Source organism: Schistocerca serialis, chromosome 1, assembly GCF_023864345.2.
Source record: "Schistocerca serialis cubense isolate TAMUIC-IGC-003099 chromosome 1, iqSchSeri2.2, whole genome shotgun sequence".
Taxonomy (NCBI): domain Eukaryota; kingdom Metazoa; phylum Arthropoda; class Insecta; order Orthoptera; family Acrididae; genus Schistocerca; species Schistocerca serialis.
In genome coordinates this window covers 564,997,006-565,573,721 of record NC_064638.1, presented here as the reverse complement: position 1 = coordinate 565,573,721, position 576,716 = coordinate 564,997,006, and the positions used below count along the sequence as shown (strand labels likewise).

Sequence of the window (576,716 nt, the reverse complement as noted above, 5' to 3'; positions counted from 1 at the left end):
CTCTACAATTACGCGCTAGCAATAAACAAAAGCTACACTAAATACACAAACTACAAGAAAAAAATCAGAAGATTCCAGTGAGGTATCCTCGGCTAAGGTTCGACATATGAAACGTCCCCTTTGAACAATTGTACATGACTGTGCTTAAACTGACACACAATATTTTGTTAGCGCAACGCAATCTGACTTTCAAAAATCCTACAAAAGAATGGCCCTGACTAACATTAAACTATACCTTTCACAAATCACTTACCTCACAAAAATCTTCGCTGCTCAAGCTACTGCAATACAGCGAGCGCCACTACTGCCAGCTAAATAAAAGATTCAAACTATGGAAGGCACTAACTACTGATAGGGATAGTTAGCAAATGAAAGATATTAACAGAGAACAAACAATGTATTTACCTTGATATCATCATATATAAATATAGCATTTCATGACAAATTACAAAACTCTGCCATCTCTCTCCCCACATCCACAACTGCTGGCGGCTCACCTCCAACTGCGCAACGCTACGCGCTGTTCACATCCAGCTGCCGCTGCCCAACACTACAATGGCAGACAACAATGCAAACTAGCCACAGACTGCACACAGCACAGCCAGTGATTTTCATACAGAGGTGGCGTTACCAATAAAAAAACCTAAACAGCCTACTTACAACGTTATCTGTACAGCAGCCAACACCCTAGCGAGGAGGTCACCAGTGCAGTTCAACTGCTGTCCGTACTTCAACAGGTGATATGCGCGTTTCTGTTTGGTGGATAGGGCCACACTCACAGCATATGTGTTGAGTTCCATCTGCTTCTATACTGAGCACTTTCTAAAAGTGCCAGTCACGGTGAAGGTCTTTCATTTCTCTCTGCTAAGCGATATAAGTCAACTTGGTGTCGGTCTCATAATAGGGAGTGGAGTCTGAAGAAAGTCAATCTCAAAATTACATGTAAGGTGGAATCCTATATTGTGTACTTCATATTTATACAATCTTTTACACTCTACATATTTTTCAGTACAAATAATTTACGGTATCCATGTCGTATTTCACTCTAGTAGTATCCCGATAGGATGATTGGTTAGATGTGCTAAACTGAAGTGGGAAGTAAAACCACACCACGATACTTCGTTTTATGAAAATCCCTTGGTGTAGGTTGCCGATGGTAGGGTCATGTTAAACCACCATGGGGTTTACAAGCTGATACGATTTCTCTCATGATTCACCTCTCATATCCATGACCCCTTAAGTCAATTGACCTGTGGCATCCAGTCAAACACGTAGTACGTCAGCTGGCAAGACCATTAAGACTCAAAAGAGTGGTTAATGGAATTTTGGCAGTTTGAAAGAGTCAGATATTGGGAAAACGTCCGATTTCTTCCACACTTTACTTCGTGGAAAGCAAGACCCACAAAACGTCAAAGGTGTTTTCCTCATATTGAAATCACCTTAAGAATGTACAGTCGACAAACCAAAACTGTTCGTGGTACGCTCGGGTATCTTCGGTTGTGTGCATCTCGCACCAGTGGAGAAGCAACACACATGTAAAATATACCATTGAAGTCGAGTAACTACGATTCACGTCCCCGCGAGACCAAGTTTTTTTTTTTTTTTTTTTTTTCGTCGATGTATGCCGAACATGATAGCACACTGCACCACAAACAGGAATATGACAAACACTCATTCACTGCCAGCATGTCTCAGCATACGCAGGCCACGAGAGATAGAGTCCTGGCCCTGCACTCGTCCAGTATGATCGTTTCATTGCACTTGAAGCGGCTGTCAGGTGCGCCGTACAGCCTTGTTGTGCCCAGAAGTGGATAAAGCGGTGGCCTTCGGCAGAGGTAACTGGCTAGATTCGAGGATCGGGCTTAGGAAAAGTGTCGAGGCCTCAGCAAGACAACTTGTTAGTTGACACAGGTACGGAATGTCCGATTTCAAACGCCGGCCAACCCAGGAATGAGACAAATTTCGCTGAATGCACGCAAACCGTTCGCAACCGTTTTTGGGATGCTGATGTTAGAGCACGTAGGGCTGCTAATAAACAGGCTTGCCTTCGATGGAATGAATCTAGACCATGACTGGCACCACGTCATCTTTCCAGATGAGTCAATATTTAACTCAGTGAACGAGGGTCCGCTGATGGTCTATAGACAACGCGGAGCACGTTGAGACTCACAGTACGTGGCTCAACAGTCGCATAATGGCCACATCTTAATCTAGTGCTGGGGATGGATGTCTACAGATGGATACTTTGACGAATTTATGGTCATCTCACAACGGGTGATTATGTGCACATCATGAAACATTCTATACTGCCGAGTGTGGGGATGCGATCTCCCAATGAAGTGGTCTAATTACAGTTAGACCACTCACGGGTCCACACGAATCGAATCGTTAAGCATTTTTTTCGCAACGGGCTTGCGTCGACCTGATCGAGTGGTCTTTCCGACAACCACGCTTGAATCCACTGAAAATTTGCAGGTGAAAATGAAACGTCAGAAGAGCTTACACCGGCCTACTTCATCCCCATTGACAACTTGCCAGCTATGGGACATTGCGTTTGGATACATGGGAGACTCTCGCGGACGATGAGACATATTTACAGATATTGACCGCCTCCATGCCTCTTCGGATGAGGCAGGTAATTGATGCCAATGGTGAGTGGACCTCATAGAAGCCTCACTCACAATGTGGAACTTCCCTCGTCTCATATTACTCGACTTTATATTAAAACAATTGATGTAACTATAATCATCTTGGGGTTGAAGCCCTTTTCTTCCGTGTTTGCTTTAACAATACGTATGTTTTTGGATGGGGTCCGCCTTTAGCAAACCACAATTTTGTTTTTTAACCCAAACATGTTTCACTGCAGTTGCAGCATCTTCAGTGGGCTTTTATTTTTCATCCGTTAAAGATAAAGAGCGTTCTTTGCTGATTGTATACATGTAGCTATTAGTTTTTAAATCGTGATTACAGATATTTGAAAAAACACATAAATTACGAATTCATACCTTTTACCACATGAATTCATACAAACAGCAAACAACACTCTTTACCTTTAACAGATGAAAAATAAAAGCCCACTGAAGATGCTGCAACTGCAGTGAAACATGTCTGGGAGGCGGACCCCATCTAAAAACATACGTGATGTAACTATGTATTTATTAATTGGAAATCTACGTGAAATCGTTGTACTTCACATTTTATTTATTCAGTTCATGCTACTTAGCACTCAATATGCGTAAATTTGAAAAAAGCACAGACAAGTCAATTTGAATAAAAATAAAAATGCTGTCCTCCTATGAGACAGTCAAAACACTTAATATCGACAAATATAAGAACAGATAAACCCCAAAATAATAATATTATTTACTACCTCTCCAACAATTTCTGAGTTTATTCTGGAAAAGAAGAACAGTTAGGGCAAACAAAAACTCTTTTTCAAGTTAACATACTTCTGGGGCTCTTCACTGTGCCCATTTCCCTATGGTTAGTCTTCAGAGGAACGACTTGTGCAAAATATGCATTCAGTGCCTTCTTCAGAACAGCTGAACCAGTTCCTCAAGTTAAATGTGTATCAGATTCCAAATGACTGAAAGTTAAGTTTCTTGCTTTCTTTTTGTTCATCAACAAAATATTTGCTTATATCTGCTTTGATTCCGCTACAAATTTCTTCTAATAGAATTGTTTCACAAGGACCCTGTATATAGACGAAGTTAACTGCCTAACAGATTCAAAACGTGCTAATTTAACTAGAGCTGGTGGCTCTTGATGTGGCTCGCTGATTTTGGCAGTTGGTCCAACGCCATTTGGACTGACATTTAGCCCGTTGCTTGCATCATCTGTCATAAGCTTCTGGTGTACTGCAAAGTCAAGATAAACCTATTGCATGAGAAGAGCCTCTTTTTCGAGAGGCCGCTTATAACATTTTACGTTGTTACTGCTCTCAAATAGGCCGCTCCAAATAACCTCATAATAAAAGTGAGGTCATTATTTGACCAGGGTTATTTGCCCACAAGGTTTTTATTTCTTGCAGATAATGCGTTTTAAACAGTCCCATATATTCCACACAAGACGCTGCATTTCGTTGTTGCAATGGAGGGATAAAGACGATGTGTACACGTTTCTCTCTTGCCTTGTCAATCACACAAATATGTATCACGTCCATCAAGTATTTGCACAACAGGATCACTACCAGATGGCTTCACAAAGTTCAGAAAACAGTCAAACCACTTAGTAAAAATATGAACCAGAATCCAGCTTCTACCGTGGCTAGTTGAAGATACCCTAATATGAGATAGCGTGTCATAATGTGTGATACTGTCGCGTGTTACGATACCAAGGAATAAGTCATTTTGTACTAGAAACCTAGCCTCGTTGTTAACGCCGCTCGCTTTGAAAGACACTTCATTGTAGCAAATGAAAGAATACTTAGTGGAGACTATAATGATATGAATATTTTTGCAACAGCCACTCAACTTGAGATATAGGTTTTAAAAAATTCAAAAACGTGAAAATCAAGGATTTTAGACAACGTCCTGCTCCATAAGTCTTACTGTCACGTCTCTAAGTCTCAGGCGCTGTGAGAACTAAGTTCTGATACTTTCCAACAGAGTTGAGCACTTACTTTAGTCAGAATCTAGCTGGCTCACACTAGCTAATTCTCCCACAATATGCACCTTTCCGTTCCATTCAAAATCATTTTCAATAATGACAATATCTTGTGGCTAAATTAAAACAATGTCAAATCAGAACTTGGTCATATTCACAAACTGAATTCTAATTGCTGTAAGGCAAAGCGTAGTACATTTCTTTATCAGGTAGTATCTGTAGTTTCATAGCCGCAAACCATCGGAATTATTGAGTTCTGTTTCCCTTGGGAATTAAGGAAAAGTGAACCATAATTTCCTTTGGAAACCGTGTTTTATGCTTCTATCAATTGAGGTGCGCCGGAACAAAAACCGATAAATCCGCATTTGCTGTTAATACAGAAAGTAACAAATAGTGATCTCTAAATGGATCCACAAGCTATAAAAAGAAGAAACACACCATAAAACACTTTATGTCGCGTTTTGCTGAAAATTATTTTCTGGCAGAATGTATTATTCCTCTCGTATCTCCCCCCTTCAGCTCAAACACGCGAATACAGCAAAAGTGGATATATCGGGTTTTGTTCCGGCGCTCCTCAATTAGAAGGTTGTGCAGCTTCGTACATGCTTATCTCTTTCGGATCATAGTACTTATCCAATCGGATTTTAATAAATATTGTCTCATACAATTTAAACCTCTTATTCAGGTCCATTACACTAAACAGTGAACTTATTTTTCCCAACATGTTTTTAATTGTATTTCGAGACCAGATTTTACGTGCTAGTTGTTAAACATAGTAACGCACGCTAGAGATTGCCATAAGGGGTTTCCGGCATTTTCTACTCTTTTTGATGCTGTGAGACATTAGTTTGTGTTTTATGCAGAGTTTGTAAATGTTACACATACAGATATTCAAGTGATGTACAATATATAGGGTGAATCAGCTAAAACTTTCACCGCAAATATTGAGGAAATGGAAAGTGCTGTTGATGAGCGGATTCCACAGAATGGGTTGGTAGTCAGGGGCTAATACTGTTAGGCAATACTGTTAGGCAATCAACAGATTGTAATAATACTTAAAAAGTATTTTTGTGCGGACATACACTTTTTAAAATGGAAAAATGCCTACTGACATTATCGAACTAAAAGTAGGGTAACTTAGAATGTCAGTGGTGTTTGTTGCAGGATTCTTGTTACTCGTTTACGAGGTACAGTTTTTTGAAAAGTTCCCACATCGACACTTGTGCAATACCTGTGGTAACATACTCTAAAGAATAACAAAGTACATATACTACTTACGTGCATTCTCACCAGTAACGAGACAATTGATAGTCACAGTTGTCTTGAAAATGACCGCCGGCAGCGGCAAAACACTCTTCCAGTCTGGTATGGAACGACTGCTGCACACATGCTAGCATTTCAGCGGGGATGTCCACCCAGGCTGCAGCAGTACGTCGTTGTACATCACCAGGTGTAGTTGGCATGTCCTTGTAGACAGCGTCTTTCAGCTCTCCCCACAGAAAAAAAGACTGCAGGCGTCAAATCTGGGAAACGGACCGGCCAAAGTACAGGTCCTCTGCGTCCAATACGACGTATTGGAAACTTCGAGAAGCCATCATGTTGGTAAAACAGGTTTCTCCTGGTCTCCAGATGAACGTTTTCCAGTATCTGCGGAAGATTGTCTGTTAGGAGACTGCGATACTTGTGCGCGTTCACTGTTCCGTCTATGAAAAACCGTCCTATGAGCTGATGATACACTGCCCCAAACCAGGCGTTTACACCCTGTGGACGCCGATGTTCCGGCTGACGAAGTCAAAGCAGGCTGTCAACAGACCAATAGTTTACCTGCCCATGATTGGTAAATGTTGCTTCATCACTAAACATGGAACATGATACATCTGGAGTACCCTGTCTTAACGTCCGCGTGCAGAAGTTAACACGACTCTCTTAATATACATCCACATCTCCATTCACACTCCGCAAGCCACCTGACGGTGTGTGGCGGAGGGTACCCTGAGTACCTCTATCGGTTATCCCTTCTATTCCAGTCTCGTATTGTTCGTGGCAAGAAGGATTATCGGTATGCTTCTGTGTGGGCTCTAATCTCTCTGATTTTATTCTCATGGACTCTTCGCGAGATATACGTAGGAGGGAGCAATATACTGCTTGACTCTTCGGTGAAGGTATGTTCTCGAAACTTTAACAAAAGCCCGCACCGAGCTACTGAGCGTCTCTCCTGCAGAGTCTTCCACTGGAGTTTATCTATCATCTCCGTAACGCTTTCGCGATTACTAAATGATCCTGTAACGAAGCGCGCTGCTCTCCGTTGGATCTTCTCTATCTCTCCTATCAACCCTATCTGGTACGGATCCCACACTGCTGAGCAGTATTCAAGCAATGGGCGAACAAGCGTACGGTAACCTATTTCCTTTGTTTTCGGATTGCATTTCCTTAGGATTCTTCCAATGAATCTCAGTCTGGCATCTGCTTTACCGACGATCAACTTTATATGATCATTCCATTTTAAATCACTCCTAATGCGTACTCCCAGATAATTTATGGAATTAACTGCTTCCAGTTGCTGGCCTGCTATTTTGTAGCTAAATGATAAGGGAACTATCTTTCTATGTATTCGCAGCACATTACACTTGTCTACATTGAGATTCAATTGCCATTCCCTGCACCATGCGTCTATTCGCTGCATATCCTCCTGCATTTCAGTACAATTTTTCATTGTTACAACCTCTCGATACACCACAGCATCATCTGCAAAAAGCCTCAGTGAACTTCCAACGTCATCCACAAGGTCATTTATGTATATTGTGAATAGCAACGGTCCTGTGACACTCCCCTGCGGCACACCTGAAATCACTCTTACTTCGGAAGACTTCTCTCCATTGAGAATGACATGCTGCGTTCTGATATCTAGGAACTCTTCAATCCAATCACACAATTGGTCTGATAGTCCATATGCTCTTACTTTGTTCATTAAACGACTGTGGGGAACTGTATCGAACGCATTGCGGAAGTCGTTTCCATGCCGTTCTTAATAGAGACAGATGTGATAGGGGCGCAATCAACGTCGATGGAGAGTGCCTAGTAGATTTGCCTGACTCATGCCATTTCCTCGCACGATTGTGCGGGAGTTAACGTGCGCGTCAATTGGAACAGCAGTGGAAATCATCATTTCCCCCTCTTCTGTCGTCATTTGTTTTCTTCTGTTACGTAATTTAGGTGTTTCGCTATGACTCTCACGTAATTGGTTAAAGAAGTTGATAAATAACTGCCGAGATGGCTGACGTCGATTGGGATATCTTGCTGCATACACCGTACAAGAACGAACTGCATTCTTCCTACATTCTCCTACGCCACGAGCATATCGGTTTTTTCTGCGTTAATAAATCCCAATGTCCACTCGCGACCTTCTGCTTGGACTGTCGCACGCTGACTGACTACCAAGTCGCAACGCACTCAAGGAACACACAGACACACTGTAAGCAAGGATCTTAACATCGCACCTAGCAACTAAACAGGTTGAAGTGTCGACAAGGAAACGTTTCAGAGCACGATATCTCGTAAACGACTGGCACTGGAATCCTGGAACAAACACCACTGACGTTCTAATTTACCCCACATGTACTCTGTTAATATCAACAGGCACTGTTCCATTTAAAAAGCGTACATTTGCACAGAAATTCCGCAATATTTGCAGTGCAAGTTTTAGGTTATTCACTCCGCATAAAAGCTCTTTGGACTATACTGTTAATTCTCCAATTGTAGAGTTTTACGGTGAATAGAATTAAACATTTTTTCTTAAACTACTTACGCAACGTGTGGATGGTTAATCCGTACTTCTACCGCAATTTACGTGACATTTGCAAATGAACAGAGCTCATTTGATGTGTTGACAATTTTCCCTACCTTGAAAAAGGATATTTGTATTAGTTGTCAATAGGTTCTGTTTCGAAATGTTTTAATTGGTTTCTGATAACGCTTCTTCTTAATTTGATTTCATCTGATATTGCAGCCTTTTCAGTAGTTGCAAGGGCAACAGTCTGGATGATTGACTGATCTGGCCTTGTAACAATAACCAAAACGCCCTTGCTGTGCTGGTACTCCGAACGGCTGAAAGCAAGGGGAAACTACGGCCGTAATTTTTCCCGAGGGCATGCAGCTTTACTGTATGATTAAATGATGATGGCGTCCTCTTGGGTAAAATATTCCGAAGGTAAAATAGTCCCCCATTCGGATCTCCGGGCGGGGACTACTCAAGAGGATGTCGTTATCAGGGGAACGAAAACTGGCGTTCTACGGATCGGAGCGTGGAATGTCAGATCGCTTAATCGGGCAGGTAGGTTAGAAAATTTAAAAATGGAAATGGATAGGTTAAAGTTAGATATAGTGGGAATTAGTGAAGTTCGGTGGCAGGAGGAACAAGACTTTTGGTCAGGTGACTACAGCGTTATAAACACAAAATCAAATAGGGGTAATGCAGGAGTAGGTTTAATAAGGAATAGGAAAATAGGAATGCGGGTAAGCTACTACAAACAGCATAGTGAACGCATTATTGTGGCCAGATAGATACGAAGCCCACACCTACTACAATAGTACAAGTTTATATGCCAACTAGCTCTGCAGATGACGAAGAAATTGAAGAAATGTATGATGAAATAAAAGAAATTATTCAGATAGTGAAGGGAGATGAAAATTTAATAGTCATGGATGACTGGAACTCGACAGTAGCAAAAGGAAGAGAAGGAAACGTAGTAGGTGGATATGGATTGGGGCTAAGAAATGAATGAGGAAGCCACCTCGTAGAATTTTGCACAGAACACAACTTAATCATAGCTAACACTTGGTTTAAGAATCATGAAAGAAGGTTGTATACATGGAAGAATCCTGGAGATACTAAAAGGTATCAGATAGATTATATAATGGTAAGACAGAGAATTAGGAACCAGGTTTTAAATTGTAAGTCATTTCCAGGGGCCGATGTGGACTCTGACTACAATCTACTGGTTATGAACTGTAGATTAAAACTCAAGAAACTGCAAAAAGGTGGGAATTTAAGGAGATGGGACCTGGATAAACTGAAATAACCACAGGTTGTACAGAGTTTCAGGGAGAGCATAAGCGAACAATTGACAGGAATGGGGGAAAGAAATACAGTAGAAGAAGAATGGGTAACTTTGAGGGATGAAGTAGTGAAGGCAGCAGAGGATCAAGTAGGTAAAAAGACAAGGGCTAGTAGAACTCCTTGGGTAACACAAGAAATATTGAATTTAATTGATGAAAGGAGAAAATATAAAAATGCAATAAATGAAGCAGGCAAAAAGGAATACAAACGTTTCAAAAATGAGATCGACAGGAAGTGCAAAATGGCTAAGCAGGGTTGGCTATAGGACAAATGTAAGGATGTAGAGGCTTATCTCACTAGGGGTAAGATAGATATTGCCTACAGGAAAATTAAAGAGACCTCTGGAGATAAGAGATCCACTTGTATGAGTATCAAGAGCTCAGATGGAAACCCAGTTCTAAGCAAAGAAGGGAAAGCAGAAAGGTGGAAGGAGTATATAGAGGGTCTATACAAGGGCGATGTACTTGAGGACAATATTATGGAAATGGAAGAGGATGTAGATGAAGATGAAATGGGAGATACGATACTGCGTGAAGAGTTTGACAGAGCACTGAAAGACCTGAGTCGAAACAAGGCCCCCGGAGTAGACAACATTCCATTGGAACTACTGACGGCCTTGGGAGAGCCAGTCCTGACAGAACTCTACCATCTGGTGAGTAAGATATATGAAACAGGCGAAATACCCTCAGACTTCAAGAAGAATATAATAATTCCAATACCAAAGAAAGCAGGTGTACACAGATGTGAAAATTACCGAACTATCAGTTTAATAAGTCACACCTGCATAATACTAACACGAATTCTTTACAGACGAATGGAAAAACTAGTAGAAGCCGACCTCGGGGAAGATCAGTTTGGATTCCGTAGAAATACTGGAACACGTGAGGCAATACTGAACCTACGACTTATCTTAGAAGAAAGATTAAGGAAAGGCAAACCTACGTTTCTAGCATTTGTAGACTTAGAGAAAGCTTTTGACAATGTTGACTGGAATACTCTAATTCTAAAGGTAGCAGGGGTAAAATACAGGGAGCGAAAGGCTATTTACAATTTGTACAGAAACCAGATGGCAGTTATAAGAGTCGAGGGACATGAAAGGGAAGCAGTGGTTGGGAAGGGAGTAGGACAGGGTTGTAGCCTCTCCCCGATGTTATTCCATCTGTATATTGAGCAAGCAGTAAAGGAAACAAAAGAAAAATTCGGAGTGGGTATTAAAATCCATGGAGAAGAAATAAAAACTTTGAGATTCGCCGATGACATTGTAATTCTGTCAGAGACAGCAAAGGACTTGGACAGTGCCTTGAGAGGAGTATATAAGATGAACATCAACCAAAGCAAAACGAGGATAATGGAATGTAGTAGAATTAAGTCGGGTGATGCTGAGGGAATTAGATTAGGAAATGAGACACTTAAAGTAGTAGGGGAATTTTGCTATTTGGGGAGCAAAATAACTGATGATGGTCGAAGTAGAGAGGATATAAAATGTAGACTGGCAATGGCAAGGAAAGCGTTTCTGAAGAAGAGAAATTTGTTAACATCGAGTATTGATTTAAGTGTCAGGAAGTCTTTTCTGAAGGTATTTGTATGGTGTGTAGCCATGTATGGAAGTGAAACATGGACGATAAATAGTTTGGACAAGAAGAGAATAGAAGCTTTCGAAATGTGGTGCTACAGAAGAATGCTGAAGATTAGATGGGTAGATCACATAACTAATGAGGAAGTATTGAATAGGATTGGTGAGAAGAGAAGTTTGTGGCACTACTTGACCAGAAGAAGGGATCGGTTGGTAGGACATATTCTGAGGCATCAAGGGATCACCAATTTAGTATTGGAGGGCAGCGTGGAGGGTAAAAATCGTAGAGGGAGACCGAGAGATGAAGACACTAAGCAAATTTAGAAGGATGTAGGTTGCAGTAGGTACTGGGAGATGAAGAACCTTGTACAGGATAGAGTAGCATGGAGAGCTGCATCAAACCAGTCTCAGGACTAAAGACCACAACAACAACAACTGTACTGATTATTGGTTTGTAGTAGAATAATAATGGCACACACAGAATATTAACCGCAGTACATACAGGATTTTCTCGACTGCAGCACCTTTAAATTTGAATAGAATATTTGTTCCTAGGCACGTGACCGTGTTGTACCTAAAGCCGCGTACACACCGCCGCTGCGCCGGCCGGAGTGGCCGTGCGGTTCTGGGTGTTACATTCTGGAACCGAACGACCGCTACGGTCGCAGGTTCGAATCCTGCCTCAGGCATGGATGTGTGTGATGTCCTTAGGTTAGTTAGGTTTAAGTAGTTCTACGTTCTAGGCGACTGATGGCCTCAGAAGTTAAGTCGCATAGTGCTCAGAGCCATTTGAACCAGGCCACACGACCGCTGGAAACATGTTTCTGTAGGAAACATTGTTTCCTGCAATGTTTCGCAAATTTTTCCGACTTTGTTTATTGTCTCTGTTTCCGTCCACACTGGCGGCAAACATTTCTCGTTGTGTGTTCACGACTCCTGCAGTGCTCCTTTCCTACTGCGTTCTTATCGTCTGCTGCTGTGTTATGTCTGGTGTCGAGGAAACTGTAATGATATGTGGTGCTGCATTATTACGACTAGAAGGTTTAAACAAACAACCACAAGCTGCGGACGGTTCAAGAAGAAAGAGTTTTTAATAACAGACTGTCTAGAGCCAGAATGGTTGTTGATAGCTCTTTCGGCATTGTGGCTTCAGTTTTTCGTGTGTTTAAAATGCCTACGTTGCTACAACCGGAAAGGCAAAAACTGTCGTACTTACAGCCTGTCTCTCCACAATTTTTTAAGGCGAAATGTTGAGGCAAGGAGCTAGTAAACCCCACATGGAAGCTTCGATTCCTATGATTTACAAAAAGCTGAGATGATTCCAGGCACGTGGAGACGAGATGACACTGCATCAGTTTTCATTGCAGCACAAAATATACCAAGAAAAGCTGCTTCCACGAATAAACAAATTCGAGATGAGTTTGCTAACTTAAGCTCACAAGGAACTGTACCGTGGCAAACTAACTATGGGTGAATGTGGCTGTGTGCTACAAAATACAAATAGAGAGAAACAAGCATCATTTTCGTACCTCATTTCCCACAGTATGTGTTGTCTCCTTTGGCTCATGAACATCATCCAAGAACTGCAGCAACCGATAGCCGAACCAGCTGGAGTCATATGCAGTGTCTGCACCCCTACCAGATGGTCTACTGGAAATCATTTTCCTTTCTCACGCCTGTAAGCAAAAACCAGCGATCGTATTTTTTTACCCACACTTTCCTTGTCCGTGCCAAAAGTTGCTGCAATTTTTGCAATTGCACCATGTTTTTAACACTGTTTTTACATTCCTTGCTCCGGACGTTCTGTAAGCAGTTCTCCGCCTGGTACATGGCAATTAAATCAACAATTTGCTGCCTTTACCACTCCATTATTTTACAAAAATAGAGCGAAAACGACACGATAGTAAACCCTACACACGCATTTGAACATTTTTGTTTTGTTTTGTTTTGAAAACATGTTTCAGGCTCAGTGTGTACGTGGCTTTAGAATAGTCTTTCGCATTTTGAAAAACCTTACATTTCCTGAGTAATTTTTGTAATTTCTTAAAAAGGCTGCAGCACACATAAAGTGAATGCTATCGCCTCAAAATGGAATAAGGAAACATCTTAAACTTCTATTACAGGACTGGCTAGATTCAGAAGTCTGAAAAGTGTTAAAATACAAGAAACCGTCCCGTACTAATCAAGCAATGTACAATATATATGTATTACATCGAGCAGATACCAATCAATCGTTTGAGATACAATAAGTGCTCAGTAATTTGCTGTCTCAAAAGCGGTGTTTTAGAACTTTGTCCCTCTTGAATAAATTTCTTCGGACGCCCATGGCTGTGGCCCGCCCGTAAACTACGTAGCTGAACTTTGCACGAGAAAGTGAAATCGCCGTCCTTGGCCTGGCACGCAGTCTAAGAACTAACACAACAGTAAAAACGTTGACACTAGGTGGTGGCTGTCACATTAGCACGGACCCACGCGCAAGAAGCGTCAACAACCACAGCCGTAGCCGCAGCGGACAAAGGGCGACCGAGAGAAAACCTGACCGGCGCGTGGAAAGTTTAGTTCGGTGAACCTGGCTGACGCAAGATCCGGTCGTGGGTGGGGGAAGCAGTACAAGGGTTTGTAAGTCGACGGGGGGCGGAATGGAGAAACGCAACATAACAGGCCGACCCTGCGTGCGGAAAACGCCGCAAGGTCGTCTGCTGCGCTTCACAGGGATTCTAGCCTGACTTAAATTAGATGGCATGTGACATGTAAGGTCGGAAGTGGCGGCGATGTTTCGTCCAGTACTGTCCGCCGGCAGCCGCCGCAGCGTTACGCCCTCCGCAGCGATAGGAAATCACCTAAAGGACTCCCTCCTACAAAAATCACGTACCAGATCTGAAATTGACGGATGGTATAGATTTCTGTAGTGTCTCTAACAGTGTCAACAAATCTGTTCCTTTTTTAATTACGACCAGGCTTATGTTAATTAATTAATTTATTTTTTTAAAAAAAGAGTGCAATAATCTTGTCCGCGAAACAGCTGTGGATTTATCACTTCATACCTCGAAAACTATTGAACTCATTGGAACACTTTTTTTTCATTGCTTTCCAAAATACCTCTCTGATCAAAATCGATCTTTTCAAACACATACACACACGCCTGAGGAAGGACTCGAATCTCCGACGGAGGGGGAGCCGCGCAAACCGTGACAAGGCGCCTCGGACCACGCGGGCACACCGCGCGGCTGAAACTCTTCTGTGTGTGCTTGCTTACCAATACATTTGTTTTTGGAAGGGGTCTGTCTTGAGCAAAACGTTTTTCTTTTCTTTTCTGCTGTTACCTACTCACGTTTCGCCGAAGTTTAATCGCAGCGCGGGATTAGCCGAGCGGTCTCAGGCGCTGCAGTCATGGACTGTGCGGCTGGTCCCGGCGGAGGTTCGAGTCCTCCCTCGGGCATGGGTGTGTGTGTGTGTTTTTGTCCTTAGGGTAATTTAGGTTAAGTAGTGTGTAAGCTTAGGGACTGATGATCTTAGGAGTTAAGTGCCATAAGATTTCACACACATTTGAACATTTTTGAAGTTTAATCATTGGGATTTCATTAATCTTCCTATTAAACTACAGGAAAATGCTCTTTACTACTTGCAAGCATATGTACATCATAAAAAATAAGGAAAACCACAGCATGTGGCAACAAAGAATATGCAAGGTGAGCCAACTAAGACAGGCCATCCCAAATATGTCCAAAATCATGATGTTAGGTTTGTGTGGCGCTCAACAGCGGGGTCATCAGCGCCCGTTCAAAGTCCCAATTTTTACACAGTCCATTTCTTTTTCACAATCCAATCTAGTCACTGTCACAAATGACGATGATGCTAATGATGAAATGATGAGGACAACACAAACACCCAGCCCCCGAGAAGAGAAAATCCCCAACCCGGCCGGGAATCAAACCCGGGACCCCATGATCCAGAGACAGCAACGCTAGCCAGTGACCCGAGTTGCGGACTTCACATATCCAGAATGAATAATTAACCGAGGTGCGGTTGTCATCAATATGGCGAATTTTCTGACGTTTGCAATTAATTTTTATCGTTTATAGACGCCCAATTACGACACCGGCATCGTTTTTTTTCCCCCTAATGGAACTGAGTACTTTTGTCTGTGACGTTTGAAAGAAGCCTCTAAGAGAACTTCAACGACAGAACATGGGTAGGACTTGATCAAATAGTAGCAAAATAACAGCGCCACCAACCACTTTCCCATCGTCAGGAGAAGACGTTCCACACATGTCTGCCTATTACACCAAATACAAGTATACGCGTAACTCAGGTACGGTTCGTGTGTTTTACTATCACGGTCGTCATACCACGTGTTGACCTTGAGCATTGCTAAATGTTATATTTCATCTGGAGTTAACGGCAGCACAGGTCCGTGTTACAAGGCATTTCATGCCTTCAAGAGTCGTCGGTGTTCCTAACAGACTTCTTGTTTTAATTTTCGCCACAGATAAAAATATAGAAGTGTTAAGTCTGGTGAGGATGCAGACCATTTTGCGTTTCTTGAACGACCGTTCCAATGCTCTCCAAATTTTCTCTTACGGTGGTCTGTAATTGCAGGTGCGGAATGGAAGGTACATACATCATTTTGAAATCACGCCCATTTGTCAAACTGTCCGCTATAACTTGACGAAAACTGCATTTCAATATATTTATTCATTCTGGATATATTTGGGATGGCCTGTCTTAGGTGCCTCGCCCTGTAAACAAAACTTTGTCTGTTTTTCAGATTTGTAAGTACTTTCTTAATAACTTGAATTTACATGTGTGCAAATAGTAAAGAGAATTGTTGCTGTTGTTCAACAGGAAGAAAATAAAATCCACTGATGATGCTGAAACTTGAGCGAAACATGTGTGGGTAATGGAAGGAAAGAAAATAAGATTGTTTTGCTCAAGGCAGACCCTTTCCTAGAACAAAAGTAGAAGTTTTGAAATGTGGTGCTACAAAAGGATGTTGGAGAATAAATAGGTACATCGAGTAACTAATGAAGTGCTGAATCTATATGAGAAAAAGAATGAAATTTATGACACCATTTGACTAAAAGAAAGGGATCAGTTGAAAGAACATATGCTGAGTCATGAAGGAATCGTGAATTTTGTAATGGAGGGAGCGTAGGGGCGGCGGGATTATGAGAGAGACCAAGAGATGAAAGCAAGAAGTTGGCGCAAATGGATGTAAGTTGCAGTAGTTTTTCAGAAATGAAGAAGCTTACGAAGGATAGACTAGTATGGAGAGCTGCATCAAACCAGTCTCCAGATTGAAGACCTCAGAAACACAACAACAAGCTTCAGAGAATGATTTTTTTTTTTTTTTTTTTTTTTGCTATTTTCTTACTGCTTATCTCGTACTAAGTATGAAGTTTCAAGTGTCTGTCTCCTACAAAAATCAGGTACAAAGTATGAAATTAACATATCTGGTGTACAGCGGTGTCTCTAAGCACGTCAAAAATTTTCTTAATTTTAATTGCGACCAAAGAAAAGTTTTGAAATTTTTACATTCGGAAAACTGTCTCACTTGGGAACTGACAGGTACAATGTCTTGCGCAACGGGAGTGGTAACGCGGTGGGAGCCGATAATGCCAGTACACCTCCCGTTGCACTGCTGGTGGGTTCATTGTCGATTCCCAAAGCTGTCAAATGCCGAGTACTTTAAAACGGACTATCAACCCTCTGGGCTCCCGCCCATACTTCTTATTAGTTCTCATGCATCGCAGGATGTGGGGATTCATTGCATATCACTGACAGATCATCATCATGATCATCATCACCACCACCACCACCACCACCACCACCACTACCACCACCACTACCACTACGAGGCATTCAGCACCCACTGTTAGACATTGGGTTCTTTCAGACTTCTTCATACAGTTTGATCTTCAGTGTTTTACATCCTAGTCTGTCCTTCTTGTTTCTTGAAGTCATCGATCTGCCTGCCATTGTGTCGTCCTTTAGGTCTTTCCTTATCTCAAGAAATCCAAAAAAGAATACGCCACTAGACGGGCAAAGCTCCATGCTGCACGAGATACGTCCAACGTCTACGGACGCGCCACTAGATCTCCACTGTCACAGGAACGAGTGTTCAGGACGAGAGATGAGTGCCCTGTGCGCTTGCGCGATACGAATAGTGAAACCCTAGTGACAAAAATCGGCCATCTCATTGTCTGTGTGGCAAATGGCCAATATTGGTGCTTCATGCTGTTGCGTCGCCACCAGATGATATTTCTACAAGGTGTGACTTCTCCAGGCGTGCGTACAGTATCTTAGCCCACTATCAGATTTATATCTCTTCCACGACGTGGAAGAGAGAGAGTATTCAACCCCCCCTCCCACCCACCTCCACAGACGTCAACGATCCCGAGAAAGCTTACATGAAGTCTCAAGAAACAGTCTTAAGTGGGGAATCTAGGACTGTACTACAGTGCTTGTGTATCACTTCTATAGGGATCACAAACACGAGATTAGCCTAATTACATCCCGCACGGATGCATTTAAGCATTCTTTCTGTGCTCCATACGCGAATGGAACGTGAAGAACCTCTTGAAGAAACATCTTATATCTTAGCCATCGATGGCAGGTACCATAGTCTTCGTAGGTTTAGCGGCCCTCTCTCAAGCGGCGGTAACTACGCCAGTGACCGCTATGCTCTTAAGTCAGCTGCCTGGAGAGCTACGAAGATGGCAATATAATTGGCCAGCAGGGTAAGCGGAAGTCAGTTCCCATGGGGCGACCACCTCATGTGGCTACGCTATCTTCTGACTGCCACTACCGCTGGACTCATCGATTTCGTCATCTCGCCCTCTTGCACCACCAAGGGACTTTGACCTTGTCAACAGTGTTCGACAGCAGGCTGAAAAGTTTCCTCTGGATATCTGTTGCTACAGTGGCCTTTGTCATGTGGAAAACTCTGAACTTGCTTACATTATTATCAAGTACCACTGATTGTATCCTGTGATGGACGGTGAACTCCTGGAACTTCAATTGTCAGTTCCTTCTACTCCATTGTTCTCTGTTTGATGGACAATAATTACAATAACTGTGAAACCATTCCCAGAATGAAATTTTCACTCTGCAGCCGTGTGTGCACTGACATGAAACTTCCTGGCAGATTTAAACCGTGTGCTGGACCAGGACTCTAATTCAGAGTTCTCTACTAAGCACGACTCACGACCCGTCCTCACAGCCTTACTTCCGCCAGTACTACATGTTCTTTCTTCCAAACTTCACAGAAGTTCTTTGGAACTTGCACAACTATTACACCTGAAAGAAAGGATACTGCAGAGACCTGGCTTAGCCACAGACTGAGGGATGTGCCCAGAACGAAATTTTGGCTCTGCAGCGAAGTGACACTGATATGCAATTTCCAAATAGACTGTAACTATGTGCTGGACCGGGATTCGAATCCAAGATACTTCCCCTTCGCAGACAAATGCTCTACCAACGGCGCTACCCAAGCACGACTCAAGACTGGCACATGTCGGCGAAAGGCAAAGGTTCCAGCTTCGAGTCCCGGCCCGGCACACAGTTTTAATCTCCCTGAGTTTCGTATTAGCGCACACTTTGAATACTGCAGAGTGATAATTTCATTCCGGAAACACCCCCGAGGCTGTAGCTAAGTCCCGTCTCCGAGGTATCTATTTTTCCGGGTGTGGTAGTACTGCAAGTTTCGCAGAAGAACATCTCTGAAGTTTGGAAGTGGAGATGAGGTACCGGTGGAAGTAAAGCAGTCAGGCGGGCTCGAGAATCGTGCGTGGCTAACTCAGTTGGTAGAGCACTTGCCCACAAAAAGCAAAGGTTCAGTGTTCGAGTCGTGGTCAACACGGTTTTAGTCTGCCAAGAAGTTTCAGTAAACTGTGCTTTTTTTTGCTGTAGGTTACAGCAAATCCCTGATACGTGATACAGGTGGGAAGTAAAAAATGGTTCAAATGGCTCTGAGCACTATGGGACTCAACTGCTGAGGTTATTAGTCCCCTAGAACTTAGAACTAGTTAAACCTAACTAACCTCAGGACATCACAAACATCCATGCCCGAGGCAGGATTCGAACCTGCGACCGTAGCGGTCTTGCGGTTCCAGACTGCAGCGCCTTTAACCGCACGGCCACTTCGGCCGGCGTGGGAAGTAACCCCTGTCATGTACTGCCCAATGGTTTACAGAGTATGGATGCAGATGGACATATAGATGGCGTCTGTCAATCATCAAATTATTTATTCGTGCTGTAGTCAGACCCGAGTGCCATTGTACTGCAGTGAGAAAAATAATACAGTACTGACAATGAATAATTTTACTCTACGCAGACTATACACAGATGAGATAAAACTACCCGCTTAATAGCATGATGGTCCCCCTTTGGAATGAAGGACAGCAGTGATTCTGCGTGGCTTGGTTTCGACAAGTCCTTTGTTAATTTCCAGAGGTGTCTACGCACAGGTCACATAACTCATGTTAGTTGCGGGCCTTTGGTTTGTGGACTCGGATATGGCGCTCGATAGCGTGCCAGATGTGTTTCAAGGGGCTTAGTTCGCCTGGCTGATAGCGTATCCGGACACAACCACCGACCTGGTGTAACTAGAAGTAGGGTTCATGCAAACAGACGAAACGTTTCAATTGACCCACAGCCCAGACTCGACGATCTTGTCCCCACTATAACCATAATTGACGATATCCTTGCATAAACGTCTGTACATGTAGAGACCGTCTGATGCAGATCCCCGTGTTCAACAATGTGCGCCGGATGGTGTCTCTTAAACACTTGCGCCTCTACTACCATTGTACTCTATCTTCAGATCTCTCCCAGACTGATAACGCCAAGATTACCGCCAAAAGCTGCTGATAAAATTTATTTATTTAATAAACAGTTTTGGTCCATAGACCATCACCAGGTTCATAGAAACATTTACAACATCGTATTAGCCGTTAGAAAATCATTGGCGTAGGTAGTGAAACCCATCAATTCATCACTGTTGTCATAGGATAATATAAATTCCACGGTTAGTCCAAAACTGTGCCAGTCGGTGCACTTATTCATGTTACATCACCAGACAGCCTTACTGCTAGGAACAGCAGCATTTTTCATATTCTGGCTAACTGTTGATGTAACATGAATAAGTGCACAGTTGGCACAGTTGATGATTGACAGTGTAATTTATATTACTATATGACAAAAGTAACGAATTCACGGATTTCATTATCTGACGTCAGTGATTTTATAACGGCTCATATGACGTTGTAACTGCCTATATACCCTAAGAGGGGAAAAAACGACACACCATAAAAGCATTATCCGAATGGGACAGAAATCGGTAGATGTGATGTACACATACAGACAAGTAAATGAGTATAATTTCAGATACATTGGGTGATTTATTCAAGAGAAAGAGTACCTGTTACGGTGTAAAGTCAGCGCCGGCACGCTAGTCGGCAACGACAGAGAAGAGAAGGCTGTGAGAAGAGGTCAGCCAGTCGCACACTGACCGACCTCCCTACTGGACGACAACGCAACAGCAGCGCCCCTAGGTGAAGACGACATAAGCGCCACGTCTGACTGGTGGCAGCCACTTCGATAGCAGCTTCAACACTAGCCATTTCGTTAGCAATCTCTCTGTAGCTCAGTTAGAGATCGGTCACTGCAGTTCAGTTGACAGACTGTTCTTAGTAGCGGTCGCTAGGAGCAGAAGTGTTACTTGTGTTTGTCTATTCTGAAGAAGAATGATTCTTTTGTATGTCGCCCTTTGCTTGCGACACTTTATGCAATTGCACTTGTAGATGATCATGCGAAACTGATTAAAATAATTCTCATTGTTGTAATTAAACTCATTAATACGAGTTATTTGATTGTTTGTCTAGAGAACAGAGTATGCAAGATTCCTAGACACAACAGAACCACAAATTGAGAAAGTCAATAACCTGTTGGTACGCGTCTGGCCACTATGCAAGTAGTTATTCGGCTTGCCATTCATCGATAGAGTTATTGGAAGCCCTCCTGAGGGAATTTGTGCCAAATTCTGTCCAATTGGCGCGTTAGATCGTCGAAATCCCGAGCTGGTTGAAGGGCACTGCCCTTAATGCTCCAAACGTTCTCAATTGTGGAGAGATCTGGCGACCTTGCTGGCCATGCTAGTTGTCTGGCAAGAACGAAGACAAGCAGTAGGGCTTGCTGAAATGCAAGCCCAGAAAGGGCAACAAAACGGAGTGTAGAATATATTCGACGTACCACTATGTTGTAAGGGTACCATGGATGACAACCAAAGGCATCCTGCTGTGAAATGAAATGGCACCCCAGGTGAACCGCGTATTAATGGTCCTTGTGTTCACTGAAGCACCACTCGCACGTCGGATCGATGACAATGATGAATGTGGGGCTCTTAGTGCCTCTCTGACGATTGCTCGGTTCTCACATCCCGTCCCCTCTCTAGGTCGACGGCTGCCTTCCTGACTCTTGTAAGAGGTATGCGCTGTCTGCGATATGAGAATCGCTGACCAGAGAGCAGTGTTGACTGCAGTACGAACTGTGTAACTGTAGCAGTTAGTTGTGGCTAGTCGCTTGTCTGAGGTTGTCTGCGCTTGTCTGCAGTCTGCTCTGGTCGGGAATCTGGAGATGAAGTATTATTGTATAACGTAAAGAAGCAGCGTCGCGCATATCTAGTAATGTATCTGAACTGTCAACGAAATGTTTTAAAAATGTCCTAATAATAATTTTGGTAATATAAAATATTTTAAAAAAAAAAACATTCATTTCAAAAAAATCAGTTGCTTCCTTTCACAAATCACAAATATATAAGCCAGCATTGCACGGAGCTGTGCCGAAAATTTTTTTAGGTAAGAGCAGATACACTTCTGGAAATTGAAATAAGAACACCGTGAATTCATTGTCCCAGGAAGGGGAAACTTTATTGACACATTCCTGGGGTCAGATACATCACATGATCACACTGACAGAACCACAGGCACATAGACACAGGCAACAGAGCATGCACAATGTCGGCACTAGTACAGTGTATATCCACCTTTCGCAGCAATGCAGGCTGCTATTCTCCCATGGAGACGATCGTAGAGATGCTGGATGTAGTCCTGTGGAACGGCTTGCCATGCCATTTCCACCTGGCGCCTCAGTTGGACCAGCGTTCGTGCTGGACGTGCAGACCGCGTGAGACGACGCTTCATCCAGTCCCAAACATGCTCAATAGGGGACAGATCCGGAGATCTTGCTGGCCAGGGTAGTTGACTTACACCTTCTAGAGCACGTTGGGTGGCACGGGATACATGCGGACGAGCATTGTCCTGTTGGAACAGCAAGTTCCCTTGCCGGTCTAGGAATGGTAGAACGATGGGTTCGATGACGGTTTGGTTGTACCGTGCACTATTCAGTGACCCCTCGACGATCACCAGTGGTGTACGGCCAGTGTAGGAGATCGCTCCCCACACCATGATGCCGGGTGTTGGCCCTGTGTGCCTCGGTCGTATGCAGTCCTGATTGTGGCGCTCACCTGCACGGCGCCAAACACGCATACGACCATCATTGGCACCAAGGCAGAAGCGACTCTCATCGCTGAAGACGACACGTCTCCATTCGTCCCTCCATTCACGCCTGTCGCGACACCACTGGAGGCGGGCTGCACGATGTTGGGGCGTGAGCGGAAGACGGCCTAACGGTGTGCGGGACCGTAGCACAGCTTCATGGAGACGGTTGCGAATGGTCCTCGCCGATACCCCAGGAGCAACAGTGTCCCTAATTTGTTGGGAAGTGGCGGTGCGGTCCCCTACGGCACTGCGTAGGATCCTACGGTCTTGGCGTGCATCCGTGCGTCGCTGCGGTCCGGTCCCAGGTCGACGGGCACGTGCACCTTCCGCCGACCACTGGCGACAACATCGATGTACTGTGGAGACCTCACGCCCCACGTGTTGAGCAATTCGGCGGTACGTCCACCCGGCCTCCCGCATGCCCACTATACGCCCTCGCTCAAAGTCCGTCAACTGCACATAGGGTTCACGTCCACGCTGTCGCGGCATGCTACCAGTGTTAAAGACTGCGATGGAGCTCCGTATGCCACGGCAAACTGGCTGACACTGACGGCGGCGGTGCACAAATGCTGCGCAGCTAGCGCCATTCGACGGCCAACACCGCGGTTCCTGGTGTGTCCGCTGTGCCGTGCGTGTGATCATTGCTTGTACAGCCCTCTCGCAGTGTCCGGAGCAAGTATGGTGGGTCTGACACACCGGTGTCAATGTGTTCTTTTTTCCATTTCCAGGAGTGTATATTCGCCGTTTTTTTTATTGAGGTAAGAATTTTTGCTTTTTATTCAGAATGATCTTACAGGGCCACGACGCAGCACTGCTGTCGTCCAAATTTTACCGGTTACTGAATTTATTTATTTATTGTGAGGTTTAAGAATTTTTCTGTTTCGTGCATACATTAAATGAGAAAAGAATTTTGTGGATAAATTAAATGTGAATGCATTTGTGCACGGAGATTATAAATGGGAACCAATTTTGTTCTGAGGTCACACAAAAATTAGAAGCGCTATCCATAATAATCATTTTTAATTTCAATTTAATTAATTTTGTGGGGAGGTTACACTTGGCGACATACGGCCAAGATCGTATTTCTTTGTGAATTTCTTATTTACTTAAATGTATCCAGAATGAGATTTTCACTCTGCAGCGGAGTGTGCGCTGATATGAAACTTCCTGGCAGATTAAAACTGTGTGCCCGACCGAGACTCCAACTCGGGACCTTTGCTTTTCGCGGGCAAGTGCTCTACGATCTGAGCTACCGAAGCACGACTCACGCCCAGTCCTCACAGCTTTACTTCTGCCAGTACCTCGTCTCCTACCTTCCAAACTTTACAGAAGCTGAGTCGTGCTTCGGTAGCTCAGATGGTAGAGCACTTGCCCGCGAAAGGCAAAGGTCCCGAGTTCGAGTCTCGGTCGGGCACATAGTTTTAATCTGCCAGGAAGTTTCATATCAGCGCACACTCCGCTGCAGAGTGAAAATCTCATTCTGGAAACATCCACCGGGCTGTGGCTAAGCCATGTCTCCGCAGTATCCTTTCTTTCAGGAGTGCTAGTTCTGCAGGTTCGCAGGAGAGCTTCTGTAAAGTTTGGAAGGTAGGAGACGAGGTACTGGCAGAAGTAAAGCTGTGAGGACCGGCCGTGAGTCGTGCTTCGGTAGCTCAGATGGTAGAGCACTTGCCCGAGAAAGGCAAAGGTCCCGAGTTCGAGTCTCGGTCGGGCACACAGTTTTAATCTGCCAGGAAGTTACTTAAGTGTTGTTTGCATCTGGCGCAACGCATTTACTAATTTGTCACTCTTACTTTCACAGATCATCGGCAATATATTGCTCTTCGTTGTAATTGTGTTTGTTCCATTTTTTGCTTCGTCTTTGTTTCATTTTGTGCTTCATTTTGATTTGTATAAAAATGCCGCGAAAAAGTGTTAACAGTACATCGCGATGTGCAATGAGTGAAATAGCCGACTCGAATAATTTGACTGATAATACTTGCGACACTCAGTGTCTTAATGATAGTCCTCCATTTACAGACAATCAGTGTGTACCGATCACTAATAATGATTTTAATGCTAATTATGAGCAAACAAATTCAATTGTGTCATCTGTTAATTTAACGACAATTGATGACGCGGCACGTTCTGATACAATGAACGCTGCCCAGTTTGACACGCCTAATTTGCGAAATTTATGTAGTGAACAGATAATTGTTTCTAACGAAGGTGATCAATATTCACAAAACACGTCAGATTTATTTGATTCCGGTGTAGTGACCAACAGTGCACATCCGATTGGCAAACCTTTTTGTGAATCGGAGAATGACCTAATGGTTACACAAAGCGTGACAAGTGCACATACACCATCACGCAGTACAGAGAATAGAGTCGGTAATTTTAACTTGGATCAAGTTGTAGCATTATTGCTACAATTCAATGAAAAACAGGACAACAATCACAAACAACTTAATGAAAATTTCAAACAGTTGAATGAAAAACACGATCACCTAAATGAACAGAACAAACAACTTAATGAAAATTTCAAACAGTTGAATGAAAAACACGATCACCTAAATGAACAGAACAAACAACTTAGTGAACAGATTGCAGCCGTTGCCGCGCAATGTCATGATACTAAAGAACAATTACGTGATGAAATTAAGCCTTGTGCTAGAAACAATAGTGAAGAAATTAGATCTGTGGCTCAAGAATTAAGAAATACACATGCAGCCACAACTAAAGTACTTAGAGACGAAATTAGTGCAGTCGCTAAACAATGCTCTGAAAACGCAACACAGTTACGCGACGAGTTTAAATTAATGTCAGCAGAACTTTCGCGCACACTGCATGCAAAAGTAGACGCGAAATTTGACCAACAGAACAGCCAAATTGACGAACGTTTTAATCAGCACCTACAAAACAATGAAACGCATTACCGTAAATTTATACAGGAACAGAATAAAGTAAAGCGACAAGTCATGGAAACAATTACTGCACAGAGACAGGAAGATAAACGTAAATTGTTTACGAAAGCAAAAACATACGTAGACAACAATATTGCTACAGTATCAGACGAAATTAATACTATCAAACAGTTGAACACCAAATTGCATGATGAAATCTCCGATCTTAAAGCAAAAACAGACACACACACAATACACGTTCAGACAGTGACCGACAGACTTGAACAATTAGAACTAATACAGGATCCCGATGCCATCAAAGCAGACGTTAAAAAGTTGAACAAAACCACACGTAAAATACAAGAACAAATTAATGCTTGCGAGACTAAAAACGATGATCAGGTAAAAATACTGACTGAAAAATATGATGAATTGGCCAGTCGTATTGATGTCGTCGAAAATAATAGACATCAAATCGGACGATACTTCACCAGTTTCGTTTAATCAAACACCCGAATTCCAAAATTTACAGCAGACAATCAGTGAGATAGGTTCGTCCAATAATACATTACGTAGAAAATTGTCAATTTTACAGCAACAAGTGACAGAGATGAAAAATGTTTCAGCCACGGCACAGCATACGCCACTTTCCGAATATTTGTCAGACTCACACAGCCAGTATAATTTAGGTAATTTACAGAGACCACGCGACTTAGAATCGGAAGAGACACAGACAAACAGATTCTCATGTAATCGTAAACCTGCTAAGACATACAGAGACGATAATTTTTATTACAAATATTTTCTATCCGTGAGAAAATTTGAAGTATTTAATAATGACAGAACACAGAGTCACGCTTTGGAATGGATACGACAATTTGCTTTCGTATTTTCACCAGCTTGGCCTGTAATGCAGAAACCAGAATTGGCATGGATACAACAATTTGCTTTTGAATTTTCACCGGCATTGCCTGTAACGCAGAAACTAAAATTTATTTGCAGCGCGTAATTGACCTCAGGGGATTCATTACACTTTGATGAATATGTGCCGTAGTGTGCACAGGGCCCCGAGCCGTAGTAGTCCTGTTTCATCTTCAGTTTTCTGCACTGCTGCCTTCTCTTCTACTATCCTTTATATCTATCAGAACAGCTCTTCAACTATCGATCTATCTAGGATTAGAAATGAGTAAAGAAATCTGATATGACGAGTTTTACCGAAAGTAACAATTTTCGTTAGACACTCGCGAAATAAAAAGAAATACCAGCATAATTTTAATAAGTGAAAAAAAAATTTTTAATCATCAGTATGTACAAAATTTTCAGCAGTCGCAAACACATTTTGGTAACAATACAGGTTTTTCTCCGCAACAGCATCAAAACCAGCTGGTTAGCATACCTAACCAACAATGTAATGTGCAAGATCAATCAAGCTTTAATGTTTCGCCGCCTACACGTATAGCGTCAGCTCCAACAAATAGTAACGCACAGCAACAAGGGAATCACTACGTACAGAAAACACATCATTTCAATTCCTATCGCAATGCACCGTATAAAAATGACTATCATGACAGACGTAAAAGTAATGAGCACAATTTTCAGTGTACGTTTAATAACAGTCGGTCTTACCAGCAGCAAAATCATCCGCAACAACAAATTATCATGAATGAACCAGACAGTAGATATCATCCCGAACGTAATACGTCAGGACGAAATAACAGAACAGTACAAATAGTAGAAATGCCACAGCATCCTCCCGAAAATAATAGCACGTCAGATAGAATTTGACTAGATACAGTACAGGTTGCATCTTACAGTAACGCAAGCAATGTTTTGACACGCAGAATCTTGTTCACGAAAATGTTATTACTTTTGACGACATCCGAGACACTCTTTTGCAGGAAAGACCAGTTATTCAAAAAACCATTTCACGCCCTGTCATTGAAGTAAAGATTGGATCATCCAAATTTTCAGCAGTAATCGATTCTGGATCACCTATGTCAGTTATAAATGAGGAAACTTTCAACGAATGTAACAAAGAGAATACCTATCCTACGTTACCATTAGGCAAAACTAAAGTAAAAGGAGCAGTATCTGGTAAAGGAGTAGATGTAAAATTACAGACACATTTACCACTTTGTATTGCAGGTCATACATTTCACTCAAATTTTTGGATTGTTCGCTTATCGACAACAGACGTTATTTTAGGTACGAATTTTCTGGTACAACACGACGCAATTATTGAGTTTCAAAACTCCTATTTAATGTTAAAGGATGAAAATGTACAACTGACTTTAGAATTTCAGCACTCTTTATCTGCAGAAGAACAAACAATTAATCGTACAGAGGTCATTTCCGCATCACGTAACATAGACTGTCATTCCACATTGTTCACAGATACGTACGTACACAACTATAATACTCCAGACGAAGCTGACTATGACGTTATGCAAATGATTTCTGATAAAGTTAAACAGAGCAGTGCAAATACAGACGATGAACGCACGCAACTACGCAGAATTCTTTTACAGCAAGCTCCAGTTTTTGACAACGTTCCTGGTACTATGTCCGGTTTTATGTATGAATTTCAAGTTAAACAGCATGACACATTTGATGCCAAACATTATCCTATTCCGTATATTCACAGAGAACAAGTTAAGAAAGAATTGCAAGCTATGCTTGACCAAGGAATTATTGAACCGGCAGTTAGTCCGTACATAAACCCGCTCCATATTGTTAAGAAAAAGGATGGTTCACTTCGCCTCGTACTTGATTCGCGTCACATCAACGACATTATTATTAATGAAACAGATCGCCCACAGACACTAGAAGACCTTCTACAGAAATTTCATGGTACTGCTATTTATTCCACATTAGATTTGAAATCGGGATTTTGGCAAATTCAACTCCATCCGAACTGCAGAAAATACACGGCTTTTCTCTGTTTTGGCGACTGTTATCAATTTTGTAAATTACCGTTCGGTTTAACTATTTCTTCAGCAGCATTTATTCGCGGTTTGAATACTATACTTCCGACAGAACTTAAAGACAGAATCACAACGTACGTAGACGACATTCTTATTGCAGAAGCTAACTGGTCTGAACACAATCTGATTCTTGAACAAGTGTTGCAAACTTTTCGTGTACGAGGACTCACAGTTAATCTCAGTATATCGCACTTTGGCAAAACTTCTATAAAATTTCTTGGACATGTGATTTCAGCAGAAGGCATTGCGCCTGACCCGGAAAAACTTCAAGCTTTCCGTGACATTACTGTTCCTACGACGAAGAAACAACTACGCAGCTTTTTCGATTTCATTAACTTTTTTCGTAAATTTATTCATTACTCTGTTTAGACACCCCTAGATTATGTCAACTGTCGGGTAAAAACACTATTTGGTCCTGGGATAGCCAAGCACATTCTGAATTTAGGAACCTGAAACAAGCTTTGTTGAATGCACCACTTTTATCACATCCAGATCTTACTAGAAATTTTTCCATTGCCACCGACAGTTCTAACACCGCTTTAGGCGTACACATTTTTCAGGAAATTGAAGAAGATGGTACTACAGTAATTAAAAACATCGCCTCTGCAAGTCGCAGTCTGTCACCTGCTGAACGCAATTATTCTGTTACAGAACTTGAAACATTATGTGTTGTTTGGGCATTTACGAGATTTCGGCATTTCTTTATGGAAGACACACTACCGTTTACACAGATCATAGAGCTATACAGTTTTTACTTTCCGCTAAATTTACACACGACAGATTAAGCAGATGGAAACTTTATTTACAGGAATTTAATTTTACAATTGTTCACATTCCCGGCACACAAAATATTGTAGCAGACGCACTATCCCGTTGTCTCAGCAACAATCAGCAAGACATCGCAACCAACTTCTGCAAAGCAAATTTCAGCGTCATGTACATTCAACAAGTTGCATTTGAAAATTTCATTTCGTCGTCATTACAAGACATAGCACAAGAGCAGAGTAAAGACAACGTATGGAAAGAAATTAAACACCTTTGGCAAGATAGGAATAATGTTATCATTAGAAACCATTACATTGTACGGAATAATATTCTGTTTCGCCGCTCTCACCCTGACAGCAACAATTGGTTATTATGTATTCCTGACGAGCTTGTTAACAGATTAATTTGGTATACTCGTTTAAGTTACGCACATTACGGAGCCAGAAAATGTTTTCTTATACTGAGACAGAACTGCTATTTTACCAACATGGAGAAACGTATTCGACGAGGTTTAGCGTCATGTAAAATCTGCCAGAAAGCTAAGTCAGATACGACTTCACATATTCCTCCGTTACATCCCATTGTACCTGTTAAATTGAGACACATGGCTGCTGTAGATATTTTTGGTCCGATTCCCAGAACTAATAGAGGAAAATGCTACATCTTTGTCGCTGTTGAACTCACTTCAAAATTTGTTACCTAAACTCCGTTACGCAAAGCTACTGCTAAAACTGTTTCGAAAGAATTTGTAAAACATTTTCTATTCCTGTAGGGCATGTATTGAAAGTAATTTCCGACAATGGATCACAGTTTCGATCTGCTATATGGACACGTATGTTACGAGCTAGAAACATTTCTCCGATCTTTATATCCAGGTACCATGCTTCTTCGAACCCTTGTGAACGACTAATGAAAGAAATTGGTAAACTATGTAGAATATACTGCCATAAAAAACATATTGATTGGGACACACACGTACTCTCATTCCAGGATGTAATTAATTTCATACCAAATGAATCTACTATGCTATCTCCGACTGTTATACTGAAAAATGTTGAACCACCTAACAAAATTAAAGAATTAGTAACCTTTCCTACATCTCGTCGACTACGACACCATGAAATACTTGACATTGCGCTAAACAACATCAAACGTGCCGCAGAGCGCCGGAGAAGACAGCAAAAACAGGTTTGTACACGCCGTGACTTTCACATTGGACAGAAGATATTAGTACGCACACATTATTTATCCAACAGAGGAAAGAATAGGTGTAGTAAATTTGAGCTTCTATACGCAGGTCCATATCGAATTCGCAGCTTTCCTCACCCCAATGTAGTACACGTCGAAACTTTGAGAACCAGAAAAAGTAAAGGCAATCACCATGTCTCTAATATTAAACCCTTTATTAAATGAATATACTTTATGATTTATCACACTGTAATGCCATTTCCTGATTTTTATATGACCAATGATGCAATTATATTTATGTGACTACTTACTGATGATTATCGTATTTTTTTCTTGGCAAGTGCCCGGCAAGGTAAGGTTAGCAGGTCGCTTTTCTTGTCGTTACACATCAGACCGTGCACATTTTCCATTCTTCATGTATGTATGATTGTTTTCCTGTTTTGTTTGTATGCACTATGAAATATTTAAGATATTACAAACACCAGTTGACTTTGACATTTTGCCTTATGATATCTCAACATCGTGGCTATTTTACTGCTACATTTTGATACCCTGTGTACATTTTTTGCACCTGCACACTGTCTATGTTTTTGACATATTTCGTTTTCTGTCATGCTATGCTGTATGCTCAATTATATCACTAGAAACCAGTTTTATTTAATGGGTATATGATTTAAATGCAAGACATTAATCATTGTTCATCGTTTTCAGAAAGCAATAACGTGTAAAAGAAATAAATTAAACAAACCACAGTGGATTACTGTGAAATGGGAATTTCACCTTTTTCACCTTCGGAATGAACGAAAGAAGATACAATACGTCATCACGAAGAGTAAATGGATAAGAATTAACAAGCATTAACAAGAATATACTATACACTTTGTATGATAGCAGTCTTACCTAATTTTTTCTTTCAGAATACGAGGCGATTGATGCAGGCTGTCAGACAGAACTACACATCTTAGTTTTAGTGATGAAATATGCTAGAAATACGAAACTCTATACTATGAATAGTTGTATGAAGTAAATGGTAATATGAATAATGAATAATGAAGTGTCTTTTTGCAGATGATAATGAATAGTGATGAATAGTGATGAAGAATATGGTAATATGAATAATGAAGTTTTTCTTTACAGGTGATGATAATAATGAAGTTATGGTGATATGAATAATGAAGTTTTTGTTTACAGGTGTTGATAGTGATAAACTTTATATGGCCACTAAACGCACCACTTTTAAGTTTTTCTTTGCAGATGAGGATAATGATGAAGTTTATATATTTACTGTTAGTTAAGAAATGCTATGTAGTTATTTAAGTATTTGTTGCAGTTCGTTTTGACAGTATGTCTTATGTCGGATGGTATGATGACTGAAGGTTTTGGTAAGGACAGCTAGAGAAATACATATATTTAATACACATTTCATAACCTGTTAATTCGAAGTTCACTACTTTTCAGCATAATATGCGTTTCTTCTTCAAGCTTAATAGTCCATTTTGTATTTTTTTCCAGGAGAAGCTATTCATGAAATTAATGTGCTATAAGCAGTTGGTCATTAAACCTGTTCTAGTACTTGCATTTTTTTTACCCATTTGTGTGTGTTATTCATGAATGTGATCACATATACTGTATTTGTTTCATAACCTTGCTACAGCTGACTCATGACGAATGACGTTACCTATCCTCATTTGCAGCAATAAGTCAAGAATAAATATTGTTATTCCACTGCAATTAATTATCGATCCCAATGCAATGCATTGCTAGTATAAAAAATGTATTAACAGTCCCAAATAATGCTACCAGTTTAAGAGAGTTCTGAGTAATACTGACTGATGTTTTTCTAATCACAGACTTTGAGTAATAGTTACAGTGTGTTATATTTTAAATATGTCGTATGTCACTTGAATGATGAAAAATGTTTTGTAATATTTAATACTTGCTATATGTTTAGTAACTGGCCAATGAATGCCACTGTTTCTTATATTTGTATTATGTCACCTACATGCTATTATATATGAATACCAGTAGCTTGATGCTACACTCATTAGCTCCTTTTTTGAAGGATGACTTCTGATGATTTGTAACTGGCCAATGAGTGCCAATAATTATTTAAATATGCCGTATGTCACTTGAATGATGAAAAATGTTTTGTAATATTCAATACTTACTATATGTTTAGTAACTGGTCAATGAGTGCCAATAATTATTTTAAATATGTCATATGTCACTTGAATGATGAAAAATGTTTGGTAATATTCAGTACTTGCTATATGTTTAGTAACTGGCCAATGAACGCCACTGTTTCTTATATTTGTATTATGTCACTTACATGCTATATATATGAATACTAGTAGCTTGATGCTACACTCATTAGCTCCTGTTTTGAAGGATGACTTCTGATGGTTTGGAACTGGCCAATGAGTGCCAATGATTACTATAACTAGTTGAATTATGTAAATAGTATGCCATTAATTAACTCTTGTTTTGAATGATCACTTTTGAATAATGCATAAAACGGTTTGTAACTGGGCAATGAGTGCCAATGTTCACCATAATCAGATGACTTATGAACATTATTCTGTAATACTTCATACATAGTACAGAGATGTTCAGTAACTAGGCGATGAGTGCCACCAATTACTCAAATCAGTTGATAGACTAGTGTAATTCTCAATGATGACTTGCATAAGACTTAATGTGCTTCACCTTCTGACCTAATTACCAGGAGTTACTGCAATATCCGTTTGTCCTGTCTATCCTCATGATCATGGAGCACTATATTTGGTTTTTGCACTAATTCTACGTTGGTGTACCTTACAAGAACGTGGTGTTGACACGACATGCTGTCCACCACCTTGAGCGATGGAGATGTTATTATGGTCCCACTGTTTGGTGTACCTAGTGTACCACCAAAATGATAACATTGAATATTAATACAACATTTCAGTGTCTTGGCTACACTGATTAATACTTCAGGGAAGAGAACTTCAGATTGTCTCACTTGGTGTTGTGCTTCTGTAGAAAGATATGGACTTTCAGTGCAGCTATGTGCAACCTACTGTGCTACAACCATGATGCAATCCTTTCCTTTCCTATCCTAGTTCTTGTAAATTGGTAAAAAAAATACTACAGTGCGTATGCACTTTATGTCATTTGCTAATATGATTTGTACTCATTGCGTGTACATTTTGTCATTGCCTGATATGTTCTGTACTACAGTGCATGTGCAATGTGCACTTTATGTCATTTGTTAATATGATTTGTACTCATTGCATATACATTTTGTGATTTCTTGATATGTTCTATACTACAGTGTGTGTGCACTTTATGTCATTTGTTAATATGATTTGTACTCATTGCGTGTACATTTTGTGATTTCTTGATATGTTCTGTACTCACTGCATGTGCACTATATTTTATTTCATGTTCTGCACTTATATATATGTATATATTCTGTGAATGTAAACTTAGTTAATTAAGAAAAATTTGTTGCTCATGGCAAGTCCAATTGACTCACCACTCACCATCGCTGCCAAATTTCCCCCCCCCCCCCCCCCCCCCCCCCCCCCCCCGTGGAGGGTTATGTAAGAGGTATGCGCTGTCTGCGATATGAGAATCGCTGACCAGAGAGCAGTGTTGACTGCAGTACGAACTGTGTAACTGTAACAGTTAGTTGTGGCTAGTCGCTTGTCTGATGTTGTCTGCGTTTGTCTGCAGTCTGCTCTGGTCGGGAATCTGGAGATGGAGTATTATTGTATAACGTAAAGAAGCAGCGTCGCGCATATCTAGTAATGTATCTGAACTGTCATCGAAATGTTTTAAAAATGTCCTAATAATAATTTTGGTAATATAAAGTAATTTTTTTTAAAAAAAACATTCATTTCAAAAAAATCAGTTGGTTCCTTTCACAAATCACAAATGTATAAGCCAGCATTGCACGGAGCTGTGCCGAAAAAATTTTTAGGTAAGAGCAGATATATTCGCCGTTTTTTTATTGAGGTAAGAATTTTTGCTTTTTATTCAGAATGATCTTACAGGGCCACGACGCAGCACTGCTGTCGTCCAAATTTATTTTTTTATTGTAAGGTTTAAGAATTTTTCTGTTTCGTGCTTACATTAAATGAGAAAAGAATTTTGTGGATACATTAAATGTGAATGCATTTGTGCACGGAGATTATAAATGGGAACCAATTTTGTTCTGAGGTCACACAAAAATTAGAATCGCTATCCATAATAATTATTTTAATTTCAATTTAATTTTTGTGGGGAGGTTACACTCTGTGTTTGGCCATGATTCACCCATCCTATCAACATCGTCGAATAGTAACATCACTCCTTTTCAAACGTCTAGCGATTCGCCGATTACTGCAACCGGCTTCTTCGAGCCCAAGTACGTGGCCTCTCTGAAGTGCTGACATCTGCGTACACTGTTCACGCACCTGTCTGCGAAACATAGTTCTGTCTAGCAGTGTACACGGAACGAAATTTGTAAAGATTTTACGCCCTGGTATGAAAATGTCCTCGGTTTACTATCCTTACCAGCTGTACGGTGAAACTGCATTGCAGCATCACACTTTCATTCATTCACTGTGTGACCAATTTGCATCTCCTTCGGGTGCCTCCCATTTTTGTTTTCGTCTTAGAATATATGAAGCTGCCAATGGTCTGTGGACCGACACTGGTTATTGAACAAAGAAATTTTAGTAGTTGTTCTTGGTGGTAATCATTACGTTCTTCAAATATTTACAAGCTGGGGTCACCACCACCTGAAAATACGTTCACAGATTGCTGCCTATACTGCTTTAGAGAACGGACAAACAACCATCCTCCTTGTTCTGTGCTGTGGCGTGGATGTCCAACACCTTGCAGCCTACTAATGGTTTCACCATTCTTCAACTACTTTCCGTAGTAACGTCAGCCGAATGTGAACAGCCGATCAGCTTCACCTTGTCCAATATGCTCGTTCCCAGACGCTGGGCCAGAACCTTATGCTCTTTGTCAAAGCCACCATCTTTTTTTACAAAGCGACTAACAGGGAATGCAGGATCAATTGCAGGGTGCCTGTCTAACGGCTCCACGGGGAACAAAAAATTGATTTTCAGTATTTCGCTGTAGTTATTGAGCGAATTTAAAAATTCAAAGAGTTACAATCTTATGTTAAAAGTTTACCACACCAGAACAAGTATTACAGTTAGAAACTGTGTGTTTGTTTGGAAGTAGCTTGCTGACAGCACGCTAACACCCAGATTTTATTTGTCCAGTATTTGAGAATGAAAGCACTTAGCAACTTCCAACGAACTTTACACATAATTTCAAAACTCTGCGAAACTTTCTCTCGCCGACAACCCACACAAAATCATGAAAGGAAAAAAAAAGTTTATAGATTACTACATTTCCTCCGTTCGTGCATTCAAACTTCAGCATCAGGTATGACGTTTTAATTTAGATTATTTGGTTATCATCGCTTTTCGACCAGCCAGGTTAGCCGAAATCGCTGTGCTGCTTCCTGGGCTCGGGTAGGCGCGCCGGCCCCGGATCGAATTCGCCTGCCGGATTAACGAAGAGGGCTGATGTGCCCCCCCCCCCCCCCCCAGCCTGGATGTGGTTTTTAGGCGGTTTTCCACATCCCACTAGGTGAATACCGGGCTGGTCCCCGAGTCCCGCCTCAGTTACACGCCTTGCAGACATTTGAAAAACGCTTGCACTATTTTCGGGGTTTACTCTAGATGCAGACAGCTGGGGTACACTCATTTCGTCCCAGGGGGTACGGGGTGGCGACAGGAAGGGCATCCGGCCACCCCGTAAATTTAACCTTGCCATATCCGATCTTAGCCATACCAACCCCTCGCAAAATGTGGGTCAAAGACACTAGCAAAAGAAAAAGAAGGGTTATCATCGCGTTATAACTCAAGCGTTAACAGAGTAAGCCTTTTAAGGCAACAGCACATTAAGGATTCATGAAGAACGTATCTTTCTAGTGAGGATTTGTTATGCAGTAATTAAATGCAAATTAATAACGTACCGACGATTAAAGCTGTAAGATAAAATCGGAAGTCTGCTATAACAAGCATCCACGCTAGTAAGTGTGTAGAGGCACTATGTTATATAGCAAAGATTAGGTCGGAATAGGGTTTGAATCCTGTTTCATGATTTTTTTTCTTCCCCTTCATGTTTCCCAAAAGGTTGTGGGACTTTCTTACGAAATTAATAGAAATAATTTCTGTAATATATAATGTAAATATAAGATTGTTCTCTGTCAGGAGTGAGTTTGTTGGGTTTGGTGAACTTTTATAAGACGAGTCCTGACTGTCTTATTACGTGTTCACAGATTCTGAAGTTTTTATTTATGAATATCACAGACGTAACATCACGAGTGGCATATGAACAAGGGAAGAGATGAGCATTTTAACAGAACAAACGGAGGAATATTACGCGCGTCTACTTTCGTGAACAAACTGTATTGTTTGCGAGACAAATAAAGCCGACAACTCCGCTGGAGAGCGCGGATCACGTTCGCAGCTCGTCCCGCGTGCCGACGGCGCTGCCTCTCGTGACGCTGGTCGTCCTGTGCACGTCAACGTTACCTGCCTCGTCCTCCATTTGGGTCTCTGGGCGGGGACTCCTCTGGGCGTTCTAATCATTAGGAGAAACAAAACTGGCATTCTAGGGATAGGAGCGCGTTATCTTAGATCCCTTAATCACACAGGCAGATTACAAAATTTAAAAAATGGAACTTTGAAATAGTGGGAATTAGTGAAATTCGGTAGCAGGAGAAACAGTACGTCTGGCCGGATGAATAAAGCGTTGTGAATACAAAATTACACCACTGGCCATTAAAATTGCTACACCACGAAGATGACGTGCAACAGACGCGAAATTTAACCGACAGGAAGAAGATGCTGTGATATGCAAATGATTAGCTTTTCAGAGCATTCACACAAGGTTGGCGCCGGTGGCGACACCTACAACATGCTGACATGAGAAAAGTTTCCAACCGATTTCTCATACACAAACAGCAGTTCACCGGCGTTACCTGATGAAACGTTGTTGTGATGCCTCGTGTAAGGAGGAGAAATGCGTACCATCACGTTTCCGACTTTGATAAAGGTCGGATTGTAGCCTATCGCGATTGCGGTTTATCGTATCGCGATATTGCTGTTCTCGTTGGTCGAGATCCAATGACCGTTAGCAGAATATGGAATCGGTGGGTTCAGGAGGGTAATACGGAACGCCGTGCTGCATCCCAACGGCCTCGTATCACTAGCAGTCGAGAAGACAGGCATCTAATCCGCATGGTTGTAACGAATCGTGCAGCCACGTCTCGATCCCTGACTCAACAGATGGGGACGTTTGCAAGACAACAACCATCTGCACGAACAGTTCGACGACGTTTGCAGCAGCATGGACTATCAGCTCGGAGACCATGGCTGCGGTCACCCTTGACGCTGCATCACAGACAGGAGCGCCTGCGATGGTGTATTCAACGACGAACCTGGGTGCACGAATGGCAAAACGTCATTTTTTCGGATGAATCCAGGTTCTGTTTACAGCATCATGATGGTCGCATCCCTGCTTGGCGACATCGCTGTGAACGCACATTGGAAGCGTGTATTCGTCATCGCCATACTGCCGTATCACCCGGCGTCATGGTATGGGGTGCCATTGGTTACATGTCTCGGTCACCTCTTGTTCGCATTGACGGCACTTTGAACAATGGACGTTACATTTCAGATGTGTTACGACCCGTGGCTCTACTCTTCATTCGATCCCTGCGAAACCCTACATTTCAGCAGGATAATGCACGACCGCATGTTGCAGGTCATGTACGGGCCTTTCTGGATACAGAAAATGTTCGACTGCTGCCGTGGCCAGCACATTCTCCAGATTTCTCACCAACTGAAAACGCCTGGTCAATGGTGGGCGAGCAACTGGCACGTCCCAATACGTTAGCCACTACTCTTGATGAACTGTGGAATCGTGTTGAAGCTGCTTGGGCAGCTGTACCTGTCCACGCCATCCAAACTGTGTTCGACTCAATGTCCAGGCGTATCAAGGCCGTTATTAGGGCCAGAGGTGGTTGTTCTGGGTACTGATTTCTCAGGATCTATGCACCCAAATTGCGCGAAAATGTAATCACATGTCAGTTCTAGTATAACATATTTGTGCAATGAATACCCGTTTATCATCTGCATTTCTTCTTGGTGTAGCAATTTTAATGGTCAGTAGTGTAAATAGGGATAATGCAGTAGTAGATTTAATAATGAATAAGAAAATACGAATGCGGAGAAGATGCTACGAACAGGGTAGTGAACGCATTATTGTAGCCAAGGTAGATACAAAGCCAACGCCTAACACAAATTTATATTACAACTAGCTCCACAGATGGTGAAGAGCTTGAAGAAATCTATGTTGACATAAAAGTAATTATTTAGATAGTTAAGGGTGACCAAAATTAATTGGTGATAGGGAGATTGGAATTCGATAGTAGGAAGAGGGAAAGAAGGAAAAATTGTAGGTGAATATGGACTGCGGGAAAGGAACGAACGAGGAAGCTGTCTGGTAAAATTTTGCAGAGAGCATAATTTAATCATAGCTAGCACATTGTTTAAGAATCATGAGAGAATATTGTATACATGGAAGTGACCTGGAAACACTGGAAGTTTTAAGATTGATTATATAATGGTTAGACAGATATTTCGTAGCCAGTTTTTAAATCGTAAGACATTTCCAGGGAAAAATGTGGACTCTTATCACAATTTATTGGTTTTGAACTGTAGATTAAAACTGAAGAAATTGGAAAAAGGTAGGAAATTAAGGAGATGGGAACTGGATAAATTGAAAGAACCAAGTGTTGTTGCGAGTTTCTGAGGGAGCATTGGGCAACGATGGACTTGAACAGGAAAAAGGAATACAGTAGAAGACGAATAGGTAGCTTTGAGGGATGAAACAGTGAAGACACCAGATGACCAAATAGGTAAAAAGACAAGGCCTAACAGAAATCCTTGGACAACACAGAAGATATTGAATTTAATTGATGAAAGGAGACAATATAAAAATTCAGAAAATGAAGCAGGCAAAAAAGAATACAAACGTCTCAAAAATAAGATTGACACGAAAAGCAAAACGGCTAAGCAGGAATGGCTAGAGGGCAATTGTAAGAATTTAGAAGCATATTGCACTAGGGGAAAGATAGATACCGCCTACAGGCAAATTAAAGAGGCCTTTAGAGAAAAGAGAAACAGCTGTATGAATATCAAGAGCTCAGATGGAAAAACAGCCTAAGCAAAGAAGGGGAAGTTGAAAGGTGGGAGGAGTATACGGAGTGTCTATCCAAGGGAGATGAGCTTGAAGGTAATGTTATCGAAATGGAAGAGGACGTAGATGCAGCTGAGATGGCAGATATGATATTGCGTGAGGAATTTGACGGACCACTGAAAAACCTAAGCCGAAACGAGGCCCCGGGAGTAGACGACTTTCCGTCAGAAATGCTGACAGCCTTGGTAGAGCCAGCCATGACAAAACTCTCCCGTCTGATGTGGAAGATGAATGAGAGGGGCTAAATACCCCCAGACTTTAGAAGAATATAATAATTCCAATCCCAAAGAAAGCAGGTGCTGACAGGTGCGAATAATAGTTATTAAACTATTAGTTTAATAAGTCATGGCTGCAAAATACTAACACGAATTCTTTCTAGAAGAATGGAAAAGCTGGCAGAAGCCGACCTCGGAGAAGATGAGTTTGGACTCCGGAGAAATGTAGGAGGAACACGGGAGGCAATACTGACCCTACAACTTATCTTAGAAGGTAGGTTAAGGAAAGGCAGACCTACGTTTATAGTATTCGTAGACATTGTAATTCTGTCAGAGACAACAAAGGACCTGGAAGAGCAGTTGAATGGAATGGACAGTGTCTTGAAAGGAGGATAAAAGATAATCATCGACAAAAGCAAAACAAGGATGACGGAATGTTAATGCTGAGGAAATAAAATAAGGAAACGAGACACTTAAAGTACCAGACGAGTTTTGCTATTTGGGTAGCGAAATAACTGCTGATAGGAGAAGTAGAGAGGATATAAAACGTAGACTGCCAGTGGCATTGAATGCATTTCTGAATAAGAGAAATTTATTTACATCGCATATAGATTTAAGTGTCAGAAAGTCTTTTCTGATAGTATCTGCATGGAGTTTAGCATCTTATGTAAGTGAAACATGGACGAAAACGGTTTAGACAAGAGGAGAATAGAAGCTGTTGAAATGTGATGCTACAGAAGACTGCTGAAGATTAAATGAGTAGATCACGTAACTCATGAGGAGATGCTGAACAGAACTGGGGTGAAAAGGAAGTGGCGGCACAACCTGACTAGAAGAAGGGATCGGTTGGTAGGACGCATTCTGAGACATCAAGGGAGCACCAATTTAGTACCGGAGGGAAATGTGGGAGGTAAAAATTGGAGAGGGAGATCAAGAGATGAATACGGTAAACACATTCAGAAGGATGTACGTTATTCAGAGATGAACAGGCTTGTACAGGTTAGATTAGCATGGAGTGCTGCATCAAACCAGTCTTCGGGCTGAAGACCACAACAACTCTAACTCATCTGTAATCAAACGTTTGACGCTGTTTTTTACATGACAGTTCGACTGTTTTGGATTCCGAGTTTACTGGTGTCCTTACATTTCCCCATTTGCTGCCCTTATCGTCCCTATAGTAATCCACCATTAGTCTCTGCTGCGCTTACACAAAGAGGTGACGAAAGTCATGAGATAGCGGTACGAACATATTAGATGGCGGTAGTATCACATACAGAAAGTAAAGTGCACTCGCGAAGCTTTTACTCTTTCTATTCAGGAGATTCATGTGAACAGGTGTCCGACGTGATTATGGCCCCACGACGAGAATTAACAAATTTTGATCGCGAAATGGTATTTGGAGCTAGACGCGTGGGACATTCCATTTCGGAAATCGTTAGAGGATTCAATAGCTCCCTATCCATAGTGTCAATAGTCTGCCGTGATTACCAAATTTTAGGCATTACCTCTCACCAAGGCCGACGGCCTTCACTTAAATACCGAGAGCAAAGGCGTTTGCGTAGAGTTGTCAGTGCTAACAGACAAGCAACACTGCGTGAAATAACCGCAGAAATCGATGTGGGACGTATGACGAACGTATCCTTCAGGACAATGCGGCCTAATTAGGCGTTAATGGACTATGGCAGCAGACGACCGACGCGAGTAACTTTGCTGACAGCACGATATCGCCTGTAACGCCTCTCCTGGGTTCATGAACATATCGAATGGACCCCAGATGACTGGAAAACTTGGCCTGGTCAGATTAACCCTGATTTCAGTTGGTAAGAGCCGATGGTAGGGTTTGAGTGTGCCGCAGACCTCACGAAGATACGGATCAAAGTTATGGCTCAAATGGTTCAAATGGCTCTGAGCACTATGGGACTTAACATCTATGGTCATCAGTCCCCTAGAACTTAGAACTACTTAAACCTAACTAACCTAAGGACATCATACACATCCATGCCCGAGGCAGGATTCGAACCTGCGACCGTAGCAGTCGCGCGGTTCCGGACTGAGCGCCTAGAACCGCTAGACCACCGCGGCCGGCGATCAAAGTTATCAACAAGACACTGTGCAAGCTGGTGGTGGCTCCATAGTGATGTGGGCTATGTTTACATGGAACGGGCTGGGTCCTCTGGTCCATCTGAGCCTATCATTGACTGGGAATGGTTATATGCGGCTACTTGGAGACTATTTGCAGCCATTCAACGATGTAATATTTATTGATTACAATGCGGAATGTCACAGGGCCACAACTGTTCGCGACTGATTTGAAGAACATTCTGGACAATTCGAGCGAAGGATTTGCCCACCCACATTACACGAAATGAATCCCATCGAACATTACTGGGGCATAATCGAGAGGTTAGTTCGTGTATAAAACCCTGCACCGGCAACACTTTCGCAATTACGGACGATTGCAGAGGCAGCGTGGCTCAGTATTTGGATAGAGGATTTCCAACGACTTGTTGAATCCATGCAACGCCGAGTTGCTGCACTAAGCCGAGTGAAAGGAAGTTCGACATGATATTAGGAGGTATCTCATGATTTACGAGGGGCGTTTGAAAAGTCCGTGCAAAGTCCGAGAGATGGCACTACTGGAGCGTATAGAGCTAATGTTTAGTTAGTAGCATCTTTGGAAAGAACTCACACAAAGTTTCAGCCATATTGGTCTATTTCTTTGTGTTTGGCATTCGTGTGAATCAAGGAAGTCGAGTGATTGTCAAAAAATGGACGAAAAAGAATTTCGTGTGGTGATTAAACATTACTTTATGAAAGGCAAAATGGCTCAGGAGACTAAAGAGAAGTGTGATAAACGTTTGTTCTTGTTCATACTATCAACGGACGCTGCTGTTGTTTCTGCGAGTCGCGACCTAGCAACACAATGAATTTTTGGTGACCATTCTCTAATTCGATACACAAACACGGGTGCGACGCATCTTGTGCTGTTGAGCTGCGGTCGAAATAATTAGTAAGATTTGTGCTCAGTCATCACACGAGGAAGTGTGACTGGCGGGTGCTAAAAGGAAACGCGCGTGTGCGTTCTGCATCTCTGCTGTTTACTGGCCGCCACTAATCAGTCGATACTCAACACTTCTGGGAACTGCTGTTTACTCAGGCGCACTCACTACGGAAAACAGTGAGTCAGCAAGTCGTCATAACGTCGAGCCAAATTTCTCTGCGCTACTACTGGGTAATCGAATAAGTTCCAGCCGCAAGATTTCTCTTCCACAGTTTTCTGTGGTTTAGATATGTAGTGCACGGTATCAGCGAACATGATTATGTTTCTAAGCCTTCTGGCTTTTCAGAATGATTCCTGTTGTAACACCGCAAATATGGAAGCCCTAATAAAAGCCCTCTGGTAGCAAAAGAAATAGCAACATTAGTTATCCTGACATTGACGGGAGGTACTGACAACAAAATTAACACTTTCAACTTATGTAGTCCTGTCTTCCTCAGTTGCGTGTAATATTACGGTACACTGATAATTTTTACTTATGGACCGTCTGAAAAAAAAAAAAATTGTATCACACCAAAACACACACACACAGAGCCCACAAAAAGAATTGTATCACACCAAAATACACACACACACACATACGCATAAGTAGAGCTCACAAAAAATTGTATGTATACCACACCAAAACACACACACAACACACACACACACACACAGCACAAAAAAATTATACCACACCAAAACACACACACACACACAGACACACACTCAGCACAAAAAAATTATACCACACCAAAACACACACACACACACAAACGCACACACAAATGCATACATGAACATATGACAGATACTTCAATAATTACACTCGAAAGTTTGGCAATAACATTCGATCTTTGGCAAAAACATTTGACAATCAGCAACAGAAACCAAAACATTGCATTGAAACAAGCGTTTAGTTCACAGTGCTGTGGAATGTGAAAAAAGAAACAGCAAATTAGAATTCATAAGAAGAAGAACAACACCAAAAATGCAACAGGAGCGTAATATGTAAAAATTGTCCACGCAACCTGTAAGTACAGTTCAAAACATTACTACTTAATAGGAAATACCAACCACTAGAACTGTTTATAACCCGTAGGTACAGTGACAAAAATGTAAATTAAATAGCAAACATATGTACATATTCCAGGCCACTGATGATGCCTTGCAGAAAATAAGGGCGAAACGTGTATGGCACTAAAATTGTGTTTTATTCAGTTGCTGTCAGACAGTCCATAAGTAAAAATTATCAGTATACCGTAAAATTAACACTATTGCAAGTTTGACTAACAGGAATACTATGTAACTAATAACATTTATTATAAAGAAAGGACTAAATGAAAGATTATCAGATGATACGAAGTCTGAAACTTTAAATAAATAATTCAAAATATATTTTTTACGAAGGTTAAAGCCCAGAACATAAATAGATCAGAGATAACATTTATCCAAGAAGAGAGTTCTAGCCTCATCGAGCTGTAAGTTCGCTTTGACTACAATGTAACACTGCAGTGGAGATGTTAATTCAGTAGTAGTAAGCCTATTGAACGCTACTAGATTGTTTCAAACAGATATGAAGCTTTAAAAGTTTTCCAGTATCGACTTGACGAACTAGTCAGAATTTCGAACTGAAGTAAAATAACATTTGCGGTTTAGCCAGACAACGGAGCAGTTACTATATGTGAAAGAAAAGTAAATCGTGTGATACCTGATTAACGCTGGGTCTTAGCCTTCATGATCTGTGATTGTCACGAACGTCAAAGGACACAGCAATATGCCAACCGCCGACATAAACTTTATCATTAGCCTTTAGTAGGAAACACCTACACTCGATAACGAAGAACTTAGTTACGCCGTGTTGTCGGAAGCTGAAGTCAATGTCAGAATCGCTGATGCAAATAGATTCAAGACCCTGAATGACAGATCGGTGTGTTTTCAGTGCAGGTTTAAATAATTACGAAGTTCAATAAACTCCAATATAACTTTAATGCTTCGTGTAGGCTACGTCATTTAATGGAAATTTACTGTGTAATTGTGAAATTAACTATGTCTTGCGAGAACGCAGACGTTATAGTGATTTTATTAACAGTGAACAACAAGTTTACACCGAAATACGACAATTTCTGCACGTTGTCAGAAGAGTATTTTATCTCTGGAATTACGTCGTATTAGTTGTTGAATTAACATCTTAGCGACGCCTTGACGACGCTATATTAATGAAGAAACTAACATCCTTGCAAAACTATGATGTGGCATCGGCTTGTGTGATGGACTTAATAATTCAAGATATCCTATTATCTGCGTTTGAACACTCATTCGCAAACCGGGCATAAGAACTACAGTTATCAAGCTTATTAGCCTGTCGCGAACACGCGGAGCATATTTGGTTAATTGTTTCGGATCAAGGGTACCGAGTGGTGCAGTCGCTGTGGATTCGAGGTAAAGAAGATCGACAGACTTCGAACACCAGTGCTTCATTTTTAAACAAGGGCTGCTTACACATTTCGGCGTGCTGCTCCATCGATACGCTGATATCAGTCTAAGGGAGAGTGTCTGAAACTAATGAACCAAGTGAGGCGTTTGTGCCGGCCGCGGTGGTCTAGCAGTTCTAGGCGCGCAGTCCGGAACCGCGCGACTGCTACGGTCGCAGGTTCGAATCCTGCCTCGGGCATGGATGTGTGTGATGTCCTTAGGTTAGTTAGGTTTAAGTAGTTCTAAGTTCTAGGGGACTGATGACCACAGTAGTTGAGTCCCATAGTGCTCAGAGCCATTTGAACCATTTTTTGAGGCGTTTGTTTTTAACAGTTGCAGATCGGAGTTGTCGCGATCGACAGACGCTGTTCCATGTCAACCAGACTGGGACAACCATCACCATTGAGCCGACACAAATAAAACGCCACACTGTTGTTGAAAAACTGTCCTGGTGTCCTCAAATACTCTTAGGGGCTAGAGCAACGTTACCGATTGTCATCATAGGTGGCATGTCTTCAGTGTTTCATTTTTAAACTAATAATATTACAGCATAGGGTGATGGACTTAACCATTCAAGATATCCTATTATCTGCGTTTGAACACTCATTCGCAAACCGGGCATAAGAACTACAGTTATCAAGCTTATTAGCCTGTCGCGAACACGCGGAGCATATTTGGTTAATTGTTTCGGATCAAGGATACCGAGTGGTGCAGTCGCTGTGGATTCGAGGTAAAGAAGAACTTTCAGAACGCCGGAAAAACTTTTCTTGCGATATCTCAATCATTCTCTCGAAGAATTAAACTGTGTCAAGTCCCGAGATCAGTACATAATATCGACTTGATCGGAAACTCATCTGTGCCTCTGCCCCATCAAAGACGTGAGGTGTTCAGACTTCAGTGTTGGGTTGCTGCAGCGGGATTGTTGTTAGTGTGTCTTAAAGTGTGCGGGCACCCTTTGTAATGTGGAAATGACCACTAGATGCCACAAGAGGCGGACCCGCCAGTATAAACGGAGGCGGGGAGTATTGTGTTGTCAGTAAAGAACCACTAATAGCAGATTGCGTCGATCAGGAGAGGTCAGTGACTTCGAAGGTGGACTAGTCATTCGATGTCACCTGAGTAATAAATTCATCAGGGACATTTCAACCAAGTCGATTGTTTGTGACGCGTCTGTGAAGTGGAAAGGCAGACAGACCTCGTACATGATGGACAGAAACCGTCGAGCATTGATGCTGGATATAAAAAATCGCATGAAGCCAGCGGAAGGAATCACTCGTGAGTTAGAAAGTGCTACCTGCAGTCCAGCTAGCACAATGACTGAGCGTAGGGAGTTGAAAAGAATGGGGTGCAATGGTCGGGCTGCTCCTCAAAAGCCACGCATTTCTGTAGTTAATGCTAAGAGACGCTTGAAATGATCTAAAGAACGACGACATTGGATAATGGGCGACAGGAAACGTTTGCCTAGCTGTGGCATCCGATGTAAAGATTTGGGTTTGACGAATCCCTTGAGAACGTTATTTGTCGTCGTCTTTAGTGGCAACAGTGCAGTACACAGGAGATGGTGTTACTGATTCGGGGTATGTTTGGCGGTTAGGGTGTCGACCTCTTACTGCGCTAATGAAAACGCTAATTGCAGAAGGATACGAGGGTTAGTCAAATGAAAACCTTAAATATTTTTTTAAATATTATTTATTGTGCAGAAGTGGTACAAAGCTGTATCACTTTTCAACATAATCTTCCCCACGCTCAACCCAAGTCCTCCAGCGCTTACAAAATGCATAACTTCCTTTAGAAAAAAATTCTTTTGGTAGTCCGCACAACCACTCATGCACTGCGTGGCGTACCTCTTCATCAGAGCGGAACTTCTTTCCTCCCATTGCGTCTTTGAGTGGTCCAAACATATGGAAATCACTTGGGGCAAGGTCTGGTGACTATGGTGGATGAGGAAGACACTCAAAATGACGGTCTGTGATTGTTGCAACTGTTGTACGGGCAGTGTGGGGCCTAGCATTGTCATGTTGCAAAAGGACACCTGCTGGTAGCAATCCACTTCACTTTGATTTGATTGCAGGCCGCAGATGATTATTTAGGAGATCTGTGTATGATGCACTGGTGACAGTGGTCCCTCTAGGCATGTAATGCTCCAAAATGACGCCGTTTTCGTCCCAAAAGAAGAGTCAGCGTAACCTTCCCTGCTGATGGTTCTGTTCGAAACTTCTTTGGTTTTGGTGATGAGGAATGGCACCATTGCTTGCTCGCTCTCTTCGTTTTCGGTTGGTGGAAGTGAACGCAGGTTTCGTCCTCAGTATCGATTCTTGCAAGGAAGCCATCACCTTCTCGTTCAAAGCGCCGAAGAAGTTCTTCACAAGCATCAATACGTCGTTCTCTCATTTCATGAGTCAGCTGCCGTGGCACCCATCTTACAGACACTCTGTGAAACTGGAGCACATCATGCATAATGTGGTGTGCTGACCCGTGACTAATCTATAAACATGGTGCAATGTCATTCAGTGTCACTCGGCGGCTTTCCTTCACTATGGCTTCAACTGCTGCAATGTTCTGTGGAGTCACAACTCGTGCCTGACCTGGACAGGGATCATCTTCCACTGAAGTCACACCATTTGCGAACTTCCTACTCCATTCGTAGACTTGCTGCTGTGACAAACATGCAACACCGTACTGAACCTCCACTCGTCGATGACTTTCAATAGGTTTCATACCTTCACTATGCAAAAACCGAATAACAGAACGCTGGTCTCCTGGTGCAAGTCGCAAGTGGAGTGGCCATCTTTATACTGATACTGCGACAGTATGTGTGCATCTGTACTATGCTGCCACCTACAGGCCATTCTGCATGCTGTTTGTAGCACGCTTACCAATTTGCAGGATAACGGCGCGAAATTTCGATTTATTATTACAAATTTAAGATTTTCATTTGACTCACCCTCGTATGAACACATTTTACAGCATTTCTGGTCAGTACAGTAGAGGAACAGTTCGGCGACGATGACTGTTTATATCGGCATGACAATGCACCATGTCATAAAGCAGTATCTCTGAGGCAATGGTTTGTGGATAATAACATTCCTGACATGGACTAACCTGCCCAGACTTCCGACATGCACTCAAGGGATAGTTAGAGTGTCGAGTTCGTTTAAGACCCAAGCATCGAAAATTACTACCCTCTCTGGTTTCGGCTCCTGAGGGAGAATGGGCTGCCATTCCTCCACAGACATTCACACACTTCATTGAAACTGTCCCCAGTAGAGTTAAAGCAGTCATAACGGCAAAGGGTGGATACAGCTCATATTAATGTCCACCAATAAATGGGTGTCCAGATAATTTTGATCAGTTAGCAAAATTACGTTTTAATATACAACTGTTTCAAAGGGTTCAAATGGCTCTGAGCACTATGGGACTCAACATCTGAGGTCATCAATCCCCTAGAACTTAGAACTACTTAAACCTAACTAACCTAAGGACATCACACACATCCATGCCCGAGGCAGGATTCGAACCTGCGATCGTAGCGGTCAGGCGGTTCCAAACTGAAGCGCCTAGAACCTCACGGCCACAGAGGTTGGCGCAACTGTTTCCATATTATTTTGAAAAGATATGACCACCTTAGCTGTAAGCCCTTCTGTTTAAGGACACGAGTGGTTCCGCAGCATTTTAACTGCGTCATCAGGTGCAATAGAGTCAAGTCACCTTCCGATCAAGAAAAGAGAATGGGATGACGCAGCGTTCATCGTCAGCAACTTCTCGTTAAGCAGCGGACGTCAAACAAAAAACAACACAGAACGCTCCCGTGCTACCATGAGTAACATCATCCGATGAGTTAGCGGGGTTCCCATATACCGAAATTAGTGACCAATGTATAGACCACTTATAATCATCTACGGGATAACATAAAATTTGGGCAGCTAACAGTCTTTAACGGCGTCGCCAGTTGCCACACAATCCAATGCACGCGCTTGCTGCGGGAAAATGAGGGACCATCAGCTGCTCAAATTTCACATTATCCGTAGAGTATTATATACGGTCTGTGCTTTGATCTCTAATTTCGGTATATGGAGACCCGTGGTAACACGGGAGCGTTCTACGTTACTTCATATTTGGCGCCCGCTGCTTGATGAAAAATTGCTAACGCTGAATGCTGAGTCATGCCATTCTCCATTCTCTTTTCTCGATCGGGACATGGCTTGATTTTGTGGCGCCTGATGATGCAGCTAATTCGCTGCGGGACCGCTCGTACCTACACATAAAGGACTTTCAAAATGGTATATCCAGACAGTGGCCGGCCTGACTTCAAAGTCTGGTGTGTTTCAATATTACTTATAGCTATGGTTTTGAAAATTTATAATGTAATATTTCCAGTGTATGTCATGGGAAGATGTAAGTGCAAAGTTCGCAGTAAATATCATAAGACTTACGGTTTATGGCTGCCACGGTAAGAATGTTAACTGGACAGTTTGCAGTACGAATTTGTCTTTCGACAGGGAGAAAGAATCGACATCGTTAAGTCGTGCGAGTCATATGAACATGTCGTTCAATAAAAATTGGCGAAACTTAAAAATCCTAAGAGGTTTTGCTGTAATGTAAAATCAGCAAGAGATTTGAAATCCGTTATTCATTCATCTAGTAACCACACTGGCACCGAAACGAACGATAACAAAGAAAAGACCGAAATATTCGATTCGGAGATGCGAAACTGTATCACCGCGGAAAATCTTAATACAGTCCCTCCTTTCGATCATTGTACGATCTTCGTAAAGGCAAACACTGAGGTAACCGATCGCGGAATAGAAAAGCATCTGCAAGCACTTAGTACTGGAAAGGCATCAGGACCGGATGAGATACTTACAAGATTCTACAAAGACATGCGAAAGATCTTTCTCCCCTTTTAGTAGCAATTTATCGTAGATCGCTGGACCAACGAAGGGTGCCTAGTGACAGAAAAAAGCGCAAGTAATTCCCGTTTGCAAGAAGGGGCTTAGGACAGATTACAGACCATTATCGTTGACGTCAATCTGTTTGAGAATTATGGAACATGTTTCATACTCAAGAATTATGATTTTTGAGAAGAAAAATATCCTCTATAAAAACAGAGGTCTTGCGAAGCAAAGCTCTCTCTGTTCCTCCATGAGGTCCATAGTGCTGTAGACATCGGCGCCCAAGTTGTGTTAGTAGGCTGGTTAATGAAAAAATACAAGCTTATTTAGTATTGTAACAGGTTTGCAATTAGATTCAATACATCTTTGTAGACAGATCATAACACGTCGCCCTCAACGGAACTAATCGACAGATGCAAAGCTAATTTCCGGAGTACCACAAGGAAGTGTGGTAGGACCGTTACTGTTAGAAAGCATTGGTAGCTCTTTAAAACAAACATACATGAGACCATATTGAAAAAGAATGAATCATAAGTTGAACTGCATGTGAGAGTGGGTCAATAGCTGATGTGAGTGCCATGTTCAGTAAAAAGGAACGTTATGGGCTATGTTTTGTCAACAATAAGGTAGCTAGAAATAAAGCACTAGGTCAATTACAGCAGGGTAAAGGTAGGGATTAATTGTGATAGTGTCAAAAGAGTCCTCTCAGTACTGATGCATCAAAACGTACCTTTCGAGTCTTTCATGAAGACATTCTATCAAAAGGACTGGCTGGGAATTTGAGTCCCTCTATGTTTAGCTAATAGAGGGTTTGAACAGACGAAACAGTCAACCTGCAGTCATTTTGCTCGTGACCACAGAGAGTACACTTCCCTCATGTGCTGTTCCTACAGACACCACCTACTTATCAGCACAAATTACTCGAGACGTGAAATGAGTATTCAAATCTTACTGTTGATGATCAGGGGTAGGTATCCTTTGCATAAGGAGATACAGATTTTACTTGACTTTGTTCAACAGCGAGTGCATGTTTGACATTAACTTCATTGCAAACTGGTACATAAGTTGGATGATACATAATTATACAACAAAAACTGAAATCTCTAATGTGTATACAGAACTATTGTACTTATTTTAAATATTGTGAATTTCTTGTAACTTACAGTGTTAGTTATAAGAATTATAATGCCAGGAGATGACAGCAAAATCAATATTTTAGTTATTTTGTGTCTACAATACAGTGGAAAGAATACATGATTAAATTTTTAGGTCATTTGGTAGTATGCAGGGGTGCGAAATTTAGAACTCAAAGTGACCACGTCTAGTGGCTAAAACATCTCAATTCAGATGAGCATCGAGTTGAACTGAGCTTTGCTGACAGTAGGGGTACGTCATTCCATACTGCTTCAACTCTCTGCCAGAGTCTACAGTTGTAGTGGCTGTCGAGTGGTGACATCCCAGTCTCTTGGTAACTGGTAACCAAATGTTCCCAGTGGGTGGTGGGAGACCTGGAGAATGAGCTGCGCAGGGCAATAGTCAAATACCCTCTGTAGTATAGTGGTGCAACCCGGAACAGGACTCTGACACTAACATTAAAAAAAAAAAAAAAACCACAGTTCAATTAACATGGCGAATAAAAAGCTAAAAAAAATTCTGCCAGACATTTATCCATTAAACAGTCGAACAAAGAGATCTGTGGTAAAGTCAAGCAGACAAATGCTGAAAAAGATAACTAAATAAAAATAAAAAAGGTTGAAAAAGGCTGACAATTGGTCCATTACACACAGGGCTGGAGCAGAATGGAACCACTTTAATAAATGTGTAAGGGTTATTACTAAATCACATTTTGTTACAAGTTTAACTCAAAATCTAATCATATTTTCTAAAATGTATGAAAACACAATAAACACATGAGTTTACAAGTGACAGAATGCTAGTGACTTTGGGATCAAAATTCACAGATGAGTTTAGTTTATCATCTCCACTGTCAGTTCCTGCACAAGAGTTTTGAGCTCATTTATAACATGACACACAAGCCACCCAACCTTCAGTCGACCTTGAATATAAATTGTTGTCATCAAGGCACTCAGCATCAGCCCCGTGTGCTGCACTTTCAACATTTGTTTTATTCTTATTTGATTTTTTCATGCATGACAGTGCACTCACATGTGTCAATATGGACAACCATCAGCTGTATAATGGAATGATTACAATGAATATTTGTGGCAGACAGGGCTTGCACCTGGATTTCCCACTTATCACAAGCAGTTGCTTACGGTTAGGCTATATGAGCATGAGCGACAGCCAGCCCCAAACATCCATATATTATCAACCACATTTCTACAGCTTGTACTCTTACATTCATTGTGTATGTTCCTGTACAGGGAAGACATTTTAATTGAAAGTAACTTGCCCGGTTTTGGCGGATAAATGCAGTGGACTATCGTATGAATTTTTCATGTTCCTTTCCCTTTTCTCAGGAATGAATTTCTGTATATTTTTGGCCTTTTCATACTGTTCTTGCTTTTTTTTATTAGGTGTTTCAATAGCTGCCTGAAATTGATTCTTGTAGGGAGACAAAGTCATAGTCACAGCACAACTTTTCTTTTTGTAGCTCTCCTTACTTTTGCATCAACTTTTGGAATGACAATAATGTGTTGTGGAGAAACTTTGGGAAATGGTCTGAACATGAATGGAAAGCTGTTTCCTCAATGGAACTACTTCTTTCTGGTGCAGGCTATTTCAGCAAGTTACCAGAGACGGGAGTCATTGCTGGTTCTATGACTGTGTCAGACTAATTGATGAGCTTTGCCTCTCGTCTTCCATAGGCTGATCAGCTGATACTGATGATAAGAAGTCTGCATAAGTGAAGACACCCATGTTGACAGGCTAAATTCCTTTAGCCTCAAACCTTTTGACTGCAAATCTCATGGTCGCAGCATTCAGAAATATTGAGCCAAAAATAGATGCTACTACCAATACAGTGATGAATTTTCTAGGATGTGTTCTGAGATACTTTCAAGTTTCTTGCCCATTGTATGAACTAGAGGCCTTCATAGGGGCACATCAAGGGGCTACAGCCCATGAAAAGAATGTGGCAGAAGGTATAGCATAACCACATCATGTTCTCTCACCAAGTAAATGAGATGAAAATTCCTTGTATGTATTGAGTGGTAATCTAGAACCAATAGCACCACTTTAACCTTGGAAACACTACAAATTTCTTGAACCACTTTGTAAAATCTCAGTGTTCATCCTATCTGATTTACTGCATTCTGCCCAACCACTTGCAGGGAGACCCCACTCAAACTCCTATGCATCCTTTTCCTGGGGAAGATCATCATAGGAGGCATGGTATCAGCTGAAATACATATTGCTGCTGTTATGGTTTCTCCCCCCTCTGATGACATAAGAATGCTTACTTAATTCTTTCCTTGGACAGCAATTATCTTCAAATCTCCCTTGTGTTGGCACATATACCTGTCTCATAATAATAATAAATTCAATCTGTAGACAGCTTATACTTATCAATAATTCCTATCAAAGGCTCAAAAAACTTGCATAAGTTCACATGATTGAAGCCCATTACTTGAGCACTGGAGGTAGCCTCCAGCTTTCTAATACCCAAGTCAGCTGCTTATAAGAAACTGAGTGATCCAGACTTCAATCACTATTTTTGTGCATGTTTTTCTCTGCCAACTGAAAAGCTAAAGTTCTGAATCCTATATCATCAGTCCAAACAATCTAATTTATACATCTTTTAAATAACTGACAAGCTCTAACTCTTGCTCATTCAAAATACATGAAAAAATTTTCCCTTTGAGTTGTCAATTTGAAAAAACTCATTTTCAAGTCCACCCCAAACTGCTCGCTAAAGAGTTGGTTTAGGAATGTTGAACTGAATATAAGTCCCATTTCCTTTTTCACAAGAGCTGTCATTGCCTCTTCAATGTTTTCTGTAGACCAACTATGACGATAAGTTTTGCGTTCATATCTGCCTACCATATATGAAAACAGAAGAATTGTGACTAGCAGCAACTTGAAATTTTTTTAAATTTAGTAATGTGTCTTAGAAGTGTTAGAATATAAATGAATACTAAGAAGTAAACACTAGGAAACAATAGCATACTACCTGGGACAGAAAGGAACCTTGGCCCATTCAGCACCTGTCCATTCCACCCCAACCTGTGAGGTTAGGTGTAATTCAACACCTACAAAGCACTTTGAAAAATAAACATCATCTAAATGCATTAAAATAAAGGGCCTAGCAAGCTTTTTGCGATTTTAAGAAAGATAAAACTAGCAGATAAAGTGTTTTTGCTTATTTTGCAGATAAAGAGTCACTAATATTGCAATATGCATGCAAAAAACAAGTGAAAACCCATTACTGGTACAACACTTAAAGACAGACTCATCTACAATGGTTTTTTACCATGCTTGTCACTTGGATGATAGTTCTTGAAAGTGATTCTAGAGTGCACCACTTTGCAGCCAAAATAAATCCCTAGTCCCATTCTGCCCCAGGCTTACATCCTGCCCCAGCTTCTTCCAGATTAGGACAGCAGGAAAAAGTTGCAAGCTTGCATTATCTTGTTGAAAGGGCACTGCCATCAGCTTTAGATATGACAGTAATGTAACCACTGCTGTTCAAATTACTGAGTATATAAACCAGAAATGATTGTGTTGTGTATCCAGTGGCAACAGTGCCATTATCCCAGGTCCTGGGCAATATGATGATGACAAATTTGGTCTTGCAACATTTGTTCTCCTTGGAGCCTCTAAATGTGGATGAAACCATCAGGATGTTGCACACTGTTGGGACTTGGCTGAAAAGACAATGTGTTGCTACTCCTAAACCCAGTGTAGTTATTAGGAGAACACCTCTCTATCTTGTTGGATCAAGGGAACCACAACAATGGTCACCACACTCACAGTCTGTGGTGCTCCAAATGCCATTGACTGTCCATGAGGATAGTTGTCTTGTTTAAAATAAACACATTGCCTGATCTCTGTAACGCTTTCGCGATTACTGAATGATCCTGTAACAAAGCGCGCTGCTCTCCCTTGGATCTTCTCTATCTCTTCTATCAAACCTATCTGGTAAGGATCCCACACTGCTGAGCAGTATTCAAGCAGTGGGCGAACAAGTGTAGTATCACAGTATCACTGTTGTACAATCCTGTATAGCTGATCAATGGTGTGTTTGTCCTCTCTGGTGCCAATCATGTGAGGCACTTGAGATTCTGCATAACGTTGATTACAGCCCTTCTGAACTCATTGATTGCATATACCCATTACAGCCATGGGATAATGACCACTGTGAGCAGCAATGTCATGCTGTCACTGTCAAATTCTGACATATGCTGGTAGACTTTATCTACATCTACATCCATACTCCGCAAGCCACCTGACGGTGTGTGGTGAAGGGTACTTTGAGTACCTCTATCGGTTCTCCTTTCTATTCCAGTCTCGTATTGTTCGTGGAAAGAAAGACTGTCGGTATGCCTCTGTGTGGGCTCCAATCTCTCCTATCCTATCCTTATTATCCTTTTGCGAGATATACATAGGAGGGAGCAATTTACTGCTTGACTCCTCGGTTAAGGTATGTTCTTGAAACTTCAACAAAAGCCCATACCAAGCTACTGAGCATCTCTCCTGCAAAGTCTTCCACTGGAGTTTATCTATCATCTCTGTAACGCTTTCGTGATTACTGAATGATCCTGTAACAAAGCGCGCTGCTCTCCCTTGGATCTTCTCTATCTCTTCTATCAAACCTATCTGGTAAGGATCCCACACTGCTGAGCAGTATTCAAGCAGTGGGCGAATAAGTGTACTGTAGCCTACTTCCTTTGTTTTTGGATTGCATTTCCTTAGGATTCTTCCAATGAATCTCAATCTGGCATCTGCTTTACCGACAATCAACTTTATATGATCATTCCATTTTAAATCACTCCTAATGCCTGCTCCCAGATAATAAATGGAATCAACTGCTTCCAGTTGCTGACCTGCTATATTGTAACTAAATGATAAAGGATCTTTCTTTCTATGTATTTGCAACACATTACACATGTCTACATTGAGATTCAATTGTCATTCCCTGTACCATACATCAATTCATTGCAGATCCATTGTTACAACCTCTCTATATACCACAGCAACATCTGCAAAAAGCCTCAGTGAACTTCCGATGTTATCCACAAGGTCATTTATGTATATTGTGAATAGTAATGGTCCTACGACACTCCCCTGCGGCACACCTGAAATCACTCTTACTTCACTTTATCCTTCTTATACAGAGCATAACACAATCTTCTCACAAATAAACAACATTCAAATGCAGTTTCTGAATGAGAAACCCACTGTGTAATCTTACCTCATACACATAAAGGACATGGTGCTACTCCTATGCTACTACTACCTATTTTGTGCAGTTGTACAGAAATGATAACCACTTGCATATCCAAGCATGTAATACGCTTCATGCCAATTGGTTATTCGTTCAATTTCACCTACTTAGTGATACAGTTTTGATGGCCAGCAGTGTAGCTGCATCTAGAAGCGTAGTTCATTTCTCAAAATACCAATGACATTGTGCTGCTTGCCCCTAGCGCTGATAAATTTCAACAGTGCCTGTAAGATCTGAATGAAACAAGCTTGAAAATAGAGCTGGAAATCAATTACAATAAGTGTAAACTAATGAAATATAACACTGAAAATATTATGTAAAGTTAACTATGAAGTCATATAACCTGTTTATGAACTGTTGTGTTTAAAACAAAAAGAAAGGAAATGAGATTAGAGTTTAACATCCCAGCAACATTGAAGTTGTTAGAGATGGAGCAGAAACTCAGAATGATTCAAGGATGTGGAAGGAAATTGGCCATGCCCTTTCAATGAAAACATCCGAGCATTTTCATGGAGTGATTTAGGGAAATCAAAGGAAACCTAAATTGTAATGGCTATGGATTCAAACTGTCGTCCTCTTGAATGTGAATCCAATATGCTACCACTGTACCACCTCACTCTGTGTATTTGGCAAAAGAAATGAACAGAAGATTAAAGATGAACAGAAGTTCTTTTGGTAAACCAAATAGAAATTCCAAAACAAAGCCTCTAATTTGTCTGAAAAGAAAATCATGCACTCAGTCTAAGCTACCAGTTTTGATCTCTGGCAGTGTGGTGATACAAAAACTTAGGCTTGCTTGGTGTGCAGTTGTGAAAATTCCTAGGAGTTCAGAGTGAATAGGAGAGACATCAAAATCAACAAATCAATCAGGAAAGAGACTTGATCACTAAGCATAATTATGACTGTAATAAAATGGTAAGGGTTGATAAATGGAGTTAGGCAGGACAAGAAAATGTTCTCCATTTAATCTGGTACCACCACAATGCATGCTGAGACAACATGATGCTACTGAATGCGTGCATCTACATGTCCTCCAGGACAAGGTGATAATTTTTGTGATAATTACTGTCCAGTATTCAATAGAAAAGTCAGCCATTTGCCCTAAATTACATCACTCAATGTATTCCAGTGAAAAACTTTCTCTTTTCAATGATTTCTTAAGTGACCAAGATTCTCCAATTGAAACAAATTTTTGCTGCTTGTTTCACAAACTTTGATTCTATAATGAACCGTTATACATGACAACTGTAGACAATTATAAGGAATAATAAGAAACACAAAAATCAGTTTAATCCAATTGGTTTTTTTATTATTCTTGCATATCTAGAATTCAGCTAAAAATAGCCACCTTCAGTGCATTTGAGTGAGTTATATTGTAGTGAACTCATAGCAGTACATGTCACCATATAACTTTACTGGTGTATAAAACTGCCTATACACCAATAAAGTTATACAGCGACATCTACTGCAGTGGGTTTGTTGGATTACAAGCAAGGAAACTACCTGAACACCAGTAAAGTTGTATGACAGCATGTACTGCTGCAATGAGTTTGTTGGGTTATAACTCACCCAAATGCACCTAACACCACTATCTTTAGCAAAAATCTGGAAATGTAAGAATAATAAAATAACCAGTGGGATTGCATCTGATTGCTGTGTTCCTATTATTCCTTATAACTTTTTTGTTTTGTTTTCTTTTTTGTCTCATGAGACCAAGTCTATGAGGATTTGAATCTAAAGTACATACCTTCTTTTTTTTCCTTGCATTGGAAGCTTTCCTATTTTTCTAGTTATATTTTCACTGAATTAACACATCCAAGTTTTGATGAACAATTTTCTCTAAATCAAATGCTATTGTTAACATTCAGTCATCTTCTGATTAATTTTTCTGTGTAACTTAATGTCTTAATGACATTGGGTATGTACAGTCTCAGAATAATCTCACAGCTCAAACTCAAAAAAATCACAAGTTTGTTTGCATGGCCGTCCTCTGTAGCAAGCATAGGAGTACGTCGCAGTTTTTTATGTAAAAAAGGAATTACTTACAATTTGCTGATCTGGTTTCCTCCCATCTGGTCTGGAGGTTACACTACCACATTATTTGTGTTTATGTGTCAGTAATAAAGTAGTAGTGTAACCTCCAGACCAGATGAGAGGAAACACAGAGCAGCAAATCATAAGTAATTACTTTTTTACATAAAAAATAGCAATATGAACTGTTTAATAATCTAAGAATAACAAAACTGTATTGTTACAGATCCCACTGATGATGCATTAGAACAAAAAAAAGGCAAAACACATATGGGATAAATAAATTAAATGGCAGCAGGAAAGGGTGGTTTTATTTACAAAAAAGTATTTCAAAAATATCAACTGAATAAAAACTTTACTGAACAGAAGCTGACATGAACTTTCCTGTTACAGCATCACAAACATCAATCTTTTTCCCTTCTATACCAAGGAACACAGTGGTTAGCAGTGAGTTTGGGTGCCTTCTACCCTCATGGCTTCAGCATCTGCCACTGGCTGTTTCCCACTGCCCAGTTTTCCAGATATCCCAAATAGAGTAAACAATAAACAGTATTAGAACAACTGAGAAATATTTATGTAATTGATCACTAGCAATTCAATTAGGATACAGTAGTCACCCAGCATCTGAAAGGGTTATTATGGATTGCTGAGGTAGGTGCAGTGCAACATGGAAAGTTAAATTTTCCTTTAATGGCTAGTTTTAGGTAGAATTGTTGTTACCATTCAGGGCTTTGTTTATAGATTAGTTAATGGTGTTTGTAATGCAACAGTCACCCAGCTCAGTTGCACTGCAATAAAAGAGCTGATTTCCCAGTGACTCCCAGCCCCTCCTTGCCACACATCAAACCAAGAGAAAGGGTGGGAAGTAGTATCTTTTGCTAGTAAGAGAGAGCTTCATTGAATATGAATATCTAGCACTAATCAAGAATTAAAGATGGGAGTACCGGCAATATTCTAAAATTCTTCACTCTGTCGAAAAGAAAAAACCTGAAGATGACAGAGGGAATTTGGAGCACATGAGAATTTTTAGAAGTTATCATTATCCAATGATAATCTAATTTTAAGTAAATCAGCATTTGTCATTTAGTTACTGTGGCACATATTGTAACTAACATATTGTGTTACACGTAGCTTTCCCTAAAAGAAGAGTATATACTATCCACATTTATTAACTCTATTTTCGAATTTGCTAACAACTATAACTGAACTCAGAAAGTTTTAGGAAACTAGTAATCCTTACCACAGGTTTTTCTGTTGCCTTAAAAGAAATCTGATTCTGTTAATTTCTTCAGTTCTCATATGGAACTAGTAATTTCTTCGCTCAACAGATTAAAACACAATCAGCAGGCTTAGTTAAATTTTTTTGTTATCTGTCCTGTAATACATTGCACCAACCATTAAATGAAGCCCCACCGTGAATGCCGTTCTCAAACACAGAATGAGTTGGTTTTCATTCATAAGGAGCTGGAAATTGCCCTGACTACTGTCAAACAGGTGGCGGTGGTGGTGGTTAGTGTTTAACATCCTGTCGGCAACAAGGTCATTAGAGACGGAGCGCAAGCTCGGGTTAGAGAGGGATTTGGAAGGAAATCGGCTGTGCCCTTTCAAAGAAACCATCCCGGCATTTGCCTGAAACGATTTAGGGAAATCACGGAAAACCTATATCAGGATGGCTGGAGACGGGATTGAACCGTCGTCCTCCCGAATGCGAGTCCAGTGTGCTAACCACTGCGCCACCTCGCTCGGTGTCAAACAGGTGGCAGCACTATGAATTGGTGCACTGGATGAGCTCCCGAAAGTCGTGCACTTATAATACTGGTAGAAAGGTACCTCAAGTACTATAATCTCCTGTGGATCCCGTCTCCTCTGCAGAAAGTATAGGATCTGTCATTACTCACCCACTTGACTGCAAGCAGCATTTCAGTGTTAGAACTAGGTATCCTGCACAGGATGGATGGAGACCAGGGAGGATTCAGGGTGTTACACCAATTCCCCTAACCAACAAGTTTGAGGTGCTGTCCTTTACTGAAACTGAAATCAAATGAGTGGGACTCACTTCACCTGTTTTGGGAAAACCTGTTTTGTCTAGTGTCAAGAGGAGGCAAGCGCAGAAGAATAGGAGTCTACTAATCACTGGCATTTCAAATTAATAGCAAATGATGGTACCCCTTAGGGAAATGGCAGCAAGGGGCAAGATATGACAGAGGTATAATCAGTGTGTGTACCTGGCTGCCTTATTCAAGATGTTGAAGAGGCTGTTCTGGCAGTCATTGAGTGAACAGGGTCAACCAACTGCAGATTGTGGCACACATTGGAAAAAATGATGCCTGTTATCTGGGATCTGAGATCATACTTGGAACATTCCAGTGACAGGCAGAGAAGGTTGAGAAAACCAGCCTTGCACATGGAATTTCAATGAAGCCTGTACTTTGTACCACTGTCCCCAGAATTGATAATGCCCACTTAGTTTGGAGTTGAGTGGAAGGACTGAACCACGGACTTCGAAGGTTATGTATGCTACAAGCAGCATTGAGAACTTTAGGGTTCCTCTAAATGGGTCAGGTGTGCACTACACATCAGAGGCCGCCACCCATGCCTGATACCCCTGCCTGTGTGATGAGTGCACACAAAGATTTGGCAACTCTCCACCCAGTCCAGATAATAATAGCTGTAGGAAACCCAGCAGTATCAATGTAAGATCAAAAGAAATACCTGCCACAGGTGAGAGTATTAAATTCATAGTGGTTAACAGCTGAAGCATCCACAACAGAGTGCTAGTTTGAAGAGCTCCTGAAAAGCAGTGAAACTCACATAATACTAGGTACAGAAAGCTGGTTGAAAACTGAAATTAATAGCAGTGAGATTTTTAGGGAAAATTTAAGTGTATATCAAATAGGTTAATGGGAAATGTAGGTGGTGTTCTTATCACAGTAGACAAAAAACTCAAATCCACTGAGATAGAAATTGAAGCTGCATGTGAGATTATTTGGGCAAGACTCAGTATCAGGGGTGCTCATGAAATGATAACTGTATCCTTCTATCACCCACCAGACTCATCTGATTTATCTGAAAACTGTAGAGAAAACCTCAGTTCTCCAATCGTACTGTAGTTATCGGTGGAGACTTGAGTCATGCAAAAATCAATTGAGAAAATTACAGTTTTCTTAGTGGTATGTGTGATAAGACATCCTGTGAAACATTACTAAATGCTTTCTCTGGAAACTACCTAGAACAGGTAGTTTTAAATACTACTCATGATGGAAATCCATTGGATCAATGGCAACAAATAGACCAAACCTTTTTGAGGATGTCCACATAGAAACTGGTATCAGTGACCATGATGCAGCTGTGACGCAGCAGTAATTATCAAAGCACAAAGGATAACTAAAACAGAGAGATATTTATGTTCAGCAAATTAGGTAAAAAATCAGCAGTGTCATATCTCAATGAGCAACTTGAAACTTTTAGCACAGGGCAGGAGCATGTAGAGGAGCTATGGCTCAAGTGTAAAAGTTCATAATGGGAGGGACCCTCAACGGTATACAGTCACTGTGAAGAAACTTCTAAGGAAACAGAGAATACTGCATAATAGGCTTAAAACAAAGCATAGGACAATAGACAGAAAGACGCTGAATAAAACACATTTGGCTGTTAAGAGAGCAATGCATAAAGCCTTCAATGACTACCATAGCAGAATACTGTCAAATGATCTTTCACAAAACCCAAAGAAATAATGGTAATATGTTAAAGCTGTTAGCGGCACCTAAGTTAGTGTCCAGTCCCTAGCAAATGAGACAGGAACCGAAATTAAGGGCAGCAAACAAAAGATGAAATTTGTAACTCTGTTTTCAAATGTTCCTTTGCAAAGGAAAACCCAGGAGAATTGCCTCAATTTAATCCTCATACCACTGAAAAGATGAATGAAATAAGTATTAGTGTCAATGGTGTTGAGGAACAGCTGAAATTGTGAAAATTGAATAAAGCTCCATGGCCTGATGGAATCCTTGTCAGACTCTACACTGAATTTGTGGTTAAGTTATCGCCTCTTCTAAGTATGATCTAACATCAATCCGTCAAACAAAAAACCATCCCCACTAGTCATAAAAAAGCACAGGTCAGGTCCATCTGCAAGAAAGATAGTATAAGTGATCCACAAAACTACTGTCCAATATCCTTAACATTTATTTTTTGTAGGATATTAGAACATATACTGAGTTCAAGCATGATGAAGTACATCAAACAGAATGAGCCCCTGCACGCCAACCAGCATGGATTCTGAAAACACTGATCATGTGAAACCCGACTCACACTTCTCTAACATGACATCCTGAGAACTTTGGATCAAGGCAGTCAGTTAGATCAGTATTTCTTGATCTTTGAAAAGCATTTGACACAATAGCACACCTATATTTACTGTCAAAACCATGACTATATGGTGTATTGAGTGAAATTTATGACTTGATTGAGGACTTTTTGGTAGGGAGAATGCAGCACGTTACCTTGGCTTGAGAGTCATCATCAGATACTGAAGTACTTTCACATGTGCCCCAGGGAAGTATGTTGGGACCCTTGCTGTTCAAGTTGTATATCAATGACCTTGCAGAAAACATTAACAGAAAAATCAGACTTTTTCCAGATGATGCAGTTATCTATAATAAAGTACTACCTGAGAGAAGCTGCATAAATATTCAGTAAGATCTCGATAAGATTTCAACATGAAGAGATTGGCAACTTGCTCTAAATGTTCAGAAATGTAAAATTTTGCACTTAAAAAAATGAAAAAAATTTAGTATACTATGAAAATAACATCAGTGGGTCACTGTTGGAATTGGGCAACTCAAACAACATCTTGTAGGAATATGAACAGGAATGATCACACAGTCTCACTCATGGGTAAAGCAAGTGATGGACTTTGATTTACTGGTAGAATACTGAGGAAGTGCAATCAGTCTACAAAGGATACTGCTTACAAATCACTCATACAACCCATTTTAGAATATTGTTAAAGCGTGTGGGACCCATGCCAAATAGGACTAACAGTGGATACTGAACATAAATCAAGAAGGGCAGCATGAATGGTCACAGGTTTGTTTGAACCATGGGAGAGTGTCACAGAGATGCCAAAGAAACCGATCTGGCAGACTCTTGAGGATAGACATAAACTATCCTAGAAAGTCTATTAACAAAGTTTCAAGAACAGGCTTTAGATGATGACTCAAGGAATATACTACAATCCCCTATGTATTGATCACATAGGGTTGATGGGATCTCAAGGACAAGATCAGAATAATTACAGCATGCACAGAGGCACTCAAACCGCCATTCTTCTCATCCTCCATGTGTTAATGGAATGAGAAAAATCCATAATAACTGGTACAATGGGACATACTCCCAGCCATGCACTTCACAGTGGTGTACAGAGTAGAGATGTACATGTAGATCTAGATATTAGACGCAAAACAAATAAACTCAGTAATGCAAGTGATGTTCAACTTGCTGATATGTTACATTTAAAACACTGATTACTGTACTGAATTGAATTAATGCTTCATAATAGTAACAGAAAGCACAGGATAATTCAAAACAGATTAATTAGATTTACATAGACTGATACTGCATTTTGCATCAGCCACCATTAGTTCTGCCAAATCAGCTGTTCAAGAAAGCAAAACAGTTAGGTCACTGAAAAGGTAACTATTTGGGCAATTGTGGTATTGAAACCAGAATACTGAAATCTTGAGCTAACTTAATAGTGCTCTGTGTGCATTACCTTTGTAATAAATCAGTATTCTTGAAAGGCACAAATATGGAATTGTGATGTCCATTTATAAAAGTGGAGTTAAGATGGTGGTGGTTGTTGGGATGTTTAAGGGGGACTAAACAGCTAAGGTCATCAGTCCCTGGAGTTAACAAAGTGACCGAAAGTGACCTCTAATTATGTAGGGTATCCCAAGATGAATAGTCAGTATTTAGGGATATGACAAGAATACTCATTTGCAGCAAAGAAGTGTAGTAAACGTGTGTCCTAAACTGCCTCCCTTGAAAGCTATGCGCCTTCATCTTCAATACCTTGAAACAAATCTCTTCTACTGCAAGCTCTTTGCTTTCCATATTTTGCAAGGAGGTAGTATGGACCAAAACAAGAAAAAACTTTCTAGTAAACATGGGCTCTAAAATACATAATTTAAGAGCCATGAGCACTTTTTTCAGCAGAAGAGATGTGTTTCACATTATTGAAGATGAACAAGTGCTTGTAGCTCTTACGGTATGCACTTTAGAGTCCATGTTTACTGGACATTCTTTTGTTGTTTTGGCTATGCTACCACCCCTAAAAATAGGGAAACAAAGAGGCTGTAGTAGAAGAGATTTGTTTTACAACACCAGCGTTAAAGAAATGCTCATAGCTCTTTAGGTATGCATTTTGCTTTGAATGATCATTTATGTCGTATCCTTGAATACTGATCATTCCTCCTGGGATACCCTTTCCATGCTCTCAGACTTACAGCCTGCTGAATCACTTTGCTTCCACAATCACTTTTGCTTCCACAAAGGATTCTCTACAGAAAACTTTATACGTGATCTCAGTACCTTCATTCTGGTAGAACTGAACATGAGAAATTATCTTGCCGTAGTTTCTATGATCATGCCAAAGCCTTGAATTAAATAGATCACATCACTTCACACAGTAGTTCTCTACAGAGAAAGTAATATGTGATTTCAGTCATTCCATTCCAGTTAAACCATACTTGGAAAATTGCCCTGCTGGAATTTCTACAATCCAACCAAGACCATGGATTAGGTAGGTCATAAAACTTAAAAGGTAAACTACAATGTAATAACATTAAAGGCATCCCAATTGCATAGACTAAGTTACACATTAGTGACAGAAATAAGGGGACCATATTAACAGATGATATCACAGGAATAAAAATAAATTCAAAGTGAGAAAACAAGTATGCTGCTTGATCCCCTACCATTCTTGATCTATGTAAATGATTTACCAATGACATTGGAGGGCAAATCAAAAACAAATATTATTTTTGCTGATGAGACAATTGTACTCATAAAAAGCCCATACATATCCATATCAAGTACAGAAAGGGGAATAGTGAAATAGGCTTTTTAACTGGTTCACAGCAGACAGTTAAACTCCTAATGTTACAACTAACAAATGCAATTCCAACAAGTATGTGTGGCTTATTGTTAAGTCAACAAGTGTCAGAATTCAAATGCACAGGCCCAGTTTTCAGTTCTCTGTTTACTCTAGGACTAAAGTACCTGCATTTTGACAGCTGACTCCTCTTCCATACCAAACAGTCACTCTATATAGTCTGGCCACCCCTGGACTGTGTATACGTAGTGACAAGAATTTCCATGCCCGGTATGCTGAAAGTTTTGCTTAGGCCTTCACAGGCAGCCACTGTTCCCCAGACATAGTCTGGGAGAAGAATTCATGTGCCATACCCTCTCACACCCCATACCCTCTCACACCCATAATCCCCCAACACATCCAAGAATCAGCTATAAAGGTACACTCTCATCATCACCCAGTATCATCCCAGACTGGAACATCTGACTATATCCTTCATCTGGGCTTTCACTGTTTTAATCATCATACTTGTAAATGAGAAACACCCTACCCACAAGCCTTACCACCCTTCCTAAAGTGGAATTTTGCCACCAACCCAATCCATACAATATACTGCTACAAGCTTAAGCAACACTCTCTTCCAAACTCTGTCACATGGGACACATCTGTGTGGAAGATCAAGGTGCTAGACCTGTCCAGTACATCCACATAGCACATCCTACTCCAACCCTGTCACAAGCTCTTCCTGTCTCAACAGAGGCAGGGCCGCCATGAAAACAGTGTCATACACAAGCTCAGCTGCACTATCTGTGTAGGATTATATGTCACCATGACCACCAACTATCTGTCTGAGAGATGAAGGAATTGCTGTAGTTGCCTGCATGAAGCTCTTTCTTGATTTGAGTCTTGATCGTCTGGGTTCATGTCCAAACAGAGGATGTCTGGAATGAGTTTCCTGTTTCTTCTTCTCCACTTCTGCAGTTGCTTTCCTACAAATGCTTGGTGGTACCATATCTGTAACTTGGTGCAGTTTACTGACAGGAGTTGGTTGTAAACAGCCTGTCACGATGCTGTACCAAACTGTTCATCATGTAGACTTTTGCCAGAGTGGTGCAGAAACATAGTGTGAGGAAACATTGTGCCAGGGCAGATGTACAAAGCACATTTTGTTGAACACCCCAGGTGGTTCCTGTAAGTCTGCAGATGATGATGTTCCCTGCAAACACTTTCAGCTTTACTTCTTCACAGTGGGCTTAAAATGTAAGGGAATGGTCCACTTTGCTCTGAGGTATTTGGGAATGTCTGAGTGGAATAGTTGTTCTCCTCTCCAAGAGAGACTCAATTTTCTGTTAGCTTCCCTATTTCATCGATGGAATCCACAAACTTGTGTCCTTCCAGGATATGGCTTCAAATGGTTAGCATAATAGTACTTTTTCCATTTATTTGAGAGTTCTTGTCAGGTTTATCTCCACCTCCTCATAGGTTTTGCCCTGTGCAGCAATTGCTGTATCATCAGCATAAATAAGTGCTCTAGTTCCAAGGCTAATTGGTTGATCATTTGTGTACATATTATACAACAGTGGGGACAACACACTTCCCTGAGGGAGACCATTTTTCTAAATCCTCCATCAGTTCTTCTTATTTTGCAGTGTGACAATGTATCTCCTAATTTGCAGCAAACATTGAATGAACTGTATTAAGTGATAACCCTTTGTGACTGAATACACTTTTCTAGCCAGTTTTTTGTGGTTGACCATATGATAAGTTGATCAACAAAAGCCACACCTGTGAATTGAGATCTTTCAGAACTATCCTCAATGTGTTGGGCCAAATGAAGGAGTTATCCACAGCAAGACCTTCCTGGGTGAAAGCCTGACTGCTCTTTTAAGAGGCTTTTGTTAGCACATTCTGATATTTGATTTAGAATCAGCCATTCCAGTATGTTTCAGAAATGGCAGAAGTTTGAAACTGGATGAAAGTTTTTGGTTTTGTTGGCTCTTTCCCAGGCTTTAGAAGTGCTGCTACTTTGGCTTTACACCAAACCAGGGGAATTTCCAATTTTGAAACAAAGACACTGATAAACCTTAAGACCCTCTGTTCTGTAGCAGGTACAAACATTTTAATTTGTTCTGTTCACAGTTCATCTAGGCCAGCAGCCTTCACACACATGAATGCTATAGACATTTCTTTTCATGTGAAGGGAGTGATTAGTTAGTCTTCCTCATCAGCATATCTCAGAAGTTTGGAGCTTTTAGATCTTCCTTTTGTCCTACCTTTCAGAAGTAATTGATGGGCAATTTGATCAGAAGTTATCTATGAGAGATCAAGAGAAGCAGTGGTTGAGTTGTTGTTGAGGTCATCAATTATTTCCATGCTTTTTAGTTATCCTGTTTCATATCTAGATTTGATACTAGACCACACCAATTTTTTACTTCTGGAACCTGATACAGTATGCAGGAGGTCGTCACCTGTTTGGACTGTTTCTTCAGAGAATGGATCATTGTCAAATAGTTGTTCATATCTCTCCATGAGAGCATTGGAATCTTCAAGTCCTGGGATATAGTTCATTTTGCATCCTCTTGGCATCTATTTGTGTCAGATGGCTTGAACTGATTTTATAATTCATCATACATATCCAGTGATGGGTATACATCTCCAGTGATGGGTAAAGTTTTAGGACTTCCATATCAAATTCTTGAGCAAAATTTTCCCATTGCATTTTCTAGAACTTAAATTGTCTTGAAATCAACAATCTCTGGCTTCAAGGCTGCTTCAGCAGAACAAATAGTAAGTCAATGCTGCTTGCATGGTTCTGGTTAACCAGCATTCTTCTTTACTTGCTGGGCAAGGTGTTCACTGACACAAATGGGTTAGATCCATAATCCCACCGGACACTGTTGAGGAATGCTGACATTTTCGGGTCATGGATTAACATCAATCCCAACTGTTCAGTCCAATCTTCCAGTTCATCTCCATTTTCATCAGATTCCCTGAACCCCACATGAGCTGCGGCAGTTAAATACACTAAAAAAGGATGGTTGAATGAGAATTTGCAGGAATATGTTTATTGCTTGAACTTATATATTCATTCCCTCCATTTTCAGCTTATTCCTCATTGCTGGCATAGTACCTTCTCCTTTAATTCACTGTTTCTTTCCAATTACAGACATCTGCTGCCTTTGCATTTTATCTAACACTGAGGAGTAGGCACATGGAATGAAGAGTTAACAGCAGTGGCTGTTAAACTGCCTACCATCTGTTGATTGCATTTGGTACAACATTTTTATTCACGGCAGTTTGTGACTTTTACACATTACTGGGCCTGACATGTAGATCCCATTTCACAAAAAGCCTCAAAATTTCTTACTAAGCCATTTAGAGACTTTTCATTTCAAGCCTTCTTACTAGCTTATTGACTGTGAGTGAAAGTTAGGTGGTTCCTTGAAACTGAAGTTAAGGTCAGGTGGTTTATATACAGGTGTCATTGTGCATGACTGGATTTCTACCATCAGGATCTCTGGATCTCTATGTCATTTTCTGATGCTGAAACTACTGAAATGATGTTTAGATCAGGCTTTGCAAACACTGCACTGCCATATATTGTATTTGGTCTTTCAGTGATTAGATTCATTCGATTTATTTTTGGTCTGCAGTCATTTGGACCTCTATGACTCTCTTGGATTAAGAGAAAATCACAGGCTGTTTGTTAATGTATGTTAGACAATGAAACATCTTTATCAGATGAAATACCTTTATTATTGACTGATACTATTCTAAGGACTGGCTTTGAAAAAAGCTATTGTCCTTTCTGGTTCTGGTGTTGGAAGGGCCTGCCACTAGGATTACTGTTGTAATGTTTTAAGATCTCATACTGATTAGGTTCTTCTATGTTCATGGTACTCCTGTGCTCTGTTGTGATGGGAAGTACCAAGTAGCCATTCGTTCACAGCAACTGCGATGTAAGTGATTCCACCACTGCTGCAGACTGCTGCAAGGTGGATGGTAAAGGCTTAATACACAATGGAGTTGAAAACAACCAAAGGGCCTACATAACAATTACTATAAAAAGATACTGTAAATTACACTACTGGTCATTAAAATTGCTGCACCAAGAAGAAATGCAGATGATAAACTGGTATTCAATGGACAAATATATTACACAAGAACTGACATGTGATTACATTTTCATGCAGTTTGGGTGCATAGATCCTGAGAAATCTGTACCCAGAACAACCACCTCTGGCAGTAATAACGGCCTTGATACACCTAAGCGTTAAGCCAAACAGATTTTGGATGGTGTGTACAGGTACAGCTGCCCATGCAACTTCAACACGATACCATAGTACATCAAGAGTAGTGACTGGCGTATTGTGACGAGCCAGTTGTTCGACCACCATTGACCAGACGTTTTCAATTGGTGAGAGATCTGGAGAATGTGCTGGCCAGGGCAGCAGTCGAACATATTCTATATCCAGAAAGGCCCGTAAAGGACCTGCAACGTGCGGTTGTGCATTATCCTGCTGAAATGTAGGGTTTCGCAGGGATAGAATGAAGAGTAGAGCCACGGGTCATAACACATCTGAAATGTAACATCCACTGTTCAAAGTGCCGTCAATGCGAACAAGAGGTGACCAAGACCTGTAACCAATGGCACCCCATACCATCATGCTGGGTGATATGCCAGTATGGCGATGAGGAATACACACTTCCAGTGTGCGTTCACCGCGATGTCACCAAACACAGATGCAACCCTCATGATGCTGTAAACAGAACCTGGATTCATCCGAAAAAATGATGTTTTGCCATTCGTGCACCCAGGTTCATCGTTGAGTACACCATCACAGGCGCTCCTGTCTGTGATGCAGCATTAAGGGTAGCCGCAGCCATGGTCTCCGAGCTGATAGTCCATGCTGCTGCCAACATCGTCGAACTGTTTGTGCAGATGGTTGTTGTCTTGCAAATGTCCATCTGTTGACTCAGGGATCGAGACGTGGCTGCACAATCCATTACAGCCATGTGGATAAGATGCCTGTCATCTTGACTGCTAGTGATACAAGGCTGTTGGCATCCAGCACGGCATTCCGTATTACTCTCCTGAACCCACCGATTCCATATTCTGCTAACAGTCATTGGATCTCGACCAACACGAGCAGCAATGTTGCGACACGATAAACCGCAATCGTGATAGGCTACAATCCGACCTTCATCAGTGTCAGAAACGTGATGGTACACATTTCTCCTCCTTACACGAGGAATCACAACAATGTCTCACCAGGCAATGCCGGTCAACTGCTGTTTGTGTATGAGAAATTGGCTGTAAACTTTCCTCATGTCAACATGTTGTAGGTGTCGCCACTAGCGCCAGCATTGTGTGAATGCTCTGAAAAGCTAATCATTTGCATATCACAGCATCTTCTTCCTGTCGGTTAAATTTCACATCTGTAGCACATCATCTTCGTGGTGTGGCAATTTTAATGGCCAGTAGTGTATAAAGAAGTTAGTCTCGTGGAAGTTGTTGAAAAGTTTAACTGAGTCTTCAAGACCTCAGTTCTTGGACATTGATACTTTACTGTAAAGAAACTGAAGAAAGATAGTTTAAGGAGTTGGTTATGATACATAGGAAAATACTTTGAAAGGAATTTTGAAATAGTTGTTGAAAGATGCTGATACTCAGAAGAGTGTTTACTTCATAGTGATCTGTTTCCAGCCTCTTCATTTAACAATGGAAGTCCAATGCTGTTTAAGAAGAAACACTGCTTGTAATGAAGCAAGGGGGGTAACCTACTTGTTATTACACCATTCCTGATGTTAATATTTTTTTTTTATTCCTAATCTTTAGTAGTGTATATACTATATGTACTGAATTACCAGTTATTATTCATGCAGTATTTCACAAAATTTTGTTAGTCACAGTATACAGGACAATTAAGAATCCCTATTACACTGTTATAGGTTTTGTAGAGAGGAATCAGGACATTAATAATTGGCAATAAAGCTAAGTCAGGAAATGTGTCATTCAGAAGATAAATGACTTTGAAAGAACATCAAAAGATATGCTGCATGTGCATCAACTAACTCATACATGCATGAACTACAACTGTGTTCAGAGTGGTCACCCAGAGCTCCATTGCACAAAGTACACCTGTGAACAATGTTCACATACATATGGTCCAAAAGTCTTGGAGTGTTCTGAATGACCTCAGCTGCAGCCAGTACATGGACAAGGAGTTCATCCTATGACTCCAGAGGAGTCTTGTAAACAGTACTCTTCACATAGTCCCACAGGAAAATTTCAAGAAGTGTTCAATAGGGCAATCATGGTGGCCAATGGTGTGCCAAGATCTATGTACCCATCCCCCAATGTTTGGTGAAGATGCTGACTGACACTGAATAAAAAGTGGGCTGGCCCCATAATGCAGGAACCACATTGCCTGGCAGATACACAATGGCTATGCTCCAAATGCTGCAAGAGTATGTCTTGCAGAAAGACCAAGTAGCTGTGATCTGTTAGATAGGGCACTAGAATACAATGGCCAATCAGATGAGCACAGATAATACCAACAAACACACTAATACCAAATTGAAATCCATGGGGATGTGTCATTCTAAATGTGGTTGATTCAATGGTTGAACAGAAATTCATTTGTGAAATGCATTTGACCTGTGAAAAGAATGATCCAAGGTAAATCTGGAACCAAGCACAGTAATCAGGAGATGTGGTGCAAAATCAGTTGGACCCAGTGTCTGTACCCTTTTGACATACTATGGGTCCATGGAGAACTCATCAGATGCTGCTCTGGGATACACGCATAGAACATGCAATTTTGTGGGCACACATTGATGGGTTCTGGTTGACCAGTTGGAGGACTTCCTTGTCCACATCAACAGTGTGACGCATCCAGCCATGACTATAACTGGCCGTGTTAGCCTTGAAGGTGTCTGTTTTCTGAAGTCATTTTTCCAATCTTGCAAAATGGCATGTGATGGAATGCATGACTCATAAATCATTTCTGATATAGGCATTGTGCTAACTGACCATTTCATCCACTTGGACCATAGATGAGGAACATATCAGTGTACTTGGGAAACATGTACTCTGCCCTTCTGTAATGCACCATCTTTCTGGATCACTCAGTAGCAACTGATGTACATGCAGTTTAGTTCATTGGGTTGTTGTCTGATGACAGGTGACATGATGTCAAGCAAGACATCACGTGACACAAGACATCAACATCTGTCAATGTGTATTATCTTCCATCATTCAAAGTCGTTTATCATCCAAACAGCACATTTCCAGAAATTAGTTGATTGACAAATACTGTTGTCCTGAGTCCTACAGCACCTATAACTGTGTAATAGAAATTCTGAATCACCCCACATAATTTACAGCCCACTGATAACATTACTATAAATAGTTCATTTGGAAACATTTTATTTAAAGAAATATGCATAATTTACTGTATTTTTCAACCATGTCCTCAACAAAATTCCACCCTGCTAAACATTGTTTGTTTTAAGAGTGATACATGTTATTGTAAAGTCACTATTCTCCTATTTCAAACAAACATTTTACTTTTCCTGAAACCTTAATATTTTAGAAGTAGCCAATGACCTTGCAATGTTGGTAACACTGGGTCCCACCCAACCACCAAACTTAAGCATCATTGGGTCCAGATAGTACTTGAATGGGTGACCATTCAGGGAAAAGCAGATGCCTATGCCATTTTTTTTATTATTATTATTTCAGAAAATTTTCATGTGTTCCAGTCTAGCTCAGTGTATGATATTACTAGCTTAGCAACCGTTGCTTCCCTTCCATATGCTGAATGGCCTGCAGGGATTTTTTTTTAAATTTTTATTTAACTAAATTTTTATGTTGGTCACAAACTGCAACACATTCTAAGCTTTTCATGCTAATTAAGACCATGTAAGCATGGCCTATCTGAATACACTTCTGACCAAAAAAGATTTTGGTAGCTGGAGTCCAAAGATTTTGTTAATCATGCCTTTTGCATTCTTGTGGAAGTATTTCCATATCAGCTTTTGTCCTCTTACAAATATATCTTTATATCTAACCAAGAAGTGAAATACCAATTTTCACAAATTTTGTTCTAAGTTTTATTTTAGTGTAACAAAATACATTCTTATAATAGAGGGAAACATTCCACATGGGAAAAATATATTTAAAAACAAATATGATGTGACTTACCATACGAAAGCGCTGGCAGGTTGATAGAAACACAAACAAACACATACATACACACAGAATTCTAGCTTTCGCAACCAATGGTTGCTTCGTCAGGAAAGAGGGAAGGAGAGGGAAAGACGAAAGGATGTGGGTTTTAAGGGAGAGGGTAAGGAGTCATTCCAATCCCGGGAGCGGAAAGACTTACCTTAGGGGGAAAAAAAGGCCGGTATACACTCGCGCACACACACACATATCCATCCGCACATACACAGACACAAGCATTCTTAAAAATGTTCATGCCCTATTGCACCCCCATAGGGGTTGAATTTCCACAAAGTCTTCTAATCAAGAAGTCAAATACCAGATGCCATAGATGTAGCCTTAAAACCCTTTAGTAGTCCTTCAGTATTTATTTATTTCCAAAAAAACTTTCACCTACTTATTTTACCCCCTTAGTGGTTGAATTTCCAAATATGCTGAAAAACACATTTTTTCTCTGACTGAGAAACCAGATACCAGTTTTCTTAGTTCTAGCTTTAAAATTCCCTTAATAGCAACATACTTTCAAAAAGCCTTTCATCCCCTATTTCACTCCCTTAGGAGCAAAACAGCACTCGCAGAAACAAACACTGCAGCTGAACAGAACAAGCCAGGTCAACAATACAGGTTGCACTGAATTACCCCTTCATAACAGACCAGTGTTTAACCAATTTTCAATTTCATTGATACACACGTTACATATGTGTCATACATAAGATGTAGGCAGGCTGTAATAAATGCGTGACCACATGCTGCAGGTCCTGTACGGGCCTTTCTGGATACAGAAAATGTTCAACTGCTGCCCTGGCCAGCACATTCTCCAGATCTCTCACCAATTGAAAACGTCTGGTCAATGTTGGCCGAACAACTGGCTCGTCACAATACACCAGTCAATACTCTTGATGAACTGTGGTATCGTGTTGAAGCTGCATGGGCAGCTGAGCCTGTACACACACCATCCAAGCTCTGTTTGACTCAATGCCCATGTGTATCAAGGCCATTATTACGGCCAGAGGTGGTTGTTCTGGGTACTGATTTCTCGGGATCTATGCACCCAAATTGCATGAAAATGTAATCACATGTCAGTTCTAGTATAATATATTTGTCCAATGAATACCCGTTTGTCATCTGCATTTCTTCTTTGTGTAGCAATTTTAATGGCCAATAGTGTATATATATCCACAAATGGGTGGATGTGAGATTTGATTTGTTTTTATTTAATTTTTTGTTTTATTTTCATGTTCCATAGATCCTTGATGTGAGTGTATCACTAGGATGTAGAATGTGTCAGATTATTACAGTATAACCATATCTAAATGATCATGAGGGTTACAAACTAAATCATATATAAACAGATACATATGAACCCCAGGCTGTCTCCACAATATCCTTTTTTCCAAGAGTGCTAGTTTTGCAAGGTTCATAGGAGAGCTTCTGTGAAGTTTGGAAGGTAGGAGCCGAGGTATTGGTGGATCTGAAACTTTGAGGATGTCTTACAAGTCATGCTTGGGTAGCTCAGTTAGTAGAGCACTTGCCCGTGAAAGGAAAAGGTCCCTAGTTAGAGTCTTGGTCTGGCACACAGTTTTAATCTGCCAGTAGGTTTCAGATACATGAGGCATTTAAACAAGAACACAGACTGTAGTAATAATAATTACACAAACAAATTATAAGTCTTATAATCTGATACATGTAAAAAGCATTCATATGCCAGTGTTACATAGCCAGTTCTTATAGGAATGCTTAAAATCAAATACATTCTACTAACTGTTACACACTGTCAAAAAATTCCTGTAAAGAATAGAAAGACATATTCAAAAGACAAAGTTTCAGTTGTTTTTTGAATTTAGTCATATCCACAGTGACTGATTTCACATGAAATGGAAGTTTACTGTATACTTTTGTGCTTGAATAATGTACTCCTGTCTGTACCACACTGAGATTTTTTACATCTTTGTGAAGATATGTTTACTTCTTGCATTATGATCATGATATTCACTGCTTGTTTTGTAAATTGTATGATTTTTGTTCACAAAGCACATTAGTGAAAAAAATGCACTGAGATGGCATGGGGAGGATCTCGAGCTGTTTGAATAAGTTTCTGCAAGAGCATCTGAGGTGCACTCTAGCAGCAATCCTGATGACACTTTTCTGACTGGTTACTCCAAAATATAATACCATCTGCCATAAGTGGATGGAAATATCCTATGTATGCAGCTTTAATTGTTTCCAAGTCACAAACAGGTGAAACTGAGTGAATGGCAAATGTTGCTGAATTCAGTCTGTTACATGGGTTGTTGATGTTAACTGATCATTTTAGATTGTTGTTTATGTGTAATCCCAGAAATCTGGAAGACTCAACTTTCAATATTTCCTTGTCAGCACATTTAATTTCAAGTTTTCCTGTTTTTTGGTTGCTGTTTGAAATTGAATTGAGTCTTCTTAAGACAGTGATAGACCATTTGAAGTGAACCAATCTGGAGCTTCTTTGAATACAGTGGTTGCAGTGTTTTCTTGACTGCAGTTGGGTGTTTTGTCAGTCACAATGTTTGTGTCATCAGCAAACAGGGTGAAGTGTGTTTTTGTGTGATACAGCATGGCAGATCATTGATAAAGATGAAGAAAAGTAAGGGACGAAGCACCAACCCCTTTAGCACTCCACATTTTACTGTGCCCCAGTCAGAACAAGCAGGTGCCATTGCAGAATTGTTCAATACTACCTTCTACCTTCTGTTGTCCAGATACGACTCGAGCCACAGCCTTACTTAAGCATTTAATCGATAGCGCTCAGCCTTCATAAGTAGAATTTTGTGATCTACACAGTCAAATGCTTTAGACAGATCACAGAATGTTCCAATTAGTGACTTTTATTGTTTATGGATGCAAGGAGTTGGTTGATAGATGAGAAAATGGCATGTTCAGCTGAAGTATCCTTTTGGAATCCAATCTGATTTTTATTAAGGATTTTATTTTTATTCTGATTATCTGTGATTCTCTTGAACATTAGTTTCTCTAGGATTTTAGAGAGACTTGTTAACAATAAAACTGGCTGGTAGCTGGAAAAATCAGCTTTATCACCCTTTTTGAACAGTGATTTCACAATTGCATATTTGAGTCTATTAGGGACAGTACCTTGATTTATGGACTCATTAAATACGTGACAACTAACTTTAAATCTGCAGCATGGCTTCAGTACTTTGATAGCTATATTATCCACACCAGTGGAATTTTTATTTTGCATTTGCCTTATTACCTTCTCAAACTCTTTGGTTGTAATACAGGGTACATGCATCTAACTAATTTTGTATTGCATTAGGTTTTGTAGAAGACTCATGGCTTCAAGTCTAGACCCTTTACAACAAATTTGATCTGCTACTGTCAAAAAATGGATGTTGAAGACATTGGCAACTATATCACATTCATCTACCATCCTTCCATTATGACACACTTGGATGTTGTCTGTATCTTCTGTAATATGTCCTGTCATCCTTTTGACCAACTTCCAAATGGTAGAGCACTTGCCCACGAAAGGCAAAGGTCCCGAGTTCGAGTCTCACTCGGGCACACAGTTTTAATCTGCCAGGAAGTTTCATATCAGCACACACTCTGCTGCAGAGTGAAAATCTCCTTCTGGAAACATCCCCCAGGCTGTGGCTAAGCCATGTCTCCGCAGTATCCTTTCTTTCAGGAGTGCTGGTTCTGCAAGGTTCGCAGGAGAGCTTCTGTAAAGTTTGGAAGGTAGGAGACGAGATACTAGCAGAAGTAAAGCTGTGAGGATCGGGCGTGAGTCGTGCTTCGGTGGCTCAGATGGTAGAGCACTTGCCCGCGAAAGGCAAAGGTTCCGAGTTCAAGTCTCGTTCGGGCACACAGTTTTAATCTTCCAGGAAGTTTCATATCAGCGCACACTCCACTGCAGAGTGAAAATCTCATTCTGGAAACATCCCCCAGGCTGTGGCTAAGCCATGTCTCCGCAGTATCCTTTCTTTCAGGAGTGCTAGTTCTGCAAGGTTCGCAGGAGAGCTTCTGTAAAGTTTGGAAGGTAGGAGATGAGATACTGGCAGAAGTAAAGCTGTGAGGACCGGGCATGAGTTGTGCTTCGGTAGCTCAGATGGTAGAGCACTTGCCTGCGAAAGGCAAAGGTCCGGAGTTCGAGTCTCGCTCGGGCACACAGTTTTAATCTGCCAGGAAGTTTCAACTTCCAAATAGTTTTTGTTTTATTATTTGAATTATTAATATCACATTTAATAATCATGCTCTTGGGTTTATTAATAGCACTCTTTAGGATACTAAAGTATAATTTGTGGTGCTCCCTATCCAGAGGTTTGCTAGAATTTCTGAGTGAGACATAAAGCGTTCTCTTTGTTTTACATGATGTTTTCATTCCCTTAGTGAGCCATTGTCTCCTGTAATCACTCAGATTGCTGTTTTTTGAAATTCTCTTGGAAAAATACAGCTTCAAAAAAGGTAACGAATTCATCGAGGAATATGTTCAATTTATCATTGACATATTTACCCTGATATACTGTGTCCCATTCCAACTGCTGCAAATGTCTGCTGAAGGTTCCCAGATTCTCACTATTGATTAGTCTGAAAGCTCTATTTGTAAAACTGCTCTTGTTAGCCAGGCTTATATCATTCATTTTTAACAACTCCCCATCATGGTCGGAAGGGCCATTTTAAGATTTGTGTTACATGTACGTTATCAATTCTGTTATTGTCTACAAAAATATTGTCAATCAGACTTGTGCAGTTCTTAGTCATCCTTCTGATAAAGTCAACAATTGCCCTCAGGTTTAAAGAGGTCATTAAATTCACAAAATATGTTCTATTCACAGAGTTGAACACTTTATCTTTCCGGCCTGGACCCCGGCTAACGTTTGACACCATGCGGCCACCGACGAGCCATGGCCCACTGAGAGGCCCCAGCATGGCCACGCCAACTCCGAACTAGAATATTTTCAGGGTGCCACAACTCACCCGTTACCTCACAGTACTGTCTGTGTGTTTCGTGTTTCGCCCTGAGCATCTACACGACCCAGCATCTAAGTATACAAAACAAATGCTTGTGCCAAAGGACCAACAGAAAATTTACAGATAATAATCTGTATCAAAAGATCAATAACTTCTAATGCACTGATAATGCCACACATGGCTGCCCCTCTCAACTATATGTTTCACTGCCACCTGGTTTCTTATGCACTGCCCATAAGCTTCCCTGCTTTACATATGCTGTGCTTCCCATGTGCATTGTGTAACTACTGCCAACATGGAACAGTCTACCATAAATTATATAGTATGTAACATTCTGAAGTAAATAATTTAAATATTAAAAAAGTACTGAATCTGATATGGTGATGCATACAATCTTTTGCGACTGTAATAAAAGTTTTATTTTGACCAGGTATCTTTATTTTATTTTTTTGAAATACAGGAAAATGGGTTACAGATTTATAAAAATATGAAAACTAAAATATATTGTATGTCAGCTGAAGTGGACAAAGCTAGGTGCGGTACAGAAGAATTAACACCTGGGTAGATGATGAACAACACATTTATGGCAAGTAAATTCACCTTGGAGCATAAATTCACAAGAATACAAAACAATAGTTAATCACTCAAAGTTTCTGTCTTATTAAACACTGCTGCCAGTTCGAGTCAAAGTTTAACTGTTCCCCAAGAATGGCTTAGTCCCAGATGATATGATATAATCAAAGTCTTAAGAAAAACACAATGATACAATTGTCTCTAACACAATTACAATATGAGCTGAGATATCAAAGTCCTGGAGGCCCTGAGCATCAAGCAGCCAAGTCTCTACATTGCCAGTAGGTCCACATAACTCCTGAAGGTGGCAGTCCCAGATTGGCTGACTGGTTGCAACTGCCAGATACTATTTGCGGCCATGTGATGGGGTAGAAGAAAGTTAGCTCACACTGGCTGCACCTCTTAGCAGCAATGGTGCTGCCTTCTGTCAGCAAGGCATGCAGCCAGTGGTGCTGGACTTTTTCTCTGTTACATGATTCGTTATTGTCATTGCCATACTGACACACTGGGTTGTACTTTCATTGTCACTGTCCTGCACTACTACATCTTCATACATACTCCACAATCCACCATACAGTGTGTGGTGGAGGGTACCTTGTACCACAACTAGCATCTTCTCTCCCTGTCCCACTCCCAAATAGGACGAGGGAAAAATGACTGCCTATATGCCTCTGTACAAGCTCTAATCTCTCTTATCTTATCTTTGTGGTCTTTCCGCGAAATATAAGTTGGCAGCAGTAAAATTGTACTGCAGTCAGCCTCAAATGCTGGTTCTCTAAATTTCCTCAGTAGCGATTCACGAAAAGAACACCTCCTTTCCTCCAGAGACTCCCACCTGACATCCTGAAACATTTCCATAACACTCACATAATGATTAAACCTACCAGTAACAAATCTAGCAACCCACCTCTGACTTGCTTCTATGTCCTCCTTCAATCGGACCTGATAGGGATCCCAAATGCTTGAGCAGTACTCAAGAATAGGTCGTATTAGTGTTTAATAAGCGGTCTCCTTTACAGATGAACCACATCTTCCCAAAATTCTACCAATGAACCGAAGATGACTATCCGCCTTCCCCACAACTGCCATTACATGCTTGTCCCACTTCATGTCACTCTGCAATGTTACGCCCAAATATTTAATCGACGTGACTGTGTCAAGCGCTACACTACTAATGGAGTATTCAAACATTACGGGATCCTTTTTCCTATTCATCTGCATTAATTTACATTTATCTATATGTAGAGTTAGCTGCCATTCTTTACACCAATCGCAAATCCTGTCCAAGTCATCTTGTATCATCCTACAGTCACTCAACGACGACACCTTCCCGTACACCACAGCGTCATCAGCAAACAGCAACACATTGCTATCCACCCTATCCAAAAGATCATTTATGTAGATAGAAAACAACAGCGGACCTACCACACTTCCCTGGGGCACTCCAGATGATACCCTCACCTCCGATGAACACTCACCATCGAGGACAACCTACTTGGTTCTATTACTTAAGAAGTCTTCGAGCCACTCACATATTTGGGAACCAGTCCCATATGCTCGTACCTTAGTTAGGAGTCTGCAGTGGGGCACCAAGTCAAACACTTTCTGGAAGTCAAGGAATATGGCATCCATCTGATACCCTTCATCCATGGTTCGCAAGATGATATGTGAAAAAAGGGTGAGTTGCGTTTTGCAGGAGCGATGCTTTCTAAAGTCGTGCTGATGCATGGACAGCACTTCTCTGTCTCAAGGAAATTCATTATATTCGAACTCAGAATATTTTCGAGAACTCTGCAACAAATCGAAGTTAAGGATATTGGTCTGTAATTTTGAGGATCCGTCCTTCTACTCTTCTTATATACAGGTGTCACCTGCACTTTTTCCAGTCGCTCGGGACTTTACGTTGGGCAAGAAATTCGCGATAAATGCAGGCTAAGTAAGGAGTCAATGCAGTAGAGTACTCACTGTAAAACCGAATTGGAATCCCATCAGGATCTGGCGATTTATTTATTTTCAATCCATTCAGCTGCTTCACAACCCAGGGATGTCTATCACTATGTCCTCCATACGGGAATCTGTACGAGACTCCTGGGAATATGCAAGCCTTGGCACAGTACTATCATGCTGGACGTTATGTGCCCTGACAGATAATCAGTGAAGTACAGTGTGCTAACAATCTAAATTTTGAGTGCAGAAGACAGCACCAGTATGATGTAGGAGTCAAAAAATTGAAGACTGAAGATGCTTTAAAACAAAGTGTTACGCATCCTTTATAAATAGTGTTTTCATTACAGGCAGAAGAGATGGAATATGTAAGTGGGTTCGTCACTTGATAGAGCGAATACAGAAACATGGCTGTTGAACATAGCGCTAGAACACAAAGACAAGAAGACCAAACCAAAGAGTATAGTCAAAGAACTGTCGCTTCACATCAGAGACGCCACCGAGCTCCCCCTCCCCCCCACCCCTGACAGTGCAGAGATAGCACTCAACCAAAGAAAATCTTCATGCCAGCATGGCGGGCACAGGTGGTGTCCAGCACGCGAAGTGTGTGGCTTGGGCACATCATCGTCAGGGCCCCATTGCATTGGACAGCTGCGCAGGCGGTGGCGTGTCGGAGGGGGCCACTGTGGCGGCGGCGGCGGCGGCGGACACAGGTTGGCAGGGAGTGGCGAGAAGTAGCTCCAGAAGAGTCCACACAGGTTTTAAACGTTGTACCAAAACTGTACTCTGGCGACCGTTGAGCAGAATCACGAATGCATTGACCCCACAGCGTAATTCGCAGTGCAGGCAGGAGTACGAAGGTTGCAGAGCTGCACGAACAGAGTCATCTTATAACATGACAAAATTGCATGATTTCAAGTCCTTATGAACAAACACCCATGGTGTGGTGTGAGCGCGAGGTACAGGCGAGCAAAGGCTGGCCGCGTGAGCAAGCACACATTCGACGAGGGCCGGCAGGTTGGTAGCGTCCGTCAGAGAAGTATCCCCGACGAATTCGACAGGCAAAACGAGTGGTTCACCATACAGGACCTCCGCCAACGAAGAATTGAGGTCCTCCTTGTGAGCGGAGTGGATTCCCAGCAGTACCCATGGCAGGGCCTCAGACCAAAGTCTGCCACTGCACATGAGTACAGCTCCTAGAGTTCTGTGCCATTGCTCCACTAGTCCCCGAGAACTTAGAACTATGTAAACCTAACTAACCTAAGGACATCACACACATCCATGCCTGAGGCAGGATTCGAAAATGGCTGTAAGCACTACGGGACTTCTGAGGTCATCAGTCCCCTAGAACTTAGAGCTACTTAAACCTAACTAACCTAAGGACATCACACATATCCATGCCCGAGGCAGTATTCGAGCTTGCGACCTAGCGGTCACGTGGTTCCAGACTGAAGTTCCTAGAACCGCTCTGCCAAAGCGGCCAGCGATGATATGCAGTTGTGTGAAATTCCGTCACCCCACACAGCACACACAGGTGAGCGAAAAGCGACGACTCGAGTTGCTGGCTCTGGTCTGTGGTAAGTGACAAGGGACAACCAAATCTAGCCACACACGCCAAACTGAACGTGCGAACGATTGTCTCAGCTGTAATGTCCACCAGTGGTACCACCTCAACCCAGCGGAAGATGCAGTCGATCATGGAAAGGATGTATTTGCATCCCTTGGTCAGGGGAAGAGGATAGGCCGTGTCAATGTGCATGTGGCGCCGCCGGCCCTTGAGGACTTTGAATTGTCCTAAAGGCGGTTGCACGTGTCTGCTCACCTTGCTCCATTGACAAGGAATGCACACGCGTGACCACGAGCGGCAATCTTGGCGCACACCTGGCCAGACGAGATGTTCGGTTATGAGTTGTGCCATTGCCTGCATACCCTGGTGGGCAAGATTATGTAATGTGTCGAAAATCCCACACCACCAAGGGGTGGGGCGAACCAGTAGAAACGGCACAGAAGATAGGAGTTGATGACCCATGTAGGGCGTTAGGTTTGATGACGAGTGAAGATCAGTTGTCCGAGAGTAGATGTTGTGTGTCCACGTCTTTGACCTGAAGCTGCGCCAATTCCTCTAAGTGGGTGGAGATTATCGAAGTACAGGAGAGGTAGTCAGCAACTACGTTTTCCACACCATGGAAGTAACAAGTGTACAAAGAATGTTGGCAAATAAAGTCCATGTGCCGGAAGTTGTGTGGTGGGAGATCTTTTGCTGGGTTGTGGATCATGTCAACAAGAGGTTTATGGTCTGAACAGACGGTGAAAGCGCGTCCTTCGACGTCGCTCCTGAAATGTTTGACTGCCGCATAAACCACGAGGAGCTCTTGGTCGAAGGCCAACCATTTACACTGACTCGTTGTAAGCTATTTTGAGAAGAAACGGAGCAGCTGCGTTGCGTCTGCAGTGTGCTGTTGGAGGACAGCACCTACCGCTAACTCCCTAGCATCGGTAGCGATAGAAATCCGCGCCTTGGGGTCGGGGTGCGCGAGAGTGATAGCCTGCACAATGGCCGATATCAAATTGTCGAAAGTATCCAGCATGGGCCTAATCCAGTCAGCTTACGATTTCCCGTTGTACTTTTACCAGAGCTTTTACCAGAGAGGGCGTCGGTTTGAGCCGACTGGGTGGAGGCAGCCCAAGGTGTATGTCACTGATAATTCACCATCCCTAGGAAACGGCGCAATTGTGCGTAATCTTCGAGGAGAGGCAGAATGAGGATGTTCGTGATTCGTGAGTCTGTAGTGCGTAGGACATCAGAGAGGGCGTCGGTTTGAGCCGACTGGATGGAGGCAGCCCAAGGTGTATGTCACTGATAAAAGTTCACCATCCCTAGGAAACGGCGCAATTGTGCGTAATCTTCGAGGAGAGGCAGAATGAGGATGTTCGTGATTCGTGAGTCAGTAGTGCGTAGGCCATCGGCCGAGACCATATGGACAAGGAAAGTAACAGATGTGGAACAGAGCTGCAATTTGCTAACCACGCCGTTGGCTGCAAGAGCCACACGAACTGCATCAGGGTGAAATTGGTGTTCCTCCACAGAAGAGGAAAAGATAAGTATGTCATCCAAATAAACAAAAGCGAAAGGAAGTGGTAGCAAAATCGAATCAATGAAACGTTGCCACGTCTGTGCAGCATTTTTTAAACCATAGGGCATGAAGCAGTATTCTAAAAGGCCAAAGGGCGTAATGATCGCCGTTTTCAGAGTGTCCGGCGGGTGCATTGGAATTTGGTGATATGCCTTCGAACAGTCCGAGACAGAAAAGAACTTCGAGCCATGCAGTAACTGCGTGAAATCCTGGATATGAGGAATCAGATAGTTGTCTATGATAGTCCTAACATTAATGGACCTGTAGTCGCTGCACATGCGGAGCAAACCGCCTTTCTTAGCCACCTGGTGGATGTGAGAGGACCAGTTGCTATCTGGTGGTCAGAACACATCCAAAGCCAGTAAATCCTGAACTATTTCTTTTGCTCACAACAATTTCGAAGCGTTAAGACGTCGAGCTTTGTGACGTACGGGCAGGCCATCCGTGGTGCAGATTCGGTGGCAGGTGCTGTTGCTGACTGCCGAGATCTGCGAAGGAAGGCACGCATGGTGAGGCGAGAGGGGGGGCATGAGTGGAATGGTTGACTGACCTTGGTGTGGCGGGATGGTGAGTACCAAGCATCGGCAGTGGGCGACAGCTGAGCATGTGGTGTGGTATTCACGGAAAGTGAGCCGGGACAGAGTGATGTGGGCAGGGTCTCGGCAGTAGACGGTGATGGTGGGCATGGCACAACGGCCACGCTATGTGAAGGATCCTGCGAAGCAGGGCGGAAGCGTCCAGCAGGTCCAACGACATGAATGTGGAACTGGCAGCAGGAAAGGTGCAGCTCAACACAGGAGCAAAGCAGACCAAAGACACAGTATGGGAGGGAGGCTGTGTTGACAGGAGCAGCTCTGCAGAGAGGCAGCATAAGGTCATCCGTGCATGAGCCAATTCAGCAGAGGCAGTAGCAATGTGGGAGTGTAACTCCATGTTATGAGTGCATAGTCCATTGGTCTGCTTGCGGACGTCCGATAAATCAGAGGTGAGTCATAATATCTTCAAGCAGAGAAGCACATGTGGAAAGTGTGGCCAAGGATGTGGAGAGTGGAGATGTGCTGCACTCGTTCGAGCACAGAACGGTAGAACCAGATGTGTGGTGGAGCGTAGCAGCCTGTAGGTCTGTCAAAAGCTCATAATTGTGTAGAAAGTCCAACCCGATCACAGGTTCGTCCACATCGGCGACATAGATGGTCCAAGGAAATGTTCTGCCTGACAGACAAAGTGACATCTTGATGGAACCGAGGACAATGATATGAGAGTGGTTCACAGCAATCAGTGTGATGTTAGCAGGAGAAAGCATCATGTCCACATGCTTGGCCAGGATAATGCTGACATTGGCGCCAGTGTCGACAAGAAAGCATGTGCCCGACGACAAGTCTGTGATGTAGAGGCGTCATGTCATTGGTGTAAGCAGTGCGGCGTTGGCAGGTAGGCGCCATTTATGATCATGGTGAGATGGGGCACCTAAATGTGCCCACCGGAGTCATATGGGTAGGCACAAGGTTCGCGGCAGTTGCGAGCGGAATCCCTGTAGGTTGCATGGTACCAGCAATGTGGGTAAGCTTGAAGGCGAGGTGTTGCTGGACGGTGGGGGGTGCAACTGGCTGCATTGTAGCTAGAGAATGCTCAGGCTGCTGCTCGGGGAGTTTGGCTGGTGTCAGGAAGACGCAGGTAGTACCTCCTGAAAGTCGCTGAGCTGCTAAGGCATGTGCACTGGCCTCTACTAGTGGTGTGTGGAACCAGGAAGCAGGGGTGCCAACTGAAGGTGAAGGTGATTTATCCATTACAGGCACTGTCGGTAACGATTGATTGCATTGACCCGATCAGCCATGCATAGGCAGACCTCGAGAGGGTCGGCGGTGTGCGATAGCAGGTGAAGATGTAGGTCTGATGGTAGTTTGACCATCCACAGAGTTCACAGCACGGTGTTGGGTAGAGATTGGTCATTAATCAATGTACAAAGGAACCACCAGAGCTGCAAAGGCATGCGATCATTGAGATGCTTGTCATGGATGATGTGGTGGATGGTCTCAGCTGGAGGGCGAGAAAGGTGTTCAACAAGCAAAGTTTTCGCCATCTTGGCGAGACAGGTGGCGAGAGCAGCAGATCACTGATTAGGTCAGGGTGGTTGTGGAGGTGGCTCACCAGGCAGATGAAACATGTGTCATCCTCCGAGATCCTGTGGATATCCAGTAGATGGTCCACTAGGGCGAACCAAGTCTTAGGGTCGTCCTTTTGCAACACAGGCAGCTTAGGAAATTTGCCAGGTAACACATGTTGATGTAGCACAGGCAGGTGAAGATCCGTGTTGGTGGTTGAGGGAGCCCCCAGCGCCGGGAGTGCAGTAGTGGTGGGCGATACATTGCCTGAGGTCTGTGTGGGTGACGGCCGCAAGCAGCACACGAAGAGGAGTGGGCCAGCACAAATGATGGCACTATGTTCCCAACTGCAGACCCGGAGCCAGGCACGGCGCGAGTGTAACAGCCAGTGCTGGTGCAACAGTGGGTCAAGGTGGTCGTAATACAGACAAAGGGGGGGAGCTGATCCAGAAACCAGTGCAGAAGAAACGGCCGGTGCCACTACGAGAATGGGTGGAAAGCAATCTTGATGTGACCACAGAGTACAGTTCTCGAACTGCGTTTCCACATCAAACCAACCAGAAGGGGCAACTGCTTAACCGGAGGGTGAAACACAACGTCCTTTTTCAGCTGATTGTCGTTCACAATGTCAGTGAGTGGCGTGCACTGTCCAGGCGGTAGACCATGCTGCGTAGTAGCATTTGACAGTGGCCATGTTTGGCCGATAAAATTCAATCAGCCACTGGCATGGCAGGGACCAGTAAATTTTTCTCTTTTAACCAACTGTACATTAGGAACACTATTAAAACACAAGTACAACTGAAAGGTGTGACACACTTGCACATAACGCCACTGGTAGATCCATTGTTCTCAAAACAATGTGGGCCGGCACATGGAGTCCATTACTGATGAAAATAAGCACAAAATAATTCCCGAATGCACAACGTTGAAGTCGGGGTCATCACTGTGGGTTTTACGTGGCATTGGACCATGATAATAGGATCGAAACGGCATTTATTTCGTCACTTGATAGAGTGAATACAGTAAGATGGCTGTTGAACATAGCAATAGAGCACAAAGACAGGAAGACAAAACCAAAGCACCTAGTCAAAGAACTGTCGCTTTGCATCAGAGACGCCACATGTCTCAATGTTACTCGTAAAATTGCTACTATGGAAAAGAACTCACAAAAAACAGAAACATGAATATTGTGATGCAGTCCATGTCGGTGTCCAATTCATCTGGTCTTAGAGTGATGTTGAGGGGATCAAGCAGATCGTCAATTCAGATTTACCTCTCCAGGTCCTCCTGCAGACATTTTGCATGCCAAACACAGTCAGTCCATGCTGAAGGTGTTTTGAAGTCAACTGCTTTGTACAAAAGCCTTTTCTGCGTCAGCAGCTTGAAATATTGTGTTTTGTTCTGTGACATACCCTTTGACTTGTGCCGTTTGAGCTCTAGTGGATTGTACTGGCAATGATATGGTGGTGAACGCAATGCTGTCTGATCATGTGCCTGCAAAATACAATCGATTTCATAAATTTTTACTCAAGGCTTATGACGTGTGAGGCGACGTAGTGCAGTTACGTAGTGTTGTATATCGCATATGTCATCTGTGTGCATTTGGAAGCTATGCTGTCAAACATTTCGAGCACCAGCCACCAGAGGCTGTTTTATATATCTGTGTTCTGTTTTTGTATCTTCTAAGCTAACTGTTTGGTTTGCGTGTAGTTAAGAGATAACGCTGACGATTTTTGCTCCCTGCATGTCACATTCAAATGGTTCAAATGGCTCTGAGCACTATGGGACTTAACATCTGAGGTCATCAGTCCCCAAGAACTTAGAACTACTTAAACCTAACTAACCTATGGACATCACACAAATCCATGCTGGAGGCAGGATTCGAACCTGCGACCGTAGCGGTTGTGCTGATCCAGACTGAAGCACCTAGAACCGCTCGGCCACACTAGCCGGCTACCATGTTAAATTATTTTCAGCTGTAAGCTTGGAATAGCGAACAAGCCATGTATTTTTTGCTGTCTCCTGTGGCTGTAATCAATAAAGCTAACGTTAATATTATTCGAAGGAGTTTTTGTGTAGTGTGGTTCTGTCGAAGGAGTGCATGCAGGTTCTATTGAACGTCAGTCTGTCCCAGCTTTTGCCGACAAAGTGCTACAAGATTGAACATTTCATCACTAATTAGGTTGGCAGTATGCTGTATCCAGAAGCATAAACAGTGTGAAGCTTCCTCCTTTACCAACTTTCAAATGGTTCAAATGGCTCTGAGTACTATGGGACTTAACATCTGAGGTCACCAGTCCCCTAGAACTTAGAACTACTTAAACCTAACTAACCTAAGGACATCACACACATCCATGCCCGAGGCAGGATTCGAACCTGCGGCCGTAGCAGTCGCACGGTTCCGGACTGATGCGCCTAGAACCTCATGGCCACCGAGGCTGGCTTACCAACTTTAACAAGTGGTATTGTAAAGCCACTGAACGAATCAGTCTTTCTCTAACATTCTTTCTTAGAGTGATTCTGTTTCACGCAACTTTCGTCAAGCTAAAATATGCACTGATTGCTTGATACGCAAGAATATTTCTTAAAAACAGTGACTGTGAAGCGGCTATATCAATATAATTTGTTACAAAATCTTCCTCCTTCCTTTGTATGTACATATTTGAATTAAATGTTTTTAAATATTCTCAGCGCTGGGGTAGTACTGTCTTTAAAATTTACAATTTTATGAATTCGCAACATTTTTTTTTTTTCCTAGTGTAAGAACAGGTCTCAGAACATGGGCGTACCCTGCGAGGGGCAGGGGGTAGGGGCAGCTACCCCCACCCCCCAGAAGATGTTCGCACTTTTTTACTAGTTTACTGTTTTATTTAATAAGAAATGCTGCATGTTTTCTCGGATTGTACAAGTGCATTCTTGTATTTAAAATGTTTATTAAAAGCAGTTTTTCACTGGTTTACTGTTTTATTTAGTAAGAAGTGCTGTATATTGTCTCGAGTCCTTGTTTCCTGAGACTAGTATGACCTGCCCCCCCCCCCCCCCCCAACAGTTCAGATACTGGGTACGCCCTTGTCTCAGAACATCGTTGTCAAAATTGTCTTCGCACGAAAGTAAGCATTTCCGCACACATGTCCACATAACATATTTTCTTTGTTTGTGTGTGAGGAAAGTTTCCTGAAAGTTTGGCCGTACCTTTTTGTAACACCCTGTATATTTCAAGCTAAAAGTTATGAAAGGATTTAGTTTACAAAAAGTTTAGTCTCGATGCTACAATCGATAAGTACTAGCTCTGAATGTATAGTTAAAATTATTAAAAATATTTGAAATTTCGATATATTTTCACACTTACAATTTCTATTATTAATTACACAATACTATACTGGTTACTATATTTATGTCTGGATTCATTTATGAAATAATAATCGAAATTAAAGCTAGTAGTAATTGATCTGTTAAGAAAAATTATAAATCCTTTGGAATATTGTTATTTTCACAGCGTGCGAGAGTCGTAAGCATGCTTCAGACGTGATCGGACGTATTTTTGTATTTTGTGCGAACAATGTAATTTTTGGCTTTGTTAATATGAAAAATCAAAAGGCTGTACGATATACTAAAATGTGAAAAAATATATTTACATAAAAAACAAAAATTCTGCAACAACATTCTCCAAATTTATTTAGATCAATCCGGCCATGAGGACCTGAAATCGGACGTTTTCAGCTTCAAGAATCAGCCGCCTAGACAAGAAGAACTGGAGCCAACTCTGCATGACGAGCTAAGTAAACTAGAAAGTTTATTGTAATCTTCGCTCCTCTCAAATCTTCATAAAAGACTAATGTGGAAAATAGATGGAATTAGGAAGGAAGGGGGACACGGAGATTACATCTTCAATGCTTTGCTGTTCACAAATTTCGTTCTTATTATTCTCAGAGGTTGTATTTAGCTTATTGCTTGTAACAAACAGTTGTTATTGCAAAGTGAGTGTCTAGTTCCTCTATAAGAGGACGGAACATTCGGCGTCCAGTCGTAGTGCTTTCATGCCTACTGGACTGTGCTTGTGTTGTACTCTTCTCGTCCTTCTTAGAACATTTGGCGACGAGGTGAAAGGTTTAATGTTTTGGTTTTTCATATCTTTTTTTAGTATGATAATGTATCTTGCTTCGTTTGCTGGAGCAGGATTTGGTTTCAAGTTTTATTGTGTGGTTTTTCACCAAAATGGATTTTTGCTTGTATGACAGTCGTTGTTAGGGCAGCATCTCATGCTTCTTGCGTTGCTGTAGTCTGTAGGCAGTGGCGTCGATCGCATTTCCTGCTTCCTAGGGCAGGACATGTTTCTCAGTCTATGCACATGTGTGAACCATGTTTCACAGCCATTGTTGTCTCTTCAGCATAGTGCAGGTGGTCTGTTCACATGTTGTATGACTAGGACTTCTCTTAATTGAAGCTGTTGTCCTGAGTTGTTCTCAATACTTAAATGTTTATTTCCAGTTTGCTGGGTGTGTCTTTTTGCATTAACTATGTGTCTCTCTTCAGTTATCATGTCTGTCCTATTGTCAGAGCTTCGTTTGTCTCAAATCGTTCAATTACAGGATCAGAAACTGCTGTAGAGCATATCTTAGCTCGCCCAGATCTTGGCTTCTAAAGCCACATCTCAGGCTGCTTCTCCTGCATTTGCGTGCACTTTACGTGTGTTTGACAGAAAAAGTACTGGTACCTGTACCTTCAACAGTTGCAGTTTATGGCGACACACGAGATATGCAACGCAGTGCTCATTATCTTGCAAGTGTGAGTGTAGAAATTTTTCGTTTGTGTTGTCAGATTTTTCCAGGCTCTCACCTGGGGGCTTGGATTACGACTTGTTAGTGGAACAATTAGGTGTACATTTTTGTCGTGACAGTCGCCTCCAGCCTAAAGGTGTGCGTGCCATGGCCTTGGTTAATGTCGATCAGTTGTCGCCAACGTGTTTGAGAGAGCTTGTTCAAAAACATATCCAGATTCGGCGTCCAAATGTTTTCTGTGTGGCAAGCTGGACCATTTTGAATCAGATTATTTGTTGTGTTTTTGTATTATGTGATCCTTGGGTTTCAGTTCACAAGGTTCTACGGCAGTAGTCCCACCACTCTTGGCCCAACCCTTGCCTGTAACGCCATCAGAAGCCGATTCTCTCGTCTTCGGCGTCAGTCCTGTCAGCGCTGATGTTAATTGTCTTGTCAGTTAGTTCCTCTCTAGCAATGCTATTGCTGATCCAGTCGTTCCAGTTGGCGTCACCGCAGCCACCCGCACGGCCGCTTCCATTGCTGCTGCCAGCTCACCCACCAGTCTTACTGTTCCCACTGATGTCGCAGATCCCGTCATGCATTGTTCCAAGCCCTGTATTGCTCCTAGATGGAAGTTTCGCGACAAGCACTGCCAGTGCCCAACTGGTTCAGCCATCACATGCAGAAGGCACTAGCCATTCCCCCTCAATGACAAGCTGTGTTTGTTATTTTGGGGATCACTTTCTTGTTTAGCATTTTTGTTCGGTAATTCATATGTTTTACACTGGGCTTTTGGAAGTCATTTTGCAACGTCTGTGTGCTTTTGCTGTTCTTGTGTATCAGTGGTGAAGAGACCTACACCCATGCTCAGAAATCTTTTTTATTATACGTCACATTCTAGTGCAAATGTTCATGTCATTCCTGGGGTTCTTTTTCTATTTAATGTTTTAGTTCTATTCAGTGCTTCTGGAATGCAAGGTTAAGTTAAATTAGTTCTTCACACGTTGGTCATTTTTCAGGCACATGTTTACGCATTGGTGAAGTTGTCCAGTTGTCTTGATAGTCAGCACTGGCGACTGTGTGTGGCGCTTCTTTGAGATGGCTGCACCATTTCATTTTAACGTGATAGGGATGTTGAGGGTGTAGGGCCGCTCCCTGCATATTTAACCAACGCACTTAAGTGAAGCACATCAGTTACGCTCCCTCTCTCACCTAGGAGGTTATTTGTAAACAGAAGAGGGAAGCTACTGTGTACAGTCAAGCTGCCAGCAATCGCTACAGCATCTGAGGGCGCCAGTCGCAGCTGACAGTGCTGCAGTCGTGGGCACTAATTTACATCTGCACGGTCACATGCACACATGATACCTTGCATGTATCCTTCCATAGGCTCCGCCCCTCACTGGTCAGTTACGCCCTGAGCTCTGAACAACCAACAGCTGCCACAAGTCTCTGCTAGGGAAAACACCCGCCACTGCCACTTCACTGCCCACAGAGTGCCGTGTCACCCTCGTCCTGAGCCACGTCCAGCTCTGCACTTGCTCCAGCCACTCTGCAGTATTTTTTGTGACTGCCCACATGTTCATTGCCTTGTTGGCTTATGTTGTTACCAGTAGACTGCCTTTGAGCTCTCAGCCTAATAGGACTGTATCATCACAGCACCTGCTGCTCATCAGGGGACTGTCTACGAGTTACCAGCCCCCTGGGGATGTTTCATTAATCTTCCCTGCTCCTCAGTGTGTTGCTGTTCTCAAGTCCTGTGTAGATTATTCTCAGAGTTTATATTTAGCTTAGTTCTTGTAATTATCGGTTGTTGTTACGAAGTGTATATCTCACTTCAGCGAGTTGCACTACTGTAGAAGAGAACAGAACACAATGCCACACTGCACTGACAAGAAAATAAGCACACACAATTAGCCATGAGTTAGAAAACAGAGATACTCTACACTTCACTATTTCGGTGATGGTCTTCAACTGATTGCATCACCACAGAGTCATAAGCACACAATTCTGCCACACACTTTGCAAAATTATTGTGTCACAAATCTAAATCTTCCATAGTTTTTCCTTGTGTTTGAGGCTTTCGATAGTTCTCTTATCGTTTCTCCATGCAACTGCAGTGAAACATATCTCTGTTTCTTAAAACTAGTTTCGCAACACGAAATGGTGGCATCAACCTTAATACCATGATACACTCATTTTCACAACCACTTTTTCATCTTTCGATTCTTGAGATCTACCTCACTTCTCATCAAATTTCTGTTCTGAATACAAAACAGATGAAATTAATTGTTGTTTCATTCATCGTCTATACATTAGTTTAGTATAGTTAAATTATTTGTATTTTCCATACATCACAATTGCAACTACTTGTTATAACGAGAAATGAGTCAGTTCCACTATTATAGTACACTTTCTGTGAAAGATATGGAATGTTCAGTCATTTATATGATTGTATCATGCAACTTTTATTCACCTTGACTGATTTATATTTAACTATGTCCAATCTCTCTAAGAATGTCTTGTACCGCTAAAGCACCTGGCTACAAATAGAGGCACGTGATGTTGATGTGCATGTTTGTTCCATTGTGTCTGATACATCTGAATAGTAAAATTATCTTCATACAAAAGCTGGATTTTCTGCTCTACGATGATTGAGTGCAGCAACATCTACCCACATCTCATCCCTCTGTCTCCCTCTCCCTCCCCCTCTCCCTCTCCCTCTCCCTCTCCCTCTCCCTCTCTCTCCCTCTCCCTTTCCCTCTCCCTCCCCCTCTCACTCCCCCTCCTCCTCTCTCCCTTTCTCCCTCTCTCCTACTCTCCCTCCCCCTCTCTATCTCTCCCCCTCTCCCTCCCCCCCTCTCTCTTCCCCCTCTCTCTCCCTCCCCTCCCTCCCCCTCTCTCTCCTTCCCTCCCCCTCTCTTCTTCTCTCACCCCCCTCTTTCCCGTCTCCCTCTCCCTCCCTCTCTCCCCTTCCCCCCTCTCCCTCTCCCCATCTCCCACTCTACACCTCTCCCTATCTCCTCTTCTCTCCCTCCCTCCCCCTCTCTTTCTCCCCCTCCCTCCCTCCCTCCTTCCCACCCTCTCTCTCTCCCTCTCTCTCTTCCTCCCTCCCTCCCTCTCTCTCTCTCTCTCTCTCTCTCTCTCTCTCTCTCTCTCTCTCTCTCTCTCTCTCTCACACACACACACACACACACACACACACACAATACTACTACACATCCTGAATTTCCTTATTGAGTAGAAGGTTTTGTTCAAGCTGATGTGATATTAGTTTGTATTCAACATTAATTTTATTATCTACTGTATCAAAGTCCATATATCACTAGGTAATTGGTGAATATTTCGCACCTCTCTGTGACACACTAACGTTAATATTATACTGTAAAAGTTTTTTGAAGAAGATATTTTCTAAAAGAACTTTTGTTAAGTCTTTGTCAGAATACTTAAGTTCCATTTTTACAAAACCTTTTTCATCAGAAATGTTTGATACGAGTTAGAGCATGGTCCTGCCTGGGATATCACCTTGGGGGTATAACAATGTGAGTTCGCATGATGTCACAAACTTGAAGCCAACATCTCCCATGTTAGCAATGCCGAAAATTAGCTTTTGGTAGAAGTGTTTTGATAAAAAAGAATGCTAACTTGCATCATTTAGAAGTATACTAGTTGCTCTGATTATAGTCTCGAGCGTGAAGTGAAGAAGTATGTGGACTTATTGAAGTGATATTTTCTTTTACATACATGAATTTTAGTTATGCTAGTTACTTTTATTATAGTGGCTTTATTTGTGTAATTTTGGGTCAGTATCAATAAAGTAGGAAGAGTTCTCTTGCTGAACACTGTGAGAAGGGAATATTGCAAACCAACTGGACATAATATAATATGTTGTCAGCATTTTTAGAATAAAGACATAAATGACCATCAATTTTGTCATTGCATATTTATGAAAATGCTGTATTACAAAAGCAGCTGATCATATCAAATATGCCTTTAAGAGCAGAAGAACCTCTGAAAACGCTTTTGTGATGTGCTATTCACAAAAGTGATGTACCGTAATATTTCTATTTAAAACAAGTGTTGCATGGACATGACAGAAATTAAGAGCAAAAAACAAATTTAAACAGTAGTCTGCTAAAGTTTATAGGCCACTAACATGACGAACAAGCTTCAGGGCAAGGTACAGTATAAATCTGTAGCACCAACTTTGTCAGGTGTGTTCGTTGAGGTGTTTCTGTGAGTGATGTAATTTTTCAAAAAATATAGAAGAGGAAATCACCAACATTTGGCTTATAGATTTTATCTCTTGCAGATATTTTGTTTATTCATTTATTTCATTTTTGCATTGAATCGACACAGATGATGACTTCTACAAATGCCAGTATTGTTTTACATCAGTTTGAGAATGTATTTTAAAATGCAGACAAAACAGATAATTGATACAAATTAACAAAACTGCAATACAAAGATATGAAAGAGGATGTAGAGATGCAAAAATAGGTATACAATTAACATAGTCTAATATCTAATAAAAACTCTAATACCATATGTTTTCAACTGAAAATTCAGAAAGTGACTATAAACATTTCTTTGTCAGGAATAATTCAAGTTTCCTTTTGATATTTCCAACATGTACGCATAAGTCTTTTGGCAATTTGTTAAATCAGATTTGACCACTGATGTATGGGCTGTGGTCTGTTATTTTTAGATTAGTTCTTTGTCTAAAGTAGTTATTTTTATTTCTAGTACTGTGGTCATGTATGCCATTACATTTTCTGGAATGTTTTTGATGATGTAGAAAAAATAAAATTACATTTTATAAATACAATGAATATACTATAAGGTACTTATCTTGCACAAAAACCTCTGTACAAGAATCATTATGACTTAAACCATGCAGTATTCTAATTGCCTTCTTCTGCAGCAGCGCTGATCTATTGAGGTGTGTATTTGCCATAATTTAGTAACGGATATATTGTTCTACAGTAAACAGCTTTGTTAGTAGAGATTGTAACTGTTTTTGCTAGATGCTTGAGTAGATGTAATCCACTACTAATCTTCCCAAATACAAAGTTAATTTGATTTGACCATCACAAGTTTTTATCTAATCACAGACCTAAGAATCTACACCTCTTAGTGTCCATTGCTTGAATTCTGATTTCATTATTTACAGAGGTGTGGTATGCTCAGAGTCAACAGTCTTAAAAGATAATAATTGTGGTTTGTTAACGTTTACATTTAATTCTTGTTCATGAAAATACTTATCACTCCACCTGCTGCAGAAGATGTAAGTTCAAGATATTTTTCTTAAAAAATAACATAGATGTGTCATCTGCATAGCTCACTGTTTTGGAGTGGCTGATTAATATCATTCACATAGACTAAGAAGAAAAAGAGGCCAAGAGTTGACCCCTACAGGATTTCTTGTTTCACTGTCTCACTAGCAGACTGGGAGATTACAATTCGGTCATTAATCTGATAGGTTATCTTTGTGCACTGCTTCTGGTTTCGCAGGTACTCAGTTAGCAGTAGTATTGCTGAATCTTTTAAGTTATATACGTGAAGCTTATTTATTAGTATGTCATGTTGAACTGAGTCAAACTCTTTTGTAAGAGCAAGGAATACGACAGTTGCCAAATTTCCTTCATCTAGTATGCTATGTAAAAATTCAGAGAGTATTGTGATGATGCTGTCGTTTTCCTGACACCATGTAGTTTTTCAGTGACATTATTATTTTTTTGGGAAATAGTCACTGAGTTGCAAAAGCAAGATATATTTAAAGATTCTGCTAAAATGGAGATTAATGAAATTGGCCTAAAGTTTTCAGTCTGTTTTTGGAGCCATTCTTATACATTAGTTTAACTAAGCACATTTTAATGAGTCTGTATAGGTGTTTCCCATAATCGTGCAGTTAATGAGATGGGTAATGGTGTTGTGTCCTGACATAGAGTAGAGGGAAGACAATGGGTCAAAGGTCAATCTGCAATGTCAGTGGAATTCAGGGGTCAGGTTAACACTATTTATTTGTGATCAGACTAAATACTACACTGAAGGTTAATTCTAAACATTAGAAAAAGCAAAATAGGCAATTGGTTGCACAACAGAAGTCAGCGTCTGAAGCCATGGGGGCAGGTGCTAAGTGAAGTAGCGAACACTAGCGGCACGTTAAATACAAACTTGAGAGCAGTACTCCAAGTGAGAAAAACAGTCATTCCGAAGCTTACCAAGACTGGCCACGAGCAACATGGAGTTGGAGCTCCAGCGAGCTGACTGAGAACTCCCTCTGAATTCAAAAACATGGGTTTTTAAAGAATCGTGGCGGCGCACCATTTCTCACTTCCTGTAGTCGACCCGCCAATCCACTGGCATTTAACAAGGTTCAGTCAATCTGGCGAGTCGTTCTGCACCTCCAGGGCGCAACCACATCTAGATTTCTCCCCTACTTCTGCTCGGTAGGTAGAGATGCTTCTTGATTTTAAATTAAGAAACTCTAAGTTCGATATCACTTCAGCCGAAACCTAAACGTAACTGCAGCTCCTTTTATGGCCATTAGCAATAGCGTTTTACGTCACTTGTTCCCGCTCTCCGTCCTTCTGTGGGTGGGGGAATGGTGTAGTAGTACTGTAACCCGTGTAAACCCACTGACGTTGCAGTTCTCAGGAACAAGTATCAAGCTTTCTGCCTCTGCTAAGATGTACCTTTTCGTGACCATCTTCTACAGTGAAGCCTTACGATAATGTCTAGGCTGTGGAAGGAATTATTGTTTAATTCCCTGAAGTGAAATTTCTCCTTTGCGACAGCTGCGCATAGCATCTGCAATTTGCACAGCTCTAGTGTTACTATTTAACTCTGGTAACCTAAATGCTATCACTTTCGCCTGCTCCCTGCATTGTGTCTGATTTCCTACCTTGTAGTACCATTAATGGTTCCAAATAGCCCTATGCATAACAATGTAAAAGTCATTATGTCGTAAATATATGACATCTCCCTCCATGGGAAAACTTTGTTGGTAATTGAGGCATTGAGATCGGAGACGGGACTTGTCATCATTTTTGAGGTGTACGAGTCATTACTGTAGTTGGTATTTTCACATGATTCCGGATCTGTTTGTTCTAAAATGGGACTTGTTCAATGTTTTTCTCCCTGTCGAAACCACTGTTGTCAAAAAGGCTTCAGTGATGGAACTGTCAGACGAGTCCGAAGACGATTTACATTAATTTAGAAGGAAGAAAAGACGCCCCAAATTGTGGAAGAGGAATGTGATTAAACAAAAAGAGATCAAGCGTTTGGAGCATAGCAACTGGAGAGGAAACATTGTTCCTAGGAGGGAAACAGGTATAGATTGCAGGTAAATAGCCATACAATGTTCATTGTTTGAATTCTATGTATTTAGTGTAATATTCTGTACAGAGGCAAATTGTGTAGAAACATTGTACTAAATATGAATATAAATTCCTTCCATGGACGGAAAGTTTCAATTTGTGTTTTAGTTGTAATACAGGAAATCGGTAAAAATATGTTATTCGCCGAGTATATAGGTTAATAATACACTAATATCTGTTTACAGATACTGACATAAATGGTTTGAGAAGTTCTCATTTGCTGAGAAGGAACTATTGTTGACAGGATTCAACAATATGCCCAACAAAGATGGACAGGATGGGTACTTGAGTGCTCACATTCTTCCCTTCATTCCAAAACCAAGGAGACAGCACCCAAATTCCATTACCTATCGTGGAAGGGCAGCAAACTATTATAATAAGGTTACTGGCACGACAGTTATAATATTATTTTATTAACCTTTTCGTTCCCGGATTATGTACATCTTTGATCCACGTTTTGTAAAATCTTTAAGACAAATAGTTAAGGCATATATTTAATAGGGTTACAGTACTATGATTATGTAGATTTTTGTTTTATGATACTAATTCACTTGTACCTGCAGGTTAAAGATGGCTTCAAGGAAACTATAATATGCAAGAAAGCTTTTATTGTACTCCATGGCATAAAAAAACGCCAAGTGGAGAGACTGTGCCACTTAAGTCAAGGAAGAGTGACTTCGCCACATGATGGTCGTGGTAGACACCAAAACCAATATTCCGTTCTAGAAAATACCAGTGTCATGATAGTGGAATTCAATGAGTCGTTTGCAGTAAGGTTAGCACATTATGAACATTATGGTAGGAAGAAGATATACCTGTCAAGTTATCTGTGAAACCACGTGGGAAACGTGTTTTGAAAAATATGCCCCTGAAATGTACATAATTTATAGGTCTCAAAGTAACACTACTGACCCAGGGTTGTTCAAACTACAGGTACGATACCATTATTTTTATGATTATTTCAAGAATCATTACAACTATGGCTTTGTTCGTCCTTGAATGGATGTCTGTGGTGAATGTCAAAGGCTGTTACACGTTACAAACTAATTGAGTACATTGACCAGTTAAGATGCGTCTCTGGTTTACCCAGTAGCAGTGGAATTGTGAAATATGATTTTCGTCTGGTTAAGGCTGGGACAGTCCCTCGTTTACATAATATGCAGAGAGCATACATAGATTTCATTCCACTGAAACCTGGGAAACTGAAGGATATTGCATGCATAATTGACATGATCCCTTTGCAGTTTCATGAGTATTTTGATAGCCTTCCAAAGCAATGCGACATTAATAAACTGACTGGTGGAGAGGACGCCAATGAATCTGGAATTGAAGTTTGGGACAGTGTTCAAGAGTGACAAATTTATGAACAAATATCTCTGTCAATATAAAAAGGTTTGTTTAATAAGTAAAACATGTAGAATTAACTCTCCCATGTTACATGTGTACGATCATGTTGAAATGATTAAAAATAATGTTTTGCTTGTAGATGTGGTATTTTCTTTTGTTATACAATATTTCGGTACAATTACTGTTGTTTAAATCAAAAAGGAGATATGTCAGCATTTTCTATTACGATTTTCTATTAGTTGCCTTCATCCTATTATTACAGATTGTTGGTATAACATTGCGTTCTTCCTCATGAGTCTGTGGGACTATCTATAAGGTCTGGGAATAGCACTATTCAGAATCATACAGTTTTTTCAATATATCTCAGAACATTAATTGAGTGACATATCTCCTTTCTGATCTCAACGCCTCAATTGTTTGGCAACAAATCTGTAATCTAACTTGTGTTGTAGTTAAAAAGTCTTAGCTCTTGAAACAACATTATAGACATTCTTGGTTAGTGACTTCAGTTCTCTTCAATTTTGCACATTGTAAAGTTCGTATTTCACTTCACTTTTGCACACATTTAAATACCAACATTAAGCACTGTTTCAGTTTTTCACTGTAGTTACACAGGGTGGTCCATTGATTGTGACTGGGCCAAATATCTCACGAAATACGCGTCTAACGAAAAAACTACAAAGAACGTAACTTGCCTAGCTTGAAGGGGGAAACCAGATGGCGCTATGGTTGGCCCTCTACGTGGCGCTGCCGTAGGTCCAACGAATATCAACTGCGTTTTGTTAAAATAGGAACCCCAATTTTCTATTAAATATTTGTGTACTATGTAAAGAAGTATGAATGTTTTTAAATTGGCCCACTTTTTTCGCTTTGTGATAGATGGCGCTGTAATAGTCACAAACAAATGGCTCACGATTTTAGACGAACGGTTGGTAACGGGTAGGTTTTTTAAATTAAAATACGGAACATAGGTAAGTTTGAACATTTTAATTTGGTTGTTCCAATGTGATACATGTACCTTTGTGAACTTATTATTTCTGAGAACGAATGCTGTTACAGCGTGATTACCTGTAAATACCACATTAATGCAATAAATGCTCAAAATGATGTCCGTCAACCTCAATGCATTTGGCAATACGTGGAACGACATTCCTCTCAACAGCGAGTAGTTCGCCTTCCGTAATGCTCGCACATGCATTGATAATGCGCTGACGCATGTTGTCAGGCATTGTCGGTAGATCACAATAGCAAATATCCTCCTACTTTCCCCACAGAAAGAAATCCAGGGACGTCAGATCCGGTGAACGTGCGGGCCATGGTATGGTGCTTGGACGACCAATCCACCTGTCATGAAATACGCTATTCAATACTGCTTCTACCGCATGAGAGCTATGTGCCGGACATCTATCATGTTGGAAGTACATCGCCATTCTGTCATGCAGTGAAACCTCTTGTATAACATAGCTAGAACATTACGTGAGAAATCAGCATATATTACACCGTTTGGATTGCCATCGATAAAATGGGGGCCAATTATCCTTCCTCTCATAATGTCGCACCATACAATAAGCCGCCAAGGTCGCTGATGTTCCACTTGACGCAGCCATCGTTGATTTTCCGTTGCCCAGTAGTGCATATTATGCCGGTTTACGTTACTGCTGTTGGCGAATGATGCTTCGTCACTAAACAGAATGCGTGCAAAAAAGCTGTCATCGTCACGTAATTTCTCTTGTGTAGAGATGGATCAAACTCGTTAATTCCCGTGAACTACTTCATTCGTTTCACTCTTTGCCATGAAGCGTTCAAATGAAGTAGTTCATTCATGAAGTACGGAAGCCTGGCGAAGCTTCGTAATACTTCATAACTTTACCAACAGATGGCCGAACTATGCAGTAACGTGCACGCAACGTTTTACGCTCTTACAGCGTCTGAGTTGACTTAAATAGAGCATGGTCGAAGGGGACAAAGGAAAGATAAACAGAGAAGCCTGTCACTTATAAAGAAGGGGATACATTTAATCTTGCTCGACATTTTTTCATGAAGCGCCCAAAAAAGTCTTTATCTGCCAAGTTGGTTGGTTGGTTGGTTTGGGGAAGGAGACCGGACGGCGTGGTCATCGGTCTCATCGGATTCGGGAAGGAAGTCGGCCGTGCCCTTTCAGAGGAACCATCCCGGCATTTGCCTGGAGTGATTTAGGGAAATCACGGAAAACCTAAATCAGGATGGCCGGACGCGGGATTGAACCGTCGTCCTCCCGAATGCGAGTCCAGTGTCTAACCACTGCGCCACCCCGCTCGGTATCTGCCAAGTGAAACATTATTTGTTGTATTCATGGACTGAAAACTAGGCCTACCAACGAAATGCAGTGCAATTTTATGTTCCTTTTAAAATTTAATGCAAAATAGAATTAATATGTTTACCACTGTCACAAAGACTATACACCTACGTTAAGTAATTATTCAGAAGTTTTCCTTTAGATTTTATTGTTGTTGAGAATAATAACCCTCCACATTCAAAACGTAAACTGTCACCTGTAGTCATTGGTACGATTTCAAGTAAAATCCCTCTTTCAGTGTTATTAACATGTCTGCAAGCGCTGCCAACGGTAGGCTGCTCGTAGACGCGAAGTACAACTGAACAAATGGTCATGGGTAATGATGCCAGCACTGCAGGAAGCAGCTGACGCTGCCTTCCCCTCGCCCCTCACCCCCACAACCACGCCTAAACCTATCGTTCCCCACAAACACTGCGCGATTCGTCGACAGGCAGTAGAGGGAGGACTGAAGTGAATGGAGAATGAGTGACGTAGCGCCGATGTAGTGGGAGAGGGGAAGAGAGTGAGTGAACTAGAAAAAAGTGTGGAGTGTGCTATCTCTTAAGAGTCTGAAGTACCAGTTCATTGAAATTGAATGGTTAGTTCACACTTCACTGGAGTGAAGCGTTTATTTGAACGACTCATTCACGAGCTCCCCATCACTACTCTTGTGCCCAGTGGCAGTACTGTACACGACGTTCAACGTCGTCACCAACCAAATCCTGGTGCATAGAAATATGGTACTGGTGCAATCGATGTTGATGTGGCATTCTCAACGCCGACGTTTTTGAAATTCCCAATTCTCGCGTGATTTGTCTGCTACTGATGTGCGGATTAGCCGCGACAGCAGCTAAAACACCTACTTGGGTATCATCATTTGTTGCAGGTCGTGGTTGACGTTTCACATGTGGCTGAACACTTCCTGTTTCCTTAAATAACGTAACTATCCGGCGAGCGGTCCGGACACTTGGATGATGTCGTCCAGGATACTGAGCAGCATACATAGCACATGCCTGTTGGGCATTTTGATAACAATAGCCATACATCAACACGATATCGACCCTTTCCGCAACTGGTAAACGGTTCACTTTAACATGGGTAATGTATCAGGAAGCAAATACCGTCCGCGCTGGTGGAATGTTACGTGATACGACGTACTTATACGTTTGTGACTATTACATCGCTGTCCATCACAAAGCGAAAAATGTGGTCCAACTAAAACATTCGTATTTCTTCACGTACTACACGAATGTGTAACAAAAAATGAGGATTCCTATTTTTTAAAAAAAAACGCAGTTGATATCCATTTGACCTATGGCAGCGCCATCTAGCGGGCCAACCATAGCGCCATCTGCTTTCCTCCTTCAAGCTAGACGAGTTTCCTTCTTTGTAGTTTTTTCGTTTGATGCTTATTTCGTGAGATATTTGGCCCGGTCACTATCAATGGACCACCCTGTATACAACTAGATACATATGCATAGCAGCATCATAGTAACACATTGATTCATTTTTCATGAAGACATACTTTACATGGAATATAAATTTAAATCATTCAATAAATAACTTTTCCTTCTTTTTTTCTTTACATTACGCCTACAAATACAGAACAAAATGAAATAAATTTCTCTCCCTTTTGTTTTTAACATTACATATGCACATCCATATTTACTCATTGTTCTTCACATCACTTACACATAAACATATCAATACCACATCATCATTGCAACAACAAATCTGAAATAAAACACACAATCCCATAAAATTCTTTTTTACATTCTACTGATGTGATTCACAACAGTAATTTCTTATGTACTAGGGGAGTTTTGCACTGCCCTGCATTATCTTTGATCTCTGTATGGTGATAGTATGGGTAACGCAGCTCTTTCCTCATCATTTTCAAACATAATGAAGCCTTTATTACGCTTTTCACTATTTCCTCTACTTGAGTGAAGAGGCCATCTATTATGTATGAGTGTCATTTCTGAGCCTTGACATATGTTTACTATGGTCGTCCTCACACACACTTTGCTACAACAATCATCGCCCATGCCTTTCCTCAACTACTTAAAGCAATTTCTAAAACATTTGCAGTATGTGCACAAACAACATAAACATAATGGTAAGTACTACAACTTCTATGTAAGACCAAAACGAATAATTATGCCAAGGTATTTCTGAGAAACTATGCCGCTCTTGGAAGGCTATCTCCTCTTCTATTTCTGTTATTTTATGATCTGCTACTTTAAGGTCATCTAAATGTCGTATGGTATTACGTATTCCAAAGGCATGTCTAACTGTAGCTCAGAAATGTTCCTCTTTTCCTTATTGGTAATACAGAAACAAATCTCCATATTTAAAGGTGGCACTAAGTCCTCATTTGTTCACATTAATTTTTATTTGTTCACACTGTGTGAACACATGAGCTCCAAACTCTTTACATTTTCCTTTAAAAGTTAGTTTTCCTGTACCTTTGACCAGCACATCTATTGGCTTGCGGTCATTACACATTGTTAAGCTTTCCTCTTTTGGTGCAATGAATAACAACAGGTCTTGACTCAATGGAGTCCAAATACTGTCATTTAGTTTCGCAAATTTCTTGACACAAACTTTGAGAACCTCACTTACGGGTTGCAGCATCCTTGCTTCATATGTTTCGCGTTCATATGTAGACATTAAAACAAACTTCTGTTCACAAATTTTGCGAACGCGATCTATCTCTTTACACAACAGTTCTTTGATACTCAGTTTTGCATAGTGCAACTTGGATTCATCAAGTAACAATCTTTTACTTGCTGTAAATACATAAATGAAACTCAGAGGGTAGGGGTAATACTTTGTACAGATTAAACAGCTCGTTTTCTACTAATGGCACTTTCAGTGCATACCTTAGTATATGGCCATATATAAATGCATCAACAACAATTATGCGTTATAACTGGCACCAACTCTGTTCTGTGAGAGCAATTGGGAACTTCTTGTTTTTAATATCGTCCTGATGATATGTAGGTACCTCATTATCTGCACTGGATTATTTATATGAGGTTCCAGCATTCCTTTCTGAGCATTTACTATGGCATCTCATATTCTCTTTATAACTCAGTGTAAACTGATACTGTATTAACTGTATACCAATACTGTATTAACTGTTCATTAACAGTAGTGATCACAGATAAGTGCTGTACTTTTTTTATCAGTGCTATTGACATGTTCATTCATGTATCTCTGAAACTTTTCCATGTTTTCTAACAATCATTTCCTCGTTACATACAAGGTCAGCTGCTGTACAACTGAAACTCGTCGAAGTTGCTTTTACTACTATTACTTACTCTTTCGTCAGCTTAAGTAATTGCCTCTGTTCATTTTCAATTAAATCAATCTTTGATTTGAAATAGTAGGCATGCTGTTCATCTAATGTCCCAAACAATGTTTTCCTAATTTCACTAACAAAATTTAAGACTCCTCGTTTCTTATGTGCCTCATGTCTAGTTAATCGTCGAGTTACACCTTGCGATTTTGGTTCTTTTTGACATGCAATTTAAGGCTTTCTCTACAGCGGTACATTCTTGATCACTTATTCCCAAACTTTTTAACTTCTCTTTACCATCCGATCGATAAATGTGCCAGTCTCTCTGTCTCATCAGCTTTTGCCTGAAGTTCTTCCAGATTAATATAACTGACACTTTTCCATGTCACACTGTCGATTAGTATCCTGCCTTTACTGCCATAATATAAGCCCAGCGATGAAGGACACGTCTGTATGGTGAAATCTTGAAACTGCCCAAGTGGACACACTTCGGAAATATGGTTCTCCAGGTGCAACACTACCGCCAGTTTCCTCATCTGAAATTCAAGAAAAAGTTCTGTTTCAGTGGAACTCCTTTAATGTATCGGCATGCACTGTTAAAAATTGTTTCACTTTACATGAATGACCACATTTGATCCTTTGTCCTTACTACAGGTATGGGCCAGGCCACTGCGTGTTTGCCTTACGGCTTCTGCCCCTTTTAACACTTTCATCGTGCAATATGACTTGATCACCTATTTTAAAATCTTTCAGTTTCTGGTCTCTATCGTAGTATTCTTTGTTGTTCTCCTTACACAGCTCATTATATTCTTGGGCACATTGTTGCATCTGTCTCATTTTCTCTTTTAATTCGAATACGTGGTCTTCATAATTATAAGTAACACCTGTGGGATCTCTCTGCAATATACCCGGTATGTTACATGCTCTGGCGAAAAATAACTCATGTGGTGTATAATTTGTAGCTCTATGGGGCGTGGTATCGTACACGAATACCGCGAATGATAGCGATTTGTCCCAGTTTGATTGAGCCCTACTGATACAGTGTCTCAAGAATTCTGTTATAGTTTGGTGTGATCTTTTCAGTACTCTGTTCGATTGGGGATGGTAACAGGAGGTCTGTACCCCACTAATCCTTAACAATCTGCACACTCATTTTATTGTATCACTCAAAAAATTGCTACCATTGGCATTGAGTATTACTGAGGGTATTCCAAGTCTCAGAATTATTCTTCCCATCAGGACACAACCTATTGTATGTGTGTCCTGCTTTTCTATCGGCTCTAAAACAATGAACTCTGTTAGAGCATCCTGGAATGTTAGTGGGTATCCATTGTTTCTGTCTGTTATCGTCAGTGAACCGACGATAATCAACTGCATTTTAGTCTTATTTTGCGTTATTTTCATTTTTTGACGGCAAGCATATTTCCGGATGTAGTCCTCAATGTCTTATTTCATACCAGTCCACGTTCGGTATTTCCTAATTCGATCGTAAGTTCTTACGACCCCTTGATGTACAGACTGATGACCATAGATGTTAAGTCCCATAGTGCTCAGAGCCATTTGAACCTTGATGTACAGCTATAGGTGCGTCACGGAATTCCTGCAAAATTTCCGCCTTTTCTTCAGCAGTTATGTCCTGCTGTTCGTCATCCTCGACTACTGGCACTTCCTCGCATCCATTTGCTCGTCTTTCGGTATCAGCTGACTGTACTTCCCTCGTCCTTGACAATGCATCTACTAACAGCTGTTCTCGCCGTTTTTTGTATACAGTTTCAGAATCATATTCCTCCCGTTTCAATCTGAACTCCATCAAGCGTGAGGAAGGATCGCTAACGTTTCCGATCCACTGCAATGGTTTATGATCTGTACAGATGGTAAACTTATGACCAAAAACATATGGTCTGAAATGTTTGACAGCCCAAACTATGGCCAATAACTCTCTTACAATTATGCTGTAATTTCACTCTGCATTGTTCAAATTTCTGGACGCATATGCTACTGGAAGGTCTTCATCTAACTCCCCTTGGCTAAGATCTGAGCCAATTGCGTCTTGACTTGAGTCCAAGGTGATTATAAACTTTTTTGAAAAATCTGGGTACTGTTATTTAAGGGGAGGGGGGGTTGAGTAGCTTCTGTTTTAGCATTTGGAACGCCTCTTTTTGTTTGGCGCCCCATTCATACTTAACATCCTTTTTTAACAACTCATGCAGTGGTCTTACCATTTTACTAAAATCGCTAAGGAAGCGTCTATAGTCCCCAGTTAATGCGAGGAAACTTGTTAATGCTTTGGCTGTGCTGGGCTGGGGATGTTCCGCCATTGCTTATAGTCTGAGTCTGGTTTGAACCCATCTTTGGTTAAGACATGTTCCAAATGTGTGACTGCCTTCCTTAAAAATTCACATTTATCTACCTGCAACTTCAAGTTATGTTACCTTAAGCCCAGTTCACACGCAACGATTCGTCTGCGCAGACATCGGCGCAGATGTCTGTACATGCAAAAGATCGCTGCAAATGTGGTGTGTTCACAAGACACAAACCTCAATCTACTACTCGCCCGCCATCTGTCGGTGTAGAAAAGAAATATCAGTGGCAAGCGACTACGCTCCCCATAAACATCAAAAATTTAATTCAGTTATTTTGAAATATAGAAATGGACGAAGTTCTGTTGTGGTCTGTGTTCGCAACTTGTGTTGCAAAAAAGCATTCAGACCGACCGCAGGAAACAGAGAAAGCGGTCAAAATGGTGTAGACAGTGGCTGCTAAAGCGCAAGTAGTTTTCTCACGTAAATTACTGTACGAGTTGCAGGGCGAACCTAACGACTGGTGAAATTATTTGCGGATGGATGTCGAAACTTATAATTATCTCTTAAAGCTTGTAATCCCTCACATTATGAGAAAAAATACTTGTATGAGAAGGGCAATTTCTCCTCATGAACGGCTGGCGGTAACATTAAGATTCCTAGCAACAGGAAGGAGCTACAAGGATTTGGAATTTGCAACTACAATATCGAAACAAGCGTTGCGTGAAATAATACCCAACACATGTTCAGCTACACTCCTGGAAATTGAAATAAGAACACCGTGAATTCATTGTCCCAGGAAGGGGAAACTTTATTGACGCATTCCTGGGGTCAGATACATCACATGATCACACTGACAGAACCACAGGCACATAGACACAGGCAACAGAGCATGCACAATGTCGGCACTAGTACAGTGTATATCCACCTTTCGCAGCAATGCAGGCTGCTATTCTCCCATGGAGACGATCGTAGAGATGCTGGATGTAGTCCTGTGGAACGGCTTGCCATGCCATTTCCACCTGGCGCCTCAGTTGGACCAGCGTTCGTGCTGGACGTGCAGACCGCGTGAGACGACGCTTCATCCAGTCCCAAACATTCTCAATGGGGGACAGATCCGGAGATCTTGCTGGCCAGGGTAGTTGACTTACACCTTCTAGAGCACGTTGGGTGGCACGGGATACATGCGGACGTGCATTGTCCTGTTGGAACAGCAAGTTCCCTTGCCGGTCTAGGAATGGTAGAACGATGGGTTCGATGACGGTTTGGATGTACCGTGCACTATTCAGTGTCCCCTCGACGATCACCAGTGGTGTACGGCCACTGTAGGAGATCGCTCCCCACACCATGATGCCGGGTGTTGGCCCTGTGTGCCTCGGTCGTATGCAGTCCTGATTGTGGCGCTCACCTGCACGGCGCCAAACACGCATACGACCATCATTGGCACCAAGGCAGGAGCGACTCTCATCGCTGAAGACGACACGTCTCCATTCGTCCCTCCATTCACGCCTGTCGCGACACCACTGGAGGCGGGCTGCATGATGTTGGGGCGTGAGCGGAAGACGGCCTAACGGTGTGCGGGACCGTAGCCCAGCTTCATGGAGACAGTTGCGAATGGTCCTCGCCGATACCCCAGGAGCAACAGTGTCCCTAATTTGCTGGGAAGTGGCGGTGCGGTCCCCTACGGCACTGCGTAGGATCCTACGGTCTTGGCGTGCATCCGTGCGTCGCTGCGGTCCGGTCCCAGGTCGATGGGCACGTGCACCTTCCGCCGACCACTGGCGACAACATCGATGTACTGTGGAGACCTCACGCCCCACGTGTTGAGCAATTCGGCGGTACGTCCACCCGGCCTCCCGCATGCCCACTATACGCCCTCGCTCAAAGTCCGTCAACTGCACATACGGTTCACGTCCACGCTGTCGCGGCATGCTACCACTGTTAAAGACTGCGATGGAGCTCCGTATGCCACGGCAAACTGGCTGACACTGACGGCGGCGGTGCACAAATGCTGCGCAGCTAGCGCCATTCGACGGCCAACACCGCGGTTCCTGGTGTGTCCGCTGTGCCGTGCGTGTGATCATTGCTTGTACAGCCCTCTCGCAGTGTCCGGAGCAAGTATGGTGGGTCTGACACACCGGTGTCAATGTGTTCTTTTTTCCATTTCCAGGAGTGTATTTACGCTGTCTTGAAGGATGGGTTCTTTTTATAACAGTAGTTAATTTTCTATTATGTTTTCACACAAATATATTCTTTTGAATAAACTTTTGATAAACGTATGTGAAATATATTGTTTTACCTTATCTCGTGTTCCATTTCCTCGCACATTGACACTCCAATTTCATCTTCAATAGTACTCCTGCTTCGTCTTGGCGTTTCTTGATCACTAAGAACGCCAAGCACATCAAAATACCATAACGTTGGCTGGTATACTTGATCTACTCCTACACCAGATCTTCTAGATTTCTGAACTTTGGATAACTCTTTTCGGTAAACAGTTCGCAACAATTTTTTTTTTTCTTATTACTGTTTCTCTGTTTGCGAAGGCGTCAACTGCTCGCAATTCTTCAATTAGAGCATTGTATGGTGCTGTCTTTTTGTCTCGGTCACTATATTCTTTACTTTTAACCTTCCACAAACATGGGTGGTTTCTATATATTTCAATGAATTCACTTACAAACTCTCGAGAACACTGACGAGTATCAGCCATTTTAATACCCTGTGCGCACAAATCTTCGACAATAAATACAATAGACTGGCCCTGACGTCATTTTCGTGGCTCCAACATCTCTGGGCCAAAGCCACGTGAATGTTGGCAAAACATGGTTGTTTCGTGTTGCGCTTATAGCTGTACTCAGCGTTTTGTCGGGGGAAGTGGCATTACATTTCACGTGTGTTTCTATGATAGTGCAGATGCGTTTATTGAAATCTGCTGAAGTGACTTTTATATGTTTTTTTTTTTTACACTTGAAATAGAGTATCACGTAAATTAAAGTGTTGAAAGTGATGCCTGTAATGTCAAACTCGTATTACATTTTGGAAAAGTATCTGTGATATTCGGTTACAGAAGTAAGTATAATTGTTTCTCGTTCCTACTCATAGGTTCCCTAAGGATGAAAACCGAAGACAGCTTTGGATACAGGCCCTGAAACGGAAAAACCTTAACACATCTGCACATACGCGCCTTTGCTCGAAGCGTTTCGCGGAGAAGTTTTTTGATAAGTTAGTTATTATTTATAATGTATATTTATAATTTATGTTTACAGTGTCTGTCGTTTTTAAACCTAGGCTCCAAAATTATTTTCTGAAACTTCAAAGTCTCACCTTTCATCTAAAATATCATTTTTTTAAACTGATAGTTTAAACTTTTGTAAAAATAGTGGGAACTGAACCTTTGAAGTGCACCTGAAATTGATTCTCTAAAATGGACCTGCTCCTAAAGTCGACAATTTTGGCACCTATTGTTGACATAATTCCCTTATCCCACTTTCTTTTATAAGTGACTAGAGCTCAAAACGTGGTGAATTAAATGTTTAGAGTTTTGACACGAGCCCACTCTTACTGTTTGAAAGAATTTTAACGACATTTTACTTTAATTGATAGTTTATAGTAATTTCGTCCCGCTGCCCACCAGAGTGGCGTTAGATGTATTTGTTAAATTTTATAAATGGTACTGTGAACAAATCCAGGTCAAATGTAGTTCTGGCCTAATTTTTCGCAAATAAAAAAGTAATTTTTGTTAGAAGCGTTTGGCAGTCAACTGAGAAATGGGGGGAAAATACGATACAAACATAGGATGGCAGACCGCTGATTTGAAATCCCGCCACATTTTACCAACAGTCACGTGGTTTACGTTGGAGCCACACTAGCCCTATAGCTTCTGCACAGCAAGGCCAGTCTACTAGTATCTACGGTCGAAGGCACAAATACAAACACTAGACTGAGCAAACAGCTGTTTCGCGCCAGATTTGCGGCGATCTCCTGTCCATGCGCTGCAACTTGTCTGCGCAGATGTGGTTTGAACCCACAGATTTGAGAGGTTTCGCTCAAACCTCTAACTCCAACTTCCAGGTTTGCACACACCTCAGGTTGGTGCAAATTTTCTGTCCACACGCAACGATCTGTCTGCACAGATGTGATGTGCGCAGACAATTGCGCAGACAGATCGTTGCGTGTGGACGGGCCTTTAGCCTCTTGAAAGCTTTGCCCAATCGGGCCAAAAATTACTATGTCATCTAAATAAATAAACATCTTTTCATCCTGTAAACCCATCAGAACCGAATTCATCTATTTTTGGAATGTGGAGGGTGCAGAACAGAGTTCCATTTGCATTCATTTGTGCATATAATGAGTGTATGGTGCGCTGAAAGCTGTAAGCTATAGGTCTTTTTCATCCAGTAACACCTGATAATATCCCTTAGCCAAATCAAGCGTTGAAAAATATTTTGCCTTATCCAGTCCACCTAAAATTTCATCTATACGTGGAAGTGGGAAGACTGTGTCGACAGTAATGTGATACAGTTTTCTGTAATCAGCTACCACCCTCTATTTCCTTATACCAAATGCACCTATCTTTTTGAGAATCATGAGTAATGGGGAATTGTAGGCACTTGCTGAAGGTACTATTACATCGTCCTCCAACATTGATTTTTCTCCTGTTGTAACACCTCTTTCTGCGCTTCTGGTATCCGGTAAGGGCAAGAGGGAATTACTTGCCCCTCTAGTTCGGGAAACAGTTTTATTTGGTGCCGGATTGTATCTGCATATGTCAACTTATCCCCCGGCAAATGGATGATATCATTATAGGCAGAATACACTTCTATTATGGATTGTTTTTCTACGGTATTTAAATGACCTAACTGCAAGCTTTCTTTTAATGAACTGATACTCGACCTTTTTTCTCACTTGGGACCTTGTCTACCTTATGCACAGTCTGATTCGGACTTGGGCTAAGCAGCGTAACTTCTTCAACCTCAGTGCGAGGCATCTCCATAGAAACCTCCCCTTCTCTTGTATTTAACACGCTAATTAAACAAGAGTCTTTCTGTACGCTCACCAGCGCCTCTGGTTGTTACACGCATTCCAGGAACTCTTGTTTCTTCATAATGCCTTCTGTAAGGGTAGTATCCTCAACCTTTATTCTCAAAATCCTTTCCTTGCGAGGACCCAACTTTATTTTAGCCACCTGGGTTGGCTTATGCTCTGTTGCGTTCTTTTCCCATCGGTAAGACGTCTGTCCACCAGTACCTTGTTTACTTCACCATTTCTTCAGTGTACTGTTGTTTAAGGGGCCCTCTGAACAGCTCAGGGATCCTTGAACTCCATTGTATTCAAACCTTGCAGTTTCAAATTCTGTTCGTGGCTTTCTAAGACTCTGCCTCTGTGTACTTGTGCATTGCGCCTCTGTCTCCATACAGAATTTAACGGGCCTATCCCCGATCCACAGGGCTCCCTGGCGTAATCAATTACTACACCATGCTTCGAATGGAAGTATCTACCAATTAAACCGGCATAGGGAATATCCAGCTCACTACTACCAGATGAAACTTACGTTTCACTCTTAATCTTCGATCCATTCCTAGTTCTAAAACTGCTGTCCCACATGTATGTATGACTGGACTTCTGATACCTTTAATATTCATACTTCCTTCAGGTCTATGCCCAACCTGGCTTCGCAGATACTTCATACTGAACAAGCTAATTTGTGGTCCATTATATAGAAGCAATTTTAATGGACTTTCTGTACTCTATGGGCAATTCAGTTCTACAAACATATTTTTATTTTCACAATTGACTTTGAATATCTTTTCCAGTTCAACATAAGGCGACTGTAATCTTATGCGTTCTTTTTGTTTCCCTGCTTCTCATTTTTCACCGAATTCCCTACATTCGAACCACACAACAAATTTTTATTGTTGCATTGTTAGATGAGGCCATGACTTACTTTTATCTGCTGATGCGTTGTGCAGAGGCTAAACGAGACAGCATCATTGCCGAAAGCGGAACACTGTGCTGAGGTGAGGTGAGCTGAGCTGAGCTGAGCCGATCAGGACGTGACCGCGCGACGCCCATGGAGTCACGTTGCCCTCAATTGTGCAGCTCAGGGCCGTTGCCGGCTGTCGTTGCCCTGGCGGTCCTCCCTTGATCGCACTCGCAGCTCCGTCTCGTTGTGCTTGGCCGTTCCCGCGACCCCCGCACAGTCGTGAAGTCGCATAGACAAGGCTGGATTGGCCGCATCTTGCCTCGTCAGGCATCGATCTCCGGACCTCAGTGTATTTCTTCTGCTCTTCAAGCTGCACCTGTTTTCACTACAGTGCAACTGCTGCTTCTCAAATGAGTCTCAAAGCCGTCAGCCAGGCATGACGTCGGGATGAGTATGTGGAAATCTCCCATCTATATCAAAAATCGTTAAGAAAATCATCCCACACCTGGCACCACAAATATTTACCTATGTGGTGTCCTGACGCAGGATAGAGGGAAGACAGTGTGTCAAAGGTCAGTGTGCAACTTACGAGCGGTGAGGAGCAAATGCAGAAAGACATATTCCCAGTGAAGGTAGGATGATGACTTGGATCAGCGTCAAACACTACCACAGGGCATCTACATGAGATGCAGATTCTGGAACTCGATAGGATGCTTCCAGCAGGAGACTCATGAAATTCAAGGGTATTTGCGACCAGACTATCTACTACACTGAAGGCTAATTATAAACATCATAAAAAGCCAAGGAGGCAACTGGTTGCACAACACAAGTCAGTGTCTGAAGCCATGGGAGCAGGTGCTAACAGAAGTAGCGAAGTACAGACTTAAGTACAGACTTAAGAGCAGCACTCCAAGTGAGAAAAACAGACATGTCGGGGCTTATCGAGGCTGGCCACGTGCGACACGGAGTCGGCGCCTCAGCGATCTGTCTGAGAACTCCCTCTGAATTCAAAAACATGGGTTTTTAAAGAATTGTGGCGACGCACCATTTCTCCCTTCCTACAGACGACCCAATAATCCATCAGCTCCCATCTATATCAAAAATCGTTACCGAAATCACCCCACACCTGACACTAGAGATATTTACCTATTAGCTATTGCCTATCTGGTGAGTCGTTCTGCATCTCTGGGCGCCTCTGGCCAACCACATTTAGATTCCTCCCCTATGTCTACTCGGTAGGTACGGATGCTTCTTGATTTTACATTAACAGACTCCAAGTTTGGTATCAACAGCGTTCAGTTGAAAGCTAAACGTCACTGCCACTCCAATTGTGGCCAGCAACAACAGTGGTTTACGTCACGTGGCCGCGCCCTCCGTTCTTCTGTGAGTGGGGACTGCTGTAGCAGCACTCTAACCCATACAAACCCACTGATGTTGCAGTTCTCAACAGCAAGCATCAAGCTTGCTACCTCTGCTAAGACGTGCCATTTCATGTCCATCTTCTACAGTGCCGCCATACAACAGCGTCTACGCGGTGGATGGAATTACAAGTTAGTTCTCTGAGGTGAAACTTCTCTCCCCCGGCAGCTGCACAAAGCGTCTCCAATTTGCACGGATCTAGTGTTACTATTCATTCGCTGTAACCTAAACACTTGCACTATCACCTGCTCTCAGCATTGTGTCTCTGATTTCCTACCTTGGAATGCCTTTGATGGCTCCAAATAGCCCTAACCATAACAATGTACAAATCATTATGTCGTCAATATATGAGAACAGGTTTAACTAATTCTTTGTGACACTTCTTAACTAGGGCACTAGATATCTCATCCCAGCCAGCTGAGTGTTTGGTCTTTAACATGCTGATTATTCGACTCAATTCATGTTCACTTTTAGCTCTGAATTCAAAGTTTACAGCTAGGGATGAACAAATGAAACATTTGACTATTTTGATCAACAGGTTGAGCTGGGATACCATGTGGTGTGATGAAATATTTATTGAAAATGTTGCGGATTGTTCTTGGATCTTCTCTTGATTTTCCCCCATGCAATGTGCTTATTTCTTCCATATTCACTTTTGATGGTGCTTTCCAGTATTGATTAATGAGCTTCCAAGATGCTTTACTCACATTGTCAGGTTTAATGGCTGAATCAATGTGAACCATTTTCCTGAAATCCGAAAGCTCTGTCTTAAACATTTTCATAGCTTTGCAATGCTTTTCCTTGAGTATGATGTCCTTTTTAGATGTTTAATGTAAGAAGAGGTCATGAACATTCTGCATGAGTTTAATCAGACCAGTGAATAGTTTCAGCTTTGGATTCTTTCTATGTATTAGGGTCCTTTTAACATCTTTAACTGGGTAACAATGGTTATAATGTCATAAAACTGTTTCATAGAATTCATCTCATTAATTATTTGAGCCTTGACTGAGCGAGGTGGCCCATTGGTTAGCACACTGGACTCGCATTTGGGAGGACGACAGCTCAAACCCGCATCCAGCCATCCTGATTTAGGTTTTCTGTGATTTTCCTAATTAGCTTCACGCTATTGCCAGGAGGGTTCCTTGGAAAGATCATGACCGACTTCCTTCCCCATCCATCCCAAATCCGATGGGACTGACGAACTCACTGTTTGACCCCCTCCCTGAATCAGCCAACCAACCAACTTTATAAGCACTGTTTCATTCCTCCTGGGCTAATTTATGTTTGAGGCGGTTTGTAATATTATCATTCAAGATTCTTTTCTGTTCAGTAACATTTGTTGCTTCTGCTGTGTTTATACCCATGTACGTAACAGACTATCATAGCGGTCCAAGTAGTGAAATTCTGTATCATTCTGTTTAACACTGTTTGTAGCATGTTTATGAGTTATGACACAATTTATCCTGCTGGAGGTGTAGTCTGTCACTCTTGTATCAGTGCCTACTATGTTTACAAGGTTGCATGAATTCAATAGATCTGTTAGCTTCAAGTCAATCATGTTGTTGGAGTTTGCATTAGTATTGAGATCCCCGGGTATAGTAAGGTTATCTTAGGCTAAGGACTGAGCTGAGCCTATCAAAAAAAGTGTGACACATCTGCATTTGATGGGTGATAAATTCCTGTCACTTTGTATTTCATATAGTTACTACCCTCTTCCTTCAGTTCAAGACTAATTTCTAGATTTCTTTTCCTGCTGTGTTTACCAATGACCTACATTTTTGTAGTAATTAGTGTCTCTTGAACAAAAATAGCCACCTCAGCAGCTTTACATTGCTGCCTACAGAAGCTGTTAACTAGAATGTGACTGTCAAATTTACGAAATTTTAATTTCTTATTGTAAGAGGTCCGAGCAGATGTAATTTCGATGTATTGCTCATGCGCTGCCTACGATATGCAAGGTCTCTGACCAGAGAGCAGTGATGACTGCAGTAGGAACTGTGTAGCTGTAGCAGTAGGTTGTGGCTAGTCTGGAGGCTGCTCTGGTCTGGTATGGTGTATCGTGTTGGCTGGCCCGGTCGCGGGGCAGTGATGCCACAGCCTGAGTATTATTGTATAAGGTAAAAAGCAGCCTCGCGCATATGTAGTAATGTTATCTCAAGTGCCATGTAAATGTTTTAAAAATCTCGTAATAATAATCTTCTTCATAAAAAGTAACTTTTAACAACCATTCATTTCAATTTAAAGAATTTACTAATTTCTCCCATACATGATCATCCCGATTATTGCAATAGAAAAGTCAGTTGTTTCCTTTCATAAATGACAGATAGGTCGGCCAGCATTGCACAGAGCTGTGCCGGAAAGATTTATTGTAAGAGCAGATATATCCGGCGACTTCATTGAGGTAAGAATGTTTCCTTTTTTTTATTCAGAATGATCTTTCAGGGCCATGACACAGCACTGCTGTCGTCCAAAATTTACCAGGTTAAATTCACAGTGAATTATTGGAAAGTCATAAGTGAGCGACAATTTAATTGAGAGGTTAGTTACATTGTATTATTACCAGGTTATTGAATTTATTTTTTTTATTGGGACGTTACACTGAATGTGAACGACATAATTATAATTTTTTCTGTTGTGAGTTTACGCTAAATGTGAATGAATTTTGAGCTTAGATTAAATCAGAAAGAATTTTGTGTGTAGGTTAATGTGAAAAGAATTTTGTAGGGATGTTACAAAAGAGAAATAATTTTGTTTTGAGGTTACACTAAGTTAGAATCACACTCATATTATTAATTAATAAATTTTGTGGGGAGGTTACACTTGGTGACAACCAGCCAGGATCGTATTTCTTTGTGAATCTCTGAGAAGTAGTCATATATCTGCTCTTATTTACTTAAATGTAGTTTGCATCTGGCGCAACGCATTTACTGATTTGTCACTCTTTCACATATCATCGGCAATTTATTGCTCTTTGTTGTAATTGTATTTGTTCAATTTTTGCTTTGACTTTGTTTCATTTTGTGCTTAATTTTGATTTGTGAAAAATGCCGCGAAAAACTGTTAACAGTACATCGCGATGTGCAATGATTGAAATAGCCGACTCGAATAATTTGACTGATAATACTTGTGACACTCAGTGTAATAGTGATAATAGTCTAATTACAGATAATCAGTGCCTACCGATCACTAGTAATGATTTTGATGCTAATGATGAACAAACAAATACAATTATGTCCACAGTAAACGTAACAATTGATGATGCAGCACGTTCCCCTACAATGAACGCTGCCCAGTTTGACACGCCCGGTTTGCAAAATTTAAATTGTGAACAGATAAATTTTTCTCACGAAGATGAACAATGTAGTCAAAATACGTCAGATTTATTTGATTCCGAGGTAGTGACTAACAATGCACATCCAATTGGCGAACCTGTTCAAGAATCAGAGAATGACCAAATGATTACACAAAACGTGACAAATGTAGATACACCAACACACAACATAGAAAATAGAGTCGCTAATTCTGGGTTTGATCAAGTTGTAGCATTATTACTACAATTCAATGAAAAACAAGATAACAATTACAAACAAATCAATGAAAATCTCAAACAGTCTAAGAAAGAACAAGACGACAATTTCAAACAGTTGAATGAAAAACACGACAACCTAAATGAACAGAACAAACAACTTAGTGAACAGATTACAGCCATTGCCGTGCAGTGTCATGATACTAAAGAACAATTACGTGAGGAAATTAAGGCTTTTGCAGTAGTGAAGAAATTGGATCTATGGCTCAAGAATTAAGTAATACACACGCAGCCACAACTAAATTACTTAGAGATGAAATTAGTGCAGTCGCTAAACAATGTTCCGAAAACGCAACACAGTTACGCGACGAGTTTAAACTAATGTCAGCAGAACTTTCATGCACGCTGGATGCGAAAGTAGACGCGAAATTTGACCAACAGAAAAGACAAATTGACGAACGTGTTAATCACCACTTACAAAGCAGTGAAACGCGTTACCGTAAATTTATACAGGAACAGAATAAAGTAAAGCAACAAGTCATGGAAACAATTACTGCACAAAGACAAGAAGATAAGCGTAAATTATTTACGAAAGCAGAAACATACGTAGACAACAATATTGCTACAGTATCGGACGAAATCAAACAGTTGAACACCGAATTGCATGATGAAATCTCCGATCTTAAAACAAAAACAGACACACACACATTAGACTTTCAGACAATGACCAACGGGCTTGAAAAGTTGGAACTAATACAGGATCCCGATGCCATCAAAGCAGACATTAAAAAGTTGAACATAACCACACGTAAAATACAAAAACAAATTAATGCTCTTGTGACACTAAAAACGATGATTACGTAAAAGTACTGACTGAAAAATATGACGAATTGGCCAGTCGCATTGACGTTATCGAAATTAATAGTGACACCAAATGAGACGATTTTTCACCAGTTTCGTTTAATCAAACTCCCGACTTCCAAAATTTACAGCAGACGATCAGTGAGATAGGTTCGTCTAACAATACATTACATAGAAAATTGTCAACTTTACAGCAAGAAGTGACAGAGATGAAAAATGTTTCAGCCTCTAACACGGCACAGCATACGCCACATCCCGAACATTTCTCACACTCACACACCTTGTATAATTTAGGTAATTTACGGAGTATGTGACTTAGATTCCGAACAGTCACAGACAAACAGATTAGCATACAATCCTGAACCTGTTCAGACATTCAGAGACGAAAATTTTGATTACAAGCACTTTCTATCCGTGAGAAAATTTAAAGTATTTAAAAATGACAGAACACAGATTCACCCCTTGGATTGGATACAACAATTTAGCTTTGCTTTTCTACCAACTTGGCCCGTAACACACAAACTTGAATTTATTTGCAGTTTTTTGGAAGGGGAACCAGCAACTCGTATGAGACCGATCACGAGACAATGCTATTCGGTAGAAGAATTTCAGAATGCTTTTCTGTCAGCATGTTGGTCGAAGACGACACAGCATGGAATCAAGGATCAATTAATTAGTTTACCGAATTATGAGAACTCAAATTTTTCCACTGTTACGCAATTGTTTGAACACATGGTCCAGGAAAACCAGTACTTAAGTGAGCCATACAGTGAATCTGCACTTATCCAATTATGTATTTCTAAACCACGATCGTTAAGAGTATCACTTTTAACAGGTCAGCAGAAAGAAAATATTTCGGCATTTAGAGATCTATTACAGGTTTTGGAAGTTCAGCAATCAGATTATTCCTTGAACTTTAATAACAGACAAAATTTTAATTATCAGTATCGTCAAAATTATCTGCAACAGGAACCACATTTTGGTAACAATAGAGGTTTTTCCCAACAACAGCAACAAAACCAACCGGTTAGCATACCTAACCAACAATGTAATGTGCAAGGTCAACCAAGCTTTAATGTTTCGCCGCCACACTATACAAGAATCTTAAGAAAGAAAAATAATCATTTCACATTTTAGATAGTCGAAGCATCATTTTTTTCATTTGTTACGTCAAATTGTATACAGAAACACTAAAACGAACACAGCATTACGAGGTGCAATCACATCCCATAAAAAATTGGTCTGTTTAAGGTTAGGCTTAGTTGCTAGTCCAGTGCAAATATTTATGCAATGGTCAGATGAAGGGTTTATTTCATTAGTGGTAGTAGTCCATTTTTGTTCATTGTGATATACAGCGTCCTAAAGTTAAATGAACGTTGAAAAATCTGCAGTTGAGATACCAGAAATATCCAAGCATATGGCTTCTTCGTGGAGATGAACCTTTCTTTCTGATTGTTTGGATAATTAACTGCAGAAGCATTATAGGCAGAAAAGTGGAGGTAATGGACTTGTATCACTATTGGAATAAGCCCTTCATATCTCCCTCAATAACTTTCTCTTCAAGATTTATAGGTTTTCTTTAAGTTCTGTATTTGGTTTACAGTTCAAGATAGTGAAACCATGAAACCACATAAATATTGACCAATGATCCTAGTAAAACTGTTTCAAGCATAATTCTGGGAGCTACTTAATAATAAATAAGCCCACGACAAACACATATTTAAACACACAAGTTGCAGAGTCTGAATGTTTCAGTCCATTTCCTTATGAAACGCTACAAATGTCCTCTCGTCATGTAACTAATAACGTCATAAACAACCGTATTTTCTCCGTAATCAGATCTGACTTTTTAACTGGCCTCGTTTGTGAAAGAACACTCAATGGAAAAATATCCAATTCCTCATGGAGCATTTGCAGTTTGCCACGAAAACAAAGCACAATACTAAAATAAAGATTAGGGAGAAGCAACAGCAAAAAATCCACTGCAGTAACATAAGCGAGTATGGCGAAAATAGGTTAACTTCCAATATTAGCAGACACTGACACCACCGAAACGTACTCCGCGAGGAACCTTGACGTTATGTGATGTATCGGTCCCTTGGCTGTGTGAATGATGCCATTTGAAATGCATTGTATAATCTTTTTACTCGACGTGATTTGAGTGTGACTTGACGGTCAGAGTGAACGGTTCCATACCGTTAGAGTTCCGAGACGGTACGTTTCTAGAAGAGTCAACCCAATATATTACTTCCTCCTACCTACATCTCGCGAAACCACCATGAAGATAAAATTACGGATATTCGAGTCTACTGGCAACCACTAGTGACTGTGATGGTGAAGTTACAGTGATAGACAAAGTCCCCTCCGCCATACTCCACTAGATGGCTTGCGGAGTATAGATGTAGATGCAGAATTTTAAGATCAAGATACCATACTTAACTATTTTGAATGCGGAAGCAAACGTAATTAATAATAATGAAAGAAAATTAGACGACTATAAAGAGAAACTTTTAAAACATTGCAGGCATAGCGGAAACAGATTCTAATATTTGAAAAGCTACATGAAATCTATATTTGTATATTTTGTGAGCATATTTATTTATTATTTAAGCTCGATTTCCACTTTCCGAAATAAAATCTGTCGTGAATAGGCCAAAGACGAAAGAGGATTAGGCTTTATCTTTGGTGAATAATGTTTCTCGCATTTGTTGGAATGTGGGATGTGGATTCAAACTCTGGAAAACAACCGTGACAGTCTCACGAATCCAATCCTAATACGTTTTTGTAACGTATTTTAAGACCACACAAATATGACCGAGGTTAATTTGTAGTGAGCGAAGCATTTGTCGACTTTCCTTGTATATAATTGGTTGGTGTCAAGATGCCGCTTCTGAAAGGTGATTTATCGAGACATCTTCAACGAAACAAATAAAAATTTATTTGTTGCATTTACGGGTAGCCATTTAGTAACAACAACTGCGTTTGAAAGACAAATTTGGATAATGATGAGTTAGGAAAATGACATTTCTCAGTTATTGACTTGTTCTTATAATCAGGCACGTAATTTTTGTTGCTAGGACATTATTTTGTACAAAGCATGTGCAAAACTATTTAATAAACACTGTGGCGCGCCCACAGAATTTAATTGTTCGTTGGAGGGAGGGCGCCGTTAATTGTTGCGTTCTTCGCACACATTGTGAATGCAGAATGAGTGCCAACGGTACAGTGTTGATTCTGTTAAACCTAAATCGCTTCATCTGTTTGAAAGATAGAGTGAAATGCCTGAGCCAACTTGGGTTTTTAGTACACTTGATGGTAAATTGTGAATTCTTTTTCTGCATCGTATTGGTGTCGGCATCGTATACGTAGCACCAGCTGTCAAATTTAGTTTATATAGGACAAGTCCAGTCCCTACAGTATATGACACTCAAATTCGGATGTAAATGTATGAAAATAACTAGCGTAATGCCCCATAGCATATTATAGTGATCAAGAATGTATTAGATCATGACTGATTTGTATGTTGGTGATTTAAATAAAAAACGGATTTATCAGTATATTATTTTTTATAGGTGATATGGAGGCCATTATTAAAGATGCCCTTAACACAATAACTTTCAAGGCTGCTGGAAAGGGCGGTGGTGGCTGTATAAACGAAGGCGAAGCATATTTTACAGATACTGGAACTGTTTTTGTTAAACAAAATAGGAAGTCTCAGGTCAGGTGCAGACTTTTTCTTAAAAGAGTATTCTTTACAGTGCATTTTATGGTATCTGGTGAAGGCTATGTAATCACATTACAGTACATTTTCTAATGTATGTGATTGAGGCATTAGGCTACAGGAAGCACAAGGATCAAATACTATCCTTCTCTTTCTGCTTATGTAATCCCCTCTTAGCTGCTTTTTCTAATGACATGCTATTTGCACCTAAAGAGCACATTAAGTCTCTCAAGTAACCATTTCTCTCTTATCTGGATTGACATAGATCAGTGGTTGATTAACTTTTAGTTTAGGTTTTTGCAGTCTGTAACAAAACATTCAGTGAACAGCACTGACAAATATTGGAAATATTGTTCTTGAAGAAACAAGTTTGCTAAGTTCTCAAGTAATTCTTTCTATTACTATTAATGGTTTCGACAGATTTATGCTCTCATCACGACAGTACATAATCTTGAATGAAAATCATATCAAAATCAGTTGTGGATGAGAATAATTTGACACAATGTCAACAGTATATAAGCTATTGGAAACACCATGTGACATCTGAAAAGGTAAGTGTAAGGGGTATCAAATATAGGAACTGTCTATGAATGTGAAATGTGACGCACATTATAGCAGTGTACAAACTCTTTTAAGTGTAGATGATGAGAATTTGGAGTGGAAAGTGAGGGAGAATAAATTTGAAATAGGATTTTTTTTCTGTAGATCTGAGCTGATTCTGTGCCATATTAACTAGAATGGAATTAATGGCTGTGCCAATTAAAGAAAATAGAACTGAGTGGTTTGAGGCAGTGTTTCTTCTGATAAGCAAGAGAACTGACTGTAGGACATACTTCATAAAATATAAACATGATCTGTGACCATGTTATGAAGGCTGAGTATTGACAGAACTGAATCAGTGTCATGGAATCTGGATTTTATTTTGTGCCAGGTAGCAATTATGGCCAATAGAAATTGTGACAAACTAAGGAGCTAGGGAGTAGTTTGAGATGACCGAATCATTTATGTGTCAGTGCTGGTTGAATTATTGCCAAGCCACTCACAAGTAGCCTACAAGTTTATGTACTGTTTGGGTGTCATATTCTGATCAGCGTGTAACATTGATTCATATTATTGTAATTCTTGAAAGATGCTTTTTGGAAGTAAACATTGAAGAATATGGGTATCTTTCATGCGTGTCAAAGAGGAAGTTTCTTGCTTGACTAATTACTCCCAAGAATTTGCAAAGACAACAGTAGTGTCTGTTCATTCAGACTAATCAACTTCCTTATTTTAGTTATTTAATAGCTTAAATGTTAACTGACGGGCAGACCTCAGAGAAAATATGTGTCAGATGCATTTGACTCAAGTTCTAGAAGAGGGGGAAAAAAACAAAAAAAAAACCTTGCAGTTGTGACAGAACACGCTTAGTTTACTTCATAAAACTGGAAAAATATCTCATAAATGTAATACAAGAGCTATTAATAGCCTCTTCTCTGCACACTGTCAGAAAATGACATGCAAAATGTTCCGTGTCATGGAACTAACAGATACATTTGATGCCCTGAGAGCCATAAGGGCATAAAGCACCCTGTCCTCTATTTTAAGACTGTAGCATGTGGGTAAATCCATATGACGTGGTCCAGTGTTGGTTGCTTGACCATTTTTAAATATTTTAATTTTTTTATGTGTGATTGCCCTATATTTGATAAGTTCAGAGCAGTTTTTTAAAATAATTTATCTTGGACCTTTACTGGATGGCAACCATTTTTATTTGTAGGCATGCGACGATTTTTCAGTCTGGAGACATTAGCGAAAATTTGAATAACTCTGCACTGGGTTAAGTTACAACATTGCGATTGACATGATTGTTTTTAGAAAAGTGTCCTCCACAACATTGTCTGTTACTCAAAATACCCTAAATTCAAAAATAACCAGTCAAAATGACTTCCAAAGTTTGGTATCAAAATTTTCAAAAATAAACTTTTTAGGCCCAAAAAGTCTTGTTTTTTCTCCCTGTAGTTAGATGTCATACACTACTAGCCTCATATAGAGCAAGAACACTTACAAATGTTTCCTTAATTTTTTATGAATTTTTGAAATTTCAAAATTTTCATTTTTTTCTAAAGTTTGGGGCTAGTTATGTCAGGTGGGACTGAATATAAAAATATGATTTTTGCACAGTTTGTACACCTATATGATAGCAACATAGGCCTACTGTAAAAATTTCAACATTGATATCTGACTGTGAACAAAGATATGAATTTTTGAAAATGAGGAAATAATTCACATTACTCTACAACTGATGTTATGGCTGTTGTGTATTTAAATGGTTTATTGTATCACTGTAAAAAAGTTAATAGTGATATATATTTAGTTAACGCTATCACCCAATATTCTTTTAGTTTATTTATTTTTAATAATGCAATATTAAACAATAGGAGCTTTCGCTTTTGTTCTATGGTAATAAAAATGCCCATTTGCGTTTAGGTTTATTGTCAACAAAGAAGTACATTATTGCTGGGTGTGGCATTGTTGTAGTCAGTCTGTTTTCAAACCTCTGTTAGAGTGGATGTACATACTTTGAGAGTGTAGAATGTGTTACGTACTTTGTTCTGTGTGTAATTTGTAATTAATTTTCAGAGATGAACTGGAATGCATGGATGAACAGTGCTCTGTTGGATAGATAGCAAGTGAATTGTGTCACAAAACAGTTTACGGTTCAGTTTTAAAAAAACTTGATAAATGTCAATGACTTTGATGAAGTTAGACAAACTTTGTTTAAATTTCGAGTAAGTTCTTCTGTAACATCAGTGTGTGAGTCTCACGAGAAGAACTAATTTCTGAAGTACAACCATATTTTTGGAAGAAAGTGCTGTGATCCACATAAAAAGCCTATTACTAGAGGTTTGAGGGAAATAAAACTTGAACATTTGCCCTTGTTATGTGAGAGTGAAACGGCTTCCCAAGTGAAATGTAATGTGATTCCTGGAAATTCACTGTGCCCAAATTGTTACTCAAAAATATTTGTTGTGAATTCAGAACCAGAATCATATAACCTTGTTAATGACATTTATATTCCTAATGAGGAAGCTGTAAGCGTATTGTATTTGCTTGTTCTAAGTTAGATGTATCTCCTGCTTCGAAAATAATAAAATTAAGTAGCAGAAAAAGAAGAGCAGGTATTGAAAATAAGGTACAACAAATTTGAGACAAAACTAGAAAAGACGTGGAATCATGCATTAGTAATACAGATACCAACATTATTTCTAAAGAAGAAGAAAACCTACCACCAGCATCAGCTGACACTGAATATTTGGTTTAATAGATAAATTAAAAATTAAATGTTCGGTGATATCTAAAGATGAAAAAGTTGAAATTTTAAGTTTGCTCTCTGACTCAGTCAAGAGAAAAAATAGTTCATGGGGGGGGGTTGATTTGGGGGAAGAGACCAAACAGCGAGGTCATCGGTCTCATCGGATTAGGGAAGGAAGTCGGCCGTGCCCTTTCAAAGGAACCATCCCGGCATTTGCCTGAAGCGATTTAGGGAAATCACGGAAAACCTAAATCAGGAAGGCCAGACGGGGGATTGAACCGTCGTCCTCCCGAATGCGAGTCCAGTGTGCTAACCACTGCGCCACCTCGCTCGGTAATAGTTCATGAATTCAAGGTTTCTCATTGTTTGGTTAAACTAACCCGAAAATTAGTGAAAGAGCAAGGCATTCTTCCAGTTTTAGGAAAGAAGAAAGGAGTAGTTATAAGTGGGGAAACAATTAAAAAGCTTCAGCAGTTTTTTGAAGATGATGAAAACAGTAGAATGTGCCCAGGTTGCAAAGATAGCAAAAGAGTTGTTATAAATGGAGTTAAAGTAACAAAGCAGAAAGGACTAGTGCTGCCAAATTTAAATGAACTTCATGTAGCTTTCAAAAATTCTCATCCTGAATGGGAAATACAGAAGTGTCCGATTCCACCCGTCTGCTTTGACCCATGACATCACCAGTATGGCAGAAATGACCATTCTCAACGTCTCCACTATAATACCTATGACGACATTACATAAACGACAACAAACATGGAAATACATATAAAACCAACACACATCTCTCTCGAAAAATATAATCAAACTAACGGGACCAGCGCGGGAAATGGCGGGGGGTTGGGGGGGACAAACTAAATACAAACACATACAGATACACACCACAATCCCAAACCACACAAAACGACGACATAAAAACACCACAAAATTACCAAGTTCCGCTACACTTACAGTATCGACCTACGTAGCTCAACTGCAATTGTCGATACCACAAAATAAAAACCAACTACTCCAAAAATTATAATCACACCGTAACTATTGATACCACAAAACCAACACCTAAAACAACAAAAATTGGAATCGGACACTTCCCTTGACCTACATAGGTCAACAGCAGCTCACAATACCAAAACGCACATAGCTATGACGACACATTGGAATGGGACACTTCCCTTGACCTATATAGGTCAACAGCAGCTCATGATACCAAAACACACATAGCTACGACAACAAATAAGAATCGGTCACTTCCCATGACCTATGCAGCTCAGATACAACTGATGATACCAAAAAAATTGAAATCGAGTACTTTTCCCTAAGAGACATCAATCAACCGCAAGTGCCGATACCAAAACATCAACCACCAACACATGCAGTAAATAACACCGACCCAACAACACATAAAAACCCCACCGAACATCATAACACGCAAACAATAGACCCAAAAAAAAGTCCATGTACCATAAAAAAGTTCCGGCGCTACATGCTAACCCCCAACGCATATTCTGCTTGCATACGCTGCATTCTGCTATCTCCGTCACAAGCCCAAAAAGTTGCAGAAACTTAATGATGGACAACGTGTCGTTCCCCATTTCAGCCCACAGGTGAGTGCTATTAAACTTATAAGTCATATCCATACCTAACAAAAGAAGCCACAAATTGAATTAAACGACTTACCACATGACAAACAGCCAACCAATAACATCAGACGACACTGCAATAACATAAACACAATGTAAACTTAATTGTTAACTCACTGTCCGTTTTTCTATAACAGTCACGACTGTTAAATGCACGCTTCAAGCACTGACACCAAAATGAACCCAATACACCACCAGAGGACACCACCAATCACAAGACGACATCTACAAACACAACACACTCATAAACTAAATGCCGCGCCATTGTGACATCACACACACAACACCCTTACATCACGGGTCAAAGCCAACGGGTGGGATCGGATGCCCTCCATTGACCCCCTGAATGCAAAATTGGAAGGTCAAAATTTGGTGACCGCCGCCCTAAGTGGTGTATTTTGGCTGGATCCTGAGGGACACACTCCATATGTATTTGTTTATATCATCAAAATGTCAAACTGCTGATTGCAGATGCAATACTCAGGGATCTTAACTACAAAGAGTTACTAGGTTTAATGGTCTGTGACACTAACAGTTATGACTGCATGATGGGTTCGTGTAATAAATGCCGCCCTGGTAAGGAAGCCATTATTGAATTGTTTCACGAATATGAGGAGGAAATGCCAGACAGTATTACCTTAAAACAGTGGGTCACAACTGACAGGGCAGTGGTTAAATCTCAGGAAAAGTACTTGGAATCTTTAATTGATAATTTACAAAAACCCAAAAGTCACCACTATGTTTCTAAAATTCAAAGTAAGTTTTTGAAGGACAAAAAAGCACAACTTCATGAAACTGAATGCATAGTGCTAGCTGATTTTGCAGAAGATTTTACATTTGTGATTCAGGATGCAATACAAGGGTACCACTGAGTCAATGACCAGACAACAGTGCTTCCATTTATTCTCTACTTTAAAAATGAGAAAGATGAAGTTTGCACATCTTCAATTTGCATTCTAAGCGACTACTTGGATCACAACACTTTGGCTGTACATGTGTTTCAAAAGTATGTAGTAAATTACATAACAGAAATTTTTCCCAATGTCGAGAAGCTTATATACTTTTCAGATGGAAGTGGTAGTCAGTATAAGAACAAAAAGATTTTTTTTCAAATCTGTGCAACCACAAAGTAGACTTTGGGTTGGAGGTGAATGGCACTTTTTTTTGCTTCTTGCCCTGGTAAAAATGCATGTGATGGAGTAGGAGGTAGGACATGTATGTCTTTTGCAAGGATAATATTAAAGGCATTACCTATTTTCTAATCATGAAAGAAGAAGTGGTTCTGCATATGAAAACAACACTTCAAACCAGATTTGAAAACTGTGTAGCAATAAAAGGAACAAGGCATTTCCACAAATTCCTGGGCATTGCAGAAAACTTAGTTCGATGCTATGTAACATCAGAAACCGAAATTTATGAGGATCATTGTGTCAGTAAAATTACATCTCTGTCTTTAACATTGAATGACATAGTGGCATGTGTGTATGATGGACAGTGGTGGCTTGCAGAGGTTGAAAGAATAAGTTTGGAAAACAACAATGTTTTTGTGCATTTTTATCACCCTGCTGGCCCAAGAACATCATTCAAGAAATCTACTAGTGACAAAGTTTGGATACCAATGAAAAATTTTTAAGGAAACTTTCAGTGCTTGAACTTACCACGGCAACTAGGAGGTCTTATTTTATGTCACAGAAGCTGTCTGAAGAAATAAGTGTTCTTAACAATCACCACCAGGTTTAGGAACAGTCACATCTCAAAGGATGTTAATTGAAAATATTTATTTTAAGTATGTCAAAATAATATAAACGTTAATTTCAGCAATGTTTCCACTTTTTGTATATAATTCAGTACCTTACTTCAATAATAATTGATTATATCTCATCAATATCACACAAGAATAGGCAACAGCCAAAAGATCAGTTGTAGAGTAATGTGAATTATTTCCTCATTTTCAAAAATTCATATTTTTGTTCACAGTCAGATATCAATGTTGAAATTTTTACAGTATGTTGCTATCATATAGTTGTACAAACTGTGCAAAAATCATATTTTTATATTGAGTTCCACCTGAGATAACTAACCCCAAACTTAAGAAAAAAATGAAAATTTTGAAATTTCAAAAATTCATAAAAAATTAAGGAAACATTTGTAAGTATTCTTACTCTATATGAGGCTAGTAGTGTATGATATCTAACTATAGGAAAAAAATAGTCTCTCATAAATCACTTCACTTAAATGCTGATTTTTGAAAATTTGGATACCAAACTTTGGAGGTTATTTTTGATTTTAGGGTATTTTGTGTAACCAGTGCAGAGATATTCATATTTTTGCTAACGTCTCTAAACTGAAACATTGTTGCACTCTTACAAGCAAAATGGCTGCCATTCAGTAAAGGTGAAAGATAAAATTATTTTAAAAACTGTTTTGAACTTCTCAATCATATATCATATGTTAATCTTAAAAGTGAATCAATCAGCTATATCAGCGCTGTATCTGTACCTGTACCTGTACCTGTTTATATGAACATTTACAAAAAACTGTCTCCCTGCTATGCACTTATGTAAGGATCCAAAGCATATATTGTCATTCGTCTAGGAACTCTCACACTGGCTACACTGATGTTCATTTTCTCATAAAAGCTGGAAGTCATTAAGGAATGTCTCACCATAATCTCATGTTACATGATTTCAACATTCCGGTGTGTGAAATGGGCACTGAGGATTCGGTGTTACTGACCTCACTATTAAACCAAAAATTGATGTTGTGATAACAATGTACATTTCAGTGATGGTGATGATGTTTTCAACAGATTGTTGGGAACCATTGTTTAAAAAAACAAATTTTTCGGTGTAGTTGTGGGAGGTCACCATTTTCGTCAAGTCGTGAGGGAGACCACAATTTGTCATTTCCTCACAGTTTGCAGTTTCCAAATTTGTCTGTGGAAGACAAATATCAACCTTGAAACACAAAGACTTAACAAAACTACAAGGTTTCAAGCCTGAAGTGAACAGGCAGTTTTATCTGAACCTCCAGCCAGAAAATGTGCTTAATCAAAATGATGCTAATGAGGACCATGAAATGATGGGATATGTCATAATTGTGTGTGCATTTAGTACATGTTCTTTATGTTCTGATTCTAATTTCATATTAATTGCAAACTACCCAACAGTCTAAAAGACACTACTGCCACTAGCCTATACATGAAAATTTTGTGGATTAACATTAAAATATTCCTAAATGTTAAGTAAAATTTCACAACAAATTGGGTGCATTATTTTTTATAGAACATATAGGATGTTGAGACTTGGTTAGTTAAAAAAAAAATAAGAAAGTCAGACCTATGAGACTTGTAGTTTGCATACAAATTTGATTTTCACAAATATGTATTTTTCTCAAAACTTACATGAGGGTAAGTCAGTTATTATCTGCAAAGTAGTTATAAAATTTTATTGCAGTCAAATAGGAAACTTACAAGAACATCATTTTTCAACATAGTCTCCTTGTGTTTCAACGCACTTGGTCCATGGTTATACAAGCTTCCTGATGCCCTCGTAAAAGAAGGTTCTCGGTTGAGCTGCGAGTCAGGAATGCACCGCTTCTTTCACTGCTTCGTCCGAGGCAAATCAACAGCCCCTTAATTCCTGTTTAAGTGGACCAAACAAGTGATAGAAAGGGCAAGATTGGGACTATATGGAGGATGATCCAGTACTTCAAATTTGAGTTTCTGCAGCGTTTTAGCAGTGTAGGCAGCAGTATGTGGACGGGCATTGTCATGCAACAACACAACACCTTTTGACAGCAATCCTTGGTGTTTGCTTCGAATTGCAGACTTTAACCTAACAGTAAGCATCTCATTGTAACATACACTGTTTATTGTTGCGTCCCTTTCCCCATAATGTTCCAGTGCTGGACCTTATGCGAATTGTTGGATCTTGAACTTTTTCTTGCATGTTACTCTGCCATTTACTCTCTGGCTCGTAATGATGGGTCCATGTTTTGTTACCAGTAATGATCCTGTTACCATAGTGATCCAAATGTTTTTTGCAGATGTCTAAGTGCATTTGTTTATGCAACTGTGTGAGTTGTTTTGGGACCCATCTTGCACAAACTTTATGAAGCCCAAGTCTGTCTAGATGATTTCCTAGGCAGAACCATGACTAATTTGCAGACGATGTGCCACTTCGTCAATAGTTAATTATCTGTTTAAGAGAATCATTTCACGTGACTGCTCAATGGTTTCTTCATTTGTGGCGGTGAACGGTCGTCCAGTTCCTTCATCGTGTGTAACACTTGTGCACTGTGCGACCATTTCGGAATTTTTCAGTCCATTCGTAGACACTCTGTTGCGGCAAAACACTGTTCCCGTACTGTACCAAAAGTCTTCGATGAATTTCAGCCCCTGATACACCTTCCGACCACAAAAAAACGTATCCTGAACATTGCTCTTCTTTGGTGCAAATAGACAACAGAGCAGCCATGATTAACAGCATGGTAGTGATAATGGAACTAACCTAGCATCTTGAAAATTGCAAAGATATAACAACAAATAAACAAAGCATGCGTCATCAATGTAAAATGACAGTACTGCCAAAATAAACAAAAATATAACTAAATTGTGGATAATAATGGACTTACCCTCGTAATCACACTGTAACCAAAGTATGATCACCCAGTGATGTCACATGAAGAATGGAAATAAACTATGTATCAGAATCATAATTACTGGCAAGTCAGAGTATTTTGTGACAAGCATCAGAAAGAGGGCTCGGAGGCATGTATCAGTCATTGCAGAAGCATTTCGTTACTGCTCAATGAAGCTTGCTTGCCACTTAACAGGTTATGGTACATCTGAGTAGAATTAAAGAAAGACAGTGTTTAGTATCTGTGTTCAATTACCTTATTGTGCAGAGAGCGAACTGTTTCATTTAGTTGACAGAATGTAATCTTGAATGAAAATCATATCCAAAGCAGTAGTGGATGAGAATCATTCTAAAATATTTGAAAGTTACTGTACTATGATCCTTTGCTGCATTTGCTAGGAAATCACACATTGAGCAATATATAAAGAATGCATAAACCAATGAAATGGCCAACACTGTCTTTCTTCATTTGCTAATCTGTTGCTGTCAGTTATGACCCAAAGCAGAATGATTTCTGGGTCATGATTTAAAACTGGGTTTGAGATTAAATCGTATATGACAATATTTGATGGTTTCATTCCTCTGTTTGGTGATTTAAAAATTCTCTTTCAGATTCAAAGAATGTCACTACTGAAGAAATTGCATTTTGTTTTGGTGAATAAATGAGAGGGGTGTTTGTTCATTTGTCAACACATTCAGTGTACTTTTAAAACTGGAACAGCTGCCTTATTTTAAGTTCGAACAGGAGCATCTTGTATTTAGGAAGTTTGGCAGCTGGTGAATTGCATCTAACTCAGGGAAGGCTCACTTTATAGATGCTTGATAGACTGAATGTGGCAGCTGAAAATCTATTAGCCCATCAGCAGTGCGCTACGGGACAAATGTAGTGGTAGTATTTTGATGCAAGATGAACTATCTTTGTATCTCCTTTACTAATACTCATTGGACAAAAGTGAAGAGAGCAAGGAGAAGTGACAAAAGAATGGCATTTGCTTTATTTGCTCCAGTTGAATCCGTTTCCAGTTGCATTTGTATGTGACATGACAGTAACCACAGTGGGTATGTGGGCCTGTGTCTTTGAGTAGAGCACTTTCAAAACAAAATCTGATGCTTATCCATAAAAAAAAAAAATTAAAAAGCATGCATTTAACCCACTATAGAATGACAACACGATTAAAAAAAAATGTCACAAATAAGAGTTGTGTGGCAGATGAGATCCAGTTTCTTGATTCTAGTATTGAGACAACCAAAAATAAAGGAAAATGATTAGGCATCAGTTGCAATGAAGTGGCTGGAAGATAATGGAAACGAATGTTAAATACGTGCTTACAAAGCACTGAAGTGTATGACATAGCCATGAAATAAATTATGAAAGCCATTAAATAACTGAAGAAAGTATCTAGTTCTCTTGATTCCTGTATGTTCTTGCAAGATTTTTAAATCTTTTGCTGCTCCCATAGGATCCCATTGAATTATCTTTTGGAGTAAGTTGTTCCCATAAGTTTTATGTCCTGACACTTGGATTATGGGTAGTAACAGATATGTACAAAATAGGAATGGTAAATGATCTGTAAAATCAGATCTCTATTGTTCCATCAAGCAGTTTCAGAAACATTTCGATAAGTAATGTATGCTATTCGTACACAATGTTTTGATAATGATTAATAAGAAAAGTTATCCTCTTGATATCCCAAGTGACCTTCCTAAGGCCTTTATGAAGATACAAAAGTTTCGTTAAGGAGACCATTGAAGTTTACGGTACAAACGACACTTGTGTGGCTAAGGCCGTAGCTTCATGATAGAAAAGATGACATCATATCAACAGGAGTAAGACAGCACATCAAATGAACAAATACCAGTTCTACGTTGTTTATTTTCCCCTTTTATTTGTATTTTGCTTCCCCCACCAAACAATTGGCTTTTTGTTTTTCCATTTTTGATTGTAAACTCCAACACCCGTTTTCCAATATTTCTCGTTGCAGTAGGAATAAAACTGATGAAACACTTATTGATGAATTAGAGTTGTCAAACTCAGTTCACATAGTCTCCTTCTCTGATCACTGTTATAGGTGCAGGGGTTGAACAAAAATACAAAAATGTGGAAACACCAAAACCACAACACACTACTATTCCTAATACAGAGTAGGAAAAACATAAACATTCAAAACAGCTTCTCCTTGCCTTGGAATGGATAAATACAGGTCCTATATCATGCACTTATACCATTATACCTGCAAAATAATGGCAAGTTTAAGTAAGTGGATAGTGGTGATGCACCCTTCTCTCCGAAATAGAACCCAAAAGCTCAGTAATATTGAGATCTGTGGCTGAGGGAGATGTGTTGTCGTGCTCAGTGCTGGATGATGCAAGCTGTGTGAACATGGGCCCTGTTGTCTTTGAACACGGCATCACCATTGAGGAACAAACATTGTACCATGGGATGGGTCTGATTAATGAAAATGGTCACATATCCTTGGCAGTAATGTGTCCTTGCAGAGTATCCACAGGGCCCATGGACTTCCACAATTTGGCTGCCCAAATCGTCACTGGACCCTGTCTTATTTCACTCTTTACAGTAAGCATTCTGCATCGTAGGTTTCAGATGGTGTGTGCCAGATGTAAGCTTGGCCAGGTGTTGGCAACAGTGTGGAACAAGACTCATCCATCCAAATGACTTCCTTCCATTGCTCAATAGCCCTGGTTTTATAGATTTGGAACCAAATTTTTGCGTACGAGCATTTGCATCACTGGAGTGTCATTTTATAATTCCAATGCATCCTGCAATTCCCAGTACATAGAGCTCCTTCCATATTGTTTTGAATTTCACAGGGTTAACATGTGCGACATTCAGTTCTGTGGTGATTTTTGCAGCTGTCATCCTCTTATTTTCTATCACAGTCTTCTTCAGTGAACATCTGTCATTTCGTCCATGTTGGGACTTAGTGGAGGATGTTTTTCTGGTTTCCCTGGATGTGGAATAAATCTTCGATATAGTACCTCCTGAAGCAAACACTTTGGCTGCCTTGATTATGGAAGCACACACTGTATAAGCATTAACGATTTGCCAGTGTTAGAATTCACTTAGCTCTAACATGATGCAATCACGACTTCAAAGAGCACTGTACTGACGATGACTGTTACCCAATTCATCAGGAACTGTCAGAAATGTGAGAACATAAACTTTCATAAATATTACTTAGAGCAGCATATGGAAGCATGTGAAACAGAAAATGTATTTCAAAATATATCCTGTACAATAGTAAGTGCACACTGACTACCTGCAGATAATTTTAATCTGTTTACAAATCATCTTGAACCTCTGTAGCTCTATTTAACAGTAAAAATAAATAAATAAAAGGAATCATAAGTGCAGATGTTATGATACAGTTTCTCTTAAAAACTCTTCCCATAAGAATTTATTGCAGTCAGTAACATTATCATTCAATTTTAACACCTTACTGTAAACTTCCCAATTAGGCTAGCTGATAGCACAAAAACAGCCATTGATAATATCTTTACAGAAAGAACTGACAAACAAAATTATATTGCAAAATCAAAAGTCATTGGCCTCCCAGACCATGACTTGCAATTCCTTATGTTAAATGTTAATCTTTCAGGAGGGCAGTCAGTAAACAAAAAATTGATTACTGCAGGAAACTCAGCAAAATCATGAATTCGAGTAACATATGCAGTGCTGCTCAAGACATAAATGAAAAATACAAAACTTTTATCAAGAAGATATTAACCTTATTTGAAAGCTGTTTCACCCCAAAGGTACACTAGATTAGACCACAAGAAAAGAGTATTGTACAAGTGTTTCAGAAGACGAAAAGAAAACTGAAAGAAACAGCCTTGAAGTTAATCCTATACCTCATTATAAGACACAATGCAAAATATTGAAGACAGTAATACAGGCATCAAATCAAATGCATTACAATGAAATTATAGTCACATTGGGTAACAAAATAAAAGCAGGAGGCATATCACAGACCTTTCCGAAGAGGGGTATCTAGCATGCATCGGGAATACAGATAGCATACCATAGGTGCAACCACAGTGGAGGGGGACCTATGGGAAGGCCAGAGAAACATAGTTCCTGAGGAGGGACAGTTGCCTCTTCAGTAGTTGCAGGGGCAACAATCAGTGTAATTTTCTCATCTGGCCTTGTAACATGAGCCAACATGGCCTTTCTGTGCTGGTACTGCGAATGGCTGAAAGCAATGGGAAACTGCAGTTGTTACTTTTCCCAAAGACATGCAGCTCTTGGTATGGTAACTGATGATGGCATCCTTCTGGGTAAATATTCCAGAGGTAAAATAGTCCCTCATCCGATCTTCAGGTGAAAACTACTCAGAAGGATGTCATCATCAGGAAAAACAAAACAGGCATTCTTTGGCCTGGCCCTTAACCTGGTAGGTAGATTAGAAAATTGGAAATGGGTAAGCTGATGTTAAATATAGTGGGAATTCGTGAAGTTCAGTGGCAAGATGAACAGGAATTCTGATCAGGTGAATACAAAATCAAATAGAGGTAACACAGGAGTAGGTTCATTGGTGAATAAGGAAGTAGGAATGCAGGTAAGCTACTGTGAGCATCATAGTGAATGCATTATCATAGTCAAGATAGACAGAAAGCCAACACCCACCACATCAGTAAAAGTTTATATGCCAACTAGCTCAGTAGATGATGGAGAAATTGAAAGAAAGTATGATGAGGTAAAAGAAATTATTCAGATAGTCAAGGGAGAGGGAAATTTAATTGTGATGGGAGACTGGAATTTGTCAGTAGGAAGAGGAATGAAAAAACATGAACTGGGAGGAAAGGAATAAAAGAGAAACCCACCTGGTAGTACTCTACACAGAACACAATGTAAACACTGCTAACACTTGCTTTAAGAATCTTGAAGAGGGTTGTATACATCGAAGAGACCTGGAGATACTGGAAAGTTTCAGGTTGATTATATTATGGTAAGACTGAGATTTCAAAGCCAGATTTTAAACGTAAGACATTTCCAGCAGCAGATGTGGACACCGAGCATAATTTGTTTGTTATGAACTGTAGATAAAAACAAGAATTTACAAAAAGGTAAGAAATTGAGGAGTTGGGACACAGATAAGTTGAAAAAACTGGAAGCTGTTGAGAGTTCTAAAGGTATCATAGGCAACAATTGACTAATACTATGGAAGAGAGTACAGTAAAAGACAAATGGATAGCTGTGAGGGGCAAAATAGTGAAGGCAACAGATTACCATATAGTTAAAAGACATGCCCCCCCATTAGGAATTCTTAAATATCTCAGAACATATTGAATTTAATTGGTGAAAGGAGAAAATATTAAAAAAATTCTGCAAATGACAGAAAGCGCAAAATGGTTAAAAAGGAATGGCTACAGGAAAAATGTAAGTCTATAGAAGCATGTATAACTAGAGGAAAGATAGATACTGCCTACAGGAAAATTAAATGGACCTTTAAAGAAGCAGGTGAATGAATATCAAGAGCTCAGATGGAAAACCAGTACTAAGAAAAGAAGGTAAATGTGGAAAGAATGTGTAGAAGGCTATACAAGAGAAATGTAGAAAGGGAAGAAGAGGTCCATGAAGCTGATGTGGGAGATACCCTCTGCAAGAAGAATTTGACAGGGCAGTGTGAGACGTAAGATGAGACAAGACCAGACCCTTTGGAAGAAGAATTTGACAGAGCAATGAGAGACGTAAGACAAGACACGGCCCTTGGAGTAGATGGCGTTATGTCGGAACTTTTGGTGTCCTTGGGGGAACCAGGCGTGTCTGCAACTATTCCACATGATAGATTTATGAGATGGGGGAAATACCTTCAGGCTTCAAGAAGAATGTAATAATTTCAATCCAAAGCAATCATGTGCTAACAGGTGCAGAGATTATTGATTCATCATTTAAATAAGTCATGGTTGCAAAATATTGACAGGAGAATGGAAAAACTAGTAGAAGCCAACCTCAGGGAAGATCCATTTGGGTTCGGGGAAATGTTGGTCCACATGAGGCAATACTGACCTTATGACTTACCTTATATGGTAGATTAAACGTATACCTACATTTATAGCTTTTGTAGACACACAGAAAGCTTTTGACAATGTTGACTGGAGTACAGTTTTTGAATTTCTGAAGATAGCACAGGCCAAATACAGAGAGTGAAAGGTTACATACAGGTTGTACAGGATCCAGACAGCAGTTATAAAGAAGGGAGTGAGACAAGACTGTAGCCTGCCTCCAATGTTATTCAATCTGTACATTGAGTAAGCAGTAGAGCAGTCCAAAGAAAATTTTGGAGAAGGAACTACAGTTCCGGGAGGAGAAATCAAAATTTTGAGTTTTGCTGACAACATTGTAATTAGATAGAAAAAAGTCTTGGAAGAGCAATTGAATGGAATGGACAGTGTCTTGAAAAGATGATATAAAATGAACACTGACAAAAGCAAAACAAGAGTGATGGAATGTAGCCAAATTAAATCAGGCTATACTGAGGGAATTAGATTAGGAAATGAGACACTGAAAGTAGTAATGTGTTTTTATATTGGGGTAGTAGAATAACTAATGCTGCCAAAGTAGAAAGGATATGAAATGTAATGTGGCAGTGGCAAGGAAAATGTTTCTAAAAATGAGAAATTTATTAACATCTAATTTAAATTTACCAACGAAAACAATCAATTATTGATAAAATTATTTCATTGGATAGATAAAGAAATCTACTCATCAAGTGGCAGCAGAACACATAAAAGACTATTGTAATTGGCAATCTTTTGGAGCCAATGGCTCCTTCAGGCAGAAGGGTTGAAGAGGAAGGCAGAAGGGTTGATGGGGAAGGCAGAAGGGTGAAGGAAAAGGACTGGAGAGGTCTAGGAAAACGGGTAGATTTTGGGAAAGTCACCCATAACCATGGGCCAGGGGAGACTTGCCGTATGGGACGAGAAGCAAAGACTGATTGTTGGGGGCTGCATCGGATGAGATTTGAAAACCTCAGGGCTTAAATGTGGAAGACAGGGTAATATGCAAGACAGAGATTACTACCGAAAACATTATGCACGAGTTAATAAGCGAGAGAAGCTAAGCGTATTGTACGTTGGAGAGGGTAGTGAAAATTAGACGGGAAAGACAATGAAAGATGTAGAAAACTAAAACGGAGTGAAGCAAAGAGTAGTTACAGTGAGGAAAAGCTGAAATGGAAGAAATTAATGTAAATTAAGGCCAGGTGGGTGGTGAGAACCAAGGACATGTTGTAGTGCTACTTCTCACCTGCAGAGTTGTGAGAAACTGGTGTCTGGGGGAAGAATCCAGATGGCGCATATGGTGAATCAGGTGTCAAGGTCATGAATCTCATGTTGTAGAGCATGTTCTGCAACAGGATATTGCGAGTTGCCAGTATATACCCTCTGCCCAAGCCCATTCATACTTATTGATAATTTGTTGGTAGTCATGCCAATGTAAAAGGCTGATCAGTGTTTACACATTAGCGTGTATATGACGTGTTGTTTCACACGTGGCTCTACTTTTGATAGTATATGTCCTGCCAGTTACAGGACTATTATAGGTGGTGGTAGGTGGGTGCATAGGGCAAGTCTTGCAGCGGGGATAGTCACAGGGGTAGGAGCAATAGGGTAGGCAGATGGGTGCAGAAGGAGCATAAGGTCTGACATGAATATTGTGGAGATTGGGAGGGTGATGGAAAGCTATTCTAGGTGTGGTGGGCAAAATTTCAGACAGAATGGATATCATTTCAGGGCATGATTTTAGGAAATTGCTGTTTTGTGGAGCGATCAGCAGTACCGTGATTGGATGTGATGGCCTGGAAAATCTGCTTTTTATCCAGGCTGGTGGGGTAATCACGTACGGTGAAGGCTGAGGTGAGAATGGAGGTGTATTGTTGTACGGAGTCTGCAGCCTCGGATGCCAAGGCTGTATGGGAGGGATCATTTGACATGGAATGGATGGCAACTGTCAAAATGTAAGTACTGTTGCTTGTTGATAGGTTTAATGTGGACGGAAATGTGTAGCTGGCCTTCGGTGAGGATGAGATCAACATCAAGGAAAGTGGCATGGAATTCAGAATAGGATCATGTGAAATTTAATTGGGAGAAGGTCTTCAGAGATTCCAGGAATTTTAGCAGGTCAGCCTCACCGTCGGGGGTCCATATGGTAAAGACGTCATCACTGTATCTAAACCAAACCCTTCTGCCTGAAGAAGGAGCTGCCAGCTCCGAAAGCTTGCCAGTCACAACAGTCTTCTATGTAAGTATTCTGCCACCACTTGGTGAGTAGCTAATTTAAATTTAGATGTTAGGAAGACTTTCCTGAAGGTATTCGTGTGGAGCATAGCCTTATATGGAAGTGAAATGGATGATGAACAGTTCAGACAAGAAGAGCATAGATGCTTTTGAATTGCGGTGCTGCAGAAGAATGCTGAAGATTAGATGCATAGGTCACATTGCTAATCTACATCTACATTTATACTCCGCAAGCCACCCAACGGTGTGTGGCGGAGGGCACTTCACGGGCCACTGTCATTACCTCCCTTTCCTGTTCCAGTCGCGTATGGTTCGCGGGAAGAACGACTGTCTGAAAGCCTCTGTGCGCGCTCTAATCTCTCTAATTTTACATTCGTGATCTCCTCGGGAGGTATAAGTAGGGGGTAGCAATATATTCGATACCTCATCCAGAAACGCACCCTCTCGAAACCTGGCGAGCAATCTACACCGCGATGCAGAGCGCCTCTCTTGCAGAGTCTGCCACTTGAGTTTATTAAACATCTCCGTAACGCTATCACGGTTACCAAATAACCCTGTGACGAAACGCGCCGCTCTTCTTTGGATCTTCTCTATCTCCTCCGTCAAACCGATCTGGTATGGATCCCACACTGATGAGCAATACTCAAGTATAGGTCGAACGAGTGTTTTGTAAGCCACCTCCTTTGTTGATGGACTACAATTTCTAAGCACTCTCCCAATGAATCTCAACCTGGTACCCGCCTTACCAACAATTAATTTTATATGATCATTCCACTTCAAATCGTTCCGCACGCATACTCCCAGATATTTTACAGAAGTAACTGCTACCAGTGTTTGTTCCGCTATCATATAATCATACAATAAAGGATCCTTCTTTCTATGTATTCGCAATACATTACATTTGTCTATGTTAAGGGACAGTTGCCACTCCATGCACCAAGTGCCTATCCGCTGCAGATCTTCCTGCATTTCGCTACAATTTTCTAATGCTGCAACTTCTCTGTATACTACAGCATCATCCGCGAAAAGCCGCATGGAACTTCTGACACTATCTACTATGTCATTTATATATTGTAAGAAGCAATGGTCCCACAACACTACCCTGTGGCACGCCAGAGGTTACTTTAACGTCTGTAGACGTCTCTCCATTGATAACAACATGCTGTGTTCTGTTTGCTAAAAACTCCTCAATCCGGCCACACAGCTGGTCTGATATTCCGTAGGCTCTTACTTTGTTTATCAGGCGACAGTGCGGAAATGTAAATTAAGGCCAGGTGGGTGGTGAGAACCAAGGACATGTTGTAGTGCTACTTCTCACCTGCAGAGTTGTGAGAAACTGGTGTCTGGGGGAAGAATCCAGATGGCGCATATGGTGAATCAGGTGTCAAGGTCATGAATCTCATGTTGTAGAGCATGTTCTGCAACAGGATATTGCGAGTTGCCAGTATATACCCTCTGCCCAAGCCCATTCATCCTTATTGATAATTTGTTGGTAGTCATGCCAATGTAAAAGGCTGATCAGTGTTTACACATTAGCGTGTATATGACGTGTTGTTTCACACGTGGCTCTACTTTTGATAGTATATGTCTTGCCAGTTACAGGACTATTATAGGTGGTGGTAGGTGGGTGCATAGGGCAAGTCTTGCAGCGGGGATAGTCACAGGGGTAGGAGCAATAGGGTAGGCAGACGGGTGCAGAAGGAGCATAAGGTCTGACATGAATATTGTGGAGATTGGGAGGGTGATGGAAAGCTATTCTAGGTGTGGTGGGCAAAATTTCAGACAGAATGGATATCATTTCAGGGCATGATTTTAGGAAATTGCTGTTTTGTGGAGCGATCAGCAGTACCGTGATTGGATGTGATGGCCTGGAAAATCTGCTTTTTATCCAGGCTGGTGGGGTAATCACGTACGGTGAAGGCTGAGGTGAGAACGGAGGTGTATTGTTGTACGGAGTCTGCAGCCTCGGATGCCAAGGCTGTATGGGAGGGATCATTTGACATGGAATGGATGGCAACTGTCAAAATGTAAGTACTGTTGCTTGTTGATAGGTTTAATGTGGACGGAAATGTGTAGCTGGCCTTCGGTGAGGATGAGATCAACATGCAGGAAAGTGGCACGGAATTCAGAATAGGATCATGTGAAATTTAATTGGGAGAAGGTCTTCAGAGATTCCAGGAATTTTAGCAGGTCAGCCTCACCGTCGGGGGTCCATATGGTAAAGACGTCATCACTGTATCTAAACCAAACCCTTCTGCCTGAAGAAGGAGCTGCCAGCTCCGAAAGCTTGCCAGTCACAACAGTCTTCTATGTAAGTATTCTGCCACCACTTGGTGAGTAGCTAATTTAAATTTAGATGTTAGGAAGACTTTCCTGAAGGTATTCGTGTGGAGCATAGCCTTATATGGAAGTGAAATGGATGATGAACAGTTCAGACAAGAAGAGCATAGATGCTTTTGAATTGCGGTGCTGCAGAAGAATGCTGAAGATTAGATGCATAGGTCACATTGCTAATCTACATCTACATTTATACTCCGCAAGCCACCCAACGGTGTGTGGCGGAGGGCACTTCACGGGCCACTGTCATTACCTCCCTTTCCTGTTCCAGTCGCGTATGGTTCGCGGGAAGAACGACTGTCTGAAAGCCTCTGTGCGCGCTCTAATCTCTCTAATTTTACATTCGTGATCTCCTCGGGAGGTATAAGTAGGGGGTAGCAATATATTCGATACCTCATCCAGAAACGCACCCTCTCGAAACCTGGCGAGCAATCTACACCGCGATGCAGAGCGCCTCTCTTGCAGAGTCTGCCACTTGAGTTTATTAAACATCTCCGTAACGCTATCACGGTTACCAAATAACCCTGTGACGAAACGCGCCGCTCTTCTTTGGATCTTCTCTATCTCCTCCGTCAAACCGATCTGGTACGGATCCCACACTGATGAGCAATACTCAAGTATAGGTCGAACGAGTGTTTTGTAAGCCACCTCCTTTGTTGATGGACTACATTTTCTAAGCACTCTCCCAATGAATCTCAACCTGGTACCCGCCTTACCAACAATTAATTTTATATGATCATTCCACTTCAAATCGTTCCGCACGCATACTCCCAGATATTTTACAGAAGTAACTGCTACCAGTGTTTGTTCCGCTATCATATAATCATACAATAAAGGATCCTTCTTTCTATGTATTCGCAATACATTACATTTGTCTATGTTAAGGGACAGTTGCCACTCCCTGCACCAAGTGCCTATCCGCTGCAGATCTTCCTGCATTTCGCTACAATTTTCTAATGCTGCAACTTCTCTGTATACTACAGCATCATCCGCGAAAAGCCGCATGGAACTTCCGACACTATCTACTAGGTCATTTATATATTGTAAAAAGCAATGGTCCCATAACACTACCCTGTGGCACGCCAGAGGTTACTTTAACGTCTGTAGACGTCTCTCCATTGATAACAACATGCTGTGTTCTGTTTGCTAAAAACTCTTCAATCCGGCCACACAGCTGGTCTGATATTCCGTAGGCTCTTACTTTGTTTATCAGGCGACAGTGCGGAACTGTATCGAACGCCTTCCGGAAGTCAAGAAAAATAGCATCTACCTGGGAGCCTGTATCTAATATATTCTGGGTCTCATGAACAAATAAAGCGAGTTGGGTCTCACACGATCGCTGTTTCCGGAATCCATGTTGATTCCTACATAGTAGATTCTGGGTTTCCAAAAACGACATGATACTCGAGCAAAAAACATGTTCTAAAATTCTACAACAGATTGACGTCAGAGATATAGGTCTATAGTATTGCGCATCTGCTCGACGACCCTTCTTGAAGACTGGGATTCTGAACAGAAATAGAGAGAAAAGAAATTTTTATCGCAACTGGACTAAAGGAAATGTTAGGGACTCATTCTGAGATATCAAGGAATCGTCAATTTAATATTAGAGGGAAGTGTTTTGGAGCTAAAATTGCAGAGGGAGACCAAGGGAGAAGCAGAGTAAGCAGGTTCATATGGATGTGGGTTCCAGTAGTTATATGGAGATGCTGAGGCTTGCATGGGATAGAGTAGTGTGGAGAGTTGCATGAAACCATTCCTCAGACTGAAGCCCCAACAAAAACATGGAATATAATGATGGAGGGCCTGGTAGAAACAGAGGTGAAGAGGAGAAGATAGCATTAAAAGTAAATGATACATTGGCAACAGAGTAGCAATGTTACAAAACTTTTAAACAATCTTTTAATTACTGTTACTGAAAAGATGGTGGTGTCAGTTTCAGTATATGCTGCCATGGATATACCTCAGACCAGCTATTATGAATAGCTATGGTAATGTGAATATGACTGACCCTCACTAGACCAGTAAAAGAAATGTCCACCATAAAATCTTTAAAGCTAAAAAGAGCTAGTGTCAGAGACAGCAAAGGACTTGGAAGAGCAGTTGAACGGAATGGGCAGTGTCTTGTGAGGATATAAAATGAACACCAACAAAATCAAAACGAGGATAATGGAATGTAGTCGAATTAAGTCGGGTGATGCTGAGGCAATTAGATTAGGAAATGAGACACTTAAAGTAGTAAAGCAGTTTTGCTATTTGGGAAGCAAAATAACTGATGATGGTCGAAGTAGAGAGGATATAAAATGTAGGCTGGCAATGGCAAGGAAAGCGTTTCTGAAGAAGAGAAATTTGTTAACATCGAGTATAGATTTAAGTGTCAGGAAGTCTTTTCTGAAAGTATTTGTATGGTGTGTAGCCATGTATGGAAGTGAAACATGGACGATAACTAGTTTGGACAAGAAGAGAATTGAAGCTTTCGAAATGTGGTGCTACAGAAGAATGCTGAAGATTAGATGGGTGGATCATATAACTAATTAGGAGGTATTGAATAGAATTGGGGAGAAGAGGAGTTTGTGGCACAACTTGACAAGAGGAAGGGACTGGTTGGTAGGACATGTTCTGAGGCATCAAGGGATCACAAATTTAGCATTGGAGGGCAGTGTGGAGGGTAAAAATTGTAGACGGAGACCAAGAGATGAATACACTAAGCAGATTCAGAAGGATGTAGGTTGCTTCAGTACTGGGAGATGAAGAAGCTTGCACTGGATAGGGTAGCATGGAGAGCTGCATCAAACCAGTCTCAGGACTGAAGACTACAACAACAACATTAAGTTGTAAGTGTCACCTATAATTTATTACTGGAACATGTGCCAGTAGGTTGAAATACGTCTTAGTTAAACTCGTAAGAGAAGAGTAAGGAAATACTGCCAAATTTCCATTCAGTTTCATTTTTGCCAGAATGCTCTAAAATTTTTAGAAAAGACAATACAAAAATGGCTTCATAACCATCTGTCTGCAAATAAAAAGACTGTCACAATATCAAATTTTGGCCAATGAGGCCTTTGTCGAAAATAGATTACACACACACACACACACACACACACACACACACACACACACACACACACACACACACAAAGGGGGGGGGGGGGGGGGGGGAAACTGCAGCCTCTGCCAGCTGAAGCCACACTGCGAGCAACAGCAGTGATGGCAGTGGCAACTGGGTGGGGGTAAGGAGGATGCTGGGGCAGGGAGGGGGAAGGATAGCAGGGTGGGCTGGGGGAAATTGAGGTGTTGCTGGGGAGTGCGCAAGGACGAGGTGGAGAGATGATAGGGCAGATAGGTGCAGTCGGGAGGTAGACAGAGGGCAGGGGAGAGGTTTGGGGGGGTGGGGAGGGGGGGTTGCGGAAAAGGAGAGAAGCACAAAGACAGGGTGCATTGGCGGAGTGGAGGCTGTGTATTGGACTGGGAACAGGGATGGGGCTGGACAGGTGAGAAAAATGACTAATGAAGGCGGATGCCAGGAGGGTCGGGAACATAGGATATATTGCATTGTCACATTCCATCCTGGATTTTCCATTGTTTGACATCTGCAAATAATAAATTATCGAAGTCAGTTTGATTTTTAAATTGTCCGATATTGAAGAGGCTATTTACATTTACTGCAAGAATGTACTTAATTTACTAGTCAGTAAATTACAAACAGATGGTATATGCTACAATCTGTCAAAGGTGTTTGAGTGTAAATCACAGTATCCTCACAAGTAAATTATAATACTACAATGAAACAGGAAATGCTTCTAAATGGTTCAAATTGTATATCTCAAACAGGAAACGAGGGTTGTTAATAGGAAGGAGTCCTGTATTAAACCGTCGTTCATCACGCATCTGGGAATAACAATATGTGGGTCCCACAAGACCTTTATCTTTTCTTGTGTATGTTATTGAGAAGTCGTCAATAAACTTACCAGATACCATGTTTATTTTGTTTGCAGATGATACAAACATTGCAGTAAATAACAATTCAAGTATAATTTTATAAATGTCAGCTATTGAAATTGTCATGAACATTAATAAATGGTTCCTTGTCACTAAACTTTGGAAAGACATTGTTTGCAGTTCAGAGCTTGTAAGTGATTTCTAAAGCAGGTAGAAGAGATTAACACCGTTAAATTCTTGAGATTGCAACTTTATAATAAATGTTATTTGTAGGAGAATAACGGAGAACAGCTGAAGCATCTAATCAAATTATGTGAATTTGGGTGCTAGGGTTTTGAAACTCTGTATTCTGCAGAACACAATATATTTCTTTTTCTTTTACCCAAACATGTTATGGCACACAGGTATCAGAAGATGTTTGGGTAAGTAGGGAAAGAAATGAATTGTTTTGCAGAAAGCAGAGTTAAAAACTCAAATTTAATATGTAAACATGGGAAAAAAAATGTTAACAGGACCTTCCAATGCCAGCAAGATGATTATCTCAAAGCCATACCAATGTGGATGTTTTGTCAGGCATAGGTATTATGAAAGTAAAAAAGCTTGCACACTTCTCTTACTTTTGTTCCATAATGTCATACATAATAATTTTTTAGATAATTCATCTGGTCAAGGTAAAGTTTCCTGAATCCAAAACTGTATAACGTAAATTGCTTATGGTGCGAACACAATAACACCGTACAGAGGCCTTTTTAACTAACTACTGCTTCCAGTCACTTACTTTGGTCAAGAAAGCTGTCGATTATTCGGGAACATTCATTTTCAATAACTTTCCAGCAGCCACTTTATCAAATAACTCGAGTGTTTAGTAAAATCTGACTGCATTCCTCAGTGCAGTTATGTGATAAGTGTAAATAATTGTCATGCATTTGTTTTCTCTTTAATGTTGTGCGGATGCAATAGCTTAAGAATTACTGTATGCGTGTATATATTACACATTTACATGTTTTGTGAGAAATTTGGTATTACTTCATATATGAGAATAGCTTAAGATGTTTTTGACTTATTCCACATCTCTGGGGATCATTTCCATTGGGATCCATGGAAGGGGCTTCAGCATATGATTTTATTTTTTTAATACTTGTGTTATGTCTTCTTATTCTCTGACATCTGCATTTTTAAGGTCTCTTTACTATGGCTCTATGGAACAGAAGTTTCTTTTGACAAGGGCAGAGGGGCAGGGGGAGAGGGGGGGAGCAGTTAGACACAGGGACCTGTCCTATATGAGGAAGAAAAGAGCCGAAGATGAAAGAAAAAGCGTCCAACAGATTTGGATATCAAATGTAGTAAATCTGTTAACATTGTAGCAGCTTCAATAGAAATTATAGGAAGGAGAGATAGAGAAGAAGTACAAGTGGATTAGAAAAGAAAATGGCATATGAGCAGAGTATTGTAAACCATGTGTAAGGAATAGATAGAAAAGAAGAAAGAGAGAGAGGTGGGGCCATTAAAGGTTGGGGTGGGGGGAGGGGAGGGTTCTTAATAAGACAAAATAATAACAGATAACTTGGGGGGGAAGGAACTTGTATGTGTATGTGGAAGAGGGGAATTAGAATAATGGAATCTGCATACAAGATCATGGTGGGCAGACAGTATGTGATTGAAAGCAAGTTCTCGTCTCAGGAGTTCTGGGGTACTGGTACTGGGTAGGAGGATCCAATTGGTCCCTGTGGTATATTGGCACTCAGTCCCCTTGACTTGTGTTGTAGTTTGTGTTCAGCTAATGGGTACTTGGTATTCTTGTGATGGGCTAGTCATTTGTTTTCTTTTATGATGTACATTCGAAAACAGCCCAAATTTTGAAGTAGTGCATCAGTTGGCAGAGGGAGAACACTGTGGCTACTGAGTGCACGTAGTGGGAGGTGTAGGCAACAAACTGCCATTAGCCTCATTTCAATGTGACCCTTAGTTGTGCTACAGTGAGCATGTGCACAAACTGTTTGTCAGATTAGTAACAAGGAAAATGCTTGAAGAATAATGTGTGTATATGAAATTTTACTACAAACTTGGCAAAACAAAGGTGCAGTTGTCACATTGGGTGGACAAAAAGTCTCTCCTCATCCAAAAAAAGCACACAAGTCGGTCAGAGATCAAGGTGATATTTTTAGTGGTTTTTGATTGAAAAGGCATTGTCAATCAGGAATTTGTATCGCCTTGTCAGATGGCAAACAAGGAAGTCCAAATGGAAATTTTAGTGTGTTTGAAGGATGTTGTGCATAGAAAGAGGCTCGAATTGTGGAAAAACCAGATGTGAATGTTGCATCATGACAACGCACTGGTTCACGTGTTGCTCCTGATCCACAGCTATCTGACAGACCATCAGTTTTCCATTGTACCCTATCCACCCTGTTCTCCAGACCTATCCCAGCAGACTTTTCCTGTTTCTCAGATTAAGGCCATGATGAAAGGACATCATTTCTAAACCGTAGAGGAGATTCAGGACAAGAGACCTGCACTGCACTCCATCCTGAAAAGTGCAGTCCAGGAGGTTTTCCAAAAAAAATGGATGAAATGTTTGAAGTAGTTATTGTGTGTGGCAGGGACTACTTTGAGGGGGACAGTGTTAAAATGTAGTTCAATGAGCAATAAACATGTGATAAACAAAAGTTTGGTCTTTTTTTGAACAGACCTCGCATAAGTTCTGCTAGTTTGTTGGTGGTTGCCCATATATGGAATACAGAAGTCAGCTGATAAACAGTGAGAAAGTTTTTGAGTGTATCTGCCTTTAACTTTGTATATTTTGATAGAGGTTGTGGTGAAGTATGTGGTGAGTTCATGGGAAAGGTTATCACAGCAGGAATGGTTGGTGTCGGAATACCAGTACAGCAGAGATGCCGAGTCACAACTCAGCACTGTACTGGTATTATTTACTTATAGAGAACTGCATTATTTTATTTTATTTACATGTCTAGTTCCATAGGACCAAATTGAGGAGCAAATCTCCCAGGTCATGTAAAGCCAGCAGTAGCTAGTATTCAGTGAGAATCTGAAATTATATTTTATTTTGTCTTTTTGTGAGAATCATAGATAGTGAAAGAAAAAAAAGGCAGGCATATATAGGGTTTCCCTTCTAGGAGTTGTCGGGCATATTTTCTCTGGTGTTTCAGTAAATATTATCAATTTCGTTTTTGTAGTGTGTAGCTGAAGTCGGCCCAAACCACATACTGTTCATTCCCTAGAGCAGTCTGAAAATAGTCGTGTGCGATATTCATTTTATTGGTGAGAATTAACAGCAACATTAAAACATGATGAATAACCAGTACTCCAGCAGCAAACTTCTGGTTGTTCTTAATGTTTTACTGTCCATGTAAATACATAGCAATAAAACAAATATTGTACTAGACCAAATTGGGGCCACTCTATCAAAGGGGCACCTAAAATTACATCTTAAAATTAATTTTGTGTGTAACGGGAAACAAACCAGCACTTTCTATCAACACTGGACGTCACTCTTACTATTTGGCTGCAGTTGCCATAACCTGGTGTATGCAGCATTGAAATAGTCAAGTACTTGGAGTAGCTGGATATAATACACACAAGCATTTATAATTAGTTTAACCATCTAGAGTTTTGACTGCTCATGCCATTTTCAATTAATCACAATAATGGAGGTTCGGCAGAACTTGTAGCTGCACAAATTTATGTTTCAGATTGTATGGAATTATGTTCCAATGCTTCAGAGGGTCGTAGAGGCAAACATAATTCTTTCTGCATGTGACAACAGTATTTTCTGTCCAGTTAAGTTCCTCATTGAAAGCTACATCAAAGTTCTTCATTATTTATGATACACTTTTGTGATACCATTGAGGAGAACAGGAGGCAGTTATTTGCGGAATTAAGATGAATTAATTTCTGATGGGATACTAAAATCATGTGTCGGTATTTCTCATTTAGTTTAAGTATCTCAGTTTGTGCCCATCTTAATACTGAAGACAGATCGTATTCATCTGGATGATGAGATATCGGTTTCTTCAAATCTGGCACGTAATACTTACAGTAAGACAGAACTGACAAGACATACAAGAAGAACAGTTGTGGGTTCAGGTATGCCCTGTGTGACACTCCTGAAAGAATATGCATCCAGAACGACTTTCATTCCTGCAGGCAGTGCATTGCATTCTGTATCTCAAGCAGCTTTGTAATCAACTAGGAGCTGTAGCGTTGCTCTTGGGGGACGAAAATAAAAAGAACTGTTACTTTGTTTTTTAATGTCGAAAAAGTGAATATTTTGGTGGGCCACTTGGCAACAGAATCAGGGATTTATTACGCTATTATAATAACATACGTTGACCATTAAATACCTGAATAAGAGCAGCATATTGATATATATATATATTTGAGATCGCTCGGAAGAAACATTATCATTTCTGTGCATTTTTATAGTCGTGATGTAGTCATACCCGGATCAACACTAAGGGACCAGAAGATTTATAGACTTTAAAAGAAAGGCAACACTACACAATTAAAAAAAAGTTGGTTCAGAAATAATAGGAAAACGATAATGTTCCTTCTGCCTCATGCTGCGTTCGGCCCATCAGCGTGATCGTAATTTCTGATGATGAAGTAACACAAAATAATTAACAGTTAAGTAAATAAGGAGATGGACTCATCAAGGTTAATTTACGAAAATAAGCACACTTATCTTTAACACACGTTTTTTTTTTTTTTTAATGCTACGTACCTTTTCATATTAAATTACAATAGATGACCATTGTGGTTAAATACTTTATACATAACAGTCAAAATGTCCTCTTGATGATGCTGTCTGTTCGATATCAGTTACAAGAAACTACATCTTTTCTGATTGGAAAAAATAACAATTAGCATATTCACTCAATATTTTCACATCAAATATAAAATACAGTTGTGGAACGCAGCAAGTCCGCGTCCGCCTCTCATGGAATACAAACAGTAAAAGGTGAGGCGCCAAAAGCCTCATTTGTCTTGAAACAACAGAATTCTTTTTTATACCATTCATCGATACATGTACATAGAGATTTACTGGCACCGCGCAAGAACGGCAAAGATAAAGAATAATAGATTCTGTCGCTGCTATACGATGATTCATTTCTTTTACTTTACAATTGTTCGATAACTTTAGGCCATCAGGCGTTTACTATTGAGCGTATATTAATGTTTGTGAGGCGAAAATTAGTAATATTACAGAGCACTATAAGGCATTTTTAACTATCACTTTTTCCTGAGCAGTGTGTCAAAGTTGACAGAATCACATGCTTTGCGAAAATAGGTTAGTATCAATATTGTGGCCTCATGGTTGTCTACGGCACATTTCAGGATCATAAGTTATCTCAATTATTGCAGTGTTCCTGCTGTGGCAGTTTTGAAGATTACATTGACATTTTTCATACTATTTCAGTGATATTAAGTTTTCAGTTATTTGGTTATGAGTGACAGTGGATAAGATGCTGATTCATCAATAATCACAAGGTGATTGTGAATGTTTGTTCTTAGGGATAAGTCAGTCTATGCTTCTTTTGCATTACTGCGATGTATCCCAATCACAAGAGAAACATTAAATATGTATGTCAGCAAAGGTACATAGCAATCCACATCAGTCTTGATCATCATTCTGCTGGTACCACCATTGCCCATCACTTGGTTCTCATTATTTCTTTTCTTTTTTTGTTTATTGTAACATGTAATGTATTGCGAATACATAGAAAGAAGGATCCTTTATTGTATGATTATATGATAGCAGAACAAACACTGGTAGCAGTTACTTCTGTAAAATATCTGGGAGTATGTGTGCGGAATGATTTGAAGTGGAATGATCATATAAAATTAATTGTTGGTAAGGCGGGTACCAGGTTGAGATTCATTGGGAGAGTGCTTAGAAAATGTAGTCCATCAACAAAGGAGGTGGCTTACAAAACACTCGTTTGACCTATACTTGAGTATTGCTCATCAGTGTGGGATCCGTACCAGATCGGTCTAACGGAGGAGATAGAGAAGATCCAAAGAAGAGCGGCACGTTTCGTCACAGGGTTATTTGGTAACCGTGATAGCGTTACGGAGATGTTTAATAAACTCAAGTGGAGATTAGAGCGCGCACGGAGGCTTTCAGACAGTCGTTCTTCCCGCGAACCATACGCGACTGGAACAGGAAAGGGAGGTAATGACAGTGGCACGTAAAGTGCCCTCCGCCACACACCGTTGGGTGGCTTGCGGAGTATAAATGTAGATGTAGATGTTTTAGGTAGAATATGCCAGGGTTAGGTATCTAGTCTGCGGGGTTCTGGCATGTGATAATTCTTTGCAATATGAGGGCTGGCTGGTGCTGAAAAAAATTCACTCAGCTCATCAGCCGAGATTCCAAAAACATTTTCTGATTTTGTCTCTATGACAGCCAGTCTGTGGATGTTCTGCTTCTGAATCATGGGATTTGTGTCACAGCATACAACATACTGAGAATGACTGATTTTGGCATGATGAGCATATTGGTTTACCATGTTCTGCAGGTTTCTGTATACAGTGAAACTCCAATTTTACATGTTCATGTGATCCAGACTTGAAAAACGCAAAATTGAGGAAAATGCAGAATCGAAAAAAAAATTTTAAAAACCCCCCAAAACAAGAGCAAAAATAAATTTAATTGGCACATTTGATTAAAAATTGCAGTCCTCTCCAATACTTTGTATAAAATACGTCTACGTGAAGGAAATTAAATGTACAATGCAATGTTTATGCAATAATCTTTGATGATAAATTTCATCACTTCTTAAAAAATCAGATGTGTAACAGCAAGTAAAAACTCATCAAGAAATTGAAATTGATATCTGGGTACAAGCCCGTCAAGCTATTTTCCGACATGCTACAACCACAAATTGTATGTTCAAAACATGTGTTTTTGAAAGATCATCTTTTGTGCTCATCCAAAAAAAAGCAAAATTTGATGAACACGTTGAATTGAACCAAAACATCACAGGAGCTAGGTGGTAAACCATAATCAAAAATGCAGATATATGCTTAATGACGATCTTTGTCACCATTACTGTTATTGTTTAATGCTTTTCTTGCGAGCCGCCGCCCTTCATATGCTCACCACCATTAATGTGTTATTTTAGGCTTAAACAGAGAAATGGAGACGTGAAAAAAAAAGAGTTTATTTCTCCAGTTGATGTTACAAGCTTATTAGAAGTCAGCTCTGAATTTTTGTACACTGTGTAAAATGTAAATCTGAAAGAAAGCTTAGATGCTATAGTTTTGCTTCATGCCCTCTATCACCGCTGCCATTCTTTACGAACTGCAATGTGTGGTTTGCATGGTGCAAAGTATATATGTGAGTAGTGTATGTAGTTGTTGCAACTGTATCGTGTCAGATTTCAGCATGAAAGTCGTTAAAATGTGCTATCGCAAAACTCTTGTTCTATTTCTGTGTGACATCCCTGTCGTACCACATCATCTGTACGAAAAGTATATATTTTCAGTACTTCAAAAAATGCTTTCACGCCTAACTGCATTCCCGTCACTGAAGGGCCACTCTCCTCTCACCGCATTTAGAGTAGGCAAGCTCAATTTATGTGTGTTATTGTGGTGTAGTGCCTGCATTGGCTATATGATGATTGAACAAGTCTCAAGCCAATAAGAGTTCACTACCCAGAAATGGGCGACATTTTCTCGATTATGACCGAGCATATTATTCGAGACTCAGTGTTTGCATTTAAAGATTGATGATTGGTATTGTTGCTGAATACAGTACATCAGAAATACACGCAAATAGATGAGACTGAGTTATACTTGGCATAAGAAAAGTTGGTGGCTGGACCCCTTCATTACGTATTGGCCTGATCCGAAACATTTCATGTTGACTGTCATGTTTTTCCATTACCACTGCAAACTAGCAGTAGTTGTATCATAATTGTGTGGTGAAGCTAAATGTTGCAAGTTGTGTTGGCAGCACTTATCGTGGATTACGTCAACATTTCCTCTCTCATGACTCCCCTATCCACAACGGCCTAAAATACTCTCTGAGCTCCACCGTCGTATGTCGTGCAAACCATCTGTCTTTTGTTCCACTTATAACACATTCAGTCACATCAAATGTCAGTAGGAAGGAAACGGGATGAAGTCAAGCGAGACATTGAGTATGAACTTAGAATGGAGGTTAACCTTATGAGGAAGAAATGTAAAACCGGGGAATTTTTAGCATTGACCTTATGGGTTTTTCATAGGGGCTACAAATTTATGGTTTAGAATTGTGAGAAACTTAAAATCAGAGAATGTAAAATGATGTTCCTCTGTACTTTGTGGTCTTCAGCCTTAAGATTTGACTTGAAATGTCTATGAGGAGCATCCCTATTGTACATCCTTTGATTTAAGTCAGTTGTCAACTGAGGGTAGAAATTTTTCTTACTTGGATTGTACATATCAGAGCATGCTTGTTGTTGAGGGCCATGAGCTTATCAATAAGTTCATGTATCTTGCCATCTGTTTTGGGCTTTCTAATTGTTTGGTGCCATCGGACTGCTGAGCAATCCACTGACATAGTGACACAGTGCATATGTGACCTGATTTGAGCTTTGAGGGCTGTGAGAAATAGACTAAAATAGCTAGAGCTGAAGGTTGACAGGTTGCTCTTTGTTGATCTTTATTGTTGCGATTACTCTACACAGATAGTCAATAAAATTGAAACACCCAGAAGGATAACGAATAACGAAATTTCATGTATTGTGGACAGCAATAAGTCTAACTGAGCTGGTCATTGCGCTGAACTGAGCTTTGTAACAGTCACAGGTATGTCATTCCGTGCTGCTTCAGTTCTCTTCAGAGCTCATTAATTGTAACTGCTGTGCAATGGTGGCATGCCAGTCTCTCACAACCCATTGACTAAATGTTTCCATTGGGTGAAGATCTGAAGAATGTCCTGGCCAACGTGACAGTCAGATATCCTCGTTCTGAGGTAAATCAGGACAGCATGAGCAACATGTTGTTTCGTGGGAGTATAAAATTAAGGAAATCTCAAAAATTTTACACAGCCACTGTCCTTAACATGTTAGAAATGCAACACATTTGTTCAAATTACTGGATATGCAAGCCAGAGTTTGATGGAGTTTTGTAGTCAGTGGCACTCTATACCATCATGGCAGGTGCTGCGTCCATGTGATGATGACAAATACAATCAGGCAGATTTTGTTCTCCTCAAAGACTCGATACACGGATATGTCCGTCATGATGCTTTATTCGGAACTGGGGCATATTTGAAAAGACGATGTGATGCCACTCTGCATCCAGTGTTGTTGGGTGCACAACTCTCTGCAAGCGTCTTTTTGTTGCTGTGTCAAGGGAAGTCAAACAATGATTGCTGTGTTTACTTTCCTTGGTGCTCAAGACATCATTGCAGTGTCCATGTGGATACTTTTCTGGATGCAAACAAGCTCGTTTCCTGAGACAAGTTACATTGATGGCTGGACAGTCCTGTGTGGCCAAATGAACAATATGCTGATCCTCTTAGGCGCTATTCATGTGGGGCTGCTGAGAGCCTGCATGGAGTTGAATATCTCTCTCTGTTCAGGAGAGTGTCACATGACTACGAAATTGATGGGTTCACCATCAATTTCGTAGTCATGTGAAACCAACCAATGCAAGCAACAGTATTGCAGAAGAGCTGATCACAGTCTTGATTAGCCATGAGACACCCTCTGTCGATTTCTGTTACCTACTGGTAAACATTTCTCCGTCTAACAAGACTTTATTACTAACAGCCAACATTCAAATGTGGTTTCTGAATGACAAATCGTTTGTGCTACCTTCCTTAAATGCAGAAAGTAGATGGCATTACTGCTACTACTTTTTGTGGTGGCATTGAAATCTATTCATTTGCATACTCAAATGTATAGTACACTTTGTGTCAATTTGATGTCTGTTGAACTCCATTTTCAAGGTGTTGCAATTATAATCACCAACAATGCATTAATGGGTGTATCTGTGCTGTGTTTGGTGTGTGGCTTATAATGGAAGAATTTTCATGTTGCTGCAATGAAACCATCATGTTTATTGCAGGGGGAGTATGTTTACGTCCCGTATATGGTGATGTGTTGCTATTGGCACTGAAGTGAATGTAGTTTCTACTGGAAGGGTATCATTTTGCTGGGTTTTGATGGCTAATAGAAGACATCAGTTAAGAACTTGCAGCTCTACAGACTGATTTTGGTGAATGTGAATTATGCCTGTGTTTCTTGATTAGGGTTCAGTGGGCTTAAGACTTTATGTTTGAACTGTATTTATATAAATGCGGACTTCCACACACCATGCCTGTTTAGCCTACCAATCCTAAGAAGCTTATCTCCCAAGAGATAGTCAGGTACAGAGGGCTTCAGACAGGAGGATCATGTGAAAGTTGTTAGAAAATGGGCTTATTCTACTTCATTGAGAACCATTTGACTTAGGATCTGTGAAACGAATGTATCTTTATGTGTAAGTATGTATTATGTAGTTTTGTTTAACTATGATTTGTAATACACCCTTGAGGGTCTCCACATTAAGGATTTTTTTGCCCGTCTCAGTTGCATTGATATAAAATTTGGCTGTTGTGGTTACCGGTTTTGGGCTAACACACCCATTCTCAAACCACACACCTTGCTGTTAACCGTAATTATTCATACAGTATGGTGCCAAAATGCATGAACAGCTTCTGCACAACGAAGTATACAGTGGGCAACAAGTACCATCATTAATCGTAGCCTATGTGTCTATTGCAAGTCATAGGCTAAGATGAGTGAGGGTACTTGGTACCCACTGTATGCTTTGCTGTGCAGAAGCTGTTTGTGTCTTTTGCCACCATGTTCTTGTTGTCGTCTTCAATCCAAAGACTGGTTTGATGCAGTTCTCCGTGCTGCTCTATCCTGTGCAAGCCTCTTCATCTCTGAGTAACTACTGCAACATACATCCTTCTGAATCTGCTGAGTGTATCCATCTCTTAGCCCCCTCTATGATTTGTACCCTCCACGCTTCCCTCCAGTATAAAATTGGTGATCCCTTGATGCCTCAGAATGTGTCCTACCAACCGATCCCTTCTTCTAATCGGGTTGTGCCATAAATTCCTCTTCTTCCCAATTCCGTTCAGTACCTCCTCATTAGTTACGTGATATACCCACCTAATCTTCAATATTCTTCTGTAGCATTATATTTCAAAAGCTTCCATTCTCTTCTTGTCACAACTGTTAATCATCCATGTTTCATTTCCATACATGGCTACACTCCATACAAATACTTTCAGGAAAGACTTCCTGGCACTTAAATCTGTACACAATGTTAACAAATTTCTCTTCTTCGGAAATGCTTTCCTCATCATCACCAGTCTACATTTATTATCCTCTCTATTTCAACCATCATCAGTTATTATGCTGCCCAAGTAGCAAAACTCATCTACTACTTTAAGTGTCTCATTTCCTAATCTATTCCCTCAGCATCGCCTGATTTCATTCGACTACATTCCATTATCCTTGTTTTGCTTTTGGTGATGTTCATCTTATATCCTTGTTTCAAGACACTGTCCATTCTGTTCAACTGTTCTTCCAAGTACTGCTGTCTCTGACAGAATTACAATGTCATCGGCAAACATCCCTGGATTTTAATTCCTACCCACAATTTTTCTTTTGTTTCTGTTACTGCTTGCTCAATATACAGATTGAATAACATCGGGGATAGGCTACAACCCTGCCTCACTCCCTTCTCAACCATTGCTTCCCTTTTATGCCCCTTGACTCATGTAATTGCCCTGTGGTTTCTGTACAAATTGTAAATAGCCTTTTGAACCCTGTATTTTACCCCTGCCATCTTCAAAATTTGAAAGAGAGTATTCCAGTCAACATTGTCCACAGCTTTCTCTAAGTCTACAAATGCTATAAATGTAAATTTGTCTAGCTTCTAACAAGGGAACCTCCCCATCGCACCCCCCTCAGATTTAATTATAAGTTGGCACAGTGGATAGGCCTTGAAAAACTGAACACAGATCAATCGAGAAAACAGGAAGAAGTTGTGTGGAACTATGAAAAAATAAGCAAAATATACAAACTGAGTAGTCCATGCGAAGATAGGCAACATCAAGGTTAATCTGAGCTCAGGAGCGCTGTGGTCCCGTGGTTAGCGTGAGCAGCTGCGGAATGAGAGGTTCTTGGTTCAAGTCTCTCCTCGAGCGAAAAGTTTGTTTTTGATTTTCGCAAAGTTATGATCTGTCCATTCGTTCATTGATGAGACGAGACTGTAATAAGTTTAGTGTCTGTGTTTTGCGACCGCACCGCAAAACCATGCGATTAGTAGACGAAAGGACGTGCCTCTCCAATGGGAACCGAAAACAATTGATCGCAAGGTCATAGGTCAACCGATTCCTCCACAGGAAAACACATGTGATATATTCTATACGACACTGGTGACGGCATGTGCGTCACATGACAGGAATATGTTGTCGACCCACCTAACTTGTAGTACACTTGGCGAATGGGTAAAAAGATTCTTCTACCTTGCCCGATTTAGGTTTTCTTTGGATGTGAAAATTACTCCCAAAAAAGTGATGAAAACATAAGAGTTTGTCACATAAACTGCAACAAATGAATCCAACAGTTTCACACTTTTCCCTGTGCCCTGTCAAAACATATGTTTTTAACGTTTTCAAGTTTTTCCGTGTGTAGACCATCAAACCCTGCATATGTCCAAGCAAATCTGAACATGTCCTGGAATTTTGGAGAGCAAAGTTGATTATGTGTGAGTGCCTGAACTTTGATAGTGGTCTGAAAATAAAAAATTAAACTTTTCGCTCGAAGGAAGACTTGAACCAAGGACCTCTCGTTCCGCAGTTGCTCACGCTAACCACGAGACCATGACGCTCCTGAGTTCAATCTAGCCTTGATGTTGCCTATCTTGTGCATAGACTACTCAGTTTGTATATCTTGCTTATTTTTTCATAGTTTCACACAACTTCTTCCTGTTTTCTCGATTGATCTGTGTTCAGTTTTACAAGGCCTATGCACTGTGGCAACTTATAACTAAATCTGACGGGGGTGCGATGGGGAGGTTCCCTTGTAAGAAAGGTCATAGGGTCAGTATTGCCTCGTGTGTTTTCCTACATTTCTACGGAATCCAAACTGATCTTCCTCAAGGTCGGCTTTACCAGTTTTTCCTTTCACCTGTAAAGAATTCGTGTTAGTATTTTGCAACTGTGACTCATTAAACTGATAGTTTGCTAATTTTCAGACCTGTCAGCACCTGCTTTCTTTGGAGCTGGAATTATTGTATTCTTATTGAAGCTTGAGGGTATTTCGCCTGTCTCATACATTTTTCCCGTCAGATGGAAGAGTTTGGTCATGGCTGACTCTCCCTAGGCTATCAGTAGCTCTAATGGAATGTTGTCTATTCCCGGGGCCTTGTTTCTACTCATATCTCCCATCTCATCTTCATCTATGTCCTCCTCCATTTCCATAACATTGCCCTCAAGTACATTGCCCTTGTAGAGACCCTCTATATACTCCTTCCACCTTTCGGCTTTCCCTGCATTGCTTAGGACTGGTTTACCATCCGAGCTCTTGATATTCATACAGGTAGTTCTCTTTTCTCCAAAGGTCTCTTTAATTTTTCTGTAGGTTGCATCTATCTTACCCGTAGTGATATATGCTTCTACGTCTTTACATTTATCCTCTAGCCATTCCCATTTAACTGTTTTTGCTTCCTGGCAATCTCATTTTTGAGACTTTTGTATTCCTTTTTGCCTGCTTCATTTACTGCATTTTTATATTTTCTCCTTTCGTCAATTGAATTCAGTCTCTCTTCTCTTACCCAAGGATTTCTACTAGCCCTTGTCTTTTTACCTACTTGATCCTCTGCTGCCTTCACTATTTCATCTCTCAAAGCTACCCATTCTTCTTCTGCTGTGTTCTTTTCCCCTGTTCTTGTCAATCGTTCCCTACTACTCCCTCTGAAACTCTCTACAACCTGTAGTTCATTCAGTTTATCTAGGTACCATCTCCTTAAATTCATGCCTTTCTACAGTTTCTTCCATTTTAATCTACAGTTCATAACCAATAAATTGTGGTCAAAGTCCACATCTGCCCATGGAAATGTCTTACAATTTAAAACCTGGTTCCTAAATCTCAGTCTTACCCTTATATAATCTATCTGAAACCTTCCTATGTCTCCAGGTATCTTCCATTTGTGCAACCTTCTTTTATCAAACAATTGAAAATCGAGGATGGAATGTAACAATATTATGAGAAGGAAAGTTGCTGCTCACCACATAGCGGAGATGCTGAGTTGCAGATAGGCACAACAAAACAAAACAAATCTCCCGTGCCTTATCTTTCCAGTCTCCTACCACCTCCTGAAGTCCCATCATCTGGCCACAGAGGAGCATTTCCCTGGTAACTTAGTACCACCCAGGACTGGAGCAATTGAATTACATTCTCTGCCGGGGTTTCGATTACCTCTTGTCATGCCCTGAAATGAGAAATGTCCTGCCCACTATCCTTCCCACCCCTCCAACAGTGGTATTCCACTGTCCTCTGAACCTACACATATACATGTCCATCCTTACACAACCCCTGCTCCCAGTCCCTTACCTCATGGCTCATACCCCTGTAATATACCTTGATGCAAGACCTGTCCCGTACATCCTCCCACTACCACCTACTCCAGTCTGGTCAATAACATCACCTATCCCATCAAAAGCAGGGCTACCTGTGAAACCAGTCATGTGGTCTACAAGCTAAGCTGCAATCACTGTGCTGCATCCTCTGTAGGCATGACAACCAACAAGCTGTCTGTCAGTATGAATGGCCACAGACAAACTGTGGCAAAGAAACAAGTGGACCACCCTGTTGTTGAACATACTGCCAAACATGATATCCTCAATTTCAGTGACTGCTTCACAGCCTGCGCCATATGGATCCTTCCCACCAATACCAGCTTTTCTGAACTGGGCAGGTGGGAACTTTCCCTGGAATACATCCTACATTCCCGTAATCCTCCTGGCCTCAACCTTCGTTAGTCACGTCCTCACCCATCCAGCCTCTTCCCTGTTTCCGTTCCAGCACTACACAGCCGCCATTCCATCACCAAACCCAGTCTTTTTATTTCTCTCCTTCTCCACTACTCCACCCCCCCACCCCACCCCCCCCACCCACCCATCCACCCCAATGTCTCCCCTGCTTTCCATCCAACCTGCAGCACTTCATTGTATGCCACCTCCACTATACTATCCCTCCCCCTCCCCGCCCCGGTCACTTCTTTACCCCTACCCAGTCACCACCCCCATCATGCACTGGTGCTGCTGCTCACAGAGTGGTTTCAGTTGCCTAAGACTGCAGTCGTGTGTGCGCACACGTATATGTGTCAATTGTTGACAAAGGCCAATGGCCGAAAGCATTAATTGTGGGCCTTATCCCCAGTCCATATTCACCTACCACTTTTCCTTTTCTTCCTTTTTCCACTATTGAATTGAAGTCCCTCATGACTATTAAATTTTCATCTCCCTTAATGATTTAAATAATTTCTTTTACCTCATCATGTATTTCTTCAATCTCTTCAGCATCTGTGGAGCTAGCTGGCATATAAACTTGTACTACTGTGGTAGGCATGGAATTCGTGCCTATTCTGGCTACAATAATGCGCTCACTATCCTGTTCATAGTAGTTTATCTGTGTTCCTATTTTTTAATTAATTATCTAACCTATTCTTGTATTACCCATATTTGATTTTGTATTTATAATCCTGTATTCACCTGACCAGAAGTCCTGTTCCTCTTGCCATCGAACTTCCTTAATTCCCATTATATGTAACTTTAACTTATCTCTTTTCCTTTTTAAATTTTCTAATGTACCTAACAGACGAAGAGATCTAACATTCCACACTCATACCCATAGAACGCCAATTGTGTTTCTCCAGATAATGATGTCCTCCTGAGTAGCCCCTGCCCAGAGATCCAAATGGGGGACTATTTTACTTTCAGAATATTTTACCCAAGAGGATGCCATCATCATTTAACCATACAGTAAAACTGCATGCCCTCAGGAAAAATTATGGCTGTAGTTTCCCCCTTCCTTTCACCCGTTCACACTACCAGCTCAGCAATGCTGTTTTGGTTGATGTTTCAAGGCCAGTTCAGTCAATCACTCAGACTGTTGCCCCTCTTCAGGAGCCACACATTTGGCACCATATTGTATGAATAATTATGGTTAATAGCAAGTTGTGGGGTTTGAGAATGAGTATGTCAGCCTGAAACCAGTAATCAACGCAACTGAGATGGACAGGAAAAAAAAAAAAAAATCGAATTTTCTCACCTTTATGTAGTTATAAGGTTCAACAAACCTGTCTGCCAAGTGGTGCAGATGAAAAATATTCCTTATACTTTGCTGCTTATCAGAATATTTTCTATGTAATAACCATAGTCTCTCTCTGATTAAGAACATGTTGGCATTGTTTACATACTCTATTAAAGCAGTAACTTTAAGTTTCACTTAATTGCTTAAGGCAAATGAGCTTGGTTCCTTTGAAATGGACATGGCCATTATCCTTCCACATCCCTCTACAGTCTGAGATTGTGCTCCATCACTAATGATCTAATCATCAATGGGCTATTAAACCTAATCTTCTTTCCTCCATCTTAAAGCCGTATTTACTTCATAATTATGACATATTTTTCTACACTGTTGATTTTAAGCAAAAAAGCCTGTGCAAATTTCTTTTTTATTGGTGTTCTTCCTATTTTCTGTGCAGGCGAGACTGATGTTTGATGGTGAATTAGAGAGCCTTAAAACTATAGCAGCAACTAATACAGTGCGTGTTCCACAACCTATTGTGGTCTTAGACAATCCTCGTGGTGGATCTGTCTTAGTTTTAGAGTATGTTGACATGAAAACATTAAGCAAATTCTCAAAGCAGCTTGGACAAGAACTGGCCAGATTGCATTTACATAACAGTGAACTAAAGACAAAGGCATCACAAGGTTATGTGGGACAGGAGGAAAATGTTTCTTATGTTGAAAAATTTGGATTTCATGTGACCACCTGCTGTGGCTACATTCCTTTAGAAAATGAATGGTGCGGTGACTGGCCAGTAAGTAAAATTTATGGTTAATATTAAATCTATATTTGTAAGTAATATAAATACCTTAGAGGGATCAGTATAAAAATTATTTGTCATCTACACAATAAAATAATAAAGTAATTTATGGATAAGAGATGTCCCACTTCGGTCAACAAAAAGAAGGAACTGTATTTGGACACTGCCCTACATACCATTTTCAGCTTAGAGCAGCCTCTCTTACCAGCATCGACATTTTCTAAATAACTTTCATGGGTGCACGGGGGGGGGGGGGGGGGGGGGGGGGGGCGGCGCAAGAGCGGAGTCTCCTTCCCCACAGACCTTGTGAGGGGTATGCTTCTCCCTCTCTCTGCCCAGATACTTGGAAACAAACAGCCACTGTACTACTACCACAGCAGATCAGAAACCCAAGCATCCTACTTACGACTTCTCTCATTGGACCTGCCTCACATTTTACTGCCACGTCTGGTATTCTGGAATGGAAAACAGTTGGTTATCCCATTGACCAGTAACTGCGCAATTTGGTCCTATAAACAAAGGTCATCATCACATTAGAGATGTTTCATATATGCAGACCGAACAAGATGGTACATTGGGTAGCAAACTGGTCCTACATTTTGGAGGAAAACAGTTCAAATCCATGTCCGGCCATCAAAATTTAGGTTTTCTGTAATTTCTGTAAATTGCTACAGGCAAATGCCAGGAAGGCTCCTTTGAAAGGACACAGCTGGTTTCCTTCCCCATTGTTGAAATATTCTGAGTTTGGGCTCCATCTTTAATGACCTCGATGTCAACAGAATGTTAAACCCACCCTAATCTTACAATCTTCCTTCCTTCCTTGATATATGCAATGAAGAAATATATTTACAGGTCAAAGGGTGATATGTTAGATTTATGGGAAATGCATAGTATCTTTCTTGAGATAAATAAATTAGTATTGTAGTAAGTTAAGGAAAATAAATTATCTACTGCAATGTTGTCATGGAAATCATTGGAAAGACAAAGTTCAGCAATCGTACCTTAAGAGGATAAGATGGAGAGCGCAATGTTTGAAGGACATAGTTGGAGCAGAATCTGAACATAAATAACAGTCTGAGGGGGTAATGATGGGGGAAATTAAGGGTCATGATTAAATAGAGTTTGAGAATCAGTCCCTAACTGTGAAGTAGATAGCGATGTTCTGTAAATCAGTGTCTTGAAACTGATAGGTTATAGATGGCTCTTAGATTGTGATTGTTGCAACATATTAATAGACTGTTGCATGATAATTGATACCAAGACTTGAGAATCACTGGTAATTGTCTGTAACACACTACTGTCATGCTATCTTGTGACAGATCCTCTGGAATAGGAGTGCACTCGAAAATGTTATTGGAAGCAGAAGGGGTGTAATCATTACCAGCCTTATTTAAAAGTACAATCTGGAGCTGGCTCTTGAACTGATAAAAGCTGGTCGTCCACTGGAAACATACACTGATCAACCAGAACATTATGACCACTGACTTAATCTCAATATAAGCCCGTCTAGGTGACAGCAGTATGGCCTGGCGATCAATGACTGCTAGTCAGACACACGCAGGGTGCATATAGTATCAGTGAGCAAGCTGTCCATGTGTAGAATGGGGAAGGCTTGCAATCTATCTAGTTTGACTGACAGCAGATTGTTATGGCCTGGAGGCTTGGCTTGAGCATTTCGGAAACTATACGACTTGTCGGATGTTTGAGGAGTGCTGTGGTGAGTGTCTTCAACATGTGGTGAAACCATGTCCAGACATGGAGTTGGGTGACCCCCCCTCATTACAGATGTCGAATGTTGTAGGCTGGGCAGACTGGTTAAACAGGCGGTAAACTGTGGTATGCATATGCCAATGTTAACACCACGACACCAGCAACTTTGACTGAAATGGGCAAGTGCTTATTGGCACTGGATGTTGGTGCAGGGTCAGAGTGTTGCATGGTCTGATGAATCCCAATGCTTTCTTCACCATGCCGATGGGAGGGTGTGAATCCATAGTCTTCCAGGGGAACAGCTCCTTCGTACCTGTACTCTGGGATGGAGACAAGCTGATGGCAGCTCCATTATGCTCTGAGGAACATCCACATGGGCATCCATGGGTCCAGTGCAGCTCATGCAAGGCACCATGACTGATTGCAGAGCCGGCCGCGGTGGTCTAGCGGTTCTGGCGCTGCAGTCCGGAACCGCGGGACTGCTACGGTCGCAGGTTCGAATCCTGCCTCGGGCCTGGGTGTGTGTGATGTCCTTAGGTTAGTTAGGTTTAAGTAGTTCTAAGTTCTAGGGGACTGATGACCTAAGATGTTAAGTCCCATAGTGCTCAGAGCCATTTGAACCATTTGAACTGATTGCAGAACACACACCCCCCTTCATGATGATCATGTTTCTCAATGGCAATGACATTTTGCAGCAAGATAATTCATCATGTAACAAGGCCTGGAGTGTGATGGAGTGGTTTGAGAAACACCAGATCTGAACTGAACGAACACATCTGGGATGTGATTGAATGCAGTGTCAGAACTCATTGCCCCCTCCCCGGAATTTACGGGAATTAGGTGACTTGTTTGTGCGTATGTGGTGCTATTTCCCTCCAGCGACCTATGAAGGCCTCATTGCTTCCATGCCACGATACATTGCTGCTGTTATCCATTCTAAAGGTGATCATAATGTTCCGGCTTATCAGTGTATTTGCTCAGCAATTTCACATGCCTAACTAGGGTGAACATGGCTGATTGAAGGATTGATCCCAGTGAAATGGAATTAGTTGAACATACTCAGTCCAGTTGGGTACTCGTTGCTGCTAGTGTCTAATGGTGTTCCATGTTTAATTACCTTTATGGAAGCTGAGGAGCATATAAACATGTTATGACTAATGTGACTGCAGGTTTTCTTGGGTAATCAGCTTAGTGATGGTCTCATTTTGTTGCAGTATTTCAGTGAGCATCATAACCATTATCTTCAAATGGTCCTCTACCTAAAGGTGGTGGGTATGAAACTCATTGAAACATTGTAGCAAGATGACACCACCACTTGGCTGATCACTCAAAAAGATTTTATCATGTGGTGACCCATTTCTTGGAAAACAGCTACAGTTGCTGCCTAGGAAGACAGTGTCTGTAACTTTCTCATGGGTCTCCTACAGTTCTTCAAAGAGTGCTCCTGTTGACAGAAAACATGCACTTAAATATTACAGAAAATATGCACTTAGATATTAATTGCAACAATTTCTTCTCAATGAAGAACAGTAAGCTGTACCTGTCACAGTCCTATCCCTCAGTATATCTCCTTGATCATTGAGCAGTGAATGTTCTGGCTACATGCTGTGTGGGAGCAGTGTGTTTTTTCGAGAAGAAGAGTTTTCTTCAAGATACACTGATTAAAATGCAACAGATACACTTCTTTGATCCAAATAAAACCGACCATATGCAGACTGTGGCCATCTACACATTATATTTCACATATAACTGCACACTGTCATAAACGAAACATTTCCTTTATGCTTTGTGTACATTATGTGATGGTGCTATAAATGTTTCTGTGGCCAACCTGTAGAGTCAAAACATTTTCTCCTGTTGCCCTCCTGTGCTTCATCTTAGTGACGAAATTCTCCTGTAGTCCGTACAATGAAAGAAGAACCCTGACACTTAAAAGTGCTCTTTAGATGGTTGCTTCACTTATCTACTGTGACCAGTCGTGCATGAGGTTTTGAATACCTCTCTGTGGCAACACCTCTTTTGTTGTCACAACTCTGTAGGCTATTGTTTCCAGTCATGTAGCTTTGTTACCAGCAGTGACCATTTTTCTCTTAACACTTGAAAACCTGCACGAGCACTGCCCAGGTGTCACAGAAGTATAGGTTACTTTGTTAGTGTAGGTTTCAGCCAGTACTCCTGTCTTTTCACTGGACACTTTGTCTCACAAGACATGTATTTGCTCCTGATAATTTAATGATGTAGGTCACTTGTATTAATTGGTGGCTGACTCTGTGTCTTTAATTGGCTACAGTGGATGAGCTTGAACGATTGGCCGACTAATGAGTCTACCAAATACACACTCAGTGGGTGGCCAGGCTAACTGAAGTGGGAATTGTTATTGGCAAGTTTATGGTAGGGAGTGCCTACTTACAGACAGTTTTATTCCTGTTGTCAGTGAGACTATTTGCAAATTGTTGACTGTTGCTATTCAAGTAATAATACAATTAAGAGATAGTCCTGTCTTTGAAAAGCTCATTTTAACCTTAGTGTACATATAGTCTGAAAGTTGGCTTTCCCATTGAAATACCATGGACAGTTTTCCATTTGCTGTCTGTATATCCTAAAAGCCTTAAATGTTTTAGAGTCTAAATTTCATAACATGTCTCATTTTAATTATTATGTGTAGGAAATAAACAGTTTTTTTACCCGCTCTCTTGCATGATGTTCTCTTGAATGTGTCATCAATTTTTCCTTATCTGATTGGCACAGCATTTCACTAACAGAACTTGTAATCATCAAGTGCTCCCTGAAGTACATGTTCAGTTAGTCTGTGACATACCTGAGAGGACACCATGCATTATCAGCATGGGAAAACTTGATGTCTTGTACTTACTGTTAGTAGTAGTTGCAGTAGTTCTTTAAGATTTCTTATTACATGGTCTTATACATAGCTGTAATTGTATTTCTGCAGTGATTAAAATAGTAATTCCATTGTTGCTGTATTTTTCAGACATTCTTTGCAAGAAACAGACTTGACCATCAAGTCAGGCTTGTTGAGAAAAATGTAAGTATGAGCCAAACATGTTGCTGTTTGCAGCATTTGAAAATCTGTATGTCTTTGGCAATCTTTACTAGATGTCATTATTAATTACTTGAAGAAAAAACTCTTTTACTGTAAAGTTTGGGTCGCCATCTCTTTTCTTGCTCTGGATTGGCCCAGATCAGTTGGGAAAAGTTGAACCGGTTTTATAGAGTTTCAGTAAGAGGGTAATCTCTGAAGCATAGCAACAATTTTATTTCTATAGTGGCACATAGTCTAAAATAATCGATATTTCTATGAATGATCAAAAAGGGAGGAACAGGGCTCAAAAACTTACCCAGCCATCCTGTCTTCGGTTATGGACAGTTTTCCTGAATCACTTCGGGCAAATGCTTGGGAAGCCAGAGGATATTCCCCACCTCATGCGACCACCTGTAATTGTGTTTCTACTTTGTATAAATATACTAGATTTCATATCTGCAGCACACCACAACCAGTGCAAATTTCTATGCTTAATTCAGTAATTTCCAGTGTCTCTTTGAGGTTTTGCGATTCTCCAGTATAACTGGCTGGATCACTTATTTCAAAGGTTGGAAGAAATCAATAGGACGACACCTAGTGCAGCATGGTGGTGCTCGAACCAACCTTGGAGTGAGGACTGTTTTGCTTTTTATATTCATACTCTGCAAATTGCTAAATGACAAAGAGAATACATTATACTGCAAAATTTCAGCACCAGGAAGAATAGCAAATAATGAAAATTTCCTTGTGTACATATAACATTCTAGGGTGAATAAGTAAAATATTAACAGTTGCTGTCGGTGGTTGCTTACCAGTCGTATCCACATCCCATGGCCACATGTTTCCAATGGATGAGAGACCTTGAGAACATGCAACAGTTGGACATCCTCTGTACTGAGGCAAATCAAGATGGCATGGGCAACATTCAGTCTTGCATCACCTTGTTGAAAGGCAACATCTCAAGACCCCAAAAATACTGCACAGCCACTGACCTCAATATTTCAGAAACAAATTAACAGCTACGTGAGCCAGAGGTGATCAAGTTCTGCACTCAATGGCATCCTGTATGATCACATCAGGTGCTGGGCCTGTATGACAATGACAAATGCAATCTTGCCGTGTTTATTCCCGCAGAGCCTCCATGCATGGATACATCTAGCATGAAGTTGTAAGCAGAACCATAGCTTGTCAGAGAAACAAGGTGGTGGCACTCCTGTGTCCAGTGTTGTCATTGGCACAACTTTCTCTTCTGCTGCGTCAAGGGAACCTGCGCAGTGGTCATCATTCTGACTGTCCATGGTACTACTTATCTAGCTGCAAACAAGCCCAGTTCCTGATGGAAAGTACGTGACATTGCTGTACGATGGTGCAGCGCCTAGTGAACAACATGTCTGTGCTTTTGGTCAGTAGTCTCATGGTGCTCCTGAGATTCTTCATGGAGTTGAGTATGGGCTTCTTGATCACATCAATTCTATTTTTGTATGACATTTGTGAGATCCTAACTGATATAAGCAGCAATATTGTGGAATGATAAACTGCAGTGTTCATAGGCCATGATCCTTTCGCAGTCTAATGCTGGCGGACATTACTCTTTCGTATGTGAGGCATAACACAATCTTCTCACAAACAACCAACATTCAAATGCAATTTTTGAATGAGTAACCTGCTGCTTAAACGTTTTCTTAAGCGCAGAATGAAGATGGTGTTACTCTACCTACTCTCTGTGGTTGTAGTGAATTTCGGACCATTTGCATATCCAAGTTTCCTGCACATTTCATGCCAATTTGTCATTTGTTGTATTCTGTCTTCATGATGTTGCAGTTTTAATAGCCAGCAGTGAAATATAACTTACAACTTCCCATTACATTCCCTTATTCTCTACCAGATGGATGTCATGATCTATCTCTCTGTACTTGGGCTAAGAGTACTCTCTCCAATTTTCCTCTCTCCAATTCTCCTATTTTGAAATGTTCATTACCTTCACTCAGTCCATCCTGGCATGGATCACAGGCAACACTGCTGCTGTTAACTTGGGTTGGTTGATTTGGGGGGAGGGGACCAAACATCAAGGTCATCGGTCCCATGGGGTTAGGGAAGGATGGGGAAGAAAATTGGCTGTGCGCTTTGAAAGAAACCATCCTGGCGTTTGCCTGAAGCAATTTAGGGAAATCACAGAAAACCTAAATCAGGATGGTTGGATGCGGGTTTGAACAGTCATTCTCCTGGATGCGAGTACAATGTGATAACCACTGCGCCACCTCACTTAGTTGTTAATTTTTACAGAATTATTCACACTTAAAAAGGCATGTGGAACACCGTCAGCAATCTGTGATTGTTACTGTTGATGAAGAGGATAGAGATTGAGTACAGATCCTAAATTTATGTCCCGCGTCCGGCCATCCTGATTTAGGTTTTCTGTGATTTCCGTAAATCACTCCAGGTAAGTGCCGGGATGGTTCTTTTGAAAGGGCACGGCCGACTTCCTTCCCTAATCCGATGACCTTGCTGTCTGGTCTCCTCACCCAAACAACCCCAACCTAAATTTATGTTGCTAACATACTGGGAATCTTTGAGAAGAAACTATTCCAAACCAAAACTTGTTAAAGTTTAGTCTTTGTTCTTGCTCATAATTCTCCAAAAGATTTTTTCCCCACAGTTGCTTGCATATTTCACACTTAGATAAGGTATAACAGTGACTTTTACAGTGATTTGGTTTCAAATGTCACAATATTTATATATGGTCTATGCAGCCACACACATTTCTGTCATCTACAGTGTGGAGATCCTGAAGTACGAGAGCTGTGGTCAGAGCTCCAGCTGAAGATCCCGAAGTTTTTTGAAGGTTTGGATATTCAGCCAGCCTTACTGCATGGTGATCTATGGGGTGGCAATATAGCAGAAACTGCAACTGGTCCAGGTACAAAATAAAATGTAATAGGTATTCTTCAATTATTAGAAATTCATTGCAATTAAAATTCACTTGTGGATTTTTTCCAGTTATATTTGATCCAGCATCATTTTATGGACATCACGAGTTTGAACTAGGCATTGCTCGAATGTTTGGAGGATTCAGCCAAGCTTTTTATGATGCATACTTTGATGTAATCCCTAAAGCACCTGGGTTTGAGACAAGGAATAAACTGTACCAACTGTTTAATTATCTGAATCATTGGTATGTGTTTGATCTCTGTTACAGTACATTGTGAAAACTGCAGCCACATGCCTAAAATCAATGCTCTGTACAATGTAAACATAATCATAGAAGACACATATTTACAATTACTAGTGGTTGTCACAAATCAGTGCATTGTAGTGTGTGTGTGTGTTTGCAGTGCTAATGATATGAACTAGAAAGTTGTTTGTGTAATTAACTCTCTTAAATAGGGAATCAAAATAAACTGTTCATCATAATTTTTTAAACTGGTAGGAACTGGAATATATAAATATTCAAAAAGAGTTAATTTAATGTTAGGTACATTTTTTAAACAAGGTGAACGTAACATATAATAAACTCATAAAAACTCCAGAAAAGAACAGCATCTTTAAATAATGTTTCTGAAGCCTACCTACAATGTAACAGATGTATTGCAGCCAAGATCTGATAAGAAATATGATCTTCAAACAATCATCTGCACAACCCTCTTAAAAACTACTTAGTGTTAGTAAAGCCAGGAGGCAACTCATTTGGAAGCTATGTCCACTATTCTTTAAAACCACTTTTCATCTATTATAGGATCTGTCATTTATTTCTCCGTTCACTTCAGGCACTGATTTAAGTACGTGGAAAATGCCAATTTGTGCTATGTTATGGAGTTCATGTTAAATCGTAAGCCCTTTTATAACTGACTGGTACGAGGAAGGCAATAGCATCACGTCAAGTAGAACCATGCCAAGAATAACACCATGATGTTCAAAAGAATGTACTGATTCAGGATTTAAGGGTTAATTGAAGGCGAAGATGCTCTGGAAAGCACTGGGAGTATCCAACATGTACTAAATATGATCGGGAACCTTTTGTGTGCAGGTTGCTCAGGTCTTTGGTTATCGTGCACCTTTAAGGATGCGCTGACCAGGTGGGTGTTCTCTATTAGGATGGGTATTGCAATATATTGACTACTCCCCTTTTCATTATTATGTAAATCAGTTAATACAGCAATCTAAGATACCACCCTCACATATCTCCACATGCAATAGACCAATAAAGGAACACACAGAAAGCTCACCTTTGACCTTTGCCTTCATGTGAATCACTTTTGTTGATGTGTGAGGAATAGTAACTTGTCATTTACATTTATATTGTCAGTAGGTTTCAGAAACATTGTTTGATCTAAAATGCTGTACTTCTTGCTGCTGTAAAGAGTTTATTGCAGGTTATATTAACTTGTATTTTTAACAATTATTATAGAGAGAATTCCATGTTTAATATAAAATTAAAAAATCATGTATTTTGTGTGTAAGAATAAAAATAATTGAAAGAAAACATTTAGGGTTGAACACTGAAAGAATATTGAAACCTCACCACAGCTTTGAGGTATGTGTGTGTTACTCAGAATTTGTCAGAAGTCACCACTGAGTGTCCAGAAAGCAAAATATGTGCACCAGAATTTTTTTAAAAGCAATCTGGTGTGAAAATTCTTGAATATGTGGCGGAAGACAGATTTCCTTGGAACTCACAAGAAGAGAGTGATAACTATATGTCACCAAGTAGTTTTATCCAATGGTAGAAATATCTTGAGAAATAAGAAAATATTTTAGCAATGCCAATATTTATTTTCAGCTTTTCCATCATGGGTTCTGACCAAGAAAATCTGATTGCACCTGTCTCTGCAGATATTGAGCATATTAGATACAATATTTGATCAAAACTAGCAATTTCTTTCACTGTGAAACACCGAACAAAGTAAAAAAAAAAAAAAAAAAAAAAACCCAGAGAAACTACACAAGCAAATTGCCAGTAGAAATCAAGTTTCAAATCTTGAAAATAAATTTAAAAAGTCAGATTACTTCACAGAATTTCATTTGACACCTCTCTAAGATACTCCCTAATTCAGTGGATGTTGATACTGTTCATGTATGAACTTGGAACTTGTAAATCATCCACAAACTTTCCACTCTCATCTCGATGTTAAAGTGCAGAGCTAATTTTAAGAAGTGATGTTGGAAGTTGGTTGAAAGATAAGTAATAAGACACATGAAAATAGAAAAAGAGGGTATTTGCAGTCCCTGCTTTTTACAGCAGCTGGAGGGATATTTAATGTATGTGTTCTTTATTTCTGTGTTGTGTATGTTTACTAGAGTTAGAATAAGATTGAAAGCCATAAAGCTAGTTTGATTTTTCTTACCTTTAAATGTACCTGTGATCCACCTTCATACATCTGCAGGTGAAGGAGTGTAGACCTGCAATTTTCCTTTTTATTTACATCCTGAAATGAAAATGGCTGGTATAGTAGGTTATGGCTTGACAAGATTGTTTTGCAGAAAGGGATGTGTCAGAGAGCTCCTTTGGATGTGATACAAATAATCTAACTTATTGAAATATAAAGCCTACACCAGAGGTACAGTATATCTGGCCTGTAAATTGACGAATAGAAATGTGGACTCTTCTAAGATTGAGAGGCTATTGGCCAGTTTACATGGCAGGAATACTACCTCTAATCTAATCATCCAGTCACTCATTCATTGTATAAGAAGCTTAAGGGATCAGGACAGCTTTGGAAAGCTCTCCTGATAATTGTGGTTGGTTTCATTTATTCTTTCTGATTAAAATAGCACATAATATTTTCGTATGGCCACTGTGGTTAGGTAGTTGTGTGGAGCAAGAGCCATGGTGAAATTGATAAGTCTATTTATGAAATTAATCAGTGTAAAAGTTGATTTATTTGTGTGGGTATATGACTGTATGGCAGGAAGAGTTAACACTACAAACAGTGGCAGTTGTCTTTAAAAGCAGACATGGATTAGGTGTATCATGTTTCAGAATATACAGATAACACTCATGTAAGTGGAGGTAACTAGGAGGAAGAAATAACAAATTTAACTCTAGGAAAATGTTTTATATAAATGTAACAATTCATCCTCCTCGTGGACCAAAATAAAGTTGCTATGACTGTATATGGATAACGCCATTGGGTTCTATCTAAATGACTCTCAGAAATGTATTGAGTCAACCTTCATTCATGTTGTGTGATCCAATTGCACATTTGCTCTGCAAAATTGAAATAATTACTATTTAAAGTAAAATTAGTGGAAGCATGAAGTTGAAGGCTAAGATAGGCTATATGATCAGAATGCTAGGGATATCCTTTGCTGTTCATTCTAAAGACTTACAATTTAACTGGCAGCTTGTAAAATTTCCTTTTGTTATTATTATATGGCTTTGTCGGGGAGGGGGGGAGGCACTTCTACGTATTTCCATGCAGTGAAGATGCTGTACTGTGGCAATGGAAGTCTGTCTGAGCTCCAATTGTCATTTTTGCTGGTGGGTGTATTTCATCTAGTTATTTGCATGTTCCTTGTACTATATTTGCAACCTCTTGCTATGATGTGGATCGAATTAGGTTTTGCAACTATATATCACATTCTGAGTGAAAAATATGGCAACATGCTGACCATTTATATGATTTCTTAAATTAGATTTCACCCCCAGCCCTACTCGTCTGTGCATGTCCCGTGTATCGTAATTGTGATCTCTAACTACAATATGGACCGAATCAGATTTTAGAGTTATAATCCACTTTGTCAGTGAAAAATATGGCAATATGATGACCATTTGCATGAATTTTTAAATTACATATCACCTACCCTACTGTCTCACTGCCCTCCCTTCCCATATGCATAAAATTATTTATAGTTAGCTACATGTTGTCAACCAAATGTGATTTCACTTTGAGTTTGAAGTTAATCTATTATCTACAAAATTTTCAACATAAAAATTTTTATAGTTTAGTACATCATTCATCTCTGTGCCACACTTCATCTTCTATTACTAAATGTGAGAATTTTACTGTTTTTTTAATTTTCATTTATTTTCAAACTATGCTTGATTGTGTCAAACAAACTTAAAACAGTAGTGATTGTGCAATGATACTGTTTTCAGTATTCCCAGTTGTTAAGAGAGTGGTCTACAAGAGATTTTAGAGTGGACACCACATGTTACCATCATTATGGGCTTCTTTACAGCGAACACTTTTTTCCTTAGTGATGATTCATGTGGTGCATTTGAAATCATTATTCCTTATTGTGAAGATGCTGTTTCATTGTGTGTCTTCCTGAGTTTCTTAATGCAACACTCTGCATCATTTTATTTACATTGTATGAAAACCAGTTACCAGCACAATCTCCAACACCATGACATTTGTTGCTTTCTAAGAGCTACTGTTAGAAAATGATTATTAAGTGTCAAACAATGGAAAATCCAAGATGGAATAACAATTATATGGAAAGAATAATAACTATTCACTATGCAAAGGGGACATTGACTCACAGACTGACACAATGAAAAGGAATGCTAAATACATTCAACACTGTTATCTCCCAGTGCTGAGGCCCAACTGTGCTAGAAATAACAGTGACCAATGTGTCAGTTGTGTGTGAATGTGTTTTCTACATCTCATGGAGGACTTAATCCAATATAGGTACGAGGACTATCCACAAAGTACATTACGTTTTGGAATTAAAAATAAATAAAGTATTGGAAATTTTTTTTATTATATACAGATGAAAGCCACATTTAAATAATACTTTTCTACATAGTTGCCATTTAAATTAAGGCACTTATCGTAGCAATGGACGAGCTTGGAAATTCCTTTGTCGTAAAATTCGGCCGCCTGCGCCTTCAACCACGTGGCGACTGTCTTTTGGGACAGAAAAGGTGTGATTTTTGTGGATTTCCTGGAAAGAGGCACTACAATAAACTCTCAAAGGTATTGCCAAACTCTGCACAACCTCAGAAGAGCAATACAAAACAAGCGCAGGGGAAAGTTGGGCCCAAAGATCTTGCTGATTCACGACAACGCCCGGGCCCATACGGCAAATGCCACTCGTGAAGTTCTCGAATCTTTTAAGCGGGAGTTGTTTCCTCGTCCGCCGTACAGTCCCGACCTGGCACCGAGCGACTTCCACTTATTCCCAGCAATGAAGAAGTGGTTGGCTATGCAGCGTTTTGATGACGACGCACAGCTTCAAGAAGAGGTAACCACATGGTTGAAGGCGCAGGCGGCTGAATTTTACGACGAAGGAATTTCCAAGCTCGTCCATCGCTACGATAAGTGCCTTAATTTAAATGGCAACTATGTAGAAAAGTTGTATTTAAGTGTGGCTTTCATCTGTATATAATTAAAAAAATTTCCAATACTTTATTTATTTTTAATTCCAAAACGTAATGTACTTTGTGGATAGCCCTCGTATTTGCCTAGCATTCATTTTCATTTGCCTGTCAGTGACTCAACGTCTCCTCTATGAGGTGAGTAGCAATCTATCCTTTCCATATTGTCGATCGTTAAGTGTGTAGGCTACCTGACTACACTCATTTGTTATTGTAAAAATCTAGTAATTTTTTCTTTGCTAACAAAGTCCTCTGATTTCACAACTGATTTCCCGGTTTGTCTTTTAACTATTCGCCATAAAGATTTAATTTTATTATTGACAATATAACGTAAATGGATAGATAAAAAATCTACTCACCAAGCGGGAGCAGGAAAACGCACACACAAAAAGGTTAACTTTTACAAGCTTTTGGAGCCAGTGGCTTCTTCTTCTGACAAAAGAGTAGAAGGGGATAGAAGTGGGGTGAAGAAAAAGGGCTGGAGAGGTTTAGGGAAAGGGGTACAGTTCAGAAAAGTCACCCAGAATCTCAGGTCAGGGGACACTTACCGGACAGAAAAAACAGGAAATATTGATTGTTGGGGACTGCACTGGATGAGATTTGAAATCCCAGGAGCTTAAAGGTGGAAGATAGGGGAATATATAAGACACAAATTACTACTGAAACATTGTGCACGGATTAATAAGTGTGAAAAGCTAACTGTACTTGTATGTAACAGAGGTGGAAGGGTGTACGGAAAAAAAATAGACAAGTCAGAAAATGAAAGATGGAGAAAACTAAAATGAAGTGAAGAAAGAAGTAATTACTAAGAAGAAATGCTGAGATGGAAAGAATTAATTTAAATTAAGGCCAGGTGTGTGGTGAGAACCAATGGCATGTTGTAGTGCTAGTTCCCACCTCCGGAGTTCTGAGAAACTGGTGTGTGTGGGAAGAATCCAGATGGCGCCTGTGGTGAAATAGGCACAGAGTTCATTAGTGTCATGTTGTAGAGCATGCTCTACAACAAGGTATTGTGTGTTGTCGGAATACACACTCTGCCTATGCCCTTTCATCCTGACTAGTAACTGAGCTTTAGTCATGCTGATGTAAAAGGCCGACAGTGTTTACATAACAGCTAGTATATGACATGTTGTTTCACGGGTGCCTCTCCCTTTCATAGTATATGTTTTACCAGTTACAGGGCTGGAATATGGGTAGAAGGGTGTTAGGGCAAGTCTTGCTGTGGGGACAGTCATTAGGGTAGGAACCATAGGGTAGGGAGATGGGTGCAGAAGGGGCATAGAGTCTGACAAGGATATTATGGAGATTGAGAGGGTGATGAAAAGCTATTGCAGGTGTGGTGGGCAAAATCTCAGACAGAATGGATCTCATTTCAGGACATGATTTTAGGAAGTCATGGCCTTGTCGAAGGAGCTGATTACATTCAAGACCAGGATAATACTGGGTGACAAGTGGCGTGATCTGAAGTTTTTCATTGAAGACCAGAATAATTAGCTACTCTGAAAAGGCCATGACTTGCAATCTGTCTGAGTTTTTGTCTGCCACACCTAGTATGGCCTGTTGTCGCCCTCCCAGTCTCCTCAGTATCCTATGCTCCTTCTACACCCCTCTCCGTACCATATGGCTCCTACTCCAGTGACTGTCTCTGCTGCAAGACGTACCCTGTGCACCCTCCTGCTGCCACCTACTCCAGCCCTGTAACTGGCAAAACATTACCCCTCTCCGTACCATATGGCTCCTACTCCAGTGACTGTCTCTGCTGCAAGATGTACCCTGTGCACCCTCCTGCTGCCACCTACTCCAGCCCTGTAACTGGCAAAACATTTACTGTGAAAGGAAGAGGCACTCGTGAAATGACACATCATATACCAGCTGTTATGTAAACACTGTTCGGCCTTTTACATCGGCATGACTACCACTCAGTTAGTAGTCAGAATGAATGGGCATAGGCAGAGTGTGTATTCCGACAACACACAATATCCTGTTGCAGAGCATGCTCTACTACATGACAGTTGTGACCTCGGTGACTGTTTCACCATGCACGCCATCTGGTTTCACCCCACAGACACCCATTTCTCAGAACTCTGGAGGTGGGAACTACTGCTGCAACATGGTTTGTTCTTCACCACCCATCTGGCCTTAATTTACGTTAATTCCGTCTGCCTCAGCATTTTTTCATGGTAATATCACCTTTCTTCACTTCATTTTAATTTTCTATGTCTTTAATTTTCTGACTTGTCTATTTTTTTCCGTACCCCCTCCCAACTCTGTTACATACAAGTACAGTTAGCTTTTCACACTTATTAATTCGTGCGCAATGTTTTAGTAGTAATTTCTGCCTTATATATTCCCCCGTCTTCAATCTTTAAGCTCTTAGGATTTCAAATCTCATATAGTGCAGTCCCCAACAATCAATCTTTCCTTCTTATTCTGTCCGGTCATTGTCCCCTGACCGAGGATTCTGGGCAGCTTTCCTGATCTTTACCCCTTTCCCTAAACCTCTCCAGTCCTTTTTTTTTTCGCCACTCTTCTATCCCCTTCAACTCTTCTGCCAGAAGAAGGAGACACTGGCTCTTTTTGTGTGGGCATTCTCCTGCTGCCGCTTGATGAGTAGATTTTTTATCCATCCATTTATGTTATATTGTCAATAATTGATTATTTTTTATGTTATAATTTTATTATTGATTATGCTAAGTTAAGTCTTAATTCTGTGGTTGTCATGACTTTTCAAACAGTTTCCTTTATATTCCTTTTATAATCAAGGCTTTTTGGGTATCTTATTAGTGCCATACTTTTAAATTTGGAATTTACATCTTGTCACACTATACATATCCCTCCAATCAGCTTTCTGTTAGGCTACCTTTATCTGGCACTTGGAACTGAAATGTCTTGCACTTTAAATAAAATAGGTACATAATTTTTTTGTTTAATAGAACTGGTAGCTTATTCTTTTTCTTTACATTAGCAAAGATGTGTCAGTGCACTGACCACATTTTTGTAAATCAGAGGAAACTAACTGTTAATACATTGATATTTTTTATTGGTGACCAGAATATCAAAACCATGAAAAAGCTAATTCTTTTTTACTTTTTTTTACAGGAACCACTTTGGTGCAGGATACAGGAATCAGTCCTTATCGATAATGAAGGCATTGTTAAAATAAAAGCAGCACAAATTAGTAAATACGTTCCTGTAAAACACAAAACTGAATAAAGGGAATAGGTTTTTAAAATTGCTTTTATTTATTGCACAAAACATCTATGTTTTCAAAGTTATCCGCATCAGTTAATTACAGAAAAATAGTTAAAATACTTTCAAAATAAAGGTTAAAGAGATAGATCCACTTTTCTATTTTAGTGTACAAGGTGACCTAGTGGGGACAGATGCTTACCCCTTTCCCACACCCTATAATAGAATGTCTCCATAAACCAAACTCGCATCCTGGATCACCAAATTTTTGAAGCTTGAGGTTCAAGGATATTTTTCCATTCTGTGAAATTTTATAGCAGAATGAAATTGTTGCCACATCATAAAAAAAAAAAAAAGTCACAAATAAAATCCACAGCCTGCCTTGCCAAATAGACAGACATAACAATTCACTGTGAATTCGAAAAAATGTCATAAAATGTAATGGATATCGACTAGTAGCAAATAAATGTAAAGCCATATGCCATTAGTTAATTTAAGCAATCTACCCAAACTGCTGTGGCTGATTGGGATGATAGGACAGTAGTGCAACTGAAGATATCTGATATTTACTCATAGCATCCATTTTATGTAATATACATGTAAGATAGTTTATTCTTTCCAAAAAACAAATACACTTGAAAATTAACACACATCTATATATTCTTCAAAACTGAAAATTGTTACAAAATATCAAGCCGAGAAGTTCTTAAGATCAGTGTAACAGTACAATTCACAGATCCTGGGCAGTTTTTCTAAGAGTTAATATCTTGTCAAAACTCAAAACTTCCAAAATGTTTCAACAACATTAAAACAATTCCCCAAAAACTGCAAAAATGTTAGGTAAGCCTGTTTGGTTCTGTTAATAAAATCCAAAACCATTCGTAGAACAATAACAATGTTTACAAAAAATGACCGGCTGGCTGATAGGCAATTTAATCTGTTGAAAACACAATGTCCTTCACATCATTCTACATATGCTGAACATTTTTTAATGACTAGTGGGGCTATTGACATCCAATTTCATACAACATAAACCAGCTTCACAGTATACTTTTGAACATAATGCAGTCCATTTCTTGAAACATGCGTACTTTGGACACAAGCTAATGGTACATCGTACACAAGCAAGAGACTGACAGCAGCGCTTGCGATACGACAGAAACTTTTGAAATGTCATACAGAAAAGTGATATCATCAATCTTTTAAGGTGAGGTGCAATAGTTCCCTTAAATTTTAATAATGTCTGGTGAGACATGCAAAACACATCTAATCTAGCCTCAAAAAATATATTGTGAAATATCAGCCATAACACGTGCCTTAGATTTACTTGACAAGCTTTGTATTAGTTATGACAGTAAAAATCATAGATCACAATTTTAGTTGGTGCCCCAAATACATTCAAAATCATTAACATTGAACAAGAGCACCACAATATTCTTAATATTTTGCCGTCCGCACGTCTCGTGCAAATCGATTCGCTTGGCGCTGGCAGCACTAGTTGTCATAAATTCTCAACCCTGTTCCCTTACTTTCCTGAAATTTCGAAGATATACATACATACATAAATAAATACAAAACTTGTGTGTTTAAAATATTTGTTTATTTAAGCTTTTTGGAAAAATGATCAATTACAAATTGCACTTTGAAAAGCCGGTCGGCATTATTCGGTTTATTGTTATTGTCAGAAAAATATAAAAATGATATTATTTGTTTGAATCAGTTGCCGGACATCGTTTTGCAAAATATTGGTGTGTCTATCAAGGGATTCATTGACAAATAATCATCGATCCTTGCTTTTTTGACAGTTCACATAAGTGTAGAAAACCCAGACAATTTTCTAAGTTTAGGTTCTCTAACGTTGAAAAATTTGGCATTTTTTCCTATCCAGTTTTCTTCTATTGACTGTAGTACTTGTTGGTTTCATTGCTAATATATTCAAATAGATCATTCCCAACATAAAATTTGACAATATCCTCGATGCTCTGTGTATCTTTGGGAAATATGTTTGGACCCGGTGATCCTTCAAATTTATTATTGTTCCTCGGTATATCAAAGTCTGACCACTATGCACTGACTTTCTTGTCTGATTCATCTGAATCAGTTGGCAACTGTAGTATTCACCAAATTCTTCTTGGACATATTTCACTACCTTCTGATGATTCTGCTTCATTTCCATTTTTTCGATATCCATTGTCTTCTTCCCAATCGACTAAGTCATCTGGAACGCCAGGCAAGACGTCCGCGTGTTCATCGTAAGTAATCATATCGTCTCTTTCGTCTGCCATGAGGAAAGGCCACAAGTACTTGTAAAATAAAAAACTTGTTGATGTGTGTAACTTATTGTTACCTAAACAAAACACCAACAGAATGCAAAAGATACTAAAGTGCTGTTGCTGGCCACTGCGCGATACTAGCTCACGACACCACTGTGGTGTTGCTGGCCATTGACCGCTATTTCGTGCATGACACCACTGTGATGCCGCCGGATGGTAGTGTGTTAAAAACAACTCGGATGAACCTCCATAATCCATGTGTCTTGCAACAAGCAGAAATAATTACAGTTCACATTATGTTTTTAATTGGGGCGCTCACAGTAAATGTCAGTGAGATGTGACCACAACATAACATAAACAGCCTTCAAACCCAGGTCCCAACATCACATCAACCGATTCAAATGTGACCCGAAAAGCATCACACGAAAGCACCCGCTCAACACTCCCCCAGCACAACACTGCTTGTCGAATGTGGCTCTTACTTCCTTGTAGACATACATGATCAAGAACGCTACGCTGTACGCCATAGTACACATCTGGAAATAATTCCTTCTTTTAACATTCCTGCAAAAATAAACATTTTGTAAAAAATTGTGCATCATGTATATACTGTAACAGAATTGAGTTTGATTTCTGTAACACGCACCTTGATGAGAGTTTATAAAAGAAAATGTTTGAGGCATTCACAGCCTAGAGATTGGTGAGTGACAGCTGTGTGTAGAGAATAAATGGCAATATTGAAGAACAGTGCAATAAACTAGGAGTCATTTTCATTGATCCCAACAAAGTTCTAAATGCAAAGCGTCTTGCCATGATGGTCTACATCTGAATAGGTTGGGCTCAAAAATATTCAGTAAGATGTTCGTAGATACTTGCCAGGTCATAAAAAATAAGGGAAACTGATAAGTAGTGATGGGGGTGAAAAAACTTGCATAGCATTAAGAAAGACAAAATCAAACCATTATCTGGCAAGAAACGTGCTAAGGCCCATAACTAATAGTCAAAGTAGGTATGTTATCCACTGGAATATAAATGGTTTAAACACTGATGCTTCAATCAACAAAAGCTCTAAAATAGATGAATTGGAAATCATTCTATCAGAATGTACAAATATTAGTGTTGCTTGATTAAATGAGCACTGGTTTACTGATGACACAATTAAAATTCTAAATAAAATAGGGAACTTCAGATTAGAAAGTAGCTTTTGCAAGAAGAAACAAGTCACATGGAGGCTCATATATACTTGCTCAAATTCTTGTGCCCTTTTGTGAAAAGCAGTTACACAACGCACATTTTCAATTTTCAATGAAATTCCACAAATTTTAAAAGTATATTTCAATCTCAAACTTTCGAAATTTTATGATATTTTCCCATCAGATAAAAGGAAATGGAAAAAGGCAAGCCATGTCTAGATGGTCTACTCAATAGTCTACTGCTACTACACTTATTTCCTAAGGAATCTCACATTTATGCCAGTAACAATCTCAAGAATCACCAACTTTTCTTCCAGTACCCTGATCCCAGTGGGGTTATCAAAGAAACACTGCTGTTCAAAACTTAAGGATAAGATAGATAAATAACATATTGATAATTCCGTGGAAATAAATGAAAGTGCAAGAGCATATTGCCCTCTCAGTCTCCTAGTTGTGTACAAAAAGCTGGACATCACATGCCATGAAGTCAGCATGACTGTAGCACCAAATGGGGGCTGGCCACACTACACAGGGCAGTTGAAGCAATAGGAAAAGACTGTGTGTACTAACCAGCAAGCAGTTACAGCACACTGTGGTGGTGGTCTTCATTACAACATGGCCCGGAAACAATATTTGGATAATGTCACATGGGAAAGAATTATCGGGAAACTGGAAGGAGGACGAACTGTGACAAGTGTATCCCAGGATTCTCACAGCATTGTTTCGTGTGCATGGGGAGCACTCTAAGCCACAGGCACTGCTACCCGAAGGAGAGAAGGTGGTCAACAACTGTCAAGTACAGCAGCAGATGACCGCTACATTGTGCAACAGGCAAGAAGGGACTCACATCAAACAGCAGGTGCAATTGAAACATAATGTAACAGGACTGAAAGGCATGCAGTCTCAGGTTCCACAGTGGCACAGCGACAGCATTGGGATGGTCTCTTTCCTTGATGACTGGTATGTTTTGTTCTGTTGGCACCTGCACATTGGCAGCATCATTTGCAATTGTGCCAATATCATATTCTAGGCGCTTGAGTCTGGAACCGTGTGACCGCTATGGTCGCAGGTTGAATCCTGCCTCAGGCATGGATGTGTGTGATGTCCTTAGGTTAGTTAGGTTTAAGTAGTTCTAAGTTCTAGGGGACTGATGACCTCAGATGTTAAGTCCCATAGTGCTCAGAGCCATTTGAACCAGTTGAATCTTCACATTTTTTTGTCAGTGGTTAATTCAGATTTCCACTGTTTGCCTGTTCTGCTTCTTACTCTTGGTTCCACTGTTCATATGTGGTGATCTGTTGGCTAAAGAAGTCATCTGGACTGGTCTGACACAGCTGCAATTTCTCCACTGTTGCTTTAATTCAGCAGCCTGTTTGAGTGGATATGAACAGTGGCCACTGACCTTGTTCATGTTTGAAATGTCTTACAAATTTCTTAAAACTGATTTTCACTTTTTCAACTATTGCCTCGATTATGATACACAGGTTTTAGGGCACCAGAACCTCCACTTTTCCTGTGATACGTGGCTCTTCACAGAGGTATGTACTGTCACTTCATTCTTCATCATTCAGACCTTTCACCCTATGGGAAGTGTCTGTACAATCTAACAACTGTGTCTTCTCATACTGATACTTCTTTCATCTTAAGTTAAATCACTGCAGCATTATTCACCTTTAATTGCAGAAAATGAACTACCAAATAACACTTAACTTCGTCAGTGGGCTGCATCATTTTCTTTTGGCTTTTCTAGCTGCATGTTGTGGTACTGTGGTGCAGGAATTTCAATGTGTACCATTACTGCAGACATGTACTTGCAAACAGACAAAAAGTTAATTGTGTAACTTTATTATTTCAAGGTGATAGTAGAACCTAATGATTATACCTTGTATGTGGCAGAGCACCACTACTAACTATGTGGCAGCATCATATAATTAACTTGCCCTCACAAATGTAATGAAATGTATGAATAGACCAGAGACACAGTAAAGGAGATACGAGTGACTCATTCCAGTCAGTTTATGATCTTCGTGAGGTCCATAGATAACATTTACTTTTCATGCATACTTGTATGCCTGTGTGAATCGAACCCATTAACAACCAGCAGCAATTTTAATCCAACAGTTCTTTCCTTAATAGAATTGGACCTTCTGGATCCTAAAAGGACCTTGATGAGAGTTTATAAAAGAAAATATTTGAGGCATTCACAGCCTAGAGATTGGTGAGTGACAGCTGTGTGTAGAGAATAAATGGCAATATTGAAGAACAGTGCAATAAACTAGGAGTCATTTTCATTGATCCCAACAAAGTTCTAAATGCAAAGTGTCTTGCCATGATGGTCTACATCTGAATAGGTTGGGCTCAAAAATATTCAGTAAGATGTTTGTAGATACTTGCCAGGTCATAAAAAATAAGGGAAACTGATAAGTAGTGATGGGGGTGAAAAAAACTTGCGTAGCATTAAGAAAGACAAAATCAAACCATTATCTGGCAAGAAACATGCTAAGGCCCATAACTAATAGTCAAAGTAGGTATGTTATCCACTGGAATATAAATAGTTTAAACACTGATGCTTCAATCTACAAAGGCTCCAAAATAGATGAATTGGAAATCATTCTATCAGAATGTACAAATATTAGTGTTGCTTGATTAAATGAGCACTGGTTTACTGATGACACAATTAAAATTCTAAATAAAATAGGGAACTTCAGATTAGCCAGTAACTTTTGCAAGAAGAAAGAAGTTACATGGAGGCTCATATATACTTCTACATAGTGATATAAATTATGAGACCAGAAACTGTTTTAATTATTTAAATGAAGAATGTGTGTTTGAGAGCTTTTGTGTAGAAATAGCGGACTCACTAGCAAATGTTATAATAATCTCAATGTACAGAATTCCAGGGACGTCAACAACAGAACTATTCCTATCGAAGCTTCAAATTATACTAGAAGACCTTTGTAGAGAAAAAAATGTAATAGCTGCTGATTTTGATGTTGATATCACATGTAATAGTAGCCATGCTTCAATATTCACGGACTTGTAAAGTAGTATGGTTTCAAATTGAATTTCTTTGAATCTACCAGAGACAATGGGAATCAGCAACATGTATTGACAATGTTCTAACTAATTATGTGTATGAAGATGTGTATAAATTTTGTCTAGATCTAGGTATTTCAGATCATTGTGTGTTATTCATTGAGGTGCCACAGACACGAACATTTCACGTATGAGAACCCATATGAGCAGGAACTTTAGCAAAGAAAACTTGCTAACATTTAGTGAGAAGCTAAAAGAGAAAACATGGCCTTTGATCATTGTAACTCGTGACGAAAACTGTGAGAAATTTCTAAATAGTTTCCTTGGTGTCTTTAATGAAACATTTCCACCTAGACTCTGCAGCTATAAAATAACAAATAAAGTGGATTTCCCAGGGCATAAAAATTTCCAGTGTAAGGAAAAGGCAACTGCACAGGGAACTAAAATGTAATAAAGATATTGATTTCATTAAATATGTTAGACTCTATAAAACCAGATTTAAAAGAGTTTTCAGGGCAGCCAAACAACTGACAAATAACAGGCTAATTTTAAATCATAAAAATAAGACAAAGGCTGTGTGGTCAGTCATTAAATCTGAGTTAGGTGTTAAAGTCTGTAACCAAGAAATTTCAGAAATTGACATTGAAGGAAATACTATTGTAAATCCAACTCAAATACCTGAGTACTTTAATGAGTTCTTTATAAATGTAGCAAAGTCTGATGTAGATGTTACAGATTATCACAACAAAGTAAATCCCTTTGGTCTAGGTGAAAACTGAAAACTTTACAAAATTCTGAAAAGTTTCTGTGGAGGATGTAGAAAATGCTATTCTAACATTAAGAAACAAAAAATCTGCACGTTGGGGTGGAATACCCACCAAAGTTATTAAAGTGGTACACATTAGAATTGCAAACCCACTAGCTCAAACAATAAATCAATGTTTTGAAGAGGACTGTTTCCCAGAGGCACTGAAATACGCTAAAGTCAAACCACTCTTCAAGAAGAGGTCAAGAGAGATAATGGGAAATTATTGTCCTATCTTGATTCTCCCAGTCCTATCTGTTGTTGCACAAATCCAAAACTTCATTGTAATATATTCTGTTATTCTAAACATTCAATTTGGTTTTCAGCAGGGGAAAAACACCATAGATGCAGTAAACAGTTTCATTGAGAAAATAAGTACATCATTAGACAAGAGAAATAAGGTGGCAGGAATTTTCTGCGACCTCACAAAGGCGTTTGATTATATAAACCACGCATTGCTTGTTTACAAACTCAAAAAGAATGACATTAGTGGCAGTGCCCTACAATGGCTTAAATCCTACTTCTCCAACAGAAAGCAAAGTGGATAAAAAAAAAAGAAAAAAAAACCCTCAGGGTGTTCCACAAGGCTCCATATTAGGCCCAGTCCTATTTCTCTTGTATGTTAATAACTTACCATTAAATATCAGCTCCCCATGAGTTCTGTTCGCAGATGTTACATCTGTCTTAGTTGAAGATCACGATTTGGAAAAAATTTCCAAATCTGTGATCAGTACCCTCAGTACCTTAGAAATTTGGTTTCAGCTAAATAGATTAAATCTAAACATGTCTAAGACTCAAGTGATACAGTTCAAAACCAAACAGTCAAAATGTGAGCAGATTAAGATTGTACACACCAACCAAGATATAGAAGAAGTTGACTCAGTCAAATTCTTAGGTTCAAATGTAGATAAAAATTTGAGCAGGCAGGCACACACTGAATACCTGGCAAACAAACTGAGCAGCTTTGCATTTGCAATGGAAATATTATCAGCTGCAACTGACATGGACACACGAAAAGTACCATATACAAGCTACTTCAAATCCATCATTAGGTATGGTATTGTTTTTTGGGGTAACTTGGCAAACACAGTGCAGATACTAAAAATATAGAAAAAAAATCATTCGAAATATGTACACTGTAAATCACAAAGAACCATGTCGACCATTATTTAGAAAACTTAAAATATTAACTCTGCCATCCTTACACATATATAAGATTATTATATTTCTGTACACCAGACATGAATTATTTGGGGTTAATCATTTTGTCCATTCACATGATGCTAGAAACAAAGAAAATTTTATGCTCCCCACCCACCACCTCAGACTGTATGCCCAGGGACCTCAATACATTGGAATGAAAATTTGTAAGAAATTAAAAGGGAACAAGTTGATGAAGATGAATTTAGGTTCACTTAAAAGAAATCTATATGAGATACTGACACTGAAGTGTTATTACTCAGTGGATGAATTCGTGCAGGACAAACTGGAAATTTGAGCTGGATACAATGTGTTGCACATTCCAAGAAATATCCTTACATTATTATTTATTGTAGTACTCTTATTTATAAATGTAAAAATCATTGTAACTGTATCATAAATTTTTGACGTCTCCTGTATGCAAACCAAACGGCTTGCAAATGTATGTTGTGAGAGGAATAAAACACAATTCACAATAGTTTACACGATGACACTAGGTTGTGCCAATGTATCGCAAAATGAGTTGCACGCAAATGCTTCTGTATATATCTGCAGAAAGGTGCCACCAGTACACATTTCAGTTTTGTTAGACATGAAAGTGTTTGTAGCTATAAGAGTTGTTGCAGAGTTAATGCTGGTTTGCATGAAATCACTGCATTAGAAAAAAAGATTTAAAAAATGCATTTGGGCTCATGACTGAATAAAGAAAAGACATCAGCTCTGTTGCTCAGTGACCTCACTGAAAGAAGTTATAGTGTATAAGCTTATATATTTTAATCATCTTAGAATGTCGCCATTTCTTCTAAATCCAATAAGGTAGAAAGATACTTTAATTAGTGAAGCACTGTTGCCAGAACGGACTTTATAAACCACATTGTCTTTCTTGATTAGTGGGTGGGGATTCATGTTCACCTCTAGAGTATCCGTACCATGTTCCAAAATTCACACTTGGCAAATTTGTTCCAGCTGTTTGTGATGCCATCTACATGGGACTTACAGAATTCTTGAAGGTGAAGTGTAATCCCATTTACTAATTTATATCATCATCATCATCATCATCATCATCATTATTATTATTATTATTAAAGATCAAAAAATACATCTGCAGTAACGACACACCGTACAATTTAACATAAGTTTACTGTAGTGCCATAGCACAAGGTCATTGCTTCTGACTGTGACAGCCCTTCTTCCCCACCCAGTATCTTCTTGGCAGCAACAAACTGTCCCCAATGCACCTGTTCGTCCTTTTGTCTTTCGGTCAAGAAACACTTTCATGTATAGGTAATTAGCACTCACTTCCTTCATTAATTCAATGTCATTCTCTTCTGGCAGTTTCTGCATTTGCCTCATAATGCTCGTGCAAAAACTGGGAATTTCATGATCCTCCTCGGGCTGATGTCTGATTGACCTTACAGCATCAGCAGAATTTTTTAGATGCTGGTAAGGGTCTTCAACACGTATTTTCTTCATAGCCAGTTTTGTTGCTGAATGTGAGATGGTGCCGCAAGAGTGAAAACACTGTCACTGACTCTGCTTATGCTAGGTGTGGCTGACTGTGGTTCACTTCTTAGTGTCTTCTCGATTGGTTGCTGATTTTCGTCTTTTTCATATACTTTACCATAATTCCAAAAGGCGGAGAATGAGACTGTCAGTGCTTGAGCTTTGCTATCATTCTAGTGAACTACAATGCTTGGATCAGTAATCCTGATTATTTTTTTTGTAGGTACCCCAGACTGAAGATGAATGGAGGGGTATAATGAAGAACTCTGGGATTCAATGGAACTTCCCTGCTTTGGTGCAGTGGATGGGGAATATGTGATAAAAATGCCTACCAAGGAGCATTTCTCAGTTCCAGAATTACAAGCATATCTTCAGCATTGTTCCCTTCACAATAGGTGAAGCAGGAAGGGCATGTGATGGTCATATTTTTGCAAACAGTACTCTAAAATCCCAAGGCTGAGATTGACAGCCTTGGGAGAGCCAGTCCTGACAAAACTCTACCATCTGGTGAGCAAGATGAATGAGACAGGCGAAATTCCCTCAGACTTCAAGAACATAATAATTCCAATCCCCAAGAAAGCAGGTGTTAACAGATGTGAAAATTACCGAACTATCAGTTAAATAAGTCACAGCTGCAAAATACTAACGCGAATTCTTTACAGACGAATGGAAAAACTGGTAGAAGCTGACCTTGGGGAAGATCGGTTTGCTTCCGTAGAAATGTTGGAACATGTGAGGCAATACTGACCCTACGACTTATCTTAGAAGAAAGATTAAGGAAAGGCAAACCTACGTTTCTAGCATTTGTAGACTTCGAGAAAGCTTTTGACAATGTTGACTGGAATACTCTCTTTCAAATTCTGAAGGTGGCAGGGGTAAAATACAGGGAGCGAAAGGCTATTTACAATTTGTACAGAAAGCAGATGGCAGTTATAAGAGTCGAGGAACATGAAAGGGAAGCAGTGGTTGGGAAGGGAGTGAGACAGGGTTGTAGCTTATCCCCGATGCTATTCAATCTGTGTATAGAGCAAGCAGTAACAGAAACAGAAGAAAAGTTCGGAGTAGGTATTAAAATCCATGGAGACGAAATAAAAACTTTGAGGTTCGCCAATGACATTGTAGTTCTGTCAGAGACAGCAAAGGACCTGGAAGAGCAGTTGAACAGAATGGACAGTGTCTTGAAAGGAGGGTATAAGATGAACATCAGCAAAAGCAAAACGAGGATAATGGAATGTAGTCGAATTAAATCAGGTGATGCTGAGCGAATTAGATTAGGAAATGAGACACTTAAAGTAGTAAAGGAGTTTTGCTATTAGGGAGCAAAATAACTGATGACGGTCGAAGTAGAGAGGATATAAAATGTAGAGTGGCAATGGCAAGGAAAGCGTTTCTGAAGAAGAGAAATTTGTTAACATCGAGTATTGATTTAAGTGTCAGAAAATCGTTTCTGAAAGTATTTGTGAGGAGTGTAGCCATGTATGGAAGTGAAACATGGACGATAAATAGTTTATACAAGAAGAGAATAGAAGCTTTCGAAATGTGGTGCTACAGAAGAATGCTGAAGATTAGATGGGTAGATCACATAAATAATGAGGAGAAGAGGAGTTTGTGGCACAACTTGACTAGAAAAAGGGATCGGTTGGTAGGACATGTTCTGAGGCATCAAGGGATCACCAATTTAGTACTGGAGGGCAGTGTGGAGGGTAAAAATTGTAGAGGTAGACCAAGAGATGAATACACTAAGCAGATTCAGAAGGATGTAGGCTGCAGTAGGTACTGGGAGATGAAGAAGCTTGCACAGGATAGAGTAGCATTGAGAGCTGCATCAAACCAGTCTCAGGACTGAAGACCACAACAACAATACTCTAAAATCAGTAACACAGTCAAGAACTCTTGGCCTGCCAGAAGATGCAGTTTTAGTTAATGATTACATGTTTCTGTTATCACCACATTTAAGAAAGCCTTTTTCAAAGGCTGTATATTCAATTACAGACTTTTGAGGGCTCGCCTTGTTGTGGAATTCTGGTTTTCAAGTTATGTGCTTTTGAAAAGTCAATACTGCTTTGACCATAAATAGTGAAAAAATTGTCAGTCACATGTGCAGTAATAACTAGCAGAGAAAAACAGCTCTCCACCAATATGTACAGCCACAACTGATATACCAGGGGAATGCGGGAAGTGAAGTTTACCAGCCAGGAACATGGTGAAGCATAAATGCTCAGGGCTGATACCTGCAAGCTGGCAGCAATAATTATTCAGAGCAGGAAGAGAATGGTTTGCAAACTACTTTCTTGCAGACTGATGTGTACTGTGGCAACATTTTAGTTTAAAAATATGTATACGTATTTCTTATTGTGAAGTGCTGATGTGATGTTTTAAATAAATAAATAAATAAATAAATAATGTATAAAGAATTCAGCTGATCAGTTTTGTGCAGCCTTACCTCCTGTAAACAATTTTCCTTAAAAAAGAATTGGCCAAATCAAACACTTGGGCTGTTCCACAGTCAGATGTTTTGCTTGCCTGTATTTTTCTTAGTTCAATTGTGTATGTACACCTAAATGAATGCATTTTGCTCTGCACATCAGATGTTGTCAGCATAAGTAGCTACACAGTAAAACACATACACCAGCCTCCCTAATGGAAAAAAAATTACAAGAAAAGGGTGACCAGTAAGTGTGTGCATAATCGTACAACTACTTTTTAAGGTTTTTGTAGTGACATTCTGCCAGAATGAGTGTTCATGAATTCTTTATCACACACTACATTGTTGCAGGACATGCTATGAAACACAGCAACATTGTCTTACATACCTACACTGATGAGCCAAGTCATTATGTATTGCAATGCAATACAGCAGCAATTCTGTGTGGCAAGCATTTTTGATAAGTCAATAGGTTTCCGGAGGTATGCGGCAGCAAATGTTACACAGTTCCAACTTAGGGTTAGTGGTTTCTGGCCACAGAGCTGGCATCATTCAGACAGGCAAACATGAAAATGAGTTCACTATCATGCTCCTCAGACTACTGCAGCAAGATTCTAGACTTAAGTCCCATAGTGCTTAGAGCCATTTGAACCATGATTCTAGTTTTGAGACATGGACAGTTATCGTGCTGAAGACACAGTTGCCATTGGGGAAGACATTAAGCATGAAGGGAGGCAGATTGTCCACGATAATTTTCATGTAATCCATAGCTGTCATGATGATTATGCCTACAGGTCCCATGGAGGCCCAGGTGACAGACCCTCCGTCAGCCTGCATATGTGAAATGATGCCTGTTTTTGAGTAGTTGTTCATCCGGATGCAGATATATCTGGCCGCAACACTGACCTGGGGTAACAAGATACGTGATTCATCCGACCAGTGAAACGTTGATCCACAGTCCAATTTCTGATGATTCCATGCCCACTGCAACAATATTAATCACGTCACTGGGGAACACACAAGGTCGTCTTCAGCAGAGCTCCATCTTCAACACTGACAGTAGATACTGAATCACTTGCGCCTGCACCAGCATTATATTCTGTTAACAGATCTGCCACAGACTGCAGCCTATTCTACTTTACAAAGTGGACAAGTCTCTGACTCCCAAGTTCTGTGATTAGGCATGGAGGTCCAACACCTTCACACCTTTCACTATTCTTCAGACACTTTCCATACAATTGCACGATAGCAACATGCAAAAAGCCAAGTTTTGCTAGTTGGGCAGGAAAATAACTGATGATCGCTGAAGCAGAGAGAGTACAGTTACAACAGTTACAATGTCCCAGAGATAATTTGAACAATTCTTTTATCAAAGTAATGTGGAATCAGTCAGTTTACAGCATATGTATACCATTAGTGTTAACATATATAAAACCAAGCCACAGGCTACAAGTTTTTAAATAAAAATTAATTCACGGAATAGGGGTTGTTAAGGAGAAATGATTTTATGTTAGATTGGACTGGCTAAGATTTGTTACCTGTCAAAGATTTTATGTTCGTGGCCAAATGATTGAAAATTGTTTTTGCTGGATACTGAACTCCTTCCTAAGTCACTTGACAACTTTAACACTTGCGCTGCAGCATCGGTGCAGGCGCGCAACTCTCCAGTGCGGCCCGGCAACATGTTAGTGCGGGCCGGTAACGCTCCGAAACGGCAGGTGCCGCTCGGAGCTAACGCTCGTAAGCACACCTGAGCTACAGGCTGACGTCAACACCTTGTAAGATCTGTAGGATCATGTTCTATACCGACTTAATGACGACACCTTAGATGCATTACTTCAAATAAGCTTCGACTGTATTGTGGTCATATTTTGAAGTCTGTTTGCTGTCTGACACCTAAAGGGGTCACACAGGCGTCATTCAAATGTTCATTAGCCACCATTACGAACAATATACGCTCGATAATTGACCACACAAAACAAAAGTTTACACACTATGATGCTAGCTTAGACACTGCAACTAGACTGAGTAATCCAATAGTGAGCGCCGACGCTTGTAAGCATCAGCCGCACTGGCTCATGGCTTATTGTGAAGCTTATAAGCATCAGCCGCAGCGAAAGTGTTAATAATGGGTGATAAAGTTAATTTTTTGTCTGGTGCTACAATTATGGAAATCACTGTTGTTCTCAAATCATAATTGATTATTTATGACAAATTTCATCAGAAATCTACGTATTATGCTGCTGCATTTAAAATGCTTAACTCCTTGGAGACCTACCTACATAATGACTGCAGCTGAACACTACATAATATTCCTACTGATCATTGTCATGCCATAATAATCTGGTTGGCAATTGATTCCCTCATTTGTAGCCTGTATCACTGCTAGAATGATTCATTAGTTTCTGAATGATTAATGGAAAATCTCTTATTAAGATGTGAAACAAATACTAACAGAGAGAGGGGCTGGCCAGTACTTACCTCAGCTCAGTATAGCCGATAGATTCACAAAACAGACAGAAAATTTACATTCCTAGCTTTCGGAACTTCGTTCCTTCATCAGAGAGGAGAGGGGGGAAAAAAAGGGAAAGTGGATTCAGTTACTCACAACCCAGGTTATGAAGCAACAGGGAAAGAAAAACAGGAAGGGTAGCAAGGACGAAGGCATCCCTTTTTTCCCCTCCCCCCTCCCTGATGAAGGAACGAAGTTCCGAAAGCTAGGAATGTAAATTTTCTGTTCTGTTTTGTGAATCTATCGGCTGTACTGAGCTGAGGTAAGTACTGGCCAGCCCCTCTCTCTCTTTGTTAGTATTTGTTTCACATCTCATTAGTTTCTGATCTGCTTATGTACTTTCCTGTGTCATGCCCACAATCAGTCTAAACAATGGATAATGGTCACATATTTCACTGCGTAAATCATCTTGATAATACATGAAGAATGTTGTTGCAAACTCACTCAGATACACATGGGATCTCATCCACCTCGGCTTAATTTACTGTTGTTCATCCTCAGTTTCTATTACATGGCCCACTTTCTTTCCATTTTCAGCTTACGATACCTATCATCATCATTTATTTTCTAATTAAATTTTAGTGTGTGCATTATTATCCTTTTCTTTCCAACACTATTTTTAGTCCCCCCCCCAACTACCATATATCTCTCATCTTTTTTTTTTTTTTTTTTTTTTTTGTGGTTTTCGGGCGCACAACTTCAATGGTCATTAGCGCCCTGACTACTCTAAGAATGCACCGCGAGGCACAAGTTGACAACAACAACTAAAAGGGAAAACACAATAAAAGACAGACTGACAGGCATAGGATTAAAAAACATCATCAAATGTCCTTAGCGAGGTGTGTCAAATTGATAAAACAAAGAACACGAGCAGCTGCTCGTGGGTCATCCGCTAAAATGGCATCGAAAGTATTAGGCAGGTTAAGATCGAGGCGCAGTGTGTTAAGATCAGGACAGGACATTAAAATGTGTCTAACCGTCAGCAAGCGCCCACATGGGCAGAACGGCGCCGGCGCAGCCGTCAGCAGATGGCGATGGCTGAACCGGCAATGTCCAATTCTTAACCTTGCTAAAACGACCTCCTCCCGCCGAGAAGGGCGTGAGGAGGACGTCCAAGCCACGGGAAGAGGTTTTAAGGCCCGAAGCTTGTTGTCGGTAAGTGCAGCCCAATCGGCATGCCACAGCGACACAACGCGCCGACAAATGACCCTGCTAAAATCGGACGAAGGGACACAACAAGAAGCTGTCCGAGGCTGGAGGACCGCAGCCTTGGCCGCGGCATCTGCAGCTTCGTTCCCAGGGATACCGACATGGCCAGGAACCCACATAAAGCTAACCGGCGTACCGACGTCCACCAGCTGCTGAAGAGAGCGTTGGATCCGGTGTACGAAAGGGTGAACCGGGTACGGATCACTGAGGCTCTGGATGGCGCTCAGGGAATCTGAGCAGATGACATAAGCAGAATGTCGGTGGCGGCAGATGTAAAGAACAGCCTGGTAGAGGGCAAAGAGCTCAGCTGTGAAGACCGAACAATGGCCATGGAGCCGGTATTGGAAACTTTGTGCCCCGACAATAAAGGAACACCCGACCCCGTCATTGGTCTTAGAGCCATCTGTATAAATGAAAGTCATGTTGTTGAACTTCGAACGAAGTTCCAAAAAACGGGAGTGGTAGACCGAACCGGGGGTGACCTCTTTTGGGAGCGAGCTGAGGTCGAGGTGAACGCGGACCTGAGCCTGGAGCCAAGGTGGCGTGCGGCTCTCGCCCACTCGAAAGGTTGCAGGGAGTGAAAAATGAAGGTGTTGAAGGAGGCGACGAAAGCGAACTCCAGGGGGTAGCAAGGCAGAGACATACAACCCGTATTGAAGGTCAAGAGAGTCGTCAAAAAAGGAACGATAAGACGGATGGTCGGGCATTGACAGTAGCCGACAGGCATACCGACAAAGCAGTATATCGCGCCGGTAGGTGAGTGGCAATTCGCCAGCGTCAGCATGAAGACTCTCTACGGGACTGGTATAAAATGCTCCGATCGCAAGTCGTAAACCCCGATGTTGTATGGAGTTGAGGCGGCGTAAGATGGATGGCCGTGCAGAGGAGTATACGAAGCTCCCATAATCCAGCTTGGAGCGGACGATCGACCGATATAGACGAAGTAGGACGGTTCGATCCGCTCCCCACGACATACCACTGAGAACACGGAGGACATTTAAAGAACGGGTACAACGGGCGGCCAAATATGACACATGTGGAGACCAGCTAAGTTTCCTGTCAAAGGTAAGGCCTAAAAATTTGATTGTCTCCACGAGTGGGAGAGCAACGGGACCGAGTCGTAAGGACGGTGGGAGAAACTCTTTGTAGCGCCAGAAGTTAATACAGACCGTCTTCTCGGCAGAAAAACGGAAGCCATTGGCGACACTCCAGGAGTAAAGACGGTCAAGAGAACGCTGAAGACAGCGCTCCAGGACACGTGCACACTGCGCGCTGCAATAGATGGTAAAATCGTCCACGAAAAGGGAGCCTGATACATCAGCTGGGAGGCAATCCATTATTGGATTGATCGCGATGGCGAAGAGAGCGACGCTCAAAACTGAGCCCTGTGGCACCCCATTCTCCTGGCGAAAGGTGTCGGACAGGACAGAACCCACACGTACCCGAAACTGTCGATCCATTAAAAAGGAATGAATAAAAAGAGGGAGGCGACCGCGAAAGCCCCATGTATGCATGGTGCGGAGAATGCCCGCCCTCCAACAGGTGTCGTAAGCCTTCTCCAAATCAAAGAACACAGCCGCGGTCGGGCGCTTCCGCAAGAAGTTATTCATAATGAAGGTCGACAAGGTAACCAGATGGTCAACAGCAGAGCGGCGCCTTCGAAATCCACATTGTACATTGGTAAGTAGGCGTCGAGACTCGAGCAGCCAAACCAATCGAGAGTTAACCATTCGCTCCATCACTTTACAGACACAGCTGGTAAGCGAGATAGGTCGATAACTGGAAGGCAAGTGCTTGTCCTTCCCCGGCTTAGGAATCGGGACAACAATAGACTCGCGCCAGCATGCGGGAACATGTCCCTCAATCCAGATGCGATTGTATGTACGAAGAAGAAAACCTTTACCCGCAGGAGAAAGGTTCTTCAGCATCTGAATATGAATAGAATCAGGCCCTGGAGCAGAGGACCGTGATCGGCCAAGTGCGGTTTCGAGTTCCCGCATGGTGAATGGGGCATTATAACTTTCACAATTCGAGGAGCGGAAGTCAGGTGGCCTAGCCTCCTCTGCCTGTTTGCGGGGGAGGAAGGCAGGGTGGTAATGAGCGGAGCTCGAAACCTCGGCGAAAAAGCGGCCGAAGGCATTGGAGACAGCCTCAGGGGCCACAAGGACGTCATTCGCGACCTTCAAGCCAGAAACTGGGGAGTGGACCTTAGTGCCAGATAGCCGGCGCAGGCTACCCCAGACAACAGAAGAAGGGGTAGAACTGTTGAAGGTGCTTGTGAAAGCAGCCCAGCTGGCTTTCTTGCTTTCTTTAATAATACGACGACACTGAGCACGTAATCGTTTATAATTAATACAATTCGCCACTGTAGGGTGGCGCTTAAAGGTGCGTAAAGCACGTCGACGAGCACGTAAAGCATCTCTACATGCTGCGGTCCACCAGGGGACCGGTACGCGACGTGGAGAAGAAGTAGGGTGAGGGATGGAATATTCAGCAGCAGCGAGAATGACTTCCGTGAGGTGTGCGACCTGACGATCGCAGCTTGTGAAGGTTTGATCCTGAAAGGTAGCCCTGGAAGAGAAGAGCTCCCAGTCTGCCTTGGAGATGGTCCAACGAGAGGAGCACGGAGAGGGAGTATGCTGCAGGAGATGGATAACACACGGGAAATGGTCGCTCGAATATGTATCAGAAAGTGCATACCACTCAAACCGGCGTGCAAGTTGGGGAGTACATATAGAGAGGTCTAAATGGGAATAGGTGTGAGATGTGTCCGAAAGAAAAGTAGGGGCGCCAGTATTGAGGCAGACAAGATCGAGCTGGTTGAAAAGGTCTGCTAACAAGGAGCCCCTCGGGCAGGATGCTGGAGAGCCCCAAAGGGGATGGTGGGCATTGAAGTCTCCAGTTAACAAAAATGGTGCAGGTAGCTGAGCAATAAGTTGCATCACGTCTGCCCTGGTAACGGCAGATGACGATGGAGTGTAAACGGTACAAAAGGAAAACGTAAAAGTGGGGAGAGTAATGCGGATGGCAACTGCCTGCAGGCCGGTGTGCAACGTGATGGGATCGTAGTAAATATCATCCCGGACCAGCAACATAACCCCTCCATGAGCTGGGATACCTACCACAGGGGGTAGGTCAAAACGCACAGAGGTGTAGTGTGCCAAGGCAATTTGATCGCATGGGCGTAGCTTCGTTTCCTGGAGGGCTACGACAAGCGGACGGTGCAAGCGGAGCAGCAACTTCAAGTCCTCTCGGTTGGAGCGAATGCTGCGAATATTCCAGTGAATAAGTGCCATCGTAAGAAAAGAAAGATGAGAGAAGTGGTCACCTCGAAGGCCGCTTAGGGCCTGGCTTCGAGCGAGCACTGCCGCCGCTATCAGTAGGCGGACAGTCATCGTCCATTGGGTCTATAGGGTCATCGGCCATCTCGGGAGGATGGCCGGGAGGGGGAGCTTCCTCCGCCAGTGAACGGCCAGATGTACGGCGACCAGCGGTGCGGCCAGGCGAAACGGATGACGGCCTGGGGCGGCAGCCGCTGGGTGGCGCAAGAGAAGAAATGCGCCGTGGTGGGGAAGGAGAACTGTGCTTCCTATGCGCCTTTTTGGAAGGACGTGTAGTGGAAGTACCGGTCGAAGGCTGTGAGGTCGAGGTACGGAGGAAGTCTGCACGGGATGGTTCCTTCTTGAAGGCCCGTGCATCTGACTTCGGTGTCTTCGTTTTAGCAGAAGCTGAAGAAGGTGCTCGTGTCTGTGGGGTGATGGGAGGAAGAGGAGACGTCGACCGCGCGATCTTAGCACTGGCCGAACGGACGACCGTGGTGCTGAAGGTCAGATCGCATGTCTGGGTTGCTACCTCCCGGGTAGTCCGAGGAGAGGCGAGGACAGTACTGTATTTCCCCGCTGGGAGCAGCGTGGGCTTCCTACTAGCCAATAGCTTGCGAGCAGCCGAGGTGGACACTTTCTCTTTGACCCGAATTTCCTGGATACAGCGTTCTTCCTTATAGACAGGACAGTCGCGGGAGGATGCTGCATGGTCACCCTGACAGTTCACACAACGAGGAGACGGAGGTGGACAGTCACCCTCATGGGCATCCCTGCCACAGGTGACACATTTAGCCGCATTGGAACAAGACTGTCGAGTGTGATTGAAACGCTGACACTGGTAGCAGCGCGTAGGTGTCGGGATATAGGGGCGAACAGAAATAACCTCGTAGCCCGCCTTGATGCGCGATGGCAGCTTAACACTATCGAAGGTCAAGAAAATTGTCCGGGTCGGTACAAGGTCATTGTTGACCTTTTTCATGACCCTATGGACAGCCGTCACGCCCTGCTCAGCGAGGAATGATTGAAGCTCCTCGTCAGTCAATCCGTCGAGGGAGTCAGTATAGACCACACCACGAGACGAATTCAAAGTTCGGTGGGCCTCCACCCGGACAGGGAACGTGTACAGGAGGGTGGCCCGAAGCAGTTTTTGTGCCTGAAAGGCATTCTCAGTTTCCAGTAATAAGGTGCCGTTACGCAACCTGGTACAGGATTTGACAGATCCGGCTATGGCATCTACGCCCTTCTGAATAACGAAAGGGTTGACAGAGGAAAAATCCTTCCCGTCCTCAGTTCGAGATACTACGAGGAACTGTGGGGCAGGCGGTAGTACTTTTGTCACTGTTGGCTGGTCACGTTTCCGTTTTTGGGTCGAAGTCGAAAGAGATGGAGTAGAATCCATTGCGGAGGAATCCCCCATGATTGCCAGCGTCTCCGATGGCGCGCTCCTTCCTTGTGGGGACCCTCTCAGAGGGCACTCCCGCCTTAGGTGAATGTTTACACCTCAGGTCACACCTCCCGAGAAACAGACGGAGGGACCAATCGGCATGGTCAGAAGGTATCAGCTCAGGCAATCACCCCTCCCCGGGCCTGGCCTTTACCAGGGGGTACGCGCGTGCCTTACATGTCTACCCAGGGCGGGGACTTACGCGTTACCCCGTCACCGGCTACGCGTGCGAACGCGTGGGTCGGCCTTCAGACACGCACAGGGAGGAAGGAAGAAGAGGAAAAAGAAGAGAGAGAGGGAGAAAGAGGACAGACTGTCTCAAACGCCGAGGCGGAGACCAGAGAAGGCAAGGAGAAGAAGGCAATGAGAAAGCAAGGGGAAGAAGGCAATAAGAAGGCAAGGAGAAGAAGGCAATGAGAAGGCAAGGAGAAAAAGGCAATGAGAAGGCAAGGAGAAAAAGGCAATGAGAAGGCAAGGAGAAAAAGGCAATGAGAAGGCAAGGAGAAGGCAAGGGAAAGAGTAAGGAAGACAGTGAGGTGGAGAAGAGCAAAGAAAGGAACCAACAAAAGGAAGGAAGAAACGAGAAGTGAAAAAACCAAAAGGACCACGATGATAGGTCGTGGAACCGTCCGTCTCCGGACGCAGGCGCGAACTACCCCCGTGAGGGGGATGGACTCCTTTTAGTCGCCTCTTACGACAGGCAGGAATACCGCGGGCCTATTCTAATCCCCGGACCCGCAGGGGGGTTATCTCTCATCTGTTCCTCACAAGCAGTTTTACTTATCTTTGATTCATTGTTTTAATGTGGCTCATTGCAACTACCTATTCATCCCCCCCCCCTCTCCCATAAGACTTTGTAGCAGCTATTCCTTCCTTGCAGAACTTCGATATCATCCTGCCTTGTTTTCTACCTCTAAACTGAATTAAAGGATTTAGGGGTTGGGATGGGAGTTTTAATGTTTTTTCAAGTTATTTTTAATGTGCATTTGTCAACACTTCTGCAGATTATTTTTTCTTTTTTTAATTTCAACTGCTGGTAAGTTAATGACAATTACATTTTAGAGAGTACATGCTGAACGAGAAAAACAGCTCCAACCCACAAGCGGGGGAGGGTGGGAGGGGCTGAGAGGCAAGAGTTGGTAGCCAAAAAGTCACCGATTTGATCTAATCCAATGATCATCATTCACTCTTCTATTTAAATATATATGTCCAAGGGCTAACAATTTTAATAATGAAAGTAGTCACACTGCTGTAGAAGAGAAGAAAAATGGAATAAGATGAAAATTTAAAGTGACTTCAGAAAAAAGGAATTCTAATTATAGAGAGGCTGGAAATTAACTTTGTTTTGTAAGGAAAGCAAATTTAATTTCACCTCTTTCCTTATTGAATCTTAGTACTTGTTTGTGTATGTTCATTTTGGGCCATTCACATCACACGGCAATAGATTGTCATCATTGCTGCAAGTCACTGCAGCTACAGTAGTAACAGCAATCCACATTAACAGTTCTGTGTTCTTCACAGTTCACCAAAGCCACCCATGTTAGACGTCCAGAACTACATAATATCTCATTTCACAAAAATGTCGCACCCATATTGTTTCTGATGAAACAATATTTACAAATTTTACTGAACCCATCACAAACTTTTATACACCAATGTTTAGGCAAAGATGGGCCAGCACTTTCTCTTAGGTTTATTTTACAGCATACTGTTCACTTACTTTCTAAGAATTCAATAACTGTTGCTTAAAACCATTGGAACAGCAAACTAACCCAAACAAGAGAGCTGTGTGCTTTGATCTAATGTGCAATATATTCATGTCCATTATTCTTCTCTAAAGAGAATTGAGACTAAAATTATTTTACATTTCTCATTTGAAGCTGGTTTATATGCAACTCCTTGCATTCACTTTGGTCGAGCTATATTATATCCTTGAAAATGTTCAAAGTACACGAGGCATTGGATTGGAAGCACCCATTTTCAAAACTTGATTAGGATTTATTAAACCTCGACTAGATATGTCCTTTATTGTAAGTTGTTTATTGCTATATACATATTAAACATCCATCCAATACAATAATGGTTCACTACACAGCATTTTGAAATAAGTAAACAATTCAATGGTGGGCATCTTCATAACCTTCAGGGAGGGCATTTGTATGAGGATTATGGAACAGGCTCTTGTTTCCGTCACCCCATGGAAACCGCTGAAAAGGAAAAGTTATTACAACCTCAGTCACATATATAGTTAGTTATGCATTCAAAAACATGAGCTGTTTTGTACTGTTACAACAAAATTACAAGACTACACAAGTAAATATAGTACTGCTTTTTGACTAACAAATATTGTCATTAAGATATGTATTATTAAATATTGAACACAATCATATACAACTACCATTCTCTAAGATTTAAACTCGTGTATCTATTCAAGGTAAAACCTCTACTGTATAATACACACATATATTTCCCCTTAACTCTGTAGTTCACCTATTACAGTTCTGTGAATGTTTTTCAAACCTTATTCTAAAGAGCCCTATCTGGTAAGTAGTCATCAGGCTGGTGTTACCAGTTCACTTGGATGTAGGTTCCCCAATCATACTGTGATCATCAGTGGAGACTAATCACCTAACAATTACAGTTTTGTTAGTAGTGGGCATGATAAGACAGCTAGTGAAACTTAACTAAATGCCTTCTCTGAAAACTACCTAGAACAGATAGATAGAAACCCCACTCATGATGGAAATATGTAGGATCTAATGGCAACAACAGACCAGATTTCTTCGAGGATGTCCACGTCAAAACTGGTATCAGTGACCATGATGCAGCTGTTGCAGCAATGATTACCAAAGTACAAAGGACAACTAAAATAAGCAGAAAGATATATATGTTCAGAAAAACTAGATAAAATAATCTACTGGTGTCATCTCAATGCTGAACTTTACACTTTAAGCACCGATCCGGAGCTTGTAACTACGAACTCTGGCTCAAGTTTAAAAGAATAGTTGACCACACATTGGATAGATATGTACCCACTAAAACAGTTCATAATGGGAGGGAACCTTCATGGTATACAGTCACTTTAAAGAAACTTCTAAAGAAACAGAGATTACAGCATAATAAATGTAAAAGTGTAGGGTTATAAATAGATACTCTGAATGAAATGTGTTTGGCTATCAAGAGAACAATGAGTGATGCCTTCAGTAAATACTATAATGGAATACTGTCAACTGACATTTCATAAAATCCAAATAAATTTTGGTCTTATGCAAAGGCTGTTACTTGCATCAAAGTTAGTGTGCAGTCATTAGCAAATGAGATAGGAACTGAAATTAAGATTAGCCAAGCAAAAGCTTGAAATGCTTAACTCTGTTTTCAAATGTTCCTTCATACAGGAAAACCAAGGAGAATTGCCCCAATTTAATCCTCAGTGGTGTTTAAGAAACAATGAAATCATTAAAACAGAACAAAGCTGCAGGTCCTGTCAAATTCTACACTGAATTTGTGGCTGAATTATCCCCTTTCTAACTATAATCTATCTCAGACCTCTTTAACAAAATTCTGTGGTCAGTATCTGGAAAAAGGCACAGGTCACACCCGTCTGCAATAGGATAGTACAAGTGATCCACAAAACTACCATCCAATATTCTTGCCATCCATTTGTTATAGAATCTTAGAACAAGTCCTGAGCTCAAACATAATGAGGTATCTTTAACAGAAGAATCTCCTTAATGCCAACCACCATGGATTCTGAAAACATCAATCACGTTAAACTCAACTCACTTTCCTCACATAAGATACTGAAAGCTTTGAATCAAGGCAACCGGCAGATGCAGTGCTTCTCGATTTCCAAAAAGCATTTGACTCAGTACCACACCTATGCTTACTGTCAAAAGTACAATCATATGGGGTATCAAGTGAAATTTGTGACTGAATTGAGGACTTTTTGTGGGGAGGGTGCAGCATGTTATCTTGGGTGTAGAGTCATTGCCAGATGACGTAACTTCAGGTGTGCTCTACGGAAGTATGTCGGGACCCTTTGTGTTCTAGTTGTATATCAACAACCTTGCACAGAATGTTAATAGTAAAATAAGGCTTTTGCAGATGAAGTTATCTTTAATGAAATACTATCTGAGAGACGCTGTCACAAATATTCAGTCAGATCTGGATAAGATTTCAATGTGATGAGGCTGGCAACTTGCTCTAAATGTCCAGAAATGTAAAGTTTTGCACTTCACCAAATGAAAACAATGCAGTATTCTATGACTGTAATATCAGTGAGTCACTGTTGGAATTTGCCAACCCGTACAAATACCTGGGTAGGAATATGAAATGGAATGATCACATAGGTTCAGCCATGGGTACAGCAGGCGGTAGGCTTCTGTTTATTGGTAGAATACTAGGGAAGAGCAATCAGTCACAAGAGAGACTGCATAAAAAACATTATTACATCCCATCCTAGAACACACACACACACACACACACACACACACACACACACACACACAGAGAGAGAGAGAGAGAGAGAGAGAGAGAGAGAGAGAGAGAGAGAGAGAGAGAGATTTAAACAATCATTCTTCCTGCATTCTATCTGCGAATGGAACAGGAAGAAACCATGACTTGGGTAGTACCTTCTGCCATGCATCTCACAGTGGTTCGCAGAGTATAGATGCGGATGGTGCATATTCTCATTTTGGAACTGACTAAACACTTTTGTACGAACTATTGTACTTAAGTTTACCAAAGCTCATTATTTCACGAGAGAATGATCACAAGCTTGGAAGTGTTACGGATAGGGCAGAAACTAGACCATGTCATTGTCAAAGAAGTTATCCTGCCATTCTTTCACCTGAAGTTGTTGCTTTTATACCTGTGCTCACAGATTCTGTTTTGTTAAATCTCCAACTTCTGCTATGACCACTGCACACATCATGCATGCCTTACTAATTTCAAATAGCCATTGTGGTTCCAGAATGAATTTTCACTCCCCAATAAAGTGTGCACTGTTAGGTCCCAGGCTCAAGTCCTAGTGTGCCAGAGTTTTACTGTGTAAGGAAGTTTCCACCAAGGTGGTGACAGCTTTTAATACATGCTTCACCTATTATTTCCTTGTCATTTATGGGTACGAAACTCATTTACAAGGTAAAGCAAACAAAACTCTGGAAGGCTATTACTAACATTTATTTATAACGGAGGTGACTTTATATTTAATTCCTATAATATTTGTGAACCAGAATGAGATTTTCACTCTGCAACGGAGTGTGCGCTGATATGAAACTTCCTGGGTGATTAAAACTGTGTGCCCAACCGAGACTCGAACTCTGACCTTTGCCTTTCGCGGGCAAGTGCTCTACCAACTGAGCTACCGAACACAACTCACGCCTGGTACTCACAGCTTTACTTCTGCCAGTATCTCGTCTCCTACCTTCCAAACTTTACAGAAGTTCGCAGGAGAGCTTCTGTGAAGTTTGGAAGGTAGGAGACGAGATACTGGCAGAAGTAAAGCTGTGAGTAGTGGGCGTGAGTCATGCTTCGGTAGCTCAGTTGGTAGAGCACTTGCCCGCGAAAGGCAAAGGTCCCGAGTTCGAGTCTTGGTCGGGCACACAGTTTTAATCTGCCATGAAGTTTTTTAATATTTGTGAACTTTGCAAACGTAACACAAGCATCTTTGACACTAAGTACCGTAAATTACACAGGCAAAAATAAGTTAAACTTGCTCAAATAACACATACTTTCAAAAACTACTTTGATTACTGACATTCAGAAGAACAAAAATGATAAAGTTTCAGACAATATTGTTTACTTTTCCACATAATACTTCCAAGTTTCCATACAAGTGTTCCACTATTCAACAAAGATTCCTGCTTCTTTTCTCATGTGGTGCCTACATATTTAATAAAAAACACACCACAATATATCAGTTTTTGGCAACAACTAGAGAGACTGTTGCCTCACTTTGTCAATTACTTACCATGCAATGAAGAGATGAAAAAACTGTCAAAAACTTACTTCCTTGAGTCGGCAAACAATGAGCAATGTTTGATTTGTGTCTTTAATTAGCTAACTTGCATTTCTTCATATACACCTTTTCCCAATTGTCACCATGTGGCTTCACCTTCCATTTATGGGGTTACTTTAACACTACCGTTCAATCATCACAGGAATGGAAATAATTTGTTTTGTCATCAGTGCATAATGTACACTGGTGTTGAGAGCATAATTACAGGTATTAGTTTTTGCAATTGATTGCACTATTATATGCTTCATAAACTATCATTCTTAACACACTTTCTAAATAATTGCTGCAATTTCCACTTGAACCATTGGGTACTGATAACTAAATGGGCTACAGCACAAATATTTGTGTCTTATGTTTTAAGGCTTGGTGACCTACTGTAGGATTCAATTCCCATTTGATCCTAGGATTTTTTCCTATCACTTATTGGCTTTGCCTCTTGCAATATTTCCATTAATGAGATAAATACCAGATAACAGAATGGTTTTGGAGTCCATATTGACATGTCACGCTTCCCCCCTGTAACTGGTCATTCAATTCTGATGTGTGGGGGTGAAGGCTGTAGAGACCAAACCAACAGTTTTATCTTTTTTTTTACTGCAAATCAAACACTAAAGCACTCTGGCAGAAGCCCAAAGCATATAGTATACAAACCAGTTACCTTATAAATACTATGAACATTGTCACTGCTGTGCATGCAATGCTGTCAATGTAGAATAGATAAAAATACAGGTTTCAGCAAATATCTATACCATAGGTAAGAAAACATTGTCTCCAAAATAAGTGAAATATGTAGAAAGTAGTTGGGTTACCACAGCATATCCTTCCAACATTAAGTGGATGAGGATTTTCATACTTACAACATGATTCGCCTATGGCTATATTATATATATATATATATATATATATATATATATATATATATATATATATATATATATATATATATATATATATATAGCTAACTTAACCTCAACTATGTGCTCAGCTTAACGCCTGGATTGTTCGATAATTTGCAACTTTTTTTTTGTTAACTACTTTTTTTTAGCCTCTCGGGGCGTCTATATGTATTCTGAAACCTTTAGGCAATAAGATAATATGAATGATCTGTTTCATTACATATCTAACTACCTTTGTTCTCAGTCTCAGATGTTCATAAGGTATAAATTCTGGTCGGTGGTGAGGCTCTTCCTGATGCTTGAGCCAAGCATTTAACATACACAGACCAACCGCTGGTAATGCAACGAAGAAAGACAGATTTTTCCACAGCTTTACGCCACCCCCTGAAACAGTTTCAATATTCCATTAGATAACAGTATTTATACAAAATGGCCAAAATTGAAAATAATATATGCGATTAAGACCTCCATGGCCCGCAACAGCTGAAGGGCCTTTCACAGCTGCAAATCTCGCTGCAGACAGCAACATATTTCTTCTCCAAATGAGTCTCTTCTCTCTTGAAACACGAATCACGAACAAGTCTCTAGGACTTCCTTCGACAAAGATGAAAATTTAAGGGCTAATTGTCGCCAACATTTGTCATGTAAAAAAATCAGGGTCGCCCTTATTTAAAGCGCTCCATTTAACAGATATGTACATTAGTACTGATCAATTAAAGAGCTGCTGCAGTTATTGAAATAATAGATTATTTTAAATTATTGCCACTTCGCTACTGTATCTTGCAGCGATATTAATGTCTAATTTTACTTTGCAAAGTACGATGCGAGATCACGAACATCTGAGAAATGGGTCAGCTCTGAAAATAAAAGGGACAAAATCAAGCGCTTTCTAATTCTAATAAATGTGAAATCTTCAATTTGTGGATATTACTTCTCAAAAATAAATGCCACTGCATGGGAATCCTACGACCACTGCACGTTCTGTTATTCCGTCCGTTGACTAAGTGTGTCTCTTGTAGTAATAAAGTATTGTTATTTGCCTGGGAAAGCATTATAATTAATGCCTAAAATTTATGGGTAACACTAACCAGAAGAAATCTTGCGAAATAACGCCAAAATATGCCAAAAAGTCTAATAAATCACATGAGCAGTACTCAAGCGAGGTAAATTTAAAAATATAACCTAATCTATGCCTACAAATCGAATTAGTTGCTGAACAAGTTAATGTTATGCATATAATTTATGACTATGAAATGCCCAATAAAATAACTTTCTTGCCTATTATGGCATTAATACTGTCTTAGATTTCATATCGTATGCAAACTGGACAAATGCGAAGTTCGTCATTTCAGCTTAGTGGAAAACAACTACTATAACACAGTACAACATAACATCAGTAGCGCTAAGCAGTGGAAAAATCTTTGCCTTTTTGTTAAGCGATAAGGATTCTGAGGGACCGCTGAATCCAGCGACGAGCGTTCGTGTCTTTGGACATTGTGCGACTGACAGATTCTACAGCGTTTAGTCTGTATCTTGCATACGTAATTTCACTTGCGCAGGTGTAATATAATTGCTCATTCACTGTGGTTAAAACACTGGTCGAAATACCACCAACCACAAAATAACGCGTTTCGTGAATGGTTGTATAAAAACAGATAATGAAATAGTACAAGTTGCAACAGTTAGCTCTTCTTGCGGAAAAAGAATCATTTACCCTTTCCTATCATTGTGTGTTCACAATGTTAATTACAGCTGATTTACCCAATCAGAATTGGTATTGCCCCCAAGGTATAATCAGTTGTGTTGTCCTATAGCTCCTGATGGACTGCATATAGGCTAATCTTTTGAATGTAAAGATGTATTTTTTTTTATTATTTCCTGTGATACAAACAGAGAGGAAATTAATCATAATGTAATTATAAAGTTGCTCATACTTCATCAATAAATAGCTATCAGCACAATAACCTACAAGTATTTGAAATCTGGTACCAGTGAAGAATGCTGAAGATAAGACTGGTAGTTCAGATAGTGAATGAAATGGTACTGTATTGATTAGGGAGAAAACGAATTTATAGTAGGCCTACAACTTACTAAAAGAAGGAATCAGTTGATAGGATGAATTCTGAGGCACAGTAATTGTGTTCAAGATGGTGAAGGCTGCAATAAGTATGCGGATGAAGATGCACAGGGCAGAACAGCTTAGAAAGCTGCATCAAATGTGTCTTTGGATTGATCACATCAACAACACAACTTAGCAGATAACATTAGTTACAAACTAAAATATTTCACAGGTGATATAGTTATCTATGAGGGATTCCTGTCTGCTAAAAATTGATGTACTATCCAGTTATACCTCAAAAAAATAGTATCCTTCTACAAAGACTGGCAACTGACTACTATTGTAAAGAAATACAAAGTTGTGCAATTTACAATACACAGAAATGCTGCCATATTAATGAGTCAGTCATGTCATAGAACTATTTGGGAATAATAATGTGTAGAGACGACAAAATGGAATGACGATAGGCCTATAGCTACAGTTAATGCATTCATTGGTGGGATACTAGGAAGCTACTGGTTATCTGCAAAAGAGATCGCATTACCCGTACTTGAACACTGTTCGAGTAAGTGGGATCCATATCGCGTCAGACTAACAACGGACACTGAGTATGTACAAAGTAGGGTGCATTTGAATTGTAATAAAGTGTAACAGAAATATTGATGAATCATAACAGGCAATAAGTTTAAGAAATTCACTGTATGTTTTAAAAGAATCTGCTAAGGAAACTTAAAGCACTGCCTTTCAGGGGAAAAAACTGTGAATATTCTTTAGCTCCCATTTATTACCAATCCTATGTCATTGACAATTCAGGGCTGGATAGATTACATATCTGTCTCATAAAGACAGCATGGAAAAAATAAGGTAAATAACAGGTCTTGCAGAGACATGAAATAGTCATTCTTCCAATGTTTCATCTGTGAATGCAACTGAAAAATAACTTAATAAATAGTGCAAAGAAAAGTGTCCTTTGCCATACACTTCACAGTGATTTGCACAGAAGCATAGATTTGCAGATGAAGTTAAATATTCACATAAAGTAACAGAGAAGCTAAAGGCTTCAAAGGTGGACTTAGAGTCTGATAAACAGCAAAGTAAAATTTGAAAACAAACTGAGTAAATTTCACCTTGGCAACACCTTCTGTTCCATAGAAGAATTTCTATTACTGTAATGTGTGAAAGGTGGTGGATAGGACTTACTAACTCATAACATCTGTGTACCTTTTTTTCTTTTTGGGAAAAACCCTTAGAAATGTTCAGAATGTAACTCATAACATCTGTATATCTTTTTTTCTTTTTGGGAAAAACCCTTAGAAATGTTCAGAATGTAACTATATGTACAAATGAATTTGTGATGTGAATGTGAAATGATTCTTTCCACATCATTATGATGTATCATCCAAAGTGATCTGTGGAACATGAAACTAACCAACTGATAATATTACTGTGTAGTAAGCAGATCATCAGAAGCTTCTGGGATGAAGTAATAAAGGCTCCATGCATGATAGATTTATTTATATCTAGGTCTGTATGAGGGATTAATTCAGTGTTCTGTACTTTGTTTTATTTTGGCAGGTCTAATATCTAAGAAATTACTCAGCCTACAGGGGTAATAATATAACTATATATCCAATTTGGATTCAACAAATACATAGTAGTGAGATCTTCTTTCTGAAACTCATGCTCCATAGGATGCTAGATAATGTCTTTATAACAATAGAAGATAATGTTAAATTAACTTGGATATATATTGAATCTATATTTGATTTTGGCAATAGTAACTATAAAACACAGAATAAAGGCTGTTGGAGCCTTCTGTTTACCTTACGGCACACACAACTGCAGAGGTAACTAAAATTTTCATAGAACCCCTAATACCACTAGTATGTATGTACGTAAGCCATCCCACATAGTTGGAGGTGATATTAATTCCCAGCAGATGTGTTGTTGGCATTGTGGTGTTGTCTTTAGTCTGAAGACTCCAGGCTAGTTTGTCCAGTGGAATCCTCTTCTTCTCTGCAAAACTAGCATAATCTATACCCACTTAAAACTGTTTAGCCCTAAGACTGGTTTCATATAGCTCTCCATGTTAGTTTTCCCTGTGCAAACCTCTTCATCTCTATATAACTAACAGTCTACACCCATTTAAACTTGTTTACCAGGATTTTTACCCGACACACTTCCCATTGCCCACACTTTGTTTCATTGCCATACTGACAATACCTTGATCTGTCAGGATGTGTCCGATCAACCGATTCCTTCATTTAGTCACGTTGTGCTGTAATTTTGGTCCCTGTACTTTATTTTTGATACTTCAAAATTTCAAACAGTTAATCAAAACCACACCTTCAAATGCTTTCTTTGAATCTGCAATTGCTAGAAATGTAGGTTAGGGCTTCTTCAACTTGAAGTCATAGGGTCAGTATTGCCATGTGTGTTTCTGCATTTCTCTGGAACCTAAACTGATCTTCCCTGAGGTCGACCTCTACTTGTTTTTCTTTTCATTTATCAGTATTTTGCAACCATGATTTATTAAACTAGTGGTATGATAGTTTTCACCTGCAACACTTGCCTTCCTTGGAATTGGAATTATCACATTCTTCCTGTAGTCTGAAGATATTTTGCCTGTCACATATATCTTGTACACCAGGTGGAATAATTTTCTCATGGCTACCTTTAAAAAGGATCTCAATAATTCTGTGGGAATGTCATCTATTCCAGGGGCCTTATTTCCAGTTAGGTCTTTCAGTGCCATTTATTTCCAGTTAGGCCTTGCAGTACCATGTCAAATTCTTCTCACAGTATCATATCCCCCACCTCATCTCCACTTACATCCACATGTCTTTCTGTAACATTGCACCCTAGTTTGTTTCCCTTATATAGTACCACTATATATTCCTTCCACTTTCCAGCTTTCCTTTTTTGGCTTAACATTGGCTTTCCATGAGAGCCCTTGATATTCACACAGCTCCTTCTCTTTTCTGTAAAGGTCTCTTTAATTTTCCTGTAGGCAACATTCCTATAAAAGGACTGACTGTAAAAATTATACTTTTTCAAGTGGCAAAAGAGATGATAAACATCTAAAAGCATTCTTTGTAATGTTAGTAGAAGATACAAGGCACGATGTAAATCGAATAGACTTGACACTAACAAAAGAGATTGAATCTCTCTTTTCATGTTTGCCTAGAGTCTGTGATAAATGACCGTGATGACCTTGACATAGTTGTAGCAACAATGGCCTCCATGCTTTAAAGGAGTACAAAACTAAAAAGAAAAAATTGGCATGTTCCATGAAATGAATAATGATGAGGTTTTCACGTTTCCCAGCCAGGAGATAGCATTATTTATGGGCAATGAGCATGTATAGAAAATGTGGCTAAAGTTCAAGTGGTAAATAAATAACCAAAATTCTAGGTGCCTTTGATCTTTATTTTATTTATTTATTTATTTTTTTGGTCCTGTTGATTACATATTATACAGCCAGAGTACAAGTAGTATAGGACAAGTCAATTGATGCAATTACAGTAGTACATTAACATTTATACATCACATTGCACAGACATTGGTTTATTTTGCAAGAACAATTACTTGCATGCAGTATTAAAGCCTGCATTATGCCAAAAATAGTTTAAGTGATTGTTTAAAATAGTAGAATAAGTGACAGTGCATAACTGTATTCCTTAAGAAGAGGTTTAAGTGGAGGCTCAAGAGAGTGGGATACATGGGAGTTCACATTTTCTCGTAATGAAACAGTTAGATTTACATTTTATCACCACAATTTCAGTTAAACTACAATCAACAGCATCACACTTTATCTTTAAGGGAGTGCTTTTCTTAGGCAGTTTCCCCCACTCTTGTACATCATAACTCTAAGTATTCATTCATTTTATAGAAAGTTTGTTCAATGAGGAATAGTTTTAGTTTCCTTTTGAAAACCTGCACATTATTTATTTCCTTTTTTATATTGATGGGGAGCTTATTGCAGAACTTTATACCTGACTCAGTAACTCCCCTATGTACTTTAGTGAGAGTTGCAGAGCCTTGATGAAAATTTTTCACCTGTCTTGTGTCATGGTTGTGGATGTCACAATTTTTCTGAAACAGTTCCCTGTTGTTGGCTACAAATAACATCAATGAGTATATATACTGACCTGTGATGGTAAGTATCCTGAGAGATTTGAAGAGACCTCTGCAAGATGTCCTATTAGGGACCCCACATATTAGCCTCACTGCTCATTTTTGTATTCTGAAGACTTTTTCAACACCTGCAGCATTTCCCCAGAAGATTATGCCATAGGAGAGAACAGAATGGAAACGTGCAAAATATGATAACAACATTATTTCTCTGTCTACTAACTGATGGAGAGCTCTTAGTGCAAAGCACAATGAGCTAAGTTTCTTGACCAGCTGATCAATTTGTTCTTTCCATCTTAGGTGACTGTCTATCTGGATACCTAGGAATTTTGTATGTGTGGTTTCATTAATTTTGTGATTGTTAACCTGTATTTCAGGAGCTTTATTTTTTATTTTTTGTCAGAAACTGTATGATATTGGTTTTTGAAATATTTAAGGTTCAGCGCTATCTAACAGAAAATCAACATCAAATTCCTCATCAACTATGATTATCCTGTTAAGTGTGAATGATCTTATTATATCTTTCTCTTGCTGCTTGCTGTTGGTGGCCTATAAACTGTCAGTACTACAAGCTGATGTGTTTTCTGATCACAGTTGTAGCACAACATGCAAAGAGCTGTTCAACACAACAGTCATTAACCTGAAGGACTTGGCACTTGATTTCTTTAACTGCATAAGCTACTCTCCATTTTTTCTTACTAGTGCTACAGTAATATGATATTATCTGGTATACATCAAGATTAATCTATTGCATTTCAGTGATTTCCGTGTAATGCTCTGATATACCTAAGTCTGCTGACATTCCATATATCCCTACATTTTTCTATATGGATATGAGTAGTTCATTCTTTTTATTAATGAACTTTCTGGTGTTTTGATGGAAGACAATAAATTCGTTTTATGTAATATCCATGGCTTTGTTGTAACTGCAGTATTTTGTTTTTCCAGCATCTGTTTTAAATGCAACTGTATTTACTATACTTCTCTGTCTTTTGAATGAATTTGCCCTTCGAAAACAAAAGAAAGGAAAAAACTTAGGTAGCATATTGGAAATTACTGGGATAGGGTGGATACTACCTTGATCAGACAGGATACCTTTAATAATTAACTGTGCTGGTAGTGTCTTACCAGACACATTCAGGTGCAAATCATACCAAGTTTGATCTGACTAAATTAGGAGAGTTGCATCAGTCACACCTATGTGTGAATGTTCGTCTTCCCTGGGGGATCTTTCAAGCTCTGCATTGTACATTCCACCAAATACTTCATCCAGGACTTATCATGCTGCTCAAATTGCACATTTTGTTCACAAGAGAACCCTCACTACTAATATTTTTTTCTCTCCTACCATGCCATCTGTGCAGGTACAGGCCAAGATATTTTATGAGCACTCTACATGGTTATCGTGTCGTAAAGAGTTCTGCAGCTTCTCCCTGATCTTTTCTCTGATTTGGAAAAATTGACTGTACTCCAGTATTTGGCGTAGCGAACTTGATGTTTTAAGATAAGCTCCTCTTTTTTCTTTATTATATAGTAATAGTGATAATCAATGCATCTCTAGACCTTGAGAAAGGAAAACGTAGTAGCAATTTTCCTGTTCAATACTCAGACTACTGGAAAGGTGTGTGATGTAGAAATTGTTGTAAGTGGCATAAAGAAACTTCTGAAATTGTTAAAATTGAACAAAGCCCTAGGGTCGATGGGATCCCTATCAAATTCTATATAGTATTTGTGGCTGAATTAGCCCCTCTTCCAACCTTAATATACAGTGTCTTCCTTGAGCATAACACTGATATTCATCTCATGAAAAATCGTAGAACATATTCTGATCTAAAAACATAGTGAGGTATCTTAAAACAGAATACTCTTCTTTATATCAACCAGCATGAAATCCACAATGGTCATGTAAAGCCCAATGTGTGATTTTTTTCACTTGCTATCTTGAAAAACATGGATCAAGGCAATAGGGTAGATGCAGTATTCCTTGCTTCCAAAAAGCATTTAACCAGTTTCACATAAAAATTATGAATGAAAGCATGAACATCGTTGTTTTCTTGTAGTCTACAGTCCACGTACAAATTTGATGCAGTTCGCGATGCTACTCCGTCCTGTGCAGACCTCTTCATCTCTGAATAAATACTGCAACCTGCATCTATAAGAACCTGCTTGCAAATTCATATTTTGGCCTCTCTCTACAAATTTTACTCCTCACACTTCCTGCTATATTAAACTGATGATTCCTAGATGTCTCAGAATACGACTCGTCAACCGATCCCTTCTTTCGACTCTCCTCACTTGTTTTCAATACCTCCTCATTAGCTACGCAATCTATCCATCTAATTTTCAACATTCTGCTGTAGCACCACCTTTCAAAAACTTCTGTTGTCTATTTGTGTGAACTGCTTATTGACCACATTTCACTTCCATACATTGTTACACTCCAGACAAGTATCTTCAGAAAAAATAACTAACACCTGAATATATATTCAGTGTTAAATTTCTTTTCTTCTTCTTGCCACTGTAGTCCACAAATGCAGACCCTCTGCTTTGGACATCATCAGTTCAGAACATCTTCTATCATACGCAGTCTATTATTTGGTTCTTGTTGATCATTATCGAAGAAAGCAGCAGTGTAAGTAAAAAACAAATAGCAGTTTCTTGCCATTGTTTCGCTAATGAGACGATTCTTCTTTTTTAAAAAAAAAAAAAGGCGGCGGTAGTGCGCTCAAAAGCAAGCCATGCTGCGAGTGGCGACAGGCCGTAAACACGCACTATCAGAAAGCGACAAACAATGCATGACACAGTACAGTAACGCATTTTCAGCTTAGAGTGACGTAAACACATTTAACAAAGAAAACTGCGCGTATCAGATCAAAGAAAAATAGGCTATCAATTCAAACCAGACGAAGCACGTGGAAAAGGAAGGGTACCCGTATAAACACTGACGCATAGCAATGGCTACCTGGTAAAGCTTAACTGCTAACTTACGACTCGAACCAAACTACTGTAGCTGCATCGTCATTCATTCGACCTAAATTGTGTCTCATATTACAATGGACCAACTTTGTTTCGATTTGGAGATGCGGCCTATAATTTTTCTCTCCCCTTGAATTTTGAGTCTCAAATTTCAGGTGCGGCTTAGATTCGGGAAAATATTTTTTCCTTGATTTCGAGTCTCATTTTTCAGGTGCGGCTTAGATTCGAGTGTGGCTTAGATTCGAGTAAATACGGTATTCTCGTCCATGAACTCTTGCTTTCTTTGGAACTGAAGTTATTAAATTATCCTTGAATTCTGAGGGTATTCCACCTGTCTCGTATATCTTGCATATCACCCATGTCTTGCTGTCCCAAGGATCTCAGTGATTCTGGGGAATGTCTTCTACTCAAGGGGCCTTGTTTCTCTCTCTCTCTCTCTCTCTCTCTCTCTCTTTCTGTCCTGTTTGGTGAATAGTAATACATCCTCATTAAAGAGGATCCATTCCAAATATCCATTGATTTGTAGATAGTAAAACGATTAAGTGGCCATATCCTTGGTGTCCAGATCAGTAACAGAAAAGGTACACAGATAACCACATGAAAAATTTGATGTTAGTATTTTTTGCAGTTTGATGCATTTCTCATTGAGATAACTTGCAAATAAAGATTTTAACTTTACTTGGAGATACTATTGTCTTATGAAATTATTTTCTATACCTTAAGCAAGTAAAGCATTTATTTAGTATAACTGACCAATAATAATGATATGATTATAATAGAGGGAAACATTCCACGTGGGAAAAATATATGTAAAAACAAAGATGATGTGACTTACCAAACGAAAGTGCTGGCAGTTCAATAGACACACAAACATACACACAAAATTCTAGCTTTCGCAACCAACGGTTGCTTCATCAGGAAAGAGGGAAGGAGAGGGAAAGACGAAAGGATGTGGGTTTTAAGGGAGAGGGTAAGGAGTCATTCCAATCCCGAGAGCGGAAAGACTTATCTTAAGGGGAAAAAAGGACAGGTATACACTTGCACACACACACATATCCCTTGTATAAGAAGGGCAAGTTCCCATCTCCGGAGTTCTGACAGGTTGGTGTTAGTGGGAAGTATCCAGATAATCCGGACGGTGTAACACTGTGCCAAGATGTGCTGGCCGTGCACCAAGGCATGTTTAGCCACAGGGTGATCCTCATTACCAACAAACACTGTCTGCCTGTGTCCATTCATGCAAATGGAAGGTTTGTTGCTGTGTGTGTGCGAGTGTATAACTGTCCTTTTTTCCCCTTAAGGTAAGTCTTTCTGCTCCCGGGATTGGAATGACTCCTTACCCTCTCCCTTAAAACCCACATCCTTTCGTCTTTCCCTCTCCTTCCCTCTTTCCTGATGAAGCAACCATTGGTTGTGAAAGCTAGAATTTTGTGTGTATGTTTGTGTTTGTTTGTGTGTCTATTGACCTGCCAGCACTTTCATTTGGTAAGTCACATCATCTTTGTTTTTACATATATTTGACCAATAATAATGTGTAAAGTAGATAACCTCAAAGCTTTCAGACACCTTTTGAAAGATGTTGGAAATGTTACTCCCACTTTCCAGCTCATTCACTCCTTAATGCTATTCCTGGCTAATAATGAAAAGCAGTTTCAAAATAGCTTAGTTTTACTCAACATTAATACAAGACATGTAACATCTGTGTCGACTATGTTTCCTGGTCTAGGGTTCCAAGCGTCTGTTAAATTACTTTTAACATGCTGCAAGCATACAAAGGCAAAAAACTGTGAGTCCCAATTGATTCAACAATGAATTACAGTGACATAGTGTTAGCCACTTCTGTAAATTACCCAGTTATTGTGATTTGGAACCTCAAACCTCTGTTGTTAGCATTATAAATAAAAATTCACTCTACTACAATCCTCCTTGCTTACTGTGTAGATAATTGTGAAAACTATTGCCTGGATAAATTTTAAATGAGCAGTAGAGATAAAAAGCTATTATTTAATGGAAATGTAAGACCAGCATGTTATTTTTACAAGCTGTATTTTTTCAAATAGGTTATGGTTGTTGCAATATAGTTGTTGATGTACATTTCTCCTCAATATTGGAGATCCTTCATGTTGAGATATTTTTAAGATGCTGTAGGAATGAATTCATGAATTAAAGAAATGTGTTTATTTACTCTGTAGTATGATTTGTGCTGGTATGAATTTTCACAACAGTGCAAAATAATCCTCTAGACTAATACCAAAAAATGCTTATTTAATGTCTAAGATGGTACTACAAATGTATTTGGGACTGTAGTTGACTGCTACAGAAATTTACACCCTATGCATCTGCAGTATGTTTTATTGCAGTAGTAGTTTTGAGACCCATGCTTGTCTGTTACTTAGCCCAGATTGGCTTTGATGACACATTGATGGAAGTGCTACTGGTGGGCACACACCATAGTTTGTCATCTGCTTTGAATGCAGTAGATGCTGTTTTGGTTTAAAGTATACAACTTCATAGACAATTTAATGTCAGCACTATCTAACAATGAAATATATTGGTCATTCATCATGGAAGAAAAGCATTGTATCATAGAATCAAAACAATTACTCAGTCCTGGTGTTCAGAGAGAAACTGCAGGACACTGAAGAGAAATTTGTAAGGCAGGCAGGATAAATGGAAAATTTAATTATTTTTTTAAACATATTTCTACAACACTTTGAATCTTGTTTTCCTCAAAAACAAATAATAGTGAAATCATACAGAAGCAAGGATTAGAGTGAATTACTTCTGGGATAAAAGTATTTGCCAGTGGAGAAGCTGTAGTCAAGAGCAGAAGCTCCATTATGTTTGATATTTTAAACTGTTCAACCTGTTATTTAAAAAAGTGAAGCAGGTGAAATAACACCCCAAGAATGAGGCAAAAACAATTCAGAATATTATTAAAAAATAGTGATCCAAGTGTAATCAACTCTCCAGAAAATAGCTCTGGCAGAAATGGTGATCTTTCAAATCATTGGCCACCAAACTGAATGATCAGTTCCTCACTGTGGCAGCAAATGTTGCAAAAGAATACAGATGCTTTAGGTTCACTTGTACAGATATTGCATCCACCACCAATGGATGCAAGTTTCAGAAACAAAACTACAAAGGAGATTACAAAATGCAACCAGCCACTACATTTCCCTCTTGTGTGGGTGTAGTCTTATCTTCATAACAGTAAGCAGAGGGTCTGTTACACAGGCATGGGTCCTACATAAGAACAGAGAAACATAATGTGGGGTCTTACATGGACCTCCGTAAATGATCTTCCAGTGACTTTAATGGATGTTTAAAAACTGTGTTTTTCTGATGACACAAATGTACTTTATCAGATACAGTTGTAATGAAAGCTGAATCGGCCTACAGTTTAACTCTTAATCTCAAAAAGACTCATATTAAGTGATTTCAGGTAAACAAAAATAACCTCCTCGCAGTGGAAGTAAATATTAATAGCCATACACTAAGTGCAACATCCTTTATAAAATTCCTTGGGGTTCAGTGTGATAATATGTTAAAATGAAGACAACAAATAGTTAAAATAACCAAGAAAGCTCAATTTAGAATGTTTTGCTTTAGAAGCATCTCTCGCTGTGTAGACAAAAAGACAAGAGTGTTGGATTATTTTACATATTTTCTTATTGTTATATCCCGCGACTAGCGCATGTGCGCTGAAGGAGGTGTCGTCCTGCTTTCAGTTAGAACTAGCCCCAACTGTATCAGCATGGGCTGGCCGCTGGAGGTCACCTGTGGGTCGCGTGTGCATGGCGAGATCTCTACTGCACTGTCTACCAGCAACTCTTGCAGACATATGTGCAAAGCAGCACTAGCTGGCTCTCTTGTGCATCTTCCCATTGTGTCGCTCGCATTAGTGTACTGTGTCTTGTTACGTGGGGATCCAAGGAGTCTGTTTTCCACGGTAGTTGAGTCCTTTATGAATAAAGCCATATTTAGGTTACTTTGGATTGATCTTGTGTACTACACAGTTCCTACACAATTGGTGATGAGGATGGGATGGTTTCTGCATCTGCAATCTTTATGCGCAGTTTCATTGGGTTTATTCATTATGGACACCATGATACCAGCCCTGATTTAACAGTGTACTTTGGCTGTGACAACCTTGTTAACTTTCATTAACAGACAGGGTATTGTTCCTCCAGTCCACCCACCCACATTCCTTACATATGATGATTCAGCCAAAGATTGGTACATTTACAAAAAAAGACTCAGTCAGCATTTTTTGACTTTTGGTGGGACAGACTCAAATTTGTGCAAATCCTTCTTCCTTTCATGGATTCTACCTTACTTTGTCAACTTGCTGCTTTACAAGAGCTGGCGGCTCTTACTTTTGATCACATGTGCAGTTTATTTTCCAATCATAAATGAACACATGTCACAGCGGTGTGAGTTGAATTCTACTGATGCCACAAGAAACCAAGCCAGTCATACAGGACCTGGGCAACCAAACTGTATGGCCTTAACTGTAAGTATCAATCCATTACTGACCCCCATAATGGCTCTTATGTGGTCTCTGTGGTGCATGATGAAGTTATCTGTTTAGCTCTGGACAAGAAAATGTACCAGAAGGCTTTACTGTGTGGAAACCCCCATTTGCTGAAGATTTGAAAATAGCACTATATTTTGAGGTTTCTTGGGCAGCAGGTGACCAAACTGAAGTGTGGGGTGATGCGGCAGTAGTGTCAAAAGATGTTCCCACTAGGAGGACAGATAGTTTGCACGAGGAAGTGGCAGTAGCAGTGGCAAACATGCGGGCTCAGTGCCAAGCTGACCAAGGCTGGGCCAAGCAGTCACAGCCACAACTGCCACAGCACCTGTGTCAGCATTCTCCATTTCCATCTTGTCCTTTCTGTTTTATCCAGCACGAACATTCAGCATGCCATGAATGCTGGGTTACTTGTAATGGTTGCCGGAAGAAAGGCTACACTGCCTCCGTGTGTTGGTCACCAACGGTTGCTCAGGATATGAGCATGGACGTAAACTGTGTGACTCTAATGCTTGCGACTTCCCCCAAATTGTTTGTTGAGTTAAGTGTTTTTCGCCAAGTGACCCAGCTACGGGTCAACAAAGGTGCTGCAGTGACGTTACGGATTTCTCAAACCCACATGAGTTTATGGTCACCACTGATGACACCAGTGACACAGAAGCTGGTCAGCTATAACACGCAGAGCATTGCACTATTGGGACAATTTACGGCATTCTGTTACATTTTTGGTGGTTGCTCATGCCAGTATTGAGAACTTGTTCAAGATGGAGGCATTTCAGGCATTTGGATTTTCTGTCAATGACACAATTCACCTTGTGTCTGATCAGGTACTGTATTCCCAATTGGAAACACTGTGTGAGGAGTTTTTGGAAGACACAGGGTGTGCTATGAATTTTTCTGCTCATATTTCTTTGAAATTCATGGCTTGGCCTTGTTTTTGTTGTGCCCGTCCTATTCCTGTCAACCTGAAAGATCAAGTGAAAGCAGAACTGGACAGACTTCAACCTCTAGTGATGATGCAACCTGTTATGGGTAGTGAATGGTTGTCTCTGCTGGCTGTAGGTTGGAAACCATTGGGAAACGTTTTCTCTATGGTGACATCAATACTACTGTCAACATGCAGGCAATCGTGGACACGTATCCTCTCCAATGCCAGGAGGAACTGTTGGCAAAATCATCGGGTTGCCAGCACTTTTGTAAAATTGGTTTGTCTGAAGCATATCTGCAGGTTTCTGTGGACTAAGTGCATCAGCGAGCTCTGGTTTTCAATACTCCTTTGGGTCTCTATGGATATTTGCACCTTCCTTTTGGTGTAGCTAACATCCCTGCTATTTTCCAACCATTTTTAGAGCAATTGACTGTGCTTGTCCCAGAATGCATTAATTTTCTGGACAATATTGTTGTGATGCGCTCTTCCACAGTTGATCATTTGGAAAATTTGTACACTTTGTTCTCTTTCTTGCAATGTAATCTCAGATTTTTCAACCTTCTATTGTTTATTTGGTGTTCGAGGTCTCGTAGGATGGGGCTCTCCCTCTGCTGGACCACATCTCCGCTGTTATGTCTGTGCCTTGCCCCTTGTTCATGAAGGAATTTCAGGCCTTCCTAGGGAAGATAGGGTACTACCATAATAAATTCCTGTTGGGGGCAGCCACATTGGCCCACCCGTCACATGCATTGTTATGCAAGGATGTACCTTTCCGCTGGAGCCCAGATTGCAAGTGTGCTTTTCAAATGTTGAAATCCAACTACTCTTGACCCCTTGTTTAGTTACGTTCTCTCCAGACCACCACGTAGTTTTGGTGACTGATGCCTCACAGTATGGCGTCAGCATGGTCCTTGCGCACCAGTATACTGATAGCTCTGAACGACCTGTTACATTTGCCTGTAAATCTCTGACACTGGCCTGGTGTTACTCTCAGGTGGAAAAAAAGGCTCTTGGCATTGCCCATACTTTCAAGAAATTTCTTGTTGTTTAGTATGGCTCCAAGTTTCACCTTAATACTGACCATAAACCCTTGTTTCCTCGTTTAACTCTCACACTTCCTTGCCTGACAGGGTAGCACATTGCCTACATTGCTAGTGCTGTTCTTTTCTTGCTACAATTATGAAATCTATTTTTGACCTATGTCTAAACATGCTTATGCAGACATCAAGCCCCACCTTCCTGTGGGTCTGATCCTAACTTTGATCGTGAAGAATTGCTTTGCTTCCACTGAAATGCACACAGCAATCGATGTTTCCCAGTTATGGGCTCGCACATAGCAGCTGCTGTTGCTGCCAACTTTGTTCTCTGCCAGGTGGTTTGGTTTGTGCAACAGGGCTGGCCAGATAAATAGCTGGGTTGGGCTTTGGACCCTTTGTGCAACTAATTTTCTGTGTGGTATTGCCTGTCTGTTTTGATGGTGTTTTGCTGTTGTCCATGGAAGACCTATCTCCCAGAGCAGTTATTCCTGCTGCATTATGGCACGATGTTCTATCTCTTCCACATCTGGGACATTGGGGAATTTTGCACACTAAACTATAGCTAGAAGACATGGTTTTTGGCCAGAGATTGACGGCAAAATTGTCCATTTTATCACAGTGTGCCTGACAACAAGTAGCTCTCTGAGTGTCTCTGTCCCCCCGGCCTGCTTCATGCCAGCCATGGGAATGCATTGGTGTAGACTTTGTGAGTCCCTTCTTGAATTCCTATTGGCTCTTGGTTGTGGATGCGTTTTCCCAGTTTCTTTATATTCTCTGGTGTTTGTCGACATTGGCTGATGTCACAATTTGTATTATGTTGAGAGTTTTTTTCTATTGAGGGGTTGCCTTATGCCTTACTTTCTGATAGTGGGCCCCAGTTTATTTCTCATACGTTTCAGTTGGTTTGTTCCCATCTCAGCATTCATATGTTTTGGCTCCAGCATTCCACCAACAATGAAATGGCAAGGCAGAATGACTAGTGTGTACATTCATGTCCCAAATTAAAAACTTTGTTGTGGATTCTTCACCAGATGACACACTTTTCCATTTTCTGAGTATCTATTGCTTCATGCCTATGGGGGAGCAGAGCCTGCCAGAGTTGCTTCACAGCTGGCTGCCGTGCATGCTCCTCTACCTTCTGTGGCTTGTGCCACACCTTCCATTGTCGGGTTCATCTGGTCTCTTCACACCAGGATTGTTGGCATGGACACAGGTTTGGTTCTTCAGCCCAAGAGGATATTACCTACTGTTGTCCACTGCCGGGTATGCCATCTGTGTGCTGTCCATACAGCCAACAGGCTGGTGCCATGCACTTTCATCAGTTGCTCTCTCACTCACCACTGTAGACTGCCGTTTTGTAGGTGCAGCCCTTGTCTCTGCCCCACTGCCCTCCACCTCGAGCCCATCCTCACCTGCTGTGGAGGTGATCTCCCATTCCATTGGGTGCCTCCTCCATGTGTGGCACCCAGGAATTCCAACCTCTCACAAGTGCTGGTTCATCTCTGACCTTGGGTCCATTGCTGCAACCTACTGCTCCAGTCAGGCCACTGCCACAGGACCTATCTCCATCATCACTACAGCCATTGATGCCAGTGGGTCAGCCCTGCCATCCCCGTAATGACACCTTCTGCTGATAATGACTTCGAATGGCAATGGACCCTTCTTTTCAGTGCTGTTGTTAGCCGCTGCATGGGTGAGCCTGAAAACTCGTGTTTTTCAGCCCTAAGCTCTGCTGCCTACCCAGTACATTGTCCAGCCTCTCTGTCAGCACCATCTGCCACTGCTTCAGATGATGTGTTTCTCATCAGGCTGCTGGCATCTCCTCCATTGCTTGGGCATCCAATTTGCATGAGGGAGAGGTGTGTGATATCCTATGACTAATGCATGTGCACAAGGAAAGAGTCGCGATGTGTGTGTGTGTGTGTGTGTGTGTGTGTGTGTGTTTGAATCAGCTGCCAGATGAGGTCTCCATAGCACCATCTACCAGTTACTCATGCATATATATATATGCTCGGAGCAGCACTAACTGGCTCTCTTTTGTGTCTTCCCAGTGTGCTTATCACATTCGTGTACTATGTCTTGTTACTTGGGAATCCACGGGAGTCTGTTTCCTGTTGTAGTTTAGTGCTTTATGAATAAAGCCTTATTTGGGTTACTTTGGTCTGGTATTGTGTACTATGTAGCAACTACACATATTTAACATATTTTTTATTTCAATTTGTCGTATACAATTTAAAGCAACTGCACCACAGATGAAAGTGCTGTCAATATGCAAAGCCAAGTTTGTTGTGAGCAGGGTGCAGGAAGAATGCCAATAATGATATCCACAAAATCCAAGTCCACAGTAGCAACTAGATATGAAAAGTGTTTACTTATGCATCATACTATACTAAACTGAGCTGTGGCAGCTGGCTTAGCCTGAGGCTGTCAGTGGCGCAGCCTGTATGACCCACATGCTGCACCCCTGGCAGTGTTTCGCACTCATGAGCTGCAACAGCTCTGATCTGCTGTTGATGCCCTCCACTGGCAGGGATAATAAATTCGGCATGTAGGTCCAAACATGTACTCATCAGTGAGAATGTCAGTGTTCAAGAATGGGAGGGATGTCAGAACTCTCTGCTGTCAGACCCAGTATCATTGATTCAAGATTTACACCACCAGGAGCACCAGTTGAAGATGGCGGGGGTGGCAGAGGTTTCAGCAAGCTCGTGGAAGCAGATTGCCTTAGTACCATCGGGGTGAGGGACAGATGGGCCTGAGGGAGTGATTCCATCTTCATAGACTCCAAAACCATGACTGCCTTGCGTACCTGCCAGTGAAATGTGGCATGGGTTAGGAGGTCGTACTGAGGTGCAGGAGACAGTGAGAGGGAGCAAGAGGGCCCGGCTGGTTGTGACCCTGGTGTCTGGTGCAGAGGTCAGAGGTAGAGGAAAGAGCAGGGGTACTGATTGCGACTGTGGTCGTGGCCATGGCTGATTGCAATGGTGGGTCAGATGACATGCCCGGCCATGATGTCATACAGCTGACAGCCTCTGTTGTCTATGGCGACCCCTTCAGACCATCGTGGATGCCAGCTGAATGGGCGTGCTGACACAGCTGCCCTAAAAAGTAGGTGAGGTTGTATGGGAGATGGAAACACTGCTTGGGATGCAGGAAGTCTAACAGGGTGTGATGATGGTTCTTATGCAGTATCTTGACAGGGGTGGACCTATACATCATCAGGAAATCATGCAAAACCTCTTTGCTCAATGATGTCTGTAAGGCCTTCCCCATCTGGATCTTGAACGTGAGAATCATCCACTTACCCTTTGCATTGGAGCTGAGGTGAAAAATGGAAATGGTCACATGTTTGATATTATTACGATGACAGAAGGCCTGAAAATGAGTCACCATAAATTGGGGCCTGTTTTCTAACATCAGGGTGCAAGGTTCCCCCTCAGTGATGATAGTCCCCTCGAGGACACAGGTGGTAGCAGGGTGGTTTGCCACCAATCATGTAGTCCCTTGAAACGGACTGGTGAACTCAACATAGACCCTCTCCCAGGGGTGGTCGGTATGGAGCCATGGTGAAAATCATTTTGCTGGGGACACTTGACTGAGGGAGTAGCCATAGTAGGAGCACATGCAAGTGTGTGCAATATTGGCATGTGTGCAATATTGACATCAGTGCGTGGTGAATAAACATGCTGCCTCACCAATGCCTCTGTGTGTGTCATCCCCCAATGTTACACGTGAAAGAACTGGAGGATGTGGGGCTAGAGTTGGGGTGGTTTGGGGAACGAGCAATCAGAGACCTCTGTGGTAGTGTGGTGCAAAATAATTTCAAAAAGCCTTTTGGGAAACTTGCTCCAGGCACATTTGCTGGACTGTTGCAAAATCTTCCTCGGGACAGGATGCAGAGCCTTGCTGAGGCTACCATATGCACTGTCAATTGGGATTTGTCCAGGACAGGGCATCTGTGATGGCATGTTGGGCAGAGGGGTGCTTGTGTGTGTGTGGGGGGGGGGGGGGGGGGGGGGGAAGAGGAGTGGCAAAAAAGGGGATTTTGTAGTGGTATCCACTCAAGAATAACACCCAGTGCTGCCGATGCTGTACTATCTTCTCCGGGGGCTTAGAACGATGCCGGAATAAGGAAATTAACAGTTTGTGGTTGGTCAGCAGTTGGAATTTGCTGCCATACAAATACTCTTGAAATTTCTTGAACCCATAAATGATCACTAAAGGCCCTTTCTCAACTTGGGAATATTTGAGCTGTGCAGTGTTTAATGTTTTGGAGCCAAAAGAAATTGGCCACTCAGAACCACCTGACAGCGTATGGGAATTGTTCTAAACACTTCTGGAAAATGGTGAGTGCACTTGCAACCCACACTTGCACCCCTATACGGTAAGCGACTGTACATAAGTAAGCTGAACAGCTCATTTAAGACTGGCAACTTATGTGAAGCATCATGTGGCATTTGGAGATATGCATTCTTTAAATCTGTCTCTGAATAATAGTGGCTCCCAGTCAGTTTAGCCAACAACTCCTTTGGGGGAAGCAGTAGATATAGATCAGTATTAGGATTGGGAATTAATAGTTGACTTAAAGTCACCACCAATACATAAAAAACTGTTTGGTTTTCAATGACAACCATAGGCACTGCCCATTGAATGGTGGAAAATGAGGAATTAATGCCTTGGTTCTAAAGCTGTGTGAGTTCTACCCAAACAACCTTATGGACTGCATACAGAAATAGGTGAGCTAGGCAAAATTTAGGCACCACAGAGGGCCTCAGAGAAATGTGAACCGTTACAGGGACACGTGAGTGTTGGTTCAAAAATCCCCATACATGAAGTACACAGAGCATCAAGATGGGGAAAAAAAACCACTGTGTCTGGCACAAGATCAACTTGGTTCTCCACTTTGACCTCAAAACCTAAAATGTTAGTAGCAGTAGGGGAGCACACACAACTAAGAGCTTCAGTTTCTGTACTTAGTCATTAGTGACACTGCCCCGAGGAGAGGCATGGTGCTGCAGCAGTAAGACAGAACCTGGCACTGGGTCTGACACAATGGAAGCAAATTGAGCCAGCTATATGTGTCCTCTTGATTAAAGATATGGCAGCATTGGTGTCCAGCTGGAATTCTTCTGACTGGCCAAACGGCATCAAGTCCAAAGTGGTCTTTCACAGTGGCACAGGCATCTACTGCACTGCAGCTGTGTCAGTGTGGATTGCCATATTGTCCCCTTGCCACAACTGAGCACGCGGGAGGTGGGCCACTTGTTGGCACACAACTGCCAGGTAACTGCACTTGCTGCAGGCCCAACAGGTTGCCACACAGCTGGGGCTATAGCTTCTGTCATTTCCACTGCCGCACTCAGGACAGGATTGGAATTTCACTGACGTATGTGACAAATGATGTGATGCTGAGGGAAGAGCATTTATGACATGTCCTGTTAACAGTACAAAAAAGTGCACTCCATGCTGAGAGGGGAGCTGATTGATAGATGTACTTAAGTATCTCATGAAAAGCCAGTGATCCAGATGTCTTAAATTCGGGTGAAACTTGGAGGCACGATTAGAGTATGATGAGTCAAAATCATCAGTTGACTGCTGCCTGTGATGGTAACAAACAACTTGGGGAAACCTCAAAAGATTTAGCAAGTTTAAGCACTTCACCAAGACTAGGATCAGACTTAGCCAAAGCTCCCTCCCTCCTTCCATGCCAGGGCCAAAGCATACAATCACATCTTGAATCAATGGTTCTCCATACAAAACATTACAATTCTGACATATGAAGTTGCACTTGCATGCAAGATCCTGCAAATTGGCTGCCCCAATGGAGTAAGACTGTCCATGTTGTTTATGACATTGATTAAACTTTAAGCTTACCTCAGCAATTTATGAGGTGCAACAATAAAGTAATGAGACTGATGTGGAAAAAAATGTTGCTTACCGTTTTAGTCAAGTTTAGTGTTGTCTCCTTCAAAGTAGTTCCCTTCTGATTGCACACACTTTTTTCAGCACTTCTGCCATTGATGGTAACATTTCTGGAACTCATCTTCTGTAATATCCTCCAAGACCATCGTCACAGATTTTTGGACGTCTTGTGTTGTTTGAAAATGGTGACCCTTGACTGCCATTTTGATTCTTGGAAATAGAAAATAGCCCCAGGGAGCAATATCTGGTGAATAAGGTGGCTGCAGTGTACCGAAATTTGTTTTGAGGTCAAAAATTGCTGTACTGACAGAGCTGTATGGGATGGCGCATTATCGTGATGCAGAATCCAATTATCAGCAATGTTGGCATGGACACGAAGAACTCTTTTACGAAGTCTTTCTAAAATTTCTTTGTAGTAATATTGGTTAACTGTTTGTCCAGGAGGCACCCACTCTTTATGAACAATTCCCTTGGAATCAAAGACGCACACAAGCATGCATTTCACTTTTGACTTTGACATGCGAGCTTTTTTTGGTCTGGGTGGTCCCTTTGAGGACCATTGCGAACTTTGGGGTTTTGTCTCTGGATCATGCTGTAAAAAACCAACTTTCATCACCAGTGATAACATGGCTCAACAATTCTGGATTGATTTCCGTTTGCTCTAACAGATCAGCTGCCACATTTTTCCGTGTTTCTCACTGTTGTGGTGTGAGATTTTTGGGGACCATTTTTGCACAAATCTTTCTCATACCAAGATCTTCAGTTATTATAAGATGAACCATTTCTCGATTGATGTTCAGTTGTTCTGCAATCATTTTCATGGGTAATCTTCGATCAGATCATAGGAGTTCACGCACCCTGGCCAAGTTGACATCCGTCTGTGAGGTTGATGGTCGTCCAGTGCGGGCTTCATCTTCAACATTCGTTCTGCCTTCGCTAAACATTTTATGGAAATGAAAAACTTGAGCTCTTAACATAACCTCCTCTCCAAAAGCCTTCTGAAGCTTACCGTAAGTTGTCATCACGTTTTCACCCAATTTAACGCAAAAATAAATGGCATACCATTGTGCAATATTATGCGATTCCATTTCCGTGATGAGAGACACAAACATGTGTTAACTTATTACAGCACAACTCACGACTGAGCAGTTGCATTGATGTGAGACTTGGACTAGAAGCAGCTTATAGGCCAAGGTCAAAAATATTGTGCCTACACAAGTCTGCAGGGTTGTCACATCTTGCAAAGAAAATCAGTCTCATTACTTTATTGTCGCACCTTGTATATCTGCTGATTGTAGTATTTTTTAACAGAGCATAGGAATAATTGAAAGACAATTCACTGTCATCCAAGAGTGCTTGCAGTTTCCACAGCACTTAGTATAAATGACTACTAGGTGACAAGAATACATCACATTGTCGCTCATTGGAATGTCATAAGCATGACAATGCAGTTCAAGATGTTGGAGATACATGTCTCAACTCTCTGACAACTCATCAAATGCAGAAAAGGGGGGGGGGGCACAGTTGTGACAACCAGCTGACATAGTTGTTGGTGCTTAACCACAAGCTGCAGGAGAGCAGTGTGCTGTTCCTGCTGGGTGCAGACTAGGGGTCCATAACAATTGGAATGCCTCTGATCTGCTATTAATATCCTCTGCTAGCAGGAATATTAAACAATTATCATCTGGGGTAGTCCATGTATAGTAAATAAAGTGGACATTCTGTAAGAAGGAGATGTGAGACTGAATAAAGAAGATGACCACACGTCTTGCAGAAGGTTTTTTAAGGATCTTGTGATACTTACACACATTTCGCAAGACATTTGTTCCTTAAGGGTTTTTGTTGCCAACAATAAAAACTGGTTTCAGCTGAACTGTGATTTACAAAACCACACTATAAGACCCAAAAATAATGTTAATGCATACTTTGTCCCCGTATTTTAGTTTCAGAATGGAGTATGCACTCAGTTGTGAAAGTATTCAACAAGTTTCCATCTAACGGAAAGTTAGAAATTGTGGATCTTATCAGGTCAAAAGAAAATTTTAAACATACCCCACCAGCCACTCTTTTTACAAATTGTCTGAATATTCACATTCAAGGATTGAAAAATTCCATTAGCTACTTGACACATGTTTATTTTAAGCTGCATGACAAGTGATAATTTTACTGTAATAGGCAACTTGTTTTGTCAAAAAATACAAATGTAATCAAATAAATATTAAACTGCCACAAAAGATAAATAATAACTATTTATTGTAACTGCATAGGAAGGTCCACAACCCCCCTCCCTCCCAACCCCAAAAAAGTGCTGTCTTCCTTTCTAATGAATAGTCAACCCTCACAATACTTTCTTGTTTCCTGTAAACCAAACAGAACATGTTTAATTTGTAGTAGAGATTGTAGTATCTTTTTTGTGGTGTAACATCTAACCAAAAACTAATCAGCTGCAAGTAACCTGATTAAGGCTTTTCATTTTGTGAATGTTTGAATATATCACAGCTATAAATGTATTTATATGCCTGTCCAATGAAAACATGTCAGATATGAATGTAAATGGCGTAAACTTTAAAAACAAACTTTCCTCTGTCATAAAATGAAGTCACTTGGGACTTGGTGACCTTGTTACTTTGGGTTTTTTATTTTTTTATTTTACCTTTTTTTTATTTTTGAAGTATTCCTAACACTCTCAGTGCATACCAAAAGCTCAGCAGTCAAAGATTTAACAGTGTGTGGTATCTTCCGTTGGGTCATGATATATTTGTTTTGCTGTTTTTGTACCTGTGGTCTAGTACTTAGTCTCTGATGACTCTCACACTGTTAGATAGTCTCATCTTAGTGTCACTCTATGTTAACCCATCTTGAAGATTCCGTTTAGTGAACACAACCACCCCGTAGTATGATAATTTCCATTCATTACCTGCTTATTAATTTTCTACGTTTCTTTTTTTAAAAAAAAAACAAGAACAACAACTCCCATTGAAAGACACTCTGTTTCCCCCATTTGTATTTACCAAATTTTAGCAAATAAGGGGTGTATATAATTTCTGTGTGGACAGTTTACAGTTTGAGAGGCAAAGGTCCCGAGTTTGAGTCCCTGTTTGGCACACAATTTTAATCTACAAGGAAGTTTCATGTCAGCACACACTCTGCAGCAGAGTGAAAATTTCATTCTGGAGTTTACAATTTCTAGCTCCTACTAGATATTTTGTATAATGCTACATTAAAGAAAAGCCTATACTGCAATTATTTTTATGACTATCATGTCACATTTGCTTTGTATATTTTCACCTTTTTGTGTATATGAAATGTAAAGGGCTATTCAAAATGAAGGAACAGATTTCAAACAATAATTGCTTCCAAACTACAAAAGATAGAAACAAAATTCCAAAGTTCCTGGAAAGAGAAAAGTTCAAATTTTTATGCATTTAATGTGAGCAGTATGCATTACACAACAAATATCAAAATGCTGCCTCATTTCTTGCCACACACGAAGCAGCTGGTCTCTCATTATTGAATACACAGCTTCAACAATGCAGTGTTGCAGACTTTCAAGATTATCAGCATAGGGAAGACAAAAATACGGTCTTTTATGTAACCTCACAGATAAATGTCATAAGCTTTTGTATGTCCGTCCTTTTAGCAGGAGGTCTCTGGGATGACGGCTGTTTACTATTGTGACAAAAAATAAAAACACCTACAGCCATCCTTATGATTTTAATTTATTTTGTCTCTACCAGTTTCAATGCTTCATTGCATCATCTTCAGGCTGTCTTTGATGTGGTACAGGTTGATAGGATCCCCTTGCATAACCCATCAATTGCCAGCATTACTGGATACACAGAGAATGTGTCAGCAGTGACTTTTGTGACAAAAAATAAAAACACCTACAGCCGTCCTTATGGTTTTAATTTATTTTGTCGCTACCAGTTTCAACGCTTCATTGCGTCATCTTCAGGCCGTCTTTGATGCGGTACAGGTTGATAAGATCCCCATGCATAACCCATCAGTTGCCAGCATTACTGGATATGCAGAGAATGTGTCAGCACACCAACCATTGATGGTTGCAAAATTAAAACCATAAGGACGGCTGTAGGTGTTTTTATTTTTTGTCACAAAAGTCACAAAGTCTGGAGACCTAGGAGGCTGCTGGTGATGAAGTTCATCTTCTGCTCCTTCCTATCCAATCCAATGTCCTGGAATGGTACCATTCAGATAACGTTGCATGTGCTTAGAGAAATGAGGTGGGGCATCATCTTGCATGCCGCTATCGGGTGGAGAAATGTAGGGTCCCCCTGAATAGGTCAGGCGTGCACTACACGGCGGAAGCGGCTACAAGGGTAGCGGAGTACGTGTGGAGTGCACATGTGGGTTTTTTAGGTTAGAGAATTCCCTCCCTAGGCCCGACAAGACGCCTCCTGAGATGCGGCAAGGTAGGAGTAGGAAAAATGCAACAGGGAATAACAATATTAATTTGCTAATAGTAAACTGAAGAAGCGTCTATAGAAAGGTCCCAGAACTTCTCTCATTAATAAACGGTCACGACGCCCATTAGTACTAGGGACAGAAAGTTGTCTGAAGCCAGATGTAAACAGTAATGAAATCCTGAACTCAGATTGGAATGTATACCGCAGAGACAGGCTGGACAGTGAAGGGGAAGGCGTGTTTATAGCGATAAAAAGTGCAATAGTATCGAAGGAAATTGACGGAGATCCGAAATGTGAAATAATTTGGGTGAAGGTCATGGTTAAAGCAGGCTCAGACATGGTAATTGGATGTCTCTATAGGCCCCCTGGCTCAGCAGCTGTTGTGGCTGAGCACCTGAAGGATAATTTGGAAAATATTTCGAGTAGATTTCCCCACCATGTTATAGTTCTGGGTGGAGATTTTAATTTGCCAGATATAGACTGGGAGACTCGGACGTTCATAACGGGTGGCAGGGACAAAGGATCCAGTGAAATTTTTTTAAGTGCTTTATCTGAAAACTACCTTGAGTAGTTAAACAGAGAACCAACTCGTGGCGATAACATATTAGACCTTCTGGTGACAAACAGACCCGAACTATTTGAAACAGTTAATGCAGAACAGGGAATCAGCGATCATAAAGCAGTTACTGCATCGATGATTTCAGCCGTAAATAGAAATATTAAAAAAGGTAGGAAGATTTTTCTGTTTAGCAAAAGTGACAAAAAGCAGATTACAGAGTACCTGACGGCTCAACACAAAAGTTTTGTCTCAGGTACAGATAGTGTTGAGGATCAGTGGACAAAGTTCAAAACCATCGTACAATATGCGTTAGATGAGTATGTGCCAAGCAAGATCGTAAGAGATGGAAAAGAGCCACCGTGGTACAACAACCTAGTTAGGAAACTGCTGTGGAAGCAAAGGAAACTTCACAGCAAACATAAACATAGCCAAAGCATTGCTGACAAACAAAAATTACGTGAAGCGAAATTTAGTGTGAGGAGGTCTATGCGAGAGGCATTCAATGAATTCAAAAGTAAAGTTCTATGTACTGACTTGGCAGAAAATCATAAGAAATTTTGGTCTTATGTCAAAGCGGTAGGTGGATCGAAACAAAATGTGTAGACACACTGTGACCAAAATGGTACTGAAACAGAGGATGACAGACTAAAGGCCGAAATACTAAATGTCTTTTTCCAAAGCTGTTTCACAGAGGAAGACTGCACTGTAGTTCCTTCTCTAGATTGTCGCACAGATGACAAAATGGTAGATATCGAAATAGATGACAGAGGAATAGAGAAACAATTAAAATCATTCAAAAGAGGAAAGGCTGCTGGACCTGATGGGATACCAGTTCGATTTTACACAGAGTACGCGAAGGAACTTGCCCCCCTTCTTGCAGCGGTGTACCATAGGTCTCTAGAAGAGCGTAGCGTTCCAGAGGATTGGAAAAGGGCACAGGTCATCCCCGTTTTCAAGAAGGGACGTTGAACAGATGTGCAGAACTATAGACCTATATCTCTAATGTCAATCAGTTGCAGAATTTTGGACCACCTATTATGTTCGAGTATAATGACTTTTCTGGAAACTAGAAATCTACTCTGTAGGAATCAGCATGGGTTTTGAAAAAGACGGTCGTGTGAAACCCAGCTCGCGCTATTCGTCCACGAGACTCAGAGGGCCATAGACACGGATTCACACGTAGATGCCATGTTTCTTGACTTCCGCAAGGCGTTCGATACATTTCCCCATAGTCATTTAATGAACAAAGTAAGAGCATATGGACTATCAGACCAATTGTGTGATTGGATTGAAGAGTTCCTAGATAACAGAACGCAGCATGTCATTTTCAGTGGAGAGAAGTCTTCCGAAGTAAGAGTGATTTCAGGTGTGCCGCAGGGGAATGTCATAGGACCGTTGCTATTCACAATATACATAAATGACCTTGTGGATGACATCGGAAGTTCACTGAGGCTTTTTGCAGATGATGCTGTGGTGTATCGAGAGGTTGTAACTATAGAAAATTGTACTGAAATGCAGGAGGATCTGCAGCGAATTGACGCATGGTGCAGGGAATCGCAATTGAATCTCAATGTAGACAAGTGTAATGTGCTGCGAATATATAGAAAGATAGTTCCCTTATCATTTAGCTACAAAATAGCAGGTCAGCAACTGGAAGCAGTTAATTCCATAAATTATCTGGGAGTACGCATTAGGAGTGATTTAAAATGGAATGATCATATAAAGTTGATCGTCGGTAAAGCAGATGCCAGACTGAGATTCATTGGAAGAATCCTAAGGAAATGCAATCCGAAAACAAAGGAAGTAGGTTACAGTACACTTGTTCGCCCACTGCTTGAATACTGCTCAGCAGTGTGGGATCCGCACCAGATAGGGTTGATAGAAGAGATAGAGAAGATCCAACGGAGAGCAGCGCGCTTTGTTACAGGATCATTTAGTAATCGCGAAAGCATTACGGAGATGATAGATAAACTCCAGCGGAAGACTCTGCAGGAGAGACGCTCAGTAGCTTGGTACGGGCTTTTGTTAAAGTTTCAAGAACATACCTTCACCGAAGAGTCAAGCAGTATATTGCTCCCTCCTACGTATATCTCGCGAAGAGACCATGATAATAAAATCAGAGAGATTAGAGCCCACACAGAAGAATACCGACAATCCTTCTTTCCATGAACAATACGAGACTGGAATAGAAGGGAGAACCGATAGAGGTACTCAGGGTACCCTCTGCCTTACACCGTCAGGTGGCTTGCAGAGTATGGATGTAGATGTAGATGTAGATGTAGATGATGAAATCATTTGAATTATCTTGAAGTTGAGGAAATAACTAGTTTTGAAGCATAACCTGTCACAGTTTTCTTCCTGAAGAGGGAACTAACAGCACCAATGTGGCCACGACTGAAATGTGTACCCAGACTGTTCAAATTTTAAACTGTTGTCTGTTCAGATACGTTGGAATTATGGTGCTACCTTTTGTAATTTGGAAGCTGCAAATGTTTGAAATCTGTTGCTTCTTTCTGAATAGCCCTGTACTTGGAGATGGGAAATGGTAAACATGTATGGGTTTTATTTTGATGAATTTGGTGCAGCAATATGACTAAAAGCCAAATTAGATTTGTGAACATTGCGCATCACTGTTATGTTTCTAATATATGAACTTAAACTTGATCTCATCTTCTTGATCCATATTAAGTGCATTTCATCTCTTAGGAGGAGCAACACATTCCAAAATAACCACTTGCAAATTTATTAATTTATCAGTTAGTGTTTATGCAGAAATTCACACCAGAGCTTTATGTTTTACTATGTGTTTCTTCCTATTTACAGTTTAGCTTGTCATCTTTTGTGAAGGACCTAAGTGGTAGATCGTTTGTTAGTGCCACAAGCCAACAGTCTACATATAGTGTGTCAAGGCCTTGGTCAAGAGTATCACGGCGCAGGTTAGTGAGTGAAACTAACAAATAATTCTTTAGTTTAAGGACAAGTGCTTGAGCTTGATATATTTATCTATTGGTGGCCTTTTTCAGATGGAATAATTCAACACTCACAGATCCTCTTGAAGCTTCAAAGACTGCATGGCCTGTGCCATACATAGAAGCTGCATTTCTTCCAGAGTTTAAAATCAAGGGTGATGTTACTGAAAACAGCTTTGAGGTAATTAGTATAATGCTACAACTGTTTTTTTTAATGTTTTGTGTGTGTGTGGGGGGGGGGGGGGGGGGGCGTGTATGAGCATTATTTTCTTCATCTTGAACATGGGGTGCTGGTACCACGGCTGAAAAATACTGTAAATTCTTCATTTCCAACAGCTTTTTTATTTACTCCTTCTTACAGCGCAGCCTGTTTTACAAAATGTAATTTCATTTTAAAGCGCATCTGTCCTGCTTATCTCCTTCAGTTGTTGTTTCCTTTCCTCTCGGCTCAACTCAAAAGTCCATTAATACGTTCGAGTGACCCCTAAGTTGTTATTGCTATTTAACCAAGTATTTATTTACCATGAGAATTACAAAGCAAGTTTTAAGCTTTTATCATATGGACCATCTTCAGGTTAGTTCATTCATTCTACTGTAACCAAATTTAAGAACAATAGCAGTTCATGCATGTCAAGGCATCAACGGGAATTACATTGTTGCCCATTCCAGGTGACAGTTGCTGTAGATGTTTATGTGTGCTCGAAGAAAGCGTATGCCTGCAAATTACGTCTTTCACTTCTTCATGTAGATTGAGTCACTTGTCACCAGCCGGCCGCGGTGGTCTAGCGGTTCTAGGCACCCAGTCCGGAACCGCACGACTGCTACAGTCGCAGGTTCGAATCCTGCCTCGGGCATGGATGTGTGTGATGTCCTTAGGTTAGTTAGGTTTAAGTAGTTCTAAGTTCTAGGGGACTGATGACCACAGTAGTTAAGTCCCATAGTGCTCAGAGCCATTTGAACTTGTCATCACCATCAGCAATGACAACTTGCAACAAATAGAATAATAATTCACTGAAAAACTTGCTGCAATCGTGTTTAATGCTTGCATTTGCTATGACATTCACAACAGAGTGCTCATTGGTTGTTGGAGAATGAGTGACTTAGAGGTGCAAAATAAGCTTAAACTCTACTGCATCATTCATGTCTCCAACTATAGTAGTGCATCTATGCATTGAGCACACAATATGGCATTTTATGTATAAGTAATGAGTAGAAGAAGTGATGTGATCCAAAGTTGGTCAGTGTAAAAACATGACATTGGCAACCACCAAAGCCTTCTACACTCCTGGAAATGGAAAAAAGAACACATTGACACTGGTGTGTCAGACCCACCATACTTGCTCCGGACACTGCGAGAGGGCTGTACAAGCAATGATCACACGCATGGCACAGCGGACACACCAGGAACCGCGCTGTTGGCCGTCGAATGGCGCTAGCTGCGCAGCATTTGTGCACCGCCGCCGTCAGTGTCAGCCAGTTTGCCGTGGCATACGGAGCTCCATTGCAGTCTTTAACACTGGTAGCATGCCACGACAGCGTGGACGTGAACCGTATGTGCAGTTGACGGACTTTGAGCGAGGGCGTATAGTGGGCATGCGGGAGGTCGGGTGGACGTACCGCCGAATTGCTCAACACGTGGGGCGTGATGTCTCCACAGTACATCGATGTTGTCGCCAGTGGTTGGCGGAAGGTGCACGTGCCCGTCGACCTGGGACCGGACCGCAGCGACGCACGGATGCACGCCAAGACCGTAGGATCCTACGCAGTGCCGTAGGGGACCGCACCGCCACTTCCCAGCAAAATAGGGACACTGTTGCTCCTGGGGTATCGGCGAGGACCATTCGCAACCATCTCCATGAAGCTGGGCTACGGTCCCGCACACCGTTAGGCCGTCTTCCGCTCACGCCCCAACATCGTGCAGCCCGCCTCCAGTGGTGTCGCGACAGGCGTGAATGGAGGGACGAATGGAGACGTGTCGTCTTCAGCGATGAGAGTCGCTTCTGCCTTGGTGCCAATGATGGTCGTATGCGTGTTTGGCGCCATGCAGGTGAGCGCCACAATCAGGACTGCATACGACCGAGGCACACAGGGCCAACACCCGGCATCATGGTGTGGGGAGCGATCTCCTACACTGGCCGTACACCACTGGTGATCGTCGAGGGGACACTGAATAGTGCATGGTACATCCAAACCGTCATCGAACCCATCGTTCTACCATTCCTAGACCGGCAAGGGAACTTGCTGTTCCAACAGGACAATGCACGTCCGCATGTATCCCGTGCCACCCAACGTGCTCTAGAAGGTGTAAGTCAACTACCCTGGCCAGCAAGATCTCCAGATCTGTCCCCCATTGAGCATGTTTGGGACTGGATGAAGCGTCGTCTCACGCGGTCTGCACGTCCAGCACGAACGCTGGTCCAACTGAGGCGCCAGGTGGAAATGGCATGGCAAGCCATTCCACAGGACTACATCCAGCATCTCTACGATCGTCTCCATGGGAGAATAGCAGCCTGCATTGCTGCGAAAGGTGGATATACACTGTACTAGTGCCGACATTGTGCATGCTCTGTTGCCTGTGTCTATGTGCCTGTGGTTCTGTCAGTGTGATCATGTGATGTATCTGACCCCAGGAATGTGTCAATAAAGTTTCCCCTTCCTGGGACAATGAATTCACGGTGTTCTTATTTCAATTTCCAGGAGTGTATTTTGATCCTGACATTAAGTAAATAATCTTTTAAGATTCGAGAGTGATCATGGTTTCTCCAAGGCACAATGTCGTTTTCTATTGTTATTTTTGGTTTATGCATGAATGAAGTGTTGGAGATTGACTATGGGAACTGTCCCATTTTGTTGTTTTTATTGTTCCTTTTCTGTACTTTTTCTACTATCTCTACACATTTTCTTTAGTCTTGACTGATTTTTAAAGGTAAAGGTGTTGTTAATTCTGGTGATTAGAATTTAACATTTATTATTGAGTGTGTCCATCAACCACAACACATCTACTAATTAGCATCTTCAGCAGCTCGCAGTTGCTGCAAGGTTTTGTTGATCTTTTCAGTGTTCTCTGAGATGGATGTACTAAGATGGTTTTTAGTATGTAGCCACCTGCATCTATGCAACCCCTTTTTTGTCGTATCTGCAGGACTATCTCGATGGTCTGGCAAAACTGACTATGTAGTTGAGTAAAAGGTGATCGCAGTAATTGGTTCTCTCCCTGCACATCTCTGGGTTCTGTCTTGTTATCTATCATAGCTTGTTGCTTGTCAAAAGTACCTTCAAGCTACCTGATTTCATTTTTTACTGCCCAAATATTGAAATATAGCCTGAAAGTCCACAAGTGGTCTGACACAATCATGTCTGGCTTGCATGAATAAAACTCCTCCCATACCTCAAGTGCTTCCATCATCGTGCACCAGCTCATCAGTCCCATTAGGATGATTATCTTCATGCTCCTTTTCCCCATCATCATGGGCTTGATGCCTGGTGCTGGAACTGCCTTTCCTTGTCCTGGGATCAGACCATTCCATTCCCTAAGGGAAAGGAAAGCCTAACGTTAGTTTATTGTCCCACCTCAGGCTCGAAGCGTGTAGTGATGCGTCAGGTTGTGACTGTGCAGCCAGTTTTTTTTTTTCCTCATATACATTTCAATTAGTTCCTGGTTTCTTTTGGGAGAGACTGCTGACAGAGGAGGTAGCAGATCTATGACAGCTCCAGTACATTTAATGATGATGGCACCTCAATCACGTGAAATGGCCCCTGATAACATATAACAAATTTCTTTATTGTCTCTTTAGGTAGATAAGGGTTGGTTATCAAGACCCTTTGGTGCACCCAATGTTTTGGTAATACTGCTTTTTTGTTACGAGCCCCCTCCTGTTGCTCTAAAGCTTATGAGTTCGGTTTCTGTAATTGTCATCAAATCGCTATCAAACATTTTGAAAAATATTTTAGTTGTGAAGCATCTTCTCCCTGGGGTGGCTTGACAAAGTCAAAGGACAAAGGCATATTTTGAACAAAATTAACCTTATATGGGAATAGTTCCATGCTCTGATGGACTTCTGAGTTGTATGCCCCAATTACATCAGGAAGTAGACCATGCCAGTCTGTGCACTTGAATGACATAATAACTTAATATTTTATTTATTGTTCTGTGATCATCTCAGTACAGCTGTTCAGCTGTGTGTGAAGCATTGGTCCATATTTCCTTAATACTCAATAAATGTCCCAAGTGTTTCATTAGGTCAGACATGAAATTTGTCCCCTGATCAGTTATGATGGTTTAGTGTGTCATACTTCTGCAACCTTTGATTCACCAGTGTTTGAGCTACTGTTTCTACCTATTGGTTAGGCATGGCTATCATACCTATAAAATTTTAGAAGTGACTGGTAAGTGCTAGCACATACTGGATTTCTGCTGGTGTGCCGGGAAATGGTCTGCACACATAAATTCCAATCATTTGAAAAGGTTTACCAGCTTCAGGTAGTCATTGTAATGAAATCTTTCTGTGGCTTTGATCTGCTTTTTTGGCACTTGAAATGCAGTTCTTAATGTGATGCTTAGTATCTTGCTTATGTATTATCCACCAGTATGTTCACGACACTCTGCATTCTGCTGCTGTACATCCACATGATTGGACCTGTCAGGAGCTTGCCTCAGTACTTCTGTTCATAACTCAGCTGACACTACCACATGTAACCCGCATCTTGTTTGCCTTGTGAATTGTTGACAGTTTGAGTAATTACTCTGTGCTTGCCTCCAAACATCAAAATTGACACCAGCACATTGCAAAATATGAATTTTGCAACTCAGGCCATCTACATTTATGTATGACTGGCCCAGATGATGTATCACATTATAATCAAATTCCCTGAGATGTAAACCCCGCCTTGTCAATCTTATAGGTCTTCAAGACCTAGTAGCCATCGAAGTGCTGCATGATCTGTAATGACCTCGAAATAATCTACCTTACGAATAACATTTGATATGTGTTATAACAAGTATCAGTGCAAGAATTTCCTCCTCAGTTGCTGAATAGTTTTTGTCACCTGAATTTAATTCCCTAGAAGTGTAGGTTGTGGGATGCTCATGACTGTTGATTTAGTGATTCAGAACACATCAAAGAGCAAAGGTGGTAGAACCACAAGATAATATGAACTGTTTTTGAAAACTGGCCTTAAAGTTAATAAGTCTCTTAATTCTTGAGATGTCACTTCACAGCCTTCAGACTATTGAAATATTATCCCATTGTGCAATAACTGTGTAAGTGGTCTTGCAGTTTCAGTTAAGTGTGGCACAAATTTTCCATACAAATACAACAGGACAAGATACAACTGTAACACTATAATTGAATATGGTGTTAGAAAATTTGTTACTGCTTCCACCAGACAAGAGTCAGTGCACACACCATTCTGTCCAATGATGTGTCCTAAATAATGAACTTCAGTCAAAATGAAATGGAAATTCTTTAAACTAAGTGTTAGTCTAGCTGAATGTAATTAATCAAAAACTTCATGCAATCATGGGAGATGAATTTAGTTAATATTATTATATGATCCAGATGTACGAGGCACTGTTTAGACCTTAAACCTCTCAGTATACCATCCAAAAGCCCCTGAAAAGTTGCTGGTACATTGTTTAGTTTGAAAGGCACGCACTGATACTGATACTGCCCAGATGGGGTGGAGAATGCAGTTTTTGCTTGATCTTCAGGTGCTACCTCTAACTGGTGATATGTGGACCTAAGGCCCATAGTCATGAAGCACCAGCATTTTCCAGATAATCTAGGATATCATTAATATTAGACATAGGGTATGCATCTGAAACAGTTTTCTCATTCAAGGTGTGTGGTGACTTTGTTTGGTACAGTGACTACAGGTGCCGAACACAGACTAATACTAGGTTTTGTGATGCCATCTCTCAGCTGTTGATTAATGAATTCTCCCATAATAAGCTGTGTTATTCTCTATGAATCCCTGTAGACAGGTGCTTTGGTCTCTGATGGAAAGTGATACTGACATATTCGCGTGGCAGGCAGAGGCCTAGAAGGGTCAAATAGGTTACATATTCCTGCAACATGTTCTCCATGCTTTCCCTGTCTCTCTCCTGCAGATGTGCTACTTTTCTTTCCTGTGCAGACAAACTGATGGACCGTTCGAAGCTGCACAGTAAGGCAAGAATTATCTTTCCACCTCATCCTCATCCACTATTTCTAAAATAGCTACTGAATACCAAGTGGTAGTTTCATGTCATCATGGCTGAAATTATCAGTACTTATTGGTACCACTTTATGTCCTTTAATTTCCTGACACAGGACAAGCTATGTTGTGCAAAACACTGAATTTCATCCAGTTCCTCATTTTCTGACAATGGACCCACCAAACACAATTAATTTTAGAAGCAGATCATCTGCCACATCAACCCAGATCAATCTTTCAGTACTTCTTGGTATAATATCCCATGATTTGAGTCTAAGGGACCTACAATGCCGTTTATGTGACTCCCTCTGGCGTAAAGGTGTGTGTTGGAGCAGTAATGGTTTTCCGGCTATACATTTGAGATGAAACGGAGTCCTATCCAGCTCTATGACATGCCATTTCAAACAAACTTTAGCATGATGCATAACTAGGAAATCCAACCTGAGTACGACATCATAGCCACTGCCCACCTTAGGAAGAACTTCTACATCCATCCAGAAGATACACCTCCCACTCGGAAGCTCATTACCGTTGACCTAAGTGAATCTATATGACCCCCACCTACACCTCTCAGTGTCCAGTGTGGTGGACTTAATTCAGCTTCTCCAAGTATACCCGTCCTGGCTACAGGCACCTTACACCTTATATCCAATAGAAATTTGCCTAAATTATTATTCACACACCTGGTCAGATGAAGATCTGCCACTGATTCTTCACAGAGGTGCCCCATGCTAACCCTCAGCTGGAGTGTTGCACAGTAGCCACAGCGCCCCCTATTTCGCTTAATGGTGGGTTGCATGGTTATTTGGAGACTTTGTTCCATGCCTGTGCAAATCCCTGGTGCTACAGTTCCTGTCTGAGTGCCCAAACTGCCTGCATGTGCGATGCTGTTGCTCCCTACAGTTCCCTTTCACATGTCCTGTGCAACCACACTTACTGAATGTCCATGTTAAATACTACCTTCCTTTCCTTTGCCCCAGCAAATGCATCTATTTCTGCTAACACCACTACAACCTCAGTTGCTTCATTCAATGTGTTTGGCGACTTCATTCGTACCTTCCACTAAATATCAACATGTAACCCCCTCTAGTATGTATCCAGGGCTCTTTGCTCAGCTTTTTGCAGAAATGCCTTGTTCATTTTGTCATTGTTCATGAGTTTGTACATATTGACATTGATTTTATGATTGCAATTGACCAAACTCTCCTGGTATTCTCCATGTTTCTTCCTTCAATACCTATCAATTAGCCCCTCCTGGAGTGCATCATAAGATCGAGCCTCTCTTAACTTCTCGTGGCACATCAGATAAACTATAGCATCACCTGTTAGCTTCAGCTGGGCCTCACTTAATAACTGATCTTCACCCTCATTCCCTAAGGACGTCCATTATGCAGATTATCCAAGAATACAAATATATCTTCCCCTGTTTTCCCAATACTGGGGTACTAGTACCAAGGAAAGGTCTAGTAGTGAGTGATGTTTCCCATTTCTCCTCCCTTAATTGAGCTAACACCACAGTCCATACTCTTGGGCAGGTGTGAAATATGTTTAAGTGGACAGTGATCTTGTAGCTCAGTTGATTTAGTATGCTTTGCTATGCCGCGCTTTGCGCTGAAAATTCCTTACCTGATCTTCTGTATACAAAATGCCTATTAGCTACCAGTACAAATATACCCCCAAAATAATGCAAGATAAGGAAAGAAAGCAGACAACCAAACAGAACCAAAAAGAATTATTAAAACATGACACTTACAGGTAGCATAGCGTAGGATGACCTGTCGTTGAACTTTGGACATCATGCATCTTCAGTCTCAGCAGGATACTGACACTAATTGTAGGAGGTACAGGAATGGCAGGTAGTTGGCTGTGGGTTGCTGCCAATGAAACAGGAGGTCCAACAATTATGGAAAGCACTGATGAAGTGCAATCCTACTTTATTAACAATGCATACAATGGATAGCCATTTATTGCACGAGGCTGGGTGTTTTGGCCCATGGCTGCTGACCGGGTGCTTGTGGCAGTTGCTATTGCTGCATTGCATCATTGCAGAAAGGCCATAGTACCGGCTTGCACCATGGAAGGGAATGATGGGGAAGATCCTGGCTGTATCATGCTGTGAGCCCCAGAGACCTGTGTTGTAACCCTGGCAAGGGCAGGGTAGGCTGGAACCCCTCGTCTTGTCCCATCGGCTGGTGGCATGCTGAGCATGGCTCCCAGGGCGGGCACTTAGTTGAGGGGCAAGGGTTCGGGGCCAAGTGGTGGCAGAAGCAGCTGCATCATTTGCATGGGACAGAGCCTCACGGACTGACCATATATCACAGTCTACAAAACTGATGAGTGACAAAATGATGTCAAGATCGGGCATAAATGTGATGCCGTTTGCTGTTTGCTTGATGGTGGTGTCATTAGTGTGTCGTGTGGAAGGCTCCCATTGTGGCCATATTTGGTAAGGTATTGTTATCTTCCTGAAGGGGGCCAGGTGTTATAACTGGCAGTAGGTCACTTGCAGTAACCGTTTTGGGTTGGCCAGGTATGTGGTTTGATACAACACCTTACTCAGCTGTGGGACGGCTGCATGATGTATCCCTATTTCCACACCTAGTGGCTTCCTCTGCTCCAGCCTCTGTTCTGAATCTTGAGTTTCTTCGTCAGGATGAGAACTGTATCATAATGGAGTAATTTTTTCCAAGAGGAATACTCTCCAATAACTGCATGACAATGAAAAGAATTCACAGGGACCTTTGAACTAGATGCCTGGGAGCAGGTGGCAGAAAATGAGTGGTTTACGCTGACCTTATGGATCTCCTCCTTTGCATGATGCATATGGAAGTTGACATCAAAAAATCTCTGCAGAGTTATTCATAGGTGAAGAGACCACATGCCATGCTCTTATATGAGTGTGAAATATGTTTAGGTAGACTGTGACCTTGTCACACTGTTGATTTAGCACTCTTTGTGGGTAAAATAAATCAGTATTAAATTGCAGAAAGTTTATTCTAGGTGGGTTTTTATCCTAATGCTGCCTTTGCTTAACTGGGGTTCAGATTATTGCCATTGCCATTAAGCTACAAAAACATATTAGACACTGCAAAAAATAATATTCCACACAACTGCTTTATCCTGAACTGTTTTTCCTTGTCAGATGCCATTTTTATGTTTCCAGGTTTCGGGATAGAGTGGTACAGATTGCCTGTTGTCCATTTACAGAGTTTGTGTGGAATGCAGAGTGTTAAAACTTTGTGAATCCTTCAAATTTAGCTCATCTTTAAAAACATATACCTACATCTCACAGAAGTACCTTTGTTTTTACTTTTGTTGATATTTATCTTACAATCTCATTTCCAGACACTATCCATTCTGTTCAACAAACCTTCCAAGTTCTTTACTGTCTCTTACAGAATTACAAGAGTCAGTCAAAGAGTAATGCCTCCTTTTTTTCTTTTAAAATAAAGTTTGTTAAGTGAAAAATTTGAATTTGGTGCCATTCTCCAGAGCTGCTTCCCCATTCCACTGAAATAGTAAGTTTATGCAACAGATGCCAGTACTACAGTTGCTTGATAAAATGTCCAACATCAATGTTCATATTAGACAGTATTCTGTGACTAAATATTTGAAGGAAGAATGTGAAATGTCCATTTGTGGAAAAAATGTATATGATGATGCAATATGGATTCAGTTTGAAGATAGGAGGCCGTGAAAATGTCTATGGAAAAAAAAAGCAAAAAGAAATGTATCAAACAATGGAAATTCCAGGATGGAATGTAGCAATATTATGAAAAGGATGGTTGCTACTCACCATATGGTGGAAGTGCTGAGTCACAGATGGGCACAACAAAAAGACTGCCAGAAAGTGAGCTTTCAGCCAACAAGGCCTTCATCGCAAATAGACAAACATGATCACAGTCTCCGACTGCTAAGGCCAGACTGCCGTGTGACAGTTTGACCTCAGCAGCCAGAGACTGTGGTCATCTGTGTGTGAATCGCATTTGTGTGAGTGTGTGTGTATGTTGTATCTTTCCGATGAAGGCCTTGTTGGCCAAAAGCTCACTTTCTGACAGTCATTTTGTTGTGCCTACCTGTGACTCAGCATCTCTGCTGTACGAAAAAAAAAATGTATTTCTTCTTCTTGAACTTCTACTTATTTTCATAATTTCTTCTTGGTTTCCTTTAGTGCTTGCTCTACATTCAGACTGAATGACGTGGAGGATAGGCTGGAGCCTCATCTCAGTCCCCCTTTCACATTCTCCATTTCGTATAACTGCAGTCTGGGTTCTGTACACGTTGTCGGTAGCCTTTCTCTCCCTGTATTAATAACTTTAGACTTTTAAAAAGTGAATTCCAGTCAGCATTTTTGAAACCTTTTTCTAAATTTATAAATGCTTTAAATGTGTGTAGCTCTGGTGTGGTATAGTGGTTAGAATACCTGACTTTCACCCAAGAGGGTCAGGTGTGATTCCCAGTACTAGAATGGAATTTTGGCCACCTCCATAACTGAGTGGTCGGCATAGATGGCTGCCATGTGGAGGACCGGGCTCAATCCCCAATACTGTCAAGGATTTTTCTTTTGTGGGGGGACTGGTATGGGGTACACTCAGCCTCAAGAGCCCAATTGAGGAGCTACTTGACAGAGCAATAGTGGTTCCATGATCTGGAAAGTCAACAAAACAGCGGGGAGAGCAGTGTGCTGATCACATGTGCCTCCATACAGCATTGAATGATGCCATGTGGCAGATGATGACACAGCAGCTGGTTGACATCCTTCTGGCCTGGACAAGAAACTAGTTATAAATGTGGGTCTGCCTTCCTTCAACCTATCTTTTAAGACAAGTCATAGGTTCAATAGTGCTTCACGTGTTCATGACATTTCTTTGGAAGCCAATCTGATCATCTTCCTGGTCAGCATACACCAGCTATTCCCTGCTTATGTACATAATTCGTTTTAGTGTTTTGCAGCTGATGGTTCGATAAACCTCACACCTGTCAGATCTCGCCTATTTTGCATTGTGATTATTACATTTTTCTTAACATCTGAGAATATTTCACTTGTCGCATGCTTATCAGGGAGAACAGATTTATCTCGGGGTGGTTCTCCTGAAGATGTTAATAATTCTGAAGAAATGTCTTCTACCCTGGACTCCTTGTTTTGGCTTAGGTCTTTGAGTGTTCTGTCAAATTATTCTCATAGTGGCTCATCCCCATTCTCATATTCATCCACTTCCACTTCTATTTCTATAATGTTGTCTTAATTTTTTTTCTTTTATAAATTTTCCCTCCATGTTTTACCTTTCACTTCTTTACTTAATACTGATTTGCCATCTGAATTCTTGTTCATATAGCTGCTTCTCCTTTCCCCAAAGGTTTCTTTAATTTCCCTATATGTGGCATCTACTTTTCATAGTCATGCGTGCTTCTACAGCTTTGCCTTGGTCGTGTAGCCATTCCCAACAATTTTTTAGATATCTATATTCCCTTTTGCATCCTTCATTTTTAATTTTCTCCTTTCATTAGTTAAATTGAAAACCTTGTATGCAATTCAAGGATTCCTACTGGACCTAGTCATTTTTATTGTGTTCTTTATTTGATCTTTCAAAGCTGGGAAGTGACCTTCGAATTCTCCTTTGCTTCTGTGAGGTGATATCACAAATGAACTATTTTCTGAACTCGGAATTCTACACACATAAAAAAAAAGTTTTGCATCACCCTGGTTCCCAGAACTCCTGAAGACAGTTGTTGACTGTGGATATTGTATCACAGACACAGTCCCTTTGACGGTTGAGAGATGTCACTAAACCCGCCCAAAGATGTAAACAACCAAGCATGAGCAGTGTCTATTGGAGGGGGTCCGACAGCCAATCAGTTCAAGACATTCTACCAGGAAGGAAGTACATGGCTCATGTTGTCTGTAGTTCAGCCACGCCTAGATGGTCAGTACCGCGGTTTGATCGCCCATGCATTGTTACTTTGTGTCAGGAAGGGCTCTCAACAAGGGAAGTGTCCAAGCATCTCGGAGTGAACCAAAGTGATGTTTTTCAGACATGGAGGAGATACAGAGAGACCGGAACTGTCGATGACATGTCTCATTCAGGCTGCCCGATGGCTACTGCTGAAGTGGATGACCGCTACTTACGGATTATGGCTCGGAGGAACCCTGACAGCAACACCACCATGTTGAATACTGCTTTTCATGCAGCCACAGGACATTGTGTTATGACTCAAACTGTGTGCAATAGACTGCATGATGTGCAACTTCACTCCCAATGTCTGTGGCGAGGTCCATCTTTGCAACCATGACACCATGCAGTGCGGTACAGATGGGCCCAACAACATGACAAACAGACCACTCAGGATTGGCATCATGTTCTCTTCACAGATGAGTGTCACATACACCTTCAACCAGACTATCATCGGAGACGTGTTTGGAGGCAACCCGGCCAGGCTGAATGTCTTAGACACATTGTTCAGGGAGTGCAGCAAGGTGGAAGTCCCCTGCTGTTTTGGGGGTGGCATTATGTGGGGCCGCTGGTGTTCATGGAAGGTGCCGTAACGGCTGTACAGTATGTGAATGCCATCCTCCGGCTGATAGTGCAACCATATTGGCAGCATATTGGCAAGGCATTCGTCTTCATGGACAACAATTCACGCCCCCATTGTGCACATCTTGTGAATGACTTCCTTCAGGATAATGACATCACTCAACTAGAGTGGCCAGCATGTTCTCCAGACATGAACCCTATTGTACATGCCTGGGGTAGATTGAAAAGGGCTGTTTATGGACCACATCACCCACCAACCACTCTGAGGGATCTACCCTGAATCGGTGTTGGGGAGTGGGACAATCTGGACCAACAGTGCCTTGATGAACTTGTGTATAGTAGTGACGATGAATGCAGATGTGCATCAATGCAAGAGGACGTGCTACAGGGTATTAGGGGTACTGGTGTGTGCCACAGTCTGGACCACCACCTCTGAAGGTCTCACTGTATGGTGGTACAACATGCAGTGTGTGGTTTTCATGAGCAATAAAAAGGGCAGAAATGATGTTTATGTTGATCTCTATTCCAATTTTCTGTACAGGTTCCAAAACTCTTGAAACTGTGGTGATGCAAAACGTTTTTGATGTGTGTATTATAAATTCCTCGAATGTAATTCTTGCTTAATGACATCTGACTATGCAACTGAGGCCTCTGTTGAAGAGTCAGATTGGGTGAGGTCACTTGCCTCATAGAAAGTAGTTATGCATGTAAATTATGAACGTAAAGTTAACCCCACCAAAATTTGCGACTTGGTCATTGGAAAGGGTTGGAGTGTCAATACATGTAGCCTGAAATGCTAGGAAATATGCTCAGATTTATTCTATTTCACAATTTACACATATGAACAAATTGAATTAATGAGGTGATATCTCTTGAGTGTGGACAAATTAATATCTTAATAAAGAGGAAGGAGAATAACACAAATCTACAACTATTAAACCTAGCAATGCAAGTTGTCAATTCCCCTTAACTGGATGAGAGCACAAGATTCTAGGTCACGTTCTTTCCATCAGAATCTAATCATATACCTAAATATGAGAATGTGCTGCAATGCTCAATGGGTCAATGGCCACATGTTTAACTTCTGTAAACTGCAAGACTGATGTACTATGGGCAGTGCTGCCTATATTACCTATTCTACTCTGCTGCTCAAGAACAGGGTTCCCAGCTGGCTGTCTTCATCATGCTGTTATGCATATCAGGCATGATGTTATAGCAACTACTTCTCTGCACATGCATGACACAATTTTGTGATATTATCTGGAGTTCTGGATAAGATACAAGCTACTCCACAATAACTCCATATTGCACGGTACAGGGTACTGTGCCCTTATCAGACAGACACCGAAACATGAGTGTCTCATTTCTACCAAAATCTAGTGCAGCTTGCCACTCTGCTACTGCAGCTGTCCAGTCGTAACATTTTAACAAATTTTTAACCAATGAATGCCTCTCCCACGCGACTGCAGGTGTACAGGAAACACGGCTAATGTCACACTGATCTCACCAATTGTGGTCGCCTATGGGAGACACAGCTCATTCAAAAAAATTTCCAGGTGCTTCCTTGGTACCAGTATCTAAACAGACACATTCTGTTCCTCACTGGCAATGTCACCCGTGATGCTTTTGTGAACCCAGGGAGACATAGCGGAGAGGAGAAACAGCATCTCCCAGCGTACTTGTTTTGGAGAGAAGTTCTGCTTATCCCACTGCGTTTAGCTGGAAACACTGCCTGCCCATGGTGCCACATCAAAGCCCTGCCACTGGAGACATTTTAAAATTCAACCTTCAGGCTAATGTGCAGCTGGCTTCGTGCCACTGGCTCCCTGAGTAAACTCCTGTACAAAACTCTGTCTGCAAAATTATTTGCACTTAACGCAATGCAGTAAATTCTCATTGCTCACCCTCTGTTAGCATAGGATGAGGAACTGTAAAGTTGTTCACATCAGTGCTGCTATGTGTCATTACTGTCCTAATTACTTATTCAAAACTGCAACGTGGTGATTGATGTGGGCCTAGCACTCCCAGTGCATGGCCCGTATAAGTTTCCACCTTCCAAAGCTACCAAATCATCTTTTAAGTATTCATTTTGCCTTTTTCAGTTAATTGTTGCCTACTGTCCCCTTTGAAACTCTTAACAAAATTTGTTTGTTTCATCTTTTTCAGGTCGCCTTTCCTTAATGTACTATCTTTTTTCAATTTTTTCAGCTTTAATCTGCATTTTGCAACCATCATTTTATGACCAAAGACCACATCTGCTAGTAGAAAAGTTTCACAATTTAAAATTTGATTTCTTTGCTGTCCATTATATAATCTGCGAAACCTTCCAATGTCTCTCGGTCTCTTCCATGTATACAGCATACTACGATGCTTCTTAAACAATGGATCAACAATGATTTCATTGAACTCTGCGCAAAATTCTACCAGGCAACTTTCCCTTTCATTTCTCCCCCACATTCTCTTTTTATTTTTTTCCTGTTAGAACTTCAAGTTCAACTCATATATTTCGGAACGACACAACACATATAAGTCACAGAGTAAGTTGACAAGTAAGACATGTGTACACGTTAGCATTAGAATGAACACTGAGTCCCAGTCTAGCGGCCGCTGCTCGGCTGTCCGCTTAGCTGGCGCAACTGCTGCATGGCTGGCAGACAGCGCCGCACATAGAGGACACGCGTAATTGCGCGGCGGCACTTTGAATGATTGGCGAGTCACAACACTTTTCCCCCCTTTAAAATTGTTGCACTGGTCTTGATGGAGGTGTCCTGGAGATGGCTAACGTCCATAGGCGTTGTTTGACTCGCCGTAGAGTCTCGAGGAGGAGGCTTCCCGTACGGACGGAAGTGTCACCGATGATAATGGGTCGAGATGACAGGAGACGTAGGGGTCAAATCTGCTGGGGCCCCATGCACCAATCTGCCCGTTGCGGCAAGTCCAGTTGATATGAAAGGAGACATGGGTGATGTGTCGGCGTCCGTTTGAGGAGGAGGCGAGTAGATTTGCTCTGACAGAGGATGGTCCCCCGGTTCCTGCATGGGCACGTCTTCTGGTGGCTTCCGTTCTGGTGCTGGCAGTGCGATGACGGTGAGAGGGCTGCGTTGGGAGTATTGAGAGATGCCAAGATCCCGAGCATCAGGTAGAGCCAAAGGTGGTGTGGCGGCATTCGGAACAGGCGTTGCTGGCACACGAGGCCTAAGCTGGTCCGAATGACACACTGCAACACCCGTGTCCATCTGGATTTCATACAGGCATCGGCCACGGTGTCTTAAGATGCGGCCCAGGCTCCATTTTGGCCGCCTGCCATATCCCCGTACCCTGATGAGGTCGTCGGCGGTGAATCGGCCAAGTGAAGGCACCCATGACCGGGAGGTGGAAGGCCGCAGAAGATGAAGTAGTGTGCGGGGCTGTCGGCCATGGAAGAGCTCAGCCGGGCTGTGGTCGCCCATGGGGGTGAAACGGTAAGACGCCAGAAACTGGAGAAGTGCATCATCAGCAGCAGAAGACGTCAGAAGTTTCCACATCTGAGCCTTAAATGTGCGGACCAGTCGTTCAGCCTCACCGTTGGAGTGTGGATGGAATGGTGGGGCCGTGACATGCGTAATGCCGTGATGAGCACAAAGATCCGCAAATTCGGAAGAGACAAATTGCGGACCATTATCTGTAACAAGAGTAGAGGGGAGGCCTTTCAAAGAAAAAATGTGGGCGAGAGCACTGGTGGTTGCCGCAGTGGTAGGTGACGTGCAACGGACAATGAAAGGAAAGTTAGAATAGGCGTCAATTACGAGGAGCCAATAAGTTCCTAAAAAGGGTCCCGCAAAGGCAGCATGAATGTGCTCCCAGGGCTTCTCAGGCGAAGGCCACGGTGACAGAGATGACTTCGGGGCAGCGGCCTGTGATGCACAAGGGCCGCAGGCAGCAACCATAAGTGCTATTTCAGAGTCGATGCCAGGCCAGTACACATGATGGCGCGCCAGAGATTTTGTGCGAGACACACCCCAGTGCCCTTGGTGAAGGAGGCGCAAGACCGAAGCACGCAAAGACGCAGGTACCACAACACGCGGCGAAGCATTGTCAGTGGAGAGGAGGATAACACCATCCCTAGCCGTGAGGTGGTAGCGCAAAGTGTAGTAGTTCCGCAACGGATCAGAAGTCTTAGTGGACGGGCGATCTGGCCAACCCTTCTGAATACAGCGTAAAACCCGGGAGAGGGTAGGGTCAGAACCCGTAGCAGCCGCCAGCCTGTCCCCAGTGATGGGGAACCCGTCCACAACCCGCTGCTCGGCAACATCCAGGTGGAAACACAGAAGTTCGTCCCTATCAAATGCCTGATCAGGACCAATGGAAGGCGAGACAGAGCATCAGCATTTGCATGTTGAGCCGTTGGCCGGAAATGAATCTCATAATTGAAGCGAGACAAGTAAAGAGCCCAATGCTGGAGGCAGTGTGCAGCCTTGTTGGGAAGTGACGTTGATGGATGAAACAAGGAAACAAGTGGTTTGTGATCCGTAACAAGATGAAATTTTGAGCCATAGAGAAAAAAACCAAACTTATGAAGAGCATAAATGATGGCCAAAGCTTCTTTCTCAATTTGAGAATACTTTTGTTGGGCATCCGTGAGCGTTTTGGAGGCATAAGCAATGGGTTGTTCCGAACCATCAGAAAAATGGTGCGCAAGGACTGCACCGACCCCGTATTGAGAGGCGTCTGTGGCAAGAACAAGATGTTGGCCAGGTCGATAAGTAGCCAGGCACGGGGCCTGTTTCAGCATAGTCTTCAATTTCTGGAAAGTCGCATTGCATGACACGGACCAGTGAAAAGGCACGTTTTTATGCAACAGGCGATGCAACGGCTGAGCCACCAAAGCCGCAGATGGTAAAAACTTGTGATAGTATGCTATTTTCCCCAAGAAGGTCTGCAGTTCCTTAACAGATGTAGGGCGAGGAAGGCCATCGATTGCAACGACAGTTTGCTGAAGCGGACGAATACCATCCCGAGAGAGTTGAAACCCCAAGTACATGATAGATGCCTGAAAAATTGTGATTTCTGAAGATTACACTTAAGACTGGCTGTCTGTAAGACATGAAAAAGTGTGCGGAGATTTTGAAGATGTTCTTCAGTGGTGGAGCCAGTGACAACAATGTCCTCCATGTAATTGATACACCCAGGGACAGGGAGCAATAATTGTTCCAAGAATCGCTGAAAGAGAGCAGGGGCACTAGCAACTCCGAATGGCAAGTGTTGGTATTGATAGAGGCCAAAAGGCGTGTTAAGGACCAGAAACTGCCGGGAAGCAGCGTCGAGAGGAAGTTGGTGATAAGCTTCTGACAGGTCAATTTTAGAAAAATACTGGCCTCCAGCAAGTTTAGTGAACAGTTCTTCAGGACAGGGCATAGGGTAAGTGTCGATGAGACATTGAGCATTTACAGTGGCTTTGAAATCGCCACAGAGACGAATATCACCGTTTGGCTTTGCAACAACAACGACAGGAGAGGACCACTCACTGGAAGTGACAGGAAGCAAGACCCCTGAAGTAGTGAGACGATCCAACTCCCATTTTACCCGATCACGAAGGGCCACAGGAATGGGCCGAGCCCGAAAAAACTTAGGCCGAGCAGTGGGTTTGAACGTGATATGAGCTTCAAAGTCATTTGTACGGCCTAACCCAGGAGAAAAAAGGGACGAAAATGTCGTCGACAAGGAATCCAGTTGAGCATAAGGAATAGCATCAGAGACAATATTGACCCACTTCTTCAGAACCCAAAGACGCGAAAGGCATCGAAACCAAAAAGATTTTCTGCATTGCTCTGGTCGACCACAAATATGGGAACAGTGCGAACAACGGATTTGTAAGATACCTCAGCATTAAACTGTCCCAAGAGAGAAATCTTCTGTTTATTGTACGTCCATAATTGCCGAGTGACAGGTGACAGGAGTGGAGAACCCAACTGAAGATACATATGAGAATTAATTATAGTGGCAGCAGAACCGGTATCCACTTGCATGTGAACATCTCGACCAAGGATTTGGACAGTGAGGAATAACTTCCCTGAAAGGGAAGAAGTGCAACTGACAGACAACACAGAATCAGAATCAGCATCATGTTCATGAACATCGTGTATGCGGTCGGATTTGCAAACGGAAGACACATGACCTTTCTTTTTGCAATTGTGACACACAGCCCAACGTTGGGGACAATCCTCGCGTGAATGTTTCGTAAAACACCGCAGACATGAAGGAAGTTGCCGGGGGTTTTGCTGCAGTTTCTTAGTGGGTTGTTTACGGCTAGGCCGAGGCTGCGCATGGGAGCGCACTGCGGCCACGTCGGCCGGCGGGGACGCGCCGCATGCATCGTCAACAGTGCACATAGGTTGTATCTCCCCGACGTCACCCCACGCCTCTATTTGCGCCCCAGCGGCGCGAGAAATTTCAAAAGACTGTGCAATGGAGAGAACTTCATCTAGAGTCAGATTCGCCAACTGAAGGGCACGTTGCCGAACTTGTTTGTCGGGCGCCGACCGGATAATAGCATCCCATACCATGGAATCGGCATAGGATTCTTTGTGAATGTCAGTAACAAATTGACACTTTCGACTGAGGCTGTGAAGTTCAGCAGCCCAAGCACGATAGGATTGATGTGGCTGTTTTTGACAATGATAAAAGGCAACACGAGAGGCTACCACATGCGTTTGCTTTTGAAAATAGACAGACAGAAGTGAGCACATTTCAGCGAAGGACAAAGACGCAGGATCCTTCAAAGGAGCCAATTGCGACAACAACTGATACATTTGAGGTGAAATCCAGGAAAGGAACAGTTTTTTCAGGCTCGGCCCATTCCTGTGGCCCTTCGTGATCGGGTAAAACGGGAGTTGGATCGTCTCACTACTTCAGGGGTCTTGCTTCCTGTCACTTCCAGTGATTGGTCCTCTCCTGTCGTTGTTGTTGCAAAGCCAAACGGTGATATTCGTCTCTGTGGCGATTTCAAAGCCACTGTAAATGCTCAATGTCTCATCGACACTTACCCTATGCCCTGTCCTGAAGAACTGTTCGTCCGTGACATGAAATGCCAAGAAGTGCTGTCGAAGACGTTTTTCATAATCAGACCAGTCTTCCGCCATCTCGTCGTAAGGAGGAAAAGGAGGTATAGCCAACGTCGAGAAACGCCCCGCATTTGATGCCATGACGAAATCGCGAATCGCCACTGTTAGAAGCGTTTGCTGTTCAAGGAGATTTTGCAATAGTTGCTCGACAGTAGTCATGGAATCCTGAGAGTCAACGGTGAAAAGGAAAAATCCACTACCTCGTCGCCAATTGTTAGAACTTCAAGTTTAACACATGTATTTCGGAATGACACAACACATATAAGTCACAGAGTAAGTTGACAAGTAAGACATGTGTACACGTTACCATTAGAATGAACACTGAGTCCCAGTCTAGCGGCTGCTGCTCGGCTGGCCGCTTAGGTAGCGCAGCTGCTGCATGGCTGGCAGACAGCGCCGCACGTAGAGGACGCGCGTAATTGCGCGGCGGCACTTTGAATGATCGACGAGTCACAATATTTCCTTTTCTTCCTTTTGCTACTGTAAAAATCCAGCCCCTAGCACAATTACATTTTTATTTCCCTTAACATTCTGAATAATTTCTTTTATTTCATCGTACATTTTTCAGAATCTTCATCATATGTGTATGTAGTTGGTACATATACCGTACTTTTAAAACTGTGGTGGGTTGTGGTCTTGTGTCTATCTTGCTGTGATGGTTTGGTCATTATGCTGTTTGTAGTGGTTGACATTAATTCCTATTTTATTGTTTATTATTAGATCTACTCCTGCAGTACTACTACTGCATATTGTGTTGATAACCTTGTACTCACCTGACCAGAGATCCTCTTCCTCCTGCTACCACACTTCCCTAACTTCCACTATACAGTGAGGTGACAAAAGTCAAGGGATAGCAATATGCACTTATAGAGATGGCAATAGTGTTGTATACACAAGGTGTAAAAGGGCAGTGTGTTGGCAGATCTGTTGTTTGTGCTCAGATGATTTATATGAAAAGGTTTTCAACATGAGTATGGCCATATGATGGAAATTAACAGATTTTGAATGTGGAATAGTAGTTGGAGCTAGACTCATGAGACATTCCATTTTGGAAATCAATAGGGAATTTAATATTCTGAGATTAGCTGCCAAGTTTGCTGAGAATACCAAATTTCAGGCATTACCCCTTACCACGGACAACAAAGTGGCCAATAGCCTTCACATAATGAAGAATAGCAGTGGAGTTTGCGTAGAGTTGTCAGATTAACAGACAAGCAACACTGTGTGAAATAACTGCAGAAATCAATGTGGGATGTATGAGAAACATATCCATTAGGACAGTGTGGTGAAATTTGGCATTAATGAGCTATGGCAGCAGACAATGAACACTAGTGTGTTTGGTAACAGATTGACATTGTCTGCAGTCCACCTCCAGGGCTCATGATCATATTGGTTGGACGCTAGATGATTGGAAAACTGTGACCTTGTCAGATGAGCCTCTATCAGATGAGTGCCTGTTTCAGATGGTAAGAGCTGATGTTAGGCTTTGAATGTGGTGCAGGTCCCACAAAGCCATGGATCCAAGTTGTCAGCAAAGCACTATGCAAGCCAGTGGTGGCAAGCTGATGGTAGCTGGATAACACAGTCATCTATGTTTAGATGGAATGGTCCAACTGAACCAATCACTGACTCAAACTGGTTATGTTTGGCTACTTGGCGACAATTTGCAGCCATTCATGAATTCTATGTTGACAGCCATGTCACCAGGTCACAGTTGTTCGTGACTGGTTTGAAGAACATTGTGGTCACTCTGAGTGATGGATTTGGCCATCCAGATCACCCGACATGACTTCCCTTGAATATTTACGGGACATAATTGAGAGGTCAGTTTTGCACAAAATCCTGCACTGGCAACACTTTCACAATTGTGGATGGCTATATAGGCGGCATGGCTCAGTATTTGTGCAGGGGACTCCTAATGACTGGAGCCCATGCCATGTCAAGTTGTTGCACTATGCTGGGCAGAAGGAGGTCTGACATGATATTAGAAGGTCTCTCATGATTTTTGTCACCTCTCTGTATCCAAATTCAACCAATCCATTTCTCTTTCTTCCCTTTAAAGTATCAAACATTCTATTCTCTGCAGTATGACAACACCCTCCTGAGTAGTTCCCACCCAGAGATGCAAATGAGGTGCCATTTTAACTATGGAATATTTTACCTGGGAGAGCACCATCATCATTAACCCATAAAGTACAGCTGCAGGGCTTCAGGAAATATAACAAATGTAGCTTTCCTTTGCTTTCAGCCATTCATAGTACTGGCATAGAAAAGCCAAGTTGACTAGTATTAAAAGGTCAGATCTATCAGTCATCCAGACTGTTGCTCTGTGACCACTGAAAAGACTGTTGTTTCTCTTCAGGAACAATATCTTTCTGTGGCCTCTCCCAAATACCTCTCTGATGTTATGATGTTATTCTATACTGAATTTGTGGATGAGTCAGCCCCTCTTCTAACTGTAATATATTGTAGAACCCTCAAACAAAAAACTATATACAATTCCTGAAAACAAGCGCATATCACACCCGTCTAGAGTAGTAAAATTGATCCACAAAATTACAGTCCAATATCCTTGACATTTATTTGTTATAGACTCTTATAACATTTTCTGTGCTGTGAACAGAATGACCTCCTCAATGCCAACCAGCATTGATTCTGAAAACATCAAAGCTTGGGTCAAGGAAGTCAGGTAGATGCAGTATTTTTTGATTTCCAAAAAGCATTTAACTCAGTACCACACCTACACTTATTGTCAAAAGTGTGATCATCGGTGTATAAAGTGAAATTTGTGATTGGATGGAGGACTTACTGGTAGGGAGGATGCAGCGTGTTATCTTGGATGGAGAGTTGTCCGATGTAGAAGTAACTTCAGGTGTGCCTCTGGGAATTGTGTTGGAAAACTTGCTGTTCATCTTGTATATTAACGACCTTGCAGGTAATATTCATTGTGTGCTAAGGCTTTTTGTAGATGATGCAGTTATCTGTAATGAAGTAGTATCTGAAAGAAGCTGCATAAATATTCAGTCAGATCTTGATAATTTTTCAAAATGGTGCAAAGACTGGCAACTTGCATTAAATGTTCAGAAATGTAAAATTGTGCACTTCACAAAATGAACAAAACATAGTATCTGATGACTATATAATATCAGTTAGGCACTGTTGGAATTGGCCAACTCATACAAATACCTGGATGTAGCACTTTGCAGTAGTATGAAATTGAATGATCACTTCTGTTTATTGGTAGAATAAGGGGGAAGTACAGTCAGTCTACAAAGAAGATAACTTACAAATCACTCTTGTGACCGATTCTAGAATATTGCTCAAATGTGTGGGACCTGGACCAAAAAGTGTTATCAGAGAATATTGAATATATACAGAGAAGGGCAGCTTGCATGGTCACAGGTTTGTTTAATCTGTGAGACAGTATCACAGAGATACTGAAGGAACTGAACTGGAAGACTCTTGAAGATAGATGTAAAGTGTCCCAAGAAAGTCTGCTAACAAAGTTTCAAGAACCAGCTTTAAATGATGACTAGGAATGTACTGCAATCCCCTGTGTATTGCTCACTTGAGGATCGTGAGGATAAAATTAGAATAATTACTACATGCACAGAGGCATTCAAACAATCTTTCTTCCTGTGCTCCATATGTGAAATGGGAAGAACTGTAAGAACTGGTACAGTGGGATGCATCCTCTGCCATGCACCTCATGTTGTTGTTGTTGTGGTCTTCAGTCCTTAGACTGGTTTGATGCAGCTCTCCATGCTACCCTATCCTGTGCAAGTTTCTTCATCTCCCAGTTCTTACTGCAACCTACATCCTTCTGAATCTGCTTAGTGTATTCATCTCTTGGTCTCCCTCTACGATTTTTACCCTCCACGCTGCCCTCCAATGCTAAATTTGTGATCCCTTGATGCCTCAGAACATGTCCTACCAACTGGTCCCTTCTTCTCGTCAAGTTGTGCCACAAACTCCTCTTCTCCCCAATTCTATTCAATGCCTCCTCATTAGTTATGTGATCCATACAAATACTTCCAGAAACATGGCTTGTATAACTCAACGATACCAGTAACCATCATCTACAACTACGTCTATACTTTGCAAACCATAATAGGTTTGCAAAGTATAGACGTAGATGTAGATGATGGTTATTGGTATCGTTGAGTTACACACCTCATGATGGTTTGCAAAGTATAGACGTAGATGTAGATGATGGTTACTGGTATCGTTGAGTTATACAAGCCATCTCTCCATGTGAAGTTCTACCATGGTTCGTGGTGTGGTTTTAGCCTAAGAATAAAGCAAAATCAGTCTTGAATGTTGAAATATAAGAGAGAAACCAGCAAATTTGAAGTTGACAAGGTGCATCAAAAGTTGTCTGAATAGCTTAGGTAGTAAGAACATTGCCCACGAAAGACAAGTCTCTGGCTTATAGTCCTAGCCCAACACACATTTTTAATCTGTGTAGAAGTTTCACAATCCAGAGTATTATAAACACAGTGAGACAAGTGAAACTGAGTTTCCAGGGAGTAAATGTGACAGTAATGATGCCACATTTAAATCATAGGCCACTGCACAATTGCTTCCCAATGGTGGCAGCAAGGTTCAGTCCCAATAACAATGGAGTGCACATGTATATTTGTTATTTAGATTCAGTGACTGAAGTACTCTCTTTTTCACCATAAATAGGCCCCTATTTTTATAGCATGCAGGTACCTGTTATCACATATGTATTATAAGTGCAAAAGTGTGTGTGCGAGTATGTTTGTTACTCCTTCACACAGAAATGGCTGTACAGATTTTGAAGGGATTAGCTTATACAGTGAATTAAAACATGGGCTACTTTTAAAAATATGTAGTACATGATATTTATAGAGTGCCAAATCTTGAACAATAATTACTCATAGCAAAAGTTATTTACTCTTTGACTTTTGAACTGTATCGTATTTGTGAAAATGATTTTATTGTTTAATATGCACTACATAATATGATTCAACGTAATTAATACAGTCCTCTTCCATGAAAGCTCAATGTGTTTTAACCACTGAGTCTCAGTCGTATGTTATGACTTCTGAGATGCTTGAAGACACATGACAGTCTTATTTAAATGCTGTATGACAGAGAGACATCGTGCCTGTACAAGAAGAACATAGTGGGCTTTTAGTGATGCTGGATTTATGATACATGAGCATATCCACTGGTGACAGGTACACACGTGACAGATGTTGTTGCACATACAAATAAAAAATTTACACTGCACCAAAGTAGGAAATGCTTATTTTCTTTCGTTGTCTGGTTAGTATGTTTGTCACTACTCCACACTGAAGTGGCTGGGTGGATTTGGATGAACCTTGGAATGGGCATAGCCTATAACCATATATGTTTTGTGACCTTTTCAGGAGTACCATCACATGCACAGGACATTTTATTTGTCTGCTTATTGATTGCATTTCTTACTTCTGAATGCGTAACTGGGTACAAAACCATTGTCTTTTCATTTGTGGGAACTTTTGACTTACTAACTTTTGAGTTCCACAGGATCTTGATGAGATTTTGAGCAGTGTTAATGTAATAGATATTGAATATATTGGCAACACATAGAGGGTCTTCAACAACTTTTCCTTCCTTTTTTATGGTAAGATTATTGTTTGTCACTTTGGATTTACCTATGTTATGGTTATGACCTTCCAGACTGATTTGGTTTTATTGCTTCCTTTTCTGATAATTAAATCATTGTCTGTGCGGCTGGCCCTGGCGGAGGTTCGAGTCCTTCCTCGGGCATGAGTGTGTGTGTTTGTCCTTAGGATAATTTAGGTTAAGTAGTGTGTAAGCTTAGGGACTGATGACCTTACCAGTTAAGTCCCATAAGATTTCACACACTTCTGAACATTTTTAAAATCATTGTTCAGTTTTTTTGCTGCATGAATAACTTTTCTGTAGACTTTCCTGTAGCACTTAAGATATGGCTTTAATGCTGCATTACACTTTGAATGCCAACCCAGATTTCTAAGAGTGTCTGCAGATTTCTTAATTCTCACAGTTAACCATTAATTAGATTTGAGAGAGATTTTTACTTCTCTAAGGGGGAAGGTGACATCAAAGCAGTATTTATAATCAGAGAAAAATGACTAATATTTAGAGTCTACAGCTTTATTTGTCTCTCTGTCCCATTCAACACTATGTAACTTCTCCCTTTCTTCTTTTCCTGATGCCTTTGTCCAACAGTTTTGCAGGGTTGGCATGGGTATGATCAGATTTGGCAGGGTTAATTTAAGGGTAGGCCAGATACCCTTACTGTCGCCACCCTGTTACGTAAATGAGCATGAGGATAATGAAATGATGAGGACAACACAAGAACAACACAAACACCCAGGCCCTGGGCAGAGAAAATCCGCAACCCAGCCGGGAATCAAACCCGTGACACCATGATCCAGAGGCAGCAGCACTAGCCACTAGACCACGAGCTGTGGACTTCAACACCATGCAACATGCTATGAAGATTCCTAAGGCTACTTTCATTAATGTATCTTGTTTCTATATAGTTTCCACTGTTATGTTTTTTCCTTACCATATTTTTTAGTAAGAGCTTGATTGCCATGTAGACAGAGAAACTGGTATCTGTTACTTCAACTTCATAACTACAGGTCTCTTTGTTAATAAACACCTGATCAAGTGTTGTCTCCATACCTGGTGATATCATATACTGTGGCTTCTAAATTATACAAACTGAAGAGATTTAGCAATTGTTCCTTGTGTGCATTATTATTACTTCTAAAATTAATGATCGAAGCAGACGAAATGAATTAAAATTTGTGCTGTGGCCGGGACTCAAACCCAGGTCTTCTTGCTTGCTAGGCAGAAATGCTAACCATTACACCACTGCAGTACAGTGGTGTAATGAGTGGAGGGCACTCAGCTTAGGTAGTTTGTGCAGTAATGCTGACCATTGTCCTGTGGTGTTGTAATGGTTAGCATTTCTACCTAGCAAGCAAGAAGACCCGGATTCAAGCCCTGTCCACAGCACAAATTTTAATTCATTTCGTCTACTTTGATCATTTTTGTTAGATGATAAAAAGAGACTTAAATGTGTCAGCGAAATGTTTAATTATAACTTCTAAAACTGACATTGAAATCACCCCGTACAATTGTTGATTTTGACCTATGTCTCAATTCGTTCATATCATCCTCAAGATTAAAAAAAAATAAAAAAATAAAAATTAATGTTCCCAGAAGGTGACGTATGTATACAGACAATTACCAAACCACTGTCAGTTAGTTCACAGACACAGTATTCAAATTCTTTTTCTGTACACTTCACATTGCATAACTTTACTTCTTTAGAATTAAGATTGCCTCTATTGGGTAAAATATTCCGGAGGTAAAATAGTCCCCCATTTGGATCTCCGGGCGGGGACTACTCAAGAGGATGTCATTATCAGGAGAAAGAAAACTGGCGTTCTACGGATCGGAGCGTGGAATGTCAGATCCCTTAATCGGGCAGGTAGGTTAGAAAATTTAAAAAGGGAAATGGATAGGTTGAAGTTAGATATAGTGGGAATTAGTGAAGTTCGGTGGCAAGAGGAACAAGACTTCTGGTCAGGTGACTACAGGGTTATAAACACAAAATCAAATAGGGGTAATGCAGGAGTAGGTTTAATAATGAATAGGAAAATAGGAATGCGGGTAAGCTACTACAAACAGCATAGTGAACGCATTATTGTGGCCAAGATAGATACGAAGCCCACACCTACTACAGTAGTACAAGTTTATATGCCAACTAGCTCTGCAGATGACGAAGAAATTGAAGGAATGTATGACGAAATAAAAGAAATTATTCAGATTGTGAAGGGAGACGAAAATTTAATAGTCATGGGTGACTGGAATTCGAGTGTAGGAAAAGGGAGAGAAGGAAACATAGTAGGTGAATATGGATTGGGGGACAGAAATGAAAGAGGAAGCCGCCTGGTAGAATTTTGCACAGAGCATAACTTAATCATAACTAACACTTGGTTTAAGAATCATGAAAGAAGGTTGTATACATGGAAGAACCCTGGAGATACTAAAAGGTATCAGATAGATTATATAATGGTAAGACAGAGATTTAGGAACCAGGTTTTAAATTGTAAGACATTTCCAGGGGCAGATGTGGACTCTGACCACAATCTATTGGTTATGACCTGTAGATTAAAACTGAAGAAACTGCAAAAAGGTGGGAATTTAAGGAGATGGGACCTGGATAAACTGAAAGAACCAGAGGTTGTACAGAGATTCAGGGAGAGCATAAGGGAGCAATTGACAGGAATGGGGGAAATAAATACAGTAGAAGAAGAATGGGTAGCTTTGAGGGATGAAGTAGTGAAGGCAGCAGAGGATCAAGTAGGTAAAAAGACGAGGGCTAGTAGAAATCCTTGGGTAACAGAAGAAATATTGAATTTAATTGATGAAAGGAGAAAATATAAAAATGCAGTAAGTGAAACAGGCAAAAAGGAATACAAATGTCTCAAAAATGAGATCGACAGGAAGTGCAAAATGGCTAAGCAGGGATGGCTAGAGGACAAATGTAAGGATGTAGAGGCCTATCTCACTAGGGGTAAGATAGATACCGCCTACAGGAAAATTAAAGAGACCTTTGGAGATCAGAGAACGACTTGTATGAATATCAAGAGCTCAGATGGAAACCCAGTTCTAAGCAAAGAAGGGAAAGCAGAAAGGTGGAAGGAGTATATAGAGGGTCTATACAAGGGCGATGTACTTGAGGACAATATTATGGAAATGGAAGAGGATGTAGATGAAGATGAAATGGGAGATACGATACTGCGTGAAGAGTTTGACAGAGCACTGAAAGACCTGAGTCGAAACAAGGCCCCCGGAGTAGACAATATTCCATTGGAACTACTGACGGCCGTGGGAGAGCCAGTCCTGACAAAACTCTACCATCTGGTGAGCAAGATGTATGAAACAGGCGAAATACCCTCAGACTTCAAGAAGAATATAATAATTCCAATCCCGAAGAAAGCAGGTGTTGACAGATGTGAAAATTACCGAACTATCAGCTTAATAAGTCACAGCTGCAAAGTACTAACACGAATTCTTTACAGACGAATGGAAAAACTAGTAGAAGCCAACCTCGGGGAAGATCAGTTTGGATTCCGTAGAAACACTGGAACACGTGAGGCAATACTGACCTTACGACTTATCTTAGAAGAAAGATTAAGGAAAGGCAAACCTACGTTTCTAGCATTTGTAGACTTAGAGAAAGCTTTTGACAATGTTGACTGGAATACTCTCTTTCAAATTCTAAAGGTGGCAGGGGTAAAATACAGGGAGCGAAAGGCTATTTACAATTTGTACAGAAACCAGATGGCAGTTATAAGAGTCGAGGGACATGAAAGGGAAGCAGTGGTTGGGAAGGGAGTAAGACAGGGTTGTAGCCTCTCCCCGACGTTGTTCAATCTGTATATTGAGCAAGCAGTAAAGGAAACAAAAGAAAAATTCGGGGTAGGTATTAAAATTCATGGAGAAGAAATAAAAACTTTGAGGTTCGCCGATGACATTGTAATTCTGTCAGAGACAGCAAAGGACTTGGAAGAGCAGTTGAATGGAATGGACAGTGTCTTGAAAGGAGGATATAAGATGAACATCAACAAAAGCAAAACAAGGATAATGGAATGTAGTCTAATTAAGTCGGGTGATGCTGAGGGAATTAGATTAGGAAATGAGGCACTTAAAGTAGTAAAGGAGTTTTGCTATTTGGGGAGCAAAATAACTGATGATGGTCGAAGTAGAGAGGATATAAAATGTAGGCTGGCAATGGCAAGGAAAGCGTTTCTGAAGAAGAGAAATTTGTTAACATCCAGTATTGATTTAAGTGTCAGGAAGTCATTTCTGAAAGTATTCGTATGGAGTGTAGCCATGTATGGAAGTGAAACATGGACGATAAATAGTTTGGACAAGAAGAGAATAGAAGCTTTCGAAATGTGGTGCTACAGAAGAATGCTGAAGATTAGATGGGTAGATCACATAACTAATGAGGAAGTATTGAATAGGATTGGGGAGAAGAGAAGTTTGTGGCACAACTTGACCAGAAGAAGGGATCGGTTGGTAGGACATGTTCTGAGGCATCAAGGGATCACCAATTTAGTATTGGAGGGCAGCGTGGAGGGTAAAAATCGTAGAGGGAGACCAAGATATGAATACACTAAGCAGATTCAGAAGGATGTAGGTTGCAGTAGGTACTGGGAGATGAAAAAGCTTGCACAGGATAGAGTAGCATGGAGAGCTGCATCAAACCAGTCTCAGGACTGAAGACCACAACAACAACTATCATAAATACATACACCTCCACATCTGTACTTTTGTCAGCAAAAACTGCTTATGATTTTAAATTTGGGGAGGGCTGCTGAACATATTTGAGAGTTTTGTAACCAGTGTTCACTGACATATTTAACAGATACTTGGTTAAAACTGTCACTTAAGAAGACTTCAAGATCACCCAACTTATTGCATAAACCTTAAAATTTTGATATAGGACTGAAAGCTGATTATGAGCTGCAAACTTAAATAAGTTATTACTTATCTTAATGCTGCCTTCTTGAGGCTCTTTGACACAAAAAGATCCTTGAGGTGATTTGGCTGCCTCACAATTCTTCCAATTGGTAACCCAGAAAATATTGCTCCTGCTGCTGTTGGTTTTGATGAAGTGGTTACTGAAGCTGATTGTGGTGTTGGTTGGGCTTCTGGTGTTGTTCCTAAGACTGTTGTGGTGGTTCCTGGAGTACTCATTGCTGACATTGTTGGTGTTGCTGAAGATGAAGCTGGTTGTAGTGTTGGTTGGGCTTCTGCTGTTGTTTATGCTTTTACTGGAGTGGGTACTGCTTCTGATGTTGGAGTACTCAGTACTTTTTTATCTAGCAGTTTTACAATTTTATGTCCAAGGAGTGACTTTCCACTTACATGTAAATGCAAACCATGTTTAGTAAAGTTCTCTCTCTGCAAGAAATCAGGAGATAAGAAATGTGTCTTGAGGAATGCTTTGCATTTTTTTGGAGCTGTCTGTTTGCCTTAGCAATTTCTACATTCAAACTAGAACTTTCTATCAGATCATGTCTGTGTGGAATTCCAAAAACTGCTGATGTGTTCTTGTTGCAACTCAAGGTTCGTTTCGAGTTATTTGTGGCTTTAATTAATTCATTTTTATATATGTCATTTCTGAAAGTATTCGTATGGAGTGTAGCCATGTATGGAAGTGAAACATGGACGATAGGTGCTACAGAAGAATGCTGAAGATTAGATGGGTAGATCACATAACTAATGAGGAAGTATTGAATAGGATTGGGGAGAAGAGAAGTTTGTGGCACAACTTGACCAGAAGAAGGGATCGGTTGGTAGGACATGTTCTGAGGCATCAAGGGATCACCAATTTAGTATTGGAGGGCAGCGTGGAGGGTAAAAATCGTAGAGGGAGACCAAGAGATGAATACACTAAGCAGATTCAGAAGGATGTAGGTTGCAGTAGGTACTGGGAGATGAAAAAGCTTGCACAGGATAGAGTAGCATGGAGAGCTGCATCAAACCAGTCTCAGGACTGAAGACCACAACAACAACATATGTCATTAGCACCCCCAATTATTATAGTACATTGATTAGAATTAGACTTTTTCATCTTTTGTGTTTCTTGATACTTCAGTCATTGGTGCACCTGGTTTTACAGAAGAAGTAGCATTTATTCCATGTTCAATACGTAAAATTTCCACTGGGCCATGTCTGTGACTGTCTGAGTGTATATTCATTTTGAGTTTGGTACTTTGCAATTTTAGGCCTGTTGTTTTTTCCTTCTGCACATGTTTCTTTATATTGTTTACAGTCATTTCTGTACTTATTTCTTCATCAAGTATACTGAATTGATTATGTGTCTCTGTAGGCACATTTTTTTCACATTGTTTATGATGCACAACCTTCTTTGGCTTATCAAACTCATGACTGATTTTGTCAATAATAGTATTTCAAATACCTGTGACACTTTTCATGGTTTTTTAAATTACATGTAAATACTGCTCACATGTCTCCATATCACATTGAAGAGACATTGACATAATTTCTTTGAGTCAGGTGGTGTACATTTCTACTGCAGATTGATGGCCATTACACGTTTGTACTCCACATTCACAAAACGAATTACAAAAATTTGAAACACCGAAGCACTCTGTTTGATATCATTTTGAGAAATGGAACATATCCTTATTCCATTTTCAACTATTTCATTACATAATACACACTTTACCAATGTTATAAAACTAATTTTCACTGAGCAGTTCATCAACACTTCTATACTCGACGCCATAGTATATCATCGGACAACAAATCCAGCATCATCCACAAACAGCATTAACTGTCCCTGTGCTGACTGACCAAGTGCAGCAAGCATGGAACCCCATCCAACAAACTGACATCCAGCACCTGTGCATTGGTTACATGCTTGCATTCAACATTCTGGTGGTGAAACCTGTTATTAATGTACTAGCATTTCACATTTGCAATGGCTTATCTCACGCATACATTAGCCTGTGATCTAGCAATGTTAATTACTTACACATGTTGCCTAAACAAATGTATTCCCCAAATTTAATTACTCTACATTAATTACTTTTTGGTGTTGTGACTTTTTTCTGTCAGTGTACATAAAAAAAGCAGTGACCAGGTGATATTTATTGTGAATCATAATGGCTATGCTTTCATTGACCCAACAGATGAAGTGTAGATGTGAGCAGCAAGAAAGTGCAAGATGGATATTGGGCTTGCCATTTCACAAGAGACACCCAACACTGAACACATCTCGTGGTGTATCTTCCCAGTGGTGTGCACGTGTACTTCATTGAGACCAACTTGTGTGATCGAGTATCAACACTGCCCTCTGCTGCCCTCACTGCATTTTTCCATCTGTGCCAAATGGACTATGTTGCCCAAACATTGCTGTGTGTGGAAGTGCCAAAATATTACACATGGAATGTGTCACGGAAAGAATGGAACTGCCTCGTGCAGGGTGTCGCCACTGAAGTTTGGCATTGTATGAAGGTGGCAAATGCCCTGGGCAGAATTTACGTTGTGCATGTAACACTCTTATTGTGTGTACTTGCTCCTGACCTGTGTCTGGACCACATCAATTTTCTGGCCCTTGAAATAGTTGATGGACAGGAAAAAGCCATGTTCCAGGAAGCATGTGAAGTGATGGGACTTTTGGAAGATGATAGCCTTTGGGACATTATGATGGAAGATGCCATATTGTGCCAGTTGCCATCCAGGTTGAGAGACTTCCTCGCTATCATGTTGAACAGCTGTGGACTCATAAACCTCATGACATTTTGGAACAAAATATGAAACTACATTATTAGTAGAGATCGCACACTGGTACCAAGGGACAGCACAGGCCAGTGATGAGTGCTGACACTTATTGAAGACAAAGTTTTCTCAATTGTGTGAAAATGGCTGTCTAATTTCGGCATGCCCCCCCACCCCCCCATCCCCCCACCCTCCCTCCCGCAGTGTACAGGAGAGTTTTCCACTGATTTGCTCAGGGAGCTCAGTTATGACACCACAATCTTGGGGTATCAAGTTGCCCAGACTGAGCCCCAGCTATTACCAGAGCAAAAGCACATTTTAATAACATTTTGAGTTGCGTGGAGAATGGAGAAGGGAGTCTTAATTTCTTGGACAAACCTTGGGGTGTTGGCAAGACATTCATGTTAAAATTGCTACAGTGCAGTTCTACAGGGACAGGAATATTGTGATAGCTGTGCGTTTTGTGGGGTGGATGTGGCCTTGCTCAGCAGAGGAAGGACTGCCAGTGTTGAAGCTTCTGCTGAACCTTGCGAATGAGGAAACACCCACTTGCAATATAAGCAAAAGCAGGGGTTGTTCCACTATATTGCCACAGTACAAATTGATCTTGTGGGATGAATGGTCAGTGTTACACAAGCGTGCAATCAAGGCACACAGTCAAAATGTGCAAGGCATCCATGGTAACCAAATCTTGATGGTTGGAGTGGTTGTCTTGCTTGCACACAACTTCTAACAAATGCTACTGGTCATCAGATGAAGCACTGTGGCAGGTGAGATCATTGTGTGCCTCAAATCTATGCCACTGTAGAAAAATTATACCTCACAACTGCTCTGCAGCTATTGAGTCTGGGCTCTTTGCCCAATACCTCCTTGTGATTGCTGGGCTGCATGGCAATGGTTGTAGAAGACTTAATAAATTTTGAAAGCCACTTCTGCAATGTTGTAAGCTTGGAAGATAACCTTGAGCAGCGTGGAGTGGTTATGTGAAAGAGCAATACTGGTGCCCAAGACCGAATCAGTGGGAAACATCAAGAAACGTATTATTGATCAAGTAACTAGTGAGGTGACCATCTACACATCATGATTTTGTAAACTCATTAAAGGTGGCAGGGGTGGCATGCCACAAGTTGGAGCTGAAAGTGGGTGCGCCTGTCGTAGTGATGTGTAACCATTCCAGATTTTGCAATGGCAGCAGGCTATGCATCACAAAGCTGAGAATGCTTATCTAGCAGCCCACCATCCTTACCAGCAGAGCCAAAGGAGGGAAAGTGTTGTACCACAAATTCCTATCATAGTACCAAGCTTGCTTTTCCAGTCCAAACACTTGCAGTTCCACTTGAAAGTGGCCTTCTCAATCACTGTAAATAACAGCCACAAACAAATGTTAAAAGTGGCAGGTATTCATCTGGCCACACAATATTTTTCACATGGGTAGCTTTATGTTGGCTGCTTGCATGTGTCGAGAGTCAGAAATTTCTACATACACACAGAGAACAAGAAGTCTCAGAACATTGTTTACAGAGAAGTATTGCAATAGGTTTCTGGCTCTCCGTACACATCAAGACAATTATGATCTTTTCCATGCTAGGCATGTTGCAAACAGTCCTGAAATTATTCTTTCCCATTCCTGGCATATTTTGTAATTCGATACTCGGCCATATGAAAACATTTTTTCTTAAACGTGTGTGTGTGTGTGTGTGTGTGTGTGTGTGTGTGTGTGTGTGTGTGTGATGGTGCACACGTGTGGATAGTGAGTTTTGGCATTAATGTTTCTTTATAAATAACTGTTTAATCATGGGTAACACCACAGGATGCAGCTAGCTTTTTAATAAACATTACTGTAGTCATGTAAACATTAAGAAAGCAGTAATGAGTAAGGAAGAAACATTTTTGGTTCAAATGGCTCTGAGCACTATGGGACCCAACTTCTGAGGTCATCAGTCCCCTAGAACTTATAACTACTTAAACCTAACTAACCTAAGGACATCACACACATCCATGCCCGAGGCAGGATTCGAACCTGCGACCATAGCAGTCGCGTGGTTCCAGACTGCAGCGCCTAGAACCGCTCGGCCACCTCAGCCGGCAAACATTTTTGAAATCAGCGGCTTTCTGTCAATCTTATTTGTATGATATTCAGTTATGACTGTGTAAGAACAAACAGAATATATCAATTTAATCATAATTAATTTGTTAATAGACCTGTGGAATTAGTTTCTGGCATCTACAATGTTCTGTTAATGTACGTCTTGAATTGTCTGACATTGTTTAGTGTTCCCATTCTTGTTGGGACCTATGGTATATAATGAGTAAGTGGTGTGTTGTATATTCACCTTTCACAAAATTTGTTAGCACACTGACACACTGTGAACTCTACTGCGGCAATATACTGTGATGGACTGCAGTTGGTATTTTTCTAATCAGTTTTAAGTAGGATTACAGAGAGACTTATCGTAAAACAGCTATATTCCAGATTAAACTGATTTTTGTCTCACAGCTAATGTGGTAGTCAGACTGAACGTACCATGCTAATAGTTATCCACACACTGTGTAATGCTTTTGAAATGTTCCTGATAGCTCTGTTGAAACATTTCTTCACTTCTAGGTGAAGTTTTCCATTTATCACTTTTTACTTACAGCAGTTAATTTATCTTGCTTTACAGCACTTACTTTTTTTTCTTTCAATTTATCTTTGTGTGTTTGTGTTTTCTGTACTTCATTTCCACTTTTCAGTTTGCATTTTTTTTTCTGTTATACTCTTCCTCATCTTATCAGCCCCTGTACTGCTGTTCCAGTTTTGTACTATCTCTGCCAGTAAATAATTTCTATTTGTTTGATTCTGTACTCTGACATTGTGAATAGGCTATATTTTCTTTTAATGCAGCTTTTTTCAGGAGTTGCAGAGGGTCTGAGAGACAATTTGTGTGCACATTTCTGTTATTATTGAATTTCAGTGATAAAATTTGCGATAAAATAATATCAGCTGTTTATATATTCCTTCTCTCCAGTCTCCCATGCATTTTTGTTTTCGACTTTTATGTAATGCATGTTGTAGACTCAACACATTTTTTCTCAAATCTGATTCAGTAATTTGTATTTTTATTTATTGACCTTGTATCTTACATTTACATTCTATTTCCTTCCATTTCAGGTACTTGACACTATATCAAGTGGAGCATTTGGAAAAGTATACTTAGCTTGTAAGAGAGATACCAATCAGAAATATGCTCTGAAAATTCTCTCCAAATCTCAGGTAAGTGGAGTGAAAACCATTATTCTCTATGGAATATAGTTTATGTTTCTTAATATGTGTGAGCAGTGTATCACCTAGAAGAGTATAACTATGTGAAGCCTTTAAAATACAGACAGAAATGTTCAGTGAAGACATCTTGGTTCTGAGATGTAGACTCAGTTTAACTGTATTGATGCTAATCTTTCATAGTGTGTATCATAGAGTAGAGGACCATAGAATTCCGCATTACAAACATTGTGGGCACTACATGTTTGAATTGTGTGTGAGGTGACATACTGATAATTGTATGTGGCTGGAAAAATATCAATTTTGGCAACAAATCTATGAAGCAGTGATGTAAAATTATTTGATTTTTGTATTCACTTTGTTACCCACAATGTGCATTTATGAGACAGATAGGTAGTGAAATAGTAGCCATTAATCAAATTCTACTTTATAGGAGATTATTATTATACTGATTATGTTCATGGAAGCTTCAGAAAAGTTATCAACTTGGCTGACTGCAGATCCCCTGCCCAATATATAGTTCTTTGAAATACTCCTGTTGATTTCATTTGGGTAATACAATTAAGAGACTTACAGTGGTTTTACCATAACTGTTTTCCAAATAATTCTCAGTAAATTGTTAAGAATTGGGCACCAGAAGTAGAGCTAGTTTTTGAGCTAATGGCTGTGTGATTAGCTTAAAAAATAAAAGAAAATGTGACCACTGCTGTGAATTCTATGATTTATGTAGATATCAAGGTCACCAGTCTCTTCTGGATGTCAAAGTGACCTCATTTTAAGTTATTTGTTTTTTACTCATCACATCAACTGTAGTCAGTGACATTCCAAAGCAAAAATGGCCAGAATTTTGTTAAGTCTGCAGCAGTTGACAGGGTAGAAAATAAATTAAATGAGCAGTATCTTACTTCTGCAGGAAAGCATGAGTAAATTACCTGTGACTGAATCCGTGAAGAACATCATTCCTGCTGAATATTAGTAGCTACAAATAGGGGGGTTGTGATTACAGAAATCTGTAACTATTTACATTCGTGCTGTGTTTATGTGGACTGAAGCAACAAATGAAAATTTGCATCAAGACCAGGATTTGAACCTAATTCACATGCTCACTAGGCAGATATGCTAACCACTAAACCCTTGAGCAGTGCCTTGTACACCTGCGTGGACTATCTTAGCTTGCCTCCTTCCTCAATCCAAATTGTTATTCATGCCTCAGCCCACTTGGTATTCCTGCTAAACTTGAACAGCACTGCAGAGGCTCTCTGACTATATTGGAATAGCATGTCAGCATTGAACAAAATGGGGGATACTATATGGTTCCAGAGACCCTTTCAAGTATCAGACACTAAGATGTATTTATTCAGACTGAAGCAATGAATGAAACTTTGTACCAAGGCTGGGATTCGAACCAAAGTCTCCTGCTCAGTAGGCATATGTGCTAATCACTATGCCACTATGGCACCGCAGCTTCACACAACTGCCTGAACTAACCTAGCATGTCTCCCTGGGGTAGTCAATACAGTTGTGCAAAGCCACTGTGCCAGGGTGGCATAGTGGTTAGTACATCTACCTAGTGAGCAGGACGACTCTTGCACACTGCCCTAGGGTAGTCCACATAATTGTACAAAGCTATTGTGTCAGGATGGCATAGTGGTTAGTGCATCTGCCTAGTGAGTAGGAGAACTGGGTTCGAATCCCATCCTTGGTACAAATTTTCATTCATATCTTCAGCTTTTGAAGTTTTGATACTTACTGCAGCCATCCTAGATGCTAGACTTCACATTAAGGTAGAAAGAAAAGCATCCATGATTCCCTATCCACCATTTATTCATCAAAGATGGGACATGGTTTAAAGCCTAGTCATGAAGTGAAAAGGAGAAGAAGAGGAGGAGGAGGGGATTATTGTTATGCTGTATGAGTATTATTACCATAGGCTTGATAAGAAATAGTACCTGTCACATCTGTATGGATTCTTGCCAACTATTTATCAGGTGAAAGATGCCAACTGTACAGACTCATATGCAAGAAAACTGAAAAATAATACAAACGAGGAGACTTGCCACAAGTTACCACAGATTCATGTGAAAACTGTTGTACTGCAGACTGTATTTGTGAATAGTTTGCCCGTACTTGAAAACCATATATATGAGGTTCATTCAAGTGAAACCTAGTCAGTGTGATTTCATGCCGAAGAGAAGGTGGTCACACAAGTTATCGTCCACTACCAAATGTGCAGGCGAGTAAGCAGTAACAACGAGGAGTGATTCAATTTTTGGTGGCGGAGAGAGTTGAAGGCCGTGAAATGTATCAAAGGATGAAGGCTGTGTACGGTGAGTACAGTCTGAGTTGTTCAAGTGTTGTGGAATGGTGCAAATGATTCTTTGAGGGCCATGAGTCACTGGAAGATGATGCTTGTCCTGGACAGGCTCATCATGTCATCACACCGGAAATGGTTGCGGAAGTGAATGCTTTAGTGTTGGACAATCTGTGATGAAGGAAGCTGGGATATTTTCACTTCCCCTCTTGTTTTGGCATCTGCCTCCTTAAGATTCATTTTCTTCATTTTTGACCTGATTACCATTAACATACATGAGTATAATCTGCATTTTCATAAAAGAGAAAGGTTGGCCCTCAGTTTTAAAGAATTTAACACCAGATCTAATATTATGCTTAGTTTTATGTACCGGTATGTAATTGATATTCTAATTTATTTTGGCTATTCCTAGTTAATACTTTCACTATAGGGTGAAAGTCAGTGATAGTTTTGTTACTTATTGTTGACTTCCAAACAAATATTAGTTCCATTCTAATTATAAACATTTGGAGGAACAACTAATAATAGTATTCTTAAAGGCTCTATTTTGCTCTATTCGAAAACATGTTAGCAAAGCCAGCCCTTAATTAATTTCAGAGTAATTAACAGTTTTGTCAAAAGTATAGTTTGCATAACGATATCTGTTAATTTCATCATTTAAACAAATAATTTGGCCTAACCCTTGTAGTAGAAGAAACCGTTAATAGGAACAAATTTTTCGATGTATTCAGTTAATTTAATGAGATAAGTTTTAATTCTAATGTATGTAAATTAAACATCAAACAATGTGTAGTTTCAGTGCCTATTATTGTGAGGATATATGAGGGCTCGATTTTTGGTCCTGAGACAGTCAGTCCACGGCCGAGTTTCAGATGAGAAACCTGTATTGGTTAGATCAACAACAATGCATCCATGAAACAAGTGTAACACAATTAGGCTGTGTGTTAAAACAATGACAGCTTCTGTTCAGTGTGTACTGTATCATTCTACAATAACTGTGAACTGTGTGGTTAGGCTTTTACTGCTCATAGATGTTCAACAGTAAACCTTTGTAGTAGTATGTGGATGTTTGCTTGCAAACTATTAATGAGGCTTATTGAGAGTTAACCAATAGTGCGCTGGCCATATAACTATGTAATATTGGGGGTGTTGTGAACAGTGAATGTAAAGAACAGTGAAATGCAACTGTGCACCTGTTGGCTACATCATTTACAATAGTCAGTATCCCACTTCCACCCCCTATTTTTTCAGCCAGTATCACAACACAGCATGTCAATACCGAGGACCATCAATGAAGAAATAAAGCAGGCGAACGTCGCAAACCCCAAATTCACCATGGACGAGATCCATCTGTTACTGGCCAGTGCCCACACCATGATGCTTCAACACTTGAGCTTTCGAAAAATCTGTGCACAGTGGGTTCCCCACAAACTGACTGCGGAACAGTGCAGTACTCGAATGGCACTGTCTTGGATTCATCTGCAATGTTATAATGAGGAGGAATACGGCTTTCTGTTGCGTACTGTCACAGGTGACAAAACATGGTGTCACAATTTTGAACCGGAAAGCAAGCATCAGAGCAAGCAGTGGAAGCATGGGTCTTCACCACCTCTAAAGAAATCAAAGGCTGGAAAGTTCATGATGTCCTCCTTTGACCACAAGGGCCCACTGCTTGTAGAGTTCCTGGAACAGGGAACCACCATCAGTGCTCAGCATTGTCAGGTAACTTTACATAACCTTAGACGAGCCATCAGGTTGGAACACTGAAGCATGTTCTCCAATGGCGTTATCCTCCTGCATGATAATTTCCACCCACACACGGCGAATATGACGAAAACGACATTGCAGCAGTTTTGGTGGGAAATGCCGGAACATCCATCGTACAGTCTCGACCTTTCACTGTGTGACTTTCATGTGTTTGAACCTCTAAAGCAACGTATTTGCAGACATTGACTCGCAACTGACAACAAAGTGTGTGACTGGGTCCAGGCCTGGATCCAACAGCAGCTTACTAGCTTATTCAAGGATGGAATTGACCAGCTAGTGTCACATTGGCATAAATGTGCCAACAGTTTTTGTGACTATTTTTGAGTATGTGTACTGTGTTTAGCTGCATTTTTGAGTTAATAAAATCATTATTGTTACTTTATACTTGTGACCACATTTCATTTGATTGCCTCTTATACAAAATGGGAAACACTCATAGCGTAATAGTTTTACTATGCAGAGAAAATAAACATTATAAGTATGGTCTGAAATGAGGTTGGAACTACAGGATGCTACCTATAATTCATTAAACCATAACTTAATTGGATGTTAAACATCAAAATTCAGTTGAGAAACATCAAAATTCAGTTGGTACACTGTTGCAAATAGTGTGCAGCAGGGGAAACTGTTGGTAAGCATGTGTTATGCACTGAATATGTCAGTCTGCCAATACTCCCTGGTAAGGACTCTGGACTGAGGAGGAATAGTCAAGTATTGGTTGAATGGCAGTTTTCTGAATTACCTCATTTTTGGGCTTGATGATAGGTGATCAAAGCCCGGTGAAGGATGTGGTTCAGTTTTTCCACTCTGGGATGGTACTGGGTGATGAAGGGACACTCCTTTGTTGCTAGTTCTTGGGGGAGTACTCACATGGAATAGTTTGGCTACTAGTGCTTCATGTTCTGTGATGGACACAGGAGATGATCCAGAAGCGTCCTGTGAGGGCGCAAGAAGGAGCTCTGCTGGGCTTTTACAGTGGCAGACATGGACTTGTAAGAAACTAGGAAAGTATTTAGCATTGGAGCACTTAGCAAATCATAAGATTTTAAACATTTGCATCTCAAAAGCACATACAAATCATTCTGCCAGTCCATTTGAGGCTGAATGGAAAGGGGATGTGGTAAGGTGTTTACTTACATTGTTAGTGCAAAACCTTTTGAAATTGGATGACATATGGGAAGTGGGAGAAGGAGTCCACAACAATTAAGTGTATGGACACCAAGAGAGGGCCTGTGAAGTTGGTCTCAAGGCTTTTATCAGCACTATGATGTTGGAGGGAGTATGGCACCACCAGCACCTGGCACTGATTTTCTTCTGCTACGAGCAGCTCAATTTGCTTAACCTGAAGTTGGTATGAAAAATGAACAAAATTAATAGAGACCAGGTGATTCTGCATTGCAGAGCGTGGTAGACCAGCCCAGCTGGACGTATTGCAAGCCTATTGAAGCAGCTGGTCATTCTTAGATGCTGTCACAACTTCCCAGGAATTGAGGAGGACATCATCAAGCAATTGCTCCGGGGCTCTCGAACTGGAAACAAACTCAAATTCAGGTTTGGGATCTTCTGGATTGTGACGAAGTGCCTCAGAGTTAGAACGATGAGAGTAAATGTGATAATGAATGAAATATTAAAAATTGTCAAATATAGAGCCTATTAATGAAGCAATATGATTACATTCTTTCAATATTGCCCTAGGTCCAAAAAGTGACAAGAGTGCTTAATGGTCGCTAATAGGATGAAATTTGTGACCATACAAAAAATGTGAAATTTATGGACACCATAAATAATTACCAGTGCTTCCTTTTTCATCTGCGAATAATGTTCTTGAGCTGGTGTAAGCATCTTTGACATAAACAACTCTTTTTTTTATGAAAGAGAACAGGCCTGATGTCATGTGGAGGTGCATATGTTGCCAACACCAAACGACAAATGAGGCTGGTAAGTCACATGACAGTGTGCTCATTGGAGGGCTGATTTTAAGTTATGAAAAGCCCTATGCCACTCTTCAGAGCATTGAAAAGGGACTCCATTTTTACAGAGATGATTTAGCAAGCAGCTGTGGAGGCTGCCTGGAGAATAATTTGTGCATAGTAATTCATTTTTCTTAGGAATACTTGAAGATCCTTAATGGTTTTACACACAGCATATTCCAAATGGCCTTTGCATATTTTGTGGTGTGCTGTAGGCCCTCTTCACCGAGGAAGTAACCTAAATAAGTGACCACTGGTTGAAGAAAAACACATTAGGAAAAGTACACCTAAAGACCTCTCTGTGCAAGGATTGCAAAAACATGATATAGATTGTGTAAATTTCCTTCTGTTGTATGACTAGTGACAAAGATATTGTCAAGATAATTGATGTGACATGGAATCCCTGCTATTGTCTGTTCAAGAAACCTCTCAAATGTAGGCCTGAAAATCCACTGCTTTACCTAACACCTGTTCAGTCAGTGATGCAGATGCAAATGAATTGTTTTAATGACAGCATAGGGTGCTAATTAATTGACGGTGTGCACATCATATTCCAGAGGTGGAATACGCCTCAAGACCAAAATACTCTTGACCAAAGGATCAGCTACAACTGAAAATGACAATGTACGAACAAAACATCTGATTATAAGTCATCACTAATTGCTCTTGACCTAAGAGTGGACCCAGTACTTGATTTGTAGCAGTACACATCTGTATGCAGTACTGGTATGTCTGAGGAAAAAAATCAGAACCACAGATTTTGAGATATGATATGAAAGAACTTTTTCTGAAGTTGCAATGACATAAAACAAATGTTGTATTCACATTTTTAAAATGCTCAGAAAAGCAGCAAAATAACATTTTAAGAAGTCAAAAACACCTGGAAGGTCCCAGTACCATAACCTTCTTTTTTACAAATCAAGCTCTGCATACACCAGTGACTTTGATTCCATCTTGCTGAGCAAGGGAGCGCTCACACTAAAATGCATAGACTGCTTTATGGTTGAGACCAATGCACCAGTAGTGAAAGGGTGGTCACTGGAATGTCCTGCACTGTTGCATGTAACAAAACTGTATGCAGAACCAGCACATTATCAGTGACTAAAATGTTATTAGTTTGTATCAACTGGGGCTGATGCCAGGTGTCCATCATTCTACAGTATACTTCTGCAGTGTGACCTTTATGCAAAAACATAAAACACTCGTCTTCATAATGTGGATGTACCCATCTGGAACGCAAGGAAAAACAATCTGGACAACTTGGAACCAAAGTATGTTGCTGCAAATGATGGAACTAGCCTTGGATTGCAGAAAATGAGGCCAAGTGACTGCTGTGGAACGCATGTTTGTCATTAGAGAATCTATGATAGCAACCAACTGCACTGTATCACTACAGTCTGCTGAAAAATTTCAAAGCGTATCAGACAGGGAATGGTCAGTTTGTTTTTAGGCTTGGGTGCGGACATTCTTATCTGGGGATAAGTAGATCATTACAGCAAGTATTAAACTTCTTATGTATGATTTACTACGCTCACATGAGAATTTACATTTTCAACTTAACTTCTGGGAATCTGCACTCCAAGATACGTAACTGACTGTGTTTGACTTTCAGTATTGTAAGAATTGTAGTGTTGCTGGTATCACATGCATTTTGTTGGAAAAATGATGAGATAATAAAGAGAACATTTCAGACAATGGTAACACAGATATTCTGGAGAAGGGGGCTAGCTTTGGAAGTAAGTAAGATGATTGTGGATTTGTGGATGACAAAAAGGCCCATTGGAGGTCTGGCTGTTTGATATCACTTGCCAAGAAGGGCAGTGCAAGACATTTTTGATATGTTTCCTAATCTTGTTCAGTGGCTGAAATGGCAGTATGGCTGACAGCACCTGTACTGAAACAGCATTGAAAAATTAAGTGCTTGATCATTTCCTGGTACTAGTTAAGTTGCTACTGCCACTGGTTGAGAAATGTAGTATCCATAGCAGTGCTTGATGAACTGTGGCCACCTCATTGCTATGCACAGGTTTAGTAAGCCTGGTAATAAACGAAGTTCCATTAAGCTTTGCAGAAGTAGAAACCATGCATTTATAGTTCATAACGCTACATACACAGTGAAGAGTTGTGACAGTTGGAGTCTAGCGATAGAGGAAAGTCAGATAACAGCAACTGAGGAAGAGACTGACACTGAGTGGCCTTATGTTTGCCTGCTACAGAAATTCAGTCAACCAGCCAGCAATATTGACAGTGTCCATCTGTAGGCATCTTCACTGGACATGGACAATGTTTCACATAGTGATATGTTTGTATTTTCCTTTTGTAAATCCATCGGGGCTACTAATGTTGCTTCATCTAAGTCCTGCCATACACAAATTATTTGCATACGTGTCTTAGCTTTTATAATGAAGAAAAAACTGAAGCTAAACTTTGATTACCATTTCAATTAAGTTAATTGTAAAATTACAATTTGGATCAGAAAGTATATGTAATACAGTCCAGTTGAATTATATTTTAAGTGGATTAAAAGTTAGTATTGCTACAGAAGTAAAAACTGTTACATCTGAATTTTTATGGAACAAAGATATTCAAAAGTAGGATATATGTTGGACATGAATTATAACTTTAATGTAAAATTATTTTATTTCAGATTTTGTCACAAAATGCTGTTGAACAGGTGAAAGATGAAGTCAGAATCCAGTCAATTTGTGGACACCACCCATTTATTGTAAACTGTCCATATTTCTGGCAGAATCGAAAACGGCTGTTCATTGGTTTGTGTTAAGCATTCAGTTGTGATTCATAATTTTTCTAAGAATAATTTACAACATATGTATTCCATAATTCGAATTTGTTGAAGAGAATTTAAATGAAGATTGTTTTGAAATCTGTTTACAGTTACGGATTATATTGCCGGTGGAGAATTATTACGGATATGTCAAGATTATGGACCCTTACCAGAAGAACTTGTGAAGGTGTATGTTGCAGAAATTGCTCTGGCTTTAGGTAATTACCATACATTCATTTGCCAAACAATTAGAAATTAACAGTGTAGATTGATAATAACAAAAGGTTTTCAAGGACACCCCTGTGCTTTTAATATTTTGTACTATTTACAGTTGTAGAAAATCTGGCAGCATGTTTTTCAGTTTTTGAATACCAGGCACTAAGTTCATGAAATGATTTTAGCGATAGTATAACTGCCGATGTGTATGCAATACGTTGTTTGATATTTAATTAAGACTGCTAACTATAATTTTTTCTTTCTTCAAGTAATGTCCATTAACAAAGTTACCTAAATATGTGCATGACTGCAGTTTGTTTTCAGTCAGTGACAATCATTACACTATGTGCATTATCACTTTCTGTATAATCTTCTCTGTTTCCCATAGGTAAGTGATGGGCAAGTTATATATTAATAATAAATGCAATTCCTAGATTATAAATATTTTTTACATATTCTAATGTGATGTGCTACTGGAAAAGTATTACTTATATTTTCAGATTTCCTTCACAATGCTGGTATTATATATCGTGATCTGAAGCTTGAAAATCTGTTACTGGATGAGGAAGGCCATTTAAAGTTGATAGACTTTGGACTAGCAAAATGGCTGAAATATGGATCTCGCACTACAACCATTTGTGGCACTATTCAGTACATGGGTAGGTTTCCTGTTATTCTTATTTTCTTCTGATGTATTAATCCTTCTTCTTCTTCTTCTTCTCCTCCTTCTCCACCTCAGCATTTGTATCACAATGTAGCAGGGTTCGCTCTTTGACTCTATTTTGACACAATCGTGTGCTTGGGCAGGATGGGGGTTGACTATTTTGAGGAGTGATTGAGGGATCTAGTTAATATTCCCTTGGTCTCCCAGTAGGTCACTGACTACCTATATTGACTTTCAACAAAAACTTTTGTTTTGCTTTTGTGTTTGGGTGTGCTCGAATTGCGTGTCCGTGCCACCAAAGATGGCTGTTCTTCATCTTCTTGAAGATACGCCTATGTATTTTTCCATTGGTCACATGATCATGAAGTGTCAGACCAGATGTACATCAAAGAATTTTGGTTTCCCTTACAGAAAATTGTTGCTCTACTTATTCATCTTTTGGATTTGCAGCTCCTTGTGTTTACCATGTTTGCAGTTAAAATTGTAGGATGTGAGGTCTGCCAGTTATGCAAAACATCATTTTTTTCAAGTACCCAAACATGTTTCAGCGCTACTGTGCCATCATCAGAGGGTTTCCATTGTATTTAACCTTTACACTTGGTGTGCATGATTTTTCAGGACCACTTGTTTATTATTTATTACAGGTAGCTTGTCATGTTTTCGTGTGGCAAGCCCTTTTATTCACAGCATCATGGTGAGGTGTTATGATGCACACATAAATATAACAAATAAGCACTTTGCACTTCTCCAGAAAACAGTGTAATTGTGGTTGTTGTTTTTGCCAGAGGTATAGGCCGATATGAACAATGCCCATCATTGTAACCTTTCTGCTGTCCTGTCTGGAAGGCTAGAACACAGTTCAAACAATGTGAGTAATGGGTTGTGGTCAGTGAGCAACTGGAATTTGATGCCATACAGATAGGTATCAAATTTCTTAACTGCATAAACGATGGACAATGCCTGCTCAGAGCCATTCGCTTCCTTGTGAGCTGCCCCAACACTATGCTGCAAGACATCTGTGGTAAGAAGAAAAAGCTTCCATGATGGAAACAGGGCAAGACATGATACTGATTGGAGGGCTTATTTACTTATGGAAAAAGCTGTCACAGACTTTGGGGACCACTGAAATAGAACCCCTATTTTCCGCAGTGCATTGAGTGGTTAGACAGTTTTGTGACACCGGGGATAAAATGGCCATAGTAGCTAATTTTTCCCATAATGGATTGCAGTTCCTTTTGAGTCTGGACCTGTGCATGTTTGCAATAGCTCGGACATGATGCTTGGTAGGATGGATGACCAGCTTGCTGATTATAAAGCCAAACACTCAACAGACTGTTGGAAAAATTTACACTTTTGGAGGCTACATTTTAGGCCAGCCTTGGTTAACCAAGCAAACAAAGATTACAAGTTCTGAAGGTTCTGGTTGATATCCGCATCACTACGATGTCACTCCACTAATTGCCACATCAAAGAGTATCCTGTATCAGATTCTCCAAGTAATGCTGGAAGACTGCTGCAGTGCTGAAAATACCAAAGGGCAGCCTGTTTTACTTGTGGAGGCGAAAGGGTGTATTGAGCACCAACAGATCCTGAAATTTTGGATGTAGTGGTAACTGTAAGTATGCCTCTGACAAATGAAGCTTAGTACAGAAGACACCATTTTCTGTCTTGGAAAACAGATCTGCTGGGTGGTAAATTTGAAAGGTATCGATGATGAACTGGGTGTTAATGGTGCCACGTAATTGGAGAGAAAGCCATACTTTTTTTCTCTCTCCTGCCCCCCCCCCCTCTCTTTTGCAAGGGGACAAGCCCGTTGGCTTGACGAGATAGGGTTAATCACCTCAAGGGCCTTCAATCTGTCCAATGCTGTCCTAACCACATCCCACAGGATGTGTGGGCTCGGGAGCACTCACGAGAAGTGAGGCACAGACTATGGTTTTAATTGAGTTTTTACTGTTACATCCATAGCCCATCCTAACCCAGGAGTAAACAAGTAAACAGATCGGAATGAAGTAGTTAAGCCTTCAATGCCATGAAATGGAATTGCTGTGGAAGCCAAACACACCTTCTTTGAAATGGAAAAACCAAATTGTTTGAATGCACCTAACTAAAGTATATTTTCCACATTACCAGAAGTAACAGACGAAAAGGGAAGTTTCTTGGAAACATTTTTATAGGAGACTTGTGTAGCAAAACACCTTTCATGTTCTTGTCAAGGCCACTATATGCTGCCAAAATCCATGATTTTTGGCAAGAACTTCCTGTTGCAACATACGTTCCAAGTTCAAGTGGACACTTCACTCAGCAACCGCCATATCCAAGAGAACAGGGTTCTGTATTGAGCGTCCTCTTCTTCCTGGTGACCATGAATGGTGTAGTGGTGGCTGTGGGATATTTGGCATTGTCTTTCTTATATGCTGACAATTTTTTATTTTATTATTGCTCCTGTAGTATGGTTGTTGCTGAGCATCACCTACAGGGTGCCATACGAAAGGCGCAGTAATGGGCTCTCACCCATGGCTTTTGGTTTTCAGCCACAAAGACTCAAGTCATGCACTTCTGTCATCATTGTACTGCCCACCCACATCCAGAGCTTTACCTAGATGATCAATTAGTTCTTGTAGTTGAGATGCACCACTTTCTGGGACTAGCTTTGATTCCCAGCTGATGTAGGTTCCCTACCTTTGCTAATTTAAGCGCAAGTGCTGGCGACACCACATTATACTTCACTGCCTCAGTATTATTAGTTGGGGTGTAGCTCATTTTACCCGTCTGCATCTCTACAAAGCCCTTATTCAGTCCTGTGTTGACTATGGGAGTCTTGCATATAGTTCTGCATCATCCTCAGCATTGTGGATATTGGATTCCATTCATCAATCTTAGATCTGACTTGTGACATGAGCTTTTCGAACTAGCACTACTAGTTGAGGCTGGAGTCCCTCCATTATGTCAGGCGCGAACAACAGCTGCTGAATTATTCTATACACATTCATAGCTCCCCAGAACATCCCAAATACCATGTCCTTTTCCCTGTAAAGGAGCCCCACCTCTCACAGCAGCGACCCAGAACTGGGTTTATAATTGCTGCACACCTCAAGTGTGTCTGTTCGGAACCACAACTTCCTCCACTGTCGCCTCTGCTCAAGGAGACATCACATTTGCCCCATGGCTTGTGTCCCAACCTCGGATTTTCCTCAAAGTCTCCTTTGGTCCAAAAAGCTCTGTTGACCAAACACAAAGTACCTCTAGATGATCCTGGCAAGCCTCGTATGCAGTGCTGGAAAAGTGTAGCTGGCTGGGTCACATGCGCCGACAATGTGGGTTGGAAATCACATGAAGATATGCAATATCCTTTTGGCAACATTTTGATAGCATGGGCGCTAATACCAGGGTCAATGTGCTCTCTATGTTGTTGTCAGCATATTCCATAACCAGCTCATTGTTTATGTCTGCTGGCTGTACACCTGCCTTGGCAATGCCCTCACTGTTGTTGTCATCTGTCTCCAGAACTAGTTTTTTCCAGCCGTGATGCAGTGCCACTGAACAATGCAGACGTCAGATGATGGTCACGTAGGTTGAATATGCCTCACATGCAGCAACTGCAGATAGGGCAGTATGTTATCAATGGAATTCACATGTCCATCGTAATATGTGTCAAACTATGTAGACACCTATTACAGTTATCTAGCATCAAGCCAACACTGTGGAGAAAGTAACACAGTTTATTACAGCCAGTATCAGAATATAGCAGTCATCTCATGCACTGATCACTTTGCATAGTCCTGTGGCTACTGATAACTGGCTGTTCACCTGCATCAATAGCAGCATGCTCTGAATGAACCAACATATCACACATGGTAATCCTATTGCCCAGAGACTGATTATTCTGCCCTGTTTGAACTCATTAACATAGTGATAGTGTGTCTTTATGTGCATGGAACCATACTGTTATTTACTTTTATGCCTCCTTTATTGGCCCTTCAACTGAACTTGATGTAACATTGAATTTCCTGGTCACACGAAAGAGGGTGCTTATAAACTTCTGTGCACATCATCTCTGCAGTGATTGTCACTTACTGTTGCGGGAGGATGACAGTTCAATCCCGCGTCCAGCCATCCTGATTTAGGTTTTCCATGATTTCCCTAATTGTTCCAGGGAAATGCTGGGATGGTTCTTTTGAAAGGGCATGGCCGACTTCCTTCCCCGTCCTTCCCTAATCCGATGAGACAGATGACCTTGCTGTCTGGTCTCCTGCCCCAAACAACCCAACCCAACCCATTTACTCTTGATGCACTGCACTACACAGCCTTTAAGTTTGCATTATTCAGAGGATTCTTCCTGGGTGTTGTAATGTTCACTGAAGTTGGTCTATTACGAGGGCAGTTCAATAAGTAATGTAACTCATTTTTTTTCTGGAAGAGGGGTTGTTTTATTCAGCATTGAAATACACCAGGTTATTCCCCAATCTTTTAGCTACACAACACTATTTTTCAACGTAATCTCCATTCAATGCTACGGCCTTACGCCACCTTGAAATGAGGGCCTGTATGCCTGTACGGTACCATTCCACTGGTCGATGTCGGAGCCAACGTCGTACTGCATCAATAACTTCTTCATCATCTGCGTAGTGCCTCCCACGGATTGCGTCCTTCATTGGGCCAAACATATGGAAATGCGACTGTGCGAGATCGGGGCTGTAGGGTGCATGAGGAAGAACAGTCCACTGAAGTTTTGTGAGCTCCTCTCGGGTGCGAAGACTTGTGTGAGGTCTTGCGTTGTCATGAAGAAGGAGAAGTTCGTTCAGATTTTTGTGCCTACGAACACGCTGAAGTCGTTTCTTCAATTTCTGAAGAGTAGCACAATACACTTCAGAGTTGATCGTTTGACCATGGGGAAGGACATCGAACAGAATAACCCCTTCAGTGTCCCAGAAGACTGTAACCATGACTTTACCGGCTGAGGGTACGGCTTTAAACTTTTTCTTGGTAGGGGAGTGGGTGTGGCGCCACTCCATTGATTGCCGTTTTGTTTCAGGTTCGAAGTGATGAACCCATGTTTCATCGCCTGTAACAATCTTTGACAAGAAATTGTCACCCTCAGCCACATGACGAGCAAGCAATTCCGCACAGATGGTTCTCCTTTGCTCTTTATGGTGTTCGGTTAGACAACGAGGGACCCAGCGGGAACAAACCTTTGAATATCCCAACTGGTGAACAATTGTGACAGCACTACCAACAGAGATGTCAAGTTGAGCACTGAGTTGTTTGATGGTGATCCGTCGATCATCTCGAACGAGTGTGTTCGCATGCTCCGCCATTGCAGGAGTCACAGCTGTGCACGGCCGGCCCACACGCGGGAGATCAGACAGTCTTGCTTGACCTTGCGGCGATGATGACACACGCTTTGCCCAACGACTCACCATGCTTTTGTCCACTGCCAGATCACCGTAGACATTCTGCAAGTGCCTATGAATATCTGAGATGCCCTGGTTTTCCGCCAAAAGAAACTCGATCACTGCCCGTTGTTTGCAACGCACATCCGTTACAGACGCCATTTTAACAGCTCCGTACAGCGCTGCCACCTGTCGGAAGTCAATGAAACTATACGAGACGAAGCGGGAATGTTTGAAAATATTCCACAAGAAATTTCCGGTTTTTTCAACCAAAATTGGCCGAGAAAAAAAATGTGTTGCATTACTTATTGAACTGCCCTTGTACAAGAATTACATAACTTGTATGAAAATGAAGAGAGAGCCTCATGATACAGCCGTGCTGTTCCTTCTGTGTACAAAGGAAGCATTGACACCTTTATGAGCTTACTGATTATGTTCTGGTTTATCCCTTTGGACTGCATTTCCAAACACTTTGTTCATACAGTTACCCAGCTACATACTTTCACCCAGGACTGACTCGCAAAACCGTTATTATGATTGGTGATATTGATAAAGCAGATATTAACTGTTTGTAGGACTTTGTATTATCATTTGGTATATATTTTTTGCTTGTATCTTAGTACTAACAACTTTCATTTGCTCTTTTTTCTTTTTCATTACTGCTAATGCACATAGTAGCTTTAGGTTGTTCCGCTAAATGAAGGTCACACCTATGATGAGAATGCCATCACCTCACATGATCTTAGCACAGTTAGCAACACTCCACTGAGCGAGGTGGCGTGCTGGTATGACAATGAACTTTTATTCGAAAGGATGGCAACTCAAATCACTGTCTGGCCATTGAATTTCAATGTTCTGTTATTTCCCTAAACTGTTTTAAACAAATTCTTATACTGTGACTTTCAAAGAGCATTGATGGTTTCTCCTCTCCTATTCTTCTCTAAACTGAGCTCATGCTCTGTCTTAAATGATCTTATTGTTGACATGATATTAAACCTTGATCTTCCTTCCTTCCTGTTTTTGCATCATTACTGATGGTACAAGAAATAGCTTAAAGATGTTTAAATATTTTTTTATTTTCTGTATCTTGATAAAATGTGGATAAAATTTGCTTTGTTTTCATTTCTATGTTAACTTTAAAGCTTTTGTATTGTCTAGGAGAAAGCAGCTCCTTGTAAAAAATAGTGTATAAAATGCTTATTTGAACCATCAGCTGTTTTTATTTTAACCCCAAATATCTACTGGTTTCAAACTTGGACCATCTTCACGGATGCTATCCAAAGATACAAAAAATTATTGGTAGCTTTGGATAGCATTAATGAGGGTGGTCCAAGACCAAAACCTATAGATATTTGGGTTTAAAATAACAAAAGGTGATGGTTTAGATTGTATTTCATACATTACTTAATGGCTGTTGACAGTCACCTTCCAAAATGTGTAAGAAATAGTGCAGTAATTAGTTTCATTGTAATGTCATGTAAATTTGTAGTCATTGCAAATATGTCTATCTGTATGTTTTGCTTTCAGGAACTGTTGATTTGGTATCTGTGTGTTGTACTTCATTTTGAATTGATCATGTCATACTTTCTTTTTCTTTCTCCAGCTCCTGACATAGTTAGTATGGAACCCTATGGTCATGCTGTGGATTGGTGGTCCCTGGGTGTGATAATGTGCTGTTTACTCACCGGAGAGGTAGGATTGTTGAAACACACACTACTTCTGCAATATCTAATTAAAAAATGAATAGGTGAACATTGTTTTATCTGATACTAACATTAGCTATGTTCAGATTGTGTATTGTTTCTTGATATTGTGTGTCGTAGGCAAATTTCTCAACAGTGCTTTGTTAGGAACATCATAACACAGCTTGCCCAAGTCTTCAAGGGTGTGCTGAAAAGTTGATCATCCTCCATACAGTCACAACTCATCCCCATCTTGTTTTCATCTGTTTTAAAACCTAAAGAAACCTTTGATGACTTCCCTTAGTTAGTGATGAAGCAGTGCAAGTAGAGGTGAGATTGTGGCTCCGTCAACAAAGGCAAACATTCTACGGCAACGATATTGACAGACTGATCTCTCGTTGGGAGAAATGTGTTCATAGCCAGAGTGATTAGGTTGAGAAACAAACATGTAGATATAAATAATAAAGATGTAAAATATTAATAACGCTTGTTCAGTTTAAAATGCATTAAGAGTTTTCATATAAAAACTCAGAGGCATTACTTTCCAGCATACCCCATAAGAAAGTTGGGAATTTAGGCATTTACTCTGAAAATATGAATACATCTATGTGTCAGCACCTGAGTGACAGTTACATGCTAGTCATCATGCAAAAGTTGACATACAGCAAGGCAAGATAATATCAGAATTACGTGGAAAATATATTTTTTATTTATGTATTTACATGTCAAGTTCCATAGGACCAAATTGAAGAATAAATCTCCAAGGTCATGGACAATGTCGATACATGAAATGACAACATAGAAGTAATAACAGATAAAAATAAAATCTTTATGAACCCAAAAAAAGTCAATCCATAAGTTTAAGTAAATGCAATCATCAATACAACAAGAATCAGCTTAATTTTTGAAGAAACTCTTCAACAGTCTAGAAAGAGTGACCCATGAGGAAACTCTTCAGTTTCAATTTGAAAGTGCGTGGATTACTGCTAAGATTTTTGAATTCAAGTTGTAGCTTATCGAAAATGGTTGCAGCAGTCTACTGCACGCCTTTCTGCACAAGAGTTAAGGAAGTCCGATCCAAATGCAGGTTTGATTTCTCCCAAGTATTAACTGAGTGAAAGTTGCTTATTCTTGGGAATAAACTAATATTTTTAACAAGAAATGACAGAGATATATATATATATGGAATGAAGCCATATATATATATATATATATATATATATATATATATATATATATATATATATATATATATATATATATATATATATATATATATATATATATATATATATATATATATATATATAATGGAAGGAAACATTCCACGTGGGAAAAATTATATATAAAAACAAAGATGAGGTGACTTACCGAACAAAAACGCTGGCAGGTCGATAGACACACAAACAAACACAAACATACACACAAAATTCAAGCTTTCGCAACAAATTGTTGCCTCATCAGGAAAGAGGGAAGGAGAGGGGAAGACGAAAGGAAGTGGGTTTTAAAGGAGAGGGTAAGGAGTCATTCCAATCCCGGGAGCGGAAAGACTTACCTTAGGGGGAAAAAAGGACAGGTATACACTCGCACACACGCACATATCCATCCACACATACAGACACAAGCAGACATCAAAAAACAATGTCTGCTTGTGTCTGTATGTGTGGATGGATATGTGCGTGTGTGCGAGTGTATACCTGTCCTTTTTTCCCCCTAAGGTAAGTCTTTCCGCTCCCGGGATTGGAATGACTCCTTACCCTCTCCTTTAAAACCCACTTCCTTTCGTCTTCCCCTCTCCTTCCCTCTTTCCTGATGAGGGAACAATTTGTTGCGAAAGCTTGAATTTTGTGTGTATGTTTGTGTTTGTTTGTGTGTCTATCGACCTGCCAGCGTTTTTGTTCGGTAAGTCACCTCATCTTTGTTTTTATATATATATATATATATCCTTTTAGAATGAGAAGAGTTACCCTAAAATACAGGGTGTTACAAAAAGGTACAGCCAAACTTTCAGGAAACATTCCTCACACACAAAGAAAGAAAATATGTTATGGGGACATGTGTCTGGAAACGCTTACTTTCCATGTTAGAGCTCATTTTATTACTTCTCTTTAAATCGCATTAATCATGGAATGAAACACACAGCAACAGAACGTACCAGCGTGACTTCAAACACTTTGTTACAGGAAATGTTCAAAATGTCCTCCGTTAGCGAGGATACATGCATCCACCCTCCGTCGCATGGAATCCCTGATGTGCTGATTCCGCCCTGGAGAATGGCGTATTGTATCACAGCCGTCCACAACATGAGCACGAAGAGTCTCTACATTTGGTACCGGGGTTGCGTAGACAAGAGCTTTCAAATGCCCCCATAAATGAAAGTCAAGAGGGTTGAGGTCAGGAGAGCGTGGAGGCCATGGAATTGGTCTGCCTCTACCAATCCATCGGTCACCGAATCTGTTGTTGAGAAGCGTACGAACACTTCAACTGAAATGTGCAGGAGCTCCATCGTGCATGAACCACATGTGGTGTCATACTTGTAAAGGCACATGTTCTATCAACACAGCTAGAGTATCCCGTATGAAATTATGATAACGTTCTCCATTGAGCGTAGGTGGAAGAACGTGGGGCCCAATCAAGACATCACCAACAATGCCTGCCCAAATGTTCACAGAAAATCTGTGTTGATGACGTGATTGCACAATTGCGTGAGAATTCTCGTCAGCCCACACATGCTGATTGTGAAAATTTACAATTTGATTACGTTGGAATGAAGCCTCATCTGTAAAGAGAACATTTGTGCTGAAAGGAGGATTGACACATTGTTGGATGAGCCATTCGCAGAAGTGTACCCGTTGAGGCCAATCAGTTGCTGATAGTGCCTGCACACGCTGTACATGGTACGGAAACAATTGGTTCTCCCGTAGCACTCTCCATACAGTGACGTGGTCAGCGTTACCTTGTACAGCAGCAACTTCTCTGACGCTGACATTAGGGTTCTCATCAACTGCACGAAGAATTGCCTCGTCCATTGCTGGTGTCCTCGTCGTTCTAGGTCTTCCCCAGTCACGAGTCATAGGCTGGAATGTTCCGTGCTCCCTAAGACGCCGATCAATTGCTTCGAACGTTTTCCTGTCGGGACACCTTCATTCTGGAAATCTGTCTCGATACAAATGTACGGCACCACGGCTATTGCCCTGTGCTAATCCATACATCAAATGGGCATCTGCCAACTCTGCATTTGTAAACATTGCACTGACTACAAAACCATATTCGTGATGAACACTAACCTGTTGATGCTACGTACTGATGTGTTTGATGCTAGTACTGTAGAGCAATGAGTCGCATGTCAACACAAGCATCGAAGTCAACATTACCTTCCTTCAATTGGGCCAACTGGTGGTGAATCGAGGAAGTACAGTACATACTGACGAAACTAAAATGAGCTCTAACATGGAAATTAAGCATTTCCAGACACATGTCCACATAACATCTTTTCTTTATTTGTGTGTGAGGAATGTTTCCTGAAAGTTTGGCCGTACCTTTTTGTAACACCCTGTATAATACCATATAACATAGGTGAATGAAAATAAGCAAAGTAGACTAATTTTCGTGTTGAATGATCTCTCACTTCAGATACCTTTCGAATAGTAAAAAAGGCACCATTAAGTCTTTGAACAAGATCCTGAACAAGGGCTTTCCATGACAGTTTACTATCCATCTGAACACCTAGAAATTTGAACTGTTCAGTTTCACTAACCATATGCCCATTCTGTGACATTAAAACGTCAGGTTTTGTTGAATTGTGTGTCAGAAACTGTAAAAACTGAATCTTACTGTGATTTAGCATTAGTTTATTTTCTACAGGCCATGAACTTAGGTCATGAACTGCACTATTAGAAACCAATCCAATATTAACTCAAGAAAATACTAGACAGCTTTGGAAATTCAGCTGATAATCTCTCTCATTACAATCACGTAACAATTTGGCAGTCTTTCACCTCATCCTCAATTCATGTTTCCTCCCAAAGGCACTTAAAGAATATGTCAACATTGTCTTGTTTTATGGCAATAAATTGCAATATTCCTGGACTGAATAAACATAAAACTGGAGCCAAAAATCTTAAACTGAAAAGATAAAAAGAAGACTAGCCAGTTAGTTAACTTCATAGCCATTACTCTCCTACACATGTCCAAAACAAATTATTGGCCAGCATATCTAAAAATGTAATCACTAAAATATTAGTTTACATGGAATAGTGATCAATTACAATAAAATATAATCAGTCTCAAAAAAACTGTGAGACGCATTTCAGATCTGTCTACCTACCAAAAGACATGAAATGTATATGAATTATGTCCTGAAATGTAAAGACTGGCAGTTTTCCAGATTAATATAATACATGAAAATACCAAATCACTTGTTCTTGATTGCACACTCAAAATAAAAATACTAGCCATAAAAGTATAAATACACTCCTGGAAATGGAAAAAAGAACACATTGACACCGGTGTGTCAGACCCACCATACTTGCTCCGGACACTGCGAGAGGGCTGTACAAGCAATGATCACACGCACGGCACAGCGGACACACCAGGAACCGCGGTGTTGGCCGTCGAATGGCGCTAGCTGCGCAGCATTTATGCACCGCCGCCGTCAGTGTCAGCCAGTTTGCCGTGGCATACGGAGCTCCATCGCAGTCTTTAACACTGGTAGCATGCCGCGACAGCGTGGACGTGAACCGTATGTGCAGTTGACGGACTTTGAGCGAGGGCATATAGTGGGCATGCGGGAGGCCAGGTGGACGTACCGCCGAATTGCTCAACACGTGGGGTGTGAGGTCTCCACAGTACATCGATGTTGTTGCCAGTGGTCGGCGGAAGGTGCACGTGCCCGTCGACCTGGGACCGGACCGCAGCGACGCACGGATGCACGCCAAGACCGTAGGATCCTACGCAGTGCCGTAGGGGACCGCACCGCCACTTCCCAGCAAATTAGGGACACTGTTGCTCCTGGGGTATCGGCGAGGACCATTCGCAACCGTCTCCATGAAGCTGGGCTACGGTGCCGCACACCGTTAGGCCGTCTTCCGCTCACGCCCCAACATCGTGCAGCCCGCCTCCAGTGGTGTCGCGACAGGCGTGAATGGAGGGACGAATGGAAACGTGTCGTCTTCAGCGATGAGAGTCGCTTCTGCCTTGGTGCCAATGATGGTCGTATGCGTGTTTGGTGCCGTGCAGGTGAGCGCCACAATCAGGACTGCATACGACCGAGGCACACAGGGCCAACACCCGGCATCATGGTGTGGGGAGCGATCTCCTACACTGGCCGTACACCACTGGTGATCGTCGAGGGGACACTGAATAGTGCACGGTACATCCAAACCGTCATCGAACCCATCGTTCTACCATTCCTAGACCGGCAAGGGAACTTGCTGTTCCAACAGGACAATGCACGTCCGCATGTATCCCGTGCCACCCAACGTGCTCTAGAAGGTGTAAGTCAACTACCCTGGCCAGCAAGATCTCCGGATCTGTCCCCCATTGAGCATGTTTGGGACTGGATGAAGCGTCGTCTCACGTGGTCTGCACGTCCAGCACGAACGCTGGTCCAACTGAGGCGCCAGGTGGAAATGGCATGGCAAGCCGTTCCACAGGACTACATCCAGCATCTCTACGATCGTCTCCATGGGAGAATAGCAGCCTGCATTGCTGCGAAAGGTGGATATACACTGTACTAGTGCCGACATTGTGCATGCTCTGTTGCCTGTGTCTATGTGCCTGTGGCTCTGTCAGTGTGATCATGTGATGTATCTGACCCCAGGAATGTGTCAATAAAGTTTCCCCTTCCTGGGACAATGAATTCACGGTGTTCTTATTTCAATTTCCAGGAGTGTCCTTTAGGATTAAAGGCGACCACTCACCAAAAGAAGAAGCAATGAGTGGTTGGTAGGCACAAACAAAAGAAGGAAAACTCTTTTGTGTGCACCTATCGATGAGTCAATGCATCTTCTTTCCAGTGGAAGGTCTCCTTCAATCCTAAAGTATTTTACATTCTACTAGACCCTTCCTACAAAATTTAACTGTAAGATTAGGTATCCAAATGATGCTAGATATAGAAACCAAACAGATCAATGTGAAATTGTATCTTGAATTGTTGGAGAAGATTTTTACCAGAGAATGTCAGAATTTCATTACTATTCCTCTGGCTCAAGTATTTGAATTGGTGGGAAATATCTATTTTACTGCATCCTGTGTTTTCATTTTCAAACACTTACTATTTCCATTCACTAGAGGGTCTATTCCCTGCAAAACTGCTAGGAAACACCTTCTCATCACTTTGACTTTCTTTATTCAGGAGTCCACACAGAGTGTGTACACACCACTTCTACAATGCAATACTGGACAAAGAAGAAATGTGCTAGAACAGGAGGTATTGAAAGATTAACTGAGGTGAGGTAACTCTATAGTTGGCCAATCCTTCTAATCCAGATGAGCCAAATGCAGATTTATTCTGTCCATACAGTCACCCAGATATGCCAGGTTCCCCTCTCACTGCACCTGGTCTGTGCCTATTCTCTGTCCCACCATCATCCAAGAACAGATTGCATGAGATCGGACATGTTCCCTGCATCTCATTACCCTCCACCTGCCTGCTTTTATTTGGAAAATGCATACTTCTGGAATTTTAATTTTGCTGTGACATAGAGTTTCAATAGCTGGCAAAGGTCACAGTAGTCTCACGCTTTTTCACCTAGTAAGGCTGGCCAGTTCCCTACTACTGCTTTTTTTTTTTGTTCACTTGAACTGACAGCCTTTCTGACTTCTTATTTCCTCTGGCTGTCTTCCTCATATCTTATTTGTTTTTCTTTTATGATAGTTGACGTTAGTTGTAGCTGAGAAGGTAAGTTCTGCTGATTACATCTGCCATGAGTGCTTTGATGTGGGCATTGAATATTTTGTGTTGATGTTTTATTAGTTTACATATCGTGATGACTACTTGATGACTATTTTACCATTATATTATTCATTGTGGATGATACAAAAAAAGATCAAAAACATTAAAAGAGTGATTGGGAGTGATAGTGTTTCTTGTAAGTTAATTTACTGAGAGAATCTCAGAAACCGAAACAGTGCCCCCAGGTGGAGTGTGCCTCACTCTTTCCAGTTACCAGGAAGAAACAGCAGCAGCATACTCTATTGGATAGAGGCAAGGGGCAAAGATATGCCTTCACGCAGTATTCTCTTTCTTTCTGTATGCAGAATGGATCTTGTACTTTGCTTTTAAGGTGCGTTTCACTCTACTTTGCCTTTCCTCAGATTTTACTTCATTATACTAACCCTACCTTGGACAGCTGCTTGAAAGCTGGCACCTGTTCTTGAAATTAGTGGGTGGCCACCTCTTGCTTCAGTTAGTCCACCACTAATATGAGTCTAATTGGCAAATTATCAACAGCCAAAAGGTTTATTTTGGACACTTACTAGTGCAGATGTGTAGGGTTATTCTACCCTCCTCTTTGCTTAACACATTCAAAAATGTGTCTTTAGCTACCACCATTAATGCACAGACCCAATACTCCATCAGTCTTTGAGCATATTTGTACTTCTCGTCTGGTGCACCAGTGAGATCACAGGAAAAATACCTTCTTTAATGACCTCTTACATATCTGTTTGTTGCCTGAAATCTTCCTGTGAGAATATGAGAATTGTTTGTGAATATTCTTCCTTTTCTGATAAGCAACCAACTTCCCTATGAGCACTGCCTTTCTGAGCCAGTGGCCAATCACATCAGTTTGCTTTCTACCAATTCTCCTTTTTTCTTCCTACTTGTGTCCTCTGCATTCTTATCAATGGATTGATCTACAGAGTTTCCATTTCAACTAGAAACTTCAACACCTTTTCAGTTGTGCATATGTCCATTACCCTCACCATTTCCTGAAATCTGGCCAGCAAACACTTAACAGTTGTTTGTACTAAATCTTGTTCATTGAATGAACACCCAGATACCACACTTTTTCTGCCAGTTGAAAATGCTACTTCTTTCATGTGTCAACTCTATTGTGGTACTGCTCCTATAGAAAAATACAATGATGGCAGTATTCTTGTTTCCTAGAGACCAGAAATGTTACTTGAATGTTGTTAGAAGTTACCCAAAACGACTACCTATTAATTTTGGTTACTGAATCAGATTCTGTACTGTCCAGCAGATTAAGCTCTAGTCACTTTAATGACCAGTTTCATAGAAATGATTTGGTTAAGAAATTACCTTGGGTGGAGCCTCTTCCCCTCTTGTCTCTTCCCTTTTTCTCCTCTCACTATTCCCATCCTGTCTTCTCCTCCCTCTTCCTCTTTTTATTACTCTCCCTTTCCCTTCATTCCCCCTTAACCACTTTTCTTTTATTTTCTTTCCCTCCTTCATTTCTTCTCCCTTTCTTCCACTAACCACTTATTTGGTAAAAAAAATTACTCTTGTAAATTTACTCCAATCTTAATATCATTTGGGTAAACATCTTGTGTGTGGTATCTCCCTGGCTTCCCTACTGAAACATTCAGTTGCTGACTGTTAAAAATAATACACACATCACATTTGGTGCTTGGTACTAATCCCATGGCCAAATATGCTGTGCAAAACCTAATATTGTACCTTTATAAGAGTGCTTGCAGTCTAGTAAATGCTAGCTTAGGGTTGCCAGCCTTGTTTTGTTCTGTGGGACAATGTTAAATATATATAAATCCCACTTGACTAATATGACTCATATAACACTCTGATTGAGAAAGAAAAAGCCATTCATTAAATCACTTGATTGGAAGATAAAATACTGCTTACTGTCTCTATTTAGATGCCTCTTAAGTGTTCCAAAAATGGCATTGAAATTTTCTGGGTAATAGGTACCTGCAGATATGCACATTTGAGTTCTTCCAAAATCGATAGAAGAGAGAACCAGAAGATGGCTAAATATTTTGTTCATTCAGGACTGTCATCATAATTTGAACCACTTTTGCATCGGTTTCACTGCTACTGCAAGCATGTATGTTTGGGGTGCCTGTGTGTGTGTGTGTGTGTGTGTGTGTGTGTGTGTGTGTGTGTGAGTCTGTGTTTTAGGTAGGTGGCTGCCTTCCCCATATTTTATGTGAATTTCCATCCAGGAATTTTAATTATAGTCTTTTTTAAGTGGGGAAGACAGAATGTCATCTAATATCTAACACAGTATGCAATGGAACTGTTGTGCACATCCGAGCCAAAATCAAGCGAGGCTGCCACCATCGACTATCAAGGCAAGGCAAATTTTCGAACTAGGAATCCCCTTCCAAATACTCCCAACTAGGAACCATTCTTCCTGATTTCCAGTTATTGAAGAGTGGAGTTCTACATCGAGACGGAGTGAATTTCAAACAGTCCATTCGATCCATCTTAGATTGAGAACTGTGAGGTGGGAGTGGGGGCAGGGGAGGGGGAGAGACGGGGGCGGAAGCAGGGCAGGCTGGTTCGTGGTTTGAAATCCCCGCAGCAGAGACACGTAGGCGCGTGTCGCCGGTGGCGCCAGCAGCTGTGACGCTCACAGGGCGGCGTTGACGACTGCGTCCCATGTGACGCACGAGCCGGAGGATGCGGCCCCGCGCTACGAATGCCGATGCCTGCGCGGAATTTCCGCTGCCGCTCTCGGAACTCTTTACGATCGCCCGTGGTCTCTACCGGCCTGCGTTGCCGCCTTTCTCGACTGCCAAGTTTCGCTATTTTACGCAGTGCGAGCGTTGACTCAACGAAACTAGTTGAAGCAGTAGAAAACAATCAACAAATTTCCCGAAAGAACCTTTGACAACCCGAGTGCTTCACATGTCCGGAGACTGTTCTAAATTATTCTTTCCATAAGGCTATAGCAGATTCCTTCATGCATCGATATCCAAGTCTGGGGAATAGGGTAAGAAGCAAGGAGATTTCTAAGGAAGATCTTTAGGTCGAAAAACGTATCAGCAGATGAGTTTACATTTTATTTGGGATCGAACGAGGAGTAATTGTATGAAAAGCCTGGAAAGATCTCAATCGCAGTTAAAAACAGAAGGCTAACTTTCGAAGGCACATTTAAAGAATGGAACCGAAAACGGCTGCAAATGAGATATTGAGTTGCGAGGAGAATGTAAAGACCCAAGTCCCAAGGGTGAAAGGAATTCATCGGGGTCTAGCGAACTGTGGCATCAGTAAAGAGGTTTTAGGAAAGAAAGAGAGGTTCAGAGTAAGAAGAGTGGGAATGGTGGATGTATCCGCCGATGAGAAAGCAAGAAAAATACAAGAATATTGTGGAAGAAAAGAGTGATCAAGAGTGAGTCACAGATTGAAAGAACATTGTCGAAAGAAAAAAAAAAATTCAGTAACAGAAGAATAATTGTAACCAGTAGATGGCTGAAACGATCAAATAAATATGTACTTAAGTTTATTTAAGGTCTCTCTTCTCTGCTGCAAGAGAGCCAGGCGCCATGAGATTTCACTGGTACCGCCGCAAGGAAACTCCACGTTAATTTTAAGGTTTCTACGGCGACGCCATAAAATCTTTGCAAATAAAAGCGGGAAGATGGACTTTCCAAGGATAAATGAGAGACGTCAGCGGGTCGTACGAGGATCGGTGTTAATATTTTTACAGAAACGATGAAAGAAAAACTTTTTTGGTACAAAAAGTTCGATTGTTACTCCAAATATTCACTTTAAAAATTTATGTTATATTTCATGTGTTATAACCAATGCTAGAAATATGGTTGTGGAACGTTTCAACAGCTTCTGTAAGTTGGTTCAAATGGCTCTGAGGACTATGGGACTTAACAGCTATGGTCATCAGTCCCCTAGAACTTAGAACTACTTAAACCTAACTAACCTAAGGACAGCACACAACACCCAGCCATCACGAGGCAGAGAAAATCCCTGACCCCGCCGGGAATCGAACCCGGGAACCCGGGCGTGGGAAGCGAGAACGCTACCGCACGACCACGAGATGCGGGCTCTTCTGTAAGTGCGCACGAATTTTTTTAAGATAAGGGAACAGAAATAAACAAATGGGCGATAAATGAAATGAATACAGCCAACGAGACTATAATTTCATAAATAACCCGTTGTTTGAAATGCTGTGTGGCAGCTGGCATTGTTATGATGAACGATGCGGTGTTTGCGGTTGTGTTTCTGGTTGCATCGGTGACCTGGGGCGAACGTATTATATGTAGTACACCATTCAGCATGAATTATCCCCCGAGTCCATAAAACAATGTTTTGCGTCATGTTCAGTGTAAGCACAGAAACAGATGATCATTTTCATGCAAGTACTTCGCGAGAGAGCCGCATTTGTTGGTTTTAATTTATCTTGGGTTGTTGTGGGAGGAGACCAGACAGCGAGGTCATCGGTCTCATCGGATTAGGGAAGGACGGGGAAGGAAGTCGGCCATGCCCTTTCAAAGGAACCATCCCAGCATTTGCCTGGTTCGATTTAGGGAAATCACGGAAAATATAAATCAGGATGGCCGGACGCGGGATTGAACCGTCGTCCTCCCGAATGCGAGTCCAGTGTGCTAACCACTGGGCCACCTCTCTCGGTGATTTATCTTGGAGCGCACAGACAGTTGACTGCTACGATTAGTGCACTTATGGTGTACTCGGCTTTCCAATGCGCCGTGCATATAATAACTGTACGATGAATTATGGGAAGTGACTTGTGAGTCAGATGTTGGTAGACGATGATATTGTTCGTTGATAATTTCCTTTGCTTCATAAATGAAGTGGGCAGGTAGTTTTTTTAACTGAGTTATTAGGTTCTAACCTAACCACAACGTTTGAAAATGTAACATATTCGTAAAAAAACAGCCACATATTTGAGACAGCCAAGACTGTAAATTTCATTACTGCTCGTTCGTTTTACTTTTAGCCTTTCGCCGTTGTCAGTTTTCGTTACTAATTCCGATACACACTGTATATAAATCTTGCACTTGTGTGTCCCTCTCAGCTTGTCGCCCCAAGCGGCCACTGCTAATTGTGACACGTCCTGTATAGGAATGTTACAGTTGTGCCTCTGGCACTCTAAGCGGCGGTTTGTTTCGCTAAATCTAGTCACAGCTTAGGAAATCGTGACGTATTCTGAATAAAGTTACATATTTGTGACAACCAAGATTATAAGATTGGACGATTGTCAATGGCTACCATACATTATCACCCGGCTGCCTATGACGACTGATATTGAAGAGCTAGGTACACTGTAAAAGCACTTTAGCAAATATATCTCCTGTTACGATATTGTATATGGATTTTGCATTTCCTCGGTCTAATATTTTAAGCGTTTCGTTACAATTGTTTATGAGCTTCGGCGAATCCTGCGAAATCCATCGGGAGCAGACGTTTTTCACAGCTAAATGTTCATGCTAAACTGAATGTCCTATCCTCTTCGGTATTTCGATGGATCCCCGTACTTCACGGTAAGACACATGGCGCTCCTCTTCCATCGTGGTGTGCATTTTGGTCGATCTTCACGAAATCTTGTGGTGACAGAGGAATGATCATGGCGAAATTTTGCAAATCAGTTGTAAACAGTCTCTTCTGAAGGTATTTGATTATGGATCAACGAAACTATTCGAGGCAATGTAGTTAAGCTTGTACGAAAATCGAAAAAATTAGCCATCGAAAAGATTCATGTGAAATTTCCATTTACGCTGTTTCATTAATCATTCACCGTAAACAAACTATGGACAAGGTTTTTGGCTGTCATAATTTTAATAATAACTAATGGCATATTTAGAAACACTAGTAATTTCACATTTCAATAGCACACTCTAATGGTCATTTTTAAAACTGAAAAAGCGTCGCTCGTGCTCACCATGGATTCTATCCTTGATAACACATAATTTTTCGACTTACGTCATCTTCTTAAGTATAATTTTGTGTCTAATATTTCGTTTCCTGCTGCAGAGAGCATCGTCAGAGACGGTGATGATACGTTTTTAAATTTTCCGGAACTGCCTGAGTGCCATTTTACAAAAAAGGAAAATGCTCTCCTGCTTGTGGCTTTAGACGACCAATGCATCTACGAGAAGATTCACACTCGTCAGATCTCTTCTGAGTGAAAGTGGACTGTTTCTGATGGATAAGCAAAATTCATTTTATGAAGTAGTGTATCCAAATCTGATATAGTCGTACTCTGCGGTGCAAACTTATGCATGTATGTTAATGGTTCAAATGGCTCTGAGCACTATGGAACTTAACTTCTGAGGTCATCAGTCCCCTAGAATGTAGAACTACTTTAACCTAACTAACCTAAGGACATCACACACATCCATGCCCGAGGCAGGATTCGAACCTGCGACCGTAGTGGTCGCGCGGTTTCAGACTGTAGCGCCTAGAACCGCTCGGCCACTTCGGCCGGCCACATGTATGTTAATTTCGTTCAGTATGAGTTGTAACAGATACATTTCTTATGGGTTATTGTTGAGTGTAATATGTGTGTGTAACATAACTCGCCGAGTGCCCGGCATTGCCAGAGTATGTATATATTCCAACCTTATATTAATCCATGTCTTCCTTGTCTCTCTCTCCGTTCATCTCTCCCCCCCCCCCCCCCCCCAGTCTCGCTGTCCATCTGCTCAAGACCCTTTTGTCCGTCTCCTCCCCTCATCTCGCTGTCTATCTGTTCCAGGCCCCTCTTACCTGCTCCTCCCCCCTCTCCCTGTCCTTATCTTCCTACCCTTGTCTCTGTCTACCTCCTCCCTCCTCTCCCTGTACGTCTACTCCTGCCCCCCCCCCCCTCTCTCTCTCTCTCTCTCTCTCTCTCTCTGTGCCCCCTCCCCTCTCTGTCCGTCTTCTCGTCTTTCCTTTCTCCGTCCATTTCTTCTCGCCCACTCTTCCTGTGCATCTCCTCCTCCCTCTTCCCTTTCTCTGTTCATTTGCCCCTCCCGCTTTCTCTGTCACCTCCTCCCCCTCTCTCAGCCCATCTTCTCCCCTTCTCTTTCTCTGTTCATTTCTCTCTCCCCCCACCCCCGTCCATCTCGTCCTCCGCCATATCTGTGTCCATCTTTTCCCACCTTCTCTCTGTCTGTCCTTTTCCTCCACCCCCTTCTCTCTCCAGATTATCACCCCCACACGGAGGTTGCTGGTTCTTACCCCCACATTATTCGTTTAAAGATAGTTTGGCTAATATCGATCCAGGGATTTAGAAAGAACATTTTACCCATGGCTTTACCCGTGTATGCACTTGTCACATGTATTTAACATACACTGAAGCGCCAAAGAATGTGGTGTAGGCATGCGTTTGCAAATACAGAGATATGTAAGCAGGCAGAATACCGCGCTGCGGTCGGCAACCCCTTTGTAAGACAAAAAGTGTCTGGCACAGTTGTTAGATCGCTTACTGCTGCAACAATGACAGGTTATCAAGATTTAAGTGAGTTTGAACGTGGTGTTATGGTCGACCCACGAGCGATGGGACACAGCATCTCCAAGATAGCCATGCAGTTGGGATTTTCCCGCACGACGATTTCACGAGTGTACCATGAATGTCAGGAATCCGGTAAAACATCATATCTCCGACATCGCTACGGCTGGAAAAGATTCTGCAAGAACGGGACCAACGACGACTGAAGAGCATCGCTCAGCTTGACGGAAGTGCAACCCTTCCGCGAATTGGTGCAGATTTCTTTGCTGGGCCATCAAAAAGTGTCAGCGTGCGAACCATTCAACGGAACATCACCGATATGGGCTTTCGGAGCCGAAGACCCACTCGTCCATCTTTGATGACTGCAAGACACAAAGGTTTACACCTAGCCTGGGCCTATCAACAACTGTTGATGACTGCAAACATATTGCCTGGTCGGACGAGTCTCGTTTCAGATTGTATGAGTGGATGGACGTGTATGGGTATGGAGACAATCTCATGCATCCATGGACCCTGGATGTCAGCAGGGAACTATTGAAGCTGGTGGAGGCTCTGTAACGGTGTGGGGCGTGTGCAGTTGGAGTGATATGAGGCCCCAGGTAAGTCTACATACGACTCTGACAGGTGACACGTACGTAAGCATCTTGTCTTTCATCTGCATCCATTCATGTCCATTGTGCGTTCCGACGGACTTGGACAATTCCATCAGGGCAATGCACAACCCACACGTCCAGAATTGCTACAGAGTGGCTCCAGGAACACTCTTCTGAGTTTAAACACTGCCTCTGGCCACCAAACTCCCCAGAGATGAACATTATAGAGTATATCTGAGATGCCTTGCAACGTACTGTTCAGAAGAGATCTCTACCCCCTCATACTCTTACGTATTTATGGACAGCTCTGCAGCATTCATGGTGTAGTTCCCCCCAGCACTACGTCAGACATTGGTGGAGTCGATGCCACGTCGTGTTTCTGCACTTCTGCGTGCTCACGGGGGCCCTACACGATATTAGGCAAGTGTACCAGTTTCTTTTGCTCTTCAGTGATTTCACTCATATTTGTATACAAGGTACGCTTGTATCTCCAGCGAATTTCGCCCTGCGGTTTCGTTTTCACGCAGTTCATTGTTTGTGGCGGCATAACTCCTGAACTAAATGCCATATAGTTCAAAATGGCTCTGAGCACTATGAGACTTAACATCTATGGTCATCAGTCCCCTAGAACTTAGAACTACTTAAACCTAACTAACCTAAGGACAGCACACAACACCCAGTCATCACAAGGCAGAGAAAGCCATATAGTGATATAGCTTTTGCAGGTATATAAAGTGTAACTGTTTATGCTATCTGAAAGATGTGGCGCCAATAGAGTTAGTAGTAAAGAAGTAATAAATTAAAATATCATGCATGATGCGGCAATTTTACTGCATGAACAGCGAAAATGTATTAAGCGATAAACTTTTTTATGGGGGTGCTGTCAGCGAGTAAAAGATTCGTAAAGATTTGAAATTATGTGTAAAATTTGTTGCAAGTCACTAAGTAAGGCTCTCATTCTCAAAAACTGGGTGGATAAAGTCTGGGTATTCACGCATCATGGGCTACACTTCTTTTTTACCCCCACCCTTATCCTTTTTATAGGAACTTGGCTATTATCCCTAGAGCGATTCTTTCCAGACAGTAAGTGATATGTGTACCACGTTCGGTTGAAATCGGTCCATTGATTTAGGAAGACAAGCATGTCCAAAGGAACTTTGTGTCATAATTCAGAATAACACAAGCACTGCAATGTCGAATTTGTCCGCCGACACCGGGCGAACGACTTTCAAGTAAAATGTCCCACCTGTACTGGAATATTGTATATCGATGTACGAGTACAGACCGTAGACATATGGTTGACGACGTATGGAATTATGGGTCTGGTCTGAGTCGTCACGAATAGCCAAATGAAAATGTGAACTCTCACGATAAACGGGAAATCCGCTTTTGAGTCCCGGTCCGACACAAATTTTCATTGTCGTCATTCCATTCTACTGCTGATAGTTGTCCAAATTCGCAGTTGCGATTACATTTAATATATTTCATAACGGCTGTAGTCGACGCAGTGCTGTAATTTAGAATAACACAGGCACTACCGTCCCGTGTTTATCCGCCGACACCGGGCAAGCGACTTTCAAGTAAATGTCTCGTCTGTACGGGAATATGCATAGTAGATGTACGAGTTCAGGTTGTAGACGCCTGGTTGACGACGTATGCAAGTTTAGATCTGGCTGTGAATCGTGTGCGGGTAGCAAAATTGTAAGGCGACCGCTCACGGTAAGCGGGAAATGTGGATTCGATTTCCCGGTCCGGCACAAATTTTCATTGTCGTCATTCCATTCTACAGCTGATTGTTGTCCATATTCGCAATTGTGATTACGTTTAATGGTTTAGGAAGAGATGTGAACATATATACATACATACATTTTTATAATACGTATGGATTCGGTGAACTTACGTACGCAACAACCAACTGCAAATATTCTGACGATCTCAACTAAGAAAGTCCTCGAAAGCTCGAGGCTGACAAATATGACGCAGCAAGAACTCCGTAAAGCATTTACTCAAGAATGTCACCGCGAAAAACAAAATCCACATATATGGCAATAAAGGGCCGTCATCTCATCATTTATTTTGGAACAGAGGAGATGCTTAGAGATAACAAAATTCTGTTTGTTTCACACTCTTGTCTTCTGTTACATAATCTGTTCAATTCGCAATGAGTGACATCTGCGAAACTGTAAAAAAACAATATTTAAAATGTTTTCGACTGAAATGTATTATTCAGTATTTAGGTAACTGTTACCTGTTTCAGACAACGTAATTATTTTCATTGAAAATGTATTATTTAAAGAAAAAACGGGAAATTTAAAAAAAAATTACAGCATAAACGAAATAGACATCAGATAAAAGTTCTGTATCAACATAAATTATTTGCATTAATTGTCACATACCTTAGTGGAAACATTCTCTTATCTATTGACGAAAGAATAACTTGTTTTGGTTAAACATATTTCTTTTAAAAATATTTCTTACAAAAGAAACTTTGAAATTAATTTCAGTAGCAAATTCTTTTGTTATACAAAAATAGTAGCTCTCAAACATACATACATTTGTTAAAATCCAGGTTCCCATTAGAAAACTGCAGTAATGAAAATATATATTTTCCTTGAAGGTTCTGGCGTGAAGAGCTACGTTGTAAAAACGAGAAAAGTCGCCAACTGGGAGTCATGTGAGGTTTAGTCGCACTTATTCTCAATACGTAAACATGGTGATGATTCAGTTGTTAGGATGAACTTCGTCAAATGTTATTTTTAATGCCTGTTTTCAGTATAATGTTTTAGAAAGTGTTCTGGTGGAAAATAAACGCATAGAAAAGTGTTTCAGTGAATACAGTAACGAACCTGTCGATCCAGAAAACGAGATGTAAACGAGTTGCAAATGATCTGCAAGAGCCAGAAAAGAAAAGTAAAATCTCTCAGTATTTTTAATTATTTCTTCCCAGTTCTGACCATATAGTGCAACACTGGATTTTATGTTTGACCAAAAATGCACCTGCGATGTTTAATTCCTAACTTTCTGGTTGTCTGGGAAGGAGTATTTTGTAATTGATAGCAAAGGAATGGGGCAAATTTGAGAAATTAGGCTACAGTGTTATACGAACCAATGTTGTATTACTAAACCAGCGCCAGTCCTCTACTCGGACTTCCTAGAGATACATAATTGGCAAGACAAGATAATAAACAACTTTGCCGTGCTACATATACCCAGTCCGTCTTTCTATGATACAGCCAATATACAGGCATCACCCGACGAAACAATGACGTGTCTGACTATAGTCATTAACCGGCAATGGAAGCGTATCTGGTGGAAACGACCCTTGCCGATATCATATATACGGTCGTGTGAAAAAGTAGTGATGGGGCCTGCTGCGCATTTGTCGATGCCATTCGGAGTGAGGCTCCACCTACCTGACACGTTTGTCATGGCGGCAGAATTAACAGCCATGCTAGCGACGTTGAAGTACGTGTCGAAATACACTGCACCACTGTCGATAATACAAACTGGTTCGTAAGTAGCGCTGGCAATACTACAGTACCAGTCGTAGGCAAGGTCACAATAACCTCCTAGAGGTTCAAATAATGTGGTTAAAAGGTCACTGCGCCTTTGGAGGCAACCAACTGGAGGAAGGTCAGCAAAGGACGCGATCATTATGGGCAGCCACGAGTGTAGTAAGGTTTCGAGCGTCGACTTCATTGCGACTTCGATGGCAGCACTAAGAAACCTGCGGGGCAATCCAAGGGAAACTTCCAGCACTCAAGGGATGAGTCCTGTGGTGAGCTATTTCCCTGTGTTCCAGCTTCCGAGAGGTATTCGTAACATACCATCCGACGTAGCTACAATGTTTACATCTACATTCGCATTCAACAAGCAACCGTATGGCTTATGGCACTAGGTGCTATGTACTACTACTAGTCATTTCCATTCCTGTTCCACTCGCAAATGAAGCGAGGAATAACGACTGTCTGTGTTTCGTGAAAAGAACGCCATCCTTCCCCCAGGGATTCCCATATGATTACACGAAGCATAACTCGAGTGTTAGTCTAACCTACCGGTAACACATCTGGCAACACGCCTCTGAATCACCTCGGCATCTTCTTTTAGTCCGATCTGGGTGGGTATCTCAAACAATCGAAAATACTCAAGAATGTGTCGCACAAGTGTTCTGTATGCGGTCTTCTTGCAGATGAGCTACACTTTGCTTAAACTCTCCCAATAAACCGAAGGCGATCATTTGCCTTCCCCACCATCGTCTTCACGTGCTTGTTCCAATTCATATCGCTTTGGAGCGTTACGCCTAAACATTTAACAGACGTGTGTATGCCAAGCAGGACTGTATTCGAACATTTGATGATTGTTTTTCCAACGCATCTGCATTAACTTTGATTTTTCTAGATTTACACCAAGCTGCCATTAATCACACCAAATAGAAATTCTGTCTAAGTCATCCTGTAACCTTCTCCAGTCACTCAACTACGATACTTTCCCATAGCTTCATGAGCAAACAATCGCCGACTGTTGCTCACGCTATTCTCCATGCCTGAAATTTAAACACGGGCGCTACAAGAACGTCTGAATAACCTACTCCCTCTACTTTGAATGTGGTGAGGAAGAAGACCTTAACCGGGTGGAACTTTGGTGTCAACGATGAAAACAGTTGATGGCATCTTACCCCCGCTGTTGACGACGATGTTTGATTTGTTGGGCACTCAACTGTGCGGTCATCAACGCCCATACAAAGTTTCAATTTTTCCACTGTCCAATTTTTTCTCCTGTCCAATCTAGCCACTGTCACGAATGATGATGATGATGAAGTGATAAGGACAACACAAACACCCAGTCCCCGGGCAGAGAAAATCCCCAAACTGCCCTGGAATCGAACCCGGGAATCGAACCCAGAACCCTGTGATTCAGAGGTAGCAACACTAGCCACTAGACCACTAGCTGCGGACCACCCCAGCTTAAGTGAATGGGCCTTAAGGGACCACTCAGTGCGAAAACGCACCTGACAGTTGCGGACATCGAAATCTCCAGATTAGGCAGAGACGTATGGTAAGGTGTTGCTAGAAGAGGGCCCAGTTCCTTTCCGCATTCATTGTCGAATGTAGCGGGCACCATATCAGGTCTTGAAGCCTTTCCTCTATTGCTAGATTTGAACTGTCATTGTATTGACTTACTCCTATACCTCCTATTTTTGCAAACGTGCGATGATGGAGCGTAGTAATTGGGCAGTGACTTCCTTGGGGAAGCAAATTCGGAAGACAGAATTTAGTATTTCCGCTTCGCTTTTTTATGATCTTTCATTTTGGTGCTATCATAGTCAACGATGATTAGAACTGTCGACTTTGTTCCATTGACTGAATTTACGTAGGCTCAAAACGTTTTAGGGTTGTTTAATAACCTAGCGAATAAACTCGTGCCTTCGAATTAATTCTACGCCTCATATTTTCCTGCACTTATGCTTGTTTTGATCTCGTTTGGAAGCTGTAAGCAGAGGTTTCGCTTTATTTGAATCTGCTATGCAAATCTTTCAGCTTGCATAGTAGCTTCCAATCATTGATCCATGGTGGGTCCCCCTCACCTCACTATTCTTCCTGGCACCAACATATCTAGCAAATGGCGTACTATAGGCCTACGTCTGAATCTCTGGCGCACCTACTGGAATTAATACATTGTGTGCATCCGATTCGATCTGGATCTCCTGTGTGTTTGTCATCTTCATCTACGTCTGCATTGAAATCTACGTGCATACTCTACGAACCACAGTGAAGTGCATGGCAGAGGGGACTTGCTATTATACTACTGTTACGGTTTCTTTCCGTTCCATTTGGATACGGAGCTTGGGTAAAGTATGGCTTAAATGTCGGTTTGAACGTTGTAAGTAATCTCATCTTGTCTTAGCGGTCACTACGGAAGCGATACAGAGAGGGTTGTAGTATACTCCTGCCACGTTCTATTACCTAGCATCTCCTCGCTTTGCAGTCTCTCCATTTTCTTTGTGGTCGTCCAGTTGGTCTTCGTCCAGATTCTGTCAATTCTAGGGCTCTTGGATGCCTTTTTGGTCCCTTTTTTTAATGTGGTCAAACCATTTGAGCCTATTACTCTCTATAGCTTCCTTTAGAGGCTTGATCTGAACGGTGTTGCCTATTGTTTCATTCCTTATCCTGCACTTCTCGTCTTACTCAGGATCCCTCGTAGAAAATGCATCTCTGTTGCTTGTATTCTTCTCAGATCTTTCTTCGTCCAAGTCCAACATTCTGTTTCATAGGTCAGAATTGGCAGATACTATGACTTGTATATTATGATCTTTGCTTTGACGGGTGTTTTCCAATTTATATCTGTGCCTGATATACAATAATAAAATTTCGAATAATTTTCTGTGTCATCCGAAATTTGATCCTTGATGTTGCCTTTCTTTGTTGATTTGCCCCATGGATACTTGAAATCATCTACTTCTCTAATAATTTTTCCATTGTAATTTACATCATTCATTTTTTCATCTTTCCTCTGGTTTTCATTACATCCCTTTCTGTGAAGCATATTTCCGTGCCTGCTTCTTCAGTTACTCCCTGCCAAGAATTTACTTGTTCTTCCAGTTTCTGTTCAATTTCTTCCCGAACCGTCACATCATCTACATATGCTACGATTTTCATATATCTGCTGTTGATAGTCCGCAAAGTTTCCTTATAATGTTATCCACAACTATATTAAAAAGCGCTGGTGAGACCACACTTCCTTGCCGAACCCCACTGTCCGTCATAAACCATTCTGACTTTTGGCCCTCTTTTATAGTACAGTTCAGACAGTTTTTGTACATATTTATGCTTCTCAGTTGCATTCCTTTTGACAATTATAGTCTATTCAGATCTTGCAATATCTCTTCCCTTCTAATGGTGTAGTAGTACTTTTTAAATCTATGAATGCAGCTATGCTTTCTCAAACTCCCATTTCTTTTCTACAGTCTGTCTGGCTGTAAATATGGCATCTATAGTTGATCCTGCATGTCGAAATCCTTGTTGTTCTTCTCATAATTGTGGTTCTATTTTGTTCCAGATTTTCTGTAAAGTTATCTTTTCATAAATCTTGGTGCGCTGACACAGTTGTGCTGTTGGTCTGTAAGACCCACATAGCGCCTTTTTAGCCTTCTTAAAGAGAAGAACAATAGTTGCCTTTGTCCAATCATCAGGAATCTTTCCATAAGCCCGTAGTATCCTCATTATTCTAGACAGTCGCTGAATTCCTGTAGGTTCCGTGGCTTTGATGATTTCCATTGTGATGTCATCTACTCCAGGAGTTTCGTCATTTTTAGTTTCGAAAACAGCTTTCTCTGCATCCAACATCTGCAGATCTCTGTTTATTTCCTCTGCGTTGGTGGTATTTCTTTCGTCTTCCTCTGTCACATCAGGTGTATTTCTTTCATCCTGTCTTTGTAATAGTTTTTGGAAATATTCTTTCTATACTTTGGTATTGGTACCACACACATGGCAATATTTTAGGATTCGTCGCACGAGTGTCATAAGCCTTCACCTGTGTAACTGATTGTCAGTTTTGTAGTAGCATATCAACGAACTGAAACCTGCCGCCTAGGAATGATTTATGTTCTAAGACGGAGCAGTTGTTCGTGTAGCTTAAAGCTTAAGCTTTACGAACTGGTAAACAAAGATCGACCTTTATTAATAAGTTTTTATTACACATTCATAACTGGTTTCGACCACAAAGGTCACCTTGAGATGATGCAATAGGAAAATAAAAAAACCTGCTATTAAGACATTAAAACAAATAAAAATATTTTAGTAGGTGTACTTGTGCGATAAGAAATGTGCAATTAAAATATATGTGTATTATACCTATGAGCGGAATCTGGTGAACAAACGTTCATGCGTTGTCAAACTGAACGTAATATTAAAAATCAGAGAATTGGATAGATATATGTACACATAGATGTACGCAAATAATACTCGGATTTTTGGTATTAAGTTCAGTTTGCCAACACATGAACGCTTGTTTACCAAATGCCTCTCATAAGTATGATCCACAAATATTTTAACTGCACATTGCTTAACTCAGAAATAGACGCAGTAGTAAAAATATTTTTACTTGTTTTAAGATCTCAATATAAAGTTTTTTAATTTTTCATATTGCAGCATATGAAGGTTATGATTGTGTCGAAAGTAAATAGAACTTTATAATGAGCAATCACCGATTTCCTTAAACAGACTTTTTTAAATTTTTAATGCAAAAACTGTCCTTTATTAATACACAAGAAGTTAGAATGGATATGAGTAGCATTTCCCTGTTTTGTTGCTGGCATTGTTTACGTAGTCTTAACGCATATCAATGCTAGAACAAAATGAGCGGTTGGAAAGACTGAAGGAAAGCAGCGAGGCAGAGCCAGGTTTGTACAGGGAGGGAGGCGCACGTGCCTGTGCTTCGGAGGTCGGCCTGTGGGGGGTCTCCTTATATAAATGCGTCCGATAGGCCGCCTAAACCGCTTTCCGCCGTCAACCAGCGGGCGGAACCCGTGCACACGGGGAAAAGCGCCGGTGAAACGGGCTGTTTGGAACGGAAGGGAAGGGAAGAGAAGAGAAAGAGGAAGGGACGTAGCGCAGCGCTCCGCTGCAGTCATGAATAATGCAGGCATACGGCGCCCACGCTGTAGCCATTCGGTCCCGCGTGTCCACAACGGCTACAGGCGCCGGCTGTTGCCGCAGCCACCTGTCTAAACTTTCGGCGGCCTAAGTCGCAGTGTTCGCGGAGCATGCTGTGCGCTACGGCCGTGGGATGCTCAAGTGGACGTTGGCGAAGCACTTGCCACTGCCTAATTCATCTGCTCGCAGTTGCTGCTGCGTTCGTGACAGGCGGGTAGAGAAGGGCAATGGATAAAAGAAAAGGGTTGAGAGTTTCCCATTGTAAGGATGAACGTCGGCCGTTTATAAAATGCAAAATATACACTACTGACCACTAAAATTGCTACACCAAGAAGAAATGCAGGTGATAAACGGGTATTCATTGGACAAATGTATTATACTAGAACTGACGTGTGATTACATTTTCACGCAATTTGGGTGCATGGATCCTGAGAAATCAGTACCCAGAACAACCACCTGTGGCCGTAATAACGGCCTTGATACGCCTGGGCATTGAGTCAAACAGAGCTTGGATGGCGTGTACAGGTACAGCTGCCCATGCAGCTTCAACACGATACCACAGTTCACCAAGAGTAGTGACTGGCGTATTGTGACGAGCCAGTTGCTCGGCCACCATTGACCAGACGTTTTCAGTTGGTGAGAGATCTGGATAACTTGCTAGCCAGAGCCGCAGTCGAAGATTTTCGGTATCCAGAAAGGCCCGTACAGGACCTGCAACATGCGGTCGTGCATTATCCTGCTGAAATGTAGGGTTTCGCAGGGATCGAATGAAGGGTAGAGCCATGGGTCGTAACACATATGAAATGTAACGTCCACTGTTCAAAGTGCCGTCAGTGCGAACAAGAAGTGACCGAGACGTGTAACCAATGGCACCCCATACCATCACGCCTGGTGATACGCCGGTATGATGAATACTCGCTACCAATGTACGTTCAGTGCGATGTCTCCAAATACGGATGCGACCATCACGATGCTGTAAACAGAACCTGGATTCATCCGAAAAAATGACGTTTTGCCGTTCGTGCGCCCAGGTTCATCGTTGAGTACACCATCGCAGGCGCTCCTGTCTGTGATGCATCGTCAAGGGTAACCGCAGCCATGGTCTCCGAGCTGATAGTCCGTGCTGCTGCAAACGTCGTCGAACTGTTCGTGCAGATGGTTGTTGTCTTGCGAACGTCCCCATCTGTCGACTCGAGGATCGAGACGTGGCTGTACGATCCGTTACAGCCAGGCAGATAAGATGCCTGTCATCTCGAGTGATACGAGGCCGTTGGGCTCCAGCACGGCGTTCCGTATTACCCTCCTGAACCCACCGATTCCATATCCTGCTAACAGTCACTGGATCTCGACCAACGCGAGCAGCAATGTCGCGTTACGATAAACCGTAATCGCGCTGGGCTACAGTCCGACCTTTATCAAAGTCGGAAACGTGATGGTACGCATTTATCCTCCTTACACGAGGCATCACAACAACGTTTCACCCAGGCAACGCCGGTCAACTGCTGTTTGTGTATGAGAAATCGGTTGGAAACGTTCCTCATGTCAGCACGTTGTAGGTGTCGCCACCGGCGCCAACCTTGTGTGAATGCTGTGAAAAGCTAGTCATTTGCATATCACAGCATCTTCTTCCTGTCGGTTAAATTTCGCGTCTGTAGCACGTCATCTTCGTGGTGTAGCCATTTTAATGGGCAATAGTGTATATATTTATTCGAAAAGTAAGGGCGGCGAATTACAAAGAAAGTCTCTATTTGCAGAATTTGTAACTAGTTGTAACAAAATTGTAACAGTCTCGGTAACTTCAAATTCTTCTTTCCAATTCGGGCAGGGAAGCGGGAGCCCAAGTGCCGTACCGCCAGTGCGGACACTTCGGTGTCAACGCTGGTGGTGTGACGCTACAGAGGCGTATAATCAGCTCTCCAGTCGTGTCGCGTGAGGTTTACCGATGGTGGTACTGAGAGGCTATTCGCTCTATCTGTTGCTATCTACGACCCGCGTCGGACCAGTCCTAATCCTCACATCCAATATTCCGTTTTGCCTCTCGCTATGTGCAATCTGAACAAACAACTTGTGTGTTAAGAACACATTCTTATTAATCCTAAAACCTCCTCCTATCCTGATTCCAACTGCCTAGCTTGGCCAGTCTGACCATATATACATTGCTAGACATTAAAACTGCATCATCATGAAGGCGGTATGCTACAGATGTCAAACCTGCGTGGTGTATACTACATGCTTGGACATGTAACTACTTAAAATTTCAACGCAACTGTATGAAGCGGGAGTAACGCCATTTACATTCTGTATACAAGGTGATTCAGCTGCCCTACCTATTGGTTTTATGCAACCTGCAACAACTTCAAAAACCAATTGCGAAATGTTCATGTTCTCTCGCTCGCTGCGCGAAACTATGAATCTTAGAAAAAAATGAACAGGACCTTTTTGTAGGAAATTTAATGTAGTTCAATTTTGTACTGGGATACGTTTTCGCTGGAGGCGGCAATCTTCGGGTTATTTAAGAAAAATCCTTTGAAGGTCACGTTTGTACGATTTTCTTGAATAATTCGAAAACTACGGCCTTTAGCGAAAGCGTATCCCGGTAGAAAATTTAACTACATTTTATTTCATGGAAAACAGTCCTGTTAATTTTTTCTGTAGGACTAACAGTTTACGTGTTGCGAGCGAGAGAATAAAAAAAATCTTGCGGGGTCTCGTAAAACACACACGTAGGGGCATGTGAATCGCCCTGTATGAGGGAACACTGCGCACCGAGCTTCTCATTCAGAAACAGCATTTGAACGTTCTTTGATTGTTACACCTCTTTGTAAGAAGGACAAACTTCTATCAGTACTTGTCAGAATTTGACTGCAGCAAGATCGTGGCCTCTGGAGACTGCAGTTTATCGTTTCGCGATACTGCTGCTCGCGTTGGTTGGTATCCCACCATTATCATGCGAATATGGGATCAGGAGGGTTCATCACCACGCCACACAGGATTGCAACCGCCCCCACGCAACCAGCGCCCTAGGAGACAGACATATTTGTCGCTCGGCTATGAGGAGTCGTACAGCAATGTCATGTGCGTTGAGTCAACAGATGGGATTGTTTGCAGCAAGCAGATAATCTACATCGACTGTGTGGCGGCGCCTAGAGCACCAAAGACTGTCAGTACGGTGACTTCTGTTGCGGTTTGCTTGACACGCTAGAAGAGGTAGACGACCGAGCAGTGGAGGACCCAACGACAATACTAGAAAGAAGGAAGAATAGGGTTTGATGCCTCGGTGACGTCATCATAGGTGGAGCATAAGCTCACATGATTTCAGGAATGGGAAAGGAAATCGACTGTGACCTTTCCAAAGGAACCACTCCGCCATTTGGCTGTAGAAATCAAGGAAATCACGGAAAACCTAAACGCGGATGATCGAGCGCAGATGTGAAACGTCATCGACCCGAACGAGAGTTCAGTTTGATAACGACTGCGCCACCTCGCTCGGTGGCAACGCTGGGCTTTGGAGTGGAAGTCCCGGTTCTGCGTGCAGCATAACGAACGATCTGTCCATTTGTGGAAGAGAAAGAACAATGTAGTATTGCATTCGTTATTATCATATGAGCCTATCACCGTATGGTACGTGGCGAAACTGGGCACACAACATTATCACCTCTGCATCACAGAGCGGGTGATTTGAACAACAGCCAGTACAATTTTGGCTTTTTAAGGCCAGTGACTGTGCCCTATTTTTGAGGTCACGTGAGCTTTTTCTTTCAATAAGATAACGCAAGATCACTTGTTCCCAGTGTTGTCCTGGCCTGTCTCGATTCAGAAGGTGTTCGACTGTTTCCCTGATCAACATGTGCTTCTGCTCACTCGCCTATGGGAAATATCTGGTCATGGGTTGCCGAGAGACTGGATTTCCACCACTCGTCAACCTTACGATTGATGAATTCGGCATACAGTTGAAGCAACGTGGACTGACATACCCGTGTATATCATCGAAGTTCAGTTTGGCTCGATGCCCAGCCAGGTTAGAGCCGTTGTTCCTGCCAGATATGACAGTTTTGTGTACTAAATATCGCATCCTGTATACTGTCAAGTCACTTCAAATTTAATAATAAATTCTTCCTACTATACGATGTATGCTTAATAAGCAAAATTGCGTTATCCGCCATTGTTCCTGGTGTTCCAGTTTTGACGACCAGTAGTCGATACTCATTAAAGAAACTTTAATTGATCTACTTCACTGTAACATGTGATCGCCGTTCACTAGTAAGTTGTTAAGTCCTTGGCTTATTCATCCCAACTGTATGGAAGTTCTCCACTTGGGAACTGAGCCACTTGACATCGGAGGTCTTGTGTTGGGTTCCTTGTCATTTTCAACGTGTTGTCCATCAAACCATTGTTTCAAGTGCAAGAAGAAGTAATGGCCACTTGGTGCTTTGTCGGACATGCAGCATAGGTGACTGAAAACGTTCCCAGCGGAAATGTTGAATCTTGCCCTTGGTACGGACAGCGGTGTGTGGACGTGTGTTCTTAAGGAAGAGGACTACCTTAGACGATAGTTTTTTTGTGCCATCGAAAGCTAATAGCCTCATTGGGTTGTGGACTCGAACTATCAGGAGGCCATCCACACACTATGTGGGTACACGCGTAACAACATGGTGATATGCTGTATTATGCGAGCATTCGACATGTTGAGAGCGACAGGTAAATGACTTCGACGGAATCGGTGGAACTTGGAGGGGGCTGTTGGTAACATAAGACAGACACTATTTACTCAGACCTTTTAGCGTCTGATATTTGTTAACTTTTAATGTCATCAAGATTCCTGTATAGTTATCCTGAGGGTGAGAACACGCTTCTCTAAAGACGTCGGTTGACACTATATTTTCACTCACTCTGTGTGTTTCACCATAAGTTTAACATCTGCTTAAAAACGAAAGAGCTTTTCACACTGAATGGTCATTAATTATGGGAATGCACTGGAGGCAACGTTAGATCATCGCCAGTTGGACACTATGAGACGCATTGCCTCTGCACAGTCGTGATAGAAATTGATTCATTCCTGACGCCCGCGTTATGGCAATCAAATATATTGGCAGAAACTGATCACAAGTTTGAAGAAATGTCCAGGCAAAGATTTTGCGTAGAGATATTAAAATTATGTGGCTAGATGTCATCGCCGAAACCTGGCCAACTCGTGCTAAGAAATATAAAATTAGTCTAACCCCTCAGCCTTATGCGAAGTGTGTAGTGTTGAAGTGAATACGGAACACATTTCTGTGGAAGAGATTAGCATTTGGAACTGGGAGAGCAAAAATCCTCTCTACTGTCACCAGTTGATGATGAATGTCAACCAAGTTGTGGGACCAGATTGGAAATTTTTCCCTGGCAATGCATTTTCCTGGCTTTATGGACGCTTGACATTTTTCTCCCCAAACTCGAGGGCCCTGATATACAGTAATTTATTGATTGTTTGTCTTTGAAACATCGAAGTATTAAATCTCATCTAGACCCAAGAAATGGACCGTCAGTGCACAGCTGTCTGCATGTGATTCTCGAGACAGGATAAGAAAGGGAAATGAAGATGAAGAGTACGTATTAGTCAGTAACATAGTCATCTGATGGAACAAAACAGTTGCCTGTACCATTTTAAGTTACAAATAAAATAAAATGTACACTCTTTTGAGATCTTTGTGAAAGCAACAGAGGCAATTATTGTTTGGTGTAATTCTGTCTGTTTCTTTTTTTAAATTCTATTATTTTTATTTTAAGTGTAAGAGAGAGAAGCTATCTCTTTTGTATCTCACGTCTAATTCCATGCGTGTACTTCTGTGTACAAAAAACCTTAACAAATCATTCATTTCTGCATATGGCCTTGCGGAGGCGACGTGACGTCTTTTCATCAAACACTTGTGGTCGTCCAGTGCGGTGGGTTACACAGACCACTGCTGAAGGCAGCAACACACCGCCGATACGTTGTGTCCATCATGTGCAGCAAGTCGTGGATACATTGTTTACTACGCTAGAGATCCATGCATCTTGCGGCGATTATCATCCCACATTCAAAGTCGCTTAACTTGTGGACGTGCTTCGACACCGCTGGCAAAAAATGCAATATCGTCAAGGACTGTGTTCAGTGGCACCAGAGTATAATAGGAGACTACTGGTGTTAGTCATTTGTCACTGAAATGACGTTCTGGAGGCCTGTCTGTGCACCCTCTGTTTTGACCCCACAGAAAGTGACTGTGCTGAATTAGAGTTTAACAGTGTTTGCAACATTCATTCCAGAGTACAGTCAATGACCCGCTTGTTGAACAGCTTCAGCCGTTTGAATGGGACCGCTGGAAGGGCGCATCGATGGATTACTGCACATGTTGGGCGCAGTGTAACGATGGTGTGTCGCTGCTTTCAACAGTGGTCTGTGGAACATTCCCACATCTGTAGACAGGGTTCTCTAGCATATCTGAGCTTTCATGAGTCTATTTCTACCAATATTTGTCTCTGTTATTTATTGTTATAAGCTTTTTTTGGGCACATTGACCCTGATATTATAAACGATGTGAAAATGTAGTTAAAGAGTAACAATAATAATAGTCTATTACATGGTATAGTGCACAAGTAAATACGCCGGCTGTCACTGAAAATCAGGGAGATTAGATTAAAGGACTGCAAAAATGTATTGCAAAATAAATAAAATGTAGGCAAAAGTTGTGTAATTTATTTTTTTTTCAAAGTAGTGATCAGTGAAAGGTACCCACAAAGAAGGATGATAGCATAAATATGTTAGTGTCGTCGTTGGACGATCATAAGAAAATGTAGAAAGAACAGGAAAAAATTTACACTTGATGTAATGAATGACAGACCTCTTTACACGTGGATAAAGGCAAGGTAGCGCCGGTAACAAAGAGAAGATACTGGACTGTATCCTATTACAACATTAGCGGCGAACATTTGGGGCACGTGACATCGCTTAAATATTTGGGTGTCATCCTAAGAAGTGAACTGTGAATCCCGAAATCCAATGACAGGTGTCAATTTCAAGCGAAAGTAATGAAATTTCTGAGAGGAATCAGACGGTGTATCAGACTGGCGCACATCCGCAGTGAAGAGATCAGAAGAGAACGAAAGATCTTCTCAGTACAGGAAAAGACGAAGAATAAAGGCAAAATTATCTGAACTAGGTCTTTCGAATAGGCAGCGAGCAACTGCGAAAGCTATTAAATACCGACAGATAGGCAAAACGATGTTTGTGAAGACCAAGGAAGAGATGCAGTGAATGGATCGGAACATGGGTGCAGGATCAACCAGTGAAGAGGAAAAAATAGAAGATGGTAGTGGCGGTGGTGATGGTTCAAATGGCTCTGAGCACTATGGGACTTAACTTCTGAGGTCACTAGTCCCCTAGAACTTAGAACTACTTAAACCTAACTAACCTAAGGACATCACACATATCCATGCCCGAGACAGGATTCGAACCTGCGACCGTAGCGGTCTCGCCGTTCCTGACTGTAGCGCCTAGAACCGCTCGACCACTCCGGCCGGCTCGCTCGGTGGTGAAACGAGATTGATTGGGATTACGGAAACGTACAGTTTGCTTAGTAAAAGTGACTGGAAGCGTTTGATTTGTTGGATGGTCTCTGGGAAAATGTAGTGCAATTGTTTAAGAAATCGCATACTGTTTATTCACGGCATCCTCAGCCAGAGCTCCCTGGATCTATATCGGCAAAAAAATATGGTCAGCTTCGGTCCGTGAGTGTTCTGTGTCCCGCCGCGGTCAACATTGGCGATCTGGAAAAGAAAACAGTATTTTTACGTACTATAGCCATTACGAAGTGATTGTGGTACCTTGCCGATCGTAAACTGGCGGCATAGCCAATATGAAAGTGTAACGGAGATGCTCGGATAACATACATAGGAATAGTTGGAAGAAAGACGACGTTTTTCTCGCAGTACAGGTTGGGTCAATTTAGAGAATCGGTATTTGAAGAAGACCGCGTGACTGTTCTACCACCATCGTATATTTCGCGCAGGAATCATGAGAATAAGAAACTAAGCCGCGTAGACAGTGATATAGACTCATTCATTCTTCCCGCGCTCAAAGCGCGAATGAAATGAGGCAGAAAATCGCCACAATTGTTAAGAAGTACCCATCGTCATGGTTTGTACTGGTTATATATATTGAGAAGCCAGACTATTATGATCGCCAGCTTGATAGTGTATTGATTCACGTTTGGAACGCAAAGCAGCAACGATTCTGCGTGGCATGGATACGAAAAGTTCTTCGTAGATTTCCGGAAGTGCGTAGTACCAGATGTCTACACACATGTCATTCAGATGACATAAATTATAGGCTGGTGGTTTGTGCACGCGGTGCTGGCGCACAAAATGTCCCAGGTTTGCTCCAGCGGGTACAGATCAGTCAAAATTTGAGTTACAGCATAAACGTGAATTCACTGCCATGACCTTCAGATCACTGTAACACGATTCTGGCCGTGTAACACGGACAGTTATCTTGCTGGGCGATGCCATCGCCTTTGGAAAAGACATCAAACATGAAGGGATGCAGGCAGTCCACAGTGATGTTCGCGTAGCCCACACCTGTCCTGGTGCCTTCGATTACTACTAGAGGTCCCGTGGAAGTCCAGGTGGATGTCCCCCATGGCATAATGCTACCCCCATAAGCCTTCGTCCGTGTCGCGATGCATGTTTCGGGTATCCGTTCGCCTGAATGACGCCGTTTTCGGACACGATCATCGACCTACTGTGAACAAGAAACTATGTTCAGCCGACCAGGCTAAACGTTTAATTGATCCGTGGTTTTTCACGATAGCCACAAGTCGCTGTCAGTGTGTTCTATTGGTCGGTTTCGCTGTACAGGATGTTTCCGTATGAGCGTGCAAAAATTTAACAGGACGTAGGGGATGCTCCACTGAACAATTTGATGTTAGGAATCTGGGGTCGGAGAAGCCAGCTTAAGGAGATAATAGGAATAAAATCACATTACCGTGTTCTTTTTTATTTGCACTAGTTACAGTTAACTGCAAATACCATCATTGACAGAATGGACGTACCATTTGTACTGTATCTTGCAAAATGTGCTGAAACTGACAGCCATCAACCACAAAGCAAGCATGACATCGGCGAACAAGATTTTGACGCACCCTGACATACATTCCTGGTGTGTTTCGAATCATATCACTGGCAGCTACAATTCCGGCAAGTAGTTCAATCTCAGTATCCACTGCGGTCTCGTACACAAGAGACTTAAGATATCCCCATAGGAAATAATCAAGGGGGTTCAGGTCAGGTGATCTCGCAGGCCTCATCTTCCAAATCCGGTGTGCGAGTGATTCTCATGTTGCCAGGTCCCTCGTTTCTTCTTTGCTATCCACCGCATTCGTCGATCAAGTTTATAAACACTCTTGACGGATTATGTGTATTAGGAAATCGTTCCATGTACAACCTTAAAGCAGGGAGAACATTGCAGCGTACTTCCCCACACACGAGCCGTATCTCAGTGAGTTCTGCTGGCACTGCTCCATCGTATTGCACTTTATGGCTCTGAAAATCCCTGAGTAATAAATGGGTGTGTCCTTGATTCATAGCACGTTCTGTTGTGGGACAATGTAAACAAGATAGAACAGAGCCATCTTATGCACAAGTAAAGTAAGCAAACCTGCGTCATTACTTCCTAGTTATCAGGCTCGCCCTCCTTGTTTCCTTGCAGGAAATAAAGAATGTACATGTAAATAAAGAGCAAAATACGTGTAAACTAGTACGCAACCTACTTGTAAATAAGCTGGGAAACAGTAATGCTATACAAAGCGGTAGACAAGTTTACTTCCATATCTCATTAAGACGACTTCTCCGACCCCATGTTCCCTACCTCAAATTGTTCAGTGGAGCATTCTCTATGTCCTGTTACATTTTTTCATGCTCTTGCGGGAACACCCTGTATAATACACTCTAAGAAAAAAGAAAGACGCGCTACGAACGAACTATCCGAAAGGGACGGATATCGAATGATGTGATGTACGTGCACAGACAAACAAATGATTACAGTTTCAGAAAAAATTGATGCTTTATTCAAGAGAAAGAACTTCAAAAATTGAACAAGTTAATAACGCATTGGTGCACCTTTGGCCATTTTGACTTTGGCATTGATTGATAGAGGCGTTGGATGTCCTCCTGAGGGATATCGTGCCAAATTCTGTCCAGCTGGCACGTCAGATCGTCAGAATCCCGAGATGATTAGAGGGCTCTGCCCGTAATGCACAAAAAATTGGGGAGAGATCCGGCGATCTTGCTGGCCAAGGTAGGGTTTGGGAAGCACGAAGACAAGCATTAGAAACTCTCGTCGTTTGCAGGCGGGCATTACGTTACTGATATTTAAGACCATGATAGCGTGCCCTGAAGTGCAACAAAACCGGGCGTAGAATATCGCCGACGTACCGTTGTGCTGTGACAACCAAAGGGAAGCTGCTGTGAAATGAAATGATCGTCGGGCCGTATGGCGGGCGACAGTCGGGTAGGCGTACCACTGCTTCTCGGGCCATCTTCAGACATGTATTCGCTGGTCATTGGGACTCATCACTGAAGACAATTCTACTGCAGTCAATGAGATTACAGGCCGAGACGTGTCTGGAGGCGCTCCGGACAGCGGTGGGATACCAAGCTGACTGTCGCCCGGCATACCGTCTGACAACCAGGACATGGTCTTGGGTGCCATTTCTTTTCATAGCAGGACCTCTTTGGTTGACATCCGCGGTACCCTTACAATACAGCGGTACGTCGGCGATATTCTGCGCCCCTTTTGTTGCCCTGCCAAGCTACCCTGGGCATACTTTTCAGTAAGAATGCCTGCTTGTCTTCGTGCTTGCCAGTCCTTACCTTGGCCAACAAGGTCGCCGGATCTCTCCCCAACTGAGAATATTTGGAGCATTATGGGCAGGGCCTTCCAACTATCTCGAGATTTTGACGATCAGACGTGCCAAATGGACAGAATTTGGCATGTTAATCCCCCAGGAGGACATCCAACAACTCTAAGCTAAGCCGAATTACTGCTTACATAAGGGCCAGAGGTGGACTAGTGCATTGTTGACTTGCTCAATTTATGAAGCTCTTTTTCTTGAATAAATCCTACAATTTTTCTGAAATTGTAATCATTTGTTTGTCTGTACGTGTACATCATATCTACCGACTTCTGTCCCATTCGGAAAATTTTTTCATGGTGCGTCTTTTGTTGTCTTAAAGTCTATTACAAGATTATCATCAGACTCTGTGGAATTTACTGTTTAAAGTACAATACGGCAAGTTACTAGCCTACTGCTGTACTTTAAAGTGTAAATTTCAGAGATTCTGATGATGCTGTTGTATTACTATAGAGCGCAACCGGTCAATAAAACTCACTGGTGCGACTTGGGGCTGTCCTGAGAAAATCACTTAAGTTAGTGGCTGTCCCCGCGTAAGGACCGTATCGTCACTAGAATGGTTGCCCATTTGCCTCTGTCCCGCTTGTATACCTTCTTCACTGCGCTAGGAGGCTATGACGCCACTACGCGGCTTTTTGACTGATCTTTATATGTAGGTGAAGAGGAGAGTAAGGTACACGTCTAACCGTGTATTTCCAGCTTGGGGTCCCTCTTGAGGGTGGCCCACCGGCGCCTTATCGATGTTGCGCCTGCGCCGTGAGTCACGCGGTGACCTCGCGCTGGCGCGTGGCCTGCACGGCGATGGCGAGTGACGCGTCCCCCGCAACTGTCACCGATTGTCTCCGTCTCTGGTGGGCTCCACGCGCGCGCCGACCACGCCACTCAGGACGGGCGGGCGAGTTCAGTCGGTCGTAGCATGCCCCCCCCCCCCAACTGACCACTGTAACTGCTGGACTTCCACCTAATCTAAAGAACAGAGACAGACGAATAATCCCAACATCTGCAAAACAGATGCGTGAGTAAGAAAAGTGGGAAGTCAAGAAAGAGAATTTTGTGTTAGGAAGGACGTTAGGCGGAGCTGCAGCGTATCTTGCACTGTTGTTCAACTTGCACGTGGTCGAGGCAAAAGGAAACTTCGGAAGATGAATAAATGTGAAGTCACAGATGACATTTTGCTTTTTTCCTGATGCACGGGACTTCGTTTTGATTATCATCTCGAAACAATAAATTTATGTAACTAATTTTTGTTTGTTTGCAAGTACATTTCTTCTGTCGTGGTACACGTTGACATACCCGCAGCATGTCGCTGAGTGGCCAAAACAATCTGGCGCACCCTTTTCATAAAGTGGATTATCGTGCTATAAATTGTTTTCCGCATATGTTGGGGAACAGAGCTACAACAAGCCATGCTGCGTTGGTGGAAATGTATGGCAAGAACTCACCGTCATATGATTCAGTGTTTAAGTGGTGGAGACGCTTTCTCGCTGTGCTCAAAGAGCTTTCAGTTACGAAGAACACAGTCTCTCTCTGTTGAACTGCATATCGCCGAAGTGAAGGCCCTGGTGCACGAAGATCGACGTATCACTCCCGAGGCGAAAAAAAATGTGAAAATTAGTCATGAATCAGTTTTCAGCATCTTGCACGACATTTTGAACACGAAAAAGCTGCGCGTTGGTTACAAGACTGCTCACGTCCATTCAAAAATACCGCCTAAGGCAGCAGCGGAAATGTTTCAGGTGTGCCTGGCTAATCTAGATGTCTTCCTGAGCCGCCTAATCACCACTGACAAGTGTTGAATGCATCACCACCACCCCTAGATAAAGAAGAAAAGCAAGCAGTGGACACGTGTCGCCTCACCACGGCTGAGAAAGACGAAAAACTGACCATCGCCGAGCGAGATGATGCTCAGTGTTTCATGCGACTGCCATTCGTGGTCTTTCTGATTAAACTCACAAGGGTTAAAATATTACTGGAACACATTAACGAAATCTCCTGAGCAAGTTGCGGGAGATTGTCAGGACAGAAACCACGAGGAGCTGCCTATGGTAGTATTTATGTCCCACGACAAGGCCCAGCTCATTCTGCACAGGAAACAGCCACACACGCTGCTGTTTCGAACTATCATATGACAAGATTTCAACAATAACAACAAACCGATTTTTAAAGTGGAACTTGTCTTGAACAGTGAAAATGAAGACTTTTACGACGAACGTCTTCACCGAGTCAGTCCTCGTTGAGAAATAATGCCACTTTGAAGGTTGAATGTGTAGTAGAGAGGGAATAACGCCATCATAAAATTTCCTTGTTATAGTTTGTTTTTATCGAGGTGATATTTAAAACTTTATGACCGTCTCTCGTAAGAGGTACACTGGAAAACGATGGGAAAGGAAATTAGTATTTCCCTTACAAAAGAGCCACCCTGAAATTCGTCTTGAGCGGTTAGGGGAAATCACAAAACATGAATCAGGATTTCAACCGTCATCCTCCTGGATGTCACTGCGCCACTTCCTTCGACTAGATGTGGGCTAAAGCGTAGCAGGCCGTCGTTAAGACCTTCCTCCATGAGGCAGGAATCAACCTAACAGAATGACCTGCTTTATCTGTTAAGTATGCTTGAAATCGATTACAACTTGTAGTGCGTCTTCACAGGAACCCTCTTGACAGAACCCTCCTCATGTACTAGATGAATTTAGGTGGACCACAGCCGGAGAGTGGAACAGGCTCAAGCTGCAGCTTATCAATCATCTTCTGGTGCCTAGGATGACCCAAGTATTACAGTGAGTGCGGTAGAGTAAAACGGTATTGAGTGTTACTCATCAACGCATTTTTGTTTCACAAGAGGTAATCTTTTGAAAAAACTACCATTGTTTTAGTTATTGTGTTATTTTTATTTCACAGTAATTGCTTTTTGATTGATAGGGCTTATTACTTCATTTCCTGTTTCTCTTGTCTCTAAACCTAAATAAGTTCGCTGATATGTCGGTGGTGCAAAACTTTTTTTGGTGAGTTGAGACACAATTGCGCTCCAGTACTAACACATTGGGAAAGAACTGTACCTACATGCTGGCAGTAAAACCTCCACATAGACAACACAGCCACCCTGAGTGTCTACCAGCCATTGTTGTCATATTATTATTTAATTTTTAATGCTCATCTTGCCCAGATACGAAATCGACGACATTTCTCTGCGAGCAGATATCGACGAAGTTACGTGGTCTGAATCTACGAGGGGCGCTCAATAACTAACGTAACACTTTTTTCCAGCCAGTTTCGGTTGAAAAGTGCGGAATTTGTTGTGGAACATTGTAGAATATTCTTGCTTCAGCTGAAGTTCCGGTAGGTGGCGGCACTGTACGTAGCCTTCAAAATGCTGCCTGTAATAGAGGTGCGTTCGGAGCAGACAGCTGTTATTGAGTTTCTTTTGGGGGAAAACCAGAGCATCGCAGATATTCATAGGCGCTTGCAGAATGTCTACGGAAACTTGTCAGTGAACAAAAGTATGGTGAGTCGTTGGGCAAGGCGCCTGTCATCATCGCAACAAGGTGGCACAAACATGTCCGATGCTCCGCGTCCGGCCGGCTGCACACAGCTGTGATTTCTGCAATGTTGGAAGGTGCGGACACTCTCCTTCGAGTTGATCGATGGATGATAAACACTTAGCTGCTCAAAAGGACGTCTCTGTTGGTAGTGCTGACCCACTCGTCCACCAATTGGGATACTCAAAGGTGTGTGTTTGCTGCGTTCAAAAAAAGAAAAAGTTCAAAGCCGCACTCTCAGCCGGCAGTCATAGCGACGGTCTTCTGTGACTCTGAACGGTTATTATTCTTTTTGATGTTATCCCTAATGGTGCAACGATTGCAACGATTAACTCTGAAGTGTGCCGGCCGCGGTGGCCGTGCGGTTCTAGGCACTTCAGTCCGGAACCGCGTGACTGCTACGGTCGCAGGTTCGAATCCTGACTCTGGCATGGATGTGTGTGATGTCCCTAGGTTAGTTAGGTTTAAGCAGTTCTAAGTTCTGAGGGACTGGTGACCTCAGATGTTGAGTCCCATAGTGCTCAGCCATTTGAACCATTTTTGAACTCTGAAGTGTACTGTGTTACACTCAGCAAATTGAAGAAACGACTTCAGTGTGTTCGACGCCACAAAAATGCAAACGAACTTCTTGTTCTCCATGACAGCGCAAGATCTCCCACAAGTCTGTGCACGCGAGAGGAGCTCACAGAACTTCATTGGAGTGTTCTTCCTCGTCTACCTTACAGCGCGAGTCTTGCACCTTCCAACTTCTATCTGTTTCGCCCAATGAAGGCTGCACACCGCGGGAAGCAGTACGCGGATGATGGGGAGCATTAGTGATGCAGCAGGACGTTTGCTCCGACGTTGACCAGTAGAGTGGTACCATTCGGGTATACAGTCCCTCCCAGTAAGGTGATGCAAGTGCTACCCATTGTACGGAGATTAAGTTGAAAAACAAGGCTTTGTAACCCACAGATTGGGCGGATCGTATGGTGTATTGGAATCCTGAATAAACCAGCCTCTTTTCAGAAAAAAAAAGCTGTTGCATTACTTATTGAACGTCCCTCGCAACTAAATTAATGGGACAGAAAGACGCTGCAACTTCCGTCATTAAGGGAGGTGCTACAATTGCTCGTTGCTGAATTTGTCATGAGATGTAGCCGGCGGGAAGTTGGGAGTAACAGAAAAACTGACGGTCTGTATTACGGCACGTGGAGATTCAAGCGCCCAAGGCAGTAGAACATTTTACGTTCAGATATTCAGTGTATTACAATCTGCTATTGCGCTAGTACAATTGCACTTTGGTGAATCAGCGTCAAATCTGGTTGTGCGTGCACCGTCTCATTCAGTCCTTTCTAGCTAGATGACTGAATAATCCCCTCGAGGCACTCGGTCCACAGTGCCATGCAACTGTGTTTATTTGTTTTTCTTCTTGTTGCGATAGTGGAATTGGATATTGCATTACTGAGTAAAATCAACTGACTATATGGGACAAAGAGAATACTGTAGGGGAAATACTTAACAGCTGGACATCAGTACTCAACTGTATATTTTGTTACAGTGAGTGGGTCGCATAAGTCAAAAGTTAATGCCGTATAATTTCCAATTACAATAATGTGAGCCAATTTTCTACACTAAAATCCAAACTGTACAGTGTCCTATGGATTGAAAGCATAGGAATCTGTTATTACTGGACTATCTGTAGGGAGTTAACGTGAAGTTCGTCGTGGTTATAGGTGCTTTGAGAGAACAACATGCTATGTGATGGTAGCCTGTGTTCAGTACAATAGGAATATTCATCTGCAGTACTGCAGAGGAAACACCGTAAAGATGATCAACATGTTCATCCACGGAGTGGATTATACTTACCAATACCAGACGTCGACCTTATCCCATGACTAAATGTGGCATATAACGTCATGTGTACTCGAACAGAGGTCTAATAGAGCACTGATAAAATTTTTTTTTGTTCTATAAAATTGTTTGGACTTTAGGTTGTTGTGACAGACTGATATGTGTGTCTGTCGTGAGTCTGTATTAACTGGGATGGTGATATCGTGGTTGTGAGATGGTGAAGCCAACGAATGTGTATACGCATTCGGGAGGATGACGGTTCAAACCCGCGCTCGCCCATCCTGATTTAGGGTTTTCCTGATTTCCCTAAATCTCTGCATGCAGGTTCTGGGGTGATTCTTTCGAAAGGGCACGGCTGATTTCCTTTCTCATTCTTGCTATCGACGGGACGTCAAAACCAGTCTTCTTTCCTTTTACGAAATGTTAGTTGTACTGACATACTGATCAGTAGCATAGCCTGAGGTCAAGGTTAGGTTGAAAGACGACAATTGGGGTTCTATGTTGCCGAACACAGCGAAATTTCGTGGCACGGGAGTAACTCTTGTTGTGGCACGAATTTAAGGCATATAGGATGTAAACGTGTGATTTATGTCCGCCGTTTTGAAGATGTAATTCGTCAAAGCCGAAAGGTAGTATCGGCTGGGACAATCTTTTCGAACCTCGCTAGTTGGTAACGCACATGGGACGTCATATAGAGATCGGAGGACTAGAGTGGCAGTAATCAGCTGTAGGCACTTACGTTAGGAATGCGTTTAAAATCCTGTATCACTACCACATCCAGTCAGTGATCACACGAAGTCAGGTTTGTTATTTTGCTCGTATCACTCAGCATCAATGCAACTCAGATCTAAGCGAATACGAAGGAAGGTTGGAATTCATTATCTCGTCCAAGTCACTGTAAATGAAAAAGCAACAGTTTTTTTTTCCTGTTGTGGCATGGCGAGGAAAAATAACGCCCACCTTTTACGTATGGAAATGTAAAATAAGTAGCGTCACGGGGTTTTGAATCGCGATCCTGCTGAAGGCACCGGTATGAAGACATATTGTCGTGATACGTGTCACAGGGTAATCGAGCACAGCAGAGTAAAACTTATGACGCAATTCGATCAGGAAATTAGACGCTAAAAGCTGTAGACGAGTTTTGCTATTTGAGTAGCATAGCAGACGATGGTAGTAGTGTCGAAAATATGAAATGCTAATTGTTTGTGATAAAGAGAAGTAGACTACAATTTACCTACAGCTATTGTTCACAAATAAAGACAGGTTAGATTCCACAAACAACAATCGAGTGAAACCCAACTGACCCTGTTCGTCCACGAGACCTAGGAAGCAGTAAATGCCGACGCCCACGTTGATACCGTGTTCTTTGACTTCCGGAAAGCATTCGTTAAGTTCCAAACTGTCACTTAATGGACGAAATATGGGCGTACGGAATATGAGACCAACCTTGTAAATGAATTGAAGAGTTTCTAGCGTATACAGGTGAGCAACAGAAATTGGGCTGGAAAATATTTCACGCACCTTAAGATAGGCAACTCAGCTTACTTCATCCACACCTGGGGCAGATGATGTACGTTGCGTTGCCTGTTTTAAGATGAATGAAATACACTGAGCAACAGAATTAAAGCATTACTTTTTCGAAATCCCACAGTTGTCTCCAATTGAGAGGCATGAGTTTGAAGTTTGCCTCAAAAGTGCCTGGAACCTTCCTCTGTTATAGTGAAAAAGGGTGACGAACTGTGGCGTCACCCTCAGGTTCGACGACTCTTCAAACGGCAAGGTGTCGACATATGCGAAGAAAAGGTCAGCTCATGTGACGTGCAGGTGCGTTAATGATGGTACATTGGGACCACATCTCACCAAAAGTGTGCCAAATGCCACTATGGACGTGTCACACGATGGAAGGGTCGTCACAGCCCCTCTTACCCACATTGCACCCCTTCCTCTGGCGCCTCTACGATAGAGATCAGAACCCCGACGCCCAGCGCCGAAATCACGCAGGTTCATTATGAGTAGCCGAGGAAAACATTCCAGACACACCGCCGTCCAGAATCGGCACGAAAAGACGTCATGGGGTGGCATAAAGGGCGTCAATGAAACCACCCCTTTTCTCGAGACGTTGGTTCCCACACATTTGGCGGCCGAAAACGACATTTCGCAGTGCGACGAGCTCCAGGAAAACGTTCTTGACAGCCTCTGCTGACACTGCTGACACCCTCGGACGTTTCAACCCTTCTCTACAGACATTGTTGGTCTGCGACACCGATGAACATGGTCGCACCTCTTTGGAGCACAGCGCGACCTCAAATTTTGCTGTTGTATACATGTTGCAACCTCTAGGGACCGTTCAAGACCATTTGATGAAATATGACGCGAACCGAAGCAGCAAAGGGTGCTTACGCTTTTTCAGCCCTCCTATTTCGCGTCTTCCTGTGGCGTGATTACGAGTTCCCTCTAGGACACACCAGTCTGGTAAAACCCTCGCTTGCACCTTCCCACTTTCATTGAGAATTTTAAAAATGAATATTTACAGAGACAATCTGTAAATTAGTGCGAGGCACTTCCAAACAGGCAGCGGGAATGTCACAGGTATTAAAGGGCTGCCTGCCTGCAGGCACCTCGAACTACTCTACAGATTGCTTCTGTACACGTCCATTTTTAAAATTCTCAGTGAAGGTGAGCGGGTGCCACCGAAGGTGTTGTGCTGATTTGGGGGGTCTTATAGGGACCTTTTGCTGTTTTATTCAAGCGTGTGTCAATGTCACATCCCCCTTCCCCGTCATATTTCATCGAATGGTCTTGAATCGTCCCTAGTAGTACCAACGGGTCCACGAGAGCAAAAATTGGGGTCGCGTTGCGCTCTAAATGGGTGCGATCACGTTCAGTTGGGTACAGAACCACAGTGTTTATGGAGAAGGATTGAAAAGGACGAGGCTGTTAGCAGTGTCATAGGTTGTCAAGAATGTCTTCCCATTGCTAAGCGCACTGTGAGACGTCGTTTTCGACCGCGAAATGTGTGGGAATCAACGCTCAAGGGATAGGGGTGGTTTCGTTGACGCCCTTTATGCCATCCCATGACGTCTTTTCATGCCGATTCTGGACGGCGGTGTGTCTGGAATGTTTTCCTCGGCTACTCATAATGAACCTGCGTGATTTTGGCGATGGGCGACGGGGTTCTGATCTCCATCGCAGAGGCGCCAGAGGAAGGGGTGAAATGTGGGTAAGAGGGGCTGTGACGACTCTTCCATCGTGTGACACGTCCACAGTGGCATTGGGCAGACTTTTGGTGAGATGTGGTCCCAATGTAACATCATTAACCCACCCTGCACGTCACATGAACTGGGCTTTTCTCCGCATGTGTCTACACCTTGCCGTTTGAAGCGTCGTCGAATCTGAGGGTGACGTCGTAGTTCGCCACGCTTTTTCACTATTACAGAGGAAGGTTCCAGGCACTTTTGAAGCAAATTTCAAACTCATGCCTCTTAATGGGAGACAACTGTCGGGTTTCGAAAAAGTAATCCTTTAATTCTCTTGCACAGTGTATTTCATGCAGCTTAAGCCAGGCAACTCAACGTACATCACCTGTCCCAGGTGTGGCTGAAGTAAATTGGGTTGCCTACCTTAAGGTTCCATGAGACATTTTCTGGGCAAGTTTTCTTTTCAAACCTTGCAGAATATAGCATGTCACTCTTAACAGAGAGAAATCTCAATACGTAAAACTTATGGCATACGCCAATGGAGTGTCACAGGACCGCCATTCCAGATGGAGAAGTCACAGTGCTAAAAGACTGTTCCGAAATGTAGGAAGACCTGCAGAGGAACGACGCTTGTTGTGGTGATTGACAGTAGACCCTCTACATAAATAAATGGAATGTATTGCACACAAATTAGCGGAAAGACGCGTTATCATATTGTTACACTATTGCCGAACAGCAAATGGAAGCAGTTACGTACATTAAGTATCTGGGAGTAAGCGTACGTAACGATTTAAGGTGGTACAGTCACACAAAACAAGCCGTATGAATGCTGCCTTTCCTGCGTTTAATATCGTCTGTAATGGTTACTACAAACGGTGCTCAAGTTTGAAATGGGGAAGGATACCAGAGTTTCTCTTCCAATGGACCCATGCCCCAAAACTGCCTCGATCGATTTAGGAACATCGGATTAAACCTATATGTGGATGGCTCGACGGAGGTTTGAACCGCCGTCGTCTCGACTGCCAGTCCAGTTTCTTAACATTACGCCACATCGCTCTATGACGATTAGTCAGACTATTACTTTATTCACGTATGAAGAGATTCTCAACTCCAAAGAATTAGACTGAGATTTATTGGACAAATTCTCACCAACGAAGGAGGTATCTTCAAAAACCATCATTCGACCCTTATTGGAATGTTGCTCACCATTTCGGGATCCGTTCCAGATAGGACTGATAGAGGAGACAGATCCAAAGAAGAGCACCGTGTTCAGTCAGAGGTTTGTTTTGTAAGTGTGAAATCGTTACATAGGTGGTCATTCCACTCCAGCGGAATACGTTATAAGAGAGTCACTGTGTATCACAATGCGGTTTATTGTCAACATTCCGAGAACTTTGATTCCTAGAAAAGTGACCCATCATCATTTTCCAGACCCTGGCTGGGTTTGCTTGGAATGTAAGCCCGTCCAACTTTTCCTGTCCTCCCATGACGTTTCCCTCTCCAGTTTGCTCTAGGCCCTCCTCTATTCTTCACACATTCCTTCACTTCAACGATCCATTAGACTCTTGGTCTTCCTCAAGGTATCTATCCTCCTACTGTCATTTCATTGGCCTTTCTTGGTATACTACCAGCATCCATTCTTTTACTTATCCACACCATTTTAATCTTGTCATTTCTGTGGCCTCTTGCATGGTCTTCTCTTTCACTATTTCTCTCACTATCTCATTCCATACTGTATCCGTTGTTGTCAGTCCTGTCCTGTTTCTCTAAAATGTGATCCTGCTCACTTGCCTTTACTGATTAACCACTTTTCATATACACTCCTGGAAATGGAAAAAAGAACACATTGACACCGGTGTGTCAGACCCACCATACTTGCTCCGGACACTGCGAGAGGGCTGTACAAGCAATGATCACACGCACGGCACAGCGGACACACCAGGAACCGCGGTGTTGGCCGTCGAATGGCGCTAGCTGCGCAGCATTTGTGCACCGCCGCCGTCAGTGTCAGCCAGTTTGCCGTGGCATACGGAGCTCCATCACAGTCTTTAACACTGGTAGCATGCCGCGACAGCGTGGACGTGAACCGTATGTGCAGTTGACGGACTTTGAGCGAGGGCGTATAGTGGGCATGCGGGAGGCCGGGTGGACGTACCGCCGAATTGCTCAACACGTGGGGTGTGAGGTCTCCACAGTACATCGATGTTGTCGCCAGTGGTCGGCGGAAGGTGCACGTGCCCGTCGACCTGGCACCGGACCGCAGCGACGCGCGGATGCACGCCAAGACCGTAGGATCCTACGCAGTGCCGTAGAGGACCGCACCGCCACTTCCCAGCAAATTAGGGACACTGATGCTCCTGGGGTATCGGCGAGGACCATTCGCAACCGTCTCCATGAAGCTGGGCTACGGTCCCGCACACCGTTAGACCATCTTCCGCTCACGCCCCAACATCGTGCAGCCCGCCTCCAGTGGTGTCGCGACAGGCGTGAATGGAGGGACGAATGGAGACGTGTCGTCTTCAGCGATGAGAGTCGCTTCTGCCTTGGTGCCAATGATGGTCGTATGCGTGTTTGGCGCCGTGCAGGTGAGTGCCACAATTAGGACTGCATACGACCGAGGCACACAGGGCCAACACCCGGCATCATGGTGTGGGGAGCGATCTCCTACACTGGCCGTACACCACTGGTGATCGTCGAGGGGACACTGAATAGTGCACGGTACATCCAAACCGTCATCGAACCCATCGTTCTACCATTCCTAGACCGGCAAGGGAACTTGCTGTTCCAACAGGACAATGCACGTCCGCATGTATCCCGTGCCACCCAACGTGCTCTAGAAGGTGTAAGTCAACTACCCTGGCCAGCAAGATCTCCGGATCTGTCCCCCATTGAGCATGTTTGGGACTGGATGAAGCGTCGTCTCACGCGGTCTGCACGTCCAGTACGAACGCTGGTCTAACTGAGGCGCCAGGTGGAAATGGCATGGCAAGCCATTCCACAGGACTACATCCAGCATCTCTACGATCGTCTCCATGGGAGAATAGCAGCCTGCATTGCTGCGAAAGGTGGATATACACTGTACTAGTGCCGACATTGTGCATGCTCTGTTGCCTGTGTCTATATGCCTGTGGTTCTGTCAGTGTGATCATGTGATGTATCTGACCCCAGGAATGTGTCAATAAAGTTTCCCCTTCCTGGGACAATGAATTCACGGTGTTCTTATTTCAATTTCCAGGAGTGTATATGCATGTGTATTGGATCACAATAGAGTCGGTTTAGTGTTTATTTTGCTCTTTTGTGGTACATCCACGCTCCGGATCAGGCTTCTTATACTCTGCAGGAATCTATGTGCATCCCTTCACATTTCACTAATCTCCTTATCGTTCTTCCTCCTGGCTTTTGTTATGCTCCCCAGTTACATGAAACTTTACACCTTCTTTAGTACAATATATTACTTCCTCTATATTTCGCGAAAATATCATGAAGGTAAAATTTGAGATACTCGAGCTTAGGATGATGGTTTCCAACAATAATCGTTCTTCCCACGCACCATTCGCGGCTGAAATGGAAAAGGCCGGAAGTGGCAGTAGTACACGAAATATACTTCGCGACGTGCCGTAAGGTGCCTTGCGAAGTACAGAACTAGATGTAGATATACACTATGTGGCTAAAAGTATACGAATAACCCTATGTAATGCGGAACTGACCATTAGATGTCACGAGAGGCGGACCCACCAGTGTAAAAGATGTTGATTATTGATTGTCAGTATGGAAGCAGTATCAGCAAAATGGCTCAGTCGGTAGAGCACAGTGACATTAAATGTGAACTAGGCATTGGATGTCATCTGAGTAACGAATCCATCAAGGATGTTTCAACCCTTCTAAAATTGCCCAAGTCCAGTGTTGTTGATGTGATTGCGAAGTGGAAACGCGAAGGGGCAAACATAACTAAAAGAATATCATACAGACCTCATGTACTGACGGTTAGGGACCGTCAAACACTGCGGAGGGTGGTTGTAAAAAATCGCATTAAATCAGCAGAAGGAATCACTTGGGAGTTCCGAAATGCTTCCAGCAGTCCTGATAGCTCAGTGATTATTGTAGGGAGTTAAAAGGGTGGGGTGCAATGATCGAGCAGCTCCTCATAAGCCACACATTCCTGCAGTCAATGCTAAATGGCGCTTGAGGTGGTGTAAAGAGCGACAACACTAGACAATGAAAACGATTGATTTGGAGTGATGAGTCGCTCTATACTCCATGGCAATCCAATACAAGTGTTTGGATCTGGCGACTGCATGAAGTATGTTATCTGCCATCTATGTAGTGCCAAGACATGATACTATGTCCGCGGACCTAACCGAATCACGAGCGCCCTGCCGTTGCTCAGCCCGGCCGCACATGCGCGGTGGTCGGCCTTAGCTTCACGTCGCGGCCGCCGGAGGTTCATGGCGCTATCTCCGGCTGAAGACGTCGCGCCATTCAATAGTTATTGCCTGCAGCTCCCTCTATGACCACAACATATAACGGGAGCACAGACCTGACGCCACGGTCACTCGCTCTTGCTCGCTGGCTGTGTTAATATCGAAGTGTTATTGTATAGATCATATATGACAACCTTGGGCTTAGAACTTAGTAACGATTTCGATTGTACTGCCGATTTGTGAATTGTATTGTGAACTTAATTACGTAGCTACTTGTTATGAAAGCAATAGACGGTGCCTGCTTCAATGTGGAGAATAAAGATAAGTAATCTTCCTGATCGCTGGCGCCTTACTTTGAGACTAATATTTTCTCGGCCATCAGTTCTTGCGTCACATCCCGGTCACGTCCTGCTACCAATTCCTACTTATGTTTGCCACTCCAGGCAGACATAAAACGTGAAGTACGGAGGAGGTGGTGGTACTTTATGGGAGTATTTTTCGTGGTTAGGGTGTGGTTCTCTTATTGCGTTTACGAAAACGCTAAATGCGGAAAGATCTGAGCATTTTTGTATCGTACTTTCCTATGTACAGTAGAGAAACAGTTCGGAGACGATTATTGTTTGTATCAGCAAGACAATACACAGAGTGTTAAAGCAGCATCTGCAAGGCAATGGTTTTTGGACGAGAACATTTCTGAAATTGACTGTCCCACCCAGAGTCGTGACCTGAACACAGTCGAACAATTTTGGGATGAGTCGGAAAGAAAACTACACGCTACACCCCAGCATCCAATATCGCTATCTTCACTGGTTTCTGCTCTTGAAGAATGGGCTGCCATTCCTCCACTAGACTGAAAGAGTCCCCAGGAGAGTTCAATCCGTCATAAACGCGAAGGGTAGACACATCCCATATTAATGTCCACTAATACATGTCCGGAGCCAATGGCCTTGCTGCAATGGTAACACTGGTTACTGTCAGGTCACCGAAGTTAAGTGCTGTCAGGATTGGCCAGCACTTGCATGGGTGAGGTCCGGGTCTGTCGAGTGCTGATGGCAAGCGGTGTGCAATCAACCCTTGTCAGGCCAATTGAGGTGCTATTTGATTGAGAAGTGGGGGCTCCAGTCACGAAGATTGACGACAGCTGGGAGAGCAATGTAGTGACCACATGCCACTCCATATCTGTGTCAATGATGGCATCGGCCGAGGATGGTCGGTACCGTTGGGCCTTTCGAGGCCTGTTCAGACGGAGAATAATAGGTGTCTGGATACTTTTGATGAGATATTATAGTACAGTAGAGTGGAGAACTGGTGAGCTGGCTGCCGTAGTGTCGGACACCGGCGGTCGTGACGCCAGGTGGAGACGTGGCGCCGCGCCGGTTAGCGCCGGCCGGGTCGGTGTGTGCCGAGTGACGCGAGCGCGGGCCATTAGTATGTGCGCGCGCCTCGCCATGAATAGCGCCGTCCGTGTAGCGCGGCCTACGTGACGCACACCCCGAGCGTGCTGGGCTGCGCTGCGCTCGTTTCATTTGCACCCGCCGGCCGCCGCCGTGGGAATTGCCGAGGTCGCTCCGCGGAACTGCCGCGCCCTGTGGCTGCTCGTTTCTGCTCGCTCCTCCAGATCGCAGCGGCTCGTTCCTCGCCTTCCTTCTCCGGCTGCGCTTAGCTAACATCGTCTACCCCGTAAACGTTCCCGACGCGGGATGGGTGCAAGAATAGGCATAAGGAAGATTTATTTCAAATTTCTCACGAATTTATACAATAGCGGAAAAAAACCAACAAAAAGAAATACACTTAGGTGACAAAAACCAAGGGATAGCGAGATGCACATATGGCGGTAGTACCACGTACACAAGGTATAAAAGGGCAGTGCATTGACTGAGCTGTCATCTGTTCTCAAGTGATTCAAGTAAAAAGGTTTCCTGCCTGATTATGGCCGAAAGACGGGAATTAACAGACTTTGGATGCGGTCTGATATTTGGAGCTAGGCGCAGTTGACATTCCATTTCGGAAATCGCAAGGGAATTCTGTAGTCTGAGATTCACAATATCAAGAATGTTCCGAGAATTCAACATTTCAGGTATTATTTCTCACCACGGTCAATGCTGTGGCCGAAGGTTTTCACTGAACGACTGAGAACAATGGCGTTTGTGTGGAGTTGTCAGTGCTAACAAATGATGATAATGGTTGGTTTGTGGGGCACTCAACTGCGCGGTCATCAGCGTCCGTACGAAGTCCCCGTTTTTACCCAGTCCAAATTTTCACGCAATCCAATCGAGCCACTGTCCAGCCGGCCGGGACCCCGTGATCCAGAGGCAACAACGCTAGCCACTAGACCACGAGCTGCGGACGCTGCTAACAGAGAAGCAACATAGTGTTAAATAACCACGATTATCAATATGGGACGTATGACGAACATACCAGTTACGACACTGCGGTGAAATTTGACGTTAATTATGGCGGCAGACGATCAACGCGAGTGCCTTTGCCATCAGCAGGGCATCGCCAGCAGCGCTCTCTTGGTCTCTTGACCATATTGATTGGACTCTCGACTACTGGCAAAACGAGGCCTGGTCAGATGATTTCATTTGGTAAGATCCGATGGTAGGGTTCGTGTGTGGCGCAGACCCCACGAAGCAATGGACCCAAGTAGTCAACAAGGTACTGTACAAGCTGGAGTTGGCTCCATAGTGGTGTGGGCTATGTTTACAAGGATTTGACTGGACCCTCTGGTCTAACTACACTGTTCATTGACGCAAAAGGTTACGTCTGGCTACTTGGAGATCATTTGCAACCATTCATGGATCTCATGTTCCCAAACAACAATGTCGTGTCACCGAACCACAATTATCCGCGATTGGTTTGAAGGACATTCTGGACAATTCGGGCAAATTATTTGGCCACTCAGACCGCCAGACCTAAATCCCATCGAATATTTATGGGTCATAATCGAGAGATCAATTCGTGCCCAACATCATGCACCAGCAACACTTTCGTAATTAAGGATGGCTATAGTGGCAGCATGGCTCAGTATTTCTACAGGGGACATCCAACGACTTGTTCATTCCACGCCACGTTGAGTTGCTGTACTCCTCCGGGCAAAAGGAGGTCCGACACGATATTAGGAGGTATCCCTTGACTTTTGTCACCTCAGTGGATTAAATTTGTGTAGATAATTTGTTTCAGTGATTGACGATACAAGTTCAATCGTTAATGTAAGCATGACAAAAGCCGTTGGAAATGTGAAATGCTGGTACGTTAATAAACAGTTTCACCGCAGATATGCATGCATTGTGTCTTACATCTTCCGGATGTCAGTTTGTGGGATAGAGATCCATGCCTGTTGCGTTTAGTAGGTCAATACAGAGACGGTTAATGCTGATTGTGGATGACGCTGGAGATGTCGTCCGATGATGATGCCCCATTCGTGCTCAATCGGAGACAGATCTGGCGATTGAGCAAGCCATGGCAACATGTCGACATTCTTAGTAGAGCTTGTTGGGTTAGAACAGAGATATGTGGGCGAACGTTATCCTGTTGGAAAACACCACCTTGAGTGCTGTTCCACTCCGCCTTCCAGTGAGCACTCGCTTGACACCACTAACGTCGCAAACGGCGGTGGTTTGGGGTCAGTAGAAGTCATGCTACAGGGTATCAGGCCCTTAGCTGTCCTTGAAGTAACCGATTTGTAACAGCTCTTTGGTGGTGTCAACAACTGTTCGGGCTGCTGCTACAGACGCAGTACGATCTACCTCTACCATATGCCGAACACGACAGTCTTCCCTTTTAGAATTTCCACCTGGCCATTCGGAGCCCGGTCTTCTTATGATCGTACGTTTCTGTGACCACCATTGCCATCAGTCATGTACAGTGGCTACATCCCTGCCAAATCTTTCTGCAGTATCGTAGGAGCCTCCAGCTTCTCGTAACCCAATTACATGACCTCGTTCAAACTCAGTGAGCTCTTGATAATGGTGTCTTCATCGTCTTGAAGGCATTTTGACTAACATGAACTCACTACATCCAATGTGAAACGTAACGAACGCTGACGACCATTTCAGCACGTATTTAAGCCAGACCAGATTTCCATCCTCATAGTGGCGCTAGTAGCGCCGCTCTTATGCGACTGGCGCGAAATTTGAATCGACATCATCTTCTAGACGTAGAAACACACCTACCAACCTTCATTAATCTCGCACAACTCCTTCTTGGAGATGGGATTTTTTCAGTCACATTGTATGTAGTGATGATCGTCTGAGACTATACAAAACGACAGTTTGACGTTAGCGACCGCGACAGGAAATACTATGGCACCGGCCATCATTATATACGAGGTTCTGCTTCAGGCCCTCAGTTGAGCCACACGTCTGACAACACCTTTTGAACATGTTTCTTGAATAGTGAAGAAATGAAGAATATGAAGTAAATACACACATGAGAAACCCCTGAAGGTAGACATTGACTGTGGATATTGTATCACAGACAAAGTCCCTTTGACTATTCAGAGATGTCACTAAACCCGCCCAGAGATGTAAACAACCATGCATGAGCAGCGCCTATCAGACGGACGGGGTCCGACAGCCGATCAGTTCCATTCATTCCACCAGGAAAGAGGTACACGGCCCGTGTTGTCCGTAGTTCAACCATGCCTAGACAGTCAATACCGCGGTTCGATCGCGTCCGCATTGTTACTTTGTGCCAGGAAGGGCTCTCGACAAGGGAAGTATCCAGGCGTCTCGGAGTGAACCAAAGCGATGTTGTTCGGACATGGAGGAGACACAGAGAGACGTGAACTGTCGACGATATTTCTCGCTCAGGCCGCCCAAGGGCTACTACTGCAGTGGATGACCACTACCTACGGATTATCGCTCGGAGGAACCCTGACAGCAACGCCACCATGCTGAATAATGCTTTTCGTGCAGCCAGAGTACGTCGTGTTACGACTCAAACTGTGCGCAATAGACTGCATGATGTGCAACTTCACTCCCGTCGTCCATGGCGAGGTCTATCTTCGCAACCGCGACACCATGCAGTGCGGTACAGATGGGCCACCAACACGCCGAAGGGACCGCTCAGGATTGGCATCACGTACTCTTCACTGATTAGTGTCGCATATTCCTTCAGCCAGACAATAGTTGGAGACGGGTTTGAGGGCGACCCGGTCAGGCTGAACGCCGTAGTCACACTGTCCAGAGAGTGCAGCAAGGTGGTGGTTCGCTGCTCTTTTGGGTGTGGCATTATGTGCGGCCGACGTACACCGCTGGTGGTCTTGGAAGGCGCCGTAACGGCTATACGATACGGCAGTGCCATCCTCCGGCCGATAGCACAACCACATCGGCAGCACATTGGCGAAGCATTCATCTTCATGGATGACAATTCGCGACCCCATCGTGCACATCTTGTGAATGACTTCATCTCTCGACTAGAGTGTCCAGGATGTTCTCCAGACATGAAGCCTATCGAACATGCCTATGATGGATTGAAAAGGGCTGTTTATGGACGGCGTGACGCACCAACCACTCTGAGGGATCTTCGCCGATTCGCCGTTGAGGAGTGGTACAATCTGGACCAACAGTGCCTTGATAAAGTTGTGGGTAGTATGCCATTACGAATACATGCATGCATCAATGAAAGAGGACGTGCTACTGGATATTTGAGGTAGCTGTGCACAGCAGTCTGAACCACCAGCTCTGAGGGTCTCATTGGTACAATATGCAATGTGCGGTTTGCATGAGCAGTAAAAAGGGCGGTTTGCATGAGCAGTTAAAAGGGCGGAAATGATGTTTATATTGATGTCTATTCCAATTTTCTGCACAGGTTGCGGAACTGTCTGACCGAGGTGATGCAAAACTTTTTTGGTGTGTCTAGTTACCAATGGAAAAAATGCTCTTATCGGAGTACAAAACGGGCAAATATTTTTATGTTTAAAAGACTGACTGAAAAGTGAACACTAGCTGCCTCATTCTACCTTCCTCAGCACCTTCAAAAATGTTCCGAAAATTTTTGAGTTGCAAATATATTCGCACACTTTTTAACATGCAGATCGCCTCTTACGGCCACAAGTCAGTAGTGGTACCTCGCACGCGTCCACCAGTGTATCGCTGTAAGTCGCTCATGCTACTACTCCCTCTTGTCCATTATCACTCGCTTCGTCTGCCCAACTAATTTGTCATTACCTCTTTGTGTCTAACTGTCTGTCTCCTGTGTCACAGCTACGTGCGTTTTCTCACTGTCACTATCTTCCTCGTATTCTCTCCTACTGCCACTATCTCATTCTTTTCTTCCCACTGCTGCTGTGTCTTCTCATTGTGACTATTTCTCGCTTCCTCGTCGTCATTGTGGCTCTCACCCACTTTCTCTCTTTTTCTGTAATCCTCTCTCACTCGCACTGTTTCCTTCACTCTTTCCCTAGCACTGTTCTGTCACTGTCAACTACGTTCCACTACCGCTCTTTCCCTGTCACTACCATTGTCTGCTTCGCTGTTTCTACAATACAGCCATTGTCTACAATCTTCCAGAATTTATGTCTTTTCCGTCTCTTTCCTACTGCCACTATCGTCTTCCCTCTCAACATAAAAAAGTGCGAGTAAGTGTCGAGAAAATTATTAAAGATATTGAGGAAGGTAGAATGAGTCAGCAGTAGCCCATTTTTCAGGTAGAGCATTTTAAACTAAAGATAATTCGTCTGTTTTGTACTCCAGTAGGAGCACTTTTCCCTGCTTCCCTTCTTTTCCCCGCTACAATAGGGCATGTCACTCGTATGATGAAAAAAATATTGGTCAGTATAATTAACGGAAAATTAATTTTACACCTCCGACCTAATTTTACGTTCACAGAAATTTTGCATGTGCTTCAGTACTACAACATGGGGTTCCCAGAACAGAGACACTTTACAGCATATATCTCCGTGCAACGTCACTTTATAAACGTTTTTGCCTCACACCGGATTTTATGAGCGTATTTTACGTGTACAAGTAGGGTAATTTTGAACTTCTGTATGTCGAAAACGGGTAAAGATATTAAGATAATTTTCAAGATTGTTAGAGATCTGGATCTGAGGAATATGTCGCAAAAATTACATCTATTTGCTGTGCTTAGCCGCCTTGGAATTCACTGCTCGCTTTTGGTACGAAAAAATGGTAAAAAGCCTGTTTTGGTGCTTTTCTAAGGAAACGACTATGAATTAATGATGGCTCCATGAGTCCCTTAAGGCCCACATAAACCACATCAAATACAAAATTAACCAACCGATTTGTTCCATTTGCCTCAGTGGGAAGAAGTGTGTAATACTCATATTTTGACCCTGTACAGGTCGACAGTGACACTAAGATGACCGTTGTGTTTCGTATACAAATGGTCCCTAGCCGGAGCGGTATCCAAAACACTCGACTGTAATTTTCTATCACCAATAGAACCCGAGGTATGAACCCCGAAATATTCCCGTTTTTATGAGCGAGCGGCAAGTGTACCGGTACAGGGTGGTTATAATTGAACTTCCGCTGCCTGAGCCAGTGTAGAAGGCAAACTCGTATTTACCACATAGGCACCCAACTCTATAGAAATGATACTCAGACTGTGCGCTGCAGCATTTGCGTTATAAGTACTGTTCGTCTCATGATTTGCCTTTAGGCGCTGGCACTGGTACGCCGACGTAGTTGAAACACATGCTTCAGTTTGAATTACAGGTGCAGAGTGTCAACACGGGTATGGACAAATTGAGCGGGGGTTTATTCGTAATGTTGTTTTATCAAAACAACAGCAATACAGTTGCTACTCTTCGCAAGCACTGACGCGTTAAATGAATACGGAGAGGTTCTCTTTCAGTACCGGACTTGAAGAGCATCGTTTGGAAATTCGAATTAAGTGGCGTCTTGGCAAGTTCTCCTGGGAGAAGCCGACGGCCAATCGCGCCAGACAGTGTTGAAGAAGTTACCATTGTCAAGGGCTGAGAATGCTGGACACAGTGTGCGATCTTCAACAAGTAGACGACAACGGAACATTCCCTGACCCCCCCGTTGTTTCGGGCAGCAGCAGAGCTATCTCTGGTGCAGTTCAAGGCTGTCGCTGATGCAGAATGCTGGACACAGTGTGCGATCTTCAACAAGTAGACGACAACGGAACATTCCCTGACCCCCCGTTGTTTTGGGCAGCAGCAGAGCTATCTCTGGTGCAGTTCAAGGCTGTCGCTGATGCAGATGGTCGTCACATTGAGCAACGTTTGTAACCTGGAAAGCAAACATGGTACGCGATTAACAAATTTTACCCTCTTCTGTGGAAATTAAAATTATTTCTTTCAGTGGTTTATTTATTATTTGTCTTCTGCATGTCCTTACTAATGCTTCCACAAAGTTTCGTTGTCCTACAATTACTCGTTTGTATTGGTGGCCCACTCAGGTAGCGAAAGTTAATTATAACTACCCTGTACATCTACATATATACGAGTACTCCTGCAGCCACTGTATAGTCCATGGCGGAGGATTAATCGCACCAGCATTACCGAATTTCTGTGCTATTCCGTTCGCGTATCTTTCCCCGTTTATTCTACGGGGTCGGCAGTGTGATATGGATTGAGACAATGCCTGTGATGGTCGACGACCGATGCCCTTTCTGTCGCCGCCACTCCCCATGGGACAGCATCTGTCTGCGTCCAGAGTAAATCTCATGGTCAAGTATAAGAACGTTTTCTAAATGTTTGCGTTGCGTGTATCTGAGGCAGGACGTAGGTAACGGCTCGGGACTTAGCTAGCTGGATGTCGAAAACCCAGGCTGGCCGGCTCCCCATTCCCCATTCCTCGTGCTTAATCCTTGAGGCGCATTCGATCCGGGGCTGGCTCGCCTCGCCGTATCCTGGAAACGGCTTTTCAACGCGCTCAGAAATCCGGCCGGTCATATCATTCGGCTATTGTCTGAGGAAAAACGACAGTGTATGTGCCATCGTACATGAGATATACAATGGTGGCTGCAACATAGCCGGTCAGTCTTCCTCGAATACAGGTTCTATAAATTCACCCAACAGGGAATGGTGGAGACTATATTTCCTCGCTTCCAAAGACTGCCATGTAAGTTCCCAAAATATGACGGTCACTCAATAATTAAACAGACAACTGTACAGCAAAAATGGTTCATTAAATCAGTATAGTTTTTGTCTATTTTCCAGGTAGTAACCACTAGCTTATATCCACTTCCCCCATTTTCTTACTAGTCTTCTTATCCACTCAGAGAAGAACTTCCTATCTTGATCTGGAAGCCAATTTTGTACTTTTCTCTTTAACTCTTCGTTGCCGTTGACTTGATGCAACACAAAGCGTCTTTCAAGGAACCTAGTAGATTAAAAACCCAATCAGGCATGCTCGGGGCTGTAAAGAGGGTGAGGCAGGAGCTCCCAACCCTCTTTGTCAATAGTTTCCAGAGTAGGTAGCGCTGTATCGGGTCTAGCATTGTCTCGTTAGCCGAAAAATCAGGTATATAATAAAACAGAAACATTACTTCCATTTTTTTCTCCGTCAAGTGATGAACATGGTTTGTCATGCTCTGTGACAGCTCGTGAACCGTGATTGGAGATTCAATTTGTTTAAATTGTCTTTTCTCAACACAGCCGCCGCATGTGTTGACGATAGATTGGTTGAGCAATCCGTTCCAGCGCTGCGTGACAATATTCCTGAATATACAAAGAAGATACCAGGAAAGACTCAAGAATCATCACAGAAAAGAACTTCAGTGTGTATAAGCCCTCAATTTCAGGGTTGCCGCTTTATATCGAGCCGGAACGCAAAATTTACAGATGTGTTTAAGTCTGCTACATAGAAATAAACCACATACTGAAACAATACTCAGCAAGAGTCTACCAAGACCAAGAGTTTTGGGTTGTTGACCTTGCCATACTGTGAAGTGATGAACCAACTTTCCTGTCACTTTTTGAATTGGCCTTAATCAGGGTGTATGATACTATTAGAGAGATGCAGAGTTTAAGGGGCATTACTCCAGTAGCATTACTTATCCTGGTGAAGACTGATATGCAGTCTACAACCTGGCACAATTTTGTGAAGTCGATAGGTACTTCATTTTTCATTTGCTATCAACACTTGCTCGACGAAAGAACGACCTCACTCTTATACATTGTGTGTGTTCGTGAGCCAAGTTCGTGAAGCGGAACATTAAGGTAATCGAACATTTGGAAGTAGATCAGATAACCGCCGTAACTCGACGGATGAGCTGGCTGGAACCGTGGTCAAAGCAGGTCTTTCCGCTTCCGGGAACGTTGATCGCTGAATACGAGCTGTTAAACGTGCCAAATAAAGCGGTGATGCCAGTGAGGCGTTTTACGGCTCACGACGGTTGTAACACGTTTTATCCACTTTCGGTAGTTCGCTCTCGTGTAATGGCTTCTCCACAGCGTTACGGTTTGGATGCTGCAACGGGTCGAAGACCTCGCCTGATCCTGCAGTATAGGAAGCATACTGAAAACCTTGGCAAACAGACTATCTGCGTTACTCTCTGAAACAGACTCCATAGTGCTTGCATTTGACTGTACGTTTATATGAGCCAATGACAATTGTTCACAATCCAAACATAGGACTGGGAGAGTCACGTGATTAGAGCTGGTGGTAAGGACAGGAAATGCTGTGAAACTTCTCTGAATGTCTTATCGTAAAGTTACATAGTGCAGTTAATCAGTGAACTTACCAGGGAATCAGTGATAGCTGACTACAAGTGAAAATAGGCATGTAGGTATTTCTGCTCACTAAATTTGACAACAAACAGATTTCAGATTACCAGAGCAGCCAACGTCAGACATTCGTCTCTGAGAATGATTGTGTTGAGTATAAAATGATCTAGTTCTGAAGTATTGTGCTGTGTGCCTTAGACAGGTATGTGAGGAGAAAAATTGTTACAGATGGGAAAGACTCAGCTTGATTCGACAGCTGCTACGAAGGCAAAGAGAGCTTCGCTTCTGATTTAAGCGTAACCAAAATCAGCGTAAATATTATCATGCGTAAAGATTTGAACGAATTGGAAAATAAATTTCTCCATGCCGAGCTAGCAGAAAACTCTAAGAAGTTGACGTGTTATGTTAAATCAGTAGATAGATAAAGGATATATATCAAGAATGTCAATGATCATTATGGCATAGAAACGAAGGATGACGGAGAGAAGACCAAAATATTAAAGTTCTCTTCTTCGAAACTGTTTCACTGAGTCAGTTCGTACTGCGGTCCGGCTTGCAATCGTCGCATGATGACAGATCTGAAAATAAGAGAAGGCAGGATAGAAAATTAATAAAATTCCTATGAGGTATTATAAAAATGAAGGGGAGAGTGAAATCTGGTGACTGCGCTTGGCGTAGTCCTATTGTCTAGCACCAGGCTGGTTGTGTTATTCCACGAGTAGTGCATTTTCATTTCATAGGTATGATGGTCACTAACTGTAGGCCACATCAAATCATTCCCTTGCTGATCAGATTGTGGTTATAAAAATTTTATTCGTGACCTGTATAGGAACACCAGCTGCAGAGGCAGATATTTGTTATGTAGCGGCTCCGTGTACCCGTTACATTTGTAGACGTGTAGCGGCTCCGTGTACTCGTTACATTTGTAGACATAAGTAGCAGTTACCAACCTGTAAACACATGTCTCCGAGTCTCTAAAGTATCAAATCCAGTGTATAAAACGTCTTATCTTCCGAACTGTCGTTGTATAGGTGGCTTTCGGAAAGCAATGGAACGCATTTTTTTTTCTCAGCCTACTTCGGTTGAAAAAACGCGGAATTTATTGTGGGACATTGTGAAATATTCTGGATTTAGTCTTTCTTGAAGTTGCGATAGGTGGCTGCACAATACGTAGCCTTCAAAATGGCATCTATAAGGGAGGTGCATTCCAAGCAAAGAGGTGTCATCGAGTTTCTTTTGGCGGAAAACTAGAGCATCGCAGATATTCGTAGGCGCTTGCACAATGTCTACGGAGACCTGGCAGCGAATAAAGCATGATGAATCGTTGGGCGAAGCGTCTCTCATCATCACAACATTGTTGCGCAAACGTGTCCGATCTCGTGACTCCTTCAATGTTGGAATGTACCGACACTCTTTTCGAGGTGATCTTCTCCTCTTCTTCAGTAGCGCTACAGCCCTTGGTGAGCCTTGGCGTCTTCAACAATCTTCCTCCACACTTCTCGGTTATTTGCTGCTCTTTTGCACCCCCGGACTCCCATACTGGTGATATCCATTATTACCTCGTCGATCCATCTTCTTCTAGGTCTCCCTTTTCGCCTAACTGAATGGATCATACCTTTCATCATTTTCTTTGGAATTCTATCCTCTGCCATTCTCTCCAAGTGTCTAGCCATCGTATTCGTTGTGATTTCACAAATTTTACTATGTCCCTGCCTTGTATTAACGCTTGTAATTCGGCATTGTAGCGTATTCTCCAGCCTTCTTCCTCCCTAATTGGCCCATAGATTTTGCGTAGTATTTTCCGCTCACTAGTTCTTAGTGAATTTTTATTGTGTTCTGTCAACGTCCATACCTCTGAGCCGTGTGTGGTAACTGGGCGGACTAGGGAATTATATATTAGCAGTTTAGTTTTTCTTGTAATAAGGCTATTTTTGAAAAGTTGCACATTTGCAAAGTAAGCTCTGTTTCCTGCTTGTATTCTTTCCCTTATAGTCTTTCCAACACTGTTATCATTTGTTATTAGGGCTCCCAAGTATGTAAAAGAGGACACTCCATTGAAGCATTTCCAATTGATATTTAGGTTTTTACGGGTTCTTCTGGCCTCAGATTGTGACATTAACATATATTTTGTTTTGTTTTAATTTAATATGAGGCCAATTTTTAAGACTTCTGTTTCGATTGCCCGGTATGTTTCTAGGAGTGTATTGGTATTTCTTCCTACCATAGCAAGTCATCAGCGTATGCATATATCTGGCTAGTTTTCATAAATATGGTGCCTCTTTTGATGATTTTATTTACTACACTATGCAGGGCTATATTGAATAGGACAGTGGAGAGACTATGCCCTTGCTTCACACCTTTATTACAGTCAAAGCTTTCACTTGTTCTGCTAAGGACCTTTACCTTTGCCCTTGTCTCTGTCATTGTCGTTCTGATTAGTCTTATTAATTTAGCACATATACCAACTTCTTTCAGTACTCTGTATAGTTCTTGCCGATTTATGCTGTCAAAGGCTTGTTTGAAGTCGATGAATAGGAAATGCAGATCTATATCATATTCATAGAACTTTTCCATCATTTTCAAGGTGATTGATGGACCACAAACACCTCGCTGCTCAACTGGACTTCTCTGTTGGTAGTGGTGACACATTCGTGCACCAGCTGGGCTACCCAGACGTGTGTGCCTGCTGCGTTCCTCGCCACATAACTGAAGACCATAAAGAGCAACGAAGGACCGCCTGTGCGGAATTGAATGCGCGTTACGAGGCTGATCGTGACAACTTTTTGTGGAAAATCGTCACATGCGATGAAACAAGGGTTCATCACTTAGAATCGGAAACAATATGGCAGTTCATGGAATAGCACCACACCACCCCTCCTCCGAAGAAAAAGTTCAAAGCCACATCGTCAGCCGATAAAGTCATGGTGATAGACCTTTGGGAATCTGAAGGGGTTATTTTGTTTAATGTCCTCCCTCATGGTGCAACGATCAACTCTGAAGTGTATTATGGTACCCTGAGGGAACTGAAGAAACGACGTCAGCGTGTTTGTCGCCACAAAAATGCAAACGAAATTCTTCTCCATGATAGCTGGAGGCCTCACACAACTCTGCACACCCGAGAACACTCACAAAACCTCATTAGACTGTTCTTTCTCATCCACCGTACAGTCCGGATCTCGCACCTTCCGACTTCCTTCTGTTTGGCCCAATGAAGGATGCCTTCCGCGGGAAACAGTACGTGAATGATGGGGAGGTTGCTGATAGAGCAAGACGTTGGCTCCGACAACGGCCAGTGGAATGATATCACGCAGTCATACGGGCCCTCCCAGTAAGCTGGCATAAGGCCGTCGCATTGAACGCAGATTATGTTGAAAAATAGGATTATGTAGCTAAAAGAGTGGAGAAAAATGTAATCTATTGCAATCCAGACTAAAACCAATGTACTTTCAGAAAAAAAGTGCAGCATTACTTATTGAACACCCTCGTAAATTGATATAATTATGCAGGTAGATTCAGAGGTATATGTGGATAGTGCCTGCGAAATGTGTTGCGAATAGAGTTAGCAGTGAAGAAGTAATATGTTAAGAAGTCAGACCTCATGCTGAAGTGTTACTGCGTGAACAGCGAAAATGTGGGGGTTGTCAGGGAGAGAAAGTTTCCTAAAGGCTTGAAATTATGTGTAAAGTTTGTTGGAAGTCGCTAAGTGCTCTCGTTCTCAAATACTGGATAAATATATCCTGGGTAATTTACGCGCCGTGAGGTGTGCTGCCAATGTAAGATTATACCTCCTAATGAGTAGATTGTGAAAGCGTTTTAAATTTTCAAATTCGGCCAATAACCGTATGAAATATCGAAAATCAATTTTTTTGCCCCAGCTGCCGTTAGACAAGCATCCTACAACTGGTATGTGCTCCAGGTTAGCCATTTAGTACTAGCTATCGCGTTGTTTAATTCTCGCGCCTATGTATTCGCTTTGAAGTAATAACAGGCTAATGTTATTTTTCTTATTACAGGGGGCAATGATTTCATAGTCACTAAAACAAATGAAGTATTTTTTCCTCCCCACATTATTCAGCGTTTCATAAAGATATGGGCAGACACTCAGAACACATTCTTCACCCGCAGAACAAGGTAGTAAGTTAAATAGAAACCGTCTATTTTTATGCCAAAACGTTTCTACAGCTCCTCCTAAGGCGTTAATCGCGGGAAACAATTAGAAACAGAAATTACCAGCATACAATATTAACCTCTTTCTTACATGAAGAGATTTTCCGTCAATATCCGGACCAGAGTTGTTGTGACTGTTTCATGCATCTCACGTTCTTTCGTCCCTACTTAATCGACCAAGTAACAATTATCTCGTGTAGAATACTTACCTCATGTGCTGGAAAATGTTTCTTTATCAGTGCAGTGAAAGTTGTACTACATACAAGGTGAAGCTCCTCCGAATTCTTTTTCAGTAGTGATACTCGTCAGTTTATAAACAACAGATTCCGAGACCGATGGGTAGGAAGGGGTGGACCAATTGTTCTGGCGTCCATATTCTCCGGACCTATATCCACTTGACATTTATATGTGAGACGTTTGAAAGTTCTTGTGTATCAGACCGCGTTACAAGGTACAGTGTGTCTTCGCGTCGGTAATGTGTAAGATTACGAAACCATACGCAGTAATGGAGGGATACGTCTGGGATTCAATGCAATGGCGCATTGATGCATGTGTCAAAGTAACGGAGGGCATTATGAACATTTCACGTAATAAAGAGTAGCATGTGGTGTGCTGGTATGCTCTGTTCCGGTATCATTCCCGTGATTCGTGTGCTGTGAAGAGTTGAAGAAAGTGGGGTTGTTCTAACATGGAAGCCGGCCGCTGTGGCCGAGCGGTTCTAGGCGCATCAGTCCGGACACGCGTGACTGCTACGGTCGCAGGTTTGAATCCTGCCTCGGACATTGATGTGTGTGATGTCCTTAGGTTAGCTAGGTTTAAGTAGTTCTAAGTTCTGATGACCTCAGAAGTTAAGTCCGATAGTGCTCAGAGCCATGAGAACCATCTAACGTGGAAATAAAGCGTTCGGGACGCATGCCCATCTAAGATACACTGATGAGCCAAAACGATCACCAGTTTAATACCATGTTAGTTCACGTTTGGAACGCAGTACAGCAGCGATTCGACGTGTCATGGACTCAACAGGCCTGTTGTAGGTTTCCGAATCTGTGTGGCATCAGATATATATGCACAAGTCACGCAATGTCCGTAAACGGCGGGCCGGCGTTTTGCAGGGGCCGAGAGCAGGCGTCCAGTAGCGTACCGGATATGTTCCATCGGGTTCAGGTAAAGTGAATTTGATATCCGAAACATCAGCATTTGTTCACTATCACGCTCCGGAAACCACTGTACCAACATTCTGGTCTTCTGAGACGATATGCTGCTGGAAGATGCTATCGCCGTCGGCGAAGGCATTAAGCGTGAAGAGGTGCAAGTGGTCCGGCATGATGCTCGCGTAGCCCACAGCTGCCATAGTGCTTTCGACTACTACTACAGATCCAATGGAAGCCCAGGTCAATGCTCCCCGTAGCATAATATTGCCCCCAATGGCCTGCCGCGAGCATGTTTCGAGCATCCGTTTGCCTAGATGAGAGCGAATCCAGACATTAGCTACGACCAAGTGATTCATGTGACCAGGAAACTAATTTTTTATTGATCCACGGTGCAATCTAAATTATTTCGTGTCCACTGCAGTCGTAACTGATGACGTCGTCGGGCCAACATGAGAACACGCGAGGGCCGTCTGCTGCGAAACTGCATGTTCAACGATGTGCTATGAACGGTGTACTCCGAAACACGTGCCTGCACCACTCTATCGTCAGATCGCCTACTCGTCCTTTCACAGGCCTTCAACCACTTTCCATTTTCGAGATGCTCCTTCCCACGCGAAGGGTCGTAACAATCTATCCTTTGTCAAAGTCGTTTACGGCAGTGGATATTCCCATTTGCGGCCCGTATCGCCGCTACATTATCTCCCATTCGTCTCTGTTTTCCTTATGTACTTTCCTTATCGCCTGACATGCTCGCAACACCACCAGGCTGCATTCAATTTTGCGGTGGGCAGTCGTCCTAAACGTTTTGGCTCGTTAGCGTATTTTCTTTTCTATGTGTTTTGATAGTATGGTCGTACCTTTCTGTAACACCCTCTGTATTAATCTTTCTTCAGTCGCGCAATCGCTAATGTTTTAGTTTCTGGTTGTAGTAAATACTTCATTACCACGACAAGAATGATATGCGATGAAGATAAAAAATGTAACAAACCAGCGATCTGTCACGGCTTTGCACAGGTAGCACTAAGTATCTACGGCCGGACGACTTGTCTGGGATAACCAAGCTACTAACTCTGTTCGAGTAGGCCTCGGAAGTCGACTGTCTGGCATAACTGAACTACTAACTCTTTTCGAGTAGGCCTCGGAAGTCCCAAAGGTATCGACAGTACGCCGTGTCATCCTTAGGCGATAGGGGTCACTGGATGCTGATATGGATGACAATGTGGTCATCTCACCGCTCTCCCTGCCGTTGCCAGCCTTCGTTGCCGCGCGGTCTAAGGCGCTGCTGTCGTGGACTGTGCGGCTGGTCCCGGGGGAGGTTCGAGTCCTCCCTCGGGAATGGGTGTCTGTGTTTGTCCTTAGGATAATTTAGATTAAGTAGTGTGTAAGCTTAGGGACTGATGACCTTAGCAGTTAAGTCCCATAGGATTTCACACACATTTGAACATTTTTAAAAATTGCATCAAAATCCATACAGTGGGTCCTGAGGTTAGTCTTTCCATACATACATGAAACCGCGACGGGGGACTTTAAATTATATTATGTATATGTACGTTTCTCGTCTGTTCTGCGAACTATGATTTTGCTAGACAATAGTTTGACACAAAGCATACATCTTTTTGCAAATTGTGTGCATTAACCGTGTGACTTATTGGTGAAGTGCCAGTGGGTCTGGTAGGATCCATAGTTAGCCCAAGAACTTTTATCTACTACTTATTACTCATTCCACTTCAGGCAGGGTTGAATACCGTGAAAAATACAGTGTTACTTCATGGCTCGGAGGAATCCATCTTCAACTTAAGTCTCCCTGTAAATGGCTGGGCACGTCAGGACAAGGGTCAGAGGAAGGTAACGGCATACCGCTTGCAATAGGACCACGCCTAGTAAAGCGTTGAAGTGTTCAAACCAATCTTCGCGTTAATCTTGAGAAAGAAAGGTGAATGCTATCGCAAGTTCGTAGGGGATGAAACAAACCCGCACATCGGCGCCGCTCGGCCGGTAGCAGTGCTACAGGCGTAGCGTGTAATAACTAGCGTCCACAAATGGTCTGTACGCTTTCATGTGACATGGGTCGATAAGGAATACAACGACGCAAAGAAACTTAAGCTCGTAAACATGTACTGTCTGCCGCCAGAATTTCCACTATTCGTTAGCGGAAGATTCTCCGGAAAATAATCCAATCGGCACATGAACGCCGTAGCAGTGGCCTGTTTTCGAGACACAAGTTTCAAAGCATTTGTTTTCGTATCACCTTTGTTTTGCAGAGACTGTAGTAGATCAATTTTCATGTTTACAAAAATGGTTAGGAATATCTTAGATAAATTTCAGATGAAAATGGCGGAATATCAGGAAGGCGAGATGATACTGTTATCGCCTTTCTTTATTGTATCATAAATCTAGTCATGTCATTGCCTTTCCTCGTCGAAGCCATTTGTGTTGAATGCGTTGGTGTAGACTTTTGCATAGCTTTCGAGACTAGTGAAGAAGTCAAGAATGGTCGCACCAGTCTCAGTTACCAAGAGATCCAGCAGTCTCAATTACCAGGAGATCTATATTTACGTATGAACACAGTTTGCAAAATTTAAGGAACAAAATAAGTTTCGCATGACGTGTCACTGCCGAGTAACGTAGCTCGATGAAACTTGGGACATACTTAGAAATAACTGCTACGTTATAGTATGGAAGTTAACTGAAAGAAATACGCAATGCGACTAATACAAATGACACTTTTATTCAAATTCAGTAGTTACACTGCTATTTATGATGGTCACCTGGACATCACGAAAGAACATACATGTTTCTTAGAAAGGTGTGTCATCACCGCGCACAGCAATGCATGCTGTGCAGTGTGCTGCCACGCAGGCCACAAGGCTGGTAAGGAGTTATTATGATGGACCGTTCCATTCCTCCACCACCGCGACTGAGAAATGCTGGACGGTCGTTGGTGCTGCAGTACGTCTCCCCAACGTACCACACACGTGGTCTACGATACTTATGTCGGGAAAACGGGCGGGCGAGTCCAGGTATCCTCTGTTTGTAAGAGCTCCTCCACCTCCGCTCTTAGACGCGGTCGCACATGCCGTTCATGAAAATGAAGTCGGGGCCGATGCACCCCGGTGAAGACGCACATGGGAAAGGAGTACAGTGTCACAATACCGTTGACCGGTGGGCGTACCGTGATCAGAGATTTGGAGGCGAGTACGACCATGCAACATTGTGTCTCCGCGCACCATAACACCTGGACTAATAAAATGATCGTGTCCAACATTACGTCCACCTCCCCCCCCCCCCCTTCCACCGCTCTTCTCACCATATAAGGGCACGCCCAGAATAACTATTTAGATTGAATCTGCTCTCATCTGAGAAGAGCACGCGATCCCACTCCTCGTTGGTCGAGTCTGTATCCTCTTGGCACCATCGCAAACAGTACTACCGATAGAATGAAATTTTCACTCTACAGCGGAGTGTACGCTGATATGAAACTTCCTGCCGGACCGAGACTCGAACTCGGGGCCTTTGCCTTTCGCGGGCAAGTGCTCTACCAACTGAGCTACCCAAGCACGACTCACGCCCCGTCCTCACAGCTTTAATTCCGCCAGTACCTCGTCTCCTACCTTCCAAACTTCACAGAAGCTCTCCTGCGAAGGTAGGAGACGAGGTACTGGCGGAATTAAAGCTGTGAGGACGGGGCGTGAGTCGTGCCTGGGTAGCTCAGTTGGTAGAGCACTTGCCCGCCGAAGGCAAAGGTCCTGAGTTCGAGTCTCGGTCCGGCACACAGTTTCAATCTGCCAGGATGTTTCATATTAGCGCACACTCCACTCTAGAGTGAAAATTTCATTCTAGAAACATCCCCCAGGCTGTGGCTAAGCCATGTCTCCGCAATATCCTTTCTTCCAGAAGTGTTAGTTCTGCAAGGTTCGCAGGAGAGCTTCTGTGAAGTTTGGAAGGTAGGAGCGTGAGTCGTGCTTGGGTAGCTCAGTTGGTAGAGAGCTTGCCCGCGAAAGCCGAAGGTCCTGAGTTCGAGTCTCGGTCCGGCACACAGTTTTAATTTGCCAGGAAGTTTCAGTACTACCGATGTGTGAATGTCAACGGAATACAAAGTACCGGTCGTCGGACAAGGGGATCGCAACCATGCAGTAGACGTGCCGCAGTGGAGCGTGAGACTGCGTTCCTCGCAGTCCTGTTAACTGCAGTTGCAAATGCACCCGCTGTTGGACGTGGCTCCCTTCTTGCGTCTTGCACAAACGGCCTCCACTTCTTCGGGCGGCAGTGCCTGTGTTTCGGAACGCTTCCCATGCACTCGAAACACTGCGCTGGGTAATACCAAACTCCTAGACTACACTCGTCGCATTTTGTCCTACTTCCAAGTTTCCCTATGTTTCTTCCCCGTGTGGTGGCATCCAAATGCTGTCTCTAGGGCATGCTGTAATGCAGAATACCACCACCGTACACCGTAACTGCTCACTGATTGACACACAATGTCTTTTAGCGTTTGCCGGCCGCGGTGGTCTAGCGGTTCTAGGCGCGCAGTCCGGAACCGCGCGACTGCTACGGTCGCAGGTTCGAATCCTGCCTCGGGCATGGATGTGTGTGATGTCCTTGGTTAGTTAGGTTTAAGTAGTTCTAAGTTCTAGGGGACTGATGACCACAGATGTTAAGTCCCATAGTGCTCAGAGCCATTTTTTTAGCGTTCCTTCAACTGCCACGAGTTGCAGGGTGAGCCCCATTTGGCGCTATACTCAGGCTAACGTCATGTCATGTGACGTCCAGCTTGGTATGTACGACTGGGTCACCTCTTTCCTACTCTATTCCGGTTCTGAGAGACCAAAATTGACTGTTTGCATGCCTCTGTTCTCCCTAGATTCTCTTATACTATTCTCATGATCCCCACGCGAAATAAACGTCGGTGGCAGCATAATGGTCGCAAAGTTTTCTACGAATACCGGTTCTCTAAATTTATCCTACCAGTTTTCGTGAAAGCTATATCGTCTTTCTTCTGAGGATTCTCATTTATGTTTCCCGTGTCTTTCTGACCTAGCAGTGCGTGTCTGAAATCGTTCGATGGCTATTGCCATTCCTACTTCATAGACTCCAACTACTGGAACAATAAAACTGCTTGGACTGCTATTTGGGCCGGCCGTGGTGGCCGTGCGGTTCTAGGCGCTGCAGTCTGGAACCGAGCGACCGCTACGGTCGCAGGTTCGAATCCTGCCTCGGGCATGGATGTGTGTGATGTCCTTAGGTAATTTAGGTGTAAGTAGTTCTAAGTTCTAGGGGACTGATGACCTCAGATGTTAAGTCCCATAGTGCTCAGAGCCATTTGAACCATTTGAACTGCTATCTTGTATGCGATTTTCTTTATAGATTCATTGCATTTTCCCAGAACCCTTGCAACAAGTCTGTCTTCCTTTTGCTTTCCTTAATACTGATTGTATGTGACCGTTCCATTTCAAATCCAGCCTTTGTATTATAACTAAAGGGCCGGTTAGAGAACATATTTCCACACAAGCGAGAAACCATTGGCGCCTCACCTCTACCCTTTATCCCTCGTACACTTTCACCCGTCTCAGTTTTCGGTACTAATTGCGATACGCACTGTAGGCCTACAAAATTTTTTGCATTTGGACGCTCCTGGCGCTTCGCCTCCCCCTCCGCACCCTGTGCTTGACACCTCAAGCGATCTCTACTAATTGTGATACGCGTCTGGCACCCCTCTAAGCGTGACGCGCCAAGCGGCGGCTTGTCTAGCATGGGCCGTAAACCAGCTCTTTATGCATAAGTGCTAATAGATTTGACGTCCCGCTAATATTTTAATTATATACTACTGGAGTATATAGAGCCAAGGAGTATATAGAGGGTCTATACAAGGGCGATGTACTTGAGGAAAATATTATGGAAATGGAAGAGGATGTAGATGAAGATGAAATGGGAGATATGATACTGCGTGAAGAGTTTGACAGAGCACTGAAAGACCTGAGTCGAAACAAGGCCCCCGGAGTAGACAACATTCCATTAGAACTACTGACGGCCTTGGGAGAGTCAGTCCTGACAAAACTCTACCATCTGGTGAGCAAGATGTATGAACAGGCGAAATACCCTCAGACTTCAAGAAGAATATAATAATTCCAATCCCAAAGAAAGCAGGTGTTGACAGATGTGAAAATTACCGAACTATCAGTTTAATAAGTCACAGCTGCAAAATACTAACACGAATTCTTTACAAACGAATGGAAAAACTAGTAGAAGCCAACCTCGGGGAAGATCAGTTTGGATTCCGTAGAAACACTGGAACACGTGAGGCAATACTGACCTTACGACTTATCTTAGAAGAAAGATTAAGGAAAGGCAAACCTACGTTTCTAGCATTTGTAGACTTAGAGAAAGCTTTTGACAATGTTGACTGGAATACTCTCTTTCAAATTCTAAAGGTGGCAGGGGTAAAATACAGGGAGCGAAAGGCTATTTACAATTTGTACAGAAACCAGATGGCAGTTATAAGAGTCGAGGGACATGAAAGGGAAGCAGTGGTTGGGAAGGGAGTAAGACAGGGTTGTAGCCTCTCCCCGATGTTGTTCAATCTGTATATTGAGCAAGCAGTAAAGGAAACAAAAGAAAAATTCGGGGTAGGTATTAAAATTCATGGAGAAGAAATAAAAACTTTGAGGTTTGCCGATGACATTGTAATTCTGTCAGAGACAGCAAAGGACTTTGAAGAGCAGTTGAATGGAATGGACAGTGTCTTGAAAGGAGGATATAAGATGAACATCAACAAAAGCAAAACAAGGATAATGGAATGTAGTCGAATTAAGTCGGATGATGCTGAGGGAATTACATTAGGAAATGAGACACTTAAAGTAGTAAAGGAGTTTTGCTATTTGGGGAGCAAAATAACTGATGATGGTCGAAGTAGAGAGGATATAAAATGTAGACTGGCAATGGCAAGGAAAGCGTTTCTGAAGAAGAGAAATTTGTTAAAACCGAGTGTAGATTTAAGTGTCAGGAAGTCATTTCTGAAAGTATTTGTATGGAGTGTAGCCATGTATGGAAGTGAAACATGGACGATAAATAGTTTGGACAAGAAGAGAATAGAAGCTTTCGAAATGTGGTGCTACAGAAGAATGCTGAAGATTAGATGGGTAGATCACATAACTAATGAGGAAGTATTGAATAGGATTGGGGAGAAGAGAAGTTTGTGGCACAACTTGATCAGAAGAAGGGATCGGTTGGTAGGACATGTTCTGAGGCATCAAGGGATCACCAATTTAGTATTGGAGGGCAGCGTGGAGGGTAAAAATCGTAGAAGGAGACCAAGAGATGAATACACTAAGCAGATTCAGAAGGATGTAGGTTGCAGTAGGTACTGGGAGATGAAGCAGCTTGCACAGGATAGAGTAGCATGGAGAGTTGCATCAAACCTGTCTCAGGACTGAAGACCACAACAACAACTACTGACTTTTCTCTCTGTTATAAGTATTACATTACATTTATGCAGCTTTAAAGATATCTGCCATTCGTCACAGATCTTGGTGTTACGACGATGTTCTACAAATACGATTTTAAGGCGTTGTAACATTTATCACGTTCGACTTACTATTGTAAATAATACATCGAATGAAAGAGCAACTCAAACAGTTTTGTTTGTATACCTGTGCGCAATGAGAAGAGTATGGAATGAGAAAGAATGACTGAAAAACATGTTGGACGAGTGCGAGTGTTTCACGCTTAGCCCCAAGAAATATCGCCGCGGAAACTTTATAGGCCTTCCTTTTTCGGTGAATCAACTGTAACTGATGTGCCACAGCTATGGCTCGTGCCTCAATGGAAAGAAGCTGAACAACACATCTTTATTTGGGAGCAAGATGGTGCGCAGCCTCACTGGCATAATTCACTACGCGACTGGTTAAACGACGTTGTATCCGACCGGTGGATTGGGCGCAAGGGACCGGTTGACGTAGCATTTTATGCATGACCTCCACGTTGACACACGATCTGATGCGGTCATGTGCATGTGCCTCCGATACCAGCTGATCTACCCGGCTTCAGAAACAGTGTTATTGCATCAGTTACCCCTGACACATTGATCAAGATTTCGGAACAGCTAGCCTAACGACTCGATGTGTGATTGGTGTTCACACTGAGCAATTGTAAGAAAAACTGTTTGTGTTTCTCTTTCATTTAGTGTATTATTTATAATTGTAAAGTGAATGTAACATTTGCTACAAAACCTTAAAACCCGTATATTAATTTTGAAACACCCTGTATTGTGGTTACGCATAGATTCTCTGGCTCCCAGATTCTTCAGTGAAGTGTGTAAACATCTACAGAAACACGGTATGTCGATTCGTCGCTGGCAGAGACTAGTGACAGAAATTGGCGTTCTGCCTGACTGCAATGAAGTGTGTCTAAAGGACATACTGCGCAATGTGGCTTGTCGTTCGCCGGGCGCTTTTGCAGTAATTGCATCTCTGACGGTTGCTGACGGAGACGTTTCTCAAGAACCGTGTGCCCTGCTGCTCGTGACGTTCCCGCTTCACTGCTTACTGAGACACTTCGTAAGTGCCTCACGCACTTCGCTAATATTTTGATCTGCTGTGGAAGGCTGTACGGTACTTACTCTTGCCCTTTAAAACATTCCATGTCTGTGTAGCCTGTCCATTCACAGATCCTTCTTCGTTTTACGTTTGCCAGTGATACACGGTTCTCAACTATCTCTCAACTTTCGCTACAACTCTTTAACTCCACAGCTAAAGGACACGCATTCATTACTCTGTTCGCGGTATCACACACCAGAATTGAAAAGTAATACAACACTACAAAGAAGCACATTGCAACCGCTGCTTGTTCCCTCTTCAGTACACTCTCCGGCTAAATGACCGGCTTCTATATGTTAATTACGTTCAACAGACTCGTACGTGTGTAGGGGACGACCACACATCTCTCGCAGTGCCCTATATTCCCTTCTGTTGGTTCAACCAAATTAATTAAATTTCAAACAGTTGCCCATTGTTCCAGCAAATAATTTGTATAGTGCCTTCCAAGAAGGATGTAGTCCGGTGCATGAATTTTCTCTGTACGTTCCTTCAGCTTGCCGGGTACTACATCTTGCTGCGTTGTACGTTAAATGCATGTCGCAACTAGTAACGCTCCATCTTCGACAGTCACCCATGAGTTTCAAACAGAGGCAAACTCCACTGTGGTAACCTCACAGACAATTGTGTATTGTTTTCCAAGGTTTTCCCACTAATAACGCTGCGACAGGCAGATTTTATTATGAGCAGTTTACCGACACGCCTTGTTTTCCAAACTGGAATAGCTCATTCAAGACCTCGTACGCCTGAAATATCCGCTGTTACCTTATCTCAGAATACTCAGTTTAAAACAATACTCAGTTTACGATCCTGTTTGTAGTACTTTTTATCCTAGTAATTTGAAGAAGCCGTAAACAACTGCATGGCTACAAAGTCATTACTGAAGCAGATAGTAAAAGTCAGTATTCACATTTGGTTATATTATTCTGTCACGATGAAAATATTAGAAGTCAAGCATCATGTACCGAATTACTATCGTCATTGATCCCATTAATAAAAAAATTCCATGAGTAAATCGCGGGAAAAACGGACCGACAGGAGTTGTCCAGCACTTATGCTATACCACAATGACATTTGTGTTGAAGGTAGTTTGTCACTTTAACTCAGTTTACATGAGAAGATGCCTTACAATGTTGTTCAGTTTTCTGATTTGGATGTGAACTTCTGTTGCGATGGAACTCTCATAAGTCAGATATCCGTGTTGAAATTGTCGAAGTCAAGTAACGTAACGTTTTAAAAAGTATGATTTGTTGAAAAAAAAAATGGCTCTGAGCACTATGGGACTCAACTGCTGAGGTCATTAGTCCCCTAGAACTTAGAACTAGTTAAACCTAACTAACCTAAGGACATCACAAACATCCATGCCCGAGGCAGGATTCGAACCTGCGACCGTAGCGGTCTTGCGGTTCCAGAGTGCAGCGCCTTTAACCGCACGGCCACTTCGGCCGGCTGATTTGTTGAAGATGTATCACCAGGACACACTAGCGAAAGAAATTAACTTGATCACTACGTAATTGTATATGTCATATGTGGAACTAGTTTTGGTTGCAACGACTACATGCATACATTACACTTCAGAATTCGGGTACACTTCGCAGACTTGTGTGTCCTAAAGATGATGCTAACACTCGCTAGATACTAACCGGAAACTGAGACGACGTTTAGTTTTCCGTTCGTATCACTGCCTCAGTGCTTGTAATGCATAGCGAGCAGAGATTTAACCGTAACGGTTGTTGACCTGATCCTCATTACAGGTGCCACGTTGCGCGTACAACCCGTTGGCTAATGAAATGCTGGTGGAAGCGCCATATAGCACGCATCTGCATGACCGGCATATGGTGAAGACAATCCTGACGTCATTTAGCATCATGTATGCACGCTCTGTATTAGGATACATCATTTATTCACGGTGCAGCCACAAAAGACTCCTGTGTGTGTGATGTTTACCAATGGCAAGATATCTGTCGACGCCACGGGAACAACGGAATTGGCTGTACGGGCGAGGGAACATTCTCACCAGAGCGCAACTAAGTGTATTTTCGGTAGTTAGTCGGTCCACTGTCATATTATTGGGCTATGCTGTTAATTGATTCGTATACTTTTCAAGGTTAAAAGCAGATTAGAGCCTCGACAAAGGCATTACATTGGAAACTTCAGTGGTTTTCTTTATAGAATTGCCAGAGACGTAGAAGTGAAAAATTTAGTATTCTCTTGTCGTACTCGTAACATAATGGGAAGAAACGGTTAATCGTTTTACGTAGTTGTCATATCGCCTACACTAGTGTCGTAAGTGCTATTCGAATAAAAATCGCGAGGTCCAAAAGTAATAGACGTGACATCTATAATTAGAAAAGTAATGCCAGTAGAGCGTTGACGTTTTCACAGAACTGCACAGAAATTGTGCGACCCCGTGGCTAAGTTCGGAAGCGTTAGAATACAAGTCCGAAAGTCGAGTGTTCGATCCTCAGTGCGTTCTAGGAACTATAGTTTCATCTTAGACAGTGATGAATAATGAGAAGCTGTTCCGTGAAGTCCACTTAAACGGTAAGGCCGCGTAGAAACGGCAAGTCAGATGAGATGTCGGTGGGGTGCCAAGGCACACTATCTCTAGTGGGACTGTGTCTGCTGAAACACTGCGGTGTTCGAAGCAACCTTTAGATTTAGAACAGATTTAGATTCGCACAGAAATACGTGGAATTTCTTGGTGAAAATAGTGTCAAAGTAGTTACTTTTTCAACGAACCACCTAGTACAGTAAAATTTAATTGTTGACCCGGCTAGACACGCAGAAATATACATTTTGTGCATCTATTGTGTGAGAAATACTCGTTCTCTATGTAGGAGGTGTTTTAACAGCCACTCCGAATCACGCCCCATTTTTACCAGCCAACTAATTTGTTTAAAGAAGGGCTGGAGGTGTCTACGGAATCGCTTTGGTGGACCTTCCGGTGAAAAATATTACTGTTCTGATAATATTTTTTTCCTTTATTGAAAAATCCCATTTCTGCTTTTTATTGCAGTGAAAACTGTAACTCACTACTGTTAATGTACTAAGAATTAATTACTTTTCACTTTTTTAAAAACTTGGAAATCAACTTAAAGCTTCTGAGTTGTTTAGGGAGGTTTAATTTCTTAGTATCATCTTACAAATGTTCACTGTCCATCAGTTTTTTAAGTTATCTACCAATCCTTTTACTGTAGTCAACGAATGTTTTAGAGGTTGCTGTGTAGACCAAAGCAACTAGAAACAGTCAGGTAGGCCATTCCGGGGCGTCACGTTGCTATTGGCTAACGCGTATGACGTCATCGGGAATACTACCGCGGGAGCTTAACACCAGCTTCATGAGCTGTGTGTCGTTAATTGCTGACACACGTTACTAAGCACAGCTACCATCTAAAATTATAAGACATTAACACTTGTATGTTATCATAATAGCCACTTCCAAGAAACTGGAACATGTTACAGCGTTCATAAATACCCACTGTACCTCAGGCCGGTGACGACGCAACACTGAAGATTTTTCTTTGCGGCCAGATTCTTTATGATTTCTGTTTTTGCTTTTAAGTTCTGATCCCTTATTCTAATAAAGGTTCACTGCCCTTACGAAGAGAGAAACCAATTTGTGATGCATTTCAGGAAACGTTGAAATTAACTTTTGCATCACATGTCGCCCTTGAAAACTGCAGAACATTACTTCAAACTTCTTTATTTTATTGAACCAGTCTGTTGAAAGAGAAGTGAGCCCACCTCTGGAGGTTATTACCGGTGATGTAATCTGAATCCTGGAGACGTTTTTCTGGTACTGAATGCTAGGAAATCTCAGTGTGCTTGCATTTAAATGCTAAGTAACCCGCAAGATATTTCAGTGCATCTTGGGATTCCCAGTCACCACTGGTTGTTGGTTAATCACTAGGAAACAGCAAGAGATCTAGCTCTTGTTCCCAGAAATTAGTCCCCCCATCGGAGGTTCGAGTCGTCTCTCGGGCATGGGTGTGTGTGTTGTCCATAGGGTGACTTCGTTTAAGTAAGATTAAGTAGTGTGTAGGCTTAGGGACCGATGACCTCAGCAGTTTGATCCCATAAGACCTTACCACAAATTTTCAATTTTTTCCAGGAATTAATACAATCCAAATCAGCTGTTATATCTCTAGTTACGTTAGTAAAGAACATGGTTTGATTATCTCCATGAAGTCCTATTCAGTCTCTTCTGTTGGAGAAACATGCCTATAAAGGATGTATCTGTCGATAAGGGGATGTCTTCAATATTAGAAGCTGTATTCAATTTTTTATTTCGAAAGGTATTGGGCTGTTGTAAAATGCGGCCAGACAACGAATTTCAGACAAAAAATTTCTCCAAAGAGTCTTGGTTTAGCCTGGAAGTCGAGATTTACGAAGCTACCATGTTCCAAAGGGAGAGTTTACTGAAATTATTAAACCCTTCTGGAATGACAGCAGGCACTGCTATTTCTTCACAATAAATGTTAGAGCAAACCTCAAGGAAGCGCTTTGGTGTGTTCTCTATAAGCTCGTCTAAGGTCCAGAACTACTTTTAGAATTCTAAATCTGCACTTGAATTGTTGGCAATTTCTGAAGTGTTAACCGGCAAGAAAAAGGATAGCTCTTTTTCCGCAAGTAGGTACAAGTTTTGGGTGAAAAAACTCTTAAGATGAAAGCATTAGCAATATCGTTCGGGCCCCACTTCGCCCACTTTTTATTTCTGACATGATCGAAACTGGCCTGGTGTGAGACACCGAGACAAAATGCTGTTTATATTATCTCTTATTTGTTGTTTTATTGCAGAAGAATCACATGTATTTACTTCGACCACATATTTCAAACTCTTGGCTTCAGGACCTTGTTACTTCTTTTCAGAGTGTAGTTTTCCTTCCTCAGCAGTTGCATTTCAAATTTTAATATGTCACTTTCGTCAAATCCTTGCATTATTCACATTAGCAGTTTCAGATCTTTAAGAGCGTGACGCTCATTTTCGATGTTGTTCTCTATCTTTCGGAAATCGTTGATAAAAGACATCCGCAGTTTTATGCAAAGCGTTGTTGCATTCAGCAATAGCACAATGACATCTACATTTGCCCATAGTACTACAAAACAGCCAGCTACAAGAATAGCTATCACGTTACTGAATTCTATTTATTTCAGGAGAGGGGGCTGGGAATTTGCTTGCATTACAATGCAGTTGAAGTGTTCTCGCTCGCCGCTTCTCGCTTCCCGTATTTCTAACGACGTCACACCGTTTCGCCAGCAGTCTGCGCGGGGAGCCAATACGGTACGCCCAGATGTAGAACTTTAGAAGACGTCACTGGAGTATACTCTCGCTCTGCGACTATAGTTTATGGAAACGTGATGATTATTTGGAGCAATCAGTGTCAGAATAATTAACTTTTAACACATAACCGTTATTGTACGTGAAATTTAGATTACAGGAACTAAAGTTTGTTACCACGCGGATCTAGCCTACCTTTATCAATTTCTGTTGGAGGTTGCACGTTCCAAAGATCATTTAAACGATATCTCCTATCGAAATGACTTAGAACGAATCCGTTTACAGTATATGTACACGCGATTAATGTTAACATTAATGAACATATTATTTTTTAGTCCTATTCATCCAACTATACTTAAAAAGTAGGTCTTGTTTTACAGGCTACCGCTTTTTAAATAAAAAAGATGTCCATGGAATAGAAGAAGTTTTAGATGAGAAATGGTTTTAGGTTAGAGTTACAACATGCTTCGCTACCTGTCAAACATTTCATGTTTTTGGGCAAATGATCAAAAATCTGGACATCACTATTCTTCTAAAATTGTGATGGATTATTTAAGACGAATTTCATTAACGAATCTAGGTATTATGACGATGCACTTAAAAGTGTCTAACTCCTTGAAGAGGTACCTACATGGCGGCCGCGGATGAACACCGTGTATTACTCCTTACTGCTCGCTTTTGTGGAATCAATACTTTCTTCCTAAGTGATTGAGATACCCCAAAAAATTATTCCATAAGACATTATTTAGTGGAAATATAGAAAATATAAAAGGAGCCTGATTCGTTTGGTACCAAGACTAACAGTTACACGAAGAGCAAAAGTAGCTGAAATTACTTGCTTGAGCAGCTCAGTAACGTGCTTCTTCCAGTTCAAGTTTTCATCGATTTGTACACCCTAAAATTTCGAGCATTATACACTGTTTATTGACTCTTGTTCATGTGCTGCATCCATTGTTGGTATGTCTATATTTGTTGTACGGAACTGAGTATACTGTGTTTCTCCCCAGCAACAAAAACTTTGCCGGCCGAGCGGTTCTAGGCGCTTCAGTCCGGAACCGCGCGACTGCTACGGTTGCAGGTTAGAATTCTGCCTCGGGCATGGATGTGTGTTATGTCCTTAGGTTAGTTAGGTTTAAGTAGTTCTAAGTTCTAGGGGACTGATGACCTCAGATGTTAAGTCCCATAGTGCTCAGAGCCATTTGAACCACAAAAACTATCTCTCGTTCCAACATCGTTTCAATTATTCAGCACAATTTCTCGTATTATGTTTTGTTAAGTAAGATTTAAAAAAATCGTATGCAAAGCCATTACTTCATTGTAAGAGAGTAATATGATTCTCGCAGTCAAACGTCTTGGAAAGAGCACAAAAACTACCTACTGGCTATATTTCATTATCTGGGGATTTTCAAATTTGTTGACTAAGCGTGTAAATGCGTTGTTAAGGCTTTTGTGGCAACTTGTTGACAAACTTCGTGGTGGCTTCTGTCATAGGTTTTTCGGCCGACGTTTGTTTGATAATTGTTCTGACGCTTCGCCAGAACGAGTGGCTGGCACTCTGAAAGTTTCACCCACTATTGATGGTGGTGGACTCAAGGCGGCAGATTATAATTGCCTGGCGCTCCAACTTTCAAGGGCATTTCTGTGGTCATTTCCGCTGCGGTTCTCCCATTGTTACCTGCAACAGTCGTTCTCTGCAGGTAGGGAAACTAGGACTCGTTCACCTTGAGACTTTCTTCATTCTTGTTGAAGCTATTGTCATGTTGTGTATTTCTATTGTTTCCCTAAGCCAGCGGGTGCAACAGCTCTTCACCCCAACAAGAAATTCCATGACGCCGAATTGCACTGTGCGCTCGATCTCTCACAGCGCGTGCTCTGCCGCGGCCGATTTCTCTACCTGCCACAGCCTGCAATACCGCTTATGTTCGGTGATCCTGCTGTTGATTGATCGTCCAGTCATTCAAACATAGACTTTTCCACATGTACGTGGTATTCTGTATATTTCCGACGTTGCAAGTGGGTTCCTTTCCTCCTTTGCCGGTCTGAGACAACCAGTTAATAAATGGTCATTAAGCCGTGTTTGCTCAATATACGGCCGATTCTGTCCGTCACTCTGGAAATGTATGCAGAAAAGCCATACCTGGAATTTTTTTCCCTATGTATCACTTCGCTGTGTGTTCAATTATGTGACACTTCTTATGTAACTGGTGGAGCACCCATTGCCCCGTAGAACGCTTTCCAGGCGTTGCATCTCGCGTCTGACGTACTGCGGCTCACATATTCGTGTTGCTCGAGCGTATTAATCATGCTTCCTTTGCGACTCGTGTCGTGAATTGATAGATTGTGCAGGTATCGGACGACGTGTGACCACTTACTACACACCTGGGACACTGCGAGTTCGACTCCAGTCCACCACCAGCAATGGAAGTTGAAGCGTTGACAGTGCCAGTCACACGTGCTTCTGAAACATGAGAAAAATTATCAAACAAACGTCGGTCGAAGAGCGCGAGACTGAAGCCAACAGGCAATTTGTCAGGAATATGATTATTTAAGTGTTTCTTGTCAGCTTTCTTATAAGGAGGTACGTGTTTCACAGCCTTCGCTTTCCTATATCTAGTACGCCAAAGATGTCTGTTATGCACGTCATTGTCCCGGCTCCCTGCACTCCTTGTCTACATTTTTTTCTTACAGGTCACCTTTCTTTCCCACTGTTCTAAAATGTCAATACCACAGCAGCCTGTTTCGTTCTGTATAAAGTCTTCCCTCCTCACCAATTTTTTTATAGTTATATGTGACACATGCTCCAATTGTAGACACCTAGAAGCTTCCACTCACTACCTGCATCACTAGACTTTTTAATGTGTTCAATTTAATGCAGCTAAATGACTATACTACACTTATTTATCATACATTGCACTTGTGAATGATGTGACAAGGGCAATCAGTCAATTCATTTAAATCTTTTTTTTTCATCTACAGATGTCATATTGGTCTTATTGTAGTAGCTACATTAGTATAGGTCACCAACATAATTCTTAATGCCTGGCCATTTGCTGCAGTCCTATTACCAAGAAACAGAGCATGTGACTCATAGCCTCGCGAAAACATTTCGACGAAAGAAATTTCAGTGGTCGTTTCTTGGGTTCGATCATGGGTCTATGCTAATGATCTACGTCAATAAAAATTGTAATTCATATTTTAGTTGCAGTTATTAACTGGTTTCACAAAAATGGGCAAAGTTAAACTTTGAAAACACAGCTCATCCCTGGTTTTACTATCAGTATTACCTCACGTCCTCTGAATGTGGTGTACCAACAAAATATGATAAACAAGATAAAAAATTGTTCTGGGACTTGCATATTGGTCTTATCAACTTTGGGGACGTATAAATCGGTAGATTAACATATCGTCAGTCATTAATGTCCTGGGGCGACTTAGGATTAATAAGAAAAATTAATAAGAAGTATGTACGTGGCTTATACAGATGCTTCTTGAAGACATCTGTTTAAACAATTGGGAATATTAACCAAAACCTAACGGTAAATTTTTTCACTTATGAAATTTGTTGTCGGCAGTCCATTTCAGTCTGAGAATGATAGAGATATTCGATAGAGAAATGCATGAGTAGATTGACGTAATAAGTTACAGATCTGTAAATTGTCAGCAGGTGATACATATAAATGTAATTATTCGTTAATTGACTGTGAATAATTTTGTTAAATTGTGACTTTTCACACCATAAAGTTTATCCAGAATATGATATGTGCAACATGGACCTAACTAACGCCACCTCATAAGGTTTCATGTTCTCCCTGACAGATGTTTAACTGTGCAGTACTGGCGAGTGAAGAGTGGTTGCACATTGTAGCGTTTTGTTTGCGTTCAAGTCGAAGATGGAAAAGGGAAGGCCCTCCAGCGCACATTGCTATCCAGGTGCATGAGTTCCTTTATTAATATTATCGAGGCCGCTGGGTTGAGCGTGGTTCAGAAACGTCTCCAGCCCCCATTGAAATTGGAAGGGCCACCACGTGGCCCGGACCTTACCACGACAGACAACTCAGTATGGAGAATAATCAAGTGCCTTGTGGCTGAACGTCGGTACAACACTAATGTAGAATTGCGAAAAAGTGTTGAGAAAGTGTTGAGAAAACGTTGAGAAAGCCTTTCGAAGCATAACTCCTGAGATTCTCCGAAAGATTTCAGAGGACAAAATAGAGACGCATAGACTTGCGTGTAAGGCACGATGGTGGACGTACAAATTCGCTGGATACATTGCAGTATACCATATACTGTTACGGGTTCTTCTAGAATTCACTGTATTATGACCTCATGTTTGAAAATTGTATTTCTTTGATTGTGTTAGCAGCTGTTCGTTGTGAAGTGATATTCGACGGTGAACCACGTCTTGCCATGAAATACCGGTGTGAACGACACAGGCTTTGGCAACACGGTGATTACAAAATTCAGGAGAATGTTATGGAATCCATTAATGGTACCGAAATCGGAATGGAATCTCGTCATTAGGCGTTTCATCTCACTACTGAAAGCAAATAACTGCCTAATTTTGTGTTTTTCCGAGACACATTGAATACGCTCTAACGCTCGGAGACACTAAGATTAGCTAGGTCGATAGCTTTTTTAGCTATATTAAAGCAACATGTTAATCCCGGGACGGCATATTTTGAAACATTAAGCACGGCACAGGACGGCGAGCGGGGCTCCGAAAATACTTATATCATTTTATTTCGAGGCATTCTTTCTGCAAATTCCAAGTCTTTGATTGTCAGGCGAGATTCCGGAGACGCTTGCGTGCGTAGTTAAAACTCGCTATAGTCATTTTCGTTCTGCTCGCTGACTGTTAGAAAATATAAAAGACAAAGCTGCCTGTTTAGGGCCCTCTCTTCTGCGATACATTTTGCTTAGATCTTACTTCAGCATTAGAGCTTATTGTGTCGATCAATTGAAATACATTCTGAACAATATTTGAGAGCAAAAGTTTAATTTCAACATTGTGAATGCAGCTACATGGAATGCATTCTAATTGAATGTAAATTTCCCCGGGATAAAAGGAATAGATATAGCACACTATCTACGGGTATGTCTTTTATTCACTAGAAACATACTTTTCCTTAAAATGCATTCCGCATAGCTATATTGACAATGACAAAGTTTTGCCGTGAAATGTATTTCAACGTATGTTTTAACTGATCGACTCAGTAAGCTCTAATGTTGAAGTAAGGCCTAAGCAAAATCTATCGCACAAGTGAGGTTGTCAAAACGGCGGTTGTGTGTTTTTTTATTTTAATAGTCAGTGAGTGGAACTAAAATGAGTACAGCGATGTGTGCGTCTCTAGAATCACGGCCGTCAAAGACATGGAACTCACGGGAAAAATGGCTCGACATAAAATGGTATCTTTAATACCATTATGATTGTCGACACTGGGAACATCGTAATGCGATGCATTGCAGCAGGATTGTTGCGAAGGCAGTTGTCAAAACCTTCTCATGACGACTTGTGTGCATTGGAGATATTCCGAGCGGAGAAGTACGTGAGATCGGTCGCGACTACTTGATTCCTGGATAGCGGTGGGTAGCATTGCTAGAGTAATTCCTCGGACCGCTGGCGCAGTGTTTTGCCCTCCACGGCGCGCGAGCAGCTATGCGGGCTAATAAACGCGGCCAGCGATTGCGCCGGCTGTTTCATGGTATGGCGTGGCGTGGGTGAACGCCCTGCGATCGACCGACGGGTAGCGGCCGTTCAAGCTCAACAACCTGCCGCCCTGTGCTCGCACTCCCCCTCTCTCCTTCGCTACCAGCTCTTACACTCTGTTCTGTTGTTTAGACCGTACTTTTGCGCTCCGCAAACCACCTTATAGTCTGTGCGGAGTGTGCTTTATCTATCACTTCACTTCCCCGCTTTCCTGTACTAGTGTAGAATGGTCCGCGGGAAAAACGATTGCCGGCAAGCTCCAGTGTCAGTTCGAATCTCAATCATTTCAACCTCCTGGTCTTTTCGCGAGATGTACGTAGGGGGGGAGCAAAGTATCTGTTGACTTTTTTTTAGCAAGGAAACCTCTCGGAATTTCAACATTAAACCAGAACCTGATGTTCAGCGTCTCTCTTGCATCGTCTGCCACTGGAGTTGAATCAGCATCTCCGTGACGCCTTCACGCTTACCTGTGACAAACGCGCTGATCGTCTTTGGACTTTCTCTGTTTCCTCATCGGTCCTATCTGGTACAAATCCTAGACTGACGAACAATAGTCAAGTAACCCGTCTGTAATCTGTAAGGGGCGTTCAAAAAGAAACGAGCAAGAGGCATAACTACAGAAACCAGTACCTGTTATGTTAGAAGTATTGACACTTGTTCCACTGTGACACAAGGCGATGACTGGCTGGCTCATAAAACTCCCGGATCTGCGATGTTAATCAGTTCCGCACGTACAGCTGGACGTCGTCGTCCAAGGTGAATCGTTTGCCCCGCAGAGCCTTTCTAAGAGGACCAAAAATGGCGGAATCACAGGGCGAGAGGGCCGGACTGTATGGAGGGTGGACGAGAACCTCCCATTTGAATTCCTGCAAGAGTGTCGCGGCTGTGTTGGCCGTATGAGGCTTTGCGTTGTCGTGGAGCAGAATGACCCCATGGGTGAGATTTCCGGTCGTTTTGATTTGATCGCTTGGCGAAGGGTGGTCCAGATTTGCGAGTAACGCTCGGCATTCATTGTTGTCCCGTGCTGCAGGAAGTGAATCAGAAGGGGGCCATCTTGGTCCCCTTAAAAAGTCTCTGAGGGGCAAACGCCTCGAACGACGTCAAGCTGTACGTGCGGAGCTGGTTAACGTCGCAGCCCCAGGATTTTTATGAGACAGCCATTCACCGCTTTGTGTCACAGTGGGAGAAGTGTCTCAACAGCCAGGGTCAATACTTCTAACATACAGGTACTGGTTCCTGTAATTATGCCTTCGGCTCGTTTCTTTTTGAACGCCCATTATGTGTAGCTCCTGTATAAAATTGTCCCGTTCCAAGCTGCATCATGTCTAAAATGAACTTTCGAGGATATTCACCGCGATTGACTTACCGGACGGATTGAGTGTCTCTTATGTGGCAACGAGCAGGCCTACGTCACCTGCGACAGGAACTGCATACGCAGATGCTGGAAATGGACTGTGTAGAGATTACAGGCCCTCCACTCACCCTTGTCATATCTCCGCGGGTTGGTATTACAAAGACAGAAGGAGATTGCAGGCTGAACCTGGAACCGCCACTACCCTTTCAGATCAAATCTTAATGTTGGTTGTGTGTGAACGAGTTGTTTCTAGCGCCTGACTACAGTTTCCTCTAAGGTTACAACTACTATCTCTGTTTAAATTTGCTGGCGCACATCCGAATTTCTGTTGCCTCTTTTACCCGGAGTCCAGTAAGACGAATGTAAGATTTTCCTACCTTTAAAGATTTTACGTCAGATCGTAATCCTGTGTCCCGCTATCGCAGTTTCTTACAAGGTCACTAAAATAATATGCACATTCTGCAGAATCGTTTATTCTTGCATAGATAATTGATGTTAGCCTTTTACAGCCGTGAACTATTAAACTGTTGGTTCAGTAACATTCACACCTGTCAGAACATATCTTCTTTGGTATTCGTCTGAGGTTATTGTGTCATTGTGATATACCCTGCGTACCAGGTGGGACAGTTTTACCATGGTTGGTTCTTCCAACGTTCTCAATAATTCTGAGAGAATAAATTTTACTCTAGGTACTTTGTTCCAACTTACGTCTTTCTGTGTTCTGCCAAATTCTTCCTGCACTATTGCATTCCTCTTCTACGTACATCGATATACTGCAAACCACTGTGAAGTGCAAGGCTGAGAATACTCCCAGTTCCACGTATTAGCATATCTTACTCTTCGCGAGTGGAGTTTGGAAAGAATGACTGCTGTGCCTGCTGTAATTAGCGTAATCTTATAAGTCGCTACGGGAACGATGCTTAGAAAGCTGTAGCAGCTTCCTTGATTCCTCATATATCTTGAAAGGTCGTAAGCACACTACGGGGGGCTACTTGGCGTCTGTCTTCAACCGCCTGCCAGGTGAAATTGTTCCTCATTTCTGTGACGCTTTCCTGTGGGACAGAAAGACCGTGACTATCAGTGCCACCGTTCTTTGTATACGTCCACGGTTGCCTATTAGTCCTGTTCGGTGTAGGTCTCACACACATGAACAGTGTTCTAAAATGAGTCTAAGAAGTGCTTTGTAAGCAATCTCCTTTGTAGAAAGGTCGAATTTTCCTAGCACGCTACCAATAAACGCAAGTCTTCTCCTGCTTTACTAATGGCTGAACCTAAGTGATCTTTCCGATTCAAATTCCCACACATTACTATTTGCAGGTGTTCGTATGAGCTGCACGATTACGACTGTGGCTCATTTATATTTTAGTCATAGAACACTAGCCTCTACTATGCAACTGTAATAAACTGATGTTGGTGCAAATACGAAAGGAACCATGATTAATGGTCCGAAAACGGGACTCAAAAAAGCTATGAATAAAACTAGTAAATGTGTCCTGTGCAAGTCCGATTCTAGCCTCTTTTGACAAAGAAAAGATAAATAATTATCATCAGAACTTACACAATTAACCAAACGCTGACAGTAATTCCTGGAATATGTCATTCTTAAGCAAAACTCCGTATCTCACCTTCAGCCGCTTCCGCTTCCTCTTCCGTTTGCATGATATTGTCTTCAACTTTCTTCCCTTTGTATACCTCTTCCATATATTCATACCACCATTCAGCCTTCCCCACAAGCCACTGTGTAGTGCATGCTGGGGCGCACGTCGTACTTACACATAGATTTTCTTTTATGTTTCACTCTCTTTTTTAGCGGGGGAAAATTGACTTTTTTTACTTTTTATACGCCTCTGTACGTGTCCTAATCCGTCTTATCTTAACTGCCGAGATATACAGTGGTGGCAGCATAATGGTCGTACATTCTCCAGCGAATACGGGTTCTCTAATTTACCAAACTGGAATTTTCGAGAACTACTCCATCTTTCTATCAAGAATTCCCTATTAAGTTGGAGAATTTCTGTTACACTTTCATGAAACCTAGTAAGTAGACTGTGGGAGACTACATGACATTTATTTTTAAGCGTCTGTCAGGCCACGCGTAAACCAGTGGGGTTCGCTGATATCGCCCTGTTGTGATCCTAACAGCTCGTCTCCTAATCCGTAGTTCGATATCTGTTCTTATGCCTGCTGGGTAAGGGCTCCGAGCACTGTAACAATATTCTAGGATTGGTCGCACCGGCGTCTTGTGTGCGATTTACTTAACAGCTCCATTCCTTTTTTACACAACCCTTGCGCCAAATGTAAGTCTTCGATTCGCCATCCCCTGATACTGATTTTACGCGATCGTCCCATTTCATCAGGTTTTTGGTGTTATTCCCGAGTACGCGAGGGGACTTCAAAAAGTAAGTTACACGTAATTATGGCAGAACAAGTAACGTCTATTGAGTGCTGCACTGCACTTCAAAATGACGGAGATACTGATGCAATTTTTCAACACCCGCTCCGGTAGCCATACATGGTAAACCACCTGCTTCCGGGAGAGGCAGACACGTCGGCCCCAGTTCAGATCTGCCCGGGTGGATAATGACGGGGACCGATGTGCCGTAGTTTTTAGGCCACATTCCACTAGGGGAACACTGAGCAGGTACCTAGGTCCGGTCTCAGATACAAGCTACGCAAACATTTAGAAAACTTTCTCACGCTTGCACACAGAATTTACTCTAGACGCAGACAAATTGGGTACACTGATTACGTCCTGCGGGGTAAGTAGGTGGCTGGCAACTTAGACACTGAGTCTCTTTTAAATCTATAATCACCACCAGTAGCCGCATCGTGGACATCGAGTCTCTGTAAACAATGGGCGGTACCTTCTACCAGTCGTTCAATTCTTCGACCATAGAAGTCGGCTCTTGGTCACGAAGCCATTCGAGAACCGATGAGTGAACGTCCTCGTCCTCGACATATCCGTTTCCTCTGGCTATATTTTCAGCTCTCAGGAAATATGGAAATTGCGTGACACAAGTCCTGGTCGATGTCGATAGCCTTTCTTCCCGATCAGCAACACTCATGTCTGAGCGACGTTGGTCAAATTGTTGGCACTATTTCAGCATAGTTGGACACGATATTGCATCTGGCCCATATACCTCCTGAATTTCACGGTGTGAATCTGCGTGAAATTTAGACTCTTGCAAACAATAATCGTACTGTGTTGAAATATGTTTCCAGATGCCGCGCCATTTGACTCGCACGCTGATACCTCTGTTATGCGTATTGCAGAAGAACTGCATCTACAGGAAACGCGGAACGTGTACTCTCTTCTGACAATGCACCGCTTTTGTTGCGCAGTGATCTTAGCGTGGGACGACATGTGTAATTTACTTTCCAAGTCCCTACGCACTTCTTTGCGTAGTACCGGCTTGCCATAGTGTAGCAAAATAAGTATTCGATAAAATAAGCCTCAGCTCAGTATACCGCAACCCGGGTACACTATAGCAGGGCGTAAGCATACTTGACGACACGATAAAAAACCATGTGCCTGGTCGTAAATCAGAATGATTGATGGCAGCGGCGAGCCCGCGGCGCGATTGGACGCACTTGGTGTGCGTCGCGCCGGTGAACTTTCCCCGCAGTCTCCACGCTGTCTGCGGTTTCTCTGGGGCCGGAGAAAGTGGCTCGCAGCCGTCGGCACCCTTGAACTTGAGAGGCCCGCCCCACTGCCTGCCCCCATCAGCTGGCCGCCACCACGCCCTGCGCCTCACCAGGCTAACGCCAGTGTGGAGCGCCCCAGCGGAATCGAGGGCTAGGCATAAAGTATTAATCATCACCTCCAACAAATGTGCCTGCGACCATGGGTCCTGGTGTTAGGCCTTCCTGGTGAAGGAAAAGTCTTAATTTGAAGAAGAAATTTTTGAGAATGAACGTTTGGAGTATATCATTGTATGGTAGTGAAACTTGGACTGTGGGAAAAACAGAACGAAACAGAATCAAAGCATCTGAGGTGTGGTGCTACAGATGAATGTCCAAAATCAGGTGGGAATGAAGAGGGTCTCCGCAGAATCGGCGAGGAAAGGAATATATGGAAAACACTGATAAGAAGAAAGAACAGGATGATGGGACAACTGTTAGCCGGCCGGTGTGGCCAAGCGGTTAAAGGCGCTACAGTCTGGAACCGCGTGACCGCTACGGTCGCAGGTTCGAATCCTGCCTCGGGCATGGATGTGTGTGATGTCCTTAGGTTAGTTAGGTTTAAGTAGTTCTAAGTTCTAGGGGACTGATGACCTTAGAAGTTAAGTCCCATAGTGCTCAGAGCCATTTGAACCATTTTGACAACTGTTAAGATGTCACGGAATTACTGCAGTGGAACTAGAGGGAGCTGCAAAAGGTAAAACCTGTAGGGGAAAACAGAGATTGGAATACAACCTGCAGATAATTGAGGACGTAGGTTGCAAGTGCCAGGTAACCGTTACGATTGTTGTGTTAAAGGGTGAGGTACAGGGTTCGAATTTCCATTCGGCCAACTATATTTAGGTTTCCCGCTTTTTCCCGAAATGAGTTAAGGCGACGGTCGAATTCTTGCTCTATCTTTGCCCAGGTCTGACTTGTGCTGCCGTTCAAATGACTTTGCTGTAGATGGACGTTAAATCTTAAGTTTCTTTCTTACCGTAGAAGGTGATGGGTGCATGATTAGTGGTCTTCGTTGTCGCCGAAAATAAATTCGTTTTGGATGTTACATTTTGCACGGATGAGGCCAGGTTTCACTTAACGTTTCTTCCATATGAAGGTCATTAAAGATAGATCATTAACGCAGTTGGAGAAAGAAGAATGCAGACAGCTGTCGCTAGCCTATGAACTAACCGTCGCAGTATTCACTGGAAGTGAATAACTGATACGGTGTGGAACTTAAAATAAGGGAGCCTGGTAGAGGTTTGAAGGAAGCCGGGTAGATATTTGAACCCTGGCTCTGCTGCGAATTGCAGGAGACAATGTTGATAGTTGTGCCAACTGATTTGGTTAAACATATTTTATTGTTTTCTTCCACAATATCCATGTTTCTGCAACACACATGTCGTCAAAACTTGTTCGCCGAAGCTGTGTGTTTGCGTAAATTGGACACTTCTTGTGTGTATTAGTACAAGTTGTGCACAAACAACCAATCTCACTTTATTCAGTCCAAAACACATACCATACAAGAAATATATTCACGTTGCTTACTCTGGAAACCGCACCAAAATACTTTAAAAAAATTCCCAGTGCTGGAAATCCACTTCGATCTGCCATTTTACTTTTTTCGTACTTTATTATCAGATTTCCGACTATAATGTGGTTGTGCTCAAGTGATTAAACGTTGTGGTTTCTAAGTTAATCTGTTTGAAGTAACACCTCTTCGAAGAAGGTCTTAAGAGTTTCTCACAGACGTTTGCACATACCTTCCAAGCAGTAGAAAACTGTGGTATTACTCACTAACTTTTAATAACCACGTACCTTTGAAACGACACTCAAACCCACTTGAATAGTACGTAATCTCACTATGAACGGGACATTAAACGCTTGCAGCACTTAATAGCTAGAGGGAAGAATGAGTAAGAGTTTAACGTTCATTCTATGTCGTCACTAGAGACAAAAGAACAGGACTTAACATGCACTCAGCGAGAAGTGTAGGTTTTACGCAAGAGACTATATTTTTGGCCTGAATAAGCTACCTCGATAGGCTCTTGTTACTGGAACAGTACAGATTTTAATGTTCGTCTTACATAAAAGATTAATGCAGTTGCTCTGTCTTCTTTCCATGTTACTGCTGTACAGAAAATGTAATGAAGCGCACTTATCCACTATTTCTCGTTGTTTGCTGTCACATTTATCTTTTGGTACACCGAACGTACGTTCAAAATAAATGGAACATTTCAAAACATTCTGGCGAACAGAACGTTTTCCTGAAAAGAGTGTAGATGTGAAGTAAAGTACGTGTCTGTAACAACTCATTGGAGAAACAATGAACGCATAGCACGTATGTACAAAAATAATCCGAGACAGACTCTTGCGTCGTACTTTGCACATGGGGCAGTCCCTAGGGCCTAGTGTTCTGGATGTCGATAAACAAGTAAAAGAATCGATGATATCCGTATGTGGAGAGGACCAACGGTCTTCAAAAGGGGGGGGGGGGGGGAGTCACGATCTCGTCTAATACATAAAAAAGAGTTTTTGCTTGTACATCTTGTGTGCATTCAATACAATTCATCTGAAGCTTTGATGAGTTGTTGTGCTCACGCCCGTGAAGGCTTATGTGGGGATAAGAAACACATACCTCGCATAGAAATCGGAGTGAAACGAAAATGGCTTAGAAGTTTAACTCATGAACATTTGAAGCAGTTTTAATCAAAGTTTGAATATAAGTCACTCATTATTTGCATAAAAATATTGAGCGATGATGTATCCCAACCACCCCTAGGAATTGAGGTGGGAATGAGAAGATGTGACATGTAAGAATATTCGATAACGACTGATACTAATATCAAATTCATAGTTTTCTAGGTGAAAAGGCTTGATATGTAAACAATTAAAAGGAATTTTCGATAGATTTGACTTATTATTAGCATAAAAATCCCGTGGTAGTAAATACTCCTAATGCCGCTATGGGTGGGAGTTCCGATGAGGATGACGTATAGAAACATCCGAAAACGATCTATTGGTGGTATTTTTTCCCTAAAATTAGTTGACTTGAAATACTGAAACAGTATGAAGTGCAATATATCTCTCATTTGCCTTGTTCAGTCCGTTAACAACATCGTGTCCAGGGCAAAGATCATGCCACACAGCTAAATACCACAGATGCAAGTAACGCCCTCTCTAAAATGACATGGACGTCAGTGCGACCAGCTATGCTACCCACGAGCAAATTACGGGTGAATCTGTCACTTACAAATCGATGAGACGTTAAGTTATCTAAGTTTTTTAATTCGTTGGATCTTTTTGATGTGCCACCGAACAGATTCTCGTTCGAAATCGGCGCAACAATAATACTTTTGCGCAACATTAACCCACCACAAATATGATTGGAACCAGTCTCGCTGTTAGAAGAACTAGTGGCGGACGTCATCGAAGCGACAGCTCCGAATGGTTGGTCAAAAGGGAAATATCTGCTGATTCCACTCATTCTCATCGTTCCCACTGACATACCATTTGATTTCAAATGACTTCATTTCCACGTTCGCCTTGCATTCTCAGTGACAATGAACAACGCAGGCGATTAGTCGCTTCAATGTGTGAATTATAGAATTGGAAAACATACTTTTCACAAAGTCATGCTCACGAATCGGACAGCCGAAAAATTGTTTGTTTTTTGCAGAGGACGGGAAGATCATAAATATTGTATATCCCATAGGATAGCACCCAGTAAACTTCCTCAAATTTAATTTAATGCCTAAACAATCAATATTTTTCGTTTATCTTGTACGTGTAAATTTATCTGCAATGTATATGTGTATCTACTTATAAGGGAACCTCCCCATCGCACCCCCCTCAGATTTAATTATGAGTTGGCACAGTGGATAGGCCTTGAAAAACTGAACCCAGATCAATCGAGACAATAGGAAGAAGTTGTGTGGAACTGTGAAAAAATAAGCAAAATATACAAACTGAGTAATCCATGCGCAAGATATGCAACATCAAGGATAATGTATTCAGGAACGCCGTGGTCCGGTGGTTAGCGTGAGCAGCTGCAGAACGAGAGGTCCTTGGTTCAAGTCTTCCCTCGAATGAAAAGTTTAATTTTTTATTTTAAGTTTATGTGATAAACTCTTATGTTTTCATCACTTTTTTGGGAGTGATTATCACATCCACAAGAAAACCTAAATCGGGCAAGGTAGAAGAATCTTTTTACCCATTCGCCAAGTGTACAAGTTAGGTGGGACGACAACATATTCCTGTCATGTGACGCACGTGCCGTCACCAGTGTCGTATAGAATATATCAGACGTGTTTTACTGTGGAGGAATCGGTTGTCCTATGACTTTGCGATCAAATGTTTTCGGTTCCCATTGGAGAAGCACGTCCTTTCGTCTACTAATCGCACGGTTTTGCGGTGCGGTCGCAAAACACAGACACTAAACTTATTACAGTGAACAGAGACGTCAATGAACGAACGGACAGATCATAACTTTGCAAAAATAAAGATAGCAAACATTTCACTCGAGGGAAGATTTGAACCAAGCACCTCTTGGTCCGCAGCTCCTCACGCTAACCACGGGACCACGGCGCTCCGGAGCTCACATTGTTCTTGATATTGCCTCTCTTGCACATGGACTACTCAGTTTTGTATATTTTGCTTATTTTTTCATAGTTCCACACGACTTCTTCCTGTTTTCTCGATTGATCTGTGTTCAGTGTTTCAAGGCCTATCCACTGTGCCAACTCATAACTAAATCTGAGGGGGGTGCGATGGGGAGGTTCCCTTGTTAGAAAGAAACGGAGGCATTGCAATGCATGTCGTGCGCAGGTAGTACACAATAAGGGGCCGTTCGTTTTCCTCAAATCTTATGCGGGTCTATACAACCCCATACTTCATGCAGAGTAAAATCTTAATTCAAATTCCTACATTTTCTTTTCTTTAAAAAGTTGTATTAAGAGAGCCTCATCAGTAAAGAGAAATCGCAATAAGAACGTACCTTCCCCTTTTACCTGTTTGTGTGCCTTATGAATTTTAATAAATACTGGGTTGCCTCAGTGGTTAAATGAAGCAGTAGCGACACGCTCGCATTTCCGGTACCTTTTCTAACGGAACACAATACAGCAGCTTTAAACAAACCGGAGATAATCCTCTGTTAATTGAGTATTAGAGTCGTCGTCCAACTTGATCAACGATGAAACTGTCTAATTACTTAAATTTGAATAAGTTATGTATTTATATTTTCATTCTAGTCCACTACGTTGGTAATAATGGATCATTACAGATCAAATTTACATTTGCATTAAACATTATGACAATAATTTTTAATGTGCCAGAATGAGTTTTCACTCTGCAGCGGCGTGTGCGCTGGTTTGAAATTTCCTAGCAGATAAAAGCAGTACGCCGGACTGTGACCCTTACCTGGGACCTTTCTCTTTCGCGAGTTCAAGACAACCCACCCTCACAGCATTATTTCCGCCAGCACGCCTTCTCCCACCATCACGGTTCTGCTGTACATTTTTTTGGGACTGTCACTGGTGGAAGGAAAGATACAGCAGATGAATGGCTGTGCGATTGAAACTAACCTGGAACATTCATCAGATGTCAGAATGGAAGAAAGAAGTTCAGACTGGACGAAGATAGGAAACGGAATCGACCGTGTCCTTTTCAAAGAAACCATCCCGACATTGGCCTTAAGCGGCTTAGGGTAACTTAGGAAAACGTAAATTCACTGAACAGCTAGAAGATTATGACCACCAACTTACTATCGGTGTAAACCCGTTAAGGCGACAGCAGCGTCACCTGGCAAGAACTGTCTGCTAGTCAGACACACGCACGGTGCATGTAGTATCAGTGAGCGTGCTGTCCGTGAGTGGAGTGAGGAAGGTGCGCGATATATCTGATTTGACCGAGGACTTATTGTGATGGTTCGGAGACTCGGCAAGAGCATTTCGGAAACTGGACTTGTCGGGTGTTCGAGGAATGCTGGGGTGCGTGATTCAGCACATGTTGAAACCAAGGTGAAACCACGTCCAGACACGGTGGGGTAGGGCGGGCCCCCTCATTACGGATGTCGGACGTCGTAGCCTGGGCAAATTGGTAAAACAGGACAGGCAGTGAACTGTGGCTGAACTAGCATCAGACTTTAATTCTGGGCCGAGGACAAATCTATCTGAACACACAGTGCGTCGAACACTCTTAACAATGAGCCCCTTTAACCGACGACCCATGCATGTGTCAATGTTAACAATACGACATCGGCAACTACGACTAAAATAGACACGTGACCATCGGCACTGGACGTTGGCACAGGGGCAGAACGTTGCGTGGTCTGATGAATCCCGATAACTTCTTCATCATGCCGATGGAAGGGCGCGAATCCTTCGTCTTCCACAGGAACACCTCCTTGACACCTGTACTGCGGGACGGAGACAAGCCGGCGGCATCTCCATTATGCTCTGGAGAACGATGACGTGGGGGTCCATGGGTGCAGTGGATCTCGTGCAGGGCATCATGACGGCTAAGGAGCTTCATACACCGGCTGCGGACCACATACAGCCCTTCATGACGATCATATTTCCCGAGGCAGTGGCATTTTTTAAGATGATAATGCGCCATATCACAAGGCCAGGAGTGAGATTGCAGGCACACATTGACGAGTTCCAATCTATGTGCTGGCCCTCCTAATCGCCAGATCTGAACCTCCTCCAGCACACCTGGAAAGTGATTAAACGTGACGTCAGATCTCATCGCCCGCTCCGTGGAATTTGCGGGAATTGATGACTTGCGTGTGCAGATTTGGTGCCAACTCCCTCTAGCGACTTGAAGCAGCTACTAGGTAGATTGTCACAATGTTGTGGCTGATCAGTGTATGTATCGCTGGACGTGGTTTTGAGCTACACTCCTACCGGATTCGGGTCCAAATGCCTTAACCACAGCGCCACCTCGCCTGGTAGATATATGGGACTCCGACAGCAGATATAGCATGTGTACCTGTATTCTACGAGGCACACATGTCAAATGATGGGACAGCTGCCTATGACGGAAGATGTCAAAGAAAAGTCTGTGCAACTCTTAAGCAGAGCCGGCCGCTGTGGCGGAGCGGTTCTAGGCGCTTCAATCCAGAACCGCGCTGCTGCTACAGTCGCAGGTTCGAATCCTGCCTCGGGCATGGATGTGTGAGATGTCCTTAGGTTTAAGTAGTTCTAAGTCTAGGGACTGATGACCTCATATGTTAGGTCCCATAGTGCTTAGAGCCATTTGAACCATTTTTTCCTTAAGCAGAGCAGAAAAAGCGTTCAGTACCGACCACCGATCGGTGGGTGCAACAGCAAAAGGACTGTGCCTAGTTGACTCAGAATGTGGGACAATATGTCATAGGACGACACCAAAGGAGGCAGAATGGTCGACAGTAATGTAAGTACACGGACATCATATGTGGCGGAAACAGTTCTGTACTGATTAAGGCTCCAGTAATGGTGTAGACATATTTTTTAAATCTGTAATACTGACCTGGAACTACATCTACATCTACGTTATTACTCTGCTATTCACAATAAAGTACCTGGCAGAGGGTTCAATGAACCACCTTCAAGCTGTCTCTTTACCGTTCCACTTTCGAACGGGACGCGGGAAAAACGAGCACTTTAATTTTTCTGTGCGAGCCCTGATTTCTCTTATTTTATCGTGATGATCATTTCTCCCTATGTAATTGGGTGCCAACAGAATGTTTTCGCAATCAGAGGAGAAAACTGGTGAATGAAATTCCATGAGAAGATCCCGTCGCAACAAAGAACGCCTTTGTTTTAATGATTGCCCCTCCAATTCACGTATCATGACTGTGACACTATCTCCCCTATTTCCCGATAAAACAAAACGAGCTGCCCTTCTTTGTACTTTTGCGATGTCATCCGTCAGTCCCACCTGATGCGTATCCCACACCGCACAGCGATACTCCAGAATAGGGCGGTTAAGCGTGGTGTAAGCAGTCTCTTTAGTAGACCTGTTGCACCTTCTAAGTGTTCTGCCAATGAATCGCAGTCTTTGGTTTGCTCTACCCACAATATTATCTATGTGATCGTTCCAATTTAGATTATATTAATTGTAATCCCTAAGTATTTAGTTGAATTTACAGCCTTCAGATTTATGTGACTTATCGCGTAATCGAAATTTAGCTGATTTCTTTTAGTAGTCATGTGAATAACTTCACACTTTTCCTTATTCAGGGTCAACTGCCACTTATCGCACCATACAGATATCTTATCTAAATCATTTTGCAAGACGTTTTGGTCATCTGATGACTTTACAAGACGGTAAATGACAGCATCATCTGCAAACAATCTAAGACGGCTACTCAGGTTGTCTCCTATGACGTTAATATAGATCAGGAACAATAGAGGGCCTACAACACTTCCTTGGAGAACGCCGGATATTACTTCTGTTTTACTCGATGACTTTCCGTCTATTACTACGAACTGTGACCTTTCTGACAGGAAATCACGAATCCAGTCGCACAACTGAGGCGATACCCCGTGGGCACGCAGTTTGGTTACAAGACGCTTGTGAGGAACGGTGTCGAAAGCCCTCTGGAAATCTAAAAATATGGAATCAATTTGACATCCCCTGTCGATAGCACTTATTACTTCATGAGTATAAAGAGCTAGTTGTGTTTCACAAGAACGATATTTTCTGAAACCGTGCTATGTGTCAATAAATCGTTTTCTTCCAGGTACTTCATAATGTTCGAATACAGTATAAGTTCCAATACCCTACTGCAAATCGACGTTAGTGATATAGGCCTGTAATTGAGCGGATTACTCCTACTTCCCTTTTTGGGTATTGGTGTGACTTGAGCAATTTTCCAGTCTTTAGATGACTGAAGTGAATTAAAATGTTTGTGTATGAAGATCACATCTGTCAAAAGAAAGGTTGATACACCCCGGAGGCTGATTTTTATTTATTTGTTGCTGCCTTCGGTACGCGTACGAAACAGCAATGTAGGGATGGCCAGATACCGATCTTCACACGGGGTTGTAAAGCGTCGGGGATCTTACCGAAGTCGGCTTGTGTAGTGAACTGCCTGGCTCCCTGTTGCGTGTCCACAGCCAGTGGATGACGCATGGAGAAGCATTGACATCTGCATCGACACAACCGAAAGTCCATCCTTTTTTAATCAAACAGACCGCCCTTGGAACTTGCACCGCTTCAAGATGTCGCACTGCGTATGCTTGATTGAATACAACGAAATTAAGCAACAGCTTCAAAACAGCAGTACTTCGCTAGGCATAGTCCAATTGTGGGTAAATTGCCCTTGTGTTCCTCTGATCCTTGAGCTAACTTACTCAGCCTGTTATCGGTATGAGCACAGTTTAACATGCAGTCCGGACCACGGTGTAATTTGAAAAATTTCGCAGTGACTTACTGTAGCCGGAACTTCATTGAGCGATGTATGACAGAAAAAAAATCGAAGAACTGACTATTGATCGACCCGCGGATCTTAGAATTTGTAATTCAGTACATACCCACCTTTTTTTATCTCGACTGGGCCATCGGCATCCAACGTGCATAACCACACGAAAATAATACACTATACTTACCCACCACTCATCATAACATTATACTTCTATGCACACGTCTCTTGCATTACATTTCAATCGGAGGAACACTATAGTGAACAATGTCCAGTAAGATTTTACCGAGCAAGCCGTAGGCAATTCGCTCACTGCTCTCAATGATTAATAATTCATAAGTGAATTTGATATATCTAGTATAGATACTACTTCTTAAATATATATAAGTAAATAAAGGATACGATATTTCACTTACAAAGTGTAGAAACCAGGGACTAAGTTAATGCTACATGCAAGTCGTCAGGAAGCATACTTGCTGACTGACTCTACATGCGTTAGCCAAGAAGTAAAGTTACACGTGCGATGTCCACTATGGTCAACAGAGTAACTCAAAATATTGTCGAAGGTGATAATGGAGTATCGTTTTTTCTAATCAAGTAGTTTTCTGGTCTTTTGTTTGTTACGTTGATCAGGGTTACAAAAGTTAATTAGTTGGCATTGTTACCAACACATGATAACGGCATTATCATAGCATCTGTGCACCAAGTGCTTCATGCATAACCGTTACTATCAAACAACACTTGACGTAACGAAACAGATGATGATCGCTCTTCAGTTCCTTTTCAGTTTCCAAAGATCTGGTTTTCCGGTTCCCGTAGCACGACATAACTACTTGCAAGATTGTTTTGTGCCTAAAGTGTTACTGTACCGTGTAGAAGACTGAATCAAAGTGCATATTAATTATGTTATTATGCTTTTGAATTTTTTTTTCATATAGGCGTGTACTAGTGGTAGACACACCGATACATGAAGTTGCCGTACAGCATTTATTTGCCCAAGAAAGCCAATTGGAACAATTCCCAGTCAACGTTCGACGGAAGGGAAGTACTTCCATCCACGGGGCCTTCTCTCCGTGACTGTTTGACCTCCCTCGCGCTGTGATTTACTCTTTCTTAATTGAAACAATTTCCTTTGTGGCGCTCGGACATAGATAAGGGGTGGTAAAACAGTGAGAACAAGCTTCGTGCGAAACCTTCCCATCTTACCTAAAACGAAAAATCTCTTTTTTTTTTACGAATGTTGATCTTCTTTAGTTGTAAGTGAAAAAGATTGATTTGAAAGGATAACAGTTCATACCATCTACTTCGTTTATTGAATTCATAGGTAACACACTTCCTTAACAATAGCTAGACCCAGTCATGCTCAGATTTGCGGTTAAATTTGCTTGCATTTTCACATTGAAGGTGGCCACTGCTGTATTGCTTTTCCAAACTAACACATTATAACGGTTCAGACAATACTGATTGACAACGATACTAATTTTTCCGCTTATATCGTAATTACGCGCACTTTCCGTGAATAAACCGTTTAATTACTCACATTGTATCTAAATCTGCAAACTCTTCATACACTTTTTGTGCGACTCCAGTGCTTATGACCGTTCCACTCAAAATCTGAACGACTCTTTCCTCGCATAAAGGCTTGCGAACGGTACCGCTGGGCATCGCTGGACGAAACAACGAGACAACGCCTCCCGCCGCAAAAAGGCCTGCTTTGCTCCGAATGTTCCAGATAAGCAGCGATGCGTAAGGGGTGCGATTGACTGCATCGTATCACTATCGATAGTTGCACAACTATAGTAACATAACTGCTTCGATGTAGTATCGGTTTGAATATATAGTAATAATATGCTGGCTGTTTCCAGTGAATTTTTCTGATTGCATTTGCTTAAAAGTTCACGTTCTGATATTCGCTCCGTTCCTTGTGCTGTGTGAAGGACTTTGACGTTAAAACTTAATGTGGGCATGCGTTATTGCTTAACGTCTAGCACTTTCCAATCGCTAAACGCTGAGATCACATCTGCCTACAAGGAGAAATCAGCAACTTTCACAACAACGTAAGAGGAAACTACGAGGATCAGTTCGAAGCATTTGCTGCTATAATGTAAACTCCCAGACGTGTACGTAGCCAGTGCAGTCAAATTATTGTAGCTACGTGTATAATTTTGTTATGAAAGAATATAAACTGTGTGTTTTTATCTGCGCTGTTGTAATTTTTAAATATATTTTTCTGTATTAGATGTAACATTTAACATACTTATTGTAATATATGTCATGTAAAATATGTAGAATATCTGATTAAATGTAAGAGAGGGCTTGGATAAATTAATCAGTAAATAAATACGTAAATAAAACACGTTTTCACAAAGAAGGAGAGTTCCTTATCCAGCGAAATTTCTTGTGAAGTATAGAATTGTTTTAGCGAGGAGAACATGAATTAATATGTAATTACAAATATAGTAACCAAGGCTTTTTATTGATCTTGCTCTATGCGTTTCGGAGTACTATACGTCGATCTTAAGGTGTGCTTATTTAAATTAACAAGGCATAGACAATTGGTACATATTACTTTTCTGGGTAGCCTGGGACACAGTCATCAAAGGTTGCTGTCATAAATCTAATATTTATGAGACGCACTTTTTATAAATTGAAATAAGCAATAATATTTCGGAACATAACTTCAGTGGCATACTCAGCATAAAGTCTTCTCACACTTCAGAAGGATATGAAATTAACAAAAAAAAAAAAAAAAAAAAAAAAAAAAAAAAAAAAAATGGTTCAAATGGCTCTGAGCTCTTTGGGACTTAACATCTATGGTCATCAGTCCCCTAGAACTTAGAACTACTTAAACACAACTAATCTAAGGACAGCACACAACACCCAGCCATCACGAGGCAGAGAAAATCCCTGACCCCGCCGGGAATCGAACCCGGGAACCCGGGCGTGGGAAGCGAGAACGCTACCGCACGACCACGAGATGCGGGCTATGAAATTAACAATTGTTACGTAAATATCAGATAGGCGTCTGATGGTGGTAGCGTTCTGCCGAAATGCACCCTTTAAATAAATATTGAAAATAAGCGTCAGTGAAGCTGAAAAAGCGTTATTTTAAATTTCGTGATACAGTAGGAGAACTCAAGCAGGTCCCATTGAGGCCATTAGCCACAAGTGATATTTGAGGTAAAGTGGTTGGTACAGGAGAGGGTATCAGTCAGAAGACCTGTGAAATAATCTCTCTTTGCTATATATTACCGCATATCACATCGTTTAATGTTGCTGACGGACAAACCGGTCCCCCATATGGCAGCAGCGGTCTCAAGCCCGTTTTCCACGAGCGATATTTTGATGGAAATCCACTACTCGAAGTGCGTGCGCCTTTTGTGCCTGCGTGTAAATCAGCAGCCAGCCAGCCACGACGTGAGTGTACCTTCGACGTCAACGGTCTATAGATTGTGCTGACCGTGGAGTTTTAAATTTCCGAATATGCTGCCCACTGCGCATGCGCAGAGGCAAGTGACAATGCTGACGTCTGCAAGCAATGGAAGTTATAAACTATTCTGGTCGAGCTCATAGAAATGGATTTTGTGCTTTTGTGCCATTTTAATCTTTATTGTGTAGTTTGCTTTGCTTTAGTGGCGCATTGATAAATTACACAAGGTCCTGGTATTTTCCGCACTAGTGTTCTGCTACAAGAGAGACGAAATATCTGAAAGCATAAAGTACTTACGTTTTTCACAGAAAAACCTACATTATGAATAAATAAGAACTTAAATGGATAAACGTGTTTTTATGAAAATTATTTCAACAGCGTAAAGTCAAAATTGTCGGATGAGAAAAATAATTTTCGTTGTTATTTGGCACTTAAAATGGTTCAAATGGCTCTGAGCACTATGGGACGCAACTGCTGTGGTCATGAGTCCCCTAGAACTTAGAACTACTTAAACCTAACTAACCTAAGGACATCACACACATCCATGCCTGAGGCAGGATTCGAACCTTCGACCGTAGCGGTCGTGCGGTTCCAGACTGTAGCGCCTTTAACCGCTCGAGCACTCCAGCCGGCCCATTTTGGCACTTAGCAAGACGACAAAATACAAGGGATGAAGCAGAAGATGTGCTATTTACGGTTCTCTACATCTGTCTGATCTGTTTGCTAGTACATAGTTTCTCTAGTAAACAAATGTGTATGTTCTGAAATGTCTGGATGACACTATTCCTATTCTTTCAGCAGTCAGGAGTCTGAACATTTTACCACACGCCCTTTGACAAGAACTTCCACTATGAATTCTGGTTTGCTCGCTAATAAATTCTATTGTCTTTGCTTGTTCCTACATTTTGTTACCATATTTCGATTTTTCCGTAAAAAGGAGAGTCCCTCATAATCTCACTTTAATAATTCACATGCGAAACTGTACAACAGACAGCTCTCACAACACCGGCAATTTGCAGTAGACACACTTGTCTCGATAGTCAATTGAGACTAGAAAGTCGAATTTGTAAAAGGGGTTTTAGAGATGACTGACGAAGTCCTTTGTGCGAGGCTGCCGCGGCGGATGTTTCTTTCCCTTGCCGCTTGCAAGTCCGCTGTGTTTGCTCTGTTTGGATGAGTCAGTGCGGCTTCCCTTCGCACCGGGGTTGCCCTTGGTGCACCAAGGTCTGTCGGCGCTGCGCGGCACGGCTCCTGCGAAGCTTCACCTCGGCGAAACGCCTTCTGCCCCACCGCACTCCGCTCCCCCCCGTGACACATTTTCTCCGCGCTTTCTACCAGTCATAACCAGTACCGAGAGTGAACGCCGCTTGCGGAAGCGATGACCCCGCGGCGTGCGAAAACGCTCACGTACGTTCGCCCGGTCTTTTGGGAAATTGCTTCTCCATCAAAAACAGGGTGTACATAAGATCCGGAAGCACTTTCAGTTATTTATTGCACAAGAACTAAACATTGTACAGATGTCATACATATTGCTTTTTGAAGAGAAACTGTGAAAGTATTTTTTACAAACATTCGATATGCGAATCATGAGTGACACGGCAGATGCCAATACGGTAATCGAATTCTTGCCGTACCCGTCCCAGAATGGCATCGTTGACTGTCGCAGTCGCTTCCCGTATTCTCTCCCGGAGACACGGGCTATAAAGCATATTACTTCCTTCCACGTACATCTCGTGCAATGACTACGAAGAGAAAATTTGAAAAATTAGAGTCAGTGGAGGGGCTTACTGACAGTTGTTCTTCCCACGCGCCATTCTCGAATGGAACAGGGTAGGAGGGATCGGTTAGAGATTCCAGAATACCAGAAGTACTCCCCGCTACACACCATTTGGTGATCTGGGGAGGACGATGTAGATGTAGATGACACGGGCTGGAGACGAGTGTCAAGTCTTGTCAGCGATCAGCAGTCTCAAACTGCTATTGTCGGTGAATGTAGGTGCATCTTAGTCACTTTCCGAGCTAACAATGCGAAAGGAGCTACATGCAATGGACACTCGACAGCATCGCAAAAGGGGAAAAAATTACTCCGCGCCTCACACCGTAAGCTGGGTACCAGACAATAGTTGCAGATGTGGGAAGGCCATTGCTCACAGAAAACTACACTTCTTCAATGGGTCAAACATCACAGAAACTGGACGCTAGCGGTCGGGAGGCGAGTAGAGTGCCCCGGCGAGTCACCATGATGCCTCTTTTCAAATGATGCAAGACTTGGAGTGTGTCGACGGCCCAATGAATCGTTTAACCCACAGTGCGTTGAGGGTATTGTTCAGACTGGAAGTAGTTCTGCGATGTTTTGAGGATATTTTTCGTACCATGACTTGGGCCCACTCTTTCACGGTACTGTGCCAGTGGCTCAGGATGTTAATTTCAGCATTTTCAGTGACCAAGTGTTGCGCTTTGTTCTACATCTTCTCGATGAGTATGCTGTGGACCTCGTGGCTTCGAGGAAATGGCAGCCGTGTTCACAGGGTAAACGAATACGTTTCTGGTAAGACAAACACCGCAGCACCGTGTCACACTTCGACTGGTCCGATAAACGATAAATCTCAATGCCGCAGAAAATGCCTAGGACTATTTTGAAATGCAAATGAAACGCAACAATCAACATCCCCGCAATCTGCCCAGTTCTGTGGGATCTTTCCGCCTAAAGTGTAGTCAGTAATTGAAGCAAAATCATCGATACAGTGTGGGTGACTATTGTGGCGCCCGTAGGAAAAGTAACCGAGAGCAGGCAGAAATACTGAAGTCACTCTTCCAAAAATTATTTCGTTGTTGACAATGGTAATACGATCCACCGTTTCCATCATCGCACGGGCACTGAAATGCCAGATGTCGGAATAAGTGGAGGTTTGACGTATTGGCTACTGGAGAAACACGCGACTAGTGATATAGCGGGAAGTCGTGTTTCACTGTAACGTTGCACTTATTTACACTGATTTACGCAATCACTTAAGTTCTAAATATCTAAAGATTATAGCATTTGCATTAGTCGCCTAGCTCTCACGCATATGCGGTCGCCCTGTCCTGGAGCGCCGGAGTACTACAAGCGATTAGCAAAAACGTGCAATTTATTCTCCTTACGGAGAGGGCTTGTCGGATGGCTGCACGTATTTGTAGACTTATATCGCTAACGCCAGTCTACTGTGGAACTATAAAATACATTTTGTGGTAATACACACTGCAAGACAAAAAACTATGCCACAAATTGAGCAACTCAGTAAGACGTTGGTGCACCTAAAAGCAATTATTCGGCTTGGTATTGATTGATAGAATTGTTGGATATCCTCCTGAGGGATATCGTGCCAGATTCTATCCACCTGGCGCGTTAGATCGTCAAAATCCCGAACTGGTTGAAAGCTCCTGCAAATAATGCTCCAAACGTTCTCGATTGGAGAGAGATCCGGTGACATAGTGTTTGTCATAGGATTTGTCGAGCACGAAGACGAACAGTAGAAACTCTCACCGTGTGCAGGCGGGCATTGTCTTGTTGAAACGTAAGCCCAACATGGCTTGTCACGAACGGCTACAAAACGGGACGTAGAATGTCGTCGACGTACCGCTGTGCTGTAACTGTGCCGCGTTTGACAATCAAGTAGGTCTTCCTATGAAAAGAAATGGTACCCAGACCATTATTCCTGGTTGTCACGCCAAAAGGCGGGGCCGACCGCGGTGGACACGCGGTTCTAGGCGCTGCAGTCTGGAACCGCGCGACTGCTACGGTCGCAGGTTCGAATCCTGCCTCGGGCATGGATGTGTGTGATGTCCTTAGGTTAGTTAGGTTTATATAGTTCTAAGTTCTAGGGGACTGCCGACCTCTGAGGTTCCAGACTGTAGCGCCTAGAACCGCACGGCCACCCCGGCCGGTCCCATAGTGGTCAGAGCCATTTGAACCATAAGGCGGGCGTCAGTCAAGTTAGTATCCCACTGCTGTCAGAGGCATCTGCACAGACACGTCTTCCGCTTGGGATCTCGTTGACTGGAATAGAATTGTCCTCACTGATATGCCCCGCTTCGAATTGAGCCCCAATGCCCAGCGAAGACCTGTCTGGAGACGCTCCGGGCAGCTTGTGTGAATGGCTACCAGTGCAGGCAAAGCGTAGCTTGCACTGACCTTGGCGCTGTGTATAAAGAAGAAGAAGAGACACTTCTCCAGGCAACCATTGAAATTGGGGGATAAATAAACCGACTAAAATCTGCTAAAGTAAGTATTACAGTCAGAACCTGATAATTGCCCGCCTCTCGTGGTCGTGCGGTAGCGTTCTCGCTTCCCACGCCCGGGTTCCCGGGTTCGATTCCCGGCGGGGTCAGGGATTTTCTCTGCCTCGTGATGGCTGGGTGTTGTGTGCTGTCATTAGGTTAGTTAGGTTTAAGTACTTCTAAGTTCTAGGGGACTTATGACCACAGCAGTTGAGTCCCATAGTGCTCAGAGCCATTTGAACCATTTTTTTTGAGAACCTGATAATTACACTCCCGGCTGGGTCGGGATTTTTCCCCGCCCGGGGACTGGGTGTTGTGATGTCCTCATCGTCGTCCTACCATCCTCATCGACTGCAGGTCGCCGAAGTGGCGTCAAATTGAAAGACCGGCACCCGGCAAACGGCCTGCCCGACGGGGGGCCTAGCCATAGGATTCAGTAAATAAAATAAATTACATCAACTTTTACTTATCACTTCCATTTATTTCTACATCTACACCCATACTCCGCAAGCCACCTGACGGTGTGTCGCGCATTTCATTAACTTTATTCTACTCCTGTTTGTGTGCTGTGCGTAGAACACCGATTTTCTTCCTAACGTTCTCCTGTGTAATCTTTGACTGGGAAAGACGCAACAGCTTTACCCTTTTGGTATTTTTCAATGCTTTGTTGGTGCTATTTAACATCCTTTTTGAACGTAGTTTGAAACATCGCTACTGTATAGTGACACAAATTGTAATAAAACCTCTTTCTCGCTAAACATACGCCTTAACAAATAAGGTCCGACAGATTATCTAGCCGGCTGTCGTTGGCGTCGGTAGCTTCGGGCTCTGCGCGGTAGATAGCTAACCGAAGGAGCCCGTGTTCGACTTACGACCGGGCAGAGATCTCCTCCGCTCGGGGACTGGGTATTGTGTTATTCTTATTTTCGTACCGTCGGAATTGACACGGAAATCGCCTGTATGGCGTCAAAAGACAAGTCGAAGGATGTATTACTTCGTACCAGGGTACGACTTAGCCCTAATGAGTGTTGCGAATTGTCGAAACATACTGTCGTACCTTCTAATGTTTAGATGGCTGTATGGACGCGTCCCGGAAGCTAGTTGAGAAAAGCGTCAAACAAATCCGCACAGCGTCAGTGATTTGACAAACTGTTTCATTATTTACAGGAACGTTAATATTCGGTTGTTGGAATTGTTTCGTCAGCTGTTCAGATCATTATTTCATCTTTCAGTTTTTCGCGATACTCCTTTTTTTACACAACAACGCATAATTTACGACGATACAAAAATCAGTTGTAAAAATTACTTCGATAAAGTACAAGGGATTGACTTTCGCAGAAAATCAAGAGATTATTGTAATCGTGGAATATGGAGAGAACACAAATAGAGGTTGTAGCGAAAATTTTATGGAGTTCTTTCTACAGAAAGATAAGATCGCTGGAAACAAATCATAAGGGGAGGTCACTTCGGCATCTTGAAAAATGCCCCTTGAAAAGTTCAGTCAACGTAGAGGACGAAACCTACCTGTCAGAGGTTACATGTTCCTAAAATTGCTGTATTATTTGCCGCTAATAGGTGATGCTGCTTCTACTTAAAAAAAAGACTTAAGATCCTTTTGAAGAATATTTGAGGAGAAAGGCCAGTGTTGCTGACAGTTTGTTCAATTCGGGAAATGGAATCACGTTGGTTCATTACGGAAATTTTTACGTGCCCTTCGTTTGAACTGTTGAAATAAGTAAAAAGAATTAAGTAGCTAAAAAATGAACGTTCTTATAATCTGTGTTCTACTTATTACTTTCTTCTTCCTTTTGTAAAGAAATACGAGTGTTTCTGAAACAACAGTGGGCTACCGTTTGTTAACTTATACTCTTATAACGACTTTTTCCTGCTTCCACCTTGATCAGGCAAACTTTGGTTAGTTGAACTTTACATTATTCGAACATTTTGTTAGGCCTCTCGATCTTGGAATTACCGAGGTTGGGCTGTACGACGGTGCAGGCGCCTGGATAAGACCGTGTACGTGCATCGTACTGCTCGACACAGAGAACAAAAGATCTGGATGACTGCATCATTGTATCCGAGAAGAGGGTCCCCGTACAAGCGGGGCCCAGTATCGTTGATTGGCCATCATAGTGCGGCAGACGGAGCGGAACAAATGTGAAGGCGGGAGCAGCTGTGCGGGAGGGCGGCAGCGGGCAGGTGTGAGTCAGCAGCTGGTTGGTTGCCCTCGGAATGCCGGCCAGCGACCGCGGCCCAAACAGACGGCCAAGGTTGCGGCCCTCTGCTCTGCTACACTCCGTAGGCCGTACCATCCCGCGGCTTATCCGTTCAAATGTGTGTGAAATCTTATGGGACTTAACTGCTAAGGTCATCAGTCCCTAAGCTTACACACTACGTAACCTAAATTATCCTAAGGACAAACACACACACCGATGCCCGAGGGAGGACTCGAACCTCCGCCAGGACCAGCTGCTTACCCGTTCCGTGCATCCTCGTGTGCGTCCGTATGCAAACTTACACAGAAGAGTCGAAACGTTACGACCACTGCCTACCGTGAGATTGAATGCCACCTCGTGAAGTTGTTGGCACGTGACGCGGTAAGAAAGTATGTAAGCGGGACAGAGACGCATGGGCAATCGTTCTAGCGGCGATACGAGCCGTATATGGGGGAGTCCATTGATATAACCGACTTTGACAAAGAGTAGATTGTTATGGCCTAGTGCCTCTGAATAGGCATCTCAGAAATGGCGAAGCTGGTTGGCTGTTCGCGTGGTACTGTCGTCAGCGTATGTGGAAAGCAGTTGAAGGACGGTGAAAGCACGAACAGGCGATGAAGTGTTGGACAACTTTGCATCGTCGTAGCGCGAGGAGGTCGTTGGCTTCCCTGCTCTGTAAATCAGGATATAGGACGATCTGTGGCAAATCTCACGACAAAGTACGGTGCTGGTGCAGGCACAAGTATTTCAGAACACACTCTTCAGCGCATATTGTTGAACATGGGACGTTACAGCAGATAACCCCAACGTATTACTATGTTGCCCCAACGGCATCAGCAGGTACTGGGGACTGAGCAGCGTATCAGTGAAAAAGCGTCTGCCTATTGTATTGTATGTTAACCGGGGACCTAGAAACGACGAAGAGGCTCCGTCCCCGCCGCAGCCGCAGTGGTCCACAACCCCACGACGACTACCGCAGCACACCCCTTCGCCGCCCCACACCGCACCCAGGGTTATTATGCGGTTCGGCCCCCGGTGGACCCCCCAGGGAACTTCTCACTCCAGACGAGTGTAACCCCTATGTTTGCGTGGTAGAGTAATGGTGCTGTACGCGTACGTGGAGAACTTGTTTGCGCAGCAATCGCCGACATAGTGTATCTGAGGCGGAATAAGGGGAACCAGCCCGCATTCGCTAGGCAGATGGAAAACCGCCTAAAAACCACCAACTGACTGGCCGGGTCACCGGACCTCGACACAAATCCGCCGGGCGGATTAGTGCCGGGGACCAGGCGCTCCTTCCCGCCCGGAAAGCCGTGAGTTAGACCACACGGCCAACCGGGCGGGCTAGCGTTTGCCTATAGTGCATTTAAAATTAGTTGCCCTTCAATCCGGAACCGCGCTGCTGCTACGGTCGCAGGTTCGAATCCTGCCTCGGGCATGGATGTGTGTGATGTCCTTTGGTTAGTTAGGTTTAAGTAGTTCTAAGTCTCGGGGACTGATGACCTCAGATGTTAAGTCCCATAGTGCTCAGAGCCATTTGTACCAAAATTAGTTTCGACTTTTGACGTATGGCTGACAGGAGGGGTATGTGACGCCGTTGCTCGGGTAACACCAATGGCGAGCTGGCTTTCCCTACCACGCCGCCAGCGTTTCTGCTGGTAAAGCGCCCCTGCTACCACACCGTGAATAAACAGGACCACTTGATGTCACGCATTAGATGCATGAGTGTTCGTCCTCTCGGTAAAAGTCGTATTTTCGGCGTTGACGTGTTCTGTAGTCGTCAGGTATGTGAACAAATGTTTTGTCGTGGCATTGCAGTACATCTGGATACGTGATTTACAGTAAAATTATCAACCACGAACACGTTCACCAGCTGGGAAGATAAAGTTCTGCTGCAAAACATTCCTTGGAATTCGACAGTAGTAACGGACAAAACGCCATACCGCTTTGATGTTATGTACAAAGCTCCAACCATACAGTGCAAGAAGGTGGATATTTTGCTCTGGGCACAAAGAAATGTTCCACGAGGTAAAATTTAACCTAGCTTGTATAAGGTGAAGTTAATGGAAGTTGTACTATTGCACAAGACGAAATTTCAGGCTACCAGGTCTACGAACAGACTAACGGTAAAGGGCATTGTATATCACACTCATTTAAATCCAGAACAGAATATATGGGCATAGGTGAAAAGCAATGTTGCAAAAAAACAGCACGAAGTTTAGGCTCACTGAGGTAGGAATGCTGACAAAAGAAGCCACTGCAAATTTTACACGACCGGAGAGGACACTGATTCATGAAGGACTGTTAAAATCGGGTTCTTTTGTCGAAACACAGCAGAGGTAAAAAATTCATCTCTCTAACATTCTAACAAATTACGACAGAATCCTTAAATAGTGTATTATTAAACTAGCAACTGAGTGCGAATCAGGTCAATAGTTTATGAAATGGCCTATTTCCAGTATAAAAATAAACGTGCAACTTCTTCACTTATATTGTTATAAAACCCACAGCAGTTCTCGTTTCACCAGCTATCGATTATCCTCAATAATTACATTATTTCATTAAAAAAACCTGTAGTAGCTAGAATATCACAGTAGATCTAGAAGTTTTTCAGTGAACACATGGTGTGTCGTGGGGCGATCACTCTGTTTTTGAAAGAACTGAAAAGCCACGATCGCTTCAGTCGCTTATTAGATGACCCGTTTCAGCTCTCTGAAGGTGCCATCATCAGATCTGTGAAGGTATAATATAACAGGTTTGAGGGAGGCTTTTCGGTTATTTTAAGATCTACAAGTTTCGCATGTTAATCATATGGCAAAACACTTTTGTCTTTCCGCGCTGTCTTTGCCAAAATCTTGTTTCGATATCTTACACCATTTATGAGATACGAGAGGAATTTATGAATATTTCATTCTTTTTTTTTTTTTTCACTGATCACGAGTTTGTGACGGAGCACTTTACATACATTCCATTTTCTCGAGATTGGAAACCGACAGTGATATCGCTCCAAGTTTAAAGAATGGTTCAATATGTTATTTTCATTTAATACGCAGCAATGTGTAAACAGCACGCATCAAACAGAAATTCATAGCGACACCTATTTTTCACTTCAAACTAAGAATTTCTAGCAGTAGTTACCTACTAACGAAATATCACAATAACTGTGGCCATTAACGAAACGGTAGGCTTTTCATCATGAGACTATTATTAAACTTTAAAATGTGCGAGAAAGAGAGTTTATTACCAATTAGTTTCTGTAAAAAGCGTTTGAGAAAGATCGTAGCATGCTGTAATGTATTGCGAATACATAGAAAGAAGGATCCTTTATTGTATGACTATACGATAGCGGAACAAACACTGGTAGCAGTTATTTCTGTAAAATATCTGGGAGTATGCGTGCGGAACGATTTGAAGTGGAATGATCATATAAAATTAATTGTTGGTAAGGCGGGTACCAGGTTGAGATTCATTGGGAGAGTGCTTAGAAAATGTAGTCCATCAACAAAGGAGGTGGCTTACAAAACACTCGTTCGACCTATACTTGAATATTGCTCATCAGTGTGGGATCCGTACCAGATCGGTCTGACGGAGGAGATAGAGAAGATCCAAAGAAGAGCGGCGCGTTTCGTCACAGGGTTATTTGGTAACCATGATAGCGTTACGGAGATGTTTAATAAACTCAAGTGGCAGACTCTGCAAGAGAGGCGCTCTGCATCGCGGTGTAGCTTGCTCGCCAGGTTTCGAGAGGGTGCGTTTCTGGATGAGGTATCGAATATATTGCTTCCCCCTACTTATACCTCCCGAGGAGATCACGAAAGTAAAATTAGAGAGATTAGAGCGCGCACGGAGGCTTTCCGGCAGTCGTTCTTCCCGCGAACCATACGCGACTGGAACAGGAAAGGGAGGTAATGACAGTGGCACGTAAAGTGCCCTCCGCCACACACCGTTGGGTGGCTTGCGGAGTATAAATGTAGATGTAGATGTAGATGTAGAACTTGCCAAGTGAGCCTGCTATTACACTATGGTCACCTGATGACGCGCCTAGCACATGCTGGCAACTACGCTTCCATCCACTTGTTCCGCACTGAACTGTCAAAAGTCGCAACTAATTTTAAACGCACTACAGTTGATGGAATAACCTTTCCTGTTACACCAAGTCGACGATCGTGCCCGGAAATGCCGACATACAGGCGTTCGAAACATGGGCGCAGACCGGTGGAGGGCAGTGTAATGCTACGAGGGTCAGCCAGCTGGGATTCCATGGGACCTGTCGTAATAATCTGAGGCACCATGACGACTGTCGACTATATATATTGCGGACCTTCTGCATCCCATCACGCTTGATTTTTTCCCTTGACATCTGCGGCATCTTCCAGCAGGGTAATTGTCCATCTCACTAAGTCGGAATCGGGTTCCAGTGTTTTGAGGAGCATGATAGTGATCTCTCGGCTATGTCTTGGCTAGCAAATTCGCCTGACGTGGACCCGATGGAAGACATGTGGGGCGCTATAGGCCGCCATATCCACCGGTCCGTGATTTACGAGAATTGCGTGACCTGTATTTAGACGTCTGGTGTCACATACCTCTGGAAACTTACGAAGGACCTGTTGACTCCGTGCCACGCAGAATCACTGGTGTTTTGCGTTCAAAAGTTGGGCCAACACGCTATTAAGCCGATGACGTAAAGTTTCTGCTCATTAGTGTATGTCTCAATCTACCTCGTAACCTGTAGAACAGATTTACTTCGGGATCATAAGTAGCAATCATTGCAAGGAAGGCAATGTTCTTTTCGCTAAACCATGTTGGGTAAACTTAGGGAACCTGTATTCGAGGAAGACCGTCTGACTATCCCGCAGTCATCATCGCATATGTCATCAATAGTGGAATGCACACGGCGATTTTACTGGCCCAATTCGCCAATGGAATAAGACAGAAGTGCCATAAAACTGATACGAAGAATTCGCCGCCATTGACTCTATGATCGCTTATGGAGTATATAATGTAGATGTCCCTAAGCGGCTGGTCCCGGCGGAGGTGACCGAGCGAGGTGGCGCAGTGGTTAGACACTGGACTTGCATTCGGGAGGACGACGGTTCAATCCCGCGTCCGGCTATCCTGATTTAGGTTTTCCGTGATTTCCCTAAATCGCTCCAGGCAAATGCCGGGATGGTTCCTTTCAAAGGGCACGGCCGACTTCCTTCCCCGTCCTTCCCTAATCCGATGAGACCGATGACCTCGCTGTCTGGTCTCCTTCCCCAAAACAACCAACCAACCGGCGGAGGTTCGAGTCCTCCCTCGGGGATGGGTGTGTGTGTTTGTCCTTAGGATAATTTAGGTTAAGTAGTGTGTAAGCTTAGGGACTAATGACCTTAGCACTTAAGTTCCATAAGATTTCACACAGATTTGAACATTTGATCATGCCCCTAAACAACATTTTCTCAATCCCTCACAATTCAAGATGTAGGTTGTGAGGGCGATATTAGCAAATCGCTCAACCGAGGAACAGAAAGTGTTTAAGTGATTCTTGTGTGAGCAATAAAGACCCAATCCTTGGACGCTGCCGTCTGTAAATTTTACACTGTATTACCGTAAGTTTGCAGGTGTAGAAATCGTCTTGTTTGCTTATAGTACGGTTGTATTTGAAAACTGTTGTAACCTTAATCTAATAGCCTCGAAACTACGAAAATATTTACATGTTATCACCAACTGGTTCAAAATTTGGAACTTCAAAAACAATCCAGATAAAACTTTCGGAGGGAACCTTGATGGATAACAGGTAATGAAGACTGGGAAAGAGAAAGTGGTATGACTGATTGAGAAGCGAAAGCAGAAAAAACACGTAACTGAGCGAAGTGGCCGTAGAGACTAATTTAAAAAAAAAAAATGATGTTGTTCAGCTTTTTCTTAAATGCAATAGGGTACTGAGCTGTGCGCAAGGTGCAGGTTAGCTTCTTCGAGAGGCTGACAGCACAAACAACGTGGAAGTTTACGAATATTTTCGTTCTGTGGATGGGAACAACTGGGATCTCGATCTACACATTTGCAAGTTGTGTTCAATAAGTAATATAACACTTTTTTTCTCGGCCAATTTTGGTTAAAAAATGCGGTATTTATCATGGGACATCGTGAAATATTCCATCTTCAGCCCGTAATCCTAGATGCCCCAATAAATTCTGCAGCGAACACTGGAATCAGTATCAGACAGCACCTGAAGACGACTGCGAGTCACACAGTTGAAATATTGTGCAGGAAAGACGTGAATAACCAGCAGAAACCCGATTAATCAAAATGTTTTATTTTGCTTCCAAGGTAGCACAATTCCGTAACTTGGTGTTCTTCGTGGTTCCCAATTTCGTTGTTAAGTTTATCGCTAATCTCATTTTTGCTACTCCTCTTTACTTTCTTTTTTTCTTCTTCTTCGATTTACTGTCGATCCACAGTGTGTGTTCATTCCTTTCCACAGGTCCTACAATTCTTCCTGGCCTTCCCTGGGAACAGCAGTGTCATAAGCGAATCTTATCATTGATATCCTTTCTTGCTGAATTTCAATCTTATTCTTGATCCTTTCTTTATTTCCATCACCACTTCTTCAAAAAAATGGTTCAAATGGCTCTGAGCACTATGGGACTTAACATCTATGGTCATCAGTCCCCTAGAACTTAGAACTACTTAAACCTAACTAACCTAAGGACATCACACACATCCATGCCCGAGGCAGGATTCGAACCTGCGACCGTAGCAGTCGCGCGGCTCCGGACTGAGCGCCTAGAACCGCTAGACCACCGCGGCCGGCCCCACTTCTTCGATGAACAGTTTGAACAGTAGCGGCGGAAGACTCCCTCCTTGTCTCATATCCATTTTTAATCCAAGCACTTCGTTCTTGGTCTTCCATTCTTATTTTTTCCTCTTGGTTCTTGTACGTACTACATATTACGTACTTGTTTTTATAGATACGTATTTTTCTGAAAATTTCGAAAGCTTGCACCATTATATATTGTCGAACGCTTTTTATCGATGGAGAAATCCAGGGAAAGTATCTAGATTTTCCGTAAGTTTTACATCCATTATCAATGTAACGTCGGAACAGCATATATGATGCCTTTACCTTTTCCAAATCCGAAGTTATCATCACCTAACAGATCTTCAGGTTTCTTTTTCAATATTTTGGCTTGAATTCCAGATTTTTCCGCAGTTCTTTCATGAAGCGACGCCATGTAGACTGCTGAAGGTAATGGGTCCGTCATATGGGGACATTAAAAAATGGCTCTGAGCAATATGGGACTCAACTTCTGAGGTCATCAGTCCTCTAGAACTTAGAACTACTTAAACCTAACTAACCTAAGGACACCACACCACACACATCCATGCCCGAGGCAGGATTCGCACCTGCGACCGTAGCGGTCGCGCGGTTCCAGACTGTTGCGCCTAGAACCGCTCGGCCACTCCGGCCGGCTGGGGACATTGAAGCCTGCGGTCCCCTTGGTGTTAATTGGAGGAGTAGACTAGTTGCCGGCCCCTGGTTTCACTCTGTGCCTTCTCTCATCGTCATACAACTCATAAAGAACACCACACTCTCCACACGTGTCTTACAGTCACTCAGCATGTACACTTCAAGGCACAACTCTCACTCACCGCGAGGAAAGGGCCACTGTGCGCGGAGGAAGAAAAGTCTTTCCGACTAGGCGGCTGAACCTTGCTCTCGGGGGGGGGGGGGGGGGGGACTCCCTGTCTATAGTCATTTTCAGACACTATTTTACGATTCACGTGGACTGTGCAGTGTGCTCTCTCAGCGCCAGGCTGCTGCTGCAAGTGCTTTCTCCGGCGTGCTGTTTTTGCTGCAGCGGCAGTGAGGATGCGGCTGGCCGTGTGCAGGAAATTCCTGCGGACCAGCGGCAGCGGGCAGGTGGCGTCCGCCGTCCGGCAGGTATCCCGGCGTGGCGTGGCGTGGCCCGGCCGGCCAGGCACGCAACAAGAAGACGACGGCCGCCGGCTCGGCCGGAGCGGGGCGCGCGCGCCTCTTGCAACACCGCAGCGCTGCCGGCGCCTGGAATGCGCCCCCGGCCCTTTCTGCCCTTGAGCCTATGTGGACACTGCTTCAAAATCGTGGCCGCGGCCTCAGCACGTGACCAGCAGCGTCTCACCTGTGATCCCCTACTGCTTAGCCTTCCTACTACTGTTGGGTCATATATGTCCCACGATAGGTTATCAGAGAACCAGCGGGAATTTGTTCCATGTTTTTGCTATGTATCAAGCCTATAATTACAGATTACACCTTTAGGTTGTGCTGTTCTCAATACTCACTGGTAAACATTGCATCGCATTAGTTCGCACCTGCAGATAGGCAACCCAATTAGCAGATTCGCAAAGCGGGCTTCCTTCGCGCCTTCCCAGACACATGGTGTCAACTTGCACCCTGGGATTGACGCTTGCCTCGTCAGAAACGAAACCCAACTGACCACCTGTAGTGTGAATTACACACTTGGAGACATCCTCTGTCCACTGATGTGTGTCTGATTTCAGTATGTCTCGCAGTTTTATCCGCAGTCGTCTTCTGAAACCTAGAGGGTACATATAAATAATAATACTGTATGTCCTAAATCCGCCCCTCCTCCAACCTCTTGGAAAACGAAACGGTGGGAAATACTCTTTTCATTCTGTTATTTCTGGCTATGATATCAATTAAAATAACCATAGACTAACGTTTTTGAAATTAAATTGGTAGTGAAAGGTAGATATTACATATTTCTGGTTTCCGATATTTGTCAACATATTCCAGCGACAAATGGCCCCGAATACCATGAAATCTACATTGATGTGGTTCTTCCAACTTGCAAGTCCAATTGGGCTGCATCATCTTCAAGTTCATCCTACTATTGCTGTACACAAGCAATGGATTTTCTGCTTTCTTTCTTCGATCAGCTTGTTGATTTCTGTCGTTTCACGTATCTTTTACTTGTGACTAGAAGAATCGATCCCCTGTCCAACTTTGTTGTTGTCGTCTTCAGTCCAAAGACGGGTTTGATGCATTTCTCCACACTAGTATATCGTTTACTTAGATGACCAGTTCCGGTAAGATTCTGTTACCATCTTCGGACCTGCAAGGACAGAACCAGATTGGCGGGGTAATAATTTTGCAAAAGTTGTAACCAAACACAGGTGGCATGCCTGTGCATATTGAAAAATTACATACCTTCAACTTTACAGTTCATACAATCTTTGACATTTGCGCTTTGTATCGCGTCATATCACAAATATATGTGTAAGGACGATGGAAAAGCCGGCCGCTGTGATCGAGCGGTTCAGTCCGGAACCGGGCGCGGCTGCTACGGTTGCAGGTTCGAATCCTCCCTGGGGCATGGATCTGTGTGATGTCCTTAGGTTAGTTAGGTTTAAGTAGTTCTAAGTCTAGGGGACTGATGACCTCAGATGTTAAATCCCATAGTGCTTAGAGCCATTTGGACCATTTTTGATCGTGGAAAACACTGAATGTCGGCATGTCACAATTAAAATATCGGTATACATAAAATGTAAGATACATGCGTCGACTGCCGTCATGCTCATATCACAGGTGAATACAGACTACGATGTCAAGTAAAGACAACGCTACATTGTAAGCTCGCCAGGTGGCACTGTAGTAGTACAATTTACAATTTAGTTTTACGTAAGGCAAGACACAATTATACTATCAATTGTTACCGTATTAATTAAAAAAACTGTACAGAAGAACTTTAAAATAATAATTAAAAAGGCTTTCCACATTGTCGTCATCCTTTTTCAACGCCCAATCAACGTGAGTGACATTGACCAGACAATCTTATAAAATTTTCTTATTTTAAAGTGAACTCTTAAAACATTCTCAATAACATGTAACCGGAATAGCCAACCTCATTGTGATGCAGTATAGTGAGCGGTCAAGCTAATCATTTTTCGTACTCTGTTACACATATCGGAATACACGATCTTATTTCAAGATTTTACGTGCAACTGAACATTCAGAGATAACTATTAATTACTCAAATTCCATTCTTGATCGAATATCTAAATACACTGTACTGTGTTACTCGATGTCTTGGTTAATTTTTAACTTTGTCTACACATTGATTTATATTAACATCATGGACATAGTGGAAATTATAAAACATTAATAAGACCAATCAGGCAAAATAACTTCTGCGATGCACAGTAATTCCGCTACATATTCTATATTTGTTACCCAAGTCTTTACTAGAGATCTTGACTGGAGTTTTCCGCTGTTCATTGTAGTACAGAACGCCCCCTTTCTAGGAATGTCATATATTCTGTGCGTTTCTTCATCGCTGTATAGCTACTGCAACCATTTGATCTGGCTTACTTTACTCGCGCCTATATTTCCATCTACGGTTTTTAACCTCACACACCCTCTCTATTACCGAACAGACAGTTCCTCTATGCCTCGATATATCGCTGCTCAACTAACCGCTTCTCTTAGTCAAGTTGTGCCATAAATTTCTTTCTTTTTCCAATTAGATTCGGTGCCTCTTCATTAGTTATTCGATCTACCTAACTTATCTTCGGCTTTCTTCTAAAGCACCACATTTAAACTACACCTATTCTCTTCGTGTCTGCACTGTTTGTTGTCCACGTTTCATTTAGGTGCAAGGTTACAGTTCATTCAGATACCTTCAGAAAATACTTCCTAACTCCTCGTTTTAGGGATCGATGCCCTTGTTGTTGCCATATTCCATTTTATATCCTCTCTGCATCGGCCAAAGTCAGTTACTTTTCTGCCCAAACGGCGAAACTACTATCCTTCCTTTAGTGTCTCATTTCCTAATCTAATTCCCTCAGCATCGTCTGATTTAATTCGTCTATATTCCATTGAACTTTTTTTTACTTTGATCATGTCGTTCTCATGACCTTTTAGCAAATCACTATATATTCCATTCAACTTATCTTCCAAGTCCTTTGCCAACTCTGACAGAATTACAATACCGTAAGCAAATCACTAAGGTTTAATTTCTTCTGCCTGAGCTGTAATTTCCTTTCCAAATTTCTTCATGGTTTCCTTCAGAATTTCGATGAGTGTACTCCAGACAACACTGCCAAAAGCTTTCTCTAAGTATAGAAATGCTTTGAATGTAGATTTGCCTTTCTTCAGTCTATCTTCTAAGGAAGGAGGAAATAAAGATTAAAGTTTAACGTCCAGGCGATGTTTTCTAAGATAAGCTGTAAGGTCAGTATTACCTCGCACTCACGATGTCTGTTATCCTTTATCCATCCATATTTTTTGGCAATGGCTCCACGCACCTCTGTCTTCATCACAGCCCAAGTATTCTTTTCTTACCTAGCTGCGGCCACGACATCGGCATGTATCGTGTTCTGTCTGCACGATTGCAAAGAAATTGTTAAACACTTGGACAAAAGTTCCACTTATTGCAATGCACAGTAGCTCTCTTTGAACTTGTGTAAATGCAGCATAATGCCTAGAACAGAGAGAAAGAACCCGATAGCATCAATTACAGGAATAAAGGTGAACGTCTTGAGAACGTCACCTCCATACAGAATCTTATCGAAAGATCACTCACATAGCTCAAAGAAGTTGTGCTCATATGTAATGGCTGTCAATTAATTAGCAGAAACTAGCGGGTGACACAGCAAACCTAACTGAGTGTAACAAAGCAAAAACAGAAGTGCCTAATTCCTTTTTCAAATTTTCATATACAAAGGTGGACACTGAAGAACTGGCCCAGTTCAATTCTTGCTCTGCTGCAAAGATGAGTAATATACACAGCAGTGTCGGCGGTATTAAAAAACAGCTGAAGTTGTTAAAATTATACAAGGCTCCAGGGCCCCCTGGAATCCCAGTCGGATGGTTGATAGAAAATACAGGTCTACACGAAGGATATTAGAAGTGATCCATAAAACCAACGTCAAAACTCATTGATATCTATCTTTTCGAGAACTGTTGAACACATTCTGAGCTCAAATACAGACTGTGATTGGTACAAGCACAGATATTTCCGTTGGTGACTGAGTATGGTGCACTGTACAACGTTACATCAATATTTACGTCATTTGCAGAGTAATAATTGCAGCTATTAAGAATCCTGTGTTCTCAAGTTCGTTAGCACTTCCTAGTACATGTGGCAAGAGCAACCCATTAATGTTTATTTTTCCCTGGGCGTCAGGTCAGGTGTTGAGGTGTGGACGTGTGGCCGCATAATGATTAGTCTATACTCACAGGCCTAGGACACTAAGTGGTGCAGTGTGACCGTGCAGAAAACTTTAGGTCGGTACGGCTGCAACGTGTTTGTGGGAAGACTGTTCGACGCAGAGAAAAATCAACCCACACACTGATATGCATACATGTCATTGTACCGCGTATAAAAATATCTGCGATTATACTCGTTATGCCCTGTATAATGGTGTACAACGAATGGAATGACCTCATCCATGCCAACCAACACGTATTCTAAATGCACCATCTTGAGAAACCGAACTCGCCCTTGGTACAGAAACGTTAAATGCAGAAAAGTCATATTCTATGCCTGCAATATCAGTCAATTCTCAACTCCTTGTATTTTATCCGTACTACCTTCAGATTTACGGAAAGTCTATTCCAGCAAACGTAGTCAAAAGCTTCCTCTGAACCCACAGGTGCTGTCAACTTAGATTTGGCTTTCTTCAGTCTGTCTCCTAAGATAAGTTCTTGGAGCAGTATTGCCTCAAGTGTTCCTATGTTTCTCCTAAACACAAACTGATCTCCGAGGTCGGTTCCTACGATTTTTTTCCATTCTTCTGTAAGTAATTCTCGTCAGTACTTTGCAGCCGTGACTTATTTGACTGATAGTAAAATGTCAATATTACGCATGGCATTTTAATTTATTACTTCTCTACTACTAACTATTCGCATATGTATCTACATATACACCTGCAAAATTATAAGGGGCAATCAAATGAAAACGAGACAGATGGAAAAAAGTAAGTAAATTATTATTTCAAAAGTAATCGCCATAACTGTTAATACATTTATACCACTGTGTGACAAGACGGTCAATGCCTACATGGAGAAATAATCGCGATTGCCTACGTAATCATTATTGTACCCAGGCGTACAACTCTTCTTTCGAAGCAAATCGACAATCACGAATGTCTTTCTTCAGGGTGGCTCCCATTTTGTCAAGGTTCTACATCTACATCTACATCTACATCTACATTTATACTCCGCAAGCCACCCAACGGTGTGTGGCGGAGGGCACTTTACGTGCCACTGTCATTACCTCCCTTTCCTGTTCCAGTCGCGTATGGTTCGCGGGAAGAACGACTGCCTGAAAGCCTCCGTGCGCGCTCTAATCTCTCTAATTTTACATTCGTGATCTCCTCGGGAGGTATAAGTAGGGGGAAGCAATATATTCGATACCTCATCCAGAAACGCACCCTCTCGAAACCTGGCGAGCAAGCTACACCGCGATGCAGAGCGCCTCTCTTGCAGAGTCTGCCACTTGGGTTTATTAAACATCTCCGTAACGCTATCACGGTTACCAAATAACCCTGTGACGAAACGCGCCGCTCTTCTTTGGATCTTCTCTATCTCTTCCGTCAGACCGATCTGGTACGGATCCCACACTGATGAGCAATACTCAAGTATAGGTCGAACGAGTGTTTTGTAAGCCACCTCCTTTGTTGATGGACTACATTTTCTAAGCACTCTCCCAATTAATCTCAACCTGGTACCCGCCTTACCAACAATTAATTTTATATGATCATTCCACTTCAAATCGTTCCGCACGCATACTCCCAGATATTTTACAGAAATAGCTGCTACCAGTGTTTGTTCCGCTATCATATAATCATACAGTAAAGGATCCTTCTTTCTATGTATTCGCAATACATTACATTTGTCTATGTTAAGGGTCAGTTGCCACTCCCTGCACCAAGTGCCTATCCGCTGCAGATCTTCCTGCACTTCGCTACAATTTTCTAATGCTGCAACTTCTCTGTATACTACAGCATCATCCGCGAAAAGCCGCATGGAACTTCCGACACTATCTACTAGGTCATTTATATATATTGTGAAAAGCAATGGTACCATAACACTCCCCTGTGGCACGCCAGAGGTTACTTTAACGTCTGTAGACGTCTCTCCATTGATAACAACATGCTGTGTTCTGTTTGCTAAAAACTCTTTAATCCAGCCACACAGCTGGTCTGATATTCCGTAGGCTCTTACTTTGTTTATCAGGCGACAGTGCGGAACTGTATCGAACGCCTTCCGGAAGTCAAGAAAAATAGCATCTACCTGGGAGGCTGTATCTAATATTTTCTGGGTGTCATGAACAAATAAAGCGAGTTGGGTCTCACGCGATCGCTGTTTCCGGAATCTATGTTGATTCCTACATAGTAGATTCTGGGTTTCCAAAAACGACATGATAATCGAGCAAAAAACATGTTCTAAAATTCTACAACAGATCGACGTCAGAGATATAGGTCTATAGTTTTGCGCATCTGCTCGACGACCCTTCTTGAAGACTGGGACTATCTGTGCTCTTTTCCAATCATTTGGAACCCTCCGTTCCTCTAGAGACTTGCGGTACACGGCTGTTAGAAGGGGGGCAAGTTCTTTCGCGTACTCTGTGTAGAATCGAATTGGTATCCCGTCAGGTCCAGTGGACTTTCCTCTATTGAGTGATTCCAGTTGCTTTTCTATTCCTTGGACACTTATTTCGATGTCAGCCATTTTTTCGTTTGTGCGAGGATTTAGAGAAGGAACTGCAGTGCGGTCTTCCTCTGTGAAACAGCTTTGGAAAAAGGTGTTTAGTATTTCAGCTTTACGCGTGTCATCCTCTGTTTCAATGCCATCATCATCCCGTAGTGTCTGGATATGCTGTTTCGAGCCACTTACTGATTTAACGTAAGACCAGAACTTCCTAGGATTTTCTGTCAAGTCGGTACATAGAATTTTACTTTCGAATTCACTGAACGCTTCACGCATAGCTCTCCTTACGCTTACTTTGACATCGTTTAGCTTCTGTTTGTCTGAGAGGTTTTGGCTGCGTTTAAACTTGGAGTGGAGCTCTCTTTGCTTTCGCAGTAGTTTCCTAACTTTGTTGTACCACGGTGGGTTTTTCCCGTCCCTCACAGTTTTACTCGGCACGTACCTGTCTAAAACGCATATTACGATTGCCTTGAACTTTTTCCATAAACACTCAACATTGTCAGTGTCGGAACAGAAATTTTCGTTGCGGACTACGCTACAGAGGTTTCGCCGGGAAGCGGTGGCATAGCCTCCAGACAATCCCGATTTCTCCCATCGTGATTTCCATTCCTTTGGAGCCCTGAAGAAAGACATTCGTGGCTTCAGTTCGCCTCGGACGAAGAGTTGCACGCGTGAGTATAATCATGGTTGCGTAGATAACAGCAAACATTTTTCCATGAAGTCACTGACCATCTTGTCCCAAAGTAGCACAAATGTATTGTTAATACGTGGTGATTGCTTTTGAAATAATATACAGTTTATTTAATTTTTTCCATCTATCTCGTTTTCATTTGATTGCCCCTTATATGCCACTGTACAACACTTAGACATAGACGTTATAAACATAGAGATGTTTAAAAAAGTAGTTTTTACTTAAAATGGCGCGAAATCACCCAGTCTATATTCATGCAGCGTTTCATAATGACGAGGAACACCTTGAGTGCCAGGTTGCAAGTTCAATTTTTAGTACGGCTCATTTGAAAGTGTCGTGTTAACAACTATGGCAGAAAAAAATATTAGCTGCTAATGACTCACCGTGTACATCAGTAGGGCGTCAGAAAATGAGTGTCCGGGAGATGCAGAGATCGACCTTCTATGGGCTGTAAGTATTACACTTCACAAAATGGACACCGTGAACATTCAATAAATGTTCGAAACAAACCATTGACTTATACCATGATCACCGAATGATAAATGGCGCACCACAATGATCACAAAGGTTCAGGCCATCAAGATCGAAGGCGAACTCCTCTGGAATGTTGTGCAGGTGTGGTTAAATTTAGTGGAGCTAAACTTCTTACTGTTGTTATTTATAGATCCCCAGACTCCGATTTCACAACATTTTTGCTAAAGCTAGAGGAGGTTCTTGGTTCACTTTATAGGAAATACAAAAAGTTAGTTATATGTGGTGACTTCAATATTAATTGTATAAGTGATTGTGCAAGGAAAAGGATGCTGGTAGACCTCCTTAATTCATATAATCTTATGCAAACTGTATTCTTTCCAACGAGAGTGCAAGGGAACAGTAGAACAACCATAGACAATATTTTTGTTCATTCGTCATTATTAGAAGGGCATTCTGTTAGCAAAAAGGTGAATGGCCTTTCAGATCATGATGCACAAATTTTAAGTCTAAAAGATTTTTGTGCTGCAACACATGTTAAATATAGTTACCATCTTTTTAGGAAAGCTGATCCAGTTGCTGTACAGGCTTTTGTAAACCTTATCAAGGAACAAGAGTGGCAAGATGTTTATAGTGCTGATACAGTAGACGATAAATATAACGCTTTCCTCAAGACTTTTCTCGTGCTCTTTGAAAGTTGCTTTCCGTTAGAACGTTCAAAACAGGGTACTAGCACAAACAGGCAGCCTGGGTGGCTGACTAAAGGGATAAGAATATCTTGTAGAACAAAGTGGCAATTATATCAAAACGTTAGAAACAGTCAAAATCTAAATGCAGCAGCCCATTACAAACAGTATTGTACGGTGCTTAAAAAAGTTATTAGGAAGGCAAAAAGTATGTGGTATGCAGATAGAATAGCTAAGTCTCAGGATAAAATTAAAACCATATGGTCAGTCGTAAAGGAAATGGCTGGTCTGCAGAGACGGGTCGAGAATATAGAATCAGTGCGTAGTGGGGATGTCCGTGTTACTGATAAGTCGCAAATATGTACAGTACTTAATAATCACTTTCTGAATATAGCAGGTGAACTAAATAGAAACCTAGTCCCAACAGGGAATCATATAGCGCTCTTAGAAAAAAGTGTTCCGAGACTGTTACCTGAAATGCTCCTCCATGATACTGACAAGAGGGAGATTGAGTTAATAATTAAATCACTAAAGACCAAGAACTCTCATGGATATGACGGGGTATCTAGCAGAATACTGAAGTATTGTTCCACGTATGTTAGCTCAGTACTTAGCCATATCTGTAACTATTCCTTTAGGAGTGGTCGGTTTCCTGACCGATTAAAGTATTCGGTAGTGAAGCCACTTTATAAAAAGGGAGACAGGGATAATGTTGACAATTATAGACCTATTTCTATGCCATCGGTGTTTGCTAAAGTTATCGAGAGGGTTGTATATACAAGGTTACTGCAGCATTTAAATTCACATAATTTGCTGTCAAATGTACTGTTTGGTTTTAGAAATGGCTTAACAACTGAAAATGCTATAGTCTCTTTTCTCTGTGAGGTTTTGGACGGATTAAATAAAAGGTTGCGAACGTTAGGTGTTTTCTTTGATTTAACGAAGGCTTTTGACTGTGTTGACCACAAAATATTACTGCAGAAGTTGGAACATTATGGAGCAAGGGGAGTAGCTTACAATTGGTTCGCCTCCTAGTTTAAGAACAGAAAGCAGAAGGTAATCCTCCGCAATATTGAGAGTGGTAATGATGTTCAGTCCCAATGGGGCACTGTTAAATGGGGCGTTCCCCAAGGGTCGGTGCTGGGGCCACTGCTGTTTCTTATTTATGTAAATGATATGCCTTCTACACTCCTGGAAATGGAAAAAAGAACACATTGACACCGGTGTGTCAGACCCACCATACTTGCTCCGGACACTGCGAGAGGGCTGTACAAGCAATGATCACACGCACGGCACAGCGGACACACCAGGAACCGCGGTGTTGGCCGTCGAATGGCGCTAGCTGCGCAGCATTTGTGCACCGCCGCCGTCAGTGTCAGCCAGTTTGCCGTGGCATACGGAGCTCCATCGCAGTCTTTAACACTGGTAGCATGCCGCGACAGCGTGGACGTGAACCGTATGTGCAGTTGACGGACTTTGAGCGAGAGCGTATAGTGGGCATGCGGGAGGCCGGGTGGACGTACCGCCGAATTGCTCAACACGTGGGGCGTGAGGTCTCCACAGTACATCGATGTTGTCGCCAGTGGTCGGCGGAAGGTGCACGTGCCCGTCGACATGGGACCGGACCGCAGCGACGCACGGATGCACGCCAAGACCGTAGGATCCTACGCAGTGCCGTAGGGGACCGCACCGCCACTTCCCAGCAAATTAGGGACACTGTTGCTCCTGGGGTATCAGCGAGGACCATTCGCAAACGTCTCCATGAAGCTGGGCTACGGTCCCGCACACCGTTAGGCCGTCTTCCGCTCACGCCCCAACATCGTGCAGCCCGCCTCCAGTGGTGTCGCGACAGGCGTGAATGGAGGGACGAATGGAGACGTGTCGTCTTCAGCGATGAGAGTCGCTTCTGCCTTGGTGCCAATGATGGTCGTATGCGTGTTTGGCGCCGTGCAGGTGAGCGCCACTATCAGGACTGCATACGACCGAGGCACACAGGGCCAACACCCGGCATCATGATGTGGGGAGCGATCTCCTACACTGGCCGTACACCACTGGTGACCGTCGAGGGGACACTGAATAGTGCACGGTACATCCAAACCGTCATCGATCCCATCGTTCTACCATTCCTAGACCGGCAAGGGAACTTGCTGTTCCAACAGGACAATGCACGTCCGCATGTATCCCGTGCCACCCAACGTGCTCTAGAAGGTGTAAGTCAACTACCCTGGCCAGCAAGATCTCCGGATCTGTCCCCCATTGAGCATGTTTGGGACTGGATGAAGCGTCGTCTCACGCGGTCTGCACGTCCAGCATGAACGCTGGTCCAACTGAGGCGCCAGGTGGAAATGGCATGGCAAGCCGTTCCACAGGACTACATCCAGCATCTCTACGATCGTCTCCATGGGAGAATAGCAGCCTGCATTGCTGCGAAAGGTGGATATACACTGTACTAGTGCCGACATTGTGCATGCTCTGTTGTCTGTGTCTATGTGCCTGTGGTTCTGTCAGTGTGATCATGTGATGTATCTGACCCCAGGAATGTGTCAATAAAGTTTCCTCTTCCTGGGACAATGAATTCACGGTGTTCTTATTTCAATTTCCAGGAGTGTAGTATTACAGGTGATTCAAAAATATTTCTGTTTGCTGATGACACCACCTTGGTAGTGAAGGATCTTGTGTGTAATATTGAAACATTATCAAATAATGTAGTTCATGATATAAGTTTGTGGCTTGTGGAAAATAATTTGATGCTAAATCACAGTAAGACTCAGTTTTTACAGTTTCTAACCCACAATTCAACAAGAACTGACATTTTAATCAGACAGAATGGGCATGTTATAAGCGAGACGCAACAGTTCAAGTTCCTAGGCGTACGGATAGATAGTAAGTTGTTGTGGAAAGCCAATGTTCAGGATCTTGTTCAGAAACTAAATGCCGCTTTATTTACCATTAGAACAGTATCTGAAATAAGTGACATTTCAACACGAAAAGTAGTATACTTCGCATATTTTCATACGCTTATGTCATATGGTATTATTTTTTGGGGTAATTCTTCTGATTCAAAAGGGTATTTTTGGCTGAAAAACGGGCTGTTCGAGCTATGTATGGTGTAAGTTCGAAAACCTCTTGTCGACCCCTATTCAATAGTCTGGGAATTTTGACATTGCCCTCACAGTATGTATTTTCTTTAATGTCGTTTGTTGTTAGCAATATTAGCTTATTCCCAAGAGTTAGCAGCTTTCACTCAGTTAATACTAGGCAGAAATCAAATCTGCATGTGGAATGCACTTCCTTGACTCTTGTGCAGAAAGGAGTGCAGTATTCTGCTGCATCCATTTTCAATAAGCTACCACAAGAACTCAAAAATCTTAGCAGTAGCCCAAACACTTTTAAGTGTAAACTGAAGAGTTTCCTCATGGCTCACTCCATCTATTCTGTCGAGGAGCTCCTGGAAGAGCTAAAAAATTAAGCAAATTCCAGTGTTACATTCTTGATTTTCTTTATTTAAACTAACGACTTGTCGCCTGAATATGTTTCTTATATTTCATTTTATCTGTTTCTACAATCGTGTTATAATTTCATGTATTGACTCGTTCCATGACCATGGAGACTTCTCCTAAATGTGGTCCCACGGAACAATAAATAAATAAAAGAAAAAAAAAATACAATCGTACTGGTCCAACGAGGTGATGAGAACTGATGGAATGTGGTGTCATGCAACCGAACGCGAATCAGTCTGGCGTGGCGTGAAACTGTCTTTCCTTCAAGATGTAACTGCAGATAGTGCGATAATAGGTTTTATAGGCACGAAAAAAAAATTCCAGAAAATGAATTTGTCCTGTGGTTCCAGGTGATATATGAATTACGATGCCAAACACTTTTCAGGAGAGTTAGTTTGCTCTAAAGGAGTGTGATTTTTATAAGCAAATCAGGAATGAAGAAGAACCAAGTTATTTTGACCAGTTGTAGTTCTCTTACGCCAATTTTGCCGCTCTTGCTTGCTGTGACGCAAATATTCCCTACTAGAGCAGCAAGAACACGCGCATAAGAAAGAATCGTAGGGGCAGAGCACCTCCAACTTCTCGCATCACAATATATAACTTTCCAGCCAATTTACCATCCAGATTAACAGTCGGCATAATTGTAAACGAATGCGTTAAGGCATTGATGTCAATCAATCTTGATAAAAATCTCTTGGTACCTCTAATTTATAGAGTTTCTTTCACATGCATTTCCTCTTCATATCCCGATTCCGTACTCAAGGATGGGTTAAGTTTGTTTATCGCATCTCCAGGTTTACGAGCCGACGAGCCTGTGCATCGTCAAGTCGAACTTTGTCTGAAATTTCGTTATCTCATGTCTTCCAATTTTGTAGCACTGTTTAATTTATACAACTGTCTACTGCTTCCCTTGAAAACACTTTAATCTATGTCAAGCAGTTTGATTCACTATCATCTAGTATCATACAGTTTTGTTCAAAATGGTTCAAATGGCTCTGAGCACTATGGGACTTTAAACACCCGTCATCTGTCCCCTACAACTTAGAACTACTTAAACCCAACTAACCTAAGGACATCACACACATCCATGCCCGAGGCAGAGTTCGAACCTGCGACCGTAGCGGTCGCGCAGTTCCAGACTGAAGCGCCTAGCACCGCTCGGCCACAACGGCCGGCTACAGTTTTGTAAAAATTACGCCTTGTCCTCCCTTGAATATCTGTAATTTTTTCTTATGCAGCACACGGTCATACTGCTGGGGACTTATTTGAAATCTATTCATAATTTTGTTTTTACTATGCTGCGGTTGGTCTTCCATGTACGTAATTATGTTTAGTTCCCGGTCCTTCGACAACGATTGTCCTATATTACGTGTCACTGGAGACTGGATCTGTGGCTCCCTGTCCGATAACGATGATGAAATACATGGCTCGGCACCTGTTTCAGTATCATTTTCACTTGTTAAGCACGTATCGTCATCATTGCATTCCTCATGTACACTGTCTGTACAGTCGAGTGTATCGACATCACACATTCCACTGACTCATCTAGCTGAAATGCTAATATTTTATCTGACACTCGTTTCCCACTCTGCAAAATTCCTTGGGTTCCTTTTCGACGAAATGTCAACTTCGGTAACTGTTGTTGTAGACATAACGCAATGTTTGCTTTGTTTATCGTCGCCATTGCTCTGCTTTGAATCAACACCACTAGCACTGCAGCACGTCGACTACTTTCCGTGGCCTCATGCTGTGCTCACCGTTGAATACCTCCAGTCCCGACTCCTGTTGCCATTAGCAGTTGTTGCATGGTAGAGAATTTGTGGGTCGTCGAATGGCGTATATATCATTGGCCTTTTGCGACCTCGCACTCAAGAGGTTTCGTTGTGGGAGCACTTAGTGACTTCTAACAAATTTTAAGTATAATTTAAACCCTTTCACAGCCGGCCGGATTGGCCGAGCGGTTCTAGGCGCTACAGTCAGGAACCGCGCGACCGCTACGGTCGCAGGTTCGAATCCTGCCTCGGGCATGGATGTGTGTGATGCCCTTAGGTTAGTTAGGTTTAAGTAGTTCTAAGTTCTAGGGGACTGATGACCTCCGAAGTTAAGTCCCATAGTGCTCAGAGCCATTAAACCCTTTCCTCGCTTGCATACTTGAAGTCAAATATTTAACACATTAACTCATTTGTAATCAGAAGCTTGGATCTGTTTTTCACGTGGGGATTTGATTCTTTAAAGATAGAGGAGTTTACTGGTTTTAATCTGACATACAATGAATAGGTTGCTTTCCAGTAATCTACTCCTAATAAGTTATATGTGCACTCATCCATGAACGAAATGCCCATAAATCCTGTGGGAAAGCTATTAATTCCTGGATCAGCTCTGTATCAGACGATTTTCAGATTATATATATGTGCCTCAGCCGTAACAATACATGTTTGACGTATTGCAGCGAGCTGTCTATGTTGAAGGGTTCTTGACGTAGTGCAGCGAGCTGTCTATATTGAAGGGTTCAGTTTTGCTGTCTCACAGCTGTGTCCCTAGTAATTCAAATAATTACGCCATCCCGGCTTCTTAATGCTCCTTTAATATTCCGTCAAGCGCGCGACATGTTTCAAGCGCATTTGCTTATAACAGATACGACTGCATCTGAGGGAATCTTTAACAGGAGCATGATAAGTAATGAAATAAGACAATAATCTCAATGCGCTTTCTAAACACAATTCTCCTCCGTTATTGTGTCCCTCATATTAAACAGTAAGACTTTCCCATTAAAATACATGGTGCAGTGCTTAAATCCGGACAAATGAAACTTTTTTTACAAAGCATATGCGTTAAAACAAAATGCAAATGAAAATCCTCTTACATATAAGTGGTGGTATCTTTCAAGAGTTACATTACTCGATGTAACCCCCTTCAGCCACAGTGACCGCCTCTAATCTTGTCCTGAAGCGATCGCACGCACTCTTTAAAACAGCGCCGTCCACATTCGCGAATGTTGCTTTGATAGCGGTGCGTAGAGATGTGACATTAGGGTGCCTCGTCTTGTTGGTAACTCTTTCGACTACTGTCCAAGCATAGTAGTCGAGGGGCTTCAAATCCTCCGAGCTATTCGCGGGCCGGAACTCCTTTGACAAGAACATGTCATCGTTATCCGAGAGCCAGTTTTGGACTAAATGGCTCGTATGAGGTCCTCCTCTGTCATCCGACGCATTGTTCGCTCGCTGACATTCAATTCTGACACCAATTTCCTCAGCGACTGTCCCGGGTCCTCTGAAATCAACGCCTGAGTCTATTCGATTACTGCCGCGTTTCCTCGAATGGTGTTTCCTCGCCAGATTAGCGGAACCTTCTCCAGACTTCTACGAAGCATTATACTTGGCCACAATATCGTAAACTGTTGATCTCGGATACCCGAAGAATCATACTATTTCAGTGGGCGAACGTCCAGCACGAAAAGTTTCTGTAATTGCGGCTCTTCGATTGTATTCCACACTAGTCCGGAACATCTCAGCCATTTTGTCGTTCTGACTGTTTACTAGATACCTGTCACTTTCAAGAACTCCAGTCGCGACCTCCGGCTGAACTACGATATGGTGGGAAATTCAAACTGAAATTTGTCCGGTTTTAAACGCCGCACCTTGTACAGTGCGAGTTGTGGGACGTAAATGCAACAAAATCACATGTAACATTGTAAAAAACATTAATAAATACACTGAAGAGCTAAAGAAACTGGTACACCGGCCTAATACCGTGTAGAGCCCCCGCGAACACGCAGAAGTGTCGCAAAACGACGTGGCATGGACTCGACTAATGTCTGAAGTAGTGCTGGAGGGAACTGACACCATGCACTGCAGAGCTGTCCATAAACCCCTTAAGATTACGAGGGGGTGGAAATCTCTTCTGAACAGCACGCTGCAGATATGCTCAATAACCATCATGTCTAGGGAGTTCTGAGGCCAGTGGAAGTGTTTTAACTCAAAAGAGTGTTCCTGAAGCCACTCTGTAGCAATTTTGGACGTGTGGGGTGTCGCATTGTCCTGCTGGAATTGCCCAAGTCCATCGGAATGCACAATGGACATGAATGAATGCATGTTCAAAATGGTTCAAATGGCTCCGAGCACTATGGGACTTAACATCTGAGGTCATCAGTCCCCTAGACTTAGAACTACTTAAACTTAACTAACCTAAGGACATCAACTCATCCATACCCGAGGCAGGATTCGAACCTGCGACCGCAGCAGTCGCGCGGTTCCGGACTGAAGCGCCTAGAACCGCTCGGCCACAACGATCGGCTAAATGCAAGTGATCAGACAGGATACTTACGTACGTGCCACCTGTCGGAATCGTATATAGACGTACCAGGGGTCCCGTATCACTCCAACTGCACCATTACAGAGCCTCCACCAGCTTGAACAGTCTCCTGCTGACATGCAGGGTCCGTGGATTCATGAGGTTGTCTCTATACCCGTTCACGTCCATCCGCTTGATACAAACTGAAAAGAGACACGTGTGACCAGAGAACATGTTTCCAGTCATCAACAGAGCAATGTCGGTGTTACGGGTCCAGACGTGGCGTAAAGCTTTGTGTCGTGCAGTCATCAAGGGTACATGAGTGCGCCTTCGGCTCCTAAAGCCCATATCGATGATCTTTCGTCGAATGGTTCGCACGCTGACAATTGTTGATCGCCCAGCACTGAAATCTGCAGTAGTTAGCGGACGTTGAACGATTCTCTTCAGTCGTGGGTGGTCCCGTTCTTGCAAAATCTTTTCCCGGCCGGATCTGTGTCGGAGATTTGATGTTTTACCAGATTCCGGATATTCACGGTAAACTCGTGAAATGGTCGTACGGGAAAATCCACAGTTAATCGCAACCTCGGAGTGCTGTGTCTCATCGCTCTTGCGCCGACTTAAAGGCCACGCAAACTCCCTTAAATCTTGATAGCCTTCCATTGTCGCAGTGCCAATAATCGATCTAACAACTGCGCCAGACACTTGTTTTCTCATATAGGCGTAGCCGACCGCAGCCTCGAATTCCGCCTGTTTATATGTCTCTGCATTTAAATACGCATTCCTATACCAATTTCTCTGCGCTTCAGTGACGAAAAATATACCGTTACTGGAGAAGGAAGACGTAAGTAATACGATGGTCAGTGCCGGTTGGTGTAATGTAAATTACCGATAAAATACCAGTCATAATATACACAGGGCAGTTACGCATATCTCCATATAACGTGTGACAGTCGCGGTATGATCTTTAATGACATAGAGTTAATATTTGTACTTCATATATGTGGAAAATGTACGAATGTAGTAAATGTGGAATCAAAGTACATGAAATTCACACAGTCCCAAAAGTAAACGTCATGCATATATGTTGGCACATACCACATGTGATGCAACTGCCTCGTTTAGGTATCGGATAATTTTATATTGTGCAACGTGTCAAGGATCTCCTTAAGTAGCTTCGACTATAGGGGTGTCTTAGTAGTAAAGAACAAATTTTTAAAACTTCATACATGGTGCACCATTTTTTCACGCCTTTCAGTGTTTGACTTCATATCTCTTGAACCATGTGTCGCACATTATTATATTTGTGGAGGTACATTCAGCTGTATGTGTGGATACTGTCTGAGAAATAAGTTGCGAGTAGAGGTAGTGGCAAAGAAGTAATAAATATAAACGTCATGCATGATGCGGCAATTTTTCACGTATCTCAGCCTGAGTTATATGTCATACAGTAATATATTTATGTAGGTAAATCCGGCGGCGTTTGTGGATACTATCTGTGAAATATGTTACGAATAGAGGTGGTAGAACATAAGTAATAAATTTAAACGTCATGTACACTGCGACATTTTTTGACGCATCTCAGTATTTATCACATGATGTCTCCTGAACTATGTGCCTTACTATGATATACGTTTGGAGGTACATTTAGCGATATATGTGGACACTGCCTGCGAAATTTATTGCGAATACAGTTAGTAGAACGGAAGTAATTCACTGAAATGTCATGCATGATGCGGCAGTTATCATGAATGTCATTGTTTCTGACGACGTCGTATCTCCTAAAATATGGTAGGTAGGTGGTTTTTACCCCCACAGCGATTGTTGCCTGACGGTAAGAGAAATGTCCACCAAATTTGATCGAAAAAATATATATATATATATATATATATATATATATATATATATATATATGTGTGTAATATTTATTATACGTTTGGCTTATAGATTTCAGTGCTATGTAACTCCGTGTTTAGATATCTATATTAGCGCCGAGTCAATAGATTATGTAATGCAACAAGCAATTGAAGTAAGTGTATACATAACTTCAGACACACGTACGTATCTCGACGTCAGTATATCTTTTCTTAACGTGTTCTTTCCTTACGTGCATGTTAAGTGATCTTGCACGGTACAGCTTCTGTGTCTAAGCTATTTGATTTGCTCTCTGTATTCAACAGTCGATTGACTGTCATACGGATGTCTGAAGATGTAATTGTATAACTCTGAAATGGATTACATGCTGTACATATAAAAAGCAAAAACAACGATAGCTGTTTGGAATATGCCACACATATTTTTATATTAAATTCAGCTGAACGCCCAAGAGCACCATGTGGCAACATGGATCACACAACAATTCCTTAGCCGTGTTACACGCGAGTGTATTCTTTTCATTTCAATATTAGCACATGATAATACATCTAATCAGCCGTTAACTAAATTCTTTTATGTGTCCGATGCCCGCACACTTCTCGGCTGTACCTGTTACAGAGTGATTCACTATCTATGCAGCGAAGCGCGAGCGCCGCCTATTACTGTTAGTAACGACTAACATGTGCTGCACTGTACTCCGAGCAGCATCGCCTCTCGTCGCCTCTGGATTCGTCGTCGCTTCATCGCTCAGTGATCTGCACTCCAGAGTTAAATATTACTATTCGTAATGGCGTTAGGTATAACCACTTCCTCCCTGCGTGAGTGATATTTCTGATGATTTAAGAGAAGAGAGAAGGCCATACAGAGAAAAATTGTACCTGGTAACAGATTATAGTAGCACATTATGATACAGTTGTTTTGATAACAGCTTCTTGGATTTCCAACCGTGTCAATAAGCAAAGTGTCCGAAAGGTATTGGGAAGCACCTTCTCTCTTCCCACCTTGCACCATATGTCATATTGCCCCACAAGAAAACGACAATCTTTTATGTTTAGCTTTTCACACTGTAGGTTTGAGACCAAAGCGATAAAAGATTATTTGTAAAATCGAGCTCTTGTGCTACTGTAAGGAGATCTTCAAAAAGGAACAACGAAAGTAAGTTTGGTAGTTTTTGCAAGTCAGATCGTTTTTTTTTTTTTGTTTTTTTTTTTTTTTTTTTTTTTTTTTTGCATTTGTAGCTACACAGAAGGACACGCAAAAAATTTGCTGAAATATACTATATTAAAGCAAATGTTTACCGTGGATTGCAAATTTATTGAAACACTTTGTACGCTTTCATCCGTTTTAACCATCACTCTCATCAGAATGGAAATAAAAAGAATAGATACGGTTTATTACTTATGTAGTAATAGTACTACCTTCTATCATAAATTTATGCAATTGGTTTGAAGGTCTGTAAGATATCTGAGTTGTAATGAATGTTGGAGGAGCATTATAGTATGATAAGAAATCGAGAGTAAAGTAGCTGTCAGTCTTAGGGTTGGTTTGGACAATATATCGACTTTGTGTGAATAATTCCTGTGGACATTGTTTGTCCGTGCATTCGTCTTAGTATCGTCCCAGTTATAAGGAAGAGAGGGAAGCCCTTAGATCACTTAAAATCTGAACCTAGGGAACTTAAAAACTTCCTCTTACTTTGCAGAAATTAGGCTCAAGTCTCTTCGTATAGTCCCAATGATTTTCACATCGAAATCAGCACCGTCATGTCTTTCAGTCACCGTCGTTTCATGTGCCAGCAAAATATGCATATACGAGGGCTGTTCAATAAAGAATGATCATAGTTTTTTATGGTCATAATTTCTCGTGCTAAAATTGAATCTTATGATATTCTGTTTGCTTAATATGCAGCAAACACGCCGTCGTAGATTCATTTTAGGGACTCCTGGTTCCCGCCTGTGAGAGGCAGGGATGATCAGACATGTTCAGTATCGCCTACGGCTGCAATGGAGGTAACACGCGAGGAACAATAAGCGGCTTTGAAATTCTGTTTTCATCTCAACAAATCGTCAGCTGAGGCCTCTGCAATGTTACAGGATGCCTATGGAGAGTCTGTTCTTCCTTACAGCACAGCTCTAAAGTGGTTTAAAATGTTTAAAGAGGGGAGACAATCAATTTCTGCTCTTACGAAAGAAAACATCAACACTGTTGCTGTAATTGTGAGCGAGGATCAACGAATTACCTTAAGATCACTTTCTGAAATAATGAACATTTAATTGGATACCACCCACTCGTTGGTGGCAGAAAAATTACACATGACACGTGTTTGTGCGCGATGGGTTCCAAGACTGTTGATTCCCGAACAAAAGGACATTCGTGTGCAGGTCTGCATAGAGTTAATGTTGATGTTAGAAGAAGATCCAGAGTTTCTTTCAAATGTAATCACTGCCGATGAAACTTGGCTACATCATTTTGATCCTGAGAGCAAACAACAAAGCTCAGTGTGGAAATCTCCTTCATCACCAATCCCCAAAAGAGCAAAAGTAGTTGCTTCTGCTGGGAAAGTTATGGTCATCTCATTCTTTGATATTCGTGGAATGGTTAAGAACATATTGTACCTACACACACATCAGTAACTGGATAGTACTACAGGGATGTCCTCAAAATATTGCAGGTCCATATCAGGCGCAAAAGACCACATTTCTGTGAAACAGGCTGGATGCTGCACCACGATAACGCGCGGCCGTATATTGCCAACGTCATTGCTGAATATCTTGCAAAAATCAACGTGACGTGCATCCCTCACACGCCCTGTAGTCCGGGTTTAGCCTTCGTAGGAGGCATTATCAGTCGTCAGAAGCGGTGGTGAAGGTTGCGGAGGCGATTTTGAAGGACCTCTCAAAAAATGGTTTCCAGCATGTATTTGAAGACTGGCAGAAACGCTGGAACAAGTACACCGCATTCATGGGGGACTACTTTGAGGAGGACGATCAAAATTATGAGGATGAGTAAAGGTATCTTCTCAAAAAGAAATTGTGATCATTCTTTACTGAACAGCCATATTTTTGGGAAACGCGCCACATATTCGTTTATACCGTAAAAATAACAACCGACGTCTCGTTTTCCGCATATCATAAACAATAGAAAATAAGTCTGAGGACCCGAACTCAGATGCAGAAACGTATATTACTTTAGAGATAAAAAGACCTGTACTCATTATAAATTATTATTGACCTTTATAGTTGAATATTTATGTCTGCTCGATGAAATATCGATATCAATATTAACTGGAGATTGATATTCTTTTGGTACGAGGTTAGGTGCGAGGAACTTTCAAGATATATCGAAGTTAAATTATACGGGAGTGACGGAAGAGAAAACTAAGAGAGACTTGTCTCAGCTGCGTACCCTTTCGACTCCTTTTATTTGATTGTTAACGGGTCCATCCGCAGAAACGAGAAAATGCAAATAACTTTAGTGAAGGCTTCGTAGATTCAAATATTATGCTTCTGTAGCTGTCTCTCTGTTTTGGAGATAAACCCACATCAATGCCCGTTATAGTACTCTCAGTACTTTGTATGCCAAGTTTTCATTTTAGGTACGTTTCCTTTACTTCACATGATAATAGCTCTGTATGGTCGTATATTGATTATTTATTGATGGAAAATCATGTCTCTCACCATTTTACAACTTTATCAGTATCTGTTCACTCACTTGTTGTTCCTTTTCTTATCCAATTACATTACAGTAATTTTACGTTTATTATTATTCTCACTTCGAATTCGTTGTCAGTTACTAATTTTTTCTAATTGTTAGTTACCAGAAGGCAAGTAATATCGTGGAAAATAAACGTCATAGTTGACATGAAAACCACTGTGTGAATCACTGATGAAAGACTGTACGGCATTCTATTTTGATTATTAAAGATATCTATACAATAGCGTATTGCGATGTCCTTATTACTTATGTACATGATATATGTATAAAATCCTCAGCTGCGAATTATATGGTTGTCGTGTAGTTACATTTTTACTGCTACAGCAACATAACTTCTTACCTTCCCATTAAAGCATACGTTTACATGATGTACGCCTGCACCATAGGCGAATGTAACCCTACTTCGGTGAGTTTGCTCTTCCCTTAGTCATTGCTCGTCTTACTAATTACACAACTGTTAAAACGTAAGTGGCAAGATTCTTTTTTCTTAGTTCCGGAAGTTCTGCTTATCCATCTGTTTCTTTCTGACGCCAGTTGTGATTCTGATCTGTCGCACATTATTCTGCAAATCTTTGAAATAGCCCCAATACAACCTTAGATAATTTGCTGTTCACCGTGGGAGTGATTATTATTTATAATATTCATTTGCATACTTCGTGGATGTATCTAGGTTACGCCATTTCCGTGCTACAAATGCCAGTACAGCTGACAGTACAGCTTCTGCATACCTCTAACTTTTTTTTGTTTGTTTCATCATTGAAGGACCAGTACGTAACTAAAAGCAGGCCTTTCTTTCAGATAGCAAGCAAAGTCATTTTTTTTAACTTCGCTGTAGTATACTTTTTTCTTTAGTCGCTCTTGTGATTATTTTCAAGCCATCATCTTTGAGAGCCGACATGTGCTCTTGTCATGCGGTTGTATACAATTTTGTACTTACTGGTCGTTTATGAAGCTCTTTATTGTGCATGAACGTACTTTACACTTACGTCTTACGCCACTGTTGTGATTGTACATCCTTCCATCTCGAACTGTTACTTTGGGGTTTCACTATTTGTTTTATCTGTTTTATTGGCAGGGATTATGGTAGTTAATGTATATGGTATAATTTCTCAAGTTTTGTTTTCTATTCCGAAGGGTAGGGCAGATTGTTTGAGGTTCGACGTATTGTAGAACTCTCAGTCATTTCCAGCCAAACCTCAGCGAATTTTGAGTGGTGCAGAGCGTGTTTCCAGTTTAAAATATATGAGAGGCGTAAACAAGTTCCGTAGATTGTGTGTCCTCATGATTGTTTGGATGACACGCAACACAGCTAGTACCTACGGCATGTCACTAAGCCTTCGTGGGAGGTCGTAACCGCTCACGTCTTTTCATGCGAAATAGCAAATCTTATTTACTTTGCGACTGCTGTACCTCGCAAGCAAGAAGTTGGGTTCAGTCAAGGAGTTTTACGAGTATTTTATTAAACCGTATTACAGCGGAGTGTACCGGCTCCCAACTAGAAGTCAATATGGACAGTGTTTGACTTGTTTGTGTTTCCACGTGCGAAAATTCGCTAATCCAGAAACATAGTCCTCAAACTTCCGCCTCGAACAACGACTTCTCTTTAGGCCCCAAGTAACTCAGAATTTTGTGTACTGTGCCATTGTTCCTTACGAGAAATCTTCCATAGAACTTCAAAACGTCTGTTTTGTCATACTAGTAAGACATCTTCATTCAGTTCGACTTATTGCGCGGCCATACGTTTCCAGCGGCCCCCAACAGACATTTCTAATTTCGGAGGCTACGAAAATGCTACGGAGTTTCATCGATCTCCGGAACTGCGTATACAAAAGCAGCACCAAGATGCAGATTCTAAGCTATACTGTCATTGTTGGTATCACGAAATTGTATGAAATGCAGGACAAGTGAATTGGACTTGGCGTGCGACGCAAGCCGTCTATCTCGAAACAAAAACTGATTTGCATGTGTTATGTGCTAGTAACCTTTATGCATCTAGAAAATTTCTTTTTTGTTTCTCTCTTAACTGTTTTTCTTACTATGTTATTGGTTTGTAAAGAACTTCCTTGACATTTTTTCAAATCCTTTAGCTTCAGTTTGCTTCAGCCCAGATCGCGTAACCTGGGGTTTCGCCTATTTCATGCACTGACGTTCCACTTCTTGGAACAAGAATGAGTTGCGAATAGCTTATTTATATGTATTTTTTGCAGCAGAGCAGTGTCAACCTGTTGTCTAACGCGTGAAACCTTCTCCCTGGTGCATTTTATCCTTCGCTTAGTTTGTCATCTTTGTACTTGAAATGCTCACTTTATGAAATACAGTAAGTACTCTGTGTGGATTTCCTAATTCGTATTTCGACTGCAGTATCTTTTTCAAAATTCTTCATAACACGTCACGTCTTTGAACTCCGTAGTTGTTTATTGTTTAACGATAACTTTGTAATCCGGAAACTGGTTAACTGGATAACCTGGAAAAAGAAATACTGCAGACATTCATATTTTGTGTTTTTCGTTAATGAAAAGGGAAATCTAAACCGAGACCCGCGTGAAGCTGTAGCCGATGAGTAAAATTGTGTTTGTGGGAAAGTGCTTTTAATTTTTAGATTTTTTTAATTATAGGTAGTATCAGTGTGGGAGATAATTTAAATTCCGCTGGTACGATGAGATGTCGTTGGCGCCGTGCTTAATAGGAGTTTTTTTATGAATCATTTAGTCGCACTCTGCTGCCTGGAGCAGTAGAAAGAAGAGAGGCCGGCATACTGCAGGCGAGCACAACCAGCAAGTGTGATCTGCCTGCGCCGTCAATGATACCCAGTAAGTGAGGATAGTGCCGGTTGTTATTCAATTTAGGAAATGGGGCGTACTCAGGAAGAAAGGAATGGCGCAAGTGTCCTGATTGGACAATTACGCAGCTGTCGCATGAGCGGCAAGTGATTTGAATGAAGCTCGCTGTGCGACTGCCGAGAGTTGCATCACATGTCTTCCCGTCGTCGCTGTCCTCCGCTGTGGCGGCCGGCGTACTGTAAACTTGTATGCCTCAAGGTACGAGGCAACGTCTAATAGGCGGAGGACCACGTCAAAAAATAAATAAGGAGGTGTTGAAGTCTTCTAGGGTAGGATAGCAAACTTGAGCAGAATCTTCTGTATAACTTCGGCTTGATGTGTAATGTGTATTGCATGTTGCATTTCATTGCTGAAAAGGAGTAAACTACAAAAATGAGAAATTAGCGTAGATCGCGCTCAAAGAGAGTTGATGGCCCTCTGAACAGGCCTTAGGTAATTAAGTGAAATACTTCTCATCATCATTATTCACGATAACTAGCGTAATGCAGCAAGCATCTCCAGACGCGTATTACTTTGATTAACCTAGAGAAAGCATGTGATAGTGTACCCACCAACTATCTTTGGGATATTTTGAAAGAGAGAGAGAGAGAGAGAGAGTTGGATAAAAGATTGCTAAAGGTTGTTATGAAATTGTATGAAAATAACACAGTTGGACAGAAGAATTGGCCGGCCGGAGTGGCCGTGCGGTTCTGGGACGCTACAGTCTGGAACCGAGCGACCGCTACGCTCACAGGTTCGAATCCTGCCTCGGGAATGGATGTGTGTGATGTCCTTAGGTTAGTTAGGTTTAATTAGTTCTAAGTTCTAGGCGACTGATGACCTCAGAAGTTAAGTCGCATAGTGATCGTAGCCATTTGAACCGAAGAATTGTATCTAGGAGCGATACTGCTGGCTTGGCGTAGAAAATGCCAGGTTATGGGAGTGATACTAGGGGACAGCAAAATAATTAGCCTGTATTTTGCAGACGACCAGTTTGTACTAGCAGAAAATGAGGATGACCTGAGCTATATGATAAAAAGCTTAAAGAGGAATACAATAAGGCTAGCCTGAAGGTGAACATGAAGAAGTGTGAGTACTTGGCTGTTGGAACGGAAAAAGTGAATAATTTGGTGAAAGATGGAGAAGTAATTGTAAGTGTAGAAAAGGCAGACTATCTTGGGGTATTATTTAATAAACAGGACACAAGCAATGATGAAGAAACTAGTAGGATTAATAAATGACGAACTGTAACAAGGGCAGTGAGCTCTGTTCTGTGGAACAAAAAGATAAGGACAACGAAGAAGATAATGTATAAGACTATAATCCAGAATGTAGTTTTTTACCCAGCAGAAGCCTGGGACATTAGCAAGTGGCGACATCCAACAAAAACAGCTGATGGGGTTTGAGTATGTGAACAGGATGAATGACGACATAATATCAAATAGGATAGTACGATGGATACTATCCCAGCGGAAGAAAAGGGGCCACCCACGACGCGGCTGGAAAATAATGTTGAAGAGAGAATGGAAGCAAGGAATATGGACGTTGAGGAAAGTCAAGACAGAAGAAGATGGCGACTTGAGGCGGAAAAGTGGCGCCAGCCGTAGATAATCCACAGGAAGAAGAAGGGAGAACAAGAAGAAGATGATGATAAGTTGCATAATTGATAACATGTCTAGACTAAACCTGTTACAAAATTTGAAACACATAATAATACTACTTATATTATATTCCATTATCAATATTACGACTAAAGATGGTAATCCAATTGATTCTTAGACATATAGAACTCATTAGCGACAATGAGAAATTCTCATAGACCGAATCCAAATAGAAATTTTGTTCTCTCGAATGGACCTTATGTGTAAAGTGATCTACCTCTCATCCCTGTTGCTGACAATAAGATGCATTCGTATTGTATTTTTAGACTATCGTACATCAAATTCGTGATATAAGAAGAGAACCTATGGTAGGCTTAATCATTTTTAATGAAGTTGCTGTAGCTCTTCTCGTGCTCCTGCTACTGCTGAAATACAGAATTATTAGTCACCAAGCGTTATCGCCGTTACTAACCAAAAATATATTGGTCAGAAGGAAAACTGAGTGTATTTCGAAGCAAGACCTTTGCCTCTCACCTTTAAAAAAAGACACATCTGTTTTTGGAATACTAAAAGAATCATGATGAATGAAAAAAGCGTGTGTGAAGACAAGAGTAAAGTTTATCTTTATGTCTGCAGATTAATGTACATGATGCAAAGTAACGAACTATGAGATCTTTGTATAAAATAGATTTTATTGTAAGCTTTTTTAAATACAGACACACTACATTACATGCAACTGATAACGGAGTGCAGAACATAACTGTTTAATTGTATTTGTAACAGTATACGATGAAAAATGAGGCAAATTTTATTGCCTTTCTGTACGATATGTTGCATTCGATAACATCCATACACACACACTAGTAAACTATTTGCTTGTATAGACAGTTCGCTCGGGTACTGTCCACAATTTCACTCAGTCACTGTATCATTAATTTACTTTCTCTAAACTAGGATGAAATGGAGTAATCCAACAGATCAGGTATGCTGTCATGTGGTGTATTACTACTGTTACAGTACTTGATGGCTCATAGCCACAGTAACTTTCATGTTTTTCACGACTTTCTTGACAACATCGCGTGTAATCTGGCGAGTATAATTTAGCATTTATCGTAAATGCTATCGATTTGACTCGCCAGAAATAACTGAAGTGAGTATTTATGTTTCTTTTGTGTACGGTGTTTGTCAAGAAGGCATGAAATCGTTAAGCTCAAGTTTCACACGAAGGTTTTAATTTAATGCAGAATGTCTTAAGGGGTAGTTTTGTATTGTTGAAGGGAAATCAGTTATTTTCTTGTAAAGAATCAATCGTGACGGGCAAGTAGATGACAAGTTGATTACAGGAAGCTCCTGTTAGCAAGTACTTGGATTAGGATTTAATGCAAAGTAGATACTGTTTTCCGAGTGGATACAGCTACTCGGATATTGCCATTCGTGTGAAACGAGTCGAGTGTAGAAGAGTTCAGGGCGAAGAGAGAGTCCCCATATCCCACATGCCAGGTAACTCCTGTCGCTGAAGGGGCTGTCTGCGAGACAGAGCTAGGAGAACGTTTGCCGACTTGACGCTGCCGCGGAAGGAGTTACGTTGCCGGCAGATCGACAGTGCAGGAGCGCTCGCGCGGGCGCCCGCGGGCCGCGTTATGAGCTCGCCGCCGCCTCCGCAGGCTTCTGCTCCTCCTCCTTCGCCGGCTTCTCCTCTGCCTTGGCGGGCGCCTCGTTCGTCGGCTCCTCCTCCGCCTTCTTCTCCTCCTCGGGCTTCTTCTCCTCCTCCTCCTTCTTAACCACCTCAGTCTTTTCCTCCGGCTTCTTCTCCTCCTCGGGCTTCTCCTCTGCCTTCTTCTCCGGCTCCTCCGCCGGCTGCGCCTTCACCGCGCCCTGCGTCTCCTCTGGCTTCTTTTCCTCCGCTTCCGCCTTGACGGGTTCCACTGCTGTCGGCTCTGCTGCGGCCACTTCGGGCTTGGCGTCGGCAGCGACTTCGGTACTGACGGGAGCTTCGGGCGCCACTTCCTTGCTCTCTTCCTTGCTCTCTTCCTTGCTCTCTTCCTCCTCAGACTTTCCCTTCTTGTCGTCCTTCTTGTTGTCCGTAGGCTTCTTGTCCTTCTTCTCCTCGGCGGCAATAGCTTCGCGCCTTCGGCGGGTCGTCGCGGCGGCAGCAGCGACAGCGGGAGCGTCGTTTTTGGCTTCTTCCTTGGGAGCGTCCTTAACGGCCATCTCTTCTTTCTTGGCTTCTTCCGGCTTCGCTGGCTCCTCCTCCTTCTTCACCTCCTCTGGCTTCTTCTCCTCCTTGGCGGGCTCGGGCTCGGCGGCGGCGACGGCTGGCTCCGGCTTGGCGGGTTCTTCTGGCTTGGCAGGTTCGTCCGCTTTGGCAGCCTCCCCTTCGGGCTTCGGCGTGTCCTTCTCCTCGGTCTTGTCCGCAACAGCATCCTCCAGCTTCTTCTCGTCCTCTGGCTTTGGCAGCTCTGCAGCCTTGACCGGCTCCGATGCCGCCTTGGCCGGCTCCTCTTCTGTCTTTGCGACGGTAACGGGCTTGTCACCCTCCGGCTTGGGCGATTCCTCCTTCTCGGGTTCCGCGACCTTGACGGCGTCCTCAGCTGGCGCGGGCTTGGGGTCCTCGGCAGGCTTGCTCTCCTCCGGCTTGGCTGCCTCCGCGGCGGGCTTCTCCACCGGCGCGGCTGCCGTCGCCTCTGCTTCGGGCTTGTCGGACTTGACCTCCGGCTTGGCGGCGGCCTCAGCAGCGGCCTCTACGGGCGCGGCGGCTGCAGCTGCGGGCTCGGCAGGGGCGGCCGGGACGGGAGCCTCAGCGGCTGCCACAGCTTTCGTAGTCTCCCCAGTGGGGTCGGCTGCCGGCGTCTCGGTCTTCACGGGCGCGTCAGCTGACGCCTCCTTCTTGGTGTCGTCCGGAGCCACGGAGGAGTAGTCGGTGATGACCAGCGGCACGACTGGCCGCGGCGCCTCGTCCACGGGGAACGCCACACACGCGCACAGCACTGCCAGCGATACTACCAGCAGCTTCATTCTGCAACAAAACAATCACGTTGACATCTCCCCTCGTTCTACCAATAGAGGCACTTCATGAGCTGCTGCCACTTTCGTATTCGCCTTTTCTTTTACAGCTACATCTACATCCACATTCTGCAAACTATCCTAAGGCATGTGGCCGACTGTACTTTGTTTATTGCTTATCACCTTTCTCCACTCCTCCTTTCCTCTTCCCTGCAGCGTTCCATTCACGAATTTTACACGGAAAGGACAACTGCCGGCCGCTGTGACCGAGCGGTTCTAGGCGCTTCAGTCTGGAACCACACAGCTGCTACAGGTTCGAATCCTGCCTTGGGCATGGATGTGTGTTAGTTAGGTTTCAGTAGTTCTAAGTCTAGGGGACTGATGACATCAGACGTTAAGTCCCATAGTGCTTAGAGCCATATGAATCATTTTGAGAGGACAACTGTTACGAATCATCCATAGGAGGTCAAATCTCTGTAAATTTACCTTCATAGTCTTTTCGCGACATGTATGTAGTAGGAAGCAATATGTTGATTAAATGTTTATTTGTATTTTTCTGCTGCCAGTCCCATTTATTTATTTTATATTTAATTGTACTGCACACATTTCGAGCTGTTTCGCTCATCATCAGACCTTTATACATGCAAATGTTACTTGAAGATAAAATATCTTAGTTTAGATTAACCTAGAACTTGCTTCTGGAGTGACTGTTGGAGTGTTTGGGGGAGGGGGATGGCAATGGGTGACTTGAAACCGATGTCCATTGTTGTCTTCTGCTGGCTTGGAGCTGTGACTCGTTGTTGTGGTTGATACCACAGCCTGTATATGAAGCAAAAAGTATTACACATCAGTTGTTATGGCGTGAGCATCGTTTGTTACACTTTCTATATATCGATTGCTCACTTGCAATTTTGACGTTCCAAAGCCTCACCTGCAACGTTTGTGTACTGGCAGAGCTGTTGTTCAACATTACGCTACTGCACTGCTTATTTTAACACTTTTTTCCTGATGTACCTCTACTGTACAAACGTTTCCAGTGTGTACAGTGAAACGTCTGTGGAGAAGCGTTTGTACGGTGACGCACATTATGGAAAAGTGTTTAAGTATGCAGTGCAGTAGTGTGATGTTGAAGAATGGCTCCGCCAATCCACCGACAGTTAAGATGAAGCTTTGGGACGTCAAAATCGTAAATGAGCAATCGACATATAAAAAGGTATGTCGCACGATTATCATGCCATAACAACTAATGGAGAACTACTTGCTTCCTCCACTGGCTGTGGCATCAACGACAACGACGAGGCATAGCTCAGCACCTGCAGAAGACGACAATGGAGATTGATTTCCGTAACGAAATGTGCTGTTGTTCTTTGGATCTTTTCCATTTCCTCTATTTGGATCTTTTCCACTTCCTGTATCAATCCAGTTCAACCTGGTACAAGTCACTGACTGAGCAGAAATACTCAAGTGTCAGTCGAATGAGGTTGTTTTAAGCTACATGCTTCATGTGATGGACTACAAGTTTAGAGAATTCTTCCAATTAATTTCGTCTGGCTCCTGAATTTCATGTGATTAGTTTGATGTGACTGTTTCATTTTGAATTGCTTTGTTTTCTCATCCCGAGATATTTAACGGGGGTGACTGTTTTCAACAACTGTTTGGAAATCGTGTAACAGAGAACGATGGGTATTCCCGCCTGTTTAGGCCCAATACACCACATACGCGTAAGTTGATGATCGACAGGCAATTCCTGCTTTAAGTGATCTTTCTGCATTTCGCTAAAACTTTCAATCGTTACATCTTCTTGCACGCAACAACACCATTCACAATAAGCCTCTTGGGTTTCCGACATTATCTCCTACGTCAGTTATATGTTTTGTGCAGAATAATAGCCCTGTAAAATTCCACTAGGGTTCATCTGAAAGTACTTTTACGCCTGAAGATTTCTCTCCGTTAAGAATGATATAATGTGTTCTAATGTTTTTAATTCTTTAATCCAGTCACAAAGCTAAGTCTGATATTCCTTACGAGCGTACTTTTTTCATTAGGTAACGGTGTGGAACTGTGTCGATGCCTTCCAGAAGTCAAGGAACACTGGGCGCCAGTATCTACTGATTTGTGGTCCAGAGACGCCACAGAGAGCGGTGGGATACCAACCCGACTGTCGCCCGCCATACGGCCCGACAACCAGGCGTGATGCTCTGGGTTGCCACTTCATTTCACACCAGGACTCTCTGGTTATCGTCCGCGGTTCGTTACAGCACAGCGGCACCTCTACGATATTCTACGCCCCGTTGTTTTCCTTCATGGGAAGCCATCCTGTTCTTGCTTTTCAGCAATATAATGCCCGCCCACACAGAGCGAGACTCGTATTGCTTGCCTTCGTGCTTGCCAAACCCTACGTCTGTTAGATAGGTCGCCGGATCTCTCCCCAACTGAGAACGTTTGGATCATTATGGACAGGGCCCTCCAACCATCTAAGGATTTTAACGATCTAACGCTCCAATTGGACAGAATTTGGCACGATATCCGACAGGAGGACATTGAGCAATCGATGGCTAATTGAGTAACTGCTTCCATAAGGACCAGAGGTGTACCAACGCGTCATTGAGTTTCTGAGGCTCTTTCTCTTGAATAAATCATCCAGTTTTTCTGAAGCCGTGGTTGTTTGTTTGTCTGTACATGTACATCACATTTTCCGATTTCCGTCCCATTCAGACAAATCTTCGTGGTGTACCGTTTTTTATGGTCTTAGGGTATATTAATGACTTAAACGTGCTCAAGCCTGATGAAGGATCGATATTTTATTCACTTTTTTGTTATCTTACAGATGAGTGGACAGCTGATGCGAGTCGTATACGGCTGTTTTCTACAAAGTCCCACCCCGCCCTCCACCCCTCTCGTGATCTATTACAGATACGACGTCCATATCGATCTTTTTTCAGCCGTTTAATTTATTCTAGTATTAACGTCATTGTGTCAGCACAGGCGTAACACTGTTTATTTTTATACTCAATTCAAGCACAATCGATTTCAAGACTGTGTAGTATCACGATCAGAAATCAAACCTCCCTCAAAAATTGAGGGTTATGAGTACCACTTCAGTTTGTCCAGAACAGGAGGATACCATAAGGAACTCAGTCACTTGTCGTGTCAAGCGTGCCGTATGTTACACAAGATGACATTTAAGGACAGCCGGAATTATTTTTTTAATTGAATTTTCTCGTTTTGAGAAAACCGATGGAACGATCTGTTTACTTGCTAAAAACATTCAACAGCCTCGATAGCATAAATGTTTGTTTATTTAAGACAATCGGTTTTGGCAGACTTCGCTGTCATCTTCAAGTCTTAAAAAATCCTTTTTCTTATGAAACGTATTCATGTTACGTTGGACCTCACGCCAAGTCCAACGTAAAATGAACACGTTGCGTGAGAAAAAGATTTTGAAGACTTGAAGGTGACAGCAAAATCTTTCGACACTGGGTGTCTTAAATACGTACAGAAATATTTATGCTATCTAAGCTGCTGAATGTTTTTAGAAATTATTCTGTACGTATCCAGTAAAAAGAAGTCGGTATTTGCATAACTAGTTATTAAATAAACAGAGCGTTGCTGGTACAGTACGTTACAACATTTATGTTGTTGGAATGTACAGCCGATGTAGCTGTTGTATCGTTAATTGGCATTGTGACCCATCCATGTCTCCGACGTTTCTCTAACTCTCGTTCGCTACCGTTAATCCGCCTTCGCACGATCGAGACTGCGATGTAAATGTGCGGAGGAAACAAAGCGCGCGCCCCTTTAAGAGGACAGGGTAATAAGCGAGGCGGCACGGCGCGCCGGGCCCGCGGCCAGCTGAGCTCGCCCACGCGGCGCGGCTCGCGCTTCCCACTCTGAGCGGCGCCGCGCCCACGGCCGTAGAAAGCGAGTGTGCGACAGCGGAAACGGCGCCGCACAGCACAGCACAGCGCCAGATTGTCAGGGCCGCGTCGACTGCTCGTGTCACAAACAGCTGCTGTCGTATGGCTCACCAGTCGAAACACAATGATCCCTGTCTCACCCTTCTTCGGTACGTTTCCTGACTTTGCGTTTTGGTCATCACACAGGTGCTCCAGTGGACTAACGACAGAAGAGACCAAGCTAGCAGGCGCAGAACACGTATTTTTTTCTTCTTCTTTTTAACGAGTTTGGGAAGGGGATCAGTCTTGCGATTAGTCTGAAGCGTCCCGCCATTTTCTTCTCCCCTGTGCCAATCTCTTCATCTTACAAACAACTTCTTCATCTATTTGGCAATATTATAAAAAGAATAGTTGCTACTCATCATATAGTGGAGACGCTGAGTCCTAGGTAGACACAACAGAAAGACTGTCAAACAAACAAGCTTTAGGCCAAAAAACCCTCATCGGAATTAGACAACAAACACACACACACACACACACACACACACACACACAACTCACACCCATATGACCACAGTCTCTGGCTGCTGAGGCCATTCCGGCCATTCTGGCCACGCCAGCCAGAGGCTGCGGTAGTGCCTGGCCCAGAAGAAGGCCGCTGCAATCGTGGCCGAAACGTTGGTTTTTCTCCAGCAGCAGCAGTGTTTACATTATGACGCGGTACCAAACCCAGAAAACTTTTATGCCGACTGACTCTGGCCGCGGAAGCCTGCGCAATTATATAGCTTAATTGTTTGACAGTCTTTTTGTTGTGCCTACCTGGGATTCAGCATCTCCGCTACACGCTGAGTAGCAACCACCCTTTCCACAATACTGTCATTATTCCATCCTGGATTCTTCATTTACTTGTCTGATATATTCCGATATCTGTTCCGTCCCATAAATATTCTACTCAATTACTTTTTCTAGCACAGTTGAAGTCATTCTCTGATGTCTTAATACGTCTCATATCATCGTGCCCCCGCTTCTATTTACTGTTTTTAATATACACTTTTCTTGTTTTTTTTCATAGTTCTGGAATTTGGGGATTTTTAGCTGTTAAAAATTTGTTAATTCTTTTTTATTGCTTTCTAAATCACGGCAAATACAAAATACAAACAATAAACCCAATTCAATAAAGATACCCTTCCCTACCGATTCTGTGGCTAACCCACCAATTACGTATTCGTCCACTTAATTTTCAGCAGCTTCTGCGACACTAAATCGCAAAATCTTCGATTCACTTATTTTACGGTTTTCCGCACAGTCTTTCGTTCACTTCCGTACAATGCTGTGCTCCGGATGTACATCCACAGGAATTTCGTCCTCAAATTAAAAAAAAAATGTTTGATTACTAATAGACTTACTGTGGTGGTATTCTCTTTTTCCCTACGCCACTCTGCTCCTTGTGTCCTCCTTGCTTCGTCCGGCATTCGTTATTTTGCTCCCAAGGTAGCAGGATTCATCCACCTCAAACCATACTCGATAGAAAGTCTGAAATGCCGAACGCCGTAGTGCAGTTTCAAGTAACTGAAGAATTTCTGGAGGTGCGTCAGAACTTAGCTAAAGCCCATCCTTGTTAATTGCTACAGTCGTACTCCGCCTTTCGTGAGCTCCCTATCGAATAGATGTCTAATAGTAACGGGGATGATAAATCATAGCCGATTATCAGTAGGAGGAATCGGTCTCTCTAAGTGAGCAGTGAGTTACGGAATCCATGAGACCACACAGCCGATAGTCAGCATCCGATTACAGCCGAACTGTGATGGCGACGATGCTTGAGTATTGTCTACAACTAGAAAGAGATGTTATGTGGTTGGTTAACCCGTACCATTTTCAGTAGTGGAAGTTGACTTGATATGTGCTGTAGTTCATTAGAGTGAAGGAAAAGTAATACACAGTGTTTGACTCTGAAGGTCAAAATCGTTATCATAAATTGAGTACTTCGAAATAAGGAGCCAATGGTTGGAATTAAAAATTTCTGCGTGGTGAAATATTGAGTGAGTAATGAGTGTGAGACACATGTTTATTTCATCGCATCGACGTCGGTGTCGCTAGATAGAAAAACTATACTCTATTATCTGTATAGTTCCAGAAGATGGGGCACAACTCGTAACAGGGCTTTACAGATACGCATTTAATGTATTGGGCACAAAGATGCAGCACTCGAAAAGGTGAAAGAATGTGCAGACAAAAGTACCGCAAGATGAGAAAAACATCCTAATTTGGAGAAATTTATCGCCGTGAATTGAGACTTACGACATATTGCGTGACTCAGGCTGCAAAGAGTTCGCCAAGATATCGCCACAGAATTATTTGCTCAGCAGAATTTGAGGAGCTAGTGTTGGATCGTGTGGTAGAAGATTCGTCAATAAGCACTTGTTAATATGCCTATAAAATACACAGCTTCCAGAATACAGCGTGGAGATTGCTGGTCGCGCTGCAGTTACACTCCTTCAATATACAGCATGTGGATTCAACGACACCCACTGATTTTGAACCCAGAGTTAAGTTCCATAAGTGACTGGTGCAATTAATTTTTTGAGGCAGACATTCGTCACTTTGAAGCATAGCTACCATATAATCCATTTTTAACGATCAGTTCCTTATGTTCGGGAGGACGACGGTTCAATCCCGTCGCCAGCCATCCTGATTTAGGTTTTCCGTGATTTCCCTAAATCGTTTCAGGCAAATGCCGGGATGGTGCCTTTCAAAGGGCACGGCCGATTTCCTCCCCATCCTTCCCTAACCCGAGCTCACGCTCCGTCTCTAATGACCTCGTTGTCGACGGGACGTTAAACAACACTAACCTAACCTTATGTTCGAGTACTCCGTTTAGGACTGTTTAGCATCTGTTTCCAAGCGGTGATCTGGTAGAACACATGCCATATCTTGCTTTGTTTTGCTATAAGGCGAAAGTTAAGTCTAACAAAGAAACAGCCCATTTCGCGGGATAAATTTCTTTGTTCCTGTCACGAGTTATCGTTTACTGCCGACAGGCATATTTTATGAGGGGTTCTATAGTATTATGTGGCTCCAGTAGAAAATATAAGTCTAGCCATATATACCGGTACCTCTGCTATATATTTTATTCAGTAATGTTAAGATGTGTATGACCGAAAGGTACGACTAAATCAAGCGTGCCAAGTGACAAGATTAGAATCCACCTTCATGTTTAATCACATTGTAAACGGTTTATCAACGTTTCTAAGGGCTCTTTAAGTCAGTTGCTCACTTACGGTACGTGGGCAAGCTATGCCAGTTGCTTTTGGCACTTCTTAGTCTTCAGTACCAAATTTTCTGGTATTCATAATGTGAAGGAAAAGAAAACAACTTTTACCTTTAAACGTACTTTAAGACAGTGCAAACTGTGTGCGGTAGACACCGTACCGAGGATTCGTTTATACAGTTCTGACTACCAGCGGCCTGAACTCTCATTCGGGTGATTTCTTACTCATTTCTTTCGGTTTCTACACGGCGTTATATTCGTTATTTTTGAAATTTAATCAATATGCCGCATCGTTGTCCGACCTGAAGCGTAACACGTTACCTCTAATGCTGCAGTTGTTAATCATACCACCATCAGGTATAAGGTCAGTTTGCTGTGACGAAGAGTCAGAAGAAAGTGAGGAAGCCGTATTCAACTCTAATATGCCGTCGTCATAAAGATCATTAGAAACTGAAAACTATTTTGACAGGGATGGGGAAGGAAATGGACACACTTGGCTTTGATGAAGAAACGTGCTTACGCTATCGTGAAGTAATTAACAAAAATCGTTGCGTTGGGTGAGCGGACTTACGCCCCGTTTCACTTCTCCCTGAATGCTGTGCGTCGGGATCCATGCCATGTCGTTTGGTGAGACATGAAGTACACTGGCAGCTCTCAGTGGTCGACAAGGCTTTTTACTGAACATCTGATGCCGTTCGGGGGTATAACCATTTTCGTCTTTCATGACAGCGCAATTTCGTTTACATCCAGCAGTAACACGCGCCATAAAGCACAACTGCTTAATACAACGTACTTTTTTTCACCTCAATTTCGAAAATAAATTTTATTGTGTTGTAATAGGTATGTTAACCTACTGAAAGAGAAATAATTTTATTTCTTGTTGTAAAGGCAAAGGGTATATTAGCCTTTTAACTGACACTGAAAAATTTAGAAGTAAAGCCATAAACTGTATTTTATTATAACTGTACACAAATTATGTGCAGGATATTTCATGTAACGATGTCCATCAATCGTTTTGTTGAGGCTCTCTTATGTCATGGATTTGAAGCACAAAGTGAGCGAGGTAACGCAGTGGTCAAGACACTGGAGTCACATTCGAAAAGACTAATTTTTAAAACAAATCCACCTATCCAGGTTTAGATTTTATGTGGTTTCCTTAAATTGGTAAAGGCATATGTCGGGAAAGTTGCCTGGAAAATGACGCGGCCCATTTCGTTCCCTATTGTTTTCCTTCCCAAGGTTGGACTTCATCTCTAATAACCTCGCCGTCGACGGGGACGTTAAGCCCTGATCTCGCTTTCCCTTCTTTTGAAAAACAGCAAGACAAAACCCCCTTATGGTGGGAGATATTTCCTTATTACATAGCTGTTTGTCCTTGCTTACACTTACCTCACAGTGTTGGAAGTATCATGTAAGCGACATTACTTTACTGTGTCCCATTAGTGCGGCTGAAGGCTGAAGCCTATCGGTGTCTCGATCTACCTCGCAAGGGCGCTTTCCCCAGTGTTATTTTTCCCGCCGGCGTCCTCGGGGTAGGTTCCCATGTTTGTCCGCTTCCAGCTGGCGAGCGAACGGTAGCATACACGCACCGAGGCTGCTGGCGCGTCTTCCTGCGCAGCAATTAAGCGACCTTTCACTGACTTGACATTTGCAGATGAGGACGCGGATGTCGCTGCGCTGGGTTTCGAAACTCCCTAGCAAGCTTCACTCTGTCACGCAGCCCTCCAAGCGAGTGAGGCAGCTATGCTGCATCATGTTGACTGACCTGTTTTGAATGAGGTCAACATTTGTCATTGCGAGATTAAAATGAGATTTTACGCGACACTTCTGCACAACTCTCTTTTCCAGAAAGGCCACCGGTCTCCTAGAAACGCATTTAATGTCATTTTGATTACAGAGCAGGCCTGTTACTGAGGTTAAACGAAACAGTTGTGACTCTTTAGCTGAAAAAAGTTGCGACTTGCCTATCTCCGTTTATGGTATCTGGCACAGAGAATAAAGTGTTCAGGGAATGTCTCCTCGTCAGATTTGTCGTAGACTGTCAGAGGAAGCGGCTGTTACCATGATGTTGTTGTGGTCTTCAGTCCTGAGACTAGTTTGATGCAGTTCTCCATGCTACTCTATCCTGTGCAAGCTTCTTCATCTCCCAGTACCTACCGCAACCTACATCCTTCTGAATCTGCTTATTGTATTCATCTCTTGGTCTCTCTCTACCATTTTTACCCTCCACGCTGCCCTCCAATGCTAAATTCGTGATCCCTTGATGCCTCAGAAAATGCCCTACCAACCGGTCCCTTCTTCTTGTCAAGTTGTGCCACAAACTCCTCTTCTCCCCAATTATGTTCAATACCTTCTCATTAATTATGTGATCCACCATCTAATCTTCAGCTTCTTTTGTAGCACCACATTTCGAAAGCTTCTATTCTCTTCTTGTCCAAACTAACTATCGTCCATGTTTCACTTCCATACATGGCTACACTCCATACAAATCCTCTCAGAAACGACTTCCTGACACTTAAATCTATACTCGATGTTAACAAATTTCTCTTCTTCAGAAACGCTTTCCTTGCCATTGCCAGCCTACATTTTATATCCTCTCTACTTCGACCATCATCAGTTATTTTGCTCCCCAAATAGCAAAACTCCTTTGCTACTTTAAGTGTCTCATTTCCTAATCTAATTCCCTCAGCATCACCCGAGTTAACTCGACTACATTCCATTACCCTCGTTTAACGGAAGAAAATGTCCGTTGCAGACGCGTAGAGATAACACGCAAAGTTACTTGAAGGTGAAAGGAATAGTGATGATAAGTCGACTGCCATTGGGAACAAAATGACGCATAGAATTTTATCTAGTCAGTTTAGCTGTGTTCCCGATTTGAGTTCACCGCGGAAACAAAAAGAAATCCGTGTGGTAGGAGAACTGCAAGGTTTCGTCGATTCTTCGAGGGACAAATCTTTTTCTTATAGTGGCACGCCCTCTATTTGTCCGTGACCGAGTTTTTCCTTTGATTCTAGGCCAAAGGACAAACTCTTCCTTATCGCCATTGTCAGCGAAGGAAAAGTGACCACTTCCTTTTCTTCTTTTATTCGTCACGCTGGCCCGCCATGAAAGTTGCGGCAAATGTAAGTCGCAACTAATTGCGTGTGACATTCCATCCGATTCCTCTGACTTTGCTACAGCTTGAAGAAAATAATAACGTACAAAGTTCATGAAAGATGCTAAGTAAGTTGTTCGTGGCGTCGGATCATTATTTGGAAAGAAAAAAAAAAAAATAAAAGTGATTAATGGGGTAGCTAAAACAGTAGTATTTTAGATGTCTTACAGAGGGAGCGACGTTGGATACGGCGAGGAACTATAGTTGAAATGTGTAGTGTCTTAGAACATCTGTGCCTTCACTATACGTCGCTGTTTCGCATTGTAACAAAAGCATAGTGTTGTTAACTAGCAACCAGCACTGAATTTTAACTGGCAAGTATCAGTCCGTCCGGGGGATACCACAAATGTATGTTTTTAAAATTTTGTTTTCAGATTTACACGTATTTCAAATGACGACTAGATTCGAACCATTCAATGATAATCTCCATACCTAAGTAGGCCTAATCTCGAATCACGATCAGTAAAAATCATTCATATAAAAGAACTCAGCCAGAGGATAGCCGACAAATTAAAATCCACTACATCACCATGAAACTCTTCGTCACATTTTCTAAAGCAACACAACAGGTTGCTAAAGATGTACTTTTGTAACAATATGATTGAGTGATATACTGTGTTACCATTAAAAGCTGCAACTAAGCGTTGATGATTTTCTTTTGATATACAAGGGCCAGTTACATTAATGCGATCACTGCGTGTGTCCGACGTCAACGTGCAGTAATCACTCACGGACGGCAGGTGGCAGCACTGCCAGTGGAGCGTATATAAAACGTGTCACGAAGGATTGGGAGGGGGGGGGGGGGGGGACGTTGAGAGGACGAAGCGGTAAACAGTGCAATCGCCGTCGCTATGTGGAAACGGGGCGATTTATCTGATCGTGCATGACAAAGTAACGAAATTCAGAACTGGCGCCGAGGCAGTTGTGGTGCGGGCCATAGATGACAGGAATGATCGACGGCTGCGAAGATGTACTGCCAAATAGACGTGCAACTATTGAGCAACTGACCGCCATATGAACAAAGAGGCTAACCACAGTGTGTCCTCAATGACCGTTCAGCGAACGTTGCCGCGTACCGGCCTTCGCATCATGCACCGAGTTTTCATGTACCCATGCTGACTGCTGTTCATCGCCAACGAGGGCTAGAATTTGCACGCCAATGTGCACCGGGCGACCATTGGGTGGCGACAGGTGGCCTTTTCAGGTGAATCACGTTTCGTGTTCTATCGGACAGATGACCATTGGTGCTTATGGCGTGAAACGTCCGAGAGCAATCACCTTGCAACGAAGAGAGAGCGTTATAGTCTGGGGAATGTTTTAGTGGCACTCCCTGGGTGATTTCGTGGAAGGTACTGTGGATCAACAAAAGCATACATCTATACTTGGGGACCATGTCGATCACTGTGCGCACCACATGGCATCTACCAGCAGGACCGTGCGACGTGTCACACAGCTAGCAGTGTACGTGCGTGGTCAGAAGAGCATCGTACTCCCGTGGCCACAAAACTCCTCGGCTTTAAACCCAGTCGAGAGTCTGTGAGACCACCAAGACTGAGCTGTTGGCGCTATGGAGTCCCAGCGGAGAGGCCTAGTGAAGCTGGACACGGCACCTGATTCGGCATGGCTCCACAACTCCCTGTCGGTACCTTCTAGAACCTTCCCGACTATCTTCCTACACGTCTCTCGCTGGGAAAAGGTTGTGACAGATGCTCATATTAATATGAGTGGACAGTGTATAAGCTCTATTTAAAAGATTTCAATTGATCACGATTGGTAGCTACTCAACTCTGAAGATGATCATTGAATGATCAGAAGTAGTTATCATTTAAAGTATATGTAATTGAGACAGAGAAGGTGATCATTTCTTTACGCTTATTTTGTGTTCTACAGTTTCCTCGAATCAGTGGAGGCGAATACTTGAGCCAAACACTAAATATTTTTTTCGCTTTCAGCATTCATTCCATAGCGACAGTGAAGGATACATTGTCTGTTCGTTAAGTTGTTTCTAACCTTTCATCTTTATACTTTCTTGCACATCTTCTCGCGCGCGTCCTGTTTCAGAAAGAAAAATTATGATTTTTATTGTTGCTTAATAATTTCGAGTGTATTATCACTTGATAATAACTTTCTTTGGTCACTAACAATCATACTGTCGTGCATCGTAACCCAAAACATAAGCAACAGCGAGTGTCGAAATGTTTCCTTCAACTGGGTCACGGCGGATGTCTTCCGCCAGCCTATTCCAGTCGAGTTAGTCGCCCATCTCTCGTGACTCGAAAGTGGATCGGGCACTGGATTTCATTGCAACTTTCTTTTTCTCATCATACTATTTTAACTGTTCTATAAGTGCTTTCTACCTCCTTTTCTGGCTTCATGCCATATCTGTGTAACTCGCCGAACACCAGTCATAACCTTTCTTTTCTGTGTCGTCATAGATATTAGTGCCTGAAGTTGCTTAACGACTTGTTGCTAAGTGAATATTATTGCGCTTTTAGAAAGGAGCTTATACAGACTGTGCATAGGACAGTACCCTCTTCATCTATATTAACTGAGTTGACATTGCATGTAACACAACGCGTTAATGGGAAAGCTCCAGTTCCTTGAGAGTACAAACTTATGACACTATTTAGTGCGACCATCCAAAGTCTTCAGACGCGTACTTGCGTGTAGCTCTGTTTGCATTAGCCACCTGCAGTGGTCTTCACATTGGAGCAACTTTCCCCACTGCTCATTGGAGACTTTATGCATCATCATCGTATTACTTGCTTGGAAACTTGAGTAAAAGTATCGTCGTCAGGAGAAAATCGCTGCCTGGAGTACGCTGTTCTACAGTGAATGTATTTGTATTTCGTTCAGAGAAAGACCATCTGCTGCTTCTGCCTACACACGTGTGAACAAATAAAGAAAAATTCTGGAAACATTTGTCCACATCTTCTAAGCAGACTCAATAAGAGTCTCACATATAAGCCGAATTAGCAGTCAGTGGACTTTCGTGGAGAGCCAACGGATCACTTTCGGTCTCTTAAAAAAAAGTTCATTGACTGCATTTCTTCCTGCAGCCTTTTATTTATCGTATGGCAACAACAGCAAACATTGACAAGTACATAAAATTTAATTTCATATGTATATCTAGTTAAGTATTTACATATACTTTAGTTTTACTTTTTGACACAAATTTTATACACATTTTTAAATTGTGAAAATTACTAACGTAATATTACTGACTACTTTAACTGATATAATTGCAAGTGAAAAAAGGGAGATATATTCCTGTAGCCTTATTGTGCATCATACGCCAGGGACGTAAGAACTATGTGAAGACTGTTTTAAGAAGGGAGAAGATGCAATAACTACGTGCCTAATCCTTAATTAGAGACCGAACGATGTGGCTCAGTGGTGGCCCACTGGACTCGCATTCAGGAGACCAGTGGTTCAAACCCCCATCCATATTCCTGTTTCTCAGACTCCCTTAAATCGCTTAATGCAAATGGAGCTCATTTGAAAAGGACAGAGCGTATTTCCGTCCCCATCCTTTTCCAGTGCAAACTTATGTTCAGTCCCTCTCTAATGACCACACTGTCGACGGAACGCTAAACCTTAATCTTCTTTATTTAGAATCGAGGCCTTTTTACGGTCTCCAAATTCATATATCTATTGTTAGTTTTGCAGTTCATAATGTCTGTGATACTTCTCAATAGTCAACTAAATACCCTTTCTTGAGTTTGAGGAACTGATTGAAAATTCCAGCAACTGATCGATGAACATGAAGAAAGAAAGAACCGTGGATGGCATCTGAGCAGATAGGTGCAGTGATTAAAAATGGCTCTGAGCACTATGGGACTTAACAGCGGACGTCATCAGTCCCCTAGAACTTAGAACTACTTAAACGTAACTAACCTAAGGACATCACACACATCCATGCCCGAGGCAGGATTCGAACCTGCGACCGTAGCGGTCGCGCGGTTCCAGACTGAAGCGCCTAGAACCGCTCGGCCACTCCGGCCGGCAGTTATTAAAACATTGGTCTCATGTTCTGCAGAGGACACGTTAAAATCCTTGCCAGGATGACTTTTTTCTCTTCTTTTTTTTTTTAGTTTTGCTTATATCATTCCAGGAACGCCAGGATAGTTTCATCAAACGTTATTCTTCTCCAAATATTCTATATTCTCCGTTTCTAATGGTGCCGATGTCGTTGAAGCATTAAAAGCTAGCGTTCCATCCTTTTGTTGTCAAAAAGTCGAGGCCATTAGAGACGAGACGGATCGTCTAAGTTAGTTGGCGAAGGATAGGTCAAGGTGTGTGTGAGAAAAAGTTCCGGGAGAATTTTCTTCCGTGGGGATGCACAGCCTCTAAGTGTTTCAGCAAAGAACACATTGTCCGTTGTAGGCCGTATTGTGCTTTATTAAAGTCGTGCTATTAGCTAATTTCGGCCGTGAGCCATTATCAAGCACATTTGCTATGTCATATATTACAGATCGTGGCCGTCACGGTCGTTTATGCGACATACATAAAACCAGAAGTCGTATTCCATCGTAACATACTCCACGTTGTACAGAAGAATGTGATGATCACGATATGTAAAACATGACGTAGCAGATGTGCTTGATAATGGTTCATGGTGGAAATTAGCTAATAGCACGATTTTAATAAAGTGCAGTACAGCCTACAACGGACAATGTATTCTTTTATTAAGAAGTTCCGGCGTTTACCTAAAAATACTGAGGAAAGCCGCAGAAAACCGGAATATGTCTTGTTTCCTGCTGTAGGTTAGATGCTCCTCCCCACTTACGAGACCAATGTCTGAACCACTGCACCGCCAGGCTCGTTGCATGCATACAGTTATGGAGTCGGTATCTATTTCTGTGATATCCCAAACCACCAAGCCCGTTTATCACTAGCCTTGTCGAGAAAGCAAGATGTCACCAGATAATCTTTCATTAATGTTTTGTTATATATGTATGTTTGATAGCTACCGTGTATTTCACTGACAAAAAAAATCTTAACACCAAGAAGGCGTTGTGCGACATAAACGCAATTTCGAAGGCGTGTTTCTACATCTTAAAGATGATGTCTATTTAGATTTCGGGCCAGTCACATAAGAGTGGCGGTAGTAGCACCACTATGAGAATGCAAATCGGCTTTGCTTTAAATACACGCTGTAACGGTGGTGAGAATCAGTTACCGTTGAGATTGGACGTGTAGTAAGAAACTGGATGTTATGTCTGTGATACTGCAGAAAGACTTTGTAGGAATCTAGCCACTGTACATGATTTCTTGCAACGGTGGTTACGAGAATGTACAGTCGCAAGAAGAAGAGCTCCTTACGGGCACGTGGCACTACCGACAGACCACCGTGTTCCGTGTATGGCTCTGGCGCATCGTACTGCACTTGCAGCAGAAATTTGAGCAGCAGTTGGTACCACAGTGACACAACGAACTGTTACAAATCGGTTCCTTCTAAGACAGCTCCGAGCCAGACGCCCTGTAGCTTGCATTCCAATAACCCAATCCACCGTCATTTGCGACTCCAGTGGAGTCAAACGAAAGCTCATTGGAGGCCAAAATGGAGGTTTGTTGTGTTTTCTGATGAAAGCTGGTTTCGTCTCGGTGCCAGCAATAGCCGTGTGTTGGTTAAGAGGCGGCCAGTTGAGGGCGTGCAGCCAGCCTGTCTGCGTGCTAGACACAATGGACCTACGCCTGGTGTTATGGTCGGGGTGCGATTTCGTATGACAGCAGAAGAACTCTCCTGCTTATTCCACGTACCCTGACTGCAAAGTCGTACGTCAGTCTGGTGATTGAACCTGTTGTGCTGCCATTGACGAACGGCATTCCAGGGGGTGTTTTCCAACAGAATAACGCTCGCTCACATACCGCTGTTGTGGCGCAACACGCTCTACAGAGTACTGACATTTGCCTTGGCCTACTGGATTACCATATCTGCCTCGAATCGAGCACACATGGGACATCGTCGGACAACAACTCCAGCGTCATCCACTAACAGCTTTATCCATCCAGTATTGACCGACCAAGTGTGACCGGCATGGCACTCCATCCCACAAACTGATATCCGGCACTTGTACAACGCAACGTGTTTTGATGTCTTTCTGTGTCACGATACAGCAGGTACACTTTAGTTTGAGTACTGGACAACGTGCAGTCAGTTGTATCGTTCAAGTTGTGTTGTGGTACAGTTTCAATCGTGATAGTGTGTCTTCTTATACAATAATTCAGTCGCAACTCAGTGTATGTACCGTAATATCTTACCTACTTTCACAAAAGACTTCACTTACGTTTATTGTACTGTTCGTTCGTACAGACGGCTCAGTATATTTTATTTGCCCTGAACCTCCACGTGTCAGCAAATAAAGCCTTACTACTCCACAAGTGGTATGATTTTCTCTATGATTTGGTAAATGGAGTTAACATGTAAGCTCACGCCCTCTACGCTGAAAAATATCCATTTCGCAGAGCATCATCGGATAAGCTGTTCGGTTGATTTTTCCAAATTCTCTCTACACGCCGAAAAGGTAAACGACGGAAGGCTTCGCTCAGTTAGCACACCAGATGTGGAGGATCGTGTGCTTCATTTAGTGGATGTAAATCCTGGAAGCGTTGTGCGACTATTATCAGAATTTTGGAAACTTGCGATAAGGTCTTATGGGACGAAAGTGCTGAGGTCATTAGTCCCTAAGCCTACAGACTACGTATAATCTAACATAAACTAACTTACGCTATGGACAACACACACACACCCATGCCCGAGGGAGGACTCGAACCTCCGACGGGGGGAGCAGCATGGACCGTGATAAGGCACCTGAGACTCACGGCTACCCCGCGCTGCGATTATCAGAAGACGAAAACATGTCATCCTCTTTGTCTGTATAGTGCGTTATATGAGCAGTGCTATATCCACACCATCTTCAGCGCACCCAGGCCCTAAGACCTCGGGCATAAGACCACCAGGTCAGTTTGCAATTCTGTCAACAGCTCGTCCCAAAGTGTAATATAGATCCACTAACTAGACAGAGTAGCATGGAGAGCTGCATCAAACCAGTCTGAGGACTGAAGACCACAACAACAACAATTACTTCTAAGACTATATGCACTGACGAGGCGAGATTCACAAGAGGGGTTGTAATGAATTTTCGATAATCAGCATGTTTAGACTGATGAAAATGCCCATGCCATTGCAAAAGGGCATAGCTCAGTTTGTCAGTCAGTGTATTGACAGGCGTTCTTGGCGATATAGTAATAGGGTCATAGATGCTACGACAGTAATTAAAGAGGGCTCATTTCAAGGACATTAACTTATTTCTATCTTACTGGAGATTGTAATACGGCAGCAAAGACTACAGATGCGGTTCACTCAAGATGGTGCAGCAGCACATTTTCGGAGCGAAGTGCGTGAACATCTTACACCGTCATTTCAGAACCACTGGATTAGTTGGGGAGGCCCTACACTTAGGCTTCTTCCTCCCCAGACCTCAAACTCCTGTAATTTTGCTTGTGTGGACACATGAAGAAACTGATGTTACTCTGTCATCGACTACAGGATGCCAGTTTCAGTGCACGCGTGAACGAACAACAGCGAGTGGGTCAACTTCTAAGAGTGCGTGGCTCCTTATGCGGAAGGGCAGGTGGATGCATTGCCATGAATAGAAGTCTAGTTGAGCACTTCCTATGAACTAGTGTCCTGAATGGACGTTACGTTGAGCTCCTGAAAGCAAGTGTTCATATATCGGAAAGGATGCGTTTCTGACCATGTTTAGTGAATTTGTTCTTTTTTTTCTTGTTTCGATGAGGACTACCACCTCTCAGAGTATTAGGCACTTTTTTTCAATATCATGTATGACGTTCACAGCATCTGGACGTTCTCATAACATATTTATTTGACGTCACATTTTATCTCAACGTACTAAGACGTCGTTTATAGGGGGAACAGATTTGGTTGCATCCAGTGATCAGAGCCTGCTTTGGACACTGTCTGAAGAGACAGGGACGCAAACTAAAATGTGAGTATGCTGTGCCACTACAAGAGGACAGACTCTATTGGCGTCTCGCTTCATTCAGTTGCGTTCGGCTCACTGTTGGTGTGGCATAAACTCGCAGAGGCGGCTCGGCGCCAACCGGTTACGGTCGGAGTTTTTCGCCGTCGTGCAAGGATCCCGCGGAGTCCGCGCTCTTCCTGGCTCTTATTGTTTTCATAACTCGTTAGCATCGCCGCCACCAAGGCGCCTCCGTCCAGGCACCTGAGGCCTTGTCTACGTGTTGCCGCGGGACTTGGTTGGATCGCTTCTGACCTTTGTGGTAGCTCCAAAGGCAACTCGGAACTCCAAATCTCAAGTATCCCACTTGAGGTTGCTGTTCAGCCATAGGCATCATTAAAAAAAAAAATTATTAGTTCATGCATTGTTAAAAATATTTGAAGGAGGGGGGGAAGCTTTTGTCGTTAACTGTTGAATGTGAACGCAAACTCACCCGAGGCACGTTAAACCTTACTCCTTGTGCCCATGTCTTCCATTCTCTTTGACAAAAAGTTTATAATTTTGCGCGTCCTTTTACTGACTTTGCTGTTTAAGTCTGCTAAGCTCCTTCAGCCAGTCAGAATTTCGTTGACTCTTATTTGCTAAACGACGTTCAGTCGCGTTATCATACTACTTGGTATGGACGAGCGCTTTCCCCGAAATCGGCTATAATGAATTTGAAATGCGACACAAACTTAGGTTGATCATGAAAGACGTTTCTCTTCATTCAATTCTCTCTCTCTAAACCAAATGAGCACTGAACTGTTTATTTTCTTTCGGGACTGATTAGTAATGACTTGGCTGATTTTACTTCCGGATATTTATATAAAAAAGTATTTTGGATGTCGACACAGAACCCCATCGTATCTGCAATACCGGTGAGAATTTGAAATTCCAGTTAGCATTCTACGCAAAGAATAAAACTGATGATGAATCTGATGTGATTTGCAAGTCGATCTCTCGAAAAAGATAAAGAACCATGTTTGTAAATTTATATTCGGGGCTACCCACGCGATTTTTAGTAGTCACTCTGCGTTGATGTAATATATATTGCATCAAACACTCGGACCAAACACAGTTCTTTCGTCTCTCGTTCCTCCATTTAGTTAAGGACTTCTATACATAGTAGCCACGTTGTAGAAAGTATTGGGTGGTTCAAATAGTTCAAATGGCTCTAAGCACTATGGGACTTAACATCTGAGGTCATCAGTCCCCTAGACTTAGAACTACTTAAACCTAACTAACCTAAGGACATCACACACATCCATGCTCGATGCAGGATTCGAACCTGCGACCGTAGCAGCAGCGCGGTTCCGGACTGAAGCGCTTAGAACCGCTCGGTCACAGCGGCCGGCCCTATTGGGTGGTGTTTCCCAGTAATATTACTTGAGACAAGGGCCTTACAGTTTACTGTCGCCCAGCGATAAAACATTGTACTTATACTGCGAACGATACTGATATTACAAACCGATTTTTAAATTCATAATCGATGGCAACGGGGTTCAAATTCTTGTCTTTGTTTAGTTGTTCACTTTAGGAAGATACTGGGTCTTTGCTTCGACAAACCCACGAACTATTCACTATTTCGTGCATCAAAAGCCAAAACTCCGGCTTTAATAACTCCCTGTAAACAGGAGATTTAACTTTACCCTTCTATCTACTTCTGATGAGCTTACTGTCGATTCGAAGGTGAATCGTATAAACGAAACGGAAGTTTATTAGTGTTCTCTTTCTATAACACCTTATTGTCTCACCAATAATTGAAAACTTTTTCAGATGACGCATTTAACCATTTTTTCTTCTTCTTGTAATTCTTTTGGCTACCCTGGAGCGAATATTTTTGAAATAGTTCTACTACCCATTTTGTGATCGGGCAACCCTCTATAAAAATTCAGCACTTTGCTCAAAAGTCAAAGAATCTCCAGATTATTTTTTCACGGCAGTTGATTTCCTTAGCTATCGGAAGAGAAGCTGTATGTATTATACTATCAATAAGTAACTGACATATATGTTCTGCTGCAGAATACCTTAGTTTGTGATCAAACTAAGACATTTCTTGTACAAAAAGTGGGACAGAACTTTCGAGGACACTTGTTTCGCGGAGATGGTTGTCAGGAAATGGGCACTGTTGCGCCTGTCGGTCACTGCCTTTTACCAGAAGGCGAACTCCGCTGCGTTTCTCAGCGTTGCGTGACGTAACATAGCGACATAACAACGGACTGCTTAATGTATGCGCATTTCTAATCCTGCGACGGTACAGTCGCGTCATTGTGCGGCTACGACGAGAGATCGGGCAGCAGCATATCTGCATATTTATTACACTGGAGGTAAAGAGAGACGTCGATAGGATGCTAGGGCCAGAAATTGAGGTATCCCTGTCGTCGTAAATATTGTAGAAATTACGGTATGTTGATGATTTTCACTTATGGACCGTCTGACAGCAACTGAATAAAACACAATTTTAGTGCCATACGCGTTTCGCCTTTATTTTCTGCAAGGCATCATCAGTGGCAGGTTGCGTAGACAGTTTCTTACATATTACGCTCCTGTTGCATTTTTGGTCTTGTTCTTCTTCCTATGAGCGCCAATTTGCTGTTTTTTCTGCATTCCACAGCACTATGCACTGAACGCTTTTTTTAACACAAAATCATCAACATACCGTAGTATTACGCGCAACTGAGGAGGACAGGACCAAAAAATTGAAGATTGTAGAAATTGTCTATGTGACTTTTATCGTGTGAAACAGCAGACTTTTCTAAACGAGTTGGTTGTTGCGACATTTCATCAGGTTCGTGCTGTTAGATGCGCAGTACATGAAGCGATCAGTGAAAGGCCACGGGCTTGTGGGCGGACTGGCTTTGTAGAACATAACAAAGCATTGTGTAGCGGGCCGGGGCAGCCACGCCTGGACTCTGGCCTCGGAGTTCAGTTCTGCTCGTTTATCACGGTGTGCGTTTCAGTGTGGCGTCATTACTGGTTAACACTAGTCTCTCGCGGAAGCATTTTGTGTTCTCTACTCGCGTCGCAGTTTTCATGAAGTGATATGAAGGGCGATATTACGAGCAGAAACATACGGATACCTTAATGATGTATACGTGCTTCAGTACTAATAATATATTGTGATATCCATAAATACGGAAAACACGTGAAAATGAATAAAGACTAAACCCTCGTAAGATAGGCCCTATCTGTATACTTACTAACTAAAGAAGAAATGTTCCTCTCATACCCACGCATTGAACTCTCCTGCACAATATTCAGCTTACCCTCCTCTTAGAATGAAATGCTCCTTTCTTACCCTAGCATTGAACTCTTCCACCATATTTCAACAAATAAAATGTAACGCTTGTCGTCAATCGTTAGCGGAAAGACCTTGGTACATGAAAGGGAACGACGTCGAAAGCTTGCATACGGCACTAATCACTGAGCGGAAGACGTTGTTGCTTTGACTATCCAGAATCTTCATCAGCAGTCTATAATAGTCAATTAGAAACTACGAGATCAAAAAACAAAAGTCTTACTTCTAACATACACTGCCTCATGTCTTATAGTTAGGAATCGAACTACCACCACAAATAAAATAATGCACGAGCAATAAACTTACGTGTAACATAAATGCGCAGTTTGCTGACATATTATACGTTTTATTTTGTGTTTGAGCACAGCGAGTGTTGTTGCTCGCAATAGCTTGTTGAGCTACATTGAATGTTGCATGAGATATGGAAACCAACTTGTTCATATCCGTAGACAATGCGGATACTACAGATACTGAACATACTGTCGTGACAACGTGTTTGAAAAAGGCAGATGAATATTTTTATAAGGAAACAAATCAGAATGTTACTGTCAGAAGAGATCTCTCGTCATGTGAAGAGAATTTAAATTCTGCTACGTTGTGAATGCGAGAACAAAACGTACTTCGCTGGTTCCACACATTACTTTGATTGGAGTAGGACTGTAATGGCGTAGAGAAGTTTACTGCAAAAGCATCCAGAAACTGGAAGAATTTTGCGTTTACTGTAAGTAGAACTAATGTCTTTCGCTTTATGCATGATGCTCGGAGAGCTCTGCGAAATATTTGAATTGCAATGGAAAGAAATAAATTCCTCAAGCGGGAACAATTTCGTCGCACGGGCGATTTATTTAATCTTAATTCTTTTCGGGTGAAATACCAACTTCATAAGGTGGCATAAATTTCTCGTAGATGTTATTGTTCTTCATGTAGGGAAACATGTTTAACCATAGAGGATGAGGTCTCCGTCTATGACTGACACCGTAGACAGAAGACATTCGGTACTTGTCGTTTTAGAAAAACACCCTTTCTACAGAAAAGAAACAGAATGCCTGAAGATACCTAAGGTCTGGAGCTGGTTATGGATGTTGAGTCGTTCGTTGGACAAAATTATGAATATGAGTTCCGATGTTGTTCCGATGTTTTCTCGGCGTTATTGGTAAGCGTGTGTTTTCTGGTATCAATCTGAGTTGAGGCTCAAATGGCTCTGAGCACTATGGGACTTAACTTCTGAGGTCGTCAGTCCTCTAGAACTTAGAACTACTTAAACCTAACTAACCTAAGGACAACTCACACATCCATGCCCGCGGCAGGATTCGAACCTGCGACCGGAGCGGTCGCGCGTTTCCACACTGTAGCGCCTAGAACCGCTCGGCCACTGCGGCCGTCCTGAATTGAGGATTCAATTTTTGCACATACACTGTCTCGACAAACGAACTAGTCGTTTATTCTTCAAGTACCGCGAGCTTCGGTCTGTTTGCGCTGTGGACAATGTCCAGAGAGCGGACGCGTTTAAGATCGCCGTTCGCAGTACCTGAAAAAGAGGGCCACCTCTTTTGTGCGCAAGAAAATGAAATCAATCATTTCGTCTGGGCACCCGGAAACATGTTTTCTTCCCTGTTACTGATTAAAATGTTTGATCTCATTATTGATGTCCTTACGTGTTCCTGAAGAGTACATGGCGCTGTTATAGGTAAAACTATGACAAGTTTAGAATAACTATGCAAAGATGACTAATAATGTTTTAACACTCATTTTTTGTTGTTGCTTTTGCTGCATGGCGCGGGCTCTTGAAGAGTATTCTGAAACGGCAACTACTGGATGAATCCTTAACGTACTGTCACTTTTTCGTAATGAGAAGTGTTTACAACTTCAGATATGTATCAGTAATTGTCTCGCTTACCACGAGAGAAGACTTGTGGCTAGCGATCCTAACTGTCGGTGGCCTGCAGGGGCAAGCTAGAGAAAAAGCGACACAGAGTTGACCTACAGTATCGGATCAGACATGTTCCTTGCTTCAGGTGCATTGCCCAGTCGCTCGGTGAATATATCGAATTTGCAAATTCTCGAAGAATCCTTAAAGTAAATAACCATTTTGCAGCGAGAGACACGCATGGTGCTCACAGCTTCCATCATGAAACGCGTCCGTAGTTGCGAGGAGCGGCGGCTAGTGCGGCGTGCGTACCTGTCAGTGGTCTATCTGTAGTCGGCAGTAGAAGGAGCGAGGTTAGCGGCCCGGGTCGTGGCGGATGTGTGCGCGTCAGCGCGGCGCACTCACTTTATAAGGGCGGCGGCGCCGCCTGGTGGGGGGCGGCGCTCTCCCGCCTCCCGCCCCGGCCCACGACCAAAACAACCAACGCCGGACAGCTTCTTCTCCACGCCACGCCGGGCAGCCGCCCCGCGCCGCAGCCGACGGCTCGCGGTTTCGGGTCGCCGTAACCGCCGCGGGCTCCCGCCGGAAACTGGCGAACTGCCTGGCTACGGGTCTGCATCCGTACTCAGCAGACCACTGTGAAAAGCGCGGAAGAGCGTCCTAGACATCACAGCTCATACTGGGGTTCCTTACCTTTGCAGGCGCGCTGGAATGGTTCAACTAAATACCTCTGTGGCGCTGTAGCTAGTTCAGTCTTGTTACTGCGTTCCCTACGGGAGCGGTACGCAGGGAAGTGTTGCACACTGAGGCAACATAAGTCATGGGATGGTATAGGGGTAGTAACTCGTACACAAAGTATGAAAGGGCAATGCATTGGCGGAACTGTCATTTATACTCAGGTGATTCGGATGAAAACGTTTCCGATGTGATTATCGCTGCACTGCGGGAGTTAACAGACTCTGACCGCGGAATGGTAGTTGCAGCTAGACGCATGGGACATACCATTTTCGAAATCGTGAGGGAATTCAGTATTCCGGGATTCCACAGTGTCAAGAGTGTGTCGAGAATATCAAACTTCACGCATTACCTCTCACTGTGGATAACGCAGCCTTCACTTAACACCGAGCGAGGTGGCGCAGTGTCTATCACACTGGACTCGCATTCAGGAGGACGACGGTTCGATCCCGCGTCCGGCCATCCTGATTTAGGTTTTCCGTGATTTCCCTAAATTGCTCCAGGCAAATTCCGGGATGGTTCCTTTGAAAGGGCACGGCCGACTTCCTTCCTCGTCCTTCCCTAATCCGATGAGACCGATGACCTCGCTGTCTGGTCTCCTCACCCAAACAACCCATCCCTTCACTTAACGACGGAGGAACAGCGGCGTTTGCATGGATTTGTCTGTCCTAAAAGACAAGTAACAGTGCGTGAAGTAACCACAGAGATCAATGTGGGACGTACGACGAACGTATCCATTAGAGCAGTGCGGCGAAGTTTGGCGTTAATGAGCTATGGCAGCAGACGATCGACGCGAGTGCCTCTGCTAAAAGCACGAAACCGCCTGCAGCGCCTCTGCTGGGCTCGGTAACACATCCGTTGGACCCTAGACGGCTAGAAAACCGTGACCTTGTCAGAAGAGTCATGCTTTCAGTTGGTAAAAGCTGACGGTATGATTCGAGTTTGACACAGACCCGACGAAGCTGTGGACGCAAGTTGTCAACGAGGAACTGTGCAAGCTGGTGGTGGCTACATAATGGTGTGAGCTGTGTTTACATGGGATGGACTCTGTCTTCTTGCCCAATTGAAGCGATCATTGACTGGAAATGACTATGTTCGGCTACTTGGAGACCACTTGCAGCCATTCAAGGACTTGATGTTGCCAAACGATGATAGAATTTTTATGGACGTCACCGAGGCACAGTTGTCCGCGGCCGATCTGAAGAACAATGTGGACAATTCGAGCGAATGGTTTGGCCACCCATATCGGCCGACATGAATCCCATTGAATATTTAAGGGGCATATTCGACAGGCCAGTTCGTGCATAAAATCCTGCTCCGGCAAGACTTTCGCAATTATGGACAGCTTTAGTGGAACCGTGGTTCAGTATTTCTATAGGGGACCTCCAACGACTTGTTGAGTCCGTACTACGTCGAATTGCTGCACTACGCCGGACAAAAGGAGGCCCGAACGATATTAGGAGATATCCCATGATATTTGTGACAGTGTATATTCGTCCACATTTAATACCTTTTCTCGAAACTTAGTAAGTAGTCTTTCGTAGGATAGTCGACATCAATCTTCGTCTACCAGTTTAGACTTCGAAGCATTTGCTACCAGTTTTATTTCGTATGCATTCCACACACTTGAGCATTATTTTGTGTTGCTGTCTTACGTGGTTATTTTTCTCCCAAAGATAATAATTCTGAGAGAATGCCGTCTAGTACACGTCCCTTGATTTGACTTAACTCTGTCAGTGGTCTGTCAATTTCTTCTTGCAGTATCTGACCCACCTTCATCCACATCTATATTGCGCAGGCCACCTTACGCTGTCGACGGAGGGTAATTCTGTTCCAGTGATTGGATTGTAACTGGACCAAAGAAGTTCTTTCCTAAATTACGATGGATAAAAAAAAGGAGCACTTTTGTAATATAGTTTCACAAACTTTATTATTACTGTACGACTCAGGTTTAGGGTTATAAACCCATTTTTCAGTACGCAACTGATCCCAAAGACGGCAAAAAAGCAAAAGTAAGCATGTCAACTTCTTAATCTAGCGATTGATAACTTAAACTATAGAGATTATCTCTGTTGACAATATTGACACCGTTATATTTGTTTTCTACAACATTCAGCATTTTACAATAACTATGGATAACATAGACTGCGGCAGAGCTATGTGCAGAGTAATTTGTATCATTATAAATGAAACCACGTAGGTTTTCTTCTATGTAGATGTTGTAACAACGTCTAAAAGGGGTGAATGGTTAAACTGAGTCTGCTCGTAGGGTTGCAGATGTTTGGGTACACAGATCTGTTTTTATTACTAATATTTCTCTTGAGTGAATTTGCATCCTTTCTCACGGTATGCAGGATTTCTGCATCTGTTACGTATTTGTACTCTGCAAACCATTGTGAAATGCATGGCAGGGGATATTTTTCTTTGTACCGCGTATTAGCGCTTCTTTTCATTACCACATTCAGCGCAGAGAGAGTCGCTGTTTAAAACTTGTAAGTAGGCAGATTTCTACTTTCAAGCGGCTGCTAGATCAGTTTATTCTACGTTTCATCGAAGCTCTCCATCGGATGAAACATACTTGTCATCATTTGTGCTCCTCTTCTCATACTTTCAGTATGCCTGTATTAGTTCTCCTTCGTACACGTCCCATGCATTTGAGCAATATTCTAAAATGCGACTGTTTTGTAGGCGATCCGTAGACTGCTTTTTGCTAGTATCCTACCAATGAATCAAAGTCAGTCACCTGCTTTGCCTAGGACTGATAATATGGGATAATTCCGTTTCATATCAAAATGGTTCAAATGGCTCTGAGCACTATGGGACTGAACATCTATGGTCATCAGTCCCCTAGAACTTAGAACTACTTAAACCTAACTAATCTAAGGACATCACACAACACCCAGTCATCACGAGGCAGAGAAAATCCCCGACCCCATCCGGGAATCGAACCCGGGAACCCGGGCGTGGGAAGCGAGAACGCTACCGTTTCATATCACTACGAACTGTTATACCCAGATATTCGTATGAATTGACAGATCCTGACTGCAATTCGTTGATGTGGTCATAAGATGTGAACCTTTTTTATTTTGTGAATTGCACAACTTTACGTTTCTGAACATTTAAAGAAAGTTTCTAATTTCTGCACGACTTTGAAATCTTATCACGAACCACCTGGATGTTTGTGCAGACTTTCTCTGATAGTACTTCATTACAGATAACGCCATCATTACCAAAAATCCCGAAATCTGTTCGCTGCGGAAGTCAGCCTTTTTCAATACGCTCACTTAGCGTAAAGTAATGTATTTTGTGCTTTTCTTTCTTCTTGACTCCTATTTTATTCAAAGAGTCATTATTAAACAACTTCAGGAGATGTTAATAAACATTTACTTGTTAACACTTTGCATCTATCTCATCATCATCAGGCAACATAAAAATTGTTGCTGCAACGTATGTGGCTTAATTACTGCTGCAGCACAATGGGTAAGTGCGAGACTACAGATCTGAAGACCCAGTGTCCAGTGGATCCTAGGATTTATTCTGCCTGTGATTTCTGAATGTGACAAATGACGAATAGTATCGTGATACGGATTAGACGTTAACCTGTAGATTGCCCCCCCCCCCCCCCGCCCCACTCCATCTAACTAGCTGAGTAATTCAGTTCGAAGATCTGGGGAAGGTAAGAGCGTAGCATTTACAACTGGGTCATGGTTTGTAAATCACTGTTTCTGAATCAGCAGCTGATAATATTTTGTATCATTACTTTCTTTAAATAGTTACGAGCGGTGGCGCCCGCGCAAAATATTTTACTGCTTGCTTTTGTTTTCGTCATATATTGCGAAGACTTCCTGAAGACTAAATATTCTTCGAGTGTTTGCCGACAAGAGGGAGCAAATATCTTAAAGCGAAAAATATTTTACGTTTTTAATATCTTGACGAAGAAAAAGGCAAAATTGTTATAAATGAGAAAATAAATAGGTAAACAAATTTCTAACATAAATTTTTTCGACAGTGAAATGGCAGCACTACTTATCATCTTCTAAATATCGGTTGACATGTCAGTCGGAATATATTTTCGTGAGCAAATAAATGTTTATAAATATTGGCACGACAATTTCGTATTTTTCAGTGTGCTCACAGAGTGTAGAATTTACAGTACGATCACTGCCAAGAATATGCATTATGGATTTAGATTTGACAGTCAACCATTGCATCATTACTAATTACATAATTCTGATATTAAGTTCCGAATGTTTGTAAGACTGATAATCCCACATAATCTCACTCTCGGCGTACAGTGACGAGACGTGGTGTTCATCATTAACACTTCTTACAGTACGTGAAATTATGAAAGTTATTTATCTTTGTTGATAATCCGTTACCTAGGTAACTAAATGGTCCGTTAGATTTTAAAAGAAATTGTACATAAAATGCACATATAAACTTAGCTCCAGAAAGTCTCTACTGTATGCTGATGGTCTCGATACTTGCCGCCGGACGACCGTTCCTGCAGTGTGCGTGCCTCTGCAATTTTTTTTATCTAAAACCTAGTTATAAGCTAAGTGTTGCCAAGTTATCCATTAGAACTATCCATCGAATATTATTGGTAATAGAAGAAACTAGTAATACTAAAAGTGAATGAAAAGAAGGCTAGGGAAAAGAAAGACATTTGTTATTAATACATAAATATGTAAGCTACATTAAGGAGCGTCGTGGATTTTAAAACAAGTTAACATTGTATTCGCCACTGTACTTCACATTAGTGATGATCGATGATAGTCGATATTTGCGAAACGTCGATATCTACAGTCTGAACAGTTATATTTCAGTATCGATGCTGTAATGTTTCAAATATCGTAACATTGATTTTTAAGACAGAATAATGACTTTAGTTGTTGGCGAAAAGTCAGACTACTTTTTATCACTGTCAGTAATTTTTCGTCATTTAAATTTTTTTCTGAACATGTATCTTCATGACACCAGTGCATCTCGTCTGCGACATGTCAAACGTGGTCATGCGGTTGGGGAAGAGTGGAGTGGGGGAAGCAGTATTTTTTTTAACTATAGCAAGAACATTGGCTAATGTTGTAGATGAGCATGACTAATGCCTTATATTTTTTTATTTTATCTTTGCTGTCATAGTGTCAGTTAATATGGGCAGTACATTAATACATTACAGGAAGAGAGAGAAACCAAATCTGATTTCAATCTTTAGACAAAATGTTGTGGAATATGTTATGTTAATTGTTGGTTTATTTATTGTGTGATAAATAAGTGGTGTAAATCCATCATTTAAAGTCGATGCTAATCTAAATTGTATGTTTTAGTATCGATTCTTATCGGCCATCGATGTTTAGGCGTCGATGATGAAATCGAAATCTAACTCGATGGTTTGCAGCATCGCATATCCCTGCTTCACGGGCACGCGCTAATTGATCTGCATCCTCTCTTTCAACTGTTTACGAGGATATTGAAGCAAATTTACCTGAGAAGCAAGTCAAGTTTCAGCTCATTACCCACTGCGCCGTAAACGCGAATGCTAAGTGTGAACACATCTCTTGACGGTGTTGATAGGCAGTGGAAACCGATGTTTAAGTGCCGCGGGCTGACGCCGGAACGCTCGCGACCTGCGAGGTGGCGCCACTAACAGATGCTGACTCGCTACACCAGCTGAGCGAAGTCCCGCGCAGGTGACTCGAGGTGGTGCTGCCTGTCCGTAAAGCTCCGTTACGGAGAGTACGTGACACTTCCGGGCAGTCGGTAGAGCACTTGACCCAGAAAGACGAAGTTGCTAGGTTCGCATCCCGGCCCGGTACACAGTTGTAATCCGCCAGGAAGTTTGAAATCAACGTGCGCTTCGCTGCAGAGTGAAAATTCATTCTGATGAAGATAACCTTGGCTAAAGATAAACGCTTAATTTCCATGTTAGAGTTCGTTTTAGTTTCGTCAGTATGTACTCGAACGTGATCAAATTGTAAATTTTCACAATCAACATGCGTGGGCTGACGAGAATCCACATGCAGTTGTGCAATCACGTCATCAACACAGATTTTCTGTGAACGTTTGGGCAGGCATTGTTGGTGATGTTCGTCCACCTACGCTCAATGGAGCACGTTATCATGATTGCATACGGGATGCTCTACCTGTGCTGCTAGAACATGTGCCTTTACAAGTACGACACAACATGTGGTTCATGCACGATGGAGCTCCTGCACATTTCAGTCGAAGTGTTCGTACGCTTCTCAACAACAGATTCGGTGACCGACGGATTGGTAGAGGCGGACCAATTCCGTGGCCTCCACGCTCTCCTGACCTCAACCCTCTTGACTTTCATTTATGGGGGCATTTGAAAGCTCTTGTCTACGCAACCCCGGTACCAAATGTAGAGACTCTTCGTGCTCGTATTGTGGACGGCTGTGATACAATACGTTATTCTCCAGGGCTGCATCAGCGCATCAGGGACCCCATGCGACGGAGGGTGGATGCATGTATCCTCGCTAACGGAGGACATTTTGAACATTTCCTTTAACAAAGTGTTTGAAGTCACGCTGGTACGTTCTGTTGCTGTGTGTTTCCATTCCATGATTAATATTATTTGAAGAGAAGTAATAAAATGAGCTCTAACATGGAAAGTAAGCGTTTCCGGACACATGTCCACATAACATATTTTCTTTCTTTGTGTGTGAGGAATGTTTCCTGAAAGTTTGGCCGTACCTTTTTGTAACACCCTGTATAATCTGTTTGAAACCTTCCAGCGTCTCCAGGTCTCTTCCACGTGTTCAACCTCGTTTCATGATTCTTAAACCAAGTGTTAGCTATGATTGAGGTATGCTCTGTGCAAAAGTCTACCAGGCGGCTTCCTTTTATCATTCCTTACTCCCATTCCTTATTCACCTATTACTTTTCCTTCTCTTCCTTTCCCTACTATCGATTTCTAGTCCCCCATGAGCATTCCGTCTCCCCTCATTATCTGAAAGATTTCTTTTATCTCATCACACATTTCTTCAATCACTTCGTCACCTCCCGAGCTAGTTGGCTTATAAACTTGTACTACTGTGGTAGGCGTGGGCTTCGTGTATCTCTTGGCTACAATAGTGGGTTCACTATGCTGTTCATAGTAGCTTATCCGCCTCCTATTTTTAATTCATTATTAAACCTACTCCTGCATTACTCCTATTTGATTTTGTATTTATAACCCTGTATCAACCTGACCAGAAGTCTTGTTCCTCCTGCCACCTTACCATAGTCAATTATTAATTTTGAAATTAGATCTGTGAGTAGTTTTAGTTAGTAATTAATTTTTTAATAGGTTTCATTCGAATATTAATCTGACGTGTCGAATATCATTGTAAAATGATCTGTGAATGAATGAACAACTGTACAACTGACTGTCTGTCTGTTTGTCTGCAAACGAGAAGTTGTTGGTAGGCATTGTCGTAGTTCGTACTAGGTATTATTTCTGGTCGTTGCAACTGACAAGAACTTGAGTATATTTTTTGGTGAAATATTTCTGTTCTAATACCGCTACTTTATTCTGAAACGCTGCAGGTTAGCGAATGCTATCCGATTAGATTATTAAGGTCGCGCCAGTTTGTTTTTCCGCCCGAACTGCAATACTTTGTCTATAATTAAAACTATCGCGATGGGCGCCCTTACGAGAATTTGTAGGGGTTTGGAGGGTGTCTCGGCCTGGGACAGTGGAATATCTTTTTTAATATTTTGAAAGATGAAATTTTCATCTCCGATCATGTTAAAAACCTGTATAATGCTGACTTGTAAATCGTTTCCTTGAAAAAAACTGAATACAATATATTTTTCATTTCCCTGAGAGCTAGGGGGCGGCCGCGGTCCCCCCTTGCCCGTAAGTATGGGCGCCCTTTTCGCACACTAAGCTCCCGCCGTAGAATCGTATTACCAGCTTGTTGTGCTGTTCTGTAGAAGGGCGAGGCGACTCACGGTCGCTTGCAATCAGAGCGGTAGTTTTCGTTACGGAAATGGACAGAGAGTTCGTGCGTGATGCGGCTGTAAACAGTTATATCCCGCGTCATTACGATGTTTCTTCGAAGCACTGTGTGACCATCGGTGTTCTTCTTCATATTCGATAGAGGAATGGCCAGGAGAGGAGAGTCACAGTCCGGTCGTCGTAAATGACTTTTTCCATTGTCTTCCTAACTCACTGAATAGTGAGACGTTTCGTAGACAATGCCAATCCTTATCGCATCCGAGTTTATGCGAAATTTGAATGAAGTAATTAAAATACAGCAGAATGAAACTGCTCGTGCCAAAGCTCTTACTAATGTGATTCCTATGGTAAAAGCGTATTGGGCTACTGCGGTGCGGAACGCCGAAAATGATGTAGCACGTCCTCATGTTGCCTTTATCTAGTGTGCATAGTGTTTTATTGCGGTGTGTTTTAGACAGGACAACGTTTCGCATCCTGACTCTTATTAAATGTATTTATTCATAACGATCATTATTTTGATCTGTTGTACCATGTTCAAATGATACAACCTAATTTTTTTAAATGCCTGGCGCAGCACTGCTTCGATTATTTTCTTGTGATCACTGTCCAGCAGTATTTTAGAAAGGACAACATACGGCGACGGCAGCACAATATGGAATGCATTTCTCTGCAAAGAAAAGTGAAATAATTGTCACAACAAGGAAGAAGAATAGGCCAAATGTGGATATAACTTGTGGTAGAGAACTTCAAGTACCTGGGAAGCATGATTGAAAGTAAGGGGGGAAACGCAGTGGAAATAAATGAAAGGTGCAGAAAAGCAGGGCAGTTCTTCAAATGCATTAGGGGGCTTATTTGGAGCAAGGAGGTGCCACAGAAATCCAAGGGAATTATATACCGAACCTACTTTGTCCCCATATTGGCATACGGAAGTGAGACATGGGTAATGCACAAAAGCGACAAAAGTAGAATACAAGCTAGTGAAATGAAGTTCCAGAGGAGCAGGTTTAGTGTAACAAGACGAGACAGATTGCGAAATGTGTATGTGAGGGAAAGACTAAAGGAGGAACCAGTACAGGACAGGATAGAAAAATCAAGACTGCAGTGGTATGGACACATGAAGAGAATGGATGAGGGAAGAATTCCAAAGAGGATGTTTGATCTGCAACTGGAGGGGAAGAGGCCCAGGGGAAGACCAAGAGATAGATGGGTGAAAGGAGTGAAGGAATGTGTGACGAGAAGAGGAGAGAACTGGACGAAGGTGGAAGAGGGGGAATGGTGGAAAGACAGAACACGATGGAGAGGCTTGTGTTCCCGACAGACCCAGCCAGTGGCTGGAAACTGTCCAAGATGATGATGAACATACGGCATAACTAGCCAAATCGCGATCGTGGTGAATAAATACAGTTAACAGTATTCCCAGGCGGTGAATGTTGTCCTTCGCAATACACTGCAGGGGTGTGAACTAAACTAAAAAGAAAATAATCCACTGTGTTTTAATCACTTCAGTGAAACTCAACGTTTCCACTTCTATGCCGACATAAGGAAGAACGCACGATTACACACCATCTTCTGTTTTGTGAAATATGACTCTGTAAGTACTGCATGTGTTAACACATTTCCTGTTCGGTAAAAAGTATCCAGACACCTATCAATGGACATTAATATGGGGCGTTAAGTCCCTTCAACTTTACGTCGGCTCGAACTCTGCTGGGGACACTTTCAGTGAGGTGTTTGAATGTCCCTGGAGGAATGTCAGCCAGTTCTTCCTCGAGATCCGTAGCTAGAGGAGGTAATGATGTTGGACGCTGCGGTCTGGAGCGAATTCGACGTTTTAACTAATCTCAAAGGTGTTCCATGGCCACTAGGTTTTGGTAGAGACTCTGGGCAGGACAGACCATTCCAGGAATGTTATTACCCACAAACAATTGCCTCACAGATATAAGCAGTCATCGTCTCCGTGTTATTGCCCAACCGTACACAGTACACATCACTGTAACATCTGTTCATCTCCTTTCACATTGAGTGTTGTCCTAAGCAAAATAGGATGACTGCACCCTAACCACGAAATATATCCTCATACTGTGTCACCGCTTACTCCGTAGTTGGCACTACATGTGATGGTAGGCAACGTTCTCCCGGCATTCTTCCATCGGATTGCTACAGGGTATAGCGTGATTTATCACTCGAAATCAGTTTCCAGTCATCCGCTGTCCAGTGACACCACCTCACCCAGCGTCGCTTGGCATTGACTACAGAAGTGCTAGGCTTACACAGAGTAGCTCGACCATTGCACCCCATTATTTTTAACCCCCCAAGCGTAGTAACTCTGCTAGCTGTACCGCTGGCAGAACTTTGGAAGTCACGAATGATTCCTTCTGCTGGCGTCAAAGCGATTTTTATTACTAACCCCCGGAATTTGTGATGGTTCCTGTACGCCAGTACATAAGGCTAGGTTTAGCTGTGGTTGTTCCTTCGCGTTTCCATTTCACAATCACGTCACCAGCACCCGACTTGCTCAGCTTTACGAGGGTTGAAATGTCCGTGATGGATTTGCTACTCAGGCGACATCTGTTGACTATTTCACTGAGGTCACTGAGCTCTCCTGACGGAACCATTCTGCTGTTAAAGCCTCTCTGCTAACAACACAGTACTCTCCGCGTTCTTATATAGTGCCACTCGCCTCACGTGACATCTGGTGGTCAATTCCAGATTTCATAAGGTGTCCGGATACTTTTGATGAGACAGCATATAGTTTCAAGCAAATGTTCAGATTGTTGGCAAACAATGCCTCAGCTATGACTCTTGTGAAACTGCTGGTCGTAACTGCCTTTAGATCCGTTAGCCTACAAACATCAGTTGTACACAGATCTAGAGTTTTACAGACAAATTACCTTGATGGATTACCGTGTTTTAAAAAACTTTAGTTCAGTTTTAATCTTGCGAGCAGAGGTACATCCCTTGTGAGATGGCTATTTCGCTAAATCGCTTTACGCCGACTTCCTTCCCCATCCTTCGCTAATCCGATGAGACCGATGACCTCGCAGTTTGGTCTCCTCCCCCAAATCAACCCAACCTTGTGAGACGAACGGCTTAACTGGCGACGGTGTGCACTTTTACAGCATCCGTAAGTACTTGTTGCGTGTTGATTAACGGGCATTCTCAACAGTTCTCAGCTTTCTTAACTCCGCTGACACAACCCGTGCTCGTAACTCATGGGCAGTTTAACGTTTAACTCTTACAGGCCGCTTCCGAGAACTGTCCTAAAATGCATTGTGCTATTAAACTTACAGGATAAGAAGACTAGTTACCGAGAAGCAAGAAGTTTCAAGATGTCGACCGTTAACATTACAAAAGTGTTGAATTGGCGTTCCTCATTCGAACAGAATTGTCATTTATTATGAAAGCTGTTATGTGTGCAGCCCCAGCATGTTTTATGTTAGCGTGCAGAAAGAACTGTCTTAATTTATATGACGCGCGTTGTTTCAGTAAAACAAGCAGGTGAATTGACGCACAATCTCCGAAGCTGCGTCAAATCGAATTGCTTGCATTAACCTGGTAGCCAAACATCTCGGGATTTTTTTATTTTTTATGGGATAGTTATATTTCTCCAAATAAAACTACCTCGAAAATTCTGTTATAAAATGAATTAGAAAAAATCTTGTATGGAGATTAATGAGTATATCATGATTCCCATTCCGGAGGATGTTACAACTTACCTTTCGTGATGCAAAGACATATAACATTTGAACGCGAAGTCTAAAAGGTCTGTTCTCCTCGGTTAGACAGATGCTGGTAAGTAGAGCATTTATTTATTTAAGGATTGTTAATGGAAAGCGCATATAGCCACAAACACCTTTAAGAAGCTTTTGGGATTTCATGCTCATCTTGAGACAGCTACACTTTTTTTTTTTATTACAGTGCTAGCCATTTCCCCATAGTTTTGCCCATGTATGCGTTAGGCAATTACACTGATCACACCTCCTCCCCACGCCTCCCCTCCATGTCTGTCTCATCTCCCACCTCTATCTGTCTCCTCCTCCCCACTCTCTCTGTCTGCCTCTTCATCCCCTCCTCTCTCTCTCTCTGTCTATTTCCACCACCCCATCTCCCTCCGACCATATCCCCCTCTGCCTCTCTCTTTGCATCTCTGCCTCCTCCTCTTTCTTTTTCACCTGCCTACTGCCCCTCTAAACCCTTCACCTGCTTCATGCATCTTTCCATCCTCTCTCTATCCATTTCCTAGTCTTCCTTATTCTGTCCCTTCCCTTCTCGATCCATCGAAACTTGTCCCCTGCCATTCTCATCAGCACGTGTAACCTTTGCAGTATAGTTCAGCAATGCAGGTCGATACTACTCCTACACAATACACCAGTCATACAGGACAATCTGTGTGTTGGGACATGGAAAACCATTTCTTTCCCCTGACATGTAGGCTGCCTTGCTAAGCAGCTTGATTTGGCAGGTCGTGCTTGGCTCCCTATGCACCAGGGGCTTGGAATGGCACATTTTTGGCGGTATCTCCACTCTTATTGAGCTAAGAGGACATAAACCTTACAGCACTGATATGTGGAAGGCCTGCTGTTTCTGTGCCAAATTTGGTTGAAATGGCCAAGGTGTCTGGGAGCAGATTCCAGACATACACAATACATTCTGCTGACATGTTGTCTGCTCCTGTAATTTGTTCTAGTGAAGAGAAGCAGACATCATTCTGCTGACGTGTCTAATACTGTAATAAAACGAGTGCAGCCATCTGAAGATGGGCGTATTTGGTCCGAAAGTGGCAATGGCAGTAAAACAGTATTTCTTAAAGCTGTTTGTATCTGGAAGCGTTCTCTGTCAACAATCCCATCTGAAAAACAACCATGGAATTCAACAAGACTCACAAGGGAACCTCCCCATCGCAGCCCCCTTAGATTTAGTTATAAGTTGGGACAGTGGATAGGCCTTGAAAAACTGAGCACAGATCAATCGAGAAAACAGGAAGTTGTGTGGAACTATGAAAAAAATAAGCAAAATATACAAACTGAGTAGTCCATGTGAAAGATAGGCAACATCAAGTATATCATGAGCCCAGAAGCGCCGTGGTCCCGTGGTTAGCGTGAGCAGCTGCGAAATGAGAGGTCCTCGGTTCAATTCGTCCCTCGAGTGTAAAATTTACTTTCTTTATTTTCGCAAAGTAATGATCTGTTCACTGTAATAAGTTTAGTGTCTGTGTTTTGCGACCGCACCGCAAAACCCTGCGATTAGTAGACGAAAGGACATGCCTCTCCAATGGGAACCAAAAACATTTGGTCGCAAGGTCATAGGTCAACCGATTCCTCCACAGGAAAACACGTCTGATATATTCTATACGACACTGGTGACGGCATGTGCGTCACATGACAGGAATATGATGTCGACCCACCTAACTTTTACACTAGGCGAATGGGTAAAAAGATTCTTATACCTTGCCCGAGGTAGGTTTTCTTGTGGATTTGACAATCACTCCCAAAAAAGTGATGTAAACATAAGAGTTTGTCACATAAACTGAAAATAAAAAATTAAACTTTTCACTCGAGGGAAGACTTGAACCAAGGACCTCTTGTTCCGCAGCCGCTCACGCTAACCACGGGACCACGGCTCTCCTGAGCACTCATTGTCCTTAATGTTGCCTATGTTACGCATGGACTACTCAGTTTGTATATTTTGCTTATTTTTTCATAGTTCCACACAACTTCTTCCTGTTATCTCTATTGATCTGTTTCCAGTTTTTCAAGGCCTATCCACTGTGCCAACTTATAACTAAATCTGAGGGGGGTGCGATGGGGAGGTTCCCTTGTCAGAATGGCTATACTAATACTTATTTACTGTCGTTACAACTGATGTCTGGAATTACTACTAGTGCCCGCATCTCGTGGGCGTGCGGTAGCGTTCTCGCTTCCCACGCCCGGGTTCCCGGGTTCGATTCCCGGCGGGGTCAGGGATTTTCTCTGCCTCGTGATGGCTGGTTGTTGTGTGATGTCCTTAGGTTAGTTAGGTTTAAATAGTTCTAAGTTCTAGGGGACTGATGACCATAGATGTTAAGTCCCATAGTGCTCAGAGCCAATTACTAGTGGTGTGGGACACTGTTCAAACTCTTGGAACTTGTGCTTGTTCATTGCGTTGGTAGTCACAGAATGAAGCAGAAAATTTCATTGAAGTGTCCTGGAGAGTTTTTTCACGATAGTGGAATCGCTTTCATGCAGCGGGACGTATTTGGAGTCGATAAAGGCAAGGTTGTTCGTCAGCAGCTGCAGCCATACACCACCATTACGTGGTGTTGTGAAGTGTCTCCTATACCCACATGCTGTGTGGTGTATGTCCCAAAAACAAAACGGCACCACCTTAGATGCCTGAGGACCTTATATGGGAGAACTTAATGCATAATGATACACCCAGTAGAGCCGTATTTTGTGCTCTGACAATTCACGATTTTGTTTCTAGCTTTACAAGGAACCCTCGTTTGCATCTTTAGGGATCTTGGAGCGCGAATGAAACCTACGTACCCTCCGACAATCGTAGGTGTTGGCGTAGGGTGTACATTATAAGATGTACGTATCTCCATGTCGTACGAAATGGTTTTTTGATATCTCAATAGCATAGGTAAGAGATACATTACACATTTCTTTGTGTCACGAAAGATACCTTCCTTTTCTCTGCTGGCGTAGAACATGCTACAAGTTGAGGGTATCTCCACATCGGTGACCAATATACTCTCTGAATCCAAACTCTGTCGATTATGTCCGCGGGCCTTGGAAGAAGAAAGGGCAGTACCAGCTATGACTCTTTCGGAGTTTCATTGCATTTCTTGTTGTGCCGCACATTTGTGATGACGTGTAGGTTCTGTCAGTGACCACACACTAATTTACGCGGCAATAACTATGTTTGCTTCTCATGTTTCTGAAGCGTACCAGTTACAAAAATAAAAAGCTATCCTCTCCTGCCTGCGGAGAAGCAGATAAGATAACAAAGTATGTAGCAATTTATTCTGGTTAAAAGTATCGTATCTGGAAAGAAATGCTCCTCCGTCAATATCACATCGCTGTGATTACTTGATTAAATTCGTGCATTGGAGTGCAGCACCTGCTGTTAAGTTCAGTTCTGCCCACTAAAGTTGCAACATCTCGAAGGCAGCATGCAAAAAACGTCAAATTGGCATGAAATGTGCTACATGTTTGGATGTGCTAATGAGCAGCATTGCAGCGCAACCCACAAAGTAGGTACGAGTAGCACAATGTGCTTTCTGCACGTTAAGAAAAATTACGTAAAACGCTTCTCATTCAGAAATCGCATTAAAATGTTGTTTGTTTGTGGGAATTTAGTACTATGCAGTGTGTAAAAACAAGAAGTTTCTACCAGTTCGCATCGGAATTCGTCAGTGGAAGACCCTGACTGACTGCTTTTTAAGGCCGATTCACGTTAGACGTCAGCGGAACGAAACTGTACGACAGGCGCCGTCAGCGTCAGTTGAAGATGTGTTCGCTGTAGACCAGCGGTAGTCAGACTGGTCCGTACCGCCCATTAGTGGCCATTCCAACTTTCATTGTGGGCGGTAGATAGTAGGGGATTTAAAAAAGGTTTTCATTAGATTCTCATAAAAATTTGACACAAAGGATGTGGTAATTATTATTATATGCTTTAACTTGCTGTAATTCTCCTTTATAAATTTTGTAAAGTAAAGATAGTTCCCTTCTTTCTAAATCATCATTACTGTGGAACCGGTGGACGGTTAAAAAGTTTGCTACTGACAGAGATACAAAAGTGGTCGGTAAGGGGAAAAAAGTAGGCTACCTCTGCACTAAGCGGAATATCAACACAACATCGCTTCGCTTAACCTAGCACCGATCGATGAAAGTCAGGTTATGAGATATAAACCGTGATGCAAAAAGTCGGAATATAGTATGAGAATTGAAGAACAAGCAATGATACAAGTTTATTAATGGGCGAATCAAACTTCATAACGGGTGTCCGTGATAAAGTTCGTATAGGAAACAGAGCAGAATTAAAATAACGGGAAAAATATAGCTCAAACAGTTCAAACAAAACATCGACCTTTTTGTGCTAGCGAAAATATGACATAAAATATATGAAACAATATTGATATGGCAATACATAGAGTTTGTTTACCTTGTCGTAATTTTTTTCTTTCAAAGTACTAAATAAGGTCAAGAACAACAGTACTTTTCATATTCAAAAGAGTTGAGTTTTTACTGTTAGGAAAGGTTATCTAATGAAAATTATTTCATTGATTTACTGTTCCGTCGGTTTTGTTGTGTGTGTTTCATTCATAACGTAAAATTACTTCAATTTATGTTTTTCTTTTAGACGCTTAGGCTTTTTCTCTGTCCAGATATTTGAAAACGTAAATCATTTTTCGCTTTCAGACATCTGGCTTTTCTCGTTGAAGAGTAGTCAGTGGGAAAAAAATCCAAGTCATCACAGAAGTTTTGCGTTGTGTCAGGAAAACAAAGCAAACTAATAAAATAAAGACTAACCAAGCGAATCCGCCATAGATTGCTCTCAGCTACAGTCGAAACGTGGCAGAATGAAAGAAGGGTGAAAATAATGGACGCCTGTTTTGGCTTAGGTGCTAAACCAAGAACTTCCGGAGGAAATGACGGTCAAAGTTTCGACGCCGATTCATCAATACGCTCACGGAGCATGTATCTCAGTGAGTTGGTGGCGCTTTTGTTTGCAGCACTGCTTTGAATTTTTGCGCTCCGTGTTCAAACACTGTCTTTTGTTGTCGCAGAAGTATACGACATCAATATTGTCTGTGACATCGTGAAATACAATGACCAAAGAAATGAGTATTTCATATCGAATTGAAAGTAAATTTTAGCGTAACAAATCTTGTATGATTTTGCACAGTTGATGGTAATTGAAAATTAAAAACATGTGATTTCTACTGTTTCAGTTTCTGCTTTTTTTACATTCATGCTACAAGAGAACCAGTGCGCTCAGCATGCATGACGATATATGTCAGAAAAACATTTAAAGTATAAACATTTGTAACACCGCGAGCAACGTGCAATGGCATTTGTACCACAGTCACTTTTTTTTTCATATACGAGCAATTAGGAAAACATACTCGTTAACGTAGCTAATAATCTCTCCAACTGGCGTTAATTTCGCGGCAAACTACGCATATCGAAACATGAAAGATAGAGCGTGCAATTGATAATTGATCTAGCTGTGTATTTTAATTCATCAATTCTACTTCGGATTTCCGTTTGCTCTGTAATCGAGAATGCCATTCTGCACTTTTCAGCAAAAGTATATGTCGCAGGGTTAACAGAAAGACGTACACTTTGGAAGAGTTACTTTTAATGGAAACGTCGGTGTTTTGATTTCATCGACAAACAGCCGATCGTATAACGAGTGATCGCTTTGCCCACCCCTCGAGTACCTAATGTAGATAAACAGCGCCAATTTTACGAAGGTCGCAAAAATTTGTTCAAAAACTAATGATAGGTTCCTTTTATCATATCTCCAGATTTTGTGGCTGTTGTCGGTCCATCAGTTGGTTTATCAGTGACCAAATTTGCCACTGACTTATTAGAGACAAAGAAAAACAGTTTTCTAGAAAGTGTTAATCGGTGTCAGTTGTGATGATAAAAACTACTTTTAGTAATGTTTGAAACGCTTACTTCTTTTGTTAAGAATTTCATTGTCTTTGACGATGTCACAACAAGTATTGATGTCACATACTTCCACGACAGCAAAAGAGAGAAAAAAACCAACGTAAGATTTGATTCGCACACGGGATACAAATTTTCGAAACTGTGCTCAGCCACTGCACTACCAACTCACTTGGTTACATGTTGCATGAGCGGACTGATGAAGTGGTGTCGAAACTTGGACCGTCATTTTCTCGGAAACTATTTAGTGTTGGCACCTAAGTCAAAATGGATGTGTCTTCATCTACCAAGTTTTGACTATATCGGAGAGCGACGGATGGCGGATTCCCCTTGCAAGAAGATACAAAAGCGCGAGATCCATTATTATAAGCGAGTGAGCGCGGTTAGAATCCGTTCTGTCGAGTGTGAAACGACCTTTGCTTGGGTTCGTCTGGATCCCACAACAGTCATACGATTTTGGTATCTTTGGGTACAGGAGGGCCACACTGAACGGTATGAAAGATCTCAATGGTCGCACGCGACTAGCGGGCCAGAGGATAGGACATATTCTTCGTTTCACTGTGCAGTATCGATAAGCAATATCATCTACTTTAGGCCACACTTAAATTTTATTGTTGTTCCCCATTGCAGTACGATATAATCCTAGAGACTCTACTTTTACAAAATTCCGAGTATTAAACTTTCTCATAAAACATTAGTAAACAGATGAGCAATAATTTATATAAATATTATCTCCATGTTACTTTTCCCATATCTTGTTTATGTTTTTGATATTATCTTAGAACATTATCAGATTGAGTTCTACTTGGGTTCACAGTACATTTCATTACCAAGGTGGTACGTGACGACTGGCACGCCGCCTGACATTCGCGTCTGCAAGTCTGTTAGCAGTGTCTTCTTCTTCTTCTTTCGAATGGGCTAGCTAAGGACCACGGTATTCAACTTTTCAGCCTGGAGAGGGACTTGATGTATGGCCAGTAATCCCGCATTCTCTGGCTACGTTTCTCCTTTATCTCCTTTGTCCAAAGAGCGCCGCTCTTTTTACTGGGTGATCTGTCCTGAAACCTCTTTTCTTTTAGTATTCTTCTGAGAAGTGCTCGTGCTCGGTTTCTAATGACAGGTCCTGGATGTCTTTCTTGACTTCTATCAGCCATCGTGTCACGGTCTTTCTGCTCTTCCAGTAGTTGAGAAGTCGGTTGGTCAGTCTTGTTTGGTCCATCCTTGTGGCATGTCCGTAGAAAGCGAGACGTCTCTTCCTGGCTACATCTGTGATTTTCTCGGTATGATTGTATAGCTCCTGGTCTGATTGTCTTAGTATCACTGATATTGGTGAGGTATTTTGTCTTTTCTAGTGGCAATTGAAGTAGTACCTTGGCAGCCTGGAGTTTGAGTAAATTGAGCTGCTTTACTGCTACTCCACTGAGCTTGCTATAAGCGCCAGGTCATCTGCGAAAGCTAAACAGTGTACTACTAGTCCCTTCCGTTTGTGTCCCAGGTAAATACCGCTCGGTATATTTTGTGCTTCCATTTGTTTTCACCACACTCTGATCACCTTGTCCAGTGCACAGCTGAAGAGAAGAGGTGAAAGTCCATCTCCCTGTCTAACTCCTGTCTTTATCTCAAAGCTTTCTGAAAGTGTTCCCCTGACCTTTACTCGTGATCTAGTGTTACTCAGGGTCTTTTGGATAAGGCCGTGGGTTTTCTGGTCCAGGCCCATTTCCTGCAAAATTCTCATAAGAGTATGTCTTTCGATTGAATCGTATGCTTTCTTGAAGTCAACGAATGTAACTACGTACTGTTTATTCGCTGGTTTAACTTCACCTAATACTGACTTCAAGTTAAGGATCTGTTCAGCACAAGAACGTCCTTTTCTAATACCACCCTGATAATCTCCAAGTTTTGTGTCCAATTGAGCTTCGGCTGTGTTCAATAATGCCTTAGATAATACCTTATAGGTGACTGGTAACAATGAGATCCCTCTATAATTGTTGTTAGCAGTGTCTATTATACCTCATTCCCAAATTCTCGTGCTAAGTCTCAAGCAAACGTTTTCAGTCATACTCTAGTCACTGAAGAGTGTCCCATAGTTGAAGTCATTATGTTGTGTTGTCAGTTCTGCCAATCAAATTCTTTGCAGAAACGATCATCATGTTAAACGACGTCTATCTTCCAACACCACACTTGTTTATGAAACATTCTCCCGTGAAAGCGTCGTTTGTGACATCTATGTCACTTGTATATTTTGTCCAATACCAGCACTCTTTCGATGGGACCCATTCTGCTGAGCCAAGACTAGTCGTCCACTGGACGGAGAGCTCTGAGATATTTTGCCCTGGCTCCACAAGCGACGGCTGCTGTCAGGGACCCTCCCTGAGGAACACTGTAGCGCTTAAAGTGCAATGGCTGTCATTATCCGAAGACGTGCACCTTCTTCTGAGCAGAGGTATTAGAAATAGTTTATGTTTTTAGTCTTATGTGTGAATCGAGAAGTACATATTTACCAAATTTCAAATCTTTTATAATTTTCCTGGAAACATTCTACAGATTTGATTTCGCTTCTTTACGCTTGATCTTGCGGAGAAACCACAGGCGGCGGTTTGCATTGTTGCAGTGATCTGCCCTCTTTTGCTCCTCATGTACTATTGTAACTTATTCTGTCGCGATTGTGGAAACTGTTAGCATAAGGTTCCGCTTCTATCGCAGTTATCTGAAGTAAGGAAGGAAGGAAGATTAGAGTTGAACTTCCCGTCGACAATGAGGTCGTTAAGACGGAGTACAAGCTCGGATTACGGAAGGAAGGGAAGGAAGTCGGCCGTGCTCTTTCAGAGAACCATCCCGGCGTTGGCCTTCAGCGATTTCGGGATATTACAGAAAACCCAAGTCTGGATGGCTAGACGCGGATTGGAACCTTCGTCCTCCTGAATGCGACTCCAGTGTTGCTGAGCACTGCGCCATCTCGCTCGATCGCAGTTATCTGAAGTTTCCATCTATTCTTCAATTGTGAACGTCTGTCATACCCAGGTAATACTGCTAAGTACTGTAGCTGCGACTGCGGTGTAACGTAGCTCGCGCACGCAGAGGCGCAAAATACCGATGGGCTCTACTTAAAGCCGCGCGGGGTAGCCGTGTGGTCTGATGCGCCTTGTCACGGCCCGCGCGGCTCCCCCCGTCAGAGGTTCGAGTCCTCCCTCGGGCATGGGTGGGTGTGTGTTGTCCTTAGCTTAAGTTAGTTTAAGTTAGATTAAGTAGCGTGTAAGCTTAGGGACCGATGACCTCAGCAGATTGGTCTCGTAAGACCTTACCACAAATTTCCAATTTGCTCAGCATAAAGCAACACTCCTTCAGTTGTCGGTTCCCACTGTAGTTATTTATTCAGGCTGGGGAGGGATACTGGAAACCGCTCTGCCTTCGTTCTTGAAGTTGATTTTGGGATTAGCGGTTCGGTAATTGCTTCACAGATTGTAATCGTGTGATAATATCTTAAAAGCAATCGATACTGTCCCACTTCGTGGAATAATAAGTGATTCGCGATCGTGCGTTTGACTCGACTAATGGAGCTCAGTTCGTTATACTGGACGGCGAATATTTTTCGGTGCAAACGGAAGGAACATCCGCTGTGCTCTTAGAGCGCATAGTAAGATCTGATTAATGCTCCCTGTATTCATAAACGGTTTATTGGGAAAGGTCAGCAGCGCTATCGACTTATTCGCTGACGCTACTGTTGTCCAATCAAAAGTAACGTCACTGGTCGATAGTAATTGACTGCAGAAATACTTGGGTAAAATTTATATTTTTTTTACCAACGACAGTTTTCTTTAAGTGTCGATAAATGGGAGTTAATGCTAATATATACTATGTTATCCTATTACAACGTTAGCAGTGAACTTTTGGAGTCTTGTATGTCTTTTTAATACTAACAACGAAATACCACAAACTTGGCCTCATATTTTAATGAGAAAAAGTCCACACTAGTAAGATATCAAACTGAACAATCGACACCATACCAAAATTTGGGCCATTATGCTCATAGTATGGAATTATGACGTTCTGGAAGTACAGCTTTTAAACCTTACCGCCCTCCGTGTATCACTCGCTCCACTCCATTGCAGTCGCTTAGTGCCCGAGCGCGAAATGCTGTACAGTGTGACAAGGAGTTTGTGAAATACTGTTTTGACATTCCTAACATGCCTTGTTCGTTGTGTAAAAGTGCACTGTTTCTAACTTGTAGCTAGTACCAGAGATCTCTTCGCTTTCAACGTTTTTATGTTGTGATTCACAGATGCAGTGTAAAGGAATGAAACGAGTGACTTTGTCATTAAAGAAAGAGTGTAGCAGTGTTAAATTATTAACATCGGTATTGTGCGCTATTCTTTTTTTTATTTTAAAGCTGTCACTGTAAAACTGAAATACATTTCCTGGAAATACTTTGTTCTTCACCTTGATTGCCATGATTAGATTGTGAGTCTAAAATCATCAACGTCGTTTCACAACCATTTTTCAGTTGTTTATGTTTGTTCATTTTGATTTTGAAGCGTATATACAGGGTGTTACAAAAAGGTACGGCCAAACTTTCAGGAAAAATTCCTCACACACAAATAAAGAAAAGATGTTATGTGGACATGTGTCCGGAAACGCTTAATTTCCATGTTAGAGCTCATTTTAGTTTGTTCTTCCACCTACGCTCAATGGAGCACGTTATCATGATTTCATACGGGATACTCTACCTGTGCTGCTAGAACATGTGCCTTTACAAGTACGACACAACATGTGGTTCATGCACAATGGAGTTCCTGCACATTTCAGTCGAAGTGTTCGTACGCTTCTCAACAACAGATTCGGTGACCGATGGATTGGTAGAGGCGGACCAATTCCATGGCCTCCACGCTCTCCTGACCTCAACCCTCTTGACTTTCATTTATGGAGGCATTTGAAAGCTCTTGTCTACGCAACCCCGGTACCAAATGTAGAGACTCTTCGTGCTCGTATTGTGGACGGCTGTGATACAATACGTCATTCTCCAGGGCTGCATCAGCGCATCAGGGATTCCATGCGACGGAGGCTGGATGCATGTATCCTCACTAACGAAGGACATTTTGAACATTTCCTTTAACAAAGTGTTTGAAGTCACGCTGGTACGTTCTGTTGCTGTGCGTTTCCATTCCATGATTAATGTGATTTGAAGAGAAGTAATAAAATGAGCTCTAACATGGAAAGTAAGCGTTTCCGGACACATGTCCACATAACATATTTTCTTTCTTTGTGTGTGAGGAATTTTTACTGAAAGTTTGGCCGTACCTTTTTGTAACACCCTGTATATACGCTTCAAAATCAAAATGAACAAACATAAACAACTGAAAAATGGTTGTGAAACGACGTTGATGATTTTAGACTCACAATCTAATCATGGCAATCAAGGTGAAGAACAAAGTATTTCCAGGAAATGTATTTCAGTTTTACAGTGACAGCTTTAAAATAAAAAAAAGAATAGCGCACAATACCGATGTTAATAATTTAACACTGCTACACTCTTTCTTTAATGACAAAGTCACTCGTTTCATTCCTTTACACTGCATCTGTGAATCACAACATAAAAACGTTGAAAGCGAAGAGATCTCTGGTACTAGCTACAAGTTAGAAACAGTGCACTTTTACACAACGAACAAGGCATGTTAGGAATGTCAAAACAGTATTTCACAAACTCCTTGTCACACTGTACAGCATTTCGCGCTCGGGCACTAAGCGACTGCAATGGAGTGGAGCGAGTGATACACGGAGCGCGGTAAGGTTTAAAAGCTGTACTTCGAGAACGTCATAATTCTTTGTGTGTGAGGAATGTTTCCTGAAAGTTTCACCGTACCTTTTTGAAACACCCTGTACATAGCTGTCGGATGTCAGTACGAGAATACCGTTAAAATACACTGCAAGGAAGAAAAAACTATAAGCAGTTATTTGGCTTTGATTGACAGAATTGTAGGATGTGCTCCTGGTGGATATCGGTGCCGAATTTTATCCAATTAGCACGCTAGGTCGTCAGAATCTCGAGCTGGTTGGAGGCCCCTGCCCATAATGCTCCAAACGTTCTTAATTGGGAAGAGACCCGGCGTCGTTGCTGGCCGAGATAGAGTTTGGGAAGCACAAAGGCAAGCGGTAGAAATTCTGCTTTGTGAAATGTAAGCCCAGGAATGGCTTTCCATTAAGGGCAACAAAACGGGGCGTATAATATCATAATATCACTGAGTTGTAAGGGTGCTGCGAATGACAACCAAAAGGGTCCTGCTATGAGATGAAACGGCCGCCCAGAGCTTCACTCCTGACTGTCGGGCCCTGTGGCAGACGACAGTCATGTTGTTAACACACCGCTGTCCGCCGGCCGGCACAGCAGTGGGATACCAACCCGACTGCTGTCCGCCATACGGCCTGACAACTATGAGTCATGGTCTGCATTGCATGTAACACGTGTCCAATTTTCATTGTCACTGAGATATAGTTGGTTACAGAGATAGGTTTTCGTTTGATTACTCCAGTTACTATAGGGTTACTCATCGACTGTCATTATTGATTGTGAAGTTCAAGCTGTGCGGTTGTGCTTTAAAATAAGGAAATAGGAACCCAACGATCAAGTCGCTAAGATCACGCGACAGTCGACCGACATCCGTGTCATCCTCAGCTATTCATCATCGGATGCGGTATGGAGGGGCATGGGGTCAGCACACCGCACTCCTGGCCGTTGTCGACTTTCCGACCTGGGAGCCGCTAACTCTCGATCAGACAGCTTCTGAACTGGCATCACGAGGCTGAGTGCACCACGATCCAGTCCTTCCTAGCAAGAAAAAATCCCTGACAGTACCGGGAATCGATGCCGGATCCCCTGCAGCAGGTCTATTGCGTTGGCAGTTGTACTTCAGTTTACATAATTGAATTTTTCAATCGTAATGGTGATTTGTTGCCGTATTGTACTGTACGAGAGTTTTGTATTGAAATCGCTGCTGCTGTATGCAGAGAATCGCTGAGTACCAGGTTCAAGAGTGCTTACCTGTGTTTCCACTAAACTGTGTGTGATTAGTATAGTGCCCAGCCATATTTCATCTGAACGTGCAAATGAACGGAGTGTGGCTGAAGTAGGATACATTATTGAGTTGCTATAACGTAATCCTTTGACAAGGACACGCAGAATTCTACACGTACATCGAGAATATGTCGGACATTATATATGAACGGCCTCTGTCCTTACCATATGCGGCGGATTCCACACCTTCGATGAGAAGACGAAAGTAGACTATTGGAATTTATCTTTGGCTAATTGCAAATCGGGAAGTAATCCTATTAATACTCTTTACTTAAATCTCTATTTAAGTCACATAGCTGGTCCTACAAAAACTCACATATCTTTGTCGACGCACATTTTCAAACCAGCTTTTGGGGAAATGTGGGGCCTCTACACGTTCTAGTCGTCGATGCTCTGCAGAAACTGTAACGCCAATTCGATTTTTGCCTGTGAGAATAACTGAAAGGCTAAGTCTTCAAAGAAAAAGTAAACGCAAGATACAAATCGATCGTTCGGTTTACGAATGTTATAAAAGAACACCAAGACAACAATAGAAGTGCGACGCATGGTGCTGACAAGAGAATTCGAAAGCGCATTGAAGTGAGCGGTGAAATTTATGAAAATCAAGCTTAAACTTAATAATTTGCCTTCGCTTAACACCTTCTCTATTTGTTTGGGTTGCATTCCATCAGGTATATCTTCGTAACCATTAAAAAATGGCTCTGAGCACTATGGGACTTAACATCTGAGGTCATCAGTCCCCTAGAACTTAGAACTATTTAAACCTAACTAACCCAAGGACATCACACACACCCATGCCCGAGGCAGGATTCGAACCTGCGACCGCAGCGGTCGCGCGGCTCCAGACTGCAGCGCCTAGAACCGCTTGGCCACTCCGGCCGGCTAACCATTAAAGTTTGGACACACATTATGAGGAACGTTTTATTCGAATTAGTCAGTACTATCACTTCCTAAAATATTTATTATTATTCCTGAAACAGTTTGTATAAACAGCTATTTTTCTCTCGCTTAACACTCAATGGAGTGGGATAGAAAATCACACTGTACGATCCCTTGTGGACTATATAGAGTGTTTCAGAGTTTTTGCGTCAAACGTCTAGCTGTCAAGGATAACAACTTTTGTTAGAGTCAGAATGTTCACGGACACTTCCCAGTGATGCTAGGCGTCCTTTAGTACTCACTGGCCCGGGGACGACGAGATTTCACCGAACTAGCAGGATATACTAACCAGGCGTGCTGCATACTGCCTGTCCCAGTAAATTGATAGTGATTTTCAGCGAGAAAACCACAAGAATGCGTGTTTCAAAGTTGAGAAAGATATTTTAGAAGCAACTTTAGAGTTTTAAATTTGCTCGAGCCAGTCCCTTTCATGCAGAGCAGTGACTAGATTATAGGCAACACACCTTGCCTATGCCCTGCGGCCTGTCAGGGGCATACTAATAGCATGCCGGGAAGCGTCAGCGAACATTTTGTTTCTATCAAAAGTTGTTCACTATGACGTGATCTGTCATTCGTAGTAGTTTGATGCAAAGTCTTTGAAACGTCCTTTTGTATGTAGATGGACATGGGGATGTGAATAGGAAGTGCCAGATGACTACACAATTATAAGATTGATTTCGAATCGAAGACTGATTTCGAATCGCCATTCCAAGCATAAAAGAAAAGTTATCATAATAACGGTGGACTGGGCTAAAAGAACCAGTGAACCGCAGTATTTGGTGGATGGGCTCAATCATTTAAGAACAGCCTTCAGAGGAAATGGTCACGCTGACAAAGAGATAAATTGGGAACTACGTCCTGTATCATCTAGAACCTCTAATGGAAAAAGAACTAACTAAAGAAGTTTCCCTTCCATGTGCAAAAACTGTCACAGATCACATCAGTAGAATACTAAGGAAACTTGATACTGATAAAATGCTCAAACCATCTAGAAGGATGACGGTTCAGTCCCGCGTTCGACCATCCTGATTAAGGTTTACCATGATTTCCCTAAATGGCTCTAGACAAATGCCGGGATGGTTACTTTGAAAGGGCACGGCCGACTTCCTTCCCTGTTCATCCCTAACCCGATGAGACCGATGACTTCGCTCTTCCTCCAAATCAATCAACCAACCAACCAACTAGGAAGTATGCGAATATTTGAACATTGCAAAGAACCTACGCTTGGTGCTAGCCATAGCAGGAGTATATAAAATCCATTGCACTTGCTGTCAAGTGTACATAGGAAGTACAAAAATAACAATAACACTCGCCTTAAGGAGCACAAGAGCAATAATTGTCTCCTGGGCAAGAAAGATAAGTCAGCAGTAGCAGATCATTCGCTGGAGCTAGGGAACCACCAAATTCTTTTCTGACATTGTGGTTTTAATAAGATCTAATCATTACTTTGCTAGGATTTACAGACAGGTCATAGAAATACAAAAACACAACAACAACCTTAATAGAAAATAAGAAGAATTGAAATTAGAGAATTTGTGGGCCTTAGTGTTAGGTAAACCAAACAGCGCTAACTCTTCCATACTACACGCCCCATAACGTACGTAGATGCGACTCCGTGATCTTAGGCAGCAGTCATGACCGACGAGAGATACTGGTACGGGTGCTGGAAGCCATCGTAGTTTATGACGTAGACGAAGTAGTGGCCCTGTGTACTGTCCGTCCATACTGCTTTCTAGGTCAGTAAACCCGCTGATGATGTCTTCAGCATTGGAAGACGAAACCTGAGGGAGGGAATTATGCCTTGGACCACGGACTTATGCCCATAAAACAAGTATCAGTAATAATCCAAATACCGGTCATGTAAGTCTGTATTTCATGATTAAAGGAACCTATTCTCTTCGTCTTATATATTAATGATGTGGCAGACAATATTAATAGTAACGTCAGACTTCTCGCAGATGATACAGTAATTTATAATAGGTACTGTCTGAATAAAGCTGCACAAATATTAACTAAGAAGATATGAAACTTCAAAGTGGTGCAAAGACCGACAACATGCTTTACAGAAATGCAAAATTTTACATTTCAAAAGGTGTATGACTACTACTCGTACAGTATCAATGAGTCACAATTGGAATTAGTCAACAAGCAAATACCTAGGTCGGCCGATGGGGCGCAGCGGTTCTAGGCGCTACAGTCTGGAACCGCGCGCCCGCTACGGTCGCAGGTTCGAATCCTGCCACGGGCATGGATGTGTGTGATGTCCTTAGGTTAGTTGGGTTTAAGTAGCTCTAAGTTCTAGGGGACTGATGACCTCAGCAGTTAAGTCCTATAGAGCTCAGAGCCAAATACCTGGGTGTAACAATTTGCAAGGATGTGAAAATGGAATAAACACACAGGATCAGTCGTACGTAAAGCAGCTGACAGACTATGAAGGAGACTGCGAAACAAACACTGGTACGACCCATGGTGGAATATTGCCCACGTTTTAGAACCTATACTAGATAGGACTGACAAGGTAATTTGAAACTGTGCAAAGAACGGCAGCACAAAAGGTCGCAGATTTATTTAGTTCACAGCAGAGTGTCACGGTAATGTTAAAAAAACTGAAGTTGCAGTGGCTTGAAGAGAGACTCAATTACCCCACGAATGTCTCCATGCAAATCTTAAAGAACGAAGATTAAGTGAAGAGTCTGGGAATATAGTGTGGCCTCCTATTTGTCGCTCCCGTAAGGATCGCAAACACACGATTAGACTAATGGTAGCGTCCACAGAGACATTGAGGAGGTCATTCTTCTCGCGCTTCGTACGCGAATGGAAGTGGAAGAAACTCTTAACACGTGGTAAAATGTAGAGTTTCCTCTGTCATGGATTTCACAGTGGTTTGCAGAGTATGAATGTAGATACAGAAGACGTTGGCTACTCAACGTACGTAATTTTCTGTGCAGCTTAGGCCTGATGTTGAAACTGTGAATGTCCTGTAGATCATTCTGCTCAGGAGTGTTGAAAGCGAAAACACATTAAACTGTGTGTCATCGTTGTCTTGGTTTTCTATCGGCGATGAGACGTGGTGTAAAAAGAGTCGAAACGCTCATCTACGGATCATTTTCAGTGTTTATGGCAGTACTTACCGTAAACAGCCTGATGCTTAGGGCTATTACTTTCAGTAGCTTCGTCTTGGTCCTTGGTATCTACGTTTCTTTTTACAGACATCTTGTTTCGTATGACGTACCACGTGTGTGGAGAATGAAAAATATGTTCCTCTACTACATACTTAAAGCATTGCTAATTTAGCTGACTGTCGGAAGTGTATCAATTGATTTGAAGAGTAAGTAACTTGCAAATGTGTAGATCGAGGTCCCAGTTGTTCCCATGCACAGAACGAAAATATTCGTAAACTTCCACATTGTTTGTGCTGTCAGCCTCTCGAAGAAGCTGACCTGCACCTTGCGCACAGCTCAGTACCCTATTGCATTTAAGAAAAAGCTGAAGAACGTCATTTTTTTTTTTTAAATTAGTCTCTACGGCCACTTCGCTCAGTTACGTGTTTTTTCTGCTTTCGCTTCTCAATCAGTCATACCACTTTCTCTTTCCCAGTCTTCATTACCTGTTACCCATCAAGGTCCCCTCCGAAAGTTTTACCTGGATTATTTTTGAAGTTCCAAATTTTGAACCAGTTGGTGATAACATGTAAATATTTTCGTAGTTTCGAGGCTATTAGATTAAGGTTACAACAGTTTTCAAATACAACCGTACTGTAAGCAAACAAGACAATTTCTACACCTGCAAACTTACAGTCATAGAGTGTAAAATTTACAGACGGCAGCGCCCAAGGTTTGGGTCTTTATTGCTCACACAAGAATCACTTAAACACTTTCTGTTCCTCGGTTGAGCCATTTGCTAATATCGCCCTCACAACCTGCATCTTGAATTGTGAAGGAGTGAGAAAATGTTGTTTAGGGGCATGATCAAATGTTCAAATCTGTGTGAAATCTTATGGAACTTAACTGCTAAGGTCATTAGTCCCTAAGCTTACATACTACTTAACCTAAACGTTTAGTGGATATCTAGAAAACTAGGTATGTGTTGTTTAAACTAAAGTAGCAGAGATAACATTAACAGTTAGGCTGGTCAGATAAAATACTTCCGCAGTTTCCCTGGTACCGAGATTTTCCTTCCCAAAAATTTCGCTGGAACTATCGTTTCCCCAAAAGTTCTACCATAGAAATATCTTTCCACAAAATTGCGGGAAAAAACTCAAATCCGGAAGCACTGGAAGGGGTACACTGTGTATTTATGCGATCGTTTTGGCACCCTTTACTGTGACTAGTGTGTTTCGTTTGGTCTGAAATTGTTGTCATATACTCCTACAATGATGTACTCCTGTCACATCAGTTGCTAATAAAATGTCCTTGTCCCTGTGGGCGCTGCGTTTATTTTCCGGCAGTAAGAAAAACCGAGGCGGCCGTGACATTACAGATATTTTCGGAATCGATGCTGACTGACGTAGAGGAGTTTATTCTGTTTGAGATGTCCCGTTCTTATGGCTGTCAGCGGCGAATGGCAAGTACGAGACGCACCCTCTGTGAGCAGCCTTGCAAGGTTGCGTCACATCAGACTGGTAGACGTCGCACGACGAAAGCAGCTGCTTGTCACCGCTGTCGGCTGTCGCCGGCGGTGCCCCGCCACGCCTCGCCCTACCGCACGCGACCTGCCGGCGAAATGTCTGTTGCGCGTTGCGTAGCGTGGCGTGGTATTCAGGCGCGCGAGGAAAGCCAGTGGCGGCGGCCTGGCCCGCGCGGTCGCCGGACCACAGTTTGCGTCACCTCCAGCTCCAGCTCCAGCTCGCATTCGCCACACGGCGCTTTTTGCTTTATCTCCGGGGGATCCTTCTGCAGCGCGTGACGGCTCCTTAGCCGCGCTAAACGCTCTTCAGTTTCTCAATTGCGCCGCGCCGCGGGGAGGAACAATGTAACCGTTGGATCCGGCCGCCGGACGCCACACGGGTCCCCGCCCAAGGCCGCACTTCTTCTGCTGGACCGTCGACGCGAGCACGACCTGTGTCGAGTGACGAAGTTACGACGCCATTCTGTCGCGCTTAATCTTGTTCGAGAAGTATACCTTAGTAGCTTCCATATATTTGTCTGTAGAATTCTACTTCTTTCTTCGATAGGCCCAGTTAAAGAGCGCACCTGAACTTGTTAGCTTTGTCTGATAGCTTCATTTTTCTTCTTCTCTTCCCAAAATCTGTAAACGAATACTCTGTGGTTTTTCCTGCGTTCCTCCGTCCATTGTTTTCCACTGGTCTTTTTAACCCTATCCGCGAATTTGTGATTCACAGCTTGAATGGCAATGGCTTTGTATTCTTCGATAGTATCTTTTATGGCGCTCATTTCTCGTAAGTCTTACTTAATTTCTTCTGACCAAGTGGTTTCTACATTTTTTTGAATTTATTATATTAAATAGATTTTTCCCGATGACATTGTAATTCTGTTAGAGACAGGGGCTTGGAAGAGCAGTTGAACTGAATGGACACTGTCTTGAAAGGGGATATAAGATGAACACCAACAAAAGCAAAGCAAGTATAACGGAATTTAGTCTAATTAAATCAGGCACTGCTGAGTGAAGTAGATTAGGAAAGTAGACAATTAAAGCAATAGATGAGTTTTGTTATTTGGGCAGCAAAATTACTGATAGTGGATGAATTACAGAGGATATAAAATGTAGACCGGCAATGGCAAGAAAAAGTTTCTGGAAAAGAGAAATTTGTTAACATAAAATGTAGATTTAAGTGTTAAGAAATCTGAAATATTTGTTTGGAGAGTAGTCACGTATGGAAGTGAAACATGGATAATAAAGTTTAGACGAGAAGAGAAGCTTTTGGAATGTGGTGCTACAGGAAAAGGCTGAAGATTGGATTGGTAGATTACGTAACTAATGAGCAGATACTGAATAGAATTGGGGAGAAAACAAATAGCAGTAACCAGATAATGTCATGCAATTCCCTTTATTATTCGTCTCTGGTTTTCATTAATTTGACGAAAACACAATGTTGGTGATTTATATCAACATAAATACTCATGGAATGTCTTGTAGAAATTTCGGGTATTGTTTTTCTGGAAATCCTGCTCTATTTCTATCCGCTTTCGTCTTATGCACGTTTTTCGCGGTGAATTGTTTTTGCGATTGATTTTTTTTTTTTTTTTTTTTTTTTTTTTTTTTTTTTTTTTTTTTTTTTTTTTTTTTTTTGCTTCAGGAGAGACACCCATCTTTCAGCCGTTTAATGTCCATTCCAGTGATTCGACGCTCTGATCGACTTATCAAAGGCTTCATCGTTGGCCACCTTCCGGCACCTGTGTTTAAGTTTCCTGAGAAGCTGTCTGTAATGCGTTATCTGCAGAATTAGAGTTATCTAAAAGTTTTTGACAATCACCGGAATATGCTGTTGTCTCGCAAATATCTCGACGAAGTGAACGGACATTTTCTTATCCTCCGCTAAATCACGACCACTAATTTTAACTCAATGGTATCTCGACGGCATTGAATACTATAGGCATGGAGCGAATTATTAATTACGGGTAACAGGTTACAGCGTTTGAATTCCTACTAGATAATAAATTCCTGGAACCCGGCCGCGCGGAGTGGCCGCGTGGTCTATGGCGCCGCGCCACGGATTGCGCGGCCCCTCCCGCCGGACGTTCGATTTCTTCCTCGGGCATGGATGTGTGTGTTGTTCTTAGCGTAAGTTAGTTTAAGTAGTGTGTAAATCTAGGGACCGATTACAAAAAATGGTTCAAATGGCTCTGAGCACTATGGGACTTAACTGGTGTGGTCATCAGTCCTCTAGAACTTAGAACTAATTAACCCTAACTATCCTAAGGACATCACACACATCCATGCCCGAGGCAGGATTCGAACCTGCGACCGTAGCGGTCGCGCGGTTCCAGACTGCAGCGCCTAGAACCGCTCGGCCACAGGGACCGATTACCTTTGTCTTTTGGTCCCTTAGGAATCCACACACATTTGAACCTATTAATTATTTCATAGATTTCACGAAGGCCGTGAAACGCACTGAAACATGCGAAATACGAAAGGTGAACATGAGAAGCGTATGACTGCTGAACGAGGACTTCATATTAGAGTATAAACCGTCTGCTTGATGAAAGATATGTGGATATCTTGCACAAAAATATCCCCCAAATAACATATTTGTCTTCTATTCATTGTTTACAACCACATTTAAGTACACATAAATCGGAATGTATAATACACGAATACAGGACTGGAATCAGGAACACACAACACACTTGAAGCTGTCGACCTCCGTAGGCTTTCACTGCTGGGACGGTGCACTTAGTGCGCAGAGGAAAAACTCTGCACTCTGCTAGGTACGTTCTAGGGCCTGAGTAACACACGGCCGGACGGACCTATTACTGAGTCACGGCTGCAGTGCAGAACTGCTGCGATGGAACGTTCCGAAGTTACAAGGAGGTGCGCGAATAACACCGATGCTGCACGGATCCAGTTGTGCATAGTAGCTTGAGAAACCGAACTCTGAGTTTTCCTATTACGATGACAAGACGTGAATGGTATTGATTCTTCAAAATTACCGAAATATTAACGACATGAAAAATGTACTCTAATGTAAACTTAATAGTTTCCTCATTACTGTGCAAAAAAGAAGCAAGTGTAAAAATTACTTTTCTGTTAATGAATCCTACCCTGTTAAAAACGTGACTGAGTTCAGTGTGGAACCTGTTATGTGCTCAACAGGTACGATTCGGGAAAAATGTTATCCTAATTGTTACGTTAAACATAGTCCATCCATATTCTATGCATTACACAATTAGCTACATTCGTTCATTTAAAAAAAAGTCTTCGATAACATAAGAAGAGAGTTTGGTAACACGAAACATCATTCGTTATTGCACTTCATGCAACGAACATTAATTCAAATGGCGCTGAGCACTATGGGACTTAACATCTGAGGTCATCAGTCCCCTAGAACTTTGAACTACTTAACCTAACTAACCTAAGGACATCACTCACATCCATACCCGAGGCAGGATTCGAACCTGCGACCATAGCAGTCGCGCAGTTCCAGACTGAAGCGCCTAGAACCGCTCGGCCACCGCAACGAACATTACAATCATTGCTTAGATCACTCGTCGTAAATGTGATTCCTGGAACTACGCTGTGGTGTTTTAATTCAGCCTACCGAATGTATAGAACATTATAGAACAGAATACTAAAGTTCTTAGAGCGCTGTAAGTAATTCATTTTTCAATGTCGAGCACGACTGCTTTGCAGAAAAATACTCGGCATATCAGTTCTGAAGCCTCATAACTTTGGAAACTGCCATATACTGTAGTTACATTATGTGGTTTACAGCTTACAACATACATAGGTGAGTGCCTGAAGCAATACTGCGTACATTAAAAGTTGACTACAGCCTCCAGGAATAACCACAACTACTTTCTTCCAGAAAGACTGAAGTTATCGTTCCATTGTTTAACGGGAGGTCTACGTAATGTTGACTGTAATACACTCATTGAAGTTCTGAAGGTAGCAGGGACGAATTACAAAGAACGAAGGGTTATCTACAGCTTGTACGGAAACAAAATTGCAGTTATAAGAATAGTAGGATGATGTAGAAGAGAATCAGTAATTGACAAGGGAGAGAGATGTAGCTGTTCTCCAGTGTTATTCAAGCTGAAAATTAAGTACGCTGTGGAGAACGGAGCAGAAATATGGAATGAGAATCAAAGTTCAGGAGGAAAAAGATAAGCTTTAAGGTTTGCCGATGACTTTGTAATTCTGTCAGAGGCGGCAAACGTCTTGGAGGTCACTTAAACGGAATGGAGAGGGTCTTGAAAACACAGTATATATAATTAATACGAGGATAGTGAAATGAACTCTAATTAAGTTGGTTGATGCTGAGGAAACTCGATTAGAAAATAAGAAGCTGAAAGTGATGGAACCGATTTCCTATGTTAACACCAAATTAACTTACGATCGCAAGAGTAAAGAAGATATAAAATTCAGACTGGTAAGAACAAGAAAAAACTTTGTGACGAAGATCGTTCTTAACATTAAATAGAAATTTAGGAAGTCTTTTCTGAAAGTATTCGTTTAGAATATTGTATAAAATGGAAGTGAAACGTCCAGATAGGGATACCTATAGAAAAGCTTCATTGTAGGCATCTGTGCAGTACACATTGGACAATAAATTGAGTTTGGTTTGAATAAACTGAAAGTTTCTACCTGAATATCCAAACACCAATTAATACTACTTTTTAACGGACGTTTGACACGACTTCAGTGTTTTACAAATTTGTATCTTCCTTTCCGTGGAATAAATGTTCGAAGGTAACGTTTTCCCGGCAGCGACGTCACCGAACGAGATGGATGAGGAACCATACCGTTTGTAGTCGTTTAGAGAACATGTAAAACTGAAGTTCTTTAGGATCCGTTCGAATTTTTTCTTGCAGATGGTATGTAATATGCTTTTCATTTTGGCGCCGCGCAAAACTATACTGGTGACAGAATTGTTATGGCTCGGCCTCTTGGCCTGGGAAAATTCTTTTGAATCATCTCTAGACTCGTTTCCCTCTCTTCGGCTTACGAGCTGCGTCCTCCCAGGAGAAGCCGTCGAGTTTGGGTCGGGTGCTCCTCTTCAGGTATTCTATTTCCCGGCTACCTGGCACATCTAGCGGACAGTTCCCTATCCGCAGCAAATCCACAAGGCCACCTTAAAGACAACACTAACAACGAGAGCAAGGAAATAGAAATTTCTGGAATTCAAAAAATGGCTCTGAACGCTATGGGACTTAACTTCTGAGGTCATCAGTCTTGTAGAACTTAGAACTACTTAAACCTAACCAACCCTAGGACATCACACACATCCATGCTAGAGGCAGGATTCGAACCTGCGACCATAGCGGTCGTGCGGTTCCAGACTGTAGCGCCTAGAACCGCTCGGCCACCCTGGCCGGCCTTTCTGGAATTGTATGCACTTTTATACGTCCCATAAGATTGTACTAAATAACAAAAAGGGTCTACAATTAATAGCTAAAAAACTCAAGAAATTAATCTTATAGTGCTAGGCATAGTTGTTGCTCGTGACTGATTTGGTTTTACCAGTGATGAAGGGTAATCCTTCAACCGCATTCTGGTGACTCCAAATTTCGGCGTTTGGCGTCGGGCTCGGAGAACGGAAAACACGGTCTCTTTCATTGTGGCAGATGTTAATACCGGTGTTCAGGCTCGGCTAATGTATTTGGTACGTAGAATGTGTCAGTGGTCCTCTCAGTTGTCTGCACTCCAGGTCGTGCTGTCTTTCCTAGCTCTTTTAGTGTCGAATGTTACATATGCACTCAGCAAATAAATAAAGCCTTATATGAATATTCTATTATCCATCATACACTATTGTATTTATCTATGTCTAGGCGAGTACACGCTCCCAAATGCTATGTTCCTGAACTATCCAAGAGGGCTAATTCCTTCTTGCTGTTCATGTTTACATACTATTGTCGTATTGTGCACATCGTGTCTAGTAACTGAGTGCGTGAACTGCGGGGAGAAAGTGGCGCTGTGTGTGTGTGTGTGTGTGTGTGTGTGTGTGTGTGTGTGTGTGTGTGTTTTGTGGGGATGACATGTTACTACCGTGAACAAGTGAACAGGTAATCCGAAACCGAAACCTCTAGGGTCAAAATAATACAGATGGTAGAGGATTCTAAATTGTGTGCTTTGAGACAGGGAATTAAACGTCGGAAATGTGTATTTAGGTTTTTATTTACATGAAGATACGCGAAGTGTAAGAAGTGTAATTATTCAAATTGGCGACTATTAGTCTCAGTTACTGCATTACAACGAAGCATAAAACTTTTCTGCTCTCTTCTCTCTCTCTCTCTCTCTCTCTCTCCCTCTCTCAAACGTCCATGTGTCTTTTGTACAGTGATATAGTCCAAGCTCATCCAAGAATTGCCCCCGGCGGGCTCAAGGCTGTGTAATTCAGCGCCTAGTACGCGAACGTGTGTCGCTAGTGTCGGCATAGGAAAAAAAGTCTTCGATAACATAAGAAGAGAGTTCGGTAACACGAAACATCATTCGTTATTGCACTTCATGCAACGAACATTAATTCAAATGGCTCTGAGCACTATAGGACTCAACTTCTAAGGTCATCAGTTCCCTAGAACTTAGAACTACTTAAACCTAACTAACCTAAGGACAGCACACACATCCATGCCCGAGGCAGGATTCGAACCTTCGACCGTAGCGGTCGCGCGGTTCCAGACTGTAGCGCCTAGAACAGCCCGGCCGGCGTCGGCATAGGAGCGAGAGAGATCGCACAGCACTGTTCCGCGCTGGAGTGTCCCGCGGTCAGATCCAATGTAAACAAAATAACAGAGGAAGCGCAGCTCTGAAAAAGTGGTCGATGAGCGTTAAAACAAGCAAACAATTTAATGTTTAGGTAACAATTAGTGTTAGTGTGGCACAAAGCTTCAGAAAACAATATCCGAAACAAGAATCGAAGAACAACTTAGTAGTTTTCTGACGCAAAGGTTGATTCTATTAGTATTGCACATGCACACTCGTAATATGTACAGCAGGCGTCTTTTGTAAGATATATCAATTTCTTAAATGAACTAGTGTCATAGATGTTCTATTTTAGAAATAATTTTGCGTAAGGGATATGGAGTCCCATTCTTACTGTTACTAGTTACAAGTAAATATTTTTTGTTGTACTTCGTGCTACAGCATTTTGTACCCCTTTTCAGAGTTTAGGTATCGAATCCTTAGTTTGCTGTTTTTGTGCGCAATAATTTTAATTGACCAAGTTTGAAAACTTCCAAAGGGCGTTCAAAAAGTTTTACACAGTCGTCTCTGATTTTTTTACTTTTTTGCAGGAGGAGAATGAAATTTTTTGTGAATATACTTGGAACGTTTAGCTATAAGTTGGTGTATAAAAGTATTTTCTTTTATTTACATCTGGCCGTTGTGGCCGAGCGGTTCTATGTGCTTGAGTCCGAAACCGCGCTGCTGCTACGGTCGCAGGTTCTAAGTCTATTGGACTGATGACCTCAGATGTTAATTCCCATAGTGCTCAGAGCCATTTTATTTACAGGTGAGCCATAATGGACCGTGAAATAGATGTCAGGTTGCGACAGCGTTCGTGATGGAGTTCCTCTCCAAGAGCAACGATGACTCTGCCACATCGATTCACAGGCAGTTGCCCCTGTTTATGGGGAGGACACAGTGGATCGCAGCAGTATCCAGCGGTGGTTGCAGAGGTTTAAAGAAGGCGATTTCTCTCTACTGGACAATCCATGATGCGGTAGACCATCGATGGCAGTCAGTGATGTGAATAAGGATACCATTGATCAAATCACCCAAAATGACAGATCTGTGACGACACGACAGCTTGCTGAAATGACTCATTTGTCATTGGGTAGTGTGGTATCAGTGGTACAGCCACTAGGGTACAGAAAAATCTTTGAATGTTGGGTGCCTAGGTTATTGACAAGAGAAAGAGGGTCTCACGAAGACCGTTACCGAAGAGTGGAAACAGTGTTGACGGCGTCATTACCCAGGATGAAACGTGGTTGTTTTTGTCCGAACCTGAGAGCAAAACCCAATCCATGGAGTGACGTCATCCGGGTTCCCCTCGGAAGAAGAAACCAAGACTTTCACAAACATCAGGCCGAAAGATGATGGCCTCCTTCTTCTGGGATCATTGTGGTGTCATTTACATTGACGTTTTGGAACCGGGCTCCACAATTAACCGGGACTGTTACTGTTTGTCACTGGACAAGCTGCGACGTGCCATCAAGACCCGCGGACCACAGCTTCAGGGTCAGCTCATCGGACTACACCATGACAATGCCAAACGCCATGCAGCCCTTATGACGCAGGAGAAAATCAGGAAAACTGGTTGGAAAGTTCTTCCTCATCCTCCCTACATTCCGGACTTGGCTCCGTCTGATTTTTACCTCTTTTGTCGTCCGAAGGGCCACCTGCACGGTAAGACATTTGATAGTGAGGAAGACCTTATTTCCTGTGTCAAGCGATGGTGTAAAAGTCAATCCCCAGAATTTTACCAAAGTGCATTTACATCATGGAAAGAACGTTGGGCCATATGCGTCACAGCTGATGGAGGCTACATTGAGTGCACTCAGTGTATAGTTAAATGTTATAAGTATGTTCATAAAAAATTTCATTCTCCTCCTGCTACAAATAAAATTAGAGACGACTGTGCAAAACTTGTTGAACGCCCTTTGTATTAAAAATAGAATTAAGGTTATAAAGACCTCTAATCCTTACAGTCAACATTGTGAAAGAAGACAACATTTTACACCTTTTTCTTTTTCGTGAAACTGATTTTGTCCAGGTTTAGTACAATATTCTGGGAGACTGCTAACCTCCAAGAATTAGTCAAATTTTTATCGCTAAGTAGTGAACGGTTCTTAGTTTTAGCAACCTTTAAAAGGGAGAAAAGCGCTCCCAAATATACGTGGAACCAAACATTGAGAGAACTTTGGCCGCATGCTTGTGCAAAAGAGGATACTTCTCTCGTGGAAAACAGCTGTAAAAGTCATCCAAATTTTTACATATGAGAAAGCGCTCCTTCAGGCGGATATCCCACTCCAGGTCAATCAGCTCTATTAAAACACTTGTGAGACGTCCTCTGTCCAAAGGGTAAACGGGCGAACAAATATACACTCCTGGAAATGGAAAAAAGAACACATTGACACCGGTGTGTCAGACCCACCATACTTGCTCCGGACACTGCGAGAGGGCTGTACAAGCAATGATCACACGCACGGCACAGCGGACACACCAGGAACCGCGGTGTTGGCCGTCGAATGGCGCTAGCTGCGCAGCATTTGTGCACCGCCGCCGTCAGTGTCAGCCAGTTTGCCGTGGCATACGGAGCTCCATCGCAGTCTTTAACACTGGTAGCAAGCCGCGACAGCGTGGACGTGAACCGTATGTGCAGTTGACGGACTTTGAGCGAGGGCGTATAGTGGGCATGCGGGAGGCCGGGTGGACGTACCGCCGAATTGCTCAACACGTGGGGCGTGAGGTCTCCACAGTACATCGATGTTGTCGCCAGTGGTCGGCGGAAGGTGCACGTGCCCGTCGACCTGGGACCGGACCGCAGCGACGCACGGATGCACGCCAAGACCGTAGGATCCTACGCAGTGCCGTAGGGGACCGCACCGCCACTTCCCAGCAAATTAGGGACACTGTTGCTCCTGGGGTATCGGCGAGGACCATTCGCAACCGTCTCCATGAAGCTGGGCTACGGTCCCGCACACCGTTAGGCCGTCTTCCGCTCACGCCCCAACATCGTGCAGCCCGCCTCCAGTGGTGTCGCGACAGGCGTGAATGGAGGTGTAAGTCAACTACCCTGGCCAGCAAGATCTCCGGATCTGTCTCCCATTGAGCATGTTTGGGACTGGATGAAGCGTCGTCTCACGCGGTCTGCACGTCCAGCACGAACGCTGGTCCAACTGAGGCGCCAGGTGGAAATGGCATGGCAAGCCGTTCCACAGGACTACATCCAGCATCTCTACGATCGTCTCCATGGGAGAATAGCAGCCTGCATTGCTGCGAAAGGTGGAGATACACTGTACTAGTGCCGACATTGTGCATGCTCTTTTGCCTGTGTCTATGTGCCTGTGGTTCTGTCAGTGTGATCATGTGATGTATCTGACCCCAGGAATGTGTCAATAAAGTTTCCCCTTCCTGGGACAATGAATTCACGGTGTTCTTATTTCAATTTCCAGGAGTGTATATTGAAGCTCACTTATGTCCAAAAATCTGTTTTCAAACTTTTTCTGTAATTCGCAAATGATTTGAACATAATCTGAAGAATGGACATCATTAACGCTGTATAATGCAGGGAAGTGTCCACAGTTCTCCTCGCGCAACTGTTTTTCCCAAAAAATAACTTTCTTTTCGAATGCTTCAATCTTGTGCAATAAGTCAACACCAGAGTGATTTTCGCTTTGGAGTGAAACGTTCAAATGAATTTTAATGACCAGTTAGGTCACTCAAAAAGGCCAAATTCGGGCTCCATCCAATGTTACACTGGTCAGGCATTCCCATTTTAGACCCATTACCCTGGACACGTTTTTCACGGCTAGAAAAATATTCAAACCGGTGGTTGTGTCTTTTAATGGTATAAGGTTGAGAAATTCTTCCGTGAGACGCATATTGTCGTTGACATCCCGAATGATTATGACGATCTGAGGTACGTCCGCAACATCCGTGGGCTCGTCAAACGCGATAGAAGTTCGCCGCTCCCTCCATTAATTGCTGCTCCACATCTGAGGCCATTTCTTCGACTCGGCGAGCAACCGTTTGAGGCGAAGAGCTATTTTTTCAAAATTTTCCGTGAGGTTTGCTGCACAAATTTAAGCCGCCGACTCGACCAGGCTATCCTTGATGAGATTCCCAGCTGCAAAGGATTTTCCTGCTTTCGCAATTCTCAGCCAGCATTTGTAACTTCGACGCAAACTTTGCCCACCTGTTTCCTGCTCCTACCAACGAAAAAAAGAGGAAAAAACTTTACAATTAATATTTTACAATCCTGTTTTTAAAACACTTACCATTTTAACAATGAATTGTTTGATTAATTGAAACCCAAATAAAAAACTAGCAAAAAAGATTGGTTTTTAGGCGTGTTTTCCCCAGTTCCTCTGAAAAGTGGTCATAAACGCTAACAAGGACAGCTAAATGTGGTCGCAAAATAAATTTTTATATACTGGAATATTTGCGTTTTAATTAATTGAAAACATAGATCAAACTACAACATATTTTTTCGCACCCATCAAAACACAAATACACAAAAACAAAGAGTAACACCTAATGACACTTTGCTGTCCTAGAGAGCGTTTGTGGCGGCTTTTCAGAAAGTGGCAAGAAATGACCCACCTGAAACTTTTTCTTATGTCCGTGCGACGCGATTTAATGCGACCCATACATAAAAATTAACCGAAAAGAAGGTGTCTTGTCGCTTACAATCTGATATCTGATAACTGGCACATTGCTAAGTGACATATCCGATTATAAAATATATAGTTGTATTTATCAACTTTATCAATAGTAAGGAGTCATACGAAAGGAAACACTTACTTACCTGTAACGATGTTTGAAATTTTCTTTCAGTTGTTCAAGCCTTGACTGGCGTCCCTCTTACTACAAATTTTGAACTGATCTTTGTGACAGGTATTAAATTGCCGTTCAATGGAGTACTTGTTTAAATACATGAGGTTCCGATGACATACTAAACATTTGGCATGATTTTCGACAACAGTACAAAAGAAATTAATTTCTCACTCGGATTTTAATAGTGCGGACACGCCGCTCCTCCTTTCTTTTGTTTGTCTACTGCTTTTGACCATGTATCTCGATCCACTGTAGCCTTACGACTGTTGACTGACGGTTTTGAGTCGTATGAATGATTTTGACCGCTGCTGGCGCATCGGCCTGTCTTCCGTACGAAACGCCCGTACAGCGCCATGGCGAGTCGCGGCGGGCGGACCGCACGGTCAGCTAAGCGACACGGCTCGGCCACTGCAACAACATATGAATTCGCCCTGGGCGCTGGCGTGGGCGATCGCGGTCGCTAGCACTCTAGGGGCACAGTTTGGACGAGCCTGATATAGTCAGTTAAAAGAGTATCAAGCAGTTCTTCTGTAGTTTCTTGCTGTGTTTCCTATACCAACGACGTCTGTAGTCACATAGAGGAAAATTTAGTGAGATTTCCGAGATGCAATTGTTTGTTATGAAATAAAAACAGTACACAAACATATGTTTCAAACGCACTCAGTACCTCGTACGGAGTGATATGTTCATTTCCGAGGACTGATTCTGTACCTCAAAGTTAGGAGTCCGCAGCACGTGATCTCACGGTCGCGTTCTCGCTTCCCGAGCACGGGGTCCCGGGTTCGATTCCCGGCGGGGTCAGGGATTTTCACCTGCCTCGAGATGACAGGATGTTTGTGTTGTCCTCATCATTCCATCAACATTCATGAAAGTGGCGTGATTGGACTGAGCAAAGGTTGGGAATTTATACGGGCACTGATAACCGCGCAGTTGAGCTTCCCACAAACCAAACATCATCATCATCATCATCATCATCATCATCAAAGTTCTTAGACGAGCATCGTATGTCCTCTTCAGAATTTTGAATTTAAAGTTTTTGGCATCCTATATACCTTAATCACATCTTATGACGTCGATCTATGTGCTGTTAACATGTGACACAAGATACAGCGATAAACGTGTGATTAAAGAATGGCACACACTGGTCAGCCAAAACATTATGAGCACTGCTAGCCGCGACGTTGGAGCCGCCTGTTAGCGTTGTGGGCACGTGATGCGGTAACAAAAGTATGTAAACGGAGCGGACACAGACTGGAGATCACCCTAGCGAAGATAGGGGGTTAGAAGCCAGTGAAACTACTACTAGGCGCCAAATGGTTGGACGTCCAAGACCCTTCACAGAACGTGTGTTCGGAGGCTTGTCTGCTCTGTAAAGTAGGTGATCTGTGCCATCTCTGCCGCAAGAGCACAATGCTGGTGCAGGCACATGTGTTTCGGAGTACACCGTTCGTCGTTCGTTGTTGAATGTGGAGCTCAGCAGTAGACCATCCCTACGTGTTCACATGTTGACCAAACGACGTGGTCAGTTACGATTGCAGTGGACACAAGCTGGCGGCCAGCCGCCAGCAGTCTCTAAGCGTTCTCGGGCTCAGTTTAATGCTCAGAAGTACGATCCGAAAACATTCCCCTCCCTGGCCACGCCGTGGGAAGAGCGTAAGTCTCAGGATGGAGGTAACAGTTATTCGCCCCGATTCTTAGTTTGCACGAGAGCTGATGAGGAGTCTTTTCTCTCCACAAAGCCTCAGTTCTTCGTCGAGCATTTAGAGGACAAGTTTGGTGAGGTGGAGGGCTTGTCTAAAATGCGCTCTGGGTCAGTACTGATACAAACGGCATCCTCCGCCCAGTCCCGCAGGTTACTTGCTTGTGACAAGTTGGGGGATGTTAACGTTTCTATTACACCACATAAGAGTTTAAATATGGTCCAGGGTGTTATTTTCCATAGGGATCTCCTTTTGCAGTCTGATGACGAGCTGCGCGCCAACTTAGAACGTCGAGGTGTTCATTTCGTCCGGCGCGTTCATCGGGGTCCGAGGGACAATCAGGTTGCTACCGGTGCCTTCATCTTGGCCTTCGAGGGTGATACGTTACCGGAAAAGGTCAAGGTGATGGTCTACCGATGTGACGTCAAGCCCTATATCCCTCCCCCGATGCGGTGCTTCAAGTGCTGGAAGTTCGGCCATATGTCTTCCCGCTGCACTTCCAGCCTCACATGTCGCGATTGCGGACGCCCATCTCATCCCGATACTCCATGTGCCCCGCCTCCCATCTGCGTCAACTGCGGGGAGCACCATTCACCTTGCTCGCCTGACTGCAAAGTCTTTCAGAAAGAGCGCAAAATCATGGAATATAAGACCCTGGACCGGCTGACCTATACTGAGGCCAAACGGAAATATGACAGACTCCATCCTGTGAGAATGACATCTTCTTATGCAGCTGCTGCAACAACTGTGCTAGCTCCATCACTTCCGATACTTCCAGCCAGCTCGATAAGCAGTAAGACTCCTCCTGCCCCCTTGCCCGTGGGGGGCTCTACCCAACAGGTTGCTCCTGCACCACCTACCTCAGGAGCAACCTCCTCCCACCCGTCGGGGACGTCTGTCCCCGCTTCTCAGCCGGAGAAGCGTCTAACTTCTTCGGCTCCTCTCGCCCGTAAGAGTTCCCTTGGGACCCTCCCTTCCCAGGGTTCCACCAGCGGGAAGGATGACGGCCACCAGTGGCATAAGTCCTCACCAGCGGCCGGGCGTAGGGCTTCACGATCCTCCTCTGTCCCGGAGACTGAATCGGTGAAGCCTTCCCAGCCGGTGAAACCCAAGGTTCAGCGAGAGAAGTCCAAGAGAAAGACCTCTAAGGCCAAAGAACTTGCGGTGGCACCAGCCCCACCGCACCTTTCGCGCTCTGCGTCTGAGGATGAAGTCGAGATTCTAGCGTCCGCTGAGGACCTTGATCTCGCTGGTCCCTCAGACGCCATGGATGCCTCTCGTATGGGTACTGAATCGGTGGCAGTGAGTGAACAAGCGGCGTAAATTGCCTTCCCAGTCCTTTCACGCCTTTCTCAGCCATGGACAATACCATCCTCCAGTGGAACTGCGGCGGTTTTTTCCACCATTTAGCTGAGCTCCGCCAACTTCTCAGCCTTCGCCCATTCTTCTGCATTGCTCTCCAGGAAACTTGGTTTCCAGCGATGCGAACCCCCGCCCTCCGTGGCTATCGGGGTTATTACAAGAACCGAGCAGCTTATGAAAGGGTGTCTGGTGGCGTCTGCATATATGTCCTTCACACTCTGCACAGCGAGTCTGTCCCTCTCCAGACGCCTTTAGAGGCTGTCGCTGTACGCGTATGGACGCCACAGGCTGTTACCGTCTGCAGTCTTTACATTCCACCGGATGGTGATGTCTCGCAGCATGTCCTGGCTGCACTGGTCGCCCAATTGCCGCCACCTTTCTTGCTATTGGGCGACTTCAACGCCCATAACCCTCTGTGGGGTGGGTCAGTGGCCACAGGTCGAGGCGCCATCGTTGAACATTTGTTGTCGCAGCTCGATCTCTCGCTGTTAAATGATGGCGCCTTCACACACTTCAGTGTGGCGCATGGCACCTACTCCGCCATTGACCTTTCCATCTGTAGCCATAGCCTCTTACCGTCTGTCCAATGGAGTGTGCATGACGACCTGTGTGGTAGTGACCACTTTCCGCTCTTTTTGTCACTACCACAGCGTCACTCTTCTGGGCGCCCTAGCAGATGGGCTATGAATAAGGCTGACTGGGATTTGTTCTCCTCCACTGCCGCTTTTGAGCCTCTCTCTACTGATGACATTGATGCGGTGGTTCAATCTGTCACCACCGGCATCGTTACTGCCGCCGAATCTGCCATTCCCCGTTCTTCTGGGTCCGCTCGGCGGAAGGCTGTGCCTTGGTGGTCGCCTGAGATCGCTGAAGCGATTAAAGATCGCCGGCGGGCGCTCCAGCGTCACAAGCGACATCCTTCCTTAGCCCACCTTATCGCCTTCAAACGGCTGCGTGCGCGGGCCCGCCTCCTTATCCGCCAAGGCAAGAAGGAGTGCTGGGAGCAGTATGTGTCCACCATTGGCCTCCATGTCACTCCCTCGCAGGTCTGGGCCAAGATTCGACGCGTCTACGGCTATCGGACCCCGGCCAGCGTCTCTGCGCTCTCACTGAATGGAGCCGTTTGTACCGACTCTGACGTCATTGCAAATCGCTTAGCAGAGCATTTTGCTATGAGTTCCGCTTCTGCGAATTACCCCCAGGCCTTCCGCTCCATTAAAGAGCGGCTGGAACGTCGGAGCCTTTCGTTTCGCAGCACCCACCCGGAATCTTACAATGCTCCATTCAGTGAGTGGGAATTTCGCAGTGCCCTAGCTGCTTGCCCTGATACCGCTCCTGGGCCAGATGGCATCCACTGTCAGATGCTGAAACACCTTTCGGTGGACTGCCAGCGGCGCCTTCTCGATCTTTACAACCGTCTTTGGGTCGAGGGGGAGTTTCCGTCGCAATGGCGGGAAGGCATTGTCATCCCCGTTTTGAAACCTGGGAAGACCCCTCTGGAGGTGGACAGCTACCGTCCCATTAGCCTCACCAACGTTCTTTGTAAGTTGCTTGAACGGATGGTGAGCCGGCGCTTGCATTGGGTACTGGAGTCTCGGGGCCTTCTGGCTCCGTCTCAGGGTGGGTTCCGTAAGGGCCGCTCCGCCACCGACAATCTGGTGAGTCTGGAGTCGGCCATCCGTACTGCTTTTGCCCGCCGTCAGCAACTGGTCGCTGTCTTTTTCGACATGCGGAAGGCGTACGATACGACATGGCGTCATCACATTCTTTCTACGCTTCATGGATGGGGTCTTCGGGGTCCTCTGCCGATTTTTATCCGCAATTTTCTGTCGTGTCGTACCTTCCGCGTGCAAGTCGCGGCCTCGTATAGTTCCTCCCACGTCCAGGAGAACGGTGTGCCACAGGGCTCTGTTTTAAGTGTCTGTCTGTTTTTAATAGCCATTAACGGGCTTGCTGCGGCCGTGGGAAATTCTGTCTCCGCTTCCCTGTATGCTGACGACTTCTGCCTTTATTACAGCTCTACTGGCATTGCAGCTGTTGAACGTCAGCTACAGGGCGCTATCCGTAAGGCGCAGTCTTGGGCTGTAGCGCATGGGTTTCAGTTTTCGGCAGCCAAGACCTGCGTTATGTATTTCTGCCGGCGCGAACAGTCCATCCTGAGCCGCGGCTTTATCTTGCCGACGACCTCCTTGCTGTGGTGGAGACCCACAGGTTTTTGGGGGTGGTTTTCGATGCCCGGTTGACTTGGCTGCCTCATATCCGGCAGCTGAAACAGACGTGTTGGCGGCATCTAAACGCTCTGAGATGCTTGAGCAACACCCGCTGGGGCGCCGACCGCTCTACACTGTTGCGGCTCTACCAGGCGTTAATCCAGTCCCGTCTGGATTATGGGAGCCTGGCTTATGGCTCAGCATCCCCATCTGCGTTACGGATGCTGGACCCGATTCTCCACAGCGGGATACGCCTTGCCACTGGTGCTTTCCGCACCAGCCCTGTGGACAGCGTACTAGTGGAGGCAGGTGTACCTCCACTGCGGTTCCGACGCCAACGTTTGCTGGCCGCTTATGCTGCCCATGTTCTAAGCTCGCCCGGGCATCCAAACTATCGCCTCCTGTTCCCGCGGTCGGTCGTCCGTATGCCAGAACGTCGGCCCCGGTCTGGTTGTACAATAGCGGTCCGCGTCAAAGAGCTTCTCTCTGGGCTCCAGGGTTTCACTGTTCCACCTCCTTTCCGGGCTACTTTGCATACACCCCCATGGTGTGTTCGTCGCCCTAGCCTTCGGCTCGACTTGGCACAGGGCCCTAAGGACTCAGTCCCTCCAGAGGCCTTCCGCCGCCGCTTTTATTCCATCCTGGCCACGTATCAGGGCTCTGGTGTTGTTTACACTGACGGTTCGATGGTTGCTGGTCGTGTCGGATATGCGCTCACTCTAGGGGACCTTTCCGAACAACGTTCCTTGCCGGATGGCTGCAGCGTTTACACTGCTGAACTGGTCGCCATCTTTCGTGCCCTAGAGTATATCCGCTCCTGCTCAGGTGAGTCCTTCGTTATCTGTAGCGATTCCCTGAGCGGTTTACGAGCTCTCGACCAGTGTTTCCCTCGTTCTCGTTTGGTGATGGCTATCCACGAGTCTCTGCATGCTCTCGCCTGTTGCGGCCGCCCTGTAGTCTTTGTGTGGACCCCCGGTCATGTCGGTATCCCGGGTAACGAACATGTTGACCGCCTGGCGAAAGAGGCCACCAGTGAGCCATCTCTGGACGTTGGCCTCCCAGAGACTGATTTGCGGGCAGTCTTCCGCCGCAAAATCTTGGCGCTATGGGATGATGAATGGCGCGAACTGACAATGCGCAATAAACTCCGTGCTGTCAAGGAGACGACGGCTGTGTGGCGGTCATCCCTGCGAGCCACTCGCAGGGACTCAGTAGTTCTTTGCCGGCTCCGCATTGGCCACTCCCGGCTGACACACAGTTATTTACTGCGCCGGGAGGACCCTCCTCTATGTCGCTGTGGGGCAGCTTTGACAGTGGCCCACATTTTGCTGGCCTGCCCCCTTTTAGCTGTGGTCAGGCAGACATTTGCGCTGCCTGCTACGCTCCCTGCCCTTTTAACAGACGACTCCACTATGGCTGACTTAGTTTTACGTTTTATTCGGGCAGGGGGATTTTATCATTTACTCTGAGTGTTTCTGTTTTATTTTATTGTTTTGTGTTGATTCTGGCCTTTGGCCTATGGTTTTACACTGATTTTTTAATGTGTTTCTAAGTGGTTGGCCTTTCCTTTTTTATGTCTATGGTCGGCCAACCACCGTCACACTCTGTGTGGTTTTCGTTTGTTTTGTCTTGTCTTTGTCTCAGTATCTCTTGTTCTGTATCGTCTGTGATCTCTTCTGTTCCTTGTTTTTATTCTCTGTGGGTGTTCTTTGTCTTTGGAAAAAGGGACCGATGACCATGGCAGTCTGGTCCCTTTAATCCCCCAAACCAACCAACCAAGTGGACACAAGACCGTCGGGATTCGACCGTCGATCAGTGGAAACATGCCGGCTGTTGGGGTGAATCACATTTTTGCAACACTAGGTCAATGGTCGTCTCCACAAATGCCGTCGTCAAGGTGAAGGCGGCTCGACACGTGCAGTGCGCCACGAACGCTGACTGGTGGGATCAGTATTGTGCTATGGGAGACATTCTCCTGCGCTTCCATGGGACCTGTGGCAGTAATCGAAGCCACACTTACAGCTGCGAACCACCTTCGTCCCTTCATGCTTGATATCTTTCCATACGGAGACGTCAGCTTTCAGCAGCATAATTGCCCGTGTCTCGGAGCCAGCACCGCATTACAGTGGTTTGAGGAGCATGGCAGTGAACTCACGTTGGTGTCTCGACGACCAAATTCGCCTGATGCTAATCCTATGGAACCCATGTGGCTCGCTATCGGACACCATCACCGCATACGCCAGTCAGCGGCCCTTTATTTACAAGAATTACATGACCTGGGTGTAGACATCTAATGCCATATACCTCCATGAAACTTGCCAACAAACTGTCGGAGTCATGAACGTAGAATCAGTAACTTATTTCGTTCCAAAGACGGAAAAAGAAGCTGTTAAGCAGGTGGTCATAATGATTTGGTTCATCTACATCTACATTTATACTCCGCAAGCCACCCAACGGTGTGTGGCGGAGGGCACTTTACGTGCCACTGTCATTACCTCCCTTTCCTGTTCCAGTCGCGTATGGTTCGCGGGAAGAACGACTGTCTGAAAGCCTCAGTGCGCGCTCTAATCTCTCTAATTTTACATTCGTGATCTCCTCGGGACGTATAAGTAGGGGGAAGCAATATATTCGATACCTCATCCAGAAACGCACCCTCTCGAAACCTGGCGAGCAAGCTACACCGCGATGCAGAGCGCCTCTCTTGCAGAGTCTACCACTTGAGTTTATTAAACATCTCCGTAACGCTATCACGGTTACCAAATAACCCTGTGACGAAACGCGCCGCTCTTCTTTGGATCTTCTCTATCTCCTCCGTCAAACCGATCTGGTACGGATCCCACACTGATGAGCAATACTCAAGTATAGGTCGAACGAGTGTTTTGTAAGCCACCTCCTTTGTTGATGGACTACATTTTCTAAGCACTCTCCCAATGAATCTCAACCTGGTACCCGCCTTACCAACAATTAATTTTATATGATCATTCCACTTCAAATCGTTCCGCACGCGTACCCCCAGATATTTTACAGAAGTAACTGCTACCAGTGTTTGTTCCGCTATCATATAATCATACAATAAAGGATCCTTCTTTCTATGTATTCGCAATACATTACATTTGTCTATGTTAAGGGACAGTTGCCACTCCCTGCACCAAGTGCCTATCTGCTGCAGATCTTCCTGCATTTCGCTACAATTTTCTAATGCTGCAACTTCTCTGTATACTACAGCATCATCCGCGAAAAGCCGCATGGAACTTCCGACACTATCTACTAGGTCATGTATATATATTGTGAAAAGCAATGGTCCCATAACACTCCCCTGTGGCACGCCAGAGGTTACATTAACGTCTGTAGACGTCTCTCCATTGATAACAACATGCTGTGTTCTGTTTGCTAAAAACTCTTCAATCCAGCCACACAGCTGGTCTGATATTCCGTAGGCTCTTACTTTGTTTATCAGGCGACAGTGCGGAACTGTATCGAACGCCTTCCGGAAGTCAAGAAAAATAGCATCAGTGTACATTGTAGTAAAGTGATCATTTTTCTGCAGCTTCAAGTTATTACTGCGAAAGAGGTTGTCAATTAGTCGAAACACCGTACTAACGTTGTAGCTTATCCTTAATATTTCAATGCAGATAATTATTTTACCCACGTTCTATATAGGCTACGATTTCGGTAAATACATCACTCACACATGTCACTGTTATTAGTTCGATGTTTTAGCTCATTTACGAAACTAGTATTATGTAACATTGTTTTTCATAACTATATCTCATTCTAAAATGCTTCTACAGCTGATCACCAATAAATTAATAGTTTTGGCTATTAGAAGCTTCTTTGACGTTCGAGACTAGTATTGCAGCGCCCTCTGCAGTAAATTCATCTGTCGTCTTCCGCCCTCCAAGAAAGGAATTCAGTCTGCGCTCAGTTGGCAACTGGTAATCGCGTTTGGGGTGTAGTGCGTTCCCTAACCTTTTAAGGGGAAATCGCAGCTCTCAGCTTTATGGTACAATTTTGAGCAGTCACAACTTAAGCAGCCACACTGCCACCAAATTTTCTGCTTGTGGCCTTCCTCAACAACGATAAGTTTGCGATCAACTCTAAGAATAATTCTGCAGCGTTCTACATGTTTCAGGGATACCCACCGAAGGCGTATCAAGCAGCTTTAAATTCATTCTGACAGAAGTGAACTACATTCTGTCTCTGGTTTCATGTTGCCGCTCCCTTTCATTTACATGCACCGGAGTTGCATTCGGGAGGACGACGATTCAAATCATCGTTCGCCTATCTAGATGTAAGGTTTGTGTGTTATCCCTAAAGCACTTAAAGCAAACGCCAAGCTGGTTCATTTGGAAGGGCATGGTCGATTTCCTTTAGCATCCTTTTGCATTGGAGCTTATGGTCCGTCTGTAATGTCCTCGTTGTCGATTGTACATTAGACTGTAATCTTCTTTCTTCCTCCTTCATTTGCATCCACAATAAAGCATACACAACAGTCACTTTACATGCGGCATGCTGTTACGCATTTGACACAGCGTGCGACCGCAAGAGGAAGTCCTTCACTGGAAAACTGCCAGTAACGGTAATGGAGACTGCTCACAGTTCCTTTCGGGGTCAGGATATAGGTCTTCTTCCTTACACAAAACGATATTGATTCCAATGCAGCTTTTGAGAAAGTAAGACTCGATCTTCAACATATATTTACGGGTGGAATAATATGACAGTTTTCTCGAATTTTAAGCCGCCCGGCAGTATTGCTAAAAAAAATTGAAAGAACTCATTTTTCTGTGTGACATAGCTTTTTTTTCGAAGTAAATACTTCATTCGTCACTATAAAGCAACTTGGAGGTAATAACAACAGCAAAAGTTATGGACGCCTTCAAACAAGGAGATAACACGATACGTTCCTCAGTTACTTATACCACACAAAAATTGCACTAGGGTGTGCTGTTACCTGTCAACACGGACAGATCAAACAGTACTTACGTACGAAATGTATTTTATTAGCAACTTTCGTGTTTGTTTACCACAATTATGTTTTTATTACTTGAAATATGACGCTGCACTGGTGCATGTTCCTGCAAGTCGAGTGCCGGCCGCCGGCCTGTGTGGCCGTGCGGTTCTAGGCGCTACAGTCTGGAGCCGAGCGACCGCTACGGTTGCAGGTTCGAATCCCGCCTCGGGCATGGACGTGTGTGATGTCCTTAGGTTAGTTAGGTTTAATTAGTTCTAAGTTCTAGGCGACTGATGACCTCAGAAATTAAATCGCATAGTTGCTCAGAGCCGTTTGAACCACTTTGCAAGTTGAGTTCCTACGTGTTCATAGAATGGCACAGTGTTTAATGTATGAATGTTATCTGAAGATGGCAATTAAACTTTGCCGAAACTAGTCATCTATAGCTGCAATGACTGTGATCTAGGCAAATAAAACTTCTCTAACCAGAAGATTATATTTTTTAAATAGAAAGCCATAGTGCTTATTAGTTCATTTATTCTTCGTGTAATGTTATACGGTATAAAATAACTTCTTTTTTGATAAAGCCATCACAAGCGACAGCAAACATTTTTGTATATTTATTGCTCGTTGAGTCTTTTATGAAAGATATCGGTGTATTAGAATCGTCGAGGTCTGAACTGATTTACCTAAGCGACGACGGCAAAATATTGTTACGATATAGCGTACAACCTTTTATACTAACAGTGTTCGGCAGCTGCAACGCTGTTAACGTAAATGTCTCTGGATAGCAGAACAGACAGATATGTGACATCAGTAACATCTGCTCCTTAGTACGCCTGAGCTTCTTACTTCCCTAAGGCCGAATTAGTCTGCGGACTATTTAGCTGCAATTATTTTACTTGCGGTCCTGCAGGTGCCACCATTGGGCTCCTTAAGCAGCAACAACAATTCTATGTTGAAAGACAGCTCGTTTTGTTGTCATATCTTGTTGCTAACATTCTAATTTCTTGGCGCACGCACGCCTCTGGAAAATACTCATCGGTACTATGTACTATTATTTATCACGTAAGTGAATAGCTGATACTGACAATTGCAATTTTACTGAAAGAATGTTGTGTAAATTGTGTGTGAAACCAGGGAAATGGCGTAGCGGAAAGGCAGTGGACTAGCTTCATAAGGATGGCAGTGCTTCTGTTAAGTAATTCTCTTTCCTGTTGCATTCGTAATACGAAAGTGGGGATCAGACCTGCATTCGTATCTGAAGGACATTCCAAAGTACATTAGAACAACACGGGCTCTAGAGTTTAGTATTTCATGCTTAATAACTTTGACATTACTCATACGTTTCTTCCCGTACGGGCCTCACAGTATTCTTGCGAGTGTAGGGTGTACACAAAAGCGGTGGCATATGGAAGTTTGGATCGGTCCGGGGAACGTGCTCGGTTGGCGAGGCGAAACGAGTCGACCGCTCGCGTCAAGCGGAAGACCCGGGTTCGAGTCCCGGCCCGGCACAAAATTTCATTGTCACTAATGCATAGTACAGCCAATGTTTAGCCTTCTTCGCAAATGCGAATATGATTCTCGAATTTCATATGGCTTTCGATCGCTGCTGTGCCTGTTACTTCAGACATGCATGCATGTCTGTAGGACATTTCAAAGTACATTAGAAGAACACACGCACTGTAATTTAGTATTAGGAAAATAATTGTCTTTATGGCTCGGTATGAGCCCTCACATACCCCACCTAACCTTACAGTCCTTATGCGATACGGACATTCAAGGCAGCAGAAGCTTTTATACAGTATCTTGTGAGGATCTCCAATCCACTTGAATAGCGTTTCGCCAAAAGATAGTGACCTTCCCTCAAAGGATTCCCAGAGCGTTTCCGTCAAGTTGTCCATCCACCCGGTAGCAAATCTAGCAGCATGCCTCTGACTTGCTTCGATGTCTTCCATTCTGCATTAGCAGTGCCTAAAAATGAGACACAGAAACGTTGTTCACATGGTCTTCTTTCTACACTAATGAGCGAAAACAGTACGACTGCATGATTAACATCGTTTGGTCCACATCTGGAACGCAATACAGCCGCGATTATGCGTGATTTGGGTTCGACAAGTCTTTTTTAGGCTTCAGGACGTATGTGGCACGTCTGCACACAGGTCACAGAATTGCAGAAAATTACTGGCCGGTGCTTTCTGGGCGCGGAACTGGCACCCGATAGCCTTACGATGTGCTCCCCTAGATTCACATCACGCGAATTTGTTGGTCGAGAAATCAACAAGAGTTCACTACCCTGCTGCTCAAACCACTGTGCCATGATTCTGGCGGTGTGATACGAACAGTTATCCTGCTGGAATATGCAATCACCGTCTGGGAAGATATCAAGCACTACTGGATGCAGGTGGTCCGCAATAATGTTCACACAGTCCACAGCTGCTAGTGCCTTCGATTACAACCACAGGTCTCATGGAAGCCCAGGTGAATGTTTATCGTGGCATAATACTGCCACTACCGTGGTGCGATGCATGTATCGCCGTTCGCATGGAATACGGTCTGCTTTCATACGACCATCTTTGCCCTTTCCGAGATGCTCGTTCCCAGGCATTGGACGATAACAATTTGCCCTTTTCAGAGTCGTTTATATCAGTGGATTTCCCTATTTGTGGCCAGTATTGTCGCTAGAATGTTTCCCCATTCGCGTCTGGTCTGCTTACATACATTCCTTACCGAGTGACGCGCCCGCAACGTTACCAGGTGACACTGAATCTGGCGGTGTGCCATTGTTAAAATGTTTCCGTCCATCGGTGTAGATTCACTATACTTTCCCAAACGTGTCTCAATGAACTGTAGCCGGGCCATTGCCTTCCATGCAAACGAATTTATATGTTCGTTCCATTTCACGTCTTTTCGCAACATTAGGTCTAGGTTGGGAAATGGTGTCATTTTCCACTTTTACTGTATTGATGTTACTTATTCACAACTAGTTTCAGCCTTCTATGCCATTCTCAAACGATTTTGTAGTTCTGTACAAAACAACAAACAAACATCCAAAACCATTAACGAAAACCTCCAAATTCTGAATTATGCTAAGGAAGGGAAGCAAATAAATATCTTAAAAAAATTGAAATTTTCGGTTTTTTAAAAAGTTAACCTGATACACTTCTTAGTGAATAAACAGATATTCAGAACAGAAAATTCCTTGATGTCTTCAGTTACATTCTGCTTACGACTAATCAGAAACCATCTATACAAAAATTGAAATATAGAATGTAATATCACCTCACCATATATTTCAGTATTTATTTTATTTTGTTTTGTTTTTCATACTACTTTATTTTTTACTTTTATAACTTTAGTCAACTACACACATAAATATATAGTCACAGTATTTGAAATTATTAATCCATTTATTCCATGCTTAGCTTTACCTTTTCGATCGATATAATACCTTATTTCAATGTCAAACTACCAAGCTGTCAAACAAACAAGACACCATTTGTGAATAAAAAACGAATAGAAAATGAGGATTTCAGAACACTGACATTTCAGTATGTAAGGCATAGTTTTCTATTGCAGGTAAATGTATTTAAAATACGTTTGTATTGTTGTATTGATCTGGGTATCTAGAAACGACGGAGAGGCTTCGTCCCCGCCATAGCCCTCTGTGGTTCACAACCCCCCTCTGGGGTTCACAACCCCGTAACAGGATACAGCAGTCCACTCACCCCAGCGCCGCCCCCACACCGAAGCCAGGGTTGTTGTGCTGAACACCCCCAGTGGACCCCCCCCCCCCCCCCCCTCAGAAATGTCTCACACCAGACGAGTGTAACCCCAAATGTTTGCGTGGTAGAGTAGTGATGGTGTGCGCGTACGTGGAGACAGTGTTTGCGCAGCAATCGCCGACACAGTGTAACTGAGGCGGAATGAGGGGAACCAGCCCGCATTCCCCGAGGTAGATGGAAAACCGCCTTCAAAACCATCCACAGGCTGGCCAGCACACCGAACCTCGACACTAATCCGCCGCGTGGATTCGTGCCGGGGAGCGGCACGCCTTCCTCCTCGGGAAGCAGTGCGTTAGATCTCACGGCTCGCCGGGCGGGCTTAAAATACGTTTCGCATCATTACATTACTATTCGTGGAGGTAATATAATGTACTTTATTTTGTATAGAACCATAAAATCAAATAAATGACAATCTGGTTGTGAATAAATAAAATTAACACAGGAAAAGTGGAAAATGCCACCGTCTTTTAATAAATTCATTGCTGTGGTGCCCGCTATGAGAAAAATGTATTCCGTTTAGATACTTAATCGTCATGACCCGCCAGGTTAGTCGAGAGTGCTAATGCGCTGCTTCCTGGACTCGGGCAAGCGCGCCGGCCCCGGATCGAATTCGCCCAGCGGATTAACGGCGAGGGACGGTGTGCCGGCTAGCCTGGATGTGGTTTTTAGGCGGTTTTCCACATCCCAATAGGTGAATACCGGGTTAGTCCCCACGTCCCACCTCAGTTACGCGACTCGCAAGCATTTGAAACACGTTCACACTATTTCATGGTTTACACTTGACACAGACAGCTGGGATACACTGATTCCGCCTTGGGGGTTACGGGGTGGCTGATTCCGTCTTAGGGGTTACGGGGTGGCGGCAGGAAGGGCATCGGGCCACCACTTCTAATTAACATGCAAAATCGGATTGTAACCATGCCGACCCTACGCATTGCGGGACAAGGCACAAGTGAAAGAAGATATTTAATCGTCGTGACTTGAGTCAAGCAGCATACCACAGACTCCATCTTTTCACATTTTGTGAGTGTTTCTCATACCCAGCCTTATTTACTTACATTTATCTATATTTAAAGCAAACAGCCAGTCATACAAGCAATAGAAATTCTAACTTATTCGGAAACCCCCTTCAGTTACTCAATGACTAAACTTTCCCATACAGAACAGGCTCCTCAGCAAACAGTGTCAGGTTAAGGTCCACCCTAACCAACTGGTCGTTTATGTGCATGGTAGACAGGAGCTGTGCTATCACGTTTCCAAGTGGTACTCCTGATGTTTCACCTTTGTCTATGATGATTACTCGCCCTGCAGGAAAACATTCTGGATTCTGTCAATTAGAAGGCCTTTGAGCCAGTCACATATTTGGAAACAAATTCCGTATGATAGAATCTTCACGTTGGTCTTTCCCCACTCACTAAAAGATATCATGTGTGAAAAAGGCGAGATATTTGGAGAATTAGAGATGCTTTCTACATCAGTGCTGATTTGTAGACTGATTTTTTTTCTCTAGATAATTCATTAAATTCGAGATTCGAAGCCTGTGCGGACCACCAGAGGCGAAACAGTTTTTCAGGTGGCTAATACATGTCACCGGCTCACCGCTACACGGCACTAGCGCATGTTTATATGTCGCGTTGTTTCTTGTGTACAGAGCTGATCCCTGTTATTTTTTCGCTTGTTGTACAAAACACTTCAAACATCTTTTTATTCTGTGAAGTTCTTTTCCTTTTAGGCGATGACCATTTCTTATTAATTTCTGTAGTGATGATATATGAGAAAGAAATGAATATATTCACCCGGAAATTTGTAATACTTACCTGGAAATACCCGAAATTCTCGGGGATATCTTTCTTCATGTTCGAGTAGCCACCCTGTACAGATCAGATTCCAGTGTGTTACGAATCGTATCACGCAACACGATTCTTGCATCTTGTTGCTTACCAAGTTAAGTATACTTCCTTAATGAAGGTGCATGCGTGTTCTCTAATTGGTTTCCTGTCTGATTGAAGGTTCCTCTACCACAGCAGCAGAATCCGTTGACACAAAAGCTACTTATAATAGTTTCCTATGTTTAGTTCCCCTAAAATTAAAAGCCAGTAGGGCGCCATGGTTTTCTCATATTTTAGAGCTTTTCATCGCTGTAACCATGATTTTTCTCTTTGAAATTGGTTTTCTCTGAAGGCCCTGATTAACATTCCAGCTATATCTCACAAGGGCAGGCCACGAAGTTATGATCACGGATTTACTTCTGACTTTGTACACCTTTAGTAGGCCACTAAAACAACGTAGTGTGCAAGTGGTAAGGTGCACTGCTCTAGAAATTCTGAGGAAATCGCAAGAGAAGTTTACGCGTCTATTATATAACTGGTGTGTCCGTGCGAAGATGCCGGCAGTAAGAAGTGAATGTGGTCAAGCGATGCCGGCACGGTAGCTCACCGTGTTTGGCCAGTCTCTTAGCTGCCCTCTGTAATAAAAAAAAAAAAAAAAGAAATTAAATTAAAAAAAAACCGAGTTAATGGATCAGCGACGAACTTGAACAAACGCCATTAGACGTCCGCCCCGAACAAATACAACGACCAATAACGAACGAAATGAGATAAAAAAAAGCGGGTATCGGTCACGCTTTCCAACAGGGACGTGACGGTTCAAATCCCACTAATACTAATTTGTAAAAAGAATTTTTTTTCGTCACTGGTCGCACGATTTAATTTATATGACACTTGAGAGGTAATACACTCCTGGAAATTGAAATAAGAACACCGTGAATTCATTGTCCCAGGAAGGGGAAACTTTATTGACACATTCCTGGGGTCAGATACATCACATGATCACACTGACAGAACGACAGGCACATAGATACAGGCAACAGAGCATGCACAATGTCGGCACTAGTACAGTGTATATCCACCTTTCGCAGCAATGCAGGCTGCTATTCTCCCATGGAGACGATCGTAGAGATGCTGGATGTAGTCCTGTGGAACGGCTTGCCATGCCATTTCCACCTGGCGCCTCAGTTGGACCAGCGTTCGTGCTGGACGTGCAGACCGCGTGAGACGACGCTTCATCCAGTCCCAAACATGCTCAATGGGGGACAGATCCGGAGATCTTGCTGGCCAGGGTAGTTGACTTACACCTTCTAGAGCACGTTGGGTGGCACGGGATACATGCGGACGTGCATTGTCCTGTTGGAACAGCAAGTTCCCTTGCCGGTCTAGGAATGGTAGAACGATGGGTTCGATGACGGTTTGGATGTACCGTGCACTATTCAGTGTCCCCCCGACGATCACCAGTGGTGTACGGCCAGTGTAGGAGATCGCTCCCCACACCATGATGCCGGGTGTTGGCCCTGTGTGCCTCGGTCGTATGCAGTCCTGATTGTGGCGCTCACCTGCACGGCGCCAAACACGCATACGACCATCATTGGCACCAAGGCAGAAGCGACTCTCATCGCTGAAGACGACACGTCTCCATTCGTCCCTCCATTCACGCCTGTCGCGACACCACTGGAGGCGGGCTGCACGATGTTGGGGCGTGAGCGGAAGACGGCCTAACGGTGTGCGAGACCGTAGCCCAACTTCATGGAGACGGTTGCGAATGGTCCTCGCCGATACCCCAGGAGCAACAGTGTCCCTAATTTGCTGGGAAGTGGCGGTGCGGTCCCCTACGGCACTGCGTAGGATCCTACGGTCTTGGCGTGCATCCGTGCGTCGCTGCGGTCCGGTCCCAGGTCGACGGGCACGTGCACCTTCCGCCGACCACTGGCGACAACATCGATGTACTGTGGAGACCTCACGCCCCACGTGTTGAGCAATTCGGCGGTACGTCCACCCGGCCTCCCGCATGCCCACTATACGCCCTCGCTCAAAGTCCGTCAACTGCACATACGGTTCACGTCCACGCTGTCGCGGCATGCTACCAGTGTTAAAGACTGCGATGGAGCTCCGTATGCCACGGCAAACTGGCTGACACTGACGGCGGCGGTGCACAAATGCTGCGCAGCTAGCGCCATTCGACGGCCAACACCGCGGTTCCTGGTGTGTCCGCTGTGCCGTGCGTGTGATCATTGCTTGTACAGCCCTCTCGCAGTGTCCGGAGCAAGTATGGTTGGTCTGACACACCGGTGTCAATGTGTCCTTTTTTCCATTTCCAGGAGTGTATAATGAAAAAAAGACGTCTTGCATTTGCATGAAGTTTTAATTTGTGTTTTTCATGTCTGTATGACAAATACACTCCTGGAAATGGAAAAAAGAACACATTGACACCGGTGTGTGAGACCAACCATACTTGCTCCGGACACTGCGAGAGGGCTGTACAAGCAATGATCACACGCACGGCACAGCGGACACACCAGGAACCGCGGTGTTGGCCGTCGAATGGCGCTAGCTGCGCAGCATTTGTGCACCGCCGGCGTCAGTGTCAGCCAGTTTGCCGTGGCATACGGAGCTCCATCGCAGTCTTTAACACTGGTAGCATGCCGCGACAGCGTGGACGTGAACCGTATGTGCAGTTGACGGACTTTGAGCGAGGGCGTATAGTGGGCATGCGGGAGGCCGGGTGGACGTACCGCCGAATTGCTCAACACGTGGGGCGTGAGGTCTCCACAGTACATCGATGTTGTCGCCAGTGGTCGGCGGAAGGTGCACGTGCCCGTCGACCTGGGACCGGACCGCAGCGACGCACGGATGCACGCCAAGACCGTAGGATCCTACGCAGTGCCGTAGGGGACCGCACCGCCACTTCCCAGCAAATTAGGGACACTGTTGCTCCTGGGGTATCGGCGAGGACCATTCGCAACCGTCTCCATGAAGTTGGGCTACGGTCCCGCACACCGTTAGGCCGTCTTCCGCTCACGCCCCAACATCGTGCAGCCCGCCTCCAGTGGTGTCGCGACAGGCGTGAATGGAGGGACGAATGGAGACGTGTCGTCTTCAGCGATGAGAGTCGCTTCTGCCTTGGTGCCAATGATGGTCGTATGCGTGTTTGGCGCCGTGCAGGTGAGCGCCACAATCAGGACTGCATACGACCGAGGCACACAGGGCCAACACCCGGCATCATGGTGTGGGGAGCGATCTCCTACACTGGCCGTACACCACTGGTGATCGTCGAGGGGACATTGAATAGTGCACGGTACATCCAAACCGTCATCGAACCCATCGTTCTACCATTCCTAGACCGGCAAGGGAACTTGCTGTTCCAACAGGACAATGCACGTCCGCATGTATCCCGTGCCACCCAACGTGCTCTAGAAGGTGTAAGTCAACTACCCTGGCCAGCAAGATCTCCGGATCTGTCTCCCATTGAGCATGTTTGGGACTGGATGAAGCGTCGTCTCACGCGGTCTGCACGTCCAGCACGAACGCTGGTCCAACTGAGGCGCCAGGTGGAAATAGCATGGCAAGCCGTTCCACAGGACTACATCCAGCATCTCTAAGATCGTCTCCATGGGAGAATAGCAGCCTGCATTGCTGCGAAAGGTGGATATACACTGTCCTAGTGCCGACATTGTGCATGCTCTGTTGCCTGTGTCTATGTGCCTGTGGTTCTGTCAGTGTGATTATGTGATGTATCTGACCCCAGGAATGTGTCAATAAAGTTTCCCCTTCCTGGGACAATGAATTCACGGTGTTCTTATTTCAATTTCCAGGAGTGTAGAATCCTGCAACGTGAGATGTCGAGAGTACACCCGACGAGTAATTATACGTTACTCTTGTGGTCTGTCGCACTGTGAGTTACTATACTACTGCTTGTGAATATCGTCATTGGCGTAATTTATTTATCGAGGTCTGATGGGCTTTCCAAGCCTGTCCCTCGTCCTTGAAAATCTAATTACAAATAGTAAATAGTCACATAACATGAAATTCACTACAACTTCATGAAAATGCACGTGGTTTTTTCTTTCACTATATTACCTCTCAAATGCCATATAAATTAAATTATGTGACTAGTGACGAGAACCATATAGATTAACAAAAAGTGGTAGCGGAACTCGACTCGTCGCCTCCTCCTCCACGACCCTATTGCAAAGCGCAAACGCTGACTACTTGACCGCAATGACTTTATACTACCCGCACCTACGCACACATACACCAGTTACACAACAGACGCGTAAAACTTCTCTTGCGAATTTCTCGGAATTGCCAGAGTAGTGCAACTTACCAGTCGCACACTATGTCGTTTTAATGAACTACTAAAGGCGTACGAAGTTAGAAGTAAATCCGTTATCCCAACTTCTTGGCCTCCCCTTGTCAGTTACACAACCATCTACATGCGGCAAGTGAACAGCAGTCGCTCATTAAAAGCAACATGACGGTCTCCTCATCACACAGTGTGGCAGACTTCTTCTTTCGGAACAAAAACCCGCACCAGGTGCCCATGTGCTTTTGGCAAGCCCTGGCCGTCCCCTGGGAATCCACTTTAGCTTTTAACACCATATTAATTGTTTAAATGCATTACCCCACAATGATCCACGTCAGTGTACTGGAGAACTAGCAAATGTGATGAACTGTGATCACCATCTTGCGACAGCTGCATGCTATGGGGAGTTGCAAAAATCAGGTATATGGGTACTGCATGCTCCTAGCCAAAATCACAAAAATCAGCAGGTGGCCATATGTGCATCTCTGGCAGCTCGTCATCAACTGGCTCGTGAACAACACCGACCATTCCTATCTTGTATCGTTACTGGTGACGAGAAATTGTGTCTTTATGCTAAGAGATGGAAAGGAGCCACCTTGGTACAACAACCAAGTTAGAAAACTGCTGCGGAAGCAAAGGGAACTTCACAGCAAACATATACATAGCCAAAGCCTTGCAGACAAACAAAAATTACACGAAGCGAAATGTAGTGTGAGGAGGGCTATGTGAGAGGTGTTCAACGAATTCGAAAGTAAAGTTCTATGCACTGACTTGGCAGAAAACCCTGAGAAATTTTGGTCTTATGTCAAAGCGGTAGATGGATCAAAACAAAATGTCCGGACACTCTGTGACCAAAATGGTACTGAAACAGAGGATGGCAGACTAAAGGCCGAAATACTAAATGTCTTTTTCCAAAGCTGTTACACAGAGGAAGACTGCGCTGTAGTTCCTTCTCTACATTGTCGCACAGATGACAAAATTGTAGGTATCGAAATACATGACAGAGGGATAGAAAAACAATTAAAATCGTTCAAAAGAGGAAAGACCTCTGGACCTGATGGGATACCAGTTCGATTTTACACAGAGTACGCGAAGGAACTTGCCCCCCTTCTTGCAGCGGTGTACCATAGGTCTCTAGAAGGGCGTAGCGTTCCAAAAGATTGGAAAAGGGCACAGGTCATCCCCTTTTTCAAGAAGGTACTTCGAACAGATGTGTAGAACTATAGACGTATATCTCTAACGTCGATCAGTTGTAGAACTTTGGAACACGTATTATGTTCGAGTATAATGACTTTTTGGGGGCTAGAAATCTACTCTATAGGAATCAGCGTGGGTTTCCAAAAAGACGGTCGTGTGAAACCCAGCTCGCGCTATTCGTCCACGAGACTCAGAGGGCCATAGACGCGGGTTCCCAGGTAGATGCCGTGTTTCTTGACTTCCGCAAGGCGTTTGATACAGTTCCCCACAGTCGTTTAATGAACAAAGTAAGAGCATATGTACTATCAGACCAGTTGTGTGATTGGGTTGAAGAATTCCTAGATAACAGAACGCAGCATGTCATTCTCAATGGAGAGAAGTCTTTCGAAGTAAGAGTGATTTCAGGTGTGCCGCAGGGGAGTGTCGTAGGACCGTTGCTATTCACAATATACCTAAATGACCTTGTGGATAACATCGGAAGTTCACTGAGGCTTTTTGCGGATCATGCTGTAGTGTATCGAGAGGTTGTAACAATGGAAAATTGTACTGAAATGCAGGAGGATCTGCAACGAATTGACGCATGGCGCAGAGAATGGTAATAGAATCTCAATGTAGACGAGTGTAATGTGCTGCGAATACATAGAAAGAAAGATCCTTTATCATTTAGCTACAATATAGCAGGTCAGCAACTGGAAACAGTTAATTCCATAAATTATCTGGGAGTAGGCATTAGGAGTGATTTAAAATGGAATGACCATATAAAATTAATTGTCGGTAAAGCAGATGCCAGACTGAGATTCATTGGAAGAATCCTAAGGAAATGCAATCCGAAAACAAAGGAAGTAGGTTACAGTACATTTGTTCGACCATTACTTGAATACTGCTCACCGGTGTGGTATCCTTACCAGATAGGGTTGATAGAAGAGATAGAGAAGATACAACGGAGAGCAGCGCGCTTCGTTACAGGATAATTTAGTAATCTCGAAAGCGTTGCGGAGATGATAGATAAACTCCAGTGGAAGACTCTGCAAGAGAGACGCTCATTAGCTCGGTACCGGCTTTTGTTGACGTTTCGAGAACATACCTGTACCAAGGAGTCCCTCCTACCTATATCTCGCGAAGAGACCATGAGAATAAAATCAGAGAGATTAGAGCCCACACAGAGGCATATCGACAATCTTTCTTTCCATGAACAAAACGAGAGTGGAATAGAAGGGAGAACCGATAGAGGTACTCAAGGTACCGTCCGCCACACACCGTAAGGTGGCTTGCGTAGTATGGATGTTAATGTAGATGTAGATAAGGAAAATAAAGGAATAGTCGAGTCCAAACAAAGCAGCAAGTCCCCGTAAAAAGATCTGCGCGCATCCACAAAAGATAATGTTACGCATCTGATGGAATAGCGACGGTGTGTTGTACTACGAATTCCTTCCCCGGCTTGTAACCATCGTTACTGACATTTATTGTGAACAACTGAGACGTCTTGTAAACGAAGTCCAAGAACGACGACCAGAGAGCAGTCCAAGAACAACGACCTGCGAGACTGCGTGAAGTGATGCTATTCCCCGCCCACATTCTGCTAGACTGATAAAAACACCGTACAGGAGTTGGGTAGGGAACTCATTCAGCAGCCACCTTATTCAGCTGATCTTGCGCCCTCAAATTTTCACCTTTTCCGTTCTCTATTCAAGATCTTTCAACGAACTTTCTTTGCGGATGAAAATGTACTCCGAACATGGCTGGACGAATTCTTCGCTTCAAAACCACGTAATTTCTACAGACGGGGAATCGAAAAGTAACCCCAGCGTTTTGGAGAGTGTTTAAATAGGTAAGGGGAATATATTATTGATGACTAAAGTCATTGGTACGTCTATCTGTTGTGTTTATTAAACTTAGGGAATAACACTCCGAACTACTGCACGAACCCAATACTTTACGTATGTGTCGTTCTTCCCCACATGCGGCTGAAGCAGAGCGCCCAAGTGTTTCATCAGTTAATACGTCGGTAAGCCATGAGCACTTATGCTCGTTCTTAATGGTACGCCATGTTCGTAGGTTTTTGGTAACCCAAACATCAAAATGGTTGTTGTTGTGGTCTTCAGCCCTGAGACTGGTTTGATGCAGCTCTCCATGCTCCTCTATCCTGTGCAAGCCTCTTCATCTTCCAGTACCTACTGCAGCCTACATCCTTCTGAATCTGCTTAGTGTATTCATCCCCTGGTCTCCCTCTACGATTTTTACCCTCCACGCTGCCCTCCACTGCTAAATTTGTGATCCCTTGATGCCTCAGAACATGTCCTACCAACCCGTCCCTTCTTCATGTCAAGGTGTGCCACAAACTCCGCCTCTCCCCAATTCTATTCAATATCTCCTCATTAGTTATGTGATCTACCCATCTAAACTTCAGCATTCTTCTCTAGCACCACATTTCGGAAGCTTCTATTCTCTTCTTGTCCAAACTATCTATCGTCCATGTTTCACTTCCATACAAATACTTTCGGAAACGACTTCCTGACACTTAAATCTATACTCCATGTTAACAAATTTCTCTTCTTCAGAAACGCTTTTCTTGCCATTGCGTCTACATTGTATATCCTCTCTACTTCGACCATCATCAGTTATTTAGCTCCCCAAATAGCAAAACTCCTTCACTACTGCAAGTGTCTCATTTCCTAATCTAATTTCCTCAGCATAACCCGACTTAATTCGACTACATTCCCTTATCCTCGTTTTGCTTTTGTTGATGTTCATCTTATATCCTCCTCTCAAGACAATGCCCATTCCGTTCAACTGCTCGTCCAAGTCCTTTGCTGTCTCTGACAGAATTACAATGTCATCGTTAAACCTCAAAGTTTTTATTTCTTCTCCATGGATTTTAATACCTACTCCGAATTTTTCTTTTGTTTCCTTTACTGCTCGATATACAGATTGAATAACATCGGGGAGAGGCTACAACCCTGTCTCACTCCCTTTCCAACCACTGCTTCCCTTTCATGCCCCTCGACTCTTATAACTGCCATCTGGTTTCTGTACAAATTGTAAATAGCCTTTCGCTCCCTGTATTTTACCCCTGTCACCTTCAGAATTTGAAAGAGAGTATTCCAGTCAACATTGTCAAAAGCTTTCTCTAAGTCTACAAATGCTAGAAACGTAGGTTTGCCTTTCCTTAATCTTTCTTCAAAGATAAGTCGTAAAGTCAGTATTCCCTCACGTGTTCCAATATTTCTACGGAATCCAAACTGATCTTCCCCGAGGTCGGCTTCCACCAGTTTTTCCATTCGTCTGTAAAGAATTCGCGTTAGTATTTTGCAGCTGTGACTTATTAAACTGATAGTTCGGTAATTTTACATGTGTCAACACCTGCTTTCTTTGGGATTGGAATTATTATATTCTTCTTGAAGTCTGAGGGTATTTCGCCTGTCTCATACATCTTGCTCACCAGATGGTAGAGTTTTGTCAGGACTGGCTCTCCCAAGGCCGTCAGTAGTTCTAATGGAGTGTTGTCTACTCCCGCGGCCTTGTTTCGACTCAGGTCTTTCAGTGCTCTGTCAAACTCTTCACGCAGTATCGTATCGCCAATTTCATCTTCATCTACATCCTCTTCCATTTCCATAATATCGTCCTCAAGTACGTAACCCTTGTATAGACCCTCTATATACTCCTTCCACCTTTCTGCTTTCCCTTCTTTGCTTAGGACTGGGTTTCCATCTGAGCTCTTGATATTCATGCAAGTGGTTCTCTTTTTTCCAAACGTCTCTTTAATTTTCCTGTATTTCTTTCCCCCATTCTTGTCAATTGTTCCCTTATGCTCTCCCTGAAACTCTGTACAACTTCTGGTTTAGTCAGTTTATCCAGGTCTCATCTCCTCAAATTCCCGCCTTCTTGCTGTTTCTTCAGTTTTAATCTACAGTTCATAACCAATAGATTGTGATCAGAGTCCACATCTGCCCCTGGAAATGTCTTACAATTCCAAAGCTGGTTCCTAAATCTCTGTCTTACCATTATATAATCTATCTGATACCTTCTAGTGTCTCCAGGATTCTTCCAGGTATACAACCTTCTTTCATGATTCTTGAACCAAGTGTTAGCTATGATTAAGTTATGCTCTGCGCAAAATTCTACCAGACGGCTTCCTCTTTCATTTCTTACTCCCAATCCATATTCACCTACTATGTTTCCTTCTCTCCCTTTTCCGACTCTCGAATTCCAGTCAAATGGTTCAAATGGCTCTGAGCACTATGGGACTTAACATCTGTGGTCATCAGTCCCCTAGAACTTAGAACTACTTAAACCTAACTAACCTAAGGACATCACACACATCCATGCCCGAGGCAGGATTCGAACCTGCGACCGTAGCAGTCGCGCGGAGTTCCAGTCGCCCATGACTATTAAATTTTCGTCTCCCTTCACTACCTGAATAATTTCTTTTATCTCATCATATATGTCATCAATTTCTTCATCATCTGCAGAGCTAGTCGGCATATAAACTTGTACTACTATAGTAGGCGTGGGCTTTGTGTCTATCTTGGCCACAATAAATGCGTTCACTATGCTGTTTGTAGTAGCTTACCCGCATTCCTATTTTTTTATTCATTATTAAACCTACTCCTGGATTACCCCTATTTGATTTTGTATTTATAACCCTGTATTCACCTGCCACCGAACTTCACTAATTCCCACTATATCTAACTTTAACCTATCCATCTCCCTTTTTAAAGTTTCTAACCTACCTGCCCGATTAAGGGATCTGACATTCCACTCTCCGATCCGTAGAACGTCAGTTTTCTTTCTCCTGATAACGACGTCCTCTTGAGTAGTCCCCGCCCGGAGATCCGAATGGGGGACTATTTTACCTCCGGAATATTTTACCCAAGAGGACACCATCATCATTTAACCATACAGTAAAGTTGCATGCCCTCAGGAAAAATTACGGCTGTAGTTTCCCCATGCTTTCATCCATTCGCAGTATCACAACAGCAAGGCCGTTTTGGTTAGTGTTACAAGGCCAGATCAGTCAATAATCCAGATTGTAGCCCCTGCAACTACTGAAAAGGCTGCTGCCCATCTTCAGGAGGCACACTTTTGTCTGGCCTCTCAACAGATAACCGTCCGTTGTGGTTGCACCTATGGTCCGGCCATCTGTATCGCTGAGGCACGCAAGCCTCCCCACCAACGGCAAGGTCAATGGTTCATAGGGGGGGGTTTATGGCTTCAGTATTGGGCAGGTTCCCGTGTACGTCCGCGGAGAGAAACGACACCTTTATTAACGGATTATTCCACGTTATTTCCTGCATCGGATCGGAGTTTATCTTTTAGTACGTCTTTGAATCTAGTAGGCCATGTATCTTCTGTTCGTAAAGCTCGACCTTAAATAGAACGGCTGCATTTTCTTCATCGGCTAGCAGATTGAGTATGCTCTTTTCGTCAAAAGCTCGTAATGACTCGTAACTATTCTCTTTCCACGTTGCAAGTTCGTGGTTCGGTGGACGCAGTTTGGGATGAAATATGTGTATTTAATAGTAAAAATTATACCTATCTTCTGGTAAACCTTCCGGAATGTAAGGTCGTGGTCCATGAAACTCTTCTAGCTCCTAACGTTTCGTCCAGAGCTGCGCTGGACATCTTCAGAGGGGTGTTTCTCCTCCGTTGAGTCTTGCCTAGTAGTAGGAGGAGAAACACCACTCTGAAGATGTCCAGCGAAACTCTGGACGAAACGTTAGGAGCTGAAGAGTTTCATGGACCACGACCTTACATCCCGGAAGGTTTACCAGAAGATATGTCATCCGGTCGTGAAAGCCTTCATACTATGATCAAAAATTATACCTGTTTTTCGGTTATCCGTGCAGACTTCAGTCCGCATTAACCCGAGTAATTGTTTACAGTATTACACTTTTCTTCAGCTGCTTGAGATGGTTCCTTTGTAAGTAGCCACTCGTATACCCAATACCGAGCGAGGAATATCTAATAAAAACGTAGTCAGATGAAGTATGTGGTTGCAGGCAGTCAGCATTTGTGTCAGCGGGCGTTACCCGGCCGACGTTAAGCACCCATAGTTACTTCACAGACCGCGCCGCAGAGAGCCGCCCGCTGCAGTTGCAAGAGCGCCGCCGCCGCCGCCGCTGCGGTCTGGCTTGCTTCACGCGCTTCGTTTAGTGCGGGCTCCCGGCTGCTATTAACATTGGCCAACTGGCGACGTATAAATGCCGCGCACAGCCATCAGCTCGTTAACGCCGCCACCGGCGCGTTTTCACAAGTCCTTGAAATATTTTCTGCTTTCAGTAATGTCTTCCTCGCAACGAAGGTGCCTGAAAGTGCGTCAAACACCTCGGAGAAATTCTTATTACAATAAACTGCGCTGAAAACAGTTTTCGTAAGAGCTGTTACCGCTGGCGAGAGATAGTGTAGCAAAACGGGCCACCAGGGCGCGGGTAATGTTTGCTGTAGCCTTGCGGAGAGAGCGTACGTGCCGCTCGCCGAATTTTGAAGACTGGAGCTACATTTGTCGGCCCTAAATTTTTCTTTCTTTCTCTCTCTCTCTCTCTCTCTCTCTCTCTCTCTCTCTCTCTCTCTTGGAAAGCGATTGGCAGTTAACTGGGGCTGTTGATTTCTGTATTAAACTGTTCGCCAACCATAACAAATTTAAACATAACTGCGTGAGATACTTCTCTTTAGTAATAAGCTTCGCAGTAATAATAAGCGTTGTTATACTTAAGAAATAATGAAACTGTGGAAACCTTTTCGATGATACGTTTTTATTAGGATTTATTAGTTATCATCTGTCTAACAATTATTGTTTGCAGGTTTCTAGAGCATTATTATCAATATTAGAATAAAACAATTGGTTCTTATAGGAAAGGGTCTCTTTGTAATATATCATACTTCCCCTGGAAGCGACGTTACTCTTTGTGTTTAGCTTTGTGCATTTAGGTATCCTTCTCGTCTAATTTTGTTCGCATAAGGTAAGCCATATTATCGATTACGCTCTCACTTTGGCGCGCGGGGTAGCCGTGCGATCTTGGGCGCTTGCCACGGTTCGTGCGGCTCCCCCCGTCGGAGGTTCGAGTCCTCCCTTGGGTATGGGTATGTGTGTTGTCCTTAGCGTAAGTTAGTTTAAGTTAGATGATTGAGTAGTGTGTAAGCCTAGGGTTCGATGACCTCAGCAGTTTGGTCCCATAGGTACTTACCATAAATTTCCTTTTTTTTTTTTTTCTCTCTCACTTAAGCAATTTCATATCTGCCGCCGTCTCATTTTCACTTTACTCAAAATAAATGAGGAAAGTCAAACCTAGTTTGTCTTCTCGTGGTAGCTGTCTAATATAACGGACATAAAGAGAGGCGCGCTCACATTTTTTCACCATATATGCAAATAAAATTGATGAATCTTAAGCTTTCATTGATGAACATCATTTCATTAAACCAATTTACCATTTTATATTTTGTTAACGAATTAGAATATTTCGCAAGGAAGCTACAAGGTTTCGTTCGCTAGTCTCAGTCACAACAAGAGCAAAATATACAGGGTTTGAACAAATACGGAAACACCACAAACACAAGACATTACCATGCCTAATACTGCGTAGGAAAAGCATTGGAATTCAAAACAGCTTCCACTTGTCTTGGAATGGATAAATACAGGTCCCGTATGGTTTTCAAGGGAATGCTGTACTATTCTTCCTGCAAAATAGTGGCAAGTTCAGGTAACGATGATAGAAGTGGATAGCAATCAGACTCCCTTCTCTCCAAAGGAGAGACTCAATAACATTGAGACTCAATAACATTGAGACTCAATAACATTGAGATCTGGTAACTATGATATGCGACAGTTCATCCTCCTGCTCACAAAACCAGTCCTGGGCGATGCGAACTGTTAGCACAGGGCCCTGTCGTCTTGCAACACACCATCACCATAGGGAAACAACAGTTGTAACATGCGTTGGACCTGACCAGCCATAATGGTCACACAGTCCGTGGCAGAATACGACCTTGCAGAATAACCATGGGGTGCGTGGAACAGCATGATGCTTTTCCGCTTTCCCTGTATGCGGTGTAACTCTTCGATACGGTGCCTCTTGAAACACAGACACTTCGGCTGCCTTGGTTACGGAAGCACCCACCATACGAGCATCACCAAATCTTCTTCTTCTTCTTGCGTTACGGCCTCTCTAGGACCGCGGGTAGCCCCTTCGTGGACTGCATTTTCCTCTTCTTCTCCCAGAACCTCTTCATTCTTTCTCTTCTTCTCTCCCGCTCTTCTTCCGAGATCTTCCATGTCCGTTTCTACTTCGGGTCCACTGGTGATACTCTAATCTTTTCCTGTATTCTTCTCTGTCATTGATCTCCGGCATATTGGTCGGTGTATATTTCTTCCTCCAATTTTCCTTTCCTTCGACCTTGATCCCCAATTCCAACAAGTTCTTCCGAAGTTCAACAACCCACTTGGTTCCTGTCTTTCCCCTTGTCCTCGCTGTTGTTTCCCACACTCTCTTCGTCATTCTGTCCATACTCATCCTAACTATATGTCCAGCAAACCTTTCCCTTTTGAGTCTGGTTTCCCCGGATGTTGTTCTCGTGTTCCGGTGCAATTCTTCCCTAGGTCTTCGCATCCACATCTCTCCACGTCTTCTGGCACCTAGTATTTTTCTCAGTATTTTTTCTCTTCTTTCTCTAGTTGTTCTGCCCCATTTCTTCCTAGTGTCATCGTCCCAGCAGCATATAATACTGCATTCATCACCGTTGCCTTGTAGTGGCTTATCTTTGCCTCTGTGGATATATTCTTTTTATTGTATATCTCTCTCGTCATGCAGAAGGCTGACGTTATCTTCTTTATCCTCTCTGTTATTCCCTCCTTGCTCCTGTTCCTTCCTGTTATAAATTCTCCCAGGTATTTAAATTTGTCCACCATTTACACAGTGCCTTCCGGTGTTTCCCAGTCTGCAGTGGTATTTAGTGTCTTTGTCTTGTTATAGGTTATCCTCAGTCCCACCTTTCTGGCTACCTTACTTAAGTTGTCGAGCTGTGTTTTTGCGTCTTCTTCCGTCTCTCTCACTATTGCTATGTCGTCTGCAAAGGCTAGGCAGTCCACTTGACCTCTGTTGTCCTTTTTGTTCCACACATGGGTCTTCGGTATTCCCATTTCCTCGTTTATTGCTCTCCACTGCCTGATCACTTCGTCCAGTGCTACATTGAACAACAGTGGTGACAATCCATCTCCCTGTTTAACACCAGTCTTGATCTCAAATTCTTCTGACAGTGCTTCTCTGAATTTCACCCTTGCTTTTCTGCCTGTCAGAATTTCTTTTATGAGTTCTTGTCTAGTTCCATCAAGTCCTCTGTTCTTCAGGATCCTAACAAGAGTCTGTCTGCCGATGGAGTCATATGCCTTTGTGAAGTCCACGAAGGTTATTATGTCCTTTTGTTTTTTAAAGTCCTATGTTCTATTAGTTGCTTCAGGATAAATATCTGTTCTATATAACCCCTTCCCTTCCTGAATCCCGCTTGGTAGTCGCCAACAGTACTCGCCAACAGTACTTTCTACCTGTTCTTTTGCTCTCTTGAGCAAGAGTTTTGACAGCACCTTGTATCCGACCTCTAGCAGCGATATTCCTCTGTAGTTGTTTGCATCTCTCTTGTCCCCCTTCTTATGTATTGGTTCTACAATTGCATTCTTCCATCCTTCTGGCAATTTATTTGTTCTCCATATCTGGTGAATTATGTTGGTCATGTTGCCTATTGCTTTGTTGCCTCCCCACTTTATCATCTCGGCTGCTACACCATCTTCTCCAGTTGCCTTATTGTTCTGTAGATCGCTTATGGCATGTGCGACTTCATCCCTGGTTGGAGGGCGTCGCCCTCTCTCTTCTGTGTCAGTCCCCAATTCCAGCTGTTCTTCAGGCGGTTCACAGTTCAGCAGGTCGTGAAAGTGCTCTGCAAAAATCCAACAGATCTCCTTCGTACTGACAACTAGCTCTACCCTTGTATCCAATCAGACTCTTTTTGAATTTCCCGAAAAAGTGTCTGCTGTTGTTTTTCCTGAAGTTGGTCTCAATCTCGTCCAGTTCCTGCTTCATCTTCTGTCTTCTGGTCCATCTTATTGTTCGGACCGCTTCCTTTCTTGCTCCTAAGGAAACACCCATTTTTCCGGGTCCTTCTTGCTGCTCCAATCTCTCCAGGCTTTCCTGCATGTCTCTACCGCTTCCTCACATTCCTTGTTTTACCACCAGTGCTTCCGTTTCTTTTCTTCCTTTCCCCATAATTCAGCCTGTTTCGCCATATTCCGTTTCATATCGTTCCATTCATTGAATGATTCAGTTCCTTCCTCATATCTGGATCGATTGTGTCTTAATTTGTCTCTGTCTACCTTTATGTTTTCTGTTCTTCTATTCGTCTGTGGCAGTCTGTCCCTGACTGGAATGCAAAGACACTTAACTTCTGTAAGATATTGTTCCGATTCTATTCTTGTGTTCTTCCTGACCTTTATGTTCATGATCTCTTTAGCGTTTGTCCAGCTAATTGCTATGTGGTCAATTTGGAATTCCCCAAGGCGGGCGCATGGGTTTCTCCATGTCTTTTTATTACACGGTTTGGCCCTGATGTGTGTTGTCATCAATCTCATTTTGTGTTCTCGACACAGTTCAATTAGTCTTTTTCCATTTATGTTTGTCCGATGGTGTTCAGGGTACTCGCCCACTACTCCTTTATGTTGCTTCTCTCTTCCAATTTGTGCATTATAATCTCCTACAAGTATCTTTACATGTCTATATGGTATGTTTTTTAGTGCACCATCTAGCTCTTCCCAGAAACTATCTGCAACTTTCTTGCCTTCCCTGTTCTTGTCATTTGTAAGTGCATGTCCATTTATTATTGTATACTTCTTGTTTCCTGCTTGAAATGCAAGTGTTGATATCCTTTCTGGCCTGTTCTTCATTTCAGTTATGCCATCCTCGTATCTCTTGTCTACTATGAACCCTGTACTAAAGCACCTAGGTGCATGTCTTTCCTTTCCCACTCTAACTCTTGGTTTCCCCTTCAGTATTATTAAGCCTTCTGACTCCACAGTATCTTCATCAGTGTATCTTGCTTCTTGCATCGCTAATATTCCAATGCTTCTCTCTTTCATCTCATCTATTACCTGTTTAAGTTTACCAGTCTTAATCATTGTATGTACATTTATGGTTCCAATTCTGAAAGTCTTTTTAGTTTTAATCTTGTTTGAGGTTCTTGGGAGCTCAGACTCTTCCCTTATGCGCTTTTTGACAGGTCCCCCAGAATCCGAATGCCTGCTTGCGTCGACCTTGTCAACGGGGGAATTGTCCCCCAGGGGTAATCTCGATTCTATAGTGCGATCCATTCCATGAGCTAAAGAAATATTTTTTTGATGGGACGGCTCGTGTTCGTTCAGTTATACGACTGAAGTTGTTAGCCCCAGAAGATGTGTTCAGGCCGCCCATTACATGGGAACACAGACGCCTTTGGTAGCCGCCCCTAACATTTAGTACAGCCGCTACCTGATATGTTTCAGTGGCTCTTCCGCTCTCTCTGCCGTTGGGAAGCGACGTTCCTCTACTGCCTTCGAGACCGTTGGCCGGGCTTCGCCTGTAACCCTAGGTAGGGGCCCTAACTGCGTGCTACCATCCGGAGCCAGATGGACCCAGGTTTTTTTACGAAGTTATTACTCCTCCCCCTCCTCCTTCCCCATGAATAGCGAGATGGGGCCCCGGGCTTGGGACCGGCAATGGCGGAGCATCACCGAATCCCCACCATGTTTCACATTTGGGACGTAAACTCCGCCTGAAATTGGAAACAGTGTGAAAAAAGACTCATCCGAACGAATTACATTCTTCATTGCTCCATAATCCAGGTTTCATAACTTCGGCACACGGTTTGCTGTTACAGGAATTTACATCATGATGAGTAGTTTTACCTGTAATTCTCTGCTTCTGGAACTCCCTTCGTGTAATATTGTTGCTGACAGGGTTCGTGACTGCAACATTCAGTTCTGCAATGACTTTTGCCGCTGACTTCCTCTTATTTATCATTACAATCCTCGTCGTGACCGTCAGTCACGATTATTTGACACGCACTTTCATTGACGTTGTGACTTAACGGATGATGTTTTTCCGCTTTCCCTGTGTGCCGTGTACTCTTCGATACGGGGCCTCCTGAAACACAAATGTGCGGCTGGTCCCGGCGGAGGTTCGAGTCCTCCCTCGGGCATGGGTGTTTGTGTTTGTCCTTAGGATAATTTAGGTTAAGTAGTGTGTAAGCTTAGGGACTGATGACCTTAGCAGTTAAGTCCCATAAGATTTCACACACATTTGAACATTTTTTTGAAACACAAATACTTCGGCTGCCTTGGTTACGGAAGCACCCACCATACGACCATCAATAATTTTCCCGCATTCGAATTCACTTGGGTCTGAGATAGTGCGCTCAGAATTAAACAGAACACTGCTCTGACCACCACTGACACCTGCAACATGTTGAGGACCTTGCTCAGGTGACTAGTATGTGTCTAATTTACAGAAACTCGTAAGACGAACTTTTGCAGCTAACTTCAAACATCGGAAACTGTATTATTCCGCGAAACCACTTACGTGTTGTTCATCTCACTTGAAGAAGCGTCATTTTTATCCTGTTTAGCGTTCTCGTATTTTTGACGTATCACTGTTATGGTGAATATAAATTAGGTAAGCGGTATGTTGTGTCTACAGTGTTTCTTTATTGTATATTCGCAAGCTGAATTTAAAATCATTTCGGAAAGCGTTTTTCATAGTTAATCATTTAGTTTACAAGAAGCGTACTGATATCTCTTTTTCTTTCACTTTGATGCTATTGGTGTCGTAGTTTTGATGATGTCACTGTTCGCTGGAAGTTGTTTCTCAACGTTCTCCTTCGTCTCAGAGTGTCTTTCGAACTGTGTCATTATGCGGTTGAACGAAAAAGAAACATAGTCAAAGACCCTCGTAAGATGTGTTTGATGACTACTAAACCACAAGACTGCCTTTCCAGGAAAACGTTAATCTCCTACCTACACGCAATGTGTCTTCTCGTACGTCCGTTCACGAATCTTCATTCTCTGTCACATACCAAAGGAGGCTGTGTAACATTCTCTGTTTTTTTTCTTGTATTGAAATTGCTTCTTTTGTTGAGGTAACAGATACTTTGAATCTGAGCGGCAACATCGGAGTGCTGGATAAGCAGGTTAACTACAAGGTTGAATGAAAAGTAATGGGAATATTTTAATAAATCAGACGCAGAAATAATCCTTAGAATGTGATCTTTAATTACCAATATTCACTTTTCCACATAACCACCAGCCAATTGGATACATTTCTGCCAACGATTAACAAGTTTTTTGAAGCCGTCACGGAAGAAGTCGACACTGTTTCCAACTTCAACCACAGTTTCACAGTTCTCTCAACGTCTTCATCAGAAGCATAATGATGTCCCCACAGATCGTCTTTCTTTACTGGGAACAGATGGAAGTCAGACGGTGCTAAATCTCGACTGTATGGAGGATGACGTACGGTGGTGAGATTCAGTCTCTGAAGTTTTGCTGTGGTGCCACGTTAAGTGTGTAGTTTGGCATTGTCATGCTGCAGGAAAACATTTGCCTTTTCCTTTCGGATCCTTGTTAGCCGTCGTTTCAGAGTTCGCAGCGTTGTGATATTACGCTCTGAATTTATTGTTGTTCCACGTCCTGAATTTCTTTTTCTGGGGCGAGGCTTTGTGTCGATATTCCATAGGCTGACGTTTAGTCTCCGGGTCGTAATGGTGTATCCACGTTTCGTCTCTTGTCACAATTGAATGGAGAAAGGCGTCTCCTTCATTCTCGTAACGCGAGAGGATTTCCTGGCAAATTTCAATTCAGCGTCGTGCACAGATCTTCCAGTAGCTAAGCAAAGCGATAATGTGATCCACACGTTCTTGTGAAATGCCGCTTGTGCTTGCAGTTTCTCTCTGAGTAATACGACGATCGTCCTGAATCAATCTGTCAACATTTTGCTTGTGAAACTCGGTGGTTGCTGTCAAGGGACGTCCAACTCTTTGTTTGTCACGCAGGTCAGATGTTCCCGCATCAACATCTTTAAACTTACCCACCCAACGACGGATAGTACTCGCATCAACACGATCACTATGAACTGTTTTCATTCTCGGATGAATCTCCTTTGGGGTGACACCTTGTGCTGTCAAGAATTCAATTGTTGCGCGTTTCTTCAATCGCACTGACCTACCGTCTGCGCTGCAACAACACTGTAACAACACAACCTTTCAATGCTAAGGCTTCCCGCCAACGAGAGCTGTAGAGAGAGGAACATGCCAGTACGTGCCGATGCCAAAGCTGTGAACTGCTGAAGAGTTACGAAGGTGGAGGCATTACTTTTCAGTCAACCCTCGTATTTTGCCCGTCGGTTTAGCCAAGACCGTAACATTGTCTGATCGATGCTCAGAGATTATGAGAGATATGGATGTTAAGGAACATTCAGTTATGTTGACTGGACAGGAAAATTGACGAATGTGACGAATGCACGAAAAGTATTCTGACGGACAGGGGCAGGAGTTGCGGAAGGAATTGTTGGACATTGATGTCTGCTACATCCAGAACGCTACCTAAGATATGCCACAAAGAGTCGTAGATGTTACAGCTGTCGCGCATGTGTAGTTATCTAGATGTTGAGCAAAGTAGTAGAAATAAATAAAAATAAGGAGAAATACTCTGATAGACACTTAACTTAGCTCATTTTTCATAAAAGAAAAAAAGAAAGAAAAATAAATATAAATTATTGTGAAGACTTATACACATCTTATTCTGTACTTACAGGCTCATTATTGTCATCAAGAAAGTATACTGTGATAAGTAACTAAATGAAATTTTATAATCATTCCTGGAGGTGCAAACTGCTACATGTATGGAGGTAACAACTTTTTGTCTCACGAATAGCCGGCCCGGGTGGCCGAGCGGTTCTAGGCGCTACAGTCTGGAACCGCGCGACCGCTACGGTCGCAGGTTCGAATCCTGCCTCGGGCAAGGATGTGTGTGATGTCATTAGGTTAGTTAGGTTTAAGTAGTTCTAAGTTCTAGGGGACTGATGACCTCAGAAGTTAAGTCCCATAGTGCTCAGAGCCATTTGAACCATTTTTGTCTCACGAATATACTTTAAAATACATCGATGGAAATGAAAAGTGTTACACCAAGAAGCAGCAGCCAGATGTACACGGTCTAGACATATTAATGTGACCACCGCGTATGTTCGACGTCAGTGCGCAGTAAGCACTCACGGACGGAATGTGGCAGCACTAGCAGAGGAAGATGTATAAAGCATGCCGGGGGACGCGGAAACAATGCAGTCGTTATCGTAATGCGGAAACGCGGCGAATGAGGTCCAAATGGGTATGATCATTTATAGTCTAAGGTCTGACTGCACGGATATGAATACATTCTTCCATTCGTTCTGACATAGAAGCAAACAGCCGCCGAAATTCGTCTTGAGGAATTTCTTGTCATGACTGAAACCCCTACCTGAGTCAGCTGATGAACATTGCCATCTGGAGGCTGATGTGAAAGTATATGTCTTCCTATATACCGGAAATGTTCTGGGGCTGACAAGTCAGGGAACCGCGCAGGCCAGTCAAGGATGGGTCCGTTCCTCAAGGCGTTTGTTTTGTGAACTGCAGCATGGGATCTTGGTTATCCCGTTGGAATACCATTTGATGCCATGGTCATGAAGGGTATGACAACAGTATTCACTGTTCTTGCCACATACTGACGAGCACCCAACCTTCTTTCAACAGCGGCGAAATGAGTCCTGTTGTCCTAGCTAATAAGTCTCCACAGTATTACTCCAGGAGAGGGACAGTTATGGATCTCGAGAATCGCTGCTTCCTATGACCTTTCACAGTAGTGGTGTCGGCGTAAGTGGATGCCTAACAACTGCGGTGGGCTGGTATGCCAGATTTTCGCATCTACCGCAACCAATAGAGTAATGCGATTTTGTAAACGTTTCTATAGCAACGCGTCGTCGTTTTCACACACTGTAGTAGCTACTGTTTCGCCTGCAGCCGTTTATGTTTTGCAGTTGGCAACAGCGGTGCGAACTGTCAGAGATCATCTTATGCCGTTTCGACTATAGATCGTCTATGGAAACGTTGGCGTTAGTGTGGCCGCCATAAACAGAAGCGAGAGTCATCGCTAAACACCACAGAGTTCACCACATGTTCCAGATGATATGGCTCTATAGTCTACACGATGGAAATCTCTTTTTGTTTGTTGTGTCGTGATGGAAATTCGAGATCTCAACCCATCTTTCACTTATCTGTACCCGTCGATTTGTAGCGATATTCTACCAGTAATCTCTTCACGGATTTCAGCTTTGGTCATCTTTTCATTAGATCTAATCAGATAATCCTGCGATCTTTTCGTGATGTAGTCCTCCTTGCCAAATCTTCCTGCCACGCTGTTGTTCTGACTCCATCCTGTTATCGTCCGTTCTACACTTGTTGCACTACAGCCCACTGGGCGTGAGAATTTGAGACATCCATCTGAAAAATTGAAGTAACATTGTGCATACCTAGCAGCCATCGCGGACTCAGCCATTATTCGTCCTTTTTCGAAATAAATTAGCTGTATGCCAATAACTCGGCCTCATCTGTATAAGCTACAGATGTACTACCCATTGGTACCATATGAAAATTTGTGCCGGGCCGGGACTCGAACCCGCATTTCCCGCTTGTCTCAAGGGGTCTCCTTAACCAGTTGGCTGTCCGTTAACGCCTACGGGAAAGAGACGCAAGTCCATAAGTCACACTGTCTACATCCCCATACGACAATCTCGTACTTTCGTGACTGTATGCTTGTAGCTTTTACTCTTTATTCCCGCACCAGTGAGAACGAAACTATGAGGAATCAAGACCTAGGAACTTATCGGTCGATCCAGGAGGGGTGCACAGACAGCCTATTCGCGTCCAGCAAATTTATTTCGAAATGATTTCGGATGGATGGTTATCGTCATCAAAGTCTGTTCATCTGGACACGCAGAACACATTATTCATCTGTAGAAATGGCTTTCTTTGTTTTTAAAGTACTGAAAATAAGCTGAAATTTTAATCAACACATCCCACAGGCATGCAAATAGTGGTGCATGAATTTAGTAGCATTGGTGAAGGTGTTTCTCCATTTCTGTCAATGTACTACTATAGCACACGCCTATACAAACAATTTTTCATATATGCTTGACATCGTTCAAGAGTGGAGGGAATCTAGAGTGATGTGAAATGCAGAAGTAAAAAGTTCAAGAGCCAAGATAGCTAATTTTATTTTTAATTACCGGTTTCGGCAAATTTAAGTTGCCATCATCGCGTCGTATGCAAATACATCTCAATAAATCTCCATCATACGTACAATATATCTTGTCAAGTAGTGACAAGTCATTCCAGGTCCGTGCATTAAAGTGATGCATGGACATGATGGATGGCTCTTAAATGACGTGACACGTCTTGAAACGTCTTGTACGTATGACGGAGATGTGTTTGTGTTAAGATCCGATGATGACAGCTTAAATTAGCTATCTTGGCTGTTGAAGTTTTTATTTCTACACTTCAAATAATTTTTCACCAAAAATAAGTAGACTCGAATTAGATCCATGATTCGTAGAGTACATAACTTCATCCTGAAAAGGACAGAAAACATCACAAATGTACCACGATAATTGTGAGCACGCTGAAACCATAAATGTGTAATGCGGCTGTTCAGGAAAATCGAATTGTTAAATTCGCTTCGTACAGATTGAATGAGTTTTATGAGCAACTGAAAATGTGCTGAAACCTTTGGCACTGTAACAGACAGGAATTGTATATTCAAGACTATTATGCTGTGGTCGAATCGATTTCACGTTTCATCCCCATCTGTGGAGGACATTTACAAGTGGGATCGTGGCTTTGTTTAATGTCCGATTCACAACCTGGCTCGTTACTGACTACAGCGAAATTCCGCTTCCTTGAACTTCCGTGCAGTGGCGTGACGTAACATGTTTTGAATACGCGAGCGCAGTTGGCCGTTGTCGACTGCCATCGTCCGCTGCTGTCAGGAAGTGAATCGGACATTCAACAAAGTTACGATCCCCCTTGAAAATGTCCTCCACAAATGGGGACGAGACGTCGGATTTTAAAGTGAAATCCATTCGACCTCGGCATAACAGCCCGGAACATTTTATTAATTGTGACATTTCCGGCTGTGATAGTTTACGTTTTACAACAGGAATTGTATTGCACACACGACGAGGTACTGACGCTTGGATAAGGAGAGAGATAGTGGAATGGGACACGAGACGTGGTGTCGGGATTGACGATGATTACAGAGAAAGGGGAAATGACAGTGGAGAGTAAAGAGCTACTGTACAATAAAACCATCGTAGTCTCGTTGTATAGAAGCTGATGACTGCTTTTGAAAAGCAGTGCAGTCCGCAGCTAGTGATCTAGTGGCTAGCGTTGCTGCCTCTGGATCACGGGGTCCCGGGTTCGATTCCCGGCCGGGTTGGGGATTTTCTTCGCCTGGGGACTGGGTGTTTGTGTTGTCCTCATCATTTCATCATCATTATTTGTGACAGTGAGTAGATTGGAGTGTCTAAAAAATTGGACTGCGAAAAAATTTGAGACTTTGTACGGGCGCTAATAACCGCGCAGTTGGGCGCTGCGCAAACCAAACCAAACAGCATCATCACAAGCAGTGCAGCCCCTGCGATGTTATCTGATCGCTCCTTGGTTACCGTCGCGTACCAGTCCGTCACCAGCTTCACTGTGGAAGTAATATGCGAAGAACTTCAGCAAAAGACTTCATCTCAATTCACAACGAGAATGTGTCCGTTTAGTCATTTTCAGTTATTATTTTTTAACTTTGTAAATAATGTGTCTGTAATTATCATATGTGGCATCTCTGTGGGTGACGCAAATTGAAATACCAGGGTTCATGAGGGTACAAGTAAACAGATCGTTTGTACTCCGTAGGTCACACGGAGCAAGCTCGTCTGCAGATTTCGCAAGGTCGCCAGCTATACCTGCCACTTGACTGGATGTCCCTGACGCAATTAAGTGCGGGAAACTTGTGCTCTTCCGAAGATACCCAGACCGAATGTTTAAGGTTTTGTAGAAAACCGAAAATCGTGAATGGACACTCAGTACCTAAAATCAACCAGCCTATCATTTCACTTTTATAGAGGCTTTGAAGAGAGGCTTTTGAAGGAACCTCTACCTTTGTCGTCACCGAAGAGTGATAATGAACGTTGGGCAAGTGGTGTACAATCTTGTTTTCCATTACTGAGAAGCTTCCTATGGTCATATACCGAAACAAAAAATGCTCATTGTCTCCTGATACACTTTTGTTTTTGGCGTAACTTTAAAGACGTTGGTATTATTTTACTTCGGAGTTTTCGAATATGTGTATCTGCACTTGTACTTGGACTTAATTGTACGCTGTGAAAATACAGCTTTGCATCAAATTACTTTTATTACATTATGTTGTTGGTAACGATATCCAACCTTAATTCCAAATGATGGTATTTCTAACCTTAACAATCCCTATCTGCCGCTCCGTTTTTTCAACAATCTTTCATTAAGACTTCTCTGACTTCGTTGAAACTGTCTATTTGAACACCTCTCCTTTTTATTTCGTACCGAGTAATTACACATATTATTAGGTTGGTGCATAAGTTCGTGGGGTTTTCGTTTTGTTTGTTGGTATTCCGGTTGCTATGGATTTATTCCCCCCCATGAACCATGGACCTTGCCGTTGGTGGGGAGGCTTGCGTGCCTCAGCGATACAGATAGCCGTACCGTAGGTGCAACCACAACGGAGGGGTATCTGTTGAGAGGCCAGACAAACGTGTGGTTCCTGAAGAGGGGCAGCAGCCTTTTCAGTAGTTGCAAGGGCAACAGTCTGGATGATTGACTGATCTGGCCTTGTAACAATAACCAAAACGGCCTTGCTGTGCTGGTACTGCGAACGGCTGAAAGCAAGGGGAAACTACAGCCGTAATTTTTCCCGAGGGCATGCAGCTTTACTGTATGATTACATGATGATGGCGTCCTCTTGGGTAAAATATTCCGGAGGTAAAATAGTCCCCCATTCGGATCTCCGGGCGGGGACTACTCAAGAGGATGTCGTTATCAGGAGAAAGAAAACCGGCGTTCTACGGATCGGAGCGTGGAATGTCAGATCCCTTAATCGGGCAGGTAGGTTATAAAATTTAAAAAGGGAAATGGATAGGTTGAAGTTAGATATAGTGGGAATTAGTGAAGTTCGGTGGCAGGAGGAACAAGACTTCTGGTCAGGTGACTACAGGGTTATAAACACAAAATCAAATAGGGTAATGCAGGAGTAGGTTTAATAATGAATAGGAAAATAGGAATGCGGGTAAGCTACTACAAACAGCATAGTGAACGCATTATTGTCGCCAAGATAGATACGAAGCCCACACCTACTACAGTAGTACAAGTTTATATGCCAACTAGCTCTGCAGATGACGAAGAAATTGAAGAAATGTATGATGAAATAAAAGAAATTATTCAGATTGTGAAGGGAGACGAAAATTTAATAGTCATGGGTGACTGGAATTCGAGTGTAGGAAAAGGGAGAGAAGGAAACATAGTAGGTGAATATGGATTGGGGGACAGAAATGAAAGAGGAAGCCGCCTGGTAGAATTTTGCACAAAGCACAACATAATCATAACTAACACTTGGTTTAAGAATCATGAAAGAAGGTTGTATACATGGAAGAACCCTGGAGATACTAAAAGGTATCAGATAGATTATATAATGGTAAGACAGAGATTTAGGAACCAGGTTTTAAATTGTAAGACATTTCCAGGGGCAGATGTGGACTCTGACCACAATCTTTTGGTTATGACCTGTAGATTAAAACTGAAGAAGCTGCAAAAAGGTGGGAATTTAAGGAGATGGGACCTGGATAAACTAAAAGAACCGGAGGTTGTACAGACATTCTGGGAGAGCATAAGGGAGCAATTGACAGGTATGGGGGAAATAAATACAGTAGAAGAAGAATGGGTAGCTTTGAGGGATGAAGTAGTGAAGGCAGCAGAGGATCAAGTAGGTAAAAAGACGAGGGCTAGTAGAAATCCTTGGGTAACAGAAGAAATATTGAATTTAATTGATGAAAGGAGGAAATATAAAAATGCAGTAAGGGAAACAGGCAAAAAGGAATACAAACGTCTCAAAAATGAGATCGACAGGAAGTGCAAAATGGCTAAGCAGGGATGGCTAGAGGACAAATGTAAGGATGTAGAGGCCTATCTCACTAGGGGTAAGATAGATACCGCCTACAGGAAAATTAAAGAGACCTTTGGAGATAAGAGAACGACTTGTATGAATATCAAGAGCTCAGATGGAAACCCAGTTCTAAGCAAAGAAGGGAAAGCAGAAAGGTGGAAGGAGTATATAGAGGGTCTATACAAGGGGGATGTACTTGAGGACAATATTATGGAAATGGAAGAGGATGTAGATGAAGATGAAATGGGAGATATGATACTGCGTGAAGAGTTTGACAGAGCACTGAAAGACCTGAGTCGCAACAAAGCTCTGGGAGTAGACAATATTCCATTGGAACTACTGACGGCCGTGGGAGAGCCAGTCCTGATAAAACTCTACCATCTGGTGAGCAAGATGTATGAAACAGGCGAAATACCCTCAGACTTCAAGAAGAATATAATAATTCCAATCCCAAAGAAAGCAGGTGTTGACAGATGTGAAAATTACCGAACTATCAGCTTAATAAGTCACAGCTGCAAAATACTAACACGAATTCTTTACAGACGAATGGAAAAACTAGTAGAAGCCAACCTCGGGGAAGATCAGTTTGGATTCCGTAGAAACACTGGAACACGTGAGGCAATACTGACCTTACGACTTATCTTAGAAGAAAGATTAAGGAAAGGCAAACCTACGTTTCTAGCATTTGTAGACATAGAGAAAGCTTTTGACAATGTTGACTGGAATACTCTCTTTCAAATTCTAAAGGTGGCAGGGGTAAAATACAGGGAGCGAAAGGCTATTTACAATTTGTACAGAAACCAGATTGCAGTTATAAGAGTCGAGGGACATGAAAGGGAAGCAGTGGTTGGGAAGGGAGTAAGACAGGGTTGTAGCCTCTCCCCGATGTTGTTCAATCTGTATATTGAGCAAGCAGTGAAGGAAACAAAAGAAAAATTCGGAGTAGGTATTAAAATTCATGGAGAAGAAATAAAAACTTTGAGGTTCGCCGATGACATTGTAATTCTGTCAGAGACAGCAAAGGACTTGGAAGAGCAGTTGAATGGAATGGACAGTGTCTTGAAAGGAGGATATAAGATGAACATCAACAAAAGGAAAACAAGGATAATGGAATGTAGTCTAATTAAGTCGGGTGATGCTGAGGGAATTAGATTAGGAAATGAGGCACTTAAAGTAGTAAAGGAGTTTTCCTATTTGGGGAGCAAAATAACTGACGATGGTCGATGTAGAGAGGATATAAAATGTAGGCTGGCAATGGCAAGGAAAGCGTTTCTGAAGAAGAGAAATTTGTTAACATCGAGTGTAGATTTAAGTGTCAGGAAGTCATTTCTGAAAGTATTTGTATGGAGTGTAGCTATGTATGGAAGTGAAACATGGACGGTAAATAGTTTGGACAAGAAGAGAATAGAAGCTTTCGAAATGTGGTGCTACAGAAGAATGCTGAAGATTAGATGGGTAGATCACATAACTAATGAGGAAGTATTGAGTAGGATTGGGGAGAAGAGAAGTTTGTGGCACAACTTGACCAGAAGAAGGGATCGGTTGGTAGGACATGTTCTGAGGCATCAAGGGATCACCAATTTAGTATTGGAGGGCAGCGTGGAGGGTAAAAATCGTAGAGGGAGACCAAGAGATGAATACACTAAGCAGATTCAGAAGGATGTAGGTTGCAGTAGGTACTGGGAGATGAAAAAGCTTGCACAGGATAGAGTAGCATGGAGAGCTGCAGCAAACCAGTCTCAGGACTGAAGACCACAACAAATGGATTTATTTTTGGATTGTAATTTTTTTTTGTATTTCACTGTTGCGTTTGGGTTGTATAGTGTCATTTTGTCATTTGGAGATAGTGAGTGGAATTATGAACGCTAGAAAATGGGGTGTCATGTGAAGAAATAGGAACATTTCCGACATATTCTTCTGTTTGCGCTCAATAGCGGGATGACAGCAGCGTAGGCAGCCAGAAACATTTGCGTCATGTATGGGGATAATGCCACTGGACAGAGCAAAGAAGGAAGACCTTCAGGGTTTGGTGAATCGTTTAAACGCATTAATCCACAATGATCCAGATTGGTGTAGTCGAGAATTGACAATGTGATGAACTGTGATCATTTCACCTTGATGCGACATTTGCATGCAGTGAGAAAGGTTCAGAAATCGGGTGATTGGTACAGCATGCTCTAAGACAAAATCACGAAAATCAGCGGGTGACCATTATATGTATCTCTGTCTGGTCGTCATCAACTGGTTTATGAATAACACCGACCATTTCTATCCTGCGTCGTTATGGTGACGAGAAATGGCGTCTTTGTGCTAATATAAGGAAAAGAAAGGAATGGTTGAGCCCAAAAAAAGCAGCAGCTCCCGTTACAAAGACCTGCGCGCATCCACAAAAGATAATGTTTTGCATCTGATGGAACAACGACGGTGTGGTGCACTAACAATTGCTTCATCAGGTGTAACCATCTCTGGTAACATCTACTGTCAACAGCTGCGACGTCTTGCACACGCAATCCAAGAACAACGACCAACAAGACGGCGTGGAGTGATGCTAATCCATGGTAACGCCCGCCTGCATACTGCTAGATTGACAAAAATCACTATATGGGAGCTGGGTTGGGAAGTCATTCCAGACCCACACCTGATCTTGCGCCCTCAGATTTTCATCTTTTCCGCTCTCTGTCGAATAACCTTCAAGGAACTGCCCTCCGAAATGGCTCGACGAGTTCTTCGCCTCAACATCATGCGATTTCTACCGTCACGGAATCGAAAAGCTATTCCATCGTTGGCAGACTACTGGAAATAGCGAACGAGAATACATTATTAATGATTAATGTCGCTGTTGTGTTTATTAAACTTATGGAAAAACGCAACGAACTTACGCACCAATCCAATACTTGGATCCTGCAATAATTGAAACTCTTGAGTGCTTTTTGGGACGTTGATTATTAATTTCACTATCGGCAACTAAAATTAGCAGATGTTGAAGAATAATAAAACTCTTAATGTCAAACACGAATAATTCTGTCTGTGCGTATTTACACCCGTATCAGTTTGTTCACGTTCTTATAAAGTAATTTCCAATAACTGCAATGCTGCAATTTATGTATGAACGATCGTCATCGGATCACGGAAGAAAGAGAAAGCGAACACTGTGAGTCCCATATGTCACGTACCATTTTTATTAATAGAGTGTGAATTTGGACATTATTTGTGTAGTGGTTGCTGTAATGTTTGTAAGTAGGAACATTAGAGTGTGCTATTGTTTCATGGAAAGAGTTAAACCCCTTGTTGCTGTACTTTCCAACGTCACGACAGAAAGTTGCAGGGAAATAACTACCAGTTACTTGCTGACCACTGCCAAATACCTGTTCATTGACGACTGTTGTGTGTAGTAATGTAACAGAGTGCCCCTTCTTGCTGAAAGATCTGTTGCTAACAACCTAACGCAGTAAGCAGTCCTGATTTGAGCCCCACTGAATATGAACAAACTTCATGCGACGGTGACGTTGGGAAGAACATGGACGATCCACGTCGGTACTTGTGTTCATAGCAGTTCAAAACGAAGACCGGAGCTCTATACTGATGAGCCGATACATTTTGACCATCTCCTTAACAGCGTGTTGGTCCACCTTTAAAATGCAATACAACAGTGAATCTGAATGGCACGGATCTGACAAGTTCTTCCCGAGGTATGTGGCACCATATGTTGTTCACCCACAGATCACGGAACACGGAACATCCGTGAGTTACAGACGGGTGTTTCGTGGGCGCGGAGCAGGGCCCGATAGCGTCTTAGATTAGTTCCATCGAATTCACATCACGTAAATTTCATGGTCAAGAGTTCACTGTGATGTTCCTAAAAACACTGTAGAACTATTTTGACCTCGAGACACGGACGGTTATCGTCCTGGAAGAAGCAGTTTCCGTCAGAGAAATTATCAGGTACGAAGGGTTGCAGGTGGTCCGCAATAATGTTCACATAGTCCACGGCTGTCATGGTTGTCTTCGATTACTACCACAGGTCCCTTGGAAGCACAAGTGAATGATACTCATAGCAGGTGAGCAGCCAGTCACCTGGATGACAGTGGCAGCAGATACGACCATCGAGATGATTTAACAACAAAAATGGTTCAAATGGCTCTAAGCATTACGGGACTTAACATCGGAGGTCATCAGTCTCCTAGAATTAGAACTACTTAAACCTAACTAACCTAAGGACATCACAAACATCCATGCCCGAGGCAGGATTCGAACCTGCGACCGTAGCAGCGGCGCGGTTCCGGAATGAAGCGCCTAGAACCGCTCGGCCACAGCGGCCGGCATTTAACAACACACGTGACGTATCCGACCAAGCGGCACGTATCCACTGACCCTCGTTCCAGTCTCGATGAAGGAAGGATGATTTGAGTTTGACGTCCCGTCAATATCGAAGTCATTAGAGCCGCAGAACAAGCTCGGAATGTTTTGAGGATGGGGAATGAAATCGGTCGTGCTCCTGCAAAGGAACCATCCCACCATTTCCCTGAAACGATTTAGGGAAATCACAGAAAAACTAAGTCTGGATAACTGGACACGGATTTGAACCGTCGTCACGAATGCGCGTCTAATGTGCTAATAACCACTGGGTCTCCTCTCTCGGTCAGCCTTGACGGTTCCGAGCCCAGTGGAATTGTAATTGACTATATCTTGGATCAACAAGCAGGGGTCGTCTGGTGCGGAACCCAGCGTCCAACAATGCGTTGTGAATCGTGTGCTCCGAAACTCTTGTGCCTGTCGTCAAATCTGCCAACCTAACCTAACCTGCCGCCTCCAAGTTCTGTGATGCGGTGAGGATGCCCGGCACCATGTTGCCTGCTATTTTCCACTGACAACAGCACGCGAACAGCCGACCAGTTTCGCCATTTTCGGAGGTCGTTTGCCAGGTGCCGAGACAGAACAATCTGCCCTGTGTCAAAGTGCGGTTATGTCAGTATATTTCCCTATTTGCGGTGCAGACCGTCTCTAGAATTATTTCCCATTCGTCTCTGCTGCGCTTATGTGCTTTCCTCACCGCGTGACGTACCCGAAGCATCACCAGACGTAATTGATTTTTGCAGTGGGCAGTGGTCACAATGTTTTGCCTCATCAATCTGTTTTCCAGAGTGATTTCAAGTGTCTGGTCACAGCTACGATTGTATTAAAATATCTGGCAGTCCCGTGTTAGAGGCAACAACATGAGAGATCTAGCGAACGACTATCGACAGCAATTGTGGCTACATGTGCACATGTATTCGATCACTTAGAATGTTTCCATACGTTCATTGGAAAATAGAAAGCGATGATACTCCAAACTTTCTCAATTGGGGAGACATCTGGCGACGTGGTTTTTTGGCTGTAGGGTAGGCGACAGTCAGATTGGTATCACACCGCTGAGGGAGGCGTCTCCAGACACACCTTCGCTGCTCATCGGGGTTCATTTCGAAGCGGGACTCAACACTGAAGACAATTCTACTGCAGTCGATGATATTTCAGGCCGAAGACGTGCCTGGAGACGCCCCGGAGAGCAGTGGGACACCAACCTGATTGTCACCTGTCATACTGCCCGATAACCAGAAGTGACGATGCGGGGTGATATTACCTTTCGTAGCAGCAGCCCTTTGGTTGTCATTCACGGTACCTTTGCAGCACAGCGATACCTCGATGATATTTTACGCCGCGTTTTGTTGCTGCACATGGCAAGTCATCCTGGGCTTACTTTCAGCAAAGATAATGCCCGCCCGCACATGGCGAGAGTTTGTATTGCTTGTCTCCTCTCTTAGCAAACACTACATTGACCAGCAAGGTCGCCGGGTCTCTCGCCAGTTGAGAACTTTTGGAGCTTTATGGGCAGGGCTCTCCAACTATCTCGGCATTTTTACGATCTAACGCACCAGCTTGTCAGAATGCCTCGGGAGAACATCAAACAACTCTATCAATCAGTGGTTCAAAAATGGTTCAAATGGCTCTGAGCACTATGGGACTTAACATGTGTGGTCATCGGTCCCCTAGAACTTAGAACTACTTAAAAACCTAACTAACCTAAGGACATCACAAACATCCATCCCCGAGGCAGTATTCGAACCTGCGACCGTAGCAGTCGCGCGGTTCCGGACTGAGCGCCTAGAACCGCTAGACCACCGCTGCCGGCTATCAATCAGTGCCAAGCCGAATAACTGGCTGCGTAAGGGCCAGAGGCGGACCAAGACGTGACTGACTTGCTTCATTTGTGAAAGCTCTTTCTCTTCAATAAATCAGCCAATTTTTCTGAAATTGTAATAATTTGTTTGTGTGTACGTGTACATCACATCTAGCGGTTTCCATCCCATCCAAATAATTCCTCCATGGTGCGTAGTTTTTTTTTTGGGTTAGAGTATACGAGTAATGGCCAGCACTTCTGTTTTGAATGGTTTTACCTTTTTTGTCAGACTGTAACAGGTTTCATATGTATATATATATATATATATATATATATATATATATATATATATATCCGTCATCGGATGGGTGCATTTACGTATTATGGCTCTGCTTGTTTTAGCACCATGTCGTCGGCTGCGGCACTTTGTGGGAAATTATTTCGGCTTTTAGACCACAATTGTTTAATTTGAATTGAAAGACGAAATGAATGCTATTGAGTATTTGCAGGAATTGTTGGTAGCAGGCAGGAGAAGTTACTGAAGAATACCTGCTTTTATGTATTGCGGATTTTGACTCGGAAATCCTCGTTGGGTTGTGCGGTATGTAATGTGAAGAACTGCTTGGCTCTCAGATACACACACAGTATTTGCGTCTTTCTCTTGAGAGCACTTTACATTGATTTACTCTTAATTTCAAGATTCATAAACGTCGGACATGTGCTTCACAAGCGATGTGACAGGAATGTTTATATCCTGGACAAAGATTTTCTGTGAAACGGAGACGCAAAAATGCTCCAATATTATATATATGATTGTACACAGTGAATATTAGTGGAAATAGCTGAGTAGAAATTAACAATGTAAAGTAGTTGCGGTCTCAAGTCCGAACACTCGTTTGATGCAGCCTTACGTGCTAATGCGTCCTGTACTTGTCTCTTCCTCTCTGCATAACCACCGCAAAAGTACAACCATTTGAACCTGAACCTACTTACTGTATTCAAGCACCGGTTATCCTCTACAATTTTTACCCCATCTTCCCTCCCCCCAATTAAAAAATTGGTCATTCTTTGACTGTTCTGAATGTGTCGCATAAACTGTCCCTTAGTCCAATTGTGACGTAAATTCTTTTTCTCCCCGGTTCCATTCAGTACCTCGTCAATACTTATCCGGTCTACCCATCTAATCTTCAGCATTCTTCTGCAGCGCCGCAGTTCAAAAGCTTCTGTTCTCTTCCCGCCTGAATTGCTTAACACCAGATTTTACCTCCGCACAAGACTACACTTCAAACAAATATTTTCAGAAAAGTCTCTCTAACATTTAAATTTTTATCAGTGGTAACAAATATCCCGTTTTCACAAATGCTTTACTTCAGTATGCGTTTTATATCCTCTCTGCTTGAGCCATCTTACAAGGGAAGGCTACGACGTTAGGATCACTCATTTACTTCAGACATTGTAAACCTTTAGTAGGCCATTAAAAAAACAATGCGGAAGTAGTAAGGTGCACTACTCTGGCAATCCCGAAAAAATCGCAAGAAAAGTTTTACGCATCTGTTATGTAACTGATGTATCTGTGCGATGGTACCAGTTAAATGACCTTGTGGATGACTTCGGAAGTTCACTGAGGCTTTTTGCAGATGATGCTGTGGTGTATCGAGAGGTTGTAACAATGGAAAATTGTACTGAAATGCAGGAGGATCTGCAGCGAATTGACGCATGGTGCAGGGAATGGCAATTGAATCTCAATGTAGACAAGTGTAATGTGCTGCGAATACACAGGAAGATAGATCCTTTATCATTTAGCTACAAAATAGCCGGTCAGCAACTGGAAGCAGTTAATTCCATAAATTATCTGGGAGTACGCATTAGGAGTGATTTAAAATGGAATGATCATATAATGTTGATCGTCGGTAAAGCAGATGCCAGACTGAGATTCATTGGAAGAATCCTAAGGAAATGCAATCCGAAAACACAGGAAGTAGGTTACAGTACGCTTGTTCGTCCACTGCTTGAATACTGCTCAGCAGTGTGGGATCCGTACCAGATAGGGTTGATAGAAGATATAGAGAAGATCCAACGGAGAGCAGCGCGCTTCGTTACAGGATCATTTAGTAATCTCGAAAGCGTTACGGAGATGATAGATAAACTCCAGTGGAAGACTCTGCAGGAGAGACGCTCAGTAGCTCGGTACGGGCTTTTGTCAAAGTTTCGAGAACATACCTTCACCGAAGAGTCAAGCAGTATATTGCTCCCTCCTACGTATATCTCGCGAAGAGACCATGAGGATAAAATCAGAGAGATTAGAGCCCACACAGAGGCATACCGACAATCCTTCTTTCCACGAACAATACGAGACTGGAATAGAAGGGAGAACCGATAGAGGTACTCAAGGTACCCTCCGCCACACACCGTCAGGTGGCTTGCGGACTGTGGATGCAGATGTAGATGTAGATGTCGGAAGTCTTTGTGATCAAGAGGCTAGCGTTTGCGCGTTACAAGTGAGTCTTGGACGAGGTGACAGTTGAATCTCTCTACCATTTTGTTTTAATCTATATTTTGTTCATTGCTGATCACCCACGTCCATTTTCATGAAGTTGCAGTGAATTTCATATAAAAATTCTTCCAATCCGTATGTGGCATACAGCAAACCAGTGCTTAACAGTATTGTTTAAAAACAGTCTTGGTTGCAATTTTTATTTTTTTTATTTTTTCAACTACGTGTTTCGCCTTATTTAGGCATTTTCAGGTTGATCTACATAGAAGACAGAGAACAAATGCATCTATTTAAGAATCGCGATCGCGTTGTGCAGACTTGGATAACCTAAAAACATGTATAAACAGATCAAATACTGAAAGAGCAAATATCTTAATTTGGTATTTCTTAAAACGATCCATTAGACAGTGTATTCGACGATGCCCTTTGGCTGCACTGTCTAAAGGATCGTTTTAAGAAATACCAAATTAAGGTATTTGCTCTTTCAGTATTTGATCTGTTTATACATGCTTTTAGGTTATCCAAGTATGCACAACGCGATCGCGATTCTTAAACAGATGCATTTGTTCACTGTTTTCTGTGTAGATCAACCTGAAGATGTCTAAATAAGGCGAAACGCGTAGTTGAAAGAATAACAAAACTAAAATTGCAACCAAGACTGTTTTTAATCAACACTGAATTTCATATGTTATTTGACTATTTACTATTTGTAATTAAAGTTTCAAGGGCGAGAGACAGGCTTGGAAAGCTCAGGTGAAACCTCGATAAATAATGATGCGAATGGTGTTATTCCTAATTACTAATATAATAAGTCACAATGTGCCAAACTACAACATTAATGTACAATTACTCGTCGGATGTGCTCCCGACATCACACGTTGCAGGATGATATTTGTCATGCAGACATGGAAAACTTAAATTGAAACTTCATGAAAATACACGTTTTTTTTTCGTTGTATTATCTCTCAAATGTTATAAGAATTAAATAATATGAGTCTTGATGAAAAAAAATATACATTGAAAATTAAATTTGAGCGGGAGTCGAACCGTCGCTTCATACACGTGTGTCGTACGAAGCTCGATCGCTAATCACTTGACCAACATCATCTCTCACGTTCCGTATCTACGCACACATACATAAGGCTCAGAATAGAAGTGTAAAACTTGCCTTACTATTTTCTGGGAAGTGACAGAGTAGTGCACCTTACTACTTGCACATTATGTTGTTTTAGTGGCCTACTGAAGGCGTACGAAGTTAGGAGTAAATCTGTGATCCTAACGCTGTGGCCTCCGCTTCTTAGTTATTTTAGTGCCTGAACAGCAACGTTGATCTACTACTTTAGTACCACATTTCATCATCTAATTCCCTCAGTATCCCCTGATTTAATTCGACTGTTTTAAAATGAAATGAAGACAATATAGAAGTAAAGAGCTGTGTAAAATAGTGACTACTGTCTTTCAATTTTCTGTCGATTTGCGATCAATACAGCCACATAAGCTCGAAATAATGTATAAAATTATATGAATAACAAACTACTTACCCGTCGTTGCCCGGCTGTGTATTCCAATCCTGTTAGTCCATTTCCTTCTTCCCCCTCCATCCAGTTCCTCATCCCACCTCTCTTTGTCTATCTTCTCCTCCCCACTCTATCTGCCTCTTCCTCCTCCCTCCGTCCACCTCATCCTCTTCCATCTCTCTGTACACGTTCTCCTCCACCTACCTGGTTCCATCTCCTCCTTTCCCCTCTTTGCTCATCTCCTCCTCCCCGCCTTCTTTTTCAAGGTATCACACCCACCCCATTAGCATCCACAGTACTTCTTTCCAGATAGTAAGTAATATATTTACCATGTCTGGCACAAATCGATGCAGGCCGCTGTGGCCGACCGGTTCTAGGCGCTTCAGTCCGGAACCGCGCTTCCGCTGCGGTCGCAGGTTCGAATCCTGCCCCGGGCATGGATGTGTGTGATGTCCTTGGGTTAGTTAAGTTTAAGTAGTTCTAAGTCTAGGCGATTGATGACCTCATATGTTAAGTCCCATAGTGCTTAGAGCCATTTAAACCATTTGAATAAATCGATGCATTGGTTTCGGAGAAGCTTTCTACCGTCAACATTCCCAGAGTACCCATGTGTGACATATATTCACGTATTTCACACTTATTTATACACATATATCTATATCCTTAGCGAATTTCGCGCTGTAGTTTCATTTCCACGCTGCTGAATCTATATGACGTAATATCTTCTAAAAACAATGTCTCGTACAAAAATATAATTTTGTAAGTACATTCAGATCTTATTTCTACTGTCTGCGAAATTTATTGCGACACAGAGGCAATACGCGCAAACGTCTTGTGATGCGGCAGTTTATGACGCTTCTCATTATTTATGGCGCCATAACTGAACTATGATGGATATGTGGTTCTTACCCCACGGCGATACTTACCTGATGGTGATGGATACGCACACGAACTCTGGTTGAAATCCGCCCAGTGGTTAAGGAGGAGATGTGGTACATACACACATCCATTTTTTATAATATGTGTGGATGGTTTTGCATGTGAATTACTGGGAACACGTAGCAGCGGTATCGGGGAGAATCTGTTGAACCTTCTGTAGGCGCTAGACCCAAGACACTGTTTTAGGCGGAAATGATGAGATATTGATGGGTACAGTGACTAAGCTTCTTGCAGCGGTCTTGCAGAAGGTCGTCTGAGTAATTATCAACGTGGAGGGTTCATTTGTCGGCGTCAGATGGATGAAGTGTCACTTCGGTTAAGAGTGTGATGCATATATGATTTCACGACGGAAGAATGCTTATATTGCCAAAGGAACATCTAAGACTTTGGGCATCACGAGTGTCGTGGACGTCGAAGTGAAAATAAATACGCCGGCCGGAGTGGCCGAGCGGTTCTAGGCGCTACAGTCTGGAACCGCGTGGCCGCTACGGTCGCAGGTTCGAATCCTGCCTCGGGCATGGGTGTGTGTGATGTCCTTAGGTTAGTTAGGTTTAAGTAGTTCTAAGTTCTATGGGACTGATGACCACAGCAGTTAAATCCCATAGTGCTCAGAGCCATTTGAACCATTTGAAAATAAATACAAAGTCGGCCAAAATGAACATGTTCGCTACATATTTCTTCAGACCTTGTTAGATGTAGATAACGTAAAATGAGATGTACAGAAGCTGCTCTAGTTGTAAAAAAAAATTGTTAATTTTAAAATGAGGTATGAAAATCAAAATTATAGGGGATTATAGGTCTTGTGCTTAAATTTAAACTTATCATTAGTTTTGTGACCTAGCCCAAGATTTTACAACATAAAGAGTATAAACTTCGTTTTTCCCTTCAGAGACGAATGCAGAGAAAGTTAGTCTTATTAGTTTTTGTACACTCCTGGAAATGGAAAAAAGAACACATTGACACCGGTGTGTCAGACCCACCATACTTGCTCCGGACACTGCGAGAGGGCTGTACAAGCAATGATCACACGCGCGGCACGGCGGACACACCAGGAACCGCGGTGTTGGCCGTCGAATGGCGCTAGCTGCGCAGCATTTGTGCACCGCCGCCGTCAGTGTCAGCCAGTTTGCCGTGGCATACGGAGCTCCATCGCAGTCTTTAACACTGGTAGCATGCCGCGACAGCGTGGACGTGAACCGTATGTGCAGTTGACGGACTTTGAGCGAGGGCGTATAGTGGGCATGCGGGAGGCCGGGTGGACGTACCGCCGAATTGCTCAACACGTGGGGCGTGAGGTCTCCACAGTACATCGATGTTGTCGCCAGTGGTCGGCGGAAGGTGCACGTGCCCGTCGACCTGGGACCGGACCGCAGCGACGCACGGATGCACGCCAAGACCGTAGGATCCTACGCAGTGCCGTAGGGGACCGCACCGCCACTTCCCAGCAAATTAGGGACACTGTTGCTCCTGGGGTATCGGCGAGGACCATTCGCAACCGTCTCCATGAAGCTGGGCTACGGTCCCGCACACCGTTAGGCCGTCTTCCGCTCACGCCCCAACATCGTGCAGCCCGCCTCCAGTGGTGTCGCGACAGGCGTGAATGGAGGGACGAATGGAGACGTGTCGTCTTCAGCGATGAGAGTCGCTTCTGCCTTGGTGCCAATGATGGTCGTATGCGTGTTTGGCGCCGTGCAGGTGAGCGCCACAATCAGGACTGCATACGACCGAGGCACACTGGGCCAACACCCGGCATCATGGTGTGGGGAGCGATCTCCTACACTGGCCGTACACCACTGGTGATCGTCGAGGGGACATTGAATAGTGCACGGTACATCCAAACCGTCATCGAACCCATCGTTCTACCATTCCTAGACCGGCAAGGGAACTTGCTGTTCCAACAGGACAATGCACGTCCGCATGTATCCCGTGCCACCCAACGTGCTCTAGAAGGTGTAAGTCAACTACCCTGGCCAGCAAGATCTCCGGATCTGTCCCCCATTGAGCATGTTTGGGACTGGATGAAGCGTCGTCTCACGCGGTCTGCACGTCCAGCACGAACGCTGGTCCAACTGAGGCGCCAGGTGGAAATGGCATGGCAAGCCGTTCCACAGGACTACATCCAGCATCTCTACGATCGTCTCCATGGGAGAATAGCAGCCTGCATTGCTGCGAAAGGTGGATATACACTGTACTAGTGCCGACATTGTGCATGCTCTGTTGCCTGTATCTATGTGCCTGTCGTTCTGTCAGTGTGATCATGTGATGTATCTGACCCCAGGAATGTGTCAATAAAGTTTCCCCTTCCTGGGACAATGAATTCACGGTGTTCTTATTTCAATTTCCAGGAGTGTATTTATTCGTCTTTGGCGTGTATAGGGACATGTCAAAATCTGTTTTGGTTCTAGGAGAATGAGAAACATAATTTATCTGATTTGAAAAAGCTTTCTTCAATACAAAAGCTAAAAATATTGCATAAATTGTGGCTGTTTATTCTGTTGTCAAATAAAGATTTTTATATCTCTAATGGTTTTGCTGTAACATTAAACTGATGAACATGGTTTCTTTCTTAATACATTACGTCACTGACATCATGTTTAAAATATTGTCTTTGAATGTTCAAGTCGTATCCGCAGAAAAAAAAAATAGCTCTTGAAAAATATTCTGTTAAAATATACGTTTTTAACCGGCCTCCTTTTTTTCAAACAAACACTAACATAACCATTGTCTTCATAATCACAGCACAGTCTTCTGGTTGAGAGCAGCGCCAGGTGCTTCTTCATTTCAGTCAAATTCTTAATCGTCCTATGAAGAAACACTGGCGATAACTGGGTCTATTGATCCCATAATTCCGTAAAGACAACTCTACCTTTTCAGTTAGCTGATACACTAGTCAGATTAAAGTATACTTTAAAAATGAATGAAGCGAGACTGCAAATTTGTCTACCATGTACTCAAATTAAAACAATAAAAACGGAGATTGGTGCTCCCAAATAAACTTCGATGTAAGAAAATTCAGCGTTTATTTATTTATTTATTTATTTATTTTTTTTTTTTTTGAGTCGTCAATCTTCTGACTAGTCCGATGCGCGCCCCACGGATTTCTCTCCTGTGCCAACATTTTCATCTCGGATTATCAGTTACGACCCACATCCTCCATTATTTGCTGAATGTATTCCAATCTCTGCCTGCCTCTGCAGTTTTTACCCTCTGCAACTCCCTTTAGCACTACGGACGTTATTCCCTGATCTCTGGAAAGATGTTCTATCATCCTGTCCCTTCTTCTCGTCAGTGTTTTCCATTCATTCCTTTCCTTGCAGACTCTGAGCACAACCTCTTCATTCCTTACTTTATCCACTTAATTTTCAACATTCGTCTGTAGCACCACATCTCAAATGCTACGATTCTCTTTTGTTCTGGTTTTCCCGTAGTCCTCGTTTCACTACCATACAGTGTTGTCCTCCAAACGTACACTCTCAGTCATTTCTTCCTCAAAGTAGATCTATGTTTAATACTAGCAGACTTCTTCTGGCAAAGAATGGTCTTTTTGCCAGTGCTAGTCTGCTTTTTATGTCCTCCTTGCTACGTCCATCAATGATTCTTTTGCTGCCTAGGTAGCAGAATTCCTTAACTACGTCTGCTTCTTGATCACCAATTCTGATATTAAGTTTCTCGTTGATCTTTTCTGCTACGTCTCATTAAATTCGTTTTTCTTCGATTTACTCTCAATCAGTATTCTGTATTGGTTAGACTGTTCATTCAATTCAACAAATCATGTTATTCCTGTTTACTTTCACTGAGGATAGCAAAGTCATCAGCAAAACTTATCGTTGATATCCTTTTACCGTGAATTTTAATCCCGCTCTTGAATCTTTCTTTTACTTCCGCCATTGTTTATTCGGTGTATAGATTGAACAGTAGGGACGAAAGACTACAGCTGGCCGCGGTGGCCGAGCGGTTCTAGGCGCTTCATTCCGGAACCGCGCGACTGCTACGGTCGCAGGTTCGAATCCTGCCTCGGGCATGGATGTGTATGATGTCCTTAGGTTAGCTAGGTTTAAGTAGTTCTAAGTTCTAGGGGACTGATGACCTCAGAAGTTGAGTCCCATAGTGCTCAGAGCCATTTCGAACATCTTGCACCGTTCTACATTCTCGAGCGCTTTTTCCCAGTCGACAAATCTTGTGAACGTGTCTTGATTTTTCTTCAGTTGTGCTTCCATTATCAGCCGCAACGTCAGAACAGCTTCTCTGGTGCCTTTACTTTTCCTAAAACCTGAAGCGCCTAGAACCTTTAACAGATCTTCATTTTTCTTCCATTCTTTATATGTTTATCATAGAATGAACAAAATATCAGTTGAAAGCGTCGCCAACTTCGAAGTTCATAATTCACTGTTGATTGGTTCCCAACAAAACTAGACAAACAATTCTTTGAATTCCTTTTATCCATCTTTGAATGATATTTTCCTTTGTTTTCCGACATGATAGCGTGGAAGTTTTTTTGGAAGTTCCGATTCTTTTCACCACATTTTCATTCACGCCATTTTACTGTACCCATAGCAGTATTCGACCACTTGTGCGAAATTTCGTTAGCAGTTGTCAAGCAGCGTATGTGAGAAATGGTCCCCAGTGATCGTTTCGTGTAGCAGGGAACAAGTGAGACAGCAGAGTTGGCAAGACGCGCCATTGCGGGTGCTCACTTACACACACACACACACACACACACACACACACACACACACACACACACACACACACGCCGCCCGCCGCAGCGGAAGTGTGTGAGTTGCGTGCCGACAGCCGTCTTCCGGAAGGACGGGCTGTGCTCGGCTCCGCTTGCCTCCCTGAGTCGCGTCCTCAGCTCGAGAATGCGTGGTCGGTTGACTCCTCCGCTTCGTTGTTGCATCCTCTGCGGAGATAACGCCACTGCCGATCGTCGCGAACACGATGTGCCGCCGCTTACGCTATCTGTCATTGGATCCTTCCTGCCTAACACCAGTCTGCACTCTCGCCTTTCCTGTCGCCATCAGAGGCCGTCTTATCTCAGAAAAATCTGTTTAGGGACGTCAGCCCAACCCGCCTGCAGACAACAAAGCCAACTGACAGGTGATATCGTGTTGTAGCGAGTAGAAAGCTGCAGGTGGCCTGCCAACACAGAACTTTTTGTTGACGTAACATTCCACGAGTTATTGAAATTTCTCTCGCACGAATAGTATACAGTATGTTCTCTCCTCGTCTAGGATTATGCTGGACGCCTTTCCTACCAAATATCAACGCTACCACGGTCGAGTTTGTCAGTTCTCGACTGCGACGTAGCCGCTCGATACTTTCCGCGAATTTCGATATGATTTCCACCCATTTTTATGACTCTCGTACCAAGTAAAATTTATTTATCAGGGGCACTAAAGCTGCCTTACCCCGAGAGTACACACGAAGAAAAAGCACTTCTTCGATTCTCTCTCTATGCCACCAAAGACCCAAATGTGTTGGACTTCGTTTTTCAGGAGACGTCGTTTGCCGTACTTACGAGTCGCGATGTACGACTCGTCAGTTTCCATGATTTTGTTGTGACCACCGATGGGGACTCTTGTTTGTGACAATGACATAACATACTACGCTGCAGAATCCGTGGTAGTCACACAGTCTTGACAGTCACTTCACTTTGAGAAGCAGTATAACTCTCACCCAGCAGGAAACCACAATAACATTCTTTAAAATTTGACGTGTCAAATCAAGTATTCTTCAGTATTGACGTCATTTTTCTACATTTTGTGCGATGTAGCTCGAGGGGAACTCAATATCACAGGTTTTCTTGTAAAGTTTAACGCATGTCTGTCCGTGATATTCGACGCAACACTTTTGTTCCGCTGTACTCCCAACAAAACTCTAAGCACTTTTTGGCTGTACAAATTCGAGGAATTAATTCCCGCCATGAAAGTGTACTTTTACTAGATATCAAGACACCTTCAGTCATTGCTGTTTACACCGTTATATAATATACCGTTGGCAGTGCAAGAAACAACATCCTACTTTGCCGCCTCGACAGTGAGGCATTCGGTATATATCGCTTTTAGTGTGGACACGACTTCGATACCGCCGTACTATCTGGAAAGATACTGACGGAAACAAATCGCAACGCCAAAGAGTCGTGCGACATAAACGAAAGTTGATAGGCATGTTCCTACATTTTGTTTATTTATTTTATTTTTTATTTTTCTTTTACACTTCTGTTTCCGTAGGAACAAATTGAGGAGCAAATCTCCAAGGTCATGAAGCGTGTCAGTACATGAAATTACAACATAAAAGCAATAACAGGTAAAATTAAATTTGTATGAACCCAAAAAAGACAAACAATACGTTTATGTAAAGGCAATGAAGAGTGTAACTCAGAAATCAGCTTAATGCTTCAAATAACTACTCGACAGAATAGAATGAGTGACCCATGAAGAAACTCTTCAGCCACGATTTGAAACGGTGTGGGTTGCCGCTAAGATTTTTGAATTCTTGTGGTAGCATGTCGAAAATGAATGCAGCAGTACACTGCACACCTTTATGCACAAGAGTCAAGAAAGTGCGATCCAAATGCAGATTGGATTCCTGCCTAGTATTAACTGAGTGAAAGCTGTTAATTCTTGGGAATAAGCTGATACTGTTAACAGTAAATGACAGTAAAGAATACATCTATTGTGAGGCCAATGTCAGAATACTCATACTAGTAACGAGGGGTCGACAAGAAGTTCGCGAACTTACTCCACTTATTGCCCGAACCGTCCGCTTCTAAGTCAAAAATATCCTTTGAGAATAGGAAGATAGACCACAAAATGTAATACCATACGTCATAAGTGAATGAAAATAAGCAAAGTAGACTACTTTTGGTTCAGACTATCGTTTATTTCAGATACCGTTCGAATAATAAAAATGGCAGCATTAAGTCTTTGAACATGGATCCCGAATGTGGGCTTTCCACGGCAATTTACTATCTATCTGAAAACGAAGAAATTTGAACTGTTCAGCTTCACTGATCATATGCCCATTCTGTGAAATTAAAACTTCGTGTTTTGTTGAATTGTGTGTTAGAAAATGTAAATACTGAGTCTAACTGTGATTTAGCATTTCTTTATTTTCTGCAAGCGATGAACTTATGTCGTGAACTGCACTATTTAAGACCGTGCCTCACTTAGACCCCACACCATAGCCATTCTCAACAGTGTGGATAATGACCTTTTGCTGTCAAAAATAAGAGATGAATCAATTGTGAGCTACTCCCTCTATTCCATAATGGTCCAACTTCTGGAGCAATATTTTGTGATCAACACAATCAATCAAAAAAGATGCCTAGTGTCCGAGACCTTATACCCAGTACCTCATAGAGAAAAGGGAATATAGCATTTTCAGTTGTTAAACCACCTCTAAAGCCGAACTGTACGTTTGATAGCAAGTTACTGTATTTGAAAGATGTTGTCTATTCATAATTCGTGCCCGTCGAGTAAGAGAAACGCTAGTAATGCGACTTTTTTTTGTCATCAATCTTCTGACTCTTTTGATGCGGTCCTACACGAATTCCTCTCCAGTGCTAACCTTTTCACCTCAGAGTAGTACTTGCAACTTACGTCCTCAATTATTTGCTGGATGTATGCCAGTCTCTGTCTTCCTCTACAGTTTTTGCCCTCTACAGCTTCCCCTAGTATCATGGAAGTCATTCCTCCACAGATGTATCATCCTTTCCCTTCTCCTGATACATACAATGCTGTACTCCACACTTACATTCTCAGAAAGTTCTTCCTCAAATTAAGGCCGATATTTGATGTTAGTAGACTTCTCTTGGCCAGGAATGCCCTTTTTGCCATAGCTAGTCTGCTTTTGAAGTCCTCGTTGCTCCGTCGGTCATTGGTTATTTTACCGCCGAAGTAGCAGAATTCCTTAACTTCATCTACTTCGTGACCATCGATCCTGATATTAAGTTTCACGCTGTTCTCATTTATACTGATTCTCATTACCTTCGTCTTTCTTCAATTTACTCTCAATCCATACTCTGTACTCATCAGACTGTTCATTCCATTCAGAAGATCATGGAATTATTCTTCACTTTCACTCTGGGTAGCAATGTCATCAGTGAATCGTATCTTTGATATGCTTTCAGCTTGAATTTTAATTTAACTCCTGAACATTTCTTTTATTTCCATCATTGCTTCCTCAATGTACAGATTGAACAGTAGGGGCGAAAGGCTACATCCTTGTCTTACACCCTTTTTAATACGAGCACTTCGTTCTTGGTCGTCCACTCTTATTATTCCCTCTTGGCTGTTGTACATATTGTGTATGACCCATCTCTCCCTATAGCTTACCCCTACTTTTTTCAGAATTTCGAACATATTGGACCATTTTACATCGTCGAACTCTTTTTCCAGGTCTACAAATCCTATGAACGTGTCTTGAATTTTCTTTAGTCTTGCTTTCATTATTAACCGCAACGTCAGAATTGCCTCTCTCGTGCCTTTACTTTTCCTAAAGTCAAACTGATCGTCATCTAGCGCATTCTCAATTTTCTTTTCCGTTGTTCTGTATATTATTCTTGTAAGCATCTTGGATGCATGAGCTGTTAAGCTGATTGTGCGATAATTGTCGCACTTGTCAGCTCTTGCCGTCTTCGGAATTGTGTGGATGATGCTTTTCCGAAAGTCAGATGGTATGTCGCCGGACTCATACATTCTACACACCAACGTGAATAGTCGTTTTGTTGCCACTTCCCCCAATGATTTTAGAAATTCTAATTGAATGTTATCTATCCCTTCTGCCTTATTTGATCTTAAGTCCTCCAAAGCTCTTTTAAATTCTGATTCTAAAACTGGATCCCCTATCTCTTCTAAATCGATTCCTGTTTCTTCTTCTTCACATCAGACAAATCTTCCCCCTCATAGAGGCTTTCAATTTATTCTTTCCACCTATCCGCTCTCTGCTTCGCATTTAACAGTGGAATTCCCGTCGCACTGATATCATCCTTGCTTTTTATGTCAGCGAATGTTGTTTTGTCTTTCCTGTATGCTGAGTCTGTTCTTCCGACACTCATTTCTTTGTCGATGTGTTCATATTTTTCCTGCAGCCATTTCGTCGTAGCTTCCGTGCACTTCCTATTTATTTCATTCCTCAGCGACTTGTCTTTCTGTATTCCTGAGTGTCCTGGAACATTTTTGTACTTCTTCCTTTCATCGATCAATTGAAGTATTTCTTCTTTTACCCATAGTTTCTTCGCAGTTACTTTCTTTGCACCTATATTTTCTTTCCCAACTTTTACGATGGCCCTCTTTAGAGATGTCTATTTCTCTTGAAGTGTACTGCCTACTGTATCTATAGCCTTTGAGAACTTCAATCGTATCTTGTCATTGCTTAGTACTTCCGTATCCGACTTCTTTGCGTATTGATTCTCCCCGACTAATGTCTTAAATTTCAGCCTATTCTGAGTCACTACTACATATCTGTTCCTGGGGACGCGTTACAACCCAGTATCTGATTTTAGAGTATGTGTTCTGACCATGATGTAATCTAACTGAAAACTTCTCGTATCACCCGGACCTTTCCAAGTGTACCTCCTCCTCTTGTGATTCCAGAACAGAGAATTCGCAATTACTAGCTCTAGTTTATTGCGGAACTGAATTAATCTTTCTCCTCTCTCATTCCTTGTCCTAAGTCCATATTCCCTGTAACCTTTTCTTCTGCTCGTTCCCCTACAACTGTATTCCAGTCCCCCATGACTATTAGATTTTCGTCCCCCTTTACATACTGCATTACCCTTTCAATATCCACATACACTTTCTCTATCTCTTCATCTTCAGCTTGCAACGTCGGCATGTATACCTGAACTATCGTTGTAGGTGTTGGTTTGCTGTAGATTCTGATAAGAATAACCCTATCACTGAACTGTTCACAGTAACAAAGTCTGTGCCCTACCTTCCTGTTCATAACGAATCCTACTCCCGTTATGCCATTTTCTGCTGCTGTTGATGTTACCCTATACTCATGTGACCAGAAATGCTTGTCTTATTTCCACTTTTGCCGTTGGCAGAATGAGGGTGACTTCTTAATGCCGGAAGTCTTCGGCCGTCAGTGCTGGTTATTAATCAAAATTTAAGCAGCAGCGGGATTCGAATCCTGAACCTAAGACATTTTGAGTATGAATCAAAGACGCTACTCTTTTTTTTTCTTAATCTCATTTTGTTCGTATTCGTTCGTTGCATCTGCTCGGGGCGGACGTCGCAAGACATCCGTTTCAGTTCGTTGATGGTCCATTAACTCAATTTTTTTATTACAGAGGGCAGCTAACCTGTGACCGAACACGCTGAGCTACCATGCCGGCTATCCTAGACCACGGGTGCAACTGTGTGATTATGGGGATGCAAATCAGGTTTGCTTTAAACACGTGCTGTAACGGTCTTGAGCGGTAGTTACCTTTGAGACTGGATGTGGTGAGTTGATGTTAGCTAAGAATGTCTTTAAGGTGACGAAGACGCCGTTATCAACATCTCATTGAGTTTGAACGAGGTCACATATGGCTACGAGAAGCTCAGTGTTCCTTCTGCGGTGCCACAGAAAGACTTGGCAGGAATGTAGCCATTGTGCGTGATTGCTGGCAGCGGTGGTGACGAGACTGTACGCTCGCAAGAAGAGTGGGCTCCGGACAGCCTCGAGGCATTACCGAGAGGGGAAAACCATCGTGTTCGGCGCATGGCTCGTCGCACCACTGTATCTGCAGCATGAATCTGAGCTGCAGTGAGCACCACACTGACCCAACGAACTGTTACAAATCGATTACGTTAAGGACAGGCCCGGGTCAGACGCCCTGTAGCGTGCATTCCACTGACCTCAAACCCCCGCCATTTGCGGCTTCGGTAGTGTCAAGCGACAGCTCATTGGATGGCAGGTCTATTCTGTTTTCTGATGCAAGCTGGTCTTGACTTGGTGCCAGCGATGGCGATGTGTTGATTAGAAGCAGGCCGGCCAGTTAAGGGCCAGCAACCGACCTGTCTGCGTGCTAGACACACTGGACCTACACCTGGTGTTATGGTCGGGAGCGCCATTTGGTATGACAACAGGAGCACTCACGTGGTTATCCCACGCACCACCACTCAAATTTGTACGTCAGTCTCGTGATTCGACCTGTTGCGCTGCCATTCATGAACAACATTGCATGGAGTATTTTCCAGTAGAATAACGCTCGCCCACATACCTCTGTTGAAACCCAACATTCTCTACAGAGTGTCGACATATTCCTTGGCCTGCTCGATCACCAGATCTGTATGCAGTCGAGCATATATAGGACATCATTGGACGTCAACTCGGCGTCATCCAGAAACAGCGTTAAGAATCCCTATACTAACGGACAGGTTATTAACGTACCAGCATTTCGCATTTGCAATAGCGTATCTAGCGCTTGTATTAACCAGTGATCTTGCAATGTTACTCACTTATGTCTATTACCTAGACAAATGTATTCCCGTAACTTCATTACTCTACATCAGTTATATTTTGATGTTGTGTGTCAGTGTGTTTAGTGTGAGGGAACGACATTTCATGACTCCTTTGTTGCTAGATGGTATATGCAGGAGATAACACGTGAAAATAATGGAAAAAGGGCTTTATAGGTGTCAAATCTAGATTTCTGGGTTGAGGTTGCTGTGGGAAGCGATTATATGTCAAATATAACTGTAAAATTACCAAATATGCAGCAACCAGTCGCAAAATCATGTTTTATTTATTCACTTATGCAAATCGATTTCAACTGATTAACAACCATAATCGGTGCTACAAATACAAGAATAAAAATAATTAATAACAGTGACCAAATGGAGAAATGTACATAAAGAAACGTAAACCAATTAAATTTATATAGACGTATTAAACTATTTAAAATGAACATACAAATTTACCTTTCAACCAATATGTGTCCTGAGTAGTAATACTGTCTTAAGCAGAGGTCAAACATAAAGTGATACATCGAGAATTCACTATGACAACGAGAAAAGGAACAAACATAGATGAGAAGCACACCATCGAAAAAATTTTAAAATTTTTGTAAAAGAGTTTAATTATTTATGATATTTTTGTCCAAGAGCAAAAGTTAATCGTAATGCCAAAACGTAAAACGGTGTTGGCATCCATCTAGCGTACAGTTAATGCCATTGAGGAAGATCGGACTTTTTTTCCGGCAGATGGCGTCACATTGCTGAATGCACATGTAATGTAAACTAAGTTGAGATAAGAAAATTACGGACACGAACGAAACAAACGTATTAACGAAGCAAGGCCAAATGCAAAAATAAAGTGCTAGCACACTTCATACATGGGAAAATTAACACTGGCTCGATAGGATGAATTGAGAACTCGTAGGGGCTCTTACTGTGTGCCCGTATATCAAGAGATATGTCTGTAGGTGTTGCCGACAAGACAGCAAAAGCCGAATTAAAGGGCGTCCACGCAAACTAAGTCACAATAACATCATTCATATCACCAATTTATTTATCTCCTCCTCCCCTCCCCCCTCCTTCACTCTTCCCTCCTCCTCCCCCTCTCGTCTGTCCTTGTCCTATCATTTCCATTCCCATCAAGCAAATGCTCGGCGAAGAGCTCCCAAAAATGGACTCCCCTCATCGTCACCTGCTTATTGAGAAGGCACACGCTAGCTGATCTATGATGACAAAAGATCTCCATTAATAGTGAATAAATAAAACATGATTTTGCGACTGCTTGCTGCATATTTGGTAATTTTATGGTTTACGGTCGCTGCACGACTTGTGAACCACATGGAGCCCAACATTCATAAATATAACTGTGTTGCGTTGGGAGTAATTTTAACCAAACGTGGTACACATATGGCGTACTATCTGCAAAAGAAGGTACTCTGGATCTAGGAGACCTCTAACAATTCTAGGAATAGGGTCGAGGTAGGAGAAGGAAGGGGTAGCATGTAATCGTAACGTTGAACCCTTTGAAAATGTCAATCAAACCACTTACGTATATGACCTACTATTTGGAAATAAATATGGTTCACCTAAGATACGCCCCTTTCATACCCCCGTGCCATCATTAGAATCGAAGACGAACAGACGACAGATTTCATTCCTGGACTAAAAATGTAAACAGACAACGCCGTATAGTCAGTAAATGGTTAAATAAATTCAGTGCATTCCCGCTAGGAACTACAATAGCCGTGAGAAAGTCAGCTTCTGTGCAAGTTTGGTAAATCCGACGGTTGTGCTGTCCCTCTAGCTGGCTGGACAATGCACGATTCGTCCGTGCCGGCTTTTGGCCAGCGGGAAGGTTCGGGAAGACAGACCGCAGAGCGCCCCACGCTATGCCGCGCCGCTGGCCGCGTCTGCCGCCCACGCTCACGGCTTCCTAAGTGGAAGATTGTTGTTATCATCTCATCACACAGCCGACGTGATTCAAATTGTTAAGCTCAAGTTCACGTCTAACGAGTCTCAATTCTACGGGAGGGGGAAATTGCGAGCGACCGGGACGGGCTGCATTGTCTGGCGCGGGGATGGGGCGCGGCGTGGCGTGGCGGGCTTCCGTCCCTCTTCGCTCTTCTGCAGCGCTATCACATCGTACCGTGTCTGCTAGGTTCTTCGCCTCGCTGGTGGATATTTCCAGCAAGGTCCGCCAAGGAATCTCCGAGAAATCCAGAGGAACCACACCTTGGGTTCCAGTAAAAACTCGTGGCCTTCGTGTTTGCTGTTAAAAGAGTCAACTCACTGTACAGTTCACCTTCATCGCGCCAGCCTGCGGGTATCTAAGCATTAACGTCGATATATCGAAATAATCAGCAATTCGCTGCGTAAAAGAAATTTAATTTCCTTAACCGGTTTCAGCCACTTACAGTCCTTCTTCGGAAGTTTATAACTATCGCATTAATTACGAGTGTCAGCAATAAGATGCATGCAGCATATTGCTATGGTCTTACATGTGGTTCGTAGTGCTTCTACAATATACTATTTTTGTGGAGGCAGTATAAACCATATGTTAGATAACAGCAATATGCTTTCATACATCGTACTGTTGACACTCGCAAACAATGCGGTAGCTATAATCTTCTGATAAAGGGCACTAAGTGTCTGAAACTGGTTAAGGAAATAAAATTTCTTTTATGCAGCTAGTTGCTGATTATTTCGATATATAGAACTAAAGCTGCAAAAGATGGATAAAATTCTAAATTTACGTCGATGTTTCGTTTACTGCGACATAATGTTCAACACGAAGTTAGAAAAAATGGACGTTAAAATCCCGTCGACAATGATATAATTCAAGATAGAGCGATGACAGGGAAGGAGATTAGTCTTTTTTTTTTCACTTCAAAGTCAGAACCCGGCATTTAACTTGATCGAATATCGGAAACTTCCATTAGTGGTGCTAATAGACAGAGACTGCAATTTCCCCACCGTTTTTCAGCATGAAAGGTAAAAGCATCAAATCGAACGTTCGTTTTAATGTCACAATACTTTACATGGATGCTTCTGTTACCGATGCTATTTTCTTGTCTTTCTGTGGCCTGAAGAACGATTTGCTCTTTCAGTTGTAAAACTGATGTTATGATGAGCACTTACATAATGATCTGGAATGAAGTTCCGACTGGAAATTTCTTACTTACATCGAGAAGAGTCCGTGCTCTCTCTTACTTGGAGACCGGCACTTTAAAGTCACGTGGGCTGTGAGCGCCAATGCTGACACATAAGGTGACGACTTTTTTTTATGTCATGACTTGGTATTTTTTGTTGCCGGAAATTTCCGAGCGTTAACACCAGAATTAATTATGCTAGATTTTCAACACATTCTCAGTTTCTGCATTGGTAGTCTGTGATATCTCAGACTTTGCGGAGGTGTTCCAATTATTGCGTATTAATATTGGTTTCATTTATTCATTCGTTCACTCTCACGTCGTGCCTCGACAAGTCCATCATGAAGCAGAATCTTAGGAATGTGGAAGGAGCGAAGTTATGCATTAACAGGAGAAAAAACAAATGCTGGCTATTTCACTAGAGTATACTAACATCAGATCATGACGAGTGCTAATCTACCCACACTCAATCTTAGGAAATTATTTTTGGATTACTTTATATAGATAATGTTATGAGAAAAACAGGTAATGTGAAAAAAATCAATTGCCCTTCTGCTAAACAACTCAGAACTCAGGTTATGTTATTCTCTAATACTAAACACAACGTATTTTAACTTTACGCAGCCACTATAAGCGGTGTATACTCTGGCATGATTAGTATCCATGTGATACAAATATTAGACAGATTTTACTTACCTGAGTTTAGGTATTCAGACACATTATAGTAGCAATGGTTAGTAGAATATTCGTTTGTTGTTCTTGTCTTCAGTCCAGAGACTGGTTTGATGCAGCTCTCCAAGCTACTCTATCCTGTGCAAGCTTCTTCATCTCCCAGTTCCTACTGCAACCTACATCCTTCTGAAACTGCTTAATGTATTCATCTCTTGGTCTCCCTCTACGATTTTTACCCTCCACGCTGCCCTCCAATACTAAATTGGTGATCCCTTGATGCCTCAGAACATGTCCTACCAACCGATCACTCCTACTAGTTAAGGTGTGCCACAAATTTCTCTTCTCCCTAATTCTATTCAATACCTCCTCATAAGTTATGTGATCTACCCATCTAATCTTCAGCATTCTTCTGTAGCACCACATTTCGAAAGCTTGTATTCTCTTCTTGTCCAGACTATTTATCGTCCACGTTTCACTTCCATACATGGCCATACTCCATACAAATACTTTCAGAAACGACTTCCTGACGCTTAAATCTATACTCGATGTTAACAAATTTCTCTTCTTCAGAAACGCTTTCCTTGCCATTGCCAGTCTGCATTTTATATCCTCTCTACTTCGACCATCATCAGTTAGTTTGCTCCCCAAATAACAAAACTCCTTTACTACTTTAAGTGTCTCATTTCCTAATCTAATTCCCACAGCATCGCCCGACTTAATTCGACTACATTCCATTATCCTCGTTTTGCTTTTGTTGATGTTCATCAAGAGTGGAGAAACTCCAGGATAAGGAAATCAGGCACAAGTACATAACAGCGATCTCAGAAAGGTACCAGTTAGTTGAATGTAGTCAATTACAGTCATTGGAAAAGGAATGGACAAGGTACAGGGACACAGTACTAGAAGTGGCTAAAGAATGTCTTGGAACAGTAGTGTGTAAAAGTAGGATGAAGCAAACAGCTTGGTGGAATGACACAGTCAAGGCAGCCTGTAAAAGGAAAAAGAAGGCGTATCAAAAATGGCTACATACTAGAACTCAGGTAGACAGAGAAAGTTATGTTGAAGAATGAAACAAAGCCAAACAGATAATTGCAGCATCCAAGAAGATATCTTGGGAAGACTTTGGAAACAGGTTTCAGACTATGGGTCAAGCTGCTGCAAAACCATTCTGGAGTGTAATTAGCAGTCTTCGAAAGGGAGGTAAGAAGGAAATGACAAGTATTTTGGACAGGTCAGGAAAACTGCTGGTGAATCCTGTGGATGCCTTGGGCAGATGGAGGGAATATTTTGAAGAGTTGCTCAATGTAGGTGAAAATACGATCAGTAATGTTTCAGATTTCGAGGTAGAATGGGATAGGAATGATGATGGAAATAGGATCACATTTGAGGAAGTGGAGAAAATGGTCAATAGATTGCAGTGCAATAAAGCAGCTGGGGTGGATGAAATTAAGTCGGAACTCATCAAATACAGTGGAATGTCAGGTCTTAAATGGCTACACAGGATAATTGAAATGGCCTTTAGCTTACGGCAAATAATGGAGAAATGTTACGAGTGGAACAGGGAATTGTATCTTTGCTTTATAGATCTAGAAAAGGCATATGACCGGGTTCCTAGGAGGAAGTTATTGTCTTTTCTACGAGATTATAGAATAGGAGGCAAACTTTTGCAAGCCATTAAAGGTCTTTACACGGATAGTCAGGCAGCAGTTAGAGTTGACGGTAAATTGAGTTCATGGCTGCAACCTGTCTCCACTGTTGTTCATATTATTTATGGATCATATGTTGAAAACAATAGACTGGCTGGGTGAGATTAAGATATGTGAACACAAAATAAGCAGTCTTGCATATGCGGATGACTTAGTTGTGATGGCAGATTCGATTGAAAGTTTGCAAAGTAATATTTCAGAGCTAGATCAGAAATGTAAGGACTATGGTATGAAGATTAGCATCTCCAAAACGAAAGTAATGTCAGTGGGAAAGAAATATAAACGGATTGAGTGCCAAATAGGAGGAACAAAGTTAGAACAGGTGGACGGTTTCAAGTACTTAGGATGCATATTCTCACAGGATGGCAACATAGTGAAAGAACTGGAAGCGAGGTGTAGCAAAGCTAATGCAGTGAGCGCTCAGCTACGATCTACTCTCTTCTGGAAGAAGAAAGTCAGTACCAAGACTAAGTTATCTGTGCACCGTACAATCTTTCGACTAACTTTGTTGTATGGGAGCGAAAGCTGGGTTACCTTATCAACAAGGTTGAGGTTACGGATATGAAAGTAGCTAGGATGATTGCAGGTACTAGTAGATGGGAACAATGGCAGGAGGGTGTCCACAATGAGGAAATCAAAGAAAAACTGGGAATGAACTCTATAGATGTAGCAGTCAGGGCGAACAGGCTTAGATGGTGGGGTCATGTTACACGCATGGGAGAAGCAAGGTTACCCAAGAGACTCATGGGTTCAGCAGTAGAGGGTAGGAGGAGTCTGGGCAGACCAAGGAGAAGGTACCTGGATTCGGTGAAGAATGATTTTGAAGTAATAGGTTTAACATCAGAAGGGGCACCAATGTTAGCATTGAATAGGGGATCATGGAGGAATTTTATAAGGGGGCTATGGTCCAGACTGAACGCTGAAAGGCATAATCAGTCTTAAATGATGATGATGATGTTCATCTTATATCCTCCTTTCAAGACACTGTCCATTCCGTTCAGCTGCTCTTCCAGGTCCTTTGCTGTCTCTAACAGAATTACAATGTCATCGGCGAACCTCAGAGTTTTTATTTCTTCTCCATGGATTTTACTTCCTACTCCAAATTTTTCTTTTGTGTCCTTTACTGCTTGCTCAATATACAGATTGAATAACATCGTGGATAGGCTACAACCCTTTCTTACTCCCTTCCCAACCAATGCTTCCTTTTCATGCCCCTCGACTGCAATCTGGTTTCTGTACAAATTGTAAATAGCCTTTCGCTCCCTGCAGTTTACCACTCCCACCTTCAGAATTTGAAAGAGAGCATTCCAGTCAACACTGTCAAAAGCTTTCTCCAAGTCTACAAATGCTAGAAACGTAGGTTTGCCATTCCTTAATCTATTTTCTAAGATAAGTCGTAGGGTCAGTATTGCCTCACGTGTTCCAACATTTCTACGGAATCCAAACTGATCTTCCCCGAGGTCGGCTTCTACCAGTTTTTCCATTCGTCCTTAAAGAATTCGTGTTAGTATTTTGCAGCCGTGGCTTATTAAACTGATAGTTCGGTAATTTTGACATCTGTCAACACCTGATATCTTTGGGACTGGAATTATTATATTCTTCTTGAAGTCTAGGGTATTTCGCCTGTCTCATACATCTTGCTCATCAGATGGTAGAGTTTCGTCAGGACTGGGTCTCGAAGGCCGTCAGTAGTTCTAATGGAATGTTGTCTAGTCCCGGGGCCTTGTTTCGGCTTAGATCTTCCAGTGCTCTGTCAAACTCTTCACACAGTATCATATCTCCCAGTTCATCTTCATCTACATCCTCTTCCATTTCCATAATATTGTTCTCAAGTACATCACCCTTGTACAGACCCTCTATATATTCTTTCCACCTTTCTGCTTTATCTTCTTTGCTTAGAACTGGGTTTCCATCTGAGCTCTTGATATCATACAAGTGGTTCTCTTTTTTCCAAAAATCTCTTTAATTTTTTTAATTTAATAGTGCTTTCTTTGTGTTTAAATATTCCTGTTCTAGACTTTTCGAACACAATGTAATTTTTTTCGCCTTCGCTGCAGAACCCCAGAAGATTATGCCATGGGGGCAAAACTGTGCAGTCACACCAATGTGACCATATGTCAAAAGCCTTAACCACGATCTTTTGCAGCGCGGACATGCAGGAAAAGAGTCGGTCAGGTTCTGTAAGCCATCGACAGGGATGTAGGGCCACGCCGACTCCAGTAGCGTGGCCAGCTGCGCTAGGTTTCACGGTTGAGGACCCTTATCGCGAATAGCCCAATCGAGGTGGTCCCACAGATTGTCGTTGGGTGTAGGTCTGGGGGTTTGGTGGCCAGAAGAGTACGGAAAACTTTTCCAACCACGCACGTCCACTGCGAGCTGTGTGTCAGGTAGCATTGTCCTGCAGGTACTTACCATCGTGCCGAGCAAAAACAAATTGCATGTAGGTATGGACATAGTCCCCAAGAATAGATGCATACTTGTGTTGATCGAATGTGCCTTCCAGATAACGAGATCACCCAGGGAATGGCACGAAAACATTCCGCATACCGTAACGCTTCCTCCTCCCGCCTGGACGCTCTCGACGATTGTTCCAGGGTGTTTGCTTTCAGGCTTTTCATGCTGACGAAGCATAAAACGTATGTCATCTGAAAAGGACATCTTTCGCCACTCAGTGGACGTCCAGTTGCGATACTGGCAAGCAAATTCCAGTCTTCGTCGCCGATGGACAGCAGTTCACATGGGTGCGTCAAACAGGCACCTGCTGCGGAAGCCCATACGCAGCAATTTTCGCTGAACGGTCGTTGAATAGATATTGTTGGTAGCCCCTTGATCCACCTGGACGGTCAGTTGCTCAACAGTTGCAGATCCCTGTAGCCTTCGTTCGCCCCTGTCTTCTATGATCCACCATTGTTGCGTCGACGCTGGTTTTGGGTAGCGCCATTTCGCCATGCACTATACAGGGTGCGACAATAAATTAATCAGATCGATGTGAAAAAATGTTGCTTACCGATTTAGTCAAGTTTAGTGGTGTCTCCTTCAAAGTAGTTCCCTTCTGATAGCACACACTTTTTCCAGTGCTTCTGTCATTGATGGTAACATTTCTGGAACTCATCTTCTGTAATATCCTCCAAGACCCTCGTCACAGCTTTGTGGACATCTTGTGTTGTTTGAAAATGGTGTCCCTT

At 42.3% G+C, this 576,716-nt stretch overlaps 4 protein-coding genes and 1 non-coding gene across 7 annotated transcripts; 2 read left to right on the top strand and 3 right to left on the bottom strand.

Moving 5' to 3' along the window:
* Positions 1–122,889: 122,889 nt before the first annotated feature.
* LOC126475886 (ketosamine-3-kinase-like) lies at positions 122,890–181,470 on the top strand. Of its 3 annotated transcripts, none has more exons than XM_050103501.1 (7): positions 122,890–123,110; positions 123,786–123,931; positions 164,821–165,159; positions 169,865–169,918; positions 172,691–172,832; positions 172,913–173,087; positions 181,338–181,470. In XM_050103501.1, exons 1-7 carry the CDS (start codon positions 123,095–123,097, stop codon positions 181,399–181,401), a joined length of 936 nt encoding a protein of 311 aa, XP_049959458.1. In that variant the 5' UTR covers positions 122,890–123,094; the 3' UTR covers positions 181,402–181,470. The 3 variants fall into 3 exon arrangements, with proteins under 3 accessions (XP_049959458.1, XP_049959459.1, XP_049959456.1); XM_050103499.1 differs by lacking the exon at positions 122,890–123,110 and adding an exon at positions 123,272–123,528; XM_050103502.1 differs by lacking the exon at positions 123,786–123,931.
* Positions 181,471–204,371: 22,901 nt separating this feature from the next.
* Positions 204,372–209,888, bottom strand: LOC126475870 (cytochrome c oxidase subunit 6A, mitochondrial). Its single transcript, XM_050103498.1, has 3 exons — positions 209,731–209,888; positions 209,498–209,649; positions 204,372–204,557 (listed from the first exon to the last, which is right to left on the bottom strand). The coding sequence occupies exons 1-3, from the start codon at positions 209,792–209,794 to the stop codon at positions 204,468–204,470; spliced, it is 306 nt and encodes a 101-aa protein (XP_049959455.1). The 5' UTR covers positions 209,795–209,888; the 3' UTR covers positions 204,372–204,467.
* Positions 209,889–210,204: 316 nt separating this feature from the next.
* Positions 210,205–431,598, top strand: LOC126416061 (serine/threonine-protein kinase S6KL). The gene is made up of 10 exons (XM_050083577.1): positions 210,205–210,428; positions 238,665–238,777; positions 238,865–238,991; positions 275,125–275,226; positions 283,928–284,051; positions 284,176–284,283; positions 284,782–284,940; positions 291,942–292,030; positions 407,319–407,589; positions 431,573–431,598. Exons 1-10 carry the CDS (start codon positions 210,339–210,341, stop codon positions 431,596–431,598), a joined length of 1,209 nt encoding a protein of 402 aa, XP_049939534.1. The 5' UTR covers positions 210,205–210,338.
* Trnas-cga (transfer RNA serine (anticodon CGA)) lies at positions 359,034–359,108 on the bottom strand. The gene has a single exon. It is a non-coding gene; the product is annotated as a tRNA-Ser (tRNA).
* Positions 431,599–434,457: 2,859 nt separating the features above from the next.
* LOC126475854 (neurofilament heavy polypeptide-like) lies at positions 434,458–460,756 on the bottom strand. Its single transcript, XM_050103497.1, has 2 exons — positions 460,611–460,756; positions 434,458–436,801 (listed from the first exon to the last, which is right to left on the bottom strand). The coding sequence occupies exon 2, from the start codon at positions 436,798–436,800 to the stop codon at positions 435,424–435,426; it is 1,377 nt and encodes a 458-aa protein (XP_049959454.1). The 5' UTR covers position 436,801; positions 460,611–460,756; the 3' UTR covers positions 434,458–435,423.
* Positions 460,757–576,716: the final 115,960 nt, after the last annotated feature.

Bases quoted from the DNA above. Each gene is read 5' to 3' on its own strand.
- LOC126475886 (XM_050103499.1), top strand. From the start codon at position 123,492: ATGCCTGAGCCAACTTGGGTTTTTAGTACACTTGATG. The intron at 169,919-172,690 runs GTAAGTATGAGC...TGTCATCTACAG, and splicing joins TCAGGCTTGTTGAGAAAAAT to TGTGGAGATCCTGAAGTACG. The intron at 172,833-172,912 runs GTACAAAATAAA...GATTTTTTCCAG, and splicing joins AGAAACTGCAACTGGTCCAG to TTATATTTGATCCAGCATCA.
- LOC126475870 (XM_050103498.1), bottom strand. From the start codon at position 209,794: ATGTTGCTGTCTGCAGCGAGATTTGCAGCTGTGAAAGGCCCTTCAGCT. The intron at 209,650-209,730 runs GTCTTAATCGCA...AAACTGTTTCAG, and splicing joins AGCTGTTGCGGGCCATGGAG to GGGGTGGCGTAAAGCTGTGG. The intron at 204,558-209,497 runs GTAGTTAGATAT...TTTCCTTTTCAG, and splicing joins ATCTGAGACTGAGAACAAAG to CGGTTTCCATGGGGTGACGG.
- LOC126416061 (XM_050083577.1), top strand. From the start codon at position 210,339: ATGGGTAACACTAACCAGAAGAAATCTTGCGAAATAACGCCAAAATAT. The intron at 275,227-283,927 runs GTAAGTGGAGTG...ATTTTATTTCAG, and splicing joins AAATTCTCTCCAAATCTCAG to ATTTTGTCACAAAATGCTGT. The intron at 284,941-291,941 runs GTAGGTTTCCTG...TTCTTTCTCCAG, and splicing joins TGGCACTATTCAGTACATGG to CTCCTGACATAGTTAGTATG.
- LOC126475854 (XM_050103497.1), bottom strand. From the start codon at position 436,800: ATGAAGCTGCTGGTAGTATCGCTGGCAGTGCTGTGCGCGTGTGTGGCG.